Genomic DNA, 576,716 nt, shown 5'->3' with positions numbered 1-576,716 from the left:
TAATTATGCCACCATTTACTTTTATTCCATATTGGTGATTTTCTAAAGCTGTTTTGAAAATTTTATCTGAGTAAAGGTTGAATAACAATGGAGATAAAACACAACCTTGTCTAACTCCTCTTTGGATGGCTATCTCGTTTGTAGTTTGATTTCCGATTCGGACAACGGCCTTTTGACTCCCGTAAAGATTTTCAATAATGTGGATATCTTTGCTGTCAACTCCTATATCCTTTAAGACTTCTACAAGTTTTGGATGTTGTACTCTGTCAAATGTCTTTTCAAAATCAATGAAACGAGCAAACACTTCTTGCTGTTGATCTACTGTTCTGAATTAGGATATTTAGCGCAAACAATGCTTCCCTTGTACCAAAAGAATTTCTGAACTAAAACTGTGTTTTGTCGAGGTCTTGTTCACACTTAGTCTGATTCTGTTATGTATTACACGAAGGAATACTTAAAGTGTGTGGCTCATGAGGCTTATTAGCCTATAATCATTACACTTACATGCCTTTTGTTTCTTTGGCAACGTGATGTATGTAGATAACTAGCAAGTCAGATGGGATATCTCCAGTATTATATATAGTATTGAACAACTTTACCAAGAATTGGATATTGTCTTTGTCAATCATTTTAAGAAGTTCTACAGGGATGTTATCTGGACCTGGTGATTTCTTGCTTTTTGAAACTTTCACAGCATATAGCACTTACGATTTAAGAATGTCAGGGCCTTCATAATTAGCTCGTTGGTTAGTTCCCTCACCTCTCTGATCCACCAGATAATTTTCCCAAGTATTTAAAACTTCTTGTTCATTAATAATAGGCCTGTCTGTGGCATCAACCAATACGGAAAGGTTACATTTTCTGTACATGCCAGCTATTTCCTTTAATTTTCGATGTATATTGAACAGATCATGTTTAGACTGAAAGATTTCCATTTCCACACATTGTTCTTTCATCCAGTTCTCTTCTGCAGCACGTATTTCTTTTCTTATGTGGCATTGTAATTTTTTGTATTCCTCTGCATCATTTTTTACTAATCTTTGTTGTTCCATTATTTCAAGAATACCATCTGTCATCCATTTCTTTTTCTTCATTGGATGTATCTTTTGATCTTTGTTTCAAAGAAATAACTCTACCCGACTTTTAAACTGATTCCACAAATCATTTGCTGTTTCACAGTTATTGGTACTGATTCCTTTTTAATGCCTATTCAAATTCTGAGCAATTTTCTGCTGAGTTTCACAATTTTTTGGATTAGCGGTATTTAGTACCTTTCTTCTAGGCTTATTCTTCATGATTTTCAAATGAACTCTTACATTAGCTATCAATGGATTATGATCCGAGGAAATATCTGCACCTGGATATGCTGCGACTCTTTTGATGGAATTTCTGAAACGCTTATTTATCAGAATGTAATCAATTTGGTTCCTTGTTGAGTCAGGATTCTGAGGATCATCTTTAGGAGCTTTCCATGTGCATAAATGATGTTTTGAAAGTTTGAACCTTGTATTGCTGAGAACCATTTGATGTTCTACACAAAATTCGTATAGCTTTTCTCCCCGGTCATTGCATTTACCAAGCCCAAATTCACCGACCAAGTTGGAACGATGTCCTTGACCAATTTTTGCGTTGAAATTGCCCATTATGACAGTTATTTCATCCTTCTTCAAGTCTTTAAGAACAGTTCAAAGAATGTTTCAACTTCATCATCATACTTTTTGTCTGCTGTTGGTGCATATATCTGCAAGACATTTACGTTAAAAGGTGAGCATGAAAGTTGTAAAAACATGATTCGATCAGAAATTGAAGTTGCTGACATACTTCATAAGTTCAGAATTTATAAAGATTCCTATGTCATTTCTATGATCTTTATCATTAACTTCGCTACCAGAGTAATAGAATGTACCATCATCACGATGACATTTACCTGCACCAGGCCACTGAACTTCACTAATTCCCATTAATGGTGTTCTTAATTTAATCATTTCCTTGATAAGATTGTCAAGCTTGCTAGCTGCATAGAGACTTCTGACGTTCCAAGTGCCCGTTCTTATTGCGGAATTCACTAATTTGAGCCGGGAGATTCTTAGCACCCCTCACCCATTTAAGGGCTGCCCAGGATTAGGGGCTGTTCCTTACTCATCTTAAACCCAGGTGCACGAGACTCCTCTGCAGACGCAAGGCTTTTACTGGGAAATGCCTTAAAATTTAAACCCATTTCATCAGCGGTATACACTTGTTGCGGTGAATAATTTCCTGATGCTACCAAGTCAGTAAATTCCCTGATGCAATCTTCTGCAGGGGCATGATTACCTGATAATTGCTCTCCTGTTATTGTTAATGATGTATTCCATCCCTTTTCTTCCATCTATCGAATCATTCAGTACTGGCAGTGAATGAAACATCTCCATTCAATAATGTATTTAAATGACGTGCCTTTTCTTGAACAAGAGGTCCACTTAATGGAGTACCTTTTTGCCTCTCCTTGAAAACCATAAATAAAGCGCTTCATCAAGTTTATCGAATTTGGACACTTTTGATGTTTGGCGGATTTTAAGGATGTCTGTTGACAATGCTGTACAAAACTGTTTGATTTTAGAACGGTTTCTCTTCCATTCGGAAATCGTAGCTTTTCCAACACCAAACTCGACAGATAATTTTGATGCACTGTCACCCTTATCCAACCGTTTCAGCGCTTCAAGTTTTTTTTTAAAGTACAAGACCTGTGACCTGTGCTTTCATTTGCTTGCCATTTTCAAGCCTTAACTTAATCAAATTTATCACAGTATAGCACTACTAATAAGTTGAGACAAAGCCAGCAGCTAACTGAGAAGGCAGAATTACCCAGAGACCTTCACAACTGTGGCGTGCTGCGGTGAGTCACGTGTTCACATTCTGCAGCGCTACCACTGAAAGAGCGGCAGAACTATTAAATAACCATCACAAACAGCTCTTCGCATCCCGGGCACAATGCAAAAGTGTAACCCGTTACCATATTTTAGCAGTTTTAGGAGACAAGTTTTAACTTAGTTTTAGTCGTTTTCTCCTCTACGGGTTCTTAACTACCCTACTGAATTTTATACAGTATTTTATTAATGTAACTACTAAAGAATGGACATTTCAAATTACAGTATGTACTGTACTGTATTGTAGAATCTGTTTTTCTCAGATGGTTGAGGCGCTGGCCTTCTGACCCCAACTTGGCAGGTTCGATCGTGGCTCAGTCTGGTGATATTTGAAGGTGCTCAAATATGTCAGCCTCATGTAAATAGATTTACTGGCAAGTAAAAGAACTCCTGCAGGAGAAAATCCCGGCACCTAGACATCTCTGGAAACTGTAAAAGTTGTTAGCAGGACATAAAACCAATAACATTATTATTAGAAAATATTTTCTGGTTAATCCGAAAATTTCATAATCCGAACAGACTCCAGTCTCAATTAATTTGGATTAACAAGACTCTACTGTACCACAACCCTCAGTTATCACCCCCTAATGAACAACGAACTGAAACTTCTGATGAAAGCAGCATAGTAACAACCTTGATATAATGCCACCCCCACCTATCGCCATCCACCATTGGTAGCACGAGAAGTGTTGTACAGTCTTAAAAGTGTACTCAAGAAATCGCCAAATGTTGATTTAAAATTATCAGTAGGAATCTGGAAACTTTATCTTCAAATGGAAACATGGCTCTTACCTAATCCCTTAGAAATATGAACAGGCTGGATGTTACTGACCCTCATTAGTAGCTCATTATCTTGAATGGCACAGCGCAATGGATTTACTGTATCTGCTCTGGAAAAATGATCATGGCATATGACGAGAATTTCCTTGCAGCTTATCACTGTGAGCTGTTTCTGAAAATAGCTTTGGGGGTGCGTGGTCGAGGTGTACAGACTAGTTTTGTGGTTGAGGCATAGATTGCTTTTCAAGTTCATATAATAAACAGATAAAGGGAAAACATGGATGCTACAGACTGTGGGAGAGGCTTAAGGTTCAAGTGTTCATATGCAAATAATGAGTGTTTTCAACAAATGAATATATGGATACTGACATGGTTGACTCTACTGCCATAATACAAATTATTTGATGATCTCCAGTGGTTTTTAACACTCTAGAATAGCCTAACTTTTTCTTGTATACACAGAGCCATAAAATAACCTCTTCCCTTTTCCTGTGTGTCCTGTATCGATACCCGTTTAACATCAAGGATGGTGTACCTGCTGGGTAGGATTGGTAGAAAGAATACACCCATGTTATCTCTGTCTGTCATAAGAGGCCATTAAAAGGAGGACCAGGGGCTCTAAACTTTCATTGTAGGTTGGTGACCACGGTTCCTCTAGCTGAGTCTGGCAATGCTTCCACTTACTTGCATCAGGCTCCTTGCTTTCATCTTTCCTATCTGACCTCCCTTGGTAAACTCTTGTTCTCTTCCAGTTCCACTGGTATTAGGTTTGTGAGGCCTACAGAATCTTTCATTTTCACACCTTTCATGGCCCCTGCTTTTCTTTTGTCAATACTTCATTCTTCGAAGAATCACACCTCTTCACATTTCCCTCTAATTAGTGTTGATAGAGGATGTTGCCAAGTTGTACTTTCACTTAAAACAATAAACATCACCCCTGCCATGATTGTTAATGTGTAAAGTCTATATTGTCTGACATTGTGCTTAGACAGTTTGAGTCTCGTTGATGCAAAAAAAAAAAAATGTCACTATCAGAATGTTGGCCAGTAGGGTACAAGAGGTAGTGGTATACAACTTCTAATCTCGAGATTGCTTGTCAAAAGCCTGGATTCACTTACAAACCTCTCTGCAAGTATTAATTTCATATGGAGTGTGAGCACATGACACCGATGATGGCGATTTATCCTTTGGATGGAGATGTTAGGCCTTGAGCAGACACCTTGGTGTGATTCAGCACAAGTAGGCTATGAGCTAACGCCACATTTCCCTCTCTCCCTACCTAATTATCATCATCAACTCACTCTCAGGCACACAGGTTTTCCATGGGCGTCAAACAGAGAGATATGCAACAGGTGAGCCGAACATGTCCTCGGACACTCCCCATTCTAAAATTCATATGCTAAATAAATAATAATAATAATCAAATATGGTTGTCCCATTGATGTTTTGTTTCTATCCTGCTATCAATCATTTTATACTGAACTGATCGCCAAGAAAGGTGAATGAAGAATGTTGTTTACAAAATGTGAGCATCTGCATGGAACACAGAGATGAGTTGGAATACCCCCTTTTACTTTGGAGTTGGAATTTTCCACTTGGCTGACTTAGACCCAGCTAAGTCGCCAAAAAAAATGATCCACCTGTATGCCTCACGCACATGGAAATGTCACTGTACACCTCAACCATGGAGCCAGCTTTGGAACCCTGGACAAAACAATTTAAGGTTAAAGAGCTTCACAGTAGCTCATCTTGACTTGTCATGAACTTCAGTCCTGTCTGTGTTATCTGCCCTGTACACACAAGTTTCTATAATGAATAAATGAATGACATTAAGTGTAAGAGAGAAACAAGAAGCATGTACTTATAAAGAACTATTCTCCTGCTAGTCAGCAGAACACTGAAAACCATTTTTTATTGCTGTGGGGGCAAAATCATTGGCAGACGAAGTGTGGGAGACATTCTAAGTAAAAAGTAAGTGAATGGATGAAACATCTCTGTCAGTGGAAAAAAACTGAAAATTACTAAGTGTGAGAAGTCAAAAGAAGTTTGGTTATTTGGAAACACAGAACTGCAACCAGTGAATTCATTAAGGAACAAGCAAAGCTTAATGGTGACAAATCAGTCATTACACACTTGGCATACAGCAGTGCATGGCTATTTCATTTCAAAAAACGCCATGGGCTGACACAGCATGTAAAGCATGGTGAGATGACAGAAGGTGACCTGACAGTTGTAAAAGTGGACCGCAAAAACTTTTCAGCAATCATTAAAAATTACGATACAAGTGATGTGTACGAAATGGATTAAACTGCTTTATATTATCGTATGAAACCTGATAAAACAATATTAGATGCTACTGTAAGGGGTTGCAAGAAATCCAAGGACAGAATAACCATTTTATTTTGTACCTATGCCAACAAAAGTGATAAAAGAAAGGTGGCAGTGATTGGTATTACTGTACAAAAATTTCAATCCACCAGTTTATGTTGAGTACAGGAGCAATAAAAAGGCATGGATGACTGCTCATAACTGCAAGTTGTTCCAGGAAGAACTGCAAATATTTGAAGAAGCGTTTGAATATTTGGGAAGAAACTCTCTGAGCACTTTTCTAATGCTTCGACTGCATTCTTTGGCCTGTCACTCAGGTCAACATTTTCCCATTCTTCAATCTCTCGAATTCTGCTTTCACAACACTTTCTGAACTTTAGAGGTCACTACGACACAAGCGAACAGTTGATTGTATATCAGAGAAGTTTTCCTATGCCTTGCTAGGTTTCCCACAGTTCCCTAGGAGCTCAAAATTTATGCTGTCGGGGATATTTCATTTTCCAACACAGTTGCCAATGTCAAGGCGATGACATTCACATAACTGCTCCTGTACTTTTGTTCGTAGTTCTTCACCTGGGGCACTGATATACAGCTGTTTCTGTGCCTCTTGTACTAGTACTTGAAGATGCTAATAGTATATTAGTCTCTATATGTGAAACTTTAGAAATGTCTGTTACAGAAGAGTCTGTTACTTTTCACATACATTTTCCCAAAGTTATTACAATGCTGTAATAAAGATAAACAGTACAATATTTCCAACTAAATTACTCATTCATAATTCATTATATTACTTACGAGGGAACACATACATGTGTTACACTCGGATTCGGTTGAAATTTGGTAGGAATATTCGTGGGAGGCAGTAGAATGCTAAGGTAAAACCTGCATGTGCCCAGCGCAAGTTTAAACGCCGAAATTGAACAAATAAATAGTCATAAAATTAGAAGTGCTGCGGGAGTAACGGGGTGTGGCGGAGAGGTAGGGAGGAATGAAGCAGCGGACGTGAACCAACCAGGCTGTAACGAGCTGCGCCAGCAGCCAGGCAGCATACTTCCAAACGCCTGAGTTCTTGTTACTCGTAATTTTTCAAACCTTATTGGCATCGTTGTTCAAACATCGTCCTTTGTACACTTGTTTCATGAGCTGTTTTCATATTTACGTTTTCCACATCTGATCAGGAAGTTAAGGGGAACGTGCTAACTATACGCTGTCTGGCTGCTGGTGCAGCTCGACGCAGAACGGTTGGTTCACGTCCACTGCTTCACTCCTCCCTACCTCTCTGCCACACCCCGATACTCCCGCGGCACTTCTAATTTTACAACTATTTATTTGTTCCATTTTGGCGTTTAAACTTGTGCTGGGCACAAGCAGTTTTCACCTTAGCATCCTACTGCCTCCCACGAATATTCCTACCAAATTTCAACCAAATCCGAATGTAAATTCGTAAAATTCATAAAATTCTTAACATTTCTCTGGACAAAACTTACTATTTATTTGAGCAAAAGGATTGCATTGCTAGAAAAGCTCAACTGTATCTAGTATAAACTCAAAACATTGCTGGTGGGAGGTGGGGAAGGTGCTATCATGGTATTGTATGAATACAAAATACCTTCATCAATTAAATGTTGAATTAGTGCAATTAGTTGAATCAATGCATAGCTGTTTAAATTGTTCCTTATATCTCTTTTCATTGGCTTGCAGCATGCAGTACATCTTTGCAATTGTATCTCATATGCTATCAGCATACTTCCAAACCATGGTAGTAAATTTTCATTCATTTTCTCCTTACTCATCACAACTCAACAGGATGCCAGAGATAACCTGTACAATTCAACCATTATGTCAGTTCCTCTACTATAGAACACTGAAAGAGAAGGTACGACAATTGTTTGTTCACTTCCTATCCACCAACTTCATGTCAATCATCATCTCTGTCATCTTCTACAGAAATTTCTGAATGTTCTACTTGGAGAAGAGAGCAGTAGAGTCTGAATTTCCCAAAGATGAAAAATGTATGGAACACAGGTCTATTATAAGAGCCTTAATCCTTAAAAAAATTAGCTTCTTCGGAAAGCAAGCAACAAGTTTGCAAGACTTCTTACACTTCTCCACCAGAGTACGGTATTTCTAGTCTGATCAAAAATAGAAGTATGTGTCCCAGCCTCGGTTGAATGGTCAGTGGTACCTTTCTCCTAAGATTCTCCTAGGAATTTAATGGAGAGTTGAAATATGTTTTCTCCACTCTGGGTGGGTAAGTCCTTTCCTCCAATCAATATGGAAAAGATTTTCAGCCAGCATTGCTGATTTGTTTCAGGTCTTCATGACCTTTTTTCTCCCATGTAACTATTACAGTCTACATCTACTGGTATTTTGATCTGTTGATTATATTCATGTCTTGGCGTTCTCAAACCATTCTTACCCCCACCCCCTCTTCACCTAGCAATCGACGGAATGTGCCAGCGGCAGTTTGAATCCTGCATCGTTCAAATATTTTTGCTATTTGCTTTACGTTGCACCAATACAGATATGTATTATGGCGATGATGGGACAGGAAAGGCCTAGGAATTGGAAGGAAGCGGCCGTGGCCTTAATTAAGGTACAGCCCCGGCATTTGCCTAGTCTGAAAATGGGAAACCACGGAAAACCATCTTCAGGGCTGCCGACACTGGGGCTCGAACCCACTATCTCCCGATTACTGGATACTGGCCGCACTTAAGTGACTGCAGCTATCAAGCTCGGTCAAATATGTTTGCACTGGTATGATATTTGAATACGTAAACACAGGCCCACGCTGCCACATTCAAACAGTAGAATGACGCTGTTATTCATCTTGTGCCCTGCGCATACTCCACTGGTTAGGGCTTGAATGTACTGTAATCTCTGCTGTCATTTGGCATGTAAAAATGAAACAAAACTAAAGAGATTTCTAAACTCATTTTTACTACAGGAAAACTCAAATGAAATGCAGCATATCTCCAAGAAATCAGAGCAAGAAAGATCGATGAAGCGTTACTTCTCATAGAGGACTACATAAGAAAAGCGACTGAAACGTGGAATGATAACCGTAAATCAAAAGAGTGGTTCAACAGTAAGTGCTTCCAAGTAAGGCAGGCAACTCTGAAGAAAATGTGAGTAGCTAGACAAAGTATGGATGTCATCCAGCTAACAGAATATCAAACTGCTAGAAAGGCATACACAGAAAGTCAATTACATAGAAGTACAATGACAGAAGCTAATGAAGGAAATTAAGGAAAACCCTTACAAAGCATTATGTCCATGCCAACCAAGATTCCCAGCAGACATACCAATGGTGATCTGGAAGATGTACATGGAAAATACACTATGTAAATGGGACTTAACACTTACAATAGAAGGAGAAGTTAAACCATGCAGTCCTTTCACGCATGAAGGAGTAAGGAAAGTGATCTCAAGTGCAAAATTTAACAAGGCAGCAGGCCCAGATGGCATCTACAATGAATATCTGAAGACATTTCTCCCTTATCTAGAAACAGTGTGGTTAGAACTGATGAATAGACAGCAGAAGTTTAGGCTCTAGAAGGTAATGTTTAAGGTGCCTAAAATAAGCCCCATAACTGCTATATATAGGCACTTAAATGAATAATAGGCAGATATATATATAACTGAGCAGATATCAAGAAAACATTAAAACTCTGTCGAGTAATCGGGGAATTCAAGGAGCCACCGTCAAATTAATGATACTTTAGATGATTTTATTTTCGGCATTACATTTTCTTCAAGTGAACACATTGAGCTCTAAACACCAACAGTACACACGTACCAGATGTGTAGCTGTTGTTCTAGTAAAAGATGAAATTCCAAGATTTGAGAAGTTTATATTTATAAAGGTAAAGAGATTGGGACGTTCACATTGTGTCATGAATTGCTGGGCTTTCCAAATCTGGGAAGGAGGAAGGGGTTGCTAACTCACCTTGCAGTGTTTTATACAGGCTTATAAGAATCACAGTTGACCTTTAAGTTACATGCTCTTTAAAAATAATGGCACAGTAGACCATTATTATGAATAGTGTAAAATATCAAAATTAAAATGGAAATTCAAATCTAACAAAGGAAAAACTAGTCAAACTGGAAAATGGCACTAAAAATAGGCTTAGAATGGAAAATAGGTGCTAACGTCAAAATAGGCATTTTTAGGCATTATAAAACTGCTTTAAACAGAACTAAAAGTTCATGAAACATGTACATTTAAAAGGTGATGCATGTATAAGTTAAGGCAAAAAATAGGCATTTGCCTAAAATCCTCTTTCTACTGATGAACAAGTGTTTGGAAATAGGAAAAATTCTAAATGCATGGAGAAAATCAGTCGTTAAGATGCTCTACAAAGGGAAAGGAGAAGTAAACAAATCAGAATCATATCGCGGAGTTGCCCTTCAATCAGCAGTTTTTAAGATTCTCACCAAACTGATAACTCAGAGAATAAATAGAATAGTAAGTTAGACCTGCTTCTCCCTAACGAACAGTTTGGATTTCGAGCCGAGAGATCGACTCTGATGGCAATGTAATGTCTCCAGAAATATATTCATGAAACAACCAGGAAAAAGCAAGGCTAAATGTACGTAATATTTATTGACTACTGAAAGGCTTTTGATTCAGTAGATAGGTTGAAACTTGTTAGAAAACTAGAGGAAAACGTTGGTTGTACATAGGGTTGCCATAAGGTTCTGGATGAAATTCAGGACACCAACATCGACAAGTTCCAAACATAGGTGCCGACTCCATGGGAGCACTTCCCCCCCCATGCATATAACGGTACGGGGACATAATCGTGTTTTTGCTCCCATAAAAATATTTTATATATTCATCTTTGCCCCCGTGCTCAAGACCAAAAGTTGGCGCCTGTGGTTCCGACGAGTGTATTTGGCTAATTACACAAGAACTGTTCCATCCATTACCAAAAGATACACTTGTTATGATGTTAATGTTAAAAATCAAATAGAGAAATATAAAAAAATCATACTTTAAGTAAAATACCTACTTTACAGACCACTCTGAAATTAAATAATATTCAATGTTATTTGCACAGATTTTTAAGTAACAGATGGGACATTCCCTTTCAAAAGCATATGAGCAAAATTTTATATAATTTGCTCTGATTTTTAAAATTCAAGACATTTAGGGATTTTTTAGAATTCAGTCAGGACATTGGGGACACGTGCTCAAATTCAGGACAATCCCACTTTTTCAGGATGTATGGCAACCCTAGGCGTACATGGCTCACAAGGCTAGTTACCAACATTTTATCAGAGAACTTTATTCAAATAAGTGACAATCTCTGCACATCGAGGAGGATCCGGCAGACAAATGGGGTATTACAGGGGGACCCATTAAATCCTCTGCTGTTTAATATCTTCACACATGATGCAATCAAGAAACAAACACGGAAGATTAATGCACACATGTATGCGGACGACATGACTTTTGCGTCTGCAGTAAAGAGGAACTAGAAGTTGCCATAGACTTATTCATGGAGTGGGCACAGGACAATGTAATGGACCTTAATGCGAACAAATCCATTTTGGTTGTTTCCAGAGGATGAGGAAAATTATTGAAGAATGATTATATTCTATGTAAAGGACGAAAGTTACAAATTAATAACCAATACAAATATCTAGGGATTACAATACAGGTAACAGGAACAACATTCACAATACACCTGAAGGAGAGATGGTGGCAGTGGTGGTGATTTTTGTTTTAAGAAGATGTACAACTAGGTAATCATTCTCTTTGAACAAATTAGTGGAAAAGAAATTTAAAATAAAAGAAAATTATTTATTCAACAAAGGAATTTGAAAACGCAGTACAAAATAAAATAAAAAATGATTTAATTAGGCCAAAAAATTACTAATGAATCAAAAAGGAACATGTGTTCCCCGAGTAACAGTACACTTGTAATTTGCATACACTTGATTAATCTGCACTATTGCACATAAAGCGGATGACGAGATCAGCAGTAGTCGCGTCATTGGCTAGTATGCATTCAAGTGTTTCCTGCAGGTCGAGGCTCCGTCTTAGGCCAGAGAGATTGGCGCGCTCTGCGAGGATGTGGGCCACAGTAAAATCGGCACCACAAGAACAAACAGGGGGTTCTTCCCTCTTTAGGAGATTAGAGTGCATAGATCATCCATGACATATCCTCAGCCTACACAATACTATGGCCTCTCTCCATGAAGGCCAGAAAGAGGACCGCCACACGGTAGTTATCTTCTTAATTGCTCTCAGCTTGTTAGGAGTTTGGATAGCTAGCCACTCCGATTCCCAGGAAGCCAAGATGGTTCGACGTAGCTGGCAACAAATATCTTTAGCAGGTACTTTGATAGGTCTTGGAGGTAAAAGTACCACTTCCTTTGCAGCTTCATCTGCAACTTCGTTTCCTGCAATCTCAACGTGGCTTGGAAGCCATGAAAAAAGTGATCCTGGTGCCAGCATCACTTAACCAGGCTAGAAGGTCATGAATCTGCTACACCAGTAGGTGGTGCAAGAAACAGGTTTCAGTAGACTGCAGAGAGCTTAATGAATCAGTACACATAAGAAATTGGTTTCTTTCATCACCCAGTGCAAACTGCAGACTTCTAAGATGGCATAACACTCCACAGTATACAAGCTACAGACACTAGGAAGCACGATCTTCGTGCTCAAATCATCGGTGACGAAAGAGCAACCAACATTCTCCAATTTTCGAGCCATTAGTGAAGATATATCTCGAGGCCAGATATTGGTGAACGAAGTCCTGGAAATACCTCCGATAAATGGAGGAATTTGTGTTCACCTTGGGTCCAAGGAGAAGATTTAGACGTATTTCCGGTCACGGAACTAATCTCAGAGGTACCTTGCTGAAAGTTTGTTCAAGACAACTACTAATATCTATATTTAAATCATGACACAAGCTATCAATTCAAAACCCAACCAGCCGTGTGGCATTCGGCCGGTCTTGCAACCTCTGGTGGTATTGGGTACTAAAGATAGCTTGGTTGTAGTGGCATTTCACAAATTTTGGCAGTGTAAGTGAGGAGTAACTCTTGCCTCCTTATCCGTAAAGATGGAACTCCCGCTTCAGCGAGTAGGCTGGGAATGGGGCTAGTACGGAAAGCTTCCGTTGCCAGCCTAATTCCACTATGATGAATAATGTCTAAAAGGCTCAGCGTAGATTTCGATGCTGAGCCATAAGCTGTACTTCCATAGTCAATTCAGGAGAGGACCGTTGCCGTGTAAAAACATAATAGCACCGCACGGTCAGCCCCCCACATAGTGTTGCTGAGAAACTTAAGCATGTTAAGTTTCTTCATGCAGGCAACCTTCAACTGATGAATGTGGGACTGCCACATTGTCTCTTATCAAAAAGGAGACCCAGGAATCTTCAGGTGTCGACCACTGGTAAGACACTGTTTCAAAAGCGGAACTCTGGTTCATAATGCACAAGCTGGCGTCGACAGAAGTGTACAACTGAGGGTTTTGCCGCTAAAAATTGAAAACCATGTTGCAGGGCCCATCTGTCGACTTGGTTAATAGCTTGCTGTAGCTGTCTCTCAGAAAAAGCCAGCCTTCCGGAGCTGTAATGTAGAGCTAAATCATCTACATACAGCAATGGAATGACTGCAGGCCCAGCAGTGGCTACTATGCCATTGATGGTGATTGCGAACAGTATGACACCCAGTACCAATCCCCGAGATACTTCATTTTCCTGAACGTAATATTGAGAAAAAGCATTCCCTACTCAGACTCGAAAGAGCCAGAGGGACATGAAGTTCTCAATAAACGTTGGCAAATTTCCCCAAAATCCCCACTGGTGTAGTGTGGAAAGACTATCGCTAGGTAGTATCGTAACATTTCTCCAGGTCAAAAAACACAGTGACTAGGTGTTCCTTCTGGAGAAAGGCCTCCTGAATGGCGCTCTCCAATCTGACAAGATGATCAGTGGCAGACCAATGAGAGTGAAAACTACACTGGTAGTTAGACAAGAGACCTTCCTTTTCCATGATCCACACAAGACACTAGTTAACCATCCTTTCAAATAGCTTACATAGGCCATTTGTAAGGCATATTGGCCTATAACTAACCAGAAGTTTTGGATCCTTACCCGGCTTGGGAATTGGTATCACAATTCCTTCACGTCACTGAGATGGAAACACACCCTCACTCCATATTCTGTTGAATAGGGTGACGATATCCTTGAGACAACTGTCACTCAAATGCTTCAGCATTTGATTGTGGATTTTGTCCAGTCCAAGAGCCATGTCTCTGTATAGTGTGAGTGCATTCTGCAACTCCCACTCCCTTTAAGGCACATTGTAGGGATACAAAGCACTAGAAGTGAAAGAGAAATGGTGTGCCTCTGCTTCGCACTTAATTGGAAGAAATGCAGAGTCGTATCTCCCAGAGCTGGACGTATCTGCAAAATGTGACGCAATGTAGTCTGCAATGACTGAAGGAATCATAACCATATCTCCACTAATGGAGATTCCAAGGACTGAGGGCACATTTTGCACTCTGACAATACGGCGAAGTTTTGTCGACACTTGTGATGACGGAGTATGTGCCGTCATGGAAGACAGATACTTTCCCCACGCCGTTTTCTTGCTTCCTCGAATTAAAAAAATGGGCCTTCGGGCGCAGGCGCTTAAATATGATACGATTAGCCATCGTAGGATTCCGACAATAATGCTTAAAAGCCCATCGGCGATCACCTATGGCTACTGCAATTTCAGCGGTCCACCATGGGACCTGTTTCCTGCGAGGAATACCAGACGAGGAAAGAATTGTTTCCTCTGCAGCAGCTAAAATTCCAGTAGTAACTGAGATAACTGAGCGATAAGATCTTGTAGTGCATGCATTTAAAGATCGTAGTCCAGTGGAATGTACAAGTTGCACATCGTTGTCATTATGGCAACGGAGTGTGAACTGCAACTGCATCTAGCTGAGTACGGAGCGGTAATTCATCACTGAAGATGTCAGAGCGAACTAGGATACAAACGCCCCCAGTCGCAGCACCATCTACAACTGCTCTGTCTTTAGAATAAAGACGATATCCTCTCACAGTCGTGTCGTGTCCAGGTCTCAAACAACATTCCTGTAGACAAGACTATGGAGGCCGCAGAGACGGTTATAAGTTGACGTATCTCAGCTAGTCGACAGTGATAACTATTGCAGTTGAACTGCAATAGTGCCAATGTGTGGATAAGTAGCATAACAAAATTAGGTTGACAACTGCTTGCCCTTCTTTCGGTCAACTACCTTCCATTTTCTGCCATTTTTTCATTTTCTAATTTTTCATCATCACCATCCACGACAATGAGTGCTTCGGTCTCCATTGTCTCCTCGGTTGAGGGTGTCTTGGAGAATGAACACTCCATAGATGGTGAACTCTCAGATTTGGAGTGGTGGGCCTTCTTTCTGGGAGAACTGGATTCCCCCAGAAAGGGATCGGAGAGGAGGCCGTCCGGGCCTATCACTCTTGCTAACCATTTCTTTAATCTTCGAAGGAGAGCCAGCAGATGGATTGCCGGTCTTCTTAGGAGATCCTGTGACCCCCAGTGGACCCCAACCTTTTAGGGGAGCGCTGGCACTTCCCCTTCTCCCCCTTTATAATCTGGGCTTTGGTAGGAGGGCTGGAATTTCCATCCCTATTTGGGGAAATCTTTTCTCTCGCCCTGGGAGTGGAGGACTTCCCAGCCGAACGTGCCTGGGAAGGACCCTTTCCATTGGTGTGATGGTGTGATCCATACATTCGCAACCTTTTCAGCGAAGGAGATGGAGAACTCCGGAGCAGCTCTAGTTTTAAACTTACTCCGGGCATCTGGACAAGAAAGCTTATCCAGTATTTTTATCTGCTGGATCATCTTCTCCTCCCTGAACGTTGGGCATTCTTTGGATATTGGAGCATGCACGCCAGTGCAATTGACGCACATTGGCAGTGGTGTACACTCAACACCAGCATGCTCACAGTTTCCACACACAGCACAGGTCGATGAACCACGACAACGCAATGCGGTGTTGCCAAACTTTTGACAGTTATAACACCTCATTGGTGCTGGAATGTATGGGCGTACAGTTAAGCGGTACATCGCGACTTTAATACGTTCAAGCAGTGACTGGGCGTCAAAGGTCGAGATGAAAACGCCCATATCGAGCAGCTTATCACCGACATGCCTCTATAATCTCTGTACGTCGGTAACACCCCGATGTGCAAGATTTCGAATGATAATGTCATCGGAAGCCCTTATCAAAACTCTGTGGAAAATAACCCCTTTGCAGGAGTTAAGGGATTTGTGCTTCTCGATTTTAACTGCCACATTGCTGAACATTTTTGCCTCAAGTAACCGTTGACTCTGTTTATCCATCGATGTCTTTATTAGCACGGAGCCATCACGAAGCTTACGCATTTCATCAACTTCACCACGAACAATATCTTCAACTGCATTGCTAATTATGAATGGACATTCTTCTAAGAAGCTCTGACCGTCGATCTTGGAGGCGACCAAGAATCGAGGGAGCTGTTCATCACATTCATCTTCTAATGCCACAGGCGTATATATTTTTCTTTTTCGCACTTTACTAGATGCAGTTTCTTGGAGGGTGCCACCCTCTTTCGAAGTAGAAAAACTAAAATCAAAACCCATGCATTGTCCCATGAGTACCCGGGATATAAGAGGTCGATCTTTGGCAGAGCCCTGACGTATCAAAGGTAAGGCTATATACTCTAGAGGGCGCCCGGTATCTGGAGTGCCAGAAACTGGTATGTGGTTAAAGCGGTGCATCCAACTCATTCCTATTACAGGTGTGCTTGAAAAGAAATGCACCACCTCGGGACGAGGACATGAATTTACGGATGTAAAATACAGTATCTCTATGAGCTACTAATATTGCGTAATGGAGGCCTATTTGAGTAATTATATTTGTCTACTGCCTTTCCAAATCCATTTTGTTACATAGTAACAGAATACTATAAAATTTCACACTTTGGTCTGTAGTACAGTATGGTATATCATCATCATCATCATCATCATCATCATCATCATAAGAAGGATATGAATGCTCATGAACGGCAGTAAGGAGAAATAAAGGAAGAAGAAACCTGAGAAATTAGCACGACACCACCTTGAAGTAATGCGAGAGCGGTTCCGGAGCGGAGATATACGTCGTGGAAAAAGGGTGTGTGGGTTTTAGTGAGTAGGAATCTCACATACTTGTGGAGTGCGGACCCTCACAAGTGTCTCATGAAAGATTTCCCACACTCCTCTGTAAAATTTAAAATAATAATAATAATAATAATAATAATAATAATAATAATAATAATAATAATAATAATAATAATAATAATAATAATACAATTATTATACAATATTATTATAATATACTATTATTATTATTATTATTATTATTATTATTATTATTATTATTATTATTATTATTATTATTATTATTATTATTATTATACTGGCTATAATTAAGACTATGGCAATACAATACAACGTGTATCTATTATGATGAGTGTGTTCTAAAAAAAGATGGCCTACTACAGCTTGCTTTGCAAATATTACATTGCTATAATACTTTGTCTCTAATTGTTAAGCTATTTGTAAAATGGTTAAAATGCATGTTGAAAAGAGCTATTTTGTATTAAATAAAATGTATGAATCCCAAATTACTTCTTGTGATTTGCTGCTATGATCCACCATCTTTCCAAATGCATTTCATGAGGTCATGAATAAAACCTTTGCATCACAGTATCTATTAATGCAGCCAACAACAAGCATTTAGTTCTGCCCGAACATTATGACATTAAGAAATAATCATCTGAAAACAGCATTGTAAAACGATTCTTCTTCTTCTTCTTCTTCTTCTTCTTCTTCTTCTTCTTCTTCTGCTTAGCATTGTGAAACTAATCTTCTTCGTCTTCTTCTTAATTTATTTATTGGGTTCTGCTTTTGCGTTATACCCAGCCGCTAGTCATTTTATAGAGTAAAACTAAAACTATGAAGGGTGATATATTAATTGTAATGGGGGGGAAAGATAAGAAATTAGCTGAATAAACATACATAGGTATGATATACTGTGTCAAAAACAAAACAAAACTTGGGATAGAGAATGTACAGCGACACAAGGTTCTACTCTTCACACCAGTGTGATCCATCACGGCGGATGAACACATAGGGAATGTGGTCTTAGATTCTAATAATGGCTTTAGACATAAACATAGAAAGGGATTCAGCGATAGATGATTGAATATATGTACGTAAACATCATACATATTCCAGCTTCTTATGGTCAGCTGTTGATGAAGGTACCCCTAAGCAGTTCTCGTAATTTCCACCCGCAACAGCACATTGCTATACGCACGGTGCCTATAGAGGTATTGCTCTCGAGTGCATCATGTTCAAGACTTTAACAAAACTACTGCGTAAACATCTGACTAGAGAAGCTGATGCCAGACTCCCAGTTCAAAATGATATTGAGGCAGCTCTAGCAGTCCCAAGAGGAAAATTACATGGCATTTTCATAGATTTTTCCAAAGTGTTCGACACAATTAACAGGAAGATCCCGTTAGAGAAATTAGGACAATTGATAGGGAATAACAGTTACATAACACGACCCATTAAAAACATATTAGCTTCAAATTATCTAGTGATAAATGACGGAATAACAACATCTGACCCTATAGAACAAACCACTGGCGTCTTACAGGGTTGATCCTCTGAGCCTGTTGTTATCATTGCAACTGCGGATGTTGCAGAAATGTTTCCAGAACAAATTATTTTATATATGTATGCAGATATATGGTGTTGGCTTTGAGTTCAGAGCAAGAGCTGCAAGCAGTTTCGACCTGTTAATGGAATGGACGGAAAAGAATGAGCTTCGTCTGAATGAAGGAAAAACAGTCTCGATACCGTTTAGGAAGGGTGGAAGGTCAACAATTTTCAGCGCAAGGGATGGACCCCTAAGAAGTGTAAACAGTTTCAAATACGTGGGCATTACATTACAAATTTCTGCCAAGGATTTTACACTGAACATTAGAGATGAGTAAATGTGGCAATCAAGGTAATGAATGACACCCTGCACCCAGACTCTCATTAAAGACAGCTCTGAAATTGTTTCAGCTGAAGGAAATCATCTGGCCATATCTAAAGAAGAAACACTTAGCACTATTAGAAAAAGTTAAAGCGACCTTTTTTGAAGAAGGATTTGTGCCTTTCAAAGTACACTCTTTCACGTATGGCTTATGAGCTGACAAGGGAACTATTCTATATTTTCATCTCCAAATGCCTTTGGAGTCCACTCCAGGATACGAACAACTATTGCAAGAACTACAATTTAAAAAAGAAGAATATATGGAGAGACTTTTATGCCACTCGTGCAATGGTTTATAAAGACTGGATGCGCAAATGGTACGACTTAAGACATATAGTCACTAGGTTTGCCGTCCATGGTTTTCATTATAAACTGTGTGAAACAAAACGGTTCCAAATGTGAAGAGTTAGTGAACATCATGGAGAGAAGGAAAATATCAATCCTAGGAGTGAGTGAAACTAAATGGAAAGGTAAAGGGAAGAAAGAGTTGAGGAAAAACTATACCGTCTACTAGAATGGTAACAACAGAGAGATGAGAAATGGAGTAGGATTGATATTGTCCAAAAAGTTAGACGGTATTACAAAAATCCAGAACATCAATGAGAGGATTATAAAGGCAACAGTTCACCTTGGGAAAGAGGAGCTGACACTGGTGCAAGTGTATGCCTCTCAGACGGGTTACAGTCAAGATGAAAAGAATAAGTTTCTCGAAGACCTAGAAGAGACCATCAATTAAGAGAGGGCAATCATCATCGGGGACCTCAACGCACAGCTCAGGACAGACAGGAATGGCTATGAGAAGGTGATGGGTCCACATGGCTATGGGAGAAGGAATTCAGAAGGGGAACATCTCCTAGACTTCTGCATAAGAAACTGTATAGTAGTAAAAAACAGTTGGTTCAACAAAAGAGTCAATCACAAGATTACCTGTTACAGCTGGGATGGAAAGAGAAAGACAGTCATTGACTATGTCACTAAAGATAAAGAAAGAAGTAGACTTGTGACTGATGTCAAGGTGATTCCATGTGAGAACCTCAATAGCGACCACCGGTTATTAGTAGCAGATCTGAAAGACATTAATGTACCAAAGATAACAACCAGGAAATTACCTAAGGTGTGGGAACTACAACAGATTGGAAAAAGGACGAACTATCAGGACCGTATAAGAAGACAACTGCCTACAGAAGATGTGGAGAGTGGTGAGGCAGAGTGGACAAGATTTTAAAACACCTTGATAAAAGAAGCAATAGAGGTTTTCAGGAAGACAAGGGGAAAAGAAATACCCTGGTGGAATGAAAAGGTAAGATCCTTAATAAAGGAAAGGAACAAAGCACAAAAAGAACGAGAGAGAGAGAGAGAAATCCGAGCCAGAACAGGTAAGGGATGAGGGGAAGATCAGTGACCTCGAGCAACTTTACCGGGACACGAAATTGAGAATTAAAGAGTAGTAGAAGAGGAGAAGATAAAGTGCTGGGAGAAATTTACTCAAAAACTGAACGAAGACAGCAGAGGCAATAAGAAACTATTGTTCAGAACGATCAAAAATGAAAGGAATTCAGTTGAAACCATCAAAGCGATTGAGGATCCTAATGGAAATCTGGACAGGAAAGAGGAGGACATCAGAGAGGTTCTAAGGAATCATTTTGATCACCTATTAAACAGGACAGAAGCAGATCAGAGAACAAAAGAACCAGCTGTTGAAACCTGTACAGAGGAACCTCCTATTACATAGGCAGAAACAGAAGCAGGCTTTAAGAACATGCCGCAAGGGAAATCCCCACGAATCCATGAAGTCAGCACGGACATGATTAAAGCAGCAGGAGTCCAGGGTTTACAGTGGCTACACAGGGTGCTCAATGAAGTTTGGGAAGATACCGATTGATTGGAGCAAGGGTGTCATTATCCCCTGGTTTAAGAAAGGAAATTGCCGAAAATGCTCCAACTACCAGGGAATAACACTCCTTTCTCATGGGCTTAAGAATCTTGAGAAAATCTTAGAGAGCAGATTGCGAGTCATCTTAGAGCCACAGTTGAAGAGGAACAGTATGGCTTCACACCAGACAGGTCCACAACAGACCTAATCTTCAGTGTCCATATGTTAATGGAAAAATATTGGGGAAAAAGGCAGAGATCTGTTTATGGTTTTCCTTGACATTGAGAAGGTATATGACAGCATTGCAAGGGAGAAGATATGGGAATGCCTGCGAAAAAGAAATGTGCCAGAGGGACTGGTGAGGAAAGTTCAGATGCTGTATGAGAACTGTACCAGCTGTGTGCGATTGGGTGACGGATATTCATCCTGGTTCAAGACCGAATTCAGATTGCCTTCACTGATGATGTTATGACCTGGGGAGAAACTGAGGAACAAGTACAATCGAGACTCAATGAATGGAAGAAGGATGACCAGTGAACATCAAGCTAGGAAACCATCCACTAGAAAGTGTGGAAATCTTTACATACCTCAGCAGTGTAATATCTCGAGATACACTAGCCATAAAGGAGGTGGCAAATAGAGTGCAGAAGAGCTTCTCACTTTTACCAGCAAGTACGAACACTCCTCTGAGATCTCAAAGTACCAACAAAATCAAAGCTGTTGATGTTCAGTCAGTACTTCATACCAGTCTTAACCTATGATATTGAAACCTGCACTCTCACTAACAAAGATTCATCAAGGTTGCAGGCATCCAAGATGAAGTTCCTTAGGTCCACAATTCAAAAAACCAAACTGGACAAGTTAAGGAATGATGTGGTTAGGAAGGAACCTGGGATTGAGACATCATTGTTAGATCGAGTCAGCCTGTCCAGACTGAGGTGGTTTGGGCATGTAATGAGAATGGAAGCAACAAGGACAGCATATGTTAACTTGGAGAGACATGTGGCAGGGAAACAGATGGTGGGAAGACCAAGAACTCACTGGATGGACATCGTAAAGATGGAAATTGCAGACCGGGGAAGGACACTGGAGGACGTCATTAACAACAGAACATATCTCAATAACACAGAATGAAAGAGGCTCGCCAACAGTATCCGGAAAACTGGAACTGTAAATTGATGATGATGGTGATGATGATGATGATGATGATGATGATGATGATGATGATGATGATGATGATGATGATGATGATTATGCACTGAAAATCTAGTTTTGACAGCCCTTCTGTGGTCTGAAAACTAGTCCCCCTGTGGGTGGGGGCAATAGAATAACATCCATGGTATCCCCTGCCAGTCGTAAAAGGTGACTAAACGGGGCCCCAGCGACTCTTAACTCGGAAGTGTGGTTTGGCAACCAAGGGTCCATTAGCCAAGTCCTACCGTTGCTTCCACTTGTGTCATGTTCCTCACTTGCATCTATCCTATCTGACTTCTCTTGGTCAATTCCTACGGTATCAGTTTTGCGAAACCTAGGGAGTCTTTCATTTTCATGCTCTTCATGGGCCTTGTCTTTTATTACCTATATTTTCATTTTTCAAAATGCCAGACCCCTTCCATTTTTTCCCTTCTGATTAGTGTCAAAAGAGGATGGTTGTCCAATTGTACTTCTTCTTAAAACAATAATCACCACCACCATCACAATGATTAGCATTCAATTTAACCCTCCATCACTGATCACAATCTATTTTCCAAAATGCCTTTGAACACCACTGATTAATGAAATACCTCAATAGTTCTTGCAATCCATTCTGTTCCTTGCTTATAGGTACGTAAAAAGTAAACTCATGTCCTCGTTCCAAGGTGGTACAGCTCTTTCTAGGCGCACATCCAACGGAGCTATGTGCAGCAGTACCGTACATCGAGCCCAGGCCACCGAGAATGGCAGCTAATAATGCTAACCATTACACTACAGAGGCAGACCATACATAAGTGCAATTACTTTGTTCAATCAAATGGTAAATAAACTACTTTGTTAGAAAGCAGCAGGGATAGATGAAGTTCAGCCTGAACTGGGAAGATAGGGATGAAATGGCTTCATACAGTAATAGGATTAGCATGGAATGTGAGTAAGGTACCCTCAATCTTGAAGGAGAATAGAATTGTAGAAACCTATTAGTGCACTATATAAGTGGACAGATGAAATTAACCGGAGATCAGCTTTATGAAAACAGTACAGGATGCAGGGAAGAGCAATTTCAGAAGAGAGAATTATCTTCAAACATGAACCATTTCAAACAGTAACCTATTTCAAGCACCTTAGCATGATGTTCCAAACAACTGTAAAATCCTTTAGGACCAACATTAAAAACAAGAGCATTTGCAGCCACAAAAGCAATCTTTGACATTGCACTGCCCAGACTTTCTTTAAGTGCTGGGGTTCTTCAACGCAAAACTAATTCCTGTACTAACTTACGGAACAGAAGTAATCTGGGAAAAACTTAACATGAGAGTGTCAAGGCAAGTTTCCTGAAATATGCCCTGGGATTATCCAAACACACTCACTCTAGACTGGCTTATGAGTTGGCACAAGAAACCTTCCTTATAGAAGATTTAAGGACTAAGTTTGCTCTGCTTTCAACAGCCAAGTGGAAGAAACCACTCAAAGAAACAGAAAGAAAATTATGGGAGATCTGGCCAGAATTCTACAAAACGGAGGCCATGATAAACTGATCATGGTCTGGCACAAATTAAGACCTGCAACACTTCATGTGACCATGGCCTTAATTAATTTGCCTGGTGTGAAAATGGGAAACCACAGAAAACCATATTTGGGGTTGTCGACAGTGCGGTTCGAACCCATCTCCTGAATGCAACCTGAAAGCTACATGACCCAAACCACGCAGCCACTCGCTCGGTATTTTATGAAATCACCAGCTGTCCATGGATACCACCACAAACTCTGCAGGTCAGAATGTTAAGTTTTACCACAAACCGAATGAGAGTTGTATCTGTAAACTGTGTGATCAGTTTTGTGACCTATACAATACTGCATGTGTTAAACGAGATAGATCACTAATCAAATTCTCATAATGTATCACCCTGTGTGCATTACGGTACTTTTAGAAAAATATATAGCTAATTTGCAGAGAGACTCTGTGGCTCAAGCGGCAGTGCGCCGGCCTCTCACCGCTGGGTTCCGTGGTTCAAATCCCAGTCACTCCATGTGAGATCTGTGCTGGACAAAGCAGAAGCGGGATAGGTTTTTCTCCGGGTACTCCGGTTTTCCCTGTCATCTTTCATTCCAGCGACACTCTCCAATATCATTTCATTTTCATCAGTCAGTCATTAACCATTGCCCCAGATGAATGTGACAGGCTTCGGCAGCTGGCACACTTCCTATCCTCGCCGCTAGATGGGGCTTCATTCATTCCATTCCTGACCCGGTCGAATGACTGGAAACAGGGTTTTCATTTCAAATAGCTAATTTGCACATTGTGCTCATAATAATAATAATGGCATGTGGTCTCTGAAGAGGCCTGGTGCAGGTCTTTCGAGTAGACGCCGTATAGGCGACCTGCGTGTCTGTGAGGATGGGGCGCTACCTATGACAAATTCTAATGATAAAGACGGCACACACCCAGCCCCCGAGTCATCGGAGGTAACCAACGAAGGTTAAAATCCCCGACCCGGCCGGGAATCGAACCATTGAACCTCTGGCAAGTCCAGCACGCTTTCCGTTTAGCTCATTATATTCTATGATTAGATGTACCTATAATAATGAATATCAAACAGAGTTTAATGATTATCAAGCTTGGGTCCTCAAGTATACTTTCCAAGGAAAGAGCAAATATCTGCTCATGCTCACCAAATCGCAGAATAAAAGGTTTTAAAAATGAGGATAGGAATGCAAAGGCATACATGCTTAAAGAAGAATTGCTAAGTAGTTATCCAATATGTAGCTTATAATAATGAACCAGGGACTGGTGGCATATTTTAAATACAAGAGATACGTAAGGGATACAACAGATTCGCATTAATTTTATCCTGAATACAACTCTCCCGAGGTCAAATTATGATGGTTGGTTATAAGAAAGGTGCAACAAAATTATATTTTATATTCAGTCAGAATTCATTGCTTAGTAATGCCATGAAACTGTTCTATAACAAGGATTTCGTTATTTAAATCTAAGAGAAAAACACAATATTTAAGAACATAACTTTTCTATGATTATCGAAAAAAAACTGTATTTAGCCTTATTTACCTCTCTGTGTGGATCTCTCTATGGAAATAGTGATATGTCGGTAATTTGCAAAGAGTCGGTCCGTAAACCTAGACCGAATAAATAATTATCATAGACTTCCAAAACATCATGTATCATCTACTTCTTTACTTATTATAAATAGAAAGACGCGCGCTTTCTCGATCTGTTGTTCCATAGTTAGTTTGAGAAACCCGCTACAGGCTGGATCTCGATTGATTGGGTAATCGGTGTGTACCAATGAGAATGAATGAGTTGGCTGACCCACAGATATATAGATCTAGACTGGGAATGAGCAGCACGATTCTGAAAAACAAAACGTGTGGCCACCACCATCTTACGTCACTACACTATCCCAATTCTATTATTATTATTAATAATAATTAATGTAAAACAGTGCCCGAAATGGGAATACTGGACAGGAGATAATTAAAATACCCATTAGGTCCTTTATTTTACCAAATACAGTAGAGACAATACACGACACTGAGCGAGATATCGAGGGACAGCTATTGGAGCTCACTCTAGCGGATAGACCTGAACGGTACTGATTCTGTCATAAGAGCACGTGTATTTTTGTGTGAAGTTTTTGGTGTTATTTATGCGTTTTCAGTGAGTTGACATAATTAAATAGTAGGGGAAAGGTATGTGCTGTGTTTGGCTGCAGTAATTACGAAGTAGAGAAAAATGCGCGGTCGTTCTTCAGGTTCCCTCGTGACAAGAACATGTAAGTAATATTGTGTTTGCATATATATTCTTCCAGTGACAGAGATTTTTATAGTAATTCATAATCTTCTGACCTGTTCGACCCATGTTTTAACGGGCTTAAAATATAATATGCATATTTTATTGTATAGTGCAGCAGTTAACCTTCAATACCGATGTGTTGTTGTAGGTGTGATCTGTGGGTTTTGAAATGTCACAGAAGCGATTTGGATAAAGTGTACAAGAAAGAAGGGACGTTACGCTTGTATAAGAATTATAAGATCTGTTCAGATCATTTCCAGGCTAGCGACTTTAAAAATCCTCGACTATACAGCCAAGGGTATGTTACATTTTTACTCTAATTGTACGTAAATATTCCTCAAAGCATCACTATCGACAGCATTTTCAAACTTTTCTTTATTTTATCCCTCTTCTCAGATTAAAGCCGGGATTTCATAGATTTTCTTTCTGTTAGTAGGCTTCATGTTAAGAGGAAAATTGTCCAGCTATTAAATGTTAATTCATACATACATTTATTGAACATAACAGGCGACTTCGCCCCTATACATGTTCACATGCAATAATGATAATAATAATAATAATAATAATAATAATAATAATAATAATAATAATAATAATAATAATAATAACGATACAATGAATAATAAATAATAATAATAAAATGGATAATAATAATAATAATAATAATAATAATAATAATAATAATAAGGATAATAATAATAAGAATAATTAGCAGTCATTCGCTGAAGCAGTTCACTCACTCAGTGTTCATCCAGTGTCCTTATTATGCTCTGTACTTGCGTCACATTCTTGTTACTGACCTACACCTGATCAATAATCAAACAACAACACTCAGCATTTCAGCACTTGCATTCCAGCTAACTTTAAAACAAACAGACCATGCAATCCTGTCCTCTTACCCAACTCCACCTAACTAAGTACTCAGTCCCTATATTCCCTAATCCATTAGAATTTTAACATACTATCCCCTTATACAGATAACTATTCCACCCCCCTATTCCCCTGCCCACCCTCTAACTCACTCTCCTTCATTTTACTCTCGCCGGCCTTTTTTGTCGCACAAAAATACCTGTTCAATTCACCCCATTTTTCCCATTGTTTAAAAATCCATCTCAGTATTGCGTTCTCATCCCCTCTCCCCAATATTTCCCGATGCTCGGCACTCAATAATCCATGTCTTAACCCCCTCGTTACCTCACAGTCTCTTAGCAAGTGAAACTCATCATTCACATCTCCACAAAGTACACACCTTGTCTTATCCCTCCCCTGTAACCAGCCTGTATTCCTTGGCAAACCTAAAAGCCACCACATCATCCCATATCGTTTTGACCTATCGACGTATCTAATATTCAACCCTGCTATCTCCTCTATTTTCGTCAAAACAGTCAGCGAATTTCTTAGTCTGCTTTCCCCCAATAATTTCTGCCTATGGATATCTCTAATTCTCCTTTCCAGTATATTCATCCCTCTCACTTCTGTCTTTGACCAAACCTCCCCCCACAGGTGTCCTAATCCTATCCTCTCCAAATATCCCTTTATTTTTTCTAACCATCCACCCTTATACATGCTCTTAAATTGCTGTACATATGCTGCCTGTAATACTCTCCCACCTTCCTGTCTTTTTAAATTCATCCAGTATCTAACTATTCTTTTCACACCCTCTGATTCCAAATCCTCCCCACACATTAATTCCGCCCCTACATTTGCTGTACACCTCGGTAAGCCCATCACTAACTTAGCAAAACTACTAACAATCCTTCTTAGTTCCTCTCTTTTCTCATCCAGCCCCCAAACTTCTGCTCCGTATAATACCCTCCCAACGATTACCGACCTGAACACGAGTCTCAGTGTTTTATAACTGATCCCCGGGTACTTGAGTAGCAAATTTCTGACTGAGGCTAAGGCTGCCAATCCTCTATATTTCACTCTTTTGATCTGGTCACTCCAAGTTCCTTTATCATTAAAAATAACTCCTAGATATTCCAACTTCCTTACCTGTTCCAATCTTTCTCCCTGAATTACCCAATTCCCTTCTGTCTTTCTTCTTTTGTCCACCTGTACTACCAATATTTTAGACTTATTTCCATTAATTTTCAATCCCCATTTCCTCGCAAATAGCATCACTGACTCTAAGGCCCTATTCATCGCCCCTGAAGTTAGCGTCATCAATAACACATCATCCGCAAATATCAGTCCTGGTACTTCCAAACCATTAATTACTGGTACAGCCCAATTTTCTGCCCCAAACCCCTCTAAAATATCGTTGATAAATAAAATAAACAGTATTGGCGATAACTTGCATCCTTGTTTTAAACCCACCTTGGACTCTAATGGTCCACTCATTCTCCCTTCTCCCAATTTTACACAAAACCTGACGTCCCTATATATTCCTTCCACTGCCCTCAACATCTTCTCCGAAATCCCTAACCTACCTAATTTCTCTAGTAGGGCCTCTCTATTCACCTTGTCAAAAGCTTTCTCAAAATCTATTGCTGCTACATAAACCGTACTTCTAGCCATATTCTTATACTTTTCTAAAATAGTCTTTACTATCATTATATTATCCACTGTTCTTTTCTTTTTCCTAAATCCCCCTTGGTAATCTGTCAAAATTTCATTTTCTTCCGCCCACCCGCTTATTCTGTTCGCTAGCACCCCAGTATATATTTTACTCAAAGAATCCAACAGACATATACCTCTATAACTGTTCACATTGTTCCTACTACCCTTCCCCTTGTATATAGGGCATATAATTCCTGTTTCCCATTCCTTAGGGTAATTTCCTCCCTCAAATATCCTATTGAATAGTTTAACCATGCCCTCTATCATTATCTCATTTTTACTAATTTCCTTCCAAAACTTGTTATTTATACCATTACACCCCCCGGCCGACTTCGCTCTGGCTCTGCTTATCACCCTCCGGATTTCCTCTCTTGTGATTTCTTTATCCAGGTCATAAATTGCCACTCCCCTATTCCTCCAAATTACTTCTTCTCCCGAACCTCTCCATCTATCACCCCCCTTTTTTCCTAGTAATTCATCAAAGTGCCTGACCCATTGCACTTCCTCAATACTCGTTCTCTCTATATTCCTTCCACCCTTAATAATTCTATTAATCTTATCCCAAACTCTCTCAAAATTGTTTGTCTTGCAGTCATTATTTATGGCTTCCATTTGTTCCTCTAACCACGTCTTTTTTGTCTCAGAGATTTTCTTTTTATACTCCTTCCTCAATCTACAGAAAAACTCCCTTTCTTGGCTCCCACCTTTCCTTCTATATTCTCCTAACGCGTCCATCACCTTCCTCCGCAATCCTTCACACTCCCTATTAAACCATTCTTCTCCCTCTTTCTTATTTCCTTTTCTAGCTTTCACCTTCTGCGCTATCATCTTTATTGGATGTAGCAACAATTCCAAGGCTTTATCAGTATTATTCTCTTCTAACGCCCCTTCCCACCCATATTTCAGAAGATGTAGCTCCTCCTTTACTACCCTATTCCAATCCCGGCCCACCTTCTCTGTCCATTTATACTTATTATAACCACTCCCTCGTTTATCCTTTGTCTCATCTTCCTTCATTGTACACTTCTCTTCCTCCCTTTTCAGCATAACCCTCACCGGGAAATGGTGTGATTCAATCCAATCTCCTATTTCCATACTTACAACTTCCTCAATCATCCCTTCCGAACTTAAAACCATATCTATCACACTACCCCCCTTCTCCGTAACATATGTCAATTTCCCCGTCCTGTCACCCTCTATCCACCCATTCAGAATATACAAATTTCCCACAGCACACATCTCTAGGAGCTTCTCTCCATACCTATTTGTAATTTTGTCCTCACTCCTTCTACTTTCCAACAAACACATTCCATCCTCCCTACTATAAACTGGGCTCTGTTCTCCTATTCTCGCGTTCCAATCCCCAAATAACAACATATCCTCCTCACCTGGATACATTCCCCTTATCCTACCAATATCCACCAATAACTCTTCAAAAAAATATTTATGTGCATATGCTGAATTACTAGGGTGGCAGTAAACAAAAGCTAGATTTATTTTCTTCCTCCTTCCCTCACTCCCTCCCAAATTCAATCTCAGCCATATGGTTTCCATCATATCGGTCTCTATATCCTCTACTCTTTCACTAATTTCTTCCCTAATTAGAACTATCATCCCTCCTGGTGCTCGTCCCTTATTCCTCTCTTTTCTTCTATATTTATATTTTATCTCAAACCCCTTCCATGAAATCTCCCTCCCTGTTTCCAACCACGTCTCCAAGAGTGCCACAACATCAAAACTTTCAATTACTTCCCGAACTTTCTTGTTTCCTAATTTGTTCCTTAGCCCCTCAATATTCACACATCCTATCTTCCAATATAGTTATAACTTTCCCTCCCTCCCTTCTAGGTCTCCCCCTCTATTCTTACTTCTAGTATTTATCGACCTCTCTCCCTCTGTATCCTCCATCCCTTTACGTACTTTTCCCCATATGTCTTTTAAGCTCTTACTTCTGACTTTACTCATAATTTTTTTACCTTCTTGTCGATCTGTCTCCTCTTGACCTTTCTTGTTCACTACACCACTGCACCCTGTTCTCACCCCTTCTTGCTGCTCACCCCCACTCACCCCCTCACTATTTTGGACTTCTGAATCCACCTTCCTTTGTCCTTTCTTGCTCACTGCACCTCTACACTCTACTCTCCCAGTTTCTTGCTGCTCACTCTCACCGTCCACTTCACTATCTTGATCTTCTGTCTCCCGGCTGCACTGCCCATTCTCTTCCGAGATGCTCTGCTCTCCTGCCACGTCCCTCCTCCTCTTCTTTTCTTCTTTCTTCTTCCCATCTTGCCTTGTCCTCTCACCACCCTCAACCCTCTCGTTTTCGTCCATTTCCTTTAGCTTCGTCACTGAATGTACTCTAACCCATCGCCCGTTTGTCACCTCCAACCTCAGACCTCTTATTCGGGCCTTTAGCCCCTGGTTCCTCGCTCTCCATAGGTGCCTATTCAAGATCTTCATATTTTCACTTCCTTCTCTTCCCATGTCTCCTTTCACCCCTATTTTCAGCCCTTGTAAATTCTTGCTGTTACCTAACACAGTTTCTGCCATTAAGGTTTGAAACAATTTAACCCTAATTGGCCTCCGACCTTTGATTTTACCAACTCTCTCTACATCATCTATGTCTATCTCACTAAAGTTTATCTTCATTGCATCACGTATAACTTCCACCACCTTATATATCAGCTCAATCTTGCTCTCTCTCGCCCCTTCCTCAACTCCATATATAAATATGGCTTTTTTCAATCTCTCCTGCCTGTACCCCTCCGCTTCTTTCTTCATCTTCATCACCTCCTCTTTCAGATGTTTCACTTCCCCTCTCAATAACTCGATTTCTTTCTCGTTATTGACCACTCTCCTGCTCGATTCCTCTGTCTTCGTTTCAAGCCATTTCTTCATGTTCCCTATCTCCTTTCTCTGCTCCTCCATCATGTCCTTTATTTCCTGCACCTTATCCCATTGACACTTTTCCTGCATAACTTCACTTACAACCACCCTGAGTGCGGCCAAATCCTCCGTACTATATTTTCCACTGGTATTTGGGCCTGGGTTTACTTCCACCCCCCCAATAACCAGTAGCACTGCTATCACTGTCACCACCAGCACCGCCTCACTCATTTTCAATCCGTCCGTACTTATCACCAATCCACTCCTGGTCTCCTTCTTCTGCCTTGCCTGCCATTTCCCAATAGCGGCCCGGTACTGTTCAATGCCGACCATGTTTACAGCACGCACTTCACTACGCAACCTCTCTCCTCGACCGCTCGAGCTAGACTGCGTATTAAATGTTAATTCATTGCATCATATGTGTAAGGAATGTGCCGATATTTTTATTGACAAATGTCTTAATGTGATGATACATTGTTTTTAAATGAAGAAAAAAGACAAATCCAACCGTAAGATTTCAGGCAGGTATGCTAAAGCTAAAAAAGTAATGCATAAAAGAAAGATCAAGCCACTTCACAGCAGTCCATTTCACACCTTGTTTATATGTCTAATTTCAGTCTTTGAATAATAACCTTTTAAATAATTCTTCATTCATTTATCCAGAATTGCTTTATCAACTTCGAAGTTAATATCTCAATACCACTGTCTTTCTAGACGTAATTTATTTATCCATTTCCGTATATACATTTCCATTGATATTTGAATTTAGCGCGATTTGTTCAGGTCAAGTCACTAGGAGCGCCACTGTCGAATTGTCTCCCATTTTAGCAAGGCGAAATCCGTAAGTGTCGTGTATTGTCTCTACTGTATTTGATTTTACTGTTATAAAGAAAGAAACATGAGTAGGTATATCAATTTACAAATGCTTTAAAATAGCCAACCTGCTATAGACCGATCTATGGCCAAATCTGTTTCCAGTCAATCTCTTCCAGCATGATTCGCACATATCTTCAAGTACAGTGATGCAATTACACTAATAAAGCGTGCCGGGCTGAGTGGTTCACACGGTTGTCCTTCTGATTCCAACTTCGCAGGTTCGATCCTGGCTCAGTCCGGTGGTATTTGAAGGTGCTCAGATACGTCAGCCTCGTGTCGGTAGATTTACTAGCACGTAAAAGATCTCCAGCAGGACTAAGTTCCGGCACCTCAGTGTCTCCGAAAACAGTGAAAGTAGTTAGTAGGACGTAACGCCAATAACATAATAATAATAATAATAATAATAATAATAATAATAATAATAATAATAATAATAATAATAATAATAATAATTTATTATTATTTATTATTAAATATTTTAATTATTTTTATTTTTATTTTATTTTATTATTATTATTTATTTATTATTTATTTATTATTTATTATTTATTTATTATTTATTTATTTATTATTAATTTTATTTTAATTATTAATTATTTAATAATTTATTATTATTTATTATTTATTATTATTATGATGATTATTATTATTATTATTATTATTATTATTATTATTATTATTATTATTATTATTATTATTGTTATTATTATTATTATTATTATTATTATTATTATTATTATTATTATTATTATTATTATTATTATTATTATTATTATTAGGTACTAATAAGGCTATAACACGTGTCCACTGGCTTTAGATCTAAAGCATGTGAGCTTAGCCCTTAAAACTTTTTTTTCATACAGCTGAGCTGTGACTTCATTAGGTATGTTCCGTTTCAAGACTGAGCTTAAACCATTACATGTATTAGGCCTGAAATACATCTCAGGAAGTTTGCACACGTGAACAACATCTTTCGTTGGAACATAGGTCTACAGATTAACCCTATTCTTAAAATAAATGAATAGATAAGAATGTTCTTTTTGTACAGCTACTTCCTTACAAGTATCACATTGTAGAAAATTGATAAAACTTCTATACCACAAATTCTGAAATGTGCGGTATTCAAATAATATTCTGTTATAATAAACCTAACACCTATTTCGATTTATGCAAGATTACTAATCAATCCACTCGAATTTTAATATTATTTTTGACATCTTTACAACATATCTTCAAATATGTGTGTGAGTGATGTATTTAGTTTTAGTGACTAGATGCTATTAGTGCCATATGTTATTTGCTAGTGCTTCATTGAGTTTGGTCATATTTTACCACATGGGATTGTAAATAAAGGGTACAGATCTTTGCGCATTATTATGAGCGCATTTACGGATTGTAGTAAGTATGTAAAGGAGAGGGCATATAAATCTCTGGTAAGACCCAAGCTAGAGTATGGTTCCAGTGTATGGGACCCTCGCCAGGATTACTTGATTCAAGAACTGGAAAAAATCCAAAGAAAAGCAGCTCGATTTTCAACAAAAGAGTAGCGTTACAAAAATGTTGCAAAGTTTGGGCCGGGAAGACCTGGGAGATAGAAGACGAGCTGTTCGACTAAGTGTATGTTCTGCGCAGTCAATGGGGAGATGGCATGGCATGACATTAGTAGACGAATAAGTTTGAGTGGTGTCTTCAAAAGTAGGAGAGATCACAATATGAAGAAAAGTTGGAATTCAAGAGGACAAATTGGGGCAAATATTTGTTTACAAGAAGGGGAGTTAGGAACTGGAATAACTTACCAAGGGAGGTGTTCAACAAATTTCCAATTTCTTTGCAATCATTTAAGAAAAGAGTAGGAAAACAACAGATAAGGAATATGCCACCTGGGTAAGGTAAGGGTGTATTCTGCCCGAAGGCAGGTCTGAACCACCGCAGAGGTGTGCCTGAATATGGAGTTCGTACGGTAGAGTGGCCAGCTCCTTTCCGCTCCTCCATTCCCCTACAGCACGTCGCAACCCATCCAAATCTTGACCAAGTCCAATGTTGCTTAACTTCGTAGATCTCACGTGATCCGGTGTTTCAACACGGCTACGGCCGTTGCCTGCCACCTGGGCGACTGCCCTAAATGCAGATCAGTAGTGACTGATTGACCGAGACTGCAAGGACCACCGTATCAAGAACGTACCATGAATAAATAGATTCGGGCAAAATCACTGTAGCCAGGGTCAACTGTCGTGGTGTAGGACGCGTTGATGACAGAGGCCGCCGCAGACTAGATCGGATCGTAAGAACGGATAGACGTGCCATAGTTGCAACAGATACCCTCGTCAATTCAATTCTGGACTACATCGACAATTGAGCAGCCATTCCATTCAGAACAATCTCCTACCATGGAGTAGAGAAGTAAGCGTACCGCCAGGGTACATATGCTCAATACACGTCACAAGGGACAACGACTTACATGGGCAAAGGAATAACACAATTGAAGGCTTGAAATATGAAAAAAAGTCACCTGGACGGATGAGTCAAGGTAACAGTTAGTACACACCGATGGCCGCGTACGAGTACATCGGCAACCACATGGGGCAATGGATCCCCTTTGCTAACAGGCCAGTGGTAATGGTATGCTCGTATGAGGACTGTCCACATGAGATGCGTTCCCTGATACTTCTGACTACGTCTCTCACCAGCAACAGCTACAGGAACCTATTGGCAAATAGTGTCCACCCATATTATTACCTCCAGCAACCTGCAGGCAACCTGTAACTATAGTAAGAAAATGTCCCAACCCATCACTCCCGAATGGTGACTGACTGGTTCGATGAGCATTCCACGGGTTTTGAAGAAACTTGCTGGCCCCCGAGATGCCCCGATCTCAATCCCATTCAGCACTTCTGAGACACTGTCAATCACTCACTAATGATCTGCATTTAGGGCAGTCGCCCAGGTGCCAAATTCCCTATCTGTTGTTTTTTCTAGAATTTTCTTAAATGATTTCAAAGAAATTGGAATTTATTGAACATTTTCCTTGCTATGTTATTCCAGTCCCTAACGCCCCATCATATAAATGAATATTTGTACCAATTTATCCTTTTATCTTCATATTGTGATCTTTCCTACTTTTAAAGACACCACTCAAACTTATTCGTCTACTTATGTCATTTCATGTCATCTCTCCACTGACAGCTCAGAACATACCACTTAGTCGAGCAGCTTGTTTCCTTTCGCCCAAGTCTTCCCACTCCAAACTTTGTAACAATTTTAACGCTACTCTTTTGTCGGAAATCACCCAGAACAAATTGAGCTGCTTTGTTTTGGATTTTTCCAGTTCTTGAATGAAGTTATGCCGGTGAGGGTCCCGTACACTGGAACCATACTTTAATTGGGGTCTTACCGTAGACTTATATGCCCTCTCCTTTACATCCTTACTACAGCCCCTAAACACCCTCATAACCATTTGCAGAGATCATTACAATTCATACAATCCCAATTATGTGCTTACCCCAATGAAGATGTTTCCTTATACACTCATATTCATAAAAACCAGAACACCTTGAAAGACTAGAGATAGGAAGTTCATATTCACAGGACATGTGCATTAGTATGTTCTGCAAGTAAATATAGTAAAGGGGATCCAGATCACCTCAGCCTCTGCGCAAGCGCTCGGGCCAGCTCCCTCGCGGGGCCCCCCGGCAAAGCCACTGACGGTGGCAAGGCCATGCGTGTGCGGAAAGTGCCACACCTGTTATGTTTCTTGTTTTGTATCCTTTACTGAAGACTAATGTGAGAGTGAGCAGACTAACCGTGGTACACCCCAGCGCTACGAGTGGAGGTGAACTCCATTGTCTGTAAATAAGTGGTCAGTTCTTACAGTTCTTATTTACATAATTTTTTCTACCTACTTACCTATTACCATTTATGAGCGTTTATTTTTTCTTGATTAGCTCTCCGATTTTTCATATCGGTGTCTGGAAGGACATCCAACCGTAAATCTGCATGCTGGATTGTCAACGTATTTTTGTATAATTTGTTTTTACGTCACACCGACACAGATAGGTCTTACAGCGATAGGAAAGGCATAGGAAGGAAGCGACCATTGGCCCCAGGTAAGGCACAGCCTCAGCATTTGCCTGGTGTGAAAATGGGAAACAACGGGGAAAACCACTATCTTCAGGGCTGGTGACAGTGGGGTTCGAAGCTCCCACTACCTCCCGGATGCAAACTCACAGCTGCGCGGTCCTAAAGGCACGGCTAACTCGCCCGGATGTCAACGAAAAAAAGACAGTTGAAAGTGAGAGGACGTGTACGCATGAAAGGTAGGAAGAATCATTATATTCAAGCTAGTCTAATAATGTAGAACATCATATTGTTTTATTTACATATTTTGTTCAAAATACATAAACTTCCTTCTTACATTGTTCACATTCTTTAATCATTGGATTCGAACCGTCAGTTTCAACTCCTTTATTTCCTCGACGGCATGCGGCTACCTCGAGTAAAGCCTTTGTGTAGAACGGCAGTTTTTCCCAAGCAAAATCTACGTCGTGAGCAGTATACCTTGAGATAAACCCTGAAGGTAAATAGTTAATTACATGTTGCGGCAATCGAAGTAAGTGTGTGTGTAATAGGCTGAAATAGCATCAGTTACTAGTGAGAAGTAGATAGTACGTAACGCATCAGGCTTAACGCTCGGTGTACATACTTCGCATTTACAGCTGTGTTTGGTGATAGTTCCTGCGTGTTTCTCCCCAAGCTCATTCCTTACATGTTGACGATCCATAATCTTCAACAGTTTCTAAACACACGCTGATGGCAACGGTGACGATACTTTCCTATTTATTCACGCACTTTTTTAATGGTAGATTACAATTGGCTTTACTTCACACCGACACAGACAGGTCTTTTGGTGACTATAGGAGAGGAAAGGAGTAGGGAGTTACAAGGATGCGGCAATAGCCTTAATTAAGGTACACACCCCCCTAGCATTTGCCTGGTGTGAAAATAGGAAACCACAGAGAACTATTTCAGGGCCAGCAACAGTGGGATTCGAACCCACTCTCTTCTGGATGTCCAAGTAAAGGTGTGAGCGAACTCACTTGTTGTGTGTATATATATAATGCTAAGTGTAAATGAAGTGGCGTATGGATTTTAGTGGCGGAAGTGTCCGAAGATATGTTCGGCTCGCCAGGTGCAGGTCTTTTCATTTGACTCCCGTAGGTGACCTGCGCGTCGTGATGAGGATGAAATTATGATGAAGACGATACATACACCCAGCCCTGTGCCAGAGAAATTAACCAATGATGGTTAAAATTCGCGGCCCTGCCTGGAATCGAACCCGGGACCTCTGTGACCAAAGGCCAGCACGCTAAATGTTTAGCCATGGAGCCGGGAAATGCTAGGTGTAAGATTATATAATTAAATATTAGCAGACGCGAGTTTATTGTGTGTAAAAAATCATCTAGTATACACATGTGCAAACAGAACGCCAGACAGTTCGCTTCGTCGCGAAAAACAAGTCAGGTGTTACCAGTGAGCGACTTTCTACCAACCCGTTAGAGGTCAACGTCTCTCGCAGGAATCCAGGTTAGTACCGAAAGTTAATCGCCCTAAACTTCCGGCTGTGTAAAACGAAATGTTAGCGGGGCAGTGAACTGGGGAGTTTAGATGTTGGACCCGCTAGGTTTTGGAAACTAGTTTTTCAAATTACATGTCCCTGTTAGAACGTATATATAGTGCGCGACTTGCTTGTTGAAATTACAAGACAGTGTGTTCTTACACATTGCACTATGTCTGATGTTCGCAAGTCTCTGTTAAAAAAACTGGCAGCTTTGCAGGATATTTTACGCTTAAAAGCAGAGTGCGAACTTCGTAATATCAGGGAAGTGAAGGGAGCATTCAAACCCGCTATTGTAAATCGTGTGAAGGCACTATCTCACGCGAAGAGTTCCAGTTCTTTGTTAGTTTTTACTCTTATATCATTTCTGAGCGCGAAAGCCCCCACTTTCCATTCTTCTTTCTACAAAAGTTCAATTACTATTCCTGTAGCTTAATTTTAATTAAGGTGGGGGAGAGTATACAAAGTTTTGAAGAAGAAGAATTGGCGAGTTTTAATTTTTCTTGTTATTTCAAGAAAACATCTAATGTGGGATAGTGAAAGATAAGCTTATTTAATTCTACATTAATTTTCCTTTCGATATATTGGAAGAAGAAGAAGAAGGAGGAGGAGAATTAAATTTATTCGCGCCCTCATAGGTGAGTGTAAATAAGTTTTGTTTACTTTTTTATTTATTTCTTTTTCTTCTTAGGAAGGCAAACAAATCTAGGATACATTTTTTACGTCCCACCAACACAGATAGGTAATGGAATAGGAAGGAAGCAAACATGACCGTAAGTATTATATCTTTCTTTCTTTCTTTCTTTCTTTCTTTCTTTCTTTCTTTCTTTCTTTCTTACTTTCTTTTCCTTTCTTCTTCTTAGGAAGTAAGCGACCGTGACCATAATTATTGTACAGCCTACGTTACTTGTATGGCGTGAAAACAGTAAACCATGGAAAACTATCTTTAGGGCTTCCGGATGCAAGCTTACAGCTGTGCGCCCCGTAACTGCATGGCCAATTCTCGTGGTAAAGATTGTTTATCGGAAATAAATAAAAAAGGAGACTTAAAACGCTATATAATTTTATTGGTATATGTTACATCAATGTTTTGAAATAATTATGTATGGTAGAGACGTAAATATTTTCTTGATTGAGGTAACGTGCTACGTAGACACCAACAAAACAAGTACCACTGTTTCTTCAGAGAGATAATTCTGCAACAATAGAGAGAAGTCACTATAAGTAGGTAAATCTAGTAGACGTTGGAGTAGAAGCGTAAATTTTGTAGACAGTAGAATAGAATTGTAAATAATTAATATTATACTAGCATACTTTCCACCGATTCTTTAGGATACATATTCTTCCGGAATCCATGAATTATGAGAGGCGTCGAATCCCAACCAGGATACTAATACTTGGTTGCCTCTTCTGCGTAAAATTTGATAAATAAGGTATACTGTAGGATGTTTTGTCTTCTTCAGTTCTTGTTCATAGAACGCTTCATATATTGGTTTATTTTGATACCGGTAGTCGTGAAGCAAGTCAGTTCTCGGTAATGTTTCTTTTACTTTTGTTATAGTAAATAATTCATTACTCCAGTTAGGAGTATAGCCCTTTGTGAAATATCGCTTAATGTTACTTATTCGTACTATGTTACATACTTTAAATTTTGGTGGATAAGAAGACTTTTTTATTTCTCGTAATTTGTACACATTTGCAAGTTGTTGAGGATCGTTTGTGACTTCTGTAGGTTTCATACCAATCGCACGATGTTTTCGATTGTTATATTCGTCTAATAGTTCTGGTGGCATACGAAGCCGGTGGTAAGAACTATTTGCAGAAAAATTCTGCCACACCCATTGCTTCAGTGTTCGATTGAAGCGTTCAACTACGCTTGTCTTCTAGCTTCTCCCTGTCGAGTAGTCTTTTACGTTTCTTTTTGTAAACCACTGTTGACAAATTTTATTATAAAATTATTTTCCTCTGTCAGTTTGAAGATGCTTCGGAAAGCGTTTAAATTTTTAATAAATACGTTCCAAATTTTCTACTACTTTTTCTGTTTTCGTTTAAGTGGAACTGCCCATGCATACTTTGAATAAACATCAATTACAGTAAACATGTATTTATATCCACTATTAACTTTCGAAAATAGTGACATATAAACAAATCAGCCTGCTGAAGGTCATCTATTCCCTTGCTAATTACACTCCGTCTTTCAAAATTCTTTCGTAGTGGAGCGTGGAGTTCCGCTATTTCTTCTCTGATTTCTTTTATAAAGTGTCATCTATTCGTTTCTTAAATCAAAGCCTGTCTATAGCTAATGGTTGCCAATTGCTCCTTCTGTCCTCGCATTCAATTTCGTAGGTTACTGATATATCCATAGAGAATCTAACCACTTTAAATCCATTTGCGAATGGAAGTTCGTCCCACGCAGTGTTCATTAATTCAATAAAACCCGATTTTCGAAGTTCTTCTTATTGACAAGATTTCGTTTCCGTGTGACGAATGACCTGCACTTCTAGATGCTATTAACTTTTTCAGTATCTCTACTAGATTGTTTGGATCTTTCCAATGAACTAATTCTATCTTATTACTTTGTTCATTTTTCTACTTAGCTCCTAGTAAAGATAAATTTGTTCCTCTTCCTGCACGTTTGTATTTGAGTACACTTTTCGTGTATTCGTTCTTTTTCATTCTCGCATCTTCTACTAATGGCTTGACTAGGCGTGCAGGATTAATGGCCTACATAAGGCGCAACAAATTAGTGTTGGGTGACAGGAAGTGGACCAGAGCGTGGGGAGTAGAGCAGTTGAAAATATGTACAACACAGCGAGTACATTAGCCGAGGAGGAAGGTGAACGCACGAGGCAGCTGAGATCAGCAGAAGGCAGAGTAGCGAGTGACGACCAGGTAGTGGAGTGACAAGGACAGAGAGAGGAAGAAGCAGACGCAGAGACAACTTCTAGTGAGGGCAGTCCTGGTGTCCTTCAGCGTCAGCTGAGTGCTGAGTCTATGAGAGAAGCAACACCGAAACGCAGACGTGTGAGTCTCAAGGATTTCTGGCACAGAAAAGGTAATTTAAAGGAGGGTAGACTCGATAGGGAATGTGTTAATACTCTAGATGAGAACTCTGATGAACATGGTGTTACTAGGATTACGAGGTCTAAGAAGAACAGCCAGAGTAAGGGGCAGGGGAGAAAGAAATAACTAGAAATAATAGTAGGGTGCATCAATACTGAAGGCCTTAGAAGTAAGTTACAGAATGAATCTTTTAAAGAGTTGTTAAGTAGCTTGCATATACTCGCATGCGTGGAAACCTCGATTCCACCGAAAAGTAACGTGGAAATAGAAGAGTTCACCGTCTATTATAAGGCAAAAGAAAGACGAACCGGCAGGGGTAGATATCCGGGTGGGATTATGGTTATGGTTAGGGAGGATTTGCAAGCTAGAATAGTCCAAATTGAATCAGAAATGGAGAGATGATGTGGGTCAAAATATAGATGTACGATGAGAATGAGTCAGATTTATGTATTGGTTTTGTCTACAACCCTCCTGAAGCCTCGCCATTTGCGAAAAGGGATTTCTTTGATGAGTTGGCATTGGAAATTAATAGAATTCAAAACATCAAATCAAATCAAAATCTCTTTATTTGCAAATGAGGTGCCTACCTCGGTGGCAAATGGTACGCTAAAATACATTATTGTCAAGCACTAAATATTAAATTAACAAGAGAACAAAATTTTCCTATAATACAATATGATACAATTTACGCTAACATTTTTTTCTATTAAACACACAGCTCATCCTTAGTAAATTTATATTATGTACAAAATTCTACTAATAATAGCTCCTGTACTACTTACAAATATAGTCAACTGATATACTTTATGTGGAATTACTTCAAATGATACTGTACAACTGGTATAAGATTAAAATTTACATTGCATTTATTTACTTTTTCTTTTTTTCCTTTACCCATTCTGGAACCTAAGTAGCATAACGACCTGCTGCGTCTTAACCAGAGCCCCTTTTGCCACCACTTTTCAGAGTTCCTGAAGGGCCTTCACAGCTACCGTAGCGGTCCCAGGGCCCTCGAAGTCCCCACTGTACTTCACCCCTACAGGCAGTCCCCTACTTTGGCTGTCCAAACTCCTTAGACTAGGGGATGGAATTAATTTATTCACATATATTTTTATTTACATTAACCTGCACTGGTCGAATGCCCTCTAACATTTCATTTATTTTCTCTGTTGCTGTTTATTCTCTTCTTGAATATCTGTACAGATTTTGGAAAAGGATCAAACACTACCCCCGGTAAACTGTTCCACTCCATTACACCCTTCCCAACGAATGAAAATTTACCCCAATCGCTTCTACTAAAATTTCTTCTAATTTTACATTTGTGGTCAGTCCTGCCGATATAATTATTTTCCAACTGAAGCCTCTCACGGATATCTCCCCATGCTGCTTCTCCTGTATAGGCTCTATATAACCCTATAAGTCTAGTTTTCTCCCTTCTCTTACTTAAAGTTTCCCACCCTAGTTCCTTTAACATTTCTGATACACTACTCTTTCTCCTGAAATCCCCTGTTACAAACCTTGCTGCTTTCCTCTGCACACGGTCTATTTCTTTTATTAGGTATTCTTGGTGAGGATTCCAAACACTGTTTGCATATTCCAATAATGGACGAACCATACTTAGGTAACTTTTCTCTTTTAATTCTTCTAATAACGGGGGACTTCAATGCGAGGGTTGCAGATCAGAAGCCGGTGTACGAAAAGGAGGCAGAAGAAATCTATGTACATAACGGAAACAGGGGGTAGTAGAATAGACTTCGCGCTATGCTCTAGGAATGCGTTGCCTGTGATTAAATGCATAAAGGTTAAGGAATGGGGTGAGTCACATCATCTACCAATTATTGTCAGAATAAAAGATAGAGAGGGTCGGGCATTAAAAAGCAATACGATAACATTCAAAGAAACGTTAGTTACGGTACTAAATACAGGTGGAGAGAGGAGCTAAAGAAGGAGTTTATGGATTATTATGAAGGAGAAATAGGCCAGATAGTGAAAGATGGAATAGACTCAATGATGGAGATTAACCAAACGAGTACAGCATTTAAAATAATAGAAAACACTATAAAGTTGGCAGGGGAGAAGATGAGGATAAAAGAAGGGCAGAACATAATAGGAAAATGTTGGTATAATGACGAATGCAAGCATAAAAAGTATGAAGTACTCAAAGCATTGAAGGCATATAGGAAGCATGGGGGAGAAAACCATAGGATGGAATTTTGTTACTTGAGAAGCGAATATAGGGAATTTACTGTATACAACTAAGTCCGAATGGCAGGAGTTGCGAGTTGTTGAATTAAACAGCAATGCAAAACAGAATGATAGTAGGAAAGTATGGAGTACAATTAGGAGGATTTGTGGAATGCGGAAGCTTCCGCGGCAGACTGAAATAAGTCAGGCTATCTGGGTGGAGCACTATAAGAAACTATTAGAGGTTGAAGAGAGGTGGAGACCGAGAACAAATGAAAACGGAATATCGGTAGGGCTGGAGTGCACTGTGCTTGCATTAGACAAGGAAATATCGGTAGAAGAAATAAGAGAGCTCTTAGGGAAAGCCAAGAAAGGCAAATCAGGAGCGATTTCGGGCATCACTAACGAATTTTGGAAGCAGGTGGCACAGAATAAGGATATTATAGAAAGTATGGTGAAACTATTTAACAGAATATTTGAAGGAGGGGAGTTTTGGAAATCTTGGTAAGAGGGAGTGGTCTGCCCAATCTACAAGAAGAAAGGGGATAAATCTAACCCAAATAATTACAGGGGTATAACGTTGCTGGATACATTAAGTAAAATATATACAGGTGTGTTAGCAAAAAGGTTAATGAAGTGGGCAGAGGGGGGATCGATTCTGGAGAGATTTCAATCAGGCTTTAGAGAAAGGATGAGTACAACAGTGTAGTGAAAACAATAATGGATAAGTATATAAAAAGAAAGGTGGAAAATTGTACATTACTGCTATTGACTTGGAGAAAGCATGTGATTCTGTGAGCAGAGGGGCGGTCGTGGCCAAGATGAGAAGGATCGGGGTGTCTCAGAAGATGATAAGAGCGGTTGAAAACGTATATTTAGAAGCGAAGTGCTCAATTAAAACTAAGGAGGGAGCAGTATTTTGGGAAATATTCTCTAAAGTAGGGCACAAACAGGGTTGCAAGTTGTCACCAGTACTGTTCCTACTGTTTATACATGATATCTTCCAATCGAAAGGTTTTGAGGCAGGGGTTTACCCAAGTCTTGAAAACCAGGATATTCCGGATCTCATCTTTGCTGACGACATCCTTCTGCTCACTTTGACACCCAATAGTATGCAGCGTAGTATAAATGTAGTGGTAAATTACTGCAAAGAGTGGAATTTAAAAATTAATGCTCAGAAAACCAAGGTAATGGTGTGCAAAAAGGGATATAAATTGTCAAAGAATGAAAAATGGTGGATGGGCGAGACGAGGTTAGAAGTTGTAAAGAAAGTGGAATACTTGAGTTTGATATTAAGTGGAAATGGGAAATGGACAGGGAAAATGAAAAGATCGAAACTAAAAGGTATGAGTGTACTGTCAGCCATTAACATACTGGAGAAGAAAATGCCCAACACAGACTACAGAGTGTATAAATTTTTTTAATGCAATGGCTAAATCTAGAGTGTTGTACTTGATACAATTACGAGTATATTTTGTAAGATAATTATGGGTCTACCCAGTTGTACAGCTAACTGTGGAGTGAGAATGGCGTGCAAAGATATAAGTCTGCAAGTGGATATTATTAAAAGGATAATAAGGTATTGGCTGAGAATGAAGCTGCGAGAAGGGAGCGAATTATTACAGATAGATTACCAACACCAAATGAAACATCAGAACCAAGATGGTAGATGGTAGATGGAGTACATAACATTTTGGAAACGATAGGAATAGGATATTACTGGAAAAGAGACTGTATAATGAAGTTGAGAATATGTAAAAAATAGTTCTAAGAATTAAGGATATTGAAAAGCAATGTATTGATGCACAATGTAGAAGTAGGAGGTCATTAGAAGAATTTTGTAATGTAAGTGGGAGAATGAGGATAAATGTAGAGATTATAACAAAAAAGGGAATGAGGGGTATAATATGGTGGTTAATGGGGATACATAAAAATAAAGCATGCAGACAAAACCGAGATGAAAATAAATGTTTACTATGTTCTGAAGAAATGGGATGGGCACACCTGAAAAGAGACTGTTCAATGACAAAGCAAATACGAGAGAAATTTATAGATGAGGAGGATGTAAAGAAAATTGAGAGTGAAAATCAGTTGTATACAATTGTAAAGTTATTGAACAGAGAATGGATGCACCCGGGGAGAATCGCTAAATTATTTGACATTATTAGGGTAATGTAGAGCAGGAAACTGAGGGAAAGAAAGGATATGATACATGTAATCCAGGAACTGAATAGTACCTAAGGTATCCTAGACAATATAACTCCGTTGAAGTCTAGAGCCATTAGGTGCATAGGCTTAAGGTATAGTATGGAACTACCTTGTTGTAGTCGTTCTATTAGTCTGCCGTATTGCCGAATACTTTTCAAAATGCTATCTATCAACGTAACTGTCCGACTCGTTGGCTGAATGGTCAGCGTACTGGCCTTCGGTTCAGAGGGCCCCGGGTTCGATTCCCGGCCGGGTCGGGGATTTTAATCGCTTCTGATTAATTCTTCTGGCTCGGGGACTGGGTGTATATGTCCGTCCCAACACTCTCCTCATCATATTCAGACAACACACTACACTACCAACCATCACAGAAACACGCAATAGTGCTTATATCCCTCCATAGAGGGTTGGCGTCAGGAAGGGCATCCGGCCGTAAAACAGGGCCAAATCCACATGTGCGACGCAGTTCGCACCCGCGACCCCACAGGTGTGGGAAAAGCGGCAGGAAAAGAAGAAGAATCTATCAACGTAACTCCAACATTCAATTTACATTATTCTTTCTCTGTTCAATCTCTAACCATCTGTTTTATATTAATAATCATCGAGTGTACCAGTCATTAATACAATTCTCAATACTTATCTCAAGTTACTCCTTCTAATTTTGTATACTGCATGTATCACAAATTATGAAACGGTTACAATAAACAATACCCTCTCCCTAATCTATGGTTTTCGAGATTAAGGGAGACGGGTATCTTTGACTTTGACTATGACTATTACTAATGACTTGATAATTTTTTGAAATGTGAGCGACTTCGTCCCTTTCATTTGCTTGCCTGCGTCCTACTGTTTTCTGTACACATTGGTGTAATTTAATATATGACTGTATGCTGTCAGATCATTATCATCATACAAGTTTGCGTCTGGATCTTTCTGAAATATTAATTCAAGGAGACCTTCGATTAAAGGACAGTTGTAATTGTCTACTATGAGATTGTTATCGCGAAACTGAATTTTTCTACTCCCTAAATAGTGTCCTCCATTAACTACTCGTATCCCAAATATCCTATCAACTTTGTGTCTTAATTGTGGGTTATGATAGTTTTGCAGGAGAGTTGTTTCATTTTTTCAGAGCTTCTTCAGATTTTTCTCCACCACTTATATAACAATTTAATTTTAGATTTTTGTTTGCATTTAATCCATTCGAGTTTACTGTAAGCAGCTTCAGTTTATTAATGGTTCAGTTACTGCTTTAAATGTTTCTTCTAACTTTATTTGGTTTATTGCCATATCTGCTTGGAGAGAGTTATATTTGTTTACATCTTTTATTAATTTAGCTGATTTATTCTTTACACGACTTTTGCCTTAATGTTCGTCTGCATTTTTAACTGAAGATAAACATCCATTGTTTTACTCATGTATAGTACATTCATAGAGTATATGGAGCGGAAGATCATAAGTATTCCACGGCTTCGGATTTTTTAGGCGGAATTGAATTTCATCACCTACCTTTACAGCAATTGGTGCACCTTTTTCTAATGCGATTGGCTTGTTCACATGATTAATCATCGCATATACCAGAGAACTAGGTGAAACGGTTAATGGTGTCAGTGTACCTGTGTATGGAAGCTTATACATAAGACGACTATTTTATAGTATACATATAGGTGACTGATTTGACGGTAGACTACTAATTTGAAAAAAAGCCTTTCTTGGTTTATTTTTCAGTTCCCTTTTCATCGTTTCAAACTCTTCTTTTGTAATAGCAAACGTTTCTAAATACTGTTTGTTAACAACATCTTGCTCGTGGATAGGAGAATCAACATTTATAATTCGTTTATTCTTCATATTCAATTCTCTGTTAGATTTTACTGGTAGATAATTTTTCTGAAGTTTATATAAGACAAGTTTGAACTTGTCAACTTCTCTCCGCGCAGCCGTATACTGTTGTACAAAGATTTTATTTGCAACATCTTTCTCATTTAACGGATTATGTACGATAGTAATTCGCTTATTTTCCATACTCAACGTGCCACCCACATCAACGTTGAGTTTCTGTTGATTGTTTATTTCATTCTTCAGTTTTTCGAGTTCTTCTCGCACTGCTCAATGTTTTACAGGTATGCTTTATTGATCGCATCGGTCGAATTAATAGATTTGCTGATGTTTGTTACTCGTTTATTTTGCATATTTATTCGATTATTCATTCGATTGAAGTAGCGTTCCTTTTGTGTGCTTTTCTAAAAATAAAAGCGATATTGCATCTTGTTCCTCTTCAGGATCTGCTACACCCTATATTCTCTTGTTGTTCATGTTGGAGTTTATTGTCAATCGGAGGAAGGAGATCTTCCACGATATCACGTATAAGCGAGTCAACATATTCTATGTTTGCTGAAACGCCCTTAACTTGTTCTCTAAATTTATCTCCACATTATTAGTGTGCGTACGCATTGTGTTAAGCGAAACTGCTCCGTTTCTATTTATTGCTGGAGCTATTCTTTTCAGCCTTTTGTTCTTAAAATCAACTGAATCTTCACCTAATTCACATATGTCACGTATTTAATTTTTAAGATCTAAAAATGTCATGTTGAATTTCGTCTTTATTAATACCATGACGAATATAAGAACCAAGTGTGATGACTCATCGAGTTCAGGCACGCCCCACCAGGCAGCGCTAGAGTTTGGTAGCTCCACAATACCTATCAGCTAGTCTTAGGAATGGTGACACAGGAAACGTATTACTCCGTAACTGATGAGTATATACACTGTCTTTTATTTAAAAAATGAGAAATTACAATTAAAATACCACGGCAGAGAACAATGGAAAAATATCGTACACGGAAATAAGAGCTACGACTTTCATCACATGTTGCGAAAAGCACAAGATACTCGAGTGTATATATACATAAATAACACAACTCCCAGCATATTAAAAAAACACCCATGAACTATTTAAAGGTAATACTCTACTTACAATCTCAGTTTGTCGGTTACTGGACTTTCGAAAGTTTGCGTGAAGATTTGGCGGATGTTCGAGATTGTAAATCTCGCCGGATTTCTTTCGCACTGAAGAAAAATCGGCACTTCAGATAATGATAAACAAGGCTGGGGATTATATCCATAACATGCTGAAGAGAACAGCCAGCACCTGAAGGATCAACTGAAATTTTGTCTATAGAATCGATACAATCAAAAAATATTTCGCTCCACATCGATTTTGAGTTCAGTTTTTCACTAAATACTTTCTCGGCCTGGAAACGAATGTCACATACACTTTTCGAAGGGCGTGTTAAAAACACTTCATTATGATTATTGTCACGAAGAGAATGGGCACAGGGCGAACATTTAATAAATTTAGAAGAGTGCTTAACAACGTACCCAGCCAAATGGTTCACTAAACACTTCTCAATCGAAGAGTTTCGAATTGTGTATTTCTAACCTGCTTCTCCAATAAATTGATTCTCGATTTTGCTGAATTTAGACTGGATCTAGCTTGATTTAAATTTCGATTAGCATTTTTTGGGCGCCTTTTGAGCGATAATATTGTCTTTTCGCCATCAGAAAGCACACCAGAATAACCCAAATTTTGATCAACATTAGACTGACCTTTTAATACTCCACTTGCTGCTACACTCCCGTTTTCAATCTTCTATCTTCTTCTCCTAGTGGTGTCTAGATTCTTTTTTTTCCTGTTGGGAGTTTCACGGGACTTAATTTCACTTGAAAGGTATTTCGGCAAATTAGGGTAAATGTGAGGCACTGCTCCTGGACGTAATTTCCATCTCTCACGAGGCATAACCACTTTTTCACCATTCACTATAAAGTTATCTGATTTTACTATCAAATCATCAGAGAAATGAACTTGACAAATTCTACTGCTCCTTTCGTGGAATAGCTCTGGCCCATTTTTCAAATTTATTTCTATCCTTCGGTGGTGAAAAGAATTTTATACCATTAACTACTCTACCATAGCCTGATTTACAGCCAGGCATAAAACAGTACGGCATGTTGAACTATTAATTTAATCAGGCCACATAACACACGTGCTTTAGGTGCTCAACACACAATGAACTGAGTTTAGGAACTGAAAGCAAAGGAAATTCAACTTGTTGACTTGAAATATCTCGCACAATAACATCTCCAGCCATTTCCATCACATGGTTTGCCGGTCTATTCAAGCACGTGTTGGACACCGACGTTTGCAGTGCTCCCAGTGGCGGGCCCACAAACTACCACGCTATAACAGTTGAGTCATCACACTTGGTTCTTATATTCGTCATGTTAATACTGTCCCTGACGGTTTTTAACACATAATATTTATTACGAGCATCTTCCATGTTTATAGTATTGGCAACGTTGTTCATCCGTTTATCTTGAATACTTAAGTTTCCGTCAGATGTTGAGGTTACGTAATTTGTATTGAAACAGGAACCACCCTGGATCGAACTGGCGATCGCGCGGTTTGCTTCATCCTTTCAAATTGTGCGCGTTGTGAGATATGATGCAGAGCTTCCGCGGAGCGAGCTTGTGACAGTTTGCTAGGATACGACCACAACGTCACGAAGCGCGTGGCCCACACGTCATAGGGAACCGTCTGGAAGCTTTCTTATCTCTCCGTTTCCAGACGAGATATCGACTAACGGACAACGGAACCATGTAGATTATAATAATAGATAGCGCATGTCCAAATTTCATGTTGATAACCATTTTATTTAAGGAGATATCGCAACGTCAAGGTATCAAGTAATTTTAATGACGTGTGTGCTAAGGATCAAGCCCGGGTGTACAAGACGGGCCAATTTCTCCAGCAACACGACGAGGACGAGCTTCACTGTTGTAGCAGAAGGACGTACGTGCCTTTCGCTCTGCTGTCCCTCTCCTCGCCAGGCGATGTGCATTTTCTAAGTGCTAGTCAGGCAGCTGTACTTATTAGTACACTTCCGAAATAGCTTTTGTCAGAGGTGAGAAATTCTCAGTGCTCGCTCTCTCTTTCTCTTTCTCTTTCGGAATTTCTTTTTCAGTAGGACCAGGATGGAGAAGCTATCCGTTCCAGTGAGACCGGGCGGCTACGACTGCAGGGGAGCCATAATGAAACTACAAGCGGAGCTCATGACGGTGGCCGCCCCCGATTACAGACTCCCGACGCTGTTGGTGTACAACCGTTGGGGGACGGACGACTACCAGGAGACGATCCGCATAACCGATCTGCTTACGGCGGTCGCGGAGTTCATGGGGAGTCGATCATCGAGACCATCGGCGAGGTGATCACTGGTTGGGCGGTGGTCATCCACCCCAAGGACGCAGACCGCTTCCGGGTCTACGAGAAGCTGGCGTCCCAGCGACACCAGATCGTCCAGCTACCAGGACACAGGGAGCAGCTGTACGGCAGAGGTTCAGACTACCAGAAGGCAGCCACTCAGACGGAGCCGAGGACTCAGGTCGACGGAGTTGCCCTCAAGCGCCGCGTCGGCGCAACACCAGTTGGACCGCTGTTCTTCACAAAATACACGCAGACAAACAAGGCCGCTAACCAGGAACGTCCACCACCAGCCAGGACGAAGAGGACGCAGACACAGGCCTACCAGAAAGGGCCTATCACCCGGGCGCAATCAAGGAAAGAGCACGCGACGGCGGATGGCAGCACAGCAGTGGCGGGGGACCCCCCTGGCATTCAGAGGCTGCTGTCCAGGCCCAGCCTGCGCAACACTTAAGGAGGCGTCGGTGTGCGCCAACTGCGCGGGGGGCCACCCAGCGGGCTTGGCCTCATTCTCCGGGATCGGAGACTGGGTACGAGGGACCCCAAGGAGCTGGCGCTGTGCGACGGGTCCTAGTGGTACTCGACGCATGGCTCCGCAACCGGCAAGGCCCGCGTTAGTCACGGCAGTGCCCAGGCGGACTGATCCCCTGGTAGATGGAACGGCGAGACTACGGTTCATGGCTGGTGCATGATACCTCTTCTCAACTAACATTACCATTGGACGTTTCCAGCCCAGATCCTTTCATGTGCTGTCACGAGATGTCAGTTTTTACATGTAGGCTCTTTATTTTTCTGCCTATGTGGTTTTTCCCTGACCCTTAAATACCACACCTTAACACTATCCTACCAACACAAATTCTTGCCGTGGTGGCGAGTCTAGCTCGTAAATCGGCATATACTCCTTGTATCACTTCCCACTCTTACCTGCTATCTCTTCTTAGAAATAATAGCATGTCGGCGGCCATGTAGATCGAGTCGATGGTCACGCGGGGGGAGCGGGCTTCGTCCTCCCCGAAAAAATCCAGCAAGTCAGCCGGGAATCCAGGATGACGGCTTCAGGGAGGCTAAAGTGAGGAAGAGGGGGAAGGGGAAAGGCAAAGAACCCCGGCCCCTGAGCCGCAAGGCTCAGAAAGGCGGGGTCCACAAACCGAGTACCCGACCCGATAGCAGCACCGAAACATCTATCGGCCCAACCCAGCCACCACCCACCAAACCGCAGTAAACCACACACAAGAGGCAGACTCGGCAGAATCCTCCTCAACCACCCGTAAGGGGTCAACCCCCACCCCTTACGGTCTACACTATCAACACAAAGACTCTCGAAATGGTGCTCCTCACAAAGCTATCGCATGAGCAGAGAAACCATTACTTCTCTAGGCCGAAAATAGACGCGCACGAAGCGATCCGGCTACACATGACGAGCTTTGAGAGCTACGAAATTGCTATCGGAGTGCTAAAACGGCTGAATATTAATTTCGTAAAAGTATTGCCCAATAGCACTATGAAGCGATTCGTAGTGAGGACCACCATAAACGGAAGTAATGCGGATGAAATCCACCTAGCAATGAAAGAGCAGGATATCTCTGCATTATCCGTAGTGCGGATGAGAAGGAATATGCCAGCCAAAGGCAACCTATTCCTAGTTGCCGTGGCGGACACCTCAGGAGCGGGCAATCTGCGGAAGATGCGGATGTTCGCGAATATGCTGGTGTCAATCGAGCCGTACCGCCCCCCAGTCACTGGCCCACAATGTGGAGTGTGTCAGAGCCATGGTCATTGAGGGACGGCCTGCCGACTGGAGCCCAGATGCCACAGATGCGCCGCTCCCACTTGCCTTGCGACTGCCCCCTCGGCAGCGACCCCGCGTACTCTAAGTGCGCTAACTGCTGGGGGGAAGCACGCGGCTAATTTCAAGGAATGTCCCAGCCGCAGGGATTTCGAAGCCGCTTATCAAGGCAAAGGACCAAAGGGTGATAAGCGTGGTGACCCTAAAGCGCAAGCATGCCCCTCAGCCACAGGCGCCTCACGCAAAAAGAAACGAGGCCGCTCATGTGAAAATGACCTCTCAGGTCCCACAGGCTCACCAGGAAAAAAAGGGCCAAAAACAAGGCCCATCAGGCGCAGTCATTTTAAATTTCAAACCAACACGGACGGAGGGTGAACACAACTCTGGGCCCCTAGCCCAACCAGCCCCAACCACAGTCCAAGGCAAGACCTCCAACAATAATAGAGAGAAGTCCCAGCCCCATACAGCAAACAAAAGGCAGGTTAAGTCCACGCAAGCTCCCACGAGCTGCTACTGGGCCCGCCCCTGGCCAGCTCATCTACCGCAGGAAACCAACCACTGGCAAATCGGCATCCACACCACTGCCCCCAACGCCCGCCCCCCCCCCCCAACACTAACCCGACCCATCTCACCACATACACATGGAACACCAAAACAGGTACAGCAGCCAGAAGGGAACATGACAGGGTGTTCAAGGAAAGGATAGAAGAAATCCTGAAAACCATCTTCTAGAATTTGAACCTCACTGAAATCATAACCTCTGGAGTTATGATAGCCAACATGCTGCCATTCCCTTCCCTAAGGGGCCTGGCTAATGCAATATCTGGACTCCTGACCCTAGATGTCTGAACAACACAATGATGATAATAACAATACTAATTGTACCGGGCGGTACACCTCCACGCCGCTAGTTTAAAAATGTGCGCCACTTGAAACTCCTCTGCTGGAGGAAGTCTGAACTTTATCTACGGTATTAATTTTCTACTTTATCAGAAGATGTCACTAGCTGGAAATTTTGGAGTTTTTGAACTGTGTCATTTTCGACGTATTTTTGTTTTGCTTGTAGTAAGAAGTGTGAACTTTCTCTTCTAGAGAACACTACTGAAAAACTACAATGGTGCACCCTAGTGCGACGTGAAAGAACTATTTTTTTTGGAGAAATTTTTATTTCAAAAGTTTGTTTCTTGTTAAATTTCTTTCTGTTATTGTTTAAGTTGGCTGTATACCCCTCTCTTTCCCCTTGTTTTGTATTTAGCCAATTCCGAATTTCTTTTATTAATTTCTGACCAATCGGATGTATCTTCCCCCAACTTGAATATGTTGCTGTATCCTACCCAATAAAGAGTTTGTGGGAGGGTGTTCTCATTCCCCTAACGCCTCGAACTTTCCGCGAGAGTATATAAACTGCTGATTTTAGGGTCTCCGGGCCACTTCTGTTCCATCTTTTCGTGTGTAAAGTACATAGCAAGGGGCGGGAAGCGCCTCTTTCTTCGGCGGCAGTCAACAACCAGGTAATGGCCGATTAATTACTTCTTTTCTTGCTTGCTCAGCAGTTTAACTCTCGGGGCGGGTCCGAAGTTTTTCCATTATGTAACCTTCCTTAAATGTAAAGGAACTTGTATCTATTCTATCTTTTAAACTACATATTGGGATAGAGAGTGCTTAACCCTCTCGAGCTCCCACTCATATTGTTTTGAGGTGAACTTGTTTTCTCAACCTATTCTTCCTTAACATTATGTAAATTTGTCAATTTCTAAAGTCACCTCTTTAGTATGGGATTAGCCCTTGCATCAGTGGCCTAGAGCCAAATTAGGTTTTGAAACAAATACATTAGGAGTGCAAATCGCCTCCTCTCAAATTGTTGATTTTGAGGTCATGTAATTAACCTTCTTGTCATTTAACAGACCTCAGTAGGTTGGGTATTTTACCCCTGTGTATATGTCCTGAGAGGACAGCTTGAAAGTAGAATTAGGTGTGGCCTTTGACAGGCCTGAATTTTGAGAGCAAGTTGCTCTTTTCCCGAAAATTTTGTTTTCTGCGCGCCTCAAGGAGGCCTTACTGTGTATTTTGGGAGCAAGTGCTCCTAGGTATGAATGGGGTTCTCCCCTCTCTGTTGACACTTGTGTTTGGGGTAAAACTGAGCTGATTGCTCAAGGATTGTGATCGCGGGGCTCGAAGCCCAAATCCTGTAAATACTGTAATTGTACTTTTGTGCCTTGCTACTCTGTACCTGCCATATTTGTTATTTCTTGATTTTGAAAAGAAAATATAACCTTGTTAAATTTTAAATTCACTTTAATTTCGTAGCCTGAGACCTATTCACCACCCCGCACCTTCTTTCACCTCTAACTACCACGGAAAACTCCGTAACAAGTGGTAGCAGAGTTGAATGGGTCTCATTTTAGCCCCTTTTGACGGCTAAACATTGCTTTGATTACAACTTTAACTATTTTCTCAGTTGCTGGAATTTTTTTGATTTTTTCTTTTTCAAAATTGTTTTGTCATCATGCCCGGCCCTCGCGATGTTCTCCATCTTATCTATTTGCGCAAGGAGGAGTTGATCTATGAGTTAACTATCAGAAATGTGCAATCTGGAGGCACGGTTGCGATAGACTCCAACAAGCTTAGAGAGTCCCTTGACTTGCCCATTTCCATCCCCGCTTTGGGAGAGAAAGAAATTGACGACTCTCTTTCCACGATCGTCGAGAATATTACTGGGCTAGCATCTGTAGTTAGTTTTTTTGATGAAAATGATCCTTCTCCTAATCAAATCAAACGTGTACAAGCCAGGCTGTTTCATTTTTCAAATAGAGTTAACGATCTGTTGTCTCTAAAGTTGAATGACGTTCAGAGGAAGGAAGCTAGTACGCTGCTTGAAAATATTTCTGAATTATCTAGCAAGGTCACTCAATTGTTAACTGGGGAGGTTCCTCCCAAAACTGATCAAACCGTCACGATGAATGTAGGTAGCGAGGAAGAGCCTCCTAAGGGAGAAGTCAATAGGATAACCGTTGCTGCTCAAACTAACTCTACCCCATTGGACAACGAGTCTGAACGCCGTAACTCATTGAATAATATACGTTCTGAATTAACTTCCTTGCCACTGAAACCTTTACCTACTATGTCACCCGGGTTCAGCAGCTTGCCTCATCCATTGGCAATGTTGCTCAGAGGTATATCGAAGTTTTTCGTTAATACCACCAGTGAAGTAATTTCATTTTTAAGATTTCTAGTTGAATTTCAGGATCATGCCCTTGTGTTTTCTCTTTCCCCATGTCAAATTTTGCAAATCATCTATCCTTATGCAATTGGTATTCTCTCCGACAAAATAGTAAGAGCCATAGCTGAACAGTCATCTATTGAAGATTTTCACGCACACTTGCTTGCAAATTTTATTCCTGCTCGCGCGAGGTCATCTCTGATTCAGAAGTACTATTATCGTGTACAGCGCTTGGATGAAAACTTGGCTGATTTCATACAGGACATTAAGTTTTATACTAGGGTGTTTGCTCTTCACTTCCCTGAGGATCAGATTGTACAAGCCATTGTGGAAGGTATCTCACCATCCTATAGGTCATATTTGTGTTTCGCGGCGTGCCCGCAAACTTTCTCTGAACATGAAGCATTGGCCGTCTCAGAGGAAGGAGTTAGATACGCCGATTCTTTGCGTGTCGCGAAAGAACCCCCTCCTTCTTTTAATAATCCTCGGCCTCCACCTCGCCGACCAGTCAATCCCCGTAAATGTTATGCTTGCGGGTCGCCTGACCATCTTCGCAATAAGTGTCCACTGATCAAGTCGTGTGGGACAAGGAATGGGGCTGGTTCATCACAAGGCTGTTTTAAATGTGGGGCTTTCTCACATATCGCCAAAAATTGCCCAAATTCAAATAGCACCCCCTCCTGCTCAACTTCTGGTGCAACTTTCAACAAGAATCAAAAGTGACTAGTGGCTTCGGCTGAGTCAACTAATCCATCTTCCCGAGACTCAGCCCCGGGTAAACAGGTTGTAAATTCAGGGAACGATCAGTCTTCAAATTCGTCTTTTGAATGCCCTAAAGAGTGTCTTAGGATTGCGGCGGGTTCCCCCGCGCCTGTTCCTTTTCTTAAGATTGAGTTAAATAATGAACCTGCAACAGCTCTCTTAGATTCAGGCAGTGTTTGTTCGATTATTTCGGCTGAATGGTATTCTAAATTGAAATCTGTTTGTAAACTACCTGACTATGTCTCATCTCCTGTTCAATATGTTTCGGCTAATTCATTTCCATTGGAAATCCTAGGTTCTGTAAATGTCAAAATTCGTATTTTTAAATTTACGTGGAAAATTAAATTGTTTGTGGCCAAGCACTTGTCTTGCCCCATTATATTGGGAGCTGACTTCATTTCCTACACTGGTCTTGTGCTCGATCTCCAGAGCAGGTCGTGCACATTCAAATTTGCGTCCAATTGTAAAATTCCCTTGTTAAAGTGTAATTCTGTATCATGTTCATCTATTTCGCCTACCCAGGATGAGATGTTGTTAGACCTTAGACATCTACCTGAGGAGCAGGCTGATAGTATTCGTAAGTTGTGTCAGTCGTTTCCAGAGGTGTTCTCTGATACTCTTGGTGTTACTGACCTAATTGAATACAAAATTGAGGTCACGGATTCGATTCCTGTCCGTTTTCCACCTTATAGGCTATCTCCACCTAAAATGAAGGCTCTGAAAGAAATCATCGATCAGATGTTGAAGGATGGTATTATTAGGCCCTCTAAGTCGGCGTATTCGTCGCCTATTTTTCTAGTCCCGAAACCCCAGGGGGACTTCAGGCCTGTCATTGATTATAGGGCTCTCAATCGGAAGGTGGTGTTGCAATCCGTGCCCCTTCCTGACCTTCATTCTTGTTTTTCATGGTTTCGTAAGGCCAAGTTCTTTACTATCTTGGACTTGAATCAGGCCTATAATCAAATTCCCCTTGCCGAAGAGTCTAAACATCTTACAGCGTTTGCCACGGACTGGAACTTATACGAATACAACCGCGTGCCTTTCGGGCTCCCCACGGGAGCAGCTGTACTCACTAGGCTACTAGATAGGGTCTTCTCCGACATCAAATTTGAGTACTTATATCACTACTTGGATGATGTCGTCGTATTTTCAGAGACTTTTGAAGAACATCTAGATCATCTGCGAGAAGTTCTCGATCGCCTTCGTAAGGCTGGGTTAACTGTCAAGTTGTCCAAGGTTGCCTTTGCTAAGCCCTCTATGTCATTCCTAGGGCATATTGTGTCACCTGATGGTGTAGCAGTCGATCATTCTAGAACACAGGCCATCCGTGATTTTAAACCTCCCAAGGACATTAAAGGTATCGCCAGGTTCATTGGTATGGTGAATTTCTTCAGGAAGTTTATTCCTAACTTCGCTAATAGAGCGGCGCCCTTAAACCTTCTTCGTAGGAAAGGCATCAAATTCGAGTGGGGACCTTCTCAACAAGCCGCTTTTGAAGATCTTAAATTAGCTCTCTGTAATGCCCCTGTACTTGCTATGCCTGATTTCTCAAAGAAATTCATTGTCCAAACCGACGCGTCGTCGTCAGCAGTAGCTGCAGTCCTTCTTCAAGAGACTGAACTAGGGAGGCGACCCATCGCCTATGCATCTAGGACCTTGTCGGCTCAAGAAGCCAAGTATTCTATCTATGAGCTCGAAGGTTTGGCAGTCTTATTTGCCTTAGAGAAGTTCCGTCTCTATCTTGAACATGTCAAATTCGACCTGGAGACAGATAATCAAGCCTTAAGCTGGGTCTTAGGTAGGCCGCGTCGTACTGGCCGTATAGCCCGTTGGGCCATCCGTATTTCTGCCTTCCAATTCGATGTCAGGCATATCAGAGGTACCGAAAATGTTGTTGCTGATGGACTCAGCCGTATGTTTTCCAACGACGTCGAGACCCATGAACCGGTCGACAGTTCATCACCTTCCGAGTCCATACTATCTGTTGTTAATGCCATCTTAACAGATGCTCCCATGCTCTTTAGGGATATCAAGAAATACCAACGTGAAGATCCGACGCTGGCTCCGATAATGGAAACCCTTTTTTCTGGGGAACATGTTGTCCCTTATGTTCTGAGGAATGGTGTTTTATGTTGCCCATCGAGGCATGATAAGATGATGAAGGTTGTCGTTCCAGCTGTTCTTGTGCCTATGATCTTCAAATACTATCATGAGACCCCATTAGGGGGGCATCTTGGAATCTTTAAAACTCGTGAAAAGATTCGTGAAAGGTTCATCTGGAAAGGTATGGACGGTGAAATCCGTGAACTAGTAAAAGCTTGTAAATCTTGTTTGCTTAGTAAACCAACCATGTCCACCAAGGTAGGCCTTTTGTCTTCACATCAAGCGTCGCGCCCCATGGAACGCCTGTATATTGATTATGTAGGACCCTTCCCCCAGTCAAAGGGAAATGCCAACAAGTTCATCTTTGTATGCGTAGATGGTTTTACAAGATTTTCCTGGTTATTTCCGACTAAGCTGGCTACCGCTCAGTCCACCATTACTTGCCTAAATTCTATTTTTGCTTCTTTTGGTCCGTGCCAATATATTGTGTCTGATAATGCTAAGGCGTTCACATCAAATCTTTTTCGTAAATTCTGTTTTGACTTGTCCATCTCTCATGTAACTACTTCTGCTTATTACCCTCAACCATCTCTGGCTGAACGGGTTAACCGTAATCTCAGGTCCGCGCTTATTGCCTATCATCATGAAGATCATTCCAGGTGGGACACGTCCCTGCATTTGTTAGCTTTTGCTTTGAATTCGGCGGTTCATGAATCACATAAATTTACTCCAGCCTCTTTGATGTTCAAGTTTGTTCCCAACACGCCGCTCTCTAACCTCTGGTCTCTGAGTGACATTCTACCCGAGACAATAGATCCGGACAACATTAAAGATCTTTGGAAGAAGGCTAAAGCCAATCTTAAAGTGTCTCATGAAAAGGTTAGGGAAAGGTATGATCGTGGACGGAGACCCACCCCTTTGAAGGTAGGTGACCAAGTTATGGTCAAGAATTTTGTTCCCGCGGGCAAGCTTGCCCCCAGATTCCATGGGCCGTGCGTCATTCTCGATTTCCTTACGCCGGTTACGTTGTTATTAAGCAATCCAGCCACCGAGAGGATATTTAGGGTTCACTTGTCGCAGGTGAAACCTGTATAAATTCTGTGCTAACTTGCCTAATATTATCTTGAAAGGAATATGAAGGTTATATATATATATATTTTTTTTTTGAGTTTCACTTTTAAGGCTTTCTGCCCCTTCTATAGTATTTTGTTTTATATGTAAGCATTTTTGTGAAACCTGCCCCGAACCATTAAACTGCCATCCTGTCCTTGCCACGGCCATTACCACGCTCCCGTCTCCTGTTCCACTCTATACAGTGGCTTAATTAATGCCATGGATATTTGCACGCCGCTGGCCCCTCAACCTCTCCACAAGCCTGTGTCCTAGAAAAAAAAATGATGGTCCAACAAATTCTGCCGCCTAGTTTTAATGTTTCAGTGCCCCCGCAGCCGCGCGGCGCCGTGCCGCGACTGGGCTAGAGGAAGGGCCCCCTCGGCCCCAGCGAGGACGACATGTGCACGGCGAGCCGGAGCCCTCCTCCCGGCCAAGGCTGATGTGCGGCGCACGACCTGCTACTTGCCCGCAGCCTGTATATGTTCACCGCGGGCGCGGCGTGCTTCAACACCACTGCTCCCCTCATAGTGCGGGCGAGCGGTATCTCAGGGTACTTGTGGGGTCCGAGCGGCCGCCTTTGGACGCAAGCTGCAACGGGCGGTCTGGCCATCCAACTTAATCAACATCAACTATATGGACATTCCAGATCAACTTTACTACCTTTTCTTGGGTATTCTACTGCAATATTTGGTGGACTTAGAAAATTTTCCTCAACTTTAAAAACTAAAGTTTTCCTTCTGAATTCAACTTCTACAAACATAAAGACTTTACTTCGCCTGTCACAACAAAAATTTTGAAACCGAATCAAACCACATTAAGAAAATCCTATAAATACTTCTGCAATTAATCTCCATATCAACATCAAAACTTGAAACTTGTTTCCAAACAAATTGCCAGTGTCACCCCTGGAGGAACTTTGGGGGGGGGGGAGGTCGGTACCGGGCGGTACACCTCCACGCCGCTAGTTTAAAAATGTGCGCCACTTGAAACTCCTCTGCTGGAGGAAGTCTGAACTTTATCTACGGTATTAATTTTCTACTTTATCAGAAGATGTCACTAGCTGGAAATTTTGGAGTTTTTGAACTGTGTCATTTTCGACGTATTTTTGTTTTGCTTGTAGTAAGAAGTGTGAACTTTCTCTTCTAGAGAACACTACTGAAAAACTACAATGGTGCACCCTAGTGCGACGTGAAAGAACTATTTTTTTTGGAGAAATTTTTATTTCAAAAGTTTGTTTCTTGTTAAATTTCTTTCTGTTATTGTTTAAGTTGGCTGTATACCCCTCTCTTTCCCCTTGTTTTGTATTTAGCCAATTCCGAATTTCTTTTATTAATTTCTGACCAATCGGATGTATCTTCCCCCAACTTGAATATGTTGCTGTATCCTACCCAATAAAGAGTTTGTGGGAGGGTGTTCTCATTCCCCTAACGCCTCGAACTTTCCGCGAGAGTATATAAACTGCTGATTTTAGGGTCTCCGGGCCACTTCTGTTCCATCTTTTCGTGTGTAAAGTACATAGCAAGGGGCGGGAAGCGCCTCTTTCTTCGGCGGCAGTCAACAACCAGGTAATGGCCGATTAATTACTTCTTTTCTTGCTTGCTCAGCAGTTTAACTCTCGGGGCGGGTCCGAAGTTTTTCCATTATGTAACCTTCCTTAAATGTAAAGGAACTTGTATCTATTCTATCTTTTAAACTACATATTGGGATAGAGAGTGCTTAACCCTCTCGAGCTCCCACTCATATTGTTTTGAGGTGAACTTGTTTTCTCAACCTATTCTTCCTTAACATTATGTAAATTTGTCAATTTCTAAAGTCACCTCTTTAGTATGGGATTAGCCCTTGCATCAGTGGCCTAGAGCCAAATTAGGTTTTGAAACAAATACATTAGGAGTGCAAATCGCCTCCTCTCAAATTGTTGATTTTGAGGTCATGTAATTAACCTTCTTGTCATTTAACAGACCTCAGTAGGTTGGGTATTTTACCCCTGTGTATATGTCCTGAGAGGACAGCTTGAAAGTAGAATTAGGTGTGGCCTTTGACAGGCCTGAATTTTGAGAGCAAGTTGCTCTTTTCCCGAAAATTTTGTTTTCTGCGCGCCTCAAGGAGGCCTTACTGTGTATTTTGGGAGCAAGTGCTCCTAGGTATGAATGGGGTTCTCCCCTCTCTGTTGACACTTGTGTTTGGGGTAAAACTGAGCTGATTGCTCAAGGATTGTGATCGCGGGGCTCGAAGCCCAAATCCTGTAAATACTGTAATTGTACTTTTGTGCCTTGCTACTCTGTACCTGCCATATTTGTTATTTCTTGATTTTGAAAAGAAAATATAACCTTGTTAAATTTTAAATTCACTTTAATTTCGTAGCCTGAGACCTATTCACCACCCCGCACCTTCTTTCACCTCTAACTACCACGGAAAACTCCGTAACAAGTGGTAGCAGAGTTGAATGGGTCTCATTTTAGCCCCTTTTGACGGCTAAACATTGCTTTGATTACAACTTTAACTATTTTCTCAGTTGCTGGAATTTTTTTGATTTTTTCTTTTTCAAAATTGTTTTGTCATCATGCCCGGCCCTCGCGATGTTCTCCATCTTATCTATTTGCGCAAGGAGGAGTTGATCTATGAGTTAACTATCAGAAATGTGCAATCTGGAGGCACGGTTGCGATAGACTCCAACAAGCTTAGAGAGTCCCTTGACTTGCCCATTTCCATCCCCGCTTTGGGAGAGAAAGAAATTGACGACTCTCTTTCCACGATCGTCGAGAATATTACTGGGCTAGCATCTGTAGTTAGTTTTTTTGATGAAAATGATCCTTCTCCTAATCAAATCAAACGTGTACAAGCCAGGCTGTTTCATTTTTCAAATAGAGTTAACGATCTGTTGTCTCTAAAGTTGAATGACGTTCAGAGGAAGGAAGCTAGTACGCTGCTTGAAAATATTTCTGAATTATCTAGCAAGGTCACTCAATTGTTAACTGGGGAGGTTCCTCCCAAAACTGATCAAACCGTCACGATGAATGTAGGTAGCGAGGAAGAGCCTCCTAAGGGAGAAGTCAATAGGATAACCGTTGCTGCTCAAACTAACTCTACCCCATTGGACAACGAGTCTGAACGCCGTAACTCATTGAATAATATACGTTCTGAATTAACTTCCTTGCCACTGAAACCTTTACCTACTATGTCACCCGGGTTCAGCAGCTTGCCTCATCCATTGGCAATGTTGCTCAGAGGTATATCGAAGTTTTCCGTTAATACCACCAGTGAAGTAATTTCATTTTTAAGATTTCTAGTTGAATTTCAGGATCATGCCCTTGTGTTTTCTCTTTCCCCATGTCAAATTTTGCAAATCATCTATCCTTATGCAATTGGTATTCTCTCCGACAAAATAGTAAGAGCCATAGCTGAACAGTCATCTATTGAAGATTTTCACGCACACTTGCTTGCAAATTTTATTCCTGCTCGCGCGAGGTCATCTCTGATTCAGAAGTACTATTATCGTGTACAGCGCTTGAATGAAAACTTGGCTGATTTCATACAGGACATTAAGTTTTATACTAGGGTGTTTGCTCTTCACTTCCCTGAGGATCAGATTGTACAAGCCATTGTGGAAGGTATCTCACCATCCTATAGGTCATATTTGTGTTTCGCGGCGTGCCCGCAAACTTTCTCTGAACATGAAGCATTGGCCGTCTCAGCGGAAGGAGTTATATACGCCGATTCTTTGCGTGTCGCGAAAGAACCCCCTCCTTCTTTTAATAATCCTCGGCCTCCACCTCGCCGACCAGTCAATCCCCGTAAATGTTATGCTTGCGGGTCGCCTGACCATCTTCGCAATAAGTGTCCACTGATCAAGTCGTGTGGGACAAGGAATGGGGCTGGTTCATCACAAGGCTGTTTTAAATGTGGGGCTTTCTCACATATCGCCAAAAATTGCCCAAATTCAAATAGCACCCCCTCCTGCTCAACTTCTGGTGCAACTTTCAACAAGAATCAAAAGTGACTAGTGGCTTCGGCTGAGTCAACTAATCCATCTTCCCGAGACTCAGCCCCGGGTAAACAGGTTGTAAATTCAGGGAACGATCAGTCTTCAAATTCGTCTTTTGAATGCCCTAAAGAGTGTCTTAGGATTGCGGCGGGTTCCCCCGCGCCTGTTCCTTTTCTTAAGATTGAGTTAAATAATGAACCTGCAACAGCTCTCTTAGATTCAGGCAGTGTTTGTTCGATTATTTCGGCTGAATGGTATTCTAAATTGAAATCTGTTTGTAAACTACCTGACTATGTCTCATCTCCTGTTCAATATGTTTCGGCTAATTCATCTCCATTGGAAATCCTAGGTTCTGTAAATGTCAAAATTCGTATTTTTAAATTTACATGGAAAATTAAATTGTTTGTGGCCAAGCACTTGTCTTGCCCCATTATATTGGGAGCTGACTTCATTTCCTACACTGGTCTTGTGCTCGATCTCCAGAGCAGGTCGTGCACATTCAAATTTGCGTCCAATTGTAAAATTCCCTTGTTAAAGTGTAATTCTGTATCATGTTCATCTATTTCGCCTACCCAGGATGAGATGTTGTTAGACCTTAGACATCTACCTGAGGAGCAGGCTGATAGTATTCGTAAGTTGTGTCAGTCGTTTCCAGAGGTGTTCTCTGATACTCTTGGTGTTACTGACCTAATTGAATACAAAATTGAGGTCACGGATTCGATTCCTGTCCGTTTTCCACCTTATAGGCTATCTCCACCTAAAATGAAGGCTCTGAAAGAAATCATCGATCAGATGTTGAAGGATGGTATTATTAGGCCCTCTAAGTCGGCGTATTCGTCGCCTATTTTTCTAGTCCCGAAACCCCAGGGGGACTTCAGGCCTGTCATTGATTATAGGGCTCTCAATCGGAAGGTGGTGTTGCAATCCGTGCCCCTTCCTGACCTTCATTCTTGTTTTTCATGGTTTCGTAAGGCCAAGTTCTTTACTATCTTGGACTTGAATCAGGCCTATAATCAAATTCCCCTTGCCGAAGAGTCTAAACATCTTACAGCGTTTGCCACGGACTGGAACTTATACGAATACAACCGCGTGCCTTTCGGGCTCCCCACGGGAGCAGCTGTACTCACTAGGCTACTAGATAGGGTCTTCTCCGACATCAAATTTGAGTACTTATATCACTACTTGGATGATGTCGTCGTATTTTCAGAGACTTTTGAAGAACATCTAGATCATCTGCGAGAAGTTCTCGATCGCCTTCGTAAGGCTGGGTTAACTGTCAAGTTGTCCAAGGTTGCCTTTGCTAAGCCCTCTATGTCATTCCTAGGGCATATTGTGTCACCTGATGGTGTAGCAGTCGATCATTCTAGAACACAGGCCATCCGTGATTTTAAACCTCCCAAGGACATTAAAGGTATCGCCAGGTTCATTGGTATGGTGAATTTCTTCAGGAAGTTTATTCCTAACTTCGCTAATAGAGCGGCGCCCTTAAACCTTCTTCGTAGGAAAGGCATCAAATTCGAGTGGGGACCTTCTCAACAAGCCGCTTTTGAAGATCTTAAATTAGCTCTCTGTAATGCCCCTGTACTTGCTATGCCTGATTTCTCAAAGAAATTCATTGTCCAAACCGACGCGTCGTCGTCAGCAGTAGCTGCAGTCCTTCTTCAAGAGACTGAACTAGGGAGGCGACCCATCGCCTATGCATCTAGGACCTTGTCGGCTCAAGAAGCCAAGTATTCTATCTATGAGCTCGAAGGTTTGGCAGTCTTATTTGCCTTAGAGAAGTTCCGTCTCTATCTTGAACATGTCAAATTCGACCTGGAGACAGATAATCAAGCCTTAAGCTGGGTCTTAGGTAGGCCGCGTCGTACTGGCCGTATAGCCCGTTGGGCCATCCGTATTTCTGCCTTCCAATTCGATGTCAGGCATATCAGAGGTACCGAAAATGTTGTTGCTGATGGACTCAGCCGTATGTTTTCCAACGACGTCGAGACCCATGAACCGGTCGACAGTTCATCACCTTCCGAGTCCATACTATCTGTTGTTAATGCCATCTTAACAGATGCTCCCATGCTCTTTAGGGATATCAAGAAATACCAACGTGAAGATCCGACGCTGGCTCCGATAATGGAAACCCTTTTTTCTGGGGAACATGTTGTCCCTTATGTTCTGAGGAATGGTGTTTTATGTTGCCCATCGAGGCATGATAAGATGATGAAGGTTGTCGTTCCAGCTGTTCTTGTGCCTATGATCTTCAAATACTATCATGAGACCCCATTAGGGGGGCATCTTGGAATCTTTAAAACTCGTGAAAAGATTCGTGAAAGGTTCATCTGGAAAGGTATGGACGGTGAAATCCGTGAACTAGTAAAAGCTTGTAAATCTTGTTTGCTTAGTAAACCAACCATGTCCACCAAGGTAGGCCTTTTGTCTTCACATCAAGCGTCGCGCCCCATGGAACGCCTGTATATTGATTATGTAGGACCCTTCCCCCAGTCAAAGGGAAATGCCAACAAGTTCATCTTTGTATGCGTAGATGGTTTTACAAGATTTTCCTGGTTATTTCCGACTAAGCTGGCTACCGCTCAGTCCACCATTACTTGCCTAAATTCTATTTTTGCTTCTTTTGGTCCGTGCCAATATATTGTGTCTGATAATGCTAAGGCGTTCACATCAAATCTCTTTCGTAAATTCTGTTTTGACTTGTCCATCTCTCATGTAACTACTTCTGCTTATTACCCTCAACCATCTCTGGCTGAACGGGTTAACCGTAATCTCAGGTCCGCGCTTATTGCCTATCATCATGAAGATCATTCCAGGTGGGACACGTCCCTGCATTTGTTAGCTTTTGCTTTGAATTCGGCGGTTCATGAATCACATAAATTTACTCCAGCCTCTTTGATGTTCAAGTTTGTTCCCAACACGCCGCTCTCTAACCTCTGGTCTCTGAGTGACATTCTACCCGAGACAATAGATCCGGACAACATTAAAGATCTTTGGAAGAAGGCTAAAGCCAATCTTAAAGTGTCTCATGAAAAGGTTAGGGAAAGGTATGATCGTGGACGGAGACCCACCCCTTTGAAGGTAGGTGACCAAGTTATGGTCAAGAATTTTGTTCCCGCGGGCAAGCTTGCCCCCAGATTCCATGGGCCGTGCGTCATTCTCGATTTCCTTACGCCGGTTACGTTGTTATTAAGCAATCCAGCCACCGAGAGGATATTTAGGGTTCACTTGTCGCAGGTGAAACCTGTATAAATTCTGTGCTAACTTGCCTAATATTATCTTGAAAGGAATATGAAGGTTATATATATATATATATATTTTTTTTTTTGAGTTTCACTTTTAAGGCTTTCTGCCCCTTCTATAGTATTTTGTTTTATATGTAAGCATTTTTGTGAAACCTGCCCCGAACCATTAAACTGCCATCCTGTCCTTGCCACGGCCATTACCACGCTCCCGTCTCCTGCTCTACTCTATACAGTGGCTTAATTAATGCCATGGATATTTGCACGCCGCTGGCCCCTCAACCTCTCCACAAGCCTGTGTCCTAGAAAAAAAGATGATGGTCCAACAAATTCTGCCGCCTAGTTTTAATGTTTCAGTGCCCCCGCAGCCGCGCGGCGCCGTGCCGCGACTGGGCTAGAGGAAGGGCCCCCTCGGCCCCAGCGAGGACGACATGTGCACGGCGAGCCGGAGCCCTCCTCCCGGCCAAGGCTGATGTGCGGCGCACGACCTGCTACTTGCCCGCAGCCTGTATATGTTCACCGCGGGCGCGGCGTGCTTCAACACCACTGCTCCCCTCATAGTGCGGGCGAGCGGTATCTCAGGGTACTTGTGGGGTCCGAGCGGCCGCCTTTGGACGCAAGCTGCAACGGGCGGTCTGGCCATCCAACTTAATCAACATCAACTATATGGACATTCCAGATCAACTTTACTACCTTTTCTTGGGTATTCTACTGCAATATTTGGTGGACTTAGAAAATTTTCCTCAACTTTAAAAACTAAAGTTTTCCTTCTGAATTCAACTTCTACAAACATAAAGACTTTACTTCGCCTGTCACAACAAAAATTTTGAAACCGAATCAAACCACATTAAGAAAATCCTATAAATACTTCTGCAATTAATCTCCATATCAACATCAAAACTTGAAACTTGTTTCCAAACAAATTGCCAGTGTCACCCCTGGAGGAACTTTGGGGGGGGGGGGGGAGGTCGGTACCGGGCGGTACACCTCCACGCCGCTAGTTTAAAAATGTGCGCCACTTGAAACTCCTCTGCTGGAGGAAGTCTGAACTTTATCTACGGTATTAATTTTCTACTTTATCAGAAGATGTCACTAGCTGGAAATTTTGGAGTTTTTGAACTGTGTCATTTTCGACGTATTTTTGTTTTGCTTGTAGTAAGAAGTGTGAACTTTCTCTTCTAGAGAACACTACTGAAAAACTACAATGGTGCACCCTAGTGCGACGTGAAAGAACTATTTTTTTTGGAGAAATTTTTATTTCAAAAGTTTGTTTCTTGTTAAATTTCTTTCTGTTATTGTTTAAGTTGGCTGTATACCCCTCTCTTTCCCCTTGTTTTGTATTTAGCCAATTCCGAATTTCTTTTATTAATTTCTGACCAATCGGATGTATCTTCCCCCAACTTGAATATGTTGCTGTATCCTACCCAATAAAGAGTTTGTGGGAGGGTGTTCTCATTCCCCTAACGCCTCGAACTTTCCGCGAGAGTATATAAACTGCTGATTTTAGGGTCTCCGGGCCACTTCTGTTCCATCTTTTCGTGTGTAAAGTACATAGCAAGGGGCGGGAAGCGCCTCTTTCTTCGGCGGCAGTCAACAACCAGGTAATGGCCGATTAATTACTTCTTTTCTTGCTTGCTCAGCAGTTTAACTCTCGGGGCGGGTCCGAAGTTTTTCCATTATGTAACCTTCCTTAAATGTAAAGGAACTTGTATCTATTCTATCTTTTAAACTACATATTGGGATAGAGAGTGCTTAACCCTCTCGAGCTCCCACTCATATTGTTTTGAGGTAATGTATTTGTTTCAAAACCTAATTTGGCTCTAGGCCACTGATGCAAGGGTTAATCCCATACTAAAGAGGTGACTTTAGAAATTGACAAATTTACATAATGTTAAGGAAGAATAGGTTGAGAAAACAATACATTAGGAGTGCAAATCGCCTCCTCTCAAATTGTTGATTTTGAGGTCATGTAATTAACCTTCTTGTCATTTAACAGACCTCAGTAGGTTGGGTATTTTACCCCTGTGTATATGTCCTGAGAGGACAGCTTGAAAGTAGAATTAGGTGTGGCCTTTGACAGGCCTGAATTTTGAGAGCAAGTTGCTCTTTTCCCGAAAACTTTGTTTTCTGCGCGCCTCAAGGAGGCCTTACTGTGTATTTTGGGAGCAAGTGCTCCTAGGTATGAATGGGGTTCTCCCCTCTCTGTTGACACTTGTGTTTGGGGTAAAACTGAGCTGATTGCTCAAGGATTGTGATCGCGGGGCTCGAAGCCCATATCCTGTAAATACTGTAATTGTACTTTTGTGCCTTGCTACTCTGTACCTGCCATATTTGTTATTTCTTGATTTTGAAAAGAAAATATAACCTTGTTAAATTTTAAATTCACTTTAATTTCGTAGCCTGAGACCTATTCACCACCCCGCACCTTCTTTCACCTCTAACTACCACGGAAAACTCCGTAACACTAATAATAATAACAATAATAACACGCAGGGGCTTCGAGTATTAATATGGAACTGCCAGGGCATCAGGTCCAGAAAATTCGAACTCGAAGCCTTCCTAGCCGCGAATACCATACGGCAGCACTCCTAACAGAAACCTTCCTCCCACCGGAGAAGAAGTTCATCATGAGAGGCTACAAATTGCACAGAAGCGACAAGGATAATAAAGCCGTAGGGGTTGCAGTTCTGGTAAGGAAAGACATTCACATATTATGGAACTAGACTTACCAGCGCTGGTCGAACTGGAGGCATGCGTAATTGCCATGCCAGCGCGAGGAACACTCATCAATGTCATATCGGCATACTCCAGACCAAAAAGCCAAAACACACAAGACATTAAAGCAGTATTAAGGCTAAATCGAAACACAATGCTAGGAGGAGACCTAAACTCGAAACACGCCAGCTGGGGCAGCCTGAAACCTAACTCATCAGGAACAAGGCCGTACAACCACACGCTATCCCAGGACTATGTGATAACAGCCCCCAGCAAAACCCACGTTCCTAGCTCCAAACGATCAGGTCTCCCCTATACTAGACATAGCCCTAGTGCGACATATTAGTCAAAGGCACAACATAAAAGTAATGAACGACCTCGGATCGAGGCACCAACCAGTGATATTTACACTGGATGCGAACCCAGAGGATTATTAGAATAACACCAAGCGCCCAATCAACTATAATGCAGCCAAATGGGGTAAATTCGAAAGAAAACTCGATTCACTCCTACAGGGGACTGAGGGCAGACAAATAGGAAACCCAGATTAAATGGAAGAATCAATAAAAACACTCACAAATGCGATCCAGGTAGTCACAACAGCGTGCATCCCGGTACACAAACGTAAACACCACACTAACATCGAGATACCGGCCTACATTAAAGATCTAATGCACAAGCGCAACCAACACAGCGGAAACTGCGCCCGATATCACCGCGATGAAGACCAGGAACTTAAAAAACCAACTCAGAATAGAAATTGAAACTGAACTAATGGAATATAGGTCGCGGATCTGGAATAACAAACTGAGTACGTTTGACACAAACACCAGACCAGTATGGAACTTAGCGAAATATTTCACGCGAGAACCACACGTGATCCCAACAATTAAGGGACCTAATGGACAAGTATACGAAAGCCAAGATAAAGCTGAGGTTATAGCTGACTCACTGGAAGCGGCTTTTACCCCAAGTGTCGAACCGTCTGATCGCGCTTTCACTAGACAAACGGAGGACAAGGTAGCGGAATTCCTAGCAAATGCACCTAATCCTGAGGTTAAGAAGACTAATATCCACGAAATTAAGTGGATAATAGATCACCTTAACCCGAAGAAGGCATCCGGCCTAAACGAGATTCAGAACATAATACTCAAGAAGCTAACTGAGAAAGCCCTCACACTACTTACTCACCAAGATATACAATGCAATGTTACAATTGCAGTATTATCCGGAACTGTGGAAAAAGGCGGGAATCTCTTTGTTTGGGAAACCAGGCAAGGACAAATCTGACCCCAATAATTACAGACCCATCAGCCTCCTGGACGCCCTCAGCAAAGTATTCGAGAAAATACTGCTGAAAATGCCAATAGCACATATCAAGGAAAAAGGAATCATTCGAAATGAACAATTCGGTTTTAGGAATGGCCACTCCGCCGCGCAACTGCTTACTCGGGTCATAGAACAAGTGACCATCGCACTAAACAAGCGGAGGGACATAGGCTCGGTATTCCTTGATACCCAGAAGGCATTCGATAAAGTGTGGTACGAAGGCCTATTAGCGAAATTAATAGACCACGAATTCCACCCAGGGTGCATAAGATTAATTAAATCATGCCTGGAAATCCGAGAGTTCGAAGTAGATGTTCACAACACACTGTCAAGCACCCAACCGATTAGGGCGGGCGTAGCCCAAGGGTCACTAATGGGTCCAATCCTGTTCATCCTATTTGCGAACGACATGCCGACAGCGGAACTCGCTACCACGCACCTGTACGCGGATGACACTGCTATCACTGTACGACACCCTCATATGGCATGCACCCGAGACTACAATGAGCCATCTGATCACCGGCCTATTTCGATTCTTCCCCCTCTCTCGAAAGTTCTTGAACGAGTTGTACACGAGCAGCTAGTAGAATTCTTAACCAGACATTCTCTTTTTGACCCATTGCAATCTGATTTCAGAAAGGGACACAGTACTACGACTGCACTTCTTCGGGTAACAGATGACATAAGACTACCAATGGACAAACGGCAGGTGACGATACTGACACTCCTTGATTTTAGTCGTGCGTTCGACACGGTAAATACAGACATACTATTATCCAAGCTACGCTCTCTGCATATCGGCCCGATAGCCCTTAATTTTTTTAAGTCGTACCTTACAAATGGTCGCCAGTGCGTAGTTGTAAACAATCAAAGATCCCAATGGGCTGTAAAATCATCCGGTGTCCCTCAAGGGTCTGTTCTAGGGCCCTTACTGTTCGTCTTGCATATTAATGACATATCTTCCACACTTCAGTATTGCAACTACCACTTATATGCTGATGATATGCAGATATACAAACACACCACTACAAACAATTTACATGAAACCGTTCAGCATATTAATTCGGATATTGAAAGGCTTACCGCCTATGCTAAAAACAACCACTTACTCCTAAATCTTCGTAAAACACAAAGTATTATCATAGGAAACTCGAAATTATTACATATAATACGCAATATCAATCCTCCTCTAATCATAATCAATGACATTACTGTACCTTACCTTAAAAAATGTAACTAATCTTGGAATCTCCATCAATGAGATTCTGACCTGGAAAGAACACGTAACAAATGTATGTAGAAAGGTTCATGCAGCTCTATATCCCCTGAAACGTCACAAGAATTCTTTTCCTCAAAAATTTAAATTAAAATTACTCCAAGCACTACTATTCCCAATTTTAGACTACTGTGATACGGTACTAGTCAATCTAAATGCTGAACAAGCTTTGAGACTTCAGCGAGCACAAAACTCATGCATACGATATGCCTTCCAACTGCGACATGACGTTCATGTTACACCATATTTCAAAACATTGGAATGGCTACGCATAAATGAACGAAGGAATTTTCACTTAATGACACTTGTTTACCAAGTGCTCTCGACGAACATTCCTACTTACCTCTCTTCTAATTTTCGTTTCCTTTCCTCATTCCATGAAATTAGTACCCGTTCTGGTTCCCTACTTGAAATTCCACTAAGTCGAACGAATTCCTACAATCATTCCTTTTTAGTTACCGCATCGAGACTCTGGAATACACTCCCAATGGACATTCGGCACCTTACTTCCTCTCATAAATTCAAATCTGCCTGCAGAAAGTTTTTCCTGGGAACATAAAACTGAGTTGTGTGAGTGATTGTGTGTATGTTGTGTGAATGGGTTTTCTTCTTCATTATTATTATTATTATTATTATTATTATTATTATTATTATTATTATTATTATTATTATTATTATTATTGTCACATTAATTTGCTGTACTGATATGTAGGCCTAACTTAGTCTTAGAATTATCTGTCCGTAGTATTATTTCTTTTTAGAATTTCTATGTCCTTTTATGTTTACATTTTTAAATTTTGTTTATTGTGTCGGTGCGACGTAAAGCAACTAGCAAAAAAAAATTGTTTATAGTGGTTAAGTGTAAGAGAGGGCCATGAGCCCTAACTTCGCCACAAATGTAAGTCAGGAATAAATAAATAAATAAATACATAAATAATAAGTAGCAATGCGAACTCTTGAGCCCTGCCTAACCAAATGGGGCATCAAGGTCAATGTAAACAAATGCCAAGCTGTGTTGTTCACTAGGAAGAACAGACGCACACATGGGTCAGCCAAAATCAAACCGCTCAAAGTATTTAATCAAGATATAGCATGGCACGACAAAGTCAAATATCTAGGAGTAGTCCTAGATAGGAAACTAACCATGCTACATCATATTAAAGACATCCAGCGGAAAGCACACGCACGACTGACACAGCTCTATCCTATACTGAATAAAAGATGCAGTATTTACAAGAGAGTAGCAGTTAACATGTACAAGGCCTTAATTAGGCCAATAATAACTTAGGCAGCCCCCGTCTGGGGCCACACTGCTATGACGAATGTGGATAAACTGGAATTCATACAAAAAATGCATCCGAGCAGCGGCTAGACTCCCGTTTGACACACCAATATGCCACCTACGCGAAATTGCCAGTCAGCTCAGTAAGGCAACACATACGAAAACAAACACTCCGAATGTACACGAAATCATGGGGTAATAAGATCAACCCACTAGTCACTGGAATAGGACGCTTCGACGTCGATCTATACACCAAATACCCCACGCCGAAACATATTCTGTTCAGCCGACATTGTTAAGAGGCCAGAGGTCCGAAAACGACCCCCTCCTAAGCTGACACCAACTCACTACACCGCACCACTTAATATTACGCACGCACACCACACTGCAAACACCTGTATATATATACATGACTATTTATCTATGTCTTTATCCTATGTTATGTTATGTTATGTTATGTTATGTTATGTTATGTTATGTTATGTTATGTTATGTTATGTTATGTTATGTTATGTTATGTTATGTTATGTTATGTTATGTTATGTTATGTTATGTTATGTTATGTTATGTTATGTTATGTTATGTTATGTTATGTTATGATCCACCCCCGCCCCACCAGTGACAAGGGAATGGACAGAAAACCCAACCCTGTAGCTGTTGTTCAATTGTTTACTTGTTATACAGGATATGAGAGCGGAAGAGCGGCCCGCACTCTACTGAGAAACGTGTAAATGTATATATGAGGTATGTATATAGTTACTGATAGCAGAGACAGGCGTGTGCCATCAACGCCGTTAAGAAGGGACGTCATCAGGCGAGAAAGAAGAAGCCTCTTACCCTAAGTAAGGCTTGACTCTACTCCCCTTCTCCTTAAAGGAGACTTGGCACCAGGGACCGCTGGCTGCTGGACCAAGGGACTAACCTGTGGCCCAAAGCCCAGAAGCTAGCGGACCCAAGCCGTACCAGGCAGTGAGAAGGACTGATTCCCACAATAATTGAAAAAAGCAAGGAAAATGGTTATGACTGCATGACACATGCTCCTAACTAAATCAACATCTGGACTTTACAGCCCACATCCTTGCATGTGCTGTCAAAATTGTCAGGTTTTACATGTAGGCTCTTTTTCTGCCTATGTGGTTTTTCCCTGACCCTTAATACCACACCTTAACACCATCCTACCAACACAAACTTGCCTGCTAACGTGTCTAACGTGCAAACAGGCAGTTACTTCCTGTATCACTTCCCACTCTTCCCTGTTATCTCTTTTCTTCTTAGAAATTAATAGCATGTCGGGGACCATGTAGATTGAGTCGATGGTCACGCGGGGAAGCGGATTTCTGCCCCCCACCCCCCAAAAAAATTCCAGCAAGTCAGAGTAGGGACTGCACAGCATAGTGCAGACCTGCTGCCCGAGGTTGTGCTTGCCGTAAAGTTTAACTTCGTGCGCGAGTGTCGAGTCCGAACGCCGAAAAAGGTACTCGCGAAGACAGCTGAGAACTCTAACTCCGACAGCGATATAAATCCTGCATTCTAAGTCTTTCCAAATACTTAAACATTTCGCGTGACTTATAATATACAAGTGATAGACATCGGACACGTTAGTACCATGTGTGATAGTACTGTTGATTAACTTATCGGTTAATAGAACGAGTCTACGTGTTAAACTTCTACGAGTAAATTAACCAGTTAGTACATTGTTGTGGAAACTATCTAGAGACTCTTGTTCCAATATTATATTTTCATCAGATACCGGATCTGAAGGTCGAATCACACCTCCACATCCATTATCTACAGACATCCCTTAAAAATCCACACTAACACTTATATATCGGTGGACAGTTACAGGACGCAGCCACTGCAAACACTCCAAACATTGCACCACCAGTCAAAAACAGCGAACGAGATCACCGATCTGCTACCGTTGAATGCAGTCCACACTTGCTGAATGCTCGCACAACACTGCTGTTTGTTGGATTTCTAACAACACAGGCATATGGGCACATGGAATTCAAATCGATTCAAACAACACCAGAATAGCAACATGGGAAATATCGCTTAAAATCTATATATGAGTTCGAACAAGGCAAATCGATTGGGTAAAGTTAATTCGATGCAGTCCATGAGAATCAATGGATAACTCAGGAGATACTAGACCTATTTGATGAACTACAAAAATACCATAATGCAAGGAATGAAGAGGGCAGAGAAGAATACAGACGATTAAAGAATGAAGTGGATAGAAAATGCAAGATAGCTAAGGAAGAATGGTTGAAGGAGAAGAGCAAGAATGTTGCAGGTTGTATGGTTGAAGGTAGATGCCGCTTACAGGAAAATCAAGGAAAGGTTTGGAGAAAGGAAATCTAGGTGCATTAATATTAAGATTTCAGATGGAAAACTACATCTAGGCAAAGAAAACAAAGCAGAAATATAGCAGAAACATATCCAACGGTTGTATCAAGGTAAAGACGTGGGTGATTTGGTTCTGGGTGAAGAGGCTGTTGATGCTGATGAAATGGGAGACCCGATTTTGAGGTCGGAGTTCGACAGAGTTTTGAGAGACATAAATAGGAACAAGGCACCTGGAACTGATGACATTCCCTCTGCGTTACTGACTGCATTAGGAGAAAGAAGCATGGTAAGGTTATTCTATCTAGTTTGTAAGATGTATGAGATAGGAGAAGTGCCATTCGATTTTCGCTAGGATGTTGTTATACTTATTCCCAAGAAAGCCGGTGCTAACAAGTGCGGAAACTACCTCACTAATAGTTCAGTATCTCATGCCTGCAAAATTTTAACACGTACTATTTACAGAAGAATGGAGAGACAAGTTGAACCTGAGTTGGGAGAAGATCAACTAGGCTTCAAAAGAAATTTAGGAACACGTGAAGCAATCCTGACTTTACCTCTGATCTTAGAGGATCGAATTAAGAAGGACAAGCCCACGTACATGGCATTCATAAATCTAGAAAAAGCATTCGATAATGTTGATTGGACCAAGCAATTTGATATTCTGGAGATGATTGGGATCAGATACCGAGAACGAAATATTATCTACAATCTGTATAAAAATCATTCTGCAGTGGTAAGAATTGAGAGCTTTGAAATAGAAGCAACCATCCACAAAGTAGTGAGGCAAGTCTGCAGTTTGTCCTCGCTCGTTTTCAGTACTTACACAGAACAGACAGTAAAGGAAATAGAAAAGGAATTTGGAAAAGTAACCATACTCCAGGGAGGGGAAATCAATACCCTGAGATTTGCCAATGATATTGTTGTTTTGTCTGAGACTGCAGAAGATCTCGAAAAGTTGTTGAATGGTATGGATGGAGTCTTGGGTAAGGAGTACAAGATGAAAATAAATAAGTTCAAACAAATGTAATGGCATGCAGTCGAACGAAGGCAGGTGATGTAGGAAATATTAGATTAGGAAACGAAGTCTTAAAGGAAGTAGATGAATATTGTTACTTGGGTAGTAAAGTAACTAACGATGGCAGAAATAAGGAGGACATAAAATGCAGACTAGCACAAGCTAGGAAGAGCTTTCTTAAGAAAAGAAATTTGCTTACTTCAAACATTGACATCGGAATTAGAAAGATGTTTTTGAAGACTTTCGTGTGGAGCGTGGCATTGTATGGAAGTGAAACATGGACGATAACTAGCTCAGAAAGAAAGAGAATAGAAGCTTTTGAAATGTGGTGTTACAGAAGAATGCTGAAGGTGAGATGGATAGATCGAATCACGAATGAAGAGATACTGAATCGAATTGGTGAGAGGAGATCGATTTGGCTAAATTTGACGAGAAGAAGAGATAGAATGATAGGACACATCTTAAGACACCCAGGACTTGTTCAGTTGGTTTTTGAAGGAAGTGTAGGTGGTAAGAACGGTAGGGGTAGACCAAGGCATGAATATGACAAGCAGATTAGAGCAGATGTAGGATGCAATAGTTAGGTAGAAATGAAAAGGTTAGCACAGTATAGGGTGTCATGGAGAGCTGCATCAAACCAGTCTATGGACTGATGACTCAAACAACAACATAACATAACAGTTGCAAAGGTACAAGAATAGTTCCGGACAGTTTGCAAGATTGTTTGGGAGAATGACTTAAATGACAACTGATATTTTGATTTAAAGAGCACTGTACCTTTCCCAAAAATAATGCTTGACTCTTTGTTTGAATTTTGCCAAAGTTGGTGCTGTTTTTACCTCAACAGGGATGTTATTAAATAACTGGATCGCAGAGAACTTCAAGCTGTTTATACCATATTTATAAGAGCGAACATTGTATAAGGCAAAGTCATTCGCGTGCCTAGTACTATATGGATGGTTGTCAGAATTCAGAGTATATGCAGTGTTGTGGTGTATAAATTTATGTTTTATTTTATACATGAGTACAGCTGTATTGAATTCTGTACTCATGCTTAGGGGTGGTATTTTAGCATTTAGGTATAGATATTTTATTGGCGTTAGGTAGGGCAGATTAAGTATATTTCTAAGAGCTCTATTTTGTACTACCATTAGCTCATTCAAGTCAGACTTCTTACAGCGCATCCAGATTACATTCAAATAATGTAGGTGACTATGAATTAAAGAGTAGTAGATCTGTTTTACAAGATGTTGTGGAATAAGATAACTAAGTTTCTTTAAAATTCCTGCAACAGGTGTGATCTTTTTAGTAATGTATTCAACATGGTCTGTCCAGTTCAAGTTCCTATCAATAACCAACCCAAGATATTTGACAGTACTGACTAGTTTTATTTCAGTATTCTGCATATATATTTTACTGTGTGGGATTTCATTCTGACCTTGTTTTGTCATTATCATATAATTAGTCTTTTGCACATTAATTGTTAATTTATTTGCTTGAAACCACAAGCACAGAGTATTGAGGTCTTCCTGCATATCTTTAACAATGGAGTATATATTGCAACCAGTATAGAACAAGTTGGTGTCGTCGGGATATAGTGTAATACGTCCTTTCAAACGGCAAGTTGCAATGTCGTTGATGTAGACTAGAAAGAGTATCGGCCCTAATACCGACCCCTGTGGAACACCATGGGTTGCCCTAATTGCTGAGCTCCTACAGTTATTCAGCACTACATACTGTTTTCTATCAGACAGATATTTATCAAATCACTCAAAGCAACACCATGAACTCCTGCTCTCTCTAATTTAGCCAGCAATCTTCCATGGTCCACTGTATCAAAGGCCTTCTTTAGATCTATAAACAAACTACCAGCAAAATTATTAGAATCCATTGACTGTTGCAGCAGATTTATGAGATCTACAGTTGGTATTTCAGTGTTAGAATTCTCACGAAAGCCATATTGTGCATTGTAAAAGAAATTATTTTTGTTTAAAAAAGTGAGAAGTCTCTTTTTTAACAATAGCTTCTAATATATTGGAGATTATGGAGAGAATGCAGATAGGCCTATAGTTACTAGGATTCCTCCCATCCCCACCCTTCAAGACAGGAACTACTTTAGCTACTTTTAGCTCACTAGGTAATGTACCAGATGCCAAGGATTCGTTAATGATGTCTGTTAGCATCCCACTTAAAGAATCCTGGATTTTTTTAGAAAGTTGGCAGTTATACCAACCTGCCCACAGCTACTCTTGTTTTTTTAGATTTGATATTATAGATCTTATCTCTGTTTCATCAGTTGGATATAGGTAAAACGAATTCAAGTAACTATGAACCCCAAGTGTTTCAGTGCTCTGGGGAGGGATTGCTGAAGCCAGGGTTTTAGCAATATTTGAAAAATATAAATGCATGCAAATGACTTTGCCTTATACAATGTTTGCTCTTATAAATATGGTATAAACAGCTTGAAGTTCTCTGCGATCCAGTTATTTAATAACATCCCTGTGGAGATAAAAACAGCACCAACTTTGGCAAAATTCAAACAAAGAGTCAAGCATTATTTTTGGGAAAGGTACAGTGCTGTTTAAATCAAATATCAGATGTCATTTAAGGCATTCTCCCAAACAATCTTGCAAACTGTCCGGAACTATTCTTGTACCTCTACAACTTTTATGTTATGTAAATGTAAATACTCTGTAATCTGTTCTTGTACCTCTGCAACTCTGTGTTGTGTATATATACTATAAATACTCTGTAATCAATTCCTGTACATCTGCAACTTTTGTGTTATGTAATTGTAAATAATCTGAAATCTATTCTTGTACTTCAGCAACTCTTATGTAAATGAAAATATTCCATAATCCATTCTTGTACTTTTGCAACTTTCATGTTACGTAAATGTAAATACAGTCAGAAATAATTCTCTGTAATCCTCATATTGATGATGTACATATTTTATATATTGTATGTGTTTATATGTTCAACCATTTACTAATTATCTTATATACACAAACTATATTTTGATGTGTAAGTGCCCGCCAGTATGTAATGTCCTGTACAATTCCTATGTATGAGCCTGCAGGCTCGTTGGAATTAATTGAAATGAATGAATGAATGAATGAATGAATGATTCACATATTTCCTGACTGTCTGTAATTATCTTGTTATCTATTTCTAGAGATGTACAATTATCGTCTTTTGTTGTTTTTCTGTTATGTATGATTTCATTGATTATTTTCCATGTTTCCTTTGGGTTCTTGTTATGAATTCTAAATTTTTCAGAGTAATATTTGTTTTTAAGCTCCTTTTTAGATTTGTTACATTGTTTCTACACCTGCGATATTCCAGATTGAGATTGATGTTATTCTTTAGGGTTGGATTTTTAAGTTTCGCATGTAAAATGTCACGTCGCTTAATATGGATGAGCAGTTCAGAAGATATCCGTGGCAAGCTACCAGTTCTTCGTGTTCGATGAGTTTGTGCTTTCTGTCTTGTGTACTAAGCGGTAGTTGGGCAATAAAGGAATTATATATTATGTCAATCCTATTAGTAGTGTTGTTTATGACTTTTGTGTTATGTTCAGTGATATTACTACTTTCAGGTCTATCATCTTTTCGGTCTACATTAGTTGCTTTCACCAGTTCCCTCTTAGCAGTGATCGTGTGCAGTTGAGTGGACAGTCGCTGTGACGAGGTAGCGTGGACGGTATTGAATAGTGATTCTACGAGTGTAATTCGTAAACTATGGGGGAGCAAAGTGGTGGCGAGGAGTCTCCGGATCCTTCAACCCTCACAGTTGCTCGGGAAGAAACAGTTCAAATGGAACAAGATGCGGATGATAGTTCAAGTGAGAATAGCGGTCCATTGAGTAATTCTAATACAACAGATGCGTGTGTGAATAATGAGACTGGTGCTACGGTTTCGAAGACTGAGAAGCAGGAATTTTACCCTAGTACTCATTATGGACCCTTCATTATTTTTGTGGAGTCCACGGCATCAGGCAATGTTGGTAACATGCACCCCATGACCTTGGGTAGAATTCTCTATGAGAAAAATATTCCAGGAATTAAATCCGTGGCCCGAAAGGGTCGAAATAGAGTACAAATAGAATTTGTATATGCCGTGCAGGCGAATTCATTTTTGAAACACCCTTTATTAGTTGAGCTTAAGCTCCGGGCATATATACCAAGCTCTAATGTATTGCGTGTAGGAGTTATCAGGGGAGTGGAGAAGACGTTAAATGAGTCTACTATATTAAAACACGTAAAGTCTACAGCAGCCATAAAATCGGTACGGCGTTTGAACCGTAGAAATGTTAACGAGGAAGGAACTAAGTATGTCCCCACGGGATCTATAAAAGTGGTTTTTCGTGCGCAGAAACTTCCACAGTATGTGTCATTATATCAGGTACATTTAGAGGTGGAGCCATATGTTTTTGCTCCCATCCTCTGTAAAAACTGCCAACGGTACGGTCACGTTGATACACATTGCAGGGCAACAGGTCCAAGGTGTGGGAAATGTGCATTGCACCATACTACGGCAAACTGTACAGAATCTTTCCTGCAATGCATGCATTGTCGCGGCACCCTTTCAACTGGAGCCGTTGACTGTCCAGTTCACCAACAGCAAGTCCGTATTAAAAAGATCATGAGCAATCAGAACTTATCTTTCAAGGACGCTGTGCAGAAAGTTCAACCTATTGAATATAATGTTGTGGACAATTCCCAAACTTTTCCCCCTTTAACTCGGGAGGAGCCGATTCCTACACAGGAGAATCCCCGTAAGAGAAAATTTACACAAGTAATTTTAAAATCATCTAGACCAGTACCAGCCCCAGGATATGATCGGGAAAGTTATTATAATTTGGTTAGAGAGATTCCCCGTACGGATATGGGTGCTTCACGAGTTACAACTTTTTCCAATGGCGCAAGCTGGAGGATGGAGGCATATTTGGACGAGCCTGCTGCCACTAGTAGCGCCCCAATGGCGCAACCGCTTTCATCATTTCATAGGCAAAGAGAACATCTCCAAAGTGGTCTTTATCAATCTATTCATCAATTGGTGCAATTGTTGGGTGATCACCCAGCGTTAGCTCATAATGTATACAAGTTAAGGGACAAGGTTTCCAGTTTCATTCAATTCTATGATCAGAATCACTCAATGGAACTCTAGAAGTCTCATGAACAAACGTCATGAGCTATTTAAATTAATTCAGGAAACCGTACCTCACTTTTTAGCCATACAAGAAACTTGGTTTGATCTTGCAACTCACATCGCGTATCCTAATTATAAAGTTTTACATAATGATGGCGCCGGTTATGGTGGGGTTGCCTTTTTGGTTGCCCCACCAGTTAGGTTACCCGGTGCCGACTAAACTGATTGGCAGTAAAAACACAACACAGATCAAAGATCTAGTTAAAAGGAACGAAACGGAAGCGTGATAAACACTACACACCCAGAAAACACCAAAAGGAACAAGGAAAAAAAACAACTTACCTCCAGGTGGTAGAAAAAAAAAACAGGTGGATCAAGCTACCAACCGACAGTGTATCAAATAAATGTTGCGTGGAAATAAAGACAAAACTTCCTTTTCTTTTTTTTAAAAAAGACATATAATTCATCAAATTCAGGTTAATAAATTTAAAAAAAACAACCTCGTAGTTAGTAGTATTTAAAAAACAACTAGGTACCAGAAACTAAATAAAATTAGATGACATAGGTTTAAAATAAGGAGGCCTTAAAATTCAACAAGATTAATTTAAATTAGGTAAAATAAGGAAAGCAGACCTCACTTAAAACCACAGGAGAACACAATTAAACTCAAGAAACACCAAAAGATAAATTAAAGAAAAATCATTTAAAAACCGCCGGACGGTAAGAAAGTAATGAAAGTAAATTAAATGGTACCTTGAGTTAGAAAAAGACCAAAATTAAGGAATTAAAACACCAAACGCCAGTCGGCAAGAAAGATATAGGCTGCAGGAAGTATTACAATCACCTCAACCAGTTTACTTAGTAACAACCACCAAAATCATTTATCAGTGGATTCCATTTGGAAAGGATACCTTGTTAAAAATTAGAAAATACAACCTTCTTGGTTCACCGTTATTCCTTGAGAGGTTCCTACTCTCTACCCGTTTTCACATCAACAAACGGGTACCATTAATACGGTGGGAGTTCCAGTCATGGGATGCTAAGTGCTCTTCTTAAAAATTTACCAAGGGAAAGAAACCCACCACAACAAACATAGAAGGAAAATGCAACGAGAGCAACTGGGGTGCCCAAGAAACAGTAAATGCGCAACCGGGATGTCAAAAATACAGAAACAACATCAGACAGGGTAGTGTCCCAACATAAAAATCATCACCAACATCATTCCACTTCAAAAATCAACATCCATTACCCCGGCAACAAAAGCAATTGTTAAACCATGGGAGAACCAATCCCGATGGAAGAACCAACAATGGCACCAAAACAATGGAGGCCAGAAGGGCAAAGATCATACGCAAAACACGATTAAAGCCCCCCCAAAAAATAAGGTAAATTAAATTAAAATAAACCAGCATAGCACAAGTAATCCCTACTGGATCTCCCACGTATTACCCTACTTTTAAAAACCAAAATAAATTTCAGAGCAGCAGTAACATCATAACGGTGTGATGATAATAATAATAATAATAATAATAAAAATTTTACACCACTGCTTTTCTTTGAAAATTACCCCAAGTAACACTTAAATTCCATTACGAGAAATGTTATACACTAGGTAATCTGAATTAACAGGGTCCTTTCAACCCGATACTTTGTTTTGGAAGAGCACAATAATTTTACCCAACAATGAAAAGGTCCACATCATTATAATCGAAACGCACTACTTTGATAATTAATAAGTTTCCACCGAAGAAATCACACGAACAGTTCACCGCTGATGAAAATACCAAAATAACAAAGGTTGACTTACAGGATGGTTGCTTGCTCAATCAGTAGTATGTTTTATACATGGCTCAGCCATGTGTACCTTACCAGTTGGAGATCTTCCTTTGCAGCATATTAGAAACAATCACTCACTACGAGGTTACAAATTGAGGAAAAAGGAAATATTATGAGGGTGTGGAGCACATCCCCACATCCTTACGATTTACTATCCACCGTCCATGATGCTATCCCAAAGCATCACTTTGAGTACAGAACGCCAACGACTATTTGCCATGATCGCCAAGCAGCAACTGCCTGCTCGCTTCGCTTCCCTCTCTCTTGCGCCAGAGAGAGTGTCTACATCAAGATGGCTGACACCAAGCGCTGATTGGCCGGAGCAGCTTCAAGGAGAAAGGGGATAAGTAGTTCCCAACATAGCCGTAGATGGCGGTAACAATCAGAGCTCACATGCGCTCGCAGAGATAAACATGAAATACTGTGAGAACACCGTTTGAAAGCAGAAGAAAATTACAACACAGTTTTCTACACCGTAATAGGCAAACTCAAAACGTTGGTGGAAAGGAGACAAACGAAACCTCGGTTTCAGCCTCCCCCCCCTTAAAGGGTTACATATCTTCTTACATCACTCCTTGACGTAGTCCAGTGTATGAAATTAAGCTAGATTTTAAGTGTTTCAGTCCACAACAAATAAAAGTCACTGGTACCAAGTCCATCTTCAGGTTGTCATAGCATGCAGAAGTTAAAGCATTCCAAAACGGGCAATGTACATAGCTCACCACCAATCAACCATTAAGTTCATTGAACACAGTTCAAGGTCCGGAAGTTATAGGTCACGATAAACTTACACAGCGCCACAACACAGTTTTTCTTTTGAAATTCACAATCTCCAAACAGTTTAAAGATTCAATTTTCCTACATGTTTTACACCAAGTTCGCTTTAGATTACCTTTCACATACAGTTTCATAGCAAACGCTTTACCATAACCATTCCTGAGTTCATGTGGAATCTGGAAGTTTTAAAAATTTTCACATAACCAGAACCAATGTTCTTCGCTTGCAGGCTTCAATCACCAAACACATCTTTTTTACAAGTTCAATAGACCATTAGAAAACCGTATTTTAAGTCCACTACAGTTCAGGGTAGATCACCTAACATTTCTTACAGTACCCTTCCAACCTTTAAACCAATTTTCTTTATTAAATCGGGTTGCTAATAAAGAAACGCACCATCAAGATTGTTTCAATTACAGCGAAATGGCCCGCAAAAGAAAAAACAAGGACCAAAAGGGAGGGAAGGAAAATGCAACGTTGGTGAGTAATCAAAAATAAGGTGATAAAATCCAAAATATCCAGTTCACGTGATTAATTAGGTTGGCACTAGTGTATATCTTTGGCTTGAGAAGGTACCAAGAGCAAGGAAAAGGAAAAATAAGTAAAGGAAAGGAAAGGACCCTTACTAAACAGAATATTTTCCAAAAAAATAGCAAGGAGCAAAAATTACAATAACAGATAAGTCACATGCATACAATCGGAGCACAATCAAGGTTTCCGATATCAGAAAGAAACCACCTTAAATAAGGTCAATTAAAATTTACACCAATTAATTAAGGAGAATTAATGCCCTCAACGAAGGAGCACACTTACATATTAAATACAACACCGTAGTAGGCTACGCACAGACACAGCTTAACCTTAGGAAAGGAAAACTAAACGAACCCCAAATACTCACTTTAGGGAGTTTCAACAAGATGACTAGACGGTAGATACATGATTGCAAAAAAAAACCACGTACCTCGAAAAGTACAGTTTAGGAAATAGGCAACATTACCATGCAAATCCACAGAACTGCCACAGAAACGCCGCAGAACCACCCACAGTGGAGCCAACCAAAGGTTAGCTTACCAAATATACTACAGAAATCTTCCCAAAATTAGTAGTACTCACGTTTACAGTGTCACACAAGAAATCACATACATAACCCAGTAGAAAGAAAATATGACACAGTATAGCGATCAGAATAAGTACACCAGAAAGACAAGTTTAGCAAAAAACAAATCCATGGCTACAGGGTAAAGGTTTACTCAGGAAGAGCAAATTGATAGAACGGACGGAGACATCTAGAGCTCAAATAGATGGAGGGCACGCGTTCAAGTTGGTCATCAACGACCAAACTATCAACAGCATCAAGCAACGAGTAACCGGGATGGACAGAATTAAATTTCACAAGACCATAGCAGTACCATGGGAAAAACATAACAGGAGAGGTTTTGAGAAAATAAAATTTCATGAGTTTAGACACAAGCACAACCCAAAGACCAACCAACGTCCGCTAACTCCAGTTATTTCCCACCCGGACAGCTAATCAAATTAAAAGGAACGTGAAATACGCCTCAGATCAGTTGACCAGCAGGAAGAAGGGGAACCATGTCCTACACAACATAACCTACCAGTAGCCCGTCAGGACCTCGACACAAATCGGACTAAAGATAAGTGACATCACCCTGTTGCTCAACAGCAGACAGGTACCTATCTCCATTTCCCAAGGAGATGAGGTAAATAAAAGAATAAATGGCAGAGACGAGGCAGGACGATAGTAAAATATTCCATAAGACTAGGAAGAAGGAAGGAAGGCTACCCACAAACCTCATGATCATTTAGCGGAAGGACGCTAGCATACATCCAGAGTTTCCTCAAATAATCCCATACTTTTTCTAAGAAACACAGAACGATAGACGTTAAAACTACCATATCGACAAGCATCGAAATCCGCCAAGAAACACCTAGAGCGGTAGGTCGACATTAAATGAACTTATAGCAATAATAAAGGAATACATGATGACATCAGAGAAACAGGTTATGCATGAAAACAAGGGAATGGCAGAAACAAAATACAACAGGAACCCAGTTACCTAAATCCACCTTCATACAATACTACAAGAGTTGCGTGCAACCTAAAAACAACAATTCCCAAATCTACCAGGACACAGGAGAAATCAGAAGGCCGTACAATCTTCTATCAAGTGTCATAACTACCCAATAACGACTACACAACATCAAAACCACAATAACTTCCAGAAACATGTGCCAGCCCATCAGGGTTTAAAAGATTTCACAATCTTCAACACCATGCAAAGAAGTCATCATGCGACCATCAAAATTTACACATCAAACAACACTTCGGTACCGAGATAACGCCACCAGATACAGGCCAAACACCAAACCAAACGCAGCTAAAGAAGTAGAATTCTCAGGTTAAGGACCTTACTTGACAACCAAACACAACAGGTAGGTAAGGTAGGATACTCTATATACTACAAGAACACACAACTCGCATAGAACAGCACAGAACAGGAAACAGATCAAATAATTTGAAACAAGGAACCTGGCGAATAAAGCTTCCAGAGGAGCAGAGAACTAAAAGATTATCGTGGGGCTACAGAAATCAATAATGAAAAGGAAATTTCCAACAGTTAACAAATAGAGTACGAAGAACTTTTAGGTACAACGAACTAGCGACCAGCCAATCTCAAAAGGAACTCACAACTCCCAAAGACATGGGAATAGTAAGGAACAGGACATAAGATGAATTAGCAAGGGAGGAGCACCTATTACCAACCGTCAGGCAGTGGAGAACCAGGAAGACTCAAGTCCATGCACAAGGCAAACAGGTTACCACTCCCAACCCCAATCAACAGAACTCCTTCACAACTAATCACATCCGCCAAGGATTTAACATAAAGAAGGCTTCACTGACATTAGAAGAGTTTCTCAACCTACCCCAATTAACAAATGATATTACAAGGGAAGCCAAATCCTGCAATGGCACCTTATTATCAGCACGAGAGAGCAATCTTACAGTAGAAATGAAACAAACAGCCCAGAGACAGAAGAACCAGAGAAATCAGAGATAATGATAATGTACAACATCTCGAAAGGGAGCCCTAACCCCACAGTGCATACGCAAATCACGATGAAAATCAATAGCTACAGATTATGCAGACTTAATTTTTTTGGGAGAACAATCCAGGGTTGTAGACAAACCCAAGCTACCCTAGAATGGGAACAAGAAATAGAACCTAGCAGGGCACGGAAAGATAGCACAGGCAGGACGATTTTAGCCAAGTTTTAACTTAACACAGGTAGATTGACTAGAAATTCACCAAATAGCGGAGCTACAAGGTCTACATAAGATAATTAAGCTTCACATGCCAAGTCCGATTCACTACGAAATATCAACAAGAGACATTACAGGATAATTTTCCAGACCTATCAAAGGAAAAGCTCGCACGGGAAACCTATCATAAGCCAGGGAATCGATACAGAGATTTAAAAAAAAATCAGAAAATATTCCATGGTTTTACACACCACCAATGGATTAACCCTAATTAGCCCACCAAAGGTAGTTCTTAGGCGCATCTTTAAACCGTACACCACATCCTACCAAAGGTTGCACCAAACACCAAAATTAAAGGGAAACCAAAGGGAAACTACACCTTAACCAGATTTGATTTGAGACAGATGAACTCGCCTAATTCTCTTAGCGATGGGATCACTAACTAACACTGATACGGGGGACAAGAACTGCAAAATGGTACAAGGTCCTTGGTACCTGGGAGCCAGTTTAGCAGTAAATTTTTTGATAGCTTTACTAATTGGGTAGCATTTAATGAAGACTTGGTCTCCAACCTTCAACCTTGTTGATTTTCTACCCTTGTTGTACCGTTTCTTAGCCTTCTCGTACGATACAGACAGATTTTTCCTCGCTTCATCCCAAATTTTCTGAAGATCATTGGGCTTGGACAGGTCAGGAAGAAGGTCATCGATTCCAAGTAGGTTGGACATGGGCGAATACGGAGGATAACCAAACATCAGAGACATAGGCGTCTTACCATGAGTTTCGTGTAAGGCTGAGTTGAACGCATGGGCCAACCAGTGCAGGCAAGAATCCCACTTGGACTGATTGTTATGATGAAACGCAATCAAGGCGGACTTTAGATTCCTGTTCATTCAGCGTAAGATGGGTTAGGATAGTATGGAGTGGTAGTTAGATGTGAGATGCACAACTCGAACAAATATTTCCTGAATGAATGGCTGGTGAAAGTACTGGCATTGTCGGAGACTAAAAACTTGGGAGGACCAAAGGACGCAAAGATAGAGTTCAAACAACTGATAGTCGTTCGAGTGTCAGTAGATCTCGTAGGGATAATCCAGCTGAATCGAGAAAAGGCATCAATGCACACGAAAATGTGGGTGTTTCCTAAGGTAGAACGGGGGAGCGGACCCAAGAAATCGATGAAGAGCCGTTCCATTGGGCGAGAGGCTTGAGAAGAAGATAAAAATCCCACACGGTTGTTCAAACTCGGTTTGCTAATAGCACAGGCTTGACAAGATTTCACCATGTTTCTAATGTCATTATCCATCTTTTTCCAAATGAAGATCTGCCTAATCTTTTCCCTAGTCTTGAACGTACCCAAATGTCCCCCAATGGGAGAGCAGTGATAATATTTGAAAATTTCCGGGACAAGGACCCTAGGGAAAACAATTTTGAAATTCCGACTCTTTCGACCTTTACAACAAAGAACACCCTTAACAAGAGAGTATGGCTTTACTACAGATCCTCCGTTAAGCTTATCAATGATATCCTTCAAATCAGGATCAGTTTTCTGATGATCTGCAATTTCATGATATAGTAGAGGAAGATCCGAAAGAATGGCATTAACTCCAAAGACGTTAGTTACAACTTTTTTATCATCAGGATTTACATCGGTGCCAAAATTATCTTCAAACATCCTACTTAGGCCGTCGGCGATGACGTTCTCAGAACCCCTGATATGCCTGACATTGAAATTGAAAGATGAAATCCTCAAAGCCCATCTAGTGATACGACCAGTTCTCTTGGGTCGGTTCAATACCCAAGAAAGAGCTTGGTTGTCTGTCTCGAGATCAAAATTAACATGCTCGATGAAGGGTCTGAATTTTTCCAGGGCAAACAACACGGCCAGAGATTCCAGCTCATAAATGGAGTACTTGTTTTCTAAGTTGGTAAGAGTCCTGGACACGTAAGCTACGGGCCTACGCCCATCCTCGTACTCTTGTAGAAGAACACCAGCAATCGCTTTGCCAGAGGCGTCAGTTTGCACTATGAACCTTTTATTAAAATTAGGAATAGCCAAAACGGGAGCATTCATCAGAGCGGATTTCAAAGCTTCAAAGGCTTCTTGCTGAGGACGACCCCAGAAGAACTTCACGTCTTTACGTCTAAGATGATTTAACGGAGCAGCTATCTCTGCAAAATTAGGAATGAACTACCTGAAAAAATTGACCATGCCTACGAACCGTGCGATGCCTTTAACATCTTTAGGGGGTCGAAAGTCCCTAATAGCCTGAGTCCTAGAGTGGTCGATGGAGATACCATCGGAGGAAACCACATGTCCAAGGAAAGACATACTCGGCTTAGCAAACGCCACCTTTGACAACTTGACAGTCAGTCCAGCTTACCTCAAGCGATCCAGGACTTCTCTAACATGTTCGACATGTTCTTCGAAGGTTTTTGAGAATATAACCAGGTCATCAAGGTAATTAAAGACGAACCTAAACTTAATATCAGAGAGAATAGTGTCTAACAGCCTCGTGAGAACAGCCGCGCCACAAGAGATGCCAAACGGAAGTCTCAGAAATTCATGGAGGTTCCAATCAGTGATGAAAGCGGTCAGTGGAATGGAAGACTTAGACAATGGGACTTGGTAATATGCCTGATTGAGATCTAACACGGTGAAAAACTTGGCACCCGAGAACCACCCAAAACAAGTGTGCAGATCGGGTAAAGGGATGGATTGCAAGATGGCCTTGCGGTTTAAAGCCCTGTAATCGATAACAGCCCTGAAACCTCCAGAGGGTTTAGGTACCAGGAAGACCGGGGATGCATAGGGAGAGGTAGATGGACGGATCACTCCGTCAGCTAACATTTGGTCGATAATCTTTTTAAGTTCGAGCATACGAGGAGGAGAAAGGCGGTAAGGAGGGGATCTGACAGGAGTGTTATCTGATAACTCAATCTGATACTCGAGAACATCAGTAACTCCTAGCTTGCTAGTAAACACATCAGGGAAATCATTACATAGAACACGAATACGTTCAGCTTCCTCCTCACTTAAATGGCTGAGATCCAATTTATCAATTTCACCAACTCCTTCCGGCACTGACTCATCTACACAGGAAACCTTGATTGCACACGAGGAAAGATCCCTAAAATTAAATTTAGAATCAGGAGAAAATTTAAAGAAAAACATCCTAGCTTGAAGATCCATAACTAGTCCCGTTTTCGACAAGAAACCTGTCCCTAAAATCATGTTGCAAGACAGGTTAGGTGCCACAAGGCACGTGATCTTCCAGGTGAAATTCCCAATTCTTACTTTTACCTTTACAGCCCCCAGAATTTCCAACTTGTTCCCATTAGCAGCCACACACTTCACACCAACAGGTAATAATTCATCCAGTTTACAAGCACTCTTCAGCTTGGAATACCATCCAAAATTAATCACGTTGACAATACTGCCAGAATCAATCAAAGCTAACAGGGGTTCGTTATTTACTTCCACTTCAGCAAAGGTACCCTGGGAAACACCACAGGTAGAAATCTTATTACACCTTTGGGGACAGATAACCTTAGCAGAACCCGGAGACCTTCCAAAATTAGAATTTTTATACTTTATTTGGGAAACTCCTAGTCATTGACTGGATTTTGGAGCAGACAAGGGGCAATTATTCTTAAGATGCTGAGCAGATCCGCAAGTATAGCAACAACCCCTAGAGTTGCGCTTAACTACAGAACAAGCATTCCTGAGGTGATTCCTAGAACCGCAGTTAAAACATTTCTTGGCATTGGCATCATTATACATAGAAGAGCGGACAGGAGGAACAGGTTTGGCGGGTGGAGGTAAACTTACAGTTCTGGAGGCATCTCCATGCTTGACGTCTTCAGCGAAGGAGCATGCAACCTCCAGTTCATCAAAATTAGTGGGGCACTTACTCAGGGAAAGGTAGGACCTGTATGAAGGAGAGATCCCTTTTAAAATTCTTGCCACCATTTCTTCCTCGGGAACAGTAATTTTGAAAACTTTACAGAAAAATCTGAGGTCAAGGATATAAGAAAGTAAATTTTCATGAATGAACTGCGTCCGAAAACAATGTTGAGGAATTAAGCTCTGTAACGCCAAGGAGGGAATAAATTTTTTCAACACCGATTCATGAAATTCATCAACCTTAAGTTTTGATGAAATGGCCTCTGAGATTTCCCGTTTCAGAATACCTTCACAATGGGAGAAAAGAGCACGAAGGATACCCAAATCATCGATAGAATAAACTTTACCGGAATCCTTCATTTCTACTAGAAACCGCAGAAAACGAATGCTTTCCTCAATCGAATCTACTGAGAAATTTTTCACCCCATGGAAAAGCTCCTTTAAAGGGTTGTAGGTGGGAGTAAGGCTCATTTTAGACAACAAACTTTCCAGGACAGGAGAGGCAGCACAACATAAGCCTTGGTTATTAGGAGGGGTAACTACATGGTTTGAGGAACACTGAGGAATAGGGTCAGAAGGATTACATTTTTGACTGATTTTTAGGTTATCCATATCTCTGCTGGCAATCATCAGGTCCAGCTCAGCGGAAATGCTAGAGGCAATAGCCAACAATTTGGTGCACTGAGAGATAAACTCGGGTTCAGGTTTAAGCGACAACAAATCATGGATCCTTCCCAAGTAGTGATATACTCTGGCCTTTAAACGGTCAATTTGTGCTTTAGTAGGAGACAATTCCAAGAACTCTTCCCTAATTACTTCTATCTCAGTCAAGGCCTCAGTGATAAAATGAAGTGACTCACCAACATTGCTGGGGCGAACACGGGATGGATTAATGGGCACCTGAATAAGCTCGGAAAGAAGATTAGCACAATCAGCAACAGAACCCGCAGGACTAGCTCCACGTATCGCTAGCTCATAGGTTAACTCTGCCTTACGGAGCTTGTGGGGAAACAGGACCGCTCGAGACATCGTGGAGGTACATGAAACAAAATTCCAACAAATTAATCAAGATAGATGCGCTTCTTTTCACAAAAGTAAGTAACCTTTAAGACCATTTGCCTTTTTTCCACCACTCAACTATTTGACACACTGTACAGTTTTCAAGAAAGGGGGATACGACCGACCTACAGGTAATTAACACTAGCACGAGCGTAGTCAACTTAGGAACCACGCTCTGAAGCTACCACTTACTGCCCCACCAGTTAGGTTACCCGGTGCCGACTAAACTGATTGGCAGTAAAAACACAACACAGATCAAAGATCTAGTTAAAAGGAACGAAACGGAAGCGTGATAAACACTACACACCCAGAAAACACCAAAAGGAACAAGGAAAAAAAACAACTTACCTCCAGGTGGTAGAAAAAAAACAGGTGGATCAAGCTACCAGCCGACAGTGTATCAAATAAATGTTGCGTGGAAATAAAGACAAAACTTCCTTTTCTTTTTTTTAAAAAAGACATATAATTCATCAAATTCAGGTTAATAAATTTAAAAAAAACAACCTCGTAGTTAGTAGTATTTAAAAAAAACTAGGTACCAGAAACTAAATAAAATTAGATGACATAGGTTTAAAATAAGGAGGCCTTAAAATTCAACAAGATTAATTTAAATTAGGTAAAATAAGGAAAGCAGACCTCACTTAAAACCACAGGAGAACACAATTAAACTCAAGAAACACCAAAAGATAAATTAAAGAAAAATCATTTAAAAACCGCCGGACGGTAAGAAAGTAATGAAAGTAAATTAAATGGTACCTTGAGTTAGAAAAAGACCAAAATTAAGGAATTAAAACACCAAACGCCAGTCGGCAAGAAAGATATAGGCTGCAGGAAGTATTACAATCACCTCAACCAGTTTACTTAGTAACAACCACCAAAATCATTTATCAGTGGATTCCATTTGGAAAGGATACCTTGTTAAAAATTAGAAAATACAACCTTCTTGGTTCACCGTTATTCCTTGAGAGGTTCCTACTCTCTACCCGTTTTCACATCAACAAACGGGTACCATTAATACGGTGGGAGTTCCAGTCATGGGATGCTAAGTGCTCTTCTTAAAAATTTACCAAGGGAAAGAAACCCACCACAACAAACATAGAAGGAAAATGCAACGAGAGCAACTGGGGTGCCCAAGAAACAGTAAATGCGCAACCGGGATGTCAAAAATACAGAAACAACATCAGACAGGGTAGTGTCCCAACATAAAAATCATCACCAACATCATTCCACTTCAAAAATCAACATCCATTACCCCGGCAACAAAAGCAATTGTGAAACCATGGGAGAACCAATCCCGATGGAAGAACCAACAATGGCACCAAAACAATGGAGGCCAGAAGGGCAAAGATCATACGCAAAACACGATTAAAGCCCCCCCAAAAAAATAAGGTAAATTAAACTAAAATAAACCAGCATAGCACAAGTAATCCCTACTGGATCTCCCACGTATTACCCTACTTTTAAAAACCAAAATAAATTTCAGAGCAGCAGTAACATCATAACGGTGTGATGATAATAATAATAATAATAATAATAATAATAATAATAATAATAATAAAAAATTTACACCACTGCTTTTCTTTGAAAATTACCCCAAGTAACACTTATATTCCATTACGAGAAATGTTATACACTAGGTAATCTGAATTAACAAGGTCCTTTCAACCCGATACTTTGTTTTGGAAGAGCACAATAATTTTACCCAACAATGAAAAGGTCCACATCATTATAATCGAAACGCACTACTTTGATAATTAATAAGTTTCCACCGAAGAAATCACACGAACAGTTCACCGCTGATGAAAATACCAAAATAACAAAGGTTGACTTACAGGATGGTTGCTTGCTCAATCAGTAGTATGTTTTATACATGGCTCAGCCATGTGTACCTTACCAGTTGGAGATCTTCCTTTGCAGCATATTAGAAACAATCACTCACTACGAGGTTACAAATTGAGGAAAAAGGAAATATTATGAGGGTGTGGAGCACATCCCCACATCCTTACGATTTACTATCCACCGTCCATGATGCTATCCCAAAGCATCACTTTGAGTACAGAACGCCAACGACTATTTGCCATGATCGCCAAGCAGCAACTGCCTGCTCGCTTCGCTTCCCTCTCTCTTGCGCCAGAGAGAGTGTCTACATCAAGATGGCTGACACCAAGCGCTGATTGGCCGGAGCAGCTTCAAGGAGAAAGGGGATAAGTAGTTCCCAACATAGCCGTAGATGGCGGTAACAATCAGAGCTCACATGCGCTCGCAGAGATAAACATGAAATACTGTGAGAACACCGTTTGAAAGCAGAAGAAAATTACAACACAGTTTTCTACACCGTAATAGGCAAACTCAAAACGTTGGTGGAAAGGAGACAAACGAAACCTCGGTTTCATGGTTCACTCTTCAGTGACATATAGAATTCATTCGAATATTCAGGCCATACCTGATACATATGATATATGATTATATTATATGCATATTTTACTTGTGAACATCTATTGTCCTCCTGACGTTTCCATTAATGAGAGACAATGGGATCAATTTTTTCAACAATTTACTACAGAACCATGTTTTTATATTTGGGGATTTTAATATTCACCATACAGTGTGGGGAGGATATTTGGATGCACCTCAAGGTATGCAGTTCTTTAATGCAGTAAATAACCATTCTCTTGCTATTTTGAAATATGGCTCTCCTACGCGATTGACTGCGCCTTCTGCCCCTCCTAGCGCAGTAGATTTAACATTGTGTAGGCGAAGTATTGTGTCTATCAGTACATGGCATACTTTAAGTGATACTTATTCCAGTGATCATTTCCCCATTGCTATTTCTTATGGTATAGGCCGACCTATTTCTCCACCGAAGCATACAGTTCACAATAACATGGTTCGTTCCTTGAGGAGATTTAAACCGCACATATATACCTCTTACATTGAGGATGAGTTACAAAAAATACCGGACAATATTTTTTCATATCAAACTTGACTTCAGATTTTAAGAGATTATATTAATATTCACCACCCCATCATTGCCACACCTCCTTTATCTTCTAGGAAACCTATGAATGTTGAATGGTGGGATGAGGAATGTCATTTACTGATTCAAACCGGCAAGGTGCTTTTCCGACAATATAGGCAGCACGCCACATCTGAAAATTATTTCCGGCTCAAACGACACCTAGCACAGACTCGCAGAATTTTCCATAAAAAACGTCGTGTCGCTTGGAGGGAGTTTATATCGTCCTTCACGCGTCAGGTTCCAATTGCAGCCTTGTGGAATGCCATTAGGGCAATCACAAGAGTTACGCAACACTCCCCTGCCATGACCATCCCAGGTCAGGTCTTATCCGATTTTCTTGTTCGAGAGACGCCAGATTTTGTTGTACCACAGTATGTTCATTCACAAGACCCACAAGACGCACGTTTTTCCGTATTGTTACAACCATGCGATTATCAGGAATTAGAGGCAGTTCTACAATCGTACTCGAATTCATCCCCTGGTCCAGAAAATGTATCATATCAAATGCTTAAATTATTACCTCTTAGAGCAAAGAAGGTATTATTAAATATCTACAATGATATTTTTCGCAATTACAGTACCCCAGTTACTTGGAATGAATTTTTTCTGATTCCTATTCTTAAAAATAAGCAATTACCCACTGAAGCTAATAATTATCGCGGTATAGTACTAGGTTCGTGCCTCCGTAAAGTCTTTTTAAAGATCTTACTTCGAAGAATTATATGGGTATTAGAATACTATAACTTGACGCCTCGACATCAATATGCCTTTTTTAAGGGACGTAGTACATATGATGCATTTAATAGTTTTGTTATAGACTTGTTATTAGCTCGTCACAGAAAATATAGTACCATAGCGGTTTTCCTTGATATACAGTGGGCTTATGATTCCGTACCTTTGAACATATTATGGCAAAAGCTTGCAACTCTTAAGATTCCTGAGGGATTTATTATCATTCTCAGACAACTTCTTACATATCGATCACTGAGATTTAAATCGACACATTATACAATCCAACCCCGGCAGGTAAGTAATGGGTTGCCGCAGGGCGATATTCTAAGTGGTATTCTTTTCGCTCCTTTCATGAAGGGTTTCGAAACGGTAATTCTCCGTTATGCTCGAATACAGGCGTATGCTGACGATTTTTTCTTTATTATACGCATGAGAATTTACAGCTCTGTAGGCACCCACACGAAGAATCCAAAATAGCACTCACAAGTAATACACGAATGATATGAGGAATCACTCAAATGGAACATTCAAAAGCATGAGCAATTCTCACCCTATATTACAGACAGAATTATAACACGACATTGGCTTCATCTAGAAACAAATTTAGCACTCGAATAATCTCGACTGTAGGATTACAGAGCAAACAAGAAACACTGGTAGGAAAAACCTGCTTGAGTCGCTTGAGTTTAGTCATAAGTTTTTTACGGGGGTTAGCATATAAAGAACATTCAAAGAAAATGTGGTTGGAGTCGCCATTACGGATATTTGTACCACACAAACAGTTTGTATCCTGCGTTAAATGGAAACGTGATCGATATTGTGGTGTAAGGGCATGATTAAACCGTAACCGAATGATGTTAATAATATGTCGTCTAGTATAAGATCCTCGTATAAACCAAGGTTTAACTAAAAGTGTTGGTTGTAAATGATAATAGAAGTTACCTTTGACTTGTGCAGTCTGTCGGAAGAAATTCTGCCATCCTGTCGGATAACAACTACATAATCAGAAACTGGAACCATATTGTTAGTATTCGGAACAGGAAGACGAGAAGCTTGTTTTGCAAGACAATCTGCTTTTTCATTACCCTCGATACCCACATGACCTGGTACCCATACTAAAGTTATGGAAATACCGACGTTGTCAAGCATATAAAGGAGACTTTTGACATTGTATATATACCAATTATAAGATAATTCATACGAAACCAAAGATTGTAAGGCACTCAGCGAATCCGTATAGATTGTAGCTCGCGTATATCCCTGTCGCTGAACAAAAAGTAAAGCTTGCTGTATGGCGAATAACTCCGCCGTAAAAATCGAACAGTCACTAGGCAAACCATATTGTTCTTTAACATTTAGAGAAGGTATATAATAAGCGGAACCAACTCCATTAATGTTCTTTGCCCCATCTGTAAAAATGTTTATGCTTCGTGGAATATGAGAAAATTTCACTCTTTTAACAGGACATATCTCGGTGCCCTGCAGACACGTAACGTTATTAGAGCCATTACGTATAGGCCATATTATTTAAGGCTTAAAATAAGAAACCTGATAGGGTAAGGTATAGGGTAGTAAAGTAACACTGTGTATTAAGGTACACTGTTTCGACTTCAATGTAGTAAAAGCATGAAACAGTACGGGCAATCTGCGTAAACCCTGGCGCCGTACGGAATAATACTCCGAGAGTAACTGTAACTTCGGAATTAAAGGATGACTTGTTAAAGAAAACTTTTTAAGTAAATATTTCGTCGCAAGTATTTTTCTACGTACTTGTAAGGGAGCTTCGCAGGATTCAACTAAAAGTGCATTTGTAGGTGTGGACTTTAAAGCTCCAATACAGGAGCGTATTGCTTTATATTGACAAGTGTTAAGAATATTCAATTTAGTAGAAGATGCTACGTCAAAAATATGTGATCCGTAGTCCAATATCGACCTGATAGTGGTTTTGTACAAAGATAGCACCACAACGGGATCTGCCCCCCATTGCCGACGGGTTACAGCTTGTATTACCTGAATATACCGTTCACTCTTCGAACGCAAATATAAAAAATGATGTTTCCATGTAAGTTTTTGATCGATAAATAACCCAAGATATTTATGGTGACTAACCACTGGTATTTCATACTGATCAAAAGCAAGTGGCGATCGGTCATAGGTTCGGTGATGTGTAAATATCATTGCTCTACATTTCGCTATGGAAAGATTTAACCCATGGGCCTCTAACCATGTTCTAGCTTCATGAAGCGTGAAACTAATATGTTGTCTACAGAGCTGTAAATCTGCATGTGTACAATAAATCAAAAAATCGTCAGCATACGCCTGTAGTCGAGCATGACGTAAAATGACCGCTTCAAAATCTTTCATGAAAAGAGCGAAAAGAATACCACTCAGAATATCGCCCGGTCGCAACCCATTACTTACCTGCCGGGGCTGGATTGTATAAGGTGTCGATTTAAATCTGAGTGTTCGATAAGTCAGAAGTTGTCTGAGAATGATAATAAATCCCTCAGGAATCTTAAGAGTTGCAAGTTTTTCCCATAATATGTTCAAAGGTACGGAATCATAAGCCCGTTGAATATCAAGAAAAACCGCTATGGTACTATGTTTTCTATGACGAGCTAATAGTAAATCGATAACAAAACTATTAAATGCATCATATGTACTGCGTCCCTTAAAAAAGGCATATTGATATCGAGGCGTCAAGTTATAGTATTCTAATACCCATAGGATTCTGTAAATCTTCATGTGTATAATAAAGCAAAAAATCGTCAGCATACGCCTGTAGTCGAGCATGACGTAAAATGACCGTTTCGAAATCTTTCATGAAAAGAGCGAAAAGAGTACCACTCAGAATATCGCCCTGTGGCAACCCATTACTTACCTGCCGGGGCTGGATTGTATAAGATGTCGATTTAAATCTGAGTGTTCGATAAGTCAGAAGTTGTCTGAGAATGATAATAAATCCCTCAGGAATCTTAAGAGTTGCAAGTTTTTCCCATAAGATGTTCAAAGGTACGGAATCATAAGCCTGTTGAATATCAAGGAAAACCGCTATGGTACTATGTTTTCTATGCCCAATAACACATATGAAGAAAAATAACTCTCGTGGGCTCAATCGCTCATTGCATGCCTACGTGCCTGCCATCTATAGAACTTGCCTACAACTATCTACAGTTTGTGAATGACCTCCAGCTCCATCTAGAATAGGGACTGGAACTACTAGCTACCACCACTTGAAACTTGAAACATGAAACATGCAATGTAAAACGATCCAAGAATTTTCTCTCTTTTTTCCTAAGTACCAAATACACCCACGGATCTTAAAGTTGTTATCAGTATTAATTTTGTGTTGTTTCTATGATTTGAGTTTTTATTTGCTGAATCGTATTAGTAATGATATGTGTAAAATATTGGTATAGTGGTAATTCGTGACAAACTCGTTAAACAGGTGAGATGTTTTACATATGATGTTTGACACATAAGGTGGTAATTGGTTCTTCCTGCCTTTATAACCTGTTCAGAACCTGTTACATGCACCTGCTGAATCTGGTTTCATTCGTGTTGCTGTTGTACAAGACGTGCTCCGAGCCATTTTATGGAGTACCGGTCATTTGTAACTTGCATATAAATGTAATTTTTAGGTACGATGAACATTTGCTTTTCATGCATACGAGGTTATAATATTATCTCTTGGGCATTAGAGGACTGATTGTCATACGATGAACTGCAATAGAAATAGCATGAATAAATTATAGTTCCTTATTTTTTTAAAAGGAAAAAGTCTGAGATAAGATAAATCATGTGATAAGGGCAATGACCTCTTCAGGTCTTCTATCAGTTCTCAGTTGGCTGTGGTTATTGAAGAGTGAAAGTATGGTTCCATGTTGATTTGAAGACACTTGCATTTTAGGTATATATTTGAGATTAGCTGTAGGCTAATTGTGTTTCATTATGTACTTCCAGTCTGATACATAGGTGGAATTTTATTTCAATGGGCTTTTGAATGAGAACACACTTTAATAAAGCATTTCTTTTGCAGCTTTTTGTGTTTATATTTCTCCTATTTTTATGATCTTATTGCTACTTATAATTAATTTCTTTATCTTAGACTGTTTGGCATTATTCTCAGAATATTTTAACAGGGAACTTGTATTATCCTGCTTATTCCCACATTATTAATAATAATGACGTTATTGGTTTTATGTTCACTAATTACCATTACTGTATGGTTTGTGGGTTAATTGCTGTTGCGTGCTCCATCATACATGTGTGTTTAAGTTGAAGCTTCATTTGTACAGGGTGTTCATAAGATTTAGCCTACACTAAATTTACTTTGTAGGCTATTATGAATGTGTATCAAATCCCTGAAGGGCTGCATTAGGCTTGATTATAGCAATTAACATAACAATTCTGATAATTCTGTCAGATTGTCAGCGACAAGAAGAGGCCCTTGTGGTAACTTGTTTTCCTAAAAGAGTGCCATGGAGTTAGATCTCATTAGTGTTCAAAACGTCTGTTAATTGTCTTCCTCTACTGGATTTACTTTCCAACTTTTTGTCAGTTGTCCCTGGCCTATATAATTTGGGGATTATTTTGTATGTATTTTTATAGCATCACACAGTTTATTGTAATCGTTTTAATTATCTTTAAATACCGTACTGTACATTAGACATGAAAACAGATGAATCTTCAGAGTAGCTGTCAGTAATGGGTTATGGTGTTGCATAGTTCTTGCATAGAATCTTGCAAACTGGATACTGAAAGGTATGAGAGTCTTCCAGGATGAATGAATGAATGAATGATGTACAATTTTAATTAGTCCCCCACCTCCTCCCCCCCCCCCCCCCAATTTCCAATGTCTAAGCATTTAGCTTCGGTGGTAATCTTTGAGTACAGTAGTTCTTGCAAATTTCATTTCTGTTGTGCTTAGTTTAGTGACATACGGTACGGTACCGGTATCGTAATTAGGATACGTCTGAAAGTAGTTTAAAATTACTGTAGTGTACTGTACAGTAGTATACGAGTAATATCCTATTAGAATTTAGTGTGATTATTTTATTATTGTAAAATATTTGTGTAGTAGAGGTATCCGTAGAAACTCTTACTAAAATACTGTTGTAATTAGAATAGGCTTAATTGCAGTTTGGAATTGTGTAGTTCTTGTGTAGGCTATAACTTTCGATATTCAGTAATTAACAGCAATTTTTATCCTGTCAGGGGTTGTAGGATAAAAAAAGAATAGAGCACGACTAAGTAGTATTGTAGTGTAGTCGTATATTAATTACCTTATTGTTGTGTACTATCCCAGGCAATATATCCCTCCGTTCATTTATTTTTTGCAAATAAGTTATTTTATTTTTAATTTCATTTTTTTCCCCGTAAAGAATGGCTAAGGAGCGCGAGTGTACTTACTGTGGATGTGGCGAGGCATTGAGGGGTATGAGGGAGGAGTTGGAAAGTTTGAGGGAGATAATTAGGATTCTCACAGAAGACAGGAAGGAAGATAGAACTCCCTCAAACAATGTACAGGTTACAGTAGGTGTACAAGAGGGAGGGGAAGGAAAAGGAGGAGTTGTAGAAGACAGGTGGTCTAATGTTCTAAGGGGAAGGAGATTGCAGGCTAAGGGCTCTATTCAGGATCAGAATTCAGGACAGGTGTCTGTGCGAAATCAGTACGAGTCACTCCAGGTAGAACAACAGAGGGAAGATGAGGGACAGGGAACTGTTGCTGAGATGTGTGGAAGTAGGAGGAAGGGAAAAGGTAGGAAAGGAAAATGTAGAGTAGAGGATAGGAAAAGACAGGTGGAACAGGGTCATGGGAAGGAGAAAAGGGAGGAGGAAGTAGCTTCTGCAGCTATCAGGAAAGATAGGTCTGACCAGGAGGGGAGGGGATCAAATGAGGTGGGTAGGGTTGAGGCTCTGGTCATGGGGGATTCCATCGTTAGACACGTGGGGAAAGTGTGTGGAGGAAAGGGTACCAGGGTAGAGTGTTATCCAGGAATTAGGTTGAGGCAGATGTTGAGGAAAGTAGAAGAGAGGGAGGAGGGGAAGGAGAAGGTGGTAGTGTTTCACATTGGTACCAATAATGTAAGGCAAGCTGATATAAGTACCAACATAGCTGGAGATGTGTGGGATCTGGTAAATGCAGCACAGGTGAAGTTTAAGAAAGCGGAGATTGTTATTAGTGGAATACTGTGTAGAAGGGATACTGACTGGAGGGTGATTGGGGATTTAAATGAGACTATTGAGTGGGTATGTGGGAAACTGGGAGTGAAATTTCTAGATCCTAATGGGTGGGTAGGAGATAGGGATCTGCGCTCAGATGGCCTACATTTAAACCGCAGTGGTACGTATAAGTTAGGAAATTTGTTTGGAAGGGTAATAGGGAGGTACATACAGGGAAACGGGATGGCCTAGGGAGCGGTGATAAGGGAACAGGGAACTGGAAATCAAGTAGGGATGACATAAAATTGTTAGTGTTGAACTGTAGAAGTATTGTAAGGAAAGGAATAGAATTAAGTAATTTAATAGATATATATTTACTAGATATTGTAATAGGAGTTGAATCATGGCTGAGAAATGATATAATGGATGCAGAAATTTTCTCACCGCACTGGAGTGTGTATCGTAGAGATAGGATAGGAATGGTGGGAGGGGGAGTGTTCATTCTGGTGAAAGAAGAATTTGTAAGCTACGAAAAAGTTAAAGATGAGACACATGAAATTCTAGGTGTAAGGCTCATTTCTAAAGATAATAGGCAACTTGATATATTTGGAGTGTACAGATCGGGAAAGGGTAGTACTGACACGGATTCGGAATTATTTGATAGGATAGTCAGCTATGAGGGAAACGACATGGAAAGAAATGTGATTGTAGCGGGAGATCTGAATTTGCCAGATGTCAATTGGGAAGGAAATGCGAACGACAGGAAGCATGACCAACAAATGGCAAATAAGTTAATATGGGAAGGACAGCTGATTCAGAAAGTGATGGAACCAACCAGAGGGAAAAATATCCTGGATGTGGTGCTGATAAAACCAGATGAGCTCTATAGGAAAACTGAAGTAATAGATGGTATTAGTGATCATGAAGCTGTTTTTGTGGTAGTTAAAAATAAATGTGATAGAAAGGAAGGTCTTAAAAGTAGGACTGTTAGGCAGTACCATATGGCTGATAAAGCAGGCATGAGGCAGTTTCTAAAAAGTAGCTATGATCGGTGGAAAACGGTAAATAAAAAAGTAAACAGACTCTGGGATGGGTTTAAAGAAATTGTTGAGGAATGCGAAAACAGGTTTGTACCATTAAGGGTGGTAAGGAATGGTAAAGACCCACCTTATTATAATAGAGAAATAAAGAGACTAAGAAGGAGGTGCAGACTGGAAAGAAATAGTTAGAAATGGCTGTGGAAGTAAGGAGAAATTGAAGGAACTTACTAGAAAATTGAATCTAGCAAAGAAGGCAGCTAAGGATAACATGATGGCAAGCATAATTTTTAGTCATACGAATTTTAGTGAAAAATGGAAGGGTATGTATAGGTATTTTAAGGCAGAAACAGGTTCCAAGAAGGACATTCCAGGAATAATTAATGAACAAGGGGAGTGTGTATGTGAGGATCTTCAAAAGGCAGAAGTATTCAGTCAGCAGTATGTAAAGATTGTTGGTTACAAGGATGACGTCGAGATAGAGGAAGAGACTAAGGCCAAAGAAGTAATAAAATTTACGTATGATAACAATGACATTTACAATAAGATACAAAAGTTGAAAACTAGAAAAGCGGCTGGAATTGATCAGATTTCTGGGGATATACTAAAGACAATGGGTTGGGATATAGTACCATATCTGAAGTACTTATTTGATTATTGTTTGGTCGGAGGAGCTATACCAGATGAATGGAGAGTTGCTATTGTAGCCCCGGTGTATAAAGGAAAGGGTGATAGACATAAAGCTGAAAATTACAGGCCAGTAAGTTTGACATGCATTGTATGTAAGCTTTGGGAAGGCATTCTTTCTGATTATATTAGACATATTTGTGAAATTAATAACTGGTTCGATAGAAGGCAATTCGGTTTTAGGAAGGGTTATTCCACTGAAGCTCAACTTGTAGGATTCCAGCAATATATAGCAGATATCTTGGATTCTGGAGGTCAAATGGACTGTATCGCGATTGACCTGTCTAAAGCATTTGATAGGGTGGATCATGGGAGACTACTGGCAAAAATGAGTGCAATTGGACTAGACAAAAGAGTGACTGAATGGATTGCTATATTTCTAGAAAATAGATCTCAGAGAATTAGAGTAGGCAAAGCTTTATCTGACCCTGTAATAATTAAGAGAGGAATTCCTCAAGGCAGTATTATTGGACCTTTGTTTTCTTATATATATAAATGATATGAGTAAAGGAGTGGAATCGGAGGTAAGGGTTTTTGCGGATGATGTTATTCTCTATAGAGTGATAAATAAGTTACAAGATTGTGAGCAACTGCAACGTGACCTCGAAAATGTTGTGAGATGGACAGCAGGCAATGGTATGATGATAAACGGGGTTAAAAGTCAGGTTGTGAGTTTCACAAATAGGAAAAGTCCTCTCAGTTTTAATTACTGCGTTGATGGGGTGAAAGTTCCTTTTGGGGATCATTGTAAGTATCTAGGTGTTAATATAAGGAAAGATCTTCATTGGGGTAATCACATAAATGAGATTGTAAATAAAGGGTACAGATCTCTGCACATGGTTATGAGGGTGTTTAGGGGTTGTAGTAAGGATGTAAAGGAGAGTGCATATAAGTCTCTGGTAAGACCCCGACTAGAGTATGGTTCCAGTGTATGGGACCCTCACCAGGATTACCTGATTCAAGAACTGGAAAAAATCCAAAGAAAAGCAGCTCGATTTGTTCTGGGTGATTTCCGACAAAAGAGTAGCGTTACAAAAATGTTGCAATGTTTGGGTTGGGAAGAATTGAGAGAAAGAAGAAGAGCTGCTCGACTAAGTGGTATGTAATACCAATATAATGGTCCGTTATTGGACATTATAAATTATCCAGCTAACTCATTCTTGGTTGCCTGCGTTTCGCCCTCGTGTGCTAAGTTAGGCTCGTCAGTTGGGACTTAGCACACCACCCAAGACGCAAGGCTAGTGCATACCGTGGAGGCCACTGCATAGGCTATTTTCAGCCACCAGCAGTGCCAATGCACTATGAGAGCTATGTCTCAATTTCCAAAAATAGATGCCTGCCTGGCCATCAAATGATGTAGATGTTGATTCCCATAGGGAACCTAAAATATTTGTCCTGAATGAGTAAATTTATAATACCAATATAATGGTCCATTATTGGACATTATAAATTATCCAGCTAACTCGTTCTTGGTTGCCTGCGTTTCGCCCTCGTGTGCTAAGTTAGGCTCGTCAGTTGGGACTTAGCACACCACCCAAGACGCAAGGCTAGTGCATACCGTGGAGGCCACTGCATAGGCTATTTTCAGCCACCAGCAGTGCCAATGCACTATGAGAGCTATGTCTCAATTTCCAAAAATAGATGCCTGCCTGGCCATCAAATAATGTAGATGTTGATTCCCATAGGGAACCTAAAATATTTGTCCTGAATGAGTAAATTTATAATACCAATATAATGGTCCGTTATTGGACATTATAAATTATCCAGCTAACTCATTCTTGGTTGCCTGCGTTTCGCCCTCGTGTGCTAAGTTAGGCTCGTCAGTTGGGACTTAGCACACCACCCAAGAACGCAGGCAGCCAAGAATGAGTTAGCTGGATAATTTATAATGCCCAATAACGGACCATTATATTGGTATTATAAATTTACTCATTCAGGACAAATATTTTAGGTTCCCTATGGGAATCAACATCTACATCATTTGATGGCCAGGCAGGCATCTATTTTTGGAAATTGAGACATAGCTCTCATAGTGCATTGGCACTGCTGGTGGCTGAAAATAGCCTATGCAGTGGCCTCCACGGTATGCACTAGCCTTGCGTCTTGGGTGGTGTGCTAAGTCCCAACTGACGAGCCTAACTTAGCACACGAGGGCGGAACGCAGGCAACCAAGAATGAGTTAGCTGGATAATTTATAATGTCCAATAACGGACCATTATATTGGTATTATAAATTTACTCATTCAGGACAAATATTTTAGGTTCTCTATGGGAATCAACATCTACATCATTTGATGGCCAGGCAGGCATCTATTTTTGGAAATTGAGACATAGCTCTCATAGTGCATTGGCACTGCTGGTGGCTGAAAATAGCCTATGCAGTGGCCTCCACGGTATGCACTAGCCTTGCGTCTTGGGTGGTGTGCTAAGTCCCAACTGACGAGCCTAACTTAGCACACGAGGGCGAAACGCAGGCAACCAAGAATGAGTTAGCTGGATAATTTATAATGTCCAATAACGGACCATTATATTGGTATTATAAATTTACTCATTCAGGACAAATATTTTAGGTTCCCTATGGGAATCAACATCTACATCATAAGTGGTATGTTCCGAGCTGTCAGCGGAAAGATGGCGTGGAATGACATTAGTAGACGAATAAGTTTGAATGGCGTTTATAAAAGTAGGAAAGATCACAATATGAAGATAAAGTTGGAATTCAAGAGGACAAACTGGGGCAAATATTCATTTATAGGAAGGGGAGTTCGGGATTGGAATAACTTACCAAGGGAGATGTTCAATAAATTTCCAATTTCTTTGAAATCATTTAGGAAAAGGCTAGGAAAGCAACAGATAGGGAATCTGCCACCTGGGCGACTGCCCTAAATGCAGATCAGTATTGATTGATTGATTGATTGAATTTAGAAACCCTGCAGAATATAATCTTTAGGATATTAATTTACTTCTAAGGAAGCAGAGCAATACATACATACATACATACATACATACATCTTCATTATAGACTTTTACGTCTTTAAGTGTTCAGTCTGGAAGCTTCTGTGAATGGACTAAATACCGCCACAATCCTTTATTTGTAACTAGTTTTGTGGCCTTGTTTAGTCTATACCTCTTATCCTTAAATCATTATAAACCGAGTCTAACCATTGTCGTCTTGATCTTCCTCGACTTCTCTTGCCCTCAGTAACTGAGTCTCATTCTCCTCCATTCACCTCACATGACCCCACTGAAGCGAGTTTGTGTTCAACTGTGTCAATTGAGTTCATACCTAACCTTTGTCTCCTCATTCAAAATCAAATCAAATCAAAATCTCTTTATTTGCAAATGAGGTGTCTACCTCGGTGGCAGATGGTACACTAAAATACATTATTGTCAAGCACTAAATATTAAATTAACAAGAGAAGAAAATTTTTCCTATAATACAATATTATACAATTTACGCTAACAATGTTTTCTATTAAACACACAGCTCATCCTTAATAAATTTATATTGTTTACAAAATTCTACTTATAATATATCCTGTCCTACTTACAAATATAGTCAACTGATATACAGTATGTGGAATTACTTCAAATGATACTATACAACTGGTATAAGATTAATATTTACATTGCATTTATTTATTTACTTTTTTTTTTTTTTTTTACCCGTTCTGGATCCTAAGTAGCATAACGACCTGCTGCGTCTTAACCAGAGCCCCTTTTGCCACCACTTTTCAGAGTTCCTGAAGGGCCTTCACAGCTACCGTAGCGGTCCCAGGGCCCTCGAAGTCCCCACTGTACTTCACCCCTACAGGCAGTCCCCTACTTTGGCTGTCCAAACTCCTTAGACCAGGGGATGGAATTAATTTATTCACACACATTTTTTTTATATACAATAACCTGCACTGGTCGAATGCCCTCTAACATTTCATTTATTTTCTCTGTTGCTGTTTCTCTTCTTGAATATCTGTACAGATTTTGGAAAAGGATCAAACACTACCCCTGGTAAACTGTTCCACTCCTTCACACCCTTCCCAATGAATGAAAATTTACCCCAATCGCTTCTGCTAAAATTCCTTCTAATTTTATATTTGTGGTCAGTCCTGCCGATATAATTATTTTCCAACTGAAGCCTCTCACAGATATCTCCCCATGCTTCTTCTCCTGTATAGGCTCTATATAATCCTGTAAGTCTAGTTTTCTCCCTTCTCTTACTTAAAGTTTCCCACCCAAGTTCCTTTAACATTTCTGATACACTACTCTTTCTTCTGAAATCCCCTGTTACAAATCTTGCTGCTTTCCTCTGCACACTATCTATTTCTTTTATTAGGTATTCTTGGTGAGGATCCCAAACACTGTTTGCATATTCCAATAATGGCCGAACCATACTCAAGTAACTTTTTTCTTTTAATTCTTTGTTGCATCCTTTAAGTAGCCTCGTTATGACATGTAATGATCTGTATGCTTTCCCAACAATGTCATCAATATGACCCTTCCAGTGCAAATTACTTTCAAATCTCACACCTAAGTATTTGCACTTGCCATCTTTTGGGATAACTACCTCATCCAAAGTATATTCAAATTCAGTTTTAAAGCTTCTGTTTGTAAAAGTTGTAACAGTTGATTTGCCTCCATTAACCTTCATATTATTTTCTTCAACCCATTGTTGGATACTTTCAAGGTCCCTTTGTAATTCTGAACAATCCTCAATGTTGTTTATTTCTCTATAAACAATTATGTCATCTGCATACAACCTTATTTTTGATGTTATATTGTTCCCTAAATCATTTGCGTATATTAAGAAAAGTAACGGACCGATTATACTACCCTGTGCAATTCCCTTCCAAACTTTCTCTTCCTGAGATACATTATTTCCTACTTTGACTTTCTGAACCCTTGAATTTAGAAATGCTTTTATCCAACGTGTAACCCTTACGTCCAATCCTATTCCCTCCAATTTCTTTAATAATATTCCATGTTCCACTCTATCAAAGGCTTTGGAAAGATCTATGGCTATGCAATCTAACTGACCTCCTGAATCCAACTGATCTGATATGTCCTGCTGGAATCCCACCAGTTGTGCCTCACAAGAAAATTTCTTTCTAAATCCATACTGGCTCCTCATGAACCAATTTTTATCATCACATATCCCTCTGATGTACTTCGATATTAAACTCTCCAGAATTTTACAAACTATACTGGTCAGGCTGATTGGTCTGTAGTTCTCTGGTTTCCTTTTATCACCCTTTCCTTTATAAATTGGTATTACTATAGATTCCTTCCATTCCTTTGGTATTACACTATTATTTATGACATAGTCAAAGAGAAATTTTAAATAAGGCACTATGTACCACCCCATTGTCTTTAACACCTCCCCAGTAATTTGATCACTCCCTGCTGCTTTTCCTTGCTGAAGCAGTTGGATTTCTCTGAAAATATCTTCGTTTGTGAATGAGAAGCTTCTTGTTTCCCTCTGTCTCTCTCCCTCTCTATCTTCTGTTTCGGTTTCCAACTCTTGACAATCATCTACTGAATCTCTAAATTCCCTACTAAATAGGTTTGCTTTCTCAGTATCTGTTAAATAGTGTTCACCCCCTTCTCCCACCATTGTAGGAATTTGGATTCCATTTCCTTTTTGATTCCTGATATATGAATACAGCTTTTTCCATTTCCCTTTGTGGTCATTACCCTCTTGAAGTATGCCATTCATATAATTCTCTTTTGCTTCCTTTTTCACTCTATTCAGTTCCCTCATTAGCTGTTTTCTAGTTTCTCTACTCTCCCTACCCTCTTTGATTTTCCTGTTTACTATTCTACATTTTCTTTTTAATTTTCTTATTTCCCTTGTATAATAAACAGGGTCTGAGGTCATTTTACCCTTCTTAACAGGTACAAATCTCTTCTCTCCTTCCCAAATAATTCCTTTAAATTTAGCCCAAAGTGTATCCACGTTACTCCCTTCACTTATCCAACAACTGAATTGTGAGTTAAGGTAAGTCCCAAATTCATCAACTTTAGTTTTTCTGTACAATTTCTTGTCTTGTGTAACCCTCTTATTAAGCCTTTTTGGTACGAGTCCTACATCCATTATTACAGCCCTATGGTCTCCTATTCCTTCAATTACCTCAGTTTTATCAACAATTTCCCATGGTTTAACCAAGAATACATCTAGTAAGTTATTGAGACGAGTCGGTTCTTGTACTACTTGAGTAAATCCTCCCTCCCAAATTAACTTATTTGCCAGTTTCTGTTCATGGGCTTCACTTGCAGCTCCTTTCCATTCAACTTCAGGCAAATTTAGATCTCCCCCAATTATTACCATATCATTATTATTGTTTTTACAAGTATAATCTATTATTTTTTCAAAGATTTCCATGTCTCTTTCCTCTCTTCCAGGCCTGTATGTTCCTATAATTCCCACCTCCTTCATATTATCACAAACTAATTTTATCCCTAATATTTCATCCCTTTCATCGGTAAACCATTCATGTGAACAGTAAGTTTCCTTCACCAGAATAAACACCCCCCCTCCCTTTTTATCTCCTCGGTCTCTACGATAGACTGTGTACCCTTCTGGAAATACTTCTCTATTACCCACCCCTTCTTTCAACCACGATTCCACTCCTATCACCACATCAGTCTCATAAGATTCCATCAATGTACCGAATTTTAATTGTTTATTTACTACACTTTGACAGTTTACCAAGAGCAATCTCAGACCCCCTTCCTCCCTAAAACTTGACTGTTGCAATTGGGTAACTTGAAATTCCTTACTATCCTGAGTTTCTTTTTCTAGTTGACTGAGCCAGCTTGAAGTATAGCTGGCTCTTTCTGCTAGTTTTCCTGGTCAGTATTATAACTCAAGGGAGTTGCCTGTTTTACAGTACATATCTTAAGATTGATAAAATCTAGAACAATATTTCCTATCTTTCGTTTACCTGAATTGTTTAGATGGAGGCCATGTTTTGTATAACAGTATCTCTCAAAACTGCTGCATTCAATAACCTGAGTATTCCGAAAATGTTTACAAATTTTAACAATATCTGTATTGACCTTGTCCACTTCAAGTATCCTCCTGCCATTGTTCCACTACTTTCATGTCTGTTACTTCTTAGTTATGAATAAGATATCTTGAGTCCACCAGGTATCGCTCCCATAAAGCAGTATCAGTGTAAAAGATAAATTTAAAGAAAAAAAGTTTAAAGATAGTTTCGTCCAAGAGTTGGCTTCTTTCTTACAGAATACTGTTGATCGCAACTGCTAACTTGCTTGCTGCACCTTGATGCAATCTTACTTATTATACACTTGAGAGAATATACATCCTAAATGCTTGAAATTATGTACCTGTTCCAGCTTTGTATTCCAAACTTAACATTTAGTTCTCCTAGGTTTCTTATCTACTGACATTATTCTTGGAAAGGCTAAATTTCATATCATGCTTGTTGCATGTTTTCAAGTTCCATGATATTAGACTGCAGGCTTTCAGCACAATCTGCCATTTAGACCAAGTCGTTGGCATAGACCAAACTGTTTACTGCATTTCCATATAACTAAATCCCTTCATCCCACTTTATACCTTTCAGTAGATGAACCATGTAAATTATGAACAATAAAGGTGAAAGATTACAGTGTTGTCTAATTCCTAATATACTAAACTCATGGTGCAGTAGTTTTCACACTTGTCAGCACTGGCTTTCTTGCGAATAGGTACACCAACATTCTGCCGAAAATCGTATGGCACTTCTCCTGTCTTGTACATCTTACACACTAAATGGAATAAACTCGCCATGCTGATTTCTCCTAAGGCAGTCAATAATTCAGAGGGAATGTCATTAATTCCAGGTGCTGTGTTCCCGTTTAGGTCTCTCAAAGCTCCTGACCAACTGAGCATGGTGCACATGTATTAAATCACCAAGTGAATTTTATTCTCTTCTGAGTTTTTAGAGAGTCAGTAAATGCACATATTTTATGTCCCACTTTTAAAAAAACAGCAGAACTTAAGCACCATCCCATCAGCTAGCATACGAGTGTGTGCTGGCTTGGGCATGGAGGACATTGACCATTTATCAGCGGTTATGTCACTTGCTTAGACAATGCTACCACCTGTTCATCTGGATCAACATTTATTTTCAGCATAAGGGATTAGACTCTAAGTGTGTCTGTTTTTATTGTCCCATAAGTGACAATGACATCTGTGTATTGTATTGAATTTGGGTGGTGGTGGTGAACACTTCTATCTCGCTGAAGTTCTACCACATAAACCATAAACTCTGCTTCAGATATGTAACTGTTGGTAAAACTTTACTAATGGAGGTGCAAAAGGGAATTAAGCAACCAACATGGTGTGACTTGCATGGTGTAATAACATGACATGCAAGGCTAACAACTTAGGTGTGACTGTTGACAAGACCTTTGATCTGGTTTGGTTAGATTATGGGCTAGTGACAAGACTATTGGTCTGTATAGGTTAGACCCTTGGCTAGTGGCAAGTCTGGCCAGGTCTTTCCCACTATGGCAATGGAGTAGACCATACTGCCAGGGAATTAACACAGAGTAATGGGCTGTAATAAATAATTCAACTCCCTAAGGGAGTCAACACCTTCGGGTGGAGGAAATGACATTGGAAGCCATCAAGTTCTTTTTGGGTAAAACGGACAGAGGAGGAACTTTTTTTTTTACAATCTGCTTTACATCACACCGACACAGATAGGTCTTATGGCAATGATAGGATAGGAAAGGGCTAGGAGTGGGAAGAAAGCAACCGCAGCCTTAATTAAGGTACAGCCCTAGCAATAGCCTGGTGTGAAAATGGGAAACAATGGAAAACCATCTTCAGGGCTGCCGACAGTGAAGTTTGAACCCACTATCTCCCGAATGCAAGCGGATAGTTATATGACCCAAACCACACAGCCACTTGCTTGGTACGTTTATTATTCAGATCCTGACAGTCATGGAGGAGATCCTTCCAGATGGACTGGCTCTGAAGAGCCACCTCAAATATATTTTGAGTCTGCGGCAGTCCATTGCAGTTGCAGTGTTAAACACTGCATGTCTCATTTCATGTTTTGCATAGGATTTGGCTCTGAAATCATAGTTTGTGGGTGTCTCCCCAGCAAGTTGGGGTCTACCTTAAATTAATGCCAGTGGCACCTTTTCCTGCTATCTTCTCTCACTCTTTGAAGTCCAACGGTAGTGGGATAAAGATGGTAGAAGCAGGTTTTGGGTGAAACTGGGAGCTTCTAGTCTAGACCTGCACTTCAGTCCAGATGCGTGGTGATAGTCTTTCTGAGACCTGTGTCACCTCGGGAATTCAGACCTACATCTCTGTCTGGGCAGGCCTATTTAAAAGTACTGATGCCCATTCCACATGGGGATGGCCCTAGAAATTGTGGGATAAACATTGGTAATCATACTTTCGCCTGGCTGAATGGTCGCACCCCGCCTGCCATCAGAAAACTAATCAATCAATTACAATTGGTACTTGTAATATCAGAACACTCCTGGACATAAGTAACAATGACAGACCTTAAAGACGAATAGCACTTGTCACTCACGTGCTCGATAGATTGGACATCGATGTTGCCTCCTTGAGTGAAACCAGTTTGTCTGGTAATGGAAAAGTTGTGGAACCAACCCTCAGTTCCAGGTAAAAGTCCCGACCTGTCCAGGAATCGAACCTTGGGCCTCCAGGTGAGAGGCACCCGGGGCCGGTGCTACCCATTCTTTAAGATATTTCCCTACATGTTCACAAGCCAGGATTTCTTGAACAAGCAGTAGGAGGTCATCGTTCAATATTTAAACGGACAGAGTTTCTTCAAATGCGAGACTTGGCCACAGTTTCTTCCACAATTTTTGGAGTAAATGTTTACTACAAATTGTTTCAATCCTCAGGTATCCAATAAATGACATCTTTTAGGGTTACTTTTTTCAGTGTTTCTAAGATGGAACTGTCCTCTCCTTCATTGGAGAGTGTAGAACCATTTTCTGGTAATTTAATTTCATGTTTTGTAACACATCTTGATCCAAAGGTTGCAAGATTGAGGTCTCATTGGTGACAAAAAGATTGCTTTTATGTCTGTATTCACTAGCAGCATATCCGAAGGATGAGATTGAGCATTGTTAATCAAAAGTAAAGTTCAAGGAGTTAGTCAATTTTCTCTATTGAACCTTGTAACTGAGGCTACAAATTTTCTCAAACCAGTTCTTAAATAGAGTACCATTCATCCAACCTTTGCTCTGATTTCTTTAATAAACAGGGAGAGAATTCTTGTTGATGTTTTTTAGGACTCATGGATGCGCAGATTTTCCAGTTACCGTAAGTGGTAATTTATTTATTGCCACAGTGAAATATTTATTCGTCTTAAAGCTTGGTGCAGATGACTCATGTTTCAAAGAAAGACTTTCAATAGGAAGTGCTTTGAAATTCAGTCCCGGTCTAGTCAGCAGTGCAAGCCCCACTATTTGGCAGCTCTGAAGAGGGTTTTTTTGGGTTGGTTTCCTTCCCACTCCTAGCCCTTTCCTGTCCCATCGTCGCCATAGGACCTATCTGCGTCGATGCGACTTAAAGCAAATTTTAAAAAGAGCATTGTAAACTGTGGTAAGAAATTTTCTGACTAAATCAGTTGTTACATGTAATAAATATCATTTTTGGTCCGTGTTGATGATATTAGATTGAAATAATAACATTAAGTTATTTATTAGACCACCTAATCAATACAAAATCGTCTTGGATGATTTACATAAATTTGTTAGCTAATAGTGGGACATGTTTCGCCTTCCCTGAAGGCATCATCAGCCATAGTCTTAACCTTAAATTAAAAATAAGCGTCTAAATAACATGTAGTGATGAAATGAATTTTAAAATCTTGAAGAGATTTGAAGTAAAATAACATTAAAAATAACAATGATGGTTTGAAAATACAATGTGATGAGATACAATAGTGGAAGTATTAGCAAAATTAACATTAGAAGGCTGCTAAAATAAGTACAATGGATAAAACAGATTGTTATACAACCAGTAGTAAGATTGCATAAAAGTAAAGTTGATAGTCTCGACTAACTTTGACTTTTATTCTCTCCTCTTTACTTTGATTATTTAAGATTTTTCGCCATCGTCTAATTATAACCGCCATGACTATCAACTTTACTTTTATGCAATCTTACTACTGGTTGTATAACAATCTGTTTTATCCATTGTACTTATTTTAGCAGCTTCTAATGTTAATTTTGCTAATACTTCCACTATTGTATCTCATCACATTGTATTTTCAAACCATCATTGTTATTTTTAATGTTATTTTACTTCAAATCTCTTCAAGATTTTAAAATTCATTTCATCACTACATGTTATTTAGACGCTTATTTTTAATTTAAGGTTAAGACTATGGCTGATGATGCCTTCAGGGAAGGCGAAACATGTCCCACTATTAGCTAACAAATTTATGTAAATCATCCAAGACGATTTTGTATTGATTAGGTGGTCTAATAAATAACTTAATGTTATTATTTCAATCTAAATCAGTTGTTCAAATTTATTCTTCTACGGTGGCACCATTGGATGATGGTTTCTCTCCATTTATCATTATTGCTGGAAACCATTCTTTGCTTTCCAGTGGTCTAACCAACCATTGTTAGCAGTATATGCTGAATCGTCATTCATAACTTTGTTGAGCTATAATGTATTTTCTTAAATCAATGTGCTGCCAGCAAGAACACTTTTTGTCTTTCCTGAATATACTCTTAAGAAGTCAGTTCATCAATTTTATCATGCTCATACACAGTAGAGTTGTGGCTTGTTCTAATGTTCTTTCACTCGGTGTGTTAAAATAAATTTCAATTTTCCTACTTTTATTCAGTCACTGAGTGTCTTTTCTAACATTAAATTCATTAGCCAATTTTGCAGCACCTTCTACCTTGTCTGTTTGCTTGAGAACATCCATATTATTTTACTTTTAATGTACACAAGCTTTATTTCCATTTGCTTGTTATTTTACTGTATGATATGGAACCAAACACTAGGTCTGTATTCACTTAATTTAACAGTAAAAATGATTAACACTTAATTAATCCTGATATTCTGTTTGTGTAAAATTCTGGTGTACTGCAGTTACTGCTACTGTTCATGTGATTGGCTACTGTCTTTTTAGAAAGCAAGCAACTGCTGTGCTGACTCTTCTGCACAAGGTTGCACCACCCTTGCTCTTCTAACTCATCTTCGGGCTATTTTGCCTAGTAATTACTAATACTGTATGTACTTGTGTACTGTATAGGCTTACTATGTAGAGTATTACATGTTTTTAGGATAATCCAAACAGTAGTGGCGATTAGGGGGGAGGGGCACTCCCCCCCATCACTTTGTGAAAAAAAAAAAAAAAAATTTTATTCCCTTTTAGCTGGCTGAAACAATGAATTATAGGAATTATTTAAAAAATAATTTGTACAAGCTCTGTTGTCTTATCAGCTAATTCTTTCCTTTATTAACTTTAATTATTAACAAAATTATTGGCGGAAATACACACAAAATGCCGGTAGTCGCAGCTAACCAATTTGTATAGCGCCACAGCAAGTAGTGGAGACTTTGCATGTACTGTAAAGAAGAATAGCAGGAGTTTTGTTTTTGCCAAGGTCATATTCAAGATCACCCATTTGCTGCGCACATTCGTCAGTCTGTCAGTCTCTTTAGTGTCTGTTAGTTTCTTAGCATGTAGTCAAATACTAATTATTTGTAATTGTATAAACACACCATACTTCTATTTAATTGTAATACATGTTTGTTCCTTTGGTGAACGTTTTATTGTAGTTTATTGAATCAAAATCTTAAAAACTATTATTTCCACTCTTTAGTTGGTAAATTGTCAACTTTTACCTCTCTGTCGAAATTCTCTCAGAGAGCACCAAAAAAACTTACCACTTTGTAGGTTTTTTTTTTTTAATTTTTTCTTTTTCTTTTTCTTTTTTTTTTCAGTTTTGATGTATATAACCCCTCCCCAGCCCGCTATATTCGACAAACAACCCGGGTAATTTTTGTTGTCATTATATATTTTGCCCTCTCCCCCACTTCTAACTCCCAATCGCCGCTACTGAATCCAAACATTTCCAAATATGAACAGGCCGTAGTGCCAGTGAGTTCAGATTTTTGGGTTTCTGCTGTATAGTAGGATATTATTTCTCTTAGCATCTTCCACTGGTGCAGGGTCCACTGTTCAGATCTCTGTGCCATATTTTGTGAAATTTAGCAGCACTTTTCCTCAGATGAACAGACCTTATGTCAAGTTCATTTTTTGTTATCTGGACATGAGCCTTGAAGGCGAAATTGGCAACTACCAAGTTTTGAACGTACAACATGGCTCTACCATTGTCGCATCTTACGCATTTTCTGTGTGATAGGAGCAATACCCAATGTTGACAAATTTTGTTGTTGCTAACACTGTCCATTTGAATGCTGTCCATCGGCCAAAGCAGCATCCGCATCTCCGTGATGTGGAACAGGCGCTCAGTGTTTTGATCATTTGGCCAGCTTTCAACACTTCTCCTTACAGTGCAACTGAGGGTATTACCATTCGATATATCTTGAATTTCAGTTGGGTTGGCATCCGCTTATCATAATGTATGCTTGTGACTTCTTTCCATTGCATCGGGAACCCATTTATCCATGCCTGCACTTTATTGCTGTTACCTCTGTCACTCTGTATGCTAGACCCAAGTTAGCTGAAGCTAACAGTCTTAGCTAATTCCTCCCCTGTGACTTTGATGATCCTGCCTTTTGTATTGATTTCCAGGTACTCAGTTTTCTTGTTGTTTGGGTGGAGACCAAATTGGGATAGGTGGGTTCCATTCTTCGACTTGGCATTGCAGTTGTTAATTAATACAACTTACCCCATTAGGAGGCTGCCACAAGGACAGAGTATATCGACTACTTAATATTATGTCTTCCAAGTCATTGGTGAATTTGCTAGTGTGTGCCAGATAAAAATAACAACAATCACAAGGCTCAGAAATAAATTTGGAATGTGGCATGATGTACAGTTCGTCAAATGTTATAAAGATGATTACGGAGTATGATTATTGAACCTCATGGTGTGGCAACAGCGATGACGTGCAGTCGTGTCCGGTTGACATCGAGTGTTTATGTATGTCTATGATTGTGATATCATTTACATACTGGACGATCCGAAGAGCATTCTGCTGCAAGTGTTGGTGTTCATGATGAAGATAAAAAGCAGGAAAATAGTGCTAAGCTTTCGTGGACACCAACCATTACTGTAAAGTTCTCTGAAATGCCTTTGTTGCAATGTACATGATTGCAGATAAGTGTATACCAAACCAGGGGTTACAGGTCATGGTCAAAAGCTTTCAGTAGACCGAGAAATGCAATATGCAGTAGTTTTCTCTTCTCTTGTTGCTTCTGTATGAGAATTTGGACTGCATGGTTAGTACCCCTGATGCCACTGTAATGTAAATTTGTGTCTTCGTCCTGGGGTGGTGCAGATTGTTTCAGACACAACCCCTAGTAGAACTGAGCTGCATATGCCTTTGTAATTACATACCAGCCATCCTGCCAATCTTAAATGTCTGACAGTCCAGGAATTGAACGTGGGTCTCCAGCGATGGCAGTTAATGGCACTAACCGCTACACTACGGTGGTGACTGATCGTCACTGATGCCAGTGCCTTTGACAGAGTCGCACTGTGTTGTACTAACTGTGGTGATTTCACATGGGTTTAAATCAAGAATTCTTTCAAAGATCTGCAATACATTTATATTGATTGGTTCAGTCTGACCATTGAAAATGTGTCTTCATTTATTTGAGATTGTAATCAGAATTAGAACGGAGCATTAATTTAGGCAATCTCGATGTTCATTCCATGTAAGGTCACTTTAATTTGTTAAATATAATTAATTGTTTTGGACCACTTTCTTAATTTTTTGGAAGTGCCATATCCTCAATGGACATTGGCGGTCAGTCTCGTCAATCTCGTCCAGCCAGCTGATTAATTGGACCACTGGTGGAGGTTTCCCAACCAAGAAATGCGTCATCGCTCAGGACCTCTTCTTCCTTTCACTTTTCCTTGAAGTATGAGTTGTTGGAGGTGGTATTTCTTGTTTCGCTTAATGTGGTCAAAGTATGCTGGACCACTAGAAATCTAAATCTTAGCATTCCCAGCATTTATATTACGTAGTCATATGCTTCTTTTGTTTAATAAGCTATATTTCATTATTTTGAACAGTTAGCATTCTCTCAGCATTAAATTAGGCTTGCTCAACTTGCACTCTGTGTAAAGTTAGTTACCAAGTGAGTTAGCTGTGTGGTACGGGCCACATAGTTGAAAAGCTTGCATTGGGGATGCTTTTGTTGGATGTATTTCTTCATTTTGAAATTCAAGCATTCCAGTTCTCTGCATTAATTAGGTTTTCTCAAGAAGTTACTTTACCTAGAGTGAAAGTTACCTGTTTTTATTGAACATATTTAATTATATTAAACCACAAACATTCCAACTCTCAGCATTAATTTAGAATTTCTCAGCATTCACACTAGGTCAAATCAGTAACTTATTTTGTTGAATAATATAAATAACCATTTTGGACCATCGACATTCAAATTCTCAGTAACACTGCCATTAACTTGTACTGATCAAGCATAACAGGAGTATTGAAAGAAAGCATACATTAGGTAGGTTTTGACAAGTTGAGAGCATATGAACATTCTTTGGATTTAATTGACTCTGCATGTTACTCAATGTACCTTCAAGATGCAAAAGAAAAGTTGGAATAAAACCATTGATAACAGCCAAATACTGTATATAACTTTGTGAAGGCATTGAGTCAAATTCACTTTTTTCTGTTATATTCATTCAAGTATCAATACTCGTCTTGATGTCAGTTAGCCACTAGAAATAGTGAACTCTTTTACCTCCCTGAATTTTCTCATACATATGACAGCTATAGGCAACAGGCTACACATTCAAGATAGAACTGCAACTCTACCAAAACCATCTTTGATGTCAGAAACATCAAAACCAGAGCTCTTATAAGCCAGCTCTTGCATGTTATTTTCCATTGGTATACAAAAGATGATGGATGTGTGAGGTATCCGTAATAATGTTTTTGCGTAGAGGCGTGCGGCTGGGAGCTTGCATCCGGGAATAGTAGGTTCGAATCCCACTATCGGCAGCCCTGAAGATGGTTTTCTGTGATTTCCCATTTTCACACCAGGCAAATGCTGGGGCTGTACCTTAATTAAGGCCACGGCCAATTCCTTCCAACTCCTAGGCCTTTCCTATCCCATCGTTGCCATAAGACCTATCTGTGTCGGTGCGATGTAAAGCCCCTAGCAAAAAAAAATAATAATGTTTTTGATAAAGGAATATGTATACAGAAACCCAGATAAACACAGAAAAAGGGGAAAAGAAACCCAGAAAGATAAAGATGAATACAAGTGGAAAAGGGCTAGGAACACAGGAAAAACACAAAAGGTAGTTAATGGAAAGGAACAAACAAGTGACAAATTAAGTCATACTTATGCTGCAATGGACACTGGATCATACATGGCTACACCATGTTGAAAATGATGTATGAGGAACCATGGCAATGGTGTCTATGAAGGGAAAGGTGTGAGAGGTTGGTACGGTCACACAACGCGCAGCAGTGGTCAAACCGGCCTTGAACCTACACCTGCAAGGAAGATCATCTAAGAAAGGACATAAGTTAGTAGGTCCCCTAGCAAAGCTTTAGATCAACAGAAGTGCAATCAGCATGCAGAAAAGTTGATCCTGTACCTTAGAAAAAATAGTAGGAATGCTCAATAGGAGAGAGACAACAACAGGTTGGTATGGAAAGAGGGAACAACAAAGATGAGACAAGGACAAACATGAAAATACACAAGGACATATTCCGAATCTTTATCTACTGCTGTCTTCACATAGATGAGCTCTCCCCTCAACTTTTTCTCTCTCCCTATATCCTGGTTTACCTGACTTTTTTTTTATCTTACAATTCCTGCATCAAGACTGAAGATCTGTCAAGATTTGTCACTCTGTAAGTGTTGGATTCCCCTCTTTTTCGATGAAGCTGGGAAGGAGAAATGAGCATGTCAGGGGCGAAGAAGAAATTAATGTAGAAGAACTGGGATTGATGGGGAGAGAGCTATGTATGTGAAGATGGCACTTAATGAATATGTGGAGATTATCATTGTCTTTGTCCTTTTGTGTTTTCAGGTTTATCCTTCTCTCTTTCTGTCGCTCTCTCTTCTCACACTGACCTGTCATGTGTTTACACTAACTTAGTGTGTTCCTCTTCGACGTTGTCACTTGCTTGTTCCTTTCCTTTACTTATAAGAATATATAATTATGTTTTATTAAGAAAATGGAAGATTGAAAGATATGAGATCTTAAAGGCTGGTATCATTCTTTACGTAGAGAGTAAGATGATTTATTGTGAAACCAACTACTTTCTAAATTTACAGGTTTCCACTATGGACAAAGTGAACTAATACAATATAGAATATAGGTCTACATTGTTGTAAATTTCATAGTCTATATGTCATTTTATAGTTCTGTGTATTGCTAGCTGTAGAGGTGGAAGTTAACAATTCCCAATGAACTACAGATTACATGAAGCACAATGTCTTGTATTCCATTTTTTTGCAAGCCAAACTGCTTCCAGAACTTCTTGAAGAATGGTGGTACCATACCGCATGCTCCAAGTATTATCAGCCAAGTTACTTCAGTCTCTTGTGGATAGTATTTCTTTTTGTAGAAGAGGACTGTCAGAATGTAAATGTTCTTTTTTTCTCAGTGTCTACTTCATCCTGTTGGCCTTTATGATGCTCAAACCTGATGTGTCAGGTCTATTAAATGGCCTCTTTTCTTGCTATTTTCAAGAGCAATCATATCTATGCATCCAGTGCTGCCATCTGATGGTATGCCATGTACTTCTTCATAAACAGTATAACCTTTCCTTCTCAGTTCATCTGAGATTAAAGATCTTACTCGATGGTGCCAATATTTTCTTAGTACTTCACAATGCAGACATGATCCCAGAACGTGGGCCAGTGTTTCTTTCTCTTTGTGGCAACTCTGGCAGAGGTTACCATCTAAAGATTACCTGGCATAATTTTTACTGCAGTGACATCGGCTGTCATTAGAATTGCATCCCATTATTCACTACAGGAAAGGCCTTCTTGGTGTTTCATACAGTTGTTGTAAAGTTAATCTCTTATACCATTTTGAGATAGTACCAAGCAGTTATTTTGCGGTCTCAAACTCTTGATGTAGTTTCCTTGTATCATGGAGACCATTTCATTGATTAATAATTTTTTCATCATTAGCTATGTTCAAAGAATGTAGACAAGGTGGAATTTCATTTAATGGCTCTCAGCTAGCTTAAACATATGCTACGGCAGCTTTGATTAGAACTTAACAAGTATAAATGTGTTGGAGTGTTACTTCCCACAAAGCTTTGAAAAGACCTGTTAGAACATAATGTACAATCTGGAATGTCATTATGCAACTGTAAAATTTCTTTCAAGAAGCTTAGTATTATTTTATTGGCATCTTTGGGATAGCTAAAGGTTATACTTGTTGGTTGAGCAGTCTATAGGTAAGTGCAAGACATATCATTAAATTCAAAACAACGTATTTCTTATGTTTAAGTAGAGGAGATGTAAGTGCATCTAAATTTTGGTGTAGGTTTCTCATAATTTAAATTGAATCAAAGTTTCTTTTCCGTGCGAGTTAGACAATAACATGTAAATAATTACACTCACAACTATTGTCATTGCTTTATATCCTGAGCTGTGATCACTGCTTATAATGCACAACCTCAATTTTCATTCACTTTTGTCCAATCTTATTACCATGCATAATATTTTTACCAAAGTTGAATGAAGGTATGCTATAATTAGGCATTTCAAACTAATGTTGTTGTTTCCGACTTAACCACTGCTTGTCCTTAACCTCAGTTTACATCCACGCTAGTTCAATGTTATCATCACATAGAATATTTAAGAATATGAAAGAGTCCTTCGGGGAAGAGGAAACACTTGATAATTACTCATATGGGCAGTTTTATTATACTATCATATACTATACTATCTTAAAACAAAGTTACAGGTACATGTTTTGTATCCCTTGGGGACATCTTCAGCCTTGCAAAGAATGAAAGTTAAATAGTAAATATAAAAGCATATTTGAAATGTTGTTACAATACATGTTTTCAATAACTTAAATCTATAGGGTCTTTGTGTGTCATTTAACAAGAAAGTGGTGACGTAAAATTAAAATCTGCTTAAAAAAAAAAGCTGTCATTAATCACAGTATAAAAGAGTCTTAAGTTTGCTAGCAAATAAGTTATAATATGACTCACTTTTTAATCTTCTGTATAAGCAAGAGAACTTCTTGGGATGGGCTGCTGAATCTCTGGCAAGCATAAAGTAAGGATCTCTTCTCTTTGTTACTTCAGGCATCTTAAAACATAATTTTTCTAAGATTTCAAAAATGTGGGATGGATACCAAAGCATCACCCAATAGACCACAAGCAATAAGACAACAATAAGAAAGCAAACTGATTTTAAGTAGTTGATTTTATATTCATTTTGAATAATGGACAACAGTTAATAAGATGAGAGTAAGTAAGGCAAATGAATTTAATCATAGATGTTTATTATAAAATAACATTTAAATCATAGATTTTTATTACAAAAATCAACTGATTTAAATCACTCTGACTTAAATCTTGCACCCTGCAGCAAATGTAATGCAAATAGCGTTGAAGGAAGCTCACAGCCTTGTTTCAGTCCGTGAGTAATAGGAAATTCATCTGAGATCTTACTCTGGTGGCAAACATGTCCGACCATGTCATCATGGAAAGCCTGAACCAGATACCCAAATTATTTCAGCACTGTCCACATAGCAGGTCTTGGAACCAAATTAAATGCTTTTTCCAGGTCGGAAAAGACTAAGAAGAGAGTATTCTGTTGCTCTCTGCATTTTCCCTGAAGTTGCCTTGCTCAGAAAATCATATCAGTTGGGTTTCTGGAGGTCAAAACCACATTGGAACTCTGGAAGGACCCTCTCAGAAATAACCTGGAGGCGGTTAAGCAAAATTCTTGCAAGAATTTTACCTACAATAGATAGTAGTGATATACTGCGATAGTTGGCACAAACACTGCAATCACCTTACTTGAAGATTATGATGATAGTGGCATTATTTAGTTCACCATGTACTTATCCGACTTCCCAAATTTGGAAGATAATAGTGAAAATCCGTATTTTGAAGGATTGACTGCCAGCTTGAATTAATTCCAGAGGGATGCTATTTATAGGTTTCAGTCATTTGAGAGCTACACTTAATTCTTGGTAAGTAGTTGAAATGGTTGTTTGGGTTGTTGAGGCATATCGCGAAGAAAGTCTGCAGCAGCGGAGGAAGGACAATTTAGCAGGGTGGAGAAATGCTTCTTCCAACGCTCCAGGATTTCATGACTGTCAGTAAGAATGGTAGAGTTGTTAGCACTTTTAAGTGTACCTGATGAGGAGCAAGATGGACCATTCTTGCTGAACGTCATTTGTGCTAACTGGATTAACTGTCAGCTGGACATAGATCATATTCTGAAAATCTGTGGCAAGGATTCATCCTGATGTTTAAATGTGTTACTTTCTTCAGGGCAAGTTTTGGAAATGCCTAGGTGGTTTAGGGCATATGTAGATCCTTAGTTGATTAATAAGAAGTTTATGATCTGTCCAACAGTCATCAATATTTCGTGCTGTTCTGTTAATAAGTATGTTCTTCTTATTCACACTGCCGGATAATGAAGTAATCAAGGATGTGCCAATACTTGGAACGAGGATTCATCCACATGATCATGAAGCGGATAGTCAGTCGAAACTGAGTGTTGGTGAAGAAGAGTTCATGTTCTACACATAGACTGAGAAGCAATAGTCCATTCAGATTACACTCGCCAAGTCCTTGTTTACCCATAACATTTTTCCACAGCTAATTATCTCTCCCAACTCTGGCATTGAAATTGCCAAGGAGTAAGAGCTTATCTGCTAATTATACCTTGGTGATGGGTGTGCTTAGCTGATTGTAGAACTAATCCTTTACATCATCATCAGCGTCTAAGGATGGACCATAGGCGGAGATGAGTCATAAAAGTACCTCTTGAGAGTGAAATGTGGAGGGTCGTAAGTCTTTTGCTGATTGCAATGGGAGTAAGTTGTGATCAATAACCAGATTAATCTTCAGAGTGAATCCCACATCATGGATGTGACGTTCCCCTTCCTTTGCCTTCCAGAAGATGGTATATCCTGAACCAAACTCAGTAATTTTGCCTTCAGTGAACAATATGGTTTCACTCAAAGCAGCAACATCAGTGTTGAATCTAGAGAGCTCATGGGTAACAAGAGCTGTTCTTCCTTTTTTTTGCTAGTTGCTTTACGTTGCACCAACAGAGATAGGTCTTATGGCGACGATGGGATAGGAAAGGGCCAGGAGTGGGAAGGAAGTGGCCCTGGCCTTAAGGTACAGCCCCATGTGCCTGGTGTGAAAATGGGAAACCATGGAAAACCATTTTCAGGGCTGCCGACAGTGGGGTTCGAACCTACTACCTTCTCCCGGATACTGGATACTGGCCGCACTTAAGCGACTGTAGCTATCAAGCTCAGTAGCTGTTCTTCTCTCAGGCCTGTCGTTATCATTCATGTCAAGTAAAGTTCTAACATTCCATGTTCAGATTTTCAGAGTTTGTGTCTCTTCCCTGCTTTTGATTTTTGACCACATGAGGGGTGACCCGCTGGATGCGGCTACTTGGCCGGAACAGGATGAGACTTCTGAGGTTTGTCCACCTTTTATAGGGCCTTCCCCACGTGGGATGGACAGCGGTAATCCTAAGCAGGCCTGCCCAAATGCCGAATTCCTGAGTAATCACGGTGTCTCAGGAAGACCACTATCGTACATCTGCTGCCAATGTGCAGGTCCGAACTAGGGGCTTCCAGTTTCACCCGTAACCTGCCCCATAGGGTATAGTGGTATAATTTTGATATAAGTACAATTCGATCAAACTTAGAAAACCTCCTATATTTCATTCTTCAGTGTTAGTACCACTTGCGTGTGACCGGCTGTGAGAAGAGTGAAGCAGCTCCTTTGTAAATGTGAAAAATAATACATGTGTTTCTATTTGTTTGCAAGGAAATGCCAATTTTACATTGCAAGGTGAGCGATGCTTCATTGTATTTCACATTAGTATAAGTTTGAAGCTGTCTTAGGTAAGTTCTGGGACCTTTTCTTGAAGTGTGTCATATCTCTACAAACCTCAAGACGGGAGTGTGATACTGCAAGCACTATCTCTTTTATTTTTCTGTAACTAGCTTATGAATCCATTGTTGAAGTACATGCGCTACATTTTTGATTGGATGGAATGGTAAAATTTCAGTCATAGATGTTTGCATTTTTCTCACTGCGTATGCCGCACAGAAGGTCAGAAAAGAAAGTTTATATGAAATGATCAATTATGGCACCTTCATTGACATTCAGTCATTTGATTATCGAAGAACCAATACCTTTGCCTAAAATTCCTGAGATCCCCCCAAACAGCCAGCCCAAAATGAATCACCATCCTGTCGCCGAATGTAATGAATGACTATAATTCAGTACTAATTCAATGCTAGATAATGCAGCCATTATGGAAAATGCTTCTATTTCAACTTTTAATGTTACAAGCACTATTACTTAATGAATCTATGAAAAAGAGTCTTACCATCATCAAAAAAGAAAACCACATCAAAAAGAAAAAGAAAGGTAATATCTTCATCCCATTTAGTATCAGATCAATATTTTTACATCATTAACTTCAGTAAACCTCTCTTTATGAATGACGATGGCATAAACATAAATCAAAAAATAACCGGCATGTCAGCACAACTAATCTTCAAGCTAATAAATCTCAACGAGAGCATTTGGATTATAACTGTGAGAATTACGTGATATAATATTGCATCACTTTTGTGTCATAAGTGGCAGCCATTTTGTTTCAGCCTAAACTTGATCCATAGATAACACTCTGAAGAAAGGAACTTGATATCACGTTTATAATCTTTGCCCTAAGTGTCAGCCATATTGATAGATTTGTAGAGTCTGCCATGGAAACCATGAAGAAGACAGGCACAATGTATGTTCTCCATGGCATTGCCTAGGACAGAGTTTGCATAATTTATTATTATTATTATTATTATTATTATTATTATACCCAATACTGTGGGGTAATACAGTCAACGGTCTTGAAGGCGGAAGAGGATTTTCATTTCCCAATGGTGGAGAGAACAGAAGAACTGAATGAAGCAAATCTTTCTGCGTCTGTACTCGGAGCGAGTGGCAGGGAGTCAGCGTCTGTTCACCTAGTTGGTGCAGCTGCAAACAAAGCTTTGGAACTAACCACTCCAGTTCTAACCACCCAGCAAGAACTGGACCCACAAGTGTCAACAAGCGAAGATATGAATCGTGAGAGGAATAACTTCGATACCCCAGGTGGTAACCAATCCACCGGTGCTCAAGGTAGCATCACAACCGGACTCTCGGATTCTGGAGAGTCTGGCCAACCACGAGAACAGAGGGAGTCGGAGACCTCTGGCAAACTTCCCACCAAGACGAGACGTACATAAGGACATTGAATATCAACACACTAATCAGAACAGGGAAATTACTAGAGTTGGAAAAGATGCTAGACGAACAGAAGATTCATATACTACGAATCCAAGAGACACGCATGACAGATGACAATACGATAGACTACGGGCACTACAGGTTATCCAAGAGCAAAAAAAAAAAAAGCGAAAGCTGTCAATAAGAACATACCCAACTCAGTAACGGAAGTCAAACCAATAAACAACAGACTGATGACGATGAGGCTCAAATGTGCTAACAAGTACTATACAATAGTCAACATACATGCACCAGTAAACGAAGATAAAAAGAGAGACAAAGAAAGAGTCGAACGGTACTGGGACCAACTTGAGAAAAATCCCTAAAGGAGATGTTAAAATTCTACTGGGCGATGCCATTGCGCAATTACAGTAAAATGAACATGGTTAAAGGTCCACCTTTTCAATACAATGAATATTTATTGATGTGAGTACCAATCATCTCTGAAAGTTATGTGATATATCCAGTTCAATACGGAACAGAATGAAGCTTCTAACTTTCAATTGCGCAATTAGGCAGAGAAAGAAGATTCAGAGGAACGATAGGACATTACCCCGAACATAAGTTCACTAACAAGAATTGTCAGAGACTGCTGGAGTTGTGTTATCAGCACAATATGAAGATAATGTCGACGCACTTCACGAAGGATATCAGGAAAACTAAGACCTGGCATTCACCAGTAACGTCCTTAGAAGAATACCAGATTGATCATGTAGCAATAACACACAAAAACCACAGAGAAATTATGAACTTTCAAGTAAAAAAGGGGGGCAAACATAGACTCCGATCACTACCTCGTGAGAATCAAAATCAAACCGACACTGAAGAGAATAAAGAAGACAACTCCACGGGTACCAAAGTTCAATATGATAAAACTACAATCATCAGGAATGGGAAGAGGAGACAGCAACGACCTGGGGAGAATTAAAAAAATAATTAAGAAAGCTAAAGAGAAAATTCCTCTAACCAAAACAAAGAGACACCCATGGTGGAATGACATGTGAAGAAGGAATGGAGAATAGAAAAATAGTATACAACAATTGGAACAGCGAAAAACGGAAACCAAATTATCAGTATACTTAGAGATAAGGAAGCAAATGACAAGAAACATCAGAAAGGTCAAAAGGGAATACCTAAAGGATCAATTGAGAAGGACGGAAGAGAACTTTCATAATAAGCACAATAAGAGAGTTCTACAAGATGTTCAAATGCAGAATCACAGGATATCAACCACAAAACCTTTGCTTCAGAAAAGAGAATGGAGAACCGGCACTGAACAACAAAGAAAACTGAAACACTAGCAAAACATTTTGAAGAACTCCTGAATTGTCCCGAACCCACAGAGAGATTCCCAAGGATACAACAGATCAACAGAAATATGAATACAGAAGCACCAGATAATTAGAGATCAAGGCACAAATCATGAAAATGAACGGTAGAGCTGCAGGAAAAGATGGAATCGTAGCTGAACTATTAAAGGAATTCGGACCGAAAACAATCAGTGAAATCACAAAGATAATACAAGATATTTGGGAAACTGAAACACTGCCTGAAGAGTGGAAGAGTGCAGTCATACACCCTCTTCATAAGAAAGGAGATGGAACAAATGTAGATAACTACTAGGGATGGAACAGATGGTTACTTTCCAGTATCAATGTCCTGTGTATCCGTTATGCTGGAGTATTAGGATATAAAAGTAACATAATAGAAGTTGCAGGTTAACTTTTGGAAGGAACATTCCTTATACCTGTTTTCTCTTGTAGCCCCTAACTGCACCTTAGTAAGTAGTTATAAATAGCAATACTATATCTTCCATCTCTCTTCTCTCCCACTGTCCCTTTTGCCAGCTCGTCACTCACATTCTTAACCATTCCTAGAAAAAATGTTTGCAATGACCCATTTAAATTCCGAGAACCAATATTTCGAAACCTTCATTCGCAGATCTGTAGTTAAACAGACACTAGAACCAGACTTTATAAAATATGTTGATGAACGAGTGTCTTATACACTTCAGATGCTGCTGGAATGGATCTTGAGGAAATAGCCCTCTCAGACAAGACGTAAGCAGAGTTTAATGTAGTACTGTTTTTTTTTTTTTGTTTTTTTTTTTTTTTACGTCGCACTGACACAGACTGATCTTACGGTGATGATAGGATAGGACAAGACTAGATCAGAAGCAACCGTGGCCTTAACTGAGGAACAGCATTGCTTGATGTGAAAATGGGAAACAACCAAAAACCATCTTGAGGACTGCCGGCAGTGGGGTTCGAATCTACCATCTCCCAAATATAAGCTAACAGTTACGTAACACAAACCGTGTAGTCAAATCTCTCTTTAAATCCAATATAAAAGTCTCCAAAATTGTCTTTCATCATTTACAGAAGGTTGTGGATATGTGGTAAACAACAGTGTTTTTTCTCTCTCTGTATATCACTCCTTCTCTTTTGTACTGGTAAAAATTATGATAGCAGCTTTTGCTGCACTGTCTCTCAGGTTGCAGTCGATGACAAAATTTCAAGACGCACCGATTCACATGATTGGACTTGCGATAGCTTTTCAGGACCTGACATTTCAGTATCATGTACATTATCAGAAGTGTGTGAACCGGTGGAATTTTAAAAAAATGATTATTATTATATATTATTATTATTACACCCGAGGTACACCAACTCCATGCATTTGAAATAAGCGCCTTTTAGAAGGCCATCTTTTATATGAACAGTGAAACTAATTTCTGAAGAAGTTTCAAACTTTATCTCTACTGTCAATTTATGTGCTCCCTCTGGTGAGAGGATGGACAGTTAATTTTCAAGAGAATTTTTGTATTCATATGTTTTCAAAACTGAATTGTTTGTAGATTGTTTTTGGTGTTCTAAGGTTACTAGTACTTCTATCTCTTCCCACCTGCTTAATATTTTAGCCAATCAAAATTTTTTAATATTTAATTATCCAGTGGGATTTGGGGGTGTGTTCCCAGCTTCGGCCCAAAGAATTCTGGAACCTTCCTCTCCGCTATAAAAGCTGGGATCTTTTGGGCCATGTTGTCTTTCGATTGCTCCAGTCAAGAGGTTAAGAGTGTGTTCATAGAGGGGCAGGGGGGCTTGCCTTGTCCATCTCTGGAAGGCCCACCAGCTCAAGGTAATGGCAGACATCTTCTAATCATGTGATAGCCTCAGTAAGCTAGTTTGAGGGAAAGGTTTCAAAATTCTTTTGTATGGTAAAGTTCCACTATCTTATGTAAATTTTCAAACAGATTTATAGACCTTAGTTTGACTTAGGGAATAAAGAGTGTAAATCCTCCTTTAATTCTTATTGGACTTAGTATTAAGGTGACTTTGATATCGTAAACTTTGAAATTTATCTCTTTTTTCTGTAATTTAAATTTCCTCTCCATCTAGTCACCTCCGTAGTATAGCCTTAGCCTCTGTAACTTCAGGCCATAAGCCCACATAGGGTTTTAAGTATTTTCAAGTGAATTTCAAGGGAGTGCAAGTGTTTGCTGCCTAACATTTTGATTTCCAGCCAATAACTTTAACCTTTTCTTTTTCACTAAGGCCAGGTAGAATGGGCACTTATTGCCTCTGTTAACTATTCTTATCTAATTTCTTATTTAAATGTAATGTAGACTATCAAGCAAGTAAGCCAGTGGAATCTGGTTATATTTTTACCTAATGTAAAAGTTAAACCGTGCCTTTGAGAGGCTTGAAGCCTTGTAAATTTTGGAGAATAGTTTCCTAGGTGATAGTGTGGAGCAAAGACGCTCTTTCTAATGATGTAAATTTTGGAGCCCTGTCTCCTTACTTGTATTTGATTGGAGCGGTAGTGCTTTTTGGTAATAGTGTAATGTTTGAGCTACCTAGCTCACTTCCTTATTGTACCTGATTATGTTTTATTATTTAACAAAATTTAAATCTGAAAAGAGAAAAAAAGGCTAGAAATGTAATTTCAAGTTGTAGAGTTTTAAATTAAAATTTGATCTCGTCTCTATCCACCCATTCCTGCCGGCACCTTCTTATACCTCTGCGTTCCACAGAAACCCCGGAAAAATTATTATTGTTGTTATTGGGTACCTTATTTCAATGCGTTTCTAAGAAACGCTTTTCCTGTAATTGAGTTTTTGTCCATATAAATCGTATCGGATGTAATGCACATCCACTCGCTCATTGTCTAGAACACGGAGTGAAACTCGAGATGCAAGGTGGGAAGACCATGCATACCTGTTCCAAGGAACTACGCTACTGTATGTACAGTATTACCACCAGTAAGCCTAATACAAATCACTCGGAATAACTAAAGAATATCCGTAACCGACCAGCAAGTAACAGGATAGGAATATGAGTACTGCCACTAAACTCTTACAAAAGTATTGCTTGCTCCTGCGCAGAAGTGCACGCATAAAGTGAGCTGCTTTGCTTCCCAATACCTGTTAGCCAATCAGAAACTCCCTACCCTTCCCTTGGTTTCACTGAGACAGTTACTTGTGTATTAGGGTCTCCAGAGGAATATAATATTTCTGGAACAGCTTACTGTGATGGATTAGGATACAGTTTCATGTTATGATATGTAACTCCCATCTCTAATAACTACAGAGGATTATCGCTATTATCATCTGCATACAAGATTCTATTACAGTGCCTGCTAGATAGAGTACAGTCGCAACTGGAACACACGATAGGAGAATCCCAAGCAGGCTTGAGACCTGGAAGATCTTGTGCTGAACAGATACTCAATCTGAGATATCGTGCAATGCAAAGCAAAGAGATCGTTTGTTCTTTTGTAGACTTCAAGAAGGCTTACGATTCTGTAGACAGACAATCGCTGATACCAAGAACTAGAGGAGAGAGGCCTTGATGAGAAGACTACACCCCTCATCAAACAGACACTAAATCCAAAATCAAATTCATGGGGGAACTATCACACTCATTTGGAATTAGAATGGGAGTAAGACAAGGTGATGGTTTATCACCTGTTCTTTTCAACATAATACTGAACAAAGTGATCAGCGAATGGAAAAAGGAACTGAAGGCACAGGGACTTCACAAACTCATCAGGTTAGGAAGAAAGAACAAAGGAATAGATATCAGTTGTCTAGCATTTGCCGATGATTTAGCAATACTTGCAGATACCATAGAAACAGCAACAAAACAAATCAAAATTCTGAAAGAGATTGCTGGGAAAGTGGGACTACAGATTTCCTTCGAGAAAACACAATATCTATCGAACCTGAAAGACGCACCGGAGGAAATTACTACAAAGTATGGGAATATCAAGAGGGTTCACACATTTAAGTACCTCAGAGAGATGATACAGGCCAATGGGATGGAGAAATCAGCTTACGAGCCGAGAAGACAAAAGATGACCAGAGCATTCTGGAGGACTGGGAACATCTACAATAAATCATGTCTATCATGTAACACCAAAGTGAGACATTATAACACGGTCATCGAACCTGAAACCCTGTACGCATCTGAAACATTGGTCTCAAATTGGAAAGGTGAACCAGAAAACATCAGGAAACTGGAGAGAAGAATTGTCAGAAAAATTCTAGGACCCAAAAAGACACAAGAAGCGTACTGGTTGCGAAGGGAGACAGGAGACTGAGCAGATATCCAACATAGTACACGACATGATGAAACGTCGACTAAAGTGAATGCCAGACAGGCGACTGACTAAACAGATCTTGGAATACGCCAAAAGCATAAAGAACACAGTGTATCGCTGAAGTTAGAGAAGACTTGAAGGATGCTGGCATCACAGACTCGGACATATACTACAGACTGATATTCATACAAAAAGTGGAAAGTGGGCCGGGAGGTCAAGAAATTGAAGACTGGAACAAACTTGGTCTGAAGAAAGGAAGAAAGCACACAGTGAGAAGATGAAAGAAGTGTGGCACCTTAGGAAATCTCACATAAAGTAGACGCTTTACGTGGTCCATTAGTGGGCTATATGAATAAATGGGCAGACCCTCCGATGAGGGTGGGCAGCATCTGCCATGTGCAGGTAACTACGTGTTATTGTGGTGGAGGATAGTGTTACGTGGTGTGTGAGTTGCAGGGATGTTGGGGGTAGCACAAACACCCAGCCCGTGAACCACTGGAATTACCCGATGAAGGTTCAAATCCCCGACCCGGCCAGGAATTGAACCCGGGACCCTCTGAACCGAAGGCCAGTATGCTGACCATTCAGGCCAACGAGTTGGACATTACGTGATATAAGGACCATGTATTTAATGCCAGAACTGCATAATGTGTGCCATTGCTTAGGGTGGCTTCTTCATTGTCAATGTAAAAGAATGTTAATAGTAGCCTACCGCAAATGAAGTGTGAGTGCGCTATTAATTAAATTTTGATAAAAAATGTACCATCTCACCCTATCTCATTGCCTTTGCACTTTGGAATTAAGTGACATTTGGAAGAAGTACCACTGGCATAGGTTTGTTTCGGGTGGATCTGAGTTTGTCAGGAAGTGACCCATGCACTGTGATCTTGGAGTTGTGTCCTGTGGCACATATGAAATGAGACATGCAGACTGCAGCAACAAACTGCTGCAGATTCAAAGTACTACTGAGGTGCGCCTTCACAGCCAGTTTGTCTGGCATGACCTCTTCTGCTGCTATGACCGTTGGGAACCATGAGAGTAATGGATTACTCCTCTGCTTGTTTTGCTTTTGCGCCTAACACTGTGATGGTTCCATTGTAATTTCCTTCACTGAGAAAATCATCAACCTACCCATAGGTGCTCATCTGCCCAAAGCCGTTGGCTCCTTTAGGGGATCAAGTTATTTACCGCCGCCCGACACTTGGCGTTGAGTCGCTGGGTACGGTCTTACTCCGTTACCATAGCAGATTATCCTGCCAGACAGTAGCCAAGATTGTAACTCTCTCCTTACTTCTTTTTTGACTTGGTCCAATTTTTCTTCCCTGAATGCAAGCGTTTTTGAAGGCAGCATTTGAAAATTAAGACCAGGCTCGTCACAGTTGTAAATTTCATCCCCAGATGACCTACCTTTTCAGTTAGTCTGTGAAAAATTTTCCTTGAATTCATGAACATTTTCCAGTCAGCAGGTAGTTTTTGGCCACAAACGTTAACTCTGTGATGCTATAGCGCTTCTTCCACCTTTCAAGCCTGCCAACACTAGCAGGAAATCCAAGCTTCCCTTCTTGAAATTCCTCATAGAATTTGAGGACTTTCTCTTGCAAAGTAGGTCCTTTTTCCACTTTTTTTTTTTTTTTTTTCCCCTTACAATTTGTTTTACATTGCACTGACACAAATAGGTCTTACGGCAACGATGGGATAGGAATGGGAAGGAAGCGACTGTGGCCTTCATTAAGCTTCAGCCCTACCATTTGCCTGGTGTGAAAATGGGAAACCACAGAAAACTATCTTCAGGCCCACTGACAATGGGATTCGAACCCGCTATCTCCCAACTAAACGCACGGCCATCACGCTCGGTCCTTTTTTCCTTTGTTGCCTAAACTACAAATAATGCACCTCGATCACTTTCTCATATTTGCCACCTTTCATACTTATCCTTTCATTTAAACTATAAGTACAATCTCTATTCACATACCAAGACTCTATTTTGGACCTGTTCTTTTTCCACTCGATTATAGTGGTTTGTCCAACACCTAAATCCATGGCAGTTTTGGTAACCTTTCCCCTTTCCCCATTCTCTGTAGGGCATCCAATTTCATTTCCATTGTCATATGAATTTCTTTTCTTTTCTTCCTGTTCAAAATTTTCAATTACACAGGCAACCCAACAGAGCACTTGTAAGACTGGATGAAAACTGAGAAACTGTACCGACAGTGAACTCAAAGTTTAGCTTACAATAGGGAACAGTCTTCAGTCAGACCTCCTATTGGTTAACAACGTGAAGAATGTTAGTGTTGATTGACTGGGTTGTCTACCTTTCACCAGCAACTTCTGAAAGGACCAAATAGGGTGAATTGCAATTTTCACAAAAATAACAGAACCTGTCTCAATTTTCATTGCTATGAATGTCACAAAGGGAAAGGGATACAAATTGAATACCATAATAAATCTCTGAACAGAATGCAAAGCATGCAGATATTCAGATGTATAAATATGTACAGTATTGTAGATACAATAATATAGTACTGTAATTAAAGTGTACCATTGTAGTTTGCACTGTTTAGGCGATGTTAGAAGTTACAATATTACAGTCTAGCTATTAAGAGACCACATTATTTCAAAGATAATGTTCTGCTTGATCAGCAAAAATCATTTAGCAAGGGGAGAAGAAAAAATAGTGGTTGTCAAGTTGTAGAGCTATATGGAATATTGAGTTATTGGGAGATGAGTTAGTAGGATTCTACTGTATTATGTTTCTGATGAGTCCTGCTTTCTTGTTTTTCTTTAGGTGAACATGAAGCACGATCATTTTAGATGACAACCTGATGAATGGAGTGATCAAATAACGCTTACCGTACAGGTGCATGGGTGGCAACCATGCGACCCTAGTTGAGTGTGGCATAGTTTCCACTTGTGCCAATCTCCTCCCTTTAATCTTTCATATCTGACCTCCCTTGGTTAACTCTTGTTCTTTTCTGACCCTGGTGGGAAAACGTTTGCGAGGCATAGGGAATCTTCATTTTCACGCCCTTTGTGATCCTTGCCTCACTTTTGCCAGTACCCTCATTCTTTAAAGTGTTGAATCTCTTCCATTTTCATTCTAAATAGTGTTAACAGAGGATGGTTGCCCGGTTGGGCTTCCTATTAAAACAATATTCACCACCATACAGGTATAAGGTATTATGGCTAAGCATACCATGGGATATAATAGTGAATCACCACCTGAATGTAACTGTATTACCTGTTCTGTCAGTGACATTTTGAGACCAGTGGTGCTCCAGGTTACCCTGCTACGGAATGGAGTAGACCGTACAGCCAGTGACTCAACGCCGAGTGTTGGGCAGTGGAAAATAACCTGACACCCTAAAGGAGCCAAACGGCTTATGACGGAGGAGCTCCCTTAGGAGGGTGATGGTCCCTTAGTGGAGGAAATGCCACTAGAATCCATCAGGTATCGTCTGTACTTCATGTTAGGAGCGGCTACCAACAGCGTCTGTTCCCCATGTTAGGGGCGGCTGAGTCTACACCAGTGAAGAGAAGGGGAAATCACACTGGAATAAATTCCCAGGAAATCACTATGGCGAGAAATCAGAAAGAAATGGCCCCTAGTCCCGGGCAGCCCTTAAATGGGCAAGGGATGCTAAGAATCTCCTGGCTCAAGTTAGTGAATTTAAATAAGAATGGGGATTGGAACATCAGAAGTCTCTATGCAGCTGGCAAGCTTGACAATATTATCAAGGAAATGGTTAGATCAAAAACACCATTAATGGGAATTAGTGAAGTTCGGTGGCCTGGTGCAGGTAAATGTCATCATGATGATGGTACATTCTGTTACTCTGGTAGTGAAGATTATGAAAAAGATCATAAAAATGGAGTCGGAATCTTTATAAATTGTGAACTTATGAAGTATGTCAGTAACTTTGTACCAATTTCTAATCGAATCATGATATTACAACTTTCATGCTCATCTTTTAACATAAACATCTTGCAGATATATATGCACCAACAGCGGACAAAAAGTATGATGACGAAGTAGAAACGTTCTATGAACAACTTGGAACTGTTCTTAAAGACCTGAAGTACCGCAGTGGTACGTATAAGTTAGGAAATTTGTTTGGAAGGGTAATAGGGAGGTATATTCAGGGAAACGGGATGGCCTAGGGAGCGGTGATAAGGGAACTGGAAATCAAGTAGGGATGACATAAAATTGTTAGTGTTGAACTGTAGAAGTATTGTAAAGAAAGGAATAGAATTAAGTAATTTAATAGATATATATTTACCAGATATTGTAATAGGAGTTGAATCATGGCTGAGAAATGATATAATGGATGCAGAAATTTTCTCAAGGCACTGGAGTGTGTATCGTAGAGATAGGATAGGAATGGTGGGAGGGGGAGTGTTCATTCTGGTGAAAGAAGAATTTGTAAGCTACGAAAAAGTTAAAGATGAGACACATGAAATTCTAGGTGTAAGGCTCATTTCTCAAGATAATAGGCAACTTGATATATTTGGAATGTACAGATCGGGAAAGGGTAGCACTGACGCGGATTCGGAATTATTTGATAGGATAGTCAGCTATGTGGGAAACGACATGGAAAGAAATGTGATTGTAGCGGGAGATCTGAATTTGCCAGATGTCAATTGGGAAGGAAATGCGAACGACAGGAAGCATGACCAACAAATGGCAAATAAGTTAATATGGGAAGGACAGCTGATTCAGAAAGTGATGGAACCAACCAGAGGGAAAAATATCCTGGATGTCGTGCTGATAAAACCAGATGAGCTCTATAGGGAAACTGAAGTAATAGATGGTATTAGTGATCATGAAGCTGTTTTTGTCGTAGTTCAAAATAAATGTGATAGAAAGGAAGGTCTTAAAAGTAGGTCTGTTAGGCAGTATCATATGGCTGATGAGGCAATTTCTAAAAAGTAGCTATGGTCGGTGGAAAACGGTAAATAAAAATGTAAACAGACTCTGGGATGGGTTTAAAAAAATTGTTGAGGAATGCGAAAACAGGTTTGTACCTTTAAGGGTGGTAAGGAATGATAGAGACCCACCTTATTATAATAGAGAAATAAAGAGACTAAGAAGGAGGTGCAGACTGGAAAGAAATAGAGTTAGAAATGGCTGTGGAAGTAAGGAGAAATTGAATCTAGCAAAGAAGGCAGCTAAGGATAACATGATGGCAAGCGTAATTGGCAGTCATACAAATTTTAGTGAAAAATGGAAGGGTATGTATAGGTATTTTAAGGCAGAAACAGGTTCCAAGAAGGACATTCCAGGAATAATTAATGAACAAGGGGAGTGTGTATGTGAGGATCTTCAAAAGGCAGAAGTATTCAGTAAAGATTGTTGGTTATAAGGATGATGTTGAGATAGAGGAGGTGACTAAGGCCAAAGAAGTAATAAAATTTACATATGATAACAATGACATTTACAATAAGATACAAAAGTTGAAAACTAGAAAAGCGGCTGGAATTGATCAGATTTCTGGGGATATACTAAAGACAATGGGTTGGGATATAGTACCATATCTGAAGTACTTATTTGATTATTGTTTAGTCGGAGGAGCTATACCAGATGAATGGAGAGTTGCTATAGTAGCCCCTATGTATAAAGGAAAGGGTGATAGACATAAAGCTGAAAATAACAGGCCAGTAAGTTTGACATGCATTGTATGTAAGCTTTGGGAAGGCATTCTTTCTGATTATATTAGACATGTTTATGAAATTAATAACTGGTTCGATAGAAGGCAATTCGGTTTTAGGAAAGGTTATTCCACTGAAGCTCAACTTGTAGGATACCAGCAAGATATAGCAGATATCTTGGATTCTGGAGGTCAAATGGACTGTATCGCGATTGACCTGTCTAAAGCATTTGATAGGGTGGATCATGGGAGACTACTGGCAAAAATGAGTGCAATTGGACTAGACAAAAGAGTGACTGAATGGGTTGCTATATTTCTAGAAAATTGATCTCAGAGAATTACAGTAGAGTAGGTGCTTTACCTGACCCTGTAATAATTAAGAGGGGAATTCCTCAAAGCAGTATTATCGGACCTTTATGTTTTCTTATATATATAAATGATATGAGTAAAGGAGTGGAATCGGAGGTAAGGGTTTTTGCGGATGATGTTATTCTCTATAGAGTGATAAATAAGTTACAAGATTGTGAGCAACTGCAACGTGACCTCAAAAATGTTGTGAGATGGACAGCAGGCAATGGTATGTTGATAAACAGGGTTAAGTCAGGTTGTGAGTTTCACAAATAGGAAAAGTCCTCTCAGTTTTAATTACTGCGTTGATGGGGTGAAAGTTCCTTTTGGGGATCATTGTAGGTATCTAGATGTTAATATAAGGAAAGATCTTCATTGGGGTAATCACATAAATGGGATTGTAAATAAAGGGTACAGATCTCTGCACATGGTTCTGAGGGTGTTTAGGGGTAGTAGTAAGGATGTAAAGGAGAGGGCATATAAGTCTCTGGTAAGACCCCAACTAGAGTATGGTTCCAGTGTATGGGACCCTCACCAGGATTACCTGATTCAGGAACTGAAAAAAATCCAAAGAAAAGCAGCTCGATTTGTTCTGGGTGATTTCCGACAAAAGAGTAGCGTTACAAAAATGTTGCAATGTTTGGGTTGGGAAGAATTGAGAGAAAGAAGAAGAGCTGCTCGACTAAGTGGTATGTTCCGAGCTGTCAGCGGAGAGATGGCGTTGAATGACATTAGTAGACGGATAAGTCTGAATGGCGTTTATAAAAGTAGGAAAGATCACAATATGAAGATAAATTTTGAATTCAAGAGGACAAACTGGGGCAAATATTCATTTATAGGAAGGGGAGTTAGGGATTGGAATAACTTACCAAGGGAGATGTTCAATAAATTTCCAATTTCTTTGAAATCATTTAGGAAAAGGCTAGGAAAGCAACAGATAGGGAATCTGCCACCTGGGCGACTGCCCTAAATGCAGATCAGTATTGATTGATTGATTGATTGATTGAGGATGAAATAACTGTCATAATGGGCAATTTGAACACAAAAATTGGTCAAGGACTTCGTTCCGACTTGGTAGTTTAATTTGGGCTTGGTAAATGCAATGACCGGAGAGAAAAGCTGTACTTATTTTGTGTAGAACATCAAATGGTTCTCACCAATACATGGTTCAAACTTCCAAAACGTCATTTATACACATGGAAAGCTCCTAAAGATGATCCTCAGAATCCTGACTCAACGAGGAATCAAATTGATTACATTTTGATAAGTAAGTGTTTCAGAAATTCCATCAAAAGATTCGCAGCATATCCAGGTGCAGATATTTCCTCGGATCATAATCCATTGATAGCTAATGTAAACGTTCGTCTGAAAATCATGAATAAGCCTAGAAGGAGGGTACTAAATACCATTAATCTACAAAATTGTGAAACTCGGCAGAAAATTGCTCAGAATTTGAATAGGCATTTAAAAGAAATCAATACCAATAACTGTGAAACAGCAAATGATTTGTAGAATCAGTTTAAAAGTTGGGTAGAGGTACTTCTTCAAAACAAAGATCAAAAGATACATCCAATGAAGAAAAAAGAAAAGAATGAAGAAAAGAAATGACGTACTAATGGAACAACAAAGATTAGTAAAAAATGCTGCGGAGGAATACAAAAAATTACAATGCTACATAAGGAAAGAAATACGTGCTGCGAAAGAGAACTTGATGAAAGAACAATGTGTGGAAATGGAAATCTTTCAGTCTAAACATGATCTTTTCAATAAACATAAAAAATTAAAGGAAATAGCTGGCATGTGCAGAAAACGTAACCTTTCTGTACTGGTTGATGCCACAGACAGGCTTATTATTAATGAACAAGAAGTTTTAAATACTTAGGAAAATTATCTGATGGAAATTTTCTGTGATCAGAGAGGTGTGGAAACTAACCAACAAGCTAATTGTGAAGGCCCTGACATTCTTAAATCAGAAGTGCTATATGCTGTGAAAGTTTCAAAAAGCAAGAAATCACCAGGTCCAGATAACATCCCTGTAGAACTTCTTAAAATGATTGATGAAGACAATATCCAATTCTAGGTAAAGTTGTTCAGGACTATATATAATACTGGAGACATCCCATCTGACTGGCTGTTATCTACATTCATCACATTGCCAAAGAAGCAAAAGGCATGTAAGTGTAATGATTATAAGCTAATAAGCCTCATGAGCCACGCACTTTAAGTATTCCTTCGTGTAATACATAACAGAATCAAGACTAAGTGTGAACAAGACCTCAACGAAACACAGTTTGGGTTCAGAAATTCTTTTGATACAAGGGAAGCATTGTTTGCGCTAAATATCCTAATTCAGAACAGTCTAGATCAACAACAAGAAGTGTTTGCTTGTTTCATTGATTTTGAAAAGGCATTTGACAGAGTGCAACATTCAAAACTCGTAGAAGTCCTAAAGGATATAGGAGTTGACAGCAAAGATATCTGCATTATTGAAAATCTGTACTGGAGACAAAAGGCCGTTGTAATAGGAAATCAAATTACAAACAAGATAGCCATCCAAAGAGGAGTTAGACAAGGTTGTGTTTTATCTCCATTGTTATTCAACCATTACTTGGATAAAATTTTCAAAACAGCTTTAGAAAATCACCAATATGGAATAAAAGTAAATGGTGGCATAATTAACAACATAAGATATGCAGATGATACAGTCATCTTGTGTGACAATTTTGAAGGTCTCCAACTCCTGCTCACTAATATTAGTGCAGTAAGTGAGGACATGGGACTAAAAATAAATGTAAACAAGACCAAGTTCATGATCTTCATGAGACATGCCAATGCTGAGGCAATCTTACAACAACAACAAAATGAAATGGCGTATGGCTCTTAGTGCCGGGAGTGTCCGAGGACAAGTTCGGCTTGCCAGGTGCAGGTCTTTTAACTTGACGCCCGTAGGTGACCTGCACGTCGTGATGAGGATGAAATTATGAAGACAACATGTACACCCAGCCCCCGTGCCAGTGAAATTAACCAATATTGGTTAAAATTCCTGACCCTGCTGAGAATCAAACCCGGATCCCCTGTGACCAAAGGCCAGCACGCTAACCATTTAGCCGTAGAGCTGGAACTTACAACTGGACAGACAGATTGAGAGAGTAACCACTTTTAAATATCTGGGTGCCATTGTCACTGAACAACTTGGTCCTAAGAAAGAAGTGAGACAGAGGGTAGCAATAGCACAAAGAATATTTACAAAAATGAAATCTTTCTTTTGCAATGACTACTTAAATTTAAAACTTAGATAGAGGATGGTCAAGTGATGGTCAGCCTTGCTATTTGGTGTGGAAAAATGGACTCTCAAGAACATATCAGTGAAACGCTTGGAAGCCTTTGAAATGTGGATCCACCGTAGGATGCTGAGGATTTCGTGGGTTGTACAAATAACGAACCAAGAAGTACTCAGAAGGGCAAGAGCATTCGGGAACTCGTTCAAACATTAAAACACTGGAAGATCTCTTACCTTGGCCACATCCTTAGAAATGACTGTTACCTCATCTTACAGTGGATTGTACAAGGCAAAATACAGGGTCGAAGAGGTGTCGGGAGTAGGCGAACATCATGGCTTGGAAACATCAAAGAATGGACTGGAATTCACAGTGTTGAAAGACTTTTCCACCTAGCAAGAGATCGTACTGCATTCGCCACAGTGATTGCCAACGTCAGGGAGACCTGGTATGGTACTATGAAGAAGAATGTGCTCCAATGTTTGGAGGCCAACACCCAGGCCATCTTTCAGCAACATGCCTCCGTTAGAGACTCCATTGTGGCCTGATACACTGCCCTTGTCTATGACATGGTCAAATGAACAGGGCAACGTTAGAACTCTGCCAGCAAATGTTGATAACTTTGTCCATGAATGACAGATGCATGGATATCTCTTATCACGGTATCATTAAACTGTTGCTTGAATCATTTCTCAGATGAGTACATCGTATGATATGAATGTCATAATGATCTGTATTGACGGTTGTTATACATGGGTTGATTTTTTAATAGTGGCAACTATCTTTTATTTAGATACATAGCATACTTACAACGTTAGGTGTTTTGTAATCACCACTGTTGTGCAGCGCTCATTTCCAGTGATGTGGAAGCCGCTGGATGCCGTTGAGAGCGCCTGATCTCTAGGGGTTGCAAACAGAGCGGTGGGAGGCCTGGAGAATGTAATCCACTGTACGGAAACGGACTCCTCAAAGTGGTGCTCCCATTTTAGAGATGTGATCATAGTCGCAGGGGCTGAGATCTGGAAATAAGGAGGGTGATAAAGCACTTCCCAGCCCCAGCGATTGAACAACTCAGTCACAGCTCCTGTTGCATGCTGCCTTGCATTGTCATGCAGAATGATGGGTGGGTTATTTAAGAAGCATCCTAGTTTTCTTCGTAGAGCTGCTACCAGGTTCGTTTGCATAAATGCACAGTAATACTCCGCATTAATGGTACGTCCTTGGGGAATGGTATGCTTTATGATATCACCATCATAGTCGTAGGCAACAATCAGCATGGCCTTCACATTGGTTCCGATCAGCCGAACCATTACTTTTCATGGTGACCTGTTATGACGCCACTCGTTGGCTTGGCGTTTCACTGCGGTTCATAAGCTCTGGCCGAGGTCTCGTCAGTAATGATTATCCGCTATAAGAAGGCCTCACCTTCGCGTTCATAGCACTCCAAGTGTGTACTAGCTGCATCATATCGTAGCCATTTTTTATGTTCGGTCAAATAATGTGGAACCCATTTGGAAGCAATTTTCTGCATTCCCAACCGCTTATTCAGGCTTCACAGAACAGTCGAAGCGCCAGCCCTGTATCGCTGGCCAATTCACAAATTGTGGTATTCCGATCCGCCAATACTAATGCGTTCACATTCTGCATCCACTGTGCAGAAGCAGCCATTTAGTTGTCCATCTTTGAAGGCTTTGACCCATCATGCTACAGTACGGTAAGGTAAAGCACTTTAACTGCAAGCCTCTTGCAATCCTTCGTAACACTGCCTTGCATTGAGACCTCTAACGCATTCAACTTTCAGCCAGCTTCTCTGATCTTGCTTCAAAATCATTACAGCTGTACTCCACGAGCACATGCTCAAAACTGCATTCTTGTTGTTGTCACTTTACACGTGCATGTCGTATGGAGAGCGAGTTAATTTACGCTGAGGGAGGGTGGGTATCTAAGCTACCTTAGGTATACATTATGTTGCCCGGCTACGTTTTACGGCATTGTTACAGCATAGTTGCCACTATTAAAAACTCGACCCATGTCTGTGTCTACCTGTTCAATACATAAATATTGATGTCAAATATAATAGTGTTTTTGTAAAAATCGGATATATTCTCAGTAGGACATTAATTCATGATATAGTTTCAACCTTGCTTGGGTCATCTTCTGCCATTACATAGTCAAAATTGACACTTTAAAAACATTGAAACATACAAAACATCTGTTTTAATGAGAATATAACAGATTTTTAAGAAATATACATTAATATTTGCGTAATGAATAAGTGGACTTATTTTACGTATCAGATGAGTACAGTCGCTCAGAAATAAATGAGCACATAGTATTGTACAAGTTTCTTGCTGACACACTTGTCTCATAAACTACTGAACCTATAGATATAATGTTGTGGGTATCCACAGGGCTTGTATCTGCATGAATGCAAGCTCACAGCTATATGTCCTGAACTGCATGGCTGTCTCACTCTGCACTTATTAATTTATTTTGGCATGTTGTACATATGACAGTAAAATATTATATTTTCAGTACTGGATAATTAACATATGCTGTGAAAACCAGACATAGTAACCATTGACTAAGGTTGTGCTTTGAATTATACTATACAGCAAATTATGTACACCTTAGTAATATCAGTATTGTTAGAGCCATAATAGTGACTGAAAAATCAGTGAAAGGTATAGTTTTACTCTTGGTTTTTTCTGACGGACAAATACATTTATAAAATGTGTATCCACTATGGGGTGGCACTGATATAGGTATTTTTTTAGTTATCTCAGTTTGCTAATTAATATACTTTTGGACTCCTACATAATAAAGCTTCTAAACAGTAATGGACCAAAAGAAATGTTAATGGCAGAAGAACCCAAAGTCAAGGATCCAAATTCTAACCATCAGGTAAGTATGAGATTAAAGGGATTGTCATGTCAGTGGAGAATCACAAGGCAGTGGGGGAAGATTCTCTTGCTGCAGAATTTTTGAAGATGGTGAACAATTATTTGAAGCCGTAGAGAAGTTATTTCACAAAATATGGTCTGAAGAGAGGATCCCACCTGAATGGCAGTTGGCCCTGATACATCTGTTACACACAAAAAAGTAACAGGACTTATGTGGTACCAACAACGTAAGGCAAGCTGATATAAGTACCAACATAGTTGGAGATGTGTGGGATCTGGTAAATGCAGCACAGGTGAAGTTTAAGAAAGCGGAGATTGTTATTAGTGGAATACTGTGTAGAAGGGATACTGACTGGAGGGTGATTGGGGGTTTAAATGAGACTATCGAGTGGGTATGTGGGAAACTGGGAGTGAAATTTCTAGATCTTAATGGGTGGGTAGGAGATACGGATCTGCGCTCAGATGGCCTTCATATAAACCACAGTGGTACATATAAGTTAGGAAATTTGTTTGGAAGGGTAATAGGGAGGTACATTCAGGGAAACGGGATGCCTAGGGAGCGGTGGTAAGGGAATAGGGAACTGGAAATCAAGTAGGGATGACATAAAATTGTTAGTGTTGAACTGTAGAAGTATTGTAAGGAAAGGAATAGAATTAAGTAATTTAATAGATATATATTTACCAGATATTGTAATAGGAGTTGAATCATGGCTGAGAAATGATATAATGGATGCAGAAATTTTCTCAAGGCACTGGAGTGTGTATCGTAGAGATAGGATAGGAATGGTGGGAGGGGAGTGTTCATTCTGGTGAAAGAAGAATTTGTAAGCTACGAAAAAGTTAAAGATGAGACACATGAAATTCTAGGTGTAAGGCTCATTTCTCAAGATAATAGGCAACTTGATATATTTGGAGTGTACAGATCGGGAAAGGGTAGCACTGATGCGGATTCGGAATTATTTGATAGGATAGTCAGCTATGTGGGAAACGACGTGGAAAGAAATGTGATTGTAGCGGGAGATCTGAATTTGCCAGATGTCAGTTGGGAAGGAAATGCGAACGACGGGAAGCATGACCCAACAAATGGCAAATAAGTTAATATGGGAAGGACAGCTGATTCAGAAAGTGATGGAACCAACCAGAGGGAAAAATATCCTGGATGTCGTGCTGATAAAACCAGATGAGCTCTATAGGGAAACTGAAGTAATAGATGGTATTAGTGATCATGAAGCTGTTTTTGTCGTAGTTAAAAATAAATGTGATAGAAAGGAAGGTCTTAAAAGTAGGACTGTTAGGCAGTATCATATGGCTGATGAGGCAATTTCTAAAAAGTAACTATGGTCGGTGGAAAACGGTAAATAAAAATGTAAACAGACTCTGGGATGGGTTTAAAGAAATTGTTGAGGAATGCGAAAACAGGTTTGTACCTTTAAGGGTGGTAAGGAATGATAAAGACCCACCTTATTATAATAGAGAAATAAAGAGATTAAGAAGGAGGTGCAGACTGGAAAGAAATAGAGTTAGAAATGGCTGTGGAAGTAAGGAGAAATTGAATCTAGCAAAGAAGGCAGCTAAGGATAACATGATGGCAAGCATAATTGGCAGTCATACAAATTTTAGTGAAAAATGGAAGGGTATGTATAGGTATTTTAAGGCAGAAACAGGTTCCAAGAAGGACATTCCAGGAATAATTAATGAACAAGGGGAGTGTGTATGTGATGATCTTCAAAAGGCAGAAGTATTCAGTCAGCAGTATGTAAAGATTGTTGGTTATAAGGATGATGTTGAGATAGAGGAGGTGACTAAGGCCTAAGAAGTAATAAAATTTACATATGATAACAATGACATTTACAAAAAGATACAAAAGTTGAAAACTAGAAAAGCAGCTGGAATTGATCAGATTTCTGGGGATATACTAAAGACAATGGGTTGGGATATAGTACCATATCTGAAGTATTTATTTGATTATTGTTTAGTCGGAGGAGCTATACCAGATGAATGGAGAGTTGCTATAGTAGCCCCTGTATATAAAGGAAAGGGTGATAGACATAAAGCTGAAAATAACAGGCCAGTAAGTTTGACATGCATTGTATGTAAGCTTTGGGAAGGCATTCTTTCTGATTATATTAGACAAGTTTGTGAAATTAATAACTGGTTCAATAGAAGGCAATTCAGTTTTAGGAAAGGTTATTCCACTGAAGCTCAACTTGTAGGATACCAGCAAGATATAGCAGATATCTTGGATTCAGGAGGTCAAATGGACTGTATCGCGATTGACCTGTCTAAATCATTTGATAGGGTGGATCATGGGAGACTACCGGCAAAAATGAGTGCAATTGGACTAGACAAAAAGAGTGACTGAATAGGTTGCTATATTTCTAGAAAATAGATCTCAGAGAATTAGAGTAGGTGAAGCTTTATCTGACCCTGTAATAATTAAGAGGGGAATTCCTCAAGGCAGTATTATCGGACCTTTATGTTTTCTTATATATATAAATGATATGAGTAAAGGAGTGGAATCGGAGGTAAGGGTTTTTGCGGATGATGTTATTCTCTATAGAGTGATAAATAAGTTACAAGATTGTGAGCAACTGCAACGTGACCTCAAAAATGTTGTGAGATGGACAGCAGGCAATGGTATGTTGATAAACAGGGTTAAAAGTCAGGTTGTGAGTTTCACAAATAGGAAAAGTCCTCTCATTTTTAATTACTGCGTTGATGGGGTGAAAGTTCCTTTTGGGGATCATTGTAAGTATCTAGGTGTTAATATAAGGAAAGATCTTCACTGGGGTAATCACATAAATGAGATTGTAAATAAAGGGTACAGATCTCTGCACATGGTTATGAGGGTGTTTAGGGGTTGTAGTAAGGATGTAAAGGAGAGGGCATATAAGTCTCTGGTAAGACCCCAACTAGAGTATGGTTCCAGTGTATGGGACCCTCACCAGGATTACCTGATTCGATCCAAAGAAAAGCAGCTCGATTTGTTCTGGGTGATTTCCGACAAAATAGTAGCGTTACAAAAATGTTGCAATGTTTGGGTTGGGAAGAATTGAGAGAAAGAAGAAGAGCTGCTCGACTAAGTGGTATGTGGAAATTCTAAGTTCCCATGAAGGGAATTAGATTCTTTTCCACCAATAGAGCATATCAAAAATCAGATCAAAAATTAGATGGATGGCTTTTCCGGCGTTTGCTCTATTAACCAGCGTTTCGTCTTAGGTCTGACACTAGACTCTTCAGAGTGGGATGTGTCAGACCCTACCCACTGACGCTGGGGTGTATGCAGGTGAACTTATCAGAAGCTTATTTATGAAGCACAGTCTGATAACTGCTACGGGAGATAAAACTCCACAATGGAATTAATGCCCGCCTAGCAATTCCAAATGGAAATTCTAAGTTCCCATGAAGGGAATTAGATTCTTTTCCACCAATAGAGCATATCAGACTGTGCTTCATAAATAAGCTTCTGATAAGTTCACCTGCATACACCCCAGCGTCAGTGGGTAGGGTCTGACACATCCCACTCTGAAGAGTCTAGTGTCAGACCTAAGACGAAACGCTGGTTAATAGAGCAAACGCCGGAAAAGCCATCCATCTAATTTTTGATCTAAGTGGTATGTTCCGAGCTGTCAGGGGAGAGTTGGCGTGGAATGACATTAGTAGACGAATAAGTTTGAATGGCGTTTATAAAAGTAGGAAAGATCACAATATGAAGATAAAGTTGGAATTCAAGAGGACAAACTGGGGCAAATATTCATTTATAGGAAGGGGAGTTAGGGATTGGAATAACTTACCAAGAGAGATGTTCAATAAATTTCCATTTTCTTTGAAATCATTTAGGAAAAGGCTAGGAAAGCAACAGCTAGGGAATCTGCCACCTGGGTGACTGCCCTAAATGCAGATCAGGATTGATTGATTGATTGATTGATTGATTGATTGATTGATTGATTGATTGATTGATTGATTGATTGATTGATTGAACAATTACAGAGGCGCTTCACTGTTGTCGGTAGCTTATAAGATCCTATCCAAAGTGTTGCAAAATAGAATTGAACAACAAATTGACAAAGAAATTGGAGAATATCAGCCAGGTTTCACAAACACAAGATCATGTGCTGAACAGATCTTGAATTTGAGAAACATAATCAGGAACAAAACGATCCAGAACAAGAATTATGTTGTGGTACTTGTAGATTTTAAGAAGGCCTGTGGTTCTAATAACAGAGAGACTCTAATGAGGATCTTGGAAGAGTTTGGTGTGGACGCTGTATTATGGAACTTGATTGAATAGACCATAACTAACACTGTGTTAAAAGTGAAGTTCATAGGGGAAACCTCAGATTGCTTCGAAATTAAGACAGGAGTTAATCAAGGGGATGGGTTTTATCAACAATGCACTTCAACTGTGTGTTGGTAAAGGTCATTAGAGAATGGGAAGTACAACTATGAGCTATAGAGAGAAAGAAAGAAAGAGAGAGAGAGAGAGAGAGAGAGAGAGAGAGAAAAACAATTCAGGGTTGCAGATGACCTGGCTGTTTTTGCAAATACTATCGAATCAACAAGTAGAAGAATCAATATTCTTTGTGCAGTAACTATGAAGATGGGCCTGCAGATCTCCGTAGCAAAAACTAAATTTATGACAAACATCAACCAGCTCCAAAAATCATGAACACGGAGAGGGGAGGGAAGATATCAAAAGTCAAGAACTTCAAATATCTTGGTGAGATAAACCAGTGTAATAGCTTAGAACAAGAGGGCAATCAAGGCAAGAATCGGGAAGATGGAATTAATGTACTAGTTAACGAAAGATGTGTAACGAAATGAAATGGCGTATGGCTTTTAGTGCCGGGAGTGTCCGAAGACAAGTTCGGCTCGCCAGATGCAAGTCTTCTGATTTGACACCTGTACGCGACCTGCTCGTCGTGATGAGGATGAAATGATGATGAAGACGACACAAACACCCAGCCCCGTGTCAGCGAAATTAACCAATTATGGTTAAAATTCCCGACCCTGCATGCTAACCATTTAGCCATGGAGTGTGTACAACAAGTAATCACTAAGTCTGACAACAAAACTAAGGCACTATAATCCTGTGATCGAGCCAGAAGGGTAATATGCTGCTGAGACCTCAGATTTAACAAGTAGAGGATTAAAAACTTTTTAACTCTCTAGGCCTTTTCAATCGTGAAATTACCAGCATTTCGCCCCTCATCAGTTGGATTACTACACCTTTCCAAGACTGGCAGCTAGTGTGCCATTGAGACACCACTACAAGCCTCCTGTGTAGGACAATGCAGTGATATAAAAGCTAATGGCAGCCGTTTATACAAGTGGAGGCACGTTTCCCCGAGTGCACAGTCACTGCATTATCCTACATTCGAGGCTTGTAGTTAGCCCATTGCTACACTGGGCTGAAACGCTGGTAATTTCACGATTGAAAAGGCCTAAAGAGCTTAATTGATTGTAACATTTGCAATCAATGAAATTAAATTAAGGTTTCATTCTGGGAACATAATTTTTGATAAGTTGAGGATTGCTGGAGTAACTTGTGAAGAAAGAAAGAAAGATTCTAAGGAAGATTCTGGGTCCTAGATATGTTGGACAACGATGGAGATTAAGACCTAGCAAAGAGACTAAAAGAATTATAGAGTCGATGAAGAAGAGACGAATACGATTTTATGGTCATATCCCATGTACGAATCAAGAAAGGTTGACTCAAAAGCTCCTTACACATTTCGAAGGAGAAAATATTTTTCCTAGGTGGTTTAGGAGATACATACTGATATGGAGAGAATGGGCATTAGTCAGGAAGACATTCAAAACAGGAACCACTTCTTACAATTAGTTTCAGACTTTGGGAGCTTCCGATTAGAAGTAGAAATCTTCAAAAGTGGTCTTATCAGAGGAAATAAAGGAGAAGGTAAGCAAACGAATGAAGCTGTATTGGCTGAAGATCAAAGCCAGTGGAGAGAAAAGATAATCCAGGATGCAGTAGTTGTTATTCTGTGGTCCTTAGTGGCCAAAATTGAATAGAAGAAGAAAATTGTGTTATGAATGTTATTTGTTGTACCATTACTGCATCGTAAGTAAGTAAAAAATTTGTTTATTCATGGCAAAGTTAGGGCTCAAGGCCCTCTCTTACACTTAACCAGAACATAAAAATTATTACAAGTGATAAATATCATTTTAAATCTGTATTGATGGTATTTGATTGAAATAATAACAATAAGTTAATTTATTAATTTGTCCACCTAATCAATACAATAAATCTTGTCTTTGTTGAATTACCTTGGCATGTAAATTAAAATGGTACATGTTTCGCCCTACATATAGGCATCATGAGCCATGGGTTTAACCTTGAAATAAAATCAGGCACCTGATTTACATATAAATAAGATAAAACTAATTTATTAAAAGCCTTGAAGAGACTTAAAAGAAAATTAACATATGGTAAAAGACTAGTACAATGTTGGTTTTAAAGACAATGCTATGAGTGAGAAATTTATAATTGAGGAAAGTATTTACAATAGTAACATTGAAAGGCTGTTAATATGAGTAAAATGAATAAATCAACAGTTTTGTTATAGACAAGTAATAAAATTGCTGTAAAATGATGTTGACCGACTAGCGGTTGGAACTAGATAATAATGAGAATGACGATCGGAATCGTATTTTTAAAACATAATGTTGAATAAAATAAAGTTGAGAGATCGTCGAGAGACCTGTGATAATTTGTTTACGTAAGTTAAAAAAGTCAATAGCATATGGTGATGTTGTGGTTCATATTGATGAAGTATGAGGGTGTCATTGAAGGTTAATATACAATGTTTATATTGGACCTCTGTGGACCATCTCATTTGATATGATGTTATAACGTTGTTGGGAATATGGGTTTGTTGACAAGCTGGTCGAAAAGGCAATGTGACAGTAGAATGTAGCTAATGTGTTAAATGTTGAATCAGAAGTAAAATCATTTGACGATGGTAGGGTAACTTGTTATGTTATGAGCTCTTGGAATTACAAATTTATTCATTCAGGACAAATGTTTCAGGTTCCCTATGGGAACCAATATCTATATCATGACCATGGGTTGCGACGGAGTTACTGGCCCACCATATTTATGTTCCTTGGATAGAGGGAGTCCCAGTATTATAAACCCCCCCCCGGAACTGGGCTGCCCGTTGGTCTGCGGGTTAATTTTCCGGGATGTTCGAACCAGCTCTGTCAACCACCTTGGGATGTGCCCTCTAGAGGTTAACAGGCTCTCCCAATTTAACAGTGTTATAATTGATCACACTTTACAAAGGTAATTAAGAAAGGTATTTGAATACTGTTAGGAAGAAGTATCAGGTTTAGAAAGGGTTGTGGCAGTTGCATTGCTGTTGAGGGTAAACTAGTGATTTTATTATTAAAAATCAAAAGGCACCTTAATTGGTCTGAAAAATGAGAAGCTCAAGAGATGATTGCATTTAAGGGAATTAAGTATATGTTACAATCTTCAAAAAAATAGATTTCTCAAAAAAGAAATTAAAAATATATAGCCCTGTTGTAACAGTACATTCTGGTGAAAGAATTTTATAAATACTGGCATTAGGTTTGAAGTTATGAATTGAAAAAGCAAGATCTTGGTGCTGGTGCCTGTCTGAGAAAACTTTATTGCTTCCTTTTCTTTTTTTTTTATGATTTGCTTTACATTGCAACGACACAGGTCTTACGGTGAAGATGGGTTAGGAAAAGGTTAGGAGTGGGAAGGATGCGGCCATGGCCTTAATTAAGGTACAGCTCCAGCATTTGCCTTGTGTGAAAATGGGAAGCCACAGAAAACCATCTTCAAGGCTGCTGCCAGTAGAGTTTGAATCCACTATCTCGTGATTGCAAGCTGACAGCTGTGACCCAAACTGTGCAACCACTGGATCAGTAAGGCTCATTTCTGCAGACTGCATTTTTCAAATCTGTTTTCCTCATAACATGTAAACTATGTGGTATACCTTGATTATATTTTCCCTCTGTATTCTTTGGTATAATGTCTAGGAAACTGACCAGAATCATGAGCCTAGGGTTGATAGTTTGGACAAAAATTAACTCTATGAAAAAATTGACTAAAATTAAAGCATCACAAAATTACTAAATTTTGGAAATAATTTCTGGAAGTGGTCACTTTTTTTATCTGTGACTTTAAACAGAACAATCGAAGCAGAATATTAATGTATTAATAAATGGTCCAGCTATGTATGTTGAACTGTGTAAGCAGACTAACTTTTTAATAATTATTATCGTGAGTTTGATAATGCCTGTGTCAGTTCAGAAAAAATATGATTCTATTGTAAACAATGGCAGCTAGACCACGTATGTATGGACAAATTCTTTCACAAGGAAATCCACAATATTAAAGTTCTAAGAGGAACGGACACTGTTTTTTTTTTTTTTTTTTGCGAGGGGCTTTACGTCGCACCGACACAAGGACACTGGTTTAGATCATTACTTAATCAAAATCAAGATTAAATTTACTGCATTAAGAAAAGGACAAAATAGAGTTGGAGAGAAAAGGACATATGACCCTCATCAGTTAATCCAGAATACCCAGTATCAGCAAAGGACAGGAACTACAAGACTAAGATGACCTAATACCAATTCTTAAACAGAATGCAGAAGATCTAGCTCCATTAAACCCAAGAAAAAGACTTGCCTGGTGGACCTCTGATTGTGTTAGAATGCATGAAGAAAGACATCAAGCTTGTTTGAAATTTCAAACCCACAAAACAGAAGAAAATGCCAGTAACCTCAAGAATGTCAGAAAAGAATTCACCCAAATTATTAGAAGAATTAAGAGAAAATATTAAAAAGTTTTAATAAAATCTATTGAGAAAAATTATTACAAAACAAATTCTAGAAATTATAACAAAGCCTTTGGTGAAAAATTGCAAAAAATACAACCGCCCCCCCCCCCCCCCCCTACTATTGTTGAAAAATAAGGATGGAAAAATAGCACATAACAATAAGGAAAACGCAGAAATCATGGCGGAAGCATTTAACAAGCTCTTGAACAGTGAAGTGATGAACCTGAAAAGCTCTTATTGATACACATACCCCGATAAAAACTAAGCCAAAAATATAAACCCACCTACAGCAAAAGAAGTTTAAACAGTGCTTAAGGAAATGAAGAACTACAAAGCGTGTGGAGAAGATTTTTTTTTTTTTTTGAGATGTGGAAATACACTGGCAGTGCGACTCAGGCATCCCTCCATATGATATTACAAAAGATTTTGTTATCAGAAAAATTCCCAGAACAATGGACAACAGCAGTAAAATTAATCCAATTCATAAGAAAGGTGAAAGAAGTAATCCAGACAACTATAGAGGTATTTCCATCCTTGACTGAAGGTATAAGATTTTCTTCAAGATACTATATAATCCGATCAAAGAACTACTTGATCAAGAGTTAGGTGAATACCAGGGAGGCTTCAGACCTTGGAAAAGCTGCTCTGAATAAATAATAACTTTGAAGCTAGTCATGGCATATTACAGAAAACGAAACAAACCCTTTCAGTAACGTTTATATTTTTCAAAAATATTTACGGTTCCATCCACAGACCATCATTATTAAAAAATTTAAGACATTTCGGACTTCACCCAAAGCTAATGAAATTGGTTGAACTTACTCTAACTAATACAATTTCTAAAATTAAGTTCAGAGGAGAACTTTCTTGGTAACAACTGATTTAAGATAGGGTGACGGATTGTCACCTCTTCCTTTTGACTGTGCACTAGAGTACGTTATGAGGGAATGGTACAAGAACAACTCGAAAAATATAAAAATTGGAACCCAGAAGGATAACATACATTTGAACTGTGTAGGATTTGCTGATGATCTAGCTCTTCAATGATATTCAGGAAACAAAACAACAAATATAATCTTTACACAAAATATTGGTTTGAAAATTTCATTTGAAGAAACAGAAATTATGCATGCAAAATTAAGCTTGGAGACTAAGAAATAAAAATTGTAGAAAAAATTAAAAATTTAGGTGGAATAATCACATATAACCTGAACAAGAAACCAGCATGACAAAATAGAATAGATAAACATCATGTTACCAAGAAGACATATAATAAAAAGTGTCTCTCAATAGCATCCAAATTGAAATACTACAAAACAGTTGCCCAGCCACAAATTACATATGCATGTGAAACATTATTCAAAACAACAAACAGTTGCAATAGATAGAGTACTCAAAGGAGAATAGTGTGAACCTGTTTAAATATACATTATCAAGTAAACAGAGTCAGGAGACTAGCTTCCAATGAAACAGTTTATAAAGAAATAGAACATGCGACTAGCACAATGAAAAGGAAATGAATATCATTCTTAGGGCATCTAATATGGTCACCAGAAAATAGAATCAGTACTAAAATAGAAAAATTATGGAAGAATAAGAATAACATTAGATGTGTCACAGAACTTAAAGAAGACATGTGAGAGTTACATATTAAAATAGAAGATTGAAAATACGAAACAAATACACTCAAGATATTGAAAAATAAACACACTAGACTACAGATGAAAATCAACAAATATAGAATAGGAAGAGTGCTTTCAGAAGCAGAAAGAAAATTGCGTTCAGAAAGGATGAAACAATATTGGGCTGACAAAAAGACTATAAACCTCTATAAACCCGACATGCACTATTTTTCGTTTAAAAAGCTTTATTGCTTTACATGTTGTAGGGGTCGAGATATTTTTTAAAAAAGACCAATTTATGAAGGTTGTAAAATATATCAATCCTTGTAAGGGACTAAATTGTAAGGTCACTAACCGTAAAAAATATACATGATAACCTGCAACCTGTTGTTCAGACTATGTAGAATTAAATGTTATTTTTCTCTTACAGTTAAAATCATCCTTTCAACATGAGACTGGTTATCCTGGAAACTTCAGACAAAGTGTCAGAATGGGCTGCCAAATATGTGATGAAGAGAATAAATGACTTCAAACCAGGGCCCAACAAATATTTCACCCTGGGTCTTCCAACAGGTAAATCTGTAATAATGTTACATTTATGGTTTGCTTTAGCTGCCTTTGTTTCACATTGTATCACTGAAGAGTTGGCAGGTGGATATTATTCTGGAAGAACTAATTCTTCATTTCTACACATTCCTGAAAGGCTGGGTTGGGGGGTGTGGGAGAGAGAGAGATTGAGCAATCTTCACATATAGAAAGAATTAAAGTAGGAAAAGTTTAGTGATAAAATGGAAAGAAATGACCTGGGATGGTTTGGATGAATTAAATGATGAATAAAAAATAACATTAAAACAGGCTATATAATTACAAACAGAAGGAAAAAGAGGTCAAGGAAAACCCAGAATGGCTGAACCTAGTGAACAACATCATAAAGTAATGAGATATGGACTGGAACATAATAAAGGATGAGAAGTGGTGTAAGATAAAGCCAGATGAAAGGAAATCATATATTCCCTGACATGGTAGCAAAGATCAGATCCATGTTTCCAATTCATCCCCTGCATTTGCCTGGTAAGAAAGTGGGAAACAACAGAAAACTGTCTTCAGGGCCGTCCCTCTTGGGATTCAACCTCACAATCTCCGGAATGCATGCCTGTAGCTATGATCACTATATGGACAGTCACGTAAAATGGGAGGTCCTGTGGCTATAAACACGATATGGGCAGTGACGTAAATATGCAGGTCATGCGACTATGATCACAATATGGACAGTCATGTACAGTAAAACTAAGATCGACATCGCACTTACAGAAGCGGAGAGTACACAGCTAGCGCCGCAGTGACCTTGAGGATTGATATCTTAACCCGGGAAGGGTCACATTGAAAGAATTGCGTAATGGGCCATGCACCGTCGATTTGACCGGGAAGTATAAAATACCAGTTTTTGTAGCAAAACTCATTGTATTATTAAGGAAAAACATATCCATATAACAAAATACTGTACCAGTTTTTCTTGCAAAACACATTGATTTATGTAAGAAATGTATATCCCCGAAACAAAATACTAGTTTTAATTATTAAGGAAAAGCCATATCCTTGGAACAAAATACCAGTTTTTATAGCAAAACACATTATATTACACTAGTCTGCGATGAAATTGCTGCCTCCGAAGTTTATTTTTGGGGTAATTTTTAGCATGCTGAATTCAAATTCAAACCCAGAATGTTCCTGTCACGTACCATTTAATTTTTTTAAATTGTATTTTATTTTCCTTATAGCGTAATTTTTGTATGCCCAAAGAGTAATTATGTAAACTGTAATACTTTGCCATGTGTAGTTTTTTTTATGATGTCAGGATATGAACACCAAATGTATTTAGAATGCTTTTAACATGTTTATAGTAAACACTGAGGGCACCAGATGTTTCTTATCTGATACGGGTTGCGAGCGCCTCAGAAAGTTAGATTGAGATAACATCTACCCTTGCCATCGTAGGTTTATTTGTGGGAGATAGATAGCGACTCCTTGGTGACAGGCACATTCTTATCTCTGTGAAAACTTGCACATCCTGTCTTGATTTCTTTCACATTGCATTAGTGTGTGTCATCTGGAAAAGATGTCAGTTTCAAGCTGTATTGTGGAGTAAAATGTAGTGAGTTTGTAGTTCAGGATGAAAATATATTTACCATGTCACATCGCCCATGTATAAATGATCCAGACCACTTTTGTTATATATGTGGGAAATGCACAGTGCCCAAGCAAAGGCGTAATATTACAGATTTTGTAAAAAAAAAAAATCATATCTTGCCTATTTTGGAATCAAACTTGAAGACCAAAGTAAACCTTGGGTGCTCCACAAAGTATGTAGAGTATGCATTGAAGATCTTCTTCATTGGGTCATCAGCAAACGACCGTCGCTATCTTTTGGAATAACTATGGTTTGGAGAGAGCAGTCAAACCATAGTAATGACTGCTACTTCTGTTCGTGTGATGTGAAGGGATACCAGTACAATTCTAAAAAAGCAAATTGTGTATCTAGTTGTTTGGTCAGCCATTCTACCTTTCCCCTATGGGCCTGATGTGCTAATCTGTGTGCGATTAGAAAATCTTGAACAATTTTCATCCAAGTCTGATATAGAAGAGATGGAAATTGAGATGAGTGACAGCGACTACCTACCAAGATATCTGCTGCAGAACGTGGGTGTTTTAACGAGAGTGAATTAAATGACTTGGTGAGGGATCTTGCCCTCTCTAAAGAGTTAGCTGAGTTGTTGGGTTCTAGACTCCAAGAAAAAAATCTGCTCTGTCCAAAAACATCACTCTATTGGTACAGACAGTGTGAAATATAATTTATCCTGCTACTTCTATAGACTGTGCAATCTATAAGAAAATATTAAATGTCATTAAATCAAGAATAAATTATGGTTAATTAATATATCAACAAAATTTGCATAAATCACTTGTGTCTATGCAGGAGCTTCTCCTTAACATAGAACATGATGAAGGAACAAAATTATGCCTACAAGAACCCAATGTGAGGAAAGATAAAGTGATTGGATTTGGTCAAGAATTTCAGAATCATGTATCCAGAAATAATACACCTGAAGAATGGATTCATGCAGCTATTTTAACAAAATCAGAAAGAGTTTTAATGTCACCGCAATACTGCCCTGCTGACAGAGTTATTATTTGCACAACCTTCAGTCAGCATGAACTTTTATATGTAATGCTTATTTTGATTCCACAAGGGATATCAACATCGATATAAATGATTATTATGAAAAGAAAACTAATTCTTTTCACTGGAGACATAAACACCAAACACAGATTATGGGGCATTCCTATCGAAGATTCTCAAGGGAAACTCTTTTATGAATTTTGTAGCGCCAGTAACCTAACTGTCCTCAATAATGGCGAAAAACCAACATACTTCCAATGTAATTCCTAGAGCTTTTTTAGATGTGTGTGTAGTCCTTCACTTTTTCCTTTCATTTTAGACTGGAAAGGAAGTGATCTTCCAACACTTTACCATGCTCTAATCACTGTGACTGCACAATCTGCGCCAAGCAGGCTTACTATTAATGCTTCGAATTATCTGACAAAATGATATAGAACAAAAAATGTGAAATGGGGCCACTTTCATTTGGCAGCCAGAAGAAATCTTGGGAAAATAGCATCTAAGATGATAGAGGCCTGCAAATCCACAAAAGAGTTGGATGAAATTGTAAACTGCTTAAATGAAACCATAATAAAACTTTCAGAGGTTAACTTACCTAAGATCTCTCAAAAGCCATGTAAACAATTCTGGTGGAATGAAGAACTTTCTATGTTTGAAAAGAGAGTACTGGCTTGTCACAGGCAATATAACAGAAGTCGCTGCCCTCTTTTATGTCAGAGATGTGAAGAATTATGCTTGAAAACTAAGAAAGACTAAAGAAAATTAATACTAAAATGGAAATCAGTATGTTGGAAGGAATTTTGTTCTTCTCCAATGAAAAACAACCCTTGGGGGTAAATTTTTAAATTATCTAGGAAACCAGAAAATTCAAATAACAACCTCACCTCAATCGAAACTGAAAACGGCTACCAAAAAATTTCTCTGATACTGCCAACATTCTGATAAATACATTCTTCTCAGATGAAAAAGATGACTCGGAATGACAAGCATCAATTAAAAAATTTTCAGAAATTCCTCCTGATACCGAAGATGATGCAGCATTTTCTCAACAGGAAGTTGAACGCATTATCCTTTTGCAGAATGACAAAGCTCCTGGGTGGGATGATTGTCTGCTAATATAATCAAAAACATTCACTACTGCTTTCCTTCCTTATTTGTCATTCTGTTCAACAAATGCCTGGCTCTAAACCATTTTCCAACTTCTTGGAAATTGGCAATTAAAATAATCCTGAAGGGAAGTTCTCTAGTTAATTTTACTCCCAAATCATTTAGACCAATTTGTCTTCTACCTTTGCTTGGAAAGATCATAGAGAAATTATTCATTGATCGAGTTATGTATCACATGTATTTCTGTAGTTTTCTAAGTTGCAATGAGTATGGCTTTACTCCTCTGAAATCAATCGAAGGTGCTGTTTTGACATGGTAGAATGGATCCAAGGCATATTTTCAATGAAGAAATTTGCTGTATTAATTTCTGTGAACATAAGTGGTGCTTTTGACAATGCTTAGTGGTCCAAAATTTTGTCCCAGTTAAAGGAGAAACAATGCCCAAAAATCTCTAAATTAATTCAGTCTTTTGTAAATGAAGAGTGAAGCTTCAGATTGTAACAGCAGTCTCCACAAAACATGCTTCCAAAGGCTGTCCGCAAAGATCAACATGTAGCCCTGGTTTCTGGAATATCCCTTATGACGACCTCTTACAGCTAATTCTTCCAATGGGATGTCGAATCATTGCCTACACCGATGATGCTCTTCTTCTAATTGAAGCTGAATGTGCGAGAGATCTCACTGTTCGAACAACTTCTGCCTTGTTAGCGTTTTTAATTGGAGTGAAACTAACAAACTGCAATTTAATGCAATGAAGACCAAAGCGATGTTTCTCATGAGGAGAAGAAAACCGAAGAAACCAAGAATAATTATGGACATCGGATAAAAATTGAGGATCAGTTATCTTTTTTGGGCATTACCCTTGACAAACAATTCACATTCAGAACTCATGTCAACAACTTAAAAATTAAAGCCAGGAAATTTTTCAGGGACTAACTGCTGCATGCAGACGATCATGGGGATTGAAATTAGAAGTACTTAAAATAATTTATTATACGGCATTTGTGCCACTAATTCTATACTGTGCCTCTTCTTTCCGAAACACACTGGGAAAGAAATGGGCCCAGAATAAATTATTGCAAATTCAAAGAGGTTTTGCGCTCCAGATCTCCCGAGCTTACCGGACAACTTCTACCGATCCAGCACTTATTATTTCTGGAATTGAGCCACTCTTTTTGACTGCAATTAGACTAGCCGAACTGACATTACTTAAGAAAAATAGGCCATCACCTCAGCCTATCATCAATACTGTTACAGAAAAACAGTGCCACTTTTTATAGTCTGGTCATCCTAGATTGTTCAAGAAAATTCTCCGTAACAAATGCAGAGACACTCATGACTGCATCATTTATACTGATAGCTTTCGTACATCAAGCAACGACGGTAACGACCGTGTTGGGTGTGCTTTTTTAGTCTATGAAAACGAAAGTGAAGTTTCTACAGTGCAGTATAAACTATCCTCCTGCTGTTCGGTCTTTCAGGCAGAACTACTAGCCATTAAATGTGCAATACAGTGGTGTCATGACAACAACAAAAGGGTCCAAATACTCAGTGACTCGCAAGCTGCGTTAATAATAATAATCGTATGGCCTCAGCTACCATGTGCAGACATTTCAATTTGACGCCATCTGGCTGTCTGCTCGTCAATTTCGACGTTCCGTTTTACTCTAGGCCCCCACTAGGTGGCAGACTGAGTAAACCGAAACTCTCTTGGGCGTCTATGGCTGAGATTTAATGAATTTTGTTTGGTAAACACCAAATGTGTCACCAGAGATCATTTACATGCCGACATCGGATGACATGGAGTGTTGAATGGACTTTTTTCTGCCCTTCAAAAATCCGACTACCTCTGCCGGGTTTGAACCCGCTATCTTGGGATCCGGAGGCCGACACTCTACCGCTGATCCACAGAGGCAGCTGCAAGCTGCATTGAAGTCTATAGACAACAAATATAATATGAACCCGTTAACAGTTGCTTTAAGAACTATAGCTCACCAAAACCGTCACATCTGCATTTCCTGGATTCGCAGACATACTGGATCCTTCGGAAATGAGAGAGCTGATCAACTAGCAAAAGCTGCTGCTCACTCAAATCTGGAAGTCCTGTATGACAGTTCTCTCTTATTCTGTGCAAGAAGACAAATCAAAGAACATTATATCTTGAATCAAGGAACCTCCTTTGGACCTCTGCTTCAAATGGATCCATTACTAGAAGAATATATTTTCCCACTGTTTACAACTAACTTCAGTGCAAAGTTTTGGTGCCAAATTTTGAGTTAACACAATTTATGTCAGGCTGTGGAAATGTCATTTCATTTTCATTTTGAACGTTTTAAAATTATTTTGACAGGTGACTATTCCTGCTTTTGTGGGTCTACTCAAACAGTTGATCATTTAATATTTGATTGTCCTTGGTTTACAAGAGCAAGATTTAATTGGGACTCTCATTTGAAGTGCTGTAATATTCAGCTTTCACAACCACTATACCATATTTTCATACAGAAATGCTGTTACAAACATTTCTTAATTTTCATCCATCACATCTTTTGTAAACTGGTTCTGTAAATCACCAACATTATGTTTAACTTATAATTGTATGGTTCAACTATAACCCTAAGATACTTTGTAAAATAGGGTTCATTTGTATCGGATATTCATAATAATAATAATAATAAATAAAATATTTTTCTCCAAAGATGGCTACCTTGTAGGCTATATTGCAATAATGTGAAAGAACTTGTGGTAAAACTTGGACTTCCAAACTATGATCCAAGTGAATAGAGACTGTTCATTGATGCTTCCAAGCGAAGTTTAAAGGGTGTTCTCCTTCATAATGGAAACTTTTTTGGTTCAGTGCCTATTCAGTGATCCTCAAATAATCATACGCAAATTTGCAAATGATGTTATTGCGAGTGAACTACAGTGAACACAACTGGCAGGTTTGTGGAGATTTTAAAGTTCTTACTGTACTGTTGGGTCAACAATCTGGTTTTACCAAATTTCCATGCTTTCTTTGCCTGTGGGACAGCAGGGCATTAATTGATCACTGGACTAAGAAAGACTGGCTACCTCGAGAAAGTTTGGAAGTCGGTTCTAAGAATGTTGTGCGCGAAAGCCTTGTGAGTCCTTCTAAAGTTTTTTGTGTCTCCTCTCCACATTAAGCTTGGCTTAATGAAACAATTTATAAAGGCTTTAAATAAGGAAGGAGACTGTTTCAAGTATATATGTGAGAAATTTCCAATGCTATCTGAAGCAAAATTAAAAGAAGGTATATTTAATGGTCCTGATATAAGAAAATTGATGTCAGATGCAGCATTTAAAAGCACTATGGATGAAAAGGAGAAAGTAGCATGGATATATTTTTGTGAAGTTGTTTCAAACTTTCTAGGTAACAAGGATCCCAATTACCGAAACATTCTGGCTAACATGCTTGAAGCATACAAGGAACTTGGTTGTAACATGAATATGAAAATTCATTTCCTGTTTTCTCACCTAGATTATTTCCCTGAAAATCTGGGATCTTCGATTAAAGAACAAGGTGGACGATTTCACAAGGATGTGCTGGAGTTCAAAAGGAGATACCAGGGATGCTGGAGCATCAGTATGCTCACAAACTATTGTTGGATGTTAAAGCGTGAAATACCTGAACACAAACATAAAAGAAAAAGGGAACAGGAGGACTTTCTCAAATAAGAAGCAAAGAGTGTAAAATTTATGTGAAACTTTCCAATAGTGTAAACAAAACAAAATATAGAAAAAATACTCTAGTGACATGTGTTAACATCCATACACATTCATTTCAGCAAGTTGTGTATATTAAATACTGTTTTTCCTTTAAAATAAAAAAGTATTGTGAAAACGTTTGTTATGAAATTTATGTAATTTATACATGTAAAGTGATTTCACAAGTAAACCTTACGTGATAGAAGTAAACCGTTTGAAAATTCGGATTCAGCACATCAACATTAAAATCACATTTTTTACTTTAGGCAACAAACAAGAAGTTTAAATTCGCAGGCTAATGTTATTAATGAAAGATGTATCCATGAAACAAAATACCAATTTTCTTGCAAAACACATTGTATTGTTAAGTAAAATTATACCGTATCCATGAAACAAATTACAAAACACGTATTGGTAAAGAAAAGCATATCCATGAAAAAAACGCCAGTTTTTATGGAAAACACATTGTATTATTAAAGAAAAATAAATCCATGAAAAAAATATCAGATTTTCTAGCAAAACATTTATTAAGGAAAAATATATACGCAAAACAAAATACGAGTTTTTGTAGCAAAACATATTATTAAAGAAAAGCATATCCATGAAACTTAATACCGGTTTTTGTAGCAAAACCCATTGTATTATTGAAGAAAAATATATCCATTAAACTCACAAAACACTTCTATACTGACAACAAAGACTGCAGATGGCGAATGTCAGCAGTCATGTGTGGTGTGAAGGACCATGTAATAAGGTAGCGCCAGGAGTCGCGCATGGTGGAAACGACCAGACTTGCAGAAAAAGCTTTCCACTGACTGAATGGCGATGATAGGGGAAACAGTGAACGTAAACGCTTGTAGTGGATGGGTCCGTTGAAAGGTACAGGAAAGGAGGAAGCTTTATATCAGAAAAATAAAAACACAATACCAAGACAAATATATAATGGATATAAAAGGATATAGGATCTATAAAGGAAGGAGAGCAGTGAAGATGGGCAAGAATTTGCCGATATTTGGAACGGCCTTTGCAGTAAGTAAGAGGGTTACTGGCTCATTCACAAGGAGATAGCTTATCCCTGTTATTGTTCAATCTTGTGCTTGAAAAAGTTATCAGGACATGGGAAAATGACACAAAGGGAATAACTATTAGTTGACTACTCAAAAATAAAATCCATTTGCAGTGTTTGGCCTTTGCAGATGATGTAGCTATTCTTTCTAACAACAGACAAGAAGCAGTTCAATTGCTTGAAAAACTTCATGAATTTGCAGCTAAGACTGGTTTACAAATATCTTATGATAAAGCTCAGTAATGGAAGGGTCCACTTGTTACCTAGATGGGAAACCTCTAAAAATGAAATTTGGCACAATTAATCAAGTGAATAAGTTCAAATACCTAGGAGAAATGATTCAGCCATCAGGCTTGAATTGTGATGCAAATAAGGAGAGGATCTCAAAATTACAGGACGACTATAGACTCACCTGGAACAGATATAACAAAAAATGAATATCCAGGAATGCAAAATTAAGACATTACAAATCATTTATCAAACCTGAAGCACTATATGCCTTGGAAACCCTAATCATTGGAGGCAGATCACTTATTAAAGACATACAAAAACAAGAGAGGAAAATCTTTGGTCTAGGCTGCTCAGAGGGAATCTGGATGAAACAGAAGACTTGGGAGCTTGATCAGCATTCTGGAAAGATCACCGACACCATCAGAGAAAGGCGATTCAAGTTCTATGGCCATATTCTCTGAATAAACAGTGACAGGCTCACCAATAGGATTCTCAACCTTGCTCTCTCAATGAAAGTCAAGAACAACTGGCTTAGTGAAATAGAAAAAGACCTTCTGGAAATTGGCATCCCACAGGAAATTGTTTAAGATCGACTCTGGTTCAAGAAAGCAGTCAACAACCATAATTTTGCTGAGAAAAGTAATACCAGGACCAATAAATCATGGGCTGAAGAACGGAGGAACATGTTCAGTGCCCAGATGAAGAGAGATTGGGAGAATAAAAAAATCAATATCAACTAAATGAGTTCTATCGCACTCCACAGATGGACATAATGCTGTAAAAAAATAAAATAATAATAATAACCAGTAAGCAGAGTTCGGAAAGCGTATGGAAATCTGATGGATTCAAAATTAGGATATGAAAAGAATCGATAACATGATCAATACAATTGTATTTTAAATAAACAAATTACAAACAACAAACAAGAGAACTGATAAACTAGCGTAGCAATAACAATCTCAATTAATACTTGAGAAGAGTATGAATTGTTAGTAACTTGAACTGGCCACAAAATTTCGATTACCGGTACAATAAACACATTTCAGATAAAAGTGAGATACCCGAGTACAATTTCACAATATAAAGCACCTAAATAGAACCACCCTGTACTGGGGAAGGAAAGGGCGATGACAGGCAGAGATGGGAAACCGGGACCTCACCGAGCAAAGTAAAAAGGCAGAATGTTTCGAAAACTTATCACCACATAATAAAAGAGTCGTAACACATTTTTGGGGAATGTTGCACTTAACGTTCCAACAGTCAGACAGCGTGATGCTTCAATTCCAAATCTAGTTATATGCACTAATCAAGCGTAGCACTTGTACGAAATGCACAAAGTTACGAGAATATATGATGGCTTTAATAAAGGCAAGAAGCGCCAAATCCTGAAGGGTTATGGGAAACTAAGTCCCAGCAAATAAAAAATATCTTTGCTCACCAAGTGTCTCCAAATAGAAGGTCTTGGGTGCAGGAAGATAAGAGGGCGTGACCAGCACATGGTATGGCAAGATGTTGAGCCCTCCACACACACTGCAGTCAAGATAACTGACGAAAGGATGAAAGGTCATGTGGAAAATTGTGGAGACTTACGAAAATATTCAAGAGAGTCGACAGAAAATGACGTATTTGTGATGTGCCAATGATACAGTGAGCGAAGAGGCAGAAGCCAGCAGTATTCAGTAATATGACAGGCAGCGGTGCGAGATGTTGACAGTATGGCAGTGATGCAGAAGTTGATTACAAATTTAAATGAAGAAGCCTGTAGACTTTTGGGGGATGTTACATATTCCCGCCACCAGGAGAAAGCCAAAGGATGTGCGGAAGATGATGTCCATGGGTAGAAGCACCAGACAGACGACAAACAAGGACGATGGTGTAGTCGATATCCTGAGAGAGGCGCCTTCACGCAGGACTGATGTTTGTCAATGAAGAAGGTATAGATTAAAAAAAACTGAAAAAGGAAACAGACCAGCGAGAGAAAAAATTCCAAAGAAAATGGTCCAGGAAAGGATCGACAAGTCCATGTAAAAAAAAAAAAAAAAAAAAGAGAGAGAGAAAAGGTTCAGAGTTATTATAATATACTTTACAACAAATTTTTACAAGTTTTACATAATTATGAATATTTTAAAAAATGTATGTGGTCCAGATTCAAAATTTTAAAGGTCCTCTATTATATTTAGAAGATCCCATGGAGCAGAGCTATAATTTAGAAGCTGTCCTCACATGGGAGAATCGGACTTTGAGGTGGTGTGGGTGGAGGGCAACAGATGAATGAGCAAAGACTAAACAAGATGTAGTAAAGTGAAAATTTCTTCGTTTGCATAGAGTCGGAAACTACACTGAAGAAAATGGAAATCACAACACCCAGAAGGTGTGGTGCTACATTGCTGCAATTGAACATGCAGGACGAGTGTTCGGTTGTGATTCGATGATTACACTTTCAGGTCCCTCTGACCGCAAGTTTGGACAACAATCAATACAGGATGTGCCCACCATGAGCTGCAATACATTGATGAATTCGTCGAGGCATGGAGTCAGTAAGGCCCTGGATCGCTTCCTGAGGAATTGTGGCCCATGCTTGCTGCACTGCACAGGTCAGTTGTTCCAGAGTTGTGGGTGGCTGAGGACGGTTGGCCAGTTGTCGACCGATCATGTCCCACACATGTTCAATAGGACTGAGGTCCAGGAATATGGCGGGCCATTCTAAGGTTGTGATGTCATGGAGAGCTTTTCTGGAGATGCGTGCAGTTGAACCCGGGCATTGTCCTGCTGAAAAATACCATTAGCAATGTTTGCCATCATAGGGACAACCACTGGATTGAGTACCCTATCATCGTACTGTCGAGCAGTCATAGTGCCCTCAACAAGCACTAATTGTGATTTCACATTAAAGCCAATAGCTCCCCAGACCATAATGCTTGGTGTTGGCCCTGTGTGCCTCTCGACAATAAGATCTGGGCGGCCCCCCTCCCCGGTACATCAGCGCACACGATTCCGGCGATCACTGCGGGCAAGACAGAAGCGCAATTCATCACTAAAGACGACCCTATGCCATTCGTTGACCCACGTTGATCTTTCTCGACACCAGGCCAGCCTTACACGTCGCTGTTGTGGGGTCAATGGAACACCTTCTCAGGGACACGGGCTCGTAAGCCAGCTGCACGCAGGCGATTACCAACTGTTTGTTGTGTAATGTGGGGTGCCACATCTACTCAAATTTGCGCTGCTGTTGCATGGGGTTCCATCCGGGCTATCCGAATGATGCGGCGATCCCCTCTCACAGTTGTCTATCGCGCTGGGCCTGTGCCAGGTCTACGAGTGTGGGTACCTTCATTTGACCACTGCTGCCATACACGTTGTACAGTAGATGCCTGTTGGCCAACATGTGCAGCGACAATCCTTAGCGATAATCCAGCCTCACACAGCCCAATTATCCGAGCCCTCTCAAACGGCGACAGTTGTTGATAGTGTGCTGTTCTCTGTCGTCGAGGCATGTTTAACGGGAAACACTTCACTGCACAGACTGCAAGTCAACTACGCTACACCAGAGTCCGTATACTGGAGTTGATTCCTCCGCGACCAATCACATGGGGAGTCCTGTAGCAACAATCCAATTGGTTGGAAACTTTGATCGTTTACATACCTACATGGCATCGTTCCATATCTTGAAAATCAACGCAAACGACCAATGCGTTCATGGTGTTGCAATTTCTATTTTCTTAAGTGTAATTGAAGTGAAGCGGGGCTGATGTTAGAAAGGAAAGAATCCAATAAGGGCCAAGCCAAAGAGGGCAAAGTTTAGCAGAAATCTGGTTCTCCACAAAACATTGAGGATGGATTTTCAAGAGAACCAGATCCATGATTTTAAACTTTGCTCAAAGATGCCACTCATTACAAACCCACCTATAGGTCTCCCTTGCCTGACATGGATTGAATAAAGCCAATTCAAGCTCAGAATTGGCAAGTTGATTAGATGGGGTCTCTAAGAGGGAACGTAAATCCCAATTAAGAAACAAGGGAGTATGAAGATCCCTCCGTGAAAATAATTTAGCAGGAGGAAAAGAGGTAGAATTATTAATAGTAGCATTCAATGCTATTGAAAAATGAGGAAGTTCGAGATCCCATGGTCGTTGTTTTCAGGAGTGAAAAATTTATTGAAAGAAGGATTTTCAAATTTCTGTGGTACTGACCAACAAGATTGGCTTGGAGTAATAAGATGATGTAAAAATTTTTTGGATGCCATTAGAAAAGCAAAAATTATAAAAGGATTTAGAAGTAAAGACAGTAGCATTTTCAGAAACCAAACCAGTAAGAGGGAAAATTTGATGAGTTAAGATAATGATAGTCTGAAAGGAAATCTTACGTAATGGTCAAGGGACAAGAAATTAAAAAAAGCCATTTAATAATGTAAAATTGTAAGAAGTAGATCTAGAAGATTTGACAAGAGGTCCACCAATATCAGTATAAAAGTTTTCTGCGCAATTTTTTTTTTTTTGCTAGTTGCTTTACGTTGCACCAACGCAGATAGGTCTTATGGCGACGAATTTCTGTGGGATTAGTAGGTGGAGAAGCAGCGTAAGAACCAAAAGGTAGTGTATTGGAAGGCTTATGTTTGACATAATTCAAAGGATCTGACCCAGGATCTTTACGCATTTTAGTCCAAAAAAACTTCAAAGCAATACGGGAATAAGTTTTAGCCATACCGAAATGGCCATCAGAAGGAGAACCATGAAAATATTGGAAGACCATGGGTTATGAAAAAAGAAACAGGAACAACCCAAGGAGATGATTTTGGAGTAGAATTAAATACAAGAAGACGATTGACAACACAAAATGGACCAGAATAATCAGGAGCAGTAAGAGAAGTCTGTAATTCTATACAGTATGGATCCTGGAGTTGATGTTTTTGACAAGATTGAAATGACAGGGGAAAATCGAGAAGGGAAGAAATGGTATTTACCATATCAGAAGGAAATTGATCTGATACAGAATCACTGTCTTGCTGAACATTGGAAAGGTGAGACAGAGCATCAGCGACAGTTTTGATAACCAGATATGAATTTAAGAGAAAATTTGAATTGAGAAAGTCTCGGTAACCAGCGACCAATTCTACCAATCTTAGGAGCATTATTAAGTAACCAGGAAAGAGCTTTATTATGAGTTTTTAGCAAAAATTCTTTATGGTCAAGATAATCTGCAAAATGTTCAGTGGTTAAAATTAGAGCAAGAGCTTCTCTCTCCTAAATAGAATATTTGCATTCCATAGCAGAAAGGATGCAACTGTAATAAACTATTGGGAGAGTTTGACCATCTTTAGTTTGATGCAGTACTCCACCAATAGCTACGTCAAAGGCATCAGTGAAATATCAAAGTTGGCATCAAAATCTGGGATTTGCAAGATGGAAACTTGAGCCAACGCAGATTTTAAACTATGACATGCAGTTTCGTGAAGGTCACCCCAACGAAACTTAATACCTTTAAGTTTAAGTAAGTTGAGTAGTTTGGAAAGCTGAGAAAAGTGCAGGATGTATTTACCTCTAAAGTCCACCATGCCCAAAAAGGTCTTTAATTGCTTCAAGTTTTAGGAGGTGAAATATGATGAATAGCTGAGACCCATTCAGGATCGACAGCTATACCACAGGATGAAAGAAATGACCCAGAAATTTAATGGACTTTTGAGCAATTAAGACTTTGGAAGGGTTAACATTAAGGTTGACGGAACTTAAACAAAATAAAACATCATGAATATGATAGAGATGAGTCTCAAAATCAGAGCTATAAATCAAAATTTTGTCCACATTCGAGAACAAATTTTTGTATTTAATGTCAGAAAAAAAATTCATCAACAAAATGTTGCATTATTTGAGAAACCAGGTTTAACCAAAAGGGACCTTGCAAAATTGGTATAAACCATTGCAGTATACCTAGAACTAATGTCATCAAGAGGAATTTGGTTATAGGCAGAATTAAAGTCGAAAATAGTGAAATATTTAGCATTTGAGAAATGCTGAAAGGCAGAATGTAATTTAGACATGGGGTATGCATCGTGAATGAACTTAATTTACGGTAATCTACTACCTATCTGCATTTAGGGCAGTCGCCCAGGTGGCATATTCCCTAATCTGTTGTTTTCTTAGCCTTTCCTTAACTGATTGCAAAGAAATTTATTGAACATCTCCCTTGGTAAGTTATTCCAGTTCCTAATTCCCCTTCCAATAAATGAATATTTGCCCCAATTTGTCCTCTTGAATTCCAACTTTATCTTCATATTGTGTTCTTTCCTACTTTTAAAGACATCACTCAAACTTAATACGTCTACTAACGTCATTCCACGCAATCTGTCCACTCACAGCTCGGAACATACCACTTATTTATATCACAAATATTACAATAATATTTATTGAACCACCTATTCAATACATTCCACAATAGTCACTTGTAACATACCACTTACGATATAGATGTTGATTCCCATAGGGAACCTGAAATATTTGTCTCAAATGAGCAAATTTATAATACCACTATAAATGGTCCGCTATTAGACATTATAAATTTTCCAGCTAACTCCCTCCCGGTTGCCAGTGTTTCGCCCCAGTGTGTTAAGCTGGGCACATCAGTTGGTAAATAGCACATCCACCAAGTCGCATGGCTAGTGCATACTGTGGAGGCCACTGCGTAGGCTACTTGGAGCCACCGGCAGTGCCACTGCACTATGAGAGACTCTGTCTCATTACCAAAAATTGATACCTGCCTGGCCATCTGATGATATAGATGTTGATTCCCATAGGGAACCTGAAATATTTGTCCGGAATGAACTGGAAAATTTATAATGTCCAATAGCAGATCATTTATATTGGTATTATAAATTTGCTCATTCACGTCAAATATTTCAGGTTTCCTATTGGAATCAACATCTATATCATCTGATGGCCAGGCAGACATCAATTTTTTGTAATGAGACAGAGTCTATCATAGTGCATTGGCACTGCCGGTGGCTCCAAGTAGCCTATGCAGTGGCCCCGCTACTCAACCTACCGACCCCACCACCCAAGCAACCGAACCCAGGACCCATGACTACTCACCTAACACTACCCACTACAGACATAACCGCACTCCTACAGCTCTTCCTACTAAACCTAATTTCATCCCAAACCGGATCACTACCAACGCTCACCCAGCAAAACCATCCCACCCCCCAGTAACCGCCCCCACCAAGTCATCTTCCCCACCAAGATAAGAGCAAGAATCATGAAATATCTCACTTCCTAAAAACGTTCTAGCCTATCAAGAGTCCACCTACCTCCTAATACAGTCAAAGCATCCAATAAAAATCAGTACAACCTCATAAAAATTCAGACTTACCACAATCAACGAAGCACTGGAAACAACCGGAAGTCGAGGCGGATATTCATAAAAGCTGCAATTTCATATGCTGTTTTTTCTAAATTTAAAGTATCACATACATCCGATACACATGAATATAATTATATTCTAGCAAATAATCCAGTGGCAAGGCCCGGTTAAATCAAAGTAACACCGGGCGTGGCTAAGGTTTGGATGGGTGACCACCCTGGCCTTGCCCTTGCCACTGGCTCAAAAACAATTTAGAAATTTTATTTAACACCTAGCCATGGTCAATACGGTCAATAACGTCATGTTTAACGATATCACACATAACCGCACCCACCAAACAGTAAAAATTCCACCATTTTTATTATTATTATTATTATTATTATTATTATTATTATTATTATTATTATCAACTTCCATATATTTATTATTTTTATACTTATTCTCACAAACAGGCCAGGTGAGGAGCGCTACATAGCGCACCGGTACTGGCACCGCACTAGGCACCCCCTCGGGGGTGTCCAAACTGACATATGGTTACTCCACGGTATGCACTAGCCGTGCGACTTGGTGGGTGTGCTATTTACCAACTGATGTGCCCAGCTTAACACACTGGGGCGAAACGCTGGCAACCGGGAGGGAGTTAACTGGAAAGTTTATAATGTCCAATAGTGGACCATTTATATTGGTATTACATACCACTTAGTCGAGCAGCTCGTCTCCTTTCTCCCAAGTCTTCCCAGCTCAAACTTTGCAATATTTTTGTAACGCTACTCTTTTGTCAGAAACCACCCAGAACAAATCGAATGCTTTTCTTTGGATTTTTTCCATTTCTTGAATGAAGTAATCCTGGTGAGGGTCCCTTACACTGGAACCATACTCTAGTTGGGGTCTTACCAGAGATTTATATGCCCTCTCCTTTACAATCCCTAAATACCCTCAACCATATGCAGAGATCTTTACCTATATTTACAGTCCCATTTATGTGATTACATCAATGAGGATCTTTCCTTGTATTAGCACCTAGGTACTTACAATGATCTCCGTAAGGAACTTTCACCCCATCAACGCTGTAATTAGAACTGAGAGAACTATTGCTATTTGTGAAACTCACAACCTGTTTTAACCCCGATTATGTGAAATAGGTTGTACCTTTAAAGGTGGTAAGGAATGGTAAAGATCCACTATATACAGGAAAGTAACCGTTTGTCCCGTCCCTAGGATATACTAAAGACAATGGGTTGGGATATAGTACCATATCTGAAGTACTTATTTGATTATTGCTTGCATGAAGGAGCTGTACCAAATGAATGGAGAGTTGCTATTGTAGCCCCTGTGTATAAAGGAAAGAGTGATAGACATAAAGTTGAAAATTACAGGCCAGTCAGTTTGGCATGCATTGCATGTAAGCTTTGGGAATGCAATCTTTCTGATTATACAAGAGTTGAGTCATAAGTCATGGCAACTACTTTTTTTTCTCACGAACAGGAGACAACACGGAAAATCGAAGATATGCATTTGGATATATAGGGCATGTACTTATGCATAGTGCCTGAAGACAAATTCTGCCTTCAGGAGATTCCCGTAGAAAAGTGACGGAACACAGGCCATTGGTAAACATTGTTTTATTATGGTTCAGACAGCAAATACACAAGACTACGTACAAAGAACAGGTCTGTCCTGGTTACAGACCTTTGAAATAATCACCCAAGGTTTCCACTATACATTGCCAGTGGTGGGGCAGGCACTGAGTACCATTCGCAGCATGTGTATCGCTAATGTGTGATACCTCTCTCCAAAATGCTGTTAGGATGTCCTCTTTGTTAGCAAACCGTTGTCCACATAATGGCTTCTTGACTTTGGGGATTAGATCATAGTCACATGGGCTCAGATCAGGCGAATAAGGCGGGTGTGGAAGAACCTCCCATCCCCACCATTGTAAGCGACGTTGAACGATGGCTGCTGTGTGAGCTATTGCGTTATCGTGTAGGATTATGGCGTTGTCTAAAAGATCTGGACGTTTGGTTTGCACTGCATGGCGCAGTCGGTACAATAAGAAGGAATTGTAATAAACTGCATTGACAGTGTGACCCTCACGCACTGGATGACACCCAAGAACACCTTGAACATTGTATGCCAGGATTACCATAACCTTATCGGGCGTCTGATGTTGTCGAACCTTGTGTCTCCGTGGAGACCTCTGATGACGCCATTCACTTGACTGTCTCTTCAGTTCAGGTTCATAAGCACGTGCACATGTTTCATTGACTGCAATAATGCGATTCAACATGGCTTGTCCTTATTGCTGAAACCTCTCCAGATTGATGCGAATGTTTCATAACGAGTACACTTCTGTACCTCATTTAAGTGACGTGGCACCCACTTTGCACAAAAATTTACGCATATGTAGGTCCTTGTGTAAAATGCGCTGTATTGTTGCTGCTGGTATTGCTGAGTGTTCTTGCAATTCCGCTAGAGTCCAGTGCCTGTCCTCATGTAAACACTGATCAATCACCATTATCCGTACATCTTTGTCCATGGACACTGGACGGCCTAGGTGAGGCAAATCGGCAGTTGTTACTTTACCCCATTTGAATGTCTCCACCACCCTTGCCACTGTTCTGTAGGGCATGGCATGGACACCTGATGCTTCCCACAGCTCTGCATGGCATTGGGATGCATTTCTCCCATGGAGAACTGCTATTTTAATGTACAATCGTTGCTCCTGCTTGTTGACATCCATTTTGTGACGCTCTCAGTCATACACTGAACTTGGGGGCATGCTTAGACCCACACTGTTGTTTACATACACCATCTAGTGGCATCATACACAAGTTTTTTTTTTTTGCTAGGGGCTTTACGTCGCACCGACGCAGATAGGTCTTATGGTGACGATGGGATAGGAAAGACCTAGGAGTTGGAAGGAAGTGGCCGTGGCCTTAATTAAGGTACAGCCCCAGCATTTGCCTGGTGTGAAAGTGGGAAACCACGGAAAACCATTTTCAGGGCTGCCGATAGTGGGATTCGAACCTACCATCTCCTGGATGCAAGCTCACAGCCGCGCGCCTCTACGCGCACGGCCAACTCGCCCAGTTCATACACAAGTACATACCATAAGTTTCCAAATACATATCTTAGATTTTCCTTGTTGTCTCCTGTTTGCGAGAAAAAAAATAGTTGCCATGACTTATTACTTGACCTACGTATTAGACATAATTGCAAAATTAATAACTGATTTGATAGAAAGCAGTTTGGGTTTGGGTTTAGGAAAGGTTATTGCACTGAAGCTCAACTTGTAGGATTCCAGCTAGATATAGCAGATATCCTGGATTCATGAGGTCAAATGGAATGTGTTGTGATTGACCTATCTAAGGCATTTCATAGGGTAGATCATGGGAGACTACTGGCAAAAATGAGTGCAATTGGACTTGACAAAAGAGTGACTGAATGGGTGGCTATGTTTCTAGAAAATAGAACTCAGAGAATTAGAGTAGGTGAAGCTTTATCCGTCCCTGTAATAATTAAGAGGCAGCATTATTGGAACTTTGTTTTCTTGTATATATCAATGATGTGTGTAAAGAAGTTGAATCAGAGATAATTCTTTTTGCAGATGATGTTATTCTGTACAGAGTAATAAATAAGTTACAGGATTGTGAGGAACTGCAAAATGATGTCGATAATGTTGTGAGATGGACAGTAGGCAATGGTATGATGATAAACGCGCCTACACAGTAGCCTTCACGGTATGCACTAGCCATGCATCTTGGTGGGTGTGCTATTTACAAACTGATGAGCCCAACTTGGCATACTGGGGCGAAACGCTGGCAACCAGGGATGAGTTAGCTGGAAAATTTATAATGTCCAATAACTGACCATTTATATTGGTATTATAAGTGGTATGTTCCGAGCTGTCGGAGAGATGGTGTGGAATGACATCAGTAGACGAGTAAGTTTGAGTGGTGTCATTAAAAGTAGGAAGGATCACAATATGGAGATAAAGTTGGAATTCAAAAGGACAAATTGGGGCAAATATTCAATTATAGGAAGGGGAGTTAGGGATTGGAATAACTTACTAAGGGAGATGTTCAATAAATTTGCAATTTCTTTACTATCATTTACGAAAAGGCTAGGAAAACAACAGATAGGGAATTTGCCACCTGGGCAACTGCCCTAAATGCAGATCAGTAGTGATTGATTGATTGATTGATTGATTGATTGATTGATTGATTGATTGATTGATTGATTGATTGATTGATTGATTATACCATTACCTACTGTCCATCTCACAACATTATCGAGGTCATTTTGCAGTTTCTCACAATCTTGTAACTTATTTATACTCTACAGAATAACATCATCCACAAAGAGCCTTATCTCCGATTCCACATCTTTACGCATATCATTTATATATAAAAGAAAACATAAAGGTCCAATAATACTGCCTTGAGGAATCCCCCTCTTAATTATTACAGGGTCAGATAAAGCTTCACGTTCTCTAATTCTCTGAGATCTATTTTCTAGAAATATTGCCACCCATTCAGTCACACTTTTTGTCTAGTCCAATTGCACTCATTTTTGCCAGTAGTCTCCCATGATCTACCCTTTGAAATGCTTTGGATATTTTAATTGCGATACAGTCCATTTGACTTCCTGAATCCAAGAAATCTGCTATATCTTGCTGGAATCCTACAAGTTGAGCTTCAGTGGAATAACCTTTCCTAAACCCGAACTGCCTTCTATCGAACCAGTTATTAATTTTGCAAACATGTTTGACTGGCCTTTAATTTTCAGCTTTGTGTCTATCGCCCTTTCTTTTATACAGAGGGGCTACTATAGAAGCTCTCCATTCATTTGGTATAGCTCCTTCATGCAAACAATCTATACTTCTATACTATATTGGGACCTTTCCCACCGTCCCCCATGACTCATGGGCCCATGTGACAACAAACCAACCCTTTCGGGTCACGAACACATGGGACCGTGCTCCACGGGAGTCGATAGTCAAGGGACCTTTTCGGCCTGTGCCGATTTCCCCTCATTGGGATTGTATATTTAATCCACTCACATGAGAAGTCATCGGCCATACAGCACAGCAAGGTCAATGCTACTCTCCCGTTCCTGAGGTCTGAACACGGACTCCTCAGGGTCGAAGACCGTTCGCAGCATGTAGAGGCTATCAAACCTAAACTATCTTAAAGGCCTACAATGAACGGAAGAGGTTTTTGGATGCTTGTTTTTCGGTAGAGATAGGCACAAATAAGTTTTTCCCAATTTTACTAAGGCACTCGTTGAAATCTGTACAAACAATATGACAACCTTGGTAAACTAATATAAATTTGACAAACTAAATACAATTACTTAGCAATGGTAAAATCCGTGCTACCATCCATCAGCTAACTTCATCCACATTCCACAAGAATATCTATGTGGATGACCACAGTTCCTAATAATATTTCAAATGAAAGAAAAACTTCCATCCGAACCAATAATCTGATGGATACCTAATTTGACATAATACAAAAGATACACATCCCCGAGGGATGACCATACTCGTAGACATACTACATTTCTACCTCTGTTTTTTTTTTGTCTATCACCCGTTGAACATTAAAACTGTTGAGTGTTACACAAAAACAAAAATAACAAATATTACCTATTTACAGTTACAATTACGAGCCATTTCCCTCCAAATGCCAGTATCCCCTGGGACCGAATCCCACATCACTAAGTTAAATTTTACTTACACTAACCCAGTTACACCTCAGAGTGGTCGTCTATCTTACATCTACTGCCACCAAATATCTATACATGAATAAAAGTATCCTGGGGAAATAATCATATGCTTTACTTAAACCATGGAAAAGAAAAATAAGGTTACGCGTCTCCACGAATTAGAAGTAAAATGAAATAAAAATTAAACGAACACAGGCTTGACAACGAACTCGTCACTTACAACAACTATCAGTGAAATTTCACGAAGTCTAAATTCGCGCAGAACAGTACTTAACACAAAACAAGATTACACCCTGAAAAGAAACATATATTATACACCATCACAAAATATCAATGGCTGTATTTCATCTCGTAGAATCCGCTACTTGTGCGAGCAGCCGTTCTGTCTTTGTGCAATCAAGGTTCGAACTGGAGACTATGTTCGTCTCCATCAAAGATCCTGCAATCAAACCCTAATTTACCCTAATCATGTGAACACTGTCATACAACAGAAACATCTACATTGCTTCGTGGTTCATAGCTTACGGCATATGTGGTAATTACAGAACTCTACTGTCTTTATTTCTCAAAGGAAAGGTAGACTGTTAGCACGACCAACTTCTTCGCTTGTGCATGGACCTACCCTCACAAGTCTCTCCCCTCCTCGCTCGTAAATCACAGTGGTAATTCTTTCCACTGTCTGGAAGCTGAAGACACCAAGCAACCTGCTTACACTAGGACATTGTGTCTATAAAATTTAATTCATTTGAAACTGGCGCAATCTATTTATTGCTCACGCCAGCCCATACTCTTTCAATACACGAGAATTATTTCTCAAATTCAACCGTTAACTCACATCAAATTCTCTCATATCTCTGGAGGTCTGGGGTTCAATCGCACATTCTCTTCATCGTACATTTACCACAACACCGTCAACCAGCGACCACAGCAATGTTCCCTGTTCTCAGCCTTCTGAGGCGAGATTGTGTACCTGTCATACTCTAGCCTGTTGCTCGAAGTATATCGGTATAAAATCACCGATCAAATTACGTTAAGGTAATGATAATAATAATAATAATAATAATAATAATAATAATAAAAGTCAGAAATGATCACACTCAACTAATAAATATCTACTTTATTAGCCTAACTAATGTGTAGGGGGGGCGGATATTGAACCTCTGCACATCACTTCTCGAACATCTTCAGTTACAGCCAAGCATGCAAAACAAACTACTGTTTCTATTTTTACGAATTTGGTGCTGTCACTATTACACATTAATTTCTGCACAGGCACATGTTGATGATCATGTCACCTGCTAATCCCTGCTCGTCTTATGCAGTCACGCAGATGAGATCTACGGCATTAACCTGCACATTTTTCTACTTATTTTCCCCCTCAACTCCTTTTCAGCACTCATTAAAAAAAATCTATAGTATAGCATGCACATGCAGGCGCTAAAAGGGGTCCCAAACTCTATACATCTTTCCTGGTTCACTCCCTTCCCATATCTACTTAAATTAATCAAACAAGGGGTCTTCCGACCACTCCGAGTTACTTAACCTATCAATTTACATCATCATTAACCCTATCTTTACATTAACTCTATGTACAAGGGTAAATACTAACATTGGAAGAAAAATAGCTCGGTACTCAATAGTTTTGGTGCATCTTGGCCCGTCTGGAACTCCGGGGGCCTGCCATCGGTGCTCACTCCATGTCGCTGGCTTGTACAGTCCTGAGTTCTAGGAGTTCGATGACATTGCTGGAGTAATCCATCTTCCTGGTAAACAGATCACTGAAATTATATTTTCACAATCTTGCACACTTGTTGATCACTCGACACCATCAAACTTTCCCTCTATTGTTCTATGACCGATGCAAGTTGCGTGATGCTAATTATTATAAATACCTCAGCTAGTCTATTTCATTTAAATTAGGCGAGTTGAACATTCACGATCTCCTCATTCCCAAGTCTATCGCCTCCTACTTCCGTGATATAAATCAACCGTTCTTCTCCTAATTTTCTGTCTAGATCGTTCAGATCCTGCACTTATCACTCCCCGTTACTTAGTGTGATAATTTGATCCTGAAATCCTGTTCTCAATTTTACATGGATTCACTTTTATAGTGTTTCGTCACACGACTTCTGCTTTTCTTTTGAAACAGAGTTTCCCAAATCCCAGAATTATACTCCTCGAAAAATGAGCTCCCTCACTGCTACCGACATCAACCTCGCGATGTGCGTTCTCCGTCCGGAGTTTGATCCCCGCGGCGTACTCAACTTTACACAGTCACAACCTACGACGTAATTCCATGTATTTTGAGTTTACCTCGCGATCGGATGTCGCACAAATATCTTTGTCATACAGTTACATTTCCTACCATCACTGCACACTAGAAAAACATTTTTAGAACTTCACTCCCTCTTTGTCTCATTTATTCAGACAAAGAAGAGGTAGTTACCGCTCGTGAACCGACCGTGATTCCACCTCTGAAGCTCGTCCTCGACTACTGCCATCCCCTAGGAAGTGTAACAACTTATAGCAAAGCCAGGGATAGGGGTGGCTAGCGGGCCTCGCCCCCACCCTTATTTTGACCTCTCCTGGATAAACCAGCCTGTTGAAATCAGCAATACGCTAGATTGTGTGACTCGGTTATTCACAAGTGCGCTATGCCATGCGGAGTCGAATATGATTGGCGAATCTGCAGTAATTAATTAACAAGATCGGAGGGGAAATGGGGAATCCCCAAAGGCATCTGGCTTCACCCGCCGCGTCAGTACGCCAAGTTGGTTATGTAAGCTGTTTTTAAGCGCCTTTACCTTGGAGAATCTCTTCTACTATAACTCCTGATTTTAAATTTTTGCCAATATTCTTTCTACCGCTCTGACCGATGCATTTTTGTTAACCAAGCCTTATTTAAGCCGAAAATACATTAAAATTTGCCCGATCGCTTTGGCATCGCTGTACGCTGGCATTTGTTTTCAATATGGAGTCGCTAAAATAGTGTTCTTCTGCTGCTTCTTCTATGACGTGTGCCTAGTTCGGGGGTTCTTTAAGCCACCCACTGGGTGTGTAAGGCGCCGCTCTGGCGGGCGTCCTATTGCACAATCTGATGCTTCTCCCAACATCCACACAAAGAAAGCTTCCTGCCTGCTTCCTTACCAAGCGTATAACTTAAAATAATTATCAATTGTGACGATACGGTCACATCATATAAAAATCACACATCTCCTCCTAAACCACTGGAGCAATTTTAATCAAATTTTGAACACTTATTATTTGCCATCTGGAGACGAGCACAGTGGGGGTAAGCCACCTCTAGCCCCCTTAGGGGTGGGAGGGTTAGGTGTGTCAGGTAAAAAAGTAATCGAAAATAGTGTTGGATCCATAGTTTTTGGGGTCGCTGACGTGAATAGTGACACTCCCGATTTTATAAAAGTCAAATTTCTGCTCCCATTTGAGTGGGGGGCGAGCGGGGACCGATATATAAAATTAAACGAAAATAGTGTTGAATACATAGTTTTCGGGGTCGTCGAGGTGAATTGTACACTCTGGATTTTTAGTATCAGGAGACAAACCACGTGGGGGTAAGACAGCCCAGGGGGGTCACATATACAAATTAACGAAAATAGTGTTGAATCCATACTTTTCGGGGTCGCTGAGATGAATAGTGACACTCTGGATTTTTTAAAGTCCAAGTTCAGTCCCCTTTCAAGTGGTGGCGAGGGGGGAGTAATATATAAAATTAAACAAAAATAGTTTCAAATTCATAGTTTTATTTGTATACTCCGGATTTTTAGTATCAGGAGACAAACCACATGGGGGTAAGACAGCCCAGGAAACCTTACAGGTGGGGTGGAGGTGGGGGGGGGGGGCGAGGGGGGTAAGATATTAAAATCATCGAAAGTAGTGTCGAATCCATACTTTTTGGGCTCGCTGAAACGAATAGTGACACTCTGGAATTTTTAAATGTCCAAGTTCCACCTCTTTTGGGGTGGGGGCGATGGGGGAGTAATATATAAAAATTATAGAAAATAGTGTCGATTAAAAATAGGAAAAAATTTCCACCAATCAATACTTGTTTTTTAATTGCTTAAAAATATAAGCAATAAGAATTTCCACCAATCAATACTTGTTTTTTAATTGCTTAAAAATATAAGCAATAAAAAAAACAAGTATTGATTGGTGGAAATTCTTTCCTATTTTTAATTGTGTAATTCGTCAATACGGAAATGAAGATTATAGATTACGAAATAGTGTTGAATCGACAGTTTTCGGGGTCGCTGAGATGAATAGTGAGACTCCGGATATTTTATAGGTCTAAGTTCATCCCCCTTTGGGGTGGGGGGCGAGGGGGAGTGATATATAAAATTAATCGAAAATACTGTCGAGTACATAGTTTACGGGGTCGCCGAGGTGAATTGTACACTTTGGATTTTTAGTATCAGGAGACAAACCACGTGGTGGTAATACACCCCAAGAAACCTTAGGGGCAAGGGGGGGGGGCAAGGGGGCTGAGATACAAAAATCATCAAAAGTAGTGTTGAATCCATACTTTTCGTGGTCGCTGAGATGAATAGTCACACTCCGGAATTTTTTTAAGTCCAAGTTCAGCCCTTGTCGTGGTAGGGGGCGATGGGAGAGTGATATATAAAAATAATCGAAAAGAGTGTCGAAGCCATAGTTTTCGGGGTCGCTGAGATGAATAGTGAGACTCCGGATATTTTATAGGTCTAAGTTCATCCCCCTTTGGGGTGGGGGGCGAGGGGGGAGTGATATATAAAATTAATCGAAAATACTGTCGAATACATAGTTTTCGGGGTCGCTGAGGTGAATTGTACACTTCGGATTTTTAGTATCAGGAGACAAACCACGTGGGGGTAGGACACCCCAGGAACGCTTAGGGGCAGGGGTTGCGAGGTGGTGAGATATAAATATCATCAAAAGTAGTGTCGAATCAATACTTTTCCGGTTCGCTGAAATGAATAGCAACACCTGGAATTTTTAATGTCCAAGTTCAGCCCTCTTCGTTGGGAGGGGGAGGGGAATGATATATAGGAATAATAGAAAATACTATCGAATACATAGTCTTCGGGGTCGCTGAGATGAATTGTGACACTCCGGAATTTTAGTATCAGGAGACAAACCACGTGGGGGTAATAGACTCCAGGAAACATTAGGGGCGGGGGTCGAGTGGGCTGAGATATAAAAATCATCGAAATTAGTGTCGAATCCATACTTTTCGGGGTCGCTGAGATGAGTAATGGCACTCCAGAATTTTTTAAAGTTCAGCCCCCTTCGTGGTGGGTGGCAATGGGAGAGTGATATATAAAAATAAACGAAAATAATGTTGAATCCATAGTTATCAGGGTCACTGAGATGAATGGTGAGACCCCGGATATTTTATAAATCCAAGTTCATCCCCCTTTCTGGTGGGGGGTGAGGGGGATTCAGATTTTTAAAATATTCGAAAATAGTGTCAAAGCCATAGTTTTCGTGGTCGCTGAGATGAATAGTAACACTCCCGATTTTTTAAAACTCAAAGTTTAACCCCATTTAGTGGGGAGGGGGTAGTGAGATATAATAATCATCGAATATACTGCCTAATCCATAGTTTTCGGGTTCACTGAGATGAATAGTAACATTTTGGATTTTTAAAGTCCAGCTTCAGCCCCGTTTGCTATAGAGGGTGAGAAAGGGTGAAAAAATAAATTGTCAAAAATGCCCAAGGTGATAGACATGTGTATGTTCCAGTATGACTTACTACCTGGTGGGAGTGAGACGCCCCTAGAACCACTACGGAAGCGGGTGAAATATAATCCATATTAATAAATTGAAGTCAGTTTGGTGCGATCTGTATATACTGTACTATATATATATATGAATTAAGGAATAAAAGTGAAAACAGACGTGAATTAATGAGACCATTCTAGGCATCCTAGTAAACTTAAAACTTGGTACCAGACAACCTGATGACTTCAGCATCCCTAGAAAAATCTAAAATTCTCAAAATTCTCTGAGAGGGACACGCTGGGAGTTTCAAATCTGCATAAGAACACAGTCGGTGATATTTATCCAGAACGATAACCTATAGGTTTCATGGGCTTAAAAGTTTCCTGAAAGTCCTAATTTTTAACCCCCTCCCCCATATCAAGATGACAGCACAATATCCCAGACGAGTTAGAAAATAGAAATTTGGCAAAATTATAGCTTTTAGCCTGTAACCGACGGAAAATTAACAAGATGTTTAAACATTTTATTTTTTACCTCCCGGAAAATATTGAAATATGGAAGCAATTTTAATGACTATGCAGACCTTCCTTTCGAGGTATTTGGTGGCTAAACGGTAAGTCATATCACAAAACGGATGGCACAATCTCAGTTCAATTTGGAGTGATCTACAACTTTGGTCCTATGACTTTTTGTTGTATCTCTATCCCTTATGTTAAATTTGGCTCTATTTCTGGATTTACCTAAATTTTGCACTTTGCTCACGTATAATTGATGGTTTGATTCACTTATAGGAAAGATGGGATCATCAAATTCTACACGAATATTGGCCCACCCAGCCAAATTCTATGTTTGAAGCTGTCGCATAAGTATCTGAAAAGTAATTCACTGTGTGAAAACCTTACACAAATTTCGCCCCATTCAACGTTTCTAAAATAATCTTGCCTTTAAATAGATGCGATACGAGGAAATATTATAGGGCCAGCCATTTAGATTGCTAAATGAGGCCAGAGGTGTCTTTTCATACAATCCGTTTTTCAATATGAATGCACCGTTTAGCAGCAGTTATTCTGTAAATGAAGGTGAACATGCATATACTTCCGTATGTCGATCTAGATTTATTAATTTAAGTCGATTTGTAGCGATCTAGAACGGGGTGTGTCTTACATTGTAATTAATACTTTACAAGTCCATAGTGACTGTCAGCAGGAGGGCGTCTGCTGTTGTAATCAGTACTCCCCACATCGATTTTAACTAGCAATAGGAATGGGGTCCTTCTCCAACGCCTGTGTACCATTGTAATGTATAATTCCCTTCTTGATTTGACTAGCAGAAGGCAAGGGAGCGTGCATTAACAAAAAGAACCAAAAAAAAAAAACTCTTTTACCTGATTCACTTTATCATTAGGTTTAGGTGCCCCCGATTATAAAAAAATTTACCCATCAAAATGTGACTGACGTTACGCATAGTGAATTGCGGCAGACAAGTGGACCTGTCGTTACCATCATAACTCTGCAACTTGCACTTTACATTGGAAACAACGTCTGCGGACCTCCCTATGCTTTTTCTCAGATAACGCCAAGAGACATGCAATTAAAAAATTCTTATTCACTTCGTGTACAGTAATTTACTTAGATATCCGTATACATTGTAGAATACCGTAACGAAGCATGGGTACATTTGCTACTAGTCAAATAAGTACTTCAGATATGGTACTAAATCCCAACCCATTGTCTTTAGTATATCCCCCAAAATCTTATCAATCCCAGCTGCTTTCCTAGTTTTCAACTTTTGTATCTTATTGCAAATGTCATTATCATAGGTAAATTTTAATACTTCTTTAGCATTAGTCGCCTCCCCCTATATCTGGACATTATCCTTGAAACCAACAATCTTTAAATGCTGCTGACTGAATACTTCTGCCTTTTAAAGATCCTTGCGTATACACTCCTCTTGTTCATTAATGATTCCTGGAATGTCCTTCTTGGAACCTGTTTCTGCCTTAAATAAATGGAAATTTGTGTGACTGCCAATTATGCTTGCCATCATGTTATCCTTAGCTAACTTCTTTGCTAGATTCAGTTTCCTAGTAAGTTCCTTCAATTTCTCCTTACTTCCACAGCCATTTCCAACTCTATTTCTTTCCAACCTGCACCTCCTTCTTAGTCTCTTTACTTCTCTCTTATAATAATGTGGGCCTTTAGCATTCTGTAACACCTTTAAAGGTCAAACCTGTTTTCACATTCCTCAACAATTGCTTAAACCCATCCCAGAGACTGTTTAAATTTTTATTAGTTTTCCACCGATCATAGTTACTTTTAAAAAATTCTCTCATGCTTGTTTTATTAGTTTTATGGTACTCTGTAGTAGTCCTACTTTTAAGACCTTCCTTTCTGTCACATTTATTTTTAACTATGACAGGAACAGCTTCATGATCACGAATAGCATCTATTACTTCAGTTTCTCAATAGATCTCATCTGGTTTTACCAGCATCGCGTCCAGAATATTCTTCCCTCTAGTTGGTTCCATCACTTTCTGAATCAGCTGTCCTTCCTATATTAATTGTCATTTGTTGGCCATGCTTCCTGTCGTTTGCATTATCTTCCCAATTGACATTTGGTAAATTGAGATCACCCGCTACAATCACATTCCTTTCCATATAGCTGATTATCTTATCAAATGATTCTGAATCAGCATAAAGCTACCCTTTCCCAGTCTGTGCACTCCAAAGACATCATAAATCTTGAGGATCCATCAGGCTTGTCGACAATAAACCCCATAGAATCGTAATTAGAAGAGGAGAGAACAATAGTTTTATCTGCCAATTAACTCATCCTAGGAGGACTCAAGTGATAGGGTGAAGAACGAAAAGGAGTAGGGTTGGTTAAATTAATGTGTGCTTGTAAGTTTTTGACAGTACCAAGAGTAGGAGTGATGACATAAGAGAATACACTTAACAAGTTGTGAATCTGATCTGATGGGTCAGAATTACAATAAGCAGAATTCGGAGAGAATTATACAAATTGTTGAGAGGATAATCATGATATTTGATTAATGGGATGGATACCTGAGAAAAGTGAAAATGAAATGAGAAATTAAGTAAATCGAGAATGAGACCAGTATGAGGGGGGGAAAAAAATGTTACCCAAGAATAACAGGACAGGATAAGTTGTCAACCACTTGAAACTTAAAAGGCCAAGAAAAATGTTGAATCTCGACTGTCAAATTAATTTGACGAAGAATATTAAGAGGTATTCAATTTGTTGCAAGTTGGATTGAAAAACTTGAGTAGGGAAAATTCATTGAGGTGACTGGAAAAACGATGAACTGAGTAAAGAGACAGTAGTGCTAGAGTCCAAAAGAGTGATAGATGGAATTTGATTAAGAGGTAATACAATATGTGGTGAAGGAGAAGAAGAAGAACTTATTGGGCTGTGAGAAACTAATTTAGAGGGAGATTTCAGTACAGAATCAAAATTAGCACATTGTATATAGTAGTCCATACCTGCCAACTTTCCCGATTTAGGCGGGAGACTCCCGATTCTCGACAGTTTTTCCCGCCTCCCGATTATTCTATCTTTTCTCCCGATTTTAGCTTATTTTTTGGTGAACTTCAAACATTTGTTTTCAAATCCCAACATTTCAGCTTTTTTACGCCAGTGGCCGGAGGTCCTTCGCTCATTGGCCGCTTTCAAACGAAATATCGAAGTTTATTAATGCGAGAAATGTGCGCATGTGTGCGATGTTTATTGAAACTTGTATATCGCGACGCGTATATCGATTGTCAATCTCTGGTTCTCACGTGCTATCAAATACTGTATTTGGTGCTGTGTTCGTGTTCGTTCATGTCAGTCTAGTCGATTCCATCCTCTTTGGTCGATTCTAGAGACTAGTCGCTTTCTTAGTAATTTAGTGACATACTTTCAATGATAACGACTAGTGACTTTTCTAGAGATTTTAGGAGCCATTTGGAGACAATTGACTAATTTTAATTTATCTCAGTATAAATAAAATGTTTTCTCTGTATATTGCTCAGAATTTAAAAAGAATGATATTTCCGTACCGGTCGTGGCTATAGTAACAAGGGGAAATACAAGTTTAAATTTTCCGTAATTTCTGTCTGTCTGTCCGTATGTATGTATGTATGTATGTATGTATGTATGTACGTACGTACGCACGCAGGCTCATCACGAGGAAACGGCTCAAGAGAATTTAATGAAAATTGGTATATAACGTCGGGGAATAAGTCGCTACAATCTAGGCCATAAATAATTTTATTCACACTGAGTGAAATGGTAGTTTAGGGGAAGGCCTGAAATTTAATTTTCAAATATTTGTTATTATTGACCCTAGCGATAAATACTAAAGTTATATATTATTAAATTTCCTATCATTTATAACTTACACATTTTTACCATACCAGCTGTAATAACAGAGATATTCATGAATTTGGATTTTTTTCTTTTGCTAAGTCCATATCAGCACCGAGGTACGAGAAAATGGGTGAACAGAATTTTATGTAAAGTCAGGGAATGAGGAACTACAGTCTATGCTATAAATAATTTTATTCACTCTGTTCGAAATGGTAGTTTAGAGGAAGGTGCCAAAAATTTAATTTTTAATTACCTATCTTTGTGGTCATATTGAAAAATGGTACATAACAAAAGTTACAGAGAATGCAATTTCCTATTATTTGTGTTACTCAGTTTTGCAAGAGACAATTCTCATGATTGATTCGTATTGAAACTGACTTAAGCAAATTATCACAAAAATAATTTATTCTATTATCACCACCTATTCAATACAAGCCATGTGCTACGTGGATGAAATCTACATAATACTATATACACTTCTCAGGGACATTTTTCGCCCCTTGTTAAGGGCATCATCAACCTTTAGGTAACCTTAAGTTCAAATGTCTGAAATATTATCTATTCATACATGTGTAACATACTTTTCATTGTAATCCATGTATGAATAGATAATATTTCAGACATTTGACCTTAAGGTTACCTACAGGCTGATGATGCCGTTAACAAGGGGCGAAACATGTCCCTGAGAAGTGTATATAGTATTATGTAGATTTCATCCACGTAGCACGTGGCTTGTATTGAAAAGGTGGTAATAATAGAATAAATTATTTTTGTGATAATTTGCTTATTCAGTTTTACCGTTCCGATTACAATGATATTGGTGGTGATGATGATTCAATTTTGAAGATTATAAGAATGAGGAAAGTCATGAAGGAACGATCGCTTGAATAATAACACAAGAGGGAGTCATAAAAGAAAGGACTCCTCACTTTACATTAGATGTTCTAATATCACAGATTCGGAAGAAAACTAAATGTGAAGGCCTCCAATATAGAAAGCTCATAAAATTGATAAAAAATAACATTACATTGACCATTGTTTGTTGTGATGTGCTTTGTGTATTCTGCTGCCATTTATCTACGATAGACGGGATTACTGCTGCGTTTCAAGTATAACAGCCTGCCTGAATATTGGCGGGAAGAAGCTGGGGAGTGGGGAGTTAGATCTCTCTTCTTTAGCATGCCATTCTTCTGGTTCATAAATTTTCTGATACTACTGGTACGTAACACAATGGATCATCATAGTATTCCAGCTATTCAATCCCTACTCTGAGGTAGTGATTTGGATGAGCAGTGTGCACACTTAAAGAGAATAATTACACAGGAGTGTTCGCGGCTGTCTGCAGCCTGGTCATTCTAGCTCTGAAACTTTGAACTGTTAGATTGGCACCGTAGTACTCTTCGCTAAAAGTGAGAAAATGTGCTGTTTTCATTTTATCGAATATGTCGTATGAAAGCATTGCTTTTAATCGCGACATTCATACTGGCGTCGTTGTAATGACATGTTGACTTCAGTTGGGAAAACTATAAGGACAGTCTTTGTGAGAATTCCGTAGCGAATCATGGGTACATCATCTAGTTATTTGATCCAAATAGCATTGCGCTTCGCATAATTGCGCGGGCGCTTGATGCAATATATTAATCTATGCATTTGCTAAGTAATGGCATCTAAGTGCATGACTGATTCACAAATATGGAGCATGAGTTCATACTATTTTTGGTAGGCTTATCAGAGACTGATCATCCCACTCACGTACTTCCTGTGAGGGAATAGAGATGTGTAATTTTTAGCCTTGTAGCCTTGTATAGCAACAGTCGGGCTTTGAGACAATAAGTGTTATAAATATATCATAGTATTGTGTTGCGCAAGACGTGTGGAATAAGCAATTTTGACCAATTGTATTTCCTGATTTCTCCTGATTTTTCCTGATTTTCAAATCAAAATCTGATGATGGTTTTGTAAAGTTGGCAGGTATGGTAGTCACTTTTTCTAAAATTAATAGTAGAAGGCAGATTTACCCGCAAAGTACTGCCTATCGACGAGGGTGAGAGGCGTTCCCCTGACTGGAAGTAGCACAGTTTTTTGCAATATGTCCAGTGCCTTTGCATCAGAAGCAAATAATAGAAGATTTATTGATAGAAAAAGGATAGACAAAGTTACGAGAATATAGGATGGCTTGAATTAAAACACCTTTTGGCACACAAAACATAAATTTGCTTGTAAAAACTGGAAATATCAAACAGCCTACAGATGTAATAGACCAATAAAAAATCCTAATCCTGGTACTTCAGGAAACTAGATTCACAGATGTTATTGTGATGGAATAAAACACTTGCAGATTCCTGAAAGGCAAGTTTGGCACAAGAGTCATGAAGAACATGCCACACCTAGGCACAGCATTTACAAATTCAGTTACAGTCCCCCAAACAGTAGACACTCTACTAATGATCAGATGCACTAACAAGATGTACACCCTCATTAATGCACACAGCCCAATCAAAGATAAGTGGGCAAACCATCAGAAGGTTGATGACTTCTGGGAAGAGTTAGAATCGGTGACATAAAAAATCCCTGATAATTATGTTAAAATCCTATTGAGGGACTTAAATGCTCAGGTTGGACAAGAAAAAAGCATACAGGAAAATAGTGCAGGAATACCCAGCTTGTAGAAGAACCAACAGAAATAGGCAAAGGCTTATAGAGTTCTGTAGGAACTTTAATTTGAAACTCATGTCCACCCATTTCAAGAAGCTGCCAAGGAAATAAATGGCACGGGCATCATCAAACAAACTACTGCGAGAATACCAGATTTAAGTTTAACACTTGTTTTTTTTTTACATTACACTGACACAAATAGGTTTTATGGCAACAATAGGAGAGGAAAGTGCTAGGAATAGGAAGGAAGCAGCTGTGGCCTTAATTAAGATAGGTACAGCCCCAGCATCTGCCTGGTGTGAAAATAGGAAACCATGGAAATCCATCTTCAGGGTTGCTGACAGTGGTATTTGAACCCACTATCTCCCAATTGTAAGCTGATAGCTATGTGACCCAAGCTGCGCAGCCACTTGCTCAATACTAGATTGATCATGTTGCAATCTCTCACAGAAGACAAAAGGAAATTATGAATGTTAAAGTCAAGGAAGTAGCCAACTTAGGAACGGATCATTACCTAACAACCATCAAGGTGAAGTTCATTCCCAGCGGCAGTGAAAATACTAAAACAATAAGATACTAAGATTTGATATTTGAAAGCTGAAACAGAACAGTAACAGGTAACTGATATAGAAACAACCGACTGGAATCAGATGCAGCAGACCATGATAGAAGCAGCCAAGATAACGATGACTCTCATGAAAACACACAAACATCCCTGGTGGAAGAGTAGGTGTGAACAAGCAACATATTCAAGCTGCTAGCATGGAAGAGGTGGTACTCACTGAAAAGGGAAAATTTGAACAGTTTTAAGGAACAAGGCAAAATAACTATCAAAAATCCTAAGAGTGGGGGGGGAAAGAAAATTTGATAAAGAACAACTAGCCACAGTAGAGCAGGATTTGGGAACAAGAGGGATTTGTACTGGACATTCAGGAGGAATCTCTCAAAATACCAACCACCCAGCTTGTGCTTTAAGAAAAAGATGGCAGGGTCATGATAAACAATGAATAGTGTACTTCCTCATGTACTAAACCCCATTCCTGATTTTTTGAGACAAAAAAAATTTTAAAAAAATTAAACCTCACATATAAGATCCCCCAACGTAATTTTTCACAGAAGAACGATTCCACTTCGTTGCGGGTACAGTCTGTACTTCAGCTTCAGTGACATCATGAATAGTTTCGTCCATCTGAACCGCGCAGTGCAGGCATGCATCAGAGTCATGCATAAGTCTGTAATTCGTAGTTACCGAGCTCGATAGCTGCAGTCGCTTAAGTGCGGCCAGTATCCAGTATTCGGGAGATAGTAGGTTCGAACCCCACTATCGGCAGCCCTGAAGATGGTTTTCCGTGGTTTCCCATTTTCACACCAGGCAAATACTGGGGCTGTACCTTAATTAAGGCCAGAGATTTAAGAATTGCAGGGAGGTTGGTATGTGGCAAATAGGTGCATGCAACTCACCTCCATTGTGGGCATGCCTGAAAAGTGGTTCACCACTCATCTGCAAACAACACTGCTTTCATTCTCTCGCCAATGGTCTGTGCTACCTTGTGTATTATATCATCCATCACCACTATAAATAGTAGAGGTGAGAGGGCACTTCCTTGCTTTACACTATTTGTCAACTTAAACCATCCAATTTTTTTGTTTTTTTTGTTTTTTTTGTTTTGACTTTATGATATCAGAGGAGCTAATGATATGAAGTGAATGACATATAAGAATAAATAAAGCCAATTGATTACATTTACAGTATATATAGGCCTAAAAGTCATGTGTTCACCATTTATTGTTATATTTATTTTTAAAATTTTGAAATACTGCCTACCAACGAAGGTAGCCAGTAAGGCTCAGAATGCAGTCATAAAATTGGTAAAGAATAATGTAAAATTTACAATATAGTTCTTTATAGCCAGAAGTCATGTGTTCACTGAACAAAATTGGAGGAAATTGTGGTTATAAAAGTGAACAAAAAGGGGGTCTAATATGCAAGGAAATACGGTACTTTAAACAGCTACTTCACTGCCCAGAACCAAAAGTGAAGTTCACCACAGAACACACAACAGAACCCAAACTCATCACCACCAGATGAAGCAGAAATCACAGATGGGCCTACATACCAGCCAGCCTTTACGGTTTTTCCGTAAAATTTACGGAAAAGGCAGGGTGTTTTGGTTTTATGGATGAACTATAATATTTTATGATTTTACATACCAAGATCTTCTTTTTAAAATTCGTGCCAGAACAAGCTTCCACAGGATGCCAATACATGCGGTGTGACCAGCAAATATTTGATACATCGCTCTGGTTTATATTCATCTGATCGTTACAGTCTTTGACTTGGAATGCAAGATGCATTCTAAATCCTAGTGAATCAATATCAATTTGTGTTGAAAGAGGCTGACTCGTGGATAATAGTTCGCATGTTCTTTTTGTTCAATAACCTTTACCATCCTTTATAAAAAGAGTTATTTTGTTCTTCACCATGAATTACAAAGTGTGAGTCATGTTGTAGTTACGGAATAACATGTGAATTATGTTTGTTAATTTGCTTCATATTTATTGCCACGTGTTGTGAAGCTGAGGTTATTTAGTTGCGAAGTAATGTGAATTGTGTTTGTTGCTTATTTTGTTTGATCGTGTTGTTAATTGGTAATCGTGAGTAATGTGCGAAAAACGTTACCATTAGATGTTTAGGGAAATCTGTTGTTTGGGTTTCCCATGTATACTGAAATCTAGGAAAGGAGACATTTTTGCATTTTGTTCCGTATGCTCTTGTGATATTAACATAGCACATGGCAGCAAAAATGACCTGACTAATCATCTGAAGTGTGTTAAACATCTTGGTAATTTGAAATCTAAGGGAGAAAATCAGAAAATAAACAGGTTTATTTTGCCAAAGCTGGAGATAATGTTTACGATGTAATCAAGGCTGAGTGTTTGTTTACTTTTTTTTAATGGAACACAACATTCCATTGAGTGCAGCTGATCATGTAGGAGTTTTTTTCAGAAAGATGTTTCCTATGTTGGAAATCACTAAGAAGTATAGTTGTGGTCACACAAAAACGTGTGTCCTGAATGAAATGGTGCTTACTGCAACACAGGACATTGGAAGGGGATTCAACAGGGGGCAACATAGGAAAGCTGCTATTATCACAGTTGGAATTAAATGAAGTGCCAATTAAGAACTGTCTGGCATTCTGTTCAGACATTGCTCCTGTTATGATCGGACAGAAAAATGGAGTTCTAGCAATTTTGAAAGAAGCTCATCAGGATATTTTTGGCATTGGTTGCAGCTGCCATCTAATTAAACTGCTGAAAAAAAAAAAAAGCTGCTGCAACTTTACCAGATACAATTTATGAGATTCTTATTGATATTTTCTACTACTTGGAGAAGAGTGCCAAAAGAAAAGAACATCTTCAGAAATTTGGAAGTATGTATGGAAAAGAAACAAAGAAGTTGTTGAAGCATGTGTGAATAGGATGGTTATCCTTAGCCAGGTGTTTAAACAGATTATTAGATCAGTGGGATCCACTTCTTTCATATTTTAAGTATGAGGTGGTAGTGTGTGCTCCAAATATATCTGCCAGTTTATCTTTCTTTTTACTGTTCCCAAAACAGAACACAGTAGATCCGATGACAAACAGATGAAGAGTGTTTGTGATTCCTCCTCATCTTCTGCCAAAATAATGACATGTTCTTCCAAACATGTCTCACCTGTTCTCAGAAAGTGAATCCCACTACATCTCATGAAGAAAAGCTGTTTATATCTTTCCTCTGACCTAAACAAAGCATTTTGTACTTTTTTACAGGTGACTATCCCATTATTTGATAAGGTCGGACAAGCCTTGAGAGTGCTTCCCTACATATACATGTACTGTTTGAATTAATGATGGGTCTTTAAAAAAATTACTCGCCAAGTTTGTCAAACCAAGTATAGTTAAACGGTTGTATTGCTTGATGTCCAGTATCACCCAATCCAGAATCAGAATGATGGAAGAATTGGTTATTGGCATTCAAACCTTAAACTTGATTAAGATGCTACAAGGTGAAAACTAATCTGTTTTTCTAGTCAGTCAGAAAGTAATTCTGTGCAGCCTGTGACTGCATGGTTAACAAGTTCACTTTTAAGAATGATGTGCTAAAACATGCACTGGTTGTTAAACTTGATGCCATTAAAGAAGCAGAGTTTTCTTCTGTTAATTTCTTTTTGGAGAAGTTTCCTGTTATTTTGTGTAAAAGAGAAAATTAAACAAGAGATGACTGTGAATGAACTCCAAAGCCAGTTTGCAGGTCTTCAGATAGACAACTTATCTAGTGTTGAAAGTAACCAAGCTACCAATGATCAAAATGGGCATAGTTGAATATCCGTGGAGCTGATCAACATCATAAATATGTCAGGATATCTAGATTCATGCTGTCTGTTCTTACCATATCACATAATAATCCAGTGTGAACGAATTTTTAGCCTGATTAAGAACAACAAGGCACAGTTCAGGTCATCGATATTCAGTGGAACTCGGGAAGTCATTTCTATTTTGAAGACCAGAAGTTCTGAAGCATGTCATATAAACATACATTCCCTGAAGAAAGCAAAGCAAGCCACAACATTAGCTGTTAAATCAGAATGACGATGTGCATGTGATGGTGTAAATAACTGTGCGCATATAATGAAGTGCTACAACATTCTCTTTATTTCAAAGTTTTAATTAGTCATATGCATAAACAAATTACGTTGTGCAAGTAGATTGGAAAAGGCTCAAGACTTAACATCAGTATTGGAAAATGTAAAGGAATATGCATCATACATGGTCACCTATCAGAAGAAAAACTATTCACGGCAGATGAAAAACAGATACCATGTCTGAAGAAAGGAGAATCTTTTAAGTATTTGGGTATAAATTTCTCCAATGAAATTAGTCTGTCGAGATCATAAATAAGCTCAAAACCACCCTAGAGTTACTAATTTCTTCGCCACTTTTGCATTCCAATCAAAAATTTGTAATCATAAACACATCAATCTGACCCAGTTTGGTATATAAATTTCAGACGGTACCACCACAGAAGATTCCAGTCAAATTTATAAATGATGCCGATATTATGGTTAAGGAAGCATTAAAGGAAATTTTGCAACTTCCCATGGATGTCTCGAATGATATGCCATATGCTGACATGAAATTTTAAGGTCTGGGTTTATTTTGTGCATCATGGGAAATATATCTGCAATATATTCATGCAAGCAAAATTTTGAAATCTTCCAGCTGCCTCTGTGGATCAGTCAGTAGAGTGTCGGCCTCCGGATCCCAAGATAGCGGGTTCAAACCCGGCAGAGGTAGTCGGATTTTTGAAGGGCGGAAAAAAGTCCATTAGACACTCCATGTCGTACGATGTCGGCATTTAAAAGATCTCTGGTGACACATTTGGTGTTTACCCGACAAAATTAATTAAATCTCAGCCATAGACGCCCAAGAGAGTTTTGGTTTACTCGGTCTGCCATCTAGTGGGCATAGAGTAAAATGGAACGTCGAAATTGAAATGTCTGCACACGGTAGCTGAGGCCATACGATTATTATTATTATTATTATTATTATTATTATTATTATTATTATTATTATTATTATTATTATTATTATTATTATTATTATTATTTGAAATCTTCCAATAACGTTTTATTAAACTCAATGAGAAACTTATGTCAAGAAATCAGCACGCGCCTCACTGCATTGAATGTAGCAGAAACGGAATATATTCGAGACAAAAGGCAGGGTTTTGTAGATACAAAGAAAGTTCAACTCAAATTGAAAAGAAGAGCTTTTGACAACTGGAGCAAGAAAGAGCATAAAGGCAAAGGTGTAGTCCTATTTAAGTAGTATACTCCAGCGAATACATGGATTTGTGATCAATAAGGATTGTCTTGCAGTGAATGGCGTGATGCAAGAAAAATGAATGCCATTGTCTCTGCTGTGCATGCTGTACCTGGCAGATTCCAGGGCAACAGCATGTATCTGTTATCTTTACCTGCACCCCAGTCCCTCCCCCCACTAAACACAGATATACCATCAAAGGACTGAGCAATTAACTTCTGTTCTAGCTTGTACAGTTCTAATTGTTGTTTCAGAACTGCTACAGAGAGTTCCAAACTCTTTCACATGTCCTGGGAGCTTGTCCACTTGGTGAATTACTGTGCACCTCATGCCATAATGTAGCCAGGTCAGTGATAGCTAACGCTTTGAGAGGACAAGTTTGTAATGTTTATGGAGAAGTACACGGTCTCTCCAACAGAAGAAGCAACAGACGCATTGACATTGTTGCTTCTAAGCCATCTTGTTCTGAAGGTTTCATCATTGATCCAACAATTAGATTTGAGACCAATGAAAACAATCCAGAAGAGGTCACTGCGGAAAAAAGAAGAATTTACGAAGAAATGGTGGACTTCTATGAGCAAAAGTATAAGCTCTCATCCATCTCTGTAATTGGCTTGATGTTAGGTGCACGAGGAACCATACCTACATTTTTTGTCAACTTATGCAATACGTTTGGCCTGAATAGAGATTTCATCTATAACAGGGCCTCTCAGGGTGCATGCACTGTGCACAGTGCAAAAGACGACTTTGCTTGGTTGACCAGAGTGCAGACCCCCACTCCTTGATTTGAAGCAATAGTACTGTCTCCCTCTTCCCCTACGCCTGTGTTGCTCGCTCCCCCTGTCTCCCTCTTCCTCACTTGCTCCGTAGCGCTCCAAATCCGAGCAGAGTTGAGCCGAGTAGCCCAGAGACGAAGCGTTGGTCCGAGTCGAGCCGGACCGATGCACAGTGCACGGAGCTCTTGTGCCTCGATTTGCACGCATGAGATTTTGGGCGTTTTGAAAGGCCCTGATCTATAACATCGCCATTACCACACTCAAGAAGTCCATCATGATTTTCAAGTACCATGCTTGTGGACCTCAAATAAATGTTTGACGTGCCTCACTCTTTTGCCTACACTTAACCGTACAGTCTCATTATCTACTGTATCTATATCAATTATTGTTGTAACGGTACTCTTTGTCCTGGGGCAACCTGCAGTTGTTGCAGGAAGATTGTATAATAAACAATGATAACTCTGCTATAAAAATTCCAGCATGTTTCTATAGTTTTCGGAACCGCACTGCCAAAGACAGATCTTAATAAATCAGTGAGCTTGGAAGAAACAGAAAAAAATTATGAAAATCCTGATATGTTGATGAAACACAACTTCACTGATTTCACAGTAGAGCACGCTTTCTTTATTACCAAGTTTAGCCGATGGGCATAAGAGTGGATGAAATGTGCATGAGGAAATGTATCTGTCAACTTTACCTGCACCCCATTCCCCCCCCCCCACTAAACACACCAGCACCATCATAGAACTGAGCAATTAACTTATGTTCTAGCTTGTACTGTTCTAATTGTTGTTTCAGAACTGACGTTAAACCGTCTGCAGTTTGATCCTGAATACGGAAAAAGGAAATTAATCTCTCAACTGGGTCACAACGAGAAATATATCGCAACAGTATAACTAATTTGACATACATATCTGAAGTTTCATCTGCCTGGATGGCTACTTACGTACTTAGCTCTTTGTATTTCCTGTACCACCATTGTCTCTCTGTAGATCCCGAACATATGTACAATCCAGTAATTCATTCTAAATTGTTTTCAAGGTATTTTTTGACACTTTAGAATTGAAAAGGTGATCACTTAGAATGCTGTCTAATGCTGCTAGTTCTGACAACAGATCCAAGAATACCCCAAGATTGTGTGTATTATCACCTTTGTTATGTCCTCGAAGAAGTGGTTCATGTGCTTCGCAAAAATTGATACAGTTAATTATCCTGTTTAAAATCAGTTTATTCTTATCTACAAGTTCATTGTGATGCTCCTTAGAAACATGATAGCCTTCATTTAATTGAGTCTAATGTTTATATAATAGCATGCCAGTAATGAAGAATGTAGAACTATGCTACTCCCCCAAACTGTACTTCGATCCTTCAACAACAAGACATGGGGATAATTAAGAACTTCAAGTCAAAATACCATTCACGTCTAGTTCAACATGTTATCACAAACATTGAAAGAAAGGTGGACAACCCCTACAGTTTGAATGTGAAGCTGACTGATATGATTACTAGTTCCTGGAACAGTGTAGAGCTGAATGTTATTGCCAACTGCTGGAATGAACCAAGGATTCCGAAAGTTAAGATGTTGTTGAGTGTTGTGGTGGATAAAAATGTGCAGGATGATGATCGTGATCTTGAGGTATATTCAGCAGTAACTGGTAGATGAGTCATTGGTGTTTGAAGCATACACTGACAAATTCTATCATCAAAGAGTTAAAGGGCGATTTGCTTGTTGAAGATTCTGATGATGACAGTGATGTGATAAGTGTGAATCCTCTGATGGAACAAATCAGTCATTTTGGAAACTATCCAGCAATTAGCATCTTCAATCCCCAGTGTTTCAGCGGAACAGTTGATTGCATTAGAGGAGATACAAGAGAATCGTTAAGAGAAATGAATTCATCTGTTCACAGAAGTAAGATACGGTACTCTACTAATAAATGGAAAGAATAAAATATGTTTCATTATTTGTCTTTTGATGTTCTTTTTCATCAGAAAAGTATTGTATATACTGCACTTTATGGTACAGTAGGTACAGTACTGGAGTAGTCACTCTTAACAAAACCTCCTTATAACAATAACCCTGCTCAAGTCCCCTGAATATTGTTTTATTGAGTTTTGACTGTATATAATTTTTGTGTGTGTCAAGTAAATTGTGGAATATTAACTATTTTCTTTCCATTCATACCTCTTTTCATTTGCATAATTAACTAAAATATGTACGGAGTTTATACTACCGCTAATTTCTGTGATGCTTCTCATATTATTTTCTTATGAACATACTTGTGTATGGACTACCACTTTTCTGTTTTTCTCATCATATGATTGTCTTCTTTGACAAGTTATTTATTGAATATAGCTGTACTATATTTGACATTGGCATAATTTGTGTTGTGCAATTTGTGCATATAATGTAAAGCAAATTGTTTATTACTATGTGATTCTTCTTTCTGTCTTTGCAGGAAGTACTCCATTGGGGATGTATAAAAACCTAATACGTTATCATAAGGAAGGAAAAATATCATTCAAGTATGTTAAGACATTCAATATGGATGAATATGTTGGTAAGTTTTCTATTATTAAAGATCATTTGTAGAAATTAGGAACTTGGAACACACAGTAAGATAAACACGACAGGACACCACCAATAGAGGGAGCAATAGAAAAGGAGACATGGACAAACATGAAAACACAAAAGGTCAAGGACTATCTCCACAAATTCAGATTCAAAAAATTTGACCATTTTCGGTCCTTATGCTATCTTAACATATTTATACACATTGTCTTCCTATCAGTCCCTATTAATTCTTTTACATCCATTTCTTTCAGTGCCTGTTAAGCTCGTTTCTGCTTCCCAACTTCATCAGGATAGTGGCTTTCCCTGCTCATTGAGGTACCATCTTTACAGATTGTCAGTCTTTACATGGGAAGTGTGAGATAAGAAAAAAGCCAGATAAATTCAGGGAAAAGGAAGAGCCGAGAAGATAAAGGTGTATACAGGTGGTAAATGACTAGGAATCCAGGGCAAACACAAAAGGAGAAAAAGAACCCACTGGGTCAATATAAATAATGGAAAGGATCAAACAAGTGGCAAGTAAAGTCATATGTAAAAATCATCTTAGAATTTTCCCATGTAAGTGGGGTCTATCTTCCTGCACTCCACTTCAGTCAATATATAGCATCCCAGGGGTTGAGTTTTGTGAGCCGCATGTCATTCATCTCTTACTCAGTCCAGCCAGCATGTCCAAGTTCATGTGTGATTAGTTTCATTTTTCCGTATTGATGGTTTATGACTTACAGTTACAGAGTTTTCTGATATTCCCACCTAATCAATACTATACATGTTATAAAATTTATTTATTCACATCTAAATTTCAATACTAGTTTTGATCCATGGATTATCCTCGGTTGCTTACACTAACAAATTAAAATAGTACATCACAATCATAAGAAACCACCTTTTTGAGTTTGTCATATATTACAGTCTTAAAATCTAATAATGTCCATGTTTCATGATGATGATGATGATGCTTGTGGTTTAAAGGGGCCTAACATCTAGGTCATCGGCCCTTAATGGTACAAAATTAGACAAAATATAATGACAATTTAAAAGTCCAAAATCATCCTCTACTGACCAGAATTCAGAACGTGATGACGAAGGATGAATATGAATTTAAAACAACTAGTGGATCCAATCTGCAATGCTCCACATTCCCAGAAACTATTGTAACACAATAGTATTACTGACCAAGGGACTGCTTCTAAAGTACAATCCTGAATCGATGGTGCTTGTTGTCTAAAGGGGTCCAAAATCCAAGTCATCGGCCCCTCATAATAGTACTTATCGCTAGTAAAGTAGAACCATGATATTTGTTATGTTACACAGTACTAATCAAAAGTGGCATAGACTCTTGGTATTTCACACATTATGGTACTACTCACAGATAATGTAATACACACATGTAACGCTTACCTATGGTGTTTCTCACATTGCAGCGCCACTTACAGGCAACACAAACCTATGGTGTTCCTCACATAGATGAACTAATCATAGGGACTTGTACTATCTTGTGGTGTTCCTCACATAGTGGGTACTAATCGTAGGCAACGCAGACCCACGGTGTTGTTCATATAGTGGTATTAATTGTAGGCAACGCCCAGACCTGTAGTGTTTCTTACATAATGGTATTAACTATAGGCAACGTAAGCCCGTGGTGTTCTGCGTATAGATGTACTAATCACGGGTACTGCAAAACTCCATCCTGATTCACACTCTGCTGCTACTAATCACAAACCTATTGTGTAACTAACATAGTGGTACTACTCGCAAGCAAAGGCGACCCATGGTGTTCCCCGTGTGATGGTACTAATTACAAGTAGTCTCATGGTTCTAATTCGATCGTCCCTTGGTCGCCCCTTTTAGTCGCCTCTTATGACAGGCAGGGGATACCGTGGCACAGTGCGTAATTTCAGGAATCTAGCCGGCCAAAAATCGTATCTCGGAAACTAGTGGACCGATTTACATAAAACTTAGTATGTAACTGCTATTATTGGAGATAATTGTGTGATCAATCAAGTACAAAGAACAAATTACTACGCCAGGAATAGAATTAGTAATCTTTGTAATTTTAATCATTTTTCGTTATAGCTTTAATAAATTAAATAGATGTTAATGGTTTGACATGCTCTTTAGAATGTTTAAAAACAGATACAGGAATACATGTACTTGCCAAACAGTTTATTCATTAGATGCAGTTACATCAGAATCGCTATCGTCACTGTCATTATCTCGTTCGGCAGAACCAGATACAGGAGGCTCAGACAGTAAGTTGAGCACTTCTCGTGAAAGCGGAATCTTCTTCCTCCTCCTTGATTTCCCTAAGCTGGTAATATAAGGGTCCGATGATATAAGAAGCCTATGGAAAATGTCAGTATTTGTGTCTTTCTAGAAGGTTTCCTATTATCTTTATTCCTGGTCTCCTGGGCTTCCTCGTAGAGTTGTCCAATAGGTATAATACAGTGCCTAATGACCTCCTCTCCATGAACCAAGAGTTTATGCAAAGTTACAAAGTATGTAGTACGATTTGTATTTTTGTAAGTACAATTGTACAGTTTCCTTCGCGTACATGCCAAATGTCACTTTATCAATGGCATACCTACACGAAAGAGTTTCTACGATGGCACGTAGATGGTTTATTAAATTTATATCTACTCCAGTAATATCCGCAGAAGTGGAAGCCTCTTTGAAGAATCTTCTAGCGGTTTCCATCATTGGTATTGCCAGCACCTTGCTTCGGATATCAACCAATAGACGCGTTTCCTCCCTGAACTTCTGCAGTGAAGTCATCTACGGTATTTATTTATTACGTGTGTATTTTAGGCTTTAAATCAGTGCGTAAATGTTTTGTGTTGAGTGAGAGTTATGCGATAAGCCTACGTGTATGATTTATTTCTTTGAGATAAATACTGTGATCTTTTGTAGTCATCTGCAGTATTTATTTATTGCGTCTGTTTTCTAGCTTTTATTGTCTGGATAAATTTATTAAATTCAGTTAAATATATCCCCCGCCCCTCGAGCCCATAAAATTATTTGTCTATTTTCTCTCGCAATTTGCCTTATATTTCAGTGCTGATGTTTCTTACGTGCCGTAGTTTACCTCTGATTCTGTAGAAACCAAAAGTGGCCCCTGTAAACCATACATCTCCTTTAGTTCATAAAAGTAATTTGTAGCTTAGTTTCTTCAGCCTTTTGTCTTGAACTTACATACTGAATTTCACAAATTTATGTGCTGCTGTTTTCCTGTGATGGCGTTGAGCGGAGCCGTTCGATACGGCAACCCCGTTGTCATAAGAACAATACTGTTTTCATAACATGGAATGAGCTATAGTACTGGCAGGCTCATCTTGATGCACGTCCTTCTGCAAGGCTCATTCTCTTCTCGAACAAACTTTTATTGTACTTCAGCAATTTGTCCCTTTTTCTACTATATTTTGTCCAGCGTGATCGAATTTTAGCACACAAAATACTGACAGGTTTCCTCATTGACTTGGATATATCCTCGGAACAATCCTCAAAGCCTAAATGTTCAAATAAAACTGACCCATTTGACCGTTCTCCACTATTCATAAACATTGTGAAACTTTACCTATCATTGCGTGTGCCATACTACCATTCATAATATTACGTACTGTTTTCTTTTAAGTGACTCACAATTTCTACCCCCATCATCAATTTATATTTCATCTTATACTGATCCAGAGTTCATTTAATCTTTTTCATATGCATTGTTTTTCATGTTTTTTATGTTTTGAACGGCTGACGATGACCTGGACTAGGGTCGAAACCGGTCCCATTTCTAATTACTATTAAATAAGAATGTAATGACTACATTTCTTTCTCTTATGTATTGAGTAGGTTGAACCTCTTTCTCAATTATTTAATTTTTAACATAGCATATCGCTATTCATTGAATAAAAACACTCTTCTCAAACTTTTACCATCGTTGGAAACCATAAAATAAAAGATATATATACTAGTCTAACTAATTTAATGAAGCCCTATTTTTCTGAGGTTTTAACGTAGCACGATAAAAACAAATTAAACAATTGACTACTTGATTTTAAGATAGTAAATTTATAAAAATCTGAGAACTGAAAATGAGTTTGACTAAAACATGAAAAACATACCGTTCATGAAGAATGGCAACATGAACTTTTCTTTGTGATATCCAAGAATAAATGCATGTATCTGATATTCAATACTGGTGTTGCTGTGACAGAGAAAGGCAATTTGGGAAGACAATGCTCTAGTTTACATAAGAAATAGTATGATGCTGACTCCCCATCTAGAAGCAAATGAAAGAAAATCAAAGTGAAAGTTAAGTTAGGTACACAACAATGTACCGGTTTATTAACTAATGAGGGGAACCTGCCAAGTGTAACAACCAGATTTCCCAGAACTGTGCTCAGTAAAGAGGGGTTAAATTAAGCAAACCCATGTTTTGACTTATCTGTGGATATAATGTAAAACAAGAGCTGAAAGGTTTCCACCTATTCAGTACTTATTTATTGTAACCTAAAAAAGTTACATATATTGGAAACTAGTTTCAGTCTTGATAGAGACTATCATCAATCAAAATCGTACTCTTATTTCATAAATTTTATCTCTTATAATTCATGTCTTGCCTTAACTTTGATTTTGACTGATGATGGTCTCTAGTAAGACCGAAACTGGTCTCAAATATATGTAACTCTTTTTAGGGTACAACAAGTAAGTATTGAATGTCCGACTCGGCTGAATGGTCAGCATACTGGCCTTCAGTTCAGAGGGTCCCGGGTTCGATTCCCGGCTGGGTCGGGGATTTTAACCTTCATTGGTTAATTCCAATGGCAAAACAATACAAACTTTTAGTATTGTAAAGGTGGAACATTTGACCATACCTTTAAGTATATGTACGACAATTCAGGGTTTATAATGAAATTCATTTTATGCAATAAAACAAGAGACTATTATTGGACATTTGAATCGTCGAGTTGCAAAACCCGTTATGTGCAGACAAACAAATTTTTCAGGAAGCGCAAAAAACTGTCATTTGTTATGCAACAAAGATAGGAGGTTGAAATTTTGTAATTAAACAGTAAGCGTTCATCTTCGTCATACCGCAGAATATCCACAAAATTTAACTGATAGAACCCATGTTATTTGCAAAAAAACCTTTGGACATAACGAGTTTTGCAGCAGTTTTGTGGAGATAAAAGATATGTGCAGCAGTATATGGAATAGTGTGTGCAGATTTATGGTGAAAGTGTTTTAGTAGCTACGTTTGAAACTATTACACTATGAAAATAGCATAAATGGAAATAATTTAGAATAGGATATAATGTTTTGATAACTAATCCCCGCTCTTTGATTTTACGATTACATCAAGAAATCATCACTCATTCAAAACGTTTTATAAGTTCTTTAACATTTTGTACAGTTATATTAACATTCCGTTATTGTCCTCAACAAAATCTCCCATATCAATGTCATAGTCTGGCAGTTCACTGTTTGAAGTTGCCACTGGTCAAACAGTGCCTTGTAGAACGTGAGGTCATCATTCCATATCCACTCTTTCCCGTAATGTTTGGGCGGCAATGTGTGCAGGTCGTTGAGCTTTTCTTTCTTAAGAGGAACCCTTTCCTCCACTGGTACTGGCACAATAGCAGAAAAGGGTTTCCCATGGTTCAATATGCTTTTTGCTTTCACCACAATCGCTGTTATAGTTTACTTCACTTCTTATCACACAGTTGCGGGATTTTGTTCGTGTAAGTATGGTCTTCTTACAGGGTTCTGCGACATAACGAGTTTTGCTGCATAACACACGCTGAACATAACGATTTTTGCAACAGTTTCGTTGTCACTTTTAAACGTATGGATTAAATGGCCTTTCCTCACGTATTACATTGCTGGATTGTGTATTTTGATGAGCATACAATGGCAGTGATAACTCATTTTGAGAAAAAAATGGACATAATGGGTTTTGCAACTGGACGACTCATTTAAACAATACCAAACAAATTATACTCTCCCTACTGTTCTGATGTAGGATACGAATGGAAAGGCAGCCCATAATGATTATGACAGTGAAATAATTTTAGCTGAATACTTCAAAACACTACTTAATAGCGATGAACCTGAAAATTATTTTGAATTTGATTTTTATCCCAGAAATAAAACACCTGGAAAAGATCATACCACCAGTTTATGATGAAGTGCGTGCAGCTATTGATTCACTTAATTTTAAAGTGGAGGTAGAGAAACAACTAGTAGCAGAACTTCGGAAGAATGCAGATGTACAGACTATTCGGAATTTACATAAACATCTCGACATATGGAATACCGAAAAATTGCCTGAAGAATGGATGTTGCAATTTTACACCGACTACATAAAAAAGGCGACAGATCAGATCAGATCCTAGTGATTATCAAGGAATTTCTTTGCTGGATATCACTTATAAGACTTCTCAAAGATTTTATCTTCCAGAATTCATGAACAACTCGATAGTGAATTTGGTGAATATCAAGGTGGTTTTCGTCCAGGACGAAGCTGTCCAGAACAAATTATCAGTCCTAAAATGGATTATAAAATATCAAAGGATTAGGAGCAAAAATTTAGTGATCAGTACGATCCATTGAGTTTATATAGGAAAGTTGTTAACCTTATTGCGGTCACTCTTAGAAATACAAAATGTAGAGATGGATTATCCCCATTGTTGTTTGTGTGCTGGAAAACATTATCTGTGAATGGAATAAGCTGCGTCCACCGACTGTTAAGATTGGTAGAAATATTCGGCTGAATTGTCTCACATTAAATAGTATTGAGGAAGCTAAATTTCAATTAGAGGAATTGAAATGATTAGCAGCGAAGGTTGGGTTGAAAATTTATTTTGAGAAAACAGAAATGATGCCATCTTTTCAGGTTGACACTTAACATATTATATTAAATAGTACTCAGAAAATAAAGGTCGTAGACAAATTTGGTGCGATTATAACTTGGAATGCTAACAAAAAAGCATCAATAGATAGTAGAACTTCAAAATTGAGACCAGCACAACAAATTACCTGGCCAAGTTACTGTACAAGAAAGTCTCTTTCGATTAATGCTAAATTTTGACATTATTACTCCATCGTTAAACCAGAAGCAACATATGCAACTGAAACATTATTTAAACTGAATACCTTGCATCCGGGAGATCGTGGGTTCGACCTCCACTGTTGGCAGCCCTGAAGATGGTTTTCCATTTTCACACCAGGCAAATGCTGGGGCTGTACCTTAATTAAGGCCACGGCCACTTCTTTCCAACTCCTAGGCCTTTCCTATCCTATCGTCGCCATAAGACCTATCTGTATCGGTGCGACATAAAGCAACTAGCAAAGAAAAAAGAAAAAAAAAAGGAACTGAATACCCAATCAACAACAAACTGCATAAAGTTGATAGAAGAATTCTTTGGACAATTATTAATTTTAAAATAACCAGATTTAATGGTCAGTGAAGACTTTTGCCTAAATTCAGTACTTTACAAGGAAAGTTTTGATGACACGATGCGAAAATGGAGGATAGCAATCTTTGGACACATATACTGCTTACCAAATATTACAGTCCTGAAACAACTTCTTGATTTCTTTTGATATAGTAAAACAAAAAACACATGGTGTGGATTACTGTAGTTGTGTCCTAGTTCGTGAACCATGGACAACGGCTGAGTGGCCTAGTAAGTGGTCCTGAGAGTCAGGATACAAGTTGCTACGGAATGGGAGTGGGCATCTCGGACATATCCAGAGTCATGGCCCTCCTTGTGCTCAGGCGGCTAGGACTACACAATCCACCGGTGGTCCTTAAACCATTAGAGGACAGATCCTCACTTGGACTATGTGTAAGTAGGGTAGCATCCTGCTTCATGGAATTTACCAAGCTCAGAACATTTTAAGCATGCCTCGGACCTATGGGAGTATTAGTCCCCCATTTGACAGGCGAGGGACTCCTTGGAAACGCTAGGCGAACAAAATGGAATTCGATGGGAAGCTATCAATATTAATGGGGCTTACGGAAGAAATAAACTAGAATTGCTTGAGTCAGCAAAGAGGATGCATGTGGAGTGCTAGGAGTAAATGCTATTCGGGTAAGGGGAGATAAAGAGGAAGAGATAGGAGATTATAAAGTGTACTTGACAGGTGTTAAAAAGGGAAGGGCAGAGTGTGGGTTAGGGATGTTCATCAGGAATACTATTGCACGCAACATTGTTTCTGTTAGGCACATAAATGAGTGAATGATGTGGGTTGATTTGGCAGTTAGAAGAATTAGGACAAGAATTATCTCAGTGTATTCACCATGTGAGAGTGCAAATGAGGATGAAGTTAACAAGTTTTATAAAGCATTGAGTGACATCATAATCAGGGTCAACAGCAAGGATAGGATAGTGCTAATGGGTGATTGCAATGTGAGAGTTGGAAATAGAACTGAAAGATATGAAAGAGTAGTTGGTAAATGTGGGAAAGATATGGAAGCCAATAGGAATGGGAAGCGTTTGCTGGACTTCTGTGCTAGTATGGATTTAGCAGTTACAAATACATTCTTCATGCATAAGGCTATTCACCGCTACACATGGGAGGCTAGGGGTACCAGATCCATAATAGATTATATCATAACCAACTTCGAATTCAGGAAATCTGTTACAAATGTGCGGGTTTTCCGGGGATTTTTCGATGATACAGACCACTATCTGATCTGTAGTGAACTAAGTATTTCTAGGCCTAGGATAGAGAAAGTGAAGTTTGTCTGCAAACGAATAAGGGTAGAAAATCTCCAGGACGAGGAAATTAGACAGAAGTATATGGATATGATTAGTAAGAAGTTCCGAACAGTGGACAGTAAGCAGATTCAGGATATAGAAAGAGAATGGGTGGATACAGGGATGCTGTAGTAGAAACAGCAAGGGAATGCCTAAGAACAAGTCTGTGTAAAGATGGGAAAAAGTTAACATCTTGGTGGAATGATGAAGTGAGAGCAGCTTGTAAACGTAAAAAGGAGGCTTATCAGAAATGGCTCCAAACAAGGACTGATGCAGACAGGTAATTGTACGTAGCTGAAAGAAACTGAACAAAACAAATAGTTGTTGAATCCAAAAAGTCGTGGGAAGATTTTGGTAATAACCTGGAAAGGCTAGGTCAGGCAGCAGGTAAACCTTTCTGGACAGTAATAAAGAATCTTAGGAAGGGAGAGAGAAAGGAAATGAACAGTGTTTTGAGTAATTCAGGTGAACTCATAGATCCCATGGAATCACTGGACAGGTGGAGGGACTATTTTGAAAATCTTCTCAGCGTAAAAGGAAATCATCTTGATGGTGACGAGAACAACCGAGCTCGTGGGGAGGAGGAAAATGATGTTGGTGAAATAATGCTTGAGGAAGTGGAAAAGGTGGTAAATAAACTCCATTGTCATAAAGGAGAAGGATTAGATTAAATTAGACCTGAAATGGTAAAATATAGTGGAAAGGCAGGGATAAAATGGGTTCATAGAGTAATAAAATTAGCATTCTCTCTTTTGCAAGTTGCTTTACGCCGCACCGACACAGATAGGTCTTATTGCGACGATGGGACAGGGAAGGGCTAGGAGTGGCAAGGAAGTGGCCGTGGCCTTAATTAAGGTATAGCCCCAGCATTTGCCTGGTGTGAAAATGGGAAACCACAGAAAACCATTTTCGGGGCTGCCAACAGTAGGGTTCGAGCCTACTATCTGCCGAATACTAAAATTAGCATGGCGTATTGGTAAGGTACCTTCAGATTGGACAAAAGCAGTAATTGCACCTATCTATAAGCAAGGGAACAGGAAGGATCTCATTGATTAGTATACCAGGCAAAGTATTCCCTGGCATCTTGGAAGGGAGAGTGCAATCTGTGGTTGAGAGGAAGTTTGACAAAAATCGGTGTGGTTTCAGACCACAGAGGGCCTGTCAGGATCAGATTTTCAGTATGCGTCAGGTAATTGAAAAATGCTTCGAGAAGAATAGACAGTTATGTTCGTTTCAACGTTACTCTGTTAGAAGGAAGTCACCTCCCATACGATACGATCTTTACATCAGTCTGTTTTCAGACCAACTTTGCTTTGCTTTACGGGAGCAAAAGCTGGGTGGACTCAGGATATCTTATTCATAAGTTTGTTTGATGGATCATTTTAGAATAATTTTAACCTGATGCCTGACAAAAATAAGAAGGTTTTGATAGTGACTGAAGATGCCTCACAGTAAGAGGCGAAACATGTCTCACATTTAAAAAATGTATTAACTTAAATGCCAACATTTTGTATTGTATTGAATAGGTGGAAATAAATATTAAATATTTTCCTATATACATCTTAATTGAGAACAAGTTAACAGAGCAATAATAATAATAATAATAATAATAATAATAATAATAATAATAATAATAATAATAATAATAATAATAAACAGTTATTATAGCAAGCATACACAGTGGAAAATAATAAGGCAATGATAAATATAGTTAAAGGAAGTGATAGTTTCAATAATAACAGTTACTTTTACTTCAATAAATACACTATGAACATTTCCGACCAGCAGGGGATAACAACTAACAATTGCAGGAATAATTTCCAATGCAAGTTTAAGATAAGTTACACAAAAATGTTAGCCCAAGATACTTACGTGGTTACATTACCAAAAATAAAAGTGATGAAAAAACTTTAGTAAAATCACTTGAGCTAGGCCCATATATACATCTGTGGTGGAAATTTTACAAACACTAATGTGCCAGGGGAGTATATTTGGACAATAAGTAAGTGCTATATAAATTTAGGTAAGAAAATAAGCCCATTTAACATGATCAACAATCAAATTCACTAAAAACTGCTAGACAAATAATGAAGTAGAAGCTAAGGTTGTTAAATTCTTATACAAAATATCTCAAGGATCTATATACTGTGATTGGTACAAAAAAATATCAAACAAGATATAGGATAGGCTGGGGATTGGAAGAAGTAAAGGAAACTGATAGACACGTCCAGAAAATTTTGTTGTTAGACGCACGAGGCAATGAGTTGTCCAAAACACATGAGGATTTGCATAATACATTAAAGAGTTAGAACAGTTCAAGTGCACTGAATGACAATGTGAGCCTAGAGTTGTTCAGAAAGTCTGTAGCCTGTTGACACAGAATGAAAAATAGTAGCCTGTAAGTCGATGACTCCCCAACTCTGTCACCAATGACAAATAGAATAATAAGAAAAGATATGTCACATTATTTGCTCTCTATCTCACCTGGAAAATAGTTGCAGTAGATGGAGTAGAGAACCAGCTCTGTCCAAGATAATGTCCTCACAGTTCCAGCAGGGAACGGGCTCTCGTTCAACCTGCTGGGTTAGGCTGGTGGCATGTATTTATATGAACGTGAATTTGTTCCGGAAATTATGAGAAATGGAATGGACACCAGGGGAGCGGGAGAGTCAGGTGATCGACCAAGATGGCAGCCAGTATGTGAAGAACAAGAGAGGAAGAAGGTAGTTTCAGAATGAAGTGCCGAGGATATGCAAAGTAATGTCTGGAACATTTGTATCACAGTACAATAAAGCAAGCCTATCCGTCCATAAGGGCATTAATGGGGGGATAGCTTAAAGAAAAAGAAAGAAAGAAAATTAGTTGACCAGATTGAAACAAAATCATGGCAATGTGACTGTTAAAAGAGAGAAAGCTTACCCTTCGATGTTACAATGGTGCACCCAGTAAGTCATATCCATCAATACAGGCCTGACCATGAAATTTAATGCTTATATATAAACAAGAGTGTCTGATGGTAATTTCTGGTCAAGCACTCTCCTTTGAGATCTGTGCTCTTCAAGTGACTATTCGCTGCTTCTACCTACTTTTGCAAAGCAACCTTCTCTCAAAGGATGATAATCAAGTGAAAATATAGAATGTGATTGACTGATAAACCTTTAGAGTCCTGCCTTCATTTTTGCTTAACCAACTGTAAACTTACTTTTTCTTAGCTTTTGGAGGAAATGCAGTACCATGCTTGAAAAGATTAGTGATAAAATACTGTAGTTATTATTAAAAATATTTCATTGAACTGAAATTTTGTTTATCTAGTGATGTATTGATAATCATATTGTATAATTAAATACTTGCAACAGTAAATAATGATTTGTCCATATACGGTTGATGGAAGTTCAGGTTCTCCTAGGTACATTGAAGCCAGGTGGATGGTTGACAGGATCTGCTATCAGTCCTAGTTGGGTCAGGGTTGGAGGTGGCCCAATCTTCCCGCCACGCTTGAACAAAATTGAATCCAGTTGAATCAATCTCTTGCCCAGTTTCCATGGAGGATTTCTTGATTTCAGTCTTTCAGGCCTTTTCTGGGTACAGCCGTGATGAATGGGTAGCTGTGGATTCCCCATACATTTCAGCCATTTTTTCATAAGTGCTGTCTACAAAGTTATGGAGATTGGATGTTGGACCACAGTGTGGTAGAAATTTTATAGGTGTTGATCGAAGGGTTCCAGTTGTAGTCCTCATTTAAATCCCCGATCACCATATGGTCAGTGTTCCTCCTACACAGTATCCCACTCTCTCTGCTCCCTTAGGCTTCTCCCATGCTGCATTAACCATATTCCACACATCCCAAACTATGTTCGTACCTATTCTTGCTTGCCTTACGTTATTAGTGCCATTGTGAAAAACTATCACTTTCTCATTACCTTTCTACTTTTTTTTTCATAATCTGTCTTAACATAATTCCGGGATAAGACTCTACTCTGGTTCTCTTTCCTCCACACACTTTGTCCACGTGCTTATCAATGGAGTCCCCCATGACCAGAGCCTTAAACCCTCCCAACTCATTAGATTCTCTTCCCTTCTAGGCTCTCTTATCTTCCCTGACAGCTACAGAACTTACCATTTGTGTAGGAATAGCCATGGACAAAAATAAATAAATGAAACAAAAACCAAAAAAAATGGGATTTTTGAACATAGGGCGCAAAGATGTGAGATCGTGGCGAAAGCTACGGCATCGGTTGAACTTGCTACACGCTAATAGGTGCATACAGTACATCGGAAAGTTCGACCGTCATTTTCTCGGAAACGGTCCGGTGTCTACGGATAAGCTGAAACATGCGTCCGCTTATTTCGGCCCCTCTTTCATTGATATAGATGTTGATTCCCATAGGTAACCTGATATATTTGTCCTGAATGAGTAAATTTATAATACCAATATAGTTGGTCTGTTATTGGACATTATACATTTTCCAGCTAACTCATTCCTGATTGCCAGCATTTCGCCCCAGTGTGCTAATTTGGGCTCATCAGTTGGTAAATAACACACCTGCCGGTGGCTCCAAGTAACCCACGCAGTGGCCTCCACGCTATGCACTAGCCATGCGTCTTGGTAGGTGTGCTATTTACCAACTGATGAACCCTAATTAACACACTGGGGGGAAACGCTGGCAACCAGGAATGTGTTAGCTAGAAAATTTATAATGTCCAATAACGGATCAGCTATATTCCTACCCTCTTTTATTAAGCGAAGTTTGTGGCAAATCGGGTCGTTACATTTGGCGAGTTTCCCTTGTCAGCTGGACTGCCTTGCTGAGGCAGTAAAGGCTTGCTTGGTTCACCTATCGAGAAGTGAAAAATTTAGACACAAGATTTCCACTTCTGGATAGGATCATGGCACTCAAGTTCACTAACCTTACACTAAAAATGAGTACCAGATTAATCCCCGAGGACAAAGACTGCCAAACATAGAGCCAAACACTCTGTCCCATTTAGTGCCGAGGTGATGATTTTTGTTGTACCTAGGCAACCAACCTCTTTGTGCTGAGGTTACAAGTGGTTGATGCCTATATCTTCCATTCATCCTAGGGCCTTTGGGGCTGGTTTGGAGATGGCTTTGCTTTGCTTTTTTCTCCTCCTAACTCAGTATCTATTCACTTGTGATCTGACCTACATATCTTGCCTTCAATAACACGTTAATAACGCCTTAAGTAACACCACATTTCATAAACTTCCATTCTCTTCATTTCTGCACTAGTTGTCTGTGCTTCACTTCCATACTATATTATGCACTGTGCAAATGTCAACAGGAAATGAACTACATTTTCCTTTTTTTCTTTTTTCAGGTCTTCCAAGAGAGCACCCTGAGAGTTACCACTTCTACATGTGGAACAATTTCTTCAAGCACATTGACATTGATCCTGCCAATGCTCACCTCCTAGATGGCAATGCTTCTGATCTAGTGAAAGAGTGTGAAGACTTTGAGAGAAAGATTGAAGAAGCAGGTGGTATTGAGTTATTTGTGGGAGGTATTGGACCTGATGGTCACATTGCCTTTAATGAGCCTGGTTCCTCTCTTGTGTCAAGAACCAGAGTGAAGACACTAGCCCAGGATACATTAGAAGCTAATGCTCGCTTTTTTGGAAATGACATAAGTAAAGTTCCTAAACAAGCCCTGACAGTAGGAGTTGGTACTGTCATGGATGCTAAAGAGGTAAGTCTGTATGCTAATTAGTCATATACACTATGGTGTTGAAATGTGTTTAGGGCCGGTTCTACCACCTGTAGGTAAAGTAGTGCGTAACTTTCCCTCTGCATAAAAGGATAGTTCTGTTTGACCACTACGGGTTGCACTATCAGCAGCATAAATCATATCGTAAGATATGAATTTCATTATGATCCATATTGACAAATGTTCACAATTATAAGAATTAAAGGAAAGTCCACCTATTCGATACATATTAATACTTGATGTAAGTTATATTTACATTAAATAAATCACGGGACCTGCTTCAACCGTTTAAGGGTCATCCTCGGCCATTACAACTAAAATTGACAATTTATATACAGTAAAACTTTTTAAGAAGTTCCCGCATAGTAAGTTTTCCTGCCTAAGACGTGTGATACTTTCGGTCCTTTGATCGGTCGCATTAAGATATACGTATATGTTTCCCATTTAAAGTGCTCCAGTATAAAATTTTTCCCGGTTAAACAGTTCAATTTTAGAGCCCCTTGATGTGTCAAATGTCCGCGCATTGCAGCTCGTGGCTAGAACTGTCCCATCTCCATGCAAGTTGCACTCTGTGTTCGATCGTTTGCGCGCTTGCAGTGAGTCCCTGACATTAGCAAGACAGTCCGTGCTTACCAAAGTTACGGGATGTTACGCTGCAACGACACCAATAGCAGATTTCTTTCTCATTCACTCTCTCTCATGCACATGTGCACGTTGCGATACCACATTCAATACGATATTTTGATATTGATACTCAAGTTACAAAATATTTTGATGCTAGAATAACAACATTCAATATTGACAGTATTGCTCAGACAGTGTCAAGCCTGAAGATAAGCAAAGAGCAGTATTGAATTAACGATCAATAAAGCCATCTCTTATAATTTTCAGATTCATTATGTACCAAAACTGGAAATATCGAATAACAAGTCAAATACTGTTATTGTTAGTAACGTCCCTCCATGCACAAAAAAAGAAAACAAATGTGCACCATATTCTCTCATCACATGTCGCGTGTTGGCATAAATGTGAACATTATTTTTTATTTTTACTTTCATATGAGCTAAACATTGTATTCTCGTGTCGCTCGTAATTATTACATTGCATTATTAGAACATAACGTGAGGATTAGGAGTCTTGAAATAAAATTCTCGTGTGGAAAGAAACTGTTTACATTTATATGGAGCTGAGGAAAGTGTGGCTACTGCCACTGTGCCTTTTATCACCCACACTTTATATTCCCAAAACATTCCCATGTACTCATTTCTGTAAATAACTTTAAACCTGCTTTTCTTTACTTCATTGCCTATAACATGAAAAGGATTAAAATAGGAAAATAAAATTTAATAGGCCTACCAGACAGTACTGCTGTTATATAAAGTACAGTTACTATCCAACCTTTTACATTAATTACATTAATAAATGGTGTATAACTTTTATACCATGTTTATACACAGTTTATGAGCAATTTTTTCCTAATAAGCTGTGTATAAGCCTTGTATACATCTGCTATAGTTATTCAATGAATTGCTTATACAGACCAGGACCCTTGTGTAAGCGTCATATAGCAGCAAGTGCCAAAAAAGAAATGAGGGACCTTGTACAATAGGAGATCTTGGATCCAAAATATTTCATTGATGGACTAGTTATTTGTCAGTATGGATAATATTGGGCATGGTATGTCTCTTCATATTGTATTGTCAAAGTGTGCACTCATGCCCAAGATACAAACAACACTGACCTCTTGAAATGGGGTCACGTCCCCACCTATTCAATACAAATTAATGTTTAATGTTAGTTATATTTACATTAAATACAGCACGGGACCGGTTTTGACCCTTTAAGGGCCATCCTTGGCTATTACAACTAAAATTGACAGAAGGATCCAGCTTCTTCCACCAAGTACGAAACCTAATCTGGACCAAGGGATTCCTTCTAAGAGCTAAACAGACAATATATAAAACCTATCTTCTGCCAGTCATGACGTATAGTCTGGAGACCTGTGTCATAAATAATAGAGAAGTGAGTCAAATGCAAGCATGTGAAATTAAGTTCCTTAGGTCAACTCTACAAAAAACCAGGAGAGACAGAGTCCAGAGAGACCTGCTGGTGAACTTGACCCTGGAGGAAAAGATAAGTACCGGTACTACGAGATTGAAGTGGTAAGGTCATATGAAGCAAATGCACCCAATTCAAACTCCACGCCAGTATCTGGAGATGGAGGTGCCCAGAAGAAGACCTATTGGACGGCCTAGAAAGAGATGGACAGACCAGGTTAATGAAGATCTCAAGAGGAGAGGAGTTGCATGGGATGCAGTGAAGAGGGAAAAACTATACCAGGACAGGATTCAGTGGAAGCATATCGTTCACAAAGTTCCTACCCAGCTTGCTGGGAGGAAATCCAGTGATGATGATGATGATGATGATGATAATAATAATAATAATAATAATAATAATAATAATAATAATAATAATAATAATAATAATAATAATTATTATTATTATTATTATTATTATTATTATTATTATTATTATTATTATTATTTTGTGTGGCTATTTCTAGCAGAGTGCTGCCCTTGTAAGGCAGACCCTCCGATTAGGGTGGGCGGAATCTGCCATGTGTAGCTAACTGCGTGTTATTGTGGTGGAGGATAGTGTTGTGTGTGAGTTCCAGGGATATTGGGGACAGCACAAACACCCAGCCCCCGGGCCATTGGAATTAACCAATGGAGGTTAAAATCCCCAACCCGGCCGGGAATCGAACCCGGGACCCTCTGAACCAAAGGCCAGTACGCTGACCATTCAGCCAATGAGTTGGAGATGATGATGATGATGATGATGATGATGATGATAAATACAACCTGTATGCACGTCCCCATTTCAATCGTGAACAAGTCATGGGTGTCGTGTCCTGTCTATCTCTTCATTCGTAATTCGATCTAAATAGTCATCTCACCTTCAGCATTCTTCTTTTACACCACATTTCAAAAGCTTTTATTCTTTTCTTTCTGAGCTAGCTATCAGCCATGTTTCACTTCCATACAATGCCACACTCCAGACTAAAGACTTCAAAAGCACTTCTGTAATTCTTGCATCATTGTTCGTAGTGAGCAAATTTCTTTTCTTAAAGGCCTTCCTTGCTTGAGCCAATCTGGATTTTATGACTACTCAAGTAACAATATTCATCTACTTCATTTAAGACTTCATTTCCTTACCTGATATTTCCTGCATCACCTGATTTCATTCGACTGTACTCCATTATTTATCTTTTTGACTTATTTATTTTCATCTTGTACTTGATAACATGATGATAAGCATCATTGGCAGTCATACAAATTTTAGTGAAAAATGGAAGGGTATGAATAGGTACCTTAAGGCAGAAACAGGTTCCAAGAAGGACATTCCAGGAATCATTAATGAACAAGGGGAGTGTGAATGTAAGAATCTTCAAACAGCAGAAGTATTCAGTCAGCAGTATGTAACGATTGTTGGTTACAAGGATAACGTCCAGATAGAGGAGGTGAATAATACTAAAGAAGTACTAAAATTTACCTTATAATAATAATGCTGCTTACAATAAGATACAAAAGTTGAAAACTAGAAAAGCGGCTCAAATTGATGCGATTTCTGAGGATATACTAAAGACAGTGAGTTGGGATATAGTACCATATCTGAAGTACTTATTTGATTATTTTCATGAAGGAGCTATACCAAATGAATGGAGGGTTGCTGTAGTAGCCCCTGTGTATAAAGGAAAGGATGATGGACATAAAGCTGAAAATTACAGGCCAGTCAGTTTGACATGCATTGTAGGTAAGCTTTGGGAAGCATTCTTTCTGATTATACTAGACATGTTTGTGAAATTAATAAATGGTTATTAGACATGTTTGCAAAATTAATAAATTGTTCGATAGAAGGCAGTTCGGGTTTAGGAAAGGTTATTCCACTGAAGCGCAACTTGTAGGATTCCAGCAAGATATAGCAGATATCTTGGGTTCAGGAGGTCAAATGGACTGTATCGCAATTAAAATATCCAAAGCATTTCATAGGGTTGATCATGGGAGACTACTGGCAAAAATGAGTGCAATTGGACTAGACCAGGGATGGCATACCTATGCCATGCGTCACTAGGTGACTCGCGAACACAATTTCGGTGGCATGCCACATGAACATATTAAAGGTTTTATATAGATCTTGTATTACAGACTATACATATCCCGTAGATCGTATAGTCATAGCGTTTCACGTGTAAGAAATAAATATTGAAAACCTGGGCGTCAGTCAGTGAGTGAAGTTTGACTTGTGTGTGGTAGCCAGTAGCGTGTAATTATTCACTGTGTGTCACTGTTTATTGAATGTCGTTTGTATACGGATCTCACAAACATGTTTTCGCTGCCAAAAACAACAGAAACTTAACAAAGGTAGTGACCAGATTCTTCAAGAACAGTGGACAAGGGAATTCGGAGTGATAGAAAGCAGCAGACTCCATGGCTCAGGCGGCAGCATGCCAGCCTCTCACCGATGGGTCCCGTGGTTCAAATTCCGGTCACTTCATGTGAGTTTTGTGCTGGACAAAGCAGGGGGGGGGGGGCAGATTTTTCTCTGGGTATTCCGGTTTTTCCTGCTATCTTTCATTCCAGCAACTCCCTCCAATATTTCATTTCATCTTTCAGTCATTAATAATTGCCCCAGAGGAGTGCAACAGGCTCCGGCAGCCGGCTTCCTATCCTCGCCGTTAGATGTGGGCTTCGTTCATTCCATTCCTGACCCTGACCTGAATGACTGGAAACAGGCAGTGGATTTTCAGAAAGAAGCAGTAAAGCTATATGTTGCCTGTGCTTGAAAACCGTCGTGTTCCGCATATTTAATGTAATGAAAGAAAAGAGCTCTTTTCACAGAAAATCGAACAATACACAAAACAAACTAGTTGTATCATATTTCAGGCCAAGGAATAATATTAGTGAGGTTGTTTCCATCTGTCTCACTGCATATTAGAGCATGGAAAACTGATTCCTGACGGTGAGTTCTTGAAAGAGACTTTCTTATTGATGTCCGATACATTAATTGAAGACTTTCCTAACAAACAACAAATAAATAACAGAATTAAAGAAATGCCAGCCAGCCAAAATACTGTCAAGGGTAGAATAATGAGAATGAGTGAAGATGTTTCGGAGCAATTGAAAGCTGATTCGGATAACTCCCAGATGTATTCAGTATGCCTTGATAAAAGCACGGATGTAACCTTACAAGAAAGGATTGCTGTTTTTGTCTGATTTCCTTATGGAAATGCGATGAGGGAGAAATTAGTTAAATTGTTGAGTTTGCGAAATACAGCAATAGGTAAAGATATAATGAAGGATGTGAAGCAAGAACTTGTATTAAAATGAGGTTTGACTTACAGAATATTGCCTCAAGTATGGTGGGTATTCATAATGGATTTGTGAAATTTTTTAAAGAAAAAAAATACCCTATTTTACAGTCCCATCATATGTTACACCAGGATGCCCTATGTGCGAAAAAAAGAATGTGGTCGTTTGAAAGAATACTCTCGGTGGTAACTAAAATTGTGAACTTCATACCTGTACGTGCTCTGAATAATCACCAGTTCTTGAAAATGTTACACGAAGTGGAATCTCACTGTGGCGTACTTGTAATGTACAAAATGTTCGCTGGCTGAGTTGTGGGCAAGTACTGTACTACAGAGGCTTGTCTAGCTCTTGGATGAAATTCACTTCTTCATGATAGAAAAGCACGAAGAATTCTCAGAACTCACGTACCCTATTTGGCTGTGTGAATGAATGTTTCTCCATGATTTTACAGCAGAATACAATGATATGAATAAGCAACTGCAAGGAAAAGGGCATACTGCAGATAGATTGTTTGAGATCATAAAATCAGTCCAGAGAAAACGTGTATTCATCAGGTATGTTGAAACAAAGAATTTTAAGTACCTTCCTTCACTTAAAGTACAACTTGAACTGATGTAAAATTTTACAAATCAGTTAACTTTTGAAGGCACAAAAAGTATTTGTAAGAAGTGTGTGAATGTTTCACAAAATTCAAAACAAATAATTTCCAAGAGATTTTCCCAATTTTGAGATTTGGAGAAAACATTGCACTTTATTACAAAACTCCGTATTGCACAAATGAGTGACATTAAGGTCAATTTTTTACTGACCATTTATAAATGGAGTTGATTGAATGTGAAGAAAGCAGTACATAGGTGAATAAATTCGTACAACTAGGTGAAGCAGGGGTGAAAATGGACTGTGCTGTTGATGGTGAATACTCTCTCCAGAAGCCAGAAACTCAATACATGAACAATGGGACAGCCTCTCACAAAAGTTTTCAGTAATAAAGAAACTTGGTAAAGCATTACTTACTTTGTTTGGGTCATCATATGCCTACAAACAGCTACTTTTTACAATGAACATTGTAAAGTCAACAGTTAGAAGCCGTCTTGGTTCAGACGTAAGTGCTTCTTGTGTGTTATTGAATTTTAAGTACCTACTATAAATGACATGGGTACTAAATGTGAGAACGATATTTCACTTAAAGTCCAGTAGCAATATTAGTATTTTTAAGTGTTAAATCTAATAATATTTAATGATGAAGCGTGTTACAATGGGAGATTATTATACATATTTTTACAAGTAATGTTAGGTATTCTCCAAAATTACATATTTATTACGTTACATGTATTCGCAAAATACAACCACGAAACGTGCAGTCAAATGTATTTACAAGATATATATTAAATAAATAAATAAATCACTAAGTGAAAAAAATAACATGTTATGAAATATAATTGGGAATTAAGAAAGGAAGGAGGTGGTGGTGGTGGTGGTGGTGGTGGTGGTGTTGTAGTCATTCCTTAAAAGAAAATAACAAGTCGCACAGTAAACAGTTGAGAATAGTAAACCAGACTTAAAATGGTGCGCACTAACTGGAAAAGGTTCGCCATCCCTAGACTAGACAAAAGAGTGACTGAATGGGTTGCTGTATTTCTAGAAAATAGATCTCTGAGAATTAGAGTAGACAAAGCTTTATCTGACCCTGTAGTAATTAAGAGAGAAATTCCTCAAGCCAGTATTATTGGACATGTTTTCTTATATATGTAAATGATATGAGTAAAGAAGTGGAATTAGAGAGAAGGTTTGTGCAGATAATGTTATTCTGTACAGAGTAATAAATAAGTTACAAGATTGTGAGCAGCTGCAAAATTATCTCAATAATGTTGTGATGTGGACATCAGGGTTACAAGTCAGGTTGTGAGTTTCACAAATGGGAAATGTCCTGTCGGTTTTAATTACTACGTTGAAGGGTGAAATTTCCTTATGGGGATCACTGTAAGTACCTATGTAAGTACCCTATAAGGAAAGATCTTCATTGTGGTAATCACATAAAGGGGATTACAAGCAGGGTACAGATCTCTGCACATGGTTATGAGGGTGTTTAGGGGTTGTAGTAAGGATGTAAAGGGGAGGGCATGTAAATCTCTGGTAAGACCCCGGCAAGAGTATGGTTCCAGTGTAGGTGTCCATCACCAGGATTACTTAATTCAAGAACTGGAGAAAATCCAAAGAAAAGCAACAAAAGGGTAGTGTTACAAAAATGTTGCAAAGTTTGGGCTGGGAAGACTTGGAAGAAAGGAGACGAGCTGCTCAACTTAGTGGTATGTTCTGAGCTGTCAGTGGAGAGATGGCGTGGAATGACATGAGTAGAGAAATAAGTTTGGTGTCTTTAAATTTTGGAAATATCACAATATGAAGATAAAGTTGGAATTCAAGAGGACAAATTGGGGCAAATATTTGTTTATAGGAAGGGGAGTTAGGGATTGGAATAATCCAGTGTATGGGACCATCACCAGGATTACTTCATTCAAGAACTGGAAAAAATCCAGAGAAAAGCAGCTCGATTTGTTCTGGGTAATTTCCGACAAAAGATTAGCAGTACAAAAATGTTGCAAAGTTTGGGCTGGGAAGACTTGGAAGAAGAGAGATCAGCTGCTTGACTAAGTGGTATGTTAAAGATGTTGATTCCTAAAGAGCTGTCAGTGGAAAGATGGTGTGGAATGACATTAGTAGACAAATAAGTTTGAGTGGTGTCTTTAAAAGTAGGAAAGATCACAGTATGAAGATAAAGTTGGAATTCAAGAGGACAAATTGGGGCAAATATTCATTTATAGGAAGGGGAGTTTGGACTGGAATAAATAAGCAAGGGAGATGCTCAATAAATACCATATTTCTTCGAAATCAGTTAAGAAAAGGCTAGGAAGACAGCAGGTAGAGAATCTGCCACCTTTGCGACTGCCCTAAATGCAGATCTGGACTGATCGGTCGGTCGGTCCCCAAAACTGTGTCCATGCCATTCAGCAATTTCTCTAGATCTTCTGCAGACTCGGATAAAATAACAATATCATCGGCAAATTTCGGGGTTTTGATTTCCTCTCCTTGGATTATGATTCCCTTTCCAAATTTCTCTTTCATTTCTTTCCAAATTTCTCTGTTTCCTTTACTGCCTGTTCTTTATAAACATTGAAAAGGAGGGGGGACTAAATGCAGCCTTGCCTCACTCCTTTCTGGATTACTTCTTCTTTTACAAAGCTCTTGATTCTTATCACTGCAGACTTGATTTTTGTGCAGATTGCAAATAACAATTCTTTCTCTGTATTTGATCCGATCACCTTCAGAATCTCATATAGCTTGGTCCAATCAGCGTTATTGAATGTCTTTTCTAGATCTACAAATGCCATGTACGTGGGCTTGTCCAAAAGGTATAGAACTAAATGAGGCTACAGAACTAGTTACAAATACAGGATTGTGGCAGAATTTAGTAAATTCAGATAGGCTTACAGACTGAACGCTGAAAGGCGTAACAGTCTATAGTGAAGATATAATGTATGTGTGTATGCATGTATGTTTTTACTTGAATATAGAAAAAGATGTTAATGCACTAAACAATCCTTCTTGAAAAGTATAGATAGAAATCTAGTACTGTATATGGAACAAATATTTTGTAATGCCCATGTATTTGGAGAGATTTATAAATTATTTCATGTCTTTGGCAACAGGTGATGATCCTGATCACAGGCACACACAAAGCTTTTGCTCTCTATAAAGCTATAGAGGAAGGTGTAAATCACATGTGGACTGTATCAGCATTCCAGCAGCATCAACATACCATCATGGTATGTGATGAGGATGCTACCCTCGAACTCAGAGTTAAAACTGTCAAGTATTTCAAGGTTAGTATGATTTATTGTTAATTTGACAGTGAATATATGAGGACATAATATGCAAAAGCCGCCAAGTCCACATTGACAACATTTTCAGAAATTGAGAAAAACGTGCCTCTGCTTTACTATTTGTAGTTATCATGCGTGTATTGGACAAGTGATATGTAAGGGGTTTGGGAATAATATGAGCAAAGAAAAATAAACGTATACCTATTATTTTTGATGTAAATGTGGATTTTATTTTGGACTTGGAGGGTTTTGGTTGGAATATGGTAGTTATCATCAATTCAAAATTCTGTCATGTAGATGAATGAGAAGTTAAGTCTCTGCAATCAAGTATTTTGCTTTAACAATGACATATTTCAATAATAAAAAGCTTTTTAAAAATGTAAACTCAAGAATAATGGTTAATTGAATGCTTGACGTGGCTTCCCAGCATGATTGCAAGTTGGATAAAGCGGCAATGACTTTGCAGAATATCTGTAACAATAATAAGCATTATTGTCAGAATGGTGGTTTCATTTTATAACTTTGACTCAAAATAGTACTAACATAGAGTATAGAATGTCATGGATAAACATCTAAACATACATACCTTATCCTCTTTTCTCTCTCCCGTTTCTGGTTGCTAGGATACACTTTTCACTTCCGACCTCTCCCTGGATCACATGGAGTTATTTTAACAGAACAATCTTCCATGTTATTAATATATTTTGTGATAATTTAAACAAATTTATGTGATCTTACCACCTGACAAACTGCTCTGAAATGAAACCTATGCAGAATAATGACATGAACTATGTCACGTGATTCGGATGAGCAGTTTCATCAGCTCCTGTGGACTGGCGGTTCTTGCTTGCCAAGACCCGATGGACTTGGCGGTTATTGCTTGAAACTGCAAATTTCTACATTAATTTATAACATGAAATGTCGGGTTTTGCTTATGAGTAATAGACTATAACCAAAGAATTCTTCATTGAGCACATTATGGTTATACAGCTCAAAAATATCAGAAATTGGACTTGGCGGGTTTTGCATATAATGTCCTCATATAACCTTTCATTAAAAATTGGTAACTTTTAACCAAAACTAGGGCTGATAATGGCACTGCCTTCAGGACTCAAACCCGAATGTCCCACTCTAATAATATAAATACATAAATACATGTCGAAACTAAATCACCTCAGCTGAAACTCTCATCTGTACCTTTGCTCCTCATCTTGAGCTATTCAAATTATTCTTGAGCTGAGTCTCTTTTCTGTTGGTTGTAGATTTCTATTGAAAAGGGGTACAAGCATAACAAAGTAACCTGAGAAATACTTGCTAATACAAGTAAATGTCTTATATGGATTTGAAGGGTATTCCATATAAATAATATTGTGGGCAAGGTAACACTATAATATACTGAATAATAACACCAGTAATTAAATATCTAGAGAGATAATTCTTTCAGTTCATTCAGTATTGAAGGACAATAAAATGTGGGCAGGCATTTTCATCATATAAACCAGGGCCCCTCAACTCCCAAAATCTCACGTGTGCAAACCCAGGCGCAAGGGCTCCGTGCACTGTGCATCGGTCCAACTCGACTCAACTTTGCTTGATTCAGATGGTGTTGTGCGCTGAGAGCGACGGCTTGTTTTTCAGTGAAATAGATATTCGCAATACAACACCATAATCATGGAGCAATCTGTTTTGAAGGAAGCAAGCACTTCCAATAGTCTATTTCAATTGAACTGGGAACTTTCGTATTTTTTCTCAGTTGTGACGATAAAGCCAAATGCTTAAGCTGTGGGACAATAATTATGTGATCATCAAAAAGATTTATTTTTCGATACAAAGGCTTTGCTCGAATTCTACGAAAATTTATAGTAGGAAGATCTAAGCTGCATGGAGAATCAGCTAAGTTTATTTCTATGTTTGGTTTCACATGCATATGTCAAAGTTTTCTTTTTTTTTTCTGCTTTAACTTGTACGAAAACTAGATTGTGTGCGAGTATTTCTGATCGTAATTTAAAGAAAACACTCAGAATTGCTGTCAGCCGAACCCTTGTTCCAGATATTACTGGTATAAGTGCAAAGAAAGAGGAAAAGAAGAGCTAGAGAAGATAAATTGTCTGCTCAAACCCTATTAAAATACAAGTTTTTAACACTTAACATTGGCCCATACAACTGATTGTCTCTGCTCACCGCACATAAACATTTCCCAGTGAGGGGAAAATCAGTGGGGAAGGTGAAGAAGGCGGAGACAGACCGAACGGGTGAGAGATATGTAGGGAAAGACCTTTATTTTCCTTTAAAGAAAAGAGATTCTTCCTTACTACCGAAACAAAATTTGCATAACATATAAAAAAATCTATCTTAACTTGAAGGAAGATTGTGTCAAAATAATATCATAGCAGTACCGTTACAAACATAAACGAACATCAACATTGTCTCAAAACCTGCAACACATTGAAATAGACAATTACCTCCACATGAAATAAAATATGCATGATAACAGCAACGACATGAAATAAAGACATGAAAGACAAACCATGCATCATAATACAATAAATATGGATCATGCATCACACGTATGCACTACAGTTGTCTTAGAATATTCACATCCATAATGTGAATATTACATACTAATTCAGTCTGAGAATAATTCCAATAATTTAGATCATCAAGATTCTGCAGTTCAGGTGTAAAATAAATATGCTTTGAAAAAGGATGTTCCTAGCTGGATTTTAAAATCAAGTTACCGTACGAAGATATTCAGACACAGTAATCAAATTCATCTCTCAGTGGAGTAGGCTAATGATCATGCAAGCATTTGATGATCATCTACACATATAATATACAGGATATAATAGTTCACTAGTACATCATGTCATTCTCTGTGCTGAATCATACCTGTATTCATCTGTGGCTCTGTTCACAAAGACTTTGCACAGTCCTGATATGCTTCCCCTAATTATATTATGAAGACTCTAGTATTAGTCCATTATAATATATTCAAAGATCCTATTCCATTATTCCATTAATATTCATGTATCAGCATAGATTCTCGATCACTATAGCACAACATAATCCATCTCAAATGACTGTTGAATTGAATCATTGCCACGTTTTAAATATTTCAAAGAACGTATCTCATTCCTGTATAATATCTCTCAGAAATGAACACACAACTTCCTGTCGTATCAATTAAACATTCATACATTGAAGATCATTTCTGTGTTAAACTGTGTTAAGACTAGAAGGTCCTTAACCATCACATTTGTCTGAAAATAAATTATCCTTCCCAACTCAGGCAGTTAATGGTATTACTAAACATTGTATCTTTATCAAAGATTCAACACCTGCAGTTAACACATTTAGCCACATTATTTTGTTGTTCTGGGTTTAACAGTGTAGTTTTTTTTTTGTACATTCCGTACAGTTTGCCGATGTTTCAAATACAGTATTCTTTGTCAAAGCAACTGAAATACCCCAGGCAGCAACAAACTACTCTCCTACTCTCTCTGGCTGACGTAAGCCACTGGCGGTCTCGTGGAAATTCTGGAACGTATGTGTCACAGCCAGGTGGTGGGAATTGCCAGTGCTGTTACGTAGCTTGAGGTTCGTCCTGCGTGTTTATGTTGTAGTCTGCATCTCTTAATCTGTGTATGATAGACATCCAAGAATTGCTGATTTTATATCCTTCTGAATTCATATTGTTAAGGTGTTTTTTAATTTTGTTAGCCTCACGGATTTTCCTTTAAAGATTCCAGGGGATAGCTGCTAAAATCTTGGTCCTATCAAATGATATCTTGTGCCTTGTTTCATAGGAATGCTTGGCTACAGCTAAAATGTATGTGTCTTGGTTCTTAATGTGCTGGATATGTTTTTTACGTCAGGTAGAGATCGGATGTTTGAAACGAGTTTGAAACGATGATCTTTATTGTAACATTGATGTCATGATTGTCAAATACTCGAGATCATAATTTGGCAAAGGGTGCTCCAGCACGGTTGATTCAGGACAGGTGTCTGTGCGAAATCGGTACGAGTCACTCCAGGTAGAACAACAGAGGGAAGATGAGAGACAGGCAACTGTTGCTGAGATGTGTGGAAGTAGGAGGAAGGGAAAAGGTAGGAAAGGAAAATGTAGAGTAGAGGATAGGAAAAGACAGGTGGAACAGGGTCATGGGAAGGAAAAAAGGGAGGAGGAAGTAGCTTCTGCAGCTATCAGGAAAGATAGGGCTGACCAGGAGGGAAGGGGATCAAGTGAGGTGGGTAGGGTTGAGGCTCTGGTCATGGGGGATTCCATCGTTAGACACGTGGGGAAAGTGTGTGGAGGAAAGGGTACCAGGGTAGAGTGTTATCCAGGAATTAGGTTGAGGCAGATGTTGAGGAAAGTAGAAGAGAGGGAGGAGGGGAAGGAGAAGGTGGTAGTGTTTCACGTTGGTACCAACAACGTAAGGCAAGCTGATATAATTACCAACATAGTTGGAGATGTGTGGGATCTGGTAAATGCAGCACGGGTGAAGTTTAAGAAAGCGGAGATTGTTATTAGTGGAATACTGTGTAGAAGGGATACTGACTGGAGGGTGATTGGGGATTTAAATGAGACTATGGAGTGGGTATGTGGGAAACTGGGAGTGAAATTTCTAGATCCTAATGGGTGGGTAGGAGATAGGGATCTGCGCTCAGATGGCCTTCATTTAAACCGCAGTGGTACGTATAAGTTAGGAAATTTGTTTGGAAGGGTAATATGGAGGTACATTCAGGGAAACGGGATGGCCTAGGGAGCGGTGATAAGGGAACAGGGAACTGGAAATCAAGTAGGGATGACATAAAATTGTTAGTGTTGAACTGTAGAAGTATTGTAAGGAAAGGAATAGAATTAAGTAATTTAATAGATATATATTTATTTTCAATAATCATCCTTAATAGGATAAGTTTACAACTTGAGAAAGAACTAGGAGAATATCAAGGAGGTTTCAGACCCTGGAGGAGCTGTCCTGATCAGATCATGAGTCTTAAGTTGATAATGGACTATAACAGGAGAAGAAGCAGAGATATGGTGATAACATTTGTAGATTTCAAGAAAGCTTATGATTGCATCCATAGAGAATCTCTGTTTAAAATTTTAAGGCACCTTGGACTACACCCCAAATTAATAAACATGATAAAATTGACTCTCACCAATACCAAGTCAAAAGTGAAGTTTAGGGGGGAAACATCAGAGACATTTGAAATTAAAACTGGACTACGGCAGGGAGATGGGCTCTCACCACTATTATTTAACTGTGCTCTAGAAATGGTAATGAGGGAATGGTTTAGAAAATGTCCCCCCAAAATAAAGATTGGCCGAAAAATCAAAACAAATTGCCTGGGTTTTGCTGACGATTTAGCATTACTAGCAGTGGACATAAAAGAAGCAAAAACCCAGATATCAGAACTTCAAAACATTGCAAATAAAATTGGCCTCAAAATATCATTTGAAAAAACAGAAATTATGCCCCAAAAACCAACACAGCTAAAAGAAGTCACCATAAATGGTAATAAAATCAAAATAGTAACTCAGTTTAAATATCTTGGAGAAGTAATAACACATAACTTAAATGAAAAAATCTCAATCCAAGTAAGAACAAATAGATTAGCTCAAGCACAAAAATTAACATGGGATATCTACAAAAAGAAATGTCTATCAATAAATACAAAAATAAAACACTACAACACAGTTATAAAACCGGAAGCTACATATGCAGCAGAAACACTCTTTTACCTGAATAAACAATCAAAGACTGACAGACTTCAGAAAATTGAAAGGAGGATTGGAAGAACCTGTATCAACAAAAAATATCAGAAAGATGGACAGTGGTGGTTAATACCTAACAAAGTCGTGTACAAAGAGCTAGAACCCATTACAGATACTATGCGTAAGAGGAGACTGGGATTCTTTGGACATATCATGAGGATGCAGGACTCGAGACTTCTGAAACAACTAGTACAACACAATCTCGTCTCAAAAAATACCACAACAGGATGTAAATGGATCAGAGAAGTAAGAGAGGATCTGAAGGAAATAGGCCTTACAACAGAAGACACCAAAAATAAGATAAAATTGAATACAAAACTCAAGAATACAAACCTCCGCTTTACCCTTACACAAAACAAACCAACAACACGCACATTTTCAACTGAGGAAAGGGCACGAAGATCGGAGCGTCTGAAGAAGTACTGGGAGGACCGCAAAGCCCGAACAATCCCTTCAAAGAGACCTGAACGACGGACTGACTAAAGTGATCCTATGTGGTCATAAAAGAAGAAGAAGAAGAAGAAGATATATATTTACCGGATATTGTAATAGGAGTTGAATCATGGCTGAGAAATGATATAATGGATGCAGAAATTTTCTCACGGCACTGGAGTGTGTATCGTAGAGATAGGATAGGAAGGGTGGGAGGGGGAGTGTTCATTCTGGTGAAAGAAGAATTTGTAAGCTACGAAAAAGTTAAAGATGAGACACATGAAATTCTAGGTGTAAGGCTCATTTCTAAAGATAATAGGCAACTTGATATATTTGGAGTGTACAGATCGGGAAAGGGTAGCACTGACGCGGATTCGGAATTATTTGATAGGATAGTCAGCTATGTGGGAAACGACATGGAAAGAAATGTGATTGTAGTGAGAGATCTGAATTTGCCAGATGTCAATTGGGAAGGAAATGCGAACGACAGGAAGCATGACCAACAAATGGCAAATAAGTTAATATGGGAAGGACAGTTGATTCAGAAAGTGATGGAACCAACCAGAGGGAAAAATATCCTGGATGTGGTGCTGATAAAACCAGATGAGCTCTATATGAAAACTGAAGTAATAGATGGTATTAGTGATCATGAAGCTGTTTTTGTGGTAGTTAAAAATAAATGTGATAGAAGGGAAGGTCTTAAAAGTAGGACTGTTAGGCAGTACCATATGGCTGATAAAGCAGGCATGAGGCAGTTTCTAAAAAGTAGCTATGATCGGTGGAAAACGGTAAATAAAAATGTAAACAGACTCTGGGATGGGTTTAAAGAAATTGTTGAGGAATGCGAAAACAGGTTTGTACCTTTAAGGGAAGTAAGGAATGGTAAAGACCCACCTAATTATAATAGAGAAATAAAGAGACTAAGAAGGAGGTGCAGACTGGAAAGAAATATTGTTAGAAATCGCTGTGGAAGTAAGGAGAAATTGAAGGAACTTACTAGAAAATTGAATCTAGCAAATAAGGCAGCTAAGGATAACATGATGGCAAGCATAATTGGCAGTCATACGAATTTTAGTGAAAAATGGAAGGGTATGTATAGGTATTTTAAGGCAGAAACAGGTTCCAAGAAGGACATTCCAGGAATAATTAATGAACAAGGGGAGTGTGTATGTGATGATCTTCAAAAGGCAGAAGTATTCAGTCAGCAGTATGTAAAGATTGTTGGTTACAAGGATGATGTCGAGATAGAGGAGGAGACTAAGGCCAAAGAAGTAATAAAATTTACGTATGATAACAATGACATTTACAAAAAGATACAAAAGTTGAAAACTAGAAAAGTGGCTGGAATTGATCAGATTTCTGGGGATATACTAAAGACAATGGGTTGGGATATAGTACCATATCTGAAGTACTTATTTGATTTTTGTTTGGTCGGAGGAGCTATACCAGATGAATGGAGAGTTGCTATTGTAGCCCCGGTGTATAAAGGAAAGGGTGATAGACATAAAGCTGAAAATTACAGGCCAGTAAGTTTGACATGCATTGTATGTAAGCTTTGGGAAGGCATTCTTTCTGATTATATTAGACATGTTTGTGAAACTAATAACTGGTTCGATAGAAGGCAATTCGGTTTTAGGAAAGGTTATTCCACTGAAGCTCAACTTGTAGGATTCCAGCAAGATATAGCAGATATCTTGGATTCAGGAGGTCAAATGGACTGTATCGCGATTGACCTGTCTAAATCATTTGATAGGGTGGATCATGGGAGACTACTGGCAAAAATGAGTGCAATTGGATTAGACAAAAGAGTGACTGAATGGATTGCTATATTTCTAGAAAATAGATCTCAGAGAATTAGAGTAGGCAAAGCTTTATCTGACCCTGTAATAATTAAGAGGGGAATTCCTCAAGGCAGTATTATTGGACCTTTATGTTTTCTTATATATATAAATGATATGAGTAAAGGAGTGGAATCGGAGGTAAGGGTTTTTGCGGATAATGTTATTCTCTATAGAGTGATAAATAAGTTACAAGATTGTGAGCAACTGCAACGTGACCTCGAAAATGTTGTGAGATGGACAGCAGGCAATGATAAACGGGGTTAAAAGTCAGGTTGTGAGTTTCACAAGTAGGAAAAGTCCTCTCAGTTTTAATTACTGCGTTGATGGGGTGAAAGTTCCTTTTGGGGATCATTGTAAGTATGTAGGTGTTAATATAAGGAAAGATCTTCATTGGGGTAATCACATAAATGAGATTGTAAATAAAGGGTACAGATCTCTGCACATGGTTATGAGGGTGTTTAGGGGTTGTAGTAAGGATGTAAAGGAGAGTGCATATAAGTCTCTGGTAAGACCCCAACTAGAGTATGGTTCCAGTGTATGGGACCCTCACCAGGATTAGCTGATTCAAGAACTGGAAAAAATCCAAAGAAAAGCAGCTCGATTTGTTCTGGGTGATTTCCGACAAAAGAGTAGCGTTACAAAAATGTTGCAATGTTTGGGTTGGGAAGAATTGAGAGAAAGAAGAAGAGCTGCTCGACTAAGTGGTATGTTACAAGTAACAAGTGGTATGTTCCAAGCTGTCAGCGGAGAGATGGCGTGGAGAGACATTTGTAGATGAATAAGTTGGAGTGGCGTTTATAAAAGTAGGAAAGATAAAGTTGGAATTCAAGAGGACAAACTGGGGCAAATATTCATTTATAGGAAGGGGAGTTAGAGATTGGAATAACTTACCAAGGGAGATGTTCAATAAATTTCCAATTTCTTTGAAATCATTTAGGAAAAGGCTAGGAAAGCAACAGATAGGGAATCTGCCACCTGTGTGACTGCCCTAAATGCAGATCAGTATTGGTTGATTGATTGATTGATTCTAAATTGGATTTCAAAAACTATATTTGTGCTTGATGAGAGGATGCTGCCAAGGCAAGGAAAGCTGTTTACTACTTGAAGGCCCACTCCATCGATGGAGACATCGATTTATCTCTGTCCTTCTCCAGGGGCTGGTTGGTAGAGAATCTGTATCTTACTAGTATTCAGTTTGAGACCAATCGTTTTGTATGCAGAGGAAATAACATTCAAGATTAACACTAGTTCTTCAGACTGAGCTACAACTGCATTATCATAGGCATACTGTAACCCAACTAATACTACATAAAGTGTATGAGTGCTTGCCTTCGGACAGCTCAAATTAAACAGTTTCTCATCCATTCTGTAAGTTATCTGTATTCCTGGAGGAAGAATGTCATTGACTAGCTGCATGACAGCAGCAGTATACAATGAGAATAAAGTGGGGGCAGTCACACAGCCTTGCTTAACACCCGGTATTAATATGAAATGGCTCTTCCACAGAGTTGGTACCAATAATAGCTGCTGTCATATCAGTGTAGAATAGTTTCAAGAAGGAAATACATTTATCTGACATTGCTAAAATCATCCAAGAAGCATCACGGTTTCCAGATTCAAACACCTCAGTGAGATCAATAAAGGCAATATAAAAGGGGTCTATTCTGTTCTCTGCATTTTTCCTGAAGCTGATGAGCTGTGAATATCACTTCTGTGGTTCTTCTAGAAGGCCTGAAGCCACACTGGCCCTCTGGTAGTATTTTCTCACTAAAGGCCAAAATTTGAGCAGTAAGCATTCCCAAGGAAGGCAGTAATGATACTCCCCGATAGTTATTACAGTCTGTTCGATCACCTTTCTTATAAGACTATCTCTGAAATCAGGAGGCATTTCTTCAGTGATCCAAATTTTAACAATCAGTTCATTTATTTTTCATGTGTGTTACCACCTTCTATGAGGGCTTCTGCAGGCATCCTATCAGGACTGGTGGCCTTGTGTTGCCTTGCTTGATTAACAGCACGCTTAACTTCATCCATAATTTGCAGGAAACCAAGTTCTCCTTTATGGGTGCTTGTTCTGATGAAGCAGGTATATTCTGAAATTCCAAATTTCACAGTATCAAAAGCTTTTTTACTGTTCTTCTGTTGTTTTCTCTTCTGAACAGGTAGTGACAAATTCATAACTGATCTGTCCAACAGTCATCAGTCAGTACCTTTCATTGCTTTAGTGATAAAAACAATGCGTACATCTTTCTTACAGACAGTTACATAATGAGATGCCAGTGCTTCAATGTAGGATGCTGCCAAGAATTTTTAAAGCAATTCTTTTGGTGAAAAATGGGTGTTAGTGATTGTTCAATCGTGTTCAGCACATTTTGAGAGGGCTTGTATACCATTAAGAGTTTTCACTGCCAATTCTGTTCTTGCCAGTGACACCGTTTAATACACTGTTGTCCTCGCACCTTATGGCATTAAAATCAACAATTAAGTTGTTTTTGTCTTGTTGATTAATGTTTGACAGGATTTCATCCAAATCTGAATAAATTGATTCTTCGCTATTACAATCAGAATCTAGTAAGGGGGCATATGCACTGATCACTGTGGCAAGTCATAAAGTCTTAATGTCATAAAGCATTCATCGTATCCAGTGGGTAGCTCCAACAGTTCCTTGAGAAGATTGTTCGTGATAGCAAAGCCTACTCCGTGTATTTGGTGCGCATTGGTAGCTTTCTCCTTCCAGAAGAAGCTGTAAAGCTGAGGCCACACGCAACGCTATGCTATGTTCGCTACGTACACTATGTACGAGATGCATGCTACGTTTGCTACCCCCACGCGGCCACACAGAAAGCTATGTTTTGTACAAGACTGATCGATCTTGGCAGAGATGTTGGCTGATAGTGCGTAATGGGTGAGTGGTGATGACTCTGATGATGAGCTATTGTTACTTTCTGTATATAAGCTTAAAAGGAAGGGGGTGTGTGGCGTTAACTTATAGAGAACAAAGTTTGGCAAATTTCATAATTTGATAAAGCAGTTATGTAATGAAGTTAAATTTAAATAATATTTCCGAATGAATACAAACAAATCATAATGCATATAGTAGAGTACTTGACACTAATAAACTAGGCTTATAACTAATAATTATGATTATATGTTTGCTTAATTTCAGGTACCTAGTAACTGGGAATTCATTCCGACCCATGGCTATCACATGGGTAGGTCTAAAGTCAGTGAAAACATGTCCATATTAAAGCCCCTCCCATTAAGAGGGTCAGAATTTTTCAACTACAAAAGATATCATTCTGTTATGCTGCTGGGATTAGCTGATGCTAATAAAAGATTCCTCTATGTAGATACAGAACAATGTGGAAGAGTTAGTGATGGAAACATGTTTGCCAACAGTAATATTGGTAAGCACGTGAGATGACAAAGCATGGGATTACCTCCAGATGAAACTGTAGTGGGTATTCCTTTACCTTGCATTATAGCTGGTGATGAAGCTTTTTCCTTTTAGAAAGTACCTCATACATCCTTATCCCAAAACTGGTCAAAATCTCAGCGTGACTCAGAGGACCTTCAATTGTTGTCTTTCAAGAACCAGATACACCGCTGAAAATGCTTTTGGTATTCTTGCTAATGCTTTGAGGATATATCATCGCCCTTTGGAATGCCATGTTGAGCTTGCTGATAAGACAATCCTAGCTGCCGTTGTCTTGCACAGTTTTATACGACAAGAATTAACCCTGGCCAACATTGCTGCAGTTGCAGATTGTGTGCATACACACAAACTATTTCATTCAGTTGGGGGCTACCATTGCAACAAACCCGACAGTCAGAAACATTACAAGTCTGAAATTCATTCGCGGTATACTTCATGGCTGATGAAGTTCTGGTTGAATGACAACAGAGAATAATAAATCGTTTAAGCTGTTAGCCTGAAGGAAGTGATGGTTACTAGGTCAGATATGAATATGACCAAATTATGCAAAATTTATTTTTAATATATATACAGTTGAACCTACCCTGACGGACACCCTTATTCAGCAGACACCTCCCTATACAGACAATTTTCCTCGGAATCGATTTTATTTTACATAAGACAAGTGTTAAATTGGCCACATTTTAGCGGACACCTCAAACTCTGGACTGCGGACATCGTAATTTGTCCCGTCCACTTGACTTAAGCGGACACTTCACACGTTGCCGGACAATTTATTACGCTGGACCACATGTCACCCTTTCTTTTAAAACCATTCTTCAGACATAAGGAAATACCTTTTGAATGTTTGTACTATTTCGCGAGCAAGGGGAGAGGGGCTACATCGGAATGCAGTTCTACCTAGTGGTGTACAGACCTATTCCGAGAATTCTAATTGTTCAGAAATGGTGCCAGAGACTGTTGACTCACAAGTTACCCGGGGATTTTCTTCCTTTCTTGCATCATTCTATTCACAACTCGGATTGTCGCTGATAAGGTCGAGCTCAGGTAGTCAACTTGAGAAGGAAAAGACAGTACAGGCACTAATTAGTGAGACAGAAATACTGTAGCATTTCAGTTGTCTGTTAAACATGAGTAACAATGGATTACTTCACGAAGCTGTAATGTTTGTAAATGATGTAAAATCACTTACAATAACTCTCTATAAAATACTAACACAGAAATGACTTAGAATAATAAAAATAAAGATATGTATGTTTATATTTAAGGTGGATGTTCTTTGCCGTTAAAATGTCCAATTTTTACAAACTTGTTTTAGCGGACACCTCTCGTAACGGACATTTTTCCTCGGACCGATGGTGTCCGCAGAAGGGAGGTTCGACTGTATATTTATTTTGCTAAGCTAAATATAAAATTAAGAGTACAGTAGAATGGGGTAATATCGGTCAGATTTTTAATATTACTGAATACTACTGATTAAATACAACAATATTTGTCATTCTGAAAACGTGACACTGTCAAAAATTTCATTGGTAATTGTAATGCAAATCTTACTTTTTAGAAATTGTTGGAAAGGTTCATAATTGCTAAATTTAAGTGTCCGATATAACCCCACGAAATAAGATTTCACCACCTCGTGACTGCCTTCAACACGCTGTCATATACTTAGAACATTGGAGTGGTGAAGCAAGAATACCCTGGCAATGAAAGTTCTTAATACGACGATAAACACTAAAAACAATGGCAATATTTATAACACTGCCAACACAATACTAGTACGTGCAGAAGACAACAGTGTATGTTAAAAACTGTGGGCTAATGTTTAAAAAGTAGGCGGAAAACAGCACGGAAGAAATAGCTGCTAGGATATGGCACTGCCAACTTGAAATAGAAAAGGTAAGTGTCGTTCTTGCCCGAAATAACCTCAGTGTTTGATATTTCTCCACTTTACGGTACTCTAAAATTTATAACAACAGTGTAACCTTGTAATTAAAACATGAAAGTTCAATTTTCATTTTGAATGATACTCTTTGAATAGAATTGATGGAAATGTATTCAGATAAGTTGTATGTTCCGCATAAAGTGACAACGTGTGAAAATTATCTGGTTTATCCAGTTCTCTAGAAATCACATCCCAGGCATTTTCCTGCATTTGTGGTATTCATCTAGATTTTTTCCACAAGCATGGATACTTCCTTACTTCTTCAATTAGTTGCTCAAGAGTCATTTTTAAATAAGTAAATACTGTGCTAAATGGGAGATAATTACACGAGTTGTCAGTAGAGTGGAAAATTAGTGACAAGGAATAGGCACGTAATGACACCTCACAGCTATATAGTCCAGTGCACATGTCCATCCAGCGTGGTGTTTTCCAAATATAGCCGAGAATCACACACTCCGTGACACAGCTAATGTAGTCAACAGGACGAATGTAGCATACGGAACTTTGTGTGGCCAGATACATTGTCAACAAAGGAAGCTATTTTTCTGTTCACATAGCGACCGTCACCTACGTGGAAATTCTAAGTTCCCATAGAGGGAATTAGATATTTTTCCACCAATAGAGCATATCAAAAATCAGATCAAAAATTAGATGTATGGCTTTTCAGGCGTTTGCTCTATTAATCAGCGTTTCATGACGTAGCGTGCATCACGTACGTAGGGCTCTGTGTGGCCGCACCTTAACCTGCACCTTGTTCATTCAACTGAGCTTCATCAACAAGAAGGTTTTCCTGGAGTGATGCTATGTCAATGTTATATCTTCTTAAATCTCTACCCTCTATGGCTGTTCTCTTTTCAGGTCTCTCAGTTATGAGGTCATCATTCCTCTATAGTTGTCTGGATTCGATTTTTCGCCTTTCTTTGTGTAATGGATGTTTTATAGCTGTAGTCCAGTGTACTGGTTGTTCTTCTTTGTTCCAAATTTTCACTATGCATCGGTGTAATGACATTTTCATTGGTTCTGCTGAATATTTCCAAAGTTCCGCAACTGTTTGATTTTCTCCACTTGCTTTGTAGATTTTGTGCTCTTTCAAAGCTTTGTAGACTTCGTGGATTGCGGGTGGGTTTATATTTTCTGTTGATGTTTTAATTGGAGTTTCAGTGTTTATTTGAAGAAGTTCTGCGTGATCTTCACAATTTAATCATTTGTTAAATGTTTCTGTTAAAATCTCAGTATTTTTTCTATTGCTATGGGCCATCTTATTATTTTTATCTTTTAACATTAATGTTCGAATATCATATCTTTGTAGTTGTCTGCTAAATATTTTTGTAGTAATCTCTTGAGTTTGGTTTCTTCCTACTTGCTTCTATCATTAGAAGTATATCTTTTTGGTACTGGCATTTAACCCTCCTTATTTTCTTCTCGTTATCTTTTTTGTGAGTTCCAAGGGTGATTCTTCTGCTTTTTTATTCTGGTACCTTAACCCCTCAGTGGCAGGTAATATTTAAGTGCCGCTTTACCCAGCAGACAGAGCTGATTCAGATGAACACTAAGAAAATGCAGCAATCTCTTTAAAAATTCGCCGTTACAACAGTTTAGTTCAGATTATTTTCAAACTTTACAGTGGAGACTCAAAAGAATATAGTTTACATTCATTGATTTTTATATTTACTTTATAGTCTACTAATGGAGAAGATATCTTCCACATTTTATACAGAATGAAAATTATGGTCTTGTATTTGCATGGGTGGTTTTATGATAAATGAAAACTAGGGTAATCATTGCCCCAGGAACTTTGAGCAGAAGAATCAGGAACATTAGTTCAAAGATTCATTTAGCACAAATCCCAGGTTAATGGGACGATTAGTCTTGAGAAAGAGGGCATATACTTTAGTGTGTTTTGTCGTCCATTACTTGGTCACGTGCACAATCTTTTCCAATTCCTTATGTTATCTGTCCACTCTCGTTTTTCTCAGTTCAGTCTGGTGTAGTGCTGTTATTGTCTGATTTATTTAAACTTAATTACATAGTTTTCATTCAGATTGCACCGTGCCATGCTTCTGCGCCATGCAACATCGAATTTCAAAGTGACAGCGAGTCAAGTAATCGCGAGTCATAAGAGGTTTCAAATCATCGAAAGATTTATAGGAATCCTCACCAGATGATGTCAACGTGCATGTCAGTAAAAAGATGATTTATGCTATCAATCTACATAAGGAAACATCCTGTAGTGAAAGGTATATCGACTAGAATGCAGCAAAAATTTAAGCCCTTGTGCTCTTCAGCGGAAAGATGCCAAACCATTTCAAACTGTTTGGAAAGAGAGAAAGAAAGAAAGAACACTTATATGGGCTGATTCATACATACAATGAAGGCAGACATCTTTACCTTCAAACATACACCATTTCCATCTCAACAACGTTAACATTTTACAAGCTAGAACAAAATGAAGTTAGGCCTACAGGGGTCTATACCATGTATGGAGGTCGGCGCCAGCCAAGTGTTAACCGGGCTCGGTGTCTATCTTTGACTGTTTTATCACATTCTTCGTTCCACCATTGGTGTTCTTTTCCGTGGATTTATTTGTGCTACTTGTTCAGCTATTTGTTTCAATTGGGAAATAATTTCCTGTAGATCACCTGTTATTTTTATATTCCCAGTTTATTCTTCGTATTCCTTATTATTTACCAGTATATTAGAGTCGTAGGTTCTCTTCTCTTTTGGGGTGTAATTTTTTCCTTTATCAGTGGAGTGAATTTTATTTTTATTTTTATCAAGTAATGATGTGGTTCGTGGTGGGGGTTACTGTAGTCACGTCCTAGTTCGTGAACCATGGGCAGCGGCTGAGTGGCCTAGTAAGTGGTCCTGAGAGTCGGGATACTAGTTGCTAAGGAATGGGAGTTGGCATCTCACGCATACTCTGAATCGTGGCCATCCTTGTGCTCAGGTGGCTAGGACTATACAATCCACCGGTGGTCCCTAGCCCATTAAAGGAGAGATCCTTACTTGGAACATGTTTAAGTAAGGGTAGCATCCTGCTTCAAAGAATTTTCACTGAGCGTTTTCAGAACATTTTAAGCAAGCCTTGGAACTATGGGAGTAACGGAGTCCCACTCCCATTTGACAGACGAGGGGCTCCTTGGAAACAGCTTGGCGAACAAAATGAAATTTGATGGGGAGCAAATTAATGGTGCTTATGGAAGAAAGAAAGAAGAACTGGTTGAGTCAGCAAAGAGAATACATCTGGATGTGCTAGGAGTTAATGATATTTGGGTGAAAGGAGGTATCAAAAAACACATAGGAGATTATAAAGTATATTTGATGGGTATTAAAAGGGGAGCGGCAGAGTGTGGGATTGAGCTGTTGATCAGAAATACTATTGTATGCAAAGTAGTTTCTGTTAGGCACATAAATGAGAGAATTATGTGGGTAGATTTGACAGTTGGAGGAATTAGAACGAGAATTGTCTCAGTGTATTTACCATGTGAGGGTGCAGAATAAAGTTGACAAGTTTTATGAAGCATTGAGTGACATCATAGTCAGGGTCAACATCTTGGATAGGTTAGTGCTAATGGGTGATTTCAATGCGAGCGTTGAAAAAAGGACTGAAGGATATGAAAGTGTGATTGGTAAATGTGGGGAAGATATGAAGCTAATAGGAATGTAAAACATTTGCTGGACTTCTGTGTTAGTATGGGATTAGTAGTTACAAATACATTCTTCAAGCATAAGGCTGTTCGCCTCTACACATTGGAGGGTAGGGGCACCAGATCCATAATAGACTATATCTTAACTGACTTTGAATTCAGGAAATCTATTAAGAATGTGTGGGTTTTCTGGGGATTTTTTTATTATACAAACCACTATCTGATCTGTAGGTAACTAAGTATCTCTAGGCCAAGGATCGTGAAAGTGAAATCTGTCTGCAGACAAATAAGGATAGAAAATCTCCAGGACGAGAAAGTTAGAAGTACATGGATATGATTAGTGAAAAGTTGCAAACAGTGGACAGGAAGCAGGTTCAGGATATAGAAAGAGGGGATGCTGTAGTAGAAACAGCAAGGGTATGCTAGGAACAACTATGTGTAAAAATGGGGAAATGCAAACATCTTGGTGGAATGATGAAGTGAGAGCAGCTTGTTAACGTAAAAAGAAAGTATATCAGAAATGGCTCCAAACAAGAACTAATGCAGACTGGGAATTGTACTTAAATGAAAGAAGCAAAGTGAAACAAAATAGTAGTAGTTGTTGAAGAATTTGAGGGAAGATTTTGGTAATAACCTGGAAAGGCTAAGTCAGGCAGCAGGGAAACCTTTTTGGACAGTAATAAAGAATCAGGAAGGGAGAGAAAAAGGAAATGAATAGTGTTCTGGGTAAATCAGGTGAACTCGTAATAGATCTCAGGGAATCACAGGACAGGCGGAAGGAATATTTTGGAAATTTTTTCAATATAAAAGCAAATCTTCCTGGTGACGTTGCCTGTAACCAAGCTCATGGGGAGGACAATGATGTTGGCGATATTACACTTGATGAAGTGGAAAGGAAGGTAAATAAGCTCCTTTGTCATAAAGCAGCAGGAATAGATGAAATTAGATCTGAAATGGTGAAATATAGTGGGAAGCCAGGGATGAAGTGGCTTCATAGAGTAAAAAGATTAGCGTGGAGTGTTAGTAAGGTACTTTTTGATTGGACAAAAGCAGTAATTGTACCTATCTATAAACAAGGGAACAGGAAGGATTGCAACAACTATTGGGTTATCTCACTGATCAGTATACCAGGCAAGGTGATCACTGGCATGTTGGAAGGGGGGAGAATTAGTGATTAAGGGTAAAATGGATGAAAACCAGTGTGATTTCAGACCACAGAGGGGCTGTCAGGATCAGATTTTCAGTATGCACCAGGTAATTGAAAAATGCTACAAGAGGAATAGGCAGTTTAACATGTCATATATTACTTGTAAGTAATGGACAGTTATGTTTGTTTCATAGATCTAGAGAAGGCTTATGACAAGAGTACAGAAGAAAAAGATGTTTGCTGTACTGTGGGACTACGGGATTAAGGGTAGATTATTAAAATCAGTCAAAGGCATATATGTTGACAATTGAGCTGCAGTGAGAATTGTTGGTACAATGAGTTCTTGGTTCAGGGCACTTACAGGGATTAGACATGGCTGTAATCTTTCACCTTTGTTGTTCATAGTTTACATGGATCATCTGCTGAAAGGTATTAAGTGGCAGGGAGGGGTTCATTTAGGTGATAATGCAGTAAGCAGTCTGGCCTATGATGATGACTTGGTCTTAAATGGTAGATTGTTCTGAAAGCTAGTAAGCTCGCAGTTACAGTCAACAGTACTCAGTAAGAAGGAAGTCAGCACTCGGAGGAAACTCTCTTTACATTGGTCTGTTTTCAGACCAACTTGGCTTTATGAGAGTGAAAGTTGGGTGAACTCAGGCACTCTTAAATATGTGCAATGAGCATGGTATGAAAATTAGGCCGCGTGCACACCGAGCGCGCTTCGCATAGTGTGTCGCGTGTTGCTCAATGCTAAGCGTCACGCTAAGCATAACCAGTGCTTTGTTTCTAAGCCAGGTGTTCACACAGCCCGCGCTCTGCTGCGCTGAACGCCTACCTTACAGCTAAGCGAAGTGCCAGACAACGCGCAGTGTTGGTTAATTGCTTAGCGTTACCTAGCTTGTTCTGAAGCTATGGAAGAAGAAATTATTCATGCAGTGTTTCAAAGAAAAGAAATATGGAACCCAAGACACAAAAAATGTAACTGTTTTGGAAAATAAGTGGACTTACTTATCTCCAACAGTTTTATCGCATTCCTACAGTAAACATGTACAGTAATATTACTTCTACTGTCACACTTTACTGGGCTTAACATTGTGACAGGATGAAATTGCGTATGGATTTTAGTGTCGGAAGTGTCCGAGGAGAAGTTCGGCTTGCCAGGTGCAGGTCTTTTGAATTGACTCCCGTAGGTGGCCTGCGTCGCGATGAGGATGAAATGATTATGAATATACACATACACCCAGCCCCCGTGCCAATGGAATTTACTAATTATGATTACAATTCCCGACTCTGCCGGGAATCGAACCCGGGACTCCTGTGACCAAAGGTCAGTACGGTAACCATTTAGCCATGTAGCCGGACACTTTGTGACAAAGTGCATAGAATCTATAATTTGAAAATGGAGGGTGGTAACATGAAGAATATCACTCTGCAGGCTAGGAGTGGGCTTGGAAGTAAATATAATATTTGTCGCACATTTACTTCACTTTTGTTACGATGATAAATTGTGTATGCTAATTGTAACAGTATTGTAAAATACTATTTATAATTATTATATAAACAGCGTGATGTAGCCGGAAATTTAATTTCGACGTGTTTGCTGCACGGTGCTCCTGGACAATGGGAAAATTGAATTTCTCCAAACACTTCTCTGCTACTTGTCGCCACATTTCAGTTGTAGGGTTTGGAAGGCCAAATGTATTTTTTGTCATTCTTAAGTAATCATAAAATTTATCGCGATAAAGTCTTGCATCTCTGTACAAACGATGGAATTCTCCGAAAGTAATTCGTTCTTCATTAAATTAATGAATCCATTTCGATTTTTCTTTCTAATTTTTTAATTTTAGGTAACTGTTATCCATCAGTAAACTATTTCTAGTGTAGGCCTACTTGGATAACGGCATTAGTTTGTGACGACCCTAAAACACCTCGCGTACCGGGCGAGTTGGCCGTGCGTGTAGAGGCACGCGGCTGTGAGCTTGCATCTGGGAGATAGTAGGTTCGAATCCCACTATCGGCAGCCCTGAAAATGGTTTTCCGTGGTTTCCCATTTTCACACCAGGCAAATGCTGGGGCTGTACCTTAATTAAGGCCACGGCCGCTTCCTTCCAACTCCTAGGCCTTTCCTATCCCATCGTCGCCATAAGACCTATCTGTGTCGGTGCGACGTAAAGCCCCTAGCAAAAAAAAACCCCTCGCGCCAAACTAAGCTGAGAGCGCGGCGTAGAGTTTTCGGTGTGAACAGCAAGCACGCCTTGCGCTATGCATAGCATTTCACGCTACACGCGACACACTACGCGAAGCGCGCTCGGTGTGCACGCGGCCTTAGCCTTTCCAAGACTTAAGTGATGTCAGTAGGTATGAAATCAAAGAGAATTGAATGTGAGATTGATGATACAAAACTGTAACAGGTAGATAGTTTCAAGTATTTAGGTTGTGTGTTCTCCCAGGATAGTAATATAGTAAGTGAGATTGAATCAAGGTGTAGTAAAGCTAATGCAGTGAGCTCACAGTTGCGATCAACAGTCTTCTGTAAGAAGGAAGTCAGCTCTCAGACGAAACTATCTTTACATCAGTCTGTTTTCAGACCAACTTTGCTTTACGGGAGTGAAAGCTGGGTGGACTCAGGATATTTTATTCACAAGTTAGAAAAAAGATACATGACAATAGCGAGAATGATTGCTGGTACAAACAGGTGGGAACAATGGTGGGAGGGTACTTGGAATGAGGAGATAAAGGCTAATTTAGGAATGAACTCGATGGATGAAGCTGTACGCATAAACCAGCTTCAGTGGTGGGGTCATATGAGGCAAATGGAGGAGGATAGGTTACCTAGGAGAATAATGGACACTGTTATGAAGGACAAGAGAAGTAGAGGGAGACCAAGACAATGATGGTTAGACACCGTTTCTAACGATTTAAAGGTAAGAGGTATAGAACTAAACGAGGCCACAGAACTAGTTACAAACAGAGGATTGTGGCATTGGTTAGTAAATTCACAGAGGCTTGCAGACTGAACACTGAAATGCATAACTGTCTATAATGAAGATGTATGTAATGATCTGATCTGGTATCTTTCCCTCTCATGACTTTTACATTGTAGATTTCCCTGTGGTAATTCTTATCCATATAAATATGATAGAGTTGCCGTTCTCCTTTTTTCCAGTCTGGTTGTTATAGGATATAAACTTCATGGTTTTGATCTGTATTGGAAGACCCCTGAAGATTGGAAGAAGGGGGTATTCATACCCATTTTCAAGAAGGGGAATAGAAAAGAGTTTAAGAATTAAATAGGAGTCACATTGATATGCCACTGTGCAAAGTTGTTTGAGAAGATTCTGGAGAATAGAATCAGAAAGAGGGTGGAAGAAAAATTGAGAGAAGAACAGTATGGCGTCAGGTCAGGAAGGTTTACAGTAGACCTTATATTCGCAGTAAGACAGCTACAAGAGCATCATTACGAATAGGGTAAGGATCTTGTGATGGCCTTCATGGAGTTTGTGTAGAAACAAGGTATGGGAAGCCTTACAGAGGAAAGGTGTTGAGGAACAGACCGTAGAAAGAGTGATGGAGATGTACAATGGGAGTGTCAGTTGTGTGAAAATAGGAGAGAGAACAGGCTGGTTTGAGCAAAAAGGTGGATTAAAGCAAGGAAGTGGTCTGTCACCTTTGCTCTTCATAGTAACAATGGACGAGATAATGACAAAAGTGGCAAGGAAAATTGGAGAAGGAAAAATGAAAGTGATGATGTTTGCAGATGACCTGTTAGTCTGGGGAGAAAAGGAAGAGGATATCCCAGAACAGTTAGATGCTTGGGTAGATGAGGTGGAACAATATGGAATGAAATTTAATGCCCAAAAGAGCGAGATAGTGATCACAACTAGAAAGAAGGAGAGACCTACGAGAGGGATATTGCTTGGAAGGGAACAGCTTAGGAAGGTAGAGACTTTCAAGTACTTGGGAAGTATCACAGAGGAAAGTGGAAGAAATGATAAGGAAATAATCAGGCGTGCAAGACAAGCAGGAGCATTCCTGAAAAGTGTCAGAAGCCTGATTTGGAGCAAGGATGTCCCTCAGAGAAGCAAAAGGGTGATATACAGGATGTACTATATACCCATTCTGACAGACGCAGCTGAGACTTGGGTAATGAGGCAGAGAGCCATGAATAGCATACAGGCAAGTTAATGAAATTTCTGAGAAGCAGGATAGGAGTGACAAGATTGGATGAGAAATGAGAAGGTTCGAGATATAGTAAAAGAAGAGCCACTACAAAATAGGATAGAGGCATCTATACTTAGATGGTATGGACACATGAAGAGAATGACAGAGGAAAGGATACAGAGGAGGATGCACGAAATGGGGATAACAGGTAAACGGCCAAGAGGAAGACCAAGAGACAGGTGGATAAAAGGAGTGGAAGAGTGTGTACAGCGAAGAGGTGAGGACTGGGCAAGAGTGACTAGGGAGAAGTGGCGGGAAGACAAGAGGAGGTGGAGAGGCTTATGTTCCAAGCAGACCCGGCCAACAGCTGGAAACTGCAGATGATGATGATGATGATAATGATGATGAATATGCAATATTTTTTAATTACATTACTAAACTAGGGACTAGTTTTGGCCTTGGCTGGCCATCATGAGCCTTAATGTAATACATCTAATAACTAAACAAATGTACAAACACACAATTGACATAAAAACAAATGTACAAACACTTTATTGACATTAAGAATCTGGTATGAATTCTGTGTAAAATTTGAGAAATAAATTAAGCTCTAAATTCTGATGATGGCAGCCAAGGCCAAAACTAGTCCTTAGTTTAGTAATATAATTTCAAAAATATTGCACATTATAGTATTGAAAAGGCGGACCATTACAACATTAATTTTATAATTATTATTGTTTCCAAATTTTTGAACTCATTTGGTCTTTTCTTGAAGCATGTTGACTTTGAGGTCATATTACGGTTTGTGCAGAATTCCACCAGTCTTATGCCATTGCTGTTTGTTCTTTGTGCTGGCCACTTCTCTATTATCTCTCTATATGTCTTTTCCCTTCCTAACTGGATATTACATCTCCAATTAAAATTTTCCTCTGTCTTCTTCTTTTTATCATTAGTTGGGGCGTGGGCATTTATCATTGTGTATATTTTATTTGCAGCTTTTAACGTTAGTGTTTAGAGCTTGGGTGATTGTGCTTTGAATTACCGGGTGAGTTGGTCAAGCGGTTAGGAGCGCGCAGCTGTGAGCTTGCATCCGGGAGATAGTGGGTTCGAACCCCACTGTCGGCAGCCCTGATGATCGTTTTCCATGGTTTCCCATTTTCACACCAGGCGAATGCTGGGGCTGTACCTTCATTAAGGCCACGGCCACTTCCTTCCCATTCCTTGGCCTTTCCTCTCACCTTGTCGCCATAAGACCTATCTGTGTCGGTGCGACGTAAAGTAAAAAAAAAAAAAAAAAAGGTGCTTTGAATTCTGTTGTGGACTCAATTATTTTGAGATTAACCACCTGCCCCGTTCCGAATTGTGAACATTAACTCATTACTCTTTTTCATGGTATTACCTTGTAAAATCTATATCTGTGTGATTCCATCCAGATCAGTGTTTCTCATTTCTTGAACTCCGGTTATTAGAATTCCTTTGCAGTCCATTTCGTCTGTCAATATTTTAAGTTTCCATGGTTGTATGATGGAATTTATATTGTGTGTTGCTATGTTATTTATCTGTCCTGTCTTGAGTCTACATTTTGATCTTCTGTCAGTCTTGAATATTTTCAGATGCTCCGATTCATCTATGTTATCTTTCAAGTGACTGCCCACCATATTCGAGTGCAATCTTCCTTGGCTATTGCCAGACGGTGGATTTTTCCTTAAAAGATTTTCTTCCGTGTTTGACTTTCAAAGGTGGTCAATCTTGTATGGAGTTAACCGTAGAGGTATTGTGTGTTTGGTCTGCGAGAGCTATTTTATTTTGCTCAAGTATGCCGGCAGCTGGTTAGGACCCCCCCATCTGCAACATGGGATATGCCATGTTGAAGTATCAACTCTCTCCCTGCTACGACAGCGTAGTAAGTTCATGGTGTCTTTACGTTACAGTATCATAATTCATAGGTATTGTCATTCTCAAAATATTATCTATGAGCTAAACGTATGTCCCACACCCAGATGCAGTGAAAATGCTGATCATTAAGTTCTTATTATTGTGAGCATCTCGTAATAAAATTACTTCAACATGTACTTGTTTAAGAAGGAGGTCTGGAAAATATTTTCATGAAGCAAATTAATTTGAAATTCATCATCTCTGCTTGATCGTTCTCCCAATTTTCTTTGTTTGCTGGTCTTTCTTGTTATCTTTCATTATCTTAATTTTCTAATAAACAGCAGGTTATTAATACAGTGAAACCTCGGAATGCAAGTAACTTGGTATACGAGTGTTTTGCAAGACGAGCAAACATTTTAAATAAATTGTAACTTGATAAGCGAGTGAGGTTCCGCAATACGAGCATCACGTATGCCTACGTTTTCCCCTCCCCTGTTCGTTTGTTGAATGGATGAACAAGGTCTTTGGTCCTGTAGTGAAGAAATACCTCTCAGTAAATAATCTGCCACTCAAAGTCTTGCTGGTTATGGTCAATGCTCCTGCTCGTCCTCCAGGCCTTGAGGGCTTGAGGACGACTTAATGAAGGAATTCAAGTTTGTTAAGGTTAAGTTCCTTCCTCCCAACACTACTCTACTACTCCAGGCTCAGCAAGTCATTTCGAACTTCAAGAAGCTATACACCAAAGCACTATTTGAGTGATGCTTCGAAGTGACCGAAGAAACAAACCTTACCCTCCGAGAGTTTGAGAGAAATCATTTCCCCATCGTGAACTGCCTGAAGATCATCGCTAAAGCCTGGGATGGACTCGCCACGAGAATTCTCGCTTCCGCTTGGGGAAAGCTGTGGCCTGACTGTGTTCTTGGACGTGACTTTAAGGAGATTGTTGGTGACAACGAGCTGCCGATTGTCGATGAAATTGTGTCCTTAGGGAAGACTATGGGGCTGGAGGTGAATGATGTGGACGTTCAAGAGCTGGTGGATGAACATAGCCAGGAACTGACCACCAACGAACTAATGGACCTGCATCGCGAACAACAGGAGGAGGTTATAGAGATCTCGACCGGGGAAGAGGAGGAGGAAAAGTCAATGCAATCTCTCACTTCAACTGAGATTCAGGAGAAGTGTAAAATGTGGGAAATGGTGCAATATTTTGTAGAAAAACACCACCCGAATAAGGCTGTAGCCATCCGAGAGATGAATCATTTCAATGACAATGCAATGTCACATTTTCGTGAAATCCTCAAAAAGAGGCAAAAGCAACAGTCATTGGACAGGTTCCCCGTTTAAGTTGCAGGAAAAGGAAACAATTCCAGTGAGCCAACAGATAGCAGTGATTCTGTTCGTGAAATTCGTGCTACATAGTAACTCTTCTGATGTCATATCTCATCTCCCTCACACCAACAATGATTCTATTGGAAGGAAAAGTGCACCTTAATTTGTTTTACATTATATTTTGTTTTAGAAATGGTATGCGAATACATTTTTTTTAAATGTGGATGAATCATTCGCGTTTCAATTGTTTCTTATGGGAAAACTTGCTTTGATATACGAGCGCTTTGGATTACAAGCATGTTGCCAGAACGAATTATGCTCGCAATCCAAGGTTCCACTGTACAAGGTACATTTGTCAGTAACTCGTATATTGTATACTTATTGTAGAATATATTTTTGGAGAGTTTAAAATTCTCTTATGCTGTGTTACTTTTTGCCATAAAAGTACTTTGATACTTACTCCATCTCACATTACATGGTTCCCTCAAGAATAATGACCTTGTAAGTAAACTACTGTTTGGAACCAAAAGACATACTCCTGTCATTGTTTTCTCATGTCTGTAAGGTGCTTAAAAGTACATACAGGAGACAAGTATGGTGCCATAGCAGTGCAGTAGATAAGATAATAAGATATTGTTGAATGTGTCTATATATATATATTGATGAGTGATCTTAAGATACAGTATACATAGGCCTAGTGCAACATTTCTTTCTGAGTAATGTTTCACTTGTATTTAATTTGAAAAATTAGATAACTGAGAAGGTTAAGAGGAACAATGATTGCAGTGAAAAATCTCCTTTCTTGGGAAGTGAGCTTCAGTTTCTGTCTCATTAATTTATTGCACTGAAGGATTATGATTTTACTATTTCACTTCTGACTGGAAAGGGTTGGATGTAAGGGACAAAGGACGGACAAGAATTTATTACCCTTTCATGTTAATCTTACTGTTCCTCTAATCTTTCTTTATGAGAAGTGATGGCAATCAGTTTGATCTGTTTCCTTATACATTTAGCAACAGGAGGCTGCTGTCACAATGCATGAAATTGATCCCCCTATACCTGGTACAAACTGGAAGTTTTCACAAGAAAATGATGTGGACATCTAATTCAAATGAGATTTAAAAAAAAGTATTTTTCATTATTTCTTCTAAATGTTAATTTTCCAAATTGGCTTTGCTTTACATTTTGACATTGCTTATTTGTAATCAGTGACTGCTTGTTCTATTTTTAAATAGAATAATCTCGATGTCTTTATATTGTGAACTGTGACATGCAAGTGAGGTAATAGGCAAATAAATTATAACATTTTAAATATGATGATAAAACTGTGTTATAATTTTGGTCTCCATACGCATTGGGACCACCTGAGAGCTTTATAACAGACTAATCTTTATTTGGTTGTATGATATTGTCACTTGTTTGTGATTGTTGTGGTGTGTTCCCTTTTATACAGGCTGGTGAAGGGAAAGTATACTATTGCATGGCTAAATAGACCTTAGTTCTTCTGAACTCTAACTGGTGAAAATAAGATCAGTAAAGGAGCATGATTTTGTAAATTTGAGTAGAAAACCTGTTTTGTGCTTTCTTTTCTCTTTTCTTAAATTACTCTATTACTTGATATGGTACCATTGGAAACAGTTGTGGCTTATTTTAAAAAAAGGTTCATGTAACTTTTCCTCGCTATGCATTGAACTTATTGCAAACAAAAATAGCCTCAGTTTATTTCTAAAATATGCTTGCTTGAAGACAAAGGTACGTTGTTTTAAGACATGCTTTGTAAAGGTTCAAAAATACCTCTTTTCTATGTTAATATATAACCTTTAAGTTTTCCAGTCTGTCGAAACTAATCAGAGATTAATAAATATTAGAAAATACCTGGAAAAGAAAACATTATTAATTAATAACAGAATAAACCTGACAAGGAAAACATTTGATTAATGTCAGAATCACATGTTTTGTTCTTAAAAGAACATCATCAGATTCTATCAAATAATGCATTTTTCATTTTATTTCTAAGAAAGTATTAATATAACTAGTTACACAAGCCTGTCTTCAATATATAAGAAATAAATTGACAGTACAATACAATATATCATGTAAATAATATTACATCAGTCTTGGGACTAGTTTCAGCCACCCAGTGGCCATCTTCAGCCAAATAAAAATTAAACAGAGTATGTGATAACTAAAACATATGTTTACTAGACAAAGAGAATGTTGCAGGAATAATTACAACATTAAAATACATATAATAACAAAAATAATGGTTATGATCTTCTTGTCATAATGTAATGTCTTTAAGTTGACTTAGGACCTCAGGCAAAGAAGTAAATCTCTAATGTCTGATGTAGAACAAGCACCAACTTGCTGGAGGAAGCAGGCAGGCCATGTAAACAAAGGAGTAGATAGGGATCAAGCATTGACTTGTTGTAGGAAGCAGGCAATGTCTTCAACAGTCGAAATTACTATCTATAAAGTAATTGGAAATTCTAAATGGACTATTAACTCTTTGACCGCCAGCCTCATACGTGGTGTCCATGTCCTATACCGCCAAGGCCTAATGAGCACTTTTTACCTTGCAGTAAATTATTCGTAATAACTTATGTTCAATTCATGTAAATTGGATGGGCATTTTTTTTGTTTCGAAGGTAATGCTTCGGACATTTTATTGATGTAAATTAATGCACCTTTATTTTTAAAACTTTTATTTTATGAAGTGATAATTCAAATAAATATTTCCTTTCTTTGAAAAAAAAATTATTTCATGATCAAAAACCAGTAAGAAAAAAATATTTTTACTATCAAAAGCTGCATTATTTTAGAGAGGTGGTGTTTCCTATGCTATATATAAAATGATAGAGCCTTATGTACAATATTATAGTTACAATTTTTATTATTATTATTATTACATTAACGTGAAATTTTCTAATCTTACATTATATGCAAATGCTGCAGTTCCTGGTTCGTTTTAAGTAAAAAAATTACTACTAATGTATATTTTACACATACGTAACGCTCAAAAATTCACTTTTTGCCTTAAAAATATGATATAAGAAATTATTTACTAATATTTACACATGTTTATGACGTGCTCTACCAAATGTGCTTAGAGAGGCTCAAAGGGTGTACACTCCTCTTACACTGTCTACAAATGTATCTGGTCTTTATTCCATTTACCACCTTGACTAGTACTACTCTTTCTGAATACGGAACAGTTACGTTCCTTTTTTTGGTAAAATGGTAAGGGGGTCGTTACCCGCCCGTGGGAGCTGAATTGCTGCTTGCCCACCAAGCCACTTGGCAATATGTTCCTCAACTAAACTTGTTGTATATAGTCTTATTTAATCCAAACTTAGTCCAAAACATGTATTATACATTATTAAAACGAATAAATAACTTGGAATAAATAACGTTGGCGTTTTTAGACTGAACCTCGAACGTCCGATCAATCAGACGTTGGCGGTCAAAGGGTTAATATATCTTATGAATAAAAGTTACACATTCCAGGTTTTATGCTGCATTCTAATGGAATCAAACCAGGTATTGTAGTATTTCCTTACAAACCATATTGAGTGCAGCTGTAGCTCAGAGTTGTACTCTGACATCTATGGATCTGCATACTCTTGGGAAAGCTACATACAACTGTCCAAAACATTGGAGTGGGGAGATTTATCCCAACTTTAATGTTTATGCTGGTGACTTATTCATTGTGACAAAGATGGCTAAATTTAGAGGAGATTGCCTCCATTTAAGAATGAATGGTATACCCGGATTCACAGGTTCCAAATCTATCCGTGGTTTAAAATACTTTCTTCCTGAAGCTGAGTCCATCTGAATTTCTGCATGAATGACATTTTTGTCTAGTTTCTGTAAATTCTACCTCATCCCATTGCACAAACCACCTTTATTAACTTCATTAACCTGAGAGTGGTCTCTATATGAGATATTCTCTCACATTATTTTGTATTGTGAGTTTACTTCTCAACGATGAAAGGTAGGTGACTGTTCCCTCTTCTAGCTGAGTTTATAACTGTCGTGAATAAGGCGATTCACATTTGAAGGGTAAGCTTCCCCGCCTGTAGTCAGAACAAAGATCCGTACGAGTTTGTGCACCCTGTGTGAGAGGTTCTCTCATCGCGTGACCAGTGACGTTGGTGTTATGTTAAAGTCGAGGGGGAAATTTTCTCCTGTTGTAGGCGTTAGTATTTTACTTCAGTCATGCGCGTAATGTTCTCCATTCGCAATTACTGATAAACGAGTCTTCAAAATTATGAGTCGAGGAAAAATCTTGGGAAATGACTGCTGTTACAAACTCCAGCTAACTCAAATGTTAGAGAAAAGACCTATTGTTCTTTATTCTTGCTTTTGTATTGCAACTGTCAGAAAGTTCTATATTAATAAGTGTTATTGGTTTTATGTCCCAATAACTACATTTTACGGTTTTCGCAGATAACGAGGTGCCGAAATTTTGTCACACAAGAGTTCTTTTATATGCCGTAAAGCTACGTCTGACGTGTCTGAGCACCTTCGAATACCACCGGACTGAGCCAGGATCGAACTGCCAACTTGGGCTCACAGAGCCAGAGCCTTGACCGTCAGAGCCATTCAGCCCGGCACTCTTGTGAATATTACTTACTTACATGTGACTGAACTAATGACTAATTTCCGTTAAGGAGTAATTTGTTTCTGTAATATACGGATAATTTTTTTAAAAATCTAAACTGTATAACGCAGTCTTTACGTCTCATTTCCTTAATTTGTTTCACTCTTACGCCCCGCAAAATTATAGAAGATATTTATTTTAAATGAAGTTTAATGTGAGAGAAAGTCTCACGTGCGACCACTCGTGGGCTAACAGATCCTATCAGTTGATGATGTTAACTTGTTTCTTGGGCAATAAAGTACAATATTTAAAACTTGACTGGATAACACCTGTTCTGTAACAGTGAAGAATTACTGCCAGGCACTGTCTAATGCCTGCATCAAGCAAGATCACATTTCTAGCAAAAAGTGATTTATTGTTTTAGCTTCAATTGTTTGTCTCTGTAACTGCATATTTTACCTTTACAACTTTTGCCTTTGATTATTCTTTTTGTCTTCTTCGTGGAGTTTTGGTGCGTTGCATTTAAAAACAATTGCTTTAATACATGAAATTCATACAGCCTTTGACGATCGAGAATTGAAATGAATGATGTGATATATGATAGTAGGTAGGGAGAGGGTGAAGCCTGGTGCTGGCACAGAGCCTACTCCTGTCGAATAGCACCAAGAGGTCTGCTGAGTTATGTCTCCATCCGATGGACGAATGCCCTTACTCCATATGAGCTCTGCGTACAGGTTTGGAATTTAATCCAGGCTTTTGGCACGCAATCTAGTGATTAGAAATTGTATAACACCACCTCTCCTACCGACAGTAACTTCATGCTTTAACGACCACGTCCACCAAACAGTCTGCTTATAGATAGAGATACTGTGTTTTCATACTCCAGAATGGAAGAAAATTATCCATTCAGTTCACTGAAAGAGAGTATTTTTCATTAAACAGTTCAAGTATGATGGTCATTGTTATTGTTTTCTCCAAATATCTGTGGAAGGCAACAGAAGCCTGACTCAATTCGACATGCTGATAGATATAGCTCTGTAACAACGTTTTCATGGTGATGAGACAATAACTTTACTGATATAAACATATTTTTCTTTTAAAAAATACAAAGTTGTGGTCGTGAGAGGTTCATTGTACTTTTCTTGTAAAGTAGACCCAACATGGCACCAATTTCAGGTGTTGAAACCTTCTCGTTTGCTCAATATCACTTTGAATGACAGACAGAATTCAGCATTTTATATGTATAGAGCACTGCGTAGAGGTCTGGAATTTAATCCAGGCTTTTGGCACAAAATCTAGTGATTAGAAATTGTATGCCACCACCTCCCTTACCTTTCCAGCTAACATTCTGATGGTAACATTTTGTTCAACCAATGGGATTCGAACCGGATAACCACAGTGTCAGACCATAAATTTAACACCTTACCAACCACGGCCACAGACAGACTGCTTGCGTTGGTGCTTATCGATGAAGGTAATGTGTTTTTAAACACCAGAATGGAAAATATTATTCATTTATTTTACTGAAAGATAGCATTTTTCACTAAACAGTATGATGGTCAACATTGCATTAATCTTATAACATATCTGGTACCAGTTGGAACGCAATAGAAGTCAGGATATTCATAGTTCCAACTCATGCTGATAGATATAGCTGTGTACTTACGTCATCATGGCGATGAGACAATAAGTTCGCTGACAGAAACTAATTTTTCTTTTAAAAAGTATAAACGTCATGCTCGTGAGAGGTTCATTGTATTTTTCTTGTAAAAAGTATAAACGTCATGCTCGTGAGAGGTTCATTGTATTTTTCTTGTAAAAAGTATAAATGTCATGGTCGTAAGAGGTTCATTGTATTTTTCTTGTAAAGAAGACATACAGTAGATATCTATAACTGGTACCAATTTTCAGCTGTTGAAACCTTCTCGTTTTTTCAGTATCTCTGTGAATGACATACGTAATTAAGCACTTTATGGATGACGTGTAAAAACAGTTATATAAAAATTCTGTGTTAAGTGTCATAATAAATGTGGAAAAGTTTTGAACTTACTTGGAAAGTTTAAAATACTCTTATATTGTGTTACTTTTTGCCATGTTTAATAAAAGTACTTTGGTACTTGCTTCCATCCCACATTACATGGTTCCCTCAAGAATAATGGCCTTATAAGTACATGACTGTAATTCCTCTCCTCCCTACTGCCCAGGGTGGACTGCATCACGCGATCCTTGACGTCACACCAGGCCGACCCTCTTGTTGGCAACTTTCCTCTTTTCATGCTCCAATAATATCCCTGGTTTTTGTGGAAATGTACATTTGCAGACACAGAAAGTGAGCATCCCCTGAAAGGTATGGTTGTTTGCAACATGTACAGGTTTGATGTTAGGACATGCAACATGGCCTTGCCAAGTTACGTTCTATTTCCTTATCCTTATATGGCCATGGCTTGTTAACATCTCTCAGCCTGGGACATAAAGTATCCATCCACTTGCCAGATTAGTAATGTCATGAACTATGCACTATATTTTTCTGGCAGTTGTGTTATAGTTTTGTGAAGTGCCTCCAGACATGCAGGCCCAACCAAGGTGGTAGCCATGTGTGCTAAATTGTGAGTTTGCTGCTCACCTCTGGTGTCAAGTCTGGGTTGGGTAAAATATTTTAATGTTTATATTTATTCCTACATTGACTTACATGGTGAGTCATGTAACTTACTTTGTTTTTTCATGCCATTCATGACAGTGACTGGGCTTATTTGTGGCCTTGAAAAGGGCTGTTGGTTTGTTCTCTCAGTAAGAGGACCACCAAACACAATTGTGCACAACCTCTTCCAGACGTGTGGCCATGGAATCGATGAGGGCAGAAGCATACGCATTGTTGTCTCTTGCCACCTCATCTCGGGCTGCACTGACAGCATCCTGAAGAGCATTGTTCATATTTGGCGGGGTTTCACATTTAAGTTTACAGAATGAAAGGAGGCATCCTCAAAAGAATCAAAAAATTAATTCACTACTCTATTTTGGTACCGTAAATATGGAAATCTAGAGGAAACTCCGGCACACAAAATAAAATTCTACATAATTACGGAAGTTACATTAAGTGTGAAAGGTCCGAAATACAGGAGTACATTTAAATTAATATAAGGCAATAACCGGGCGCTTACCGAGAGAGTGGAGACCCCATGCGGGACGAACGCAAGACATGTCCGCCCACTGCCGTGATCCGAATTCAAAGACGCGGAAAAATAACTTGCACACGCGAGGAGCCAAAAACAGGAAATTGTGCGATTAGAAATAATCAATAACAACACTCCATATTGCCACATTCACCAATGAAAAATCCTAATATTTTGGCCAATAAGAAACACTTTTATTTTAGCCAATGACAAGATCTTCTAGAATAATCCTCTCTGCTGAATCCGCATATTAGCGAATGTTACAAAACGACAAGAAAGGGCCACTTACACGTGGCACACCCTGCCTCACAAGTTATGTATAAAAATCCACATCCCTTTATATAATTTTCAGAATAATATACAATTTAAAACAGGAAATTTCAATACCCAGATCTCTTTGAACATAAATCTTCTTCATAGTCCATTTCTTCACAGGCCTAAATATTAATAATTTTTAAATATTACACACCATTGATTTTTCAAGTCTTTTTCTTGAGGTTTTCCGGAATAAGAAAGCTACATACAATTGATTTGCATAAACTCTTCAGTTCTTTGAATGTTTCTTTTGTTTACCCAAAATGATAAGACAAAATTTAAATAACATTACATAACGAGGATTTCTGTGGCTTCATTGATTTCTGTTCACTGTTGTTCAACAATGGTCACAGTTCATACTACACTCATGTTCATAAAAAACAGAACACCTTGAAAGACTAGAGATAGGATTGTTACATGTGTGATGAATATATATAGGGTAGTTAGAAAATAACTTTCCCCATTTTATTTCTGGAGAACACATAGAACAGATTAGTGGTCAATGTGTTGTGTTCACACAGGCACCTTCCTTGTTTGTTGTGGGACGTACAGCCTTCATTATGCAGGCACAGTGCTGTGTTTAAAGACAGGCCTGTGAGATAGTGCTGCCCAGTGCAGGTACAATGCAGTTTGATAGGCAGGGCAATGGAATAGTGCCAGACAAGTTAATGAGGTGATTCAGCAAGGCAGGCATGTGATATTGGATCGCCTTTCCACTGACGTTGGTATCAATCGTGTCAGACCACAAAATCATCCATGACAGCCTGCAGTACCATAGTCATCATGGTTGGTGCATCACTAGCCCACACTAGTTTTCAAACATTTTTTCAGGGCCTTTCTGACAAGAGAAAATACACTCAGGCCCCCCTTTTCAGCCTAATTCCCTCTGATTTCCACTGATCAATTTGTGTGTTATTCCAACAGAGACATCATTAAAACTATACTTTGCTCATCTGCTTTTCAGTCCAAACTAAATATCATTCACATGCTCTCAATGCAGCATTCATAGTATGTTACAAAGTTGTAAGTTGTAAAGAATAGGAACAAGCCTGCAGCATGTCTGGTACTACAAGATTGTGGGAAATGTGTTTTTATTCCAAACTATGACTGGAGATGAGAGCTGGGTCCATCATTTCACACTTGAGTCCAATGCCACCTCTAAAACATGGAAGCATATATAATATGACATCCCCCATCTGAAAGAAGTAGGCAAGTGCCTTGGATTGTTTGGAGAGAGGAGTGAGGGAAGAGGATGATCCATCAGTGCCGAATGTTACTGCGTGACATTGACATGACTAAAATATGCCATTTGACAGAAAAGACCTTGTCTTCTCACAGCAGGAGTCATCCTTCTACACAACACTGAGTGACCCTGCATGACAGCAGTAAAGATTTAGTATATTGTCCCGTACAGTCTCAACCTTGTGCCCAACGGCTTCAACTTCTTCCCTATTTTGAAGAGGCCACTAGAATGGTTCTGTTTCAATTACAGTATTAAAACCAACATACAGACAATTGTTCATACCCAGGACTCGAACTTTTACCAACATAGTTTCTTCAATCTCATAAAGCGGTGGGACAAATGATCCAATGTTAGTACGGACTATGTAGAAAAATAGATGACTTGATTACATATTGAATGAAAATCCACAGCCTGTTTCCAGTCATTTGACCCCGTCAGTGATGGAATGAATGAAGCCCCTATCTAGCGGCGAGGATAGGAAATGTGCTGGCTGTGAAACCTGTCGCACTCCTCTGGGGCAATGATAAATGACTGATAGATGAAATGAAATGTTAATGGAGAGTGTTGCTGGAATGAAATATGACAGAGAAAACCAGAGTACCCGGAGAAAAACCTGTCCCACCTCCGCTTTGTCCAGCACAAATCTCACGTGGAGTGACCGGGATTTGAACTACGGTATCAAGCGGTGTGAGGCCGGCATGCTGCCGCCTGAGCCACAGAGGCTTCGGATGATTTGATTACATATTCTGTTCCTTTTGTAGACTACTGAAAATGAAAAACATCGACGATTTTTGGTTCTAATATGGTTATAGTTGGGTTTCATTTTACATATTTTTGTAATATTACAAACTTTACATATTATGTAAAGATTGTAACATTATTGTACGTATTAGGCAGTCATTCAAAATTTTGAAACTTTTGTTTCTGTTCAGTTTATTCTCCAATTACTAGTAAAGTTAAGGGCTAATTAAGGCCTAATCCTATACCATTGTCACCATAAGACCTATCTGTATGTTTTGGTGCGATGGAAAGCAAATTGTAAACAAAACAAAATTAAGGGTGAATTTCCTTTCAGTATGAAAAATATTTCAGATGCTAAAGATGGCATAACAGAAAAGTTATTTTAAAATTGGGAATACCAACCCTTTGTAAAATACAGTCACTCTGAGTGCCTCAACTCTGTACATTAGCACTAACCCTTTCTCAGAATCTGGGAAGATCCAGTTCTCTGGTCATTACAAATTGAAAGCAGGCTATTAGCAAAGGGGTTTCGTCAGTGTCAGGTAAGTAAATACTGTATTCCATTATGTGCGTGATACAAAGATATTTTTCTGGGAAATCTTTAGAAACAAGAGATAGCAAAGAATGTAGCACAGACAAATTGCATTTGCATGCTATATAATGTGTTGAAAATGGCATATTGACTTCCAAGGTTGCATCTTCACACCTCAACTGATCACTTAAGTTGTGACTGCTGACAAGTATACATCAGTGGTGTCTTCTTTAGTCCGAAATGTGAAGTGGACTTGGTAAAAAATAAAAACATGGCTTCAGTTGCATCTAGCTTTGCGTAAAAAAATAATACCATGGTCACCTTTTGACAAATGCTTTATAATGGGGTTGGAAAGTGGTAATATACCAGGTATGGGTATACTGTAGGTTATTCCATGAACAATATTCTTCACAGCTTGTTGCACACAAACACTAAACATCTTGTGTCTTCTAAACAAATACTCTTAATCAAAATGGAAAGTCTGGTTCAAAAAGTAAGTTTTTTAAAGATATGTGCCAAGCAATGACATCTGCAAACATTTCGTGGAACAAACTTCAGGTGCCAGAATATCGTTCATTTCTTGAAAAACTTGCAATAGGCCACTCCCAGATGAACCTGCTTTTTGAAAGGATTATCTTGATGAGTGTTACCATGTTATACTGGGATCATCTCGAAGTAATATTCTGAACTCCTACATGTGGATCGCAGTTGATGAAACGACAGATGCCTTAGGACACTACTACATATCTAACTGTATTGTTGGGAAACTATCCAGAAATCACCTCTAAGCCACACCTAATCTGTTCCAGAATCCTGAAACAAACAAACTATGCAAAAATGTGCGATATGTTAGCGACAGATTGAAAGTTTTGTGGCCTGAAGGCATCTAGGCTTTTAAAGTGTTTGTTTTGTATTCAGATGCTGCAGCCCAGAAGTTGAAGAGCTCCTTCTGTGGATCAGTTGTAGTGTATCAGCCTACAGATCCCAGCTTCACACACAGCAGAGGTAGTGAGATTTATGAAGGGTGGAAGAAAGTCCATTCGACACTCCCTGCCATATGATGTCGGCATGTAAAAGATCTCTATTTAGATTTTGCCCAACAAAATTAATTGAAACTCAGCCATAAATTGCACAGCAGAGATTCATTTGACTTTTCCTTTTGGTAGAGAACACTGGAACATCAGAATTGAACTGTAAGCAACCTACATGACTTCAAATCAAAATGCCTGCATATGGTAGCTGAGACTATACAGTTATCATCATACGTTGAAAGCCATTAAAACATTGATTTTTTTATCCCAGAAGTGTACATTTCTTTAGCACACACATTACAGGTCACTAAAGAATATGGTAACATTTTTGTAAATCTTAAGATGTAGATTTTCACAACAAATTTTGTGAATGCAAATAATCCAATAGCATAAACAATAAAAAAGTATTTTTAAAAGCCTTAATGGGAATTCAGTCTTGTTACGAATAAAACAGCGTCTGTTTCATTACTCTAATCTATTTCAGGATGACTCGATAAATGCACACATACACAATTCTAATCAACCATGAATGGCCACACTCACTAATTGCTATCTATTTACAAGTCTTTCTTCCTTGTGGCACAGCAGGTGATCTGGCCTTTAAGTGTTACCTGGGGACGGCTAACCCTCACTTTCAGTTCCCCAAGTCAATTCACTTCATACAGCATGTAGACCACTGGATTTGAACACAGGGGTACACAACAAAAAATGACTTCCTTGGTTTTACTCCAGAGACAGTCCAGTAATTCACACACTCACATACAGTGAACAACTAAATAGCTTATCAGTATTCAACGGCAGGACGATACCCGCAACAGGTCCAATTACCCTCGCACTCAGATAACAGCTTCCCTCGCTGACTCACAGTGATCCTCAGTTCACAGAACTATACAAACACACAGTACTCTCAGGTAGTACACACTCTTGTGTTCCGCACGCATCTTCAGTCCAGCCGCTCTCTGGACACTCCGATACCAACAGCTCGTCGTTCAGACCTCGGTGGGACACTAGTGACAGCCAGCACCTCTGTCACTCTCAGCCCAGAAAATACACTGAGTCTCACACCGACCTCATCACGGACCCCAACACTGACTGACTGACTGTCCGTCGCTGGCCTCCATTTTTATAGCTCGGGTGATGTGAACCAGAATAATCGTGAGGTGGCTAGAAGCAGAACATTCTCGTTGAATCTCCAAGAACCTCACAGGTAAGCCAGTCATTGAGAACAATACACGGAAATGCTAGCCATGCCCTCCAGGCCGACTGGGAGTTCACCAGTTGGCTAACTCACAAGTCCCTTCCAAGAAGTACGGAAAGGGGCCACGACAGGGCTGGCACGTAACAATATTATAATGAACATCTACCGCACATAGCATTGCTATATGAGCCTATCTTAACACAAAGGGGCACTTGGCTTCAAGCTGTTAGTGTCTACACTTTGAAGCTCTTAATTAAGTTGTGGATTGATTTCCACCCAAGTTGACAGTATCAGTGCGGGATTCTCAAAGTTCTTTCAGTAAAACAAAGTGTAGTTGGCAATACAGCATACATTCAGAGCAGTTTTACTTGGAATGCAGAGAACATTACAAAACTAGTGACCAGTTTGCCTTCCACGCAATAATCCAAGAAAATTGTGGAGAATGTTATATTGAAACATAGCAGTTCCATGGCAGGACAAATCGGCTCAGAGTTTGTAAAAAAAACTTCATAAAAATCCAAACCAAACCCCATGGCACTACAGCCCTTGAAGGGCCTTGGCCTACCAAGCGACCGCTGCTGAGCCCGAAGGCTTGCAGATTACGAGGTGTCGTGTGGTCAGCACGACGAATCCTTTCGGCCATTATTCTTGGCTTCCTAGACCGGGGCCGCTATCTCACTGTCAGATAGCTTCTCAATTCTAATCACGTAGGCTGAGTGGACCTCGAACCAGCCCTCAGGTCCAGGTAAAAATCCCTGGCCTGGCCGGGAATCAAACCTGGGGCCTCCGGGTAACAAACTCCATGCAGTCTTGAAATGAAATCCAGGTTATTAAAATTTTCTATCCGTTTGCAATATCACTGTTGGAGAACAAGAACAACTCCCAGAAGATATTTTGCCCAGCAAGCAGCAAGTTGTATCTTTTAAAATATACACGAGTGACTTCCTGCAAGGTTAAATTGACCTTCTCAGACTACAGGATAATTTTATTGAATCAGCACCAAACCGTTGCATGGAAAAGTACTTTGGGGACACTCTATGCATTGTGAATTTTTTAATGTACTTCACTGATTGCCTTAATGAATTGTGGGTTTAAAGACCAATTGTATATTAACTTTTATTTTCAGGACTACAGGAAATTAGCTACTGTAATAAACTCTGTATTATACTTCATGAATTACAGTCCATAGCATTTTTTAAATTTTCAGAGTATTATTCTGATTATATGCCTTATTGTGTAAACTTGATTAAGTAACTATACTTGCTGTCAACATTACAAAACAACTTATGTAAATTATCTAAAGCAACAACAATTTGTTTTGAAATGTGGCGTTAATTAAAACAATGTTATGGTCTCTTGTCGTAACCATAGGTCTAATAAAATGAATATAGTAACATTTTGTAAATCTTAAGACAACTAAATGACATAATATGTCATTTTGGGGATATTAGGTTGTGTGCATGTAGAACCTGCAACCAGGATCTTCAGAGCAATAACAAAGATTTTATTGGCAACTGTCACTCCATAGTAACCTGACTCAAGATACAGAGACTCTGTTCATTCTAGAGCCTCCAGTGTCAAGCAGAAATATGTTGACCAGTTAACTATGGAGGGTAGCCATGATCTACTTAGTATATAGCTGTTCCCTGTGTTAAAATTATTTGTGTGTTTAGCAGTTTCTATCACCTCGCAAATGATTCTAGGTATACTTTCTCATTACAAATGACAGAAGTTGCATCAAAAATGACTTGGTCATTGTGTACAGTATGTTCTGCCACAGCAGACTTCTCTGGCTGGCAAAGACATTAGTGTCTGCAGTGTTCCTTAACCCTCTTTGTTACCTTCTTATGTATTTGACCAACATAAACAAATCCACAGGAGCAAGGAATCATATATATTTCAGCACAGTTTAAACCAATAGGATCTTTAACAGATCGCACACAATTGCCTATGATGATATTAGGCTTAAAGATGGTCTTGATATTTTGCCTTCTGAGAATATTGCTAATCCTATCCGTGACAAATTGTACATATGGCAAGAAGGTTAGACTCAAAAGACGAGAATCACATGACAGTCTGTCTTTTAGCTTAGGATGTAGCACTTTGTTAATCTCTTTCCTTAAGTAGCCATTGCTCAGGAATGTCTGGTTAGGAACTCAAGTTCACTGTTTAATTTATCCTCCTCACAAACCTCCCTTGCTCGGCTGATAAGGGTGTTAAGCACAGCTCACTTATGGCGAGGACGGCAATTAGAGGATCCATGAAGATATCTATTAGTATGGGTGGGTTTATGGTAAACCAAATGACTTAAAGTTCCATCTGATTTCCTAGAAACCAAAACATCCATGAACGGCAAATATTCTCCACATTCAGTCTCCGTGGTAAATTTAATGTGTATGTGTATATTTGTATGTATGGATCATTCATGTTCACCATGGGGCCAGATAACAAATGTGTCATCGACATATCTCAACCAGATGGAAGGCTTGAGCATGCAAAATTGAAGACAGCGCTCTTCAAAATCTTGCATATAGAAATGAGGGATGACTGGTGTCAATGGTGATCCCATCGCTACACCATCCATTTGTTCATATATTGTACCATGAAAACTGAAATATGTGGTGGTGAGGACAAGGTGAAACAGATTAACAATGTCACCAGGAAAGATTTCATCTACCGAACAAGTGGCTGTGCGGTTAGGGTCGCGCAGCTGTGAGCTTGCATTCGGGAGATAGATCGGCAGCCCTGAAGATGGTTTTCCGTGGTTTCCCATTTTCACACCAGGCAAATGCTGGGGCTGTACCTTAATGAAGGCCACAGTCGCTACCTTCCTAATCTCCCACACTTCCGTCGCCAAAAACCTTTGATGTGTTGTGCGACATTAAACAAATAGCAAAAAAAAAAATCATTTGACAGAGGCAAGATGTCCATGATTAGAACCCTAGTGAACAGAGACACAACATCAAAACTGACTAGAATATCACCAGCAGAGACATGCAGATTGGATAAAATGCCGAAAAACTGTGGTGAATTGCTGATGGATGGCCCATTACCTATGTACAGCTTAAGTAGTTCTCCAAGATATTTGGCCAGGTTTTATATAGGAGAGTCTGTCTAAGGGAAACTCTGTCTTTATGGATTTTAGGAAGACTATAAAGATGGGGAACTGTGGAAGCCTGCAGTCACAAATCATGAGAAATATCACTTGGAATCAAGCCAGCTTTAAGAAGAGCCATTGTTTTCCTATAAGTGGCATTGGTAGGTGGGATCACTGAGAAGTTCGTAGGAATTCACTATTATAGTGAATGGTGTTCATAACCACAGTAGCAATGCCTTTGTCAGATTTCAGTACCACCAAATCCTTGTTGATTTTTGGTTGTTTTAGAGCTTGCTGCTCTTTGGAAGTAAGGTTAGGACAAGCTGGTTTGAAATATCTGATAATGTTGGTGGTTTCAAGACGAATCTTCTCAACGATATGATCTGGTAAAGGCTTTAAAGAAGCATCAACACCACATATGATCTCCTCATTTGGAAGCTTAAGGCAACACTCCAGAGACAAAGATATTTTTACCTAATGCATGGATTTTCACGAAACTTTGTGGGAATGTCACCTACATAAAAGTAGAGGTATCACGAACATTTCTTTCAATAATAATTAATAGCTTTACCAAAATAAATTTTTGTTTTTGAAATTTTTAATTCCATTTTTTTCATGAAATTGAATGAACATGTTAATGTAAATTATTAATTAGGTAGATAATACTTATTTTAAAAGCACTGCGTATATATTTTTCTGTACATTATTTATATAAGGAGATATATCGTACTAAAGTTTGTGTAATTTTTACGTTTTTACGTAAAAATCCCTACTTCTTGAAAAAATTCTGCAATCAAAAATTCCATATGCAGGTTTCTTAATATAGCTGTGATACATATACCACACAAATTTTGTTACATTTGGCAGAATATTATGGGAGAAAAATGGGATTTAAATGTAAAATTACAGTTGGCAAACAAAGCATTTTTACAGTGATAAATTGTTTGATTCGGCAAAATAACTTTGTGACAAGAAAATAAACTCAATCCTTTCAATTTCAGTCATTAAAAAAATTTCACCAAAATTACCAAAATACTGATGTTTATCTCTGGAGTGTCATCTTAAGAGGTGAAACTGCAAAATTTAATCCCTTCTCGAGCACAGACATAGAGGAAATATCCAAATTAGTGGTGGATAGATTAACTGCTGCTTTAGAAGAATTCAAGTGTGGAACTGAATTCTTCCTTTGCCACATCAATAAACGGGAAAATTTGGATACATGTCTACTAGCCCTTGAAGAAAAAAACGATGAGGAAGCCATGTGAGACACAAGGTCAAGGTGATTGAAAGTGTTCCCCTTTAATGTCCGACTTAAAGAAAGATGAAGCTTTAAAGCTCACCTGAAACAGAATCCAGTTCTCTTTGCAAAGCATGAATACACTCTCGAATGAGAGCAAAACTCGCCCTTTATGGAATTCTATGAGTATGTGGCTATTCAATAGGATGCTTTAACACCACTAATTTAGAGACAATCTTGTTGTCCCGACATCTAATACAGAATGTTAGAGACGACGATATACAAGCTTTTTTTCAATCTAAGATGTTCAGAGCATTTCATGTCATTAATACTCTCCCTATAGAGTTTAGTTATCTTAAGACTTAGACTTTCATGACCACAAAATGACATAATATATAATTTTGAGGATATTAGGTCATGTAATACTTATAATATGCTGACACGTTTAGCTGGTATCCAGGGGCAGTTGTTGTTTACACGGATGGTGCGAGGGCAGAAGACAAAGTAGGCTGTGCATTCATTGTCAGTAATAACAGATTTCTTTTTCCTCTCCCTGAAATCTATAGTGTGTACACAGCAGAGCTTCTATTCTACCCTTGAAGCTCTGCAGTACATGTTGCCCCGTGAACGTCGGCACTTTCTGCTGTTTACTGACTCCTTGAGCTCGTTACAGTACAGTAGAACCCTGTTTATCCTAAATAAAGGGCACGGAACCACTTCGGTTGACGTGTTTTTATTTTTATTTTTTTGGATGACAGTGGTAAATATTTTTGGAGGTTAAATATCGAAATAAAAATGCATAAACTCTGTTAAGCAAAGGTGCATACTGTATATAAACATTAAGATGTTTACATAATGTCACTCGTGTAAAATCAGCGATTTTCTTCTGAATTTTCTTGGTGCAGCGCTGTCGTGCAGCTATGTCGCACCACCGTTTAATCAACAATACATCAGCTGGTATAGATTCATTGCTTTAACAAAATCCAAAGCAGTCTGAAATAATGAAACAATTTCTTTTGTTACTACTGAACTAATAATAATAATAATAATAATAATAATAATAATCGTATGGCCTCAGCTACCGTGTGCAGACATTTCAATTTGACGCCATCTGGCTGTCTGCTCGTCAATTTCGACGTTCCATTTTACTCTAGGCCCCCACTAGATGGCAGATCGAGTAAACCGAAACTCTCTTGGGCGTCTATGGCTGAGATTTAATTAATTTTGTCGGGTAAACACCAAATGTGTCACCAGAGATCTTTTACATGCCGACATCGCACGACATGGAGTGTCGAATGGACTTTTTTCCGCCCTTCAAAAATCCGACTACCTCTGCCGGGTTTGAACCCGCTATCTTGGGATCCGGAGGCCGACACTCTACCGCTGATCCACAGAGGCAGCTACTACTGAACTGAATACTATATACAGTAATTTTATAACAATACTGTAATTAAAGCGTGTGGTACTGTATTTTAATAACAATTTGAAATCAATCTTACCTCCAGTGCATTAAATCCATCATCTGCTGGAACTCGATTCTCAGAACTGCTATTGTTAAGGTCAAAGTCGTCTGCTCCAACCCTCTGCAGTGACACGGAATCCACTATTTCTTGGTCTGTTAGATCAAGTTCAGCATCATCTGATTGTAACCACTCGTTCACCTCACACTGGTTAACATTCTCACATCCTGGAATTTGTTTCACCATCTCTTGCAGGTTGTCATCATTTTCCTCATCTTCTGAAAAAATCTCTTCATACAGTTTGTTCCAGGAATTACAAAGAGTCACTGATGTAATCTTTTCCCAGGATTGGGCTCACCAGTAAATCACATGTTTCATGTTCATAGACTTCTACGAATCCGTAAGACTTTTACTGGATAATTCACAATCGCTCAGAATAGATCATAGCAGAAACACACGATAATGGCATTTGAATGCTTCCAGAACACCCTGGTACATGGGTTGAAACTAAGCTCGTCATATTAGTGGCCAGAAACCAAACAACATCACGACTTTGCAACTTCCTTGGATGTGTTGGGCACTGTCAGTCAACAAAATTGCTTTTCTGGTCAATCCCTTAGACTTCAAAAAATATTCACCGCGTGGTACAAACTTTTGGTAGAACCCTTCTTTGAAAAGTTGCAACGAAATCCAGCCACTTTTTTGAGCTCTATAATAAACTGGTAAGGCAGTGGCAGCAATATTTGTAATAGCGCTGGGGTTTTTCGATTTTGCTATGCACATTAGTGGTAGCCTATGATTGCCTGAAGCATTAGCACATGCTAAAACGGTAATCCTCTCCTTACATGTAACTAATCTCATTATTAGACCCGTATTGAACTATGCTATGATATACTAACAATTTGTTGGTTATTTTGATCCACCTTTTCAATACAAATTACAGTTTGTGTTGCTAAGTTGTAATGTTACAACACTAATTTACCGGGACATGTTTCGCTTTTATTCACAAGCATCATCAGCCTATACAATTGCCTCAAGGTTTGTCATATTTGGGTTGTTGTTACAAATTTCATTACATTGAATGTAAATCTAATTTCAGTGATAACAATATTTAAAACAAGAATAATATACACATTAAAAATTATGACAATATGATTTGCAATGTTAAAATGGATTAACTCTTAATTCTAAAACACATTGATGTCCAAAACACAGTTTTTACAATTTGAAAATTTGGCTAAAAATTGTTTGCAATGTTAAAATAAAATTGATTCACCTATAATTTGGCATTAAAATTTGAGTCATAAATATAAATATAAATATTGGATGTTAATATATAGGAGCCATAGTTTCTGAAGTGCATTGGTTTCTAGAATACAATAACATTTCAGTATTGAGAATTATAGTTAAGAATTGTGCTCTCTAAATAATGTTATTTAAAAAGACTAATTTTGCATTATGCGTGATTAGTCATGATGATAATCTAGAATTGAAGTCTTGAGTTCGTTGGAAAATGGCTTCTAGATTTGATGAGGCTTGCTGCTGCAGTTTGGCAATTTGATCAGAGGAAGTATTGACATATTTAATTCTTGTTTGTAGCGACCAGACTCTCCATTGGAAGTTGATTGTTTTGATGTAAGTTATGGTTAAAAGGGGGCTTCAATCCAAATTTTGAGTACCGGTGTCTGATTATGTTTCTTTTGATTTGTGGAATGGAAAAAGCATCTGGAACAAATGGAAATGAACTTAAGTAATATTGTGTGTGTGTGTGTGTGTGTGTGTGTGTGTGTGTGTGTGTGTGTGTGTGTGTGTGTGTGTGTGTGTGTGTGTGTGTGTGTGTGTGTGTGTGTGTGTGTGTGTGTGTGTGTGTGTGTGTGTGTGTGTGTGTGTGTGTGTGTGTGTGTGTGTGTGTGTGTGTGTGTGTGTGTGTGTGTGTGTGTGTGTGTTGTGGCTCTACTCCTTGTGTTGTACGTATGAAAGAGCTGTTGTGAAGGGCGGGTAGGGGGTTGAGGCGAAGAGATGTTGAGCGGGGTGTTTGCTATTGACGTGCTACGTGGTGGGGAATTCTTATTTGTTGTCGAGGTGGGGGTAGAGGACGATCCTGCAGGCGGGGTGTTAAGCTTTGGCGTGTTATGTGGAGGGGGACTTTCTTGCGTTGCCGAAATGGTTTCAGTTGTGAGTGTATTTAGATTGAATATTTTAAAGAATTTGCTTTTATCTGATTTGAGATTTTGTAATAATGTTGGCAACTGCTCTATTAACGGACTTTTTATTTCGACCGCGTCATTCAAGTTTTTTCCCTTATTAAAGTATTGAGTCAAATAAATATATATGTTTTGGAATTCTGTCATTAGCTTCTCCTTTTCGATTCTTTTGATTATTGTAAGGTCTATTGAGGTGTAATGATGGCCGGTTTCTTTCATATGATTACTCATTGCGGAGTATTTATTGTGTTTTAAGGCATTAAAGTGTTCCATGTATCTGGTTAGGAAACTGCATCCAGTTTGGCCAACATATGAAGATTTACACTGTGCGCATGTTAGTCTGTATATTCCGGAGCCTTGAAATTTGTTATTGTAGGCATTTACTGTGTTATGGTTAAAAAATAAGTTTTTGTTAGTGTTATATGTTTTAAACTTTACGATGGCGAAAAATGAGAGTATCCTCCTATTCAATACATCATATATTCCGTCATTAGACAGAGCAAACAAATTCAGACATGTTTTGGCTTGCTTGAGCCATCTTCAGTGAAAAAAATTAGGGGTGTTGGAATAATTTACATAATATAAGTTGAAAAAATGCTAAAAAACATAATGAAAGAGCAAATGAAAAAACAAACAAAAGAGAGCCTAGACGGAAACAAAATTAGCACAAATATACAATATTTACATCAATTAGCAGAGCAAAAAACAACTTATTGCAACAAAATTCAGTGAAACAGGTGTTAATTTGAAATAATAATTGATACTAAAAACTGCGTTAACCTAAGAAACAAGGGAATGAGAAAACAAATGATGCAGATGGAAATGAATAATAGTAGTACATGGTGAGGTTGTGGACCTCATAGTTTACATTATTGGTTTATAAAAATGACAAAACAGTTTGAAATGTTTTAAAGGCTATTTGCATATCTTGTTTTTTGAGTGGGTTTGCTATTTGGTGAATCTTTGAACTGGTGTAAGTGAAGGTTGCGTATTTGGATTTTTTAGTCTTTTCCGGTGTGAGGTTTGTGGCTATTTTGAGCTTTACTTTGTTGATGATTCGATTTACTGTGTCTGCTTTATATCCATTGGCTAGTGCTAGTTCTTTTATAAAATTTATTTCTTTTGTAAAATTCGCGGGTGATAAGGGTATTTTGTAGGCTCTGTAGACCATACTGAAAAAGGTTGCTTGTTTGTGGGATTTGGGGTGGAGTGAGTCATTTCTTATTGTTATTGGCGTGTGTGTTGGTTTTCTGTATATCTGATAATCAAATTTGGATTTTAAGCATGTTACAGTAACATCTAAATAATTCAATGAGTTGTTTTTTTCATCTTCTTTGGTAAATTTTACGTATCTATCGATGTTTAAAAATTCAAGGATTTTTTCGCTGTTATTTTTTCGGTTGTCTGTTATTACAAATGTATCGTCAACAAATCTCAGCCAAAGACAGATTCCTTCTATGTTTGGTTTTATAATGCTATGTTCTATGTTATCCATATAAATATCCGCTAATATTCCCGAGCTGGGCTCACCCATGGCTAAACTTAATTGGTGGTAAATTTTATTGTTAAAGGTGAAATAGTTATTATTTAGTACGAATTTAAGTAGTATAATAAATTCATATACTTCTAGCTTACTTAAGTTGCTATATTTGGAAAGGTTCGAGTTAATAATTTTGATCGTTTCTTTAATGGGGATATTTGAATACATGTTGGAAATGTCAAACGAGCTCATTCTATGGTGGGGTTGTAAGTTGAAGTATTTTAATCTTTTGCAAAATTCAATTGAGTTTTTAATTGATGAGTTACTCTGGAACTTATAATGCTTTTTGAGGAACTGATGTATAAATTTTGATATTTTATATGTTGGGCTATTTCTGCTGTTTATAATTGGTCGAATGGGTGTATTGTTTTTGTGTACTTTAGGTAGTGCCTTTGCCTTAGGTAATGTTGGGTTCATGTTGACCATTTTTTGTTGTTCTTGCTCGTTAAATAAACAAATTGAATTTTTAAGGATTGGTTTTAGATTCCTTTGAATTCTAGAGATCGGGTCTTTATTTACTATAGTGTAAGATTCATTAGAAAAGAATTCTTCGGGTTTTTTTGATGTAGTCACTTTTATTTACTAGGACTATTGTTTCGCCTTTATCTGCCTTAGTCACCTTAGTCTGCCAAATTATAGGTGAATCAATTTTATTTTAACATTGCAAACAATTTTAAGCCAAATTTTCAAATTGTAAAAACTGTGTTTTGGACGTCAATGTGTTTTAGAATTAAGAGTTAATCCATTTTAACATTGCAAATCATATTGTCATAATTTTTAATGTGTATATTATTCTTGTTTTAAACATTGTTATCACTGAAATTAGATTTACATTCAATGTAATGAAATTTGTAACAACAACCCAAATATGACAAACCTTGAGGCAATTGTATAGGCTGATGATGCTTGTGAATAAAAGCAAAACATGTCCCAGTAAATTAGTGCTGTAACATTACAACTTAGCAACACAAACTGTAATTTGTATTGAAAAGGTGGATCAAAATAACCAACAAATTGTTAGTATATCAATCCTCTCCTTATTCTATTTGTGACCTGGTGCAGATTTTTCTTTTAAACATCAACAGCCAATGGGTCCATGGAAAGCTTCTCGCCACTTAGATGCAACTGACGTTTGCCATACATATTTTTAAATCTATCTAGCCTTGAAGTCCTTTTCCATCATCCCCTTGGATTTTTTCCACTTCTCGAATGAAGTAATCCTAGTGAGGGTCCCATACACTGGAACCATACTCTAGTTGGGGTCTTACCAGAGACTTATATGCCCTCTCCTTTACATCCTTACAACAACCCATAAATACCCTCATAACCATGTGCACAGATCTTTACCCTTTATTTACAATCCCATTTATGTGATTATCCCAATGAAGATCTTTCCTTGTATTAACACCTCGGTACTTACAATGATCTCCATACCGAGCTTGATAGCTGCAATCACTTAAGTGCGGCCAGTATCCAGTGTTCCGGAGATAGTGGGTTCGAACCCCACTGTCGGCAGCCCTGAAGTTGGTTTTCCGTGGTTTCCCATTTTCACACCAGGCAAATGCTGGGGCTATACCTTAATTAAGGCCACGGCCGCTTCCTTCCCTGTCCTAGCCTTTTCCTGTCCCACCGTCGCCATAAGACATATCTGTGTCAGTGCGACGTAAAGCCAATAGAAAAAAAAATGATCTCCATAAGGTACTTTTACCCCATCAATGCAGTAATTAAAACTGAGAGGACTTTTTCAATTTGTGAAACTCACAACCTGACTTTTAACCCCATTCATCATCATACCATTGCTTACGGTCCATCTCACAACATTATCACATTATCAAGGTTATTTTGCAGTTGCTCACAATTTTGTAACTTATTTATTACTCTATACAGAATAACATCATCCGCAAAAATCCTTATCTCCGATTCCACTTCTTTACTCATATCAATTACATATATAAGAAAACATACAGGTCTAATAATAATACTGCCTTGAGGAATTCCCCCCCTTAATTATTACAGGGTCAGGTAAAGCTTCACCTACTCTAATTCTCTGAGTTCTATTTTCTAAAAATATAGCCTCTTTATGTTGTTGTTGAGAGCAAGTACATGAGAATCCCAGGGTGAAAACTATACTCTTCTACTCATCTGTTTCCGCGACGTGCCGATGAGTCTGAAAATCTCCATCACGTACACTGGCGGGGTAGAAGCGATCTGTCGTGGAGAAGAAAATGTTCCCCATGTCAGGAATGGAATCCCCTCTTCATTGGGATTCGGAGTAATTTAGGAGAAGAATAATTTATAGGTGGAAAGCTTCCTTTCTTAACAAACGGGCCTTTTCAGATGGGATGTAATTTATATTTTTACTAACTTAAAGTATTCATTCAAAATAGGCCAAAAAGTTGGGAGATGCCTAGTTAAAGGGTAGGATGCCCAGGTCGATAGATTGACTCGGGAGGATTCTAGACTTGGCCATCTTGACTATTTTATTTACCTGAGATCTAATAAGCGGAATACAAAATTCGGTTCCTATCTTTTTATTTGATCGTGGGAGTCATTCTTCTCAGAGTTTTGTTTTGAAAAGTTTGTAGTTTAGACATGCAAATTTTTGGAATATAGCACCAGGCCCCACAGCCGTATGGCAGGTTGGGCCTGACACATGCTTAAATAAAGGTTTCTCTTGATACTGTTAGAGATACACCTGTTATAAAGCAGAGGTCTCAGTGCTGCCACCCGTACCGCAGCTTGCTGTTAGGCCTGTTCTATATTCTGCCTGCAGGTCAAACTATGGTCCAACCGAGCTTGATAGCTGCAGTCGCTTAAGTGTGGCCAGTATCCAGGATTCAGGAGATGTTGGGTTTGAACCCCACTGTCGGCAGCCGTGAAGATGGTTTTCCGTGGTTTCTCATTTTCACACCAGCAAATGCTGGGGCTGTACCTTAATTAAGGCCTCAGCCGCTTCCTTCTCACTCCTAGCCCTTTCCTGTCCCATTGTCGCCATAAGACCTATCTGTTGTCGGTGTGACGTAAAGCCAAAAAAAAAAAAAAAAAAAAAAAAAAAAAAAAAAAAAAAAAAAAAAGTCAATAATTAGACCCAGATATTTAACTTTATTAGACCAAGACGGTGGGACATTGTTAATAGTCACATGGCTAACTTTAGGCCAGCAGTTGGTGAAAATAATTGCCTCGGTTTCATAGGTTTTATTTTCACCTTGTTCCAGATGCACCATTTCCAGAACAGCAATATTCATTTTTACAGCGCTCTGACAGCATTGTCATTTCTCCTATGAGATGTATAAATGACTATGTCATCAGCATACTGTTGGACTTCAACACCTTGATGGGTGGGAAGTTCATTCACATGTAGGCCTATAATACCGGGAAGAGGACTCCTGCTTGGGGCACTCCGGCTCGGAGGGCTCTTGGGGTCGATTTCTCCCCCTCACAGGAGACGTAAAAACTCCTGTTAGTTAAATATGATTGAATAATTAATTCTAACCAAATAAGTTGGAACTTTGTATGTTTCCAGTAGTGTTGCAATTAAATTTTCATGCCAGACAGTGTCAAAGACTTTCCTACATCTAAAAATACTGCTGGCATGTTATGGCGTGTATTGAATGATCTTGTGATGAGCCGGTCTAAGCGCAGCGTCGCTAGTGGGGGCACTGCACTTAGACCAGAAGTCAAAATGTTCCAGTCGTGAAATTCTGTGTGGGCCCACGTAACCGCTGAGGCGAGTGAGAAGTAGTCTATCAAATATTTTAGAAATGTGCGATAACAAGGTAATCGGGTGATAATTTTAATGGGAATAATCTGTCCTTCCCTGGTTTTGGAATGAATACCATTTTACCCATCTTCCAAGCACCAGGGAAGTATCCCATTTTGAGGCAAGGCGAAAAATAGTTGCCAAAAATACTACTGCCTTATAGGGCAGCAATTTAATTTCCTTGTTGGATACCTTGTCATCACCAGGAGACTTCTTCTCGTTTCGGCCCTTAATAACCCTGAAGTCCTCTGCGGGCTTTATGTCTGGTATGTCATTGTGAAGTCTCCATTGTCGTTTGAAAGTTGAGGCTTTTCTGTCTATCTCACGGGTCAGTCGTTCATTTTCGTCATCATCATCATCATCATTAGAGATATTGTGAGTTACACATTGACTGTCTATTAAGTCTGCGAAGGCCTCAACTTTATTGTAAAGGGAGAATACTAATCTGTGATGGCTATGAATTGCGCGCCGGGGAAGGTGGGGTAGGTTTAGTCAGATTACGAGTAATCCGCCAAAATTTGCGATCTGACTTGTTTCCTGAGAGATTATGGCAAAGTTCCTCCCATTTTTCAATTTTTCTTTCCAGCAATCGATGGCATACTTCCTGGGCTAGCTCCTAGTATTCCGCCTGGTCAGCTGGATTGTGAAATTTTTGCCATCTTTTCCTATAAGTATTTTTGATATGGATCAAATCCGTAAAGAAATCCGACGTGGTGTCGTCTTGAGAGCCATGGCGGTACTGAAACCGAGGCCGAGAAGCGTTCATATTTATGTCTTTTTTTTAGAGTGAGTACATGCTAGTCCCGGGGAGAAAACTATGCCCCTCAACTCATCTGTTTCCGCGACGTGCCGATGTGTCGGAAAATGTCCATCACGTGCACTGGTGGGGGAAAAGCGATCTGTCGTGGAGAAGAAAAATTTTTCTCCCCTCTTAACTCCTCCTACATTTAAAGTAAAGTTTGAGAAGAATATGAATTTGAAGGAAGAATTTCATTGAACACTTTCCATTCGTATTAGCTTCCATATCTTCCCCACATTTACCAATCACTGTCTCATAACCTACAGTTATATTTCCAACTTGGACCGACGATGTAGATGTTAGGCCCCTTTAAACAACAAGTATCATATTTTCAACTCTTGCTTTGAAATCAGCCATTAGTACTTCCTATCCTTTCTGTTGACCCTGAATATGATGTCATTTAGTGCTTGATAAAACTTGTCAACTTGCTTCTCATATGCACCCTCACATGGTGAATAGACAGAGACAGTTCCCATCCTAATTCCTCCAACTGCTAAATATACCAACATCATTTGCTTATTTATGTACCTAATATTTACTATGTTGTGTGCAGTAGTATTTCTGATGAACAGTTCTATCCCAGACTCTGCCCTTCTCTTTTTAACATTTGTCGAGAACACTTTATAATCTCCTATCTCTTCCTTGTTATTTCCCTTTACCTGAATATCATCAACTCCTAGCACATCCAGGTGCATCCTCTTTCTTGACTCAGCCAGTTCTATTTCCTTTCTTTCTTCCGTAAGCCCCATTAATTTTGATAGTTCCCCATCAAATTCCATTTCATTTGCCAAGTTGTTTTCAAGCAGCCCCTCGTCTGTCATATGGAAGTGGGATTCCGTTTTTCCCAAGGGTCCGAGGCTTTGTTAAAATGTTCTGAGCTCGGTAAATTTTGTGAAGCAGGATGCTACCCTATTTACACATAATCCCAGTGAGGATCTGTCCTCTGACGGGTTTGTGACCACTGGTAGATTGTATTGCTCTAGCCGCTTGAGCACAAAGAGGGCCATGACTCAGAATATGTCTGAGGTGCTCACTCCCATTCCATAGCATCTAGTATCATGACTCTCAGAACCACTTACTAGGCCACTCAGCCGTTGCCCATGGTTCACGAACCAGGACATGACCGCTGTAACCCCAGACCACAAACCATTTAGACAAGATGGTATTGGGATAAAAATGAAAGAAAAGAAAATAGGGTTATATCTCCTACAGTAATATAAAGTATGATAAAGACGTTTTTAATTTCTTTTGTTAAAATTTGTTGACAAAATGTAATTGGCCTATTGATTGAATTTGAACAGAAAACCCAAAATGACAAAATATGATATTTAAATAGAAAATAAATAAATAAAATTCCAGCTAATTATTGGTCGCACTATACTTTTCAGACAGCTTGTATTTTTCTGTTCACCCAAATAAAGAAAAAGTATAATTAAGGTATTGAAGATTCAAAGAAGTGTATGTTAACCAAAGATTTAAACCTATCAAAAACCTATTAGTGTCAGCTTGCATTCAGGTGCTAGTGTGTTCAAACCCCGTTGTCAGCTGCCCTGAAGATGGTTTTCCATGTTTTCCCATTTTCACATGAGGCAAATGCTGGGGCTGTACCTTTATTAAGGCCGGGATTGCTGCCTTCCCACTCCTGGCTTTTTCATATCCCATCATCGCTATAAGTCCTACCTGTGACAGTGCAACGTAAAACAAAATTGTAAAAATAAATTTAAAGAACTTCAGTGCTATAATAACAGTTCAAAATAACAATAAATTACTATCAAATGTAGATTTTGATAAGGATTCTTTTATTATGATGTTGATTAGAACAATAGTGGTATTGGCTGCTATAACTATGCTCATATTATTCCTTTTTCTTCATGACTGCTAGCGGCTATAGCTGCTCCAACTCATGTATCTATCAAATGTTCGTTATCACTGTTCGCTTCTTCTGTATGATACTTAATTCTATATATTTGGCCTTCTAACTCATATTCTTATTTCTTGCTCTTGGCTTTACAGCCTTTCCTGCTCATATTTCATATCTCATCTATTAAGAGCCAAACTAAGTCTCTTTTCCTACCACCCATCTTAATGCATTGGTTCAAAACCAGACCACAAAACAAGCACCAAGCATATGAACTTGTACACATGGCGCTGGCTGGATACTGTTCTAACAGCGGATAAGTGCCACTCAGTAAACTGGTAACATTTTAAAATTTAAATAGTTGTTACAGTATGTCCAAAAAAGAAAGTTTGATGTAGGCTAATAGGACAGTGAAGGAGGAGATGAGGAATCTGCACAAAGAGGTTAATTTGGCTTCATCTCATGTTCACTATACACTAATAGCAATCACCATCCATGAGGTACAGATATGAAACAACAAATTGTTTTACCTTTAAATGTTATTCTTTGTAATCTTGCAATTATGATAATTCAAATTAACATGATACTCATGATTTAGTCTTAATTGACCTTATAATATAATTTTAATATTTCATACATCATTAAATTCTGTCTTTTTTGCTATTTCCTTGCACATAATTTGGCTGTCCTTGTTGATTACTAATTGTAGTTCTAAATAATTTCCTCCTGTTGTATATCTAGGCATTGAGTGCAGTCCATCACAAACTGATAGAAGAGGATGGTCCACCATGGAATGAACCATAATGGTATTTTCATCTGCATCTTGTGGTGTTTTATCTGTGTTTGCATGTATATGTTGGCTTGTTTGTGATTGTCACTAATGCACCTTGTAGACTCCTGCTGCCTGTGTATTCTTTGAATGCTTAGTTTCCCATGTTTCTGCACCATGAAGAATTATTCTGTTCATAAAGTGTATTATGCCTTTCAGTTGCTAGAACAGAAAACTGCTTTACTTTCAAACAAATGAAAACAGTGTGGAAACAACATAAGAAATAGTATCAGGTAAGACAAGTGTGGGAAGGAAAACTAAGCTCTTAAAAATGGGTTAAAAACAAGTAAGTTTCTGATAACTTTCCTTCCTAATGCGTAGATATTTTCTTCAGAAAATTCAGTATGAGCCAGGTGACCCGAAATAAGTGGTATAAGATGAAGATGCATTTACAGAAGTTTCCCTTTTAAATATATCCTGTAAGTTTTTCAGTCTGTCAAACATTAGATACAAATTTATAAAAAGCTAGTAGAAATTTAAAATATTTCTTATTTATTTTTCAGGTATTTACTACTTTGTTTTCATAAATTTGTGTCATGTGATCAAAATGAAAAACTTAATGGTACTAATTTGACATGAAAAGCATGGCTTCCATCCTAACAAACAAACAAACAAAAACTTACTTTTTTTTTTTTTTTACATATATAGCTTCTTTCTTGCATACTATGATGAAAATTTGCAAAAGAATAAACATTGGCATGTTAAAGAGGTAGGTTGTCTTAAGTGAATGTTCTTTGTAGCATGTGATGTGTCCGTAGCTTTGTTAAGTAATACATATCTCACACACATTTTTGTAGTTGAGACCAATAATATTCATATTTCCTAAGTGCTACTAGTACACCTAATTACTTCAAAGTTGCCCGGCTCCATGGCTAAATGGTTAGCTTGCTGGCGTTTGGTCCAGAGGGTCCCGGGTTCGATTCCCAGCCGGGTTGGGGATTTTAACCTTAATTTGTTAATTCCAGTGGCTCGGGGGCTGCGTGTGTGTGGCGTATTCAGCATTAGAAATAATCCTAGGTAGTGCTCTCATCTTCACAGACATGCAGGTCACCTAATAGGCCATCTACAAGAAAAAGACCCATTATTATACTTCAAAGTTTGGCCCCTTTATACCAATAATCCTCAGTGTTACTCTTATTGCTTTCTCAGAAGTATTAAATGTATGATATTGCACCGGCATTTCTAATTGCGCCACGTTGGGCGACCAAATAAATGCACCGGTTACTTGTCTCCTCAAACTGCCGTACGAATAGGAGCCCAATAAATGTAACTAACGCTTTGCCCCGCGGCATCTTCCTCTTTCCTTACTCCACAGTCGACAGCCATTTAAATATGCCATAACGTGTGATCGACTGAAGAACTGCATCTCCTCTTTTCTAGTTTACCAGCATATCCATTTCTTCTTAAATGTAATTTTTTTTTTTTTTTAAACAAAAATAAATAAATAATAAACTCTCAAGTTCATCCAATCACAATCTTGCAATAATTCGACTTAAACTCTTCTTCTATAATAATGAAATAAAATAGCAATAATAATTTAAATCCTTAACTTCTAGTTTTATTCATGATCATAATGTATCTTAGGATGAATTATTAAATTATTAAAATGTTCAATTACAAACGTTGCATTCTCAAAAAAAAATTTAAGATAGTTCTTGATTGAAATCCAATCATCATCTCATGTTGTACTTATTGAATCGAGATATTAAAATGAGGAAAAATCAGTTAAAATATTTATCAATCATGTTGACTATCAACATTGTTAAAATATCAAGAATGCTTATGTATGACTTCCACAAGTCATTAATTTTATCTTATTTTCTCAAACTTCACTCATAACGTAAGCAGAGTAAGTAAGTTCCATTTATCATAGCTTTCAATGGCTATTCTATAATATACTAATAAAAAAAAAAATCAATTAGTTTTATCTGTCATGGGATAAAATATATCCATAATATTTCCTGAAAAAACATGTAGGACTAGCCTAACTTAGCATAATCACATCCATAATCAACTCATACACCTAATGGTGTCAAATTCTCATTTAAATACAATCACCTGATCGCGAAGTTTCCAAGGAAAATTGTAAATGATAATGATTTATTTGTTAATGGCAGTAATTCAAATTATGAAGATGCTTTCTCCCACAAATCATATCTTCGACATTAACCAACAAGATCTTAACACAGCATGCAAAATTCTCCTAGAAAATACCAAGTTTAAGCTGCAGTTTCAATTATTTGGAAATAATCTTTTGATGATCATACACCGATAATATCTTGTGAATTCAATAACCTTCTATCACCATATGTATATCACATTAACCCAAACATCATACGTTACTACGTAAATCACGCCGCAATTACGACAACTATAACCTATAGTTAGCATTATGTCGCGTAAATACCATCAATTATTCAAAAATACATATCTTTCATCATATTCATATAATAAACATCATGCCTCCACATAAATTGTATTAACAAATATATCAATCATTCCTCTCTTAGCATGTTTCAATATTCCACTACCATATCATAATGATGCTTTATGGGTTTGATTATTATTCAAATACCAGCAATGACTCTTTACCTGTGAAAGAAATACATGTATTAATACATCAGGCTCATATCTACTTACATTTGGCGACGATTTGACGTTGAATCAAGTTTTACTGTCTAGAAAATGATCTATTTCCATTTCACATTGCACTTCGATTGAATCACGTTATGAATAACACATTACTTTAGCAATAAGTCGAAGAATCATTTTCAAAGCTCTCCACAAATGAATATAAGCATCCCTACAAATGAATATTAATTTACATAATCGAAGACTACCTAAATTCATGGCTTTAAACAATTATATAAATTCTTTTGTGAAGACACTGCACATTGAAATCAGTTCTCGAAGATTTAACTGTAAACCTTACTATAATCACATTATAAAACATCAACATACTACATCTCAAGTAGTATGACATGATCTTTTGTGCAAGACAAATCCAAGAGAAGTGCAGAGAACAACAAATCCCACTTATTTTAGTATTTTACGATCTGGAAAAGGCCTTCGATTCTGTTCCTAGAGAAGCTATTTGGATGGTATTACGGCACTTTGGCTGCCCTGACTGTTTTGAAGGCTTAATCCAGGCTCTTCATGATGGAATGGTTGGACAAGTTCTTTACCTGAATGAGCTATCAGAAGAATTCTCTATCATAAATGGGCTTAAATAAGGCTGCGTGCTTGCCCCCACCCTTTTCGCCCTGTACTTGGCAGCCTTGCTTCATGAGACTTCTACTATTGACCATTTAGGTGTGGAAATTAAATTTGAGTATGATGGCGGACTACTCAACCGAACCAGGCTCCGTTCTCAGAGACTGAATCATAATACTCGCATAATGTAGCTTCAGTATGCTGATGACAATGTAACACCTGCCCATACACCTGAGGAGCTTCAAACATCCATCAACTGTTTTAAGGAAGCTCATGAATGATTTGGTCTGAATATATACCTACAAGACTAAAGTACTTGCACAGCTGGCACCAGATGGTGCCGTCCCTGAACTAAATGTCACCATAGCAGGAACACCTCTTGAACAGGTAGACCAATTCACCTACCTTGGTAGCATTCTAACTACATGCTGCAGCTTAGAAAAGGACATGGGAAATAGAATATGCTCTGCTCATGCAGCTTACGGCCGCCTCTCCCACCAAGTTTTCTCAATATATGTACCGAACTAATGGTGTACGGAGCTATAGTCATAACACATTACTATATTGATGTGAAACCTGGATACTTTACCATTGTGACATAAAGAAACTGGAACGCTTCCATCAGTAGAAACTTAGATCCATCACAAACATCAAATGGGATGACTACATAAGTGTCTGACTCGTTGGCTGAATGGTCAGCGTACTGGTCTTCGGTTCAAAGGGTTCTGGGTTCGATTCCCAGCCGGGTCAGGGCTCGGGGGCTGGGTGTTTGTGCTGTCCCCGACAACCCTACAACTCACACACAACACAACACTACCCTCCACCACAATAACAGTCTTGTAGCGGGCTGTCTAACGGCAGCCATACGTTAAGCAAAGAGGTGATGGGGATGCCTTGCTTTATTTACATCGGGACACCATTTCTGTGCATGCGTGTACTGACTGGGGTAGTGTTCCTTACTTTGCTGGAGCAGAAGATTTTACGATACATTCAAATTCATAAGGGACTCAATAAAATAGGGTTTATTGGATTTGCGCAGCCGTTTGTTGATGCAATTAAGTTATTTTCTTAGGAAGGGGCATAAAGATGGCACGTGCTGTGTGTATTGTATAGAAGAGCTCCGTGTTACCAGCCCAAATTAGCAAGATAATTAGCAGACAGGACCGGTGAGTGTTTGTCAATAATTACACCAGACAACTGACATCCAGCTCTAGCAAAAATATGTCCGTGAAATGTGTAAATAAGCATGTTAATAATCTTGACCATAATGGCCAGTATTGACTTAATCACAGTAAATATAGAGATGAATGATCCACCTAGTCAATACAATGTGTTAATTTTTTTTATATTTACCTTTCACATTTACATTATATCTAGTACATGTTTCGAGAATATGCAAATTCTCTTCTTCAGCTAGGTAAGTTAAAATTCGTGTATACAATAAGACCTAGTGAAAATGGGGCCACCTTTAAGAAATCTAAAACTATGAAAAGTACAATGTAACATGTTAAAAACTGATGGATGGTGGCATGGAATTAAATTCCATCTTGTCATATACAATAAAACACAGTAGGATGATGTCTATATGAATAAAATGTTGAGCACTGAGTCCTGTTGTGATGTGACATCACTGTGTCCTTGGTGTTCCAATACTTTCTTGTAAAATTCCAGTAGGGTGATATTAAGAATAATATAAAATGATATAAAACCTTGTTGTCAAGCCGATACCTTCCGCTGATATGTGTTTATGCAGCCAGGTTGATATGAACTTTATATGGTCTGTAAGAAGGAAAAGTAAAATAGAAACTGTAACTGCAAGACTGTTTTGTTTATGTTACAGTCGTGGCCCCCTTTTATTTATTTTATATTTGAATGACATCTCTTCTAACTTGGAAAACTGCAACTACCATCTCTTTGCAGACGACCTTCAAATTTATTGCCACACAAAAGTGAATGACATAAATGCAGCTATTGAAAATATGAACCGATAGTTAGAGCAGATCAGCTGTTATGCAGCTGAGAATTCTCTCTCCATCAACCCAACGAAAACACAAGCTATCATACTAGGGCCGAGAAACTGCTTGCCCATTTACACAGTCTACAATTTCCAGTCATTCAACTAAATGGCCTTGCTATCCCATTCTGTAAAGCAGTAAAAAGCCTTGGTGTCACTATAAATGAAACCTTAAACTGGGATGAGCATGACACTAATGTATGCAGGAAAGTTCATTCATCACTTCATCCCATGAAGATTCACCAGTCTATATTACCTCTTAACTTAAAAATAAGACTGGTTCAAACATTGATACATCCAATCTTTAACTATTGTGATGTTGTGTTGCTGGATGCTACCATTGAACAAAATAAGAAACTGCAGAGAGCTTTAAACTCCTGCATTAGATTTATTTTTTCATTGAACTTTGCCTCACATGTATCCCCTTTTCATGCACAACTTTCTTGTTTCAAAGTAGAGCAGCAGAGAAATCATCATGTATCAACCCTTATCTATTGACTCTTGACTGAAAATATACCTGAAAATCTCTCAAGTAATTTCAGTTTTCTATCTTCCTTTCATGACCGTGACACGCGATCTGGGTCAATAATAGCAACAACTCCACACCATTCATCTGCATTCAGTAATTCTTTACTTGTGTCAGGCGCTAGAATATGGAAAATGCTTTACCCCCCTGAAATTAGGAATTGTTCCTCATTAATTACCTTCAAAAGACAGTCTAAAGATTTCCTCTTTAATACGTAGGGTATATTATGCAGTTATGTGTGAGTGTCTTGAGTAAATCGTTCCAAAATGTTTTCATAAATTACTGTTATATTATTCGAATTTCATGTAGAGTAGTTAATATTGAATTTTTTTGCTCATTTTAGACTTAGGATGTAGATCTTTTAGTTTTAGTCTATATTAAGTATGTACAGTATATTAGGAATGAATATATATGTATTGTATTAAGTATCAAACCGCACAATGTGGTTAAGTGTAAGAGAGGACCAAGAGCCCTAACTTTGCCACAAATAAAGACATCAATAAATAAATAAATAAATGAATAAATAACAGACAGTTACCTACACATGGCAGATGCCGCCCACCCTCATCGGAAGGTCCGCCTTACAACGGCTGCACCTGGCTAGAAATAGCCACGTGAGATTATTATTATTATTATTGTTGTTGTTGTTGTTGTTGTTGTTGTTATTATTATTATTATTACATAAGCAATGTGGCAGTTCCTGACAAGACGCATATGAACAGAAATAAAAGCCTTCATCATCACACATCAGCTAATTGGGTAGCAGACTGCCTAAACAACTTCTCTACGGTGAGATTGGTCATGGCAAAAGGCCTCAAGGTGCTCCTTTGAAATGTTATAAAGACCAGCTTAAGAAGACTACGAATAGCACCAACATAAATGCTAACACCTGGGCAACAACTGCACAAAACCGTGTTCTTTGGCGCAGAGCTACTGCAGAAGGTGTCTCACTGTTTGAGCAGGTACGTGGTACACAATAAATTGAAACCCATGAGAAGCGGAAACTACGTCAGATCCAATCACGTCCTCCACCCACCTTTAGATGTGACCTGTGTGGTAACATATTTCATTTGAAGATTGGCTTGATCAGTCATCAGCGACATCACAGAGCCTACAGACTTTAAGAAGAATTGCAGGAGAAATATGTATTCTTGGAAACAAGTAGTGGCCGACAATGTATGTATGTATGTATGTATGTATGTATGTATGTATGTATGTATGTATGCATGTATGTATGTAACAATTCACTCAAACAAAAGAAACAGTTGAAAAGCACTTCATAGTGAGAGAAAGAAACTTAAGACCATTTAATTCAGGCATAACTGGAGTCAAAGAATAAACAAATCAAAATCAAGGAAGATTCTGGCAGAGCAAATGCAACACCAAGAAGGAGTGGTTCGAAAGGGATGAAAGTTGGGGAAAAAACAGAGACGGCACGGACGAATAATTGATGTTTATTTCAAACCGATATGCAGGTTACACAATGCGCACGGCATCGACTCAGTAGGATGTAGGACCACCGCGAGCGGCGATGCACGCAGAAACACGTCGAGGTACAGAGTCAATAAGAGTGCGGATGGTGTCCTGAGGGATGGTTCTCCATTCTCTGTCAACCATTTGCCACAGTTGGTCGTCCGTACGAGGCTGGGGCAGAGTTTGCAAACAGCGTCCAATGAGATCCCACACGTGTTCGATTGGTGAGAGATCCGGAGAGTACGCTGGCCACGGAAGCATCTGTACACCTCGTAGAGCCTGTTGGGAGATGCGAGCAGTGTGTGGGCGGGCATTATCCTGCTGAAACAGAGCATTGGGCAGCCCCTGAAGGTACGGGAGTGCCACCGGCCGCAGCACATGCTGCACGTAGCGGTGGGCATTTAACGTGCCTTGAATACGCACTAGAGGTGACGTGGAATCATACGCAATAGCGCCCCAAACCACGATGCCGCGTTGTCTAGCGGTAGGGCGCTCCACAGTTACTGCCGGATTTGACCTTTCTCCACGCTGACGCCACACTCGTCTGCGGTGACTATCACTGACTGAACAGAAGCGTGACTCATCGGAGAACACGACGTTCCGCCATTCCCTCATCCAAGTCGCTCTAGCCCGGCACCATGCCAGGCGTGCACGTCTATGCTGTGGAGTCAATGGTAGTCTTCTGAGCGGACGCCGGGAGTGCAGGCCTCCTTCAACCAATCGACGGGAAATTGTTCTGATCGATATTGGAACAGCCAGGGTGTCTTGCACATACTGAAGAATGGCGGTTGACGTGGCGTGCGGGGCTGCCACCGCTTGGCGGCGGATGCGCCGATCCTCGCGTGCTGACGTCACTCGGGCTGCGCCTGGACCCCTCGGACGTGCCACATGTCCCTGCGCCAACCATCTTCGCCACAGGCGCTGCACCATGGGTATCGGCTGCGATTTGACGAAGCGACCAACCTGCCCTTCTCAGCCCGATCACCATACCCCTCGTAAAGTCGTCTGTCTGCTGGAAATGCCTCCGTTGACGGCGGCCTGGCATTCTTAGCTATACACGTGTCCTGTGGCACACGACAACACGTTCTACAATGACTGTCGGCTGAAGAAATCACGGTACGAAGTGGGCCATTCGCCAACGCCGTGTCCCATTTATCGTTCGCTACGTGCGCAGCACAGCGGCGCATTTCACATCATGAGCATACCTCAGTGATGTCAGTCTACCCTGCAATTGGCATAAAGTTCTGACCACTCTTTCTTGGTGTTGCATTTGCTCTGTCAGTCAGTGTATATATATATATGAAACCCACATTGAGACTCAGGCAGTACCATTTCAGAGATGGACTGAAATTCCTGCTATGGATAGTATGGAAATGCCATGATAATTGCCAGAGATACCTCAAGCACCTTTCTTGAAAATGGTTACTATGGTGGCATTTTTCACGTTGGCAGGCACGTTCTGTGTTTCTGAAATTACAAGAATTAGGGAGAAAATCCTTGTCTTCAAATATAGTCCTCCACTTTGAATAAGTTCCGGAGGTCTGTTATGTGGTGTGGGAGATTTTCTTGGTTTCATTCTTTTGAGGGTTTTGATAAATTCATGGAAGGTTGGTTGGACTGCTATCCATAGTTGCAGAGGATGTTGTGGCACATGTTGGAGGAAGTCTTCGGCAGCAGTTGAGCTTTGATTTAAAAGTAGCCTGACGTGTTCTTTCCAGCATCTTAATGTCTTGATTGTAAGGATGGTGTTATTGTCAGCAGCTTTCAGTACACCTGATGAAGAGTGAGAGTGCCCAAAAAGTTCCTTTAGTTTGTCATAGAAATTCCAAAGGTCTCTGGTATCAGACAAAGTCTGGAGTTCCGTGGCTTTCTTCTGCTACATTTCATTTTTATCTGTCTTACATCAGCCTGACATTTCATTTGAAGCTCTTGGAAACATGCTTTCTTCATTACAGAGGAAGGGTCCTGTGTAAGGGATAAGTAAGCTTCCCCTTTTTTTTTTACTATCTGGTTTCAGAAGGTTTTCGTTATTATCATCAAATCAGTCATTTCTCTTCCTTTTCTCGTAGCCAATTGTTTTTTCTGCTGAATCTTTGATGATAGTTTGAAATGTGGCCCATTCTAGCTCTACATCCTTGGTATTGATTAGATCGGAAGTCAGTTGCTCTGTTATGGCATTTTGGAATTCTTTACCAACAGTTTCATTTTGAAGTTTGGAAGTATTAAATTTCTTCCTTGAAGGGTTTGTGAAACGAGTATGTGGTTTCTGGCGCACCAAAATTCTGAGTCGGCTGATAAGAAGTCTATAATCCATCCAACAGTCATTGATTTCTAGCTGTCTTTGTGATGAGGTCGTTTTTCTTGTCGCGTTGTCGAGTTACGACATAATCAATAAGGTGCCAGTGTTCTGAACATGGGTGCATCTATGTAGTCTTGTATCTGGTTGGTAAACGGAATTGTGTGTTGGTGATGAAGAGTCCATGCTCAGTACAGAGGCCAAGAAGAAGTAAACCATTTGCATTACAGTTTCCTATGCCTTGATTGCCCATGGCATTACTCCGTAGCCAATTATCGCTACCCACCAAGTAATAATAATTTATCCACAGTGGACACTTTGGAAAGTATTATATCCAGTTGATAGTAGAATTGATTCTTAGAATTTTCAGAGCTGTCCAAAGTAGGGTCTTAAGCAGAAATGAGAGTGATGAATTTATCTGCAGAGAGTGGTATGCAGAGGGTCTGAGTCTTTCATTAAATGCAGTAGGACTTAACCTAAGGATGTTTACCAGTTTAGTTTTCACTGCAAATCCAACACTATGAATTTGATGTTCACCTTCATTTTTCCCTTTCCATAAGATGGTATAGCCTGAACTAGATTCAGTAAGTATTCCCTCATTCAGCAATCTAGTTTCACTTAACGTAGCAACGTCGTTGTTTAGCTTTGCTAGCTCATGTGTGACGAGCCATTTGTCTTTCATATCTGACATTACTGTCTAGTAAAGTTCTGATATTTCACGATCTATCATGTTTACGACCGCAAAATTGGGGTGTCCTTCTGGATGAGGTTTCCCAGCCGGGATATGAGTGTGGCTACCAATGTTCAGCCCACATTTTCTAGGGTCTTCCCCATTTGGGGTCGGTAGCGGTGATCCTAAGTAGGACTGCTCAGACACAGATGTAGGACCAGATCCCTGAGTAGCCACTAAGTTTGAGGAAGGCGACTATCACACATCTGGCGCCAGCATGCAGGTCCAGACTAGAAGCTCCCGATTTCACCCTAAATCTGCTTCCACCATCTTTATCCCATCGCCATTGGATTTTGTCGGAGTCATCGTCATCATCAATGTCCCACTCCAGTCGCCCGGGTGCGGTTAACAAGCCTCCTCCACTCCTTTCTGTCCTTCCACTTTTCCTGCTCCATTACTTCCACCACATCCAATCCAGCTTCTCTAATGTCCTTCCAAATCTGATCCATCCACCGTCTTCTCAGTCTTCCAACTGCTCTCTTTCTCTTAAGTTCAACTGATAATAATTCATACAAGCCCAAACATATTTGTGCTCAATCACCAAAAATAAGGTAACAATCCCACAAGCAGAAAACAAAAGATCCTACACCCACTATATACAGGGCAAAAAAAGATATCTCAGGAGACTGAGACACGATAGGAAACGCCCCTATAATAAAACAAATGTGGGTAACAACCGAAGTACACCCAGACGAGAAGGGAAGAAAACATACCAATACACATCACAAGAATCCATGGTACATAATTCCTAATTCCTCAGAAAATCCTGATGAGAAGGTAACACGAGAATAACTTAATTACCTCTAAGGAGGTATGAAATGAAATATTAATATGGCATCTTGCCCTCAAAAAAATTAAAATAGCCTAATATACTCTTCCTTCGCTTCACTACAACAGCAGTTTACAAATGTAATTTATACGTAGAAAATATGAATTCAGCAACATGATTGCTCACTGCAATATGATATAAACATAACCAAGTGTAAGATTATAGTATAACTAGCAGAAGTACCCGTTCTTCGTATGGGTTATCAGAAACTGGCTTTAGTTACTCATACTATCGATGTGACTGACTTCATTAGATATTTATATCACTGGTGTATTTACTTAAGTACGTAGGAATTATTTGTCATGTTTGGAATTATAGTGTATCATCTTCTTCTTTTCTTCATGGGGCCTGTAAATATTAGTTCCTAATTAGCGTCGACCTCTAAGATCTTTTGCTACCATGTTTTTTCTTCATTCCCACCTAGATATACCTGCTCCCTTCACAAAGCTGCAGGTTTAATACCACAAATATAAATATTATTGAATGTATTTGTTTGATCCGACATTTTGTAACTATTACAAATGATCAAGTAAATACGCGATGCATAAAAGAAACGACTATAATTATTGAGAATTATAATTCTTATGTCGCACATCATATAATGTACCAGAGTATAAATGTTGAGAAATTTTTTCAAGTCATCTTGACAATTGTGTAGAATATATAGGTTTTCATGATTACAATGATCGTAAAAGTGGACCAAAATATCAGCACTAATAACATTAGCGATCCTACTACTCCTTTATTTGATAGAAAATAGTTTAAACTATAGGCAACAGACTCCGCAAAATGCTGAAACCTAAGCCAGTATGTAGAAACGGAGGTCCGTCAGCAACCACTGGTTGCTGTACTAAGGAGATCTCCGGGGCTATTCTTTTTATACTTCACTCTCTTTCCATCCATGCCCAAAGGAGTGCTATGAGCGTCTTACACAACAGTTTATTTTTTCCAGATAGTAAGTCATACGTATCAATTTTGGTTGGCAGCCATGCCCAAACGTACATGCATAATCTAGCTGCTGTAGAATTCTGGAGCTGACATTGCCGTGGTTACGGCCGTTCGTTTCTTTATCCGATTTCTAGAGCAGGGAGAGTGTGGTTCCAATATCTCCATAACGGTTGGGGTTTTTTTTCTAGTTGCTTTACGTCGCACCGACACAGATAGGTCTTATGGCGACGATGGGACAGGGAAAGGCTAGGAGTGGGAAGGAAGCGGCCGTGGCCTTAATTAAGGTACAGCCCCAGCATTTACCTGGTGTGAAAATGTGCAACCATGGAAAACCATTTTCAGGGCTGCCGACAGTGAGGTTCGAACCTACTATCTCCCGAATACTGGATACTGGCCGCACTTAAGTGACTGCAGCTATCGAGCTCAATATGGTTGGTTTTAGGGCCTTAATACATGGTCTTCGGGCCCGAAGGTTTTACCAAGTTTTGTTCTTTGTGTCCAGGGCCTTAAAATGAGCTTTGTCTTGTCCATGTACGACAAATTCGATTTCGCTTATATTAGCCTATTATTTTAATATTTTTATATCTCCCATCGTTGCCCCCCCTCAAATTGTTTTGAAAATAAAATACAGTCCATGTTACTCACTGGCAAAGTAGCTCTTATAGGTGAAGTAATTTTTAAAATCAATTCAGTAGTTTTTGAGTCTATCCATTACAAACAAATATGCAAATTTTTCCTCTTTATAATATTAGTACAGAAGTATAGATTACATCCCTACACATACGGTTGCCGTTAGGAAGGGCATCCAGCCGTAAAACAGGGTCATATCCTCGTGCGACACAGTTCGTAGCCGCAACCTCACAGGTGTGGGTAAAGCGATAGAAGAAGAAGAAGATACTCATTTTAAAAATTCACACGCTTTTTTATTCTTTTAACCCTCTTAAGTGGATTTTCCAAAAAGAGTGTGTTCATTGTTAAACAGATTCCAAGTACCAATTTTAAAGTCTGTAACATCTTCATTTTTTGAGATATATGTATCCTCCTATAAATAATTCAACTCCTTCCTCACTTCTTTTCACACAAACACACCCCCCTTAAGTGGATGTTGTGAAAACGAATATTTGTATTCTTTTATTTTTAAAGAGGATTCCAAGTATCAATTTTCATGTCTGGAACATGTTCAGTTTTCGTGATTTATTGTAGATAATTTCGCTGCTGTAGAATCCTGAAGCTGACATTGCCATGGTTACGGCAGTTCATTACTTTATCTGATTCCTAGAGGAGGGGTAGTGTGGTGCCAATATCTCCGTAACGGTTGGTTCTTGGGCCTTAAAACATGGTTTTCGGACCCATAGGGCTTACCGAGTTTTGTTCTTTGCGTCAAGAGGATTAAATTGAGCTTTGTCTCGTCCTTATACAACAAATTCGATATTTTGCCTATATTAGCCTATTATTTTTATATCTCCCCCCCCCCCCCGTGCCCTCCCACCTCGAATTGTTTTGAAAATAAAATACAGCCCATGTTACTCACAAAGTAGCTTACTACAGGTGAAGTAATTTTTAAAATCGGTTTAGTAGTTTTTGAGCCTATTCGTTACAAACAAATTTTTCCTCTTTTATAATATTAGTATAGATATGTGGCAGAACCCACAAAAAATATAATACAGTGAAACCTTGGAATGCGAGTAACTTGGTCTAAGAGTGTTTTGCAAGTCGAGCAAACATTTCTAGTGAATTGTAACTTGATAAGCGAGTGAGGTTCCGCAATACGAGCGTCACGTGTGCCTACATTTTCCCCTCCCCTGTTCGTGTGTTGAATGGATAAACGAGGTCTTTGGTCCTGTAGTGAAGAAATACCTTTCAGAAAATAATCTGCCGCTCAAAGTCTTGCTGGTTATGGCCTTGAGGCCTTGAGGACATCTTACTGGAGGAATTCAGGTTCTTTAAGGTTAATTTCCTTCCTCCCAACACTACTCCAATACTCCAAACCATGGATCAGCAAGTCATTTCGAACTTCAAGAAGCTATACACCAAAGCACTATTTCAGCGATGCTTTGAAGTGACCGAAGGAACAAACCTTACCCTCCAAGAGTTTGGGAGAAATCATTTCCCCATCGTGAACTGCCCAAAAATCATCGATAAAGCCTGGGATAGTGTCACCAAGAGAACTCTCACTTCCGCTTGGGGAAAGCTGTGGGCTGACTGTGTTCTTGGACGTGACTTTGAGGGGATTGTTGGTGAGCCGCCGATTGTCGATGAAATTGTGTCCTTAGGGAAGACTATGGGGCTGGAGGTGAATGACGTGGACATTCAAGAGCTGGTGGAAGAACATAGCCAGGAACTGTCCACCAACAAACTGATGGACCTGCATCGCGAACAACAGGAGGAGGTTATGGAGGAGATCTCGCCCGGGGAAGAGGAGGAGGAAAAGTCAATGGAATCTCTCACTTCAACTGAGATTCGCGAGAAGCGCAAAATGTGGGAAACGGTGCAAAATTTTGTAGAAAAACATCACCCGAATAAGGCTGTAGCAGTGCGAGCGATGAATTAGTTCAATGACAATGCAATGTCACATTTTCGTGAAATCCTCAAAAAGAAGCAAAAGTAATAGTCATTGGACAGGTTCCTCATTAAAGTTGCACTAAAAGAAAAACAAATCCAGTGAGCCAACAGATAGCACTGTTTCCGTTAGTGAAATTCGTGCTACACAGTAACTCTTCTCATGTCATCTCTCGTCTCCCTCACATCAAGGAAAAGTGCACTTTAATTTGTTTTACGTTATATTTTGTTTTAGCTATGGTATGCGAATAAATATTTTTTTGTGGACGAATCATCCACGTTTCAATTGTTTCTTATGGGAAAACTTGCTTTGATATACGAGTGCTTTGGATTACAAGCATTTAGCCGTAACGAATTACGCTCACAATTGAAGGTTCCAATGTATAGGAAAAATATCCATAGAAATTAAGGATAATTAGTAAATTAAATACATGAACCAATATTTTAAATAAGGAATTGGCCCAGATTTTCAGAATGAAAATTTTAAGAATATTAATAATAATTTACATTACATAACATGCGTATTTCGTAGAACCAAACCTCCAAATAATTTTGAAAGGTAGAAAGCATCTTACGAGATTACCATCTACTATCAGGTACCCTTTTCTTTTATGTCATGAAAAGCGTTCATTAGTAGGTTGTAAGAAGTACATGTGCCATAGAAATCCGATTAGAATAAATATAATTCACCATGAACACAAATTACCATTAGCACCTTTATCAGATCAAAATTGAAAATTTATGTAAAGATAATGGAGGTACAGACACTACATTGGCACATCGCTCATTGTTGAGGTGGTGTTTTGCACGTTAAATATTTATTCCATTTCCCTAATTTTTTGTTTATAAATGTAAATTGATAATATTTTTCACACAGGCACTTTCAAAATTAATAATAATTGTACAGTTAGCGTAATAGTTCAGTGGCACGTTTTAACAGTACATGGCTAACCGGCACCTACACATTGAAATAAAATTTACCAAGGTTTACATCACCAGCTTATTATATTATTTAATCGAACAAGTCACTTCACTAATTAAAAAAGTTTCCTTCAGAATTTCATGCGGAGAAAATGTTCAGTGCTTACATGTTTTAGGCTTCTTACCGTAATACACTACTTCATGTTAGTTCACTGCAATAATTTATTACCCCACTATAATGCGTGGAACTGAATCAGAAGAATTTTAGGTGATATCCATAGTTTATTTATCCTTCGTGTAGGATATATTGAAGGAATCTGTCCAGATTGATTATTTATCTTTATGAACGGGCGACGCGCCATGACTAGGAACTCAGCCAGATACGTCCAAACACAACAGAGTCCCACGATAGAGAAGGTCACGTTCAAACCGCTTCACTAGCATGAAGGCTACCGGAATCGAGCAGCGCGCTCACAATATAGTTGCATAGTACGAACGCAGAGAGAGAGGTGGCAATGCAATGCATCTTAGAGAACACAGTCATAGTTCCTTGAATTATGTTTCCACAATTAATTAATACTTCATTAACGGTAATACCATTTTACATAACAGTAGAGAAGAATAAACAAAACACACTAAAAAGAAAGTTCAATGGAGTATAAGTATGTACCCCATACTTGGGATAGAATGAAAGAAATGGTTTACTCATCCACCATAGAGTCCGCAGAGTTGTTGCCACCTGCGAAACAACGTTGGTTATCGCACACCACATGGCAGCTCATTGAATAGAGGAGGACTTTAAAGAAAAGTGCATCCAAACCACTCTACGGGAACATTAAGTACAAGGTCCTGTGTCAGGAGATACAAGGAAATTGTAGGACAGATAGGTTACAGTTCCTAAACAATGTGTGTGAGGATATAGAGCAACATCAAAATTCCAACCAAACAAGAGAACTATTCAAGAAAGTCTCCAGCATTACTCGGAATTTTAAACCATGCACTTGGACGGTAGATGATGAAAATGCTACCCTTATTGGAGACGAGAAAGCAGCCGTTAACATATGGAAACAACATTGTGAAAAGTTATATTCAAAGGGTAATGACTACGCCTCAGGTGGAAGAGTAATGTAACCTGCAGTTCTGTGCAGTGAAATTTGTAACCACTGAACAGGTAACGCAACAGAATTTTAAAACATGAAATAAATTTAGAATAGTTAAAATACATCATAAAATTGAAATAAAATAAAGTTAAAATACATCATAAAATTGAAATAAAATAAAGTTAAAATATACAAGTGGGAAATGGTAGGATCCCCTACAAAGCGATGGACCGTAGATTTTCATGACCAAAACTTCAGATAAAAGTAATTTTCTTTACCAGATTTAAAATTAAAAAAACAAAAAACAAAGTGAAACTTACGTAACATCAGAAACTGAGTGCCACAACCAAAAAAAAGTTATTTAAAATTTACAAAACAAATGTAAAAACATCCTCTTCATCCACGCAGAGTGGAGAATGATACCTGGTGCTAAGAGCACCAACCCATAACTTGTTCTACATTGAAACAGGTGGCAAATCCCAAATCTATAAAAAGAAAATACATTAAAGAAACTTTTTAACATGTAGTTTACATTACAAGGAGCCTGACAAACATGATGACAAAGTTACATATTTGCCCTCCCCCCACTCGCCCCAAAAAAAATTATTCCGGAAGCTAAGTGGTGAGTTAGGTTTACTTTACAGGTTGCAAAAGATTTTAAAAAGACTTTCCCCCTCACAATTGAGGATGGGGGTAATTGATAAATTACCCCATTGACATTTAGTTATAAAAACTTGGCCAATAGACCTCAGCGGGGAAAACGCCTGCACTTGAAGTTAAATTTACTTTACCATTATTAGAAAAAGTCTGAAAAGAAGCAAATGCTTACTCAAGAAATGCTGAAGCTCACCCATGTGAGTGGGAGCTGGTCACAGACCACGTCTGTCCTCTACCGGAACCAGATCAGAAAGACTACTTGCTAACGCACACACTGCAACTGGTGTGCTCACGAGTCGGAAGACAAGAAATTACTTCATCAATATTAATATCTAATAAAAGTGCAAGATTAACCTCGCTGGGATTTATTGGCCAATAACACACAAGTTTATATTAACCAGTAAGAATGAAATTAATTACATGTAATCCTGGTAAATCTTCATTCTTGCTGACTGTTTGAAAATTCAGATGTTCTTGAAAGTTCAATATGATGAAACTTATGCAACTTCTGAAACATAGTATGTGTATCATGGGTGTTTCAAATGTTTTTCATCAAACAAAATTTCAGACAAATAGGGTTACAAAAATGAATGTCAAAAAAATAAAAAAATAAAATAATAATAATAATAATAATAATAATAATAATAATAATAATAATAATAATAATAATAATAATAATAATAATAATTTGACTTCAGCACTTTCCCACTGGCACAAAATTGAAAATGCCTTTATACTTCTAAAGAACAGCAAAGCCCTGGGTATTGATAATATTACAGGAGAGATGATTAAAGAGATGAGGAGGATGGTATAGACGTGTTTCATTCATTATGTAATAAAGTAGTGTTGGAGAATGGCCAAAATATTGGACAACATCTGTTTTCATTCCACTGCACAAGAAAGGCTGTCAGAAACTGCTGTAACTATTGCACTGATACCACATGCCTGTAAAATCCTCTTATACATTTTAATCAGCTCAATTTGTGGAAGAAAAATTAACTACTTGTGGTTTGCTGATGACACCACCTTGCTTGCCAGCAGTGAAGTAGAGCTTTAAACAATGAAGAATGTGAGTCTTGGGTATGGACTCAACCTCAGTAAGTCCAAACTCATGGTGATTGATACAGCAGCTTGAACTCACAGGTCGTTTGAAAGAGTTGGATGTAGTGCATGACTTCATATACCTTGGGTCAACTATGAGTGATATGGGAAGTTCTGACAAAGAGATAGGGAGACGGAATTTGCTAGGGCGAGTTGCTGTGATGAAATTAACTAAAGTCTGGAAGAAGGGGAATTATTAATAATAGAAAGATCCATCTTGTTGAAAACCCCTTGTATTATGTTTTCTCATATGGCTGTAAGACCTTGTGCTTTGAACTGCAAAAAAGAACCAGTGTGTCCATTCTTGAGGAGCTGAAGATTTTAAAACACCTTTCTTCTGAGATCAGTGAAAGAATACTGCAGTTCTTTGGACACATTGCAAGTCGATCTGGAGAAAATCTAAAGAAGTTAATCATGGAAGGGAAGGTTGAGGGCAGTAGACCCTAGAGAAGGCCTGCAACCAGATAGATGGAACAAGTGAAGATTATCACTGGTTTATCTTTCCAGTGCGCCCTGAGGAAAACTGAAGATCATCTGGGATGGCGATGCTACAGCAGAGATGTTACCAGCAAAGACAAAGCCAGTGGGGTCATGACATTCAGAAATGAGTAAATCGATTAGTGATGATGATGAAAGTTTAATATTCAGACTTAGTGATCTGGTTGCCGACGTAAACCATACCTGCTTCACTGCTATGACTTGTCTGCTTGCTAAACCTGAGCTTGCACACTTGCTGTGTATGCGTTCTGGTGGCGTATGAGTTTGCCATAACTGATCTACATCATGCTTTGCTGACATGGAAATGTTCTTAAGTCATGTTGGTGGTGGTGGTGGTGATTATTATTTGAAGAGGAAGTACAACTAGGCAACCATTCTCTATGTAACACTAATCAGGGAGAAAAAAATGAAAGTGAAAGACTCCCTAGACCTCGGAAACCTAATACCGTCGGGGTCGGAAAAGAACAAGAGTTGACCAAGGGAGGTCGGATAGGATAGATGAAAGTGAGGAGCCTGGCACAAGTAAGTGGAAGCAATGCCAGGACTCACACTCCTGGGGCCCCTTTTAGTTGCCTCTTACAACAGGCAGGGGATACCGTGGGTGTTATTCTACCGCCCCCCACCGACAGGGGGTTCTTAAGTCGTCATGAGGATAGTTGTAGTATTGTAAGGTACACAACCATGTGATCATCTGTCCCTTTTAATCAAGAAGATAATGAAGATGGCTTTCAAAATTAGAAGAAGCATGTGAGTGAATGAGCACTGGGAAAATGAGGGGAAAAGGAAACAAAATGTGATGACCTACAATATCCAGAGCTCCTAAAACTTGTCAAAAATAACATAACCATGACTGACGGTTGTTAGTTGAGGTGTGCTCTATCTCTTTTTCTGTCTCTCATCTCTGCTAGATGACATTAGTGCTGTAATTGTACAAAAACTAACACATCAAAAAGCATTTGTGAATGAATGAAACATGTCTTAAATCCCCAACTAGGATTGTAGCCTTTTTTGCTTTGTCACTTCTTAAGAACTAAATAAAGCAAAAGGGTATAAAGAAAAAGTTTCCAGAGAAGTTGAAGATAAAATCTTCCACAGTTCATAATTTGATACAAAGTGGCATGGAGAGGTTAACTCTCTACCTAGCCACCAATAATTAACCTGTCAATTATTTCTGTTGGAGGCTAAGTGCATTCAAGGGCCAAGTGTATCACCCAGAAGTTGTAGTGTGTTTTCAAAATTTGTACACTTCTTAACAGGTAAGAGAGCTTGTTTACTTCTGGGTACACGAAATATACCTGCATCATCCTCTGCTTTTCTTATTCTATGGTTTTGTGTATTAATATATCCTTGGTAACATAGCTTCATCAAAAATGCTCGTCCTTAAAGTGGACTTTCTCACAATAACCAGGTGACAGTTTTACTGGCTTCTTGTCACTCTTCAAGTCCCAGGCAGTACTCCTGGAATTTTTTAAATGAGAAATCTTGCCCCTTTGGTTTGTATTCAGCATGTAAAGGAGGTTCCTTGGCTATGACCTCAGTATCAACTGTCACATAAAACTACATGCTTACTTCTCAAGTACTCTCCTGCCATGGTTCCTTCTTTTCCATACCAGCAGTCATTCCTGCTACTTTTTCATTCATTATCTTCAAGTTATGAATAATATATCTTGAGTATACCCAGCTTTTGCTCCTGTATAGAAAGTTGGCCCTAAAACAAACTGATGTAAAATTAACTTGGGCTGTGAACTTGCTTTTCTTTTTGCAACAATACTATTGATGACTTCTGTGAATTCAGTCTGTTTTACCTACATCTTGGTTTGATTTCCAAAGTAAATTTGCATCCTCACCTCGAGGTGGTGCGGCTCTTTTTTGGGCACTCCCCTAATTGGAGTGAGTTTGTATGTACAGTACCTATTTAACCCATACCAGCCCTCCTGTAAATCTTACATTTCTAGCGAATCAAATCCAGGCCCCAGAGGACGGCAGCTAATAGCACTAACTGTTATAAAACCGTGGTTGGCATTTGATTTCTGTCACTATATTATCCTTCTGGAAATGATTAAGCATTTTAAATGGGCCATCAGCTCAAATTTTGTATTTCCTACTTTGTATTAAATTCTTTGTGACCAGCATCACCTTTTTCTTAATCAAGTCAAGGATAATAAAATTAGTTGAAACAAAAATTTTTATGGCAGCCTACTTTGGCAACAGCTTACATTGATTCCTTCGTAGCAGCCTTGTAGTTCTGGAAGCTGTCTGGTAATTGAAGCATCTTCCTTTGCATAGTGTAGAGGCATGAAAATATTGCAATCACAATAAACATAAAAGGCATGACTTTTGTGCTCCCACTTTTCTTTACATCTTGTTGTAATTGTACCCCTTTAAGACCAGTTCTGTTGTAAATTTTTGCTGTAAATGGGTATCACATGATTAACTGTATTTTTAGATAAGTACAAGCTATTTTGAAGAATGCCTAATATTTTGACGTAAAATATGTCTATAGTTTACTAGCTGTACTTGGGCTGACGAGCATTGCAAAAGCATGAAAGTTTTAAAATCGTAATAATTTCTATAAACTCGTGCAATGATGTTATACAGTATTTTATTGCAAAGAGAGAAAACCAATGTAACCTACAAAAACAGTCTGACCTCGGTATGACATACAGTTGATGCAGTAGTGGCACCATCTTAAGATACTAAAATCGCCATGCTGACAATTAGTATCGCTCTTGACTCCAGTGTGTTAGCATGATTTGTGAGTTGTCCTTGTGATTCGTGATACGGTGCATAATGGTACGTATTCTGAGTAAAAATTTGCAGCCGTGACCCCTAAACAGCCCTGTTCAGTTTCATTTCCACACCATGCAAATGCTGAGGCTGTACCTTAATTACGGCCACCATGACTTCCTTCCTAATCCTATCCCATCATTGTCGTAAGACCTGTCTCTTTTGGTGTGATAGAAAATAAATCGTAATTAAAAAAAACATTTGTTGTGTTGTCACAGACCTGATTCTGCTAATCATTCTGTACTTATCTAAGGTGGGCTGTTGTAAGTTGTTCATTGTTTCAGTTTTATTCTCTTGTTAAGATCTGATAAGACATTATCAGCTGAACGATTTCTTTTTCTTAGAAACTGATAGCTCTGATGAGTCTAGGCTTAATACCTTGCACTATATTAAGTCACCTTGGCTGTGTAATTAATTTGTTGTCCTCAGTATCTTTCTGACATAGTTTGCTTTGAATTATCTCTGCTTGCAATCCTGTGCTCATCATTTCATATCTACTCACCTGTGGACAGCACTTAACATCGTTGGCAATCTGTTTTAATCTATATTAACTGAGGCTTTCTCTCTTATTTTGTATTTTAATTAGTTCTAAGAACTTTAAGAATTATTAGTCAAATATATTTTCCTATTCATCAAACCTCATGTAATGGTTTTTATTCCACCACTTGTTATTATGTACTTGCTCTTATCATGAACTGGTAATATTTCATATTTTAATATTCTATTCTCATCCTTTTCACTAAAACAGCTGTCTAATATTCTACTTCAGCAGTATACCATCCTCGTCATAAAGATGCTCAGCTAAATTGGTTTGTGATATTAAATTTCTCTTCAGTAGATGAACGTTGCTTTCCTTTGCATACATACCACTTCCATACTATAACCACTGATTATTTTTCACTCTTTTCTTTACCATTTCACTTGCTATTTTTGTGTTTATTGCCGTGTCTGATTTCATCTCAGTATATTTCATTACTTTTCCTCTTCTAATGTAAAAATTGCTGAAGTATCGAGTTAGGACAACAAATAACATTGTGGTCTAGACATTTGGCTGCAATCTGATGACTTATCTCTTACCATTATCAGACATGTGGATTCCTGTTCCGTAATGCACAGAAATTGATTCTCAGACATAGGCCATTGGATCAAGTTCAATATTTCGTGGAATACAAATTTCTTTCCTGTAAGAAAAGAATTATCGAGGTCTGATAACCAAGTGACATATTTGCTGGCTTCCACCAAGGTGGCTACGGTTCAAATCCCACCCAGCGAATGTAACTTTCTGGGAAATGTTGATAAGCTGTTAAAAAGTGAAGTCAAAGAAATCGGTCTCCCTCATGACTGCCCTGATGGGACAGCATTTCTGAGGCTTAAATCTTATGTGAGCCAATTGGGAAGCTCTTATACAAAACCTCAGTATCTACAGCAGTCTTCATCGTGTTAGAGACAATCACCTTCATGTTGTCAGAGACTTACAGCCGAAAAGAAGTTAGTATTGGAGAAGTTAGAGAATACTTTCATAGAGCAGTTTACTGGCAAATACAATTAACTGCAATGACCTAAGCATCATATTGTTCGAATAAATGACTATTTTATGCAAATAAAGGACATAGTGAAAGAAATAATATTTTTCTAGTAATCTGAGATGCATACCTTTCTTTTGATGTGTAACACATAGGCATTAGTATTGTGCTTTTCTCGCAATTTTGCGTTGCATGTTCAGATTATATATATAGATAGGGGTGTCAAGGGGTTAAGTTGTTTCTTCAAAGTATCCATTTCCTACAGGTCTTTTAAGTTGATCAGGTAAAATTCAGCATGTAATCATTTAAAGGGAACAAACGTGTTTGAGCTTTTTATTCAGCTGTAATAGAAGTGGGAAAAGGGCAAGTTGTTTTCTTACAGGTAGCCATATCTCATGTGTTGCTAAATTTGGAGGCTAATTCAGCATGTGAATTCCTTATTTAAAGTAAACAAATACTTGTTTGGATGTATTTCAAAATTAATCCCTTTTAGGGGTGAAGTGTAGGAAGTTTTATTCTGCCACTGGTAGCCATATCTGACGAGTCGCTAAAATTGGAGACATGAAATTTGGTATAAAAGTTATTCATTAAATTGTTGATACTTAAACATGAAAGTTGAAGTAAATAGTTACTTGTACTTCACAGTCTGTTTCTAGTCGTTCGACCAGGTCGGGAATGGAATGAATGAAGCCCTCATCTAGCAGCAAAGATAGGAATTGTGCCGGCTGCCGAAGCCTGTCGCACTTCTGTGGGGCAATCATTAACAACTGGCAGATGAAATGAAATGATATTGGAGTGTGTTCCTGGAGTGGAAGATGACAGGCAAAACTGGAGTACCCAAAGAAAAACCTGTCCTGCCTCTGCTTTGTCCAGCACAAATCTCACATGAAGTGACCAGGATTTGAACCACGGAACCTAGCGGTGAGAGACCGGCGCACAGCCACCTGAGCCATGGAGGCTTAAACAGCAACATATTCCTAGAAAAGAACTTGGAAGGTGGAAAATTATCAAATATTTCCTTTGGGAAATTATTCCACTTCCTTACTCCTCTTCCACGAATGAATATTTGTCCCAAATTGTTCTCTTATATTACAACTTTATCTTCATATTGTTAAAATGGTTATCTTTCCTACTTTTAGAAACATCACTCAACCTTTTTAATCTATTAATGCCATTCCACACCATCCCTTCACTGACAGCTTGGAAAATATCACTTAGTTAAGCAATGTACTCCTTTCTCCCAGGTCTTCCCAGCCCAAAGTTGGCAAGATTTTTGTAATACTACTCTTTTGTTGGAAGTCACCTAGAACAACTGAGATTCAAACCCCACATTAAAGCATGAGAAACAAGCCCACCAGCAATGATCGAGGACTCCTGTACGGTCTGGATCTTTTTATCACTGTCGTTCCAAAACTCCTGTAGCAAAAAATGTGAAATATAGGCAAGTAGGCATGAGAAGTTAAAAAAATGAGTCCTAAAGGGGGTGAAAATGGGTTAATCCTCTATTCAAAGAATACCCATATCTTTCTAGTTGTTCAAATTGGAGAGATAAAATTCAACATAACTCCTTATTGAAAATAAACAGATATTTTAAAATTCAGGCATTGTTGTTGTTGTTGTTGTTGTTATTATTATTATTATTATTATTATTATTATTATTATTATTATTATTATTATTATTATTATTATTATTAATGCCAGCCCCGTGGTGTAGGGGTAGCGTACCTGCCTCTTACCCAGAGGCCCCGGGTTCGATTCCCGGCCAGGTCAGGGATTTTTACCTGGACCTGAGGACTGGTTCGAGGTCCATTCAGCCTACCTGATTAGAATTGAGGAGCTATCTGATGGTGAGATTGCGGCCCCGGTCTAGAAAGCCAAGAATAACGGCCGAGAGGATTTGTCGCGCTGACCACACGACACCTTATAATCTGCAGGCCTTCAGGCTAAGCAGCAGTTGCTTGGTAGGCCAAGGCCCTTCAAGGGCTGTAGTGCCATGGGGTTTGGTTTGGATTTATTATTATTATTATTATTATTGTTGTTGTTGTTACATCAATTAAGGAAGGCTCGGCTTGTGCCGGTAACAGAATGGGCTGATTACAAGTAATGAAAATCATTTTCTCCGTATTGAAAGAATCTTAATTTATAATAATATAAGAAATTTATTTTAATTCAATCTATTCAATACGGTACAAGATGTTAACATATTAGTTAAACATCGTTAAAAATCGTTGAGACATGTTTCGCCCCTTTTGTGGGGCATCATCAGTCATATCAAATGCCTCAAAATTCTACCAGACGTCTGGTTGGAAATTATAAAAATATGTTGCATGAGTGAATACATTAAAAAACATTTACAAGATCTTATCATTAACAAAATGTCAAATTAATTAAAAAATATTACACTAGTGAACACGTTGGTGAATTTTCACTCAAAAACAAGGCCATCATAAGTACAGTATTGACAATAATGGTAGTTAAAGTCTTATTTGATGCTAAGTTCGAAGAAAGAAAATTTATATACAAATGTTGAGAATGAATGCAGAATAACATATAATTGCAATTTACTGTACACGTATTTTACAATGTAAAATAATGTGGAAAAGCATTCCAAATTTGTATTAATTTCCATGAAAAAGTTTTTTTTTTTCCGGACCTCAATATTACGGTCCTGGTGCAGTCTAATCAAAAATGGCTTCAAGATGTGAAATTTTGTATGTGATTTATGACCAGCTCATGTAAAAATGTTGCATTATGTCGTAGTTCAACTTGGATGTTTATGTTGACTAATTATATTTTAGAATCAAACAAAATAGTTCGTTGAAGTATCCAAGGGCTAAATTACCTCCGTTGGACACTCTCTATGAAGACAGAGTGCCTAGTGCATGTAAACAACAGTTGATGTTTGATTCAAAACGAACCATGTTGAAAAAAGTTAAAATAATGGCTTGAATGAGGGCAGTTGAAATGTCGTTAAATCTTCCCAATTGACTAGTGTTTTTAAGTTCTTTGTGCGTTTATGTTGTTGAAGTATGGGATTTCAGTTTTATTGGTTGAATGGGCGACAGTCGAAACGTTATCCGATGTAATTAAAGTTGAGCTGTCTTACGTATGTGAAAATCTGAAAGGAAGGATAAGTCCTTCATTAGTTGAGTGAAATGACGGAAAAAGAGAAAGAATGAATGCGTTGGAGAATTGAGACTCTGAAGTTAAAACTTACCTTAAGTGTTGTTGGGCTGTTACCTTATTGCTAAGAGGTTTTTAAAGCACTGGCTGTCACTAATGTCTTGCTCCTCGTATTGTACGTGTGACATCTTGGTGGAGGGGAGTGGGCCTGAGAAGGCGGGGCTGTGGGCCTGTGATTGGCGCATGGGAAGGAGTTGTGTGTGTTAGAGGGAGAACAGGGGCATGATAAGTTGAACGGCTTAGTGGAGGTGCTTGAAGAGGTTGTTTTGAGGACATCAACTAATCTTTTGTCTTTCATTTTTAACTGTTGAACGAAATTATTAATTGTTCATAAAGAGGGCTTCGGTTGTCTATTGGATCATTTAAGTTTTTATTACTGTTGTATTTTTTGGTCCAAGAAAATGTACAAATTTTCAAACTCGGTCATGAGTCTGCCTTTATCTAGTTTTTTTTTTATTATTTGGAGATCTTGTTCGATTGTGGTGAAACTGTGTCCTGTGCCCTTCTTATGGATGCTCATTGCTGAGTATTTGTTGTGTTTCTGGGCATTAAAATGTTCTGCATATCTAGTTGTGAAGCTTCTTCCGGTTTGACCGATGTACGAACTATTGCATTCAGCGCATTTCAGTCTGTAAATGCCGGAACCCGAAAATTTATTGTTGTCCGAGTTTATCTTGTTGTGGTTGAAGAATAACTTTTGATTTGAATTTTGGGTCTTAAAGGCTATCTTAATATCATGTTTCCTTAAAGGGGTAGCGATTTGATGTATGATGGGATTAGTATAGGTAAAGGTTGCGTACTTTGATTTGTTTTTTTCCATTGGAGAGAGGTTCGTGGTCAATTTCAATTTCACTTTATTGATTATTTTGATTGAGGGATTGTATCCATTGAAACTAGCTATTTCTTTTATGGTATTTATTTCTTTTTTCAAGTTGGCGGTTGACATGGGAATTTTTAGCACTCTGTACACTAAGCTGTAAAATGAGACATGTTTGTGTGACTGTGGGTGAAGAGAATTTTGTTTTATGGTTGTAGGAGTGAACGAAGGTTTTCTTTAAATTTGGAAATCGAAATTGTTTAAGGTCCTGGTAATTGTAATGTCAAGAAAATTGATTAAATTATTGTCCTCATCCTCTTTGGTGAACTTGATGCAGTTGTCTAGGCTATTTAAGTAGGTTAGTATGTCTTCACTGTTGTTGCAAATTTTATCTATTATTGCTAATGTGTCATCGACATAGCATAGCCAAAGACACAACCCATTAATGCTATTTGTTATTTTACTATTTTCGAGATTATCCATGTAAATTTCTGCGAGTATTACCGAGATGGGATCTCCCATGGCTAGACCTTCTTGTTTGTACATCTTGTTGTTGAAAGTGAAATAATTATTATGAAGAACGAAATTCAGCAATTTTAAGCATTCTTCTATTTCTATAAGACTTAAGGTGCTGTGTTTGGAAAGATTATTTCGTATGATTTCTATAGTTTCCTAAGCGGGAATGTTAGAATACATGTTGGTAATGTCGAAAGAACATATTATGTGGTTAGGTTGTAAATTAAATTTATTTAAGGTTTCGCATAGTTCTATTGAGTTTTTTATAGGATGTTTGTTGTGGAATGTAAAAAGTTTCTTGAGAAATTTCTGGAGGAATTGTGAAGTTTTGTACATCGGACTATTTTGGCTATTTATGATGGGTCGAATGGGAACGTCCTTTTTATGTATTTTTGGCAATGATCTGACGGTGGGTAATTTGGGATTCATGTTGATGAGTTTATGATATTCGTGTTTGTTAAATAAGAAAGGTGAGTTTTTTAGGAGTATTTTTAGACTACGTTGAGTTTTTAAGGTAGGATCTTTAGAGATTATTGAGTAAGAATTGTTGGAAAAGAAATCCTCCGTTTTTTGAACGTAGTCATGTTTAATCATTAGGACTACAGTATTGCCTTTGTCGGCTTTCGTTGCTATAACATTATTGGTGTCCACCTTTTTTCTTAATACATGGGTTCGCTTTAGTGAGGTGAAATTATTGATGTTAGAAACTTCTTTTTCAAGAGTGGGTAATTTCTTTTTTATCTCATCTCTCACATCGTTCTATTTGTCAAAGGGAATTTGTTTGTTTATGTTTGATTCGGCTTCCACTATTGTGGTAATTATGTCCTCAGCTTTATGTGACTAGGGCAATTATATTTTAGACCTTCGTCAAACAAATGTATTTCATTGTCCGAAAATGTGGTGTTGGATAAGTTGATCATGGTTGGAGTGTTGTTCCATGAGGAGATGGGAGTTTCTCTGTTTCTGTTTTGGTTTAATGATTTAGCTTTCTCTTCCATTAGGCATGTTAACTCGTGGTTTAAGGTTTTTTGCTTTTTGTCCAATATCCAAGAACCATTGTACTTATTTTTATGCTGTTTTTGCTGTTACCTATGAGATACTGATGAAGATTTCCCTGTATTAAATATTGAACTGTGATGAAAGGAAGCTGAGCAGGAATGGTTTCTGCTAAAAAACTCAAAGAAAATTATGCCATGTGAACACTTTCTCGGCTTATGCTGTCTGAACATTAAAGATATCAACAACTATATGCGTAAGAACTGTAGAGCACAGAAAATTCTACAAACGAATCTGTGGGACCCAATACCTATCTTCAAAAGTTCACCCGCAATACCAGTTTTTACATTTGTTAGCAGTAGAAACCCTGCACTGGGAAGGTGAAGAGTTCAGCTTATGATGTCTAAGAATTGCAGAACAATAAAGTCTGTGGGACCATGTAGCTAACAATAATGTACAACGGGTGATTGTTTGGTCCGCCCTATCAATATTTGAATAATTTATACGTACATGTTTCGGGAGCCTTAACTCCCTTCGCCAGCGTATTTACATCGAAAGGACCAATATGGTCAAGTTCGTCGACCATGTAGCGAGTTGGCCATACGGTTAGGGGCTCACAGCTGTGAGCTTGTATTGGGGAGATAGCGGGTTCAAACCCCACTGTCAGCTGCCCCGAAGATGGTTTTGCGTGGTTTCCCATTTTCACACCAGGCAAATGTCGGAACTGTACCTTAATTAAGGCTATGGCCACTTCCTTCCCACTCCTAGTCCTTTCCTTTACCCTCCATCTTCATAGGACCTATCTGTGTCAGTGCAAAGTAAAGCCAATTGTACAATAAAAAAGTTAGCCCCACAATAACAGTTTTTATGTTACACTTAGCAGTGTACAAAAAAAAAGGAAAGAAAAAATTATGACCAATGTAATGTGTAGCTGACAAATGCTGCTTAATTTCAACATTAGTCAGGCAGTGAAAGGATTACTGAGAAGTTTTCATCTAAGCTCTGAGTCAAGGTTTATCCAAGATCTTTGCATTCCTTTCAGTGATGTTTCATAAAATTCAAAGAACACAATCGCTTGGATTCGCAAATTCTGGTTGACATGGACAGAGCTGCTGGTAAAAGCTAGTATTTAAAGTAGGCACCTCTGCTCCTCCCTCCCTGCTGAAAGTTATTTTTTTAATTTTTAGGCACATTTTTCTCAGGGACCATAGGAATTTAGGTACACTTCTTTAATTGCCTAAAAGCTACAAGGAGGACTTACAGAAATTATGTTTTTCTGTAAAATATAACTGAATGATATGATGTCATGTGGCTTCTGAAGAAACCTGCTGCAGCACAGATTTTTCTAGTTGATGCCCATGGGTGACCTGTGCATCATAGAGAGAGAGTGAGTGTGAGATATGGCACTAATTACCCATAAATGTTTGAAAGCCTACTTTTAATAAGGTAAAATACCTTTTTAGATATACTTGCTTTTACTGTAGTTACTAGTGTAATTACCTTGCGCAGAAGGAATTATGATCTGTAAAGTAATACTTTCTGTGAAAATGATACCTAAGTTTGAGGCAGAGTTTGAGTTTTTAAATGTGATCATGTTGATAAACTAAGAGAGGTAGGTAGTTGATATCATGCATGTATTTTGCCCTAACTGTGTTAAATAGTGAGCAAAGTTTGGTAGTCTCAGAACTAGTAGTAGTTCACAAAGTTTAAGACAAGTTAGATGACTTGAATAGTATAGTATGAACAGTAAGTCACTGTGCATGAAAGCAAAATTTAGTTCACTTAAGATGCAGTATGTGACCATAGCTGTATATATTGCATAATTTAAAGAACAGAAAATTTCTTTCTTTTTCAGAAATGTTTAAATAGTCCATACCTGTCAGTGATGTCCCTGTTCATAATTTAATGTTGTTGTTTTTCTTTCTTTTTCCTTTTCTTTTTTTATCTAATGAATATTGTAGATAGCTGGTTTGTGTTTTGCTCCATTACCTTCAAAGATATATTGAGTATTAGATAATTCTGTGATCTTGGGATGTATGTTTTGTGTGCATCTTGATAATCTGGTTTGTTGTGCACTTGTAGTAATAATTGTTTTTGTCACATTTTTATTCTTTAGTGGACTACTATTGCATCCTCCCAATATAATATGACATCATATTGAGTAATAGGCAATTCTGCTATTTGGGGGTGCATGTTTAATATGTATTTTATGAACAGATTTGTTGCATGAAAATGTTGTGTGCTAGTAATAATAACTGTTTTTGTCTTCCTCTTTTTTCCTCAAATTAGTGTTATATAAAGGATTGTTGCCCAATTGTATTTCCTCTAATAACAATAACCACCACCATCACCACCCTCTAATAAACGTTCCCCCTTTCTCTATTTATCATTTCTTTATCAATTACTACGGCAAGTTGTTTCGAGTTGAACCTTGTATTTCTTTCATTATTTCTTCCTATTTTTTAATATATTTTTATTTGGCTTTATTCTTTTTTTAACGTTTTAAATTATTTTAAAACCTATATATCCACTTTGAATTTGACGAAATTAAATCCTACACTGTTTTCCTAAGACTTAATTCACGTCACCTTTTACTCTTCGGCCGGAGAAACAAATGCCTACAAGACCTGCCTAGCAACGACTTTACATAAGTGCATACTTGACCTGCTTATGAACTTCAACTATATTTGTTTTCGGCGCAAGATAGTGATGTTCTGTTTACTCTCTTGACTGTGATTATTGTGTTTTGAACATTAACTGAATTGCTACGATATGATACAATGTTAATTTTTTGCCTGTGTTTAATGTATTAGTTGTTTTAAGATCTTCGCTAATTGGCTGATGACGACACTTGAAATGTGTTGAAACCGGTCCCAATAAACAGGTTGTAACTACTTTTTAGTTCAACTTACTACGGAGTATTGAAAGGTGGATCCTTCCCTATAATATTGTACATCTTCTTATCCCACATTTCTCGCTTGACCATTGTCGCTGACTACCACATAATTTATTCCACTTTTAGTTTCATTAACAAGCTTTGTTTATCAATAAAACTTGTTGACATTATTCTTTTAACATATCCACTACAACATTTTCTTCCTTGTGTTGGTTTTTATTTAATTTCTGATCTTGAAACATGTGACATTGTCATGGTGAGAAGGCTTTCAAGCCAATCATACCAGATGAGTACTTGTCGAGAGACCAGAAAAATAGATGGTTAATCAAAAAGGGGCAGCAGCACTCCAAAAGTTGTAAGGGAAGTCCAGATGATTGACTCGGATATTACTCAACATGGCAACTATGATGCAACTGCTTCATGACTAAAAGCAGTGGAAAACTGGAGCCATAACTTCCAAGAACATGCAACTCTCACTGTACAATTTATGATGTACTGATGGATCACTCCCATGGAAGGTTCTCCAGTGGTAAAATAAACTCCTCTTCGAAACTGCAAGTGGGGATGGGATGGACTGCATGAGAGAGGGGTGTCTCCCCTTCAAAGAATCTGCACCTTTGGGATATGTTACTTCAATCCTCACAATTAACTCTATACACTTCCAACATTGCTCCGTGAATTCAACCCAGTTCTCCTTATGCCCACAAAAAATGCTCTATACCTTGGTGCTCCTCACAATTGGGGGATGGTAACACACATGCCATTTTGCTTATTAATGCCAGGGCAGCTACTGATCATGCCATTACTGCTTGTAGCACAAGATTTAAACTTACTATCTGCCAGGTCTTCATAATAGAAATGCAGTGTGCAACTTTTTGATCTGCCCTTGTATTTTATTCATTCATACTTAGACGAATGATATACTATTCTGCATTGGTCATTTACAGAATATCATCATCTTAAACCATCTCCATTTGCCTGGATGTGGAGTATGAGCCCCCTCCATCTCGTCCTGTCCCTGTGCCACTTTTCTTCCTTTAACTTGTCCCAATCATGTCCTCTGCTGTACATCCTTCTTCACTAAGTGAGTCCACTTTCTTTTCAGTCTTCCCATAGACTGATTTCTTCACTAGATTAGTCCACTTTCTTTTCAGTCTTCCCATGGGCTGATTTCCTTCTGCCTCTCTTTCAAGTACCCTCCTTTCAGTTCTGTTTGTCGGCATCTTCTTCATGTGTTCAGACCACTTCAGTCTCAATTCCTGGATATTGCTGAGGGGGGAATCTCCTGTTCCCACTTTGTCTCTAATCTTCTCAATCCTGATCTTATCCTTCCTGGTCTTCTCTACCATGGTGTGACGAATTTCATTTCAGCTGCCTGGAGTTTAGAATACACCGTTTATTAATGATCATGCATGTTTTTGCTTCATACAAATTTTTTCCCAATTATACCCAGTCATATATATTGTATATGAATGGAACTTAAAATATTATGTGTGGAAAATTTTGTGTTTGTCTATGCATTTGAGAGACATCCCAAGTAATGGGGAAACTCAAGAAAGGTATATTTGGAGGAAAATATATTGGACACAAAATGCCTACCATTACACTGAGAGATTTCAACATTGATCCTCACCACAATCAAAAAGTGTTAATTGCTATGAAAAAACAATTCAGTTTAGATCTTGTCTCCACTCAGACACTGACTATGCCGGGCAACACATTCATAGACCTCACCTTAGTTCCAAATGTCGATTGAACTTAAACCTTACATCTGTTACTTCTCGTATCAATAGGATCATTCTTCAGCATTCCTCATCATCATTTGCTGCATCACCATTTACCCAATAATAGGTAAACTAATCTATAGTCATGGTAATTTTAAAATGATATTCAATAAATATTATTACACACAGGGTGGAAGAATGGCTGGAAGAGAAGTGCAAGGATGTTGAAGGTTGTATATGGTTGTAGAAAAGATAGAGGCTGCATTCAGGAAAATCAAGGAAACCTTAGGAGAAAGGAAAACTAAATGTATGAATATCAAGAGCTCAGATGGAAAATCACCTCTAAGGAAAGAAGACAAGGCAGAAAGAAATATATTAAACAGTAACCTTCTTTATTATCAAGGGAAAGAAGTAGATGATAAGGTTCTGGAAAAAGAAGAGGCTGTTGTTGCTGATGAAATGGGAAACCCAGTTTTGAGGTCAGAATTCGACAGAGCTTTGAGAGACCTAAGTAGGAACAGGACATGATTAAAGCTGCTAGTCCACCAGGAATACAGTGGCTGTATAGAGTTCTCAGAACAATATGGAAGGATAATGAAATACCTGAAGATTTGACAAAAGGGGTGATAGTTCCTATCTTTAAGAAAGGGAGTAGAAGGAAAAGTGAAAATTATAGAGGCATTACCCTCCTATCACACGGCCTTAAAATTATGGAGAAGATCATTGAAGCCAGAGTAAGGGATATACTAGAGCCTATCTTAGAAGAGGAACAACATGGTTTTAGGACTGGAAGAAGCACAACAGATCTGATATTTGCTTTTGAGGATGTTGGCAGAGAAACACTGGGAAAGAGGAAAAGACCTAATTATTGTGTTTATGGACCTTGAAAAGGCGTATGATAATGTTCCTAGATCAACTATTTGGAAAAGTCTTAGAAAACTTGGTGTACCGGAGTACCTTATTAGGAAGATCCAAATGCTATATAGTAATTGTAAAAGCTGTGTCAGAATTGGAGATGGTCACTCTGAATGGTTCAATACAACCAAAGGAGTACAACAGGGAAGTGCCTTGTCACCACTTCTATTCATAGCAGTTATGGATACCATTTTAAAGGAACTAAAAGGAAAAGGTAATAAAGATCTTCAGGCTCTGGTGTTTGCAGACGATGTGGCAATGTGGGATGAAACAGAGGAGGGAGTGCAAAATAATCTGAATGCATGGTGTAAGAAGTTTGATGATTATGGAATGAAATTGAACCCATCAAAAACAGTAGCATTAAAAATCAGCAGACATTATACAGAATGCAACATAAAAATACAGGACCACCAAGTTGAAGTAGTACACCAATTCAGTTATTTAGGAAGCGTAATCGCTAGTAATAACAGAGCTGAGATAGAAATAACAAACAGAGTAACCAAAGGCTCTAACTTTTACAGCATCGTTAGACACCTACTATGGGATCAGAAAGTCCCACAAAGAACAAAAATGACCCTGTACAAGTCGTATTTCATTCCTATCCTTACATATTCTCTGGAAACCTGCACACTAACATCAAAGGATTATAGTAGGATTCAAGCCTGTGAAATGAAATTTCTTAGAACTGCCCTCCAAAAGACCCGACTTGATCATGTGAAAAATGATGAGATCCGATCTAACCTAGGTCTAAATGAATCGATGGAGGAAAGAGGTCATCTAGACTTAAATGGTTTGGGCATGTTAAACGAATGAATAGCACAAGGTTACCATGTGCTTATTTGGAAAAGAGAATAACAGGTAGAAGACAAGCTGGAAGACCAAGAAGAAGATGGATGGACCAACTGAGGGAAGACGTGGAGAGAAGAGGATGGAATTGGGAATCTGTCTTGGACAACGAAATGTTTTTGAATAGGCAACTTTGGAAGACGCTCGTTTTCAAACACCCTACCCGGCTCGCTGGAAGGGCAAACCGATGATGATGAAAATAGGTGCAATGAGTATGGTATGAAAATTAGCCTTTCCAAGACTAAATCGATGTAAGTAAGAAATCCAAGAAAACTGAATGTCAGATTGGGGATGCAAAGCTGGAACAGGTAGATATTTTCAAGTATTTAGGATGTGTGTTCTCCCAAGGTGGTATTATACTAGGTGAGATTGAATCAAGGTGCAGTAAAGCTAATGCAATGAGCTCGCAGTTGCGATCAACAGTATACTGTAAGAAGGAAGTCAGCTCCTGGATGAAACTATCTTTACATTGGGCTGTTTTAGGACCAACTTTGCTTTACGGGAGTGCAAGCTGGGTGGATTCAGGTTTTCATAAGTTAGAAGTAACAGACATGAAAGTAGCGAGAATGATTGCTGGTACAAACAGGTGGGAACAATGACAGGAGGGTACTCAGAATGAGAAGATAAAGGATAAGTTAGTAATGAACAAGTTGGGGTCAGAAGGCCAGTGCCTCAACCGTCTGAGACACTTAGCCCGGTATCCCAGGAAGAAAAGTGTGCTGAGATGATTTTAATAAAAGAGTAATTAAGACATCATTCCAAACTTTCATTTAGTCCAGAGGAAAGTGCCTACTTGTCCCAAGCTTTTGAGTACCATCAAGGATAAAATCAACTTTTCTAGGGGCGTTCACATCTTAAGGTGAATTTTGAAGGATATCGGATTAAAGTGGAAAAAGTGTCAGTGTTCCAGAAAATATTTAACTGAAGTCCAAATACTGTCAGTTGGTGCTGTTGGTATTTAAGAGCTATATAACATCATAGGAAAGATCATTATACCGTTGTTTATATCGATGAAACATGGGTGAATAATGCTTTAACATTTAATAATTGTTGGCAAAATGACAATGAACCTGGAATCATGATCGACACAAGCTCATTGAACAGCTTCATAGTTGTACATGCGGGATCTCAAGATGGATTTTTCGATGGTGCATTTACTTACTAATTTTGAAGGCCGGAAAATCATCAGCAGGAGATTATCATGGTCACATGAATGCAAAAAATGTTGAAAAGTGGATTTGTGAGAAGCTGTTCTCAAATCTCCCCAAGATAGCACTATAGAGCTAAATTTTCAAGTCCCAAGATATTAGACTGCAGGCTTTCGGTGCAATCTGCCATTAAGACCAAATCATGAGCATAGGCCAGACTGCTTACTACATTTCCACCTGAGTCCCTCCCTGCCACTTCATACATTTCAGCAGATGAGCTGTCTAAAATGTGAACAACCCCTATAGGTACCTTGAACCAAGAACTCATTGTACCATCAATTCTCATTGTAGCTCAATTGTCACATAAATGTGTTTAATTGATTTTTAAAATTACTGTTAATCCCATAGTCCCCCAGTACGACGAACATGTTTTCCCTCAGTCCTCTGTCGTATGCTTTCTCTAGATGTACAAAACATAAACGTTCCTCTTGTACTACTTTTCAGTTACCTGGCGCATACTGAAAATCTGATCCTGACAGCTCCTCTGTAGTCTGAATCCACACTGGTTTTCATCAGACTTCCTCTCAACCACTGATCGCACCCTTCCTTCCAAGATGCCAGTGAATACTTTTCCTGGTATACTGTTCAATAAGATTCCTCAACAGTTGTTGCAATTCTTCTGGTTCCCTTGCTTATTCTGTAGATAGGTGCAATTACTGCTTTTGTCCAGTCAGAAGGTATCTTACTAACACTATGTTAATTTTATTATTCTATGAAGTAATTTCATCCCTGCCATCACACTGTGTTTCACCATTTCAGGTCTAATTTCATCTATTCCTGCTGCTTTATGACAATGGAGTTTATTTACTGTCCTTTCTGCTTTATCAAGTGTAATTTCACCAACATAATTGTTCTCCTCCCCGTGAGCTTGGTTGTTTGCGACGTCACCAAGAGGATTTCCTTTTACATTGAGAAGATTTTCAAAATATTCCTTCTGCCTCTCCAGTGATTCCCTGGGATCTATTATTATGAGTTCACCTGAAATACCCATACGCTATTTGTTTCCTTTTTCCCTCTCTTCCTAAGATTATTACTGTCCAGAAAGATTTTCTAGCTGCTTGACCTAACTTTCTATGGCATTACTAAAATCTTCTCACAACTTCTTTTTGGATTCAACAACTATTTGTTTCGCTCTGTTTTTTACATCTACATACAATTCTCTGTCTGCATCAGTCCCTTTTTTGGAGCCATTTCTGATTCCCCTTCTTTTTACATTTGCAAACTGCTCTCACTTCATTATTCCACCAAGAAGTTTGCTTTTTCCCTTCTTACAGTTTTTTTCAGGCATTCCCTTACTATTTCTACTAGAGCATCCCTGTATGCCACCAATTATCTTTTTATATTCTGAACCTGCTTACTGTCCATAGTTTGGAACTTTTCACTGATCATATCTATGTACTTCTAATTTCCTTGTCCTGGAGATTTTCTACCCTTATTCGTCTGCAGACAGATTTCACTTTCTCTATCCTAGGCATAGAGATACTTCACTTCAGATAGTGGTTTGTATCATTGAAAAATCTCCGGAAAACTTGCACATTCCTAACAGATTTCCTGAATTCAAAGCCGGTTAAGATATAGTCTATTATTGATTTGGTGCCCATACCCTCCCATGTGTAGCGGTGAATAGCTTTATGCTTGAAGATTTTATTCATAACTGCTGAACCCATACTAGCACAGAAGTCCAGCAAATGCTTCCCTTTCATATTGGCTTCTATATCTTCCCCATATTTACCAATCACCCTTTCATATCCTCCAGTTTTATTTCAAACTCTCGCATTGAAATCGCCCATTAGCCCTATCCTATCCTTGCGTTTGATGCAAGAGAATTGCAGCTGTGATTGTGTAGCTCTAGAAGCCCCTTTGTCCACAAGCTTGCATTTTTTTAAAACATTGTACTTCACAGTCACAGTATCATCAGGTGGCTTCTAGCTGCAGGACGCTCAGTGTCATTGGTGAACTGCACCACACATAAGTGGCATATGTCTGGACTGTGTTGAACTTACAAAATTTTAAGATGATGGCGTTTACAACTAATAGATTTGAAAGTTGTAATTGCTTGTATTCTTGAGATGCACTTTTATTGCTTAGATGTCCACTTCTGTAGTGTATAAATAGGCTTACTAGCCAATCTTTCAGGCCCAGGTTTGATTCCTGGTACTACTAGAATAAGATTGGCTGGAGGACAGTATGTAGTTGAAGAGGTTCATACAGCTCACCACCATTGCATGTGTGCCTGAAAAGGGTTGCACCCCCTGAAGCCACTAATTTGGTACAGTTCCTTGTCTAACCTGGTTATCATGCTGGCCTTTGGTCCAAGGGGTCCCAGGTTCATTTCCTGGCTGGGTCAGCGATTTTAACCTTCATTGCTTATTTCCTCTAAAATATTTATCAGAGTCTGTAAGTGACTTCATCAGTCCTTCTATTCTCATGTGTCAACTACAGGTTGCTTTCTTGCAGAATGAGACCAAACTTCGAAATAAAATAATATTTAAAACAATATTTTCCAAGGTAGATATGGACTTAGTGTTTTCTATACAAATGACTTACTCGTACGAAGAAGTGTTTGAAGAGATCCTTGGTTGATACCTCGCCCACTGTCTGGCAGTCGTTGAACAAGTTCATATTCAGATGAGTGAAACTGTTTATCACTAGATTCACTTACTTGAATCACACTACCTAAAGATATGATGTGTCTGTTGAGAGCATTTTCCATCAGTCCATCATTCTGCCAGGAGCAGTCCTTAGTTTTATAAACAGGGGAATAGTATCTTTCCCAGTCTTTTTTGTCAATAGAAGAAATTGTGGTTCTTGTTATAACTTCAAGCTTGTGAAGGAAATGTGTGCAGTAACATCAATTTTCTGTGCAATCCTCTTTGTCTTTGCCCAAACCAATTAAATGGCATTAATCTAGCAAATCTACAGTAAGGTGGCAAATGAATTATGTCATGTCCACATGACTTAAAAAGTTCACCAATCTGGAATATTTTCTCAGGACCTTTATTAATTTAAATTAAATGGAAGTGCTCTGATTTCCTCATGTCTTCACTGTATGCCACTTTTATCATTCTATAATTTCCAGCAGCTCATCATTTTCTTAACTGAATACTTCAGATGGTTGGGGGAAGGTTTTTGTTACACACATTAACACAAAGCATTATCTAGCTCTATAGTGCTATCTTGGGGAGATTTGAGAACAGCTTCTCACAAATCCACTTTTCAACATTTTTTGCATTCATGTGACCATGATAATCTCCTGCTGATGATTTTCCGGCCTTCAAAATTAGTAAGTAAATGCACCATCGAAAAATCCATCTTGAGATCCCGCATGTACAACTATGAAGCTGTTCAATGAGCTTGTGTCGATCATGATTCCAGGTTCATTGTCATTTTGCCAACAATTATTAAATGTTAAAGCATTATTCACCCATGTTTCATCGATATAAACAACGGTATAATGATCTTTCCTATGATGTTATATAGCTCTTAAATACCAACAGCACCAACTGACAGTATTTGGACTTCAGTTAAATATTTTCTGGAACACTGACACTTTTTCCACTTTAATCCGATATCCTTCAAAATTCACCTTAAGATGTGAACGCCCCTAGAAAAGTTGATTTTATCCTTGATGGTACTCAAAAGCTTGGGACAAGTAGGCACTTTCCTCTGGACTAAATGAAAGTTTGGAATGATGTCTTAATTACTCTTTTATTAAAATCATCTCAGCACACTTTTCTTCCTGGGATACCGGGCTAAGTGTCTCAGACGGTTGAGGCACTGGCCTTCTGACCCCAACTTGGCAGATTCGATCCTGGCTCAGTCCGGTGGTATTTGAAGGTGCTGAAATACGTCAGCCTTGTGTCAGTAAATTTACTGGCACGTAACTGAACCCCTGAAGGACTAAATTCCAGCACCTCGGCATGTCCGAAAACCATCAAAGTAGTTAGCTAGACATAAAGCAAATAACATTATTATTATTTATTATCTTTCTTGGGCTCTGGGCATTGCATCCATGGGGTTGATAGTGATGTATCACCAGCTACTGTTGTGTCCTTGTGGATCCTACTCACTGTACTAACTGAAATTCCAGTGTAATTGGATGCATGCAATTTGACTTGCTCAGTAAGTGTTTCAGTTGCAGGGAGAGAAAGCTGCTCCCCCATGTCCCACCTCATATCCCGCCATTCCACTCTCCAGCTCGCATTTATACATCTTCATTATAAACAGTTATTACTTCCAGAATTCATTGTGTGCAGGTCTTTGAATTTAACTCCATAGGCCCCTAATTCCAACTAGATCTGTAGCCTCATTTTGTTCCACACCTCGTATCATTCAGTAATTAAACACTGGGTCTAACAATCTTTGCCTTGATCTCCCTCCACTTAACTACAATGACGAAGTTCATTTTTATACTAGGTAGGTAACTTACCTTACTCAGTTTACCTCACATGACCCCACCACTAAAGCTGGTTTATGTGTATAGCTTCATCATGTTTATTCTTAGCTTAGCCTTTATCTCTATATTTTGAGTACTCTCCTGCCATTGTTCCCACCTGTTGGTACCAGCAGTAATTCTCACTACTTTTATGTCTGTTTCTTCTCATATATGAATAAGATATCCCTAGTCCACCCAACTTTTGCTCCCATACAGCTAAGTCAGTCTGTTAAAACACCAATGTAAAGATCGTTTTATCCAAGAACTCGTGCCTCTCTTACAGAACACTGTTGATCACAACTGCAAGCTCACTGCATTAGCTTTGCTGCACTTTGATTCAATTTTACCTAGTACCGTATACTATCATCCTGAGAGAATAGAATGCACATCCTAATTACAAGAAATGATCCAGCTATTCCAGTTTCATATTCATGACCTGAGTATTAAGCCCTCTTATGATTCTTTCCTACTGACATCACTTTTGTCTTAGCAAGGTTAATTATCATATCATACTCACTGCAGCTCCTTTAAGCTCCCAGTCATTAGCCTTCAGGGTTTCAGCACAGACTTCCATTAAGACCAGGTCATCGGCATAGGCCAAACTTGCTTACTACATTTCCACCCAACTGAATCCCTACTGTCATTTTATACCTTTTAGTAAATGATCCATGTATACTATGAACATTATGGCTGTGACAGCTTTGAACCAAGAACTCATTCTATCATCAGTTCTCCCTGGAGTCCATCTTTTCACTTTGTACTCTGTCATATGCCTTTTCTAGATCTACAAAACATAAACATGACAGTCTATTCCTCTCATGACACCTACCAGTTACTTGATGCTTACCAAAAATCTAGTCTTGACAGCTCCTCTGTATTTGAAATCACACTGGTTTTCTTCCAATTTACTTTCCATCACACTCTTTTCCAAAATGCTTGTGAAAACCTTGCCTGGAGATATACCTTGATAGTTGTTTCAATCCTGTCTGTTTCCTAGCTTATAAATGAGTCAGTTTACTGTTTTCATCCTATCAAAAGGTACTGGTACCTTCTTCTCATTCCATGCTAATCGTATTTATCTCTCAAGCCATTTCGTCCCTTCCCACTATATTTCACCATTTCAAGTCTAATTTCATCTATTCCAGCTGCTTTATAACAATGTAGTTTATTTACCATCCTTTCCACTTCCTTGACCATAATTTCACTGCCTTAGTTGTTCTCCCTATGGACTCCATTGTTTGGGACTTCAGGAGAAAGATTTCAAAATATTCCTTCCATCTGTCTGTTAATTCTCTAGAATCAACAATGAATTCACCTGATTTATCCCAACACACTATTTCTTTCCCTTTTCCCTCCCTTTCAAAGATTCTTTATTACAGTCCGGAAAGATTTCCCTGCATTATCATCAAGTCTTTCCAGGTTATTACTGAAATCTTCCTACGATTTCTTCTTCAAAGCTCTCTCTCTCTCTCTCTCTCTCTCTCTCTCTCTCTCTATTCCCACTCCCCTCCTCCCTCTACTTACAATTCCATATTTACACCACTTCTTATATGAAACCGTTTTTGATGCACGTTCTCTTTACATTTACAAGCTACCCTGACTTCATTATCCCATCAAGGTGTTCGCTTTTCCTCATCTTTGCGCACATTTGTAGGCATTCCTTTTCTGTTTCTGCTACAGCATCCCTATATGCATTTTCTAGATCTACAAAGCCTAACTGTCTATTCCTCTCATGGCACCTTTCATTACTTGACGCAGTTAAATCTTGCATGGAAATTGCCCATTAGTACTATCCTGTCCTCGCTGTTGATTCTAACTGTTATGTCACATTGCTTCGTAAAACTGTCCACTATCCTTTCTACATTCTGAACCTGCTGACGTTCTATTTGATGGAACTTGTCACTAATTTGTCTAATTTCATCATCCTGAAGATATCTACCCGTATCTGTCTGAAGACAGACTTAACTTTCTCTACCCTAGACCTAGTTATAGGACTGCAGATCGGGAGTTCAAGGAAATCAAAAAAGTACAGTGATTATAAAAGGTAACCAAAAAAAATTTGGTCTGTTTTCAAGTGTCAGACACAAGACAGTACACAGCAAATATGACTTACTTCTAGTATATAAGTAATAATAATAACAACGTAAACGTTTCCACCTTTTCAATACTAAAATATATTCACAAAATTATAAATTACACGGTACTAGTTTCGACCCATCTAGGGGTCATCATCAGCCGTATTGGAGTAAAGATCACTTTTGGCGAAATCCTAAGAAAATGTTATTTTAAAGAATAACAAGTGAAATGAGATGTTATTATGGTAACAAAGAATAAAGTATAAATGGGGTGTTGTAAAAATTATAATCATGGAAATCAGTAAGTTCTTGTATTGAAATGACATATATAAAATTATATATGGCTTAGGAAGAGGGCTTAAGGTGGGGCTGAAGGGTGCGGAAGAAAGTGTAATTGTCTTGGAAAAGTACCTTTGATTAAATTTGGGATTGAGTTTAGGTTGGCTGCATTATTGTTTCTGAGGAAAGTGATAAATAGATCGAAGAGTATGTTGGGTTTCTCTGAGATTTCATTGAGATTGTGACTGGCATTAAAGTATTGGTCTAGGTGTATGTAGTAATTTTCCATTATGTTGAGTAAAGGGCCCTTGTTTGCTAATACGAGGATGTCCATGTCTTGTTCAATATTGGTGAAATTATGGTTATAATCTTGCATGTGTTGGCCGATGGCTGAAAACCTGTTGTATTTTATTGCGTTAGTGTGCTCGTGGTATCTGATAATGAAGTTTCTCCCGGTTTGCCCGATGTAGGTTTTTTTACAGGTGGTACATTTATAATTTTGTGAATATATTTTAGTATTGAAAAGGTGGAAACGTTTACGTTGTTATTATTATTACTTATATATTATTCTCAGTTCAATACGGACCAAAAACATGAAATTCATAACCATTAATTACCTCTAGTCCTCAAAGTAATCCCCATTGGCTTCCAGTACCTGTTCCCAATGTGTTCCAACTGTGCAATGTCCTGGCAATAATCTTGGATGAAAAGAAGTGCACAAGTGCCTCCCGTACACCCATGGGGAAGATGGATTGTCCAGAAAATGAAAAAGGTGGTAATCTGTTGGCGCTAGATCTGGGAAGTAGATGGGATGGTACAGGGTCTCCTAGCCAAGTCAGTGTATGGTCTCCCTGGTGACCTGCGCCACATGTGGCTAAGAGTTGTGCAGGAACAGTACACCCTTGCACTTAACCAATGCTGGCTGCTTCAGTACCCGTTGCACACTTTCCAACTGCTGCGAGTACAGGTCCGTGATGATGTTTTAGCCTGGTCGTAGAAGCTCGTAGTGCACCACTTTGGGACTAGCCCACCATATACAATGAAATGAAACATGGACGTTTATTACATTTTAAGATTGTAATATATGACAAACTCAAAGGAAGTGGTTTCTAATGATTGTGAATGTACTATTTTAATTGTTAGTGTAAGCAACTGAGGATGATCCATGTATCAAAACTAGTATTGCAATTTAGATGTAAATAAATTTTTACAACATGTATAGTATTGATTAGGTGGGAATATCAGGAAACTTTGCAATGGTGAGTCACCTTATGCAGAGTCAGATCTTGCATTGGCGCAGAGATGGTCAGGCAGTGTTCAGCACTGAGTCCCATTGTGACGACTTATGTGTGGCATGCTTGAGTGAGTCATACAGGACTCAAGTTTCATCACCAGTGAACACACTATCAAATATGGTTGCATTGCAATGTCTTGAAAGCAACTATTAACAGGCTGTCACTCACTGTTCCTTGTTGGTGTCCGACAGTATGCATGGTGCCCATTTGTTCAACTTGTATGCCTTCCATATGCAGTCCAGGTTAAGTCTGACTGTTTCTTCAGACACTTGGAAGTGTGTGGCAAGCTGACCACACATTTGCTACTGTCCTCTTTTATGGCCTTGTGCAAGGCTTTGTTATTCAGCACCTGGGGTGGCCACTGTGGGTGTCATCAGAGAGGTCAATCATCCAAGTTGATGACCTTTGTGAACCAGCACCTGGCAGTGCGTTCATGTACAGCAGTCTCTCCACAGGCTTGGCATTTGTGGCGACGTGATTCGGCTTCGGATAGACGTACTTTAAAGTTGTAAACCAAATGGCCCCAAACAAGTTGCATTGACACATCCGTTTCTCTGTGTTGCTGTTTATGCTATAACTGCTGCAACTGCACACTTCACATTCCCAGACCAAGGACTAAGCCCCGTCTCCCACGCTGGCCACATTTCCACTAGGTGGAACACTTCTGCCAGCATCTGGGGCTTTTCTTCCTTGCAGTGAGAAAAAAGGACAGAACTGTTTTGGTTACCTTGTACATTAGTGCTATTTGTTGCTTATTGTTTTTCGAAATTCGAAGAACATGAGCTAATTTGTGACCGAGTTCTTGGAGAATATTTTTTCAAAGTTATAAGGATTGCTATGATATTGGATAGATACATGTTATCTTACCTTTATTAATATAAATTTGTTTTGCACATCTTACAATGTGATGTTTTCACTTGATTATTGAAAGTGAGTAATTTCTTACCTTGATCAGAGAAGTGCGATTTTTAATTGCTGCGTACAAGTGATAAAATTCTTTCTTTTCAGAATTTGTGGAGTGTGCATAGCCAGCTTGTTGGGAGTGGTGACTGATAGAAGACCTTGCATCACTGTTCTGTTTTGCCTTATGCTTTGTGCCTTTCTTTGTACAGCTGTAAGTCAGTTAAACATGTTTCAGGTAGATTTAACCCGTGAACAATAGAAAGAAAGAGAAAATGGTGAGTAGGAAAGAAATTTACCCCTTTCCTCATGTTCTTTCTCTACTTCATTGATGGTGTGAAGCTATAATACTTTGATTTAGTGCTTGCTATAGAAAAGTCTTTCCTTTCATTTTTATATTCTAATAATTCCATTCAAAATAGATGGTTATGGTTGTTTTAAAATCAGTTTTTCATACCTGTTATATAAAATATAATTAATCTTTCAATTTCAGTGAAAGAAACAAACATAATGCTAAGAAAACTGTATATTCAATTTTGAGAATATTATTTTGCATTAGAATGTAATTATCTTCCTTGTGTTTGGCATGATATGAGTCTCTCAGTATTTTCTACAATTAATTTTACTTGAATTTTCTTTTTTATCAGTGTTAGAATTATAAAATGAAAGTATAAACTGACAGGGTTACCGTGAAAGTTAGCTCGAAACAGATGAAGATAAGTATAAAATATAATTTTCTGCACCTTATATTTTATTCCATGATTGCAAGTACCAGTAGCATAATTTGTAGCCTTTCTTTTGATGTCAGTGGAGATAAAATTTTACTTCTATCAAATTTGTTCCATATTATATATTTAAAATATTGTCTGAATTCTCTTGACAATATATTTTCATTATAGTATATATCCAAAAGTTTGTATCCCAGGTATCATATATGATGAAACTGTAATTATGGCTTATCTGTGCTGTATTTTTTTATAACATGGTATTTAATGAAAATCTGCAATCTTAGTATATTGTGCAGTGTCCATAGGGGTGGTATTACAGTTTTCTATTTTTTTAGTCGTGTATAAAGGGGCATCAGACTTAGGGTGTCTGCATGGTATGAGAAAACAAATGTTATCTTCTCCAATGAGCAATAATTCCTTGAAATCATTGGAGAGATTTTGTGAGTACTTGCATAGTATTTTGTATAATACTACAGGATGTATGTGCATCTGATTTTTTAGATTTTACAACTACTATGATGATAATCTTCAATGTAATTACATTAGGGGTAATATTCTTTTTGTTGACATCCTATCCACATTGTCCTGTATGTCAAAAACATTAACCGATGTATTGAATTTTTACATTGTTATTTGCTCATAAACATAGATAGTATGGAAAGAAGTTTTGAAGATTTCATATTTATTATTGATACATATGTTGCGATAAACTAGTAATTACCAATGTATTTTCCATTTTCTATTAAACTGACTGATGGACAGACAGATGTTTGGTTTTAAGGGATAACTACAAAGTCATATGCTGTGTAATGAGGTAGGGACCGTGGTGTCGTAATAGGGTGAGAGTCTCTAGCATTACTGAAGATACAGAGCCAGGAGTCATAAGATGCACTTTGGTCCCCAAAATGTCCCCCAGAGAACAAGTTGATCATGGGAGTTTGGATAGGAAAGATGAAAGAAGTAACCCAAGAATAAATACAGGTTTTGCCAGCTTAGGCATTATGTCAGTTATAAGATCTTGGAAAGTTAAGAAAAGTATATTCCAGGAAAGTTGTACCTATACATATGATTAATTATAAAAGCTTGTTATAAAATGTGCTATTTTGGGGTCATTCTTAATGACACCACAGGAGAACATGGAGAAATTTATGCATAACTGTAATTGTGCTCTGTTACCTGTGCTGATGACATTCCACTGGCAGAACTGTGACAAAACTGTGTGTGAGCTGTAAGAAACACTTCCAAGAAGAAAGGATTTGTTGTATCCATAGTATAATGAAAAACTTATGTTCTATTAGACCATCTCATTTTCTTTGAGTGCCATTTACCAACCCTAAACAAGAGAGATTTGCATACATCTAAAAAAAATGTATACATATATATATATATATATATATAAATTAAAACCAAGAAATAGCAGATGGATTGCATAGCCATCAATACTGAGAACATCTCTTGCCCATGAACTAGGTCTGTGGGAGAATATACTGTGGGTGAACAATGTACTGGATTAAAGAACCAGAATAGCTGCTAGTTGTCTTCAGCAACCTTCTGTCAGTAAAACCTATCTGTTATTAAGTAAATGTTCCACCATGCATATGAAGTTATTCCATAAAATCTTAACATGACAATGACTAATATAATCTAATTGTAGACGTTGTTCCTACATAAACTTCATTCATAGGAAACTACTTGAATGACAAGGCTGATTATCTAGTACATGCTTAATAAATTCACTGACCACTTGAGATTCAGGATGCTGATGTGAGTTTATCTTATATTTGTGTACTAAAATAACTGTCAGTTAGGACACTCTTAAGAAATGAAGCAATGATAACATCATGGTTATAGCACATCATTAAATGCCTTACTAGTGGGATACATACAGTGCTCTAGCTATTCTTAGAATAGATGACTGCAGAATGTCACAGTGTGCAAGGAAGAAAATTTTATTAAAATAAGCAAGTCAGTTATCTGGAGGAACCATGCAGAATAGCACAAAATCAAGCTAGAATTTGTCCATTTCTACTCTGGAAGAATGAGAGTATTGATAAAATACATCAACTGAATGTAATTATCTTCATTACCTTCTTCAACCTCTCATTTAGAAATCCTGTATTGGTATATCGTAGTTCCATAACAAGTAAATAAATTTCAAATTATGGTTAGTTATAAGTTTTATTTTCTCTTTCCTGCATAGGGCAGCTGAGAGAGAAATGTTCCTCACCATGTTTCTTGTGCTTCCTGATACATAGAAATTACTTAATCATACCTTAGTTAATTTATGAAAAATAATACTCGCTTCTCAGCAGTGTTGGAAGGTGTATTTCTATTTGGTTGCACATAGAAATGCTTTTATTATTTCTGCTACCAGAGTCATTTAACACTTAAGAGGTGTGCAAAAATTTATTTATGTTGTCCGAATAATCACATTCCTTGTTAAAAGCTATCAGGATGACATAAATAAGGATAGGAACATACCCTCTAATTTGAAACTTTCATCTAGCCAACTGAGGGGAAGTAATGTAATGTAATGTAATGTAGTTGTGATATCGTAATTGAACAGGTGGGAGTCTCCACGATTGTTCTGCCTTGGTCTCAATTCCATTTTTTTACTTGTGCGCATTACGAGGAGTAGAGGAAGTATTGTGTTCATGCACAACTTTGTGCTCTGATTTTTCATTTTTTATTATGATTTTTTTCATTTCATGGTACCTGACTCCAAAAAAAGTGGATTTTACAACATAACTTTAATTTAAAACAACATGGAGGGTCCTTTTGATGCAATTCAAGGGATATTTGTACAACAGACCTCATCTTAAATGGCATTACATTACAGCCCTAGTTGCATCTGGATAAAAATTGCAAGTTAGATTGTAGTTCCTATTCATTTTAATTGACATAGTCTCTTTTCATGGCCTGTGAGTATTGGACAGATTTGTTCATATATCCTGTAAATACATACTGAATATATAAATATAAATGGGGTCTTGGAATTCACACAAATAAACATGTAAGTGGTGTATGAGCCATTGGTGTGTAAATTTTAGCAAACTTATGTGATAGTACGATTACTTTTTATATTTAAATTTGGTATTGTTAAGTGTTTATTTTGACAAGCATTGTGCATGTGTATCCAGAGTCATTTTAAAGAATGCTCTTGCAGAAATGGCTGCAAACACTGAAAATAAGTTGAAGGTAGTTTTTAGAATAATGCGTATGAATTGTGAAAAATTAGATATGAAATAAATATCAGATGCAGGCTGTGGATACTCAAGGAGTAGCCTACTTTTAACACAGTCTTCTTTTTCAGAATTTTTATAACTTTTTTCTGTATGATTTTCTACATTTTCTGATGTACTTATAAGGTTTAGATCCTTTTAGGAAAGATCTTCTAATGGCATGTTTATTGCTTTTGGGGTGCTTGCAGAGAATTTGGAAGATAAAAATATCAGGGGGAAATATTTGTCATTATTTTCACTATAATCAGAGATGTACACAGGAATTTTAAGGATATAGAATCATCCTGAGAATTAGATCAAGTCAAGGAGTTACTGACATTTGCAGCTAGAGCTAGACATGTTGGACATGTAAGCAGGAAACAGGAGTGTGACGGTGCACAAAGAGAATAATATTGTATTATTACAAGTTGTTTTAAACCCTCTTGGAATAAAGTTTATTGACACTCTTAATATGATTTGTTTGTATCAGATGTATTAAATTGTTTTTTGTTCTATGGTGTCTATGTAAAAATATTTACTTAAAAAATTAAAAAGTTAACCTGGTTTTTAAAATACTGGAGAGTTATTTGCTTTTCTGTACTATTTCCTTGACAGCTGCACTGTTAAATCTGTCTTCCAGTTGTTCAGTATATTTACTGATCTAGAACCAAGACATTACATGTGGTTTTAAAGTTTGTTCTTATAACTGTATGTGTTAAGTTTCTCAGTTCCAATGTAATGTATTATACCCTTTCCTGGAGATAACAACATTGCATAGTGACACTTGGATGGTGAATATGTTACTTAGGGGGAAGTTTGAATTTTCATAAGGTAGGTTAGAGATTGAGTCCTCTCCTCCTTATTGACATTGGTTGCAGGATTGAACTAAGGTTTCAAACCCAGAGAACTTAGAGTAAAGGCTAGCCACAACATTCTTTTGTATATTTATGATAATGAACTTTCTCATTCCATCTTGGCTTGGAAGCTGTGCTGTGCAGCGTAGCAGAAATAAAGTATAGATGGGCCACAGTAACTGTGTAACGTCAGAGGCTGCTGATGCAACTGATTGCAAAAACATCAATTAAGATTTCAGCGAGCTGGTACACGTCTGCATTCACAGACGACTGCTGTCTTGCCCCTTTGCATGTTCTGTTCCCACTGTCCTCCACCACATACAGCTGTCTATAGTTATAAACCTACCAGAAGGCAAATTAATTGTCGGACATAATTGGAATATTGGAATAACAAAGATTACTTCATTAACAAATGAATAAATAATAAATAATGGTTGTAACAAAACACTAATTAATACGCACAAATTAATACTGAATCAAATGTCATTGTCATCAGCATTACATTCAGACTGGTCAAGAACTGAACTAAGTCTAACACAGTCTGGCATTCATTTACTGTTCATCGGTAGAGAATATCTTAACACATATGGATAACTAAACAGAAGAGAAAAATGATGCAGAACTTATTCGAATCTATGAAGGTAACGAATGTTTTAAAATGTCTAGATAAATCTGAAAACAATAAGTCTGCTGGTTTTAATGTTATACTATCAGCCCCCTTATTTTCAACATCAATGCCTTCACACTTAGTTTTATGGACACAGTGCTTAGATACTCCAGTTGCTTTTGAAATTCTCGCTAGAGCTGATTGCAGTGGCTTCTTTTTGCATGAACTTAGCCATTTAATAAATTATCTCCCTCACGTGTGCATGCAGCTTCTTGTTTTTTACTCTTTGAGTTCATAGGTGGCATTGTCTTAAATACAGGGTGTTTCAAAATGAATATCAGGGTTTTAAGGCTCTGAGTACTGATTACTAGAGATTAGATATAGGCACTAAAAACAGTTAAAATAGACAGGCATATAAGCTTTTAAAGTAGCCAAAATAGGCATGTAAATAGGCACTAACATGTAAAACAGGCAACAAAATAGGCATGAAAAAATACTTATAATTTAATAACACACTCAATTACTATAAAAGGAATTTATTACAAGCAACTTTCCAATGTTTTCCGGTCACAAACTTGTTCTCCTGTCAGGCAGAATGTTTTGTACTGAGAGAAAGATCTCTCAACATCACAGGAAGTGATTGGACAAAACTTCAATGAAGCCACTTCATCTGGTTTTAGTTCAACTGCTTAATCTACCTCACCTTGAAGCACCCTAGCTACTTTTACCGTCGCTTTCCTTCACAGATTCCGCTGCAGAATTCTTATGGAACTTTTTGCTGACAGCTACCTTCCCAGAGGTTCGGTCAAAACTTCCCCTGACTTATTCCACAACCTTAAATGACTCCACCAGAGGAAAGCCACTCTTCTCCAACTCAGTGATTGCTCCCGGCAGCTTGTTGAAGTTTGAAGATGCTCCAGTTTATATAGGGAGATATTAGCTTCCACCATTGCAGTGCACAGGTCTATAGAAAATCGTTGTTGGTCACTGTTCACAGTGGACTGGTAGAAAAGCTGCGTTGACACAGCTTTCTGTACTCGTGTCAAATGCATTGCAGTATTTCTATGTTGATCTATATGGTATCTTTTCACATTTGATCTGAAAAGTAATAAAATTGACTTAAATTACAATGTTCCTGTATCTTAAATTTTTACAGCTGGGCTAATTGGCAATAATGCTTAGTATAAACATGCATTTGTTTCATAAAAAAAAGAAGACTATTAGAAGTGATGTTACTGAGCTCAATAGCTGCAGTCGCTTAAGTGCGGCCAGTATCCAGTATTCGGGAGATAGTAGGTTCGAACCCCACTGTCGGCAGCCCTGAAAATGGTTTTCCGTGGTTTCCCATTTTCACACCAGGCAAATGCTGGGGCTGTACCTTAATTAAGGCCACGGCCGCTTCCTTCCCACTCCTAGCCCTTTCCTGTCCCATCGTTGCCGTAAGACCTATCTGTGTCGGTGCGACGTAAAACAACTAGCAAAAAAAAAAAAAAAGAGGTGATGTTTCTAGAAACAAAACTTTAAAGTAAGAACAAGACAGTTCGTAATTTACATAGAAATATGTCCTCAAAAATGTTCAGTTATAATCTGGCTGTTTCCTGTCGAGTTCACATGGTGAAAAAATAATAAAAATGACCTGAAACGATACCTGAGTAGTGTAGAGGACAGATCCTTCCTATATGCTTGCCAGGGACTAACCAAGCTGCCCCAAACAGTATTCTTATATAGAAGAATTAAAACGGAGGCACTATAAATCTTAGATTTATGAACATTTTATGTATTGCTATTCACCAGCCTTGGTCAGCCAGCTCAGCTGTCGTGAAGACTATTTTCTGTTGCCTGCAATAGATCCTGCATTATGTATGCCCATAAGATGCCACCCTCATTGAAAATTAGAAAACCACGTGATTTGAAATTGTCGTTGCATGTGCCCATAACTTTACTTTCTGTCACAATTTAACAAGACTCTAGATGGGATGCTAGAGCTTACGCCCCCATACTCTCTTTGCTTGCTTGCCCAGCTCCCCAACACAACAGTTACTAACTGGACCTCACCAATCCAGAGCAACGGTCTTTTCACTGGCCTGGTCTTGTAAAGATAGTCTTTGCATCCTTGTAAAACATGCTGTGACATCGTCCAAGCCATGCAATCTTGTATGTCTAGCCTCTGTGACATCATCCTAGCTGCAGCACATTGGATCTTCAACCTAGGTTTCGCGAAGGCTTGGCGGAAGCGTAATAGAGTTCACTAGAGCGTACACAGCGCTGGTGAAAGTTACTCATGATTTTTTTAAAGTTACATTTCAGTTGTAGTCCGCTTCTGTGGTGTAGTAGTTAGTGTGATTATCCGTCACCCACGGAGGCCTGGGTTCGAACCTCGGCTCTGCCACGAAATTTGAAAAGTTGCATGAGGGCTGGAACGGGATCCACTCATCCTTGGGAGATCAACTGAGTAAAAGTGGGTTCGATTCCCACCTCAGCCATCCTCGAAGTGGTTTTCCGTGGTTTCCCACTTCTCCTCCAGGAAAATGCCGGGGTGGTACCTAACTTAAGGACACGACCACTACCTCCCCTCTTCTTTGCCTGACCTTTCCAATCTTCCCATGCCTTCACAAGGCCCCTGTTCAGCATAGAAGGTGATGCTCTCTGCGCGATGTACTAATCCTCCTCCCCAGTTGTATCCCCTGACCCAAAGTCTCACGCTCCAGGACACTGCCCTTGAGATGGTAGAGATGGGATCCTTCACTGAGTGCGAAGGGGGAAAACCTACCCTGGAGTGTAAACAGATTAAGAAAGAAAGAAAAAAATATATTTCAGTTGTAAATCACTATTTTCACAGGAAGTGAATCAGAGTTCAAACTATCGATTTTTAATTTTCATCCTCTCCGAGACAAGAGACCACCGGTGTTCTAACTCTTCGTTCAGTAATTAAATGATTATTTACATTTTAGCAATATAAATTATTGAAAGTTCACGACTATACAGCATTGCAACAGAACAACTTTCCACAATACGTAAATTAATAGGCCTATAAATGCTACAATGAAATGTGATCGTAGTTCAGTCACAAAAAAAAGATAAAAGGAACAAACAAACTTGCCTCTTTACAGCAAGCTTGGCAGAAGATTACCCTTCCATCCATAGTGAAACTGGGATCCCCTGTGATCCACCGCTTTAGCCAGTAGGACTTCGACAATTTTTCTTCGCAATTACAATTTTTTTTACGTCACACTGACACCGATAGGTCTTATGGTGACAATGGGATGGGAAAGGCCTAGGAGTGGGGAGGAAGTGACCGTGGCCTTAATTAAGATACAGCCCCATCATTTGCCTGGTGTGAAAATGGGAAACCACAGAGTACCATCTTCAGGGCTGCCTACAGTGGGGCTCGAACCCACTATCTCCCGGATGCAAGCTCACAGCTGCGCGCTCCTAAGCACACAGCCAACTCGTCCGGTGATTTTTCTTTGGGCATTGCCACAGACACACTTCTTCTTCACAATAAATCACAACATGTTCTGAAAATAAAGTGCATGCGTACAACAGTTCACATCGAGGAGGAGGTACAAGGGATATGGGTTATGCAAAGTAGTTCGATGTTGATTTGTTCTCGCATATGCCTTAGAAGGTTGGAGGGGTTGAAGGCTTCGATGTCAAATTGGCCTTGATTCTCTTGACTGAAATTTCCCAAGAACTATTTCTGGTGACTTCGGAGAATTTCCATTTTTGTTCGTGGGGTAAACAGGTCTTCAGAAATGAGAAGATAATTCTGTCGAGCACATCAGTTACAATATAATGCACTGGAAGAAAATTGGCTTCTTTAAAATAGATTCAAAAGGCATCAAATGGGCAATTATACTCCGAATAGGCACAAACCCCTGAAACAGGCATTTAAAGGCACAATAAAACCAACAAAATCTAGCTTAAAGGACCTTAAAATGGATTTATATCTCAAAAGCCTACGTTTCTGAACACAGGAATAAATAGGCAAATAGGCAAATTCCCGTCTCTACTTATTACATTGAACTTACAAATATAAGTAATACATTTTAAAAAAAAAGAGCAACTCAGACAATTTGTTCTACAAGTGTTAATTCCTGTGCACATAACTAGTTCCTCTGTTTTCCATTACTAAGCGCTTTTGTATCTGTGCGCATGCACTGACTGGTTCCTGTGTCTAGTAGCTAGTAGCAAAGTTGGCAAGTGAGGAACAGAAAGCTTTTTCTGTTTTAGAGTTTGCAAGAACTGAATCTGTAGTTACAATGCAACGTGTATTCCGCATTAAGTTCCATTGTAATCCTCCAAGTGATAATAACGTCCATAGATGGTATTGTAAGTTTGAAGACGCAGGCTGTTTTTGCAAAGACCAGGCAAGTTGGCCATGCGGCTGTGAGCTTGCATCCGGGATATAGCGGGTTCGAATCCCACTATCGGCAGCCCTGAAGATGGTTTTCCGTGGTTTCCCATTTTCAGACCAGGCAAATGTTGGGGCTGTACCTTAATTAAGACCACGGCCGCTTCCTTCCGACTCCTAGGCCTTTCCTATCCCATCGTCGCCATAAGACCTATCTGTGTCGGTGCAGCGTAAAGCCACTAGCTAAGTTTTTGCAAAGGGAAGAGTACCGGACGACCAACAAATGAAGCATGTGTTGAACAAGTGAGAGAGTCCTTTACGCGTAGCCTGAAGAAATCAGTTTGGAGGGCTAATTATGAATTAGCAGTTCTATGGCATCAGTGTGAAGAGTTTCATGGAGGCGATTAAAACTACGTACTTATCGATTACAGTTGGTACAAGCTCCAAGGCATACAGACTACGATTTATGTGCCAAATTTGCAAAGGATATGTTGCTGCATGACGATGAGGATTTTCTGGATTGTGTTGTATTCGGTGAGAAATCAACATTTCACCTAAGTGGACATGTGAACACTCATAATGTGCGCATCTGGGTGTCAGCATATCCTCACGAGATGGTACAGTTGCACCGTGACTCCCCTAAATTGAATGTTTTATGTGCCATATCCCAGCAGAAAGTTTATGGGCCATTCTTTTGCGCTGAAGGAACTGTAACTGGTGTTTCTCACCTTGATGTTCTTGAACAATGGCCCTTTCCTCAATTACTAGAAGCGGAACCAGAGAACTTTATTTGGTTGTAAGGTGATGCGCTGCCTCATTGGTATAACTCAGTATACGATTGGTTAAAAGACGTTGTACCCGACCACTGGATTGGCCGCAAGGGGCCAGATGATAGAGCTTGTTTCACATGGCCTCCACGTTCACCTGATATGATGCCATGTGATTTTTACCTTTGGGGATTCGTCAAGGATTATGTGTTTGTACCTAATCGATTTAAGAAACAGGGTTGAAGCAGCTGTTGCAACAATTACTCCAGACACACTGAGCAAGGTGTGGGGCGAACTCGGCTCTCGACTCGATATGTGCCACATGACGAATGGTTTTCACATTGAACACTTGTAGGACAAACTGAGTTGCTCTTTCACTTGATGTATTATTTAAAAACATAAGTTCAATGTAATAAACACTACAGAGCCTTAAAACCCTGATGTTCATTTTAAAACACCCTGTATAATTAATATTGCAGTCACTATGTTTACTGAACATACACTGAATGACTGTACTTCTCACACTATCACTTAATGTGACATAATGGGAGAACAACTTCAGAGTTTGTCCAGGTTAGCTGTATTTAACATTATTGCATAAATACTTAATACAGCCTACCTATTTTTTTTTTTTTTCAGCTACAAATGAACCATGTATTGATATTATGTATCTATCAATAAAGCAGGATGAACAAATTTCACTTCCTGATCTCCTTGGGAAACAAGCCGCTTCAACAAAGCTGCAATTACCAGCCACGGTGAAGTCGTTTGTCTGTCAACAAGCGCTGGCTCATTTTGTAATAAGAGTTCTGCTGTGAGATGAGAACAATGACAGAGGCCAGCGGAGTGATTACTTAGAGAGGTACTGAACTAGAAATAATTGTAGTGGACGTGCTTGGCTATTCTATGCAGGCACAGAATCTGTCTCTCTCGCATAATAACTATCACGGGTTGCACAGTTACCTTGACCTATCTTTAATCATATACGCAAGTAGAAGGAAGACTAATTAAGAGAGTTGTTCATCAGTCAGGTTGTTTAGTTGAAATCTCTATTTTTATTACAAAATAATTGTACTCTAAATCTTTGATAAACTAATAATTTAATGCCAGTTAAAATGGAACAACATTTACTTTCATAATAATAAATAATAAGTTCAACATAAAGGAAGAAAATTAAACTTGTGTGAACAAATTAACTTAAACTTCAAGTAAACCAGTGTATACCAATTCTCACATCAAAAGTAATTGATAATTAATAGAATCAGAATATGCAGTTTGGATAAAAGGGCAAAAATTAGTAAAATAACAGAAGAAAACATATAGTTCAAGAGCTGGTGAATAAACATAAGACCTAATTAGTGCAAAAGAAAAGATGTAACACTGATCTACTTAAAACCAAACTAGATTCATCTCAATGATCCACCCAACAAAACAAAAACAAAAGAACACACAAAAAATGATAAAATAAATGGATAAAAGAGAACTTTTGAACAAGGAAAATAATTCACTGTTTCACTTATACTAAACCAAATTTCTAGAGAGAGAGAGAGAGAGCTAACTAATGTGATGTATCCAATTCGGTAAATCATGCCAACAACCTGGTCCTTATAAATTAAAACTTAGTTAGGAATCTAATCTTTCTCAGTTAGATTGTCCCATTTAGTTTAAAGGGGAAATCTCCCCTAACTTAACAAGAACTGTACCTGGTCATTTTACTGGTACAGAGGCCAATCAAGTACAGAAACTGTTCTGAGCAGCCAGTCTCACCAGCAGAGGATTCGGTCACATGATGGAGGGGAGACCAGTCAGAGAGAGAGGCATTAGAACTGAAAGAAAGATCTAAATTAAGGTGTTACTACACAGTAGGAACATATCAGATGACAAAACACAACAGAACATGGCTTAGTCAAAATTGGTTAGAGTCTTGCAGTTAAATCAAGGGGAGGACATCTCACTTCTATTCAAAGACTGCAGACCATACGGAATCATAGGAAGGTCTCAGGGTAGAATTCAAAATGGCACAGAAATCATAGTGCTAGTGGTACTTCATTATCTTTCTGTACAGTAGCTTATCTGTTAGTTGAGGCAGGCATCTCTTAGCACAATAATAATATCTTGTGTAGAAAGTTACAGACATAAACAGGAACCCATAATAGGAAAAACCAGTGGTGATAACAGAAAGAGGAGACGATGATAAACATAAAAGCACAGAACAACGAATATCTCCTCATTTTCATACACTGCTGTCTTCTGGTAGAATTGCTTTCTTCTCTTTTGTCCCACTACTTCAATACTCACTCTGGGGCCATCTTGACAGATGTGGAAAGTGTCAGATAAGAAGAAAGCTGGGTAAAAACCAGAACAGACAAAAGGTGCAGATGAATACCAGCAGTAAAAGGCAAGGAATACAAGGAATACTGAAGGAGAAAAGGATCCCAACAGGTATGTATGTATGTATGTATGTATGTATGTATGTATGTATGTATGTATGTATGTATGTATGTATGTATGTATGTATGTTTATATTGTAACTTACCTAACGTCCTCTTCTTTCGCCTGGCTGGTCAGTCAGTAGAGCGGTTGTCTGTCCGGAAGATGGGTGTAACAAATATCTAAAATTGAAGTAGGACGGGGTACTAACAACTATACGTGAATGAGAATCCAAAGACAAGGGATGGAAAAGTTTAATTCACCACGAAAACATAAAATGAAGATAAAATCCTGCTTCCCCCCCCCAAAAAAAAAAATTAAAACATTGAACAAAACAAGAAACACAAGATTTTTCTACCAAAATATCCCTGAAAGTTGCGGGTCTCTGCCCGAATCATGTGAAAGTCTTTATCATTCTTGGAACCATGAGTAATTAACATGGCATGAGTTTAACCTGGAAGTACCTTACACGTGACCCCTGGGTGGTGCTAAGGGAGCAACGGCGAACAGGCGACCAGATGTAAAGTTTTACCTTCTGGTCTAGATACAGTACAGAATTACGATGAACACGAATGAATTTTCCAAAGGCCCTTCCAAGGGCCAAATAGCCACTAGGAACCTGGGACCTGTCCTTCGTGTATGTCAGCTAAACGTTGAAGGTATTAGTCGTGCTAAAAGCAAAGCCTTGTCCAAACTGCTACTTTCTCATGAAGTAGACCTGGCAGTCATACAGGAAACACATTGCACTGATGAGCAGCAGCTGCAAGCTATAGGAAAAATTCCGGATTACGATTTTCTGGGAGCAACCTATCATCATGCCTACGGTAATGCTACATACGTGCAAAACACTGTGGATAATGCGTTTCTTCTATCTACGAGCACCGAGGAGGACATCCACTCCGTTGTCATCAGAATAGGTGACACAGAGGTCTCAAACATATACAAACCTCCAAATTCTAAGTAGCCCAACCATGTTGTAGATATTCTACCACATCCAGCAGTCTACATTGGTGACTTCAACAGTTACCACCAGGACTGGAAATACAGAACTAATGACGATAATGGGGAAGTAGTACTGGAATGGGTGGATAGAAACAACCTCTTTCACATCTTTGATGCCAAAGACCAGGATGTATTCAAATCAGCACCCTGGAAACGGGGGTATTGTCCTGATCTGTGCTTTGTGTCCAGAGACAAAGGAAACGAACCTCTACCAACTACTCGAAAAGTACTCCACGACTTCCCTCACAGCCAGCACAGGCCTGTACTATACGAAATTGGCATCCAATGATTTTTAAGTAACACTGGACTACTAAATGGGACATTTAGAGTAATCACAGAAGACACACATGCATCCTAGCTACTCTAATAGAATCCAGTAATCACTAGAACACAACGTGGCAACACTACCATTTCCCATGTGAAAGAAGGATGAAAATATTAACTACTACTGCAAATCTAGAAGAATTACTACCACTAATGAATAAGTAAGCATTTTCTCTACAAAGATGAATAGATAAAACATTAGAAAAGGGTACTTAAATGTATGATGAAACTGGATATCTGCCGATGATCTGGAATTACTGGATCACATGTTGTTGGTTATCTGCTTCTGTCGTTATCTCCCCATGTTAGATGTCGCCTAAATTTTAGTACACCATCGCAGCAGTGAAGTCCAATGCAGAAATACTATAGGTTTCCTCTTCAGATTGTTGAAACATCTTGTCAAACTCCAATAACCACGTGGCGATCCTCTTCTTTCTTCTAGTACGGTGAAGGCTGAAACTGACACAAATATTTAGGAGATATTCCACACACAAATACATCGAGTTCTAGAGATGAACAACACGTATCTTAGCCTGTGAAAATCTGCCAGGTTCGTTGACTATCATACTATAAGAGGGTAGTTGATTTATAACGCCATCGAGTAGAAATATTGCAGAGTCCAGTGACAGAGTGCCTGTGTCGTAAAATCCCAGAAGAATGCAAGTAAGAGCCAGTAGAGCAAATAAGTAAAGAGCGAATAATTAAGAGAGCATTTCTTCTGAAAACTTGGGTATTTAAGCATTTCTCAAGGTGGGTGTATCTCCATATCGACTTGTAAATGGGCGATGATATAGATGTTGATTCCCATAGGGAGGTGTGCTAAGTCCCAACTGACGAGCCCAACTTAGCACATAAGGGCGAAACGCAGGCAACAAAGAATGAGTTAGCTGGAAAATTTATAATGTCCAATAACGGACCATTATATTGGTATTGTAATTGGCCGTCATCTTACACCTGATAGGTCATTACAATTCTCGAAAGTACTCTCACTCGAAGATTCTGGCACGCATAATTCACCTTGCGGTGGCCTTGAAAGTTTCCACTGGGTTCATGTGACACAGCTGACTGGTCGATCAGAAAATCAATACTTCGCTCTTGGCTGGTGAGAACTGGTTCCGTACATGAGAACACGTGTCTATAACCCAGGGCTGGAAATATATCACCCGTACTAATGAAATAATAGCCTCTTACTTGAATACACAATAAAATGTTTATTGTAGGCCAAATTTGAAGGGGACACTATTGTCTACGGGCATTTCTCCAGTACTGTCTTTGTTCAGGTGCTAGGTTCTGACAATACACACAGTAACACATTCAGAATTCAAAAGCATCCATCTCAAAGATCACACCCCTTTTATAAGTTCCCAGGAGAGATGTGGAGAGATCCCCAACAACATTGCCTTCTCCTTTGTGTCAAGTAAGCTTCAGTTCCCACGCTCCATAAAAATATGAATATTAATTAGTCAGAGCACCAATATGAGATATTTTCAGCTAAAGACAGTTGGAACATTACATAACATTTCTCTGTTTTGCATTCACAAACAACAGTTGACTGGCGTAATTTGCACATCCAAACAGTCATAAGATCTCCCGCTCTTCTACTGGTGGGATTGAGTTAGGTAATTCCCCTAACTTCTGTCTCTGCCACAAGCCTTGTTTCTCTCTCATACAAAAACCACACCCATGCGCGTCATGGGTGGCCAACTATACCACTACCCTGAGCATTCGCGGGCCTTTTCAGTTTTCATACCTCTGTGTCGTAAATAATATTAATTCAGCATTAAATATTGGCCTTGTCACATTAATACAGTATGATTCATCATATATGTATGTATGTATGTATGTATGCATGCATGCAATAGTGTCCCGTGACCTGAAATTTGTTTGGAGCTAATTAAGTTGGTGTACTGGTACATAGCAATATAATTAGTAATAAAAGAGATTTTTAAAATATCTTAAAAGTTTGGAACCCCATTTTGTGCACCCTGTAAAGCAGAACAATTGTCTTCAAATTGTATGATTTTAATGCTTGTAGAACACAGTATGAAATCCCTTTAACAGAACTATCATTATGTACTATGAAACTATGAAAATGAGCTACCATACTACTTTTAAATCCTACCCAAAATGGAGAATGACTACCTGTGTCTTACCTGTGATCACGTTAGCCTGTTGGCTAAGTATAACATTATCAATGTCCTCTTTGTACATATTACATATAAATTGAAGTAATATGTTCTGAATTGTGGCTGAAATGGATTCATCATTGGCTTTCCACCATGGCAAACATGACTCAAATCTGAGACAATGAGTGTGGAATTTCTGAACTGAAAAGCCACATCCCTTTCATTTGGCTTCCAAATAAATCTGAGAGGTCCCTTGGATATGCTCATGATATTAACTGTCACATAAAAATAAAAACTTCCTTCTTGTAATTATACATGTCTTGAGTATTCTAAATGTTCATTCAAAAGGCTCTCTCTGCTCTGTTATGCCAACAAGGGCAAGAGAGCAAGAAACAACAGGGCCTAAGCTACTGGATAAATGACCACACAAGAAACTTTAAACTGTGTATGAAGACCTATTCCCTATAAATTTGCTTTTGTTCTTTCTTTCCTGTTTCTTTTCCAAAATCAACAACAATAATAATTTAATGGTGGAATAAATATTTAGAATATAAAATAACATTTAACAGTTTAAGCCTTTAGAGCTCAGTATATATCAGGGAGAAGAAACTCCCTATTCATGAGTCTTATTAGACTCTACGTCTGACTCGTTGGCTGAATGGTCAGCGTACTGGCCTTGGGTTCAGAGGGTCCCGGGTTTGATTCCCGGCTGGGTTGGGGATTTTAACCTTCATTGGTTAATTCTGGTGGCCCGGAGGCTGGGTGTTTGTGCTGTCCCCAAAATCTCTGCAACTCACACACCACACATAACACTATCCTCCATCACATTAACATGCAGGTACCTACACATGGCAGATGCCGCCCAATCTCATCGGAGGGTCTGCCTTACAAGAGCTGCACTCAGCTAGAAATAGCCACACGAAATTAAATTAGACACTATAAGGGTACAACAATCCGGTACATAACACAAGAAGGTGTAGCTTCCAAGAGTTAAGTTATACAGTATAAGGGAGATAGAACTCTCAAACTTCATGATCAATGGCCGACTGGGGCTAGACTTCACATCGAGTTCATTTAAAAGCTTAACAACTTTTACCCAATTTGATACTCGCTCCCCTTACTCAACAAGGAAGCAACAACACAACATATGGATCAGAAGGATCTAGAAGAAGCAGGATCAGTAGCTCATACTACGCGGCTGAGAATGACAAAATTAAAGATTAAGGGTAATAGAAAAGTCTGAAAACAAAATAGACTGGGATGTTGAACCCACTCAAGCTTTCCCGTGATATGACTTGCAATAAAACCTAATGGGCCAGAAGGCCCGATGACACAGACACTACGAGTGCCATCCAGAAATTAAGTTTCCCTATTTTTAAAAAAAGACAACATAGTTACATGGAAAACTTTATTAGCTCCTGATGCAACAATGTTGGAGTGATTTTTTTTGACATAATCACCACCAGAATTGAGACATTTTTCATGTCATGGATTCAACATTTGAGTGTCGGTGTCATAGAAGTCTGCTGTCTGGGAATGGAACCAGCGTGCGACATTCGTCTTCAGCTCTTTGTCCATGTGAAAATGCTAACTGGAGGACAGGAATTTCTTGAGGTGCAAGAAAAGATGAAAATCACTGGGAGCAAGATCAGGACTGTACAGTGGATGATCAGACACCTCCCAGTCAAGCTCCTGCAGAACAGTTGCTGAGCACCAAGCCATATGTGGGTGAACATTGCCATGGATCAGCACAACGCCTGCACTGAACATTCTACGCCTCTTGTTTTGAATGGCTTTTTGCAATGTCTGTAGAAACTTTACCACAGACCGATTGTTGCAAACGATGAGAAAAAGAATACAAGCCGCTATTTCAAGCCACTGCTGCTGCGTTACGGACACTTGTCTGGTCAGTATGTGATTGCTCGTCATAGATCTGTTGTGCATGCTCATATTTTACAAGAAAAGAAATAGAGAAACTTAATTTCTGGATGGCCTATGAACGTTGGCAACTAAGACAGGAAAGAAAATTGCTGACCAAAAAGCAAGAAGAAAAATTTAGAAATTTGGAAAAGCTTAGTCACCAAAAATGCAAAGTGAATAAGAGATACGAGGGTCCACACTCATACATTCTTAAAACATAACAAGACACCTGCTTGGGTGGTTGCACTTGGTAGGAAGAAAGCCTAGAAACCTACATTAAAATTAGGTAAACACGGCTCGACCCTAACCGTTACATGCTAGTGGGAAACGCTGGTATTTTCCCGTTGCCACATGCAAGTAAGTTCACAAGATACAGTAAATTCTTAGCTGTCTATTTTAAAAGCTGCCCCAGCATACCTGTAGCCTTGTGCAAGGAGAACCTCACTCTGCATAGCACTGATCAAGATCGATACATATATTCCAAGATTGCTTCTACGTATAGGGTCAAGATGGGTGATGATTACTTGATTTGAAATCACAGAAAGCCTAGAAACCTACATTAAAATTAGGTAAATACGGCTTGACCCTAACCGTTACATGCTAGTGGGTTACGCTGGTATTTTCCCGTTGCCACATGCAACTTAGAAACAGATTAAATAAGCTGTAGAGTACCCTAACAGTTACAATTCTCTACAAAACTATCTTCGTACCAAGTCTCTAGGTGACACTCTGAACCAAAAGTAGGGACATATGTTAATAAATTTAAAATGTAATTTTCATTAGTTCAGACTATCTCCACGAGACCTCACCGCCCTTAGGCATTTAAGGTGTTGCCTACCACTAGGGCGGCGCTGTACAGAAGTTCCAGCCTCAAAGAGTAATTCCAACTGTTACCTATTTCTTGAACAATTTCATAATGACGAGTAATTGTAGTGCTGTGGATCTCCCCTGTTTATGACTATTCATCTGTCTTGACATACACATTAAATGTAAGTTTCCAGAAAGCTGATTTCATGTAAGTTAATTTTTTCCGTAAGGTAATTGATGTCACTCATGCCATTAATACGTGGGCAGGCTACTACTGCACTAATCAGTGTAGCAGTTTATTTTACATTTGGTTGTTCATTGTTTTGATATGAGGCTCGCGTGAATGCGTTACTTGCCTGAATTTTATAGGATTCATTAACACATTCTTTTATTGAAGTAATGATAATTTAGTATTATGTTAGTCATTAAATGTTTACATTTATATTCTAATACAGTCGTATTATGTAACTAATTGACAATATTTTACTCCATCAAAAAGATAAAAACCAAGCTCTCTGAACAAAATATTTCAATATTTAAATAAACATAATAAAAATTGAGGTAAATATGACAATAAATGTAATGTATTATGGTATTATTGAAGAGAATTAGAAGCAAAGAGATACATAATGTGAGTACAAGTGATAAATATCTCAGAAAAAAATTAATTTTTAACTTATTGAAATGTATTGTGTGTTTGAGTCATCAGCCCAAAGACTGGTTTGATTCAGCTCTCCATGCCACCCTCTCCTGTGCTAACCTTTTCATTTCTATGTAAACTATTGCATCCTACATCTGCTCTAATCTGTGTGTTGTGTTCATACCTTGGTTTACTCCTAACGTTCTTACCGTCTACACTTTCTTCAAAAACCAACTGAAGAAGTCCTGGGTGTCTTAAGATGTGTCCTATCATTCTATCTCTTCTTCTCATCAAATTTAACCAAATCTATCTCCTCTCACCAATTCGATTCAGTATCTGTTCATTCGTGATTCACTCTATCCATCTCACCTACAGCATTCTTCTGTAACACCACATTTCAGAAGCTTCTATTCTCTTTCTTTCTGAGCTAGTTATCACCTATGTTTCACTTCCATACAATGCCACGCTCCAAATGAAAGTCTTCAGAAACATCTAATTCCTATATCAATGTTTGAAGTGAGTAAATTTATTTTCTTAAGAAAGCTCTTCCTTGCTAGTGCTAGTCTGCATTTTATGTCCTCTTTATTTCTGTCATCGTTAGTTATTTTACTGCCCAAGTAACAATATTGATCTACTTCCTTTAAGACTTCATTTCATAATCTAATATTTCCTGCATCGCCTGCCTTCGGTCAACTGCACTCCATTACTTTAGTTTTGGACTTATTTATTTTCATCTTGCACTCCTTAACCAAGACTTCGTCTATACCATTCAGCAACTTCTCGAGATCTTCTGCAGTCTCAGATAAAATAACAATATCATTGGCAAATCTCAAGGTTTTGATTTCTTCTCCTTGGATTGTGGTTCCCTTTCCACATTCCTCTTTGATTTCCTTTACTGCCGGTTCTATGTAAACATTGAAAAGGAAGGGGGACAACTTGCAGCCTTGCCTCACTCCTTTCTGGACTGCTGCTTCTTTTTCAAAGCCCTCGATTCTTATCACTGCAGACTGATTTGTATACAGATTGTAGATAATTCTTCGTTCTCAGTATCTAATCCCAATCACCTTCAGAATCCTAAATAGCTTGGTCCAATCAACATTATTGAATGCCTTTTCTAGATCTACGAACACCATGTACATGGGATTGCCCTTCTTAATTCGATCCTCTAAGATAAGTCTAGATGACTCGCACAGAAATATTCACAACATAGTATAATATAATTCTAGAAGAATTCAACTACTCTTCCAATTTTTTAGATGAAAATTAGCACTGAAAATATGTTTTCAATGTACTGATTAAATGTTTAAGACTGTGATAATTAGGTAATGATTATTATATAATCAACATTGACCTGAGGAAATACTGGCACTTTAAGAAATAACTTACACACACACATAACTTCAATTCTAATCCCATAATCACATCAAATCACATATCTACCACATACCGAAGAAAGAAGTAGAAATGGAAAGTTTGACACTACAAGAATTCTAACAAAAAGGAAAAATTTACACCACAAAAGGAAAGATCATGACATAAGAAGAATTGGGAAGAAATGACATTATAATTATTTACTTATACTCCGGTGATGGCGTTCGACCTTGTGGTGGCTTCATTTCTCCAGGGTTTCACTCCAAAAATTAGGGCTTCACTTCCATTTTAGCCAAGCCTGCTGATGAAGTGTTCCCTGGTTGAAATCATCTCCATTGCATTGAAATCATCTTGCAGATTGTTCATCACATGTTTAACCAGCACTTCAGAGTCCATACTTGATTTGCCGGGAAGCTGAAACTAAGATAAAAATGTTAGGACAATGTCCAGAACCACGTGCTAATTGACGGTGCAGAACAACTTGAAGGATACTTTCTGTAACATGTGGCACATCAAACAGAAATAGGAGAAAGAATTCTCTCGATACATTCTTATATTCTATTGGTTATTGCAAATGGCTACTTGAAGTCTCATTGGTTATTGTTTCACGATCAAAACATTCCAGAATAACACATGCAATCAATTTCTAAGATATTCAAATAACTCTCCACTTCTTACAGGCGGACACACGTCTCCTGTTGATAGGGTAAATAAAATAAAAACAAAACATTGCAGCATACAAAAACTGTTTATCACAGGTGATGACTCGCCTTGGTGTAGACACTCAAGGTTGTTTAAACATGACCGGCGGTAGATGTTCCACTCACGCGGACATTATCATTGCTCCTACACTGCCACTGTAATTCACATAGTTACTGCGCCAGGGCAATATATTCTTCTTCTTGTAGTACCTTCACCTTTACTGAAGGCTGGCCATAATCACAGCGAAGTCTGTATGATATTCGGCTGTCCTCATCAGTCTACTAGAATCTAGTGACCCCGTTTCTATCATCAAGTTAATTTGCCCGAGACTAGTCAGCCACTCCCAGGGGTGCTCATTTCAAACTATGATTTTAAAAAAATTGCCCTAAAATTACATACACCCTGGATTTGACGGGGAACATACACTAATATGGACATGGTGAGGTCAACAAATAAAGCAAGGCGAAGCATGACATCAGTTTTGGAGGAAAATCTGTTTGTTAAAATAAACAAGGAAAATATAAAATAAAATAAAAAAATAGCAAAAAGTATCAAATGATCCAAATTTTACATGACTCAGAATTTTTCTTTCAGCTTGATAAAGTCCATCTTAAGAATTAAGGAACATATTACAAATATACAATATTAGATATACAATGTATGCTGACACATATACGTAACATCAAATCAAATCTTGAAGTTTAATTAATTTTACACCTTGGTCTTGCATGCTCGCACCATGCTCCTGGCTTTACTTTTTGGTAACACTTTGAACTGTAGATGAGTACGTTCCCCTTTCCTACACACTTGACATTGCAGTGGGGGTCCCTAACCTTAAGAAAGATGCGATTTAATGTGCAAAAAGAGGAGACAAAAACTAATCTAACTGTACAAAATATAACACACTGAGTGGTAAAACATCCTACGCACAAAATATATACACCTCTGTCATGAGCAACCTCATGAGCACAACAAAACACTGTGGATCAGAACCACACACAATAAAATAACATAAAAAGGCAAATATATACAGTCAAAGAAACAAAAACATGATGTCATTTTCCAGTGCTCACCAAGAAAAGCATGCGGCATTTACTCACTCAAAGATTTGATGGAAAATATAAGGAGATAAATTTACACTTTAAGCAACACTTCCTATTCAACGTAGGTTCCTGAAATAATTTACATGACACAAAATCAATCAACTGGTGTACTTCATAATGAAATGCACAAATCAACGTGGATTCCTGAAATAAATTACATGACACAAATTCATAAAAATATAACAGAGTAGGCTTTAACTTTCAACACATATCTCAATGTTGGTTTCTGAAATAAATCACATGACACAAATGTTCCTCAGCACGGTTATATCATTAAAGAAAATCCGAACAAAACGTCACGATATAAAAATCTTGTCTACTGCAACAACCGTAACGACATGGATAAAAACAATTAAATCATCACAAAGTATAGGCCGCTCAAATAAAACTCTCCTCGGTAGGCAAACATATCACCCTAGCCAACACACGGCGGAATGACACAAAAGCGGAGATTCAGTCTCCCAAAATAAAGCAGCAAACATAAAAAAACACAGGGTCCAACCCTTTACACATGCTGCTCAACAGTCTACCCGAGGCAAGTCACACAATCATGAAAATAAAATGCAGGCCTTTCAAATGAGCAACGCGTCCTCTTACTCAAAATCACACGATATCTCATGTCCTAAAGTTGGCAAAACTGAAAAAGTATATAAAATGACATCGTCTAACATTCAATTGCATGAAAAGAAACAAGACCGCGCTGGTCACATATCAAAGTACTTGCACTCATAAAGCTAAACTTGAATGACAAAGTGGCCAAATCTGTAATAATATCATAACTTGAAACTAAGAAAATGCCACATAGACAATCAATCATGTCTGAACATCTGAAAGTTACTGAAATATCTCAATTCTCACAACTCAGGAAACTCACATTGATAATAATAATAAAATTTTACAGAAAAATTTGATTCTAGGAACCTGGAATACGAAACTGGGTTCGAGGTATTCATGAATCAATTACTAATTTACACTCGTCTTGATATTCAAAATAGTTGTGGAGATGACGCTATCAAAATTTGTGGATCCAAACTCCACTGTCTCACACATTCTCATTCACACATCATGCAATAAATCCTGGAAAACGTGACGGCATGTTTCCGTACACTTTGAGCTCCCCTTAATACTTTAATCTAGTCCTTTCAGACTTTAAATCCTTATTTACATTTAAGCCCTGAGACGTACACTGCATCTCAAACATCAGTGCAAAATAAATCAAAATAAATGAGGCTAAAATAAGAAACTGACTGTTACAATTATATTTACATTAACAAGCTTCCTAACATTTACTTTAAATAGGACGTAGTCCTTCCAAACAAAGCAAAATTTACTGAAATTAAATATTAAAACTAACCTATCCCCTTTTGCAACATTAAAACATGTTCACACTCACATAATTACATTGAAAATTCTGTACTCATCTATTTCATTGACTTATTGCCACCTACCTTCAGAACAGCTGGCCCCCATTATTTTAACCAGCCATAGCGAAGATGATGCCTTCAGAAAAGAAGAATAAATTACTACCCCTCCGAAAAGCAGGCCATAATGTTGAAACAACAAAGTGACAAAATTCAAGAATATCGAAGGAAAGATAATCAACACAAATAGTATTAGTTTAGAAAAGAAAGTGTAATTAGAATGAAGAGAAAAAAGTCTGCTGCCATTTATCTAATACAGTTGTTTATCAGCGTTATCAAATGGTGATCACCTTTTTTTATTGTGTACCTAACACGGACCTCTCCCTCTCTCTCCCAGTGTAGCTTCCTTTGTGGCATTTAGTTACTTTAAGTTTCATACATGGTATATAATCATCACCGTTGACTGGAAAACAGGATGTTTCAAAAGCAATAGTACTGATACGCCACCGATTCCTCTGACAAAGATAATCACACGAACATCTTATGAAAACAAAATTTGAAACAAGCAGAGTGACAGGAAGCTACACTGGGAGAGAGAGGGAGAGGTCCGTGGTAGGTACACAATTAAAAGAAAGGTGACCACCATTTGTGGCCACCATTTGATAACGCGGATAAACAACTGAAGGGTCGCGGGAAAAATGCTTTCAGTCCACAACTTACTATTTTGCGTTTTTGACGCTGGTAGATAGCTCAGTACCGTCCCTTTGAACCACAAGACTCGCCATTAGCAAAAACGCTCTCAGTTCGCTGTATTAGAGGGAGAAAGATATGGCATGAACGGGAAGAATGGTTTGAGTCACAGCGCAGATGGAAGACAGGGTCCTAAGAATGTGGTGCGGAGGCGCAGCTTAACAACAGACAAGCAGTAGCGTGGCTGACCTTGTTCAGATGCAGTTCATTCTTTGTGTGTGTATTCACGTAAAAAGTTATTATTGTGTTAAATTTACAGTTGTATTGTGATGGAGAGTGTGTTTGAAAGTGAGGAAAGTTCAACTGAAGAAGGTGAAAGGCTTGTTTCAAGAACATCAAAGAAGAGAAAAGGTATGGTCATGTCAAAGATGTGATGAAAAAGATTAGGTTAAGTAGTCATACTACAGGCGAAGATCTCAAGTGCCAAAGGTTAAAATGCTTTGAAAATGTTTCATTAGATGACAGACGAAGAATAATACAAGAATTTAATGAACTAGAGTCGTATGATAAACAAAATGCATACTTGGGAGGCCTTATTACAGCTTTGCCTGTGCAAAGGCGTAGGAACAGGAAACCTCACGAAGAAGCAAGGTTTAACCAGAGTTCATTTGCATACAGAGTTAGAGTACAAAGTAATAACACTTTTCTCGATGTAACTGTCTGTATAAAGGCCTTTGTTTCTATTCATGGGGTTACTTTGCGCAGAATTTAAACAATCAGAGAATCGCTGGCGTCTACTGGCTCTGTAAAACCAGATGGAAGGGGTAAGCACAATAAGAGGCCCCACCAATTAAGTGACGAAACTAAGGTTTGTGTCAATTCATTTCTTCAACCCCTAAAAGGGAGAAAATCACATTATTCTCTAAAAAATAGTGATAAAATTGATTTATCTGAGGATCTCAATATATGCAAAGTGTGGTCAATGTACCAAGGTTTAAATCCCAACAACAAAATTTCCTATGACGCATTCAGAAGATTATAATTTTTCATTTGGCAACCCCCGGAAAGACACATGTAGTACGTGTGACGCTAACAAGTCACAAAAGGCTGCCTTGGAACAATCTATTTCTACCGCGACGGTGGAGGGAAAGGTTAAGTTGGAAGGAGACTTGAATAAGCTGTTAACAGAGGAAAACCTTCATTTATGTCAAAGTGTTGCATTCTACAAGTTAAAGATAATGTACAAAAGGAAAGGTAGGAAGACTTATGACATGGAGGCCATTGCTATGGATTTCCAGAAAAATGTACATACTCCAAACATCACTACAAATAATGATGTTTGTTATAAGCAACAGTTACATTTTGTATCGTTTAATATTCATGTTCTCTCTGATCATACATCTGTGTTTTACACCTATGATGAAAGTGTAGCTAAAAGAGGTGTGAATGAAGTGTGCTCAATGATTCACCATTTTGTGACTTCCATTTTACCTAAGACTGTTCGTAAACTAACAATTTTTGCGATAGTTGTGCCGGACAAAAAAAAAATATACAGTGATACGTTAACTTCATTATTTAGTGACAAAACAGAAGCGTTTTGACAATGTAACAGTAAACTTTCCTATCAGAGGTCACAGTTACTTAGAGTGTGACCGTGGCATGAGTCTCGTCAATCAAAAGTCGTATGTCGAGATTCCAGAGGAATGGAGGGAGGTTATCAGAAATAGTCGTGTAAAACCATCTCCATTTATCCTGATTGACTGTAAACAAGAAATGTTCAGAACATGGACTAAGTTTTTGAAACCTATGTACCGAACCAAGTGCCCTCTACCGACAAGGCCAATCAGATGCCTTTATGCAGACATTTCGACACCAAGGTTAGTTCATCACCGTTCAAATTTCTCTGGTAGTTACTACAGCCATGAGGTTAGTGTTAAAGAAAACAAGAAAAAAGTGAATAAGGACCATCAGCAGGTGAATGGCTTACCAATCCAAGAATTCTAAGTTTTGTACGAGCCTCGAACCCCAATCTCTCGAGTGAAGTACAGTGACCTGCAGTCAATAACCAGGTTTCTCATCAGTACTGAAGCCAAGACCTTCTACAACAATTTGATGTAGGATGGACGAGAGAGCAATGAGCAGCATGAAGATGTATATCTGGACTTCTTCAATGAGCATGATGAGTAAAGGTAAATTTTTCTGCACTACAACCTACGTTACCTGTTTTTACGTGATTTACCTGTTTTTACGCGATTTCACATTACTATGCACAAATATTAACATTATTTTTATATATCTTACACACTTTATACACTGATACTCACACTAGAACTGGGTTTTGTTTCAGAATCCTGCCCCAATGACAAGGGAGTGCAGTTAGAGGTGAAGAGAAACTTTCTTTTTTTTTTCCAAAACCCATTTAAACATTCCTGACACAAATGGTTGTTTTCAGTTGTATATAACATGTACCATGATATAAAATTAAAATCATGTTAATAACAAAGTAATGAAACATTATTTTGAAGACAAACTTTGTTTTTTTGTCTCCTGAAAAATTGTGCTGAATGGACTGAAAGCGTTTTTCCCGCTGGCCCTTCAACTGTATTAGATAAATATAATTGACTTTGCACAGTACATACACACATATAAGATCTGAAAATATCACAGATAAACATGGACGAAGTCCATTATTTCTTTTCCTACTTTCTGTTTTTTTTAAGAGAACAAAAGTTACAATATTCATCTTGAAGGTGGAAGTACAATAAGAAGGGCAGTAAAAGAACAACTAGCCAAGATTTTATAATTTTCAAAATTGTGCATACATTATCGTGTTTATAGTATTCTTTTTAGAAAACAGATGGAAAGTTTTCAAGAATGACATTTTAGCATAACAGTATAATATTTGACCATGTATGAAATGCAACACCTCCAGGGTGTTTTATAAAAGCCTCACAATTGAGCTAAAAACATCAAAGTGAAAGACGGGGGGAGGGCAGAGGGAAAAGGAGAATAGTAATAGCCAGGGATAAGAGAGGAGAGTAAAGTTTGAATCTGACTGCGTACCTTAAGAAAGTTCATCCACCCGTTACTATCATTATTAAATGCATTGAGCCCTTATGTCCACGATGGTCACTCTCAGTCCACATTAAAACTTTTCAAAACACATGTCGTGAAAATTTAAATAAGCTGCAGGTGGCAAATAAGAAGCTCCAATAATGAAAAAACTGTTAAGGCACAGATCAAGGCCTCCAAAAACTAGAGATTATAAACAGCATGCCTGAAGGGCTAATTTAGAGTTTTGAATAGTATGCGGACTTTTAGCTCACCCAGATCCCTAGTAGACGATATTGGAGTTCCAGTTGGGCGGAAAAGAACACGCATCCCACGGACAAGCCGCATGAGGTCAATAGCTCCTTCACTCACACACACTGTACAAAGGTCAATGCAGGCTGACCAGATGAGCAAGGCTGTCCGTTATATATCCGTAAGGAAGCAAAGACTAGTAGGTTCGAGAAGTTTAGATGACGCAGCAGATGACATAGGTAGTAGAAGATAGACGCAGAGAGACAGTCAGTGTGCAGTAAGTTACAGGAGCGGAGAGACGGGTGAGCACAAAATGTTTAGTCAATAACATCAAATAATTAATATGTAGGAGCATAGATGGCAAAAGCAGGTTAGAATATTAAGGTAGAAAGTAGATGATCCTGTAGAAACATAGATACGAAGGTTATGGCAGGAGCATGTAGAAACAAAGATACGAAGATTATCGCAGGAACACGTAGATATGAAGATTATTGCAGGAGCATGTAGAAATGTAGATACGAAGATTATGGCAGGAGCACATTACAAGCACTGAATATACATAACTTTTGATGAAGTTGTGATGCATCTCCAAGCTGAGGCTTCTGTCACACAGTAGATTCCTCATTTTCAGAAAGCTAGTACGAGCCATTTCTATTAAAACACGGATCTCTAAATCTGGGTCTAAGTCCTCAGTAATCAAGCTGCCAAGGTACTTAAACTTCCTCACTTGTTCAACTGGTTCCCCATAAATAGTCATAAGAATATGCATGTTATGTGTTCTGGAAATGGCCATCACCTTGGACTTGTCATTGTTACTTTTGAGACCAAGTTTATCCCCTTCTGCAATGATTCTGTCTACCAGGTGCTGAAGACCTTCAGTACTGTCAGCCAAGATGACAGTACCATCTGCATACCTCAGATTGTTGATCAGCCTACCATTAACTTTTACTTCAACCTCCACTTCAATCAATCAATCAGTCAATACTGATCTGCATTTAGGACAGTCGCCCAGATGGCAGATTCCCTATCTGTTGCTTTCCTAGCCTTTTCCGAAATGATTTCAAAGAAATTGGAAATTTATTGAACATCTCCCTCACCTATATCCAGTTTGCATTTTTTATGAATTCTTTAGGGTGGATCTTATATAGGGGGAGGTTACACAACTTCTTGAAGAGAAGCTTGGAAGATCTGCTCAAGAGTACAATAAATACAAAGAAATACAAAGACTTCAAGGAGTATACAGGAACAAGAAACTTGCTGTAAAGAACATTGTAAGGGAAGAAAAAGAGAAGAAATGGAATGAGTTTGCAGACAAACTGGAAGAGGACAGTAGAGGAAATATGAAATTGCTATACAGAGTAGTAAAAAACAAGCGAAGGGATCAAGAGACCATAAAAGCAATAGAACGTGATGATGGAACTCTGGCACAAGAAGAGGGAGAAATTAAACAAGAACTCAAGATCTATTTCGAAAAGCTGCTGAATGGAGATACAGAAAACATAACAACGGATAGAGGAGAGCCAAGTCGAGGAACCACAACTGAACCACCAATTACATGGCTTGAGGTTGAAAATGCGCTCAAGAGCATGAAGAAAGGAAAGGCAGTGGGCATAGATGAACTAAGTGCAGATATGCTGAAAGCAGCGGGAGTTCCAGGAATCCAATGGCTCTATAGACTGCTCAACAAGATATGGGAGGAAAATACTATTCCTGAGGACTGGAAGATGGGCATCATTGTACCTCTGTTCAAGAAAGGAAGCCGACGAAAATGTACTAATTACCGTGGTATCACACTACTGTCTCATGTCCTGAAAATATTGGAAAAAATAATAGAGACCAGAATCAGAGATATTGTTGAACCAATTTTGGAAGAAGAGCAGTATGGTTTCGGACCAGGAAGGTCAACTACAGACCTTATATTTGCAATTAGGATGCTAATGGAAATATACTGGGAGAAGAACAAGCCTTTATTCCTAATATTTTTGGACATTGAGAAAGCATACGATAGTGTACCAAGGGAAAGAATTTGGCAATGCATGAAAGAACTTCAAGTGCGAGACAGCCTCATAGACAAAGTGAAAATGTTGTATAGTGGGAACAGAAGCTGTATTCAAGTAGGATGTGGTTTGTCGGACTGGTTTGAAACAAAGAGAGGAGTGCAGCAGGGCAGCTCATTTTCACCACTTCTATTTATTATTGTAATGGATGTAGTAATGAAATCTATTAAAAGGAAAGAGCATGGAGATATCAAAGCCTTCACATTTGCAGATGATGTTGCGATCTGGAGTGACTCAGAAGATGAATTGGGAGAGAGAATACAAAGCTGGAATGAGGAGTTTAAGAAATATGGTTTAAACATCAGCAAGACCAAGACGGTGGTGATGAAAGTGTATGGGGAAGGAGCAGAACCAATAGTCATGTTAAATGAAGCTCAACTGGACAGCGTTCCAGTTTTCAAATACTTGGGTAGCGTTATATCAAATGACAACCTAGCAAAACATGAGGTGAACAATCGAATCAATAAGGCAACACAATTCTACCACCAGGTAAGACACCTGCTGTGGGATGAGCAAATACCCATGAAAACAAAAATGACATTGTACAAGTCCTATTATACACCAATTCTTACATACAGTCTCGAAACCACAACACTGACCAATAGAGATAATTCCAAACTTCAGGCAGCTGAAATGAAATTCCTATGCACTATGATCCAGAAAACCAGGAAAGACAAGATTAGGAATGAGAAAATTAGAGAAGAAGTAGGAATAGACAATTCTCTCCTAAATACGATTCAGATATCAAGACTGAAGTGGTTTGGTCACATGAAGAGGATGCCAGGAAACAGAACTGCAAGGAAGGAATTTGACAGAAAGGTAGAAGGAAGACGACCCGTGGGAAGGCCACGAAGGAAATGGATAGATTTAGTTAAGAGCGATGTAATGCTGAGAGGTCATGATTGGGACAAGTTGGTGGAGGAAGAATGGTACAAGGACAGGATGAGATGGAGGAGGCTCGTATGCCACACCCGGGAAACTGGAGATGGTTTAGGATGATGATGATGATGATGATAATACACATCCTTGCCGTACTCCCTGTGTGATCCTAGTAGCGTGTGTCTCGGAGTTTCCAATTCTTATGGAAGCTTCTTGATGTTCTTATAGCCTTTTTTTTTCCAAATGTAAGATCTTCACTATCTATTCCTATTGTGTTCATAATTCACAGGAGTTTGGAATGTTTGACATAATCGAATGCTCAATCATAATGAAGCAGATGTATACATCTTTAGACTGGTCTCTACAATTTTGTAAAAGTGTCATCAGGCAGAACAAGGCCTCACGTGTCCCAAAGCCCTTACGAAAACAAAATTGTTCATCACCTATATCCAGTTTGCATTTTTATGAATTCTTTAGGGTGGTTCTTATATGGGGGGAGGTTACACAAAAATTTTGCTACTTTTGGCATATTTTGATAATGTTACAAATTTCATTACCATTAATTAATGTTAACCTGTTGCGCATTGGACCTAAATATCTAAATAAGACTAAAGTACTGGTACTGAAATAATGTGTGCATTCATCTGTTCTTATAAACAATTGTAATCAATATATAAATGTTCGCAAATATACTTAAATACTGGTAATGTATTACTATATAATAGAATAATACAAAATGTGTTAACAAACCATAAATCAACAACAATTTTAGCACAATTTTCTTTTCAATGTATCGTTTCTACAATTAGGGTATTGTCTCCAGTGATCTTTCATACATCGCAAAATGAATTCTCTTTGTTCTTCATCGGCTATTAAGAGTCCATTGAAATCTTGCATTAACTTCACTCCTCTCTCTGCCTTATCATTTACCACTTTAAGATTTTTCATAGTCTCTTTGGCATTGAGGTAGGAAATGTTTTCATGTCAAGAAGCAGGATCCATATTTAATAAATCTGAACCTATGCTAAACTTCTTCAAGTCCAAACTCTTGACTGAAATGAACTTGTCAATCCCATTTCCTGTGTTAAAGATTTAACATGTAATCTGTTAATATATATTTTGATATATTCTGAATAGCTTGTGCAAAACTGATAAATTTAAATTTATAGAATTATGACTATGAAAAAACGTATCCAAAAGTTTTGTAACTGCACCAGACAGAACAGTGTACCTCCTTTTGGTTCCCAAGGTTTCCTGCTTCAGATTTCTGACCATACAAATTTTTGTGTCACTGCTAATGTTGTCATCAAACAATGACATCATACAAATCTCTTCATTTAAATACCGTAAGTGCTGACAGAACTTCTTCAGAGCACTTGAAGACACCCTTGCATTTACTTTCTTTTACTGTTTTAACTCTTTCAACAATAAAAAGTAATTTTAAGGTGCTCCAATTGCTGATGAACTCAGAAACCACCACTTTGCATATACTTTTGCCAGAAACAAACAAATGTTCTTTAGGCCATCCAATTCATTGACTGTAATGGACAACTGACAATGAAAGAGGAACATATTCAGTGAAAAAAATTCCTTTGGCCATCCATCTTGCATGATGCAAAGCTCCAGGCAGACTTACTTTTAGATTCAAGCCCACAGTTGCCCCCAAAAACATGATGTACAATTCAACGAGTTCACGGTAATCATATTTCAGGTGTTCTTCTTTTAGTAGTTTTTGGAAAAAGATAAGTGCATCTTCATTTTTGACACACTGAAAGCTTTCTCTAAATGTTCTTGCCCATCTTCATAATTTTCTTTTTTCATGGTATTCCACTTTTCTCTAAGTTGTTTGATAAATGTTACATTGGGACTAACTGCCTCTTGGGGTAACTAATTTCCGAACACACTCCGTAACACTAGCTTGTACATTTGATGACAGCAAGGGAATAATAACATATCTCTCTTCCTGCAGCCAACGGCCGTAGCTGTGTTGAAACACCGGATCCCGTGAGATCTCCGAAGTTAAGCAACATTGGGCGTGGTCAGGAGTTGGATGGGTTGCCACGCGCTGTTGGTGGAGGGTAAGGGAATGGAGGAGCGGAAAAGAACTGGCCACCCTACCGCACGTAAAATCTGGCTCAGGAACACCTCTGCGGAGGTTCGGACCTGCCTTCGGGCAGAATAACCCTTACCTTCTCTTCCTGCAAATTGTTCCAGCAAAGTAACAGCTCTACTGAAACGACCTGTGTTGGATGCAGTGGTGTAGCAACAAAGAATTAGAACTTTCTTGTTCAATCCCCAAATTTTAATGGTATTCCAAACTGCCCGTGATTTTTCTTTCCCACTAGAATTCGATAATGCAGGCACACCAACTCATTATTCCTGATTTTTATAAGTTATGATGACTGGTAGTCTTTCAGTTCTTGAATCCCTGACAATTAGCGCCGGTAACAGTTTTCTGTCCCATTGAACATTCACAAAAGTTTGATTCTTCTTTTTTAATATTTTCTGCCTGTTTCTTTCTGAATTGTCTCCAATATCTTTGAATTGAACTATGATTAAGTGCTATTTCATCAACACTATGTCCTAAGACCTCGGCTGTAGCTTTAAAAACAAACACAGCATCTCTTTGACACTGACATCTCTCTAAGATGACTACTTGTTTTGATGTCTTAAAACACTTTTGTCCACGTTTCTTTTCCTTTCTGAATTTTCCTTCCTTCCATCTATAGTTGCATCACAACTAGAAACTGAAGTTTAGCTCGTGGAGGTTTCTGTAAAAATGGGATTACCTTCAGTTGATTTGTCAGATGAATCGTTACTAATCTCTAGAAATTGTAAACTGTTATTACCCTTCATCTTCTTCTTCCTTTCCTCCTCTTTCATAAGTATAATCCATGTCCTTTCCTCTTTTGCTGCCAACTTCTGGTCAACCCCTCCAAGATAACCCTCTTTGAAGTACGAGTGGGGATCAAATATAAACAGGATTTTATTTTTTATTTAAATTCATTTATTGAAAAACGTAAGGCAATTAAAATTTATTTTTCCACATAGTTTCCTGATTTTGAAATGCATTTGTCCCAGCGTATGGGCAGCTTTTTGATGCCCTCATCATAAAAAGAACAAGATCATATGACCAGCCAGTTGCACATGAAGTCTTCCACACTCTCACCATCTTCAAATTGTTGCCCTCCTAGAGCTTCTTGAAGCAGTCCAAACAAATGGAAATCACAGGGCAATAAGTCCCTGCTGTAAGGAGGATGATCAAGAGTAGTCCAGTGCATTTCTTGTCTCAACTTCAGATTTTCACTCAAAAGGCAAGGGACCCATCTGGAACACATTTTACGGAACTGTAGGTCGTTTGTTATGATTGCTTGACAGCTCTCACAACTGATTCCAACTTGTTCTGCAATTTCTGCTATTCTCACCCGGTGATTGTTGTCAATAATGTCTTTAACCGTATGAATGTTTTTGTCTGTAATGCTGGTCTGAGGACGGCGATCGTGTTGCTGATTTTCCACATGTCTCGTGCTTCCTTGAACTTTTTATGCCAGGCAAACACACGCGTCCTTGACAATGTTTGATCACCGAACTGTGGAGTCAATCTCTGGCAAATTTCTGCCACTGTAACTCCTCAAGCAAGAAATTTTATAATTATGCATTGCGCAGTTGAGGGGTTGCTCCAACATCATGAGCGTTACGGATGAAACAGTGGAAAATGTCTAACAGCACGCTCTCCCCACTCTTAACAGTCCCGCTTAAGTACTTAAGCATCGCAGAAGCGCTGGGCTAGTCCTACCACCTGTTGATGTTCAGGAACAAAAATCCTGTTTATATTTGATCAACCTTCGTAATAAAAAAACTTTGCAAATCTCTATTTTTATCATATTTAAAGCATTAGCATGAGCAACATCAGAAAGATTATTTAGATTTGCAACAAACACGTTCACGCTTACGTTCTTCATGGGTACTTTTCCTATGGGCACATTTTTGCAGATTGTGCCACTCTGCCACTCTGATTATTTTGTTCCGTGAGGAATCCTAGCCTTCTCCCAAAATATTACACATTCATGCCCAACTAAATCAGCACTTACACTGACAGTCAATATCATCTCACATATGTTATAAAACAAAACTGACAAAACTTGTCGACTGGTGTTTAACTTCACCAACTAAATAATGTGTCACTACTTCTTAAACTACTCTCTATGATGTTAATAAACATTCACAGCAATACCGGATGGAAGTTGACAATCAACTGAAAGTAGAAAGCAGTTGAGCACACGCATATGCAGGATTAAGCCAAGCCAACATGATGCAACTTCCTGACCACTGTGGCACGGCTTCATCCCCTTCGATTTCAACAAATTAGGTATTAAATTTCTTCTTATAACCAAAGGAAAGAAACTAGATGGTGTGCGCGAAGAAATTCATAAAGTGAAATATAAAGACCATCCTAATATATATAATGCCTTTATGTTGACAGTATAATTTTTTACCACTTGGACCTCATGTAATTTAGATTGTTTGGGAACCATTCATAATTCAATGTTTTATATAGCACTACAGTTAGAATTTAAGTGTATTGTACTATTTTTACAAATTAAGACTTTAATATAAATTAATTTGTGGATTTAACCAAAGTGAAATAGCAAACATTTCAAATTTATATTTCAATCATTCAATCAATAAATCTGCACTTATGGCTGCTGTCCTCATGGCAGATTCCCCATCAGTTGTTTATCCAGTCTTTTCTTAAATGATATCAAAGAAGTTGGAAATTTATCAAACATATTCCTTGGCATAATATTCCAATCCCTAATTTCTCTTCCTATAAATGAGTATTTGCCCCAAATTCTCCTCTTCAATTATAATTTTATCTTCATGCCAAAACTTCAGTGAATGGAACTTTTTTTAGATCCTAATTTTTTATCACATTCACCACTCAAGTAGTGAATATTCAAGAATAACCTAAATATTTGCCACTTGATTTTATAGTCAGTACAGGTTTTTATCAAAAATGAAGCTGTTAAAGCTGGCTACATGTAATATTCTGTATGCTCTGTTTGCCAGGATGTGAAGTATGATAGCTGACCACTGAAACTTCTTTTAAACATACCTATCCAGGGGCACCACATGGAGGAATCGGCTTCGCCCATAATAACTGTGATGATAATGAATATTACGCATTCTTCATCCGGGTTAGCTTGCTTCATGAAGAGTTGGGAAGTAACTCAGTAAAAGTGAATTGAATTAATTTGTAACAATTACTTTTTCAGTAATTTTTACTTGTAATACAGGGATATTATTATATGTATTTAGGGGATTCTCACCCGACCAGTAGCCTGCGCTGTAAGCCTGTCTTCTGCCAAGCACTTTGCCATAATGCGCTTCTCGGCACCACAAGCTTCCCTCCTTTGCAGTCTGCTGAGAGTTTTATCAGCCTAAGGTTCAGTTTAGTCAAGTGTTCACGTGTTTAGTGCTCAGCGTGTTGTCCCAGTGCTATTTTCATTATGTGATCATCATCAATTACTACTGATCTGAATTTTGGGTAGTCGTCCAGGTGACAGGTTCCCTATCCGTTGTGTAACGGCCACTCACGAACTCCACTTGTCTTGCTCTACTCACCGCTATCAACACTCATGTAATCGGCCTTGTACTTTCGCTGCGGCCTCGCTTAGCGCCTGACCTGCTGGACAGCTCACCGCAAACTGATCTACCACTGGGTTTCGCCACTCGCTGTGTCACTATCTGATGTTTCTCAGAGCCATGTGCGTTTCCTTCATAAACTTTCTGTGATGGTATAAATTCATCTCCCGATCCCTCGGTCTTCAGTCCAGCGCTGATACCGAGTGAGGTTGGAGGGTCGTCCAACGGATTCCCAATATTCTGCTGGGAAACTCTATTTATTTTCTACTGCATTGGGTGAGCAACAGAGTGATTTATTATTATTGTTGTTATTATTATTATTATTATTATTATTATTATTATTATTATTATTATTATTATTATTATTATTCACTAGAGTCCCGTTAATCCAAAAGTCTGGTTAATCCTAACTGAAATATTCCTTATTGAAATGAACGAACCTATTATAGAATGAAGATTTACTTGCATTTTATTAGTCATATTTTACTAGAATAACTTAATAAAACATCATAAACCGTCAACCACTGGTCGTTTATCTTTACAAAGCTGTTAGTTTCTTTTGCCGTAGTGATAGGAACCTACTTGAAGGTGTTAAACCAGCGTCTCATAAAGATCACATCAGTGTGCGTAGCAGGGGAGTTTGCTCGACGTAGTGTATGGCAAGTTCTACTCGTAAGGTGGCCACGGCACCTGAATGTGACACTAGTTGTTCATTGTGGTCTTCTTCATCGTTACTCTATTCCTCGTCAACTCCATATTCTTTCTCCACCATAGCTACAATTTCTTGGTCTGTTTGTAATTAATGACAGTCAGCTTCCATCCACTCGCTAATGTCATTTTCATTGTCATTTTCTCCTCTATGGATTCTTAACTACCCTATTGTAATTTTATACAGTATTTTATTAATGTAACTGCTAAAGAATGGGCATTTCAAATTACAGTATGTACTGTACTGTATTGTAGGAAATATTTTCCTCAGACGGTTGAGGCGCTGGCCTTCTGACCCCAACTTGGCAGATTTGATCCTGGCTTAGTCAGGTGGTATTTGAAGGTGCTCAAATACGTCAGCCTCGTGTAAGTAGATTTACTGGCACGTAAAAGAACTCCTGCGGAAGAAAATCCCGGCACCTAGGCATCTTCAGAAACCGTAAAAGTAGTTAGTGGGACGTAAAAACAATAACATTATTATTAGAAAACATTTTCCAGTTAATCCGAAAATTTTGTAATCCGAACAGACTCCGGTCCCATTTAGTTCAGATTAACGAGACTCTACTGTATTATTGTTGTTGTTGTTGCTGTTGTTGTTGTTGTTGTTGTTGTTGTTGTTGTTGTTGTTGTTGTTGTTGTTGTTGTTGTTGTTGTTGTTATTATTTGCCTAGTGGATTTTGGCAATCAGGGCACTAAACTTACCTTTGTCCCCATGGCTGGTTTCAGTTTACATGAGTGTTTCTTTTTAACAAAATAATGGCATCCAATTAATCAGTAGACTCAACAACCTTGCTATGAACTGATTTTGTACTCTGCATCTCAAAGTGCTTAGGCGACTCCCATTGTTGCGACCCCATCCTCGTCCCTTCCCATTGCCCTCCTTCTCTTCTTGTTTATTTGGAAACTGCGTTCATTTATCCTGTTCCGCTGAGGCTTGCAGTTTGCTACGTCCCTTTGAATTGCCTCAATTAATATAACATTTTGTAAATGGTCTAGGGATTTCTTGTAAATACCTTATTCAAAATGATTGTTCTATTACTGTACCATGTTACAGAATGTTGAGTTTTGTTTTGGTTATGTTGCAAGTAGAAAGAATATATAGTCTTGATTAAATATTATTGTTCTTCTTATTCCTTCCACTGACCTCTCATTGGACCCAGCCTGTTTCTTATCAGACAGCTTGTCAATATATATTTAAAAATAGTTATTACGTCGTGTGGATTGGTACCTTCCATGAATTGCTGCTTATAGATATATGTTTGGTTCTATATACAGTACTTCCAAAATATCGTAACAGTTGTTTTCTTAGCCTTTTCTTAAATGATTGCAAAGAAATTGGAAATTTATCGAACATCTCCTTTGGTAAGTTATTCCAGTCCCTAACTCCCTCCACTTCCTATAAATGAATATTTGCTGCAATTTGTCCTCTTGAATTCTAACTTTATCTTCATAATGTGATTTTTTCCTACTTTTAACTCTCTTGGTGCCAGGCGGTAGTGCGAGCATCCGCCCTTTAAATTGCCAGAGCCGATCTGGTCGGCCGTTAACAATCCAGTCGGAAGTTTCCAGAGCCGATTACATCGGCCGGCTTAAAATTCTGTGATGTACGTAATTTTGAGGCAACCTATAGTAACGAGCATACTTTTGTTACAACCTGTAGTAAAGGGGCTACACGTTATTGTGTGCCTGGCCTTGCTTTGGCAGTTCTAAGAGGGTGTTATACCTTTCACAAGTGTCGTTTCCTGTGTTTACAAATACCGCTAACCGGTCAGTAAGAGATTGCTCCTTGCAGTGAGTGGATTTGTGACAGGAAAATGGCATGTTCACGTGATAATTTTTCAGCAGGTATTGATGACAATAAATTAATGCAGTATTTAGAACAGTGCGAAGTTAACGCTGATGATTTATCGGATAGCGATAGGGAATTTAGTTCAGAGAGTAGCGACGAAATTATACCGGACACGTCCGCGGAATCACCGCAGCTAAACAAGAGACATTTAATTGTATCTAACAGCACTAAAGCTACTCTGAATATGGTGGTAGATGAAACTAGTGATAACGAATATGATGATGTTGTCTCTGGAGAACATTTTGTAGAAATTTGTCCCAATGAACCCGACAACATTCCTCAACCTCCTGTCTCCTTCAAGGAAGTTCTTGGACCTAAACATGCCCTACCGTCTGATTCTCCGCCCATATCACACTTCAATTTACTTTTCACTTACTTTCTGCTAAACCTTATAGTCACATATAGTCCTCTATCATTACCTAAATGACGGTCTCCGCGGGCCAAGTGTAGCGTGCGTGCCTCTCACCCGGAGGTCATGGGTTCGATTCCCGCCCAGGTCAAGAATTTTCGCCTAGTCCTGAGGGTTGGTTCGAGGTTCACTCAATATAAGTGACCCTAAGTGATTGCAATTGAGGAGATATCTGAGGGTGAGAGGGCGACCCCGGTCTGGAAAATCAAGAATAATTACTGAGATGATCCGTCTCACTGACCATGATTCACCTCATAAACTGCAGGTACCGAACTGAGCAGCGGTCGCTTAGTAAGTCAAAGCAAATCACGGCTTTAGTGCCATACATTTCTTAATTTCGTAAATTCTGTTGTATTGTAAAATTATTTTTCTAATATATACTACAACTGAAAACGAGAAACTAGTTTTTCTGAAAAAAAAACTATAATATAAACTACTATTTTTTACTTATTTAATAATTCAGAATTATTTTAATACTGTGTTGTCCGCACGTAGAAAATTTATTGTCAGTATTTGCCAAACATCGATACATACACGCAAATTTTATCGGTGAGTAAAATTGTCTTGTTTTTACTAGTGACATATGTTTGAATTTTCATTTTTTATGTTTTTATTTTTCTCGTTCAAATTAGTTATTCTATAGATTGTATTTAGAAATACATAATACATAATTACGTACATTCTTTTGTATCGTAAATTATTTTTTCAAAGTAGATATTGAGAGAGAATGTGCGAAAATATTTTTCCCTTCCTAAAAATAAACGTTTTCGACAACTATAAATCAACAATAAAATGTCCTTGATTCTTTATATCACTCCAAACTAGTTTCTTATTCTACGTAGTCGGTATGTAGAAAATTTCATGCCGGTATTTGCTATACAGCGGTAGATATACGCGAATTTTAAAATACATGCATTTCCACTGAAAACGGCCTGGCACTTTACAGTAGTAGAGTGGAGGCGGAGCTCTGGCCTCTTCCAGCTGATGGGGAGCAGCCGACCAGATCGGCTCTTGGCTCCAAGAGGGTTAAAGACACCACTCAAACTTATCTACTAATGTCATTCCACGCCATCTCTCCACTGACAGCTTGGAACATACCACTTATGATATAGATGCTGATTCACATAGGTAACCTGAGATATTTGTTCCAAATGAGTAAATTTATATTACCATTATAGTTGGTCTGTTATTGGACATTATAAATTTTCCAGCTAACTCATTCTTGGTTGCCAGCATTTCACCCCAGTGCGCTAAATTGGGCTCATCAGTTGGTAAATAGTACACCTACCAAGACGCATGGCTAGTGCATACCGTGGAGGCCACTGCATAGGCTGTGCCAATGCACTGTGAGAGTCTTTGTCTCATTTTCAAAAATTGATGCCTGCTGGCCATCAGATGATATATATGTTGATTCCCATAGGGAATCCCTCATACTCTAGTCCTACTTTTAAAACCTTCCTTTCTATCACATGTATTTTTATCTCTGATAAAAGCAGCTTCATGATCACTAATACTATCTCCACTTTCAGTTTCTCTATAGAGCTCATCTGGTTTTACCAGCACCACATCCAGAATATTCTTCCCTCTAGTTGGTTCCATCACTTTCTGAATCTGTTGTCCTTCCCGTACTCACTTATTTGCCATTTGTAGGTCATGCTTCCTGTCATTCTCATTACCTTCCCAAATGACATTTGGTAAATTTAGATCACCCACTACAATCACATTCCTTTCCATATCATTTCCCACATAGCTGATTATCTTATCAAATAATTCTGAATCAGCATCAACGCTACCTTTTTCCGGTCTGTACACTCCAAAGATATCAAGTTGCCTATTATCTTTAGAGATGAGCCTTACACCTAGAATTTCATGTTTCACTTAACTGCGGCCAGTATCCAGTATTCGGGAGATAGTAGGTTCGAACCCCACTGTCAGCAGCCCTGAAAATGGTTTTCCGTGGTTTCCTATTTTCACATCAAGCAAATGCTGGGGCTATACCTTAATTAAGGCCACGGCTGCTTCCTTCCCACTCCTAGCCCTTTCCTGTCCCATTGTCGCCATAAGACCTATCTTTGTCAGTGCGACATAAAGCAACTAGCGTAAAAAAAAAAATCATATTTGTCATCTTTAACTATTTCATAGTTTACAAATTCTTCTTTTACCAGAATGAATACTCCCCCTCCTACCATTCCCATCTTATCTCTATGATACATACTCCAGTTCTGTGAGAAAATTTCTGTATGTATATACACAATACCTTCATAAAGTACAGGAAATATTGTGTGAAAACACAATGCAAATTCCATAAGAAATATACATGGATTATAATTAGGAACGTGGCACCCCACAAAACCGAGACTTATCACCATGTGATTTTTATCTATGGGAGACTTATAAAAATAGGGGTATGCGAGAAACCCTCACACTCTACAGGAACTAATTATAATAACAATTTCGTGTGGCTATTTCTAGCCGAGTGCAGCCCTTGTAAGGCAGACTCTCCAATGAGGGTGGGCAGCATCTGCCAAGTATAGGGAACTGCGTGTTATTGCGGTAGAGGTTAGTGTTATGTGTCAGTTGCAGGAATATTCTACAGGACCGTAAAGACCATAAAAAAGCTGAAGTCGAGTCAATCAATGCTGAGGAATTTGTCAAAGTAAATTACAATTTCATAAGGAGGTGCCAGCAGTGTGTAACAGTGAATGGCAAAGATTTTCAGCACCAGCTGTGAACTGGGTAACTACAAATTTCTATTCTCATTAACTCTGTGCCAGGTGAGTGCTACTCGCTGGCCATATTACGGTAAAGTGCTTGGCAAGAGACTAGCTTGCAGCGCAGGCGACCAGGCGAGTGAGAATCCCTCAAATAGATAAAATAATATTCCTCTAGTTACTGTTCATTAAATGTAATTTAATTTTTACTCGTAATTTACTCATTGAAATAAAATTGTATTGGTTAAATTTTAGTGATCGATATACATCATATTGAGAATTTGGCAACTTTGGAGCCCCAGCACTTCCAAGGCGTCACACTAATTGTATACGATGCTCATTCATTTATCCACAGCTTGTGATTACTGGTTGAGATTTATATAATCCTGTACCATTTGGTCGAGAATGGGACCAGATTAAACACATGACGATGAAGAGCTTAAGGAATTTTCGTTATCCTCTTTGAATAAATATACTGGACAAAAAAAAATGGATCACTTTAATTTAAGAGCAAAAACTGTATTTATTGATCTTAAGCCTTGCTTTTTCTTCATTCCTACAACATATTATTATAAAACGAAGTTAACCAGTACTCAGCATAATTTATATTGGTTATTGAAGTTCTTTTTTTCTGAAGTTTATCCAAATAGTTCTTAGATGCTGTAATTTACGAAAATTTCATTACCGGTACCTTAAATTAACATTGCATTACACTGGGCAAACTTATGAACATACCACTGAAAGTTTTCTTCATAACACACTCTTCACTTATCTTGCCTTAGTATTAGGTGTTACCACCCCGGGCGATGATCACGGTCTCCGGCCTTTGCGGCATGCTAGGTAGAAGGTCCTGGATGGTTTCATATTTTCACATTTTAAAAATGTAAATACATATTTTAAGAAAGCTATAATAAGCACATAAATCGGCAATATTTGTTAATCAATAAAATTTAAATGCTTCTGTGTTATAAAATAATGCTCGTATTTTCATTTTACGATTACGGTATTGTTTTTAACAGTGTTTCGGCTATTTATAGACTTATCTCCAGAAGTTCTAAAACTTGCTGGTTACTGGCTACGTCGTTACATTTAGACAGCGATTTGATTTGCTGCACAAGATGTTTCCTTGCATGATGTCATTCCAACTCGCATTTACGAGTCAGCCCGCTCGGGTTTTGTTTATAGAATATCAGCGAAAGGTAATCATGGAGAGATGAGGTGACGTAATACCGTTACGACATGGGAGACTACCATTAGGTAGTGGGATTTCATCCCTCCTAAGAGTAAGGTTAGCTGTTTGGGTCCATATATCATTCCCGTGGTCGTGTGATTTTGTATGGATTTCTAAGAAATAATTCCTTCAGTGTCCGCTGTTATTCTTTTTATTGAAACAGTGATTCGCCGTAAATGTGTGTGTCGTACTCTGCAAAATAATACCAAAAGAGAAGTCGAGTACAAGGTCGCGTCTTCAACAATATGTACTGGATTTTAAAGCATTTTCACTACTGATGGAAAAGTATTATTTTGCCAACCATGTGGTAAAACAGTAAGTGCAGATCAACGTTCTCAAGTAACCCAGCATTTGTATGGAAATAAGCATATTGCAGCTGCTTCACGTGTGCGTTCGCGACAATTACTAATAGCTGAACCAGCTACTTCAGATGCGGGCCCATCTAAATATTCCCAGTATTATTTAGATGTGTGCAGAGCATTTGTTTGCACCGATATTCCTCTTGGCAAAATAAATAATCCAGGACTGAGAAATTTCCTAACAAAGTACATTAATTTTGAGCCTCCAGATGAATGCACATTAAGGAAAAACTATCTCCCAAAATGTTATGAAGAAACTTTACAGAGAATTTGGGCAGTATGTGATAGCGAAAAACTGTTGGTGAGCATTGACGAAACCACTGCTTCAAGTGGCAGATAAGTATGAAATGTTGTAGTTGGTGTGTTGAAGAATGAAAAAACTGCTTGTGAACATTCTTATTTGCTAGCATGTAAAGAAATGCTTGCTGCAAACCGTGTCACTGTAGCTAGGTTGTTCAATGAAGCCATGCACTTACTTTGGCTAAAAGGTATAAAATACGACCATGTATTGCTTTTCCTTACTGGTGGTGCAGCTTACGTGAAAAAGGCAGCCGAAGGCCTTTCTGTGAACTTTCTGAAAATGATACACGTAACTTGCGTTGTTCATGCTCTACATAGGTTATGTGAAACTGTGCAGGCTCAGTATCCTCAAGTGGATAAATTAGTGTCTAATGGCAAAAACATCTTCGTAAAAGCACCTTCAAGAATTGATCTGTTTAAAGAGAAAAACCCGAATCTTGCGCTTCCTCCTCTGCCTATTGTTATGCGGTGGGGTACCAGGCTTAGCGCTGTGGTATACTACACAGACAATTTTGAAAGTTTTGCATCCGTTATGAATGCACTAGATAAAAACGATGCATTGCCAACTGAGATTATTCAAGAGATACTGAAAGACAGCTCTTCGAAAAATGATTTGGCATTTATATCTGCCAGTCTAAGCTTCTTGTGTAAAACTATAGATATACTTGAAAAATCCACTAACCTGTTGTCCGAAACAGTGAAGGAAGTGCATGCTGTTGAAAATAAATTAGATTCACTCCCAACTTTGCAGGTACAGGGACTGTTAAAGGTCAAATATCAAAATTTGTTCAGGAAAAACAGAGGATTTCAAACAATGTGCCAAATTTCTAGTGTATTAGAGGGTGCTCATGTTGGTGAAATTGATGGAATTAGTGTTGGTGACATTCCTCTCTTTAACTATGCTCGTCTGACTTCCTGTGATATGGAGCGATCATTTTCGCAGTATAAGGCATTCTTTAGAGATAATCGGCATGCATTTGTGATGGACAATTTGGAGATGACCTCTATTGTTCACTGCAATTCTGAGACTACTTCTAGCAACTAATATTCCAGCATGTGATGGTTGAGTACGAACTGGTACAATTTTTTTCCCAGCATCCAGTATTCGGGAGATAGTGGGTTCGAACCCTACTGTCGGCAGCCCTGAAGATGGTTTCCTGTGGTTTCCCATTTTCACACCAGGCAAATGCTGGAGCTGTACCTTAACTAAGGCCATGGATGCTTCCTTCCCATTCCTAGACCTTTCCTGTCCCATCGTCGCCATAAAACATGTCTGTGTCGGTGCGACGTAAAACAAAGAAAAAAATTCAAAGATGATAGGTTGCCTTCGCCATATTTAAACAAAACATTACTTTAAAAAAATAACCATTCATAATATCTACTCTGGCATGTAAAAAATTAATATAACATACTGCACGTTTCCATACACAGACACCAATTTGCCTTAAGGAGCATGTTTGGTAGAACCATATTCTAATACAAAATGTTATACTTATTTACTTCTTGAGTGCGAGTAGTTATGTGATATTTAAAGGAAAATCGTTTTAATTTCTTATTACATATTTTAAAGTTTTTAACACATAAAAAAATATTTTTCACATTTTTAGCACATAAAAATCTGCTCCCTAATTATAATACTTGTATATCTTTGTTCATATGACCTATTTGGCTGATGATGGTGTCCAAAGACATGAAAACTGGTTCTAAATAAAAATGTTGTTGACAAAATCCATGAAGAAAAACGGCTATACATCTGGAGACATAACACGAGTTGTGAAGATCAAGGAGCCTAACTTGAATAACACCAACCAGGACTACAGCAAAAATAAAAAAGTATTCCTTCCTTACGTGGCAGGTATAACTGACAGAATAGGGCGCATTCTTAAGAAGTACAATATAATTCCAGTTTTCACCGCAGACCGGAAGCTCAAATCCTTGTTTCGACCAGTCAAAGAGAAGCACATCTTGAAACACCGGGCGTATATGAAATTCCATGTGGTTGTGGTTGTTCATATGTTGGCATGACAAAAAGGCTTGTTAGCACCAGAGTGAAAGAGCACATCAGATCGGTAAAGAATGTTGCTCTTTCATCCTCCACGGTGAACGCTATAAGCCAGTCTGCCATAGCAGAACATTTCTACAGTACAGACGATGAAATCCTCTTTGACCAGGCGAAGGTCATCGTGCCTGTAAAAGACTTCTATGCTCGTCTTGTGAGGGAAGCCATAGAGATAGAGCTGCGCCCAAATAACATCAACAGGGAAGACGGCTTCAAGTTATCAAATACATGGAGACCTGTACTGCAGAAATACATGCATAACACCACCATGGCACAGCGGGACACACTCAAACTGTCGACAGAGGGCGGCCCATCAGTAACTTCCCTCCCAACCACCACAGCACAGCGTCACGATCCTTGAGTCCAGTTAGTGGGGTAGGCCGTGGATAGTACGGGCATGACTTCCATGTTCCTTCAGATAATTTCTTTGCTCACTGTCGGAGGCAAAACTTCACATGCCCTGATGAAGGCCAATGCAATTTGGCTGAAAGCTTGGCTTTATTATTAGTAAATATATATAGTGGCTTTAATCCAGTTCATTTATTTCTTTATGTTAATACAATGAGCCACGAAAACTTACGTTCATTCATGTTGTCATTGTATTTATTTGTCCTGAATGAGTAAATTTATAATACCAATATAAATGGTCCATTATTGGACATTTCACACATGGGGGCGAAACGCTGGCAACCAGGAATGAAAAATTTATAATGTCCAATAACGGACCCTTTATATTGGTATTAGATATTCCGTCATGCAGTGAGTGGCATAGGGGCGTGCCTTATCATGCATCAGGATGACATTTTCACCAACTAAAGTTAGGGGATTATATGTTCCGCTAACACCTCTATGATGTAGGGGTGAGCATTCAGAGCACCTCCGTCAATGAAAGGAAGTTCCGTCTGGGCCTCAAAGCTGATACTGACCCATACCATGATGGAGCCACAAATGTTCCCTGTTGATGTTATTTGGGCGCAGCTCTATCTCTATGGCTTCCCTCACAAATGTTGCAAGGTGAATATCACATGAATATCGCTTCCCACACGTTCTCCACACTTCCTCTCTACCATCAGGTGACCAGAGGCAAAATCGTGACTTATTTGTAAACGGCACTATTGACTACTGCTTCAAAGTCCAATTTCGATGTTGATGCACAATCTGCAATTGAGCTGCTCTGTGGTGGGGGGTAAGCTGTGGACCAGTTGCAGGTCATCCTGAGGTCAAATTGCCTTCTCAGAGTCTTCGTCTGACAGTTCTCGCCATCACAGTGACATTTGTTACTGCCTCAAGTTGATTTCTGGCTTGGACGGTGGTAGTTTGGCGTTCTCTCAAGACTTGGATGACCAGAAACCTATCAACCCTAGCAGGTGTAGACCTCTGAGGGCCTGATCCAGGTCATCTATGGTAGGTACCAAGTTCACAAAATCATCTTAAAGCACACTGGACACTTCCATATGATGCACTGATGGCATTAGCCGCATAACGAATGCTGCATCCATCATCCATCAACACCACTGGTCTTGCAAAGTCTTCTGGGCTAAAAGGCATCTTAACTTGTCAAATGTGAAAGCCAGACTGAAGGAAAATGCTCCTTTGTGACAGATATTGTCATACACTGATAATCCATCAATACCTTCCATCCCAGTATCGTAAAACTTAAAATATTTTATTGCTAGTCGATGCAATAAAATTGAGTGAAAAGCAACTCCTTAAGTTTCTTTATGATTTCTTCTCCAAAACTGCAGATTTCATGTAAGAAACTGCCCTAATATAAGAATTAACGTAATTAATGGAACAATTCCCTCTAATAATTGGTGTTTAACAATTACGATTTTGTTTTTTCAAGCTGATACACTTTTTTTTGTCTGCCAGTGTATTTTGAATTAGTTGGTCCTGACAGTGATTAAAACAAGAATGTGACATGTATTCTGAGAGTTTGTTTAGTCTCACTTAGTGATGATAGTCACTTAATGTCTCTGTGCTAAAGAAGCAAAAGCAAAGTGGAATAATGTATTTTTTCCTTGCAAACGTCGGTATCATTCAGCCCCATTTGAAAAAAAAAGTCGGTGATTTCCTAACGACTTGCGTTCTGTGAAGTAATTATCATTTTATTGATTACTTAGTGAAAAAGTAATTAGTTATTGTATTTCAGCCCAATTGCTTTCATTTTGTACATTTCCCATCACTGGCTTCATGTATATTATGTAAAGGTTGCCAACTAGATGTAGTTCATACACTGTATAACTGATTAGGGAGACAAATTACCTTAGGTTGATTTGAAGTATTTCAGTTGCCTTGATAATGAATACTGCAATGTATTCGAAATGTCAGCAACATGTATGCAACGGATATAAACAATGACTAATTCCAGTCTTGATGGGGCTAAACAAAAATTATAGTTGTGATTATTGTCACATATTTCAATCAATCAATCAGTCAATACTGATCTGCACTTAGGGCAGTCGCCCAGGTGGCAGATTCCTTATCTGTTGTTTTCCTAGCCTTTTCTTAAATTATTTCAATGACATTGGAAATTTATTGAACATCTCCCTTGGTAAGTTATTCCAATCCCTAACTCCCCTTCCTATAAATGAATATTTGTCCCAATTTGTCATCTTGTTCTCAAGTTCACAAGTGCAGAAATACTGAACTTTTCAAATCAAATCTCTTTATTTGCAAATGAGGTGTCTACCTCGGTGGCAAATGGTACACTAAAATACATTATCATCAAGCACTAAATTTTAGATTAACAAGAGAAGAAAATTTTCCTACAATACAATATTATACAATTTATGCTAATAATTTTTTCTATTAAACACACAGCTCATCCTTAATAAATTTATATTGTTTACAAAATTCTACTTATAATATCTCCTGTACTTACAAATATAGTCAACTCATATACAGTATGTGGAATTACTTCAAATTATACTATACAACTAGTATAAGATTAAAATTTACATTGCATTTATTTACTTTATTATTTTTTACCCATTTTGGAACCTAAGTAGCATAACGACCTGCTCCATCATAACCAGAGCCCCTTTTGCCACCACTTTTCAGAGTTACTGAAGGGCCTTTACAGCTACCGTAGTGGTCCCAGGGCCCTCAAAGTCCCCACTGTACTTCACCCCTACAGGCAGTCCCCTACTTTGGCTGTCCAAACTCCAGAGACCAGGGGATGGAATTAATTTATTCACCCACATTTTTTATTTACAATAACCTGCACTGGTCGAATGCCCTCTAACATTTCATTTATTTTCTCTGTTGCTGTTTATTCTCTTCTTGAATATCTGTACAGATTTTGGAAAAGGATCAAACACTACCCCTGGTAAACTGTTCCACTCCTTCACGCCCTTCCCAATGAATGAAAATTTACCCCAATCACTTCTGCTAAAATTCCTTTTAATTTTATACTGTGTTCAGTCCTGCCGATATAATTGTCTTCCAATTGAAGCCTCTCACAGATATCTCCCCATGCTTCTTCTCCTGTATAGGCTCTATATAATCCTATAAGTCTAGTTTTCTCCCTTCTCTTACTTAAAGTTTCCCACCCAAGTTCCTTTAACATTTCTGATACACTACTCTTTCTCCTGAAATCCCCTGTTACAAATTTTGCTGCTTTCCTCTGCATACTATCTATTTCTTTTATTAGGTAATCTTGGTGAGGATCCCAAACACTGTTTGCATATTCCAATGATGGACGAACCATACTTAAGTAACTTTTCTCTTTTAATTCTTTGTTGCATCCTTTAAGTAGCCTCATTATGGCATGTAACGATCTGTATGCTTTCCCAACAATGTCATCCACATGACCCTTCCAGTGCAGATTACTTTCAAATCTCACACCTAAGTATTTGCACTTGCCATCTTTTGGGATAACTACCTCATCCAAAGTATATTCAAATTCAGTTTTAAAACTCCTGTTTGTAAATGTTGTAACAGTTGATTTGCCTCCATTAACCTTCATATTATTTTCTTCAACCCATTCTTGGATACTCTCAAGGTCCCTTTGTAATTCTGAACAACCCTTAATGTTATTTATTTCCCTATAAACAGTTATGTCATCCGCATACAATCTGTTTTTTGATGTTATATTATTCCCTAAATCATTTGCGTATATTAAGAAAAGTAACAGACCGATGATACTACCCTGTGCAATTCCCTTCCAAACTTTCTCTTCCTGCGATACATTATTTCCTATTTTGACTTTCTGAACCCTTGAGTTTAGAAATGTTTTTGTCCAATGTGTAACCCTTACGTCCAATCCTATTCCCTCCAATTTCTTTAATAATATTCCATGTTCCACTCTATCAAAGGCTTTGGAAAGATCTATGGCTATGCAATCTAACTCGCCTCCTGAATCCAACTGATCTGATATGCCCTGCTGAAATCCCACCAGCTGTGCCTCAAAAGAAAATTTCTTTCCAAATCCATACTGGCTCCTCATGAACCAATTTTTATCATCACATATCCCTCTGATGTAATTTGATATTAAACTCTCCAGTATTTTTCAAACTATACTGATCAGGCTGATTGGTCTGTAGTTCTCTTGTTTCCTTTTATCACCCTTTCCTTTATAAATTGGTATTATTATAGATTCCTTCCATTCCTTTGGTATTACATTATTATTTATGACATAGTCAAAGAGAAATTTTAAATAAGGCATTATGTACCACCCCATTGTCTTTAATACCTCCCCAGTAATTTGATCACTTCCTGCTGCTTTTCCTTGCTGAAGCAGCTGGATTTCTCTGAAAATATCTTCATTTGTGAATGAGAAGCTTCTTGTTTCCCTATGTGTCTCACCCTCTCTATCTTCTGTTTTGGTTTCCAACTCCTACAATCTTCTACCGAATCTCTGAATTCCCTACTAAATAGGTTTGCTTTCTCAGTATCTGTTAAATAGTGTTCACCCCCTTCTCCTACCATTGTAGAAATTGGGATTCCTTTTCTTTTTTGATTCCTGATATATGAATACAGCTTTTTACATTTCCCTTTGTGGTCATTGCCCTCTTGAAGTATGCCATTCATATAATTCTCTTTTGCTTCCTTTTCACTCTATTCAGTTCCCTCATTAGCTGTTTTCTAGTTTCTCTATTCTCCCTACCCTCTGTGATTTTCCTGTTTACTACTCTACATTTTCTTTTTAATTTTCTTATTTCCCTTGTATAATAAACAGGGTCTGAGGTCATTTTACCCTTCTTAACAGGTACAAATCTCTTCTGTCCTTCCCAAATGATTCCTTTAAATTTAGCCCAGAGTGTATCCACATTACTCCCTTCACTTATCTAACAACTGAATTGTGATTTAAGGTAAGTCCCAAATTCATCAACTTAGTTTTTCTGTACAATGTCTTGTCTTGTGTGACCCTCTTATTAAACCTTTTTGGTACCAGTCCTACATCCATTATTACAGCCTTACGGTCACCTATTCCTTCAATTACCTCAGTTTTATCAACAATTTCCCATGGTTTAACCAAGAATACATCTAGTAAGTTATTGAGTCGAGTCAGTTCTTGTACTACTTGTGTAAATCCTCTCACCCAAATGTACTTATTTGCCAGTTTCTGTTCATGGGCTTCACTTGCAGCTCCATTCCATTCAACTTCAGGCAAGTTTAGATCTACCCCAATTATTACCATATCATTATTATTCTTTTTATTAGTATAATCTATTATTTTCTCAAATATTTCCATGTCTCTTTCCTCTCTTCCAGGCCTATATGTTCCTATAATTCCCACCTCCTTCATATTATCACAAACTAATTTTATCCCTAATATTTTATCCCCTTCATTGGTAAACCATTCATGTGAACAATAAGTTTCCTTCACCAGAATAAACACACACACACACACACACACACCCCCTCCAATTTTATCTCCTCGGTCTCTACAATGACTGTATACCCTTCTGGAAATACTTCTCTGTTACCCACCACTTCTCTCAACCACCACGATTCCACTCCTATCACCATATCAGTCTCATAAGATTCCATCAATGTACCGAATTTTAATTGTTTATTTACTACACTCTGACAGTTTACCAAGGGCAATCTCAGCCCCCCTTCCTTTTAAACTTTTAAACTAGTACAAACAACATTACCAATTATGAAACACCAAATACTCCCAGTCCCAGGCAATTATCATGAGGAAGATGAGAGTAGAGTCTTTACTCTGTAATGAGATGTTTATTATGTCAATGAGCATAGTCATCAAAGCATTTGTAATCTCCAGTTTACAGGAAGAATATGAGGTATGATTTTCTAGCAGTTAAATCACTACTAAACTGACTTATCTTAATTGCCTTCATGATACAGTATAAAGTTCAGACAAGCTACTAGTGCAGATAAGGACTTGCAAATAAAACAGTTGAAAATACTGATAAGACTTTCTATCAGGACAAGCCTCTGTAGATTAAGGAGTTATCTCAAATACAGGTTTGTAGTAAATTCATTAATATTTCTTTCATTTCAAAATTCTTTTCTCATTGTGCTTTTTTTTTTTTTTTTTCCTTAAAATGAAATTCTTACAGATGTAACTGCAATTAGAGTTTTTAAAACACTAGAAATCAGATTGTATTTCTCTTCAAAATTGTCCCAAAAATAAAATAGTATTTGCCTACAGTGAGATAAAACCCAGTCAGAATAGTTACTCATAGTTGCTGCAGCTGAAATTCAAATCATGGATCTCATATGCAGGCCCCTATCCACAGACTTTATTCATAGGTTGTTTAAAATATAACACAAGAATTTGTTTTAAAATATTTATTTGGAAATGCATTTATTTCTGCTTCCCCCATTTGTCATTTCTTCTGTAGTGTGTCTTCAAATGGACTGTAACACTTTGTACAAAGTGTTACAGTCTCACTGTGGCAATGCTGACAGTGGTTATTGTCTTGGGAACTGCCAGGTAATTTATGAAGGGGAACTACATTTGCTGTCAGCCTCCACTTTACAAAGGAAAAATTAAGTGTATCCTCCTAATTCAATCCATCATATAATTCCATCATTAGATGGAGTAATAAAATTCAAACATCTTTTGACTCATTTGAGTCATCTTTAGTGAAACAAATGGTGGGGGGGTTAAAGTAATTTACATAATACAAGCTAAAAATGTGCCAAAAACCACAATGAAGGAACAAATGAAAAAACAAAAAAGACACATGACAGAAATAAAAACAGCACAATGTACAATATTTACATCATCATATGGAGCATTAAACAATTTGCTGTGACAAAATTCAGCAAAAAAAATGGTTAAAACAAAACATAATTGAATCTAAAAACTGTGTTAACCTATGAAGAAAAGAAATGAAAAGAAATGAGATATAGATGGAAACAAAGAATAAGTGGACATAGCGAGATAGCCTTCAGTCGCTGTGGTTAGAACTTTGGGTTTTCTTACCCACTGATCAGCTGGTATGTATTCCTTGTATAGTATAACGAACATCCTTACCCTTTTGTGGTAAGGCAAACGAGGCATCGAATTCTTTCTTGCGGAATTATTGTCATAGTAGCAAGACCTTGACTGGTTCGCATTCAGTGTCCAGGAGTAGGCCAAGTTTCTCAAAGCACTTCTCTACTTCTGTATGGAGGTCTCTGGTATAGTTAATGTGTATATTGTTGGATTGATGCAGAACTTAGCATGCATTTATATGCTATAGATAAGCCTCCCAACCGCAATTGAAAAGACCAAGTCCTTTATACTTTTTATTGAAGTATAACATGCTGTCTGACGTATCTATTGAAAGTTGAAGTACCGAGCTCGATAGCTGCAGTCGCTTAAGTGCGGCCAGTATCCAGTATTCGGGAGATAGTAGGTTCGAACCCCACTGTCGGCAGCCCTGAAAATAGTTTTCCGTGGTTTCCCATTTTCACACCAGGCAAATGCTGGGGCTGTACCTTAATTAAGGCCACGGCCGCTTCCTTCCCACTCCTAGCCCTTTCCTGCCCCATCGTCGCCGTAAGACCTATCTGTGTCGGTGCGACGTAAAACATCTAGCAAAAAAAAAAAAAAAAAAAAGTTGAAGTACTTCTTTCAAGGTGATTTTGATAAGTTCATTAGTATCAGTTGGAAACTTGCAGGTATTCGATGTAAAGGTGTAGTGTGGAATTCATAGATTAAGAGCAGTGATTGAGGCAGTCTTGCTTTCCCTTAATTTTGCTTATTTAAATGCAGTTTTTGCATAAATCTGATTTTACATACCATGTAACAATGCAAATATTCATTATAAGAATGGGGATTGAGAAGAAAAACAAAATAATAATTAAAAATTATCCTGAAATTCTCTGCATACTGTACCGGTATATCATGAATAGAGTTATAATTCCAGTGTTCACATTTATATTTCTCAGATTTGAGTTCTTTTATTTTGTCTTGGGCTTGAGAGGTGTCAAGATGCCTTGGATATGTGTCTGTTAGTATAGCATCTGAATTATGACTGTGTGTATTAATATCAAGATAATCAGTCATCATTGATCTGCATTTAGTACTGTCACCCAGGTGGCATATCCCCTACCAATTGTTTACCTACACTTTTCTTAAATGTTTTCAAAGAACTTGGAAATTTATTAACATTTCCCTTGATAAATCATTCCATTTTTCTTCCTATAAATTAATATTTGCCCTAATTTGTCGCCTTGAATTCCAACTTTATCTCCATGTTGTGATCTTTCCTACCTTTAAAAGCTCCACTCAAGCTTATTCGTCTACTAAAGTCATTCCATGTCATTTCTCCACTGACAACTCGGAACATCCCACTTACTTGAGCAGCTCATGTCCTTACTCCCAAGTCTTTTTTTTTTTGCTAGTTGCTTTACGTCGCACCGACTCAGATAGGTCTTATGGCGACGATGGGACAGGGAAGGGCTAGGAAGTGGAAGGAAGCGGCCGTAGCCTTAATTAAGGTACAGCCCCAGCATTTGCCTGGTGTGAAAATGGAAAACCACGGAAACTCCCAAGTCTTCCCAGCCCAAAGTTTGCAACATCGTCATAACACTACTCTTTTGTCAAAATCACCAAGACCAAATCATGCTGCTTTGCTTTGGATCTTTTGCAGTTTTCATATCAGTATTCGTGGTATGGGCCCCATACACTAGAGCCATACTATAATCAGGGTCTTACCAGAGACTTATAAGCCCTCTCCTTTGCGTTCTTACTACAACCCATAAATACTCTCATGACCATATGAAGTGACCTGTAACCTTTATTTATAACCTCATTAATGCTGTTACCTCAATGAAGATCTTTCCTTATATTAATACATAAGTACTTAAAGTGATCCCCTTGAGGTACTGTACTTTCACCCCTTCAACATAGTAATTAAAACTGAGAGGATGTTTCCTCTTGGTGATTTAAAACCTGACTTTTCATGCCGTTTACCATCAATACAATATCAGTGGCATTGTAAATCTAGTTTTTTAAAATTTGTTCTCTTGAATTCCAACTTAATGTTAGTGGAGCTTTGTAAATGTTCACTATTACCATATTAATATGCCTTTGCTGGCAAAACATAGTGTTTAGGGAACACCATTCTTCTTGTAAATATACTACTTCCACTGACCTGCCTGAGTGTTATCTGATCCTGTAATGATAAAGAGAGTGCTCCCGCAGGGCAATATTATTGGACCTTTATGTTTTCTTATATAGTCATACGGTTGTAATCGAGCTAGCGAAGCGAGAGGTTGTATTGTGCAGTGAGTGCTGAGTGAGAAGTATGAATATTGCTTTAGAGCAATATCGCGCGGCCATAGGTCGATGGCACGGGCGAGTGAAGTGTGTGTGTACGCCAAGTGATAAGGTGCATTTACGAAAATCTGGGCTTGAGGGAACTATGATGGTAGCAGCAGTGGTGGCAATTCTTCTGATAATAGGAGGCATAGAAATGAACCCTGGACCAACGGTTTCATTGAGCTGGGAGGACATAGATAAGATTAGGGAAATAGTCAGAGATGCTTGCCAGTTTGAGCAAATGAGGGAGTTAATTCGCGAGCTGAGAAATGACATGACAGAAATGAAAGACTGTATAAAAGAAGAGAGAAGAATTATGACAGAAAAGGTGGTGGAAAACTCTAGGGAAATAGAATTATTGAAGTCGAATATGAAGGAGATTGAAGGAGAAACTGATAAATTAAAGTGGCAACTGAAAATGACTATCCAGGACGTAAAGAGGAAAAATATTTTCATATACGGCATTCCAGAGAAGGAAAAGGAGGATTCGAATGATCTAACGAATAAAGTGTTGGATATCATAAATAACCATATCAAGATAAATTGTAAAGAAGAAGATATTGATGAAATATATAGGCTTGGGAGAGTCAAAGGGAAAAGACCTATTAAGGTTAAGTTGATTTCTGCTTTGAAGGCGAACAAAATTATCCTCAATGGGAAGAACTTGAAAGGAGAAAGGATTTGGGTAAGAAGAGATATGGATAAAGAGACACTCATGGAACAGAGAGTCTTGCGATTTCACCTAGTAAAAGCTAGGAACTATGGACTAAAAGCATACATAAGAGGCAAACGTCTTATAGTAGGTGACAGTAACTGGTCGCGTATCTGGTCAATTGCACAGCTACGAGAAATGGATAGACAGTTGAGTTCATCACACCAGGAAGTGCAACGGCCTGTAGAGGAAGGAATGTGTCAGTCAGCTGCCTGCACAGTGGCTGATAACGTACAATCTGATGACAACAGCAATCTGCATACTCTACAGAGGAACAGAAGACGGCAGAGTGACGAACACCTAGTGGAGGAGGATGGACAAACAGCTGACTGTCGAGTCGACACGAATCCAGGAAGTAGCGGCACACCTGATGACAGAACCAAGACTCTGGCTGGGAAAGGTAAATCCTTGAGTGTAATAGACTTATGGATTAGAAAGGGCAAAGGACAGAAAGACAATTTAGACAAAGAAATAGTTACTTCACCAGAGGGTAGTATTATAGAACTGGAGAAAAAGAGAATAACTAGAAGTAAGACAAGCAACTCGTCTGAGAGTAAAAGTAAGAAATAACTAGAATGGAATATTGGTATGGTCAACATTGAAGGTTTCTTGAGCAAGTTAGGAAATGAACAGGTGAAATTGTTAATGTCAGAAATGCACATCATTACCTTTGTTGAGAGTTGGATAGCACCGGGATATGAAGTACATATTGAAGGTTTTAAAACGTATAGTAAGGCAAGGGGCAGGAATGCTCGTAAAGGTAGACATCCCGGTGGTATTCTAGCCTATATAAGGGAAGAAATAAAGGAGAAAATTGAAATCATAGAAACAGATATTGAAGAAATACTTTGGGTGAAAACAAGAGTAAAACAGAACAGGGAGGTTAATCTATGTTTTGGTTTTGTATACAATCCTCCCGAGGACTCGACATTGGCAAACAAGGAATTCTTCATAGAATTAGCACTAGAAGTAAACAGATTAAGGAATATATATGAAGACATAGGTATTGTAATAATGGGGGACTTTAATGCAAGGATTGCAGACTTAAAACCAATTTATAGTAAAGAGGCTGAGGAAATAATAATTAGAAAAAGAATTAGTCAAGATAAAGTTTGCAATAACTATGGTGGAAAACTGTTAGAATTATGTGGTACAGAAGAACTCTATATTTTAAATGGGTGGTGGCCAGGAGATGAATTGGGTAATTTAACGTTTATAACAGAAATGGGTGGTAGTGCAATTGACCTTGTATTATGTTCTAGGGAGGCATTACCACTTGTTAAGAGGATAAATGTTAAAGGTTGGGGAGAATCGCATCACTTACCCATAATTATTAATATGGTAGGCACAGAAGAGAATACTGGGGGGAATTATATAAATAATATTAAAGAGAGGCCAGTGACAAAATATATATGGAGAGAAGACCTCAGCACAGAATTCAAGGAATATTTTGAAGGTAGGTCCTTTGAAATGATCAAGATAGGAATAAAGTCCCCGATGGAAGATAATAAAATAGACGAGGCGATAAAGCTATTAGAAAACTCAATACTGATGGCAGGACATAAGATGCGGGCTCGGGAGGTAAGAATACAAAGAAATAGTGGGTGGTACAATGAAGAATGCAGACAAAAAAAGTCAGAAGTTATGAAAGCCCTAGACACATACAGAAAAATAGGCGGGCAGGAACCAAGAACTGCATTCTGTAGCAAAAGAAAAGAGTATAAAGAATTATTGGTAAGAACTAAAGTTTTGTGGCAGAAGAAACAAACTGACAACTTAAACAGAGAGGCTCTGAATAATTATATAGTCATGTGATACCTTTTAAAAAGAGCATTAAAAATATACATACATATTGCATAAAGATAGAAAATGAATGCATTTGCAGTAATTACAAAAGAAATCACAATACTTTGGCATTAAACTCTGTACTTACACAGCATGAAAATATGGAACATAAAACCTCGAACAAAATAATATGACAACATGGAAAATGAAATGAAATGGCGTATGGCTTTTAGTGCTGGGAGTGTCCGAGGACATGTTCAACTCGCCAGCTGCAGGTCTTTTGATTTGACTCCTGTAGGCGACCTGCGCATCGTGATGAGGAGAATGATGACACATACACCCAGGCCCCCTGCCAGCAAAATTAACCAATGATGGCTGAAATTCCCGGAAGGGACCCCTGTGACCACAGGCCAGCACACTAACCATTTAGCCATGGAGCTGGACATGACAATATGGAGAATTGTTGTAATAAAACAATGTAGGTACTGAAACAGTGCTTAATAATAAAACACGTACAATAATAATAAAACAATACAGTACCATAGTAGAAACTGTTCATATCCATTGATGATGATGATGATGATGATGATGATGATGATGATGATGATGATGATGATGATGATGTAATTAGCAAAAAAGAAATATTCTAGAGCCATGGAGAAAAAGTTTTGAAGTGAACATTGATAAAATATCCAATAATAAACAATAATAATAATAAACAGAACAAGAAGTTATTTAAATTGATTAAAAACAGGATTGTCATTCTGGTGTTAATGATCTTAAATCTCATATTTACCTAAATAATTCACTTCCATATTTTTCAATGAAGATTCTGGTAATGCCGGTTCTTTTTTTATTTGCCTTATATCACACCGAATCAGACATGTCTTATGACTATAAGACAGGCCTAGGATCGGGAAGGAAGTGGCCATGACCATAATTAAGGTGCAGCAGCCCCAGCATTTGTCTGATGTGAAAATGGGAACCATGGAAAACCATCCATCAGAGCTGTTGAACTCACTATATCTTGAATGCAAGCTAACAGCTACATGCCTTGAACTGCATAGCCAACTGCTCGGTGGTGATATAACACTAAAGGTCCTCGTCTTACACTGTATCGCAGGCAGAGGGGATGAGATGATTAGGAAATTTAAAATATTGTAGGTGTGTGGCCTTAGACAACAAGCCTCTTTTATTATCTTTGTTCACTATATATTTATTTTCATAATGTTGGGAAACTGTGCTCTGTAGGATACCACGTAATACTAATAACGTTATCAGTTTTTCATCCTACCAGCTAATATTTACCGTTTCCAGAGATGTTGAGGTGTCAGAATGTTGGCCCGTAGGAGCTCCTTTATGAGCCAGTAAATCTACCGATACAAGGCTGGTGTATTTGAGCACCTTCAATACCCACTGGACTGAGTCAGGTTCGACCCTGCTGACTTGGGCTCAGAAAGAAAGCGAGCGCTCTACCATCTGACCTACTCAACCAGACAGGATATCGTTTATCATATTTCAGTGTATCGTCAGTTCCTACAAGAAGAGAAAAGTACCCACCGTCCACAGCCCTGAAAATGGTTTCCAAGTTTCCCTTTTTCACATCAGCCAAATGCTGGGGCTGTACTTTTTTTAAATTTTTTAATGATATTTGTTCGTGGTGTCGACCCCTGTTGATTTTTTGCCACTACTTGCACCATATAATATGAACCTGCATGTAATTGGAATTGCGGAAGTGTAGAGTGTTGAATGTGAGGAAAGGAACATTAAGGACAACACAAATACCCAGTCCCCAGGCCAGGGATATTATTAATTTGCAATTAAAAATACCTGACCTGGCTGGGAATCGAACCGTGACAGGCAGACACGTTGCCCCCTACACCACGGGGCTGGACTGTACCTAAATTAAGGCTTTGGGCGCTACTTTCCAGTCCTAGTCTTTTCTCAGACTTGCATCACTAGAAACCTTCGATATATTAGCGCGATGTTAAACTACTGGCAGGGCCAATGACCTAGATGTTAGGCCTATTTAAACAACAAGCACAAAAACCACTGACAAAAAAAAAAAAATGTAGGCTACTGTGCACAATATGCTGGATTGTGTTACAAGCACAGGCAACATAATTCTGCTAACCACGAAAACCTGTGTACTTCACTAAAATACTTACTTGAAATATGATACATCCTTTGTGTTTTTTCTATTGTGCAATTGTATGCTGCACCCATAGGCAGCACATATAATGCAGTCACAGACGAGGCATCAAGGATGGCGCTTAAACTATGGTATCACTGTTTCGCCTTGGCACAACCCGAATGCTGTAGCAGACATATTAACCACTCTATAGTCTTCTTTCTAGCTCATTGCTTGTCACCAAGGGAAATTACAAGAACTTTACTGGATGAAGATTGCTACACACAACAAGAAATAGTGTTAAGGCTCAATATTTCTCAAAAATCACAGAGTAGAATAAAACAAATGTCCGAAAACAGTGAGACTTACCAGACACCGTGGAAAGTAAAATGTGGTCAGAAGGTGAAGTTGAACCCCAGACGTGTTAGAAAACTAGTAGCATTGGCATATAAACGTCATACAGCTACTGACCTGTGAAATGCACTGTCAGCTAGTTGTACAGAAATATTGTTGAGAACTGTAAGATGGGGCTGAAAGCAGGCAGCCAAGAAGGAGAGTAAAAATCACACCAACAATGGTGAAAAGTAGATTGGAATGTATGAAGGCACTGTAATACTGGTCATCTGAGGATTGAATGAAGGTAAGTTACAGTCTAAATATTACTCTTAAAATCTGTTTATATGATGGAATGTGTTTGTGTTGACCAGTATCCAGGAGAATAGGAGAGGAATTATCCACCTTTCAATATAGAATTAAATGGAATAATTATAAATTACACCAATATATATATATATATGGGACTGGTTTCAACCCTTGTGTTGGGTCATCTTCAGCCATGTAATTTAAAATCGGCAAGTTAATAAACATATACAAAACATTTAAAACCTAGAAAAAAACACATCCAGAAACATAAAAACACATTAAAATACTAAACACACAGAGCTTAAAAATAAAAGCTTTGTCAAATTTTGTTTATGTTAACTTACTTGAAAGCCCCACATGTATGGTTGTCATAAAAGCAATGTATCCAAGTGAAACCTAGTTTTCCTTCTCGACTGTTACAATTAACTTTTTGCCTAGAAGTTCTAATAACACAGACATTTTATTCCATCAATTTGAAATTGTTTCACTTTGTTTTCTTATCATAAGTGTTTGAAGTCTCCAAAGAAGGCAGTCAATTTTTCTGGAGGAGATCAGAATAAGGGTCCATCAAGAATTTGTTTAACAAACAGTAAAACACCATACAAAGGTAATGGTGTGGAGTGTTATGTCTGTGTGCAGTACTGGACGACTTTACCTTGTATGAAAAAAAGACTAATACAAGTCTTCACAAAGTAAATCTTAACCCAGATAAAGAAATGGCTCAAGGCAAGCCCGTGTGTCTATATGCACAGTAGTGCACTGTGCCATCAAGACAAGGAGGTAATGCAGTTTTTGAATGATTTAAGCCTTTCAGTGCGCCCATGCCCCAGGAAATAGTCCGGATATCAACCCAATTTAAAATTAGTGTGCAGTACTTAAGAAGAAAATTAAGAAAGCCACCAATACAACCAAAAGTGGATTAATTAAAACCCTGATCAAATTTTGCACCATGATAAAGATATTAGAAAAATCTGTCAAACAATGATTGAAAGCATGTATACAAAGTATCAATTAGCGTTTAGATGAAAATTTTGTTTGTCATATTATTCTCTGATTTAAAATGTGATTTTCAGAGCTCTAGTCTAATAACTTTGCTACCTCTTTATTATTTTTATTATTATTATTAATATTATTATCATTATCATACATATACATCATTATAGACTATTATGTCTTTCAGCATTCAGTCTGCAAGCCTCTGAGAATTTATTAAACATGGCCACAATCCTCTATTTGCAACTAGTGCTGTAGCCTCATTTAGTTCTATACCTCTTATCTTTAAATCATTATAAAAGGTGTCTAACCATCATCATCTTGGCATCCCTCTACTTCTCTTACCCTCCATAACAGAGTCCATTATTCTCCTAACTAACCTAACTCATCCATTCATCTCACATGACTCCACCACCGAAGCCGGTTTATGTGTACAACTTCATCCCTCAAGTTCGTTCCTAACTTAGCCTTTATCTCCTCATTCCGAGTACCCTCCTGCCATTGTTCCTGCCTTTTTGTACCAGCAATCATTCTCGCTACTTTCATGTCTGCTACTTCTAACTTATGAATATGACATCCTGAGTCCACCCAGGTTTTATTTCCATAAAGCAAAGTTAGTCTGAAAACAGACCGATGTAAAGATAGTTTTGCCCACGAGCTGACTTCCTTCTTACACAATACTGTTGATCGCAACTGCCAGCTCACTGCATTAGCTTTACTACATCTTGATTCAATCTCACTTACTATATTACCATCCTGGGAGAACAAACATCCTAAATACCTGAAATTATCTACCTGTTCCAGCCTTGTATCACCAATCTGACATTCAGTTCTGTTGACTTTCTTACCTACTGACATCAATTTAGTCTTCAAAAAGCTAATTTTCATACCATACTCATTGCATCAATTTGCAAGTTCCATGATATTAGACTGCATGTTTTTGGCACAATCTGCCATTAAAATCAAGTCGTCAGCATAGGCCAGACTACTTACTACATTTCCATCTAACTGAATCCCTCCCTGCCATTTTATACCTTTCAGCAGACGACCCATGTGAACTATGAACAACAAAGGTGAAAGATTACAGCCTTGTCTAACCTCCAAAAGTACCCTGAACCAAGACTCATTCTACCATCAATTCTCACTGCAGCCCAATCGTCAAAATAAATGCCTTTGACTGCTTTTAATAATCTACCCGTAATTCCATTGTCTCCCAGCATGGCAAACATTTTTTGCCTCGGTACCCTGTCATATGCTATGAAACATAAACACATCTGTCTATTTCTCTCGTAACATTTTTCAGTTACCTGGCGCATACTGAAAATCGGATCCTGACAGCCCCTCTGTGGTCTGAAACCACACTGGTTTTCATCCAACTTCCTGTCAACCACTGATCGCACCCTCCCTTCCAAGATGCCAGTGAATACTTTGCCTGGTATACTGATTAATGAGATACCTCGATAGTTGTTGCAATTCTTCCTGTTCCCTTGGTTATAGATAGGTGCAATTACTGTACTACTTTTGTCCAATCTGAAGGTACATTCCGTGCTAATATTACTACTCTATGAAGCCATTTCAGCCCTGCCTTCCCACTGTACTTCATCATTTCAGGTCTGATCTTATGTATTCCTGCTGCTTTATGACGAGGTGCATATGGCCCTGAGGTTTACTCAGCCTACACCAAAAATGAGTACCAGGTTAATTCCTGGGGGCAAAGGCGGCCGGGCGTAGAGCTAACCACTCCACCCCATCACGTGCCGAGGTTAACAATGGTGGAAGCCTTTAACTTCCACTCCTCCAAGGACCTTCATGGCCTGTATGGAGGTGACTTCGCTTTTTTTTTTTTTTTTTTTTGCTGCTTTATGACAATGGAGTTTATTGACCATCCTTACCACTTCCTCAAGCGTAATTTCACCAACATCATTTTCTTTCTCCTCATGAACTTGGTGGTTCGCAACACCACCAGGAAGATTTCCTTTTACGTTGAGAAGATTTTCAAAATATTCTCTCCACCTGTCCACTGATTCCCTGGGATCTATTATGAGTTCACCTGAGTTACCCAACACACTGTTCATTTCCTTTTTCCCTACCTTCCTAAAATTCCTTATTACTGTTCAGAAAGATTTCCCTGTTGCTTGACCTAGCTTTTCCAGGTTATTATCAAAATCTTTCCAAGACTTCTTTTTAGGTTCAAGAATTATTTGTTTCACTCTGTTTCTTTCACCTATTTATAATTCCCTGTCTGTATCAGCCCTTTTTTGGAGTCATTTTTGATAAGCCTTCTTTTTATGTATACAAGCTGCTCTCACTTCATTGTTCCACCAAGATGTTCACTTTTTACCAGCTTTATACACAATTGTTGCTAGGCATTCCCTTGCTGTTTCTACAACAGCATCCCTGTATGCCATCCATTCTCTTTCTATATCCTGAACCTGCTTACTGTCCACCGTTTGAAACTTCCCTCTAATCATATCTATGTACTTCTGTGTCTAATTTCCTTGTTCTGGAGATTTTCTACCCTTATTCGTTTGCAGACAGATTTCACTTTCTCTATCCTAGGCTTAGAGATACTTAGTTCACTACAGATCAGATAGTGGTCCTTATCATCAAAAAATTCCCGAAAAATCTGTACGTTCTTAACAGACTTCCTGAGTTTGAAGTCAGTTAAGATACAGTCTACACTGACTGACAGAGCAAATGCAACACCAAGAAGGAGTGGTCAGAACTTTATGCCAATTGCAGGGTAGACTGACGTCACTGAGGTATGCTCATGATGTGAAATGCGCCGCTGTGCTGCGCACGTAGTGAACGATAAATGGGACACGGCGTTGGCGAATGGCCCACTTCGTACCGTGATTTCTCAGCCGACAGTCATTGTAGAACATGTTGTCGTGTGCCACAGGACACGTGTATAGCTAAGAATGCCAGGCCGCCGTCAACGGAGGCATTTCCAGCAGACAGACGACTTTACGAGGGGTATGGTGATCGGGCTGAGAAGGGCAGGTTGGTCGCTTCGTCACATCGCAGCCGATACCCATAGGGATGTGTCCACGGTGCAGCGCCTGTGGCGAAGATGGTTGGCGCAGGGACATGTGGCACGTGCGAGGGGTCCAGGCGCAGCCCGAGTGACGTCAGCACACGAGTATCGGCGCATCCACCACCAAGCGGTGGCAGCCCCGCACGCCACGTCAACCGCCATTCTTCAGCATGTGCAAGACACCCTGGCTGTTCCAATATCGACCAGAACAATTTCCCGTCGATTAGTTGAAGGAGGCCTGCACTCCCGGCGTCCGCTCAGAAGACTACCATTGACTCCACAGCATAGACGTGCACGCCTGGCATGGTGCCGGGCTAGAGCGACTTGGATGAGGGAATGGCGGAACGTCGTGTTCTCCGATGAGTCACGCTTCTGTTCTGTCAGTGATAGTCACCGCAGATGAGTGTGGCGTCGGCGTGGAGAAAGGACAAATCCGGCAGTAACTGTGGAGCGCCCTACCGCTAGACAACGCGGCATCATGGTTTGGGGCGCTATTGCGTATGATTCCACGTCACCTCTAGTGCGTATTCAAGGCACGTTAAATGCCCACCGCTACGTGCAGCATGTGCTGCGGCCGGTGGCACTCCCGTACCTTCAGGGGCTGCCCAATGCTCTGTTTCAGCAGGATAATGCCCGCCCACACACTGCTCGCATCTCCCAACAGGCTCTACGAGGTGTACAGATGCTTCCGTGGCCAGCATACTCTCCGGATCTCTCACCAATCGAACACGTGTGTGATCTCATTGGACGCCGTTTGCAAACTCTGCCCCAGCCTCGTACGGACGACCAACTGTGGCAAATGGTTGACAGAGAATGGAGAACCATCCCTCAGGACACCATCCGCACTCTTATTGACTCTGTACCTCGACGTGTTTCTGCATGCATCGCCGCTCACGGTGGTCCTACATCCTACTGAGTCGATGCCGTGCGCATTGTGTAACCTGCATATCGGTTTGAAATAAACATCAATTATTCGTCCGTGCCGTCTCTGTTTTTTCCCCAACTTTCATCCCTTTCGAACCACTCCTTCTTGGTGTTGCATTTGCTCTGTCAGTCAGTGTATTATGGATCTGCAAGTCTCCCATGTGTAGCGGTGAATAGCCTTATGCTTAAATAATGTATTCGTAACTGCTAAACCCATACTAGCACAGAAGTCCAGTAAACACTCCCCATTCCCATTAGTTTCCATACTTTCTCCACCTTTACCAATCACCCTATTGTATCTTTCCAATTCTCGCATAGAAATTGCCCATTAGCGCTATCTTATCCTTGCTGTTGACCCTGACTACGATGTCACTCAATGCTTCATAAAACTTGTCAATTTCATCCTCATCTGCAGCCTCACGTGGTGAATACACTGAGACAATTCTCGTCCTAATTCCTCCAACTGCCGAATCTACCCACATCATTCACTCATTTAAGTGCCTAACAGAAACTATGTTGCGTGCAATAGTATTCCTGATGAACAGTCCTACCCCACACTCTGCCCTTTCCTGTCAAACAAGTACACTTTATAATCTCCTACTTCTTCCTCGTCATCTCCCCTTACCCAAATATTGCTTACTCTTAACACATCCAGATGCATCCTCTTTGCTGACTTAGCGAGTTCTACTTTCTTTCTTCCATAAGCCCCATTAATATTGATAGCTCCCCGTTGAATTCCATTTTGTTCGCCAAGTTGTTTCCAAGGAGTCCCTCACCCGTCAAATGGGAGTGGGACTCCGTTATTCCCATAGGTATTATTATTATTATTATTATTATTATTATTATTATTATTATTATTATTATTATTATTATTATTATTATTATTATTATTATTATTATTATTATTATTATTATTATTATTATTATTATTATTATTATTTACTGAGCCCCTTCTTTCAACTCATATCTTCAAATGAAGAGATTTTGCCCACATGAATCATGTCTGACAAATTCAGTTACATTGTCTTTGAAAGTGACCATAGAGGAGTCATTTCCTCTCTTCTGCTGATTGTCCACAACGCAGCCTGAAACATGAAATACAATGTTGAAAGACACGTGGAACTGTTTTGAGGATCTACGCTACTGTATTACTACCAGTAAACCTAATACAAGACACTTCATATAACTAAGGAATATCTATAACCATCCAACAAGTAACAGTACTGCCTCTTAGCTGTTACAAAATTATCACTCGCGCCTCCGCAGGAGTGTGCTCTTAAAGCAACCTATTGTTCCTCCTAATGGAGCCTAATATCTGTTAGCCAATCAAAAACATCTTTCCCTATCCTAGGTTTCGCTGAGGCAGTTACTTTTATATTAGGGTTTCCGGTGGAACGTAATATTTCTGGAACAGCTTACTGTGATGGAACAGGATATGTTATCATGTTACGATATTTAACTCCCATCTGTATTGAGGACTGATCATCTGATTGGAAATGTACCATGTGGATTTGTTTAATGCTAAACAACAAATAAATATTTGTCAGTTTTTCTTAATTTTTCCTTTACAGTTTTATTCACAATCAATTTTATATCACGTTTGAAGCACTTAATAGAACACACTATCACAACTTGCTTTTGACATCATGACTGGCCTGAAGAGTAGGCTCATAGGCAATTGAGAATTGATCATCTGATTGGAAACACTTGCTTAAGGAGGAAAGTGTTTACATTTTTATTTACCATTTCCACTGATCATAATTAGTTTTTGAAAACTTCCTACCTCTCACATCAGCCATGTGGTATTGTCTAATACTCTTAGTCTTAAAACCTTTCCTTTGTTTTAGTAACAAATAAGTGGCTTTAATCCAAAGAACCATGTTTCTTTCTTTCTTTCTTTCTTTCTTTCTTTCTTTCTTGCTTCGTTGGGGCCCCTTGGACCGTCAATCAATCAATACTGATCTGCATTTAGGGCAGTCACCCAGGTGGCAGATTCCCTATCTGTTGCTTTCCTAGCCTTTTCCTAAATGATTTCAAAGAAATTGGAAATTTATTGAACGTCTCCCTTGGTAATTTATTCCAATCCCTAACTCCCCTTCCTATAAATGAATATTTGCCCCAGTTTGTCCTCTTGAATTCCAACTTTATCTTCATATTGTGATCTTTCCTACTTTTATAAACGCCATTCAAACTTATTCGTCTACCAGTGTCATTACACGCCAACTCTCCGCTGACAGCTTAGAACATACCACTTAGTCCAGCAGCTCTTCTTCTTTCTCTCAATTCTTCCCAACCCAAACATTGCAACATTTTTGTAACGCTACTCTTTTGTCGGAAATCACCCAGAACAAATCAAGCTGCTTTTCTTTGGATTTTTTCCAGTTCTTGAATCAGGTAATCCTGGTGAGGGTCCCATACACTGGAACCATACTGTAGTTGGGGTCTTACCAGAGACTTATATGCCCTCTCCTTTACATACTTACTACAACCCCTAAACACCCTCATAACCATGTGCAGAGATCTGTACCCTTTATTTACAATCCCATTTATGTGATTACCCCAATGAAGATCTTTCCTTATATTAACACCTAGATACTTACAATGATCCCCAAAAGGAATTTTCACCCCATCAACGCAGTAATTAAAACTGAGAGGACTTTTCCTATTTGTGAAACTCACAACCTGACTTTTAACCCCGTTAATCATCATACCATTGCCTGCTGTCCATCTCACAACATTTTCGAGGTCACGCTGCAGTTGCTCACAATCTTGTAACTTATTTATCACTCTATAGAGAATAACATCATCCGCAAAAACCCTTACCTCCGATTCCACTCCTTTACTCATATCATTTACATATATAAGAAAACATAAAGGTCCGATAATACTGCCTTGAGGAATTCCCCTCTTAATTATTACAGGGTCAGATAAAGCTTCACCTACCCTAATTCTCTGAGATCTATTTTCTAGAAATATAGCAACCCATTCAGTCACTCTTTTGTCTAGTCCAATTGCACTCATTTTTGCCAGTAGTCTCCCATGATCCACCCTATCAAATGCTTTAGACAGGTCAATTGCGATACAGTCCATTTGACCTCCAGAATCCAAGATATCTGCTATATCTTGCTGGAATCTTTCAAGTTGAGCTTCAGTGGAATAACCTTTCCTAAAACCGAATTGCCTTCTATCGAACCAGTTATTAATTTCGCAAACATGTCTAATATAATCAGAAAGAATGCCTTCCCAAAGCTTACATACAATGCATGTCAAACTTACTGGCCTGTAATTTTCAGCTTTATGTCTATCACCCGTTCTTTTATACACAGGGGCTATGATAGCAACTCTCCATTCATCTGGTATAGCTCCTCCGACCAAACAATAATCAAATAAGTACTTCAGATATGGTACTATATCCCAACCCATTGTCTTTAGTATATCCCCAGAAATCTGGTCAATTCCAGCCGCTTTTCTAGTTGTCAACTTTTGTATCTTATTGTAAATGTCATTGTTATCATATGTAAATTTTATTACTTCTTTAGCCTTAGTCTCCTCCTCTATCTCGACATTTTCCTTGTAACCAACAATCTTTACATACTGCTGACTGAATACTTCTGCCTTTTGAAGATCCTCACAAACACACTCCCCTTGTTCATTAATTATTCCTGGAATGTCCTTCTTGGAACCTCTTTCTGCCTTAAAATACCTATACATACCCTTCCATTTTTCACTAAAATTTGTATGACTGCCAATTATGCTTGCCATCATGTTATCCTTAGCTGCCTTCTTTGCTAGATTCAATTTTCTAGTAAGTTCCTTCAATTTCTCCTTTTTTCCACAGCCATTTCTAACTCTATTTCTTTCCAGTCTGCACCTCCTTCTTAGTCTCTTTATTTCTCTATTATAATAAGGTGGGTCTTTACGATTCCTTACCACCCTTAATGGTAAAAACCTGTTTTCGCATTCCTCAACAATTTCTTTAAACCCATTCCAGAGCCTGTTTACATTTTTATTTACCGTTTTCCACCGATATTAGTTACTTTTTAGAAACTGCCTCATGCCTGCTTTATCAGCCATATGGTACTGCCTAACAGTCCTACTTTTAAGACCTTCCTTTCTATCACATTTATTTATAACTACCACAAAAACAGCTTCATGATCACTAATACCATCTATTACTTCAGTTTCCCTATAGAGCTCATCTGGTTTTATCAGCACGACATCCAGGATATTTTTCCCTCTGGTTGGTTCCATCACTTTCTGAATCAGCTGTCCTTCCCATATTAACTTATTTGCCATTTTTTGGTCATGCTTCCTGTCGTTCGCATTTCCTTCCCAATTGACATCTGGAATTCAGATCTCCCGCCACAATCAGATTTCTTTCCATGTCGTTTCCCACATAGCTGACTATCCTATCAAATAATTCTGAATCCGTGTCAGTGCTACCCTTTCCCGATCTGTACACTCCAAATATATCAAGTTGCCTAACTCCGATGAGCTTTCTCCTTAGCCCAGTATTCCTTCATCTTTGCACTGTAGGATGCTGCTTTCCTTTCTTGAGTCCACTTCACTCCCTCTCCAGGACACAGTGTTTTAGCTGACAGTGACTGGAGAGTGTCAGATGTTCTGATCAGCATTCTGAATTTATCCCTCTTGAATATATCTTTGGATCAATTTCTAAAAATTCTAGGTCTTTTCGAACCAGTTTTGTCCAGTTAGCATTTGTCCCCTTGCCTCTATAAATGGCGTTGAAGCTTCTTGAGGTCAGTCTCTTGTTGTCCATACTGACTATGTGACCATAGAAGATAAGTCTCCTCTTTCTCACGGTTGATGTTATGCTCTCTAAATGTTGATGAAGCTCGTTATGCCTAATTCTGTATTCACCTCCCTCTTTAATAGGGTTCAAGATTTCTCTCAGGATCTTTCGTTCTTTCATTTCCAAATTGCTGAATTGTCCCCTGGGCCATAAAGTACCAAAGGTCTTAACTACTGTTTCATAGTGTCAAAGTTTGTTTGAAGTGAAGGGAAAGGGATTTGGACTTGTAAATGTTCTTGCAGAGATGGAAAGCTCTCTCCAGTTTGGTACACCTCGCTTTCATGGCTAGATCTTCACTAACGTTTGAGGTTATCCATTCTCCAAGATATTTGTAGGAGTTAGTCTTTTTTGTTACTGTATCCCCATGTAGGATTGAGTTGGGTGCTCTGATGTTGGTGGTGATGAACTCCGTTTTGTTAATGGCAATCCTCAACCTTACTTTAGCTGCTATTTATTTATTTGTTTGTTTGTTTATTTATTTAATTAATTAATTTATTTATTTTAACCTTCCCTTCTATTGCATTTATCTGTAACTTTGACTAAAACAACACTGTGGTCACTTATACCATCTATCACTCCATTTTCTCTGTAAAGCTCATTTGGTTTAATCAGCACCATGCCTAGAATATTTTTCTGTCTGGTTAGTTCAGTCACTTTCTGATTTAACTCTCCTTTCTACATTAACTTATTTACCATTTGTTGGTCAAGCTTGCTGCCATTTACATTATCTCCCCAGTTAACACAGATATGTATGTTTTGTTTTATTGATTATATAATAGCTTTCAACCATGTGAAACATGAAACATTGCTGCATATCCCACATGTATTGGCATGGATGATAGAGATATCCAAATTAAATTGCCAACCTGTATTGGAATCAGACTGCATCAGTTTAGGTTGACAGCACAAACAGCTGTGCTATTGAAATAAAGCAACGAGTGAGGCAAGGCTGTGTTCCATCTCCACCCTTCAATATTTAATCTAAAAGGGTATTTTCTGAAGCACTAGAAGGAAAACCGGAAGGCATTGTTGTTAATGGGGTCACAATAAATAATCTGCGATATGCAGATGATAATGTTCTGCTTGCAAGAAGTGCTGAAAAATGCAGACATTACTGAACTGTGTGGTCGAACACAGTGCTGCAGCAGGTCTGCGTTTAAACATGAAAATGATCAAAGTAGCAGTCATAAGCAAAAATGTCATTCAACCTGTTAACGTCACAATAGCTGGCACATCACTGGAGCAAGTCCAACTCTTTAAGTATCTTCGCAGTGTACTTGATCACAGCTGGAACAGTTAGGTTCCAGATTGAACAGACAAGGAGTACATTCAAGAGAATGAGCAAACTTCTTTGTAACAGGGGCTTTAAGATCAATCTCTGTCTCTATTTACTTCGGTGTTATGTGTTTTCAGGCATTATGGTGCCAAGACTTGGACCCTAACAGAGAACACCACCAAAAATCTTCAATCCTTTGAGATGTGGTGCTACCGATGCCTGCTCAGAATATCATGGGTTGACAGAATACATAACACTGAAGTACTCCAACTCCTGAACAAAGAACTAGAGGTCATGCACAACAGCAGAAAGAAGAAACTCGAGTACTTTGGCCATATCATTTGAAATGAAAAATATAGACTCCTTCAGCTCATCTTACAAGATAAAGCTGAAGGAAGGAGAACTAGGGGAAGAAGGAGAATATCTTGGCTACGGAATCTACGAGAATGTTATGGGCTATCCATTCCATTCTTTTCCAAGTTGCTGAGAACAAGAACCAGATTGCCCTGATGACAGTCAGCATCCAATGAGGATGTAGTACAAGAAGGAGAAGGAGAAGAAGAAGAAGAAGACGACGACGACTAACCGCTACAGTAACATTCCTTTCTTTGTGTTTCCCCACATAGCAGATTATCTTATGAAATAATTCTGTGTCAGTGCCACCCTTTCCAGGTCTGTACACCCCAAAAACATCAAGTTGCCTATTATCCTTTAGAGATGAGCTTTACACCTATAGTTTCATGTTTTTCATCCTAAACTATTTCATAGGTTTCATTTTCCTCCTTCACCATTATGAATACTCCCCCCTCCTACCATTCCCATCCTGTCTACAATAAACGTTCTAGTTTCACAAGAAAATTTCTGCATCCATATCATCACTTTATAACCATGATTCAACTCCTGTTACAATATCTGGTAAGTATATATAGGCCTGTATTTAAAATAATCCTATTCCTTTCTTTGCTGTAACAGCAAGGGAGGGGTTTCATTTACGTTCACAGTGCGTGTAAGCGCTCCTCTAATGCAGTGGGAAGTGGATTGAGATCTATATGGAAAATTCTAAATTCCCATGGAGGGAATTAGATATTTAAGTTAACAGTTAAGCAACATCGGGCATGGTCATTCAATGGATGGGTGACCTAACGTCCACACTTTTACCACTCATAAAGAGATACGACACTTGGTCGCTAAATCAAACCCAAACAAACTTAAGCAACACTAAAATGTACAATTACACTCTTACGCAAATCGCTGCTGTGTCACCTACTCACTAATGTCGGATGAGACGATCGAGCGATACACCTTATATTTCCAACACGACATTCTCTATAGTGCGGACTGACATGAAGTCGGCTATAGATCTCAAAAACATATCAGATGTAAGGCTTTTCAGGCGTTTGCTCTATTATTGCAAGTTATGAATCTCATTCCGTATTGACGGTTATCACTTTACAAAAGAAAATATTTATAAAATCCTCCTATCAATACAATTGAAGTCATCTGTTAGATGAAGCAAAGTCTATACATGTTTCAGCCTAATCTCAAGGCCATCTTCAGTAGTAAAACAATTGTTACATAATATACAAACAAATTAAAAAAACGTAATGATGTGAAGTGACAGTGATCATGATAGTTAGTTAGTTGTCAATGTGACTTGAGACCGACAAGGTCATCTCCATTCGAGACGACAACTTTTAGTTACAAATGTTACACGTTTTATTCGTAGTATTGACGGTCTCACTACACTCCTCAGCATAATGTTTTATTTAACAGCCAGCAAGATCTATTAGACGAGAGGACTTTGCACCTCAATGTGTTTTTAACTCACTTATCATGATCACTGTCACTTCACATCATTACGTTTTTTAATTTGTTTGTATATTATGTAACAATTGTTTTACTACTGAAGATGGCCTTGAGATTAGGCTGAAACATGTATAGACTTTGCTTCATCTAACAGATGACTTGAATTGTATTGATAGGAGGATTTTATAAATATTTTCTTTTGCTCTATTAACCAGCGTTTCGTCTTAGGTCTGACACTAGACTCGTCAGAGTGGGATGTGTCAAACCCTACCCACTGATGCTGGGTGTATGCAGGTGAGCTTAGCCGAAGCCTATATATGAGGCACAGTCTGATAACTGCATAAGGGAGATAAATCTCCACAATGGAATTATTGCCCGCCTAGCAATTCCGAATGGAAAATTCTAAATTCCCATGGAGGGAATTAGATATTTTTCACCAATAGAGCGTGTCAAAAACATATCAGATGTAAGGCTTTTCAGGCGTTTGCTCTATTAACCAGCGTTTCGTCTTAGGTCTGACACTAGACTTGTCAGACTGGGATGTGTCAGACCCTACCAACTGACGCTGGGTTTATGCAGGTGACGAAGGAAGGAAAGGAAACGTAAGTTATTTCATTCCCGCCACAAGTGCGGCGGGCGGGCCATCAGCCGAACTAGCGGCTCTTGGGCCTTGCGAATGAGAAAGGGAGAGTGAGATTAACAAAATCTAGCGGGTATGTTATGCACATACGTAAAATAATATGTAGAATGTCCCAGCGCAGAAGGGTACAATTGAAACAGAAAATTGTGAAAGTCCTGCAGCATTGCTTACATTGCACTACTATAACGTAAAATAAACAGAATTGGCATGCAGCTCTTCTTACGCTGCAATGTTAACTCTAGACATAACGAAAAAGGAGGAAATTAGAAGAGAGTGTTCAGTTGTCCTTTGGAGTACGTCGGTAGCAAGTGCGATAAAATCGCACAAAAGAAACCATAGAGACGTAGCGAATAGTAATGCACGTGAAAGACACTTTATTGCACTTGGTAAAAACAATCATTGAGGGCGCTTATGGCGCCAGATCGTCGAGGGTGGATAAGAGGAGCAGTACCGCACCCAGGAGCATCGGGAAAACAAAACATGAGTGGACAGTTTGCGGTTCGGTTGAAAGGTTTAGTAAGGAGCAGGAGGGTAATGTTGTAATAGGAGGTAGTAGAGGGTGGTTGTGATGTTAGTAATGGAGGTAGCGAGAAGACGAAGAAGGTCTAGGATCGGGAGGGGCGACAGGAAAGTTGGGGGTTGGGGAGCAGGTAGGTAAACCGATTGCGGGGTTGGGGTGGGTGGCGGGTCCGGTCGAGGACGACGAGGAGAATTGATGGGAGGTGAGCACACAGTTCGGGGTGGGGAGCGAGAATGTTCCACGCGGTAGTGCCGACGACGGATGCGGACGCCAGAGGTGATCAGTTTGTGGACGTCTTCATCGGACGGGAGTTGGAGGCGTACCATAAACGTTGGGCCAGCATTGTTGTAGATACGGAACACTCGAAGTGCCGGAATGCCTACCATGTGGAGTTCCCCCAATATGTCCTGTTCCGTGATGGTAGGGTCGATGCCACGAAGGACGCAGCTCGAAGACGGAGGCCGGTGAAGAACTGCGGCAACGGCAGACTCTCCTTGGGAAGCTGGCTGAGCAGTGACTGTGGCAGCTGTGGTGGTGGTGGTAGGGGGCTGTTGGGGACTGGGCAATGTGACGGATGGGGTGAGGGCAGGGGTGGATATGATGGGAGAGGGGTGGCTAATTGTAGGAGGAAGAGTGGAAGTACTCGGGAGGGTAAGTGCAGAATGGGTGGAGGTGGTAGTAGTAGTAGTAGTGAGGGTGGTCGTTACAGAGGTGGGGAGCGGTGGGAAATGCTGAAGTGTGCGAGGGGGACATAGATAAACGCTGGGAGGTTCGCCAGGGTCAGAGCGCAACTGTTGAAGGATGAACTCAGGAGTAGGAACCACCTTATAAAGCCGTCCGTTGATGTTTACTCCACTGGTTTGGAGGGCTGTCGTGTCGACGTGATCAAAGAATTGCACCACGATCTGCGTTGACATATCATTAGTGGTGCGATCATGTAGCCGCCTGACTGCTCGGATGGGAAGAACGTCGAAAAGCTGATTTTCGTCGATAGCGGGGTCCACACCAAGAATAAGATGAAACGTCATGGTGAATAGGGAAGGCGACAGCCAACGAGGCGTCTGCCCGTTTAGTTATGCTTGGGCCGACTGAGTGTGCGCAGAGAAGAGGGCCACCCAGCCGAAAAAAGTGTGGACATGTGAAGGATATGTTGATCGGCGATCGCAGGTGAGGTTATCAGAAGCCTATATATGAGGCACAGTCTGATAACTGCATACGGGAGATAAATCTCCACAATGGAATTATTGCCCGCCTAGCAATTCCGAATGGAAAATTCTAAATTCCCATGGAGGGAATTAGATATTTTTCACCAATAGAGCGTGTCAAAAACATATCAGATGTAAGGCTTTTCAGGCGTTTGCTCTATTAACCAGCGTTTCGTCTTAGGTCTGACACTAGACTCGTCAGAGTGTCCTACCATTCCCATCCTGTCTACAATAAACATTCTAGTTTCACAAGAAAATTTCTGCATCCATACCATCACTTTATAACCATGATTCAACTCCTGTTACAATATCTGGTAAATATATATAGGCCTATATTTAAAATAATCCTATTCCTTTCTTTGCTGTAACAGCAAGGGAGGGGTTTCATTTACGTTCACGGTGCGTGTAAGCGCTCCTCTAATGCAGTGTGAAGTGGATTGAGATCTATATGGAAAATTCTAAATTCTAATTGTGACGAGTCTAGTGTCAGACCTAAGATGAAACGCTGGTTAATAGAGCAAACGCCTGAAAAGCCTTACATCTGATATGTTTTTGACACGCTCTATTGGTGAAAAATATCTAATTCCCTCCATGGGAATTTAGAATTTTCCATTCGGAATTGCTAGGCGGGCAATAATTCCATTGTGGAGATTTATCTCCCGTATGCAGTTATCAGACTGTGCCTCATATATAGGCTTCGGCTAAGCTCACCTGCATACACCCAGCATCAGTAGGTAGGGTCTGACACATCCCACTCTGACGAGTCTAGTGTCAGACCTAAGACGAAACGCTGGTTAATAGAGCAAACGCCTGAAAAGCTTTACATCTGATATGTTTTTGAGATCTATAGCCGACTTCATGTCAGTCTGCACTATAGAGAATGTCGTGTTGGAAATATAAGGTGTATTGCTCGATCGTCTCATCCGACATTAGTGAGTAGGTGACACAGCAGCAATTTGCGTAAGAGTGTAATTGTACATTTTAGTGTTGCTTAAGTTTGTTTGGAGTTGATTTAGCGACCAAGTGTCATATCTCTTTATGAGTGGTAAAAGTGTGGACGTTAGATCACCCATCCATTGAGTGACCATGCCCAATGTTGCTTAACTGTTGTGGGAAGGCTGAGGCCTAGTGTGGTTCAGTTTGTGTGTGTAGCAAAAGTGCGGGCATTAGCCACCCATCCTGCCGTGCCCGATGTTGCTTAAGTATATATGTTTGCTGCTGTTATCTGTTTTTGCATCGCACCGTACCTCGTCTCCATTACCACTGCTTCATCTGGTTATTTTTTTGGTTATTTGTTGTGGAAGGCGGTGGAGTTTGTTGTGAGGAAGTGAGGTTTTCATGGTGGTCTTGTAGTGAGGGGAGGGGGTGAGTTCTTAGCAGGATTTTATCCAGGGTCTCAGCTATTCAATCCACCGAGGTGGCCCTGGATCTAGGGAGCTTGGCTTTGGATGAGGGTTAGTAGTAGAGAAAGTAAGGTATTCGTTGCTTGGTTGTGCTGAGAAAGGTTGGGGGCAGGAAGGAGTGAGGGGTGGCTTGGTGTGGTTACTGTTGGTGGGCACGTGAGGGTGGGGAGAAGAGGTGGTGGTGTTTTAGGAGCTGCTATTGGCTTATTGTGTGTGAAGTCCTTCTTTTTGTAGATAATTGCCTTTTTGAAATAAAGGCATCCAGGGAAAGAGGCCGTGTGACTGCCATTGCAGTTTGTGCACCTCACCTGGTCCCGAGGCACATTGCATTCAGTGTGGTGGTGGGGACCACCACACCTATTACAACGGGTGCTGTTTCTGCATCTGGCAGCATGATGGTCCAGCTTAAGGCAGTTGTAGCATAATATTGTGTGAGATGGGTCGGGAGGGGGTGGGCAAGATTTGGGTGCGGAGTGGAGTGGGTTTGGGGTGCTTATGGTTTCCTGAGGTTTATGTTGTTTGTTTGGCGTAGATTTCTTCTTGGGGCCTGTGATGGAGAGGAGGTTTGTGTGGGGGTGGTGGTTGTGCAGTGGACGGCTTGGATTGACTTATGAATGTGTGGGATAGGGGGAGGGGGGAGAAGTTGGTATAGTTTGCGAGTAGGCATCTTGGTTAATGAGATAAGTCTATAAGGAAATATCTTCTGTAGTGGGAGTGGCTTGACACTGGAAATCTCCTGCAGTTGGCATGACTTGGGTGGGGGGATGGGGGAAGTTTGGGTTTGCTGGTGGACGGCTTTTGGTTCGATAGTGATTAGTTTGGTTTGATGTGTTTTGGATGGGGTTGATGATGATTGGAGTAGGGATACTGACATGTTCTAGGGCTTCGAGGATGTAAGGGACAGATGTGTTGCGGCGGGGGGCGACCATTAGGAGGTTGTCATACGATTCTTCGATAACTGCTAGGTGTTCGTTGAATATAGGCATTAGGTTACTGGTCACTATTTTTCAGGTTATCGGGACTGGGTCTGGGTAGGCAAGATTAAAGATTAGGACATGGCACTTGGCTGATTGTGGGAATATGGTGTTATTCCGGATACAGTAAAGGGGAACAGTATAGTCTTCTTCTTCTTCTTCTTCTTCTTCTTCTTCTTCTTCTTCTTCTTCTTCTTCTTCTTCTTCTTCTTCTTCTTCTTCTTCTTCTTCTTCTTCATCAGAGATGTCTTGATGTGGGTGTTGGTTAGGTTGGATCTGAGTTGAGAAGTTAGGAGTTTGATAATAATTGTGAGATGAGGGTGGTGAGGGTTTGGCAGATGCTTGTTGTAGTGGGGTGGGTTGTTGGTTAATGGTGTGGTTGAGGCATTCCATAGCTGCATCCTAAGCTTCCATGCTTTGGTTCATGGTTGGATGGGGAAGGCTGGGTAAGGAGATGAAGCACTGGTTAGGTCAAAGTCAGATTGAAGACCCTTATAATGGATCCCACTCAGTGGGCACGGTCGGTTTACTTTTAACGTATCACAACGGGACAAGTTTCGAACCAGTGACCGCACTGATGGCTACTGACAAATTGCTTTGCTTCTTGGTGTGCCTGCTGGCTGTTGTGGCGGCTGGTTCATGGCTGGTGTGATAGATGAGCAACGCTCGCTGTGCTGGTGGTGTCGTAGACGAGCGACACTCGCTGTGCGGGTGGCGATGGCGGGGTGCTCCGGGTGTCAGTGGATGGTACTACTGTACCGGCGAGTAGGCGCTGGGTGGTTGGTGAGCTGGCATACTTGCTGCTAGCTCCATGCTGATTGTGAAGTGAACTCTTCTAAATAATTCTCATAACTTATACATACCATGCTGGTTCAAGTGAATGCCTTCTGAGCATAGATCCTTATCTCTTACCTACCCTTTAGGATCTATAAATCTCACTCGCAGTTTCCACATACCCACTCCATTGATTTAAATCCCTGATCACCCTCCAGTCAGAATCCCTTCTACAGTGCATCCCACTGATAAAATCTCCATTCCTTTAATTTTCTCCCACATTGTTATAACCAGATCCCATACATTCCCAACAATGTTAGTTCCTGTTCCTGCTTACCTTACATTATTGGTACCACAGTGGAAAATTGCCCTTCTCCTTACCCTCCTCCTTCCATTCTACTTTCTCCAACATCTGCCTTAACCTAATTTCTGAATAACATTCTATACTAGTTCCCTTTCCTCCACACACTTTTCCCATATGCCGAACAATAGAGTTTCCCATTACCATAGCCTCAACTCCACCCACCCTTATCAGATCTCCTCCTCTCCTAATCTGCCTTACCTTCTCTGACAGTTACAGAACCTATTTCCTCCTCTAGCTTCTCCCTCTCATGACCCTGTTCCATCTCCCTCTTCCTATCTTCTACTTCACATTTCCTTTCCTCTTGCCTTGCCCCTCCTCTATAACACTCCCCCAGTCCCCATCTTCCCTCTGCTGTTCTTCCTGCAGTGACTCACACAGATTCCTCACCAGGTGAACCCTTAACTTTCCATTTTCCTTCCTGTTAAAAGCATTAGCCCACTTGTCTTCCACAACTTCTCCTCTTCCTTCATCCCTCCTCTTGGCTACCAACTGTATCCTGTACATTGATTGAGCGAGACCTACGAGGGCAAATCAAAAAGTAAGTTACACTTCCAAGTTATGGCCATTTATGAAACCATCTACACATAGGCAACATGGCTATAATATACAATGTAAGTTCACTTTTCCACATAGTCCCCAAGAGATTGTAAACATTTCTCGGAAAGTCAACCAACATTTTGATTCCGGATGTGTAGAAAACATCTCCAGTGCTATATAACCACCTGGAAACAGTTGCTTTCACCTCCTCATCATTTTGGAACTAAAGAAAAGTAGTGGGGAAAATTAAGTGCCAATGTGATTTTGTTGCACGATAACACAACATTTCACTCAGCCTGCCAAAGGTCCAAACTGCTGCAGCGATTCAAGTGGGAGGTATGGCAACATCCTCCATACAGTTCAGACTTAGCGCCATGCGATTATCATGTGTTCGGTAAGCTGAAAAAGGATCTCGGTGGACGACTCTTACCACCCAAGCTAGCATATCTGACTCCTGAAATTAACACCCTGGATACCATGGGATTTGACCCTTGCAATAGCAGTTTTTCCTGGCCTGTAGGCACAGTGGCCAGTGGAAAGCCCAGTGCCTGCACAACTTCACAGATGGAATGATCATTATGTCTAGAACCATCAAATGTGCTGTGATATCATGTCTTACCTGTTACTCGCAAGGGCAGCGTGAGGTCTAGCATCATCACAGTTATATGTCATGCTATATCTACTATAACATTTGCCGAGCTCACTGCAGCGCCACTTCTCCAAAATGGCAGCTACCTCTAATTCAATTACGCATCAGTTTATATCTGACTTAGTAAATAGCTGATGGTCAATAGCCATTCAGAGACACAAACTGCAGGATCATATACAGTTAAATGGTAACAGAGAAACAGAAAAACAAGACAAAAATGTGATGTGTAGGCGCAGATCCACTTCTGGCAATACATTGTGTTTGTAGTTTATTATAGTGCACAGTGTCTTCTAATATGGGCTAGAGCAAATTTGTTACTTTTACTGACCTGTGTCAGTTTCACCCTTGACTCCGAGAGCATGGAAGTGACTGAGGTATGATTGTGGGCTTGGCAGACTGATATAGAACAGCACCCTGTGGCTCGGAGAGGAAATTACCTCCCTCCTCATTTCCTTACTGTACCTCTTCAATGACACCTAGAGTTGTGGAGGATTCAACCAGCCTCTGGGCTGAAGACTTAGCATGCATATAATATGTATGTTTATCACATAATTATATTATCTGGCCAAAAGGTTTCAGGCACCCCTACTTGTAGTAGTGGTATGTATGTGTATGTGTTCAGATTCTGACAGGTATTGAAGAAATTAGGATATCTTATTACAACATACTAAGACAGTAACAATGGGGATAGTTGCTAGTTATACTTACCCTTAAATTAATAATCACTCTCAATCACTAAGATAGTAACATCAGAATGAGATTTACTCTTACTTTCAAAGTAACATGATAATAAGCAGCCACTTTAACAGGTAGTTGGTATGGAGCATTTCGACCCTCCTACAGATTTCCTAATTTACTGTAAGTGAATCAGAAATGCCTCATGATCAGTGGCATACGCTGGGATCAAGGCGTGGGCTACCACTAGCGTTTTGAGCTGCAGGCAATAGCCAACGGAGAAGCCTGCTGTGTAGGAAAGCTGCTTCACAAGCTACTGCCCTGGTCTCTGCTACTACCAATGCTCAACCCCTGATCGGTGGAGATGGTAGCCTAAGGTTTAACAAATGAAAGTCTGACTTTGTGGCTAAATGGATAGAATGCTTGCCTTTAGTCTGACGGCTACGGTTCAGTTTTCAGAATCAACCCCCTCATACTGTTTGTTCCCCTGGCTTAGGGACTGGGTGTTTATGACATCTTTGCCATTCATTTTATCCTCATTAGGTCACCTCATTAGGGAAAGAAGACAAAGCAGAAAGATGGCAGGGACATATCCAACAGTTGTATCAAGGTAAAGATGTAGATAATTTGGTTCTCGAACATGAAGAGGCTGTTGATGCTGATGAAATGGGAGACCCAATTTTGAGGTCAGAGTTTGACAGAGCTGTGAGTGACCTAAATAGGAACAAGGCACCTGGAATTGATGACATTCCCTCTGAGTTACTGACTGCCTTAGGAGAAACCAGCATGGCAAGGTTAACCCATTTAGTGTGTAAGATGTATGAGACAGGAGAAGTCCCATCCGATTTTCGGCAGAATGTTGTTATACCTATTCCCAAGAAAGCCGGTGCTGACAGATGTGAAAACTACCGCACCATTAGTTTAGTATCTCATACCTGCAAAATTTTAACACGTATTATTTACAGAAGAATGGAAAAACAAGTTGAAAATGAGTTGGGAGAAGATCAATTTGGCTTCCGAAGAAATGTAGGAACACATGAAGCAATTCTGACTTTACGTCTGATCTTAGAGGATCGAATCAAGAAGGACAAGCCCACGTACATGGCATCCGTAGATCTGGAAAAGGCATTTGATAATGTTGATTGGACCAAGCTATTTAAGATTCTGATGATGATTGGGATCAGATACCGAGAATGAAGAATTATCTACAATCTGTATAAAAATCAGTCTGCAGTGATAAGAATCGAGGGCTTTGAAAAAGAAGCAGCAATCCAGAAAGGAGTGAGGCAAGGCTGCGGTTTGTCCCCGCTCCTCTTCAATGTTTACATAGAACAGGCAGTAAAGGAAATCATGAAGGAATTTGGAAAGGGAATCACAATCCAAGGAGAGGAAATCAAAACCTTGAGATTTGCCAATGATATTGTTATTTTATCTGAAACTGCAGAAGATCTTGAAAAGCTGCTGAATGGTATGGACGAAGTCTTGGGTAAGGAGTACAAGATGAAAATAAACAAGTCCAAAACCAAAGTAATGGAGTGCAGTCGAACGAAGGCAGGTGATGCAGGAAATATTAGATTAGGAAATGAAGTCTTAAAGGAAGTAGATGTATATTGTTACTTGGGTAGTAAAATAACAAATGATGGCAGAAGTAAGGAGGATATAAAATGCAGACTATCACAAGCAAGGAAGAGCTTTCTTAAGAAAAGAAATTTGCTCACTTCAAACACTGATATAGGAATTAGAAAGATGTTTTTGAAGACTTTCGTGTGAAGCGTGGCATTGTATGAAAGTGAAATATTGACGATAACTAGCTCAGAAAGAAAGAGAATAGAAGCTTTTGAAATGTGGTGTTACAGAAGAATGCTGACGGTGAGATGGATAGATCAAATCACGAATGAAGAGATACTGAATCAAATTGGTGAGAGATCGATTTGGTTAAATTTGATGAGAAGAAGAGATAGAATGATAAGACACATCTTAAGACACCCAGGACTTGTTCAGTTGGTTTTTGAAGGAAGTGTAGGGGGTAAGAACGGTAGGAGTAGACCAAGGTATGAATATGACAAACAGATTAGAGCAGATGTAGGATGCAATGGTTACATAGAAATGAAAAGGTTAGCACAGGATAGGGTGACATGGATGGCTGCATCAAACCAGTCATCATCATTATTATTATTATTATTATTATTATTATTATTATTATTATTATTATTATTATTATTATTATTATGAGACTTTTACAGCGGTTGTACCCATCCTTCACTGGTTAATTAGCTTCCTTAGGAGATCAGTGGTGGTGTCCCACCCATGATCACAGGTTTGATTCCAACCAACAAAAGAGAACACTAAACCTGAAAGACTGCATTTCATTTTAGCAGATCTACCAATAAAATAACTATATTGCTCCTATAACGGCAGCCTTGCAGTGTCTTCCTACAAGGATGTAGAAGTAAACGGGAATGAAATACCAGCACTCTGTTATCTATATAATTAAGTCAGAAGTGTGAGGTGAGGAAGTATATACGATGACTAACACATGGTTGATAGTTGTTAATAGTTAGCAGTGGCGATGTGACGGACCAAAGCTTAACACACCTATCCCTCCGGACCCTGCTACTATCCGGTATACAGCAGCAAGCCGCGTGTGGTGAGACGAGGGGAGAGGGGCGAGAGCCTGAGCTGCAATATCAGTCTCCGATGCCTTGCTCCCAGAAATACGTGCAACGTTTTTTCTCACTGCTTTCCAGTTTTGTCAACGGAACAATGCATCAGATGCTTACGTTATAATGTGCTTTAGACTTCCATCATTCTCAATTGAGTTTTGGGCTTCACTGATAGCCTTGATAGCCCTCAGTATACACCACTGCTCATGATAATAACAGCACAATCATGAATAAGCTGACTCTTAAAATGACAGAAAGGGACCACCAAATACTGAAGAGAGTCGCACTACTAAATTGCATACCATAATAAGAAACATTTCTTATTCCTCCAGTTTTACCATAAACTATTGTTGCACAGCAACCTTAGTTAACTGTGTAGTTGACATTTGTGGTAAAACTGGAGGAATAGTACAGCAGAAGGATACTAGTTGATAAAATAGTGATAAAGGCTGTTAAAGATCAAAATATAGCAAACAAGGATGTTGAAAACAAAAGAAATCCAAGGGATCATCCCTAAGAATGTTCAAAATATAACCAACTTTGAACAAGAATACATAGATAGGAAACTACTGGTAGAGAGAAATGTGAGAGAAGAAAACGCCAAGAGCTGGAAGACATGTTACATGGAGTACTGAAGAGTCGAAGATCTGACAGAATGGGTACTAGAGCAATTGAAACAGAAAATGGGACCACTGACAAGTTACTGAATGGGGAGGAAGATGAAGAACATGAGTTCTGTGACTTTGTTGAACCTGAGGAAGAAGAGAGTCCCAATACATGGACAAAAAGAGAAAGAAATTGCCCTGAAACTGATGAAAGAGGGAAGTCACCTTGAGCAGATGGACTGTCAGTAGATTCGGTAAAACTGAGCTCAATAGCTGCAGTCGCTTAAGTGCGGCCAGTATCCAGTATTCGGGAGATAGTGGGTTCAAACCCCACTGTTGGCGCACTGAAGATGGTTTTCTGTGGTTCCCATTTTCACACCAGACAAATGCTGGGGCTGTACCTTAATTAAGGCCACGGCCACTTCCTTCCCAGTCCTAGTCCTTTCCTGTCCCATCATTGCCATAAGACACATCTGTGTCAATGCGACAAGCCAATAGCAAAAAAGCAGATTTGGTAAAAGCAACAGGAATACTGTACATGGTATGCTACACTGAACACTAAGAGCAATATGGAAAGATAATAATATAAATAATGAAATACCACTATTTAAGAAAGGAAGTTCAAGGAAGTGCACCAACTACAGGGATTACCCTGCTGTCACACTAGCTTAAGATAATGGAAATGATCACAGAGAAGAATGATAACAGAACACAGATTTGAAGAAGAACAGCATGATTCAGACACAACAAAGGGAGAGTAGATCTTATCTTTACCATTAGACATATGGTGGGAAAGTATTGGGAGAGAGTTAATTGTGTTTTTGGAGTTAGAAAAGGTTTACAACAGCATGCCAATATAAAATCAAATGGAATATTCCAAAATCTCTAATTTTGAAAATCTGTATGTTGTATGAAGGTTGTGAGAGCAATGTGTAAGTGGGAAATGGCAGATTGGAATGGTTTCAAACAAAGAGAGAAGTACAACAAGGCAGTTCACTGTGTCCACTACTCTTCATCACACTCGTGGATACCATCATCATGGAAATTAAAGCAATGAATGCATTTGTTTTTGTTGATGTTGCCATCTGGCAAGAGACAGCAGGAAGTACAGAGCAGGTTAGATTATTGGAATAGCAAGTTTAAAGAATATAAGTTAACTGTGAGCAAGCAAATGACAAAGGCAATGAAAATGAGAAGAACATCCACTCAGTGTAACCTCACATATGAGGGAGAGAGAATTGAATTGAATTGAATGTCTGAAAAACTTCAGCTGTCTTGGAAGTGTTGTCTCAAGTAATGGGAATATTAAACTGGAAGCACAAAGAATCTAACTTCTTCTACCAAGTGCAGAATCTAGTCTGTGACAAGGCAGTTCCTTTAAGAACAAAATAGACAGTGTTTAAGACATACCTCTTGCAAATCATGACATATATATAACTCGGAGAGTTGCGTATTAAATACACGAGACATTAGTAAATTTCAAACATGTGAAATGAAGAAGAGGAAAGAGAGAGCAGCAGAACTGAAATTGTTCACCATATAAAGCGAATGAAAGAGATGCGCTGATGTACCCGTGCTTAACTACGGAATTCTACAATGTATACAGAATTTTAGGTTAGGTAGTGTACACATTGTGAGTAAGATTGTAGTAAATTGCATAGCTCTTAACATTACCCTAGAAACATCATGGGGAAGTCACCAAACATCTTTTATTATGTGAAGACTGGGTTGGGGAATTTTCGTTCTAATGGAAGACTCTCACTCTCCATCTGCCTTTTTTAAATCCTCAGAAAGACTGCCTTAATGGTTTTCCCAACTGAAATCAACATAGGTCATTACAATGAAGCCAGGAGGAATGTCGCATTTAAAAGCAATGCTATCGTATTAAATACTCGATCAAATGAAGAAACACACATTTTCTCACTTTTAATGAACTTTTAATGTCGATCTGACAGTCCCCAGGCAGCAGACAGCTGTGAACACTCCTCTGCCACTATTCCCTTAAATGTGCATGCTGCTTATTCTGATCAGTGCCTCAGAGTAGGGATTGAATAGCTAGAATGCCATGTGTTATAAACGAGCAGTATCAGAAAATGTATGAATGAGAGGAATCGTATGGTAGAGAAGAAAGTTATCTAATCCCCCTGATATTTCCCGGCATTATTCAGGCGGGCCGTTATACTTGGAACACATAATCCCATCTATGGGAGATGAGAGGCAGCACAAGAGACAAACATCATAACAAACAATGGTCAACGTGATGTTATTATTGATCAACTGTATGACCTTTTGAAATTGTAGGCCTACACATTTAGTTTTCTTCCGACTGTGAAATACCCCTCTTATCATAGTCAGTACGGTAAAGCTGAATAAAACATAAATGATCGGAAATTGTATTCTCTCTAAATTCTGTTAGGTAGTACTTTTTGATAGGTCCAATAACACAGGTACTGTATTTAAAAATTAAATTTGAGGTGCCTTCCCCTAAACTACCATTTCATCCAGGGTGAATAAAATTGTTTATAGCTTAAACAGTAATTTCTTATTCTTCGACTCTATATACTGATTTTTATTAAATTCGATTTCCCTTTCTTTCTCGTGGCTTGGCGTTGATATGGACTTAACAACAAAATTACAAATTCATGAATATCTGTTTTATCATAGCTGGTACAGTAAAAATGTATATACCGAGCGCGTTGGCCATGCAGTTAGGGGCGCACAGCTGTGAGCTTCCATCCAGGACATAGTGGGTTTGAATCCCACTGTCAGCAGCCCTAAAGGTGGTTTTCTGTGGTTTCCCACTTTCACACCAAGCAAATGCTGAGGCTATACCCTAATTAAGGCAATGTTAGCTTCCTTTCAACTCCTAGCCCTTTCCTATCCCATGGTCACCATAAGACCTATCTGTGTCGGTGCAACTTAAAGCCACTAGCAAAAAAATGCATATGACATAAATGATCGGAAATTTAACTCAATATAACTTAAGTTATGCAGTACGGTATTTATCAATAGGACCACTAATAACATAAATATTTGAGAATTATATTTTAGGCATTCCCCTAAACTACCATTTCTCTCAGCGTGAATAAAATGATTTACAGCCTAGATTGTAGTGGCTTATTCCCCGACTTTAAGTACCGATTTTCATTAAATTCTCTTCAGCCGTTTTCTCGTGATGCGTGTAGATACATACATACAGACAGACAGAAATTACAGAAAAGTAAAAAGTGCATTTCATTGTTACTGTGGACATGACCAATATAGATATACCATTCATTTTAAATTCTGAGCAATGTACAGACAAAACTCTTATTTTATACTGTATATTGAAACAGGAATGCCCGTACTTTAGTTTAGTGAAGAGCATGGAATGACGCCAGGGCATGTACGGTTCATGCTCAGAGAGTATAAGAGAGAAGGGTAGTGCAATGAGTTAATTTTAAAGTGGAACTTGCAGTTTATTCAAGAAAACATAGAAATTATATTACCTTTACAGATGAATAGTTTGAATGTCCTCAAAGATGTGGGGAAGGTGTCATCCCTCGGCGTCGGCAGCGTCCCTCAGCATCAGCGGCGTCCCACGGCATTGAAAACCTCACTTCCCACCAACGTTCCACGTCATCCCACGGCTGTTGTCAACCCTCGATGTTAAAGGAGACTCAAACCTGGGGCAGTCATCTGGTGATAGTGCAGCGTGGAATAGTTTATTAGCCATTCCACTAAAGTCCCATGAAGGGAGTAGAGATATGTAAGAGGTTCGCACACATGGCAATAGAATCTGATACGACACTTCTCTACCGCACTGCACTGCAAGTTGTGGCGAGACACTGTTTATCAACCGAACAAATTCCACTGTAAATGGTGCTGGACACACATTACTTTTGGAAAGAAATATGGATTCAAAATCACAGTTCTGTTATTTATTTATTTAGCGTATGATGAATACAATATTATTTACAATATATACAACTACCATCTCAAGCTCATAACTAAAGTTCCATGTCAAAATTTAATAGCCAGAGAAGAGCTTCGTTTGAGACACAGTTTAAGTCCTCAATAGAGCCTCTGTAACTATGCAAAGGACACTCAAATGCAAGGTGTTCCACTGTCTGTTCCCCTTGTCCGCAGTCACATTGCGGTGATGTCTTCCATCCCCATTTGAAGAGAGTGGCTCCACATCTACCTTGGCCGGTCCTAATTCGATTTAGCATCCTCCACTGCCGTCTGGGAAGAGAAAAACCATCTGGGCACTTGCATGGGTTCTCAATGATGTGGTGATGTGGTAATGCGGATTGCTGTTGCCACAGTTCTGTGAAAATAATAGAAATGAACACTGTTCATGAAATAGTCACTGGTGAACTCGAAGTGATAGGCAACGAAAAATAATATGGAACTTCCTGAGATTAAACTGTATACAGCTTCACTTAATCTCAATGCGAAGAAAAGTAAATTGAGTCCTATGGACACAGTCTTTCGTATTGTTTGTAATGAGTACAGAGAAGCAAATGCAATGATTTAGCACACACACACACACACACACACACACACACATGTGGAAATATTTTAAAGTTCTATGAAGACAGTTAAGAAACAGTTTATGACCCTTAACACGCAGTCTCGCAAAAAAGAACCAAGTTCCATTAAGAAACAGTCTTAATAAAAATAAAAATAAACATAGTTTCTCAGAAATAAATTCTCCACTGAGGCACAGTTTTACAAGTAGCTTAACACAACTTCTCAGCAATAAATGTAGACACAGTCTTTCACGAGGGGAATTAACATAGTCCCTTGAAAAGAAATAAAGGCACAGTATTTCACGAAGCAAATCAGCACAGTCTTTGAAAAGAAATGTCGGCACAGTCTTATGAAAGAAAATGTTATCACAGTTCCACAAAGTGAATTAACATAGTCTTTTGAAAATTAAGGTTGGCACAGTCTCATGAAAAGAAATGTCAACACAGTTTTTGACGAAGTGAATTGACACAGTCTTTGAAAAGAAAGGTTGGCACTGTCCTTATGACACAAATTAACACTGTCCTTTGGAAAGGATGTACTTTCACTAATGCACAATTTCACAAAATAACTTAGCACAGTCTCTTGAAGAGGAAACAGTGTTTCACTAAAGCACAGTCTTTATGTCCTAAGTCCTTTAAGCACAGTTTCAAAAATATCTAGCAACTACTATTTAGTCTCTGCAATACAAAATTCACAAGACGAAAATAATGTTAATCAGCTCGACAGATTGATATTATAAGTGAATCAGTTTTCTGCTTGCACGTGAAGTTAGAGTCCGATGAGAATATGTTTGACACTTGTATCACGTATTTTCTATCACCGGTCCTTAGCCTGACAGAATAAAGGACTGTATTACCGCAGCTGGCCCGTACAGCGTGGCGGCTGGTACACGACAAAATCACACACTGTCTACTACGGGGCTGGCGAGCTCCTTATATTGCTCAAGGTTGTACAGCCAGACTAGAAATATGAGCTTCTTTAAAAATTTATAACTCGGCCATCCTTCATGAAATTCTTGGCAGTAGTATTTGTTATCCAGGCCTACAAGGTGACATTTTTTAAATCACAATCTGACATTCCATTCGTGATATAATGACTTCGAACCGAATGGAACATTCGATCGTGACGTCATTTGGCCTTGGCTGGTACTCTGCAGCGAGCGATCACCTGCACTCTGTCACCCATGATGCCTACGTGCTCGGCGCTCATTTTAAATCCACACAGACTGGTGTTAGTGTGTTCTTCTCAAGAAATACATGAACGGCGAATGCTGACAAGGCATTCCCATTTCATCTACCCCCTGCTCAGGAAAAAAGAAAATTGGTGGATGATTTTCTTTTTATTCATCTCCTAGAAAACAATTTCTTGAGGGTGACAGAGTTGAAAATTCCCTCGACATTACCATCCATTCGTACCGTTCAATGATGACCTGAGCTTCGTCCAAGTACTTCATGGGTATCGGATAAGGCCGTTTCTTATAAGGTGAAGTGTCAGTAACATCTAAGTGGTGTTCAAAGCACTTGATAACTCCAGGTTTATCAGAAAATACATCTGGAAATTTCTCAAAAAGCTCCTGGATCGCCTCTGCTGCTTCATCATCATCATAATCTGGGCTTTCAGCTACACTGGCATAAATCGTGAAGTTGTAGTGGTCCTCGTTAAACTCATCATCGATGATGGACGCCATCTGGTCCTCTATGGGTCCTCTTTGCTCAGGTCTCCCCTCTTCGTGGATGCTTTCTTTGACAGACAGAGCCTCGCTCATCTTGCCTTCTACTATGTCCACCGGAGTCTCAAATTCCGGATGCTTCACTTCATTACAGGGAACCAACTGTAGCTCTACCGTTTCGATGTGAAAAAATTTAATCATGTTAGCAGGATAATCAATGATTCCCCCATGTTGAATGAGGAAGTCCAATCCAAGGATTAAATCAAATTTAATTTGAGTCAAAATCAAAAATAGATGTTGAAACTCAACACCACCAATTTCTAACTCAAGAAACGCCTGGAATTTACATTTAATAGCCTTGTCGGGAACTATGCCTTTAACCTTAACTTGGGCAATAGGCAGGATGGAAATGTTGGTCGTCTCTTGCGCCGCATCTATCAGTTTTTGCAAAATTAGTGAGGCTTGTGATCCTGAGTCCACTAAAGTGTTTACAATCATATTGCGTAGCTTAATACTTATGATCGGTAAACCGCGCTGTATCTGAGGCTGTTGTGTTGAAATCTCATACAGTAAATCTGTATCTTCTAAATACCAATTGTTAATGGCTGTACTACATAATATTCCTCCTCCTTCCAGGTTTTCAGGCAATCTCCTTATTGCTTCGTCAAAGTTTTCTTTTTTTGGACCCGTAGTTTTGGGATCCATTTCTTTTCTCTCATTTCTTCGTTGAACTCTGTCTGGTATTCCAAAGAAGCTACTCCAGGTAGACCTTCTTCCCTGTTTTTATTTCTTACGTATTCTCTAGTCTCTCTCCAACATTTCTCTAATTCTTCCCGCTGGGAGTTCCTATTATCATTAGGTTGACTAGCTGTCTACCTCCACAAAGGTTCTTGTTGAAACGTAGCTCTCTCTTTTTAGGGACACTTTCTATATCTTCTGTGCCGGAACGGTACGTCTCGACGAGTTTCTCTTTCTCGCGGTTCTGGGTTTACTTGAACCGGAGCCTTCACTTCCACGGGGTTAGCCAAAGTTTCTTTGGTTCTACCGGGTTTTGTTATGTTCGGAGTGTGAGCAGTATCAAGTTTTCTCAGGACATCATCGAGCTGCTCTAAGTCCTGGATGTTTGCCAATACCAATATCTCCTGAACGTTTGGAGGGAATTGCAGTGTTATGACCTGAATAAGTTCTTGCTCCGGTAAAGGAGGGTCGAAAAACTGCATCTTTTTAAGCTGAGATATGAGAAAGTCTGAGTATCGTGAGGAATTGATGGAAGTGTTATACTTCCTGGAGTATAATTGGAGTTTTATCAAGTGCTGAGTTTCAGAACTCCAAAATTGTTTAAGTAGGGCTTCCTTAAATTATTGATAAAAGCTGATACTAAATTTGAAAGCAGTGTACCACATTAACGCCCTGCCTTCTAACAATCGAGATGCTATACATAATTGGCGGTCTGTTTTAATGTGATTTTCCTGAAAATACTCTTCAAAAAAGAGAAACTCTTTAGCTGTATACTCCTCCTTCCCCAAAAATTTGGCTGGTTCTTCCTCAGTCATTTTAAAAGCTGTGGAGACATTCATGGTTTCTCCACTAGCATTGTGAAGGCTAGATGATAAGACATCCTGTTCGATTTGGAATACTTTGCTGTTGATAGATTCCATATTTCCTTGAATTTCGAGTTTGAGGGTTTTAATTTTCCCCTGTATGGAATTCTCAATTTCTCTGACCTCCTTCTCTAAGTCAGTTTTAACTTCTGCTACATCACAAAAGATACGAGTAATTTATCAGCCTCCTCTTGCTGAGTTTTCAGAAGAGTAATTTTGTTTCCTAATTTCACAAAATTATTCTTAACAGATTCATGCAGTTTGTCTTGAATAGAAGCCATTTTGGTTTGTGCAAATGATAATTGAGCATGGGACTCCTGAAATTCTCCCTTTAAATTTTCTACTACTTTAAGGACCTCCTGAGAAGAAGGGAAAGCAATATTTAAGTCTTCTGCTACTTGTGATTTGACTCTTCAAATTGTTTCTCAATTTCGGCACCTGCATTATTGAGTCTACGTTCCAAATTATTATTTACTTCTGCCAACATTTTATCAAATCAATCAATCAATCAATCAATCAATCAATCAATCAATCAATCAATCAATCAATCAATCAATCAATCAATCAATCAATCAATCAATCAATCAATCAATCAATACTGATCTACATTTAGGGCAGTCGCCCAGGTGCCAGATTCCCTATCTGTTGTTTTCCTAGCCTTTTCCTAAATGATTTCAAAGAAATTGGAAATTTATTGAACGTCTCCCTTGGTAAGTTATTCCAATCCCTAACTCCCCTTCCTATAAATGAATATTTGCCCCAATTTGTCCTCTTGAATTCCAACTTTATCTTCATATTGTGATCTTTCCTACTTTTATAAACGCCACTCAAACTTATTCGTCTACTAATGTCAATCCACGCCATCTCTCTGCTGACAGCTCGGAACATACCACTTAGTCCAGCAGCTCTTCTTTCTCTCAATTCCTCCCAACCCAAACTTCCCAACATTTTTGTAATGCTACTCTTTTGTCAGAAATCACCCAGAACAAATCGAGCTGCTTTTCTTTGGATTTTTTCCAGTTCTTGAATCAGGTAATCCTGGTGAGGGTCCCATACATTGGAACCATACTCTAGTTGGGGTCTTACCAGAGACTTATATGCCCTCTCCTTTACATCCTTACTACAACCCCTAAACACCCTCATAACCATGTGCAGAGATCTGTACCCTTTATTTACAATCCCATTTATGTGATTACCCCAATCTTTCCTTGTATTAACACCTAGATACTTACAATGATCCCCAAAAGGAACTATCACCCCGTCAACACAGTAATTAAAACTGAGAGGACTTTTCCTATTTGTGAAACTCACAACCTGACTTTTAACCCCGTTTATCAACATACCATTGCCTGCTGTCCATCTCACAACATTTTCGAGGTCACGCTGCAGTTGCTCACAATCTTGTAACTTATTTATTATTCTATAGAGAATAACATCATCCACAAAAAGCCTTACCTCCGATTCCACTCCTTTACTCATATCATTTATATATATAAGAAAACATAAAGGTCCGATAATACTGCCTTGAGGAATTCCCCTCTTAATTATTACAGGGTCAGATATACTTCACCTACTCTAATTCTCTGAGATCTATTTTCTAGAAATATAGCAACCCATTCAGTCACTCTTTTGTCTAGTCCAATTGCACTAATTTTTGCCAGTAGTCTCCCATGATCCACCCTATCAAATGCTTTAGACAGGTCAATCGCGATACAGTCCATTTGACCTCCAGAATCCAAGATATCTGCTATATCTTGCTGGAATCCTACAAGTTGAGCTTCAGTGGAATAACCTTTCCTAAAACCAAACTGCCTTTTATCGAACCAGTTATTAATTTCACAATCTTTTCTAATATAATCAGAAAGAATGCCTTCCCAAAGCTTACATACAATGCACATCAAACTTACTGGCTTGTAATTTTCAGCTTTATGTCTATCACCCTTTCCTTTATACCCAGGGCTTACTATAGCAACTCTCCATTCATCTGGTATAGCTCCCCTGACCACACAATAATCAAATAAGTACTTCAGATATGGTACTATATCCCAACCCATTGTCTTTAGTATATCCCCAGAAATCTGATCAATTCCAGATGCTTTTCTAGTTTTCAACTTTTGTATCTTATTGTAAATGTCATTGTTATTATATGTAAATTTTATTACTTCTTTGGCCTTAGTCTCTTCCTCTATCTCGACACTATCCTTGTAACCAACAATCTTTACATACTGCTGACTGAATACTTCTGCCTTTTGAAGATCTTCACATACACACTCTCCTCATTCATTAATTATTCCTCGAATGTCCTTCTTGGAACCTGTTTCTGCCTTAAAATACCTATACATACCCTTCCATTTTTCACTAAAATTTGTATGACTGCCAATTATGCTTGCCATCATGTTATCCTTAGCTGCCTTCTTTGCTAGATTCAATTTTCTAGTAAGTTCCTTCAATTTTTCCTTACTTCCACAGCCATTTCTAACTCTATTTCTTTCCAGTCTGCACCTCCTTCTTAGTCTCTTTATTTCTCTATTATAATAAGGTGGGTCTTTACCATTCCTTACCACCCTTAATGGTACAAACCTGTTTTCGCATTCCTCAACAATTTCTTTAAACCCATCCCAGAGTCTGTTTACATTTTTATTTACCGTTTTCCACCGATCATAGTTACTTTTTAGAAACTGCCTCATGCCTGCTTTATCAGCCATATGGTACTGCCTAACAGTCCTACTTTTAAGACCTTCCTTTCTATCACATTTATTTTGAACTACGACACAAACAGCTTCATGATCACTAATACCATCTATTACTTCAGTTTCCCTATAGAGCTCATCTGGTTTTATCAGCACCACATCCAGGATATTTTTCCCTCTGGTTGGTTCCATCACTTTCTGAATCAGCTGTCCTTCCCATATTAACTTATTTGCCATTTGTTGGTCATGCTTCCTGTCGTTCGCATTTCCTTCCCAATTGACATCTGGCAAATTCAGATCTCCTGCTACTCCTGATCAGATCTCCTGATATTGCGATTAGTTACTTCATTAGCCTCCCAAAGCTGACCTATATTAGCATTAGTGGCCTCATTAGCTTCTGCAAGTTGAGCTCCTAGAGTATTATTAGTAGCATCAATACGACTTTCTAAGTTAACGCAAAGTTGGTTCATGCCAGTATTAGTGGCATCAATACGACTTTCTAATGCAGCATTAGATTCTTTAAGTTGAGCTCCTAAAGTAGCATTTGATTCAGCAATCCTAGGTCGTAGATTGGTGTTACTTTCTGTAATCATGTCATTTAGACTGACTTTTAAAGCCTCAATAGCAGCTAATATATTCTCCATATTAATATCATTATTTTCACAAAATGCAGAAAATACAGTCATTCAATTTATACGTAAAATCCCAATTATTGTCCAATGGTAAAGTTCAGTAGTTCACTAACACAAATATTAAACAATTACATGAAACTGTGCATTAAATCGAATATTGTGCCTGAAAAGTTTAAGTACAAAGAAAAAATAATAATTACTTGTGCCATCAAAATTAAATCGAATATTGTGCCTGAAAAGTTTAAGTACAAAGAAAAAATAATAATTACTTGTGCCATCAAAATTAGTCAGAGTTCTGTGCCATAAGTTCAAGATTTTATCTAAGTCATTAAACTGAACTTGTTAAAGACTAAAACATTCACTGAACTGAAGTTAAAGTTTATAGTATTCAATTCTGTCTGGACTTGAAAGTAAAAATATCACTGTTCTCATTAGAGTTAAGTATAGTCACTTTGTACTCTCTTTAATTGTGCCCCAACCTCATGGGTGCCACTTTCTTTACTCTACGTTCTATCTGAAACAGGAACGCCCGTACTTTAGCTTAGTGGAGAGCATGGGTTGATGCCAGGGCGTGTATGGTTCATGCTCAGAGAGTATAAGAGAGAAGGGTAGTGCAATGAGTTCATTTTAAAGTTGAACTTGCAGTTTATTCAAGAAAACATAGAAATTATATCACCTTTACAGATGAATGGTTCGAATATCCTCAAAGATGTGGAAAGGTGTCATCCGTCGGTGTCAGCGTCATCCCTTGGCGTCAGCGTTGTCCCGTGTCGTTGAACTCCTCAGATCCCACTAACGTTCCACGTCATCCCACGGCGGTTGTCAACCCTCGATGTTAAAGGAGACTCAAACCTGGGGCAGTCATCTGGTGATAGTGCAGCGTGGAATAGTTTATTAGCCATTCCACTAAAGTCCCATGAAGGGAGTAGAGATATGTAAGAGGTTCGCACAGAATGGCAATAGAATCTGATACGACACTTCTCTACCACACTGCACTGCAAGTTGTGTCGAGATACTGTTTATCAACCGAACAAGTTCCACTGTAAATGGTGCTGGACACACATTACTTTTGGAAAGAAAAATGGATTCAAAATCACAGTTCTGTGAAAATAATAGAAATGAACACTGTTCATGAAATAGTCACTGGTGAACTCGAAGTGATAGGCAACGAAAAATAATCTGGAACTTCCTGAGATTGAACTGTATACAGCTTCACTTAATCTCAGTGCGAAGAGGAAAAGTAAATTGAGTCCTACGGACACAGTCTTTCGTATTGTTTGTAATGAGTACAGAGAAGCAAATGCAATGATTTAGCACACACACACACACACACATGTGGAAATATTTTAAAGTTCTATGAAGACAGTTAAGAAACAGTTTATGACCCTTAACACGCAGTCTCGCAAAAAAGAACCAAGTTCCATTAAGAAACAGTCTTAATAAAAATAAAAATAAACATAGTTTCTCAGAAATAAATTCTCCACTGAGGCACAGTTTTACAAGTAGCTTAACACAACTTCTCAGCAATAAATGTAGACACAGTCTTTCACGAGGGGAATTAACATAGTCCCTTGAAAGGAAATAAAGGCACAGTATTTCACGAAGCAAATCAACACAGTCTTTGAAAAGAAATGTCGGCACAGTCTTATGAAAGAAAATGTTATCACAGTTCCACAAAGTGAATTAACATAGTCTTTTGAAAATTAAGGTTGGCACAGTCTCATGAAAAGAAATGTCAACACAGTTTTTGACGAAGTGAATTGACACAGTCTTTGAAAAGAAAGGTTGGCACTGTCCTTATGACACAAATTAACACTGTCCTTTGGAAAGGATGTACTTTCACTAATGCACAGTTTCACGAAATAATTTAACACAGTCTCTTGAAGAGGAAACAGTGTTTCACTAAAGCACAGTCTTTACGTCCTAACTCCTTTAAGCACAGTTTCAAAAATATCTAGCAACTACTGTATAGTCTCTGCAATACAAAATTCACAAGACGAAAATAATGTTAATCAGCTCGACAGATTGATATTATAAGTGAATCGGTTTTCTGCTTGCACGTGAAGTTAGAGTACGATGAGAATATGTTAGACATTTGTATCACGTATTTTCCATCACCGGTCCTTAGCCTGACAGAATAAAGGACTGTACTACCGCAGCTGGCCCGTACAGCTTGGCGGCTGGTACACGACGAAATCACACACTGTCTACTACGGGGCTGGCGAGCTCCTTATATTGCTCAAGGTTGGACGGCCAGACTAGAAATATGAGCTTCTTTAAAAATTTATAACTCGGCCATCCTTCCGCCGATTTTCATGAAATTTTGGGCAGTAGTATTTGCTATCCAGGCCTACAAGGTGACATTCTTCAAATCACAATCTGACATTCCGTTCATGATATAATGACATTGAACCGAATGGAACATTCGATCATGACGTCATTTGGCCTTGGCTGGTACTTGCAGTGAACGATCACTTGTACACTGTCATCCATGATGCCTGCGTGTTCAGCGCTCATTTTAAATGAGTGCGTTCTCTTCAAGAAATACATGAATGGCAAATGCTGACAGGGCATTCCCAATTCAATATATAGATTGTACCTGGATAAAGACATGTAAAACATCCCAGAAGGAGGTGGTTGGAACAATTTACCCTCAAACTGTGTTGTGGTGTCATTACTGACACTATATATATTCAGCCAAATAACTCTGTTGTCCCAGTTATCATACTGTTATAAAAGAAACTAGACTGAACAGAATTTTTCCAGCCTGGCAACAGTTAAACGATACAAGAGCGGGAAGGTACAGGGAATATCAACAATTGAATATGAAACAGCTTCTTGCTATAAGAGCATGCTCATTCAGAGGTATCACAAATGAACCCATGCTGCAGTTTGAGGGTTAAAGAAGATCTAACAAAAAGGGAGAAATGCTGGGAGATGTAATGAAAGAAGAAGTTTACAAAGATAGGAACAGATGAAGGCATAATCATTCACACATAACCCATCTGGTCCATTGAAAGGATCTAACAGATAATTATGATTATGATTATGATTGGGAAATATTGCACTTTTAGTTCTGCAGTGACCAGGGCAAGAACTGGTTGTCAAGAGCAACACAAACTAGGATTTTGTGACTGGGCAGCTACACATAACCCAAACATTCGCATGGTGAATGATTCTTCTCCTTTGTCTTAACGTTAGTTCCACACAGCAAGGTCCACTGTACTGTACAAAATTTGCCACTTGACATGACCTTCAGTGTTGTCAGCTGTCGCTTCAGCTCTGATTATATCCTTATTTTACTTTGCCCATCTACTGTTTCCTTGGTCATCTCTTGGTCTGTGCCCTGGAGGAGAGATGTTGTCTCTTCATTTGTCAAGAACAGCACAAACTAGGAGTACCGGTACATAACTGTACCATTGTAAGCAATTGCCTCATTTTGCGCCGTATGGGAGTTCCACCAAATTTTCCTCCGACCTCTTTGTTTCTTGTGAAGTTTGGTACGACTTAGTGACCAACACAGCATCCTAACTCCTTATTTCTGCTACATGGGCTTCTGTTCCTCTTTTAAAGTAATGGGTCAACATTCTATTACCCCAGCAGCACAGGCCTCACCATTGAATTGTAAGTTTGAGACTTGAAATGCAAAGCATTAATTTTGGCAAAGTAAAATATTTTATCATTGGACTCCCGAGCAGACAAGTTCTCTGGAATGACAAACCATGCCATACTGTCTGATATATCAATTTGGGCTTGTAAAATGTGATGTAAACACCACCATCCTCAATATGATATACAAGCTATGAAGTATAGTGGAGAAGACTTCATGGTTTGGGAGTATTTTTCATGATTTGGACTTGGTCCACTAATTCATGTAACTGTGTTCATGCTCAAATATACACAAACATTCCGGACAAATTCCAATTTCCCATGCTGTGATAAGTGTTTTGAAAGCACTTATCTTTAAAAATCAACAAGCACACCATCCATAAAACAGCAGCAGTTCAGGACTAGTTGGAAGACATGGCTGTTAAAATTTGAGTGGTGTGGACAGAGCCTTGATCTGAACCCAATAGAAAATATTTCTGATGTATTGAAACACCAAACATAAGCTCATTTATTATGTTCAACATCTATGTCTAACCTAGTACATGTTCTGGTAGGGGAATTGGAAGTTTTCCTGCAGAAATGTACCAAATATAATGGATAGACAGCCCTTCCCATATTGCAGAAGCTGTTTTAACAGCAAAGAGTAAACCATTAACATAATAATTCCTCTTGTAGCTAAATGAGTGATGTATAAGACAGTACAAGAAAACCTTCTGTAAGATATGGCTTTTCTACTATATTTTCTCTGTTCTTAAATTTAAATATCCTGTCATAAATGACCTCTTTTCATGAACTGCTGTGTCATGCTTTTTGTCTATTGAAAATGTTTATTTTAAACTCATCATTGGTGTAGAGTGTATTCATTCTATTTTATTTTGTTGATTGTTCTAGGATTTTTCAAGAAATAACAGAAAGCAATGGCAACTCAAAGTACCCCCAGAACGGTCACCAAGTCACAGCTTGAACGTTCACTGAAATCTCAACTTGGGACAGAACTGATTTTGGAAGGGTATGAATGTAAAGCCAACACCAAACCAGGAGAAAACTACGGCAGTGTTATGCTGGCTTTGGACGTCACACTTCGCCGAACAAAGGACTCTCCAGTCGAAACTCTGCAAGTTGTCGCAAAGCTTGCTCCTCCCACAGATTTCTTGCTGGATGTCTTTGATTTTAAGAACACATTTTGTAAAGAAATGAATGTGTACAAGTTAGTAGGTCCAGAGCTTGAGAGACTGCAGATAGAATGTGGTATTCCAGATGAGGACAGGTTAAACATTCTGGCCAAATTCTATGGAGCTCAGACATCGTCTAGAGGAGATAATGATCCTGTTGCTGACGTTAATGCTATTCTCTTATTAGAGAATTTAAAAGTTTGTGGCTATAAAATGGGTGATAGGTTAGCAGGTCTTGATCTGAAGCACTGTGAGTTGGTTTTGTCCAAACTAGCCCAATTTCATGCCCTGCCAGTTGCTCTGAGGAAAATGAGACCAAATGTATTTGATAGAACTGTTTTGAAGGCAACTACTAATATAACTATGGGGGGAACAACTCCAACTGAAGACTTGGAAAAGATGCTTAAAGCAATAAAACAAGAGATTCCTGAAGCTAACTCCTACATAAAAAGAATAAGGAACCACAGCCTTGAGAATCTAAAATATGGAAACAAGTCATTTAATAAGAAACCATTTGCGACTATTGTACACAATGATTTCTGGACAAATAATATGATGTTCCTTTATAATAATCCTCATGATAATTCATGTCCTACAAGTATTAAATTTGTAGACTTTCAAATAACTTTGCTTTGTTCTCCAGTGAGAGATCTTATATTTTTCCTTCTTACTAGTGCATCAGATGAAGTTCTCAGAGACTCTTTTGACCATTTATTAAATCTGTACCACACAAACTTTATTAACACACTGAAAAGAGTTGGATGTGATACATCTGCTTTTTCATTTGAGAGATTCCTTGCTGAAGTCAATGAATTTGCACCAATGGAGTTTCATCATATTCTCTATATGCTAAATGTAATTTATATAGATAAAAGTGAAGTTAAAGAGCTTTCAGAATTAGATGGCAGTTCAGATCTCAAGTTTGCATCTGGTAGCATTTGTAAACGTAAAATACTTACCCTTATTCATGAATTTGACAAGAGGGGTTGGTTAATGAAAACTCAGTGAAGAGTTTCAAAACTATTTTTGTTTGTAAAATTCTTTGATCAGTAAGATCGAGGCCCTTCTCATTAGAATAAAGTAAGATAAGGAGTTCCAATCAACTTAGTCCATTTTTCTCTAATGCGAGTGCTATTTTTTTTTCAAGGTCCGATTGGTCACGAAATGAAACAGCAGTACAAATTTGACACTTTTCTATTAGTAACACTTACTGATACATCACAGCTATTTTTCAACATAGTCACCTTGCAGATTGAGACATTTGTCATAGCGTGGTACCAACTTGTCAATGCCCTCTTGATAGAACGTCGCCGCCTGCGCCTGTAACCATCTTTGCCCCCCTGTGGGTGGGGGCGGTAGAATAACACCCACTGTATCCCCTGCCTGTCGTAAGAGGCGACTAAAAGGGCCCCCGGGGCTCTGAACTTTGGAGCGTGGGTTGGCGACCACGGGGCCCTCAGCTGAGTCCTGGCATTGCTTCCACTTGTGCCAGGCTCCTCACTTTAATCTATCCTATCTGACCTACCTTGGTCAACACTTGTTCTTTTCCGACCCCGACGCTATTAGGTTTGCGAGGGCTAGGGAGTCTTTCATTTTCACGCCCTTCATGGCCCTTGTCTTTCTTTGAACGATATCTTCATTTTTCGAAGTGTCGGATCCCTTCCATTTTTTCTCTCTGATTAGTGTTATATTGAGGATGGTTGCCTAGTTGTACTTCCTCTTAAAACAATAATCACCACCACCACCTAACCATCTTTGTACGCCGGTCTGCAGCACCTCGTCGGTGTCAAAACGCTGTCCTCCTAGCCAGCGTTTCATGTGAGCAAAGAGGTGAAAATCTGATGGAGCCAGGTCCGGACTGTATGCTGGGTGATCAAAAACGTCCCACTGGAAACGCTGCAGGAGGTTCGTGGTGGCAGCTGCAGTGTGCGGCCGAGCATTGTCATGGAGGTGGACAATGCCTGATGACAACATCCCTCTCCGCTTATTCTGAATTGCCCATCGTAGATGTTGAATAGTCGCACAGTATGCGGCTGCAGTGATGGTGGAACCACGTTCCATGAATTCCACCAACAGAACTCCTTTCCGGTCCCAGAACACAGTAGCCATACACTTTCTGTTGGAGAATGTTCGCTTGAATTTCTTTGGCTTACTCGGGGAGTGCGAATGCATCCACTGTTTGGATTGCTCTTTTGTTTCTTCTGTTTCAAAATGAACCCATGTCTCGTCCCCTGTGACAATTTTGTCCAAAAAATCTGGTCCATCATGGTAGCGTTGGAGAAACGCTAAAGCGGCGCCCATTCGCTGTGTTTTGTGACGGTCAGACAGCATCTTCGAAACCCATCTCGCACAAAGTTTGCGGTACTGAAGTGTCTCACTCACAATTGTGTACAGAGCTGACCTGGAAATTTCAGGAAACGAAGCACTCAACACAGAAATTGTGAACCGACAATTTTCTCGAATTGCCTGATCCACACGCTGAACATGATCATCGGTTGACACACGCTTCCTTCCCTGGCCGCCTGCATCATGGACGTCTGTACGCCATGCTGTAAAGTTCCTGCACCATTGTCGCACTTTGCTGTCGCTCATGCACGTTTCACCATACACACGACTTATTCGGCGATGAATTTCGGCTGCATTGCACCCCTCAGCCTGAAGAAATCGAATTACACCGCGCACTTCACACTTGGCGGGCGAAGCGATCGTTGTAGCCATGTTTACGAGCACGCTGCACGTTCACTACTTACGGGACTGAGGTGAGGCGCATAACGGTCATTTCAGAGACGTTGCGCAACACATCTGCGCAGCGGTTCGTCATATATTCGCGGGCGTTTGACTGTCGCGACTGATCGGACCTTGAAAAAACAATAGCCCTCGTAAATCAGTCACTACTGATATGCATTTAGGGCAATAGCCCAGGTGGCAGATTCCCTATCTGTTGTTTTCCTAGCCTTTTCTTAAATGATCGCAAAGAAATTGGAAAATTATTGAACATTTCCCTTGGTAAGTTATTCCTATAAACGAATATTTGCCCCAATTAGTCCTCTTGAATTCCAACTTTATCTTGATATTCTGATCTTTCCTACTTTTAAAGACACCACTCAAACTTATTCGTCTACTGATGTCCTTCTACGCCATCTCTCCACTGACAGCTCGGAATATACCACTTAATCGAGCAGCTCATCTCCTTTCTCCCAAATCTTCCCAGCCCAAACTTTGCAACATTTTTGTAACGCTACTCTTTTGTCGGAAATCACCCAGAACAAATCGAGCTGCTTTTTGGATTTTTTCCAGTTCTTGAATCAAGTAATCCTGGTGAGGGTCCCATACACTGGAACCATACTCTAGTTGGGGTCTTACCAGAGACTTATATGCCCTCTCCTTTACATCCTTACTACAACCCCTAAATACCATCATAACCACGTCCACAGATCAGTACCCTTTATTAACAATCATATTTATGTGATTACCCCAATGAAGGTCTTTTCTTATATTAACACCTAGGTATTTACAATGATCCCCAAAAGGAATTTCACCCTATCGATGCAGTAATTAAAACTGAGAGGACTTTTCCTATTTGTGAAATTCACAACCTGACTTTTAATCCCATTTATCATCACACCATTGCCCACCGTCCATCTCACAATACTATCGAGTTCACCCTGCAGCTGCTCACAATCTTGTAACTCCTTTATTACTCTGTACAGAATAACATCATCTGCAAACAGCCTTATCCCTGACTCCACTTCTTTACACATATCATTGATATATATAAGAAAACATAAAGGTCTAATAATACTGCCTTGAGGAATTCCCCTCTTAATTATTACAGGGTCAGATAAAGCTTCACCTACTCTAATTCTCTGAGTTCTCTTTTCTAGAAATATAGCCACCCATTCAGTCACTCTGTTTTTCTAGTCCAATAGTACTCATTTTTGCCAGTAGTCTTCCATGATCTACCCTATCAAATGCCTTAGATAGGTCATGAAATAATTGTAGTTCAGTAGGCTATATTCTATTATCATTACTATAAACTGACAAAATTTCATTTAGCTCAGACCCCACAGTGAAACTAGTTTCGAGCCCATCCACCTAGCATTTAACTTGTTAGTAAGATACCCATTATACTGGTAGTTATGAATCTACTAGTAAGTTACCATGTACAGTATTTTAATTTTATTTTGTTTTAGTCAAATCTTTGTTTACATTGTATGTATAATTACAAATTTAACCTTTGAAAAAAAGTCTTTGTACCTTTGTATTTAAAAATAGACACAATAAAAATAAAATAATATGGTGCTATTACTGCATTTATGTTTTATAAACTCCCAACCATGTTTATTATACCATACATGTATTTAAGTTTAATAGGTAGTTTATCCGTCTAGTATTCTGAGAGGCAATTATGTACTCTAATCACTTTGTACAGGCTGATGAATAAGTCTTTACTTTGAAGAGTTCCTTCACAGTGTGGGGTCATCTGTCACTGCCATGAACACATCCCATATCATTTTCACCTGTCTCCTACTTTCCACATGGCAGTGTATTTTTTATGTCTTTACTCCACACTCAGGCTATATCTACATGTTCATATAAATGATTATAGGTAGAGCCATTTGAGAGAATAGAGACTATATATGTATGGTGGAACTTTGGAAAACTTTATTGCTGATTTTCTGGTCATCATTGATATTGAACGAGTTATTAGTTAGGCTATGGTAATACTCCTGTCATCAAAGTAATTTTCACTTAAATGAAAGAATAATTCCAGACAAATCAAGCAATATACTTGACGAACAGAAAAGAATCAATTTGGCATTCCATGTCATATGATGCTGACATGATAAAGATCTCCAGCATCACATTAAGTGTTTACCTGACAAAATGAATTTAAAATTCAGCAATAGGTCATTCTAAACAATTCTTGTTTCCTGTGATCTGGTAAGTATTGACAAATCAAAATGCCCATAAGCTAGATGGGGTCATAGAGTTAGATTTAATGTTTAAAATAATGTTAAGTCAGTGGGACAATAATTAGGGAAAGTATTCATTTTCAGGAAGGGGTAAAAGAGAATGGAACCCTTTCCCAAAAGATGCCCATTCCTTCAACAATAGAATGAGGTCATGGCAGGAGAAAGTAAGAGCTCAACATAAGACAATATTATGAGTAGCCCAATTTTAGATTTTGTTTTGTAATTTGTTATGATATGGCCACCAGGAAAAATACTCCAAATGCAAAATAAATGTTGTTATTCTGATATCATTAGAATGAAGTTTTGACAACAGAATTAATGTCTACAAATTGAATTTTGTCTACGTATTTTGTATGTAATGAATTTGTTTAGTATTCTATTAATTGTTTCTGTCAGATAATTTGAATTGGAATAGAATGTCAATAAGAATTGAAAATATTCAGGCTATTCACTCACTCACTCATTCGTCGGCACTACAGCCCATGTAGATCGTTGGCCTCCTTGGTCACCTTCCTCTACTCCGCACAGACTTCTACTTATCTTCTCCAGCCTTTAATATCCAGCTTCTGACATCATCTTCCACATCACTGAGCCATCTACTCCTAGGTCTGCCCCTTACAGGGTTCTAGAATCCGGTATTCTCTGAACATCTTATTCTTTCTTGTTTGATTTTCACCAAAATATTTGGTTGTCCAAACAATTCTTCCACTTTTTTAATTTCTAAAACTTCATGGCCGTTCCATATTAAACCAAAAATCACAAAAGCAATATAATATAATGGAATCCACCTTTTCAATACATAACTGTTGCACATAGGTTATGTTAGAACATTTTAATTATAATGGTACTGGTTTCGACATGTATACAATGTCATCATCAGCCATATATAAACCAAGCAAGTGAATAGATATTGCATATAGCAACAAGACACACTGATTAGATAAAATTCGTATAAGGTCACATTTAACATAGTTTGTGTAAAATGTCTAAAGATAGCTACGTGTTAGCGGCGTATTAGTCTCGACCTGAGGTACTTTCTGTGAATTTTTGCTTTGATATAATAAAAAAAATTGTGAACACGTTAAAATCTTATTCATAATAGGTCACTGAGGAATAGTCTGGTCACTGCTGGTAGCATGATCTTCTTAGGGCATTAGAATGTACATGTAGGTCCTATTGTATTGTGTAGGACCGAGATTCCTTGGTTCAAGTGGAATGTTAAACCTAAAGAAAACAGAGAGCTGTTTTGAATGTGGAGTTCTGTAGAGGGCAAGTTAAATCAAGCATGGATATAGAGAATCAAAGGGTGGAGACTCACCTTGCTGCAGCATGCCGGGAAGCTTACACTGTGCAGAGGAATTGACAACTGGAGCAGGTTTACGGGTAAAGATGGATGGGGGAGGGGAGGACAGGAAAGGAGGGGCTTGGAGAGGAAACGCCTACGGGGGAGGTGTTGGGGGTGGGTCTGGAGGGCTATGTGGTGGGAGCATGTAGCAAGGTAGGGAGTTATGAAATGCGTGGAAGATCGAACGCTTTTTCGTAAACTTAACATGTTTAAGAAGTGTAATAAGAAAGTTGTAAAGAATATTGGATTTCTCGGATAGTTCATTTAAGTTTAAATTAGGGTTAAAAAACTGATCAAGGTGTATAAAGCAATTTTCGGTGACATCCAGAAGAGGGCCTTTTCCTAATGTTCTAAGAATCTCTAAGTCTTGATCTATTGTAGTAAAAGTATGTTTTGCATCATGCATATGTTGGCCCACTGCCGAAAACCTATTATGTCTAATGGCATTGACGTGCTCCATGTACTTGATTTTGAAGTTTCTTCCGGTCTGTCCTATGTACATGGAATTGCAATTATTACAACTAAACCTGTATATCCCTGACCTCAAAAAGATGTTATTTTTTTTATTATGTTAGAGTTATGAATTATTTCAACATTTCTATTGTTAGTACGAAAAAATATCTTGATATTATGCTTCTTAAAGATATTGGTGACATTGTAAAAATTTTCATTGAACATGAAGGTAGAATATGCAGTACGGTTGTGTTTTTCTTTTTCTAGCGTTGTGTTAGGTTGGTGCTTGAATTTATTTATTATTCTATCTATAAAACAGTCATTATATTCATTGAATTTGGCAATGGAATGGATAGTGTCTAGTTCTTTCTTTAAGTTTGCTTTTGACATTGGTATTTTAAATGCGCAGTTGACCATGCTATTATAGGTAGTGCATTTGTGTGTATGTGGGGTTGTGTAATCCAGTCTTATGGTTGTTGCAGTTTGTGTGGGCTTTCTATAAATACACTATGTTAAGGAAGATGGGAGCCTGTTTATTGCAAGGTCTAGAAAGTTAATTTGTTTGTTGGATTCCAACTCAAGGGTGAATTTAATATCTGGATCTATTTTGTTGAGGTTGTCAAGGGTGGTGTTAGCACTAGTAGTACTATCATCTAGTATTACCAAAGTGTCATCGACGTATCTAGACCAAAATAGATTATTAGAAAATGTGTTGTCGTTGTCGATTATTGTATGTTCTAAGAAGTCTAGATACATTTCCGCTAAGATTCCCGAAGCCGGAGACCCCATTGCCAGTCCATCCTGTTGGTATATGATACTGTCAAAGGTGAAGTAGTTATTATTAATTACTAATTTCAGGACATTCATGAAGTCTTGAATCTCGAGTTTGCTTAGGGAACTGTGTGTATTTAGATTTCTTTCAATGATGAGAATTAATTTTTTGGTATTGATACTTGGATATATATTAATAATGTCAAACGAGTGGATGGAATAATGGGGTTGTATTTTAAAGATCTAATTTCTTGATCAACTCTATAGTGTTTTTTACAGATTTATTTAACAAAAATCTGTAGATGTTTTTTTAGGAATTTCTGAATGAACTGAGAAAGTTTATAAAGTGTGCTAGGCCTATAGTTAATAATTGGGCGAATGGGGGTGTCGGCCTTGTGGATCTTAGGGAATGCTTTGGCAGTGGGCAGACCTGGGTTCATGTTGTAAAGTTTTGCTTTTTCCTGATCAGTGAAAAGAAATGAGGAGTTTTTGAGGGTTTGTTTTAAGTGACGTTGAATTTGTTGGGTAGGGTCTTTCTTCACTATAGAAAATGAACTGCTATTAAAAAATCTTTTGTTTTATTTATGTATTCGTCTTTGTCCATAATGATGGTCGTGTTCACTTTGTCCGCTTTAGTGATGATGAGGCTGTTATCCTTGATTTTCTTTTTAAGTTTAAGGACTCGTTTCCATTCAACGAAAGGATTTTTGTTATTATTATGATTAGGAAATGCCGTTTTATTTTCAGATGTATAAATTTTTCTCAATTTCCTTTTTACATCTAGTCTTACTTCCACTTGTAAATCTAGAGGCATTTTATTAATGGTGACTTGAGATTCTATGACTAAGTTTGAAGCTATGTTCACTTTATTGAAACTGGGCCAGACTATTCCTCAGTGCCGTATTATGAATAAGATTTTAACGTGTCCACAAAAAAATTTATTATATCAAAGCAAAAATTCACAGAAAGTACCTCGGGTCAAGACTAATACGCCGCTAATGCGTAGCTATCTTTAGACATTTTACACAAACTATTTTAAACGTGAACTTATACGAATTTTGTCTAATCTGTGTGTCTTGTTGCTATATGCAATATCTATTCACTTACTTGGTTTATATATGGCTGATTATGACATTGTATACATGTCGAAACTGGTACCATTATAATTAAAATGTTGTAACATAACCTATGTGCAACAGTTATGTATTGAAAAGGAGGATTCCATTATATTATATTGCTTTTGCACTTCTTTATTTGTTCTAATTCTCCAACCATCCTCCTCTCTCACTGCTCCAAATATCTTCCTTAGGAACTTTCTTTCCCATCTCAGCAACCAGTCTTCCTCTCTGGTGATCATCACCCAGCATTCAGAACCTAAGTATCTATTGGTCTTAATATGGTTATATATATATTTTGATTTTTGTATTCCTGCCGATGTTTCTACTTTTAAACATGTTTGGTAATGCATAATAGGATTGATTTCCACATGCTATCCTTTCTTGAATTTCTGTTGCTGTTTTATTGCCTTCCATTATTATTGGCCCAAATTATTTGATGGTTTCAAATCTCTGATATTTCTTTGCATTCAAAGTTATGCTAGATTATCTTTTTTTGACTCCCCCTACATCTCCCAGTATCATGTATTTCATTTAATCTACGTTTACCTGAAGTCCTAAGTTTCATGCTTTATTGCCTAACAAGCTGTAGCCTTCTGCTAGTGTTCTTCTGCTCCTTCCAATGAGTGCTACATCATCCACATATGCTACCATTTGTACTTCTCTATTGACGGGGAGTTGCTGAATCACTTTTTCCTCGTAAATTGAAAAGGAATGTAGAGAGCACATCTCCTTGTCTCAAACATTTGTTGACCAAAATCTCTTCAAATATTTCTTGTTGCATTCTTACTGAACATACCGAAGAATTTTTGTTTTTATTACTTCAGCTGATTTTACATCTCACCGACACAGATAGGTCTTATGGCGACGATGGAATAAGAAAGGGCTAGGAGTGTGAAGGAGGCAGCCGTGGCCTTAATTAAGATACAGCCCCAGCATTTGCCTTATGTGAAAATGGGAAACCATTGAATACCATCTTCAGGGCTGCCGGCAGTCGGGTTCAAACTCACATTCTCCCGAATGCAAGCTCACAGATGCGCACGCCAAACTGCACGGCCAAACTCACTCGGTCCATACATACGGTAACTTGCATGGTCATTGCAATCAATCTGCCCACTTTCTGTGGGATTAAAAATTTTCTCATGTTGTTGTTTGAGTCATCAGTCCATGCTTCTGGTTTGCAAAATGTAGTTATTTAAGCAACAGATTGCATCTTCAAACATAAATTTTGAGAAGTCCCCCAAAGATCAGTGTTAGCAATAAGTGGCAAGCAATTCCTAAACTTAACAAAAACAAGCAAATAATCACTTGGACCTCATCCGTCCATTACGCCAACACATGGATTTCAATGAATGATGCCAGTTTCAACACTACAATAATAATAATAATAATAATAATAATAATAATAATAATAATAATAATAATAATAATAATAATAATAATAATAATAATAATAATAATAATAATAATAATATCAAAAAATAATGATTTATAGTTTTTCAAACAAATCACAATTTTAGGACATATACCCTTAAATATAGGGCTGTTATATTTGTAAATCAAACATCAACAAGTAACAAAAAAGCTTAGTTATATTAATATTTTAAGACGACAATAGTATTTAATTATGATAGCAAACAAAATTATGAAATTTTAACCAGAATCGTAACTTAGTAAATGATCATATTATGTAACATTTTGTAATTTCATATATAAGTGTTCAAGTGTGAATTAAATTTTAATTATTGGACACAAGACCAAGTATAAGAACCTGATAATACAATCAAACAATTTTAACTTAAACATTTTAATGTGTTTCCAATAATTGTTTACACCAGTGTTTCAGCATTTACCTTATGTGTCTTAATAATCAAATAAGCAAACTTTAATTAATCAAATAAGAATATTACAGTAAATTAAATTGTACCCTTTAATCAACATCCATGATACTTTAGGAATAATGCAGGTCATTGAAAAATTAGGATCCTGATTATTTATGAATCTGAGGTGTGAGTTATTGGCTGATGATGCCCAATATATGGGGCAAAACATGTCCCATTTAGGATGGTAATAAAAATGTATAAGGCCTAATTATAAGAAATCACATATTGTATTGAAATGGCGTATGGCTTTTAGTGCCGGGAGTGTCCGAGGACAAGTTCGGCTCGCCAGATGCAGGTCTTTTGATTTGACACCCTTAGGTGACCTGCATGTCGTGATGAGGATAAACTGATGATGAAGACGACACATACACCCAGCCCCCGTGCCAGTGAAATTAACCAATGATGGTTAAAATTCCCGACCCTGCCAGGAGTCCAACCCGGGAACCCTGTGACCAAAGGCCAGCACGCTAACCATTTAGCCATGGAGCCGGACATATATTGTATTGAATAGGTGGAATATTTTAAAAATAAAAATATATTGATATTTTAATATTACACTAGAACCTCATTTATCCAGATTAAGTGGGACTGGAACTGATCCGGATTATCGAAAATCTGGATAATCCAGAAAAAAAAATACAGTGTATATTATTAAATCGACATGAGCCTTTGAAATTAACATATGTTGTACAGTAATACCTTTTTCAATTGTACAAAAAAATATAAGAACACTTTTCTTACATTTATGACTGTTTCATGCACTAAAATAATGTGTGAGCTTTTTCTGTTTTACATTTATATAGCAGTTGCAGGCAGTTCGATTGTGAAGACATTTTGCTAACATCAGTTCTGCCAGTGTGGTTTCAGTCTGGGATTCTAAATAGGCCATCAGTTTGTCCAGATGCATTGTTGCATCTCCACGAGTCATAGTTTCTTTTGATGGAGTGCCGGTTTCATTTTCAAATTCACCATCACTCTCGTCATTACCTGCCGAGGAACAAGAGGCAATAATTTATTCATCTGTCATTATGCCGCAGCCTGAATTACAGTCATTTTTCAACCAGTCATTTACGTCATTTGCATCTACGTCCGAGCCTCAGAATGCGTGCAAATGTGTTAAGGAACTCAGAAGAGTCCACGGTTTCCCATTCTCAATCCCAGGTGAATGCCGGGACGGTAGCTTTGATAGACTGTGTCCGACTTACTTCCAATTCCTGTCCTTGACTATTCTTGGCGGAAAAGACATTCAAGAAGAATCAACACCGTTAAAGAAATACTGTATAAGTAAAAATAATTTTTTATAATTTTCAATCCAGATAAACCAGATTTTCTTTAATATGGTACTCTCAGTGTTCACATGTTTTGCCAGTTGACCCATTTGTATGCCTGGATAGCAGTACACAATACCCTCTTCAACTTTGGGTCTGACATTACTTATCATAGAGTCCCATGTGTTCTGGTAGAGGAATGGCAAATATTTCCTACAGAATTGTACCAAAATATAATGGATAAGCAGCCCTCCCCATATCGCAGAAGCTGTCTTAGCAGCAAAGGGCAAAACATTCCTCTTGTAAGTAAATGAGCGGTGAATGAGACAGTGTTAGGAAACCTTTGGTAAGATAAGGCTTATCCTCTATACTTCCTCTCTTCTCAAACTCAAATATCACTGGGCGAGTTGGCCGAGCGGTTAGTGGTGCGCAGCTGTGTGCTTGCATTCAGGAGATAGTGGGTTTGAGCCCAACTGTCGGCAGCCCTGAAGATAGTTTTCTGTGATTTCCCATTTATATACCAGGCAAATGCTGGGGTAGTACCATAATTAAGCTCATGGCCGCTTCCTTTCCACTCCTAAGCCTTTCTTATCCCAACATCACCATAAGACTTATCTGTGTCAGTGCAATGTAAAACAAATTTTTAAAAAACTTCAATATCCTGTCTTAAAATACCTTTATTTCATGGACCTCTAGTCATGCTTTTTGTGTATAAGAAGTGTTTATTTTAAACCAGTCATTGGTGTAGAGTGTATTCATTCTATTTTATTTTGTTGATTGTTCTAGGATTTTCAAGAAATAACAGAAAGCAATGGCAACGCAAAGTGCCTCCAGAACGGTCAGCAAATCGCAGCTTGAACGTTCACTGAAATCTCAACTCGGGACAGGACTGATCGTCGAAGGGTATGAATGTAAAGCCAATACCAAACCAGGAGAAAACTATGGCAGTGTTATGCTGGCTTTGGACGTCACACTTCGCCGAACAAAGGACTCTCCAGTTGAAACTCTGCAAGTTGTTGCAAAGCTTGCTCCTCCCACAGATTTCTTGCTGGATGTCTTTGATTTTAAGAACACATTTTGTAAAGAAATGAATGTGTACAAGTTAGTAGGTCCAGAGCTTGAGAAACTGCAGATAGAATGTGGTATTCCAGATGAGGACAGGTTAAACATTCTGGCCAAATTCTATGGAGCTCAGACATCATCTAGAGGAGATAATGATCCTGTTGCTGACGTTAATGCTATTCTCTTATTAGAGAACTTAAAAGTTTGTGGCTATAAAATGGGTGATAGGTTAGCAGGTCTTGATCTGAAGCACTGTGAGTTGGTTTTGTCCAAACTAGCCCAATTTCATGCCCTGCCAGTTGCTCTGAGGCAAATGAGACCAAATGTATTTGATAGAACTGTTTTGAAGGCAACTACTAATATAACTATGGGGGGAACAACTCCAGTTGAAGACTTGGAAAAGATGCTTAAAGCAATAAAACAAGAGATTCCTGAAGCTAACTCCTACATAAAAAGAATAAGGAACCACAGCCTTGAGAATCTAAAATATGGAAACAAGTCATTTAATAAGAAACCATTTGCGACTATTGTACACAATGATTTCTGGACAAATAATATGATGTTCCTTTATAATAATCCTCATGATAATTCATGTCCTACAAGTATTAAATTTGTAGACTTTCAAATAACTTTGCTTTGTTCTCCAGTGAGAGATCTTATATTTTTCCTTCTTACCAGTGCATCAGATGAAGTTCTCAGAGACTCTTTTGACCAATTATTAAATCTGTACCATACAAACTTTATTAACACACTGAAAAGAGTTGGATGTGATACATCTGCTTTTTCATTTGAGAGATTCCTTGCTGAAGTCAATGAATTTGCACCAATGGAGTTTCATCATATTCTCTTTATGCTAAATGTAATTTATATAGATAAAAGTGAAGTTAAAGAGCTTTCAGAATTAGATGGCAGTTCAGATCTCAAGTTTGCATCTAGTAGCATTTGTAAACATAAAATACTTAACCTTATTCATGAATTTGACAAGAGGGGTTGGTTGATGAAAACTCAGTGAAGAGCTTCAAAAACTCTTTTTGCTTGTGAAGTTCTTGGCCATTGAGATACAGGCCATTTTCATTAGATTAAAGCAAGATAAGGAGATCCAAAATTGTTCACGTTTATGAACGTCTTTACATTTAATACCAGTAATGGTAATAAATTTGGTCCATTTTCATCTCATAAATTTCATGAAATCATTGTAGTTCAGTAGGCTAAATTCTATTATCATTACTATAAACTGACAAAATTACATTTAGCTGAGACCCTGCAGTGAAACTTGTTTTGAGCCCATCCACCTAGCATATCTATAGTTTACTGTCATTTAACTTGTTAGTAAGATACCCATTATACTGGAAGTTATGAATCTACAAGTAAGTTACCATGTACAGTATTTTAATTTTATTTTGTTGTAGTCAAAACTTTGTTTGCATTGTATGTATAATTACAAATTTAACCTTGAAAAAAGGGTCTTTCTACATTTGTAATTTTAAAATGAACACGATAAAAATAAAATAATATGGTACTATTACTGCATTTATGTTTTACTAGCTGTTACCCATGGCTTCACTCGTGAGGATTTCATAAGCTGACAAAAATGAATTGTTCGTCAGTAGCCTACTGCACTAAGACATTATCTAAAAATCCCTAAGTATAAAAACTTGCTGCAAAATTGTATTTCATTTACACCAGAACCTCTTTGTAAACCACATTTGTAGCATTGGCTTTTGGGGCTAAGATGACCAAGCTGTAGCAGATCTAAATCTGGAACATGCGACATGGAACTCTACATGTGAGAAACAGTATTAAAAAAAAGGGGGGGGTCTTTATTTCTAAAGGAGATTACAAATAAAAAATTTCACACCTGTAACATGTTAAGTTTATGAGATATACTGCAGATATACTAATATTTTAAAAACTGCCCTTCTCCTGGGCTGAGAGTTCATCGTTGAGGCCTCCGGTTCACAGAATTTCGGTTTCAATTCCAAGCTGGGTCGATATTTTATTCGCATGTGATTAATTCTTCTGGCTCCAGGACAGGTTGTTTATGTTTGTCCCAACACTCTCCTCTTCATATTCATTCAACACACCACACTACCAACCACAACAGGAATACGCAATAGTAATTACATCCGTAAACATAGGGTTGGCGTCAGGAAGAGCATCCAGTCGTAAAACAGCGTCAAATCCACATGTCCGACACAGTTCGTACCAGCGACCCTACAGGTGTGGAAAAATCAGAAGAAGAGAAGATACTCATTTTTAAATATTATCCGCTTTTTAAAACTTTTTCACCACCTTTAGTGGATTTTCCAGAAAAGTGCGTTCATTTATTTTTAAAGGTCCAAGTACGGCCTACCAATTTTAAGATCTGTAACGTCTTCCGTTTCTAAGATATATGTATCCTCATATAAAGAATTCAACTCCTTCCTCACTTCTTTTCAACCCTCACCCCATAACTGGATTTTCTGAAAACAAAAATTTGTGTTCTTTTATTTTAAAGGCGATTCCAAATACCAAATTGTATGTCTGTAACATGTTAGGTTTTTTGTGATATATTATAGATAATCTCACTGCTGTAAGCATACTGGAGCTGATCTTGCCATGGTTACGGGCAGTTCATTTCTTTATCCAATTCCTAGAGCAGGGGTAGTGTGGTGCCAATATCTCAATAACAGTTGGTTTTAGGGCCTTAAAACATGGTTTTTGTTCTTTGCGTCATGGGGCTTAAAATGAGCTTTGTCTCATCCTTGTACGACAAATTCGATATATCGCCTATATTAGCCTAGTATTTTTATATCTCCGCATGTCGCACCCCCCCCCCCCCCCCATCAAATTGTTTTGAAAATAAAATATAGCCTATAACACTCAGGGATAATGTATCTTTCTATTAGTGAAAGTATTTTTAGAATAGGTCCAGTAGTTCCTGAGATTAGCCATTACATACAAACAAACTTTACCTCTTTATAGATTAGTATAGATTAACTCCCAATGATGTTTATTACACCATACATTTATTAAAGTTTAACAAGAAGTTTTTCCCTCTGGTATTCTGAGAGGCAATTATGTACTCTAATCACTTTATACAGGCTGATGAAAAATTCTATACCTTCAAAGAGTTCCTTCACAGTGTGGGGTCATCTGTCACTGCCATGAACACATCCCATATCATTTTAACTTGTCTCCTACTCTTCACATGGCAGTGTATTTTTATGTCTTTACTCCATCCTTTGGCTATATCTGTCTGTTCACATACTTGATTGGTGGTAGAGCCATTTGATAGAACAGAGACTAGTTATGTATGGTGAAACTTAAATGCTGATTCTCTGGTCATCATTGATATTGGACGAGTTATTGGTTAGGCTATGTTAATACTCTCGTCATCAATGAGATTTTCACTTAAATTAAAGAACAAATTCCAGACAAATCAAGCCAAGTTTTTAGAGCAGAAAAAAATCTATTTGGCACTCCATGTCATATGATATTGACATGATAAAGATCTCCAGCATCACATTAAGTGTTTACCTGACAACATTAAAAAATCAACAATAGGTTTTCCAATAGGATACTTTTTTTTCCTGTCATCTGGTCAATATTGACAAATTAAAATGCTCATATGCTAGATGTGGTCATAGAGGTAAATTTAATGTTTAAAATAATGTTAAGTCAATGACACAATAACTGGGGAAAATATTAATTTGCTGGCAGGACCTAGTGTTTACAGTGCACTATGTCTTCTGATATAGGCTAGAGCAATTCTGTTACTTTCATTGATCTGTCTCAGTCTTATCCTTGGCTTTGACAATATGAAAGTGACTGAGGTATGAGTGATGCTAGTAATGTCATTCCTTCTGCAGCCAGTCCCTGCTATGGATGGTGTGAAAATGTTGCTCATAGGGTCGGTTTGCGCATGCATTTCAGTGGGCTTGGCAGACTGATATGTAATAGCAACTTCTGGCTCGGTGAGGAAAGCAACGGGAAACTACCTCACTCCTCATTTCCCTAGTACGCCTCTTCAGTGATGCCTAGGCCAACTATAACATCTGATGGCAGAGCTGTTGAGGATCCAACCAGCCTCAGGGCTGAAGACTGAACATAGATAAGAAGGGCTAAAAGAGAATGGAACAGTTTACCAAAGGACATCTTCACCGCTTTCCCAAAAGATGTGCATTCCTTCAACGATGGAATGAGGTCATGACAGGAGAAAGTAAGAGCTTGGCAAGAGACAATATTATGAGTAGCCTAATTTTGGATTTTGTTTTGTAATTCATTATGATTTTGCCACCAGGAAAAATACTCCAAATGCAATGTTGTTATTCTGATATCATTAGAATAAAATTTTGACAACAGAATTAATGTCTACAAAATTAATTTTGTCTATGTATTTTGTATGTAATGAATTTGATTAGTATTCTTTTAATTGTTTCTGTCAGATAATTTGAACTTGGAATAAAATGTCAATAAGAATTGAAAATATTCAGGCCACTTACTCACACACTCATCAGCGCTACAGTCCATGTAGAACCTTGGCCTCCTTTGTTACCTTTCTTCACTCCTCACAGTCTTTTACTTTCCTTCTCCAGCCTTTAATATTCAGCTTCTGACGTCATCTTCCACATCAATGAGCCATCTTCTCCTAGGTTTGTCCCTCATAGCATTCTAGAATCTGGTATTCTCTGAACATGCTCAGCCTATCTTATTCTTCCTTGCTTTTCACTAAACTATTTGGTTGTCCAAACAGTTCTTCCACTTCTGTATTTGTTCTAATTCTCCAACCATCCTCCTCTCTCACTGCTCCAAATATCTTCCTTAGTATCTTTCTTTCCCATCTCAGCAACCAGTCTTCCTTTCTGGTGATCATCACCCAGCATTCAGAACCTAAGTATCTATTGGTCTCAGTCATCATCATCACCATCGTTGACCAACTGCAGTTTCCCAGGTGTGGTATATGAGCCCCTTCCATTTTGTTCGGTCCATAAACCATTCTTCGTTCACAATCTACTCCCAATCCTGTCTTCTTTCCTCTACATCCTTCTTCATTAAGTCTGTCCATTTTTCTCTAGGTCTGCCCACTGGTCTCTTTCCCCTTATTTCTCTTTCATACTCCTTTCTTGCAGACCTGTTGGCACCCATTCTTTTCACATGACCAAACCACTGCAGTCTTGCCTTTTGGATCTTCTGGAGTAAGGAGTCTTCTAGTCCTATGTCTTCTCTGACTTTTTCATTCCTGGTCTTCTGGATCATTTCTGCTGCTTGGAGTTTTGAGTTGTCCTTTCTTGTTAATGTAGCTGTTTCCAGGCTGTATCAGTCTCAATATGGTTATATATACAGTATTTTGATTTTTGTATTCCTGCTGACATTTCTACTTTTAAACACGTTTTGTAATGCATAATAGGATTGATTTTACCTACTTTCACCTGAAGTCCTAAGTCGCATGCTTTATTTTCTAACGAGCTGTAGCGTTCTTCTAGTACGCTTCTGTTCCTTGCAATGAGTGCTGCATCATCCACATATGCCACCACTTGAATCACTTTTTCCTCGTAAATTGAAAAGGTATGTAGAGAGCACATCTCCTTGTCTCAAACCTTTCTTGACCAAAATCTCTTAGATATCTCTTGTTCCTTTCTTACTTTACACACCGGGGATTTTTTTATTTTTACTTTTATTGAATCACAATAAAATGTCATTGTATTGAGTAGGTGGACCTTGAAAGAATTTTACTTTACTGGCTTTACATCGTACCGACACAGATAGGTCTTATGGTGACGATGGGATAAGGAAGGGCTATGAGGGTGAAGGAAGCGGCTGTAGCCTTAAATAAGATACAGCCCCAGCATTTGTCTTGTGTGAAAATGGGAAACCACAGAATACCATTTTCAGGGTTGCCGACAGTGAGGTTCAAACTCACTATCTCCCGAATGCAAGCTCACAGATGCGCACTGGAACTGCATGGCCAAACTTGCTCGGTTCGTACATACTGTAACTTGCATAGTCATTTCAATCAGTCTGCCCACTTTCTGTGGGATTCTAAATTCTCTGATGTTGTTGTTTGAGTCATCAGTCCATAGACTGGTTTGATGCAGCACTCCATGCCACCCTATCCTGTGTTAACCTTTTCATTTCTACGTAACTACATCCTACATCTGCTTGTCAAATCCATACCTTGGTCTACCCCTACTGTTTTTACTGCCTGCACTTCCCTCAAAAACCAACTGAACAAGTCCTGGGTGTTTTAAGATGTGTCCTATCATTCTATCTCTTCTTCTAGTCAAATTTAGCCAAATTGATATCCTTTCATTAATTTGATCAGTATCTCTTCATTTGTGATTCGATCTATCCATCTCACTTTCAGCATTCTTCTGTAACACCAAGTTCTCTTTCTTTCTCAGCTAGTTATCATTCATGTTTCATTTACGTACACTTCCTTGCTCCAGTTGAAAATTTTCAAAAACACCTTTCTAATTCCTATATCAATGTTCAAAGTGTGCACATTTCTTTTCCTAAGTAAGGCCTTCCTTGCTTATGCCAGTTTGCATTTTGTGTCTCCTTACTTTTGCCATTGTTAGCCATTTTACTACCCAAGTAACAATATTAATCCTCTTCCTTTAAGACTTCATTTCCTAATCTAATATTTCCTGCATCACCTGACTTTGTTCGACTGCACTCTATTACTTTAATTTTGGACTTATTTAATTTCATCTTGTACTCCTTCACTAAGACTCCATCCATATCATTCAGCAATTTCTCCAGATCTTCTGTAGTCTCAGATAAAATAAAAGTATCATCAGCAAAACTCAAGTTTTAAAAATTATTCCCACTGTCCAGTTTGGGCATTTTCTCTTTATTCCATACTTCCTCAATTAGCTATTCTTTTCTCTCTGTACTACTCGACTGTTTGCCTTTTTCTCCTTTGAAGCATTCCTTTTGTAGCTTTGTTTCTCTCTTGAACCATCTTGCATCCTCTTTTACCTTCCATTCAAGTTTGATATACCCCAATTGAGAGGCCAATCGATCGATTGTTCCTAGTGAGCTGTCCGCAGCTTCGGTGATTACTGTTTTCAGAACTTTCTATCTCTCCACTGTCCCATAATTCCATTTTGATTTTCAAAGTCTGTGCAAGTTACTTCCTATATTCCTCTTTCTTCTCAATATTTCTGAGTCTCTCAACATTATGTTTCTGTTTCTTTCTTCTCTGTTTAAATCTAATCATATCAGTTTTCTTTTTGTACCTTGTCCGGCCTATATAGTGATCTGTATCACCGTTGGCACCTCTGCAACTCCTAACATCTATAATATCCATTGCATGTTGCCTGTCTATAATTATATGGTCTGTTTGATTCCTTGTATCTCCATCTGGTGATATCTAAGTTTCCTTCTTAATGTCCTTTCACGAAGCCCAAGTACTTTTTACTACTATCTCCTTCCCAATGGGAAAGTCTGCAAGCCTTATGCCATTGTCATTACTTACTTCATACAAACTTTCTTTTCGTATTGTACTCCTATACACGTCCTCTCTTCCCAATTTTGCATTCAGTTCCCCAAGAAACATTTTTTGACATCTGTCTTTGGAGTTTGTTAATTTGTTCTTCCAGTTTTGAGTAAACTTCATCTTTCCCATCTTCCTTTGCCTACTCTGTTATATGTACGCAATCCTACACATAACCTAACTCTTGTAAAACCTTCAATTATTATGTTAATACATTGTAAATATATTTTATTAAATCCTAAGTGTATTGTAAATTTTTGTCTTATTTCAAATACATATTGTGAATATGTCTAACTTCAAAACCTGTGTAGTCATGGGCGCCCATAGGATAAATTGCAGGGGGGGGGGGGGGGGGGGGCTAGACCTAGGGGTATGTAGTATTTTTAATATTTTGGAAGATGAATGTCGACTTGTATTCCATGGTAGAATACCACACATGGTATACCCTACCACTTCTACGTAATACCGATTTTAAAACTATTTTCTTGAAAGAAAAACAGCTGACTATATTAGATTTTTTCCTTTCCCTGAGGGCTAGAGGGGGGCCGCATCCCCACCTTGCCCCCAGGTATGGGCGCCCATGTGTGTAGTCGTAAAACTGTACAAAACTTTGTAATATTCGTATATTGGGTATAATCCACTATCATTATGAAACATATGGAGGTTCCTGGAAACTTACTGTAATGATTTATTATCCAAATTCATGTAGAAACATTAGGAATGTTATAGATTTCTCCAGGTGTGTTTGTAAACCGTAAATGAACATTTGAGTTTGATCTATTCCAATCGAGAGGCCGGTTGATCGATTGTTCCTTGTACATTCCATTTAGAGTGTTGCAAGAAAATTTTCAGAAGTCAGTATTTCTAGACTGTTTGTCGAACAGTGCAAGGAAGTGAACGTATCTCGTTGATATTTATTTACACCAAATTAAAATCGCATTGAGAATGATACTGTGGGAACATATACAAAATACTGAGCTGGCAAGACCGAGAGGCCAGAGTGGGAGTTGGTGAGTTAGAGTGAGTGTTACAGTGAGCTGAGGATTTGGTTGATATCTGCACTTGTCAGGATCAACTTGAGTGAGAGGGTAGTCAGTCTTGCCTTGTGATGGTAAAGTGAATAATCAGTGTGTGAACTTATTGATATCTGTACTTTTCAGAACCGACTGTGTGATGGTGAAGTAAACGATCAATGTGAGGACTTGTTGATATCTGTATGTGACAGTATAATTGTGTATAACTGTGTGTTGTTAAGGAATAGACATAGCAGCAGTTTATACAAGAAAGTGAACGTATCTCGTGTGATATTTATTTACACCAAAATAAAATTGCATTGAGAATGATACTCTGGGAACATATACAAAACACTGTCATGGTAAAGAAATTTGCTATAAGTCTCAAAGAACTCATTCTGTCATTCATTGGAGTTAAGTTTATTATGTTGGGATTCACAGATTTTTGCAGAAGAAATCCAGCGCCATTACTACTTATATCTCCTCCACTGTACATCAGAATATAGTTACCTAATGATATCATTCATTGTCCTTTCCATCATATTTCTTGCAGCTCTGTAATTTTCAGTCCATCCTGCAACACTATGTTACCATGTGTACCTGTTCAAGTGTGACAGGGGACGACAGAAATGTTCAATTAGTAAGCAAAGGACAGACAGTGTTTAGGCTGACTGCATAAAGCTTCAAGCTGAATCATACAGTGATATCACTAGGCATGACTGGTACTCTTAGGCGCTGTTCACACTAAGGCGATATAAGATAAGTGATATATAGTAAGGAATATATTGCGATGATGTATTACTAGGAAGGTTCATGACACTGGGCGATAAATCGGCGCGATCTGGGTGATAAAAATTTGGTGGGAACACAATTCTCACTACATCAGTTACAAATATGAGTTCAAACATTCTAGTGGCTTATTGGTTCAGGTGTAGGATGAGAACAAAATGAAAATACTGGGTACATCCCTACAATCTTACCAACCAGCACCAAACCTCGGCTGTTGTTTCTCAAAGGCTGTCTCAACATGAATCAAAATTCAGGGATTTTCATCGAATGAATCTTGAAAACTTTCATTTTCTGAAAAGCCTAGTGTCATGAACCCTTGAAAAAAAAGATACACCCTTCAGGAAGGCCATTTCTTCAGATAAAAAACTTCTGATTACTATACGGTAAGTAGATATGAATATAAAAAGCCGTATAAAGAAAATTTAGCAGTTTTAATATGATATATTTTTTACATATTTCTTTTACAAATTGTACCAATCAGTTCCACTAAATTAATGAAAGGTATTACAGAATTGTCTTCTCTTCTTCCCGTCATGTTCACAGCTCGAAATATCGTACGATACCAATCGCTGAAGAGACTAGCAAGCTGCACTTCAAGAGATATGTCACTTGCGATATGTTGTGCAATTGCGCAGCTGTGAACCCTTTTTATCTTTATCGCCTCCCTTTAGATTTCAAGTATCTGTCTGTGCGTGTCGCATATCGTATATTGCTTACGATATATCACTTATCTTATATCGCCTTAGTGTGACCGCAGCCTTAGTGTGTTGTTTTGAAATGCTGTTAGGTAAGGTCAGAAAGGTTATCGGAAATGTTTATGTTTCGAACAGCAGAGACCGCAGTGGGTTACTAAGAGAGGAAAGGTGGGTAAACTGGAGCAGGACAATACTAACAAGGGCCAGGTCCTCATTACGATAATGATAACATACTGACGTAATGAACTGCTACCTGCAAAATGGCTAATTTTTCTTAAAAAGGAATTTAGCATAAGAAATATTCTCTCTTTTATTGACAATGCAAAAAAAACCTCTTAACAAGAAAATGATCTCCTTCAACGCAAGAGAACAGGACTAACAAGTACCACTACTGTTGTACAATGCAAGTTCTAAAAGAAGAATACAAATTTAACAAATTATTAATGACCAGCGCAGTTTAGGTTAAAAAATCAAAAGGGGAAATAAGTTAAAGGGTTTAAACAGGTCAAGAGAATGGGGGTGGGGGCTATCCATGAAATCCTGAACAAAGGAAACATTATGCTAACAACTGAAAAGTGATACAAAATTCAAAAACAAAATCACTCAATTCAGGACAAAACCTGAAAGAATAAGCATTGATTCAGTCCAAGAGTTTCTGAATTTATGCTAAAACAATTGTTTGCACTTCACAGTTATAATCAGACTTGAACAAAGGGTTTAAACAACCCACACTCAGATATGGAGCCTAAATATAAGGTTACTCTAGGCAGCAGATACGTTTAGCACTCATAGTTTCTTCTCAAAGTTCTTTCTTTAAATCAGGCAAAGTCCCAAGCCGAGATTCCGTAAAACCTCAAATAGAAGTAAAACAAACAGAGTTTCTGCGTTTAATCTTACCAAGAATAGAATGCTGCATTACTCAAAGTTCCATTTTCTGCATTAAATTTATGAAGAATAGAATACTGCATTACTCGAAGTTCCAGTTTTTGCATTAAATTTACCAAGAGTAGAACAGTACATTCCTCAACATTCCTTTTCAGTCATCCCTTCCCGAACTGCCTCACTGCCAATCCACCAACCAAGTTCATTATTACCACAGTAGTGAGAGGACAAAGATCTCCTGTGACAGCAGTCCTCGAAGCTATGACTGGTTTTAGAACAGCAAATGACTACCATACTTAGCAGTTTCCCAGCTCACCCTGTCCATCAAAGCAAGAGCTTGACTCGGCACACAGTTTTCTTGCCTCACCAAGCACACTAGATGCAGAACGAAAGTCCAGTGATATACTGGCACTATGAAAATGTGGTAGAATATTCCAGAGCAGAGCTGGAGTAGTCCAATAAGACTGTGGGAGGCATGGAGATCAGTGACGTGTAGAGGGGAAACTGCAAATCAACAAGGGAGGTAGTTGCGAAGTGTTGCTGCCAGTATCACATGGACAGCTGTAGGTTATGAAGGATCTTCATGCATCGTATCAAGAATCCGTAGAAGCAGGATTTGTAGTTCAAGGTAGTATAAAGCTGAGGCAAGAACAGCCGCAGGTGAGTGATTATTACAATACTTACCCTTTTCTTCCCTTATTTCTTTGAACTTGCTGGGTCTCCTTACAGTCTTCACATTCCAGGTGACTAAGGTGACATCCATTTTCCTTCCCATTAGCCTTTTTCTTCACCGGGTCATCTCCAGGGCACCAACATTAGTATTCATATTCATCCAACGCGATTCCAAGGTATTTGTAACATTTTATTTTTACGAGGTAGGGGAGTTAACCCTATGGAGGATCAGGGTATCAATCATATTCTGACTCATCACTTTAGCCTTTCTGGCTTGGGTGGCCCTGCCAGGAGCTTATGGTCCCACCAGTATAGCTCTAAGGATCATTTGAACATTCAAGCCTCCAAACAACACCTGGCAAAATATGATTTGCCTTCTAGAAGGTGTCGATACCTGCAGGAAGATTCAGGCTCTTTAGGCTTTTTCAATTGTGAAATTTTACTTGAAGAGCTTGAATATTTTAAATTCTTGGTGATAAAACATTTTATTCTTAGCTGAAATTATCTGACAAAAACAATAAATAGATGATCTTGCATATTTCATACAATGTTCCTATTTGTAAGACCATTTGCAACATTGAATAAGGCTTTAATTAAGGTACTATGTAAATAGGGGAATATTTTTCTTATGTGCTCAGAGCTAATTGCTATGAAATTCCATTGCATTTTGTATTTAGGCTTTTTCAATTGTGAAATTTCACTTAGAAGAGCTTGAATATTTTCAAATCTTGTTGAAAGTATATTTGCAATTGGTGAAATTAAGTTCTAGGAACTTCATTCTTGATTCAAAAATATTTGTTGATAGTTATAATTTGTGCCATTTTGAATCAAATAATAAAATATATTCCTATTTACCTATGTAGTACCTCTATTGTAAGGCATGTGGGGAAAGTGTATGGAGGAAAGAGAACCAGAGTAGAGTTATTCAGGAATTCAGTTAAGGAAGATGTTGAGGAAAGTAGAAGGGAAGGAGAAGGTGGTAATTTTCCACATTGGTACCAACAATGTAAAGCAAGCAGGTAAAGGAACAGAGACTGTTATTAGTGAGTTAAAATGTAGAAGAAATACTGACTGGAGGGTGATTGGTGATTTAGATGGGACTGTGAAGTGGGTGTGTGGGAAATTGAGAGTGAGATTTGTAGAACCTTATGGCTGGGTGGGAGATAGGGACCTACTGTATGCTCAGAAGGCCTTCCCTTGAACTGCAATGGTATGCACGGTGTTTGTTTAGAAGAGTTATAGGAAGGACAACCAGGGAAATGAGCTGAACTAGCGAGCGGTGGTAGGAGTATAGGGGTATAGGAAGGTGGAAGTCCAGTAAGGATGACATAATGTTATTAGTGTTAAATTGTAGAAGTATTGTAAAGAAAGGAATACAATTAAGTAATTTAATATATATATATATATATATATGTGTGTGTGTATGTATGTGAGCACGCGTGCATGTGCTTGGAGTTATAACTAATCCTGTTATTTTGATGATTTTATATGGTTTATATTTCCCATTTTGATTATTCTTGGACTATTCAGAAGATGACTACCGGTATTTGATATTTTAATAGTGTGTGGTAAGGAAGTGTGTGGTAAGGAAATGTGAACGACAGGAAGCATGACCAACAAATTGCAAATAAGTTAATATGGGAAGGGCATCTGATCCAGAAAGCTCTATAGAGAAACTGAAGTATTCATTCATTCATTCATTCATTTATTTAGCTCCAATAGACTGTACAATTACATATTTTGAAATATGCCAACGGTATAGGACTTGTCGAGTGATTTCCTAATACTAACAATAATATATGCATAATAATGAACATTTTGAAAAAGAAGAAAAATACCTCAATGTTAGGACAGCACATCTTAATTTTTTTAAATAATAAATAATATTCATAACCAATATTTACAAGACAAAATAAAAATAAAAATCTATTGGTGTGGTGTTAATAATATGTACATAATCAATGTGACATTAACATATTTTTAAGGCTATATACTAGATATTAGGAACATTTACAAGTTAATAAGTAATAGCATCATTACCAGCAATTCATCATGTATTCTTCTTTACTATAGAAGCAGCTACTCAGCAGGAGATTTTTTAAAGCTGTGTTAAATGAACTAATGGGACTAATATAATTAATCTTATTTGGAAGCTTATTATACAATCTGATTCCAACAGAGTCTACATGTCTCAAGGCAATGGTTTTACTCTTGTGCTCGATAAAAATATTATTTCTTGTTCGCGTCTGGTAACTGAGCTTGTCAAAATTCTTTCTGAAGTGATCAATATTTTTTTCACGTGTAGAATGCTTTGCATGATGTATATGATTGGTACTGGGAGTATCCTTAGTCTCTTAAGTAATGGTCTGCAATGATCTAACCTGTTATGTCTCGATATAATTCTGATATTTCGTTTCTGTATTCGAAAAGTAACATCAAGATTTGATTTGTAGCAGCCCCAGAGATCAATAGCATAAGTGATGACTGAATGGAAATATCCAAAATATGCTATACTAACATATTCTTCACTACAAATATTAGCCAAAACCCTTAAGGCAAAACAAACAGAACTCAGTGTTCATGAACCTGTTTTTGTTGTAGTTAAAAATAAATGTGATAGAAAGGAAAGTCTTAAAAGTAGGATTATTAGGCAGTACCATATGGCTGATAAAGCAGGCATGAGGCAGTTTAAAAAAAAAAAATATGATCAGTGGAAAACGGTAAATAAAAATGTTAACAGACTATGGGATGTGTTTAAAGCAATTGTTGAGGAATGTGAAAACAGGTTTGTACCTTTAAAGGTGGTAAGGAATGGTAAAGACCCACCTTATTATAATAGAGAAATAAAGACACTAAGAAGGAGCAGGTTGGAAAAAGAGTTAGAAATGGGTGTGGAAGTAAGGAGAAATTGAAGGCACTTACCAGGAAATTGAATCTGGAAAAGAAGGCAGCTAAGGATAACATGATGGCAAGCATAACTGACAGTCATAAAAATGTTAGTTAAAAATGGAAGGGTATGTATAGGTATTTTAAGGCAGAAACAGGTTCCAAGAAACACATTCCAGGAATAATTAATGAACAAGGGGAGTGTGTATGTGAGGATCTTCAAAAGGCAGAAGTATTCAGTCAGCAGTATGTAAAGATTGTCGGTTACAAGGATAATGTCCAGATAGAGGAGGAGACTAATGCTAAAGAAGTATTAAAATTTACATATGATAACAATGATATTTACAGTAAGATACAAAAGTTGAAAACTAAAAAAGCAGCTGGAATTGATAAGATTTCTGGGGATATACTAAAGACAATGGGTTGGGATATAATACCATATCTGAAGTACTCATTTGATTATTGGTTGAAGGAGCTGTACCAAATGAATGGAGAGTTGCTATAGTAGCCCCTGTGTATAAAGGAAAGGGTGATAAAAATAAAGCTGAAAATTACAGGCCAGTAAGTTTGACATGCATTGTAGGTAAGCTTTGGGAAGGCATTCTTTCTGATTATATTAGACATGTTTGCAAAATAACTGGTTCGATAGCAGGCAGTTCGGTTTTAGGAAAGGTTATTCCACTGAAGCTCAACTTGTAGGATTCCAGCAAGATATAGTAGATATCTTGGATTCATGAGGTCAAATGGATTGTATCATGATTGACCTGTCTAAAGCATTTGATAGGGTGGATCATGGGAGACTACTGGCAAAAATGAGTGCAACTGGACTAGACAAAAGGGTGACTGAATGGGTTGCTATATCTCTAGAAAATAGATCTAAGAGAATTAGAGTAGGTGAAGCTTTATCTAGGTAAGGGTTATTCTGCCCAAAGGCAGATCCGAACCTCCGCAGAGGTGTTTCTGAGCCGGAGTTTACGTGCGGTATGGTGGCCAGTTCCTTTCCGCTCCTCCATTCCCTTACCCCCCACCAACAGCGTGTGGCAACCCATCCAACTCCTGACCACGCCCAATGTTGCTTAACTTCGGACATCTCACGGGATCCGGTGTTTCAACATGGCTACGGCCATTGGCGAAGCTTTATCTGAGCCTGTAATAATTGAATCGTGCAGTCGAGTAAGGAACTAAGTCAGATTTTGCTACTTTTCAGGAGAGCAAAAAAAACTGATTTTCTACGACACGCTTCAATGAATAGTTCCCATTATTTTATATAATATTTAGATGAGTGATAGATATGTAATGGAGGTAACAGGAAAATGTTCAAGAAAAATTTATAAATTTTATGACCTTTGAATTTTTTTGATGTAGTTCCTTTCCCCAATAACACCGAAAAAAATTTGGGGGTTGGGAATAAATCTCTCATACGAACTATACCAACCTTTGTTATATATTAAACATAGCATAATGCAATACATAAGCACTGTTTACAGTTTATTCAACAGAAAATAGCAAGGAAAACAAATACAAATGACCTTGAAGCGCCAAATAACTGCAGTATTACAATCGAGACTACTAACCTAAGGGGAATTCATTGGCTGCGAAATAATGTCCAAATAAAATGCCAAAGCATCCTCATCTGCAACATATTTCAACAGTTTATGCAAGTCCTTAATCTTCTCAGCTTCAAATCAAATCAAAATCTCTTTATTTGGAAATGAGGTGTCTACCTCGGCGGCAAATGGTACACTAAAATACATTATTGTCAAGCACTAAATATTAAATGAACAATAGAAGAAAATTTTCCTATAATACAATACAATTTACGCTAACAATTTTTTCTATTAAACACACAGCTCATTCTTAATAAATTTATATTGTTTACAAAATTCTACTTATAATATCTCCTGTACTACTTACAAATATAGTCAACTGATATACAGTATGTGGAATTACTTCAAATGATACTATACAACTGGTATACTTTACATTGCATTTATTTACTTTTTTTTTTTTTTTTTTTTTTTTTTTTACCCATTCTGGAACCTAAGTAGCATAACGACCTGCTGCGTCTTAACCAGAGCCCCTTTTGCCACCAATTTTCAGAGTTCCTGAAGGGCCTTCACAGCTACCGTAGCAGTCCCAGGGCCCTCGAAGTCCCCACTGTACTTCACCCCTACAGGCAGTCCCCTACTTTGGCTGTCCAACTCCTTAGACCAGGGGATAGAATTAATTTAATCACACACATTTTTTAAATTTTATTTACAATAACCTGCACTGGTCAAATGCCCTCTAACACTTCATTTATTTTTTCTGTTGCTGTTTATTCTCTTCTTGAATATCTGTACAGATTTTGGAAAAGGATCAAACACTACCCCTGGTACTCTGTTCCACTCCTTCACACCCTTCCCAATGAATGAAAATTTACCCCAATCGCTTCTGCTAAAATTCCTTCTAATTTTATATTTTTGATCTGTCCTGCCGATATAATTATTTTCCAACTGAAGCCTCTCACGGATATCTCCCCATGCTTCTTCTCCTGTATAGGCTCTATATAATCCTCTAAGTCTAGTTTTCTCCCTTCTCTTACTTAAAGTTTCCCACCCAAGTTCCTTTAACATTTCTGATACACTACTCTTTCTTCCAAAATCCCCTGTTACAAATCTTGCTGCTTTCCTCTGCACACTATCTATTTCTTTTATTAGGTATTCCTGGTGAGGATCCCAAACACTGTTTGCATATTCCAATAATGGACAAACCATACTCAAGTAACTTTTTTCTTTTAATTCTTTATTGCATCCTTTAAGTAGCCTCATTATGACATGTAACGATCTGTATGCTTGCCCAACAATGTCATCAACATGACCCTTCCAGTGCAAATTACTTTCAAATCTCACACCTAAGTATTTGCACTTGCCATCTTTTGGAATAACTACCTCATCCAAAGTATATTCAAATTCAGTTTTAAAGCTCCTGTTTGTAAAAGTTGTAACAGTTGATTTGCCTCCATTAACCTTCATATTATTTTCTTCAACCCATTGTTGGATACTTTCAAGGTCCCTTTGTAATTCTGAACAATCCTCAATATTATTTATTTCCCTATAAACAATTATGTCATCTGCATGCAATCTTATTTTTGATGTTATATTGTTCCCTAAATCATTTGCGTATATTAAGAAAAGTAACGGACCGATTATACTACCCTGTGCTTTTATTGGAACCCCACCCTCTGGATATGCTGCCAGTGGTTGCAAGGAAAATGTGCAAAAGTTACCTTTCCCAAGATGAAGCGTATGTTTCACAATGCTGTTTATGAAGGGAAGTGCTACAAGAACTCCTGGTTTCTCTGCCCTATATCTGTATTTTTTAAATGAAGAAGGAGAAAATGCATTCTTTCCAACACGAGGAGTATTCTTTGTCGAAGTTTCAGCTGATATAGTCTACTAACTTAACTTAACATTTGCTTTGCTGTTTACAATAATTGCCATATACTCTTTGATAGTATAAACTCTGTCTACTTTTTTAATGTTTTTCTTTAATACTCTAAAGTCCCTGTCGCATGGTAGGAATGAATGACCCCTCTCGGGAAAGTACTGTCTAATCTCCTTAAATCGATTTGAAGCTGCCAGGCCTAGTATTAGTCTTATGACCGTATGGTTCTTATTTTGGCCTGGAGAACCATCAGAGAAAACATGTAACTGATCAACATTTTCTGACATAAATTCATCTATATAATCTTTCAGGAAAAAAGCAACTTCATTCGCACCCTTCTTTCTTTGGCCTTCATGATACATATACACAACACATTTGTCCATTGCAAGATCATGAATACAAAACACATTCACCCACGACCGTCTCATGTAAAACACTTCTTGCACCGGTAGGTGTGGAAGGGGCAGATTTTGCATAAAGTCAAAGGCAAGGCCTGTCACTTTGTCATTTGTTCTGCATAGTGTTGCAACTTCTTTCAAAGACCTGTAGATTTCCTGCTTCTTCTTTTATGAACATCATATTCAGCCTGAGCTGCACACTTTGCTGTTTCACAAATATGTGGACTCCTAAGTTTAGTTGTGAACTCATCACACTTGCTGCAGACATCAATCTGTGGTCGTCCGAATCGGTAGTTATAATTCTCAACAAAATAAGTTTTGTAGAAGCTGTACTTGACTCCACACTCCGGGTATTTTGTGACAAACATGTTGTGCATTTCTTTAATAGTTAAGCAGGCATCTAAGTAATGCACTTCTTTCCCTCCGTAACGAGTCCGTTTCAGAGGGAATGATTGAATATGATCGGATATCAGTTTAGTGACATCTTCCAGTATCTTTCTGGTATTTGGATTGGTTCCTCTCTTGTCCCTGGGAATTTCTCCACGAAGAAGAAGCATTGTGATATGGAATACTCTTTTCTGAGTTACGGTATGCATGTTAGTAAAAGCTGAACGACATACCTTCTTTCTATTGTTGCTATCCACAACAAAGTAAATGAAACTTGCTGCTCGCTGCTTTGAATTTTCATTCCTCAGTCTTCTGGTCTTAATTTCATTCCTCTCGATGAGGCGCTGCAAGTGTAAATCTTGTGCATCCTTACTGGGAAGTTGAAGAAACTTGGAAAGAATGGACATGCGAGCCTCTTTGTTGATAATCTCAAAGCACTTCTTTCTGCATCTAGAAGAATAACAGATTATTAATACTAAGTATAAATCTGTACCATATGTATTGTTATCTAAAACAAGAGTAGAAAGTTTGGTTGTATGTTAGAATATTATTTACTAAACAATCCCTAGTAATACTTCTCAAGCTCCATACTTACCTGTAGTCAGAACCGGTTTCTTTGCCTTCCACAACTCTCCCATGTTTATTCACATATGCCAGTCCTCTGAGTCTTGCATGTTTCTGGCCCTCAGGCTGTACCTTCCTTTTCGGAGTCATATTCTCAAACGTAATACAAAGATCACTTTGTCATCCACCGAGATACAAACTGAAATACTGTACACTATAACCCACCATGTACCGTACGATTTCTGTTTCCCTCCAGTATGTTGTTCTTTGTGTTGTACCAATGCCGTAAATTGAAATATCCCCTGTTATACCTACATCGCATGCAACATGCGGCCAAGAATGGAACTAATTCATGAATTGCAAGTGGTGAAGAAACGCGCTAAGTCATCGAATTGGTGCGTTTCTTCAGAATATGCCTGATGTCCATCCACTGTTTCTCCCACAAGGAAAAGGCTGACTTATTTCTTTCCTTTACCAAATGATAGGGCTTGGTTATGTGAGGTAAATGAGGAAATAAAATGTAAATGGCTGATTTTGACTTAGTTTCTTACTCGACTGCACGATTCAATTAAGAGGGGAATTCCTTAAGACAGTATTATTGGACCTTTGGGAGGTAGCGTTGCTCACGTCCGTAGGTTTAACCTCTAACTGCCCTACACGTGCCTCCTGGGTGGTGCTAACTGAGCAACAACGAAAACAGGCAGCCAGACTATCCACAGGATCTCCTGGCAATGACATATTTTCGACGAATTAATAGAAACAGTTCTTCTCAGAGCTCATGAACGAGAAACATTGGTCCATCTATCAGACTTCTACAACTGAATGTCGAGAGCATTAGCAAGGCAAAGTGTGACTATCTGTCGAAATTCCTGTTGGACAATAACATCGACATTGTCGCCATTCAGGAAACTCATGTTTCCAACGAAGAAGCATTCTGTAGCAGAAGTCGAATTCCTGGATATACTGCTCTTGGTGCAACTTATCACAAGGTATATGGTATTGCTACGTATGTTCGGAGCAACCTAAACGAGGCTTTACTAATTTCTGTTAATGTGAAAGAAGATATACATACGGTTGTCATACAAGTGCATGATATCACTATAACAAATGTTTATAAGCCACCTAAGACACTCTGGCCCGATTTTGTCTTACAAACTGCAGAACATCCTGCAATTTATATAGGGGATTTCAATAGTCACCATGAATTTTTGAAATACTCTGACAATGATGAAAATGGAAGTATGCTTGCAGAATGGGCTGAAGTGAACAATCTTCATCTAGTGTTTGATGCCAAAGATCAAGGTACTTTCAGGTCAACAGCTTGGGGCAAGGATTCCAATCCTGACTTATGTTTTGTTACCTGCAATGAAAGAGGTTTCCTGATCAATGCCACAAGAAAAGTGATAGATGCCTTCCCCCACAGCCAGCACAGACCTGTAATAATACAAATTGGTTGCACGGTCCCTGTCATACGATCAACTCCACATGCTCAATGGAACTTCCAGAAAGCTGACTGGGCACAGTTTTCAAGGGAACTGGATAAGTGCATTCGCTGGATCCCTCCATCTCATAAGAACTACCATCGGTTCATTGGTGCAGTAACAACAACAGCTAAAATGTGTATGCCAAGAGGATATCGAAAAGAATATATCCCAGGATGGAGTGATGAAAGTGAAACACTGTACCAACAATTCCAGCAAAGTAGCGACCAAGAGATAGCTACAGAACTTTTGACCAGCTTAGACTTATCTTGAAGGCAGAAATGGACAGACACAGTTGAAAGTATGGACTTTACCCACTCAAGCAGGGAAGCATGGAGCCTTCTGAGGAGATTAGGAGGAAGTGGATCTGTATGCAGAAAACCTTCAGGAGTAACACCTGACCAAATTGCTTCCCACATCATTATCACATCAAGAGTGCCTCCCGACAAGAAACATACCAAACATATTAGACGACAGCTTCGTGATTTGAAAAAGACATCATCTCCCTCATTTGAATATGCACGTCCCTTCACAGTTTTAGACATTGACATGGGACTAAAGGACCTCAAACCTTTTAAGTCACATGGTTTCGATGGCATCCACCCAGAATTTCTGATTCATTTGGGAGGATATGCTAAGAAATGGTTGGCAGAGTTCTTTACTGACATCCTGCTGACTGGTCAACTTCCATTGGAGTTCAAGAAGGTTAAGATAATTTCTATTCTGAAACCTGGCAAACCCAGCAACAAGGTAGAAAGCTATCGACCCATTGCTCTTCTTAGCTGCTGCTACAAACTTTTTGAAAGGTTGATATATAACAGAATAAGTAGCGCAATCCTAGAGCATATTTCAATTGAACAGGCAGGCTTCAGACCAGGACATAGCTGCTGTGACCAAGTATTGTCTCTTACATCTTCCATTGAGGCAGGATATCAAATGAAACTGAAAACATCTGTAGCATTTGTTGATCTTACTGCTGCCTTTGATACTGTATGGAGGGAAGGCCTTATCTACAAATTTCTTCGTATCATACTATGCAGAACGATGGCTCAACTGATTAACAACATGTTAAGTGATCAGAAGTTCCAAGTAATCACTGGAAGCAAGATAAGCAAGGAGAGGAAGCTAAACAACGGATTGCCCCAAGGACCAGTTCTTTCACCATTATTGTTCAACTTATATCTCTCTGACCTTCCTGACACTTCATCCAGAAAATTCTGCTATGCCGACAACTTGGCTCTAGCTGTACAAGATCAGGTAATGGAGATGACTGAAGAGATTCTGACCAAAGACCTGTCTTTACTGGCAAATTTCTTCAAAATCTGGAGACTTCAACCCAATGTGAGTAAAACAGAAGTGTCTTGCTTCCATTTAAATAATTGTTTGGAGAACGTGAAACTGAATGTTAGTTTCAGAGGGAGAATTCTTCGTCATAACTGGAACCCAAAATACCTTAGTGTCATCTTGGACCGTACACTATCCTTCAAACAACACCTCCTGAACTTAGCACAAAAGTTGAAGTCTCGAAATAACATCCTTCATAAACTGTGTGGAACTACCTGGGGATGTTCAGCAACCACTTTGCGATCTTCAGCCCTGGGTTTGGTGTATTCAAGTGCCGAGTATTGTGCACCTGTTTGGATGAACAGTCATCATACAAGGCTTGTTGACACCCAGCTTAATACCACAATGCGCATCATATCTGGCGCAATCACATCTACTCCAGTTCATTGGCTTCCACTGCTAACTGGTATAATGCCACCTGATCGACGCCGATCTAATGCCCTTATGAAGGAATTCCACAAGATCTCAAGAAATCCTAGTCTATCCATGAATAGTGACCTGCCACTTCTGAATCTTAATAGACTAAAATCACGCCATCCAACTCTGCGTGATGCTACTAACATGGATGCTAAGGATTTTAAATCTCTTGATGAGTGGAAAAGTAGATGGGAAGCAGCAACGGATGTGCGCCTTCATACCTTCTTCTCAGGTCCCGAACTTCCAAGTGGATCCCACCTACCACGCAAGACCTGGACTGCCCTGAATAGAATCAAAACAGGACATGGCCGGTGCAGAGCCGCTCTCCATAAGTGGAAGAAAAAGCTACCTAATCCAGACTGTGACTGCGGAGCTCCACACCAGACTGTTCATCATATCATCAGGGAATGTAAGATTCTAGCCTATCACGGTGATGAAGATGACTTCCTGGTGGTATCTCCAGATGCTGTACGTTGGATTGAAAAACTTGATATTCAATTGTGAAGCACAAAATAATTTGTTTCTCAGCTGTAAATATGTACATATATTACTGATATTGTCTGTATAAGCCATACATTAAATAATAATAATAATAATAATAAATAATAATAGGACCATTATGTTTTCTTTTATATATAAATGATTATAAATGATATGAGTAAAGAAGTGGATTCAGAGGTAAGGCGTTTTGCAGATGATGTTATTCTGTATAGAGTAATAAATAAGTTACAAGATTGTGAGCAACTGCAACGTGACCTCGATAATGTTGTGAGATGAACAGCAGGCAATGGTATGTTGATAAACGGGGTTAAAAGTCAGGTTGCGAGTTTCACAAATAGGAAAAGTCCTCTCAGTTTTAATTACTGTGTTGATGGCGTGAAAGTTCCTTTTGGAGATCATTGTGAGTATCTAGGTGTTAATATAAGGGAAGATCTTCATTGGGTTAATCACATAAATGGTATTGTAAATAAAGGGTACAGATCTCTGCACATTATTGTGAGGCTGTTTAGGGGTTGTAGTAAGGATGTAAAAGAAAGGGCATATAAGTCTCTGGTAAGACCCCAACTCGAGTATGGTTCCAGTGTATGGGACCCTCACCAGGATTACCTGATTCAAGAACTGCAAAAAATCCAAAGAAAGGCAGCTCAGTTTGTTCTGGGTGATTTCCGACAAAAGAGTAGAGTTACATAAATGTTGCAAAGTTTGGGCTGGGAAGAATTGGGAGAAAGAAGACAAGCTGCTCAACTAAGTGGTACGTTCTGAGCTGTCAGTGGAGAGATGGCATGGAAGGACACTAATAGATGAATAAGTTTGAGTGGTTTCTTTAAAAGTAGGAAAGACCTTCAATATCATCTTCTGAGTACCTTCGCTGACATCGCCATCCGACTGAACTACTATCGTGACATAAAAATATAGAAATAACACTTCATAAGAGCTCCCATTATTATTATTATTATATATATATATATATATAATTCGCTGAGGCCATCAAGGACCACGTTAAGTCTTGTTGCATTTGACACTGAACTTGGCCTTCTTTAGAGCACAAATTTCCCTCATTCTTTGTGAGTGGGCCTGCTTACGCTCCTCTGTCCAAGGGGCACCGTGTCTTCTCTTCGGTTGCTCGTCTCGGTTTAGCCCGTTCGTCAGTATTTTCTTGCGGAAGAGATCTCTGTTAAGGGTGTCTTCAGCTGAGATATGTAGCATTTGCAGGTCTTCTTTGGTATTTCTAAACCAGGGAACTGTAGTTTTGGGGTTTGAATCAAAAAAGTGAAAGATTTCTTTAGTTAACTTTCTTCCATCCATTCTTTTCAGATGACCGTAAAATCGTGCCCGTCTTTTTCTGATTGTGTCGGTAATTTTCTCTATTTTGCTGTAGACTTCCTTGTTGGATCTCTTTTGATGGATTCCATTTCTGTACTTTGATCCCAAGATTCCTCTCACAATTTTGCGTTCTCTTTTCTCCAGTTCTTCAAGGAGTCCTTTGTTGGCATTTAGAGACAGGGTTTCGGCTGCATATAGAACTACTGGCTTCAAAACTGTTTCATAGTGACGTATCTTGGTGTTTTGGGAAAGGCATTTTTTGTTGTAGATTGTGCGGGATGTTTGGTAGGCTATTTGCAGTTTGCGTACTCGCTCCTGAAGTGCTTCTTTGTTCAGTCCATTTTTCATGATGATCTCACCCAGGTATTTGAATTTGTCTACTTGGGTGATGTCCCCGTATTTTGTACGGAGTTTTGGTGGAGCCTCTTTGATGTTAGTCATTACTTCTGTTTTCTCAAACGATATCTGCAAACCAGTTCGTTCGGCAATTTCTTTTAAAATTTCAACTTGAGCTCTAGCGGTTTCTATGTCGTTTGAGAGAACAGCAATATCATCGGCAAATGCTAAGCAGTCTGTTGCGATCCCCTTGGATTTGGTTCCTATTCTCAATGGACTGTAGTTGGTTTCCTGTAATCTCACCCGCCAGGTTCTGATGATCTTTTCAAGAACACAGTTGAAGAGTATCGGGGATAGCCCATCACCTTGCAGGACTCCTGTTTTGATGTCAAAGGAATGCGAGAGACATCCGTGGAACTTCACCTTGGATTTTGTATCGGTCAGGGTGGCTGTAATTAATGCCAGCAGTTTCAAATCAACTCCAAATTCATTTAAGACATTTAGCAGGACTTCCCGGTCAATGGAGTCGTACGCTTTCTTAAAGTCCACAAAGACAGACACATACTGCTTGGACCTTAGTGTACAATATCTGATGATCGTTTTGAGATTTTGGATCTGTTCAGCTGTTGAGCGACCTTTTCTGAACCCTCCTTGGTATTCACCTATTTGATGTTCGACTTGTGCTTCCAAACGCTCCAGGATGGCAAGTGATAGAATTTTGTAAGTCACGGGTAGCAAAGATATTCCTCTGTAGTTGTTCGATGTTCTTCATGCTGCCTTTTTTGTGTAATGGATGGATCAAAGCTATTTTCCAATCTTCGGGTAGGGTCTCCTTGTTCCAAATTTCTTCTATTTGCTTTTGCAAGGTATCAAGTGATTCCTCTGGGGCATATTTCCATAGTTCTGCTACTACTTAGTCTTCCCCCGGCGCTTTGTTATTTTTGAGACGGGCACCTTCTCATCTCTGTCGGGTGGTCTGGAATCTGGGTACCTGAGTAAGGGTTCCTTGGTCTCAATGGCGCTTTGCGGTTTAGAGCAATTAAGTAAATTCTTGAAGTAATCTGCCAGAATGCTGCAATTTTCTTCATTTGACGTCGCCACTGTGCCGTCCTTTTGCTCAAAGCATAGAGATGGTGGTTTATAGCCAGTGAGTTTGCATTTGAAGGCTCTGTAGTACTCTCTGCTTTCATTCTTCCTAAAGTTTTGTTCTATCTTATCAATGAGAGATTTTTCGTATTTACGTTTCTCAGTTCTGAACACCCTAGCTGCTTGGGCACATTGGGTTTTGTAGGTTTCCCAATCATTTTCTGATTTCGTAGAGTAGTACTGTTTCCACGCATTGAGTCTTTCTTGGAGGACTGATTCACAGGTACTATTCCACCAGGCATGCTTTTTGCTTCTCTTGATTTCTGCAACGTGTTTGGCGGCTTCAACAAGGAGACGTTTGGCGTTGTTAAAGTCACAGTCATTTGGTCTAGCCTTCTCCTGGAACTCCTCGACCCTTTGCCGAAGTTTATCATTGTCGAAGCATGTGATCTGTTTGGTTGTCTTCCTTGTGTTTGCGGGAATTGGTTTGAATTTGATAAGAGACATATAATGATCTGAGGCCACATTGATGCCTTTCTTTACCTTGACATTCATAATCTCAGGGCTGTTTCTCCTGGAGATTGCAACATGATCAATTTGGAACTCTCCGAGAGCTTGGACGGGAGAATACCAAGTCATTTGCTTTCTGGGTAGATGGTGAAAGTGGGTCGACATTACCTGTAGGTTGTGATTTTCGCAAATGGACACCAGTCTTTTGCCAATTGGGATTGGTTCTTTTGTGAGCAGGGTAATTTCCTATAACTTTCTTGTACTTCTGTTCACGACCTAGTTGGGCATTGAAGTCACCCAAAAGAAGCTTGACATGGTGTTTGTTTGGGGATTTTGTTTAATTTTTCATCCAGTAGGTCCCAGAAATTATCAACTTCGTCTGGATCAGACTTGTTCTTATCGTTTGTAGGAGCATGTACGTTAACTAGGGCGTAGGTTTTGTTTACGCATTTAATTGTGAGTATAGACAATCTGTCATTCACAGGTTCGAAATTTGCAACTGATTTAAGGATCTTGGTTCTAACAGCAAACGCGGTTCCAAGCATCACAGCTCCATTGAGGATTCCTCTTTGCGCTTTGCTCTTGAAAAATCGGTAGCCTTCGGATTAAAAAATCTCTTCATCTGGGTACCTTGTTTCCTGTAGGGCCATTATCGATATCTGATTTTCGTGAAGAGCGTTGGTAAGGGTTTTCAGCTTGCCAGTTTGTGTAAGTGAATTTATGTTGAAAGTTGCTAGAAAGGTTTTAGATTTTGGCCTGAGTTTTTGACTCTTCGGGGTACACCGAGACGCTCCGACTTGTCTCTTGCATGATGTCGAGTCTCCCCCAGAATCCGAACGAGACTCGTGCGCCGTGGTGTTCACGACGAGGGATTTATCCGAAGATTTACCCCTGGGGTATGTTTCTTGAAATGTTGTGCCATCATGCTTTTCGACTTGACTTTGCTTTGGACGGGTACCCATCCTTTTACAACTAGGGTTGTTAGCTCTAGAGGTTGCCTCAAGATGTTTTCTGGCTTCTGGTCATTTACCAGTCTTCGCCGTAACCCTGGCAAGAGACCAGTTTATTTTTTTCACGGTGGTATTTTATTTCCCTACTACCCTCTGACTCTGCTGGCGGCAGAGCCAGCGAGCTTCCCCAATTCCAATGGGACGCGCCCGATGGAGGTAAGGGTTCCTTGGTCTCAATGGCGCTTTGCGGTTTAGAGCAATTAAGTAAATTCTTGAAGTAATCTGCCAGAATGCTGCAATTTTCTTCATTTGACGTCGCCAGTGTGCCGTCCTTTTGCTCAAAGCATAGAGATGGTGGTTTATAGCCAGTGAGTTTGCATTTGAAGGCTCTGTAACCAGTAAATCCCCACATGGGTATTATTATTATTCATTCATTCATTCAACTTCGCTAATCGGCCAACTAGGGACCACGATAAGCCTCACTTTACATTCTGGCATTTGTTCGTCTTTCGCTTGATCCACATCGTCTTCATTAGCTCACTGTGTTTAGCACGACGTTCTTCTGTCCATTTAGCACCAGTTGCCCATTTTTCGTCCCGGAAAGTCCCAAAAGTCTTGATGGCTGCTCTGAAAAGATTTCGGTCTTGTGCATCTTCTGCTTGTAGGCCCAGTTCTTTAAGATCTTTCTTGTCATTAACGTACCATGGCATTGCCGTTTTTGGTTTTGCGTCAAATATACTGAAGATACGTTTCGTCCGTCGAGAGTCGATCATCCGTCGTATATGACCGTAGAAGCGAACTCTGCCTTTACGCATTGTGTCCGTGATCTTCTCTATCTTAGAGTATATTCCTTGCCTGGATTTTCTAATGTAGATGCCATTTTTGTAGTTTGGACCAAGTATGGCGTGTAAGATCTTTCTTTCTTTCCTCTCTAAATCCGCAAGCAAACATTTCTCGGACAGGATAAGGCATTCAGATGCATACAGTGATACTGGTTTGATGACAGTGTTGTAGTGACGAATTTTTGTGTTCAGGGAAAAGCACTTTTTGTTGTAAATGTTGCGGGTGGTTTGGAAAGTGACCTCCATTTTCTTGATTCTTGCTGCTATGGCCTCTTTGTCAAGTCCATTTTGCTGAATCCATTCCCCAAGGTATTTAAATTTACTAACACGGTTTATCATTCCATATTTGGTGTTTAGTTGTGCCGTATCATCTTTGGTATTTGACATTACTTCTGTCTTTTGAAAGGAAATTTGTAAACCTGTTTGTTCTGCTACTTCCTTCAACACATTGATCTGTTCTGTTGCACTTTCGAAATTTTCTGCCATAAGGGCTATATCATCAGCGAACGCTAAGCAATCTATTTCCACTCGTTTTTTCTTTGTCCCAATCCTTACGGGTTTGTAAAGGTTTCTTTCTTTTAACGTCTTTCGCCACTCCTGTATTACCTTCTCAAGTACGCCGTTGAACAAAAGAGGTGACAGCCCATCTCCCTGTCGAACGCCTGTCTTGATCTCAAAGGGTTCGAAGAGACATCCTTGGAATTTTACTTTGGATTTGGTATTAGTTAGTGTTGCCCTTATTATCGCCAGCAGTTTCTCATCGACTCCCATTTCTGCAAGGATATTAAGCAACACATCACGGTCGATGGAGTCGTATGCTTTCCTGAAGTCTACAAATGTAGATACATAGGTTCGACCTCTCAGCATATGGTATCTTATTATGGTTTTTAGCTTAAGTATTTGTTCTGCACTTGATCGGCCTTTCCGAAAACCTGCTTGGTATTCCCCGAGTTTGTGCTCAATTTGCTGTTCTAGTCTTTCAAGGATGGATAGTGACAGGATTTTGTAGGCTACTGGCAGATGAGAAATTCCACGGTAATTGTTCACATCTCTTATATTTCCTTTCTTGTGTAAAGGATGGATCAAGGCTAGCTTCCAGTCCTCTGGTAGTTGTTCTTTTTCCCATATATCTACAATGGTTTGGTGTAGGATGTCAATTGCTTCTTCCGGGGCATGTTTCCACAGTTCTGCAATCATGGAGTCTTCACCAGGAGCCTTGTTATTTTTCAGTCTCTTTATGTGGTGTTTGATTTCATCGCGATTTGGTGGAGAAGATGGCAGGTTTTGGCTCACTGGTTTGTTTGTTTTGATGGGGTTGGCTGGTTTTTCACAGTTTAGAAGGTCGTTAAAATATTTAGCTAAGATTTTGCAGTTTTCTTCATTTGATGTTGCAAGAGTTCTATCTTCCCTTAGAAAGCAAAGGGAAGGTGCCTTGTATCCTTGTACCTTCTTATTAACATTTCTGAAGTATTAACGAGTCTCACCTCTATGAAAGTCTTGCTCAATATTGTCCAGTGGGTAGTTCCTTTTCATACTTGCGTTTCTCACTGCGTATTATTTTTGCTGTTTGTGCTTGTTGTGTTTTGTAGATCTTCCAATCTTCTTCTTTTTTCGAGGTGTAATACTTTTTCCAGGCATTCAGACGATCCCCTAAGATCTTCTCGCAGTTATCGTTCCACCACGTGTGCTTCTTCCTCTTCTGGATTTCCGCCACTCCTTTTGCAGCTTGTATCATCTGCTTTCTTGTGCTGTTGAAGTCTTTTTCCACTGGTTGGGCAAGTTCTTTGAATTCATTCTCTCTTTCTCTGAGCTTTTTTGTGTCAAAGTGAATTATGGTAGGTTCGTTCTTATTTTTGTTGGGAGGGATTGGCCGAAACTTGATTACTGATACATAGTGGTCTTAGTCTATGTTTATTCCCTTTTTTACGGTAACGTTCATGATTTCCGGACTGTATTATTATTATTATTATTATTATTATTATTATTATTATTATTATTATTATTATTATTATTATTATTATTATGTAATTGCAATACACATGTTGCAAGATCAAAATGGTGTACAACAGGGCATAATATACAGTATAAACAATTTTAAAATATAAAATTCTAGCTAACGAGATTCAAACAACATTTTTCTTTACTAGATGCTCAAATAAATACAAAGAAAAAAGAATCATGAAAATATCTTCAATAGGTACAGATTTATAATTTTCATGAAACCATTAAAAATTTTCAGTTGTTAAGGATATTCAGGCCCAGATCGGAATGGGTTAAGATAGCTTAATACAAGTGACCTGTATCTATGTTTATTGAAATGTTAATGAATCACTTTTCATGGCAACTCTCACATTCCAGTGTCTTTTAAAGAAAACTGATAGCTGTTGAATGACATAATAATAATAATAATAATAATAATAATAATAATAATAATAATAATAATAATAATAATAATAATAATAATAATAATAATAATAACATAGAGTAGCATACATAAATGCCCGAGTGCACCAAGCTCGATAATTATCAGCCTTTACGAAACCGTGGTAAAACTTTTACCGTGGTATTGTCGTAAAAGCAGTGCACCATTACTATCGCCCGGTTTCGTTACCGCGGTTTCTTGACGCTTGATTTTCTCGCTATTATTCCCCTCGGAAGAAATTCGAAGTAGTATTCAGGAAGCAGTGATCATTTCGATAGTCAGTTGTCTTTAGTTTATCCAGCCGGCAGTGATCGTTTCGACAGTCACTTGTCGCTCGTGTTTACATTTTGTGACAGCGCAAGCAAGTTATCGACTCCTTAAAATGGAAAATAATGTTCGACATGTTTTGAATGTTACATCGAAGTCCTAAAGACATGGAAGGGGACCTCCTTTTCCACACACAATATTGTCTCTCGACAACATTCCTTGTGGCAATATGGGCTCTGTTATATCGTTGTTCTGCTGGGGAGGTGGGATTCAGAACAGGTGTTTTAAGGAGGAAGGATTTACATGGGTAACCTCCATCACCAAAAATATAGCCATTATCTATTTCTCTCGTCTCGAGACGCGCTCTCAGCCGAGAATTGTGAAATATTGTGCTATCATGAGTCGACCCTGGCCATCTTGCTACAATATCTCGTATCGTGAGGTTCGAATCGCTCACAGTTTGCACGTTTAGCGAGAAATAACCTTTCCTATTTCTAAATACCTCCCTATTTTCACCTCCGGGAGACTGTATTCGCACATAAGTGCAGTCCAGCGCACTCAATACACCAAGGAACTCAGCTATTGTATGAAACCCTTCCATAACCTCTCTTTGTTCTCGCTGCGTAAGTGGAAGTTGAATGAACTGTGGCGATAACGACGCAAGTAGATCAGAAACCTTGTGTATTACGCGGCATACAGTTGTTCTGTCAACATCACAGACGTCACCGATCACTCCTTGAAATGTTCCAGTTGCATAGAACCGCAGCGCTATTAAAAGACGATTTCTGGGCGATATAGGACAGTTTCTCTCAGTCGGGCATTCCAATTGTTCACCATTTAAATCTTCTCTGGAACGAAACATCGCTTAATTCTTCAAATAAATCGCGTCTCTCTTCTATAATTCTCCCTTCATTTCTTTCAAACTGATTAAGATACTGGAGATATAACCTATAGTTGTTAAGCTCCATCTTGGAATCTTTAACCACAGAGCACAAATACAAACTTTACCGCGGTTTTCTTCGTTAACCACTCGCTCACGCGCGGTAAACATTATACCGCGGTAAAATGTCGGTAAACTCGAAACCGAGCTTGGTGCAACAGAAATACGACTTTACCCTGGTAAAATTGTGAAGTTTACCGCGGTATTCTCTTTACCGAGGTTGGTGCACTCGGGCATCAGTATGTCAACCGCGCGGTGTCGGGGTAGCGTGCCTGCCTCTTACCCGGAGGTGCGGGTTCGATTTTTACCTGGATCTGAGGGCTTGTTCGCGGTTTACTCAGCCTACGCGATTACAATTCAGGAGCAATCTGACGAGATTGCGGCCCCGTCTAGAGGAATCTTCGTACCGGTAACGATCACGCGACAAATCGTAATCTGCAGGCCTTCGTGCTGAGCAGCGGCCGCTTGTTAGGTCGTGGTCCTTCGGGGCTTTAGCACCATAGGGTTTGGTTTGGTTTGGTTTGGTTTAGCATTCATACAATTAAGGAAGGGCAGTAGGTACCTCTGAGCATAAATGATATAAAGAACTGCATATTTACTTAGATGCTTGCCTCATATGCTCAAGTTTGCCAAGTTATTAGACTAAAGACAAATTAAATAATTAATACCTGTACTATAATAGCTCATTTAGCTTGCATACTTTATATGTAGTATCGACTCTTAGGAGACATTTTTAGGAATGTGTGGAAAATGTCTGTGCGCATTTTGAACCAGGATTAATAGAATTCCATTCTATTTGTCCTGTCTGAACTACATGGTGTCACTGCTGAATTTGATAGTCTGCTGTTTCTATAAATCATACTTGCCTGCTTTTTGGGAGTTTTTCTTTTCTTTCATAGTTAGTGAGGTGTGATTGAGTGTATAGTTTGTATTTTTAGTTTAATAAAATCGATAAACTTACTGTGCATTATCACTGTACCGTATTTATGCCCGAGTGCACCAAGCTCGATAATTATCAGCCTTTACGAAACCGTGGTAAAACTTTTACCGTGGTATTGTCGTAAAAGCAGTGCACCATTACTATCGCCCGGTTTCGTTACCGCGGTTTCTTGACGCTTGATTTTCTCGCTATTATTCCCCTCGGAAGAAATTCGAAGTAGTATTCAGGAAGCAGTGATCATTTCGATAGTCAGTTGTCTTTAGTTTATCCAGCCGGCAGTGATCGTTTCGACAGTCACTTGTCGCTCGTGTTTACATTTTGTGACAGCGCAAGCAAGTTATCGACTCCTTAAAATGGAAAATAATGTTCGACATGTTTTGAATGTTACATCGAAGTCCTAAAGACATGGAAGGGGACCTCCTTTTCCACACACAATATTGTCTCTCGACAACATTCCTTGTGGCAATATGGGCTCTGTTATATCGTTGTTCTGCTGGGGAGGTGGGATTCAGAACAGGTGTTTTAAGGAGGAAGGATTTACATGGGTAACCTCCATCACCAAAAATATAGCCATTATCTATTTCTCTCGTCTCGAGACGCGCTCTCAGCCGAGAATTGTGAAATATTGTGCTATCATGAGTCGACCCTGGCCATCTTGCTACAATATCTCGTATCGTGAGGTTCGAATCGCTCACAGTTTGCACGTTTAGCGAGAAATAACCTTTCCTATTTCTAAATACCTCCCTATTTTCACCTCCGGGAGACTGTATTCGCACATAAGTGCAGTCCAGCGCACTCAATACACCAAGGAACTCAGCTATTGTATGAAACCCTTCCATAACCTCTCTTTGTTCTCGCTGCGTAAGTGGAAGTTGAATGAACTGTGGCGATAACGACGCAAGTAGATCAGAAACCTTGTGTATTACGCGGCATACAGTTGTTCTGTCAACATCACAGACGTCACCGATCACTCCTTGAAATGTTCCAGTTGCATAGAACCGCAGCGCTATTAAAAGACGATTTCTGGGCGATATAGGACAGTTTCTCTCAGTCGGGCATTCCAATTGTTCACCATTTAAATCTTCTCTGGAACGAAACATCGCTTAATTCTTCAAATAAATCGCGTCTCTCTTCTATAATTCTCCCTTCATTTCTTTCAAACTGATTAAGATACTGGAGATATAACCTATAGTTGTTAAGCTCCATCTTGGAATCTTTAACCACAGAGCACAAATACAAACTTTACCGCGGTTTTCTTCGTTAACCACTCGCTCACGCGCGGTAAACATTATACCGCGGTAAAATGTCGGTAAACTCGAAACCGAGCTTGGTGCAACAGAAATACGACTTTACCCTGGTAAAATTGTGAAGTTTACCGCGGTATTCTCTTTACCGAGGTTGGTGCACTCGGGCATTAAAGTTATAGTAACAAGCTGCTTTCAAAGACTATGTAATTTCGTCTAACGAAAGTTTGAGGTTATGGGGAAGAAAAACGTGCTCGTTATATACGGCTGTCGACCGACATATTTGAATCAACTTGACCGCCATGACTACCAAATTTTTATTAATAGAGAAATGTACACTCAAGTTTGAGCATTAAATAAATTTCACATTTTAGTCTTTGCTATAGTCTGTAATTGTCCTGGTTCTTTTCGTGCGTGTTATGATGTGATATCTACTACACTTCTGTCCACACAAAATGCACTTACAATCTTCGTCTGGCTCATGGAACTTCTGGTTTACGCATATCTTGTGGTGAAACCCATGTATGGAGAGTCGTGTTATCACGTGCCGTTGTGTGTTGCACTCTCTATATGATTTTTCACGAGAGTTTAATCCTGATGTAAACAAATAGGCGGAGCACCATGGCTTTGCACGTGGACATAGATGTAGTTGATTGGAGAAGCAACCGTCGCACTAACTCGACTGTATGCGAACTCGAAGGAAATTAGTACGTCGCATTAATTTAATTTTATCTTAGTTTATTACATTTAGATAGTCTGAAAGATTACGTAATCAAATTAACATATGGTTGTCATATATACCGGTATATATCTATATGTTTTTTAAAAATAAAATAGTGATTAAATAATGAGATATGAAGGCAGAAGGCGTGGTGTAATGCAGGAAGTCTTCTCGTAGTGAGGGAAAGTCCCAAGCTGTACAGCGTGGAGATAAGGTGTTGTATCTTGAAGCAGCTATCAGTGTCAGTATTCATAGTGAGAGAAATGGAACAAGAGGTACGACCATCGCGTGTAGTGAAGCACAAAAGAGGAAAACCGCTCAGAAGTGACCATAGGCAGTGCGTTGTGAATGCTTTTAATAAAATAAGTGAACAGAATCCAGGTTTAGCCGTAAAAGAGGTAGACAAACGAAGTGCAGAGTTGTGTGGTGTGTCCGTTAGTTCGGTTCATAACATGCGGACAGAGTTTAGAAAGACAGGGAAATTAACAATGCCGGGAAAGGAATGTAAACGACCTCAAAGAATCGAGAAGTACGACGATATCGTCAAAAGTGGTATTAGAAGGAAAATTCTTGAATTCCTTTTTCGGAATGTACCACCTACTTTACGCAAAGTATTAGACAGTGTGAATAAAGATAAAACTTTACCCACCTTCAGTTTAACTACATTGTACAGACTTTTAAAGGACATAGGGTTCCAGTTTGTTAAAAGAGAACGTAAACCTGTGTTAATGGATAGTGAGGATATTGTATTGTCATTTTGAGTTGTTTCTTTTCGATAGATGTTGTTACAGAATTATCAACAGTTCCGTCTGACATGTCCAATCATGCTATATGCTCTATCAGGATAGGAACTCTACAAGATAAGAGATATAAATTTCAATTCGAAAGTTACAGTCTACCAGGCGGACATTTCAAACAGCTGTCCTAAGATAAACCTTCCTGCGTGTGTAAATAAGTGCTCTAGCCTACGATAGCTTTCTTTAATATTCAGAAATAAATAAATAAATAAATAAATAAATAAATAAATAAATAAATAAATAAATAAATAAATAAATACACAACTTAGGCCCTAATCTTCAGCAATAGATGTCCCTTCAAACCCCTCCGTTTAGTTTCACACCGCTCAAAAACTGTTCCTCGTCTATTTTAGGTCATATGCACAGCACTGTATGTCGAACACGAGACGTTGACTGGGCGGAGGTCGATTCTACACGCTCAGCGAATCACAACTCTTTCTTTGGCTGAGGCGTGGACATGCCTTGTTTACATCAGGATTAAACTCTCGTGAAAAATCATATAGTCAATCTATCGTCCGTCATCGCTGGTGAGCCGTAGAAGTCGAGGTCGATTTCACTTTTCTTCCTTTCCCTGATGTTTACTAGTGCCCTGCTTGCTTCCGTTGATTGTAGGTAGAATTGTGATCGTATGTCTTCTATGAAATACGTCTCCCGCATCATTTCGTATACCATCCGGGATGGCGCTGTCTTTCCGACTCGGGTAATCCTCTTCATGAACATTGCTTTTATTCTTTCTATTCTCATCAGGTCTCCGATCTTCAGCTTTTCCCACACGATCTCAATTCCATATGTTATCACTGGCGCTACTGTCGTCTTGAAAAGTCTCATCGCCGTGCTGATTGAAAGGTTTGAAATGTTTTGAATGCTGTATGAGGCTCTGATTGCTGCTGCCGTTCTTTCTTGAATATGTATACCAAAGGACGCCGCCGTTGTCTGTAGTGTTATTCCCAAATATTTGTAATTTCGTACCTTTTGTAATGGCTTTTGGTGTAATGTTATGTTGTCTTTGGGCGTTGATTTCCCACCTTTTCTGAAGGTCATTTGTACTGTCTTTTCTTCATTTATCTGTAGGCTGTTTTCCTCCACCCAGGTCTCTAGTCTGCGGACAGCCCTTTGCACATCCTCCTTTTCTTTCGCTCCGATCAGCATGTCATCTGCGTATAGGATCAGCTCTGCTTTTGATCCTTCCTCTACTATGCGGTTCACATCTGCTGTATAAATGTTGAAAAGTGTGGAACTTATGGGATCCCCTTGCATAACTCCGTTCGTCTGTATTATGTCTTCAGAAATTTCTACGTTGTTGTTTATTCGGATTATGTTCCTCCGTAGAAATGCTTCAACTATTCTCACTAGTGGGTCTCTCTCGCCGATTGTCTTTTTCATTTTCTCGATCAGCTTTCGCCTGTCGATTGAGTCGAATGCCTTCTTGAAATCAACAAAGACTGCGTGATATTTCCCTCCTTTGTGTCTTAAGGCTTCTTCTACCTGATTTATTAGGTATTTCACTGCCTGGACCGTGCTCCTGCCTTTCATAAAACCGAATTGATTTTTTGGAATGTACCCACTGAAGGCTTCCAGTAATCTTTCATTTAGTATCTTCACGAAAACTTTAAAGGATGCATTTTCTAGTGCTACTCCTCTAAATGAGTCTAGTGATGTTCTGCTCCCTTTTCCTTTGAACAATATCTTTAGAGTCGCTGTGTTCCATCCCTCTGGTATTTTCCCAGTCTGTACACATTTGTTCATTAGGTCTTTCCACAGTTCTTCCATCTCGCCAAGTGAATCTTTTAAGTGTTCCATGTAAATTTTGTCTGGTCCTGCGGATTTCTCGTTTCTCCCTCCTTGTATTGCTTTCCTAATTTCATACGTTGTTATTGGCTCCACAGCATGTGCGGGTTCTGCTGTTTCTATGTCATATGCTTGCTTCAGCCCTTCCTTATTCAGTATGTTCGAGAAATGATGTTCCCAGTTCTCTATATGAATTTCTCCTGTTGCGATTGATGTCTTCTTTTTCAGCGCTATGTATGGGTCTGATTTTGCTTCCTCGGCTTGTTTCCTTCTTTGTTTCTCTGTATATTCTTCTTTATTAGTTCTTTATATTTTTTCCTTTTCTCTGCATATGCTGTTAAGTCTTCTGGGCGTCTGTAAAATTTTGCTGCATTCAGGGCCTTTAGAGTTGCTTTTCTTTCCTTGTAACACTCTTGGTCAAACCAAGCTTGTGCGTGTCTTCTTTCCTTTACTATTATAGCTTTCGTTATTACTTTGGTGGCTGTTTCTAGGGCTTCTTCTAGTCTTTCTTCTTCTATTAGGTTTCTAGCTTTCCCGATGTTTTCCTCGCTTTCTTCTACTGTTTCCCGCTGGATTTTTCTAGTATATATACTTGGTCTTTTTGCTTCCTTCCTCTTTTGTTGGATTTCCATGCGTAGGCGTGTCATTATAGGTATGTGTTTCCTTATTGGTGCTGCCGATGAGTTCCATAGGCCTTCTTGTTAACACAATTCTAGTTGTACTCCTCTAAAAATAGTAGGTCGATGGCACTATGATCGTTCTGTGCAAAGTAGGTTGGTGTTTCTTTTTTGTTCGCTATTTTGAAGACTTCTTCTTCCAGTGTCTCAAGAAGGATGCGAGTTTTGGTATTTTCTTTGTCTATCCTGCAGTTAAAATCTCCGGCAATTATAACGTTCCTTTCTGCTTTCGTTTGTTCTATGGCTATAGATATTTTATCCATTATGTTTTCTATAGGTGTATTTGGCTGAATATAAATCCCTATTATCGTAATTTCTGTTGTGATTATTGTGACCATGTTTTCCTCTTTGATGATTCGCTTGATATCTCCCAGTTTCCCTTTTATGAAGATTGTGACTCCCCCTGCTGGTCTTCCTTCCGTCGGGGTCGCTAGCGTGTGTATACCATAGTAACCTTGCAAGTCCATTGGTTCCGTGAGGAATGTCTCTGTCAGTATCATAACATCTGTGTCGTCTATTGTCTTCTGGGATATGTGGGGTATTGCTTTTCTTATTCCCTCTATATTCCATAATAATACACTTATTTCCATGAACGACCAAGGTCCCTTCTTCTTTGGCAATTGGGTGAGATGTTTACTGAAGTTCCACCCCTCGTTCTTCCTCTGATCTCCTATCATATCTCCGAAAGCGAAATCTTCTGACTTTTATTCCCTGTGGCCAGAAATCCGCGCTCTGTGCATCTTCCAGATAGATATATGGGAAACCGACCTTAAAAGCTTTTCTGTCTCCCAGTGTATGAAGTTCTTCACATTCTATGTGTCCTATGATGCCATTCCTTTCCAAGAATTTTCTTATATTTGTTGCCGTGGTGCTCTGTTTAAGCCGACCTACGTGCAGCCATGCCATTTTTTCTGCCGCTTCTAGTTCACCGTCATCATTTTGTCTTTGATTGGTTAAGGGCGATATGTTATTCTATTTGTTTCACGTTTCCCTTATTGTCTCTCTCTGGCGAATTTGATTCTTCTCTTCGCGTGTACTAGTGCTTGTTTCATCGAATGCATGTTGTGCTGTGCTGACCGTGTGGTTTATTTCTGTTGTAATTTTGCTTTTTAGACTTTGGTTAACTTTTTGCTCAATTATTTGATCTAGCTTGTTTTCCAGGAATTCCATTATGCTTTCTAATTTCTCATTTACTGTCTCGACATTTATTGTCGTCTGCTTGAGTATAGCGTTATTGCGTTTCTTGCCTTGTGTTATTGGAAATGTAGGATTTGCTGCGTGTTGTCTTCTTCCTTGGTGGTTTTCCTCGTCATCGGCAGATGGTGTGCTATTCTGACTCTCAGTTGCACTTTCATTTATGCGGCCGAGAGATGTCCTCATGTTATTTGTTTCCCCGAATGTTTTCGGGGAACGATCTATGCCCTCTATATCTTTACCATCTGGATTGCTGCTCTCTCCAAATTTTTAAGGGATCAAAACAGTTCCTTCTGAGCAACGCTGCAAATAAGTTGTCTCGTGCGAATACGGCGTTGAGTTTGCTTGACGTAGTGCTAACCAGTGCGTGTTTTGGAACATGTATATCTTGGTCGTACTACGCGTGAGTGATGGCGGTCCCCAGTGGAGGGACGGATCGCTCGTTAATTTACCCTTACTTGTGAGTCATGAAGAAATAATGAATATGGATGAAGACGCTATAGTGAATCCTCCCTCTGAGAATTCCCAACAAATGCAACCACCAATTAATTAAGGAGAAAACGATTGTCAACAGCCTCCACCCATAGTTGAACAAGAGTACTATCCAGCCTCTCATTAAGGCCCATTTTTCGTGTTTGTTGAATCCGACAGTGACAAAAACATTGGTCATTTGCACTCTATGGCTTTAGGGCGCATGTTTTATGAAAAGGATATTTACCGTATGTCAAGTCCATATCACGCAAGGGTCGTAATCGTTTGCAGGTCACATTTAACTATGCGGCACAAGCAAACGTCTTTCTACGTAATTCTATACTTGTTACTCTTTAAGTTCAGGGATATATTCCTAGTTCATATGTTCTTCGCGTTGGCATCATCCGAGGTGTTGATAAGATATTGAAGGATGATGAAATTCTCACAAATGAGAAATCGATAGCTCCGATAAAATCCATAAGTGGTTCAAAGTGATCATATTGAATGCATCCTCACAGGATCCGTAAAAGTCGTTTTCGCACACAGAACCTGCCGCAACTGGGGTCCTTATTTCAAGTATATTTTGACGTTGAACCATTCATATTTGCTCCCATAATATGTGAGGGGCACACGGAGACAAACTGTAAGGCACAAATATATAGATGTGGACTCGGTTCTTTACAACATACAACAAATCGGTGTACTGAAAACTTTGGTCAATGTGCACACTCTAAAGGAGCGCATTCGACCGTCTACTCTTTTTTTTGCTATTTGTTTTACGTCGCACCGACACAGATAGGTCTTATGGCGACGATGGGACGGGAGATGGCTGGAAGTGGGAAGGAAGCGGCCGTGGCCTTAATTAAGGTACAGCCCCAGCATTTGCCTGGTGTGAAAATGGAAAACCACGGAAAACCATCTTCAGGGCTGCCGACAGTGGGATTCGAACCCACTATCTCCCGAATACTAGATACTGACCGCACTTAAACGACTGCAGCTATCGAGCTCGGTTCCGACTACTCTGAATGTACCAAACACAAACATCAACAACTCATCATAAAAGATAATGAGTACTGAAAATATTGCACTTCCAGAAGCCAAATCTAAAATTGCTCCCCCATCCTACTATCCTGAACAGTATCCACAACAATTTACCCCACTTTGACGTCAACCCACTTACCCTGTCGAAAATCCTCGAAAACGAAAGTTCACGCCAGTCGTACTTCAAAATCCCAGACCTACCCTCAGGGTATGATAGGGCAGGTTACCTAGTCCTCCTTCGAGAGCAGACCGTACCGCCAACGCAACCAGTATTGTCTCCAATTACCCCAGCATCCCCTCCCTAGCGCCAACCTTCTAGATCCATGGCATACGACATGCCCCCTCGTGTTACCTTACTCCAGCCGGAGCACCCAGTCAGGCGTCAAAAATATTTTTTACAAGCAACAAACAGTGTTACTTCATTTACAAATATTGGGGGATCAGCCACAGATATCCTCCGTCAATTATTTACTAAGAGACCGTATATCCCGTATCATTAATTTTTATGATCAATATCACCCAATGGGACGCCAAGAGCGTCTTCATAAAAAGTATGGATCGCAATTGATTATTCAAAAACCTCCCCGCAAATTATCGCAATACAATAAACCTGATTCTCACCTCACATCTGTTTTCATCTTTCAGGACATCCCATTAAACGTCATAACGGTCAAGTTTTCGGGGGTGTAGCAATTACCATCCACGATACCCTCCCTTTTCAAATACTACCTATATCCTATTTCATCCTCAATATTTATTTATTTATTTATTTATTTATTTATTTATTTATTTATTTATTTATTTATTTATTTATTTATTATAGAATGTCCCAGTGACCTACTGGCTCAAGGAGGGACTGCCCTTTACAATCACAGCTCGGCAGCTTTAAGTTTCAGTTAACAGATAAGGCAAAGGCCTACGTATATAACAAGGAATATTTTACAATTATTTATTTACATCATGATATCATTATTTTACATGGAAAAAAGAAGATATTAAAGATGAACTAGACTTAGGTGGAAAAATAGGTACACAGCGGTTATCGATTTATTCTCCAACATATTGTTCAAGAAAGTACCTACGTACTTCTTTCTTAAATCTGTACAATTGATTTGTTTTAATTTGGGAGGTAGATTGTTAAAGGCTGTGCTTGCTGAATAAGAAATGCTTTTAACACCATATTTGGTAGGTTAGTGGAATCTTTGTAAAACTGGTTTGCTGATCTTGTGTTATGGGTGTGAATGTCTTTGCTGTATCATAGTTCTGTATTAACAGAAATCATATTAATTTTATACCTGAACAAAAATAAAGCTTGAGAGTATTTAATCTGGCATTTTACTGGTACCGGTAATATGTTTGTTTCCTGAAAAACTTCCACAAATGGTTTTAGTAAATCAAATCCATACATAATTTATAAAGCTCACTTTTGGAGAACTTCTAGTCCCTTTATAGTTTCCTGTGTACAATTTCCCCACATTATATTCATGTACATAAGGTGTGAATGTATGAGGGAGGTATATATGTTTCTTAAGTGTTGGTTGTTTATTCCATAGTCTTTCAATCTTTTTAGTACTCCAATTACACTGATCATTTTTTTCTTTACATTTAAGATATGCTCATTCCAACTTAAGATATTATCCAAAGCTAGGCCTAAATATGAAAACTGCTTTACTCTTTCAATTGGCTCATTGCCAATTTTTACTATATTGCAGGTATTGATAATTGTGTTGGTTTATGAAATATCATGTATTTTGTTTTCGAGGTGCTTATAACTAGGTTGTTTTTGTTCAGCCATGATATTAGTATGTCCAGATATTTTCGCATATACTCCATAATCGTTTGTTCGCAATTGCTGCCATAAAATATATCATCTGCAAACAGGAATATCTTACCAGTAAACTCAAGATAACCTATATCATTAATACATTTTAAAAACAGTAATGGTCCCAGCACTGACCCTTGCGGGACACCATGTTTAACATTGTAGATGTGCCCTTTAGTTTCATTGATATTAACATATTGCTTACTATCAGTTAAGTAATTTTTAAACCACTCAAAGGCTATTCCTCTAATTCCTGCACTTGCTATTTTATTCAGTAGTAGGGTATGGTTAACGTTGTCAAATGCCTTTGCAAGATCTATGAAAATTCCAGCTGCTATTTTATTACTATCTAATGCATTCTGTATAAGGGACACTACGTCAAAAGCTACTGAAATTGTACTATGTTTGGGTAGGAAGCCATACTGAAATTTGAAGAAATAATGTGTTTTTATTAGGAAATTCAAGACTAGTTTTTTATTACTACTTCAAGTACTTTTGCTAGTGAAGATACTATACATAGTGGTCTGTAATTACTGGAGTCAGATTGTATTCCTTTCTTAAGAACTGGTACCCCTCTTCCAATTTTTCATTTATCTGGTATTACACCTGTTTGTAATGACAAATTAATTATCTCGGTGAGCAAGGGGGCCAAATGATTTACACACCTCTTGAGGAGTATGTTATTTATTCTATCATCTGTGTAGTTATTCTTGCTGGCTAGAGCTTCTATGATTTGTGTGATTTCCTTAACATCTGTTGGCCTAAAGTACACAGATTTGCAGATTGTATGATTAGATAGCAGATGTGGGTTGCATGGACCAAGATCTTTAACCAAGTTTTCAACTACATTAACGAAAAATATGTTAACAGCTTTAAAAATGTCTTGACTAGAAGTATATTGAACATTTTCATACACAAGTTCTATAACTTTTGGTTTACTATTAGTTCTACCAAGTATCTAGTTTACTGCCTTCCATATTTCTTTACTAGTATCACCTTTTCTAATTACATGATTATACTATGACCCTTTTAGCAATCTCTTCATTTTAATTACGTCCTTGCAACATCTTGTGTACTCTTCGATTGTTTCAGTAAAAGGGTTTTTAGCTTTAGTTTTGCATATAGGATATTTTTTCTTTTTACCACTTCTAGGAATTTTTGTGTTACCCATGGCTTATGTGTATCTTTTCGTGGTGGTTTTTGCCCAATATTTGAACTACCTACTCTAAATTCCTCACTAATAAAAGCACAGAGCTGGTCGTAGGCTTCATTCACGTCAGTAGATAGATTTGTACAAGTATTTTTTGTGAAGAAATCATTTAGCTTAGTGTAATTTATTTTCATGTTTGTTTGTACATTTGCGTCACTAATGAATGGAGGGGAGCTCTCTTTAATTTGTGTTCTTACTTCTAGAATTAGAATACTATGATCACTAAGGTCACTTATTACATTATATACACAGTAATCCGCAGTGGCAAAGTTTGAGTATATATGGTCAATCAAAGTTGAGGATGTGGGTGTTATTCTTGTTGGTAGCCATGTATTGCAGGGGTAAAAATTGTAACAATTCAATGAGGATGTATAGTTCCTATAAATTTTGCTAATTTTTAGAAAATCTACGTTATCGTCTCCTGCAAGCAAAGAGTTTGATTTTAGGGTATTGCACAAAACAAGTTCAAGGTCTATCATAAAGTTAGTAATATTACTCTCCTTTTGGTTGTAATATGAAATTACGTTAGATCTCCGGTTTTTGCTAAATACTTCTATTTGGAGAATACTGTGATAACTGTTAATGATCTTAGTGACTTTAGTTGTCCATTTTCTTGATACATACACTGACAGTCCCCCTCCAGTACCCTCTCTAGCTAGATGGTAAGATTCAAAGCTAGGTATGTTATAATAGGATGTTTCTTCATCTGATAGCCAATTTTCTATTATAACTATAATGTCAAGTTCTGTAACCTCATCAATAAGCATAATATCCACAAACTTGTTCCTAACACTTCGTGCATTGATAGAGATACATTTAAATTTAGAATTTAGGGCTTGATTCTTAGTTTGTAATTTATAGTTTTCTATAGTAACACACTGGATCTCAACAGAACGCATGATTTCCTTACTGCTATATGTCATGTACCATTTAAAATCAGTATAAATTCCTATGAATATAGTACCTGCAGCGTTTACTGTCCGAATTAATTCTCGAGGTGTGCGATCTTTTCTTTGTTGCTGATGAGCATGCTTGGTCCATCCCTAGCTTCACGGACGTAGATCTTGCAGTCCCTTGTCCATGTGGCAAATATTTTGCCATTCTGCTCCAGTAGCCTGCACCTTCTAACAATGTTCTCATTCCTGGGCGAAAGATGGTCATTATTGAATATTTTGCGTGATGGGCAATTCAGTCCAATATCCTGTGTATTCAACACTCTTTTATGTATTCTTGCACTCATTATTTCGTCTTTCTTCCACCTGTTAGTGAATTTCACCACAATTCTTCCAACATCCCCTCCTCTTGACGGCAGACGATGAGCGACTTCAATCTCCTGATTACCCAAGTCAACCCCCAATGCCCTGGCTGTTTGTATTACCAAGTCATACACATTTTCTTTGGCCATTTCTGGCATTCCACTGATTAACAAATCGTTCCTGCGGGTGTACTGTTGAAGGTCTTCTGACCCATTTAAAGCCTGTTTGGTATAATTGCTTACACTCGCCAGAGATTTTTCTAATTCAGACGTTCTTTTATTCAACTCACCAGTGAGAGTTTTGAACTTCTCAAACTGATCATTTATAAATTCCGTCGCTTCCTTAATAGCACTGAGTTCAACCATGAATAAAGTTTTCATTTCAGTAACAGATAATTGTATCTTCTCGGTAAGCTCCTTAACTACGTCACATTCGCTTAGGTTAGGTGGCGGGTGACAATCGTCACGTTCACATTTCCACACCTTTTCCGGATCACTTCTTACCGCCTCGTAAGCCTTCTTTGACATTCGCGTGCATTCTTTGTGAAAATTACGTCCACAATCCCCTTCACAATTATCGAATTTCTCACAATTTCTCACTTTCTTACCGCATGGAGCACAAACAACACTAGCCGCTGTCGCAATTTCTTCGGATAATTTTGCTATAGAAATAACGTAGAGGAACTGACGTCTTACTAACATCTATTGTCCCCCAAATATTTTCATTTCCGCACCACAACTTTCTCAATTTTATTCCCCCACAAGATTCTATCTTCCCGTATCCCCTCCAAGCGCGGTTGATCTAACGTTTTGTCACAGCTTATTGGCTCCTATTATCACATGGCACACTTTACCTGATACGTTTGCTACCGACATTTTTCCAATTATTATTACGTATGGTATAGGCAAACCCATTCCTCTTCGTTGTGACCCAGTACGAGTAAGTAATATCCGAACACTCCGTAACTTTTATCATCAAACATATAACATCTATCTCATTACACACCTCAGTCAATTACACGATCAACAATTAACGTATTCAACATTAATTACAGTACTGAACCACTACATTAATTCTTTTCTTCCATACAAATCACACTCTCTACCACCTCCTTCACAATGTAGATATTGGTGGGATAGAGAGCGTCACCAGCTGATACAAAAGCGTCGAGTGCAATTTAGAACATATCGTAAATCTTTAACTCCATCTAGTTATTTAAAACTTAAACAACATATTGTGCATTCAAAACAATTTTTCAAATCTAAGCGCAGAAAAGCTTGGAGAGTGTTTATCACGTCCCTCAATCAATCAATCAATACTGATCTGCATTTAGGGCAGTCGCCCAGGTGGCAGATTCCCTATCTGTTGCTTTCCTAGCCTTTTCCGAAATGATTTCAAAGAAATACCATATACCTTTCCATTCAACTCTGGAATGCGATACGATCACAAACGCGCGCATCGCAATATTCAGCATAGGAAACAATCCCCAGCTCAATTCTATTTCTATTCCTTACTTCTTTAACTCCAGATTACACCGTCCGTCCCTCAGTCTTCACCAAAACTTCTCTAAATTCTCAATATTCAATTTTGCCACAGCCTATCCATATACGAGAATTCGACTCGGTCCTAGCAAAAGCATTCAGTTCTTCAGCAGGACCAGATTATATTACGTATAACATGCTGCGCTTATTACCCGATCGAGCCAAACACGTTCTTCTAACTTTCTATAATACTATTTTACTCACTACCCACACACCCATCCCGTGGAATGAATTCTTGTTAATACCCATACTAAAACACCACAAAATATCATCTGACCCAACCAGTTATCGCTCAGTCCTTAGCACGTGTATCCATAAGACCTTTTTAAAATTCTTCTGCAACGCTTAGTTTGGGCTTTAGACCATTATAATCGCTCTCTAAAACCCAATATTCCTTTTTGAAAGGGAAAAACACGCAATACCCAATAAATATTATATTTATTGACATCCTGTTAGCGCGACATCGCAAACAAAGTCCTATTGCAATATTTTTGACATACAATGAGCATACGAATTCCGTCCCCCCTACACGTTCTCTGGGAACAACTTGTATTAAAAGGTATTCCTCTTACATTCATATATAATTTGAAACAATTATACACATATCGTTAGTTAAAAATTAAATCCCCCACACATCACATTCTCAGTCGCCAGTCGTCGCACGAGCTACCACAAGGTGATATATTAAGTGGCCTTCTGTTTGCCCTTTATATGAGCGACCTTGATCAACTTATCCTTGAATCTGCCAGACTATTAGTTTATGCGGACGATTTTATATATGTTTTTAAAAAATCTCTAAATAGTATGGATAAGTGTAAAAAACATTCATCCAGTGTAATGAGTAATGTCTTAATCTGGTTCAACCTACATGGTATAAAACTTTCAATTACAAAAAGTGCGGCGATGCTTTCACAAAAAAGGCAAATATGACCGCTCTCCTATGACGTATTGTTTGTATTATAGGGATTAGTCGTTTCCTATTATTATCAATATCCAGTCTTCTTTGGGCCTTTACTTGATTGATAACACTTGCAGGCCTTTCTTAACTGTGCCGTTTTGTATTTTCAGCAATCAAAACATATTTCTTATGATAGGATAAGTTATCATGTTTGCTAAACTTTTCCCTGGCTTTTTTAAGATTGGTAAAAGCCTGAGTGACCAACGCCCCTGCTACTTGGTCATCTCCTCTCCCTACATTTTTAGCATGGGAAAATAACACGCAGTACTTGCAAAAAGATCCAGATTTTTCGTCTGAATAAGCCAACCACGTAAATTCTTCTAGCCACTGCATTTGAAAAGATCTAGTGTTATTTGAACTAGTAATGGAGGGAAATTTCTATCCAGGCAGAGGTTTCCAAACATTTTCTAACATAAAAATTATATTTTCGTTTGTGAAAGACTGAACGGAATTGTTTTCAAAATATTTCCCAATACCATAGATATTTTCCTTACTTGGCTAGCCCTACTATCCTCCACAACCGAAACTACATTAATTGAGCTCGAAGTAGCGACATCACAAGAAGCAGTTCTACCAACGCAGGCAACTTCAGCATTTTCACCGTCACGCCCATTTGCAATTTGTCCATTCGTAACACTACCGACTTCAGGACTATCGCCAACAGGCTTATTGACACTTGTTTTTTTTTTGGCTAAAAAGTTTTGAATGGAAGCTTTCCTCTTCATTACGATTGTTGTTCACCTACGGCCAATTCAGTATACTGATAAAGTACGTAAACATTAACACTTAAAACAGCACCATCCTTCAGTACAACAGATGTCGAACAAACGTAAACAACAACCAATGATTGCCACTGAACTGTTCATCATTACACAGACGCCCGGATGTTGTGCTGGCCTCTGGCGGCGACTGGTGTAGTTCAGTTGTCCGCGCACGCGCATTAGCCAGACGGGAGCGGAAGCTTCATGTGTTCAGAAAAATAAAATGTTCAGTGATCACTGACACGAAATTCACACCAGTTCCACCCCACTCCCCTCACCTCCACGGGTAAGTAGGCGGAGCCTTCGTGCATGATGTATTAAAATAATTCAGATTTCGGTACTGATATATTTCTTTATATTCATTATGGGTGATGAAAGCGAAGGGACTTGGACCCAAGTCGGAGTGGTAGATTTAGGACATTTGTCCCAAAGATAAAGAAACACGAAAGTTCTAAATCTCATATGCTTGCCCAGTTAGAATTCTATCTTCTGGGAAGAAGCGATATCCGGCAGCAACTTGACTGTACTTACAGACAGTCTGTGGAAAGACACAACGATCAAGTACAGAAAAATCGTTTTGTGCTGTCAAAAATTATCGACTGTGTGAAGTTCTGTGGTGCGTTTAAGTTGGCATTGCGCGGGCATGACGAAACAAGTGAATCGCCGAATCCTGGCATATTTCGAGGCCTCGTTAATTTTAGTTCCGAAATTGACGTTGCATTAAGGGACCATATGCCCAAAGCTACTGATTTCAAAAGCACCTCGAAAGACATTCAGAATTAATTGCTTTCGTGCATGTTAGAAATCTGTCGCGAGAAATAAGGAAGGAAATCACTACTGCGCACTTCATTTCGGTAATCGCAAACGAGACCACTGATATATAAACTACAGCAGAATTAGTTATTGTACTGCGCTACATTCCTCCCAACGATAAGCCAGTTGAAAGATTTTGGGGTTTCCTCTCACCCGCTATTCATGATGTTAAGACAATAGCAGAGTGTTGAAAATATTCTTTGAGCGATATTGTGGATAGCCCAGATAAGTTAATTTCACAAAGTTACGATGGGGCAAATGGAATGAGGAGTGTAAGCTCTCATCAGGGAAGGGTTTAAGCATGCACATTATGTTCACTGTTATGTCCATTCTTTGAACTTAGTCATGGCACATGCGACAATCCAGAATACGGATGTCAGCATATTTTTGGTAGATTTAAGTGAAATCCCCAACTTCTTTCACAACTCCCCACAGCGATCAGGTGTATTGACCGAAGTAGTTGATAGAAGGGTGCCTCATGCTTCAAACACGAAGAGGAAATTTAAATCAATGACCGTTGAAGTACCTAGTTTACGAAAAGAGAGATTCCCTCATCGAATGCCTGGATCAACTGCAAACTACGTCTCGACAGCCTAACACCATATTGCAAGCCAGAGGTTTGCGATAAAATTGAAGCAACCGTTATTTTAGTTCTGGTTGGCTGCTTTCCATCATATAATGCCTCATGTGGACATTTTATACAGTCAGCTACAAAAGAAAAATTCCGATCCGTTGGAAGTCAAAGGCGCAATTTCAGGTTTGGAGGCTTCTATAAAAAAGGTGCGGGAAAATAAAATTAACCACATCGCTGACGAACATGACACACTGCTCCCGCCAGAGAAGATATCACGAGGACCGATGCGTACCTCGAAACGAGTTGCGGCAAAATAAATTTGTGACATGGTCATTCTTCAAGCAAAGGAACTGTTTCAATTCACAAACCACTTTCTTGCAGCAAACCTGTTTCAAGCTGAGAATTTCGGCACCTTCGAGAAGCAGTTTCCCCACTTGGAATATTATACATGAGAAATTAATTTTGAACTGTTTCTGGGGCTACGATTTTGTTGCAGTTTCTTTAAAAAATAAGTTGTAGAGTGTCTTTCACAAAAGCATAAAACATTTAAATATAGTTATTACTATTCCCATGACGACATCGGAAGCAGAAAGGTGATTCTCAACCCTGAAGAGAATAAAGACATTTTTACGCAGCACGATGACCGAGGATAGACTTAATGATCTTGCTCTGCTGTCAATTGGAAAGGACTTGGTTTGAGGCTCTGTGGACTTCAACGAAGCAATTATAGATAAGTTTGCATCCCTCAAGGAGCGCAGGATGGAGTTTTTGTATAAGCTGTCTGCATAGGTAAGTTGATTTTGAAACATTTCTTATTTTGCATGTGGTAAATATCCTCATGTATTGGATGCTTCTCTCGTATTCGATCACAATTTCAAAACTTCTATCATCTTATTTTAGGAGGTTACGGCTCATGACGCGACAGGTGGATGGGGGGAGTGCAATATTTTCTTCTGTTGAACCTCCAGTGACAGAAGTCACGCGTACCACTGCTAGGGATTATCATCGACTATAAACTCAACTGAAAACTACATATAAATAATTTACGCCAGAAAGCTGACGAGTATATAAAGATACTGAAAACAGTCACGCGACGTAATTGGGGAGCAGATCCTACGATAGCGCTTTCTTTATATCGAGCAACAATAAAGTCATATTTTGCACTATATTGCAACTATCATTGACACTGCACTCATCTCTACTTTACAACACCTCGATACTATACGGTATAAAGCTATACGTATTTGCTTGGGACCCCTCTGGTCTACACCCACCAACGCCTTACTTGTAGAATCCGGCGAACATCCACTTTTTATTCAACGAAAAATGTTCGCTAAAAATACCTCATTAAAAATTGCACCTTCAAATTCAACTCTCATCCCAAAATTATACCTTTTACATGAATATTATAATACGAAAGCTCCTAGAAACGATCGCAGCCAGCAATATATTTTGCACACACAGAATTACATATAAACCGCTCTTCCTTATCGAGAACCCCTACGTTACCTATGCATTCCTTTTCCTTAGATCATCATTAAATCTTCATTATAATACCCCCTGTGGCCAATTTCCCAGGAATTCATCATCCGTCGCACAATATTGAGTCCCGGTATAAAAAGCTCTTACGGACTGTGGTACTGGCAATTACACAGAGGGGTCCTAAACTCAAGAGGAAGTCGGAGCTGTATTTTTGTTTTGTCTCTAACACTCTTGTTACTGAACATTACCACTTACCACAAACTTTATCCATTTATCCTTTTGAAATATTTGCGATCCCTCAAGCGTTAGTTCATATTAAAAACCATTCCTTTCCGAAAGCAACCATCTATACCGAAGCACTAAGAATGTTACAGTTCCTAACTTCATGCAAATCATCTTTTAATTGATACCTCTACAATGTCAAGCATCTCCTTTATCAACCTGAACAATCTGGAGTTTATTTAACTTTAGTACGGATACCGGTACCCAGACATTCCGTATTAACAGGAACTGAACAAGTGGATTCTGCGGCAAAACACGTGGTCCAACTTCCGACAGCTTCCCTTACAGTAGCCACCCCATCCCGGACTATTATAACATCATCAAGGACGCAGCATATCATACTTGGCAGAAGGAATGGTGTAAATCTGCAAAACGTAAAAGAAAATTTTATTATCAAATTCAACCTCACATACCAATTAAGCCTTGGTATACGCACGGTTCATACACTCGACGACACATTACCAACATCATACGGTTACGCTTTAATCATGGCCTTACCCCACAATACAAATAACGCTTTCATCTCACCAAACTACGCCACTGTATATGTGGAGAACAAGATGAGGACATTAACCATTACTCTTCCAATGCCCTGTTTACTGCACGGTGAATATTTTTTGCACGATTAGCACGAATAAACACCCCTTTCCCAACCAGTCTTTCTCGTAAAATCTTTGAAATCATTTAAGAAAAGGCTACGAAAACAACAGTAGGAAATCTGCCACCTGGGCGACTGCCCTAAATGCAGATCAGTAGTGATTGATTGATTGATTGCACTTGACGTGTCAAGCCGGAGTACTACAGATTGGCGAGGGAGCAATGAGTGATATATAAGTGAAATAGAAGAAGGATCGAGTGAAGACGTAATGTTTAGTTGATTAGTGAGATGCAGTTAAGTGTTCTGGATATGAGGAGGTGGTAGCAAGTGGTTAAGTTTGGGTTAAGTGGAGTAGGAAGCGAAATTTTGGTTGCACGTGAATCTGGGCTAATAGTGAGGTTAAGTCATGTAAGTTTGCATACCGTCTAGCTAAACAAAGAGCCTACCAAGGTCAATCACCCCACGACCGTGATTGATTGATTGATTGATTGATTGATTGATTGATTGATTGATTGATTGATTATTTTACTTGACCTCACCCCTGTTATTCAAATAAACAATCGTTTTCTGAGGCCGATAAATTAGTTTTATAAACATTAATATGGCATTTGTTTCCTTGAAACTCATACGCTCCCACTTCCACTCGTGATGTGTTTATACGTATCGCTTAGATGGGATCAAGGTATACGGTTAACTGTCTTAGTGCTGGAAGCTGAAAATTACAGGCCAGTAAGTTTGACATGCATTGTATGTAAGCTTTGGGAAGGCATTCTTTCTGATTATATTAGACATGTTTGTGAAATTAATAACTGGTTCGATAGAAGGCAAGGTTATTCCACTGAAGCTCAACTTGTAGGATTCCAGCAAGATATAGCAGATATCTGGGATTCTGGAGGTCAAATGGACTGGATCGCGATTGACCTGTCTAAAGCATTTGATAGGGTGGATCATGGGAGACTACTGGCAAAAATGAGTGCAATTGGACTAGACAAAAGAGTGACTGAATGGGTTGCTATATTTCTAGAAAATAGATCTCAGAGAATTAGAGTAGGTGAAGCTTTATCTGACCCTGTAATAATTAAGAGGGGAATTCCTCAAGGCAGTATTATCGGACCTTTATGTTTTCTTATATATATAAATGATATGAGTAAAGGAGTGGAATCGGAGGTAAGGGTTTTTGCGGATGATGTTATTCTTTATAGAGTGATAAATAAGTTACAAGATTGTGAGCAACTTCAACGTGACCTCGATAATGTTGTGAGATGGATAGCAGGCAATGGTATGTTGATAAACGGGGTTAAAAGTCAGGTTGTGAGTTTCACAAATAGGAAAAGTCCTCTCAGTTTTAATTACTGCGTTGATGGGGGTGAAAGTTCCTTTTGGGGATCATTGTAAGTATCTAGGTGTTAATATAAGGAAAGATCTTCATTGGGGTAATCACATAAATGGGATTGTAAATAAAGGGTACAGATCTCTGCACATGGTTATGAGGATGTTTAGGGGTTGTAGTAAGGATGTAAAGGAGAGTGCATGTAAGTCTCTCGTAAGAACCCAACTCGAGTATGGTTCCAGTGTATGGGACCCTTACCAGGATTACCTGATTCAAGAACTGGAAAAAATCCAAAGAAAAGCAGCTCGATTTGTTCTGGGTGATTTCCGACAAAAGAGTAGCGTTACAAAAATGTTGCAATGTTTGGGTTGGGAAGAATTGAGAGAAAGAAGAAGAGCTGCTCGACTAAGTGGTATGTTCCGAGCTGTCAGCGGAGAGATGGCATGGAATGACATTAGTAGACGAATAAGTTTTAATGGCGTTTATAAAAGTAGGAGAGATCACAATATGAAGATTAAGTTGGAATTCAAGAGGACAAACTGGGGCAAATATTCATTTATAGGAAGGGGAGTTAGGGATCGGAATAACTTACCAAGGAAAATGTTCAATAAATTTCCAATTTCTTTGAAATCATTTAGGAAAAGGCTAGGAAAGCAACAGATAGGGAATCTGCCACCTGGGCGACTGCCCTAAATGCAGATCAGTATTGATTGATTGATTGATTGATTGATTGATTGATTGATTAATTGATTTATTGAGTGCATTACAACCCTCGAGAGGGTGATATTTTGCAATGAGTTATATGGCTCCAAAATATGTCACGAGTTCATAAATTTTCCCAATTAGTAGATGATATTTCATCCGTGTGGGCAATACTTGTCTTTCCTTGCTAATTTGGTTATGCACCTCTAACAAGCCTCGTTAACATTTTTCGGTATATGTATGATATTGGTACTTTCATGTCTTCGGAACAAGTGAAAAGTGTTACAATGTGTATACTGCCATAAAACACGTTTAGTGACTGGGCGACATGTCAGTAGTCAATAATTTTCCAGGAGAAGAAGAAGAAGAAGAGATCAAAACGAGTGTGCGTGATGAGGCTGCACGTATAAATATCACTTCACAGCTTTCTTAGGAAAGCACTCAAAGGTGCATAACCTCTTCAATCTCGGACTGAATATTCTGCAAATGGAAATGTTATATATGCCATTTCTGAGAATATGGGTCACTAGTAAGAAAACTATGCAATATAAAAATTCTTCTTAACGTGCCTAAAGAGCATAACTGAGGGTCCTCATATGTGGACCTCATGTATTTGTTAACACATTATGGGTTACACTTCTTTTGATTTAGACAATGTTTTTTTTGAAAAAGTATGCGTTTTCATTTCCATTATGTACTTTAATTACTTGAAAAACCAAACCCTATTTTAAAACAATATCATAACATGGAAACTGTGTATTACTAACTCGAAATAACCAAAACCTATTTGAAAACACCATCATAACATAGAAAATCTGTGCATACATTAAAACTAAATATATACATTATTTAACAGTTTCTCACTACACAAGTCATTCTACTCATTACATGGTGTGATAATGCCAGAAGCAGTTGTTTTTTGGAGAGCAAAGGTACATATACCTTTTTGTACAGTGTACCCTGGTTTTGGAACGGCATCCAGGCCTTCTGCATTTCGAGATATTCTTTGTATCAACAAATATTTGTAAGTGCCCTATGTTGCCAAAACGAACCTCTGGAATGTGTTGGCTCTGAACTTCGTACTTTCACCGTACTTTGTTTATCCATGTCATCCTCAGAGTCATAGTCTTCATAAACAGGTATGGGGGGTACTGAGGAAGATCGTTCTCGTTTCCTAATGTTCATGTAACCAATGTCCTTAAAATTTATCAATGACTTTCCTACGTGCAATTTGTAATCCATTAATGAGATTCGTTTTTGTCTAATAATACCACTACCTGCACACCATCGCTGATACATTATTCAACAATTAACAATTGTCAGATCAACAAAGTAGTTGAACAAACTCACTGGCCATTTGTTGGTACGAATGTAACACCTATATAGTATAGTATAGTGTATACAGTATGTCATGAAACTATCACAAAGGTCTATTCCACACATTTGTTCATTGCAGTATTTAACAATCAATGCCTGAAGAATAACTTTTTTCTTTTCTTCCTCCGACCATCTTTTGAATGTTGTAGGTGGCTCACTGCCAACACATTAAGACAGTAGAAGAACACTTCTGTTGTCCTTCCACTTTACAATACACATTTTTTCATCTTCCCATACCCACAAGTCCCATTCTCCACTTTTCAGTTCCTTATTAGTTTTCTGTTCTTGTTATACTGATCCCACCCTGTTTTTCATGACAATCCCTGTTTGGTATAGATTTCTCTGCAGTAGCATGGCTACTGATTTTATACTTGTTAAAAATCTATCAGTGTAAACACTTTCTGTCAGAACCTTGACAATAGAACCACCACCAAGACCATATAATTATTTTTGGTCTTCACTCGATACTGTACAGTACCTGCCCCTGTGTAATACATAAAATCTAAACTTAATCCACCTGGTGCTGCGAAAATTAAATACTTCAATTCTAATGGGTTTGATTTTGAAGGGACAAACTGCCTAAAACTACACTTTCCTGAGAAAGCAACCATCTGTTCATAAATTGATACATGCTTTGACCATGGGAGAGATAAGCATTTTTGTTTCTCGCAGTCAAGAAATCGTTTCACCTTCCAGAGTGCCCCCCTCATATTCACTTTGATTGTCTACAAAATGCACACAATCAGTTCGAAAAAACGATACCTGGACATACACTTAGCAATAATCAGCACCTCAATATCACGTTGCCAGTACATTTTGGTTTGCGGACAACCCAGCACACCCATCATCACATGCACACCAGCCAACTGCATCATTCCTTCCTTAGTAATATTTACGGATTGCAAGTCACGCCTTTGAACTGAATAGAGGTTAGTTTGTTCCACGTGTTGTTCCCAGAAACTAAGAGGTAGGTATTCTAAGAATGAATCTAAAATTTCCTTTTTATTATCGTCTGTCTGTCTGTTAGGTCATCAGCCCAGAGACTGGTTGGATCCTCAGATAGCGCCACCAAAGGCTATGCAGTTATAGGAAAACCACAAAAACTAATGGCAGTACCTAAACGAGGCGTACTAGGCAAGAAGAGGAGTGAGGTAGTTTTCCATTGCTTTCCTCACTGGGCCAGGCAGTGCTATTGTAGCACGAATGACCCTATGAGCAACACCTTTCATAACACTCAGACGCACTGGTTGTGTTCTGAATGCATTACTCAGCACAACCCACACCCCAGCAGCTTCCATATTGTCACAGCCATGGGTGAGACTGGGACTTCAGTGGAAGCTACACTTTGCTCTGGCCTGTGCCAAGAAATGATTGCAAAAGTACTGCATCCATCAAGAAATGACAGCAGGCAGGTTCAATATCGTAGACTCTTAAAAATACTTCATTTCAGGGGTCCTGTAAAGTCATAGATTTCTTTCTCCATTTCATGTCGCGGGTCTTAGGAGTTGGAGGTGTGAGCGCCTGAGATACCGCCGCTTCAGTAGATCTGTTTCCTTCGTCTTCATTGTTGCCACTCACATCATTTTCTCTATTTATAACACATTAATTTCCAAGACATTCACCTTCATTAACATCACAGTCATCATTATCGTACACAGAAGATGAGCCAATGTTAGTAACATCGGTAACTGAGAATTTGTCAAGCTCGCCCTTGGACAGATCCGCATCACTTTCATCCAGAAAAGCTCATATATCTCTTTCATTAAGAAATCTTCCTTCCGTAAGGAAGGATAAACATAAAATAAGTTATTTTATCATAAAACAACGTATTTCCTGTAATATATTTCGGTAATTGTGATGCTATTACTTATCACTCCCATACAAAAATTCAAAAAGTCATCTCCGTACAAGTGATGAAGGCCTTTGGAGGGATGGAAGGTACAGGCTTCTATTATTCGTAACCTCGGCACTTGATGGGGTAGAGTGGTTAGCTCTACGCCCGGCTGCCTTTGCCCCCAGAAATTAACCTGGTACTCAGTTTTGGTGTAGGCTGAGTGTACCTCAGGACCATGTGCACCTCCAGAAGTAGAAATCTCGTTTCTTAAATTTTACGACTTCCTGACGGGGATTCGAACACACGTCCTTCTGTCCTGCCTCGGCCAGACAGCCCCTCCCATACAAAGCCTATAGAAAAAATAATATACCATTGAACTGAGGTCCACGTATGAGGACCATCACATTATGCGATAAATATCAGTACCACTTAATTAGATTGATAAAATGAATTGTTCATAGACTCTACAAATGCTACAAAACACTGAAAAAATCAGCTTAACAAGATACTTAGTTATTTACTGGGAAATATTTACTTACTTTCAACATGATGGGAGGTAGCCATTTTCCCGCGCACCAACCTTTACATTTAAACCTGACATGACAGCCAGTAGCGATGATTAGGGGGGGGGCGTGGGGGGCAGTCACCCCAAAATTTTGGAGAAATTAATCTTTGAAAATTTGCCGGCTGGGCATGGACTGAGGTATGATTCACCCGCTTGCCGCGCGCACTATTCAGTGTCTGTTAGACTGGGCGAATTGGCCGTGCGGTTAGAGGTGCGCGGTTGTGGGTTGCATCCGGGAAATAGTGGGTTCGAATCCCACTATCGGCAACGTTGAAGATAGTTTTCCGTGGTTTCCGCTTTTTCACACCAGGCCGTAATTTAATTAAGGCCACGGACGCTTCTTCCAGCTCCTAGATCTTTCCTATCCCATCATCGCCATAAGACCTATCTATGTCGGTGCGATGTAAAGCCATTAGCAAACAAATAGTGTCTGTTAGTTCCTTAGTGTGTAGCCAAATACTAAACAATTTTAATTGTATAATCACCCCGTTCTTCTATTTAATTGTAATCTCTCTCTCTCTCTCTCTCTCTCCAGTTGTTCCACTAATGACTGAGTATCGTGATCCAAGGACATTGTTGTTTCCTTTATAAGCTGATACCATTCTGTACGTACTTGCATTTTCCGGACAGTAACTCTCCATGGTCCTCGTGTCCTTTTGCCAGAAACTTTTCCTTGGAAAATTAATTTTTCCAGATTGCCATCCCCTCTCCTCAAAATGTGACTAAAGAATTGCATGATTCTCTGGTACACAACCTGGCATATACTTTCTTGTATTCCAATTTCCCGGATGACAGAATCATTTGATCGCCTGGCTGTCCACGGTAGTCGCAACGTCCTTCTCCAACACCACATTTCAAAGGCGTTGATTCGGTTCCTGTCTTTAGCTTTTATGGTCCAATTTCGCATCTATACAGCAAAATAGAGAACACAAGCGAATGGACTAATCTTTTCTTCGTATTCATAGATATTGCTCTATCTTGCCAAATCTTCTTTAATTTTGCCATAGCTGTACTTCCTAGAATGATGCGACGTTTGATTTCTTTCTCACAGCTACTTGTATCCTCGATTTTTGAACCGAGATAGGGAAACTAACAGACTCTTTGGAGATTGTTCAGGTGTTGTGGCTGCTGAATCTCTGCACCTTTGTTTACAAGCATTAGTTTTGTCTTGCTCCAATTAATTTCCATGTCAAGATTGTGACTTTCCTGTTGTACACGATCCATTATCTCGACAAGCTCCTGTACACTGTTAGCTACAAGTGTGGTGCTTGGGCGCCCATATGACAGTTTGTTGGGGAGGGGGGGGCTAGACCTGGGGGTTCGTAGTATTTTCAATATTTTGGAAGATAAACGGCGACTTGTATTTTGCGGTAGAATAATCCACGGTATACCCTACCTATTGGTGGGAGACGGTAATACCACTTCTACGTAATACTGACTTTTAAATCATTTTCTTGAAAGGAAAATACCTGACTACATTAGATTTTTCCTTTCTCTGAGAGCTAGAGGGGGCCGCGGCACCATCTTGCCCCCGTGTATGGGCGCCCTTGGTGTGGTGTCGTCTGAAAAACGGAGGTTATTAATTCTCTTCCCACCAACCGAAAATCCTCCTTCCCAACTGTCGAGGACATGCCTCATGATATATTCACCATGGATGTTAAACAATTGAGGTGATAAGATTCATCCTTGTCTCACACCTTTGGAGACTTTGAAACTTGATAGATCACCATTAATTCTGACTTTAGCCATTTGTTATCGTATAAGCCTTTTTCTTAATTAAAATGAGATGAGATGGAATTCCCATTTCCTCTAGAACACACCACAACTTCGGCTACAAAACACAATCAAAGGCCTTTTGGTAGTCAATGAAGCACAGGAACAACCGAATGTTGAATTCATGAGCCTTTTCAACCAACTGACGTATACTTAGAATCTGTTCTCTAGTTCCTCTTCCCTTGACAAAGCCAGCGTGTTCTGACGGGAACTGGTGTCTAATGTAAGGTTTCAAACGTTCATTTATAAAATGCAATAATATTTCACTTGCATGTGATATTAGTGATAATTCCCGCAGTTCCTTGTTGATCCATTTTTGTGAAGTGGAATACAGATGGAAATGAGCCCGTCTTGTGGCCATACACCACTGTCCCATATATCGTTAGAGATGAAGTGCATTAAACGTACCCTTTCTTCTCCCATTTCCTTAATAATTTCCCCAGTGATGCCATCACTTCGTGATGCTTTATGATTCTTCAGGTGTTTAATTGCATCTTCTACTTCTGTCCTCAGTACTGAAGGCTCTGGTTCAGAGTTAAATTGATTAGGGCTGTACTTACCGAGCTTGATAGCTGCAGTCGCTTAAGTGCGGCCAGTATCCAGTAATCGGGAGATAGTGGGTTCGAGCCCCACTGTCGGCAGGCCTGAAGATGGTTTTCTGTGGTTTCCCATTTTCACACCAGGCAAATGCCGGAGCTGTACCTTAATTAATGCCACGGCCACTTCCTTCCACTTCCTAGGCCTTTCCTATTCCATCGTCGCCATAGGACATATCTGTGTCGGTGCGACGTAAAACAAATAGCAAAAAAAGGGTTGTACTTATTGCCAGGAGCGAATGCTGGTCATGGAAGTCAGGCTTGCTCTTCCATTCATGAAAGTTGCTGGGGTGGGACATGCATAGTTCTGAATGAATAAAATTTATAAACCCAATAATCGCTAAATCACATGAACATTTTAATCATCGGTTACATGAACATGCATTCAAACTGGTTACGTCACACCTTCAAGAATGGCCAAAATAATAACAATCAGACACAGTTTATAATTATTAACAAATCATGGCAAGCCAGTGATTATATAATTTAAACAAGTAAACGTCAAACTATGTACACAGAAAAATTCCAACTATTTATTAGATCTTCATACTTGAAAACAAACTCTACTCTGCGGCTTCTCTTTACAAAACCATCAATAACTTCATCATAGAAAGAGGACTGTAATCTAATTTTTCAAGCAATCCTTTTTTCAATCGACAACATAGTTAATGATGATAGCCTCTCCTGACCTTGAGTCGATCTGCAATATATATTAATACGTCTCAGTGTCGAAAAAGAACGTTCTGCAGAGGATGTAGTAGCAGGAATTGTTGCTACAAGTTTGATGAGCTTGAAAATTTCTGGCATACCCATGTACAGTTTATTAGTATGCATAAACTGCGTTAAGTCTGAAACACTTTTCTCTTTAAAAACAGAAGATGAATTTACATCAAACTTAATTCGGTTTTTAAGCGAACAATGTCGAAAAATGACCCATAGGTCTTTTCTAGGGCAGTAACATCACTGTCTGGAAACCTATTTCTGTGTTTCTCAAACAAATCACAATCCAAAAGCGAGAAGAACACAAATTTCTTTATACATTTAGAACGCTCCCCTATTTGGACAAGTACCTACATTGTCAATAATTTCACTGAATAGACGTTTGTATTTTGATTTTTCTGGTTCATCACTAATTCTTCGACTTTTAGAGCACGGCTGTCCTCCATAAACATCAATTTCAGTATCAACATGTCCATACAAACAATCATAATCTTCATCTCTCATAGACTGGATATTTAAAAAGAGCTCCTCAACCTTCTTGCCATCGTACTGAATATCCATACTTTTTGTTTGGAAAATACTGAACAGAGTATCGGAGAATGAAAAAATTGTGGAGAACACTGCCAGCAGAAATCTAGTGTTGAACTTAAGTAAGAAGAACAAAAATCCTTGTGCTTTCAATGTAGTGTCTTCATCTCAGTCGTATGAAGTATACTGTACGTGTTGAAAAAATTTCACCAGCGTATCATAATATTCCTTCACAGTATTAAAAGACGTGAAGCAAAATTCCATCTCGTTGGTGCTACTGTTGGCAACTTCTTCTGAACAAAATCTCGAAGAGCAGCTGTTCTCTTTGTAGACTTTGAAAAAAAAAAAAAGCAGCAAGTCCTGACATTGTTTGGAAGAAAATTGTACATTTTTTGATTTTTGAAGCAGACTGCTGTAGTGTTAAATTCAATAGGCGGCTATAACAATGCACAAATGTCGCATATGGATACTGGTCTTGAAGTAGTTTATTAAGCCCATTCACATGACCGGCTAAGACAGCAGCACCGTCATATGTTTGAGCCACAACCTTTTCCTCACAACTGAACTCTTTTAAAATAGCACGAACATGATTTAAGAGGGCTCCAGCAGTGCGATATTTACTAACGTCAGCAAAACCAAGAAACCTCTCTTGAATTTCACCACTTTCATCTACAAAACGGAGAAAAGTAGAGAGTTGTGACTTATTAATAATATCGGACGTTTCGTCCAACATTATTGCCACGAAAGTTGCTTGTTTAAGCTCCTCCTTTATTCTTCTCACAATTACTGAACTTATTTCTGCTATTAAATCATTTTGGATTGCAGACGACGTCCATCTAAAATGATGGAGTCTTTCAGATGAGCTGCCAGAAGAGGATCATATTCACTTATAATTTGTAGAAGTTTACGGAAGTTGCAGACTCGTCATGTCCGCGAAATGGTAGTTCCTGTTTTGTAAAAGAAAACATTGCATCGAACAGTCGTTTAAATATGTCACGATTTTTCTTTACCTTTTCATTATGAAGTTGGTCACTGATGCGTTTCTGTTCATCCAGCTGGTGGTCGATCCTTGTACGCCCAAAGCTATTTAACTGCAAGAAACACTTCATATGGTTTGCAGATTTCTCATGTCTTGTAATGGACAGTGTCAAGGTGTTCAAATTGTCAAAGCTACTTTTACACCATACACCGTTATCAGCAGAAAAAGTAAACACGGCCAGAAAAACAGTCTATTAGTCTATTCAGTTCCTTGGACCCTGTCAACCAGTGCGTATTATTATATTGAGATACAGAGAACGAACGTACATATTCTCTATTTTTCTCCCTGTGCTGTGTCTTTAAATCTGGCAGCGCCGGGCAGGGCCTGCCATTCTTAATAATCTCTGTTTTCTCTTGGATAGTCTTCCGAGAAAATGGATTTGATAACAAGCTGTCAATAATGCACAGCTCGGAAGCCATTGCAGCACGTCAAATCATTCAGTATAGATGATCAGCAACTTACAGTACACTACTCACTGACACAACACACTAGATCTGTAGCTCTCAGACAAGAGCTTCCAACTACACATTACAAACGTGCAGCTTGCAACCAGCCTTGGAGAGAAGAAACCTGCGCGCGCATACATTTCTCGCTGTGTCGACAGCTCCGCTGAAGCTCCTAAGACACGAGCAAGCCTCGCTGGACTCGCCAAGATATATGCAACATGCGATTTGTATAATGCAGCTCTATTACAGATACGGTACACATTGTAATTTTTTTAACTCGCTTAATTTAGAAAAATATTCCGCTTGCGCAGCAAGCGTAGCATGCTCGGAGAAATCACCCCTGCTTATTGCAACATACCTGGTAGTCGCATCTGCATGTAGATTTCCAGAGTAGCTTATCTTTTCCACCTTTCAATGTCCAGTTGTTTCTCGCCCATGAGGGTACCATCTTCAACTTCCACAAACCATGAACGAGGCTTGAAGTCTCGGGTAATTTTCTTTACCTTCATAAAGAGATCACGAGGTTGACAGTGATGCTTATGCAGTTCAGTCTCTTCACAAATTTCATGAATCTGGTTTGCCTTATCAAGTCTGCACCGCTTTTGAATTTTCCGAGATAGTGATGCGTGCATTTTTAAATACCGGTATACATCAGTTTCATAATTGTTTCTTTTTAGCTGTTTCCTTTCCTCTCTTAGCCTCATTCGGCGCTTAACCATGGCTTCCTAGGAAATGAATTCTGCCCAAGTATTCCCTTGCTTACACTGCTCACAGCAGTCTTCATGTTGTCCCATACCGAATCTGCGGTGTCAGTGGGATTTTTTTCCTAATGACTGTAGTTTGGGACGAATAGCTTCGCCGGAGCTACATAGAGCTCTATAATCAAATTTAATTTCCCGTACATTTGTTGTAGTGTTGAGTTTCAGTCGCATTGTCATGATGACGAGGATATGGTCTGAACCACATTCAGCACCAGGGTAACTTGTACTGTTTAAAACAGATGACTTCCAACGACTTCTGATCAGTATAAAGTCAATTTGATTTCGTACCCTGTCTTCGGGGTATATCCACGCATATCGGTGGCGAGGGTGGTGTTTTAACAACCATTTCCTTATCTGTACAGAATTGCAGAAGACGCTCTCCTCTATCATTTCTAGTCACAAGCCCTTATGGACCAACATGCACACTAAGGTGGTTTTCGGATGACGTGTCACCAATTTTAGCATTGAAGTCACCTTGAATGATGAGAACTTCACTTTGAGGACTGTTATCAATAAAGCATTCTAACTGACTGTAGATTTTGTCTATCTCATCTTCAGGGGGAGCAGATGTTGGTGCATACACCTGTACAATATTTAATTTACAGGTGTTGAATTTATCTTGATGGAAATAATTCTATCATTAACTGGATAGTATCCAATGACGGCACTACATAACTTCTGTGGAACAACGAACTCTACACCATTTCGACTTTGATGATTATGTCCTTAGAAATGCACTGTGTTACCATTGGTAGTGGTGAAAGGCAAAGCACCTTTCCAGCGTGTTTCACACAGTCCCAAGATTTTCACGCCATGTAGTATCATTTCTCTCTCAACAATTGATAGTTCGCCAGTCTGTAGTAAACCCATCACATTCCAGGTTCCACATAATATCTCTCTGCGAAGCGAACATCTTTGATTCGAGGCTTTTCTCAAGCCTGTCCCCCTTGGAGATCCGATTGGGGGACTTCAAACTCCGCAATTATATTTAATAGTGGGTACGAACATTTAGAATTGAGCAAAGCGTATATTGTTCCTTCGGTGAAAGTTCTGTTGTAAACTATTGGATCAAAATCTTTAAAAACTATTATTACCGCACCTAAATGGGTAAACTCTCAAGCTTTTCCTCTCTGTCGAAATTCACTCAGAGAGCATCAAAAATCTTACCATTGTGTAACTTGTTTCCTCATTTTTGATGTATATAATCCCCCACCCCTAACCCCGTTCATTATATCCCACAAACTTGGGTACTGTTTGCTGCCTGTATATGTTTGTCCCCATAATTTTAATCCCCAATTGCCGCTACTGATGATAGCTATGAATTCTGCCCAAGTATTCCCTTGCTTACACTGCTCACAGCAACAGAACTTTCACCGAAGGAACAATATACGCTTTGCTCAATTCTAAATGACTACAGTGTTCCTGTTGCAACAAGGTGAACTAAGAGGTCCACAGACGAGGATTGCGGTCGCTACGCAACAAATTCCGTATTATAACCCACGACATATTAGCTCACACCTGAGATCCACGTATGTGGAGGGCATTACAACTGCAAAATATACATAATTACATATTGCATAAAGAAGGAAAATGAACACATTTCCAGTAATTACAAAATAAATAACCATACATTGCTATTAAATACATTTAGCCGTACTTACAAAGAATGGAAATAAGAACAAGAAACGAGCAAAATAATATAACTACATAGGGAAATTATTCATATCCCATGAATAATAACAATATAAATAATAATAATAATAATAATAATAATAATAATAATAATGTATGGCCTCTACAGAGGTCTGGTACAGGTCTTACGAGTTGACGTCCTTAAGCGACCTGCGTATCTGTGAGGATAGAGCCCTACGTATTGGATGATGTCTTTCGTTGTTTTAGACGGCGCAAACACCTGGTCCCAGAGCCAGTAGAATTAATCGATTAATGCTAAATTCCCCAGCCCAGTCGGGAATCGAACCCGGGAAAAGGGCCAACATTCTAACCAGTTAGCCATGCAGCCTGACAACAGGAATATTGTAATAATAATCATCATCAAATAAGACATTGTAGGATAAACCGTTTAAATAAATTGTTTTAAAAGAGGACAGTCCTTCTTGTGTCATCACTATGATGGGATAGGACAAGGCTAGGACTGCGAAGGAAGTTAGAAAACCTTGCCGGAGAACTATCCTCTATAGGATACCACTGGAGTGAGTCAGGATCGAAACTACCAACTTGGGCTTAGAAAACCAATGCTCTACCGTCCGAGCCACTCGGTCAGGCCGGATACCGTTTATCGCATTTACATGTTTAATCAGTTCCTACACAAAAGGAAAAGTAGGCCTACTTATGCTGGATTGTGTTACAAGCATGGGCAACATAATTCTTCTAATCATCAAAAACTGTGTACTTTACTAAAAAACTTATTTGAAATATGAAACATCCTTTGTGTTTTTTCTATGTTTTGTGCAATTGTATACTACACACATAGGCAGAATTTATGTAATTAATTTATTCTATCTAATCTATTAAAAGTAACACACTATAAGCGGACGGAACTGTATGGATGGCGTTTAAACTACGGCGTCCCTATTTCGCCTTGGTGGATGTGATGAAGCGAGTAGCCTACAATATAGACTGCAGAATAAAGACTGTTACAATGTTTCCTGAATTATGAAAGCACTCAAAGTTGCATGATGCCTTTTTAAAAAGGGCATTAAACATATACTACCTGCATACGTACTGAACCGAATCACATGTTCACGGTCCAGTAATCATCATAATATTCTATGATATAGCCATTTCACAGCATTTATTCAACATTTATTCATTCTACGTATTTCAAATACAGCGCCAGTTAGACCCAGAAGTCCCTGTTTTAGGAGGTGTCACCCACCTCTTGAACCTGTATCCGTTCGTGGGATTACTCATGAAAGCCCCGGCGGCGAGCGACCGCTTAATTCAAAATTATTTGAAGGAGCCAGCGAGCCAGTGACCGCTGAGTTCTGAAGGAAAGAGAAAACTTTGAAATTGTCACGTGGAGGTGTGTGCCAACCCTACGTAGCCGAATACGAGAGTAGTATAGCAAGCCCGGTTCCAGGACAATTCTTCAATACGCCACTGCCATCTCTAGTAGTGTATTTTTGCGGGTTCTGACCCGAGGTTATTCTCCCTAGTATAGTAGTATGACTATGCCGATTCACGAATTTGCATAAGAGAAGGAACCTAAACTTACAGACGCCATCTTGGAGGGGCCTAACCTCACTTTTACGGCTAGTTGCCCTTTCCGGCGTGGATTTTGCATAAGAGAGCAAGCTTACCTCACCGTCGCCATCTCGGATGGCGCTAACCTCAGTTTTAAGGGCAGTTACCCTCCCGACAAGGACAGTTGCCAACTTGGAGTGTCCTAACTTCACAGAACATAGTTTTACGGGCAGAAGTCCCTCCCGACGAGGACAGTCGTCATCTTGGAGTGGCCTGACCCCACAGGGCCTAGTTTTACGGGCAGATGGCCTCCCGACGTGGACAGTAGCTATCTTGGAGGGGCCTAACCTCCATCCTCCTCAGCAGGCTGCCCTTCCCGGCGTCAATTGCATAAGATGGCTGCTATACACGGGCTCTTATGGAGAAAGCTGGCCCAGAGGCTACTGCGCAAGATGGCGGCTATATATAGACTCTTATGGAGAAAGCTGGCTCAGGAAATTTATATGACTTAAGGAGTCGGCCCAGAGGCGATTGCACAAGACGGTGACTCTACACAGTCTCTTATGGAGAAAGCTAGCCCAGAGGCTACTGCGCAAGATGGCGCCTAAACATAGGCTCTTATTGAGAAAGCTGGCTCGGGGGAGACATAGGATTTGAGGAAACATCCTAGGGGCGATTGCGCAAGATGGCGGCTTTGTACAACTATTATAAAGAAAGCTGGTCCAGAGGCTACTGCGCAAGATGGCGGGTATACATAAGGTCTTTAATGAGAAAGCTGGTCTAGGGAGGATATAGGATTTAAGGAGACGGCCTAGGTGCGATTGCGCAGGATGGCGGCTATACACGGGCTCTTATGATGAAAGCTGGTCCAGAGACTACTGCGCAAGATGGTGGCTATACATAGGCTCTTATGGAGATCGCTGGCTCAGGGGAGACACAGGACTCAAGGAGCCGGCCTAGGGGCGATTGTGCAAGATGGAGCTATACACAGGCTCTTATGGAGAAAGCAAGCCCAGAGGCTACTGCGCAAGATGGAGGCTATACATAGCCTCTTATGGAGAAAGCTGGCTAAGGGAGACATAGGATTTAAGGAGACTCTCTAGGGCGATTGCGCAAGATGGTGACTATACACGGGCAATTATAGAGAAAGCTGGTCCAGAGACTACTGCGCAAGATGGCTGCTATACATAGCCTCTTACGGAGAAAGCTGGCCTAGTGAGGACATGGTATTTAAGGAGACGGCCTAGGGGCGATTGCGCAAGGTGACGGCTATACACACGCTCTTATGGAGAAAGCAAGTCCCAGAGGCTACTGAGCTAGATGGCGGCTATATATAGGCTCTTATGTAGAAAGCTGGTCTAAAGGTCGTATTCATGAACGAGACTTTGACTTAGACTTAGAAGGCGGTAAGTCGCCATTTCCATTTCATAATCGCTACTTGGAGGTAAGTAAACTTAGATGGCGACTTCACTTCCAAGTCGCCGATGTTCCGTACTTAAGTAGACTCTCAGATCAGAAAAATAATAAAATGGCAGATATTGCTGGCGTAGTTAATTTTGTAGACGAAATTGAAGAGATCCAGGAAATTATTCGGTACGTTGTGCCTAATCCTCGGCGTGTTATAAAGAGATGCACGGAACCCAGTTGAGTTCAGAAAACGATATAGATTCGACAAACGTACAGTATTAGATGTACTAACCATGTTTGAAAACGAATTACTGAAATATAATAATCGAGGATCACCCGTACCTCCAATAATAAAGTTGCTAATTTCGTTAAGATTATTTTTTAACTTTACGTCACATCGATACAGATAGGTCTTATGGCGACGATGGGATAGGAAAGACCAAGGAATGGGAAGAAAGCGGCCGTGACCTTAATTAAGGTACAGCCCCCACCAGCATTTGCCTGGTGTGAAAATGGGAAACCACGGGAAACCATCTTCAGGGCTGCCGACAGTGGGGTTCGAACCCACTATCTCCCGGATGCAAGCTCACAGCCGCGCGCCCCTAACCACACTGACAAATCGCCCGGTCGTTAAATATATTATGCTACAGGTAAAATTGTTACTATAGCGCAAAGTTTTTGCACTTTCTACTCATCGTGTTATCTATTTAGATTAAGGGACGATCAGCACAGATTAATGCATCCTTATGGTAAATACAATAGTCTTTCACACTTCCATGGTTTCCAGGTTACTTCCAAATTGATTCCCCTCATTTACGAGGAGAAAGCCAGCCCTCAGTATGTAGAATAATCAAAAGAATATCGATCCTGACTGCCCGAAAGAGACCACAGTTTGATTCGTTCCCAAATGAAGCTGAATGTCGAAATGATGCGCGACGTGTGTATGAAAGATCCCGATTCCCTGGAGTGGTTGCAGCTATTGATTGCACCCATGTACCAATAATAAGTCCAGCTGGCAACCATGCTGAGGTTTTCCGTGATAGGAAAGGGATTTTTAGTTTCAATTATCAGGGCATAGCCAACCACGAGATGAAGTTTCCTGATTTCGTTTTCAGCCATATCTTTTTTCTCTTTCATAGTTCTAGAAACACCTCCCTTTCATAAGGCAAATTTTTCTTTCCATCCATCGCCGAGAAATAAAAATTAACTGTATTAACTGGATCTATAAAGCAGGAAACAGCTGAATTTCTTCTTCTACCTCTTTATTAAGAAAAAAACATTGAGTGATGGGAGATGCTACACTGCTCTTCCATTGTTTTCATTGCCAACTTCATATCTAATTCTTCACATCGCAACTTACCAAAGTCTACTTTCGCCAGTAAAAGTTGTGTTTATGAAACAGACTTCCACGAAACTCAACTAAGCGAACTTACGTAAGTCGAAGTCAAAGTCACGTTCATGAATACGACCTTTAGACCAGCTTTCTCCATAAGAGCCTATATATAGCCGCCATCTAGCTCAGTACCTCTGGGGGAGACATAGAATTTAAGACGATGGCCTAGGGCGAATTGCGCAAGATGGCGGCTGCGTACAACTTCCTAGTGATAGGGCCCCCGAGGCAAGATGGATGCTATACACTGGCTATATGAGACTAACTTTAAGGAGATGTACTAGGAGCTAATGGTGATGCATTGTTCCTATAGGCCTATCTCTACAGAGCTGCCTCAGGGGCTTACAACTTCTAACTTATGACCTATTAAATTTATCAGCCTAAAATTCGAGAACTAAGGCAAGGGTTGCTATGCAAGATAGACCTAACTAGAGGGCTGCCTTAGGGGCTCACAACTTATAACTTACGACCTATTAGTTTTACCAGCCTAACTTTCAGGGACTGAGGTGAGGGTTACCATGCAAGATGGTTGCTATACTCCATTCGTATATTTCTAACTAGAGAGCTGCCTCAGGGGCTCATAACTTGTTACTTATGACCCATTAGTTTTATTACCTAATTTTTGGGAACTGAGGCAGGGGCTACTAGGCAAGATAGCTGCTGTACATTGGCTACATTAGACTAAGTTTAAGGAGCTGAGTTATCGTTCATCCTTATCACCAGCTGCCCTTCGTAACATTAGTCTATCACAGGAGCTAGTGGTGATATATGAGCTTTATGGCACTCACTTTAGGAGTGATGTGCTAGAGCTTTTCGAGTATTTGGCTAATGCAGGGCGGGCGGGGGTTCATCCTCCTAACCGGATACCCTTCCTTGTGTTACTAATCCTGGGGAGAGCTGCACTAGGGCTCTCGAGGAAGGATAGTCGCTTAAAGCTAAAAGCATCATCAGAATGATGAGATGTAGATAAACATAGAATGTTGTTATAACCTAACTTTGTAATCTGTTAGAAGTGATAACGTTCATTCAGTGTAGGTTTGGAAAATGCTGAACCGAAAAAAATCGTGCTACACACATGATAGGGAATGGAACCCAGGGGTCACGTCTTATCAGAAGCGCAAAAGGACGCAAGGACTCCTCCTCCTCCTCCTAGAGATAATACAGGGTGCAAGATTGTTGCTATACTCCATTCGTATATTTCTAACTAGAGAGCTGCCTCAGGGGCTCATAACTTGTTACTTATGACCCTTTAGTTTTATTACCTAATTTTTGGGAACTGAGGCAGGGGCTACTAGGCAAGATAGCTGCTGTACATTGGCTATATTAGACTAAGTTTAAGGAACTGAGTTATCGCTCATCCTTCTCACCAGCTGCCCTTCATAACATTAGACTATCACAGGAGCTAGTGGTGATATATGAGCTTTATGGCACTCACTTTAGGAGTGATGTGCTAGAGCTTTTCGAGTATTTGGCTAATGCAGGGCGGGCGGAGGTTCATCCTCCTAACCGGATACCCTTCCTTGTGTTACTAATCCTGGGGAGAGCTGCACTAGGGCTCTCGAGGAAGGATAGTCGCTTAAAGCTAAAAGCATCATCAGAATGATGAGATGTAGATAAGCATAGAATGTTGTTATAACCTAACTTCGTAATCTGTTAGAAGTGATAACGTTCATTCAGTGTAGGTTTGGAAAATGCTGAACCGAAAAAAAATCGTGCTACACACATGATAGGGAATGGAACCCAGGGGTCACGTCTTATCAGAAGCGCAAAAGGACGCAAGGACTCCTCCTCCTCCTCCTCCTCCTAGAGATAATACAGGGTGCCTCTCCTCTCTTTATCCGGTCTTGAAAACGGCTCTACATCTAGAGGCGGAGTTAACACACCAAGGAAGGGAGAATGTTGGAAAATAATCTGTACCAATGCAGTAGCGTTTCCAGGTACAAACTTAAATTCTTTCGATAGCAAAGAAGCGTTGAAATCTTCTTCATCTTGCATCACTTCTTGAGATGTTCGCACGGCGACAGAACATGTAGTAGGCTTAGAAAATGAAATAAAATCATAAAGTTCTAATGGCAAAGAAACACTAAGATCTTCTTTTTCTTTTTCTCATTTACCTTTATTATCACTGTTATCACATCCTGATCCTTATCATCATCATAGATATATATTTATTTCGAAAATTAATTCCAACGATCAGAAGGCTCATACAGACGAATTGTACAATGAATAATATATTCAATGGCGGATCTACAAACTCTGATACCGGTACTTACAATGATATAATCAGGTGACTAAAACAGTAAAAGTAGAGACATCAACAGAACTTGCAGCAGGCCTCGACAACAAGGAGGATTAAAAATCTCTCGCAGAGGTGTACTTTTAAAAAATAAATCAGTATGTGCTTGAATGCGGTTGAGTTCTTTGTATTTTCTTCTCGATGAAGCTACATTACACGCAGCTTCGAGACGTTGAACGTTGTAAGGGTTCTTGAACTCTCTTCTACAATGTTTGCATTAAAAATGGTCCTACAAGTATCTCATGTCGTCTCTTGTGATAGCCTCGGGAAAATGTTTTTCCACACTCTTTGCGAATATAGACAGAAATGGGTTATTCCATGACGGACTTTATCTTCTACCAATAGATTCTTCTTTAATAGATACAAGGTAAATCTGCTAGACACTTGCTACTGTCTACTTCCACGATGTGAACAGCTTAACGATTAACAGCGGCTACCTTATCGGACCCTAACCTCACTTTTTTGGTCAAGAGAACGTCGCTAACTTCATTGCTGGCATCTTGATAAGGCCTAACCTCACTGCTGCCATCTTAACAACGTAGAGGGCGTGGAATTTAAACAGCCGTCAAGATGACAGCTGCCAGCTTGGCAGCACATTGCTCATATGAACCATACCTCGGCCGCTTCTTTCCCTCATCCTTGACTATCCCTTCTAATCTCCACACCTACCCTTGCGTAAGGTGTATAGGATAGGTTTTACGGTTTTGTGTTAGTTTACTGTTAATCGTTTAGCTGTTCACATCGAGGAAGTAGACAGTAGCCAGTGTCTAGTAGATTTACCTTGTATCTTTTAAAGAAGAATCTGTTAGTAGAAGATAAAGTCCGTCATGGAACCACCCATTTCTATCTATATTTGCAAAGAGTGCGGAAAAACATTTTCCCGAGGCTATCACAGGAGACGACATGAGATGTCTTGTAGGACCATTTTTCAATGCAAACATTGTAGAAGAGAGTTCAAGAACGCTTACAACTCTCAACGTCATGAAGCCGCGAGTAATAGAGCTTCATCGAGAATAAAATACAAAGAGCTCAACCGCATTCAAGCAAATACTGATTTATTTTTTAAAAGTACACCTCTTCGAGAGATTTTTAATCCTCCTTCGTTGTCTAGGCCTGCTACAAGTTCTGTTACTAAGCACACATTTCAAGATAAAGAGAAACAAGATGATGATGATGATGATAAGGATCAAGATGGTGATAATAATAATACTAATAATAAAAATAATAATAATAATAAAGGAAAGGGAGAAAAGAAGATGAAGGAAAATAATATCTCAAAGTTTCTTTGCCATTAGAGCTTTATGATTTTACTTCAATTTCTAAGCCTACTACACGTTCTGTCGCCATGCCAACATCTCAAGAAGTGATGCTATCGAAACAATTTAAGTCTGTACCTGAAAACGCTACTGCAGAAACACGTATTGCATCAAGACAAGTCCCTACACATCAACTGTCTGCAAATAGACTCAAAGTTCACAAAAAGCTTCTGTTACCCTTTGTAGACGTAAGATACTGTAAAGACCCCAACGTATTCGTAAAACATTTGCAATTTTTAAGAGCCTATCAAGATTCTGGTTACACAGAGTAAAAATCAGATACTTTTGAAATAGAGCAAGAATTACCTCGTGTGGGTATTATTAATAGCTCTTCAGAGTGAACACCTTACCTGTAAGCTCTCTCTCGACAGTACAACAGCCTAAACACCTTCCTACATTCCCAGTCCTCACCCTCACGTAAGTCATCCTTCATCGAGTAGCTATTTTGGTACAGATTATTTTCCAATATTCCCCCTTCGTTAGGGTGTTAACTCCGCCTCTAGGTGTAGAGCCAGTCTCAAGCCCGGATAAAGAGAGGAGAGGCACCTAAATACAAAAAAGAAAGTCCTTTTGCCCTTTTACCTTTTAGCCCATTCGTCCTTTATCCCTTTAACCCATTATCCCTTTCAGCCCTTTAGCCCATTAGCCCTTTATCAGTAGGAGGAGGAGAAGGAGGGGGAGAGCGCGGTAAGGAGGAGGAGGAAGAGTCCTTGCATCCGTTTGCCCTTCTGATAAGACGTGACGCCTGGGTTCCATTCCCTATCATGTGTGTAGCACGAATTTCTTCGGTTCAGCATTTTCCAAACCTACACTGAATGAACTTTATCACTTCTAACATATTACAAAGTTCGGTTATAACATTATTCTATTTTTATCTACATCTCATCATTCTAATTATTCTTTTGGCTTTAAGCGACTATCCTTCCTCGAGAGCCCTAGTGCAGCTTTTCCGCAGGATTAGTCCCATAAGAGCCTATGTATACGCAAGAGCCCCTGCGATAGACTGATGTTAGGAAGGGTATCCGGTTAGGAGGATGACCCCACCACATTAGCCCAATACTCGATAAGCTCCTGTGCTAGACTAAAGTTATGAAGGGCAGCTGGTGAGAAGGTTGAGCGATAGCCCATCTCCTTATAGTTAGTCTAATATAACCAATGTACAGCAGCTATCTTGCCTAGTAGCCCCTGCCTCAGTTCCCAAAAGTTAGGTAATAAAACTAATTGATCATAAGTTACAAGTTGTGAATCCCTGATGTAGCTCTCTTGTTAGGTCTATACGAACACAGAGGCAGCCCTCTAGTTAAGGTCTATACGAATAGAGTATAGCAGTTATCTTGCATAGTAGCCCTTGCCTCATTTCTCGAATTTCAGGCTGATAAAACTAATAGGTTATAAGTTACAAGTTATGAGCCCCTAAGGCGACCCTCTAGTTAAGGTCTATACGAATGGAGTATAGCAACCATTTTGCATGGTAGCCCTTACCTCAGTACCCGAAAGTTAGGCTGGTAAAACTAATACGTCATAAGTTACAAGTTGTGAGCCCCTAAGGCAGCCCTCTAGTTAGGTCTATACGAATAGAGTATAGCAGCTATCTTGCATAGCAGCCCTTGCCTCAGTTCTCGATGTTAGACTGATAAATCTAATATGTCATAAGTTACAAGTTGTGAGCCCCTGAGGCAGTCTTCTAGTTGAGGTCTATACGAATACAGTATAACAGTCGTCTTGCATAATAGCCCTTGCGTCAGTTCTCGAATGTAAGGTTGATCAAACTAATAGGTTGTAAGTTACAAGTTGTAAGCCCCTGAGGCATCTCTGTAGAGATAGGCCTGTAAGAACAATGTGTCGCCATTAGCTCCTAGTCCATCTCCTTAGTCTCCTATAACCAATGTATAGCATCCATCTTGCCTCGGGGGCCCAAGCACTAGGAAGTTATACGAAGCTGCCATATTGCGCAATCGCCCCTAGGCCGTCTTCTAAAATCCTATGTCTCCCCTGAGCCAGCATTCTCCTTAAGAGTATATGTATAGCCGCCATCTTGCGCAATAGCCTCTGGGGCTTGCTTTCTCCATAAGAGCGTGTGTATAGCCGCCACCTTGCGCTATCGCCCCTAGGCGTCTCCTTAAATTTCATGTCCCCCTAGACCAGCTTTCTCCATAAGAGCCTGTGTATAGCCAAATACAGTAGAGACAATATGCGACACTCAGCGAGATATCGAGGGACAGCTATTAGAGCTATCTCTAGTGGGTAGACCTGAGAACTACTGGTTCTGTCATAAGAGCACGTGTATTTGTCTGAGAAGGTTTTGGTGTTATTTATGCGTTTTCAGTGAGTTGACATAATTAAATAGTAGCGTGTGTCATTCCTTGACATCTCCTCTCAACATGAGGGGAAAGGTATGTGCTGTGTTTGGCTGCAGTAACTATAAAGTAGAGAAGAAATCACGGTCTTTCTTTCGCTACCCTCGTGACAAGAAAATGTAATATTGTTTTGCATATATATTCTTCCAGTGACAAAGAGAATTTTATTGTACTTCATAATCTTCTGACCTGCTCGACCTATATTTTAACTGGCTTAAAATATAATACGCATATTTTATTGTAGAGTGCAGCAGTTAACCTTCAATACCGATGTGTTGTTGTAGGTGTGATCTGTGGGTTTTGAAATGCCACACAAGTGACTTGGGTAATGTGTACAAGCAAGAAGGGACGTTACGCTTATATAAGAATTATAAGATCTGTTCAGATCATTTCCAGGCCAGCGACTTTAAAAATCCTCGACTATACAGCCAAGGGTATGTTACATTTTTACTCTAATTGTACGTAAATATTCCTCAAAGCATCACTATCGACAACATTTTCATACTTTTCTTTCTTTTATCCCTCTTCTCAGATTAAAGCTGGGATTTTATAGATTTTCTCTTTGTTAGTAGGCTTCACGTTAAGAGGAAAATTGTCCAGCTTTTGAATGTTAATTCACTGCATTATGTGTGTAAGGAATGTGCCGATATTTTTATTGACAAGTGTCTTAATGTGATAATACAAAGTTTTTTAAATAAGAAACAAAAAACATATCTAACCGTAAAAGTTCAGACATGAATGCTAAAGCAATAATGCATAAATGAAAGATCAACCCATTTGACATCTTGTTTATTTGTCTAATTTCAGTCTTTGAATAATAACCTTTTAGATAATTCTTCATTCATTTATCCAGAATTGCTTTAGCAACTTCGAAATTAATATCTCAATAATACTTTCTTTCTAAACGTAATTTATTTATCCATTTTCATATATGCATTTCCATTGATATTTGAATTTAGCGCGACTTTTCAGGTCAAGCCACTAGGAGCGCCACCGTCGAATTGTTTCCCATTTTAACAAGACTAAATCCGTAAGTGTCGCGTATTGTCTCTACTGTATTTGATATAGCCACCATTTTGCGCAGTAGCCTCTGGACCAGCCCTCTCTATAAGAGCCCGTGTATAGTCGCCATCTTGCGCAATCACCCCTAGACCGTCTCCTTAAATCCTATGTCTCCCCTGAGTCAGCTTTCTCCATAAGAGCGTATGCATTGCCGCCATTATGTGCAATTGTCGTCGGGAAGGGCATCTGCCTGTAAAACTGAGGTTAGGCCCCTCCAAGATGGCGTCCGTGAGGTTTGGCTCGCTCTCTGATGTAAATTCGCGAATCGGCATAGCCATACTACTATACAAGGTGGTCAATGACCTCGGGTCAGAATCCGTATAGATACACTACTAGAGGTGGCAGTGGCGTGTCTATGTATTGTCCTAGAACCGGACTTGCTCTACTACTTATGAGAGATCCAGGCTAGGCAGATCGTCAGATATTTTTTTTATTCACATGAACCTGTTGTAAGAGTATGCGATTGATTGCATGTGTTAAATTAATTTATGAAGAGGTTATAATACCATTCCGTCGGGAACCTAAGCGATCTTACTTTTATAGGTTTAAATGAGAACGCCATTGCCGGCCAACCGCCTATACACAAAGGAAGACCAAGGCGAGTCTCCGGCCCTTACGGTCCAAGCCGACCCTTATAAGTCCGGCAGACGCGGAGCTCCCGGTATTCATTCTGATTATTTTGTCAAGTACTGTTCGTCCGTGATCGAGACTGGGACGCCCGCAGTGAAAGTTGTTTATTTTTCGTCGCTCTCGCCTTGTGTGGTCTGCACAGCGGGTAATCCTTGGCGAAAGACGTCATGAGATCCGCCCATCTGGGCTGATTATGTGTTCTGACATCTCGTGACTACAGACTGGATATCATTCTGTGATATTCAAGGGTATTTCTATACGGTTTTTTTTTTTTTAATTTTCAGGTGTTGTTTCAACATTTGTGGTTTGTGTTTTATGTATATATTCATTGTGTTTGTGTGATGTCTTATTTGTATTCACGACGTTGAGTACCTAATCTGTGGCAGCGCATGCTGTAGTTGGTCGTGGGCACGTGGGCTCAAACCCATCCAGTTACACGCGGGCGGACACCGAGGTGGTTGTATCTGTGTTTTTGCGGGTGTGCCGGTCCCAATACTATATATTTTTCATGTTTATGATACCGACTTGTTCTGCTTGTGCTTGTAAATGCTTGGGCGGGACGTGAGTCTTTTATTGTGTGTCAATGCAAACTATAGATAACTCGTTGGCTGTAGGCCTATGCCATATTTTGGTTATGCTCATCTGATTAAGTCCGCGAAACGTAATCACCTACAATACTCTACACTTACGAATATTTTTGTCATGGGTTCGTGACTCGTTTCCTTTGACACACATTTTACATTTTGTAAATCATGTTATAGTTGCTGTAATCATATTTCTTATGCGCTTTAAACATTAAATTTGTTCAACCCGCTTAATTCAATGACTTCATTACTAATACCGTGTATGTAAGCTTGCTCCTGTCCTCATTTTGATGTAAGTTAAAATTTTTAGATAGATGTTTGCCCACTTTTATTAACGGACGACCGGGCGAGTTGGCCGTGCGCGTAGAGGCGCGCGGCTGTGAGCTTGCATCCGGGAGATAGTAGGTTCAAATCCTACTATCGGCAGCCCTGAAAATGGTTTTCCGTGGTTTCCCATTTTCACACCAGGAAAATGCTGGGGCTGTACCTTAATTAAGGCCACGGCCGCTTCCTTCGAACTCCTAGGCCTTTCCTATCCCATCGTCGCCATAAGACCTATCTGTGTCGGCACGACGTAAAGCCCCTAGCAAAAAAAAAAAAAAAAAAAAAAATAACGGACGGCGCACGCAGCTTTCCCGTTGAGCTATGCCAAGGCACAGGCAGGGCAAGGTACAATCAGCACCTCCCAGGAGGTGTTGGTACAATACCGGTACATACATATTATACATATTGCATAAAGAAGAACAATGAATGCATTTCCAGTAACTACAAAAGAAATCACAATATATTGGCGTTAAACACTGTGTTAAAGTCTGTACCTACAGAGAACGAAAATATGGAACATAAAACCTCGAACAAAATAATATGACAACACGGAGAATTGTTGTAATAAAACAATGTAGCCTAGGTACTGAAAGAGCTCTTAATAATAAAACACGTACAATAATAATAAAACAATACAGTACAGTAGTGGATATTGTTCATATCCATAGATAATAATAATAATAATAATAATAATAATAATAATGTAATTTTCAAAAGAAGAAATATTCTAGGGCCATGGAGAAAAAGTTTTGAAGTGAACATTATTCCATAATAATAATAATAATACCAAGAAGTTATATAGTAAGCCATCTAAACTAACTTTTTTTTAAACAGAACTGTGCTCCTGGTGTTAATGATCTTAAATCTCATTTTTACCTGAATAATTCACTTCCATACTTTTCGGTGAAGTTTCTGGTAATGCTGATTCTTTTTATTTGCCTTATGTCACACCGAATCAGACATGTCTTGTGACTACAATAGGATAGGACAGGGCGAGGTTCGGGAAGGAAGTGGCCGTGGCCGTAATTAAGGTGCAGCAGCCCCCAGCATTTGCCTGATGTGAAAATGAGAACCACGAAAAACCATCCATTAGGACTGTCAAACTCACTATATCCCGAATTCAAGCTAACAGCTAGATGCCTTGAACTGCGTAGCCAAGATGCTCGGTGGTGATATAGGACTGAAAGTCCGCATCTTACTCTGTATCGTAGGCAGAGGGGATGAGATGACTTGGCAATTCAGAATATTGTAGGCATGGCGTTGGACAACAAGCCTGTTTTATCATCGTTGTTCACTTTATATTTATTTTCATAATGCCGGGAAACAGTGATCTGTAGGATACCATGTAATAGTATTAATGTTATTGGTTTTTCGTCCTACCAACTAATATTTACGGTTTCCAGAGATGCTGAGGTATAGGAATGTTGTCACATAGGAGTTCCTTTATGAGCCAGTAAATCTACTGATACAAGACTGGTGTATTTGAGCACCTTCAAATACCCACTGGACTGAATCAGGATCGAATCTGCCAGCTTGGACTCGGAAAGACAGCGAGCGCTCTACCGTCTGACCCACTCAGCCAGACAGGATATCGTTTGTCATATTTCAGTGTATCATCAACTCCTACAAGAAGAGAAATGTACCCACCGTCCACAGCCCTGAAGGTGGTTTCCATGGTTTCCCTTTATTCACACAAGGCAAATGCTGGGGCGGTACCTTAATTAAGGCTATGGACGCTACTTTCCCAATCCTAGTTTTTTCTCAGCTTTGCGTCACTGGAAACCTTCCGTATAGGCGCGATGTTAAACTACTGGCAGGGCCAATGACCTAGATGTTAGGACTATTTAAACAACAAGCACAAGCATAAACTACTGGCAAAAAGAAAAGAAAAGTAGGCCTACTGTGCTCATGCTGGATTGTGTTACAAGCACAGGTGACATAATTCTGCTAATCACCAAAACCTATGTTCTTCACTAAAATACTTACTTGAAATATGATACATGCTTTGTGTTTTTTCTATTGTGCAATCCCCCTGTGGGTAAGGGCAGTAGAATAACACCCACAGTATCCCCTGTCTGTCATAAGAGGTGACTAAAAGGGCCCCCAGGGGCTCTGAACTTTGGAGCGTGGGTTGGCGACCACGGGGCCCTTAACTGAGTCATGGCATTGCTTCCACTTACTTGTGCCAGGCTCGTCACTTTCAACTATCCTATCCGACCTCTCTTGGTAAACTCTTGTTCTTTTCCGAAACTGACACTATTAGGTTTCCGAGGGCTAGGGAGTCTTTCATATTCACACCCTTCGTGGCCCTTGTCTTTCTTTCTTCTTTCGAAGTGTCGGATCCCCTCCATTTTTCTCTCTGATTAGTGTTATATAGAGGATGGCTGCCTAGTTGTACTTCCTCTTAAAACAATAATCACCACCACCACCACCTTCTATTGTGCAATTGTATGCCGTGTCCAAAGTGGCATATATAATGCAGTTAATTTATTTGATTTAATTTATTTGATCTATTCTAATAAAAGTAACACACTATAAACAGACAAGACGGTAAGGATGGCGCTTAAACTATGGTATCACTACTTTGCCTTGGCACCACCCGAATGCTGTAGCAGACATGTTAACCACTCTATAGTCTTCCTTCTAGCTCATTGCTTGTCACCAAGGAAAATTAGCATTAAAAGAATTTTGCTGGATGAAGGTTGCTACACACAACAAGAAATAATGTTAAGGCTCAATATTTCTTAAAGGTCACAGGGTATAATAAAGCAAATGTCTGAAAACAGTGAGACTTACCAGACACAGTGGAAAGGAAAATGTGGTCAGAAGGAGAAGTTGAGCCCCAGATGTGTTAGAAACTAGTAGCATTGGCATATAAACATCGTACAGCTACTAGCACTGACTTGTGAATTGCACTTTCAGCTAGTTGTACAGGAATATTGTCGAGGACTGTAAGGAGGATTTTATAAAATATGGGGCTGAAAGCCACGCAGACAAGAAGGAGAGTAAAAATCACACGAACAACGGTGAAAAGTAGATTGGAATTTATGAAGGGACTGTAACACTGGTCATCTGAGGATTGGATGAAGATAAGTTACAGTCTAAATATTATTCTTAAAATCTATTTATAAGATGGAATGTATTTATGCTAACCTGTATCCGCAAGAATTAAATGGAATAATTATAAATGACACCATTTCATATATATGGGACTGTTTCAACACTTGTGTTTGGGTCATCTTCAGCCATGTAACTTAAAATCGTCAAGTTAATAAAAGTATACAAAACATTTAAAACCAAGAAGAAACACATTCTGAAACATAAAAATGCATTAAAATACTACATACACAGAGCTTAAAAACACTTTACGTTACTATATGTCAGCCATAAAAGCTTAGTCAAATTTCGTTTACGTTAACTTACTTGAACGTCCCACATATATGGTTGTCATAAAAGCAATGTATCCAAGTGAAACATAGTTTTCCTTCTCAGTTGTTACAATTAACTTTTTGTCTACAAGTTCTAGTAACACCGACAATTTATTCTATCAATTTAAAATTGTTTTCAGTTTGTTTTCTTATCATCAGTGTTTGAAGTCACCAAAGAAGGCAGTCATTTCGTCTGGAGGAGATCAGAAGAAGAGTTCCATCAAGAATTTGTTTAACAAATTGTAAAATACCATACAAAAGTAATGGTGTGGAGTGTTATGTCTGTGTGCAGTACTCGACGACTTTACCTTGTAAAAGGTGCTATGAAAAAAGACTAATACGTACAAGTCTTCACAAAGTAACAGTAGTGCACTGTGCAATAAAGACAAGGGAGTACTGCAGTTTTTAAATCATTTAAGTCTTTCAGTGCGCCCATGGCTAGGAAGTAGTAGAACATTAGCCCAATTTAAAATTGGTGCACAGTAGTTAAGAAGAAAATTAAGAAAACCACCATTACAACCAAAAGTGGATTAATTAAAACCCTGACCCAGATTTTGCACCATGATAAAGGTATTACAAAAATCTGTCAAACACTGGTTGAAAGCATGTATACAAATGAAATGAAATGTCGTATGGCTTTTAGTGCCGGGATATCCCAGGACGGGTTCGGCTCGCCAGGTGCAGGTCTTTCTATGTGACTCCTGTAGGTGACCTGCGCGTCGTGATGAGGATGAAATGATGATGAAGACAACACATACACCCAGCCCCCGTGCCAATGGAATTAACCAATTAAGGTTAAAATCCCCGACCCGGCCGGGAATCGAACCCAGGACCTTCTGAACCGAAGGCCAGTACGCTGACCGTTCAGCCAACGAGTCGGACATGTATACAAATTATTGACTACTATAGCATTTAGATGTTAATTTTGACTCTGAAGTAAGATATGATTTTCAGAGCTCTAGTCTAATAATTTGGCTACCTATTATTATTATTATTATTTTTTTCAACTTGTATCTTCAAGTTATGAAATGTTTTCCTGTAACTGAGATTTTGGATTTTGTCTGCATAAATTGTAGCGGACAGATTCAGTTACATGGTCTGTGAAAATGACCATAAAAGACTCGTTTCCTCTCTTCTGCTGATTGTCCACAACGCAGCGTGAAACATGAAATACAATGTTGAAAGACACGTGTAACTGTTTTGAGGATCTATGCTACTGTATTACCTCCAGTAAACCTAATACAAAACACTTCATATAACTAAGGAATATCTATAACCATCCAACAAGTAACAGTACTGCCTCTTAGCTGTTACAAAATTATCACTCGCGCCTGCGCAGGAGTGTGCTCTTAAAGCAACCTATTGTTCCTCCTAATGGAGCCTAATATCTGTTAGCCAATCAGAAACATCCTTCCCTTTCCTAGGTTTCGCTGAAACAGTTACTTTTGTGTTAGGGTTTCTAGTGGAACATAATATTTCTGGAACTGCTTACTGTGATGGAACAGAATATGTTATCATGTTACGATATTTAACTTCCATCTCTATTGAGGACTGATCATCTGATTGGAAATGTACAACATGGATTTGTCTAATGCTAGACAACGAATAAATATTTGTCAGTTTTTCTTAATTTTTCCTTTTACGGTTTTATTCACAATCGGTTTTACATCACGTTTGAAGCTCTTAATAGAACACATTATCATAACTTGCTTTTGACACCATGACTGGCTTGAAGAGTAGGCTACATAGGCAATTGAGAATTGATCATCTGATTGGAAACACTTGCTTAAGGAGGAAAGTGTTTACATTTTTATTTACCATTTCCACTGATCATAATTAGTTTTTGAAAACTCGCTGCCTCTCACATCAACCATTTGGCATTGTCTAATATCCCTAGTCTTAAAACCCTTTCTTTGTTTTAGTAATAAATAAGTGGCTTTAATCCAAAGAACCATGTTTCTTTCTTGTTTCGTTGAGGCCCGTCGGACCACATGGTTCCTAACTCTGGTGAGCTTTCTCCTTAGCCCAGTATTCCTTCATCTTTGCACTGTGGGTTGCTTTCCTTTCTTGAGTCCACTTCACTCCCTCTCCAGGACACAATGTTTTAGCTGACAGTGAATGAAGAGTGTCAGATGTTCTGATCAACATTCTAAATTCATCCCTTTCGAATATATCTTTGGGATCAATTTTCAAAAATTCTAGATCTTTTTGAACCAGTTTCGTCCATTTTGCATTTGTCCCCTTGCCTCTAGAAAGGGTGTTGAAGATTCTTGATGTCAGTCTCTTGTTGTCCACTCTGACTATGTGACCGTAGAAGATAAGCTTCCTCTTTCTCATGGCTGATGTTATGCTCTCTAAATTTCAGTAAAGCTCGTTATGCCTAATTCTGTATTCACCTCCCACTTTAATGGGGTCCAAGATTTTTCTCAGAATCTTTCGTTCTTTCATTTCCAAATAACTGAGTTGGCCCTTTTTGACCATGTTCAAGCATTCTGAGCCACAAAGTACCAAAGGTCTTACTACGGTTTCATAGTGTCAAAGTTTGAGGCGAAGGGAAAGGGATTTGGACTTGAAAACATTCTTGCAGAGATGGGAAGCTCTCTCCAGTTTGGTACACCTGGCTTTCATGGCTAGATCTTCACTAACGTTCGAGGTTATCCATCCTCCGAGATATTTGTAGGAGTTAGTTTTCTTTATTAATGTATCCCCACGTGGGAATGAGTTGGGTGCTCTGATGTTGGTGATGAACTCCGTTTTGTTAATGGCAATCCTCAACCTTACTTTAGCTGCTATTTATTTATTTAATTAATTAAATTTATTTATTTATTTATTTTAACCTTCCCTTCTATTGCATTTATCTTTATCTATGACTAAAACAACATTGTGATTGCTCCAATTTCTCTGTAGAACTCATTTGGTTTAATCAGCACCGTGACTAGAGTATTTTTCTATCTACGAGGGCAGATCAGAAAATAAGTTGCACTTCCCAGTTATGGCCATTTATTACACCACCTATACAACAGCAACACGACTATACACTGTAACGTCACTTTTCCACATAGTTTCCAAGAGACTCCAAACATTTCTGCGAACGCACAACCAACTTGTCGATGCCGGATGCATAGAAATTTCCTCCAGCGTTCTGCAACCACTCGGAGACAGCGGCCTTCACCTCGTCATTAGTCTGGAAACGTCGACCACCGAGCTCCATTTTGAGCTTACCGAACAGATGAAAGTCACATGGCGCTAGGTTGGACTGTAGGGTGGATGTTGCCAGACCTCCCACTTGAATCGCTGCAGCAGTTCTCTCGTTTGGCGGGCCTTGTGAGGTGTTGCTTTATCGTGCAACAAAATCACACCGGCGCTCAATTTCCCCTGGCGCTTCTCTTTAATTGCTTTACGCAGTCGGTGCACTGTTTGACAACACAACGCCGTATTGATCGTCCTTCTTTCGGCATGAATTCCACGTGCAGCAAACCCTCCATGTCAAAGAACACTGTCGCCATAACCCTACCGGCTGAAGGCTGAATGTTGGCCTTCTTTCGTTGTGATGATGAGGGGTGCACCCATTCCATTGATGTTCGCTTCGTTTCAGAGGTGAAGTGGTGGACCCACGTTTCGTCGCCTGTGACGTTTCGCCGCAGAAACCCTTGCCGTCTGCGGCATGGCGTTGCAAAAATGCCAGGGAGGACTGGAAATGTCCCTTGTGCTCATCGGTGAGAAGACGTGGGACCCATCTTTGACACAGCTTACGATATCCAAGGTCCTCGTGAACAGTGGCGAACACACTGCCATACAACATGTTCAGCTGCGTCGCGATTTCTCTCACTTTAATGCGCTAGTTCTGTCTAATGATCGCATTCACACTGTTGGCGTTTGCACGGGTCCTGGACGTTGCGGGCCTGCCTTCGCGATGGTTGTCTGTGATATCCGTGCGTCCGGCTTCGAATTGCTGATAACACTTTACGATACCTTGCCGGGAAATGGCCCGCTCCACATACACAGCACTAATTTCACGATGAATGTCTGTACAATTCTTCCTTTTGGCCCATAGGAATCGGATTATCGCATGCACCTCATATTTGGAGTGAACGTCCAGTTGACGCGCTATTGCATTAGGCCGCTATTCCCACAATACTAGACGAGACACCACAGCGACCTGCCTAACAGACGTGTGGGCAGTGTCTGTCCCTTTCTCCGCTGTGCCCACATTTGCGCAACACAGCGCGCTGCTGCGGCGCTTTAGTGCAACTAACCTTTTGATCCACCTACGTAGTTGGTTCAGTCACTTTCTGAGAGGTTCCACTATTACGGATTGTCCGTCGATATTATGGATTTCACCTCTTGATTACGGTCAAAGGGGAAATTATTACGGAAAAGCTGACATAATCTCTAAAAATAATTTTTTACGGAAAAAAAGAAAAGAAGGAAAAATGTTCAAGCCTTTAGAGCCTTTCTCCTAAATCATCCTCGTTTCAATGCTTGTGAGTTGGCAACAATACTTACCCGTTCGTGACTTCCTTACCCATAAGCGTAGTAAAATTCATACTGAATGAAGGAGCTCATTGAAAGATGAGCAGATTACTGGTTATTTATCCGTGCATTGTTTTTTTTCTTCGTGTTTTTAAGTGATCGGCTTTAGATGACTCGGAATTTGGGTCGAAACCAGTACCATTTTTTATTAACTAGTGATGTAACCTTACATTACTAAGTTAACATGTATTGGAAAGGTGGAACCATTACATAGTTGTATTAATTTAATTGTGAAGGAGCTCAGGCACTGCTCTTCTCCACTATTAATCCTACAGTTATGTTGTATTTGCTGTGTTAAGTGTACTGGTACCTGACGGTTGACAGAGAGATTGAGAAAGAAGTGAAGTGTATGTTAAGCACATCTGCACTGGAATCGTTTATGGTTCAGAAGACGAAAATATCATTGTGAGAAATTTGTTTCAAGAAAAACTACACTGAAAAACAACTGCTGCGTGAGAAACTAGCTACAAGGAATGTTTTATCACAGGACTAACAGGTTGTGTACAAATGTTATTGTGTAATATGATATACTTTCGAATTGATTGCTAGAGGGAAGGTAAAAAGGGGTGTCATTATCGAGAATGAAGGAGTATGCTTTGGACTTGACTTGAAATATTTTTCTTGGGGGGTGGAGGGCAATTACTGATAATACACTTCAAAGGTTACCGAGCTTGATAGCTGCAGTCGCTTAAGTGCGGCCAGTATCCAGTACATTACAAGTAATAAATCTCATTGTAGGCCGTACTGGACATCAGATATGAACATTAAAACAAGAATAATTTTTTTTTTTGCTAGTTGCTTTACGTCGCACCGACACAGATAGGTCTTATGGCAACGATAGGATAGGAAAGGGCTAGGAGTGGGAAGGAAGCGGCCATGGCCTTAATTAAGGTACAGCCCCAGCATTTGCCTGGTGTGAAAATGGGAAACCACGGAAAACCATTTTCAGGGCTGCCGACAGTGGGATTCGAACCTACTATCTCCCGAATACTGGTGACTGGCCGCACTTAAGCGACTGCAGCTATCGAGCTCGGTAAGAATAATAGTTAACACCACCTTTCCAATACTTATCTTTCCTTATATTTAGGAAATAAACATTACAACAGGCGTTGTAAGATGGAACATGTTTCGCTTAACAGTCGTAAGCATCATCAGCCGAAAATAAATCTTAGCCTAAAGTTAGGTCAGGGCCCTGAACCTAGTGTCCTTAACATATATGGCACCCTAAGAATCAACATTTATATTTAGAAAATGAAAATAGGCTTAAAACTAGTGTGAAAAAACATAGAATGTTACAACATAGCTAAAAGAAAAAACACAATCGAGTTGAGACAGAGGATAAGAACAGAAAGTACAATACAGAGCTGGTAGTGAAATAATAAAAATAATTAGGATATCATTGTTACCAGTCAGTCAATCAGAATGTTCAAACATAAAAACAAGAGTGAAAATATATAAGAGCGTTTACTACCAGCTCTGTATTGTACTTTCTGTTCTTATCCTCTGTCTCAACTCGATTGTGTTTTTTCTCTTAGCTATGTTGTAACATTCTATGTTTTTTCACAGTGTTTTAAGCCTATTTTCATTTTCTAAATATAAATGTTGATTCTTACAGTGCCATATATGTTAAGGACACTAGGTTCAGGGCCCTGACCTAACTTTAGGCTAAGATTTATTTTCGGCTGATGATGCTTACGACTGTTAAGCGAAACATGTCCCATCTTACAACGCCTGTTGTAATGTTTATTTCCTAAATATAAGGAAAGATAAGTATTGGAAAAGTGGTGTGAACTATTATTCTTGTTTTAATGTTCATATCAGTATCCAGTATTCGGGAGATAGTCAGCAGCCCTGAAAATGGTTTTCTGTGGTTTCCCATTTTCACACCAGGCAAATGCTGGGGCTGTACCTTAATTAAGGCCACGGCCGCTTCCTTCCCACTCCTAGTCCTTTCCTGTCCCATCGTCGCCATAGGACCTATCTGTGTCGGTGCGACGTAAAGCAACTAGCAAAAAAAACTTCAAAGGTTGGCACCTCTGCTTTCTGATTTAACTCTCCTTCCTACATTAACTCATTTACCATTTGTTGGTCATGCTTTCTGCCATTTTCATTATCTCCCCAGTTAACATCGATATGTCTGTGGATGTATAGGCTTGTTTTCTTGATTATGAAAGAGCTTTCGACCATGTGAAACATGAAACATTGCTGCATATCCCACATGTATTGGCATGGATGATAGAGATATCTAAATTAAATTGCCAACCTGTATTGGAATCAGACTGCATCAGTTTAGGTTGACAGCACAAACAGCTGTGCTATTGAAATAAAGCAAGGAGTGGGGCAAGGCTGTGTTCTATCTCCACTCTTCAATATTTAATCTAAAAGGGTATTTTCTGAAGCACTAGAAGGAAAAACAGGAGGGCTTTGTTGTTAATGGGATCGCAATAAATAATCTGCGATGTGCAGATGATAATGTTCTGCTTGCAAGAAGTGCTGAAATCTGCAGACATTACTGAACTGTGTGGTCGAACACAGTGCTGCAGCAGGTCTGCGTTTAAACATGAAAATGACCAAAGTAGCGGTCATAAGCAAACATGTCATTCAACCTGTTAACTTCACAATAGCTGGCACATCACTGGAGCAAGTCCAACTCTTTAAGTATCTTCACAGTGTACTTGATCACAGCTGGAACAGTTAGGTCCCAGATTGAACAGATAAGGACTAAATTCAAGAGAATGAGCAAACTTCTTTGTAACAGGGCTTTAAGATCAATCTCTGTCTCTGTTTACTTCGGTGTTGTGCATTTTCTGGCATTATAGTACCAAGACTTGGACCCTAACAGAGAACACCACCAAAAATCTTCGATCCTTTGAGATGTGGTGCTACCGATACCTGCTCAGAATATCATGGGTTGACAGAATACATAACACTGAAGTACTCCAACTCCTGAACAATAAACTAGAGGTCATGCACAACAGCAGAGAGAAGAAACTCGAATACTTTGGCCATATCATTTGAAATGAAAAAATATAGACTCCTTCAGCTTATCTTACAAGATAAAGTTGAAGGAAGGAGAAGTAGGAGAAGAAGGAGAATATCTTGGCTACGGAATTTACGAGAATGTTATGGGCTATCCATTTCCATTCTTTTCTGAGTTGCTGAGAACAAGGATCAGATTGCCCTGATGACAGCCAACATCCAATGAGGATATGGTACAAGAAGAAGAAGAAGAAGAAGAAGAAGAAGATTACCTGCTAAATAATGTTCCTTTCTATGTTGTTCCCCATATAGCTAATTATCTTATCAAAGAATTCTGCACCAGTGCCACCCTTTCCAGACCAACAAGGGTACCATTGTATCAAAAGATCAGTGGTCAATTGAATTTAATCCTTTCAGCATTGTTAAGACATTCTCACTCATGGTTCACTTCTGAAGAAACAGAGCATGAAAAGTAAAGTTTCCTTGCACTTTGTCTCTTCCACATGTCATGAACCCAAAATAATATAATCTGTACCTCACTCTGCTTCATGACAAGAATAACTCGTTATCGGACTGCCTTAAGATTTTAAATTTCTCGATAACTAAACAACCTCACCTCTGTTGCTGATTTTTGAGGATCCACATAGCCTCCATGCTGATGACTCAGTAAATAAACATGATAAATCATACGATACAGTGAAAATGTCACAAATAATTCCACAAAAATAACCTAACTACAGAGAACAGCCATAATTTGCTTTGAAGATAAACTTCATCAATATGTAAATTAGTGAATGATCATTATACCCAGATAAAATTCCATATTATACACTGGTTACACATTGGTTATGGCATCATACACAACCATTAACCTGGCTCAAGGGAGATAGGGTCATCTTCCCTCCTTCACTCGAGTAATTCTTGTCTGGCACATCCACATTGCAGGGGTGGGTTTCCTCCACATCAGTAGGCTGGTGTGAAGGAGAGCTAAGTTCAGCCAGGGACCCAGTTCATGGGGTATAACATGAAACCCATGCCCAGGGCTATGGGTGTGGCAGAGAAACCTTCGGACTGGCAAAGATGGTGGATGAGGCAACTCATCCTCTCTGGGGAAAATTAGAAGAGGAAACCACTGCCTTGTGGAGAAGAGGGATCTTCAAAGGCTAAGGGAGTAAACCCCGAAAGAAAATCCTCCCATGCGCTAGGCTTAGCAGGTCAGCAGATGAGTAAATTTGTACTTGCTTTTAGATATATTACAAGCTTTGGATGGTAGTTTAAAAATGGAAATGGAATTGACAAGTCTCATACATGTAAACAAGAAACTACTGAAGACAGTCCATGTGATGCTCCACAGACAGGATGTAGTATGGATGGAAAAGAAGAGTTCCTCAATGAACTGGAAACACATACTGTTGGAGATGGAATTGTGATAATGGGAGATCTGAATGCTCATATGGGAACTAATAGAATGGGGTATGAGAATGTTCTGGGTCCACATGGGTATGGCAACAAAATTGAAGATGGAGAGAAACTGTTGGACTTCTGTATCAGAAATAACCTGATAATAAAGAACACATGGTTTATGAAGAGGAATATCCATAAGATCAGCCAAATATAGTTGGGATAGACATTATGGAACACTCATTGATTTTATAATAACAGACCGAGAATGGAGAAGATAACGTCATGAATACAAAGATAGTCCCCAGTGAAAGTATGGAAGGTGGTCACAGATTATAAATTGTGGAATTGAAACAAGTAAAAAACCCTAAAATTGTATTGAAGCAGAAACCAAAGATCAGGATTTGGGAAATGGAGGAGAAGGATAAAAGAATGGCATTCCAAGATTGTATAAAAAGGAAGTTGCCTAACATAGAAATACGAAGTGGAGAAGAAGAGTGGGACAATTTAAGACAGACATTTGTGGAAGAAGCAATTGAGGTATGTGGAAAAACAAAAGCAAAGGTTAAGGAAAAGGAGATACAGTGGTGGACAAACAAAATAAAAAAAGAGATAAAAGAAAGGAACAAGGTGAAGAAAGAAATGGATAAGGAAAAGCAAAAAACATATCGTAGTGATGAGAATAAGATAGAAAGGTTACATGTGGAATACAAAAGATTGTAACTACAAGTAAAGAGGAGTATCAAGGAAGAAAAGGAGAAATGTTGGGGAGAGTTTACCAACAAAATATTTTGGGATTTGGAAAAGCTTATGATACAGTTAAGACAAAACATGTATGGGAATGCCTACTGAAAAGGAATGTACCAAAATCATTAACAAGATAAAAATGTTGTATCATGGGAGTAAAAGCAGTGTACAAGTGGGGAGTGGTGATTCTGAAACATTTTATAGAAAAATAGGTCTCAAGCAAGGAAGTGCACTGTCACCATTATTGTTTATTATATTGATGGATGAAATCATAAAATGTATAAAACAGAGTGTCAGTAGTGATGAGGTGAATGTTTTGGTATTTGCAGATGATGTGGTGATTTGGGGAAAGGGAGAAAGGAAGTACAAAGGAGACTGGACATTTGGAATGAAAGTCTGAAGGAGTTTGGAATGATAATTTGTAAAATTAAAACTGTAGTCATGCACTGTGGAAAAGAGAAAAAGAGGAGCCAAGTGAACATAGACGGACGTTAGAGAATGTAGAACAGTTTACGTAGCTGGGTAGCATTGTTAATGGAAGTAATGAAATCAACCCTGACATTAATAACAGACTAAGTAAAGGTTCAACATTTTACCATCAAGTCAGAGAGCTTTTATGGGATGAGTACCCAAGAGAATGAAATACACATTATATAAAAACAGTATTTCATACCAATTGTAACATACGGACTAAAAACCCTGGTAACTAATAAGAGACAAGATAGTAAGATCCAAGTAGTAGAAATGAAATTTTTAAGAACATTGGTTAAAAAGACAAGAAGAGATAGAATCCAAAATATTAAAATCAGAGAAGAGGCAAATATAGAACCATTAATAGGTACAGAAGATATAGAAAGCAAGACTGAGATGGTTCGGACATGTAAAAATAATGGGAAAGGAAAGGGTAGCAAGAAGAGAATTGGAAAGAGAAGTTAAGGGAAAGAGACCAGTTGGAAGACTAAGAAGAAGGTGGATGGATCAGATTTGGAAAGATATTAGGGAAGCTGGATTGGATGTGGCGGAAGTAATGCAGCAGGAAAAGTGGAAGGACAGAAAGGAGTGGAGAAGGCTTGTTAACCACACCCGGGCGACTGGAGTGAGACATTCATGATGATGATGATGATGACACTGATAAGCAATTGAGTGTTGGGAAGTACTGAGTATTGATGAACAATTGAATTAGAGATACTTGGCTGTTAGTGTTTAGGACCACCTTTTGCCCTGATAATGGTGGTGATGCTAGGTGGCATAGGCTTGACAAGACACCGGAAGCACTGGGAAGCCATCCCGATCCACGACCACTGCGCAGCCTCCCATTATGCATGGATATTTGTTATAACACTGTCCAGGGTGACATTATCCTAGATGTGCTTGACAGGATTTGTGAGGGAAGCATCCTTATGCCCTTCGAAGCAGTTGGTCACAATTTGGGTGCGCTAAGCAAATCAATAATCTTGCTATAGGTGTACATCTCCTGCAGGGTGCTGAAGGCATAAAAATATGTGTATATGATCTTGAGAATACATTCCTGTATCGTACGCCAGTGACATTGGTGAATGTATCATATATCATGAGCCACATTTCATCTCGCATGAACAGTCCACATGAGGATACCTCCATCAACAGCCTAAACTGTACCCTGCTGTGAAGAGGATTCCATTGTCTCATGAACTTGGATATTTATTCATACTCTGCCATTGGCATGTACCAACTGGTATCTCGACTCATCTATCCATGCTTCAAAAGTTTAATGGTGATGTTCTGTTGCCCATCCCACTCTTTGTGCCTTATGACATGCATTGAGGAGAGATCCCCAACTAGTAGATTGACTTCTGTACTCCATTGCGAGGAAATGGTTGTGGATGGTATGGTTGCTCACACATCACTGTTATCTAACATTGAATTCATGGGTGATCTGCTGTACTGTGACCTATCTGTCCACTTTTACCACCAGAGCTAGCTGATATGAACTCTGTAATCAACACCTTGTACACCATGGGATTTGTGTTGGCCCAGATCCACTTCTCGCAGTACATTGTATTTGTAGTTTATTATAGTGCACAGTGTCTTCTAGTATGGGCTAGAGCAAATTTGTTACTTTTATTGACCTGTCTCAGCCTCATCCTTGACTCTGAGTGCATGAAAGTGATGGAGGTGTGATTGTGGGCTTGGCATGCTGATATAGAACAACACCCTGTGGCTTGGTGAGGAAAGCAACATGAAATTACCTCAGTCCTCATTTTCTTACTATACCTCTTCAGTGACACCTAGCCTGTCTGTGACAGCTGATGGTGGAGTTGTGGAGGATTCAACTAGCCTTTGAGCTGAAGACTCAGCGTTCATATAATATGTATGTTTACCACAATTATATGGATGTTCATACGCCAAATCGAACTAAGTGCCAAAAGAAACATTCTGAGAAAGTGAGGCTCAAAGTTATAGATAACTTGACAAATCTGCTGTTGACTCTGGTTTCTAATATTTTGTACCGACAATTTACACAGTTATACTTTTCTTTTTATACTTATAGGAACCATGCAGCATATTTCCATTCTGAATTACGTTACTTTTTCCAGATGATTGGGATATGGTCCGTTTTGGCATACAAAGTATTTTGATTTATTCTTAATTCACATTTAGACATTACAAACAAAGATGAATGAACAAATAAAAGTTAACAAAGTACAACAACTGATACCCCTGGTAAAATAAAATCCATGTACCAGTACCCTTTCAAATTAAATTGCAGATTCAGTTCCGATTTCCTCACAGGTACTGTCAGAGCAGTCATGTTCAAAAGTAGTGATGTTTTGTACACTAGCACTTGTGATCCTTTCATAAAATGAATGATATACTGGAGGGCACCTGTCAGGTCAGGAGTGATCCTGATACCGTATCCGACAGTAGACGGTACTACCTGCGACTGTCTGGCCGAGGGTTGGGCGGCCGACACCAAACCCGACAAACTAGGGGAAGACCAACAGCTACGGGTGGAGGAGTTTTCCCCTAGAAGGTTTGATGAGACCCTTGTGTAGGAAATGACACATAAATTCACCAGCTGCTGCCTTGCAGTGAGGTAGGGGACTGCCAACGGCTAAGGGAGAATACCCCTGACAGAAAATCCCCAGCAGTGTTAGGCTTAGCAAGTCAACTGAAGGGTTATATCGATTGCTTTCAACTACAAAACGAGCCTCGGAACGCAAAGAAAATACCGGATAGACACGTCTTCTCAAACATCTGCAACGTATGATGACCGTAAGGCTGATGTTCAAGTACGATGTTCTGCGAAGAAGCCCAAAAGAAAGAGTCCTAAACACAGAATTGGAACATTAAATATCCTGACCCTGACTGGCAGAAGCGAGGAGCTGATAGATATGATGGAAAGGAGGAACCTCTGTATTCTTGGCCTGAGTGAGGCAAAGTGGAAGGGAAGAGGAACAAAAAAGCTAAGAAAAGGATACAAACTACATTGGAATGGAAATAAAACAGAAGCCAAAAATGGTGTAGGTTTTATATTAAGAGAGGACATTGATGTCATCAGTGAGGTAATATATGTTAATGAAAGAATTATTAAGTTGAACATCTCTCTTAACAAGAGTGTGCTGACAGTAGTCCAGGTGTATGCCCCACAGACTGGCTGTAACGAAGAGGAAAAAGAACAATTCCGAACTGATTTAGAAGAAGCTATAGAAAGAGAGGAAAATATCATAATAATGGGAGATCTAAATGCTCAAGTTGGATCAGACAGGCGTGGATATGAAAATGTACTAGGTCCACATGGTTATGGAGACAGGAACCCAGAAGGAGAAAGTCTTCTAGATCTATGTGTAAGGAATGGCTTGAGAATAAACAACAGTTGGTTTCAGAAGCAGCTAAGTCATAAACTAACAAGATACAGTTGGAATGGAGATACTAAAACTCTGATAGATTATTTTATATCTGATATTGAAGCAGGAAAGACCATATGTGATGTCAGAGTTATACCAAGTGAAAGCCTGGACAGTGACCACAGACTTCTCCTCGCAACAATAAAGCACATTGAAATTTATAGGCGTCAGAAATACAGGAAACCAAAAATTAAGACATGGGAGCTAAAGAAGACAGAAAAACAAGTTGAATACACAAAAAAAGTGACCAATAAATTACCATCAGATGCATTACAAGAAGGCAACATCGAGTGGACTAGATTCAAAGAAAGCATTGTCGGAGCTGCATTAGAAGTTTGTGGTAAAACTAATAGCAAAATGAAGGGAAAAGAAACTCCTTGGTGGAACGATCGGGTGAAGATTGCTGTGAAAGTAAAAAATGAAACCAGGAAAGCCAGAGATAAAGAAATGCAAAAAGGAAGTCAAAGGAACGAATCTAGAGTAAACAAACTGCAGCAGAAATACAGAGATCAGAAGTTACAAGTAAAGAAAATTGTGGCCGAAGAAAAACAGAAAGCTTGGACTGATTTCACAGATAAACTAGAGCAAGACAGCAAAGCTAATTCTAAACTACTTTACCGAACAATACGAAATATAAGAAGAGACAATGAATACATAACAGCAATAGAGGAACCAGATGGTAACATAGTTAGGGAGGAGACAGAAATAAGGAAGATCATGAAATCCTATTTTGATAATTTATACAACAGTACTGGGAAAGACTCCAATGATGTAACCACGCAGGTCAGTTTAAGCTGCAATGATGAGCCTGACCAAGAGAGTCCGCCAACATGGAAGGAAGTAGAGATGGCCCTTAATAGTATGCCCAAAGAAAGATCTACAGGATTTGATGAAGTCAGTGCAGATATGATCAAAGCAACTGGTGCAATAGGAATACAGTGGCTTCATAGAGTAATTAATGCAATATGGAAGGATAGGAAAGTCCCAGATGATTGGAAAAAGGGAATAATAATACCTCTCTTCAAAAAAGGAAGCCGGAAGAAATGTAGCAATTATAGAGGGATCACTTTATTGTCTCATGGTTTGAAAATATTTGAGAAAATACTTGAAAAAAGGCTAAGGAAAATAATAGAACCACAACTACAGGAAGAACAATATGGATTCAGAGAACACCGATCAACTACCGATCTCATATTTGCACTTAGAATACTGTTAGAAAAGCATTGGGAGAAGGGCAAAGACGTAACACTAGTGTTTTTGGATCTCGAAAAAGCATTTGATAGTGTTCCAAGGACGACTATATGGGAATGTTTAAGAAAGAAGAATGTACCCAAAGGGCTTATCCAGAAAGTTAAAATGCTTTACGAAGACTGCTGCAGTTGCGTACAGATAGGAAACGGTAATTCTGATTGGTTCCAAACCACTAAAGGAGTGCAACAAGGCAGTACCCTTTCACCATTACTTTTTATCACTGTCATGGATGAAGTCATGAAAGAAATTAAGCAGAAGAACAATATGGACATCAATGCATTTGCATTTGCAGATGAAGTAGTAATTTGGGGAAATACAGAGAAGGAAGTCCAAGAGAGGCTGAATACCTGGAATGAACATTTGAAAGCACACGGATTAACAATAAACAAATCGAAAACTGTTACTATGTCTGTCAACAGGCAGAAGAAGAAAGGAAAAATAATGCTGGAAGGTACACAACTTGAAACAGTAGACCAATATAAATATCTTGGGTGCATCATTTCAAGTGATAACAGAATACAGCATGAAATTAACAACCGCATTCAAAAATCAGCTCAGTTTTACCATCAAGTTCGGAACCTTCTCTGGAACGAACAAGTTCCCTTAAGATCAAAGCAGATTCTATTCCAATCATACTTCACCCCCATAATAACATATAGCCTAGAAACCTGCACAACAACCCAACAAGTGGACAGCAAACTACAAGCCGCAGAAATGAAGTTCCTATGAACTATGGTACAGAAGACAAAAAGGGACAGGGTAAGGAATGAAAGAATAAGGGACCAAGCTGGTGTGTACCCATCCCTGAACGAAAAAGTGACAAGGGTCCGTTTGAAATGGTCTGGCCATGTCAAACAAATGGACGATGGAAGGACAGCAAAACAATGGCTACACACAGTCGTGGCCGGAAAACGACCGGTAGGAAGAGGTGGCTGGACCAAGTGAAAGAGGACATAGGAACAAGAGGAATCAGCTGGGATGTCGTCTTGAGAGAAGAGTGGTACATGGACAGACAGAAGTGGAGAGTGCTCGTAAACCACACCCGGGCAACTGGAGTGGAAAACTGATGATGATGATGATGATACTGGAGGGACGTATTTCAGTAGACTTTTCACATCTTTACACTTGTCTTCACTCAGAGGTCTACCCCTTGGGTAGAGTATTGGAAGATCAAGTTCAGCAAGGTTTGTTGGTCTGCCCTTTAGTCTTTTATTGAAGTTCGCTGAAAAATATTCATAGTCCTTGTTGTGAGTGTATTTATAATCCACTAGCAAGATACCCGTGCTTCGCTACGGTATTATACTGAAATTTATAATTGAATGCTTATTGTTTTAGATATATAATCCGCTGAAATTCGCGATATAACTCGTTTTCTGCGAGAATCCACCAAAATTCCCGATCTGACTCGTTTTCTATTAGATTACGGCACGTTTCCTCCCATTTTTTCAATATTCCTTTCCAGCAATCGATTTCGTACTTCCCGGGCTAGGCTCAGGTATTCCTCCCTGTCAGTTGGGTCCGTAAATCTTTGCCATCTTTTCCTATAATCATTTTTAATATGGATAAAATACTTCAGGAGATCCGGCGTGGTGTCTTATTGGGTGCCTTGGCGGCACTGAACCCGCGGCCGGACTGCATTCTTAGTCATTACCCGTCCAGGAGCCGTTTCCAGCGCGGTCCACACATTTGACGACGGTCCGGAACATTATTATTATTATTATTACTATTATATGTTGCTGGAATGGCTGATGACAGGGAAAACCGGAGTATCCGGAGAAAAACCTGTCCCGCCCCCGTTTTGTCCAGCACGAATGAAACATGGAGTGACCGGGATTTGAACCACGGAACCCAGCTGTGAGAGGCCGGCGCGCTGCCGCCTGAGCAACGAAGGATCCCTATAAATACATTAAGAACAGTAAAATCAATTGGTCTCACCTCCTTCACACCCCATCGCCGTTAAGTTTATTTACCGCCAACACCCCCCCCCCCAAAAATAAAATTAATAAAAGAAGGCTTGTTTCTTTATGTTTAAAGGAGATTCCAAACACCAATGTTCACGTCTATTACCTTCAGTTTTGAGATATAAGTATCCCCATAAAAATAATTTACTTTCTTCACTTCATTTCATACTACCCCCCCCCCCCCCAAGTGAATTTTCCCGCAAAAAATACTTGTTTCTTTAATAGTAAACGATCTTCTAAATACCAGTTATCACGACTAACTCCTTCAGTTTTTGATTTATGTGTCCTCATGAAAGGAATTCAACTCCTTTACACTCTCGCTCTCCAAGATGGTTTCCCCCCCCAAAACGCGTTTTCCTTTGTTTTAAAGGAGATCCAAATACGAATTTTTACGTCTGTAACAACTTTAGTTTTTATTAGATGTATGTATTCTCATACAATTAAGTCAATTAATTTTTCAATTCTTTCACCCCCCCCCCCCTTCATTGGATTTTCCGAGTATACGTGTTTCTTTACTTTTAAAGCAGATTGCAAATATCAAATTTCACGTCTGTAAGTCTGTAACATCTTCATTTTTGAGATATCAGTAGCCTAATTAAAAGAATTCAACACCATTTTCAGTCTCTTTTACCCCCCCCCCTCCTCCCAAGTGGTATTTCCGAAAACTAAAAATACACGTTTCTTTATGTTTAATACAGATAAAAAATACCATTTTTCACTTCTGTAACATGTTAAGTTTTTTTACATATACTGTAAGAATTCTCGTTTTAAAATTTCACCCCTTTTTAGTTCCCCTTAAGTGGAGTTTCCAAAAACAAATCACCTTTGTTTCTTTACATTTACAGGAGATTCCAAACACCCACGTTTTACGCCTGTAACATTTTACGTTTCCAAGATATTCTGTAGATATCGTCTTTCAAAAAATTCACCCCAATTTGTCACTCCTGTTTAACCGCCATTAATTGGATTTTCCAAAAACTAAAAAATACGGGTTTCTTTATTTTTAAAGGAGATCCCCTATACAAATTTTCAGTTCTGTAATATCTTTCGTTTCTGAGATATATGTATCCTCATTAAAGGCATTCAACCCATTTTTCCCCCTTTTACACCCCTCCTATTTGGATTTACAGGAAACAAAAAAATACGTGTTCCTTTATTTTTAAAGGAGATTCTAACTACCAATTTTTACATCTGTAAATTTTGAAGTTTTAAGATGTAGACACACTCATTTTAAAAAATTCACCCCCCCCTTTCATCCCCAATATTTGGATTTTCCAAAAACGAAAAAATACGTGTTTCTTTACTTTTAAATAGATCCCAAATACCAATTTTCAGGTCTGTAATATCTTCAGGTTCTGAAATATAAGTAGCCTCATTAAAGGCATTCAACCCATTATTCACCCTTTTACACCCTTCCTATTGGGATTTTCCAAAAACAAAAGAATACATCTTTCTTTATTTTTAAAGGAGATTCTAAATACCAATTTTTACATATGAAAACTTTCAAAGTTTTGAGATGTAGATACACTCATTTTAAAAACTCTCCCCCCCCCCTTTTCACCCTCCAATTAATTGGATTTTCCAAAAACAAAAAATATGTGTTTCTTTATTTTTAAAGGAGATCCCAAATTCCAATTTTCAGGTCTGTAATATCTTCAGCTTCTGAGATATAAGTATCCTCATTAAAGGTAATTAATCCCTTTTTCATCCCTCCTATTGGGATATTCGGAAACCAAAAAAAATATGTGTTTCCTCATTTTTAAAGAAGATTCTAAATACCAATTTTTACATCTGCAAACTGTAAAAGTTTGGAGATATAGATTCACTCATTTTAAAAATTCACCCCCTTTTCACCCTCCCATTAATTGGATTTTCCAAAAACAAAAAAATACGTATTTCTTTATTTTTAAAAGAGATCAAAAGTACCAATTTTCAGGTCTGTAATATCTTCAGTTTCTGAGATATAAGTACCGGTATCCTGATTAAAGGCATTCAACCCATTTTTCCCCATTTTCACCCTTTTTCACCCCTCCTATTGGGATTTTCTGAAAAGAAAAAAATACGTGTTTCCTTATTTTTAAAGAAGATTCTAAATACCAATTTTTACATCTGTAAACTTTTAAAGTTTTGAGATATAGAAACACTCATTTTAAAATTTCATCCCCCCTTTTCACCCTATTAGCGAAGGAATATCCGAAAATCCTCTCTTAGCGAGCACCTACATCTTAATATCAATATAGCCCCAAAATTTCATTTCTTTATGTCCAGTAGTTTTGGCTCGGCGATGATGAATCAGTCAGTCAGTCAGTCAGTCAGGACAAGTTATTTTATATATATATATATAGATTATGCCAGGCTTTCCTTTCGTAAATCTCATTTCTTTGATCTTAAGCCATTCAACTTTGTCACCTGAATCATTCTTTTTTTACGGTTAACAAGATGTTGCTGCAGAATTTCAGTACATTTAAAATCTTTTTTTCCATTACACTTATTTCAAAAGCATTTTTCCGTACTCTTGCACGTGAAATTATGTCACGCCACTGTGATGGAGCATAGACCTCTGGGTGATACTTAAGCTTTCTCTCTATATCTCAAAATGCACTGTCGTTAGGTAGGTAAGAATGTCCTGGTTCAGCGAACTTGTGGATAACTTCTTTAATGCTTATCTCTGAAGACTGGACCACAAACATCCAGAAACAAGGCACCTTGAAATTTCTGTTCTGACCGCCACAGCTCTCTGACCATGCTATTAGCTTTTTTTAATTCAGTGACTCTTCAGGGTTTTTAAGATGCAAGATCCTATCTCGTGTGCACCTTTGGATGCCACACTCTCATCCCAAAGATGCATAGTATCTTTATTAGAGCAGAAATCATGGATTCCTACATTGAAACAAGAAACCTGTCTTTTGTAGTAGACTTCGTTCGTGATTAAGCGAGGTAAAGACCTTACCTTCTGCATGTCGAATGATATCATGCCGAGTCCATCTTCAGATTTGCTCTTCAATTCATCATTCTTCATAGCATCTCTTGCATGTTCTGCTTTACTGTAATGAAGTTCTAGCTTTGCCTTCAACTGTGTCACATCATTAGGAAGATCACTGGCTTCAGCTGACTGAATTTGAATTTTCACACAATCACATGTGTGGCATGTGTCCTTTTTAGGGGGATGGAAGCTTATATTGAAATCACGCCTGAAGACTCTCTCATACAGCGACTGACAAGGCACCTTCTGAACACAACCTTCTTGTTTAACTTTCTCAACAAATAGCCTGTACATTAAACTTAGATTAGTATTCAAGTACTTTGTATTTGAATCTTTCCTGGTGTAGTGGCTATAAACTGCAGGGAAGCTTTCAATGAGTTCTCTAATAAGGTCTGCAGTACTGAAGATACTTTTATTATGTGGTTCATGCACCCCTCGTTGGTCTTGTATTGTACCTGTCTTATCCTTCAGCAGTGCCCTATGAATTTTAGCACTGCTTACTTCCAATGTCTTCATAAACATGTCTTTGCATACCTCAGTGTCCCCATCTGTAGATGAATGTATGAAGTATTTTCGACTGAGATTTCTTGAAGAAATGCCTACATTTTTTACTCGCCTGCAGCTAACACCGTGGCATTTTATAGAGCCAATAATCAGTGCTGTTTGTGTAGCCCAAGAATCACAGTTGTAAAACTGACCAAAAAATGCTCTTCTATCGTCTTTTGACACTTTAGTATGACACTTCTTTAAACATTTACACTCATAATCTATGAAGTGTTTTTCAGGAACTAGTCTTCCTTTCACAGTTGTGTATGCCTTTCCTCTGATTCTGTTGACCTTCCTAACAGTTCTTTTCCACTTTGCAGGGTCCCCTTTCTTCTTTTTAATGGGACTGAACGTGGGTCCTCCATTCTCTTCTTCCTTTCGTCCATTTCCTGTTTGATTTTCCCTTTTTCTGCTGGTTAATTTCCTTTTCTTCTTTGTGCTACATTGTTCTTCATCCATATTTGGCTCTGAAAAAGTTATAGAAAAATATCTGTAAGCGATACAATTTTGCATTGGAAATATTTGCCAAAGCGGACCAACTCCAAATACAACATCACAGCTACTATTGGAAACATATGCCAAAGTGAACCAACTCCAAAGACACTACGACCTCTATTCGTGAACTCACGCAACTAATGAATCTGTTTATTCTTTGGAGATAATGAATCGAGTATGGTAACACTGGCTCTCAGAACAAAAGAGTAGCTATGACTCTCGAGTATAAACACGCGAAAAGCATGGTCCATTTTGGGTAACGAATAGCTGTTCTTACTAACCTCAAAATAAACTAAACATATTTACTGTAAAAAATATTGCAAAACTTACCTTCACTCATACATTCTTTCCATTCCTCAGGGTCAAACAGGTCTGAGGAGCCAGAACTGAAGTCACTCTGGATATCTGCTGTTATTTCTGTGATGTTTCTGGATGAAACTAAATACCTCGCTCGTGGACCATTTCCTTCCAAAGCCATCTTCTTTTGGTGTTTGGTTCACTCTGGCAGAATGAAATCAGTATAACCAACCTTATGCCACAACAACTTTGTGATGTCACTTCCTCCTGTCTCATGATAACTTTAGACCACTTTGGCACAAGAAAGATCACAGTTTACGAAAAAATCTGATTTTGGCGCTTGGTTTGATTTGGCATGTGACCATCCATATTATCTGGCTGAAAGGTTTTAGGCACCCCCTACTTGTAGTAGTCAGATTCTGACAGGTATTGAAGAAATTAGGATGTCTTATTACAACATACTAAGACAGTAACATTGGGGATAATTGGCTAGTTATACTTACCCCCAAATCAATTATCACTATCAATCACTAAGATAGTAACAGCAGAATGGGATTTACTGATGAAAGAGGAAAGTCACCTGGAGCAGACAGACTGTCAGTAGATTTGGTAAATCTTCTTAATTCTCAATCCTAAGATTGGTTGGCAGCAATTCGTCTTCTCCACTCTTCTCTGTAATCCGCTAATCTCTTCATTTCCACATATGAGCCTGCTCCTACGTCATTTCTGATCTGTCTTGCATATTGCAGTCTAGGTCTTCCTCTTTTACCTTGAATCATTCCTTCCATGACATTAACTATGAAATCATTGTGCCTACAGAGATGGCCAATTAATTGGTCTCTTCTCTTATTGTTGCTAAAAAGGATCTTTTTTTCATCTATTCGTCGAAGAACATTGTGAGTTTTGCTGTCCATGAGATCTTTTCCATCCTCCTCCAGCACCACATCTAAAATGCTTCCAGACGTTTCTTATCACATGCACTAATAGTCCACGTTTCTGAGCCATACAAGGCCACACTCCATACATAGCACTTAATAAATGTCTTCTTAGTCTCCACATTTAAATTCCTTGATGTAAGTAGTATCCTTTTCTTATAATAAGCAATCTTTGCTTGGGCAATTCTGCTCTTTATGTCGACTGAACTTTTGCCATCTGGAGTGATTTTACTTCCTAAATAGGTAAAGACATTTACTTGCCTTAGTGGTATATCACTAATTCTGATGCCGACTGCAATATGTTGGCGGTTGCATACCATAATTTTGGTCTTTTTTGTATTAATTTTCATGTTATATTTGTCTCTCAATATCTTATTCATTTTTATTAATGCACTTTGTAGTTTCTCTTCGTTCTCCTCTATGATAGCTATGTCATCAGCAAATCTTATCATTTTGATTTCTACTCCATTTATCTTTATCCCTTCCATTTCCTCTTTACATTCCTTAATGCAAAAGCAACAGAATACTGTATTTGGTATGCTACACCGAACACTAAGAGCAATATGGAAAGATAATAAAATATTACTATTTAAGAAAGGAAGTACAAGGAAGTGCACCAACTACTCGGCTGTCACACTGGCTTAAGATAACGGAAATGATCCACAGAGAAGAGTGATAACAGAACACAGATTTGAAGAGGAACAACATGATTCAGACACAACAAAGGGACAGTAGATCTTATCTTTACCACTAGACAGATAATGGGAAAGTACTGGGAGAGAGCTAATTGTGTTTTTGGAATTAGAAAAGTCTTACAACAGTATGGCAAGAAGTAAAATCAAACTGAACATTCCAAAATCTCTAATTTGGAAGCTCCATATATTGTATGAAGGTTGTGAGAGCAATGTGCTAGTAGGAAATGGCAGATTAGAATGGTTTCAAACAAAGAGAGAAGTACAACAAGGCAGTTCACTGTGTCTACTACTCTTCATCACACTCTTGGGTACCATCATGAAGGTAATTAAAGCAGCCGGGCTGAGTAGCTTAGGCAGTAGAGGCACTGGCTTTCTGACCCCAACTTGGTAGATTTGATCCTGGCTCAGTCCGGTGGTATTTGAAGGTGCTCAAATATGTCAGCCTCCTGTCAGTAGATTTAATGGCACGTAAAAGAACTCCTGTGGGACTAAATTCCGGCACCTCAGCATCTCCGAAAACCATAAAAGTAGTTAGTGGGATTATTATTATTATTATTGTTGTTGAAATTAAAGCATTTGTTTTTGCTGATGAAACCATCTGGTGAGAGACAGAGCAGGAGGTACAGAGGAGGCTGGATTGTTGGAATAACAAGTTTAAAGAATATAAGTTAACTGTGAGCAAGCAAATGACAAAAAGGCAATGAAAATCAGAAGAACATCCACTCACTGTAACCTCACATTCGAGGGAGAGAGAATTGAAAGTGTAAAACTCTTCACCTGTCTTGGAATTGTTGTCTCAAGCAGTGGGAATATTAAACTCAAAGTACAAAATAGTGTTCAAAGAATCTAATTTCTTCTACCAAGTGCAGAATCTAGTCTGTGACAAGGCAGTTCCTTTAAGAGCAAAATAGACAGTGTTTAAGACATACCTTTTGCCAATCATGACATATAGCTTGGAAAGTTGCGTATTAAATACATGAGACATTAATAAATTACAAACATGTGAAATGAAGTTTCTAAGATCAACTAGGCAGAAGAGGAAAGAGAGAGCAGCAGAAATGAACTTGTTCAGCCATGTAAAGCGAATGAAGGAGATGCTGATTCCTAGGAGGTATTTAGAGAGGAACTAGCTGATGTACCCATGCTTCGCTATGGAATTCTACATTGTGTACAGAATTCTAGGTTAGGTAGTGTACACGTTGTGAGTAAGATTGTATTAAATTGCATAGCTCTTAACGTTACCCTAGAAATGCGACAGGGAAGTCACCAAACATGTTCTTTTATATGAAGACAGGGTTAGGGAATTTTCATTGTAATGGTAGGCCCTCTTGCCTACCATCAGTCAAAATCAAATTAGGGAATTTTCATTACAATGGCAGACTCTCACTCTCCATCTGCCTTTTATTATCCTCAGAAAGACTGCCTTAGCGATTTTCCCAACTGAAATCACGTAGGTCATTACAATGATGCCAGTAGGAATGTCACGATTAAAAGCAATGCTATCGTATTAAATACTCGATCAAATGAAAAAAACACACATTTTCTCACTTTTAACGAACAGCAGTATGCTGCAGATCTAAAAGTCCCCAGGCCACAGACAGCCGTGAACACTCCTCTGCCATTATTCCTTTAAATGTGCTGACTGCTCATTCCGATCAGTGCCTCAGTGTAGGGATTGAATAGCTGGAATGCTATGATGAACCAGTGAGTTATGTATCACCAATATCAGAAAATGTATGAATCAAAGGAATTGTATGCTAGAGAAGAATGTTATCTAACTCCCCTGCTATTTCCCGCCAGTATTCCGGCAGGGTGTTATACTCGGTGCACATCAATAATCCCATCTATCGGAGATGAGTGGCAGTATAAGAGACAAAGAACATTACAACAAACAATGGTCAACATAATGTTGTTATTGATCAATTATATGAGCTTACGATATTATAAGCCTTCAAATTTTGGTTTTCTTCCGACTCTGAAATACCACTCTTTTCATAGTCAGTATGGTAAAACTGAATAAAACATAAATGATTGGAAATTGTATCCTCTATAAATTCTGTTATGTAGTACTTTTCAATAGGAACAATAACATAGGTACTGTACCGTATTTAATTTTAAATTTTAGGCACTTTAGCCTAAACTACCATTTTATCCAGGGTGAATAAAATTGTTTATAGCTTAGACTGTAGCTTCTTATTCCCCAACTCTATATACCGATTTTCATTTAATTCTGTTCCCCTTTTTTCTCGTGGCTCGGCGTTGATATGGACTTAGCAACAAAAATACAAATTCATTAATATCTCTGTTATCATAGCCGATAGGGTAAAAATGTATAAGACATGAATGATCGGAAATTTAATTCTATATAACTTTAGTTATGCAGTATTTATCAATAGGACCGCTAGTAACATAAATATTTGAGAATAAAATTTTAGGCCTTCCCCTAAACTACCATTTCACTCAGCACGAACAGAATGATTTGTAGCCTAGATTGTAGTCACTGATTCCCCAATTTTAAGTACCAATTTTCATTAAATTCTCTTCAGACAGACAGACAGACAGACAGAAAGAAATTACTTGAAAGTAAAAAGTGCATTTCCTTGTTAGTGTGGACACGAACGAAACAGATATACCATTCTTTTCAAATTCTGAGCCATGTACAGACAAAACTCTTATTTCGTACTATATATATAGATTGTACCTGGAAAAAGACCTGTCAAATGTCCTATTAGGAAGTGGTTGGACCAATTTACCCTCGAACTGTGTTGTGGGGTCATCAATGACACTGGATATATTCAGCTGAATAACTCCGTTGTCTCAGCTTTCATACTGTTATAAAAGAAACTAGACTGAACAGAATCTTGCCAGCCTGGCAACGGTTAAACAATACAAGAGTGGGAAGGTACAGGGAATGTCAGGAATCGAATATGAGACAGCTTCTTGCTTTAAGAGCATGCTTGTTCAGAGGCTCATAAATTAACCCACACTGCAGTTTGAGGGTTAAAGAAATCTAACAAAAAAGGGAGAAACGCTGGGAGATGTAACGAAAGAAGAAGTTTACAAAGACAGGAACAAATCAAGGCATAATCATTCACACAAATCCTACCTGGACTATTGAAAGGATCTAACAGATGATGATGATGATGATTATTGGGAAACATTGCACTTTTAGTTCCTGAGTGACCAGGGCCAGAACTGCTCGTCAAGAGCAACACAAACTTTGATTCCATGACTGGGCAGCTGCACATAACCCAAACATTCACATGGTGAATGATTCTTCTCCTTTGTCTTAACGTTAGTTCCACACAGCAAGGTCCACTGTACTGTACATAATTTGCAACTTGACATGACCTTCAATGTCGTCAGCTGTCACTTTGACTCTGATTATATACTTATTTTATTTTGCCCATCTACTGTTTCCTTGGTCAGTGCCCTGGAGGAGAGATGTTGGTTCTTCATTTGTCAAGAACAGCACAAACTAGGAGTACCGGTTCATAACTGTACCATTATAGGAAATTGCATTCTTTGTCCCATTTGGGAGTTCCACCAAATTTTTCTCTGACCTCTTTGTTTCTTGTTAAGTTTGGTATGACTTAGTGACCAACATAGTATCCTCACTCCTTATTTCTGTTACATGGACTTCTGTTCTGCTTTTATAGTGATGGGTCAGCATTCTGTTACATATAGCAGCATAGGCCTTGTAAGATTCCAAGACTTGAAATGCAAAGCATTAATTTTGGCAAAGTAAAATATTTTGTCATTGGACTCCTAAGCAGACAAGTTCTCTGGACTGACAAATCATGCCACACTGTGTGATAGACTAATTTGGTTTGTAAAATGTGATGAAAACACCACCATCCTCAATATGTTACATAAGCTATGAAGTATAGTGGAGAAGACATCATGGTTTAGGAGTATTTTTTCATGATTTGGACTTGGTCATCTAATTCCTGTAACTGCTCAAATGCAGTTAATGCTCAAATACACGCAAACATTCCGTAAAATAGAATGTCATCATCTTATAGAATACTGTTATAAGAGGTGACTAAAGGGGGTACCTAAATTGAGAGAGCATGGGTTAGCGAACTAGGGGTCTTTAGCTCAGTCTACGCATGATGTATGCTAAGTTGTTGTCTATCCCAATTTTCCATGCTGAATATTTTTCTGAAAGCACTTATCTTTAAAAATCAACAAGAAACCCATCCATAAAGCAGCACCAGTTCAGGAATGGTTGGAAGACATGGCTGCCAAAATTTGAGTGATGTAAACAGAGCCTTGATCTGAACCCAATCGAAAATCTTTCCAATGTATTGAAACACCAAACATAAGCTAATTCATTATGTTCAACACTATGTTCAATACTGATCTGCAATTAGGGCACTCGCCCAGGTGGCTGATTCCCTATCTGTTGTTACCCTAGCCTTTTCTTAAATGATTTCAATCAATCAATCAATCAATCAACCAACCAATCAATCAATACCGATCTGCATTTAGGGCAGTCGCCCAGGTGGCAGATTCCCTATCTGTTGCTTTCCTAGCCTTTTCCTAAATGATTTCAAAGAATTTCCAAATTTATTGAACATCTCCCTTGGCAAGTTATTCCAATCCCTAACTCCCCTTCCTATAAATGAATATTTGCCCCAGTTTGTCCTCTTGAATTCCAACTTTATCTTCATATTGTCATCTTTCCTACTTTTATGAACGCCATTCAAACTTATTCGTCTACTAATGTCATTCCACGCCATCTCTCCGCTGACAGCTCGGAACATACCACTTCGTCGAGCAGCTCTTCTTCTTTCCCTCAATTCTTCCCAACCCAAACATTGCAACATTTTTGTAATGCTACTCTTTTGTCGGAAATCACCCAGAACAAATCGAGCTGCTTTTCTTTGGATTTTTTCCAGTTCTTGAATCAGGTAATCCTGGTGAGGGTCCCATACACTGGAACCATACTCGAGTTGCGGTCTTACCAGAGACTTATATGCACTCTCCTTTACATCCTTACTACAACCCCTAAACATCCTCATAACCATGTGCAGAGATCTGTACCCTTTATTTACAATCCCATTTATGTGATTACCCCAATGAAGATCTTTCTTTATATTAACGCCTAGATACTTACAATGATCCCCAAAAGGAACTTTCACCCCATCAACGCAGTAATTAAAACTGAGAGGACTTTTCCTATTTGTGAAACTCACAACCTGACTTTAACCCCGTTTATCAACATACCATTGCCTGCTGTCCATCTCACAACATTTTCGAGGTCACGTTGCAGTTGCTCACAATCTTGTAACTTATTTATCACTCTATAGAGAATAACATCATCCGCAAAAAGCCTTACCTCCGATTCCACTCCTTTACTCATATCATTTATATATATAAGAAAACATAAAGGTCCGATAATACTGCCTTGAGGAATTCCCCTCCTAATTATTACAGGGTCAGATAAAGCTTCACCTACTCTAATTCTCTGAGATCTATTTTCTAGAAATATAGCAACCCATTCAGTCACTCTTTTGTCTAGTCCAATTGCACTAATTTTTGCCAGTAGTCTCCCATGATCCACCCTATCAAATGCTTTAGACAGGTCAATCGCGATACAGTCCATTTGACCTCCAGAATCCAAGATATCGGCTATATCTTGCTAGAATCCTACAAGTTGACACATGACATTGGAAATTTATTGAACATCTCCCTCGGTAAGCTATTCCAATCCCTAACTCCCCTTCCTATAAATGAATATTTGCCCCAATTTGTCCTCTTGAATTCCAACTTTATCTTCATATTGTGATCTTTCCTACTTTTAAAGACGCCACTCAAACTTATTCATCTACTAATGGCATTCCACGCCATCTCTCCGCTGACAGCTCAGAACATACCACTTAGTCGAGCAGCTCGTCTTCTTTCTCCGAGTTCTTCCCAGCCCAAACTTTGCAACATTTTTATAACACTACTGTTTTGTCGGAAATCACCCAGAACAAATCGAGCTCCTTTTCTTTGAATTTTTTCCAGTTCTTGAATCAAGTAGTCCTGGTGAGGGTCCCATACACTGGAGCCATATTCTAGCTGGGGTCTTACCAGAGACTTATATGCCCTCCCTCTCCTTTACATCCTTACTACAACCCCTAAACACCCTCATAACCATGTGCAGAGATCTGTATCCTTTATTTACAATCCCATTTATATTAGCACCCAGATACTAACAATGATCCCCAAAAGGAACTTCCACCCCATCAACGCAATAATTAAAAATGAGAGGACTTTTCCTATTTGTGAGACTCACAACCTGACTTTTAACCCCGTTTATCATCATACCATTGCCTACTGTCCATCTCACAACATTATCGAGGTCATTTTGCAGCTGCTCACAATCTTGTAACTTATTTATTACTCTACTGTATACAGAGTTTCAAAGACTGTTTTTGTTTGTAAAATTCTTTGGTCACTAAGATCCAGACCCTTCCCATTAGAATAAAGTAAGATAAGGAGTTCCAACAAATTTGGTCAATTTTTCTCTAATACATGTCATGAAATCATTGGAGATCAGTGCATTCTATTATCATTTCTATAAAATGACAACATTTCATTTGGCTGAGACCCCACAGTGAAACTGGTTTCGAGCCCATCCACCTAGCATATCTAAGTTTACTGTCATTTAACTTTTTAGTAAGATACCCATTATACTGATAGATATGAATCTACAAGTAAGTTTCTTCTTCTTCTTCTTCTTCTTCATCCATTCCCTTTTCCAGATTCCGCCTGGGTAGAATAGTGTACCAGAGCCCTCCACCTTACTCAATCATTCCACCATTCATTTTCTAGTACTTTATTGCTATCGACTCATCTATTTGTAATTCAGTCTACAACAGAGCTCCTGCATCTCATTCTAGGCCGTCCCCTAGGCCTCTTGGCAGTCTCTGTATCTATGAATATTCTCTTTGGAATTCTCATCATGTGTCCAAACCATTTTAGCTTTGCTATATCAGTCTCTTCTTGAAGTTTACACATTCCCATGCTTCTCCTTATTTCCTCATTTTGTATTCTACCTCATCTTGTCTTTCCCTGTATGCTCCTCAAGAACCTCATTTCAGTTGCTTGTGTCTTACTTTGGTTCCGCTTAGTCAACGTCCAGGCTGCTGAAGCATAGGTCAGCATAGGTTTATAATAGGACGCGTATAACATCTTCTTGCACTTCATTGGCACATCTTTGTTCCATACAATGTGTCTCACACACTGGTAGAAACTTGCAGACTGCTGTATTCTTAAAGCAATTTCTCCATCCAAATTTCCATCTTGTGATAACATGCTGCCCAAATATTGAAAATTTTTCACTATTTCAAGTGAGCTACTATGCACAGTAGTGGCGACTTGGGGGGAGGGGGCAAGGAGGAAGCAATCACCACCCCCCACTTTCTGGAGGAAAAAAATATTTTTATTCCATTTTAGACAACTGACTGTTTTTAAGCTTCAGCAGACTAAAGAACCTAACAGTTATCTTTAAAAATCGCCTCAAACTAGGAATTGTAATAATAATAAAAAATAAAAAAAGCAATTTGTACAGTTCCCATTATGTTTTAGCTAATTTCTTTCTTTAAATTCTTTAATTAACAAGAAAAATACTCAGCGGAAATACGCATAAAATGTCATTCGTTGCAGTTAACCGACTAGTACAGCGCCACAACAAGTAGTGGAGACTCGCGCGTCAGCGTGTAGTGTGGACTCTAATTAAGGGTAGCAGGGGTGTATTTATGCCAAGGTAATCGACACTGAGGTATGATTCATCCGCTTGCCGTGCGCATTCGTTAGTCTACCAGTTTCACTCTGTAAATGTGTCTGTAGTTTTTACTTTGTTAGTGTGCAGTCAAATTCTAAATGATATTTTAATGATATAATTGTATATGAGCGAACCTCTCTTGCGTACCATGTGACCTGGCCGTGGTTGGGAGGCTTGCGTGTCCCAATAAAGCAGATAGCCGAGCCGCAGGTGCAACCATATCGGATGGGTATCTGTTGAGAGACCAGACTAAGGAATGGTTCATCGAAAGGGGGGTAGCAGCCTTCCGGAAGTTGCAAGGGCAGCAGTCTAGATGATTGACTGATATGCCCTTGTAATAACACTCAGTATGGCTTAGCTGCGTTGATACTGCTACACAGCTGAAAGCAACGGGAAACTACAGCCGTAACTAACACCCAAGGACATGCAGCTCTCTCTGTATGAATGATGTACTGATGATGGCTTCCTCCCGGGTAAAATATTCCGGAGGTAAACTAGTCCCATTCGGATCTCCAGGTGGGGACTACACAAGAGGGGGCGATCATCAGGAAGATGGATACTGACATTCTGCAAGTTGGAGCGTGGAATGTTAGAAGTTTGAATCGTTGTGGTAGGTTAGAGAATCTGAAAAGAGAGATAGATAGACTTAAAGTTAGATGTAGTTGGTATAAGTGAAGTATGCTGGCAAGAAGAACAAGATTTGGTCAGGCAACTACCGAATTATCAACACAAAATCAAACAGGGATAATGCAGGAGTTGGTTTAATAATGAATAAGAAAATTGGGCAGCGGGTAAGCTACTACGACCAGCATAGTGAAAGAATTATTGTCTTCAAGATAGGCACCGAACCAATGTCCACCACAATAGTGCAAGTCTATATGCCTTCTAGTTCAGCGGATGATGAGAAAATCGAAAGAATATATGAAGAGATAGAAGATTTAATACAATGTGACGAGAATCTAATTGTGATGGGAGACTGGAATGCAGTGGTAGGCCAAGGAAGAGAAGGTAATACAGTAGTAGAATTCCGATTGGCTCGAAGGAACGAAAGAGGAAGTCCGCTGGTTGAATTCTGCACCGATCATAATTTAGTCCTTGCCAATACTTGGTTCAGACACCACAAACGACGGCTGTATACATGGACGAGACCTGGAGGCACTGGAAGGTATCAAATAGACTTCATTATGATTCGGAAGAGATTCAGAAACCAGGGGTTGGATTGCAAAACTTTCCCAGTAGCAGACGTGGACTCTGACCACAACTTGTTGGTCATGAAATGCCATCTGATGTTGAAGAAATTGAAGAAAGGAAAGAATGCAAAAAGATGGGATCTTGATAAGTTGAAAGAAAAGAGTGTGAGGGATTGTTTCAAGGAACATGTTGCAAAAGGACTAAAAGAAAACGTTGAAGGAAACATAATAGAGGAAGGATGGATAGTCATGAAAAATGAAGTCAGTAGGGCTGCTGAAGAAATGTTAGGAAGGAAGAAAAGATCAACTAAGAATCAGTGGATAACCCAGGAGATAGTAGACCTGATTGATGAACGATGCAAATACAAGAATGCTAGAAATGAAGAGGGCAGAAAAGAATACAGGCGATTAAAGAATCAAGTGGATAGAAAGTGCAAGGTAGCTAAGGAAGAATGGCTGAAGGAGAAGTGCAAGGATGTCGAAGGTTGTATGGTCCTAGGAAAGGTAGATGCTGCATACAGGAAAATCAAGGAAACCTTTGGAGAAAGGAAATCTAGTTGTTGAATATTAAGAGTTCAGATGGAAAGCCACTTCTAGGGAAAGAAGACAAAGCAGATAGATGGCAGGAACATATCCAACAGTTGTATCAAGGTAAAAATGTAGATAATTTGGTTCTGGAACAAGAAGAGGCTGTTGATGCTGATGAAATGGGAGACACAATTTTGAGGTCAGAGTTTGATAGAGCTGTGAGTGACCTAAATAGGAACAAGGCACCTGGAATTGATGACATTCCCTCTGAATTACTCACTGCCTGAGGAGAAAACAGCATGGCAAGGTTATTCCATTTAGTGTGTAAGATGTATGAGACAGGAGAATTCCCATCCTATTTTTGGCAGAATGTTATTATACCTATTCCCAAGAAAGCTGGTGCTGACAGGTGTGAAAACTACCGCACCATGAGTTTAGTATCTCATGCCTGCAAAATTTTAACACGTATTATTTACAGAAGAATAGAAAAACAAGTTGAAGCTGTGTTGGGAGATCAATTTGCCTTCAGAAGAAATGTAGGAACACGTGAAGCAATCCTGACTTTACGTCTGATCTTAGAGGATCGAATCAAGAAGGACAAGCCCACATACATGGCATTCGTAGATCTAGAAAAGGCATTTGATAATGTTGACTGGACCAAGCTATTTAAGATTCTGAAGGAGATTGGGATCAGATACCGAGAACAAGGAATTATCTACAGTCTGTATAAAAACCAGTCTGCAGTGATAAGAATCAAGGGCTTTGAAAAAGAAGCAGCAATCCAGAAAGGAGTGAGGCAAGGCTGCAGTTTGTCCCCTCTCCTTTTCAATGTTTACATAGAACAGGCAGTAAAGGAAATCATGCAGGAATTTGGAAAGGTAATCACAATCCAAGGAGAAGAAATCAAAACCTTGAGATTTGCCGATGATATTGTTATTTTATGTGAGACTGCAGAAGATCTCGAGAAGCTGCTGAATGGTATGGATGAAGTCTTGGGTAAGGAGTACAAGATGAAAATAAATTCCACAACAAAAGTAATGGAGTGCAGTCGAACAAAGGCAGGTAATGCAGGAAATATTAGATTAGGAAATGAAGTCTTAAAGGAAGTGGATGAATACTGTTACTTGGGTAGTAAAATAACTAATGATGGTAGAAGTAAGGAGGACATAAGATGCAGACTAGTACAAGCAAGGAAGAGCTTTCTTAAGAAAAGAAATTTTCTCACTTCAAACATTGATATAGGAATTAGAAAGAAGTTTTTGAAGACTTTCGTATGGAGCGTGGCATTGTATGGATGTGAAACATGGACGATAACTAGCTCAGAAAGAAAGAGAATAGAAGCTTTTGAAATGTGGAGTTACAGAAGAATGCTGAAGGTGAGATGGATAGATCAAATCACAAATGAAGAGATACTGAATCGAATTGGTGAGAGGAGATCGATTTGGCTAACTTTGATGAGAAGAAGAGATAGAATGATAAGACACATCTTAAGACAACCAGGACTTGTTCAGTTGGTTTTTGACAGAAGTGTAGGTGGTAAGAACGGTAGGGGTAGACCAAGATATGAATATGACAAGCAGATTAGAGCAGATGTAGGATGCAATAGTTATGTAGAAATGAAAAGGTTAGTACAGGAAAGGGTGGCATGGAGAGCTGCATCAAACCCGTCTATGGACTGATGACTCAAACACAACACATATGAGCAAATAGTGTAACCAAATTCTCAGTATGTAGGATGCTAAAGGCTTTATTGTGTCACCTATTCAATACATTATAAATTTTTAAACATTTAGGAATTTTTTATTATTTCCATTTGAGACATGTTTTGCCCTTCTTTGAGGGCATCAACAATCATAGTACCACCTCAAAGCATAAATCAGGTACTTGATTAGTAATTAAATTGTAAATACTAAGATACAAACTCAACATATTCCAATGGAAATTAACAAAACAATGTTCGGTGATGATACAGATAAACAATATATGTTTATAGACACTGCATTCGGCACCAATGCATAAAATCACAGGGTATTTTAGCAGTGTCCAGCAGTGGTGGTCCGAAGAATAATTGACACTACTCTATTAGAAAATCATAGGAAATTATAAAGTTTACACGTACATTTACATGGAAGCAGTTTGGGGAGAAAGGGTATAAAGTGTCTGGTGTCAATGTTCATAACACCAATTACTGCTGTTGATTGAACGATCATTGTAATACTGGTATGTTAAGTTTGTATCTTAGTATTTACAATTTAATTACTAATCAGGTACCTGATTTATATCTTAAGGTGGTACTATGACTGGTGATGCCCTTAAAGAAAGGCAAAACATGTCTCAAATGGAAATAATAATAAATTCCTAAATGTTTAGAACTTTATAATGTATTGAATAGGTGACACAATAAACCCTTTAGCATCCTACATATAGTATCTTCAATACGGATTAACAAACTTTTCTCTTGCAAATTCTCAGTAGCCGTAAAAACACTGCATCTTATTCACTGTGTACTTTGTGACATACGTTAAAGTTCTATTTCATTTGCCATTGGTGAGTGTTATTGTGTAGTACTATTATCACTACACTAAATATAGTAGACTCAACCTTTACGTCTCTATCGAAATTTGCTCAGGGAGCATTCCAAAATGTACCATTTTGTAGGTTGTTTTTCTTTCCATTTTTGATGTCCTAGCCCCCGCCCCGTCCCACTACTATAGCTCTCAGAAATTGTTTTTTAAAATATTTTTGTGCCCTCCCACTTCTATCTCCCAATTGCCGCTACTGACTATGTACAGTATTTCTAGTCAAATCTTTGTTTGCATTGTGCATATAATTACAAATCTAACCTTGGTAAAAGAGTTTTTCTACATTTGTAATTTTAAAATGGAAATGATAAAAATAAATTAATATGGTACTATTACTGCATTTATGTTTTATAAATTCCCAGTGGTGTTTATTACACTATACATTTGTTTAAGTTTAACAAGTAGTTTGTCCTAAGGCAACAGGAACATCAAGCTAGAATTAAGAATCCAAATAAGGTATTTTACTCTATGAGCTCTATATTAGGCTCCAAGTCTTTAACTAAGAATGCAGAAATGATTATCTACAATACAATTATTCAACCAGTACTTCTGTATGGTTCTGAGACATGGAGTATAACCAAGAAAGAGCAGCAGCAGTTGCAAGTTTTTGAGAATAAAGTTTATAGAAAAATATTTGGCCCATGGTTTGATCCTGTCTCTCAAAGCTGGCAGAAAAGATCTCATTATGAGATTTACACCCTCTCTCAACAACACACTATAATGGGTGTGATAGAATCCATCAGACTGTGCTGGGCTGGACATGTACTGAGGATAAAGGACAACAGAGCACCAGTAGATCTATAAAAGGGATCTCTTAATGGGAAAAGACCTTCAGGAAGACCCCGAAGCACCTGGTATGCCGGATCCTGCAAATTGATAACTGGAAAGAGCACACTCAAGATCGAAAAGGATGGAAGGGGATTGTGAGATCGGCACAGGAGTTTCACATTCCTCAGAAACCTACAGAGTGAGTGAGAGTGTGAGTAGTTTTTCTCTCTAGTATTCTGAGAGGCAATTATGTACTGTAATCACTTTATACAGGCTGATGAAAAATTCTACACCTTTGAAGAGTTCCTTCATAGTGTTGGATCATCTGTCACTGCCATAAACACATCCCATATCATTTTCACCTGTCTCCTACTCACCACATGGCAGTGTATTTTTATGTCTTTACTCCACCCTCTGGCTAGATCTGCCTGTTCATATACTTGATAGTAGGTAGAACCATTTGACAGAACAGAAACCAGTTATGTATGATGGAACTTTGGGAAACTTTCATGCTGATTTTCTGGTCAGCATTGATATTGGAAGAATTATTGATTAGGCTATGTTAATACTCTTGTCATCAATGTGATTTTCACTTAAATTACAGAACAATTCAGACACATCAAGCCATATTTTTGAAGAGTAGAAGAAAATCAATTTGGCACTCCACGTCATATGATATTGACATGATAAAGATCTCCAGCATAACATAATGTTTACCTGACAAAATTAATTAAAATTCAGCAACAGGTCATCCAATAGGATTTTTTTTTTCTGTCATCTGGTCAATATTGACAAATCAAAATGCCCATATCCTAGATGTGGTCATAGAGGTAGTTTTAATGTTTAAAATAATGTTAAGTCAGAGGCACAATAATTGAGGAAAATATTCTTTTTTAAAGAAGGGGTAAAAGAGAATGGAACAGTTTACCAAAGGACATCTTCAACTCTTTCCCAAAAGATGTGCATTCCTTCAACGATAGAATGTGGTCATGGCAGGAGAAAGTAAGAACTTGGCAAAAGACAATATTATGAGTAGCCTAATTTTGGATTTTGTTTTGTAATTTGTAATGCCACCAGGAAAAATACTCCAAATGCAAAAAGAAAAAAAATGTTGTTATTCTGATATTATCATTAGAATGAAGTTTTGCAAACAGAATTAATGTCTACTAATTGAATTTTGATTCTATATTTTGTATGCAGTGAATTTGTTGGGTATTCTATTCATTGTTTCTGTCAGGTAATTTGAACTTTGAATGAAATGTCAACAAAAACTGAAAATAGTCAGGCTACTCACTCACTCACTCATGGACGCTACAGTCCATGTAGAAACTTGGCCTCCTTTGTCACCTTTCTCCATTCCTCAGTCTTTTACTTTCCTTCTCTGGACTGAAATTTCCAGCTTCTGGAGGTCATCTTCCACATCACTGAGTCATCTTCTCATAGGTCTGCCCCTCCTTCTAGAATCTGGTATTCTCTGAACATGCTCAGCCCATCTTAGTCTTCCTTGCTTGATTTTCACCAAAATATTTGATTGTCCAAACAGTTTTTCCAGCTCTTTATTTGTTCTAATGCTCCAACCATCCTCCTCTCTCACTGCTCCAAATATCTTCCTTAGGATCTTTCTTTCCCATCTCAGCAACCAGTCTTCCTCTCTGGTGATCATCACCCAGCATTCAGAACCATAAGTATTGGTCTCAGTATGGTTATATATATTTTGATTTTTCTATTCCTGCTGACATTTCTACTTTCAAAGACGTTTCGTAATGCATAATAGGATTGATTTCCACACGCTATCCTTTCTCAAATTTCTGTTGCTATTTTATTGCCTTTCATTATTATTGACCCAAAATATTTGAAGATTTCAACTCTCTGATATTTCTTTGCATTCAATGTTATGCTATATTCTCTTATTTTGGCTTCCCCCTCATCTCCCAATATCATGTATTTCATTTTACCTATGTTCACATGAAGTTCTACGTCGCATGCTTTATTTTCTAACAAGCTGTAGCCTTCTGCTAGTGCTCTTCTGCTCCTTACCATGAGTGTTACCTTATTCACATATGCCACCACTTGTACTTTTCTATTAAATATTGTTCCTCGTGGGTTGATGTGGAGTTGTCGAATCACATTTTCTAGAGCTAAATTGAAAAGTAATGTAGAGAACACATCTCCTTGTCTCAAAGCTTTCTTGATTACAATATCTTCAAATATTTCTTGTTCCATTCTTATTTTACATACCAGGGATTTTTTGATTTTGTTTATTCAGTTGACGTTACGTTACACCAACAGAGATAGGTCTTATGGCGACGATGTGATAAGAAAGGGCCAGGAGTGGAAAGGAAGCGATTGTGGCCTTAATTAAGATACAGCCACAGCATTTGCCTGGTGCAAAAATGGGAAACCATGAAATACCATCTACAGGGCTGCCAACAGTGGGGTTCGAACCCACTATCTCCCAAATGAAAGCTCACAGCTGCCTGCCCCTATTATTTTAACGTTAAGAATTTCATATTTAGGTTCCGTATTGAAACAAGATTTACATCAAAGAAAGGACAATAAGTTCCACCTTTTCAATACTATATATTGTGTGAAAGTTTTACATTACAGTTAAAACATCACAGCTTTTGTACATTCGGTACCGGTTTCGACAGATTCCCTGTTATCATCAGCCGAGAATAATTAAACAAAGACAAGTATAGATCATGATTCTTATGGTGTGATTACAATGGTGGATTAAAAATATACATTATATGATTAAAATAGTATATATATATATATATATATATATATACACAAATAAAAGGTAAGTAAAATGGGAATGGTCATTATTTTATGAGGTGTACACCTTAATATTTCTAATTAAAAGGTTAGGTTTGTTAAAAGAAATTTTGTTCTTGTAATATATAATTAGGGCCTATAGTGAAATTTGATTGTAGGCTTAAATCTGTAATATTTTAACTTTTTGACCAGTCAATTCATTGAAGTTATGTAGCCATGTTTGACACATTAAAAAGGTAAACAAACATTTAGTCGAATGGTGTTCCACATAAAATATATACAATAAAATTCGATTGGAGCTTCAACTTGGACTTAAGAATGGAAGAATTATATTAATGTTCAATGCAAGCAGAAATAGATGAGTTAATTTTTTCACTATGTATTGATGTTGATAGTTAGAATGTCCATTGAACAGTTCAATATGTCGATTTGTATTCTGGAATGGTTTACATTATTTTGAGAAATAGTAATTGAGGTTCTTGCTAAGGTGGTACTTGAAGATCTTGTGTTGTAAGTTGTGAATATATAAATGATTCGGAAAGATCCTGATCCAAGTCGGAACCTATAAGAAATAAAATGCTATTTAAAGTTATATGAAAATCAGAAGGAGTAAAAAATTCGCGAAATATTAGCGAAATGAACGACTCACCTCAGGTGCCAAGTTGATAGTAGATGTATCGGAGTGGAACTAACAGGCTGAATGTGAAGAGACGGACCTCAGAAGGAAGCAAGGAGGGGCGGAGTTACTGAGCGAGGGGAAGAGGGAGCGCGGTGGAGGCGGGACTATAATCGGGTGGGCGCGGACGGCGGTAGGGGTAATATGTAAGCGTGTTATGGATTGTTTTGAAGATAGATCGATTTTTGGGGATTTTAAGATTGTTCAATATTTTGATAAACGTATCAAATAAAATCGTAGGTTTGTCGGATAAATCATTGAGATTAAAATTTGAATTATGGTACTGATCAAGTGAGATGTAAAATTGTTCAGTGAAATCAAGTATAGGACCTTTATATATTATTTCAATGATGTCTATATCGTGGTCTATGCCATAAAATTTGTGTTTATAGTCGTGTATATGTTGGCCTACTGCGGAGAATTTTCTGTATTTAATTGCATTTACGTGTTCTGTATATCTAATTTTGAACGATCTACCGGTCTGTCTGAGGTAGGTACTGATACTGAGGCAGTCGTTACAATGAAATCTATAGACACCTGACTTTTCAAAGGGGTTGACTGAGTTAGAGTTGTGTAGAATGTCTAGGTTTCTATTATTAGTTCTGGAGGAAATGTTAATATTCTGCTTCTTTATGGCATAGACCACGATATAGACATCATTGAAATAATAAATAAAGGTCCTATACTTGATTTCACTGAACAGTTTTACATCTCACTTGATCAGTACCATAATTCAAATTTTAATCTCAATGATTTATCCGACAAACCTACGATTTTATTTGATACGTTTATCAAAATATTGAACAATCTTAAAATCCCCAAAAATCGATCTATCTTCAAAACAATCCATAACACGCTTACATATTACCCCTACCGCCGTCCGCGCCCACCCGATTATAGTCCCGCCTCCACCGCGCTCCCTCTTCCCCTCGCTCAGTAACTCCGCCCCTCCTTGCTTCCTTCTGAGGTCCGTCTCTTCACATTCAGCCTGTTAGTTCCACTCCGATACATCTACTATCAACTTGGCACCTGAGGTGAGTCGTTCATTTCGCTAATATTTCGCGAATTTTTTATTCCTTCAGATTTTCATATAACTTTAAATAGCATTTTATTTCTTATAGGTTCCGACTTGGATCAGGATCTTTCCGAATCATTTATATATTCACAACTTACAACACAAGATCTTCAAGTACCACCTTAGCAAGAACCTCAATTACTATTTCTCAAAATAATGTAAACCATTCCAGAATACAAATCGACATATTGAACTGTTCAATGGACATTCTAACTATCAACATCAATACATAGTGAAAAAATTAACTCATCTATTTCTGCTTGCATTGAACATTAATATAATTCTTCCATTCTTAAGTCCAAGTTGAAGCTCCAATCGAATTTTATTGTATATATTTTATGTGGAACACCATTCGACTAAATGTGTGTTTACCTTTTTAATGTGTCAAACATGGCCTACATAACTTCAATGAATTGACTGGTCAAAAAGTTAAAATATTACAGATTTAAGCCTACAATCAAATTTCACTATAGGCCCTAATTATATATTACAAGAACAAAATTTCTTTTAACAAACCTAACCTTTTAATTATAAATATTAAGGTGTACACCTCATAAAATAATGACCATTCCCATTTTACTTACCTTTTATTTGTGTGTATATATATATATATACTATTTTAATCATATAATGTATATTTTTAATCCACCATTGTAATCACACCATAAGAATCATGATCTATACTTGTCTTTAATTATTCTCGGCTGATGATGACAGGGAATCTGTCGAAACCGGTACCGAATGTACAAAAGCTGTGATGTTTTAACTGTACCGTAATGTAAAACTTTCACACAATATATAGTATTGAAAAGGTGGAACTTATTGTCCTTTCTTTGATGCCTGCCCCTAACCGCACAGTCAAACTTGCTCGGTCCGTAGATACTGTAACTTGCACGGTCATTTCAATCAGCCTGCCCACTTTCTGTGGGATTCTAAATTCTCTCATGTTGTTGATTGTGTCATCAGCCCATAGACTGGTTTGATGCAGCCTCCCATGTCACCCTATCCTGTGCTAAACTTTTCATTTCTACATAACTACTACATCCTACATCTGCTCTAATCTCCTTGTCATATTCATACCTTTGTCTACCCCTACCATTCTTACTGCCTACACTTCCCTCAAAAACCAACTGAACAATTCCTGGATATCTTAAGATGTGTCCTATCATTCTATCTCTTCTGCTCATCAAATTTTGCCAAATCAATCTCCTCTCACCAATTCGATTCAGTATCTCTTCATTCATGATTCGATCTATCCATCTCACTTTCAGCATTCTTCTGTAACTCCACATTTCAAAAGATTTTATTCTCTTTCTTTCTAAGCTAGTTATCATCCATGTTTCACTTCCATACAATGCCACGCTCCAGACGAAAATCTTCAAAAACATCTTTCTAATTCCTATATCAATGTTCGAAGTGAGCAAATTTCTTTTCTTAAGAAAGGCCTTCCTTGTATATGCCAGTCGGCATTTTGTGTCCTCTTACTTCTGTCATCGTTAGTTATTTTACTCTTCAAGTATCAATAGTCATCTACTTCTTTTAAGACTTCATTTCCTAATTTTATATTTCCTGCATCACCTGACTTTGTTCGACTACACTCCATTACTTTAGTTTCGGACTTATTTATTCTCATCTTGTAGTCCTTCACTAAGACTCCATACCATTCAGCAATTTCTCCAGATCTTCTTCAGTATCAGATAAAATAACAATAGCATTGACAAATCTCAGGGTTTTGATTTCTTCTCCTTTGATTGTGATTCCCTTTCCAAATTCCTCTTTGATTTCCTTTACTGCCTGTCCTATATAAACATGGAAAAGAATGGAGACAAACTGCAGCCTTGCCTCATGCCTTTCTGGATTGATGCTTCTTTTTCAAGGCCCTCGATTCGTATCACTGCACACTGATTTTTATACAGATTGCAGATAATGTTTCATTTTCAGTATCTGATCCCGATCACCTTCAGAATCCCAAATAGCCTAGTCCAATCAGCATTATCAAATGACTTTCCTAGATCTACGAATGCCATGTACGTGGGCTTGTCCTTCTTAATTCGATCCTCTAAGATCAGATGCAAAATCAGGATTGCTTCACATGCTCCTACATTTCTTCTGAAGCCAAATTGATCTTCTCCCAAATCAATTTCAACTTGTCTTGCCATTCTTCTGTAATTAATACGTGTTAAAATTTTCCAGGCATTGGATACTAAACTAATTGTGCAGTAGTTTTCACACTTTTTAGTACCGGCTTTCTTGGGAATAGGCATAACAACATTCTGCTGAAACTTGGATGGCACGTCTCCTGTATCATACATCTTACACACTAACTGGAATAACCTCACCATGCTGGTTTAACCCGAGGCAGTAAATAATTCAAAGGGCATCAATTCCCGTTGCCTTGTTCGTGTTTAGGTCTCTAAAAGAACTGATAGAATAAAAGAAGATTTTTATATGTTGACTATCCTGAAATGAATCCATGGTGCTCATCAATGATGATGTTTCTAAAGAGAGGTGTTCTTGTCAAGAATTATCGAGTCAAAAATTTTGGAAATATGAGAAGAAATTGTAAGTGGTCTGTATTGTTTTATGTCCATTTTATCACCATTTTTGAAAACTGGGCTAACAAATCCTTTCCTCCATTCCTCTGAGAAAACATCTCAGTTTAATGATAAGTTGAACATATAAAAGAGTGCTCCACATAAAACAAATGAGCATTTCTTGAAGAGGTAATTTGATATACCATCTGGTTCTACAAATTTCATTAATTCAAGAGATATCAGTTTGTTGTAAATTTCTGCCTTACGAATGTTGATATCTGACAGATTGACTGAAAAAGGATAGTATATGCCATACTATTATTATTCTGATAAGAAGAATAAACAGATGAAAAGTTTTTGCAAAAAGATTGACTATCTTTTCACTAATATCCGTTCTAACTGCACTAAGATGCAATGTTGAAGGAATATTATTAAATGACCTTTTAAAACCTAGATGTTGTCAGAATTTCTGTGGGTTGTAACTAATACACTGTTCACAGTTGGAGACATAGTTTGTATAGCAAGATTTGGATTCGGATGTGCATTGATTTCCGAATTTAGAAAAATTGTGATAATCACTATTGTGACCTGATATCTTGTACAGCTTGTGTATTTTTCCTTTCCAATAATCACCGAGTTCATTTATGATTATACCACTTTGGGAATTTTGGAGTCTTAAAATTCTGTACAGGGATGTAAAATTCCATGCCATAATGTAGTACTGAATTAAAGGTTTCTACTGGTTTATCAATTGATACATTCTGTAACATCACCTTCCAGCCGAACTGTGACAGGTAATAATTTAGTCCATTATAATCTCAAAATATAAACTATCAGCAGGTAAGGAAGTGTATAGCTCATTTATAGGTAAAGAAATCTCTAATACTGGGTGGTGTCTATTGAGGGGCAATATTTTCAATACTAGATATCATGGAACTGGAGTTACTGAAAACCAAATCAAGAAAATAAATCAGAAAATTTGGGATCTCATTGTGTCTATATTTAAAGTGGACTGTTCCGTTTGGTTACCTACTGATAAAAGGCCAGAAAATGTTTCTTCATTTGTTATCCAATTAAGATGTGGTAGATTGTAGTCTCCAACAAGGAGCAATAAAGGGTTGTCACGATTTGAGATAAATTTTTCAACAGCAATGCAGTGGTTGAAACATTTTTGGACAGGAGACCTGGGTGGTATGTATACAGCACCAATGATTAATTTTGTGGTGTTAAAAGTCAGGGACACAAACAACTGTTCAACTGTGCTATTGCATGGTGTCATAGTAGGTTTAAACCTCTTGCTAATACAGATTATTACACCCTATGGAATGCTTTCACATTTGTTAAAGAAGACCTATCACATCTGAAAATAGAAGAAGTCGAAGTTCCTCAACACTAATTTCATCACTTAGGTTTGTTTCAGTTAGTGTGGTTTGAAGTCTATTTATATTTTGTTAATATTCTCCAAACTGTTCAACTAACCAACTAACCTTTTTACTGATGTCTTTGATACCCTCCTAGGATTGTGGATCTGACCTCTGTGAAATGCTTCCCTTTCTACATGTTGAATTTTATTCCTGATGTAGTCTGTACTTTCTAAATCATTTACTTTATCACTTAACTTTTGGCCATTAGGATTTGCAACACCCCCCATTTCTAGATATTCTATTGAGAAGTTTACCAAACTTAGAGATTCCTTTCCTATTAACATTAGAACCGCTGGAATATATTGTATACCTGGAACCGCCGATGCGGTCATTTTGACCGCTATTGAAATTATTATATTTTCGTTCTCGATATGCACAGTTACTCATTATTATTGTTTTACCTCTGTTTCTGTACATTTGTTTATGAGTTTCAATATTGAATTATCAATTTAAAAAGCCACCCACTCATTACACTATCATCAGAAACATGCCACTTTGAATATGGAGTAAGTCCTGTATTTTCTTTCAAGGGTGTATGGCGAGCAATCCAACCAAATGTCATCTTCCCAGTCTGCTACAGTCCACTCCCTGATGCCATCAGTACCTAATAGTGCATTATCTGGCCATGGGAGGCTTTTACCTTGGTTGTTGCGTCTCCTATTATACCATGATTTACGGGTTATGGTTTCTACTTCCGTAATAGAATAATTACACTGACTGACAGAGCAAATGCAACACCAAGAAGGAGTGGTCAGAACTTTATGCCAATTGCAGGGTAGACTGATGTCACTGAGGTATGCTCATGATGTGAAATGCGCCACTGTGCTGCTCACGTAGCGAACGATAAATGGGACACGGCGTTGGCGAATGGCCCACTTCGTACCGTGATTTCTCAGCCGACAGTCATTGTAGAACGTGTTGTCGTGTGCCACAGGACACGTGTATAGCTAAGAATGCCAGGCTGCCGTCAACGGAGGCATTTCCAGCAGACAGACGACTTTACGAGGGCTATGGTGATCGGGCTGAGAAGGGCAGGTTGGTCGCTTCGTCAAATCGCAGCCGATACCCATAGGGATGTGTCCACGGTGCAGCGCCTGTGGCGAAGATGGTTGGCGCAGGGACATGTGGCACGTGTGAGGGGTCCAGGCACAGCCCGAGTGACGTCAGCACGCGAGGATCGGCGCATCCGCCGCCAAGCGGTGGCAGCCCCGCACGCCACGTCAACCGCCATTCTTCAGCATGTGCAAGACACCCTGGCTGTTCCAATATCGACCAGAACAATTTCCCGTCGATTGGTTGAAGGAGGCCTGCACTCCCGGCGTCCGCTCAGAAGACTACCATTGACTCCACAGCATAGACGTGCTCGCCTGGCATGGTGCCGGGCTAGAGCGACTTGGATGAGGGAATGGCAGAACGTCGTGTTCTCCGATGAATCACGCTTCTGTTCTGTCAGTGATAGTCACCGCAGACGAGTGTGGCGTCGGCGTGGAGAAAGGTCAAATCCGGCAGTAACTGTGGAGCGCCCTACCGCTAGACAACGCGGCATCGTGGTTTGGGGCGCTATTGCGTATGATTCCACGTCACCTCTAGTGCGTATTCAAGGCACGTTAAATGTCCACCGCTACGTGCAGCATGTGCTGCGGCCGGTGGCACTCCTGTACCTTCAGGGGCTGCCCAATGCTCTGTTTCAGCAGGATAATGGCCGCCCACACACTGCTCGCATCTCCCAACAGGCTCTACGAGGTGTACAGATGCTTCCGTGGCCAGCGTACTCTCCGGATCTCTCACCAATCGAACACGTGTGGGATCTCATTGGACGCCGTTTGCAAACTCTGCCCCAGCCTCGTACGGACAACCAACTGTGGCAAATGGTTGACAGAGAATGGAGAACCATCCCTCAGGACACCATCCGCGCTCTTATTGACTCTGTACCTCGACGTGTTTCTGCGTGCATCGCCGCTCGCGGTGGTCCTACATCCTACTGAGTCGATGCCATGCGCATTGTGTAACCTGCATATCGGTTTGAAATAAACATCAATTATTCGTCCGTGCCGTCTCTGTTTTTTCCCCAAGTTTCATCCTTTTCGAACCACTCCTTCTTGGTGTTGCATTTGCTCTGTCAGTCAGTGTAAAAACTTGTCAGTACTCAGCCTATGCAAGGCATCATTATAATCCGTACAATTCGTAATATATCCCAGTTCCACTGTTGTGGTTTTGTACATTACCATTGTTGATAGGATAATTATAAGTAGATGATTATATCTCAACGAGAGTTATGTGTTACAATACATTTTATTATGATAATTAATACAGTGGTCAAAATGACCACTCCGGTGGTAGTAAGTTTCTCATCTATTGATGCAAAATTAATTATATTTGATATGAATTTTCCTTGGCACTAATCAGGAAAAGTCACTGCAGCTCAATATCCTACAATAAAAACTGTAGTCAGAATTGAGTTTGGAAAATGTGTAGCGGTCGTTTTGACCGCTCTGGCGGTTCTAGTGTTAAGGTGTAGCCCATCTTTACCAAAATCACTGTCTCTAGGCCAGCTATTAGCATTGACAAAAAGGACATCTCTGTTACGGCATAACCAGTGAAGGGTGGAGATTACAGCATCTGTATAATGATAAACAACATAGTGCCAGAAAAAATGCCACCGAGACAAAGCTTTGCTGCTGGAAGCCTCCTTTTTATTGCAGTAATAAGTATGTCAGTCTTGGCCATTATGTAACTGGGTGTTGGCAGATTGTGAATAATATAATTTGTGCCAATATGAGCAATCAAAGCATCAGGATTTTCTTTAATACTCTCACTGTTCACATGTTCTGCCAGTTGACTCACTCGTATGCCTGGATAACAGTACGCAATACCCTCTTCAACTTTGGATCTGACATTTCTTATCATAGAGTCCCATGTGTTCTGGTGGAAAATGGGAAGTATTTCCTGCAGAAATGTACCAAAATATATGGATAAGCAGCCCTCCTCATATTGCAGAAGCTGTCTTAGCAGGAAAGGGCAAACCATGCCATACAAATTTCTCTTGTAAATAAATGAGTGGTGAATGAGACAGTGTTAGGTAACCTTTGGTAAGATAAGGCTTTTCCACTATATTTCCTCTCTTCTTAAACTTAAATATCACAGGGCGAGTTGGACATGTGTTAGGGGTATGCAGCTGTGAGCTTGCATCTGGGAGATAGTGGGTTCGAGCCCCACTGTCGGCAACCCTGAAGATGGTTTTCTGTGGTTTCTCATTTTCACACCAGGAAAATGCTGGGGCTGTACCTTAGTTAAGGCCACAGCCGCTTCCTTTCCTATCACATCGTCGAAATACGACTTACCTGTCTCGGTGCGACGTAAAACAAATAAAATTACAAAAGAAACTTAAATACCCTGCTTTAAACTACCTTTATTTCATGAACTTCTGTGTCATGCTTTTTGTGTATAAGAAGTGTTTATTTTAAACTCATCATTGGTGTAGAGTGTATTCATTCTATGTTATTCTGTTGACTGTTCTAGGAATTTTCAAGAAATAACAGAAAGCAATGACAACTCAAAGTGCACCCAGAACGGTCAGCAAGTCACAGCTTGAAAGTACACTGAAATCTCAACTCGGGACAGAATTGGTTGTGGAAGAGTATGAATGTAAAGCCAACACCAAACCAGGAGAAAACTACGGCAGTGTTATGCTGGCTTTGGACGTCACACTTCGCCGAACAAAGGACTCTCCAGTTGAAACTCTGCAAGTTGTTGCAAAGCTTGCTCCTCCCACAGATTTCTTGCTGGATGTCTTTGATTTTAAGAACACATTTTGTAAAGAAATGAATGTGTACAAGTTAGTAGGTCCAGAGCTTGAGAGACTGCAGATAGAATGTGGTATTCCAGATGAGGACAGGTTAAACATTCTGGCCAAATTCTATGGAGCTCAGACATCATCTAGAGGAGATAATGATCCTGTTGCTGACGTTAATGCTATTCTCTTATTAGAGAACTTAAAAGTTTGTGGCTATAAAATGGGTGATAGGTTAGCAGGTCTTGATCTGAAGCACTGTGAGTTGGTTTTGTCCAAACTAGCCCAATTTCATGCCCTGCCAGTTGCTCTGAGGCAAATGAGACCAAATATATTTGATAGAACTGTTGTGAAGGCAACTTGTAATATGACTATGGGGGGAACAACTCCAGTTGAAGACTTGGAAAAGATGCTTAAAGCAATAAAACAAGAGATTCCTGAAGTTAACTCCTACATAGCAAGAATGAGGAACCACAGCCTTGAGAATCTAAAACATTCAAACAAGTCGTTTAATAAGAAACCATTTGCGACTATTGTACACAATGATTTCTGGACGAATAATATGATGTTCCTTTATAATGATCCTCATGATAATTCATGTCCTACAAGTATTAAATTTGTAGACTTTCAGGTAACTTTGCTCTGTTCTCCAGTGAAAGACCTTATTTTCTTCCTTTTTACTAGTGCATCAGATGAAGTTCTCAGAGACTCTTTTGACCATTTATTAAATCTGTACCACACAAACTTTATTAACACACTGAAAAGTGTTGGATGTGATACATCTGCTTTTTCATTTGAGAGATTCCTTGATGAAGTCAATGAATTTGCACCAATGGAGTTTCATCATATTCTCTTTATGCTAAATGTAATTTATATAGATAAAAGTGAAGTTAAGGAGCTTTCAGAATTAGATGGCAGTTCAGATCTCAAGTTTGCATCTGGTAGCATTTGTAAACGTAAAATACTTAACCTTATTCATGAATTTGACAAGAAGGGTTGGTTGATGAAAACTCAGTGAAGAGCTTCAAAAACTGTTGTTGTTTGTAAAATTCTTTGGTTATTGAGATCCAGGCCCTTCTCATTAGAATAAAGCAAGATAAGGAGTTCCAATATCATTCATGTTTAAGAACGTCTTGACATTTAATACCAGTGATAGCAATAAATTTGGTCCATTTTCCTCTAATGCATGACATGATATCATTGAAGTTCAGCATATTCTATTATCATTACTATACACTGACAAAATTTCATTTAACTGAGATCCTGCAGTGAAACTGGTTTTCAGTCCATACACCTAACATATCTATAGTTTATTGTCATTTGACTTGTTAGTAAGATACTCATTATACTGGTAGTTATGTATCTACAAGTATTTTATTTTGATGAAGTCAAAACTTTGTTTACATTGTATGTATAATTATAAATTTAACCTTGGAGAAAAAGTCTTTGTACCTTTGTATTTAAAAATAGACACAATAAAAATAAAATAATATGGTACTATTACTGCATTTATGTTTTATAAACTTCCAATTGTGTTTATTACACTGTACATTTATTTTAGTTTAACAAGTAGTTTTTCCCTCTAGTATTCTGAGAGGCAATTATGTACTCTAATCACTTCGTACAGGCCGATGAAAAATTCTATACCTTTGAAAAGTTTCTTCACAGTGTGGGATCATCTGTTACTGCCATGAACACATCCCATATCATTTTCACCTGTCTCCTACTCTTCACATGGCAGTGTACTTTTATGTATCTACTCCACCCTTTGGCTAGATCTGCCTGTTCATATACTTGATTGTAGATACAGCGATTTGATAGAATAGTGACTAGTTATGTATGGCAAAAGTTTGGGAAACTTTAATGCTGATTTTTTGGTCACCATTGATATTGGAAGAATTAATGGTTAGTCTATGTTAATACTGTTATCAGTGCGATTTTCACTTAAATTAAAGAACAATTCCAGACAAATCAAGCCATATTTTTGAAGAGCAGAAATAATCAATTTGGCACTCCACGTCATATGATATTGACATGATGAAGATCTCCAGCATAACATTAATGTTTACCTGACAAAATTAATTCAAATTCAGCAACAGGTCATCGAATAGGATTCTTTTTTCCTGTCATCTGGTCAATATTAACAAATCAAAATGCCCGTATCCTAGATGTGGTCATAGAGGTAGATTTAATGTTTAAAATAATAAGTCAATGGGACAATAATAGGAGAAAATATTCATTTTTATGAAGAGGTAAAAGAGAATGGAACAGTTCACCAAAGGACACTTTCAACCCTTTCCCAGAAGGTGTGCATTCCTTTAATGATGGAATGAGGTCATGGCAGGAGAGAGTAAGAGCGTGGCAAAAGACAATATTATGGGTAGCCTAATTTTAGATTTTGTTTTGCAATTCCTTATGATTTTGCCACCAGGAAAAAGTACTTCAAATGCAAAATAAATGTTGTTGTTTTGATATCATTAGAATTACATTTTTACAACAGAACTAATGTCTACAAACTGAATTTTGTCTATGTTTTTTGTATGTAATTAATTTATTTATTGGTTATAGAATATCCCAGTAAGCTAGTGGCTCAAGGAGGGACTGCCCTTTATAATCACAGCTTGGTAGCTTTCAGTTTCAATTAACAGATAAGATATATAAATACCAAGTAATGTTTTACAAATATTGATGTACATCATAATATCATTATTTTATATAGAAAAAAGAAGATATTCAAAATGAACTAAACTTAGGTGGAAAAATAGATACAGAGTGGTTATGGGTTTATTCTTCAACATACTGTTCTGTATTCTATTAAATGTTTCTGTCAGATAATTTGAACTTGGAGTAAAATTTCAATAAGAATTGAAAATATTCACTCTACTCACTCACTCATTGGTGCTACAGTTCATGTAGAACCTCAGCCTCCTTGGTCACGTTTCTCCACGCCTCACAGTATGTTGTGTCGTCCCGATAGCCACACGACATACACGCAACAATGTGCAGCACGCTCCTAACCATGTTCAAGGACATATCCAGCTCACACATTTTTTTAAAAAATTGCACGAGAGAACGCAAGTATGAAGAGAGGAGCACCCACAACTAGCTTTCACTGATTTCAATATGTCACGCACAGCAACGTAAACCTCAATAAGGAAGCCTAATATAAACTAGCTTGTTTTTTATCATTAATATAGACTGAGTAAGAGCTATATATCTGTAAACAGGTTATTAAACCTCTTATTCTAATGAACACGACGTCCCCGCATATTTGCGGCCCAACAATGTACCTTGAATAACCGTTGGACATGGTACTGGCATTTAACATTGGATATCTGAGCCTGACATCAGTATGTCAATGATTCTCCATAAACCCTAAGAATTGTATCCAATTTCAACCTCAGCAAACGGAACTTTTGTAATATGTGGTAATCATGGGGCCAGTGTAAAACCCTTCAACCACATAACTGTACCATATGTATATATATCTTAATATTAAGTATTTTTTAGAATAGTGGCACTCACTAACATATTTTTCAGCAGTGATATAGACTTGAGTATAAGCTATGTGTCCGTGAACTGGTCGCTGAACCTCTTATTCTAAGGAACACGACACCCCCGAATATTTTCGGCACAACAATGCACTTCAAAGATCTCATAAACCGTTGGACATAATAGTGGCATTTAACACAGATAACTTGACATCTGAATATCCGTGATTCTTCATTAACTCTAAGAACTGTATCCGATTCCAGCCTCAGTAAATGTAATATTTGAAAATAACCTCAAAACTGTACCATATGTATATATATTGACATTAAGTAATTTTAGAATAGTGGTATCATGTTTATTTAATGGCATTCTTGTTTAATTTTAATTTTAGTAGTATTTATTCTGTACAGTCGCTATTAAGTAGGTTCTCTAGCAGCTGAAGATGATCTATTTACAGGGTCGAAACCGGTACTGTTTTATTATGTAAATAATTTTGACACTATGTAAAATAAAGTATTGATTAGGTGGAGAACTCATCCTTCATACTTGTACTTGACAGGAAGTTGTTCAATCACTTTTTCCTCGTAAATTGAAAAGTAATGTAGAGAGCACATCTCCTTGTCTGAAACCTTTCTTGACCGAAATCTCTTCAAATATTTCTTGTTCCATTCTTACTTTACATACCAGGGATTTTTTTTTCAGTTGACTTTACGTTACACCGACACAGATAGGTCTTATGGCGACAATATGATAAGAAAGGGCTAGGAGTGGAAAGGAAGCGATTGTGGCCTTAATTAAGGTACAGCCCCAGCATTTGCCTGGTGTAAAAATGGGAAATCATGAAATACCATCTTCAGGGCTGCCTACAGTGGGGTTCTAACCCACTATCTCCCGAATGAAAGCTCACAGATGCGCACCCTGAACCACACGGCTAAACTCACTTGGTTCGTACATGCCGTAACTTGCATGGTCATTTCAATCAGTCTGTCCACTTTCTGTAGGATTCTAAATTCTCTCATGTTGTTTGAGTCAACAGTCCATAGACTGGTTTGATGCAGCTCTCCATGCTTCCCTATGCTAACCTTGTCATTTCTATATAACTCCTGCATCCTACATCTGCTCTAATCTGCTTGGCATATTCATATCTTGGTCTACCAACCTTCAATACGGAAATATGAGGATAATAACTTGTAACATACCACTTAGTTGAGCAGCTCATCTCTTTCCTCCCAAGTCTTCCCAGCCCAAACTTTGTAAAATGTTTGTAATGCTACTCTTTTGTTGTGGCATCATACACAACCATTAAACAAGTTCAAGGGAGATAGGGTCATCTTCCGTATCCTTCACTTGAGTAATTCTTGTCTGGCACATCCACGTAGCAGGGGTGGGTATCTTCCACATCAGTAGGCCGGTGTGAAGGAGAGCTAAGTTCAGGCAGGGACCCAGTCTCATGGGGTATAACGTGGAAACCATGTCCAGGGTTACAGGTGAAGACCTTAACAGCATTTTAGGTAGAGAAGGAGACCTTTGGAATGGCGAAGATGGTGGATGAGGCAACCCATCCTCTCTGGGGAAAATTAGAAGAGGAAACCACTGTCTTGTGGAGAAAAGGAATCTTGAAAGGCAAAAGGAGTAAACCTCAAAACAAAACAAAAAAATCCTCAGATGCGTTAGGCTTAGCAAGTCAGCAGATGAGTAAATTTGTACTTGCTTTCAAATATAATACAAGCCTTGGATGGAAGTGTGAAAATGGAACTGGAATTGACAAGTCTCTGGCTACAGAAAATCAGAGCTATGACAATAAGATAGAAAAGTTACATGTGGAGCACAAAAGATTGAAACTACAAGTAAAGAGGAGTATCAAGGAAGAAAAGGAGAAATGTTGCAGAGAGTTTACCAACAAAACTGAGCAAGATAGTTAAGGAAATCAGAAATTATTATACAGAGTAATAAAATCAAAAAGAATAAATCAAGGATAAATCAAGGCATTAGAGAGAGAAGATGGATCCATAGTACATGATGAAAATTGTCTTCAGAAGGTGATGGCAAAATATTTTGAAAAACTTCATAATGAGGATGACTGCTCAGAGGAAGAAGGAGATAAGAAAATGGCAATAATAGATGGAGGAAAAGAAGAGAACCCGATAACATGGTTAGAACTTGAAAGGGCAGTGAAAGCAATGACCAAAGGTAAAGCAAGTGAAAAAGACAAATTCAATGCTGATATTTTAAGGCAGCAGGAAGCAGTGGACTATAGTGGCTATACCGAGCCCTCAATGTGATCTGGAAGGATGAAAGATACCTGCAGATGAAGTGAATGCGGACATGATAAAGACAGCAGGCATACAATGGCTGCACAGAGTACTAAATGCCATATGGACAGACAACAAAATACCTGCAGATTGGAACAAGTGTGTTATAATTCCCCTGTTTAAGAAAGGCAGCAGATGGAAACCCACCAACTATAGAGGAATAACCCTGCTGTCTCATAGGCTAAAAATTCTGGAGAAGATCATAGAAGGAGATCGAGATCCATCATTGAACCTCAGTTAGAGGAGGAGCAATATGGATTCAGAAGTAACAGATCAACAATGGATCTAATTTTAGCACCCACATACTGATGGAAAAGTATTGAAAGAAAGCAAGAACTTGGTCATTTTATTCTCACTGTATTTTTTGATATAGAAAAGGTCTATGACAGTGTTAAAAGAGATAAGATCTGAAAGTGCCTGAAGGACTGGTAAGGAAAATTCAGATGTTGTACAAAGACTGTACTACCTGTGTACAAAATGGGGAAGGTCAATCATCATGATTTGAGACAAAAAATGGAGTTCAGCAAGGAAGTGCACTGTCCCCAGTACTTATCATCACTGTTATGGACAATATAATGAAGAACGTCAAGGAAAAGTTCGGTGAACTGAATGCAGTGGCCTTTGCTGATGATATCATGATTTGGGATGAAACAGAAGAGGAAGTACAGACCAGACTTAATGTATAGAAATCCCAGTTCCAGGAATATAACCTCAACATCAGCAAAGCCAAGACAGTGGTGATGGCAGTCAACAGAGATGGGCGTTCACCAAGTGCAAAAACTAGGAGACCACCAGCTAGAGGATGTGGATAGTTTCCCTTACCTTGGAAGTGTAATCTCCAGTGATGATTTGGTTAGAAAGAAATTTACAAACAGAGTGCAAAAGGGATCAGAATTCTACCAAAAAATAAGAACACTTTTATGGGATGACATGATTCCAAAACTGTCCAAACTGATGATGTTTAACAGCAATTTCATACCAATATTGACCTATGGTATTGAAGCATGCACCCTCATAAAGACAGATTCATGAAGACTGTGAGCATCTGAGATGAAATTTCTTAGATCCACCATCCAGAAGACCAAGATAGGCAAGTCAAGAAATGAGGAGGTGAGGAAAGAAGCCAGAATAAAGACATCCCTATTAGACTGAAACGGCACATCCAGACACAGTGGTACAGGCATGTGATGAGGATGGAGCTTACAAGAACCAGAATAAATTTGGAAAGACAGATGGAGGGGAAAAGACATGCATGAAGACCTAAAACCCGATGGATGGACATGAACAAGGTTGATCTAGTTACCAGAGCATGGACAGTGGATGATGTTCTCCATGACAAGTTGTATATGGAGAGGACGAAGTGGAAGAGGCTCATTAACAGCACCCAGAAAACTGGAACTGTACAATGATGATGATGATGATGAGGGGTTATGGTAAGGATGTTAAGGAGAGGGTGTGTAAGTCTCTGGTAAGACCCCAATTAGAGTATGGTTCCAGGTTTACTGGAAGGGGTCCAAGGGAAAGCAGCACAATTTGTTCTTGGTGATTTCCAACAAAAGAGCTGTGTTACAAATATCTTGCAAACTTTGGGCTGTTGTCTAGTAAAATTATACTTGTCATGTCACACTCACTAAAGGCATGGATGAACAAAATCATACCACTACACATGTATTTAAATGACTTTCTGGAGTACAACACGTCAGGCGTCCTCCCTTTCCCATAGTTTCTGAAGTACAGTATAAGTTGTTTTCATCAGAGCTATTGCTGTTAGAAGAACCAAAAAGTCAATGTTTTCACCAACGACAAACATAATATCATACTCAGATCCGGCAGAACAGCAGCTGTAAGTATTAGTACATCTGCAACTTCTACTGCTATTTTTACCGATTTCTTTCTTGCAGAATATTTTTCAGGAGGTCAAAGAAACATAATTTGTTGCATTCATTTGAAACAAAATTCTTGAGAAATTTCTGGACATGTGGCTTCATTGAATAGTATCTCTTGTGATGAAAGTAGGGAAAAAAAGCCAGAGCTTGTGCAGTGGCTAATGTGTAAGATGGCGGCTATACATGGGCTGTTATGGGACTAACTCTGGGGAGCTGGCACAGGGGCAAGTGGGCAAGGTGGCCATCATGTGCAAACCACCTCTTTTTTTTTTTTTCTTTTTTTTTTTTTTGCTAGTGGCTTTATGTCCCACTGACACAGATAGGTCTTATGGCAACGTCAGGATAGGAAAGACCTAGGAGTTGGAAGGAAGCAGCTGTGGCCTTAATTAAGGTACAGCCCCAGCATTTGCCTGATATGAAAATGGGAAACCATGGAAAACCATCTTCAGGACTCCCGACAATGGGATTCGAACCCACTATCTCCCGGATGAAAGCTCACAGCCACGCGCCTCTAACCGCACAGACAACTCGCCCGGTCAAACCACCTCTAGCCACACGCTATGACCTCTGACACCCTGAGACAATAGGATGTTGTCATTTTATGGAATACTGTAGAAAGAGGTTACTAAAAGGGCCACCTGACTTGAGAGAGCATGGGTTAGCAAACTTGGGGCCTT

General features: G+C 38.9%; 3 protein-coding genes across 14 annotated transcripts; all 3 read left to right on the top strand.

Annotated features, from left to right (window-relative positions):
* Positions 1 to 99,824: 99,824 nt before the first annotated feature.
* On the top strand, positions 99,825 to 329,454 carry Oscillin (glucosamine-6-phosphate isomerase Oscillin). 5 transcript variants are annotated; one of them, XM_067142658.2, is made up of 7 exons: positions 99,825 to 100,026; positions 156,822 to 156,964; positions 200,621 to 200,722; positions 214,829 to 215,196; positions 224,288 to 224,461; positions 279,583 to 279,647; positions 325,039 to 329,454. In XM_067142658.2, the coding sequence occupies exons 2-6, from the start codon at positions 156,841 to 156,843 to the stop codon at positions 279,643 to 279,645; spliced, it is 831 nt and encodes a 276-aa protein (XP_066998759.2). In that variant the 5' UTR covers positions 99,825 to 100,026; positions 156,822 to 156,840; the 3' UTR covers positions 279,646 to 279,647; positions 325,039 to 329,454. The 5 variants fall into 5 exon arrangements, with proteins under 5 accessions (XP_066998759.2, XP_066998762.2, XP_068082689.1 ...); XM_067142661.2 differs by lacking the exon at positions 279,583 to 279,647; XM_068226588.1 differs by lacking the exons at positions 279,583 to 279,647; positions 325,039 to 329,454 and adding an exon at positions 251,067 to 251,226.
* A 48,345-nt stretch (positions 329,455 to 377,799) lies between these two features.
* On the top strand, positions 377,800 to 440,592 carry LOC136866034 (uncharacterized). 2 transcript variants are annotated; one of them, XM_067142656.2, is made up of 2 exons: positions 377,800 to 377,886; positions 438,792 to 440,592. In XM_067142656.2, the coding sequence occupies exon 2, from the start codon at positions 438,817 to 438,819 to the stop codon at positions 440,077 to 440,079; it is 1,263 nt and encodes a 420-aa protein (XP_066998757.2). In that variant the 5' UTR covers positions 377,800 to 377,886; positions 438,792 to 438,816; the 3' UTR covers positions 440,080 to 440,592. The 2 variants fall into 2 exon arrangements, with proteins under 2 accessions (XP_066998757.2, XP_066998758.2); XM_067142657.2 differs by lacking the exon at positions 438,792 to 440,592 and adding an exon at positions 425,914 to 427,202 and having other exon boundaries at positions 377,812 to 377,886.
* Positions 440,593 to 514,904: 74,312 nt separating this feature from the next.
* LOC136866033 (uncharacterized) lies at positions 514,905 to 569,846 on the top strand. Of its 7 annotated transcripts, none has more exons than XM_067142654.2 (2): positions 514,905 to 514,923; positions 568,079 to 569,846. In XM_067142654.2, exon 2 carries the CDS (start codon positions 568,105 to 568,107, stop codon positions 569,365 to 569,367), a length of 1,263 nt encoding a protein of 420 aa, XP_066998755.2. In that variant the 5' UTR covers positions 514,905 to 514,923; positions 568,079 to 568,104; the 3' UTR covers positions 569,368 to 569,846. The 7 variants fall into 7 exon arrangements, with proteins under 7 accessions (XP_066998755.2, XP_066998750.2, XP_066998751.2 ...); XM_067142649.2 differs by lacking the exon at positions 514,905 to 514,923 and adding an exon at positions 516,277 to 516,429; XM_067142650.2 differs by lacking the exon at positions 514,905 to 514,923 and adding an exon at positions 516,351 to 516,485.
* The last annotated feature ends 6,870 nt before the right edge of the window (positions 569,847 to 576,716 follow it).

Source organism: Anabrus simplex, chromosome 3 (assembly GCF_040414725.1).
Source record: "Anabrus simplex isolate iqAnaSimp1 chromosome 3, ASM4041472v1, whole genome shotgun sequence".
NCBI lineage: Eukaryota > Metazoa > Arthropoda > Insecta > Orthoptera > Tettigoniidae > Anabrus > Anabrus simplex.
This window is presented reverse-complemented; position numbering and strand designations above follow the sequence as displayed.

Excerpts from the sequence above, each read along its gene's own strand:
- Oscillin (XM_068226590.1), top strand. The coding sequence starts at position 156,841 with ATGAGACTGGTTATCCTGGAAACTTCAGACAAAGTGTCAGAATGGGCT. Across the intron at positions 156,965-200,620 it reads CACCCTGGGTCTTCCAACAG|GAAGTACTCCATTGGGGATG; the intron begins GTAAATCTGTAA and ends CTGTCTTTGCAG. Across the intron at positions 200,723-214,828 it reads CAATATGGATGAATATGTTG|GTCTTCCAAGAGAGCACCCT; the intron begins GTAAGTTTTCTA and ends TTCTTTTTTCAG.
- LOC136866034 (XM_067142656.2), top strand. The coding sequence starts at position 438,817 with ATGGCAACGCAAAGTGCCTCCAGAACGGTCAGCAAATCGCAGCTTGAA.
- LOC136866033 (XM_067142654.2), top strand. The coding sequence starts at position 568,105 with ATGACAACTCAAAGTGCACCCAGAACGGTCAGCAAGTCACAGCTTGAA.